Source organism: Triturus cristatus, chromosome 2_1 (assembly GCF_964204655.1).
Source record: "Triturus cristatus chromosome 2_1, aTriCri1.1, whole genome shotgun sequence".
In the NCBI taxonomy this organism is placed as follows: Eukaryota; Metazoa; Chordata; class Amphibia; order Caudata; family Salamandridae; genus Triturus; species Triturus cristatus.
In genome coordinates, this window is record NC_140581.1 from 163,114,668 (window position 1) to 163,691,383 (window position 576,716).

Sequence of the window (576,716 nt, forward strand, 5' to 3'; positions counted from 1 at the left end):
ATACCCCAGCTGTGTGTAATTACAAATGCACTAAAGGCCCTGATTAGCGTGGAAGTGTGACCCACAATAAACAGCCTCTGGAATTCTAAAAGTTCCACTGCCCCATTTCTTTCCGCACACCTTTCGGGAATCTGGAATGGAAGTCTGAATGCAATGCAGCACATGGAGAGCATTTGCAGACTTTACCCCTCAAACAATTAGACACTGATCTTAATAAACCTGGTGCACAAAGCACAGAGCTTTAAAATGGATGCCTTATGCGCTGGAAGCCAGGCTACTGGCGTCATACCTCAGATAATTTATTAAATTTCTTCAATTGAAACAGCATTCTGGCTTCCCCATTTTGTATTGACTGAAATTTCCTGATATTTCCTTTAGACATCCCTCATGTATTGCATGTGCTGCGACAGAGTATTTTTTCCGCCAACTTATAAATCAGGCCCCAAGTTAACAGATGCAGTGCAGTCAACCACTTCTTCACTGAGATCGACAGCATTAGTTCCCACATATGGAGATCGAATCCACTTGTGTGTCCAGATGAACACTTCTTCTCTCCACTCCCCCTTGTGTTATATTTATTAGTTCCCACATAGCCTGCTTACAACCTCATGTTACTCCATCCACAAGTAAACAGCCTTTAACCGCATCTCACTCACAGGACTAACCTAACAGCCGTAGCTCACTCGTAGCCACAGCCCATAAACTCACTCAAAAAAGATGCCATCACACCCATCCTCAGCATCATCAACTCCTCTCTCAGACAATAAACCCTCCCAAACAGGACAGATCCTCCCCCTACAGAAAAATCCACCCTGCTCCCAGGCAACCTCACTAGCAACCATCACATTACTAACCCACTATTCATTGGAATAATGATTGTGAAGTCAGTCTCCAATCAACTATCAAATCCAGTCTAGATCCAAGATCCAGTCAGGACTACAAAATGTAAATTCTTTGTAATTACTAGACCACACTGTAACATGGAGCCAGTGACAATTCGAGTAGTCTATGATGTTCACCTCATCCCTAACATAAACACTCTTGCATCCTGATCCCTCTTGACATCCATGCAGCCTTTGACGCATTGGATCATCAAACACTGATCCACACACTGGAAACAGATATGGGTTTGACACAGCCATGCAAAAGTTCACCTCTTCTCTCATTAAAAAATATCAATTTGTAGAGATGGCAGGACCACGGTTGTAGAAACTCTCTGCCTCCTGCAAAGTTCGGCAGAGATTTTGTATGGTTAAAGATTTGGGTATAGAAAGATGAGGACTGGAGTAGCAGTGGATTTTGAGCTGGCAGAGCAGAGCCATAACAGAGCAGGAGCTGGAGCAGAGCAGTATAGAAGAAGTAAAGCAGGAGTGAAGAATTCAACAGCAAGAGCAAAGCGAATGAGTACCAATGCACTGAAATATTAATCAGAGGCTCCTCTTGTAGTGATAGAACTGGAGTGGGCTGGTCTCTGAACAAAACCATCTGACACGAGGAGACTTGTCCCTGAACACGAATGACTTGTCAAGAAGTCGCTGGTCTCTGCAAGAGACATACTGAAATGGTGGTGATGTTTGGAGGCCATTTTGGATAGGAGTCTGTGTTTGGTGGCCATCTTGGAATGAAATCTCACTAAAGGAAATCTGGAATGTAGCTTTCTGCTTATAACCAGGCCTGTTGCTAGCCCAGAACTGCTATGTCTGTTTCTAGTCCACAACTATAATATTATCCCTATTTCCTTTAGAGCTCCCAGTTTTTTGGGTAATGGTGTGAATCAGGGGGGAAAAGGAACTGGCAGCAAGTTTTGATTAAGATAAAAACTCTTATTGATTCTTCCCTGCATAGCTATTAAGACAAGGATGGGTTTTCAGAGGCCCAAAAGATAAACTAGGTAATAACTACAGGTGGGCGGTAAACTCCACTCTGCCGGCAGAGTTCACAGAGTTTTTGTCACTCCGCACTCCACTTGGAGGGCGGAGTTTGGCAAATCTCTGCCTATGTCATGTAGCGGAGTTTACTTGAACCCACCGACACTCAGATAATTCAACGGATGCCATTTTAACGTAATTAATAACATCTGGGAAGCTTAACATCTGTACTGCCCGACTAAACAAATTCTGTGAGCCGTCTCTGAGTGGGAAGTACTGCTAATTGCAAGGTGACCTAGGATTGGAGCACCGGGGTCATTTCAGCCTATGCTTGTGCGTCACACTGAATACAGGCGTATGGATTGGTTGTGGAATCCACGGGATCTTTGTGAAGAGGCATCCTCCTGATTTGGTATTGTAAGTAAGACACGTTCCGTGAAGGAAGCGGCGCAGCCTGGCTGCAGGTCTTTCTGGGTCCGGATCCCAGTAGAGGAGGAGGGGGGACAGGCTCCGAGGACTTCGATGATGCCATGCAGCCCGAGTGGCACCCTCGGTGGGTTACTGACTCTGATCCTCCTGTGCCCCTGTGAACTATGGCACCAATCACCCCCACTATCTGGACTACAAGTCCGCTTTACAGCCCCCCAAAACCTTTGTAGTTTTGTTCCGTGTACTCCAGTTTTAGCTGCAGTGACTAGCGACAGGACGCCGAGCTCTCACGCAGGTTTGACTACATCACAGACTTTCTGGACCAGCCCGGGGTGCAGCACTGCACAGGTACTTTCAGGACATCCTGTGCCAGGTGAGCCATGAGCATGCATGCCCTGGATCTTGTTTGGTGCCCTCTCAGGCCAGGGAGGAACTCTTCTTTTTTTTATTTGTGCTGTCAGACCGTTTTAAAAAGAAGAAATGCAGTGTGTGCAATTTCTCTGTGAGCAGTAAAGATCGCTGAGAGTTTTCTGAGTAAAACTGAGACACAAATCTGCGGGGTTGGGCAATCCAGCTGCACTCACGTCCTCCCAGGGTCCTTAGAGGCACGGCACCTGTACAATAAATCCTTAGCCCTCAGCCCAGTCCAAACTGGGTGTTACAATTAGGGGTGGGCGACAGGCGAGTGGATCCGCCTGCTCGCGGAATTCTGCATAGTGCAACTCTGCGGTTTCCGCCCATCCTTAGTAATAACCTGTGCACAGGGTTGACTGTTGATTTATTTTAGAGTTTGGAGAGTGGCAATAACATTTCTAGCAGAGCTTTTATTTATTATTACTGTTATTATTATTTGTATTATTATTAATATTGTTACCACTGCGAAACTAATTATTTATCTTTCCAACCGAGGCGGGGGGTCGACCATGGTTGAGGTATATCCCATCCTGAGACAAGTGCCTACAACCATATACTCGAGCTTCATGCTGTCACTACTGGTTATCCAACTGGAGTCACTATTATATATGTTTTTGCGACTAAGGTCATGGGCCTGATCCCTGTCCATCCTCTTGCCATGTCTCATGCGCTCTTCTCCATTTACTTTTTCTTGTGTTTTCTTGCTCCCATTCTCTTCTCACCAGTATCATTTATTTATTTTCCATGCTCATTACTGTGGTTTACTTTTCAGAAGTTCACAAGCTAATCGTGAATTTATGTTTTCCCTAGATCCCCCATGTGCATTTATATTTGCTTATGTTGTCATTCTGTAGTGTTTGTTCTCATCTAAAATCCAATAAACACAGTTAAAAAAATGAGATGAGTGAGTTCAATGCTCCAACAGACAGGGTCTTTGGGTACGTACTAGTCACAACTTCGAAGTCCATTATTGTGGAATCTGATATGACTTCCATTAACTATTCAGATTTTTCCTCACAAGGGAATTGTGCACACAGTAACACTGAGTTTTAGCTGGTTATTTTGCACAAGACCTTTCCACAGGGTAGCAAGACCCCTCTTGTTCCCTATTCAGCATCTACTCTCCTGAGGAAATGCTAGGAAAGGCTTTTGAAGGCTTACCCTTCTTGGTATCATGCTATTGTTGCTTAATTTCAGCGGGTGGTTTCTGGTGCTCAGCATTTGCACTTGTCATCAGCACCGGCACTTATGACAGTCTGCCACATGGTGGTGCTGTCTGTCTAATTTAGAAGTGAGAAATACAACAGTGTTTTATTAATTCAATATATATTACAAAAGGACTAATAACAGCCTCTCAAGCTTTTCCTATAGTATTGGGTGCCTGGAATACTCTGAATTATCACCCTTGTAGGAGTGTTATGGTTAGTAGTTGTGTTGGTGCTCTCATTGTCAGTGCTGTTGGGGAAATGGTTGGGGCATGCTGCAGTGGCCTCTTGACGAGGGCCCTGGCACTTATTTATTTTTTTACAAACTAAGAGCTGCATGTTAACCAGCTGATTGACCTTAGTAGAACTGTGCCCCAAAGTACAGAGTTTAACTTCAACTTCTCCAGGGGTATCGTGCCCAGAAGAAGACATACTTTTGTCTTCAGCATGTTCAGGTGGGGTCCAGTGAGCAGATGATGGCCTATAATGCTAATGGCAGGAAATGGAACTCATAATTTGGTCTCAGACACCCAATTAATATGGGTTGTGTGGTACAAACAAAGGTAATCCAAATTCTTTAGGATAATTGAGTGTAGCAATGACATCAAACAAAGCTATTTTCATCTGGCCTGCAAAGGCTGCACATACAGGCTTTGAGACAAAACAGTACCATATACTGCCAGTTTCAAGTCTTTCTGTTGTTTCACCGGGGCCTGGTCCATTTACATGATAGTACCTCTCAAGTCCAGAAGTGCTGGCACTTGCCAGCAGTGCAAAAAATCAATTTGAATAGACACAATAAAGACAAATATCCTGGAAGCAATTTTCTCTAGATAGTTTGACAGGTCTTACAGGACACAAGGGAATAATATGTCCTTGCTGACTATCATAAAGACATAGCATTGTGTGACATCTACAAGCTTCTTCTTCAACTGATAGCCTTTCCCTACTGGCTCCAAGTTCCATAGGTTCTTCAAGTAAAGTAGCAGGAACGTTAGAGACTTTGGCTGATTATTGGGGATCAAGGTGGTCAGAGGTGGCACTTTATTACCAGTCTTTCTCAGATTCTGTGCTATATTTATTAACCCCTTCAGTGCCCATGACGAGCTGGACTCGTCATGGGCCGCGGTGGCGCTGTGCCCATGACGAGTCCAGCTCGTCATAGACCCCGCCCGCTAATGCAACGGCCGGCACTGGGCGGGGAAAGGGGCGGGCACTGAAGGGGTTAAATTAGGTCAGTCCGTTCAGTCAAGGAAGCAGAAAATAGCATATACGCTAATTCATTGTAAATTTCTTCTCAAAGACCTCTTCTGAGAGGTATCATCTGGGTCTTTTTAATCCAAATGGTCTCTGTGGTTACTTGTTTGAACAGAGTAATATGTTAGGGAATCCATACTGCCTTGCTGGAGATTATACGTGAGGCACTTCTTCTGCAGAAGCCTCGGAATCATGGAAAACAAATTAGTTTAAACAATGCGAAGAAGGTAGCATAATCAACCAGAGAGAGATAATCAGTAATCACTGAAAGCGGAGCCCTGGAAAAGGCTGAGCCTGTAAGGCTATTTATAAATAAGACCCAAATTTTTCTGTTTTGAGTGATTTTTACAGATAAATACAGACAGAAAACAATTTGTTTCCAGTCTGTATTTATTTTTAAAATCGGACAAATACAGAAAATTGTGCTCTTTGTGAGCGATACTCCATGCTCTACTTCATGAATTCCAGGCCAACAGCTGAGTAACCCCAAATACAAAAAGAAAAACAGTTGTGGTATATGGTGACGCACACTGTGGAGTTCCTAGTAACGATGTGCTCTCTCCAAGGGCCAACCGTCATAAACAAACCAATATTTAAATTTTCACAAATCATGGTAGAAGGAGCACTATCCTAATTCATTAATTAGTCAGACTCATTGGTTACGTTCCTAAAGTCACATTTCATTGTACGTCCAACAATCCATAGAAACAGAAACCAATTTATCAGGGAGAAAGAAACCCAAAAAATTAGGCAATGTCTTGATTTGTATATCAGTAGAATTCTTTCTTTAATTAGACGCTTCATATAATGGGCACAAAAATACAGCAAACACGTTTCGTCCCACCATAGAGGGACTTCTACGGGGCAAAGCATAAGTCATTCATAAATACAAAGATCCTAATCCAATTTGAAAGACATTAAGCTTTCGAAAAGAACAGTTCATCAGCAAATTGCCTCAAAAAAAGGCAGCCGGAAAAGGAGACTTCTTGTATATCGAAAGGACAAAGTCTATCTTGCAGATATCGGTATAGGTCAGGGTCGTGTTTGCCAATGTCAAGGATATGAAACTTTTAAAAGTTAAATACAACTTTGACCGCCATATGTTCTGGCCTACTCGGATTGTTGACTTTAGGAATGTAACCTATGAGTCTGACAAATTAATCAATTAGTATAGTGTTCCTTCTACCTTTAATAGCTGAGCAACTAGACAACATGGGCAGTTAAAAAATAGGATGTTAATCCCTTAAATGCAGGCATATGCCAACCTATATTTGTATAAAATGGAAATATTTACCAATGGGTGTAGTGTTTTTTATATTTGGCTGCTTAATTTTTTTAAACACGACAGGCATCACAGTATGATAGGATGTTTATCAGTTAAAAACATTTGGAAATATACCACTTTATGACACCATTTTTTCTCAAAATACAAAATAAATATGGATAAATAGCAAAAAGATGGCCAAAAAATAAATATGAATAAATGCAGTTGGAAATGTTAAAAAAAAATACATTAAAAACAGGAGCCCTGTGTATAAAATAACCCACATTGGACAGATTAGAGCAAAACTGAACTGCATGAAAGGTAAACTAAGCTAAGAGGGCTCCCAGGAATTCTCTCACTGTTGAGGATCACCATTGAATGTTGGGCCCCCTGGAATGGCCATAGGAAGGTCAAAGGCGGATGTGTGGCTAAGGTTTGCAGCCAAGCAGATTTGCCCTTCACCTCATGAGAGAAGCTGAGAAAAGGGGGACACCCTCTGTAGGTCACACTGTTTTTCCAAGATGAAACATGGCTTACTCAGAGGATTCCCTCTAGAAAGCTGCTCCGGACAGCACCAAGAGGAAAGGACAGTGGCATACAAGGACCAATGGCTTCACCAGCTACAGATGAAGAACTGCAAGAAGGAAATGCTGAAAGGCTGGCCTTCTCCACATATGAACCCAGCATCTGGAATTGCATCCCCATAGACACAAAAACTGCACCAACTCTCCTGCAATTCATAAAGAAATGGAATCTGCTAAAAGACCACTACCATCATAAAAAAGGGACCCCCCGTTACTTGCTTCTGGTAAATGCAGGGCCGTTTCTAGGTCTTTTGCCACCCTAGGCGAGAATTGAAAAATGCCACCCCCTCCATTTTACCAGTTTAAATGTCCATTGCTTAAATCCTTACAAAACATAAGTAGTATAGTTTAAAATGACAACATCCCTAAACAAAGAGCAGCTGTACACATTTTATAAACTAAAATAAGGAAAAGAGCTGATAAGGATCGCATTAAAAGTGTTCCACTCCAGTCATCAACCAGGTATTGCAGAACCTCCAGGAATGGTGCAGTTCCACACCCGGGAAAACAATGCTGTTCAAAGAATGATGAGAGAAAGAAAGTAGCGCTTCACTGGCAAACTCTGTAAAGTGGCACTAATGTGTTTGGGCGAGAATAAAATCAATCTGGCCACTTTGCGACCACTCTGTAATCCTTTATTTTGTTATTTATTTTTCATTTTTTGCTGCACTTTGGAACAGAAAAATGTAAGAAAAAGAGGATATTTCCAACAAAAGTGTTTCCTCCATCTTTGGATCCATTTCACAGGGGAACGAATGAAGGAAAGTAGAGGAAACAGAGGGTAAGATACATTTATTGAAGCTGGGATCGAGTCTTTTATGCATTTAAGAGGCGGTCTGTGAAAGATTCGGAGAGAGAAATGTAATGAACTGCATCTGAAGTGTGGTGAACACACCCGTTAGCTACTTTAACCGCACAACCAGAGATGTCCCCGGGCCTGGGAAGGAAAGAGCAGCAATGTGGAGGGAACTTTTGATGTCCCGGCAGTAAATAATAATAATCCACATTTGTAAAGTGCGAACAATCACCTGGAAGGGTCTCTAGGCGCTCGGGGCCGTCGGGAAGATTAAGCAAGCTATTGCCCAGAGTCACATGGTGCTGGGCTAATCTACTGCCAGCGCTGGGGATCGAACCATGATCCCCGGATTCCAGAGTCAGTCGCCCTGGCCGCGGCGCCACACCTCTTCCCTACAGTGCGGTTATAGGAACCTAGACTCTGTTCAACTTAGGGTATTTCTTTGTCAAGGACACCCATAGAATTTATTGGATAGTTCGATATTGAAGAACTGGGTTTACCTTGTACCTTAGGTGTCGGTAACTAGCGCTTCCCTAATGTGAGTGTTGAGGGAGAAGCAAGGGGCCAAGTGGGGGGCCCAGCCCAGCCTTGTCCGGCTGTAGAAGGGCCCACTTTTGGCCTGTTTTTAACCCAGGCACTTCAAAGGGCGCGTTGCGCACCTGCAGAGCCTGGCGCACTAAACTGTGCTTGCCGGTCATTGGCGCCTTCCTCCTGGGCTTGTGCTGACAGCTAGAGGCTGTAGTACCTGAAGTGGCCCCTTTTGAGAAGCAAGAACGGCGGAAGCAGGTTGAAGCATGGTTTTCAGCAAGTGAGGAGCTGCGAGAGAGAGACAGAAAGGAAGGGAATAAGAAGAAGAAAGAGAGGGGGGCAGCTGACAGCGGCAGAGCAGGAAAAGTTGACACTTCAACCCCTGATCTTACCTTAATACACCTGCTGGGCACCTAGGGACACCCATGCGTAACAGAAGCATGCTGCAGGGTAGGCCAACCAGTCCTTGCCTTGACGTTCCTAACTCCGCCTCTCTCGAGCTTCAGACGACAGCACTCCAGGTCTACTGCGCGCCCTCGCCAAGGCAAATTCGGGGATTCACAAGTGAAAAAAACAGATGACAGGCCTGCCCCTCGTGAGATCATTGGTCCATTCTCTCTGGGGGCAGGCCAGAACGAGAAACAGGGCCGTCATAAGTAGTGCGTTCGCGCTATGAATGATTGACGGCCTGGATTGTTACAGACATCTGTGGACGCCACGGAAAACACAAAATTTGCACACACAAGGGCAAATGTCCCAACTTCCTTTTGCCGTCCTAGGCGGTCGCCTAGTCTTGCCTAATGGTAGAAACGGCCCTGGGTAAATGAAAGTGAATCACACCTCAGGGTGTTTTCTCATTTTTCAGCACTATCTTGCTTCCCAGGTAGGTTAGTGCTTTAGAAGTACCACTACATACCTGCATGCAGTCCTTAACAGCTCATTGCAGAGCTGTGAGTTTTAGATTGTACAGGATACTGTGTCAACTTTCAGTGTTTTGCTCAATAATTATAAAGGCACTTTATATAACAATCATGACTGGGGACAACAAACACCACAACCTGTTTCCCTTCGTATCACAACAATTCCATTTGATATGCCCCTCACCGGAATGCAGAGATTGAGAGGTACTTTCCCCGGCATGGAGAATAACACACAGATGCGAAGTACTAGATGAACTTCTGTATGTTTTTCCCTATTCTGGCAACAAAACACAAAAACTCTGAATCCATTTACCTCCTGCTTGGTGGTAGAGCAGGTGGTTTAATTGATGCAGGGTTTTGTTTTAGCCCGTCATGCTGGGGCATGGGCAGGAGGTGGGCAGAGCAGGTTTGTGCAGAGCTGTGGAGGGTCATTTGCAGTTCTCTCTGTTGTACTATAGCAGGGCAGGAGGAGACCAGGTGCATCGGCTGATCTGCGCATGGGCCCAGGCTTGATGTCCCTAGGCCTGGAATCCCCTGGTTTCGAGTGTGCAAAACCAGTAATTCCAGGTTTGGAGATACCATGCAAGTTAGAATGGCTGAGCGTGGTATCTCCGCATCAGTACTGCTTGGGCCATTGGTAATGAGGGCCTTAGAACATCTAATGTGAAGAAAGACCCAGTTGATTCCAGTTCCATTTTAGAAGTGGTTTTTGTCGTCTGTAATTTTCCAGAGTATTTTTTTTAAACTGTACTACTTACTTTTTTGCTGGTCATTGACAGCAAATTACCCAAAATTCTACATCCCACAACTGGATCCATTACAGCTCTTTTTGCATGAGTGCCAATTCAGATAATGCTGCTGTGTGACACACGGTGCCATCTCTCATCACACGGCCAACTGGTGAACTGCTACGATCTTACGTTACTGTCTCATGATAAAAAGTACATTGAGTAGGAATCTCTTGCACAGAATAGGTTTCCAGCTCAGGAGTGAACTCTCCGCACATCTAAGCTTCATTTAAAACCTCACTCAATAGGAGGTGGCTCCAGATGAGTATGTTCTTGCTGTGAGTGAGGGCAGGTGTGGCTATTTAGGCAGTGCAGGTGGACCAAATCCCAGATATCCATGGCTCCGTCCCTTCTCCATGGCTCCGTCCCTTCTCCAAGGCCCCGTCCCTTCTCCAAGGCCCCGTCCCTTCTCCAAGGCCCCGTCCCTTCTCCAAGGCCCCGTTCCTCTCCAAGGCCCCGTCCCTTCTCCATGGCTCCGTCCCTTCTCCAAGGCCCCGTCCCTTCTCCCTGTAACATCATTGAGTAGAGGTTGTTAGACCACCATTACAAGTTGGTCATTTTCAAACCCAATAAAAACCGACACCGAGGTGTCTGGTTTTTTATCTGGAGTGATGAATATCGCCCACTGTGAGCTATTTTAGCTATAACATGCAGATTTTGGTGCTTACCTCACCAAAACTGTATGTTCTGGTATTTACCAAGAATTGTTCCCCCAGCAAATTCTAGAGCTGGGTCCAAATTGGGATGGCGTAGTGAGCAAAAGAACGATGGATTAAGCCCAGATCTCTTGACTGGGGTGAGTGGGCAAAAAGTTTTAGCAGTCCGGCCATCATCTTGTAATTGCCCAGCATATTCAAGCAGGTTTAACCTGTTGAAATGTATTTTTAACACAAAATTCGTAATTCCGATATGTGCAGTAAGAGGATTTTCCATCCATATCTAAATATAATGCCCCACTCGATCTAAAGTTGGCAGGGTCGATTTCTAAGTGGCCAGCTAACATTTCTGCCACACGCTCTGTTTTTTCCTGACTTAGATTTGTTTACATTTGGCCTGCTGTTACTTATGTAGCATTTGGCACAGATGTTTGCTATTTTGTAGTACATTGTATCTATTTACGCACCGTTTTGTGTGGTGTGTGCACGATTACATTCAAAAAGTTACTCAAATCATGGCAACAATAGTAAAGACAACAAGCAAGGACTTTGATACATAGTTATGTCATTTAGCTTTATTTTTTGTTTTGACTGGAAATGGGCCAGATCCGTGACAGGATAATTCACCTAGATCTGTGGTGGATTTGTTCACACAACCTCGGGTTTCTTAAATGTGCTTGTTGGTGGTGTAGATGCTGCTATCCCGCGTGTTTCTTTCGGGGTGTGGTAGGACTGGCATGTAGGGCAATCGGGCAGGCCTAATGGACTAGTCTGACAGGTCACTGCATGGACCTTTTTTTCTTAACTCTATGCCTGTGTTATGGTCTGCTGCACGGTTTTACTGTGTATTTCCAGGATATTACAACAAACATTGCCTGCAGCAAGCTCAAAACCTTGCAGTCTTCCATAATTTGAAAAACATTTATAGAGTGGGTCTTTACAAGTTAATAACTGTTCCAGTTTGCACACATGGGTCACTTTTTCAGTTGTCTGGATCGGTAAAGGGGGGCACTCGATTTTGATGACCGGGTCGATTTTCTGTCCCAGTCCGACCCCAGTGGCCGCATACTGCGATGCCCTATCATACAATGTAACTTGTCCATCCTCTCAATCTGCTAGTTTGGTGGGGGGTGGCACGAGGCTCCCTCGCAGCATCGCCCGGGTGCGCCATGCTCCACTGCCTGTCACCGCCGTGAGTGACAGGCGCGCTCCCGTCCCCGCCTGGCAGGCAGAGGGTTAAGGCTGGGGCATGCTTTCAGTTTGGGGCCTTGCTCTGGTTTCCTTAGTGACGCGGGGACGGGCCCGGAGCAAGCCGCCTCCTCCTCCCGCTGCATCGTCTCTGAGCCGAGCCAGCTAACCTGGTGCGATGCAGCCGACGCCGACACACACCGACCACCGGGCAAAGTTGTTCAGGGCCGGCCCCTCCGTTTCCCAGAAGGGCGGGTGAGGGTTAGGCAGCGCGATGGTTCGTCCACTCCCCCAGGTACGGTGTGTGTTCCTTCCGGGGGCTGGGGGGTGCCACTGAACTCGCTTCTGTACACTGCATTTCTGGGGTCTGTGCTTGCTGCGTGTACTGTAGGTATTTTGGGCGGATGCAGTTGATGCTACCACTGGCAGTTCATGCACGCAATAAGTTGGGAACTTCAGGATTTGGATTCGCGAACCTGGCGTCCTTCTAGGCGCTACCACACACTACTGGATATTTCGCTTCTGACACAAAGCCGGGTGGCGGGAGGGCAGGTGGTCAGACACCACCAGGCTGGAAAACTGTGCTTTTTTCAGCCTCGCCCGCCAGAGGAGCTCCTGTGACATCTGCCCGCCCCGAGGCTGTTCGGCGGCCCCTGGGAGGGTGCTCGTTAATCCCTGTTCAGAGAGGGAACAACAGTCCAGCCGCCACCCCGCTCCTGGATCCGATTCATAGAGAGAAAAAAACGGCACTCCATTCTGAAGACAAAAAAAATCGGGGGAGCTCTGCTGCCCCGGAGACCACCGCCGACAGCTCCCCCTGCACCGCGAGGGTTTTCGAGGCGCATTGATTTTTTTTTTCTTTCCCTCCGCCAGCCGCGTCCTGCTCTTTCCCCGCGCTCTCGCTTGCTCGCTCTCTTTTCCCTCCTTGGCGCTCCGGGACTGGGAGCCCGGGCTGGGGAGGAGGCGGAGGAGGAGGCGGTGGAGGTGGCGGGGGAGCCTGCGGAGCAATCACAGGCAGTCCAGCTCTGATTAAACTGCAGTCATCAGCGAAACCTCCCTCTCCGCCACTGCGAAAAACCAGGAGCCGGCGCGGGGCGGGCGGAGCGCGGCCCCGTGCAGCCTCCCCACCCCGGCGATCCCGCCATCGACCCCGCAGGCAGCCAGTGGATCTCCGGACGGATCGATCGAAAGCCCCGGCGCCTCCTCCGTGTGAATCTCTGGCTCCTTCAGCTGCAGGAGACGCCATTTTCCCCTTGATTTTTTTTTTCCGCCTGGTTCTTCTCTTTTTGACAGATCCCGGGAATGGCAGCGCCGCGTCGCCCCGGGGGCGCCCTGCTCGGCCGCCCCCTCTAAGGCCCGGCTGCGGCGGGGTACTGACCGGGATGTGGACTGATGCCCGCCGCCGGGACATGGGTTAGTAAATGCCCCTTTTTGCGGCGACTGCCTGCGGCACGCGTGTGTGTGTTTTCCCCCCCCCCTTGAACCAAAAAGTTAACGCGATTCTTTCTCATTTTCCAGCGGGAGAGCTTGGTACTCCGAGTAAGTAAAGGGGGCGCTTTGCCCTGGGGGTCTGGCGTGGAGTACTGTGTGTGCATTGGCAATGGGCAGGGGCATAGGGGGTCATGTGTGTATCCTTCTTGGTAACTTGCTTTACGATATAGATTGTGTAAAAATGTATTTACTTGTCTCGTATGCAACCGTTTTGTAATGTAACGTGCATTTGCGAATCTGTAACTAGGTGACATTGAAAGGACACACAATTACACCCTCGCCATCAAAAACATACGAGTGCTCTTCTAAGCGGTGGTGGAGTGGTTTTCCACATTTTGTTATGTGTTGACATTTGTGATTACTAAATTACTGCCCACACCTGGCTTGCCTTGTGCGAGGTAAGGTGACGTTAAGGACTGCAAGTGGCCATTGCACAATCGGCCATGGGGTCTGTACGCGGTCAAAAGGGGGCGTTAATGTTTCTCTTCAGGGGAGAAATATCTGTCAAGGGAACTTGTCTCTGGGCAGACGAAAACACCCACAACAACCTAGCCATAAATACCACGCAGACCCTCTCAAACACAGACAACACACGCACAGAAACACATGTGCAGGCACACGCAGACTCCCACACGAAACGCCTGGAAAGCACACCAACACTTGGGGACCTTCTCCCGCACAAAACGCATACATTTAGAAATACACTGACATTGTGAAACAAGACGTGCGCGAACACTGTATCGTGTAAACCTCCCCCCATCCTCGCCACACAGATAAACATGCCTCGGTCCCATCTCGCCACACACAACTACCCTGGTTGGGCTTGAACTGGGCTCTGTAAAGGCTTCGCAAGAGAACCAGAAAACACAATGTTGCTGCCGGGATCATGATCAAAGGGGTCTGCCGGAGCCACTGACCCGCCACCGGCTGTCAGATTCGGCTCAGGCGCACCACGCCAGCTTTCTGCCGTGTGCTTTAAAGCCACCCCCTCAGAGAGCCACCCTTCCCGAGGCAAGGGGAGGGGGGGGGGGCACGACTAGACCATGCTAGCAGCTGAATGCACGTGGAAAGTCTCAAAGGGCTGAAAACATAACTTCTGGAGGGAGGCTCCACGGTGGACAGAATGGCGTGGACTGTGGTGATGACGCAGGCTTTGCAGGGTGATGGGGTCAGGGTCCCTGCTGCCCTCTATTCCTTGATGCCTTTACCTCGGAGTGACCTGGTCAATGTGCCCCTCAAGGCTCCTGCGATGCTTCAGCGCTTGATCAGACAGGCGGCCTCGGGGGGCGTCTGAGCCCCGCTGCGTGTTAGTCAGAGCCCCAAGTCCCATCCCACATGTTTATGGTGGAGTAATCGGCCATACTCTCTCAGATTTCCTCATTACGGCTCCTGTTTGGCAGAAATAAATGCGTTACAACCGGTAATGAGGACACAAATTCCCTCCATCAATCACCCCTCCCTCCCTCCAAAGCGGAACCGTTTATTTCATTTGAGTGCCCCAGTCCTTGTGATTGTTGCAACGACAGCTGAGATGCAACCGCACCAGCCTGGTCCCCACTATGCGCAGCTCTTACAGTGGTGTTGATGTTCAGTTAACTGATACAGCACCTCTGGGGTAGCCCACACCACCTCTTCTTTACATCCAGTTCATCAGTGATTCCCCGAGCTTTGGCCCTCTGAGGGACCTCAAGAGCCTACACCTTATATCATCTAGCCATGTTATTTTTTTATTGCGTTCATTAGCAGGTGTCGAGGCCCTGTATTTTTTGGCTGGACTTGTTCAGCATCGAACCTTGCTTTGCAAACCCGCAGCATGAAATTTATTGAAGTCGAGCGTTCTTAGCTAGGAAGACGCTGATCCTGGTAGTCCTCAGTTGTCTAGGGAAGTAATCGTTTGATCCCTTTGGTATTGACACAGGGCTTTGAGAAGCAAAGGGCTGCTACGGACTCCTGTGCGGTGTTTGATATTATTCGACACAGATACCGTATAAGCTTTATTGATTTAGCAGCCTCCGAGAGCGGATGGAAATCCTACCGCGTCCATGGTTAGAGTGGTGCTCTTCAGCCGTGATGTCACACATTCATCCCTCACAAGAGCATCTCGAGGCGTCCGAACAAGAGCGCGTAAAAGGCCGTTTAATGCAGAAGGTAAGTAGCCTTTCATTAGCAATACAAGTCTTCCAAGCCTTCTTTGAATGTCTTTCTCTGGACTCCAACATACAGCATTCCATAAAGTGTAAATCTCCGGCCTCTCTCAAATTCAGTTCTCAATAAAGTTCAATGTACTGTTTTGATGGTACCTCTGAACAGACATTTTATTTAGGATGCTCAGCAAATAATTTTGAATACAATAATCCCAAACAAAATTGTCTTGGAAGAGCTGTTAGTCCCATCTCTGTTCAACGCAGTAAATTCTAAGAGATCTGAAAGGAAAAAGTTCTCGGCAATCCTCATAGGAGAAATCCGAAAGTAATTATTTTCGGCTACATTTTGCTGAGCCTGTTCTCGCAACGTTGTAATTGCTTTGCGAGGACGAAAGTTGAGAAATGCACTGGGATTGGAGATCCCTCTTGCATCCCCTTGGAGGCACTGGCTGTTAGATTTACCACGAGAGCTTAAAATGCCAACCTTTTTTTTCCTGTAGACTCCCAGAGTTTAATTGAAAACAGGATTCTATTGAAATGCAGTTGTGCCAAGAATCTGCTCTCCCTTTAACCTGGGATGAGAAATGGGTAATTTGGCCGATGGAATTGGAGTTTCTAATCTCTGTTTCTTATCGCAAGGTACCTAAGACTTGCATTATTGCAGCATTATCGTCTAAGCAGGATGTATTGGCTGGAATCCATGAAAAAGTGCTTGATGGCTTCCATTGCAGACCTGAGTCCGTGGCATAGTGTTCGACTGGTGAATTACCCCACGCCGTCACTGGTCTTCAATTTTCCAATAGCGTCTTCAAGCATGGACCGTGCTTGAAGTTCTGTGGTGCTCCAAGTTGATATCATCCATTCACGTCAGCTTGCTACGCTGAGCACTTAAACATGATTGCCTTTTCACAACTCAGCAAATCCGTGGTTAGCACGCTGCAGCCGTTGCAGCCTTTCATAGCTCATTATAGCTGCAAGAGTACAAAGAGTGTTTTTTTTTTTATTTTCAGTTGAAACTTAGAGGAATGATACATTATACTTTGGCCAGAAGTGTTGACTGATCTGTATTTGTAAACCAATTTCTGCTTCATTTACAACTCCCTATGCACACACCTGGTTTTGTTGCAGGTAGGATGTGTTAAGCCTAAACAATTGTCTTGGCATTATTGGTAGCCTTTGGAAAGTGAGGTCTCGGACTACTGGTTCAGTTTTTAGCTGTGTATTATTGGACTTGATATTGTCGTTGACGTTGTTTCTGGGATGGTCATCTACTGAAGTTGGGTCAAAGATTTAGTAATCTCTTAGTATAGATACCACTAGCTGGTGGGCTGCAGTCAGTTGTTTTCGTGGAGTTTATTTTGCCTTGCCTGTTCAGATATATATATATATTTTTGTGTGTCAGTGTTGTAGAGGGGACAAAAATAACAAAATGGCTGCTTGTGCATGCACACACACTATGTTAAACTAGGAATCTTTTTTCAAAAAGAAAGCATAATAAACACCATTCCAAGATGGCTGCCCTGTGTGCAGTATATTGCATCGGTGAGACCATTTGGCTTTTGACAGTGCTTGTTGTTTGTCTGTCAGTGCTCTTCTACTCTTTTGGTGCTATATTTGTGTTCAATTATTTTTGATGTTGCATAGAATGTGTGGCTGCCTCATGTTTGGAACAGCGGGTTATGCCCTGGTACACATACTTATGAGATGGTTGTGTGTCTACGGAGAGGTATGTCTGAAGAAAACAGGACGTTTGCTACTCCTTGAACAAATCTACGGTGCAGCCATATCTGTAGTCTATTTTCAATCTGAATTCATGGGGTGGGGCATGTATAGTAGAGCTGTGTTTTTATGTTAGCAGTGTTTTGAGCACAGTGTTTTGAAATCTTTAAAATCTTGAACCCCCAGTACATGCTGACTTGGTCCCTGAGACCCAGCACTTGACTTCCCAATACTAGAGTCCTGGCTGAGAGACCTGACCCCCTGTTTACAATGTCAATGAGGCCCACTAGACCATCTCTACACACTGTGGGTTAATAGCTAGCCAGTGGAGGACACTTGAGCCTGTAGCACTACAAAGTGCTCACTACATTTACATAACATAAGAGGTGTATTTGTAGAGGGCATATTCACCAGCAAAAAGAGACCTTTGGCACTATTAATAGATAAATGTATTTACCCAAATTATTTTATTGACCATGGAAGGTTGATGGCACAAAACTCTGAGTGAGCCCGCTGGGATCTAAACATATAACCACAGGCTCAAGCACAGGTGTATGGAGAGAAGGCGTTACTCCAGTGAGCTATTACAAACTTAGGCCTTTCACAACATACACAAGTAAATGTCAGTTGAGGATTCCCCGTAACACATTCTATCACTGGTGAGGTCTGCTCTGGAGTACTGCATCTGTATCTGGAGTGTATAGGTGCAGACTTCGTACCAATTTATGTACATGCGGCACTCTGTAGCAGTATAGTCTTGTGTGGGATCTGATGGTGCATAGGAGTGGTATAACCAGCAGAACATGGGATGTTGTATTATTACTGTACACAATTTTGTGAAGCTTCATCTAGATTCCAGAAAGAAGTTGTGGGAACCACATTTCCAGACGGATCGAGGCGGGGTCAGTAGTCCTGTACAGTAAGGTGCCAAATGGGTTAAACCAGAAGTCCTGTAATGAGTCATTCAGTTATTCAAAATTATGCATTGTAGAGAAGTGAAGATGGGGATAGGATAGACCTCCTCATTCCTAAAGGAAACGGACGCAATTTTCATTAAAATACTCTTAAGTTAGAATGGCATTAGATGTAGGAAATTCAATAAAATTGTGTTTTTTCATTGCTGTTTTTTAATTTACTATGCAAGTCAAACAAGTCAAGTTTAATATAAGTTAATACATTCTTTTAAGGAGCTGTACAATAGGTAAACCATATAGGTTAACCTTTAGAGACATATGGAAGACAAAGGGAAGATGATATTTGGTAAGTAAGTGGTAGGATGGAGACAAGCAGGGACTGGCACATCACCTATGATGAGTTACTCCTGTATTAAATCACATTACTAATGTCAAGCTCTTCATTTGTTTGGTCGAGAGTTCTCAGTGTGTATTTGTGACCCAAACCCCTCATGGAGCCGACTGCCCACCTCTAAGACTGATGAAGGACTCTACCAAGGGTGTGTTTTCACAAACAGGATTTCTGAATGACTCTGACATGCAAAGACCCGGTTGAAGGTCTGTTATATTTTGTGCTCTTGTGTAATGGATTTGAATGGAGCTCTCTTGTGATGCAGTCTTGCAGAAATTCTGCTGAAGCGTCTGGCACCATTTGGAGTGTATAACCTGGGGTGAGTGATTCAAACTACTTTTGACTGCTCACTTGCAGGCGGTGTTCATTTAAAATGTTTTATGTGGGGTGCGTCAGGTCTATGTCCGAAGACCCGCCGTGTTTAGGATGGACTCTGACTCTCTGTGCCTGTAACCTCTGATAAAACCGAGGTACCAGTATCTGGCAAGTCCTCAATCTCAAACTCTAGCTGGTGGTAATCTACCTTTTGATTATAAACTCTTTTGTGGAACAGATCAACTGACTTTCATCTGCCTTGCATTTTTTTTTCTTTTTTATGTTCTGCGTCACAATGTCCTGATTGATTTCCCACTAGGTTAGCATTAAATGCCTACACTTCTTGTGACTGGACTACTGTAATAACTTGTAGCTCGGCCTTGCACTTTATTTTGAAACCAGACCGCAATGCATTCAAAACGCTTCTGTCCAACTTGTCTTGGGCTTAAACAGGCAAACTTCGGTTTCTGCTCATCTGAACTTGCTCTAGTGGCTGCCACTGGGACAGGGACACCTACTTAAAGCTGCCTGTCTGCCTTTAAGCGAGGCATGCCTCTGCTTCTAGTGAGCTGTAGAGACATTTGTTCAGTACAAAGCTGATGGAACGCTGCCTTCTGTGTCTTCCAGTCTTCTGGCGGTCTCAAAATTTAGCCATGTGAGGCAAGGTGGTCACACTCTTTCTGTGGCCTCTCCCTAGGCCTGGATCTCTGAGCCACCTCAGCAGACTGTTTAATTTCTTCAGCAACTGCGGTCTTGTCTCTTTGCAATGGGTTAATTATTCGTGCACTTGTTATTTAAACAACCTAGCACCAGGGCGCCCTGCTTGTGGTAATTGGTGGGATATTCAAGATGATTTCCTTCATTCAGAGCGTGTCTATTCATGGCCGGACCTTCTACGGATGGGGAACCGCAGCGGTGCCAGTTGTCACTATGGTGCTGCTGTCCACCTTAGCAGCTGATGAAGTCCCACTGGTGCAAAAAACAAAAGCCACATTTATTCAGTGTGTCTGCCAGGAGGGTTGGAACAATAATGGATTACTGGTGATGTCGCCGGCCTAGTGCTTAGTATGGCCGCGGCGAAAGGTCAAGATGGGCTGTTGAAAATGTTTGGTCTGCAAGAAAACCGGATTGTCCAGTGTTTGCAATGGGGCTGGTGCAGACATTTCCAGGGAAGGGCCAAATAAGAGCAGTGAAGCAAGAGCAGAGGGGGAGGATCTAGGCATTACAGGCATTGAGGAGGTGGAGCTTGTCTGACTCGTCAGCTACCTGGCAAACATGGCTGATGCAGAAGCTGGCCTGCAGCATGGCAGGGATTGATGGCGCAATGGCTACTTAAGTGACCCTGTACACACTGGATTGAGATGAAATTATTGTTTTAAAGACACAAGTGGATTTTCTTATCAAGAACGATAATCGCAGAGATTTTTAAGGTTTTTCCAATTTGTATTCTAAGGCTTTTGTTTGTCTGACTGTGAGAGCATTAAAAAGCTTCTGAAGTTGGAAGGGCTGCTAGACGTTTTGAACCGGTGCCATTTAGGGATTTAAAACTTGCACAATGATACGGACCCTGTGAAAATATAGGCCGGCTGAATTACGGAGTCTCAAAAGGTCTGTAGTCGGAGTGACAGGGTCTAGTGAAGCAATGGGTCAAAACGTTCCGCTGTACAGAAGTAGTTGGAGGTTCTAACGCCAACCATGAGACGGTCCGTTCAAAAAGTCAGTCTCATCGAATTGCTTTCTTAAATTAGCAGCGATAAAGATGCGCTTTCACCTGGTTATGGTCTAGTGTCATGTGTGCTGGTACCACTAATGGAAAGAAATTGAGCTTCTCTCTTCATAGAGAATTGAGAGGCTAAACTGCCTGGTTGTTGTTAGACTAGAGCATGCATGCTACTGTAGTACAGCCTTGGTCTGGATCTGGTACCCACTGTGATTTTTCGGATTCAGGCAGACTAGAGGCTGGTTACATTTATTACAGTCTGCGGTGTATTTGTGGCTCTGTGATTTACATTATGTATTCTACTAATTGATAGGAGTTAAGATGGTGTGGCTTGAGGTCTTGTCAAAGTGTTTGTGCTGTATAAATGTAAATCCGTATTTGTAAAGCGCGAACTACTCACCCATATGGGTCTCAAGGCGCTGGGGGCCGTTGTGGAAATTAAGTGAGCTATTGCCCAGAGTCACATGGTGCTGAGCTGAGCTGCCACCGGAGCCAGTGATCGAACCTGTGAGCCCTGTGCTCCGAAGTCAGCTGTCCTGGCTGCTGCACCACATCTCTCCACTGTATGGGTTATTGAGTTTTCTCATTGCTTGGTAAGTTTTGATAAAAGTGTGTTAACTGGCGTTAGTGGTGTTGGGGTGTCAGGATGGCTATTTGCTGACCTGCCTTGCTGTGTTCTGTGAGCGTAAGAGGTTCTGTTCTGTTGTTAGCTGGTATGTGTAGTATTGTGAATTATAACATAACATGCATTTGTAAAGCGGACATTTCCCCCATAGGCCTCTTGGCACTGAATAACAAATGTTTGTTACCCAACTCAATAGTACTCATTTTATCGAACTTAGAATGATGAAAGGCTGAGTGGTCCTGACGGGATTTGAACCTGTGACCATTAGGTCGAGCACAGGCCCCTACAGTGGACGCATTAGTCCACTAAGCCACCAGACCTGGCATCCTAGGTGCGGTTGTGAACATGGTGATAGCGAAACGTATAGAATATAATTGGATGTCTCTTTAAAATGTTATATTAGTTGCACTGTGTGGAAATATTGTGTGAGTATACTTGGCTCCGTAAATTGTAATCCCTACGCAAGCACCTGTTGTCTCAGGGATCACAATTATAAATGGTGTGATGTTTATCTCCCCTTGTAATTACTGGGTGCGATAAAGTCCACGCCCCATGTTACCTTTTGGCAGGTCAAACCTGCTGGAATTTAAAGAGTGAAAAAGATCTGGAAAAAATGGAACCTGCGGATTGGGTGTGGTAAGCTTGAAATTCTGCCTGTTATGCCCCATTTTCAGGGCAACGCTCTGTACAGGTTATTAATTATCGCGCCTGATAAATTCCAATCGTATTGGTGTAGGATTTTCTCAGATGAGGGAATTATCCTTTCTGATCCCAGAGCACTGATAACCAGGCCCATAGTGCCCTCTTCACCAGCAGTGCGGACGAGGGCCAGATATTAGTGATTACTCCGCAGAACTGTCAACATTAAATGTCAGCGAACTATTGTGAAACTAATATTGGAGATTATGCAGTCAGCCAGCCCTGGGTGTAATACAGCGAAAAAATCAGGTGCCATTCCTTTAAATCCTTTAAATAGTACAGGAAGAAAACCAGCCATGAACTCAACAGACAGGGTTTCCATTGTCTGATAAGGGTTTTCTTGAAAGGGATCATGTAAGGTTCATCCACTGGTTGCTTAAACTTATTCATTGTATGGTCATAGTGATGTTTTTTCTTTCCTATGGATTCTCTTTGTTACATGTTTTTATAAAGCGGTCCTTCTGATATTACATAGTGGGCTGACCGAATGCTTGGTTGAGATATCCACAGATTGCCTTATGTAGATGTTAACTGTCTGCTTGTTTTGCCTAAAGAAGGTCTTCTTCTAATCGGAGCAGGTTGATTTCCACTGAGCTGTTTGTGTTGACTGTTGCCAAGTACTATAATTGTATAATTCTGGAATATTTGTAGTGCTTGCATTTCCTGTTTCCATCTGGAGCATTTAAATGGATGTAAACAAATTCAGTTAAGAAACTAAGTCATGAACTGCAAAATTAAGTATAAGGGTTTTCCGTGAGGCGTTACTGTGTGCCACCCATGTCCAAAAAGTAATTGTCAACTGATGTGGAAAGCAGAATGGAGATTGGCCGTTTTCTAGACTTTTTGGGGTTCTTTCCTCAATTTATGCAGGTGTGCTTTGAAGGCAGTATGTTTCAAGAGCTGGTGTGTGGGATTTGATAATGTTGACTTGGAAGGTTAGGCAGCAGAAGTCGCGGTGATTATCAATATGACATAGGAGCTTGCGATTTTGTCAGTGAGCATGTTTTGTGATGGCTAGATGCTGTTAATGGTGGGAACTCGGGAAGGGGTCATTTTCGCCTTAGATACTTTACTAATAATTGGTTAGCTTAGAGAGCTGGTTTGGTCTGGCCCCTTCAGTATGATGCTGTTAATGGTGGCCAATAGTCAGGCTGACAGGCGTGCCGATTCAATGAGCACTGCCGCAGAATGTGTGCAGTTATAGTGAACACATTAGAGCTGATGGATTACTATTTTTATTGAAAAGTGTTTTTATCAAGAAAATCGTTCTTAACGTTTTAATGGCTTTAAAGTTCCCATAATTGGTGGTGAATGAGGTGTTGGCGACCACAAACGACTAGGAAGTCTGATCCCAACAAGATTTAGCAAGGCTATTCTTAGAAGTTCAAATATTGATCAACCAGGCAAGCCCTGCTGGTCGTGGTCCATGATTACACATGACGGATAGATGGCTTGAACAATATCGGTCTCTTTTGTGAGCTTGCTTTTTGCTGTTAAAATGTTATTACTGCATTGGCAAAATAGCCATTACAGAGTTGTTTCGGCTGTTTCATATCCGACACACAGGTTATGGAGGCGTACAGGGTTGACAGGTGAACAATTGTAGGGTAGGAGAAATAAAAGCAGCATTTGGTTAGAGGATTCTGTGATTACAGCTTATGTTAATGTTTGCAAAGCGTGTATTGTGTGCTTAGAAGCTTATTGCACTTAATTAAGTTACACATTTGAAAAGACAGATAGTAGGGGAGAGATCCTTGGTTTACAATCCAGAGACGGGGGCAACCTCGGAAAGTATTGTTCTGCTTGAAACCGCTCTGGTTATTTTCTTCAGCTAGCCAATGGAGTTTATATGCACGAGGGCATCTTTGAGTTATGTTGCTCACCTTTGCGACTGATCACTTCAATTTAAATTACCGGGAACAGTCACAGTTGGAAAACCGATGTATCAAAATTGAGCTCTGGATAAACAACTCACCATTTTGTTTGGTACACGTGCAAAATAAAGAGTGCCCAGTACAGGTGGTTTTAAATGCTCCCTTTTGTAATGGAATTCAAGATCATTTTAAGGAAATTGAATATTTAGTGATACTTCCAGTTTGTCGTGATGTTACTCTCAACAGCCAGCAAGATGGCTCAGTAAGTTAAGTGCTCCCCGCTGACTTTTACTGTGATCTGAAGATCAAGGGTATGATTCCCAGGGAGACTAAACCAGTCTTACATTTTTCCTAATACAGTCAACTGAGCAACAAGTATGTGGTAATGAGGACATTAGTTATTTACAATAGCAGATATATAATACAGTGTGCTATATAAATCCAATAGCTGTTGTCATTACTGTTGATTTCTAAGAAATGCTGGCAAAGGGAGCAAAAAGTCTGGCTGCACCTGCAAACGTTTTAGGAGTCGAATCCAAAACTTGGTAGGTGTAAAGTAAGTCTCTGTGTAAAGCATGAACATTCACTCCCGCTAAAGGTTAAAATAAGAATAGACTGCGCTCCTGGGTTCAGCTGGAACCAGTGCATGATTAATGCCTTCCAATTCACAGTACAAGAGTGATCTTGCTTTGGTACAAGTGTCCTTTTACCATGGATAGGCACAAACGCCAGCGATGGAGCGTTCCCAGGTCATTCAGACTCCCTGTGCTTTGCGCTGAATGAATGTAACACTTGTGGGGTGTAGCTCTGCTAATTTGGTCCCTTCTCTGCAGTTATTGGTTAGGTGACTTGTGAGGCTGAGGGTCATGAAGCTGGTTCTGTGAGTACGGAGTCAGAAGTTCGAGTGGGAAGGCTTCTGTCCAGCTAAAGGTCCTACTGAAGTTTTCTCAGCCACCTCTAGCAGGTGAATTGATTTGTCCGAATGAGATAAGCTGAGATTTCGATGTGAACTTGCGTCATAACAATAGTTACCACTACTGCCTGGCAGACCTCGTGAGGATACTTCAGAGAAGATCCAGGTTGTCGTGCGAGGTGCTGATCGCGTGCCTCACCTATAGTAATCTAAAGCCTTTTGTTCATGGCTTGGTTGATTGACCTAAGTAGAGTGGGAGGATGGGGATGCAGATGTGTGGCTGTTTGCTGATGCATTTTGTTCTTGAGGTACAGCAGTCAGTTTTGTATTTAACAGTCTTCATAATCTTTCTACACATCACAACTCCAGGGCAGATGTGCTGCGATCCGGGCATTTTCCGTCTTCGTGATATGTAGGAAGAGTTGAGTGTTATTAATGTAGGAGGAGTATTAGAACTAGAGCAGGTTGTTCTCCCTGGGATCTACAGGAGGGATGGCGGTAAATGTGAATGCTTCCTTATTTTAATGCTTCATGTTTTTCTCTATATTCAATTCTCTCCACTAACCACAGTGAGCTTGTAGGACCCTCATCCACCTAATATAGCCTATCTTCAAGGCACTTAGGATCAATAGATCGAGGTGAATCCTATTCAGTTAAGAGACCGCTTCTCTGTTAGAACGTTTTTCAGCGCTGTAAGTTGCCTTGGCGCGTTGGTTTGAATGCCTAACGTTTCCCTAGACTCATCCAGATCAGCAGTAGCTTGCTTTTCCCATGCTTAGTGAACAGTTTTAAAATTCTAGTTATTTAAGGTATACCATAAAAGTTCTCATTTTACACTCAGAAGTGATTTATAGACCCTATAGGAAAGACAGATAACATAATTAAAAAAATATAGTGTCTCTTTGAGGTTTGCAAAGCTTCAGAAATTTGGAGCGGGACAAAGACCACGTTTTCTTGTAATTTACCAGTTTAGTAAATAATGCTAAAAGTCACACAGTGCAATACCTTCAGTATTTTGTAAGTATTAGCCTGATATGCTCGCAGTAGCTGTGAGTGGGTATTGTGCAAACTGTGTCATAGTTTGTGAACACCACCTGCTTTTCACTTCTAAGATCAGTATTTGAGCCTCTGGCAGTTCACATTTTTACTATGGATTTATATTACCATTGAATGAATAGTAAAACTCAAAGTGCAGCAATGCACAGAGTTGAAGTTATTCTAGACAAGTACTTCCCCAAGCGTGGGAAAGAGGAGCCAATAATTGGATTTAAAAAAAGAATTTCAGATTAAAAAAAAAAAAAAAAAAAAAAAAGATTTGGCAGGGCTCGCTCATTGTGAAATATGTTTGCATTTCACATTTGAACAGGTTACTGCAGCTTAAGGATAATGTGGAAATTCAGGCAATACAAGTTTATTGCTTAGTACATATAGTCCAACTCGAGGATTTTTTCCCAGGTGTCTCCTGTCAGTTGCATTAGGCAGTGTTTAAGGACAAGCAGACGATGCACCATGACTCAGCGCTTTTAGTTAATGATGTCAAAAGAACCTATAAATTTGCGCTGTATGGCTGGGTGTCTATAATTTCCTCGCTCCGAGACGTCCGTAGTCTCCTGCATGGGTGTCTCCGGAAAGGCAACGTTGCCGCTATCCATCAACCATTGCTCTAATGTATATCCTGCTCCGTAGCTTCATCTGTGCAGCTTCGATGAGATCTTATTTGATTTGCCGTCACTGATTATGCTGAGGGTCCAAACGGCTGGCCAGAGGATGATCAAGTGTCCGCGTTTCCTCAAAAGATTTGAGAACGTAATTTCAAGAGACTCTCAGATGACAGAAATATTTTCATACGGCAGAGTTTAATTAAAAATCTATGTGCAGGAAGTGTAATAGCATACTTAAACTGGAAGACTTCTGCCATGCTGACTGCCTTTTGGATTCTCCTCTGTGCCGGAGGGTAATTACCTCGCAATAGAGATATCCAGTTATGTCGCTGGCAACACCAGGTGAGATGATTATGTACTGTATCAGGGTTCATCTGAGTAGTACAGTAATAGTTTGCAATGGAAAGCCTTTTTACTGTCCATTGATGCCTACCTCTAAACGATGTGGCTGTATGCCATAATATATGTAATGCTTTAAAGTAGATTATAAAGCCTTCTAGACCGCTGCTGAGGGCTATACAGATTATTGAAGGCACTGAACCCGAGCAGTAGGCTCGAGCTGCAGGCGAGGGCCTTACACAGCCGGTATAGCCCGAGGCAGAAGGGCTACACCGCTATTAGATCACTACACCTACTGAGGGTAGACTGTTCTAAATTAAAATGGGAGAAACAGAAATTGCTTATTAAAGAAGGAACACTCCCCTTTCATACTCTTATGCTAAAACAAGACTCAAACATGTTTCTGCTCCGAGCCAACGATCCAAATTATTTTAAAAGAATCAAATTTAAGACCGCCAGAGACCTAATAAAGATGTGGGGTAATATCTCAAATTACTGTAAAATAACTTATTATCATCCAATGATGCCGCTATGGGGTAACCCGGGTTTACCGGGAATCTTTAATGACCACTCTACTCATAGCTGGTCTAGGAAGGGTATTAGTGTATTAGGGGATCTATATGGCACTCATGGGTTCATAGAATTTAACACTCTTAAACTACTATTCGATCTCCCTGAAACTATGAGATACAAACACTTACAGCTGCACGACTATTTGATTAATAAAAAACAAATTTTAGCGGCTACAGACAACGAAATCTGGTCCTGCCTATACTCTGGAAAAACCAAATCAACTATAAGAGATACTTATCAGGTTCTATCTTGCTTCAAACCAAATGATTGTTCTAAGCTAGCAGATAAGTGGGGCAGGTTATTAGGTATAAATATTACAGCAAGAGAAATAGGGAGCTCTGTCAAACATTAATAAACGGGTTCGCTCTTCAAGCCTAAGGCTTCAACAGTTCAGAACGAGCTGTATGCTATACTACACGCCCGAAATAATATCTAAATGGTCTTCTAATAATTCCTCTAATGATCGAACTAAATGCCCTAAATGCTCAACAGAGGCCGCCGACTTGATACACATGTTGTTTTCCTGCCCTACCCTCAAGGATTATTGGGGGGACATCCAGAATGTTCTAAAAATCAAACATATTCAAATACCCATATTTACCGCTGCCTCAGTTTTGCTCGACATTTATTGTAACCCAATCCCACAAGCTGCGTTGGCCTCAATACTAATGTCATGCGCTAAATTAACTGTGGCTAGAGCCTGCATTCGCACTGATCCACCCACGGTTTGGGACTGGTGGGCGTTGGTTACTGAGATCTACACCATGGAGTCAGCTTTAGCTAGGCTAAGAGGGAGCCGATCCACGAGCAAACATGAAAAAAATTGGGGAACATTTATAGGATGAGACGGGCTCTATTATCTTCTTAATTTACCTTCCCCCTTTTTTAATTTTTTATTTTTTTCTCTGTCCCCTCCCGTATTTACAGCTTAGTATTGCTGTTTAGCGCTGAGAATATATTATAATTTTCTTGATCATAGATGTTAACAGATGTATGTATTAATATGTGTTTCTCCTGTCAGCCTGTTTATTAAAAAATATTTTTAAAAAAAGGGAGAAACAGAAAGAACTCTAAACGATGTGGCTGTATGCCATAATATATTTAATGCTTTAAAGTAGATTATAAAGCCTCCTAGACCGCTGCTGAGGGCTATACAGATTATTGAAGGCACTGAACCCGAGCAGTAGGCTCGAGCTGCAGGCGAGGGCCTTACACAGCCGGTATAGCCCGAGGCAGAAGGGCTACACCGCTATTAGATCACTACACCTACTGAGGGTAGACTGTTCTAAATTAAAATGGGAGAAACAGAAAGACAAACATTGGAACGTTGGATCAGAAGGCTTTTACGACCCATTATTAGCCCGGAGGTACTCCATTGCCTTCGATGGAGCTCTCAACATTCCAAAGTTCTAATATTCTGAGTGTTCTGTTTGTGTTCTGCAGTCTTTGAATTGTCTTCACTTCTTGTGTTGGACACTTGCCGGTTCCTCCCTCCATGAAAGGGTGTAGTTAGTCCTCAAAAGTTTGAGACTCCAGCCTAGATTTACTGCTTTGTTTATACTACTTGAATCAATGGAGTTTTTCCTGTAGATTCTTGAAACAATGTTTGAGAGCAGTACTACAATGTTGATGGATATGCTAAGCAGGTTAGCAGCACTTTAGGCTTGGGGCCAAAGGTCAGCAATGTGTCTTTATACAACACTTTAGGCCCACTCGCAGCCACCATAGTTCCTGAACTCGATGCATGGTCCTAGCTGAGGGTCTGTGAAGCTGCCTCCTGCTATCTTAGAAGTGCCGTCTTCTTCGGTAACGAGGTAAGACTTGAACATAGTGACAGCAGAGCTGATCTTCTGAGAGATGATGGAGTCTAAGAGAAATACGTACATGCTGTTCTGCCAATGGCACCACCGGTACAACTACAGCTCTGTGTGGAAAGAGTGCAAGCACCACAGAGCAGGCGATAGTCGAGATGAAAGTCCAGGCAGTGCAATCATCGGGTGGTTATTAGCGCAAGCCACATTAGTTGATATACAGGCATGATGGTCACCGTGAACGCACAACTTAGACAAGCCAGTACATTTCAGTGGTTCGACAAAGCTTCAACAAATGTGGCTGAAAAAAAGATGCAGCATGGGTGGAAAATAATTGTGGCAAATAAGTGAGTAGTATTTTTCTGAAATGTAATGAAATTCCGTGAAACTTTTGCAGAATTGTAGACTGAAATGCGATCCTCCAGTATTCAGAACAAACGCCTCCTGCACAAAAGTGTTGCAAAATACTGGCACAAGGCTGCTTCAAGCAAAACGTGCCTCTTGACAAAACATTTTCAGTGTGAACCAGCCTCTTGCAAGATGTTTTTTAAATGCAAGTTGCATAAAAGGTCTGTCCCGCAGAGAGATTTCCAAATTTTTCCCAGGCCTAGATAAAATGCACCTTATTTCAGCAGAGCTTGATGGTAGTATGAGGGCCCAGCTGCAGACTTTCTCGTGATACACAAAATACACATTGAAGCAATGTGGGACCCTAAAGCAGTCATTTCGAATTGTAAGATCTCCCGCCTTGGAATGCAGCTTAGTGTCCCACAACGAGCCCCACCCTCTTTCCCTTCCTCTTGCTTCCATTGTGAAGCCTATTGCACACCAACCATCATATTACACCTATGCTGAGTTGAGAATGCTTCCTTTTTGTCTCATTTAATTTCCGTTTGTTTTTTGCTCTTTATCCACTTTTTTCAGCGACACGGTTACATTTTCAGAAAGATTTCCCACTTATAAGTTACTGACCCTTACCAATTTTATGTCTGTGTATCCTTCAAGCGTACTACAGATCTCTGCTTGAAGAGAGATCCATTCTGCACTAGCTCCAGGCAGGCATATTCTATTTGTTGCCACCTATTGGTTTGATCATTGCCCGTGGTCATCATTTATGTGCCATGGGCCAGTGTGGGTTTTCGTGGCTGTAGTAGCAATCTGTAGTGTCTCCTGATTCTTTGGTGCCATAGCAGAACCACACTTAGAAGTGTTAGTGAGTTTCATTACCTGCCTTTTCCTCCTTTAACCCAGGGTTGTCCAATAAAGGTCCAGAGATCACTGGATCGGTGTTGTAAATTGAGTTGCATTCAGGTTCATTGTATGTACATATATTTTATGTGAATATAAAGCGGATCTGGCATGGATCAAGCCCTCCTGGACCTAAGCCATGCATTTCTGCTTTAACAGAGTCATTAACTCCGTTTTATCTGTTTAAAGCCAGGGGCATTGGTATAGATTGGATCCTGTTTGTGCTATGGCGTATGGTGCAGTGAATGGTTGCCTGTTTGGAGTAGATCTACTTCCACATGGCTGCCAGTCACACCTAATTTTAGCCTAGCCTGCGGTGTAAATCACACCTCATACCTGCTGCATTTGCAGATTCTGGCTCAGTGTCAGCTACAGTATTTTCCTTGGGGCTATAGGGGTTTGCCATGTGCTGTTTTTAGACGTTCTTGAAATGTGCATCATTTCCTTTCACTTAATTATACAACATTTTGGCGAAATTAAGCGAACTGTTAATCTGTCACTTTGTGCTGTATATTTTACCACGTTATATGTCCCCTTTGTAAGGCGGGATGCGTTTCACGCTAAAAGTGCAAAAACAAAAGAACCATGAACAGTGTCTCACTTTCTGTTGTTTCCATGTGTTTGCTATAAAGTTTCACCATGAATGCATGTGTCTTGTTATTACATAAAGTGGCATCATTTTGGGAATTTCTCGTTCCTCGAAATTCCTGAAATCGTGATGGCGTAATTTAAATTTTGCCAAGACATAGTGCTGTTGAGCTTGCCAAATGGCAGTTGGCTAGGGATAAACTTCCCTCTGATGATTAGACCGTCTGATGTCACCCTCCTGGCCCAAGAGATAATGTTGACTATATTTGCCTGCTCTCTAATTAGGATACCATTTTAGCTGCTTGTATTTCTGGGTGATGCAGCTTGGCAGCAGCTGGCTCAGGCCTAGAATACATAATTTGTATCCTTCATTGTGCACTTGGAGGTGTGTGTTTGTGATCACTACCTTTATTAAATCTTGCCGTGTTAACTGATATTTCTACTCCATACGGGAACTCAGTCTTGGGGTGTTACAAACAAGTGATGGACTCCACAATGGATGCAAGTTTATCATCAGTCATCGGTAATAATTGAAACCCATGACATAAATATACTTGAGCAAAAGAGAGACCAAATGCATCCTGATAAATTCCAAATTGGGTCAAATTATAAATGTTGTGGTGTTAACACCCGCACGGTCCACTGTCACCACAAAGCGGTCTTTTGTGGTTTGTAGCTGGATCAGTGTTTGGAATAATCTTGCTTAACATGTAGGGATTAATGCCCTACAAATCTTACAAAGATCTTAGTAACGTAGATTTTCTGGGATAACATCAAGAAACCAAACCTGTGAACCCTAAATGTTTTTCCCCTAATCTTGACGCTCGTGGAAGTATAATCTGTGTTATGGAGAATATTGGTGTTCAAGAAGATCACATATGAAAATAAATGTATTTTTTTTTCCTTAAAACACCTATATTTAACCCCATTTAACCAGTGTTGACTGATACTGATGAGAATTGTCTCAGCATAGGTGATCTTAAATTCAAACGATCTGTCCGATGACACAGGAGTTGCTGACTGGTTTTCAGATGTGCAGTGGTTATTGTGCCGACAAACCATTCTTTTGATGCTTGTATTTGTTCTGTTTTTTTTTTTCTGTTGTAAGAGGGAGGCAAACATCATCTACAATATTTATTTATTTTATACATGGAATGTAGCTAGAGGTTATTGCTGGTGCATTTCTCTGGCACGTCTGCCCACTGGGGTGTCTCTTGGGGACTGTGGTAATATACGGTTGCTGACCTCTGCAGTGATCTGGAAGGGTACGAGCTTGAACCCGGCAATGTAGACTCCGCCTTCCATCCTTCATCAATGAATAAATTTGGTACCATTAAACTTGGTAACAGTTGCATCTAAATTATTGATGTGGCCCAGGTCTGATGACCCGAATTTAATAGATGATTTCATGTCAGTCTTAAAACAGGTGTATGGCTATTTTCAAAGCTATAGTGGGGGTAGTGGTGACTGCAAGTTTTAATTACCCCGTATAGAGTTATTTTCCTAATTATTTGGCTTTTTGGTCGTATCATAGTATGACGTATTCAGCTACAACACGCCCTGGAAAATAGGTTCATCTTACCTCATTAAACTAATTAGTGCTTTGATACATTTTTTTTAAATGTGATCAATACCAGAGGTCTAGGAAGTATCAAGCCGTTAATACTGTAATGCCATGGAGAATGTGGCTGATTATGAGTGGCACAGTGTAACATGAAGATATTCACCACTAGCTTGTATTTACTGCTATTCTTACTTTTGCACGTTTAATGTATATTTTCACTAGCATTTTCTGCCTATTAATATATGTTTAAGCAGTCACTTTCCACACCGTTGCTCTTGGTTAAAGTTGTGTTTAAAGTGCATATTTTACTCAACAGGACTATACAAACATTAGAACAATCTGTGGCTGGGATCTTGTGTGGTTGTGCTGTAAATGAAATTGTTCTGCAGTGTCATGCATTCAGGATGATGTCAATCTGATTTCTGATCTTTACATTTTCTTCTCTTTGAACAGGTTCAGAGTTTAGCGCATTTGTACTCCTTACTATTTGCGGACAAGTGGGAATCAAAGTTTGACACCTAACTGGTGCCTTACTCTGGATTTTATTTGGCCCCTGTGCCCCTGCAGCCTATCATAAACTTCTGTTGGATTATTATGGAGTCAAGGGAGACCCCAAGCAGTGCCCGGCAGAGGGGGACCGAGGCTGAGTTCCATCCTGCTGCTTCCTCCATGAAGCCCCCTGCCACCACTAGCGGCCCCGGAGAGACCAAGGGGCCCGCTCCTGGATCTGCCAAGGGGTGTCCTGCGGGCAGAGCACGTATGGAGACTGAGGAAGAGGATGACCTGGGTTTTGTGCGCGATGTGGATTCCACCTCAAATGCCGACAGTGAGAAGTGGGCAACTGGGGACGGCCTTGAAGATCAAGAGTTTTCCATTAAGGAAACTAATTTTGCAGGGGGGAGCCTTAAGCTGAAGATTCAGACCACAAAGCGGGCCAAGAAGCCCCCGAAGAACTTGGAGAACTACATCTGCCCCCCTGAGATTAAAATTACCATCAAGCAATCTGCGGAGCAGAGACTCTCAAAGTCTGGGAAAAATAGCAAAGCAGCAAAGGAGGAAGACCGGGCACACTGCAAAAAGAAGGTAAGGAATCCAGGTGCCCCAGCAATTAAATTACTGCTTTTAACATGTCTTATTCATTCTCTCTATTTCAAACATAGGTTTACATTAAAAACGTCACAGATTTCACTTACAGCACATGCATTGTGTGAAGGTAACCCAATGTTTAGATTTCTACATGCCGGACATCTTACTTCTTGGCATGCTGAAATGGGACAGAATCCATTTCTGCTTCTCCACTAGCGCTCAAACAGACGCCCTTGCATGGGTTGGAGACACCTTACCTTGTGTAACTGGCTTCCTCCTTGAGGAACAGTGGAACCTTTGATATTGTAAAGTGTATCCTCTGCCTTAGGCAGTCATTTTCAGATTTTTTAGCATGTTTTGCTTTGCTTACATTTGTGCCCAAATTAGTGGGAAAATGGTGCGGAACAGCCGCTCTTGTTCTGCCATGGTATTACACTGTCTCCCATTCTGGATTTTGCCTGCTTTGGTGTACCAGATGGAATATCCTCCATGTCTACTACATTATTTATGTATTACAATATTTGTGTTAACATTCATTGTCTGCGATTCAAACCAGAACAGTTGCCCAACAATTTTCTTATACAATCATGGTCACGTCAAGTGCCTTTTTGTGATGGCAATACCCACATACCCACAGTTGAGAGATTTTCCATCTATCTCAAAATTATAGATGTATTTCTCTGTTTAGTTAGGATTCTAAAATGAAATAAGGCTTAAGATTAATATGTATTGACTTGTACCAGATAGTTCAGCTGAAATCCAGAGCTTTTTACTAATGTTTATAAACTTTTGATCTGATGTTTTATTCATGATGTGACAGTCAGGACCCACACAAAGATTTTTAAGACAAGATGGCATTTTTCACCTTCACTTGAAATGAGACAATGTATGCGGCAATCTGGAATCCACATGTTGGTGGGGCCCTTCACTTTTAACTTCTATAGAACACGTCCTGTTTCAACTATTCTGTTTCATTCGTTGCTCTGAAAACACTTGAGCATGTTCTCAACAATATTGGTGTCTTAAGTTTAAAAACAAAAAAAGCCCTAATATGTTCCATTGAGGTTGATGCTGGATTTGTGTGTGGTTGACACCTGTGTGTGCTTGAAGTCAGTGGTTCATTGAGGGAAGCCACTGATGAGCAGTGATCTTTTATTGATAAAATGGCTGAGCTCTGCTATTGATTTAAATGTTTTCAAGATATCCACTCTACATGCCAAGTTAGGGGGAAAACACCTTTCTAGCCTAGCTTGGCATGTCTTTTTAATCCCAAGATCGAATTCTCCTTGAACATGACGTTGATTTGCTTGGAATTGGTGTTTTTATGACAATTTAGTCCTTTTGTCTTTCGCATAACTGAAGAAATTGTGCTACAAAATGTGTTCCCTGCCTTGTAAGAGGCCAGTCTGGCTCATGGTACACTTTTGATTCTCTCACACTAGGTCTCGCTCATTCACCGGTACCCTTACCCAGTCCCTCCTCTCTACGTACTGTCCTTGAGCATGTTGGCATTCAGTGCTCTATTCATAAATCTATTGCTTTTAGGATTGTAATGACCTCTTTCCCCCAAGGTTTGTTGTTCTTATGTCATCCAATCGGACACCATCCTTGGACATGGCTCAGTGTACCTATACTCTCTAGTTCACACTAATGCCTCCTCGCTGACGCCATCACCTCTCGCTGCCCGAAAGTACGCACACCGTGCAGCATTTGTTGGTGTCCGCATTAGGAGCGACCATGATTGATCCTTGATCAGCGTTGCACATGCTCTCTGTTGGAAAAACCACACGACTAAGCGTGTGTTCTCCTTTCATATGAGAAATCGGATTTCAAAAGCTAACACATGCTGTTTTATAAAGAAATGGGAATTGTAAATATTAGCCCTTCATGTAACACTCTGGTCTTCTTGGTAACAATAGCGGTGGATTCGTGCAGATTAGCGAGGCACAAATTGCACCAAGAGGGGCCGGTAGTGTTTGTCTAAGATGATTTTTCTCCTTTAAAACTAGCACTTTTTCCGAGGCCTTTGAAATGGCGGTGTCCTGGGGATAGTTTAAGCGACATTGTATTGTCTAATGTCTGCATATGTCTTTGTAGCATGGATGCTGCCGCTTCAATGCAAACAGCACCAGGGGGTGAGCAATGAAACGTTGAAGCAATTCAAATAACAGCATGTGGGTACACAGCGTTCTGGCACTGCCAGTCACGTGATGCTCCTCGGTGGGCACAGCCGAGCAGCTTGCTCTGCCAGCTCCTAAAGGAGGTTGCGCCAAGGGCATTTGTTCTGAGATGTGCTAGACTGACTCATGTGTGACATGTAGACCATTGGATTTAGATCGCCTAAAAGCTATAGATTATTGCATGGAAGGTACAGTTTTTTAATTGTATTGTATTGGACATAACTCAGAAATGTGTTTGTGGGTATATAGTCATTTGCAACATCCATCCATTTGAAAGAACTCTGCTGTTTTAGTCTAGGCTTGTGGTTTAAATGTTCGACTTTAGGCCTTCTTTCTGTCAATTATCGAAGTCCCCCTTTTAACAGGGCTAGTAACCACCCTTTGTTTTGTCTTTGCAGTTCTCTTTCTCTGGCCATTGATTTCCTTCTAGTTTTGCCATTTCCTATGTCGATAAATTGCAGTCGATGCTTCGAATTGCATCTGACCTACAGTAGATGCCGCCTTGTGGCTCCAGTTGCCTCATCTTGGTTTTGTAGACTTGCTATATGCCATAAGCACAACAAAAATGGAAATCATATTGGTTAAATATAATTAACACTTGTATTTAACATACCTTATGAGCATGCTAGGGTGAACTGTTGCTTTCTCCTAAGATAAACCCCCCAAAAAACATGGAGTTAAGATTGAGAAACGTAAAATATTTTCATAGCTGTTCAGGGTACCGAGTCTAGGTACACATTTATGATGGGACTCGTTTTACATTGCAATGTCTTGATAGGTTAAAAAGAATCTTTTATTTGATCGTGATATGTTACAATGCATCTAACTGACCACATCCATCATATGTCTGCAGGCCTGTAGACTGAGTAAAAGGACTTCTTACTGTTTTCTCTACTGCATGTAGCAGGCAGTCTTGAAAATAACTTCTGGCTGCTATAAGTAGTGTGCAAGAGGCCAGCATTATGAGAGAATGTGGTGTCAATGAATGGCTTAGAAATTGAGGGAAAAGAATTTTCCTAAAATTATTACTCCTCTATGGGGAGCCACGCCTTAACCCCCTCCATTTCCCCCTTTCTTTTTTTTTTCTGCCTTTTCATGTCTGTTTGAAATAGTGACTCATCACATTCGGTAGAGCTGAGGCCCTCCATCCCCATCCCCCATCTAGATGTTTCAAAAGATGCTTAGTCATCATGACGTTGCAGCCACCAAAATTGAATGATTAACTCTGCCCGCTTGATCATAAGCATGTTCTGATAAGATTTACTGACTATTTTGGAGCATCAATACTACAAGGACTGTTTGATCCATCTAATGAGAATCCCTTCAGAACATCTGGAAATAGAAGAATAAATATACTTATTTTTCATGAGTGCCTAGTGTATGTCGGGCCTGTAAGGGTGGTTGTGATTTTCCGCTTTTCACGACTGACCATGTATTAGGATTTATAGAACATGAACCTTGCTGATTGGTAACAGCGCGTATAAAAGCCGTAAGAAGTCATTAGAAATTAGTAAGGGTGTTGGAGAGAAAGGAGGGTGTACCTGATTGATATAATTATTCGTGTCGATCCTCCACATTGGCCGATGGCGTAATCACTGAAAAAGGGACCTTTAGATCCTGATATTGGCAATTACAAAAAGAAGAGGAGCATACACCAACAATGAGACTTCCTATATACAGAGAAATAATTGTTCACAAATAGAAAGACATGAGGAAGCTTTAACATCATTATAGCTCCAAAGACAGACTTCACGAAACATGTAATGCTTTGTATGTTTCCTTATGTTTGTCTTTTGTGCAATTGCCAATATTAGGGTCTTTTCAGACGATTGGCCCAAGGACTGAGCATGTATTCGTTTAAGGGAATTACACTGAGTGCGGTGAAATTTTATCACAATCGCTCAGGCCAACTTTTGTTTAAAGTCTTTAGATCGTTTGAGTTGCAGGAGGGACAGGACACTCTTGAAGTGCAGGTGAGGGATAATGGTAGGGGTCTTGCGGATTACACTGGCTACGTACACTGTGCTTGTCTCCCTTCAGGTGATTGGCCAGCCTTTTGCAGTTCTGTTTGCAGAGAAGATGTGACTTGGCTTAATCAAGAGACTTCTTTTCTCCGCAACTAAACTCTGGGGAAATAAATGAATTGGTTGAATTGTTGGCTGTGGAATCGGGACCCTCTATGCTAGTCCAGACTTGAATTCATGATCAAAATGTGTTATTCTGTGCAAATCCCTGTATGTGACCGAGCAAAGTTTCCGCCCATGCTTGCAAACATTGGGAGTTCTTAGAAACAGCCAATGTCTGTTGCTGTCATGCGAAATTATGTACATTGACCATTTGTATTTGAAGAGAGACGCTGTCCCTCTTGTGAAAGCCATTTTCTTTGCTATTATATTGGGAATTTGTGCAAGGTATCGGCTTACTTACTCCCCGTTGTAGACTGTTCATGTTTTCCTCCCACTCCATTCATTGTATTAAATCTATGGCAACAACCTGTAGTGTTCTCTCCCATAGGCATACCTTTCCCTGTCAGAGGAAGACCATGACCCTGACCATGTATTCCATTCTGTGTAGTTGTGTTCCCTCCAGAAGGTATAAATGCTTCCCAAGTGGGCATACCATTCCTTGAATTGAGACTACTACATGCTCCTGTAGATGGAACGCTCCCTTCTTTTGAAATACTGGTCCCTCCATTAGCCGTTCGTTTCCCTTGATCTGAACCTTTCCCTTGATTAGGAATATCTCCACCCTCCCCCAGCAAGCAAAGAGGGAATACCTTTCCTCCCCAGTATGCAAACCTTTCCATGTCACATACTTCCTTATTGATGGACTCTATAGATTTTGAGTTTTTCTCTTGTGTTAACATGACTTCCATTTTTAGTTATTCTGCAGACTCACCTGATGAACAACCCCAGACTCACTCAGTTTTTTTACTAGAGAACACCTTTTCTAACGTTTCTCTGTATTTTAGTTTAAAAATGTCTTGCGTTCTCAGTCGCCACAGCCATCTGGCGATGCGGAGCAGTCGTGTCCATGTCCTAAATGTAGATTTTGCTCTTCTTTTTTTTCCAGATTGTTGTTGTACATATTCGATTTAGAACAATTATAATTTGTCTATTCATTCTTTGCTCGAACTAGCAATCTGAAGTGGCACTTACCGGCTTTCATATATTTGAGCATAAACTCAAGCTGCTTCTCCCAAATCTCTGTTTCTAGGTTAATTGCACCTCGAGAAAAACATGCCCCTACTCTCGAATCTAGTTGCTATACGCCACCAGATGTGTGTCAACGATTCGTAATACAGGTCCAGGTGGAATAGAGTCCTCTAATATCGATCTAAAGATTAAGAGCGGAATTTTAGACCTAAATTGGTCTGGCATGTTATGTACAAGTCCAGCACCGGATTGGTGGAAATCCTTAAACACCAAAAAATGTCAACTGTACTTCTTCTGAATGTACACGAGATTGGTGCCAGTGATTCGGGTAGTAACATCTCTCACCACAATTCCTCGATAGACAACATTTTTAATGCTATTTAAAAAAACATCCTACCTCCATTATGTTTGCTGTAAAAGCAGGCAAGACAGTATGTTGCATGGTGGAACTTGGGAGAGCGGAGTAGAATTTTTTTTTTCTGGTCTGCTGCCTTGTAGATCAGAGGGCTGTTTCTTTCCACTTTGGGGCATTATTTAGTCACACTGACAGAATTTTTTAGAATTTGATGTGGTTCCTTCATCCTGAGTTGCCTGCTCTTTATCGTTTGCACGTACTCCCCTTCTATTTAAAATGCAACCAATCACCCCCATCCTGCTGCCATGCGCTTTAGATCTGAGAAGCCTGAGCCAGGAAGTAATTGATACGAGAAAAGGGCAGGGAGCAGGGGAACTTGGACCTGCTGGACACGGACATGACAATACTGCTGCGAGTCAGCTGTCGCCTCTTCTGCTAAATTGAGCAAATTAAAACCAAGCGCAGTGGCATGTGACAAGCGCTGCTCTCCTCCCGCGCGGGCTTGCATGCTCCAAAGTCTTGAGTCTAGTCGGTTTCTACTAATTGCAACTTGAAGCCTCGCGCCTCCATTTGTTGGCCAATCTGACCTTTTTCTTGGGAGGAGGGTCCCTCTGATACTGTTTAAAAGATCAACCCTCCCCTTCTTTTGCTGCACGAAGCAGGCTGTGTTACTATGATGGGACACAAGCTTCTTGTTGCAACTCCTGCACTAAATCATTGGAACTTGGCTACCTATGAAGGAGTAGGATGTAGACATGAATGTTTTCCCTGAACCAGTTAACCAATGTTTGTTACTACTGGTAATCCTGCTCTTCGTTGAGTCTTAAAAATGAATTTATTATCGGATGGGTTTTCAGTAGGGGCTGGCTCCTCTAGGTCTGAGATGTCCAGTTTTTATTCAGGACGAGAGGATCCATTCCTTAGTTTGAGCATATCCTGTTGAGCCTAAATGTAAATAATGTCTTGCTGTTGAGTATCCTGAAAATGTAGCATTGATGTGTGTGTCCCTGGTGAACCTACAATAGACCCGCCTTCTTTAAGTGGTGGTGGCCAAGTCTTCTGGGGCCATAAGACAGCTCACTGAACTTAAGCCTGCTACGGAGGATGTCCATTTTGCAGGTTTGAATCCCAGGCGCAGCACGATCTCCATTTCAACCTTCAGAGGTATAGATCCAGTAAGAGGCTGGTATTTTTTTGAGCTGAGTATTTAAAGGCCCGGTGCCACATGTTTTATGGCACTCGTTGACTGAGAAGAGACTGCTTACCGTTTGCAGATTGTTGGTAGCGTGCAATAACTACTCACCGCTGATCATTTTTCCTTTTCACTGATGGGATTGAACGAATCTATAATGTCAGTTTCTCGCAGATGGAGCTCTTCCAGTGGTAACCATCACAACAAACCTCGTTGAGTTTGCTGTTACTTTGTGTACGGTTGCCACCTGGGATTGCTTGTTCCACAGTACATATTTGTTTCCGATTTTCCATAAGGTGATTGGAACAGTAAGCGCACTCCTGTGCATGTATTCCAGCACAGGCATGGGCCTCGAGTGCCGCAGACGCCAAAATTCTGGAATTCGTGATCTTCTAATTATTCCCCAAATAGGACCTCGTCCATTGAAATGCCGCATATCATTCCAGACCTTATTCCTACAATCAGTGGTGCAGCAGAGGCCTTTTGCCTGATGTGTGTATTTTAAAGGCCCTCTTAGCTTTGCAAATCCTTCAGTGGACAAGCTGAAGACCGATACTTCTGAATGAACCTGGGTGAGAGGGGATTGCATTTGAGATGTTCTGTTCCTTTGGGAAAAGCTTTTGCAATAGAAGGACAAAGATCAGAGTGTCAAGAGCCTACCATTCAGGATTGGCTCCGAACTATGGAATTATAGTGCGTCTCCCTTCGTCTTTCCCCCTCTGTCCAAATCCTCATGATAGCTCATAGACTCCTCATATCTTCAAGGATCATATCAAGGAAAAAGAAAGTGCAAATTGCTCCATCCCAACTTACGCTACTGTCCAAATCAAGCCTATCCTCTTAGTTTTGAATTTCCAATCCACAGACCAGTCCCTCATCTGCATTAGCTGCTGCTTGCTGTTAGACTCTACTTTTAATGTTTGTTTTGTAACCTGCAAAGGTCTTCAGCTCAGGAAACCTGACTAACTGCCCACTCAGCTCAGTGCATTTGCTGGAATACACACAACTCGCAGATCTCGTACCAGGCTGGAAATCCAGAAGATGTGTAAAGAAGGCGGATGCCAGCAGGTTTTTTTCAGCCTGTGGACCAAGGTATTGGCAGGTTCTTCCCCCGTGCCTTGGACTCTGATCGTTCTCGTGTCAATTCAGAAATAAATGCAAACCGCGCTTATTAAAATGTTCTACCTCTCTTGACAGCAGTCCTTGTCTTCCACCTTCCCCTGAGATAATTAGTAGGCCTGGGCGGTAAATTCCGTTCCGCTCGCGGAATTTGGGTAATTTCGCGTTCCGCGGAAAACGCGAAATTGCCCAAAATTCTGCTTTCCGCGACTTCGTGAAATTTTTTGCTTGTTCGCGTTCTCAAAATGCGTGTTCGCGAGATTTTTCTTCCCGAGCACGCAAACAGCGAATGTGAACAGGAAAAAAGTATGGCGAACAAGCAATTCCGCGTGCTCGTGGAATTTCTGCGTGTTCGCGGAGATTTTTTACCGTTTCGCGGAGATTTGCATAACGCGATTACGCAAATTCCGCCCACCCCTAATAATTTGACTCTCAAATGTAGGATCTGCATTCTTTTGTGCTACCTACATTGCTCTGAGGGCCTAGGGAATGGGCTTGTGCTTTATCCAATAAAATAAATACGTAACCAAAGAGGCTGTACAGTGTAATCAGCTCATCTCAGCCCATAAGAACTGTCTGTCTGTGAATGCAATGAGCTCAAATGGAAGAAAAAAAAGGTACCCCCGGATAGAAATGCGTACTTCCTCTTTTAATGGCAGACAATGGAGTTGATTTGAATTTCAAACTGTGATGGCGGTAAACAAGCAGCCACAGGTCCAGCTAAATAGACTGAACTGTCTGAGCCAAGACACATGCGTTAGCAGGCTTTTGTGGAGAGTGCGGGTCCCGCTCTTTCCAAACCCCCCTCCATGCCCCTACTCCCTCCCTGTCTTTGTTGCTCCTCAGTTATCTGATTTCTCACCAGTTTTCTGGACCCTCAAGAATACCATCTGCTGGGTTGGCTTTCACAAGAATTTTAAGAAACGCCAATGGCCCTTTGTTTCAGCGAAACGTAAAATAAAGGCTGGCGTTTGTCGGGGGCCTGGGAAGGCCCGATATTGTGTTTCCTACTCCCCAAGGAAAGGTTGTCCTCTTTCTTCTTTTCCCTTTGATTCAATTCTCCACCACTCTGTGAACAAGTCAGAGGTTGCAGCTGCCACCGTCAGCTGTGGCGGGGAGTCCTCTTGTTTAAAATCCGCCTGTTAATCCCTCTTTGGGAGCGCCTGCCGGCAGCACATTGGCAGATGAGAATCCTGATCAGGTCTCCTTCATCAATACAGCATTTGTAATTGGAAACAAGGGCTGGGACCAAGCATTTCAGTCCATCATATTGACCTCTAATCCCTTCGATACAGTTGCCTTTCTTTTATAAACTTGCTTTAGCAACACTTTAACTTGCCATTACGAGCGTAACTTCCCCCCCCCTCCCCCCCCACCCCCCAAATATTTTCAAGTTCTAAAATCAACGTCACTGTTTGATGGGGCAGTGTGCCACTCCATTAAAAAATTATAAAATAATCTAATTTAGCACTTCGGTACAGTGCGCTATTTTCTGTATTGTGATAACTTCGGTATGCAATGGCGAATGAATTGGCGAGTCACACATTCCGTCCATTATTTATTTTTGGTGTTATTTTTTTTTGTCTAAACTATAAAAAGCTTTGAATGGGAAAGATCCATTCCACCCTAGTAGGGACCATTACGGGTACCAGTAACGCAATAATCACTTAAGTGACGTGGGTGCTATATATTTAAAAAACTGTGGTGCAAAAAAGCAATAGTTCAAAGTATGCCATTTCAGCTTGGAAACGGGGTGTGCATAATCCTGAAGGCCTATTGGCTTTTCCCACTGGAGTAGGTGATTTTCTCAAAGTGGACGCACCTTTAGTGGGGCAGGCTGCTACGATGTGCGTAGCTTTTCGCCTTAAAGTGTTGCCGTTTAAGCTTAAAGTTCCTTAGACCTGCAACTGTAAAACTGACGATGCAAAAAGCGGTCAGTTGGCTGACATCATTTGAAGATCGTGCCATACATTCTTAGGGCCTGATTATGAGCTGTTCGTTATATTTGTACTTGGGCGTAACTCCCAGTCAGAATTATGAGTTAAAAGGTATTTAATGCATCTGATAACTTTTGGATGCATTCAATACCTCAAGCTTCGTTAAATTTCAGCTGGCCGTTCCTGCCGAATCATAACAGGGAAAATGTATACGTTATTTACCATACCATTGTAGTGCGTGAAACACCAAAATCTGATTGCTATTCCCCAATTACTGGTAGTAGGTGTTGTTTTTCACAAGGATAAATATTTACCCCAGGGTATCTTTGTTTAGCAGGTGCTCTGAATTGCACCTATACTTGTAATCGGGTCCTTCGTTTTTTTTGGAGTCGTTTTGTGTCAGTATAACATAGCGACATTTAGAATTTCACTGTGCAGGTTTCCAAGGGTGTTAACAATTGGAGTGGTGTTTCGTGTAGTTTATATACTTAATTTTGAACTTGATGTAATTAAGTTACTTTTTTGGTTCTTGCGTGTTTTTATGTGTTGCTAGGTTTTTGTGAGTCTTTTATCTAACGACGGTTGTTTTTGAGGGGTTATGAAGGTGTGGTGTGTTAAACAGGGTTCTATAATTGCGAGTCTAGTGGCCAAAAACACCCTCATGCCACCAGTGGTTGATTTCTCGGACTGTAATGTTTCCTTTGGTCCCAAGCCCTCTTTCCCTCTGTCCCTGAATAGTGGTCAGACTCTTTAGGCATTTAGTTAACCAACTCTTCCATCACTCGCCTGGTTATTTTCAGGCCAGTTAATGGGCCTGCAGAATATATTTTCAGATGCACTGACTGGCTTGACCACAAATGTGCTGCGTGGCTATGCTTGTCATACGTTTCATAAGCTCTGCGTGCTATCAAAATGTGACCCCAAAACACTTTATGTGGAGCTCACCACGAAGCCTTCTCTTCTTTGTCTACATACCTATCCCAATATGCTGTGCTCTTCTGCCTTCGCTCTGCCACCTTCTGTCTACATTCTTGATTAACTTTTGCACAGGAGAGGGGACACCCCACTGTAAGTGATGATGAGAAGGGGAACCCACTGTAAGAGATGATGAGAAGGGGAACCCACTGTAAGAGATGATGAGAAGGGGAACCCACTGTAAGAGATAATGAGAAGGGGAACCCACTGTAAGAGATGATGAGAAGGGGAACCCACTGTAAGAGATGATGAGAAGGGGAACCCACTGTAAGAGATAATGAGAAGGGGAACCCACTGTAAGAGATGATGAGAAGGGGAACCCACTGTAAGAGATAATGAGAAGGGGAACCCACTGTAAGAGATGATGAGAAGGGGAACCCACTGTAAGAGATGATGAGAAGGGGAACCCACTGTAAGAGATGATGAGAAGGGGAAACCACTGTAAGAGATGATGAGAAGGGGAACCCACTGTAAGAGATGATGAGAAGGGGAACCCACTGTAAGAGATGATGAGAAGGGGAACCCACTGTAAGAGATGATGAGAAGGGGAACCCACTGTAAGAGATGATGAGAAGGGGAACCCACTGTAAGAGATGATGAGAAGGGGAACCCACTGTAAGAGATGATGAGAAGGGGAACCCACTGTAAGAGATAATGAGAAGGGGAACCCACTGTAAGAGATGATGAGAAGGGGAACCCACTGTAAGAGATGATGAGAAGGGGAACCCACTGTAAGAGATGATGAGAAGGGGAACCCACTGTAAGAGATGATGAGAAGGGGAACCCACTGTAAGAGATGATGAGAAGGGGAACCCACTGTAAGAGATAATGAGAAGGGGAACCCACTGTAAGAGATAATGAGAAGGGGAACCCACTGTAAGAGATAATGAGAAGGGGAACCCACTGTAAGAGATAATGAGAAGGGGGAACCCACTGTAAGAGATAATGAGAAGGGGAACCCACTGTAAGAGATGAGAAGGGGAACCCACTGTAAGAGATGATGAGAAGGGGAACCCACTGTAAGAGACCATGAGAAGGGGAACCCACTGTAAGAGATGATGAGAAGGGGAACCCACTGTAAGAGATAATGAGAAGGGGAACCCACTGTAAGAGATAATGAGAAGGGGAACCCACTGTAAGAGATGATGAGAAGGGGAACCCACTGTAAGAGATGATGAGAAGGGGAACCCACTGTAAGAGATAATGAGAAGGGGAACCCACTGTAAGAGACGATGAGAAGGGGAACCCACTGTAAGAGATGATGAGAAGGGGAACCCACTGTAAGAGATGATGAGAAGGGGAACCCACTGTAAGAGATGATGAGAAGGGGAACCCACTGTAAGAGATGATGAGAAGGGGAACCCACTGTAAGAGCTAGTTTGGTGTGCTTTTATTATAAAGTGTTACCTCCTATTCTTGAGGGTGGTGGTACTTGGATCTGCTGCTGCTTTTTACATATATATGCTGTGAATGTGCCTAGTTTTAGAGCAAACTGTGGTTGTTTTTGAAACGAGGTTCTTCTTGTGTTTCAGGTTTAATGTGCTTATTAGCTGACCCCAAGTCTCACATCATACAGTGAAGCATTGAGGTGGTCCTCTCGGGAACTATGGTGAGGTCCAATCACTATTGGACAAGCTGGTGTGGTGGTGATGAAGACATCGGGCAAATTGGTGTGCATTGGCCTTCTTGTGACTCTATTGTGGGCGTTATATAGAGATCCAGGATAGCTTTCAGATGACCACCCCCCTCCAGCTCCAGGGCCTAGAAATGTTGCTGAGTGGTGTCTCTAGCTCCGCATTACAGGCAGAACAACCGTTGATGTGTGTAAAAGGCCACGGCCAAGCCGGGGCCCAGCTCCTCCAGATGGGAGCATGGTTGCCCTTGGGTTAGGTCTTGTACCTGCTTCCTTTGCATATCGGCCTCCATTTCAGAGGGCTGCTAATTCTGTTTCCGGCCCAATGCCGTTGTGATCCTTTCAGTAGTGGCCAGTAGGGCTGTGTCTGTGATTGGATTCAAGAGTCAAATCTGAATAGCAGTGACAGTTGCCCCCTATGACTTCATGACGGGTGTGTTTCCCATGACTAGTCATAAACAAGGCTGAAAGTGGGGCCAAGCATAGAGAGATCCCTTGGGTTACAGGCATGTAAAGCATATTTATGCTGTCTTTGCCAACCGGCAAGCAAGTGAGCTGCTGGTATCGGAGACACTGCGGAGAATGCTACCGGGAAGAAGAATTTAAAACAAGCATTGGCATAGCCAATAGGTCTCGCCTTTGGGACCTTATAAGTGTTTAGCCATGCAACAGTTGCATAACTAAACAGTTATAAGGTCCCAAAAGTGAGACCTATTGGCTATGCCAAGCGGCCGTGGGGCCGCAAAAGTGAAAGTGATCACGATAGCGATCAAACATCAAAGCGGCCGTCGGCTGCTAAAGTGAAAGTAATCGCGGTAAAGCGCGGCGCCCACGCACCTGCACTGTAGCTCTAGGCTGGCCTGGTAGCACTTTTTGGAGCCCTCTCAATAAGTCTCGCCAGACCAGCGCATGCGCTGGGTCAGGTGAGACCTAAAAAAACATATATTACAAAGGTCATTGTCGATTGGTTCTTGCTGGGGAGAACCTAAAAAAGTAAAGGGTTTGATACGCGTCAACAGTTGTTCTACCAAACATTGTTTCAAAATAAGTCCTTGAGCTTCGAGCCAGTGATTAGTTCTCCCTGAGTCCCATATAGGCACTGTTTGGTCATGGCCCATTCAGTTAGGAGCTAAAAATGTGGTCATGAGAGAAAATTATAATTTTCTATGTGGTATGATTTAACTGTATGTTTATTGTTGTTGATGTATTGTGTTGCATTGCTCTGCATATCAAAAAATAGCTTTACATGTTTTTGAATATTTTCTGTATATGTAAAAACAGTAAATTTGCTTGTAATTTTGTTAATGGGATTTTTCTAAAAAGTCCTTTCAAAACTGATTAAAATAAATGGTGATCACAATAATTAAGGTGTGTGATCACAAATTGAAATTAATGCATGAAAGTGTATCAGTACTGGCATTTGAGAGGTTTTCTGAGTTTGCCAACCTTGGCATAACTTTTGATGATGCATATTCGGACACTTTACTGTGGTCTAATTGTTTTTCTGGATTGATTGTCTTTCTCGACTGATTTTATTTCTGTGGGCTGGTCGCCTGTATTTCTGTGGGCTTCTTGTCCTTCTGTGGGCTGCTTGTCTTTCACTGCTTGTCTTTTTGTGGGTTGCTTGTCTTTGTGAGCTGCTTGTCTTTCTGTGGACTGCGTGTCCTTCTGTGTACTGTTTGTCGTTAACTGTTTGTCCTGCTTGTCCTTCTGGTCCTTCTGTGGACTGCTTGTCTTTCACTTCATGTCTTCCTGTGAACTGCTTCTCTTCCTGTGGACTACTTGTCTTTCCCTGCGTTTCTTTCTGTGGGCTGCTTCTCTTTCACGGTTTGTCCTTCTGTGGACTGCTTGTCTTTGATTACTTGTCCTTCTGTGGGCTGCTTGCCTTTCTGTGGGCTGCTTGCCTTTCTGTGGGCTGCTTGCCTTTCTGTGGGCTGCTTGCCTTTCTGTGGGCTGCTTGTCCTTCTGTGGGCTGCTTGCCTTTCTGTGGGCTGCTTGTCCTTCTGTGGGCTGCTTGCCCTTCTGTGGGCTGCTTGTCGTTCTGTGGGCTGCTTGCCGTTCTGTGGGCTGCTTGCCGTTCTGTGGGCTGCTTGCCGTTCTGTGGGCTGCTTGCCTTTCTGTGGGCTGCTTGCCTTTCTGTGGGCTGCTTGCCTTTCTGTGGGCTGCTTGCCTTTCTGTGGGCTGCTTGTCCTTCTGTGGGCTGCTTGTCCTTCTGTGGGCTGCTTCTCTTTCACTGCTTGCCGTTCTGTGGGCTGCTTGCCTTTCTGTGGGCTGCTTGTCCTTCTGTGGGCTGCTTGTCCTTCTGTGGGCTGCTTCTCTTTCACTGCTTGCCGTTCTGTGGGCTGCTTGCCTTTCTGTGGGCTGCCTGCCTTTCTGCGGGCTGCCTGTCTTTCACTGCTTGTCCTTCTGAGGACTGCTTGTCTTTCACTGCGTATCCTTCTGTGGGCTGCCTGTCCCTCGGTGGACTGATTGTTTCCAACGCCCCTCGGAGTGTCGGAGGGTGGCTCTGTCGCTCATGCCAGCTCTCTTGGGCAGGTTATGAAGATGGAGCGCTTCCTCAGTGACTCTGCTTCAGCACTTCACACCCGCAGAGGTTCAAGGGGTGATTTGTCACTGCAGATGCCATGTTGTTTCTTGCCTTTTGCCCTCCCTTGTCCCACCCTTTTCATTGTCTGGCCTGCTCCCAATTGCATGTCTGAGGACGTGGTGCCTGTGCATCCCAAACGGTGTTGACGGTACGTTAAAAAGGGCTTTTCCCGTCTGTGTTTAATGAGGAGCGATGATGCCCGGCCTGAGTGCGTCTCCCGGTGGTTTCTGGCAGGCGGCCTGTTTGCTGCATTTGACGCTTGGTGGCGACCGAAGGCAACGGCCCGCACGGCTGAAGGGAAAACAAACAATGAAAACCTGTTTCTCTGATATTAAACATTTCAAAGGAAAGTTTAAAAAAGGAAGGGCTGGTGTCAAGCTGAACACAAGCGACAGTGTAAAACCACGCAGCCTATTGGCCTGCAGCCAAGCCAAAAATCCACGCGTCCAGTTGCAAAGTTATGAGACGTCAACAAAAACATTCCCTCTAATCTCAGGCTGTTAGTTTCGAGTTTGTCTCTCTGTGCTCAGGGTCACAGTGCAGTCAGTAGCTATTCACTCATAACTGGCAAACATTGGCAGCCCTTTGCCAATGTGATGTTTAGGGTAAACAAACACCATCTGAAGACCGCATGCCGGGCGCTCTTCCCCCCCCCCCCCTGCCGCCCCCCCCCCCACACACACACACACACAGCCTTTGACTAAGGTTGGCTGGGGGGGTCGGATGGGGGTGAAAGGGCGGACAGTTACGGCGAATCCTGTTGGTATACATCGTATGTCGGGTCACATGGCACGCCTGCTAACCGCCTTTTGTTTATACAGCCGCCCGGGCCCAGGCAAATCTCTGCGGCTTCCAGGCGTCTATTTCCATACACGCCTGTTATTTGCAAAGCGAGCGAGTGTGCTCGGTGGCGGCCCTGTGCGGCTTCACGGTGTGTGTTTGTGCAGACGCTGTCTCGTGGCATTCAGGGAAGGCGATGCCGGGTGCGCGCTTTGTCGGCTCCCGCTTTCGGAGCCTTTCACACGGGCCGGGAGCAGATGGCAGGGACATCCCATGTGTGTTATTTTTGAACATTCCTATTGAACGTCTGGGAGGGTCTTTGTCTCTTTCTTCGTCTTTTTTTAACCATGTGGGATTTTCATCTTGCTGCTCTCCTGCTCATTAAAGTTCAGTTTTGTGAAAGAGGTGAGAGGGAGCCGAGACTTGGGCTGCTTCAGGCAACATGAGGGGGCCCGGGGCAGTTCATCCATGCATGTAGTGTCTTTAGTAATTGGTTGCGGGGTACTTTGTTGAACATCACACATTTTTACTGAAATTAAGGTGTGGTCCTCTTCGAATTGAATAGCCACAGATCATTCTAGGATATTCGAAAAATGCAAAGAGGTCAGCACCAGAACAGGTCAAATTCCAAACTCGGATGAAAATAGGAAGGCCTAAACACAGGGTACTATCGGGTATATGATAACGGTGGGGGAGCCACTGAAACTCCGAGCCTGACTCTGGCTCAGCTCGAGGTCCCGTTGGAAACTCCAGCCCATAACGAGCCGAGCTTTCATGCGGCTTCTGCCGGCGACCCCCCCTCTTCCCTTAGGCATAGAGCGGTAAAAAGACAGCATTCACGTTTGAGGTAGAAAGGAGAGACCAATAGATACCCATTTAGAGGTTGATTTGAGAGGGGAAAAAACTGAATTAATCACGACTTCCCCTCTTAACTAAATTGTGAGGTCTTAGGGAATTTTATATTTTACCGATCATTTTAATTCTTCAATATTGTGCATAAAAAGACCATCAAGTATGTGAGTTCGGTATACCACCTATAGAAAAACCGATTGTGTTTGAACTATAATGTTTCTATGTATATAATAATCATCTCGGCCACATCTAGGTTTCACAGGGACGGCAGTCTGTGTCTTAATTCCCTAATGCACCGTCACCCGAGCGGGGTGGGGGCAGAACGGTTCTAAGTTCAGGTTTAAAAACTATTACTTCTCATTGCAGCGTTTTAATGCGATGTATTCATGTCAAAGCTTTCAAGTGTTAATTAAAAACACTTTTTTGAATATTAGTAAGATGTTATCATATTTTCAGAGATGTCTGTTTTATGATTTACATGGCGTACATTTTCAAGGCTGTATCCAAAAACTGGGTTTGTACTGTTCCTATAAAGACAGAGGAGGGAGGGTGAATAAAGCAATACTAGTTTTCCAATAGGGAGGCGTGCTCCAAGTAGGAGCGCGTGCCCTCACACACCCAAAAGGTGTCATGCTTCATCATTGGGCAAGCTCCTCTTCGGGCCGGCGCTGCAATGCCCGACGGGCACCCACGAGGGGGCTTTTTGCCAGAGGTCTTTTCATATAATGCCGTATAATGAAGTGGGGGTGAAAGGGTGGTACATTTTGTAGAGTGCGGAAGAGTTTTTTAGTAGTAGTGAATTAAAATATGTATAGTGTTGTTCATTGTCAATTAACTTTATTGATGGAACTCGCTACCCTAGTTAAAAATGTGGTGCTTATACCGGATGCAATGGTCCTAATAAAACTAATCTGTGTGTAATCTTGAATATCGTTAACATGTTTCTCCCCTATGCAAGTCCAGACTGATCTAGTGGCGATTCTTCAGGACCTAGAGTATATAACTACACTACAAATTGACTAATTTCTTTATCCTATTCGTAATGTCATAGTAATCTGTCAAATATCAGGTCAGACTGAATTATTGATTGTACCTTAACATGGATAATAATACCAAACCGGGTAACTATTGGCTCCTTCAGGCTCAGAGTAGTATGCATATTAGGGTCTTGCACGTGGGTTAGCGTTTTCCCTTAGACCTACCGCAAGACTGCTCGCCACGGAAGACAAAACTCTTCCATACACTACAACATTTACCACCTGTATGGGGCATATACAAAAAGACCTCCGGCAAAGTGCTCCCTCGTGGGTGCCCATCTGGCATTGCCAGCTCCGGCCCGACGAGCAGCTTGCCCATTGATGAAGCATGACACCTTTCGTGGTGTGTGAGGGCACTTGTTCCTACTTGGAGCACTCCCCCCTTCTGGAACACTAGTATCGCTTTATTAACCCTCTCTCCTCTGTCTTTCTAGGAACAGCACAAACCTAATTTTTTGATACAGTCTGCTAATATTAGGAGCAGGTGTTCTGAATCTTTATAAAAGCTGCTGGTTCCTCTAGGTGGAGAGTACATTTTCAAGGCTCAGCTTGTGCACGGGCTCTAAGAGCCAAGCCACACTCTTGTCTCGGCTCAGGCTTGGCTCGCCCTGTTACTTTGTTAGCTCGCCCACCACTAGTATATGGAAAGATAGCACCCGGATTCAACCACAAATCTGCTAAAGATGAAGTCTTAACCCCCTTCTGCAGAAAAAAAGGTAGGGAAGAAGCTAGAATTGCTCTGTAAATTCTAAAGTAAGCAACTTATACAAACTATTGTCACAGGTTATTCCAAATTTAAAATATAAAGACTGTTGGAGCCAATTGCATAAGAAATGGTGCGTTTAGATTAACTATTTGGCACCCTACACAACTGTATAGAACAGAGTATTGTTTCATCCCATCCATATTTTACGTCCTGCAACTGTATCTGGGTTCAATTTGAATCCTTACTTTGAGAATGTACTTACAGGCACTTGACTGCTAATGTGGTTGATAGAACCCACTGTTTTTTGGTCACCTACTCCGTGTTTCACACGTCACTATAGTAATGGTGATTCTGCACGTAAAATACACAGAATACCAAATTTCCAGTCTTGCACTCTTTACAAAGCCTGGTGGCAAAAAAGCTGTGTAGGGTTTACAGAATCAACAGGCATCCAGGCCAATATTCCTTCTCATTTTTTGAAAAAATCCTTATTTTCCCCCATAAGTCTTCTGTCTTTCTGTGGTAATCTATTTCACCCTACCAGCGAAATGTGGTGTTCACGGAGGACAGTGTTTACAGTATGGATCTAACTCTTCGGAAAATAATTTTGGAAATGTATAAGTGGGAAACTCCTACATGTGTTTGAAGTTTTCTCTCTCTTTTTCCTTCCTCTCTGGTATTCTAGCATCTAAAGGCTATGTATTTTGCAGGGTGCCCATCCGCTCTCCACTCACTCAAAATTCAAGAAAGAACTCATTTTTGGGAAGTTCAACCTCCTGAAATCTCCCTATGATGATGGGAATTACCCTTCTAGGCAAAATTAAGGACTTGCGATAGGTCTTTGTGCTTATCACGCTTGTGTACATGTATGTGTCAATTAGCTAACACCATTATTATTGTTATGTACAAAATACACTTACAGGCTTTAACTTCATTCTTTTGTTGACATGCCATCTGGGCCCTTCTTTTTGGCCCATGTGCATTTAGTAGAACATTAGTTGGTAGCTCATCTCGGTGGCACATGAGATAAAACTTTCCCTTTTCTATCCCTCCACTATCCTTTTTCATACCAGATAAGACTATTCTGTCCACCGCTCAAATTAATTTCATATTTCACCACTAATCCTTTTTGGGTTCTGGATTAGCGTACTACTCACCGAAAAGCGCTGCGACACCTCATCAGGGGTAGTAAGCGCTATATAAATACAATTACAAAGGCAACTGGATCGATGCCTGAGCCATAATCCAATAATACCTAGCCACATCAGTGTCTTGCTCTCCTCAACTAAACCTGCACACATTTTCCACGTGACACTCTAGCGGATGCTGACATGTTTTCTGGAGCAGAGCTGGCCCTGCCTAAACCTGTTCCACCACCCCTTGGATGTGGCATTGGAAGGTAAAGGTCACCGGATCAGCCCATGGGTCAACAGTCAGATCTGAGGTGTTGGGTCTGCTGAAATAACTGTGATTGAAGTCTGTGGCCAAATGCTGATGGACATCCTAACAGAGGGAGAGGAGTACGAATTCCTACCTGCCTCCCTAATTGAGGACATGTTTTGAATAGTTTGCTGATCGATGCATTAGGCTGGGAGGAATTCCTTTCTTCCTTCTTTTAGTCAAAGAAGGAAGCTCAAGAGCTTATCCGCTGTGGAAGAAACCGGAATTTTGAGAATTCTTTTTTTATGTGATGAAAGGACCAAAATGGAGACGGTATCCAAATGATGGAGCAACTCTCAACAGACTGCTTTGCAGTAAATATTTGAACCATTTCACACTAGACACCTCAAAATGATGCCTGGGCTCGTCACACTTTTGAATGCAGAGTTTTAGGCATGTATGGAAATCTGTGAGGCTATGAATACCTTCTCTCCAAGTTAATATCGAGGGAGAAAAAGTGTTGGTAAAGACCGGAGGGATATCAGCTGTTGGCTATCCCTGCTCGCGATATTTACCGCGGTGATAGCTTTGTTTCCATTAAGCCAATCTCAGTCGATACATTTTGCAATTGCTTGATGCCATCAACCATGGCCCTCCTTTTTTCAGTTTGCACAGTGTTTGTATTATGGTACACTTTTATCAGAATTATGTGTGGACAGTGTTTAAGGAATGCAATCTCCTTAGTGATAAATCTGTACAACAGTAATCAACACAGTATTTATATGGGTGTTGCCCGTAATCATGCTTGTGTGTTTAGTTTACGAACTATGCGCCAACTATCGGCACGTGTCACTTTATTTGTATTCTGTCACTTTAATAATTTAGCATGCATTGTAACTTTAATGTCTGCAAAGACCCAGGAACATGTATTTACGAAAGTAAGATGGCAACCACAATAGGTTTGACAAAGGCAGCCGTGGCTGCTGAAACATGCTACCAGTTGTTTGTGCCAGTAAATCATCTCAAAGCGATCCCGAGCATGCGGAAGTCTGTCTTGATAGAATGGCAGGCCTGTGAAGTTGAGATATATATATATAGATAGATAGATATTAGAGAGAGATAGATAGATAGATATTATTTATTTTTTTAATAGTCCTTTTACAGTGCATGGGTCCCTCATATTTATAGACGGGCCTGAGGTCTTGGCTGGGAACTGAGGGGCTTTTTGTTATACATCCTACATTGTGTAGTTTCCTGAGATCATGGCTGCCCTGCATTGGTGGTACTGTGTGGAGCGGAGGTGCTTTTTGTTATATATCCTACATTGTGTAGTATCCTGAGATCATGGCTGCCCTCCATTGGTGGCACCGTGTGGCGCTCAGGGGCTTTGTTATACATCCTACATTGTGTAGTTTCCTGAGATCATGGCTGCCCTCCATTGGTGGCACTGTGTGGCGCTCAGGGGCTTTGTTATACATCCTACATTGTGTAGTTTCCTGAGATCATGGCTGCCCTGCATTGGTGGTACTGTGTGGAGCTGAGGTGCTTTTTGTTATACATCCTACATTGTGTAGTATCCTGCGATCATGGCTGCCCTCCATTGGTGGCACCGTGTGGCGCTCAGGGGCTTTGTTATACATTCTACATTGTGTAGTTTCCTGAGATCATGGCTGCCCTGCATTGGTGGTACTGTGTGGAGCTGAGGTGCTTTTTGTTATATATCCTACATTGTGTAGTTTCCTGAGATCATGGCTGCCCTGCATTGGTGGTACTGTGTGGAGCTGAGGTGCTTTTTGTTATAGATCCTACATTGTGTAGTTTCCTGAGATCATGGCTGCCCTGCATTGGTGGTACTGTGTGGAGCTGAGGTGCTTTTTGTTATATATCCTACATTGTGTAGTATCCTGAGATCATGGCTGCCCTGCATTGGTGGTACTGTGTGGAGCGGAGGTGCTTTTTGTTATACATCCTACATTGTGTAGTATCCTGAGATCATGGCTGCCCTCCATTGGTGGTACTGTGTGGCGCTCAGGGGCTTTGTTATACATTCTACATTGTGTAGTTTCCTGAGATCATGGCTGCCCTGCATTGGTGGTACTGTGTGGAGCTGAGGTGCTTTTTGTTATATATCCTACATTGCGTAGTATCCTGAGATCATGGCTGCCCTGCATTGGTGGTACTGTGTGGAGCTGAGGTGCTTTTTGTTATATATCCTACATTGCGTAGTATCCTGAGATCATGGCTGCCCTGCATTGGTGGTACTGTGTGGAGCTGAGGTGCTTTTTGTTATACATCCTACATTGTGTAGTTTCCTGAGATCATGGCTGCCCTGCATTGGTGGTACTGTGTGGAGCTGAGGTGCTTTTTGTTATAGATCCTACATTGTGTAGTTTCCTGAGATCATGGCTGCCCTGCATTGGTGGTACTGTGTGGAGCTGAGGTGCTTTTTGTTATATATCCTACATTGTGTAGTATCCTGAGATCATGGCTGCCCTGCATTGGTGGTACTGTGTGGAGCGGAGGTGCTTTTTGTTATACATCCTACATTGTGTAGTATCCTGAGATCATGGCTGCCCTCCATTGGTGGTACTGTGTGGCGCTCAGGGGCTTTGTTATACATTCTACATTGTGTAGTTTCCTGAGATCATGGCTGCCCTGCATTGGTGGTACTGTGTGGAGCTGAGGTGCTTTTTGTTATATATCCTACATTGCGTAGTATCCTGAGATCATGGCTGCCCTGCATTGGTGGTACTGTGTGGAGCTGAGGTGCTTTTTGTTATATATCCTACATTGCGTAGTATCCTGAGATCATGGCTGCCCTGCATTGGTGGTACTGTGTGGAGCTGAGGTGCTTTTTGTTATACATCCTACATTGTGTAGTTTCCTGAGATCATGGCTGCCCTGCATTGGTGGTACTGTGTGGAGCTGAGGTGCTTTTTGTTATACATCCTACATTGTGTAGTATCCTGCGATCATGGCTGCCCTCCATTGGTGGTACTGTGTGGAGCTCAGGGGCTTTGTTATACATCCTACATTGTGTAGTTTCCTGAGATCATGGCTGCCCTGCATTGGTGGTGCTGTGTGGAGCTGAGGTGCTTTTTGTTATATATCCTACATTGTGTAGTTTCCTGAGATCATGGCTGCCCTGCATTGGTGGTGCTGTGTGGAGCTCAGGTGCTTTGTCTTCTGAATCGCTTACTAATGACTGCGCTAGTTCCCCTACATGGCCACCATAGCTCCCAGCACACCATGGAGTCCAGGCCATAGCGCAGGCGTGGGACTTGTTTTCTCGCTGATGTACACCGATAGCACTAATGCACGGCGAGTGGGCGTTCAGTGCTCTCAGCGGCTCGCTCACAGCAGTGCTCAGGTGACCACATTAGCCACTTGCACCTTCCCGAGAGCGGTGACTCACCCTGTTTGTTTCCTCCCACGTTCTGCACAGAAAGAACGATGTGTTTTTCACTTCGCAGAATTTCCATCTTACTCGGAACTATAGCGTGATAACAAGTGCAGGAAGGGGGCAGGTGGGCATTTCACGTCTGGTGCCCATGCAAAGAGGGGCGATTCGATTTAAATTAATTTAGATAACAAAACAGGCCCTCAATGGTGATTAAATATAAGATTAGAGCAACTAGAAAGGCAAAACGGAGTATTTACAAGCAAGTCCAATTACAAATTTTAAGAGCTATAATCGGAACCAATGTTAATGCTCAGTGCACTGAAGACCAGTTCATATAATCTAGCTCTGTATGGGATTCTGTAACCTCCATGAACAGGGATGATTTGTATATTTTTGGGATATTAAGATGTACCCTTTTAGTATTGAAATTCAGAATAATGTACTGCAAAATCAAAGTCCTTGTTACAATTGTTACCTTCTTTTTAAATGCATAATTTGGCTTTAAATTGTGTATAGCAAGCCATCGCTGTGTGTCATGCTGTCCATTCTCCATATGTAACCCATCTCTTTTCTATTTATTACTGGCATCTATAGTGCGCAGCCCTAGCCGCGGGTGCATCGGGGCGGCTAACCTAAAAATAAGAAAGACACAGTACAGTAGCTTATAACTGGCATAAATATCTCTTCCTCAACTCTACAGCTCGTACAGCGAGTTTAAGGAATTTAAAATGTATGCTCTTAATAGAATGTCAGGAAATTGGGGGTAGTTCTTATGCTTTCAGGAATTTGGGTGCGGAGTCTGGGTGCAAGACCTGAGAAGACCCGTTTTTTTCCAAAAAGGGATTCCAAGCTTTAGTCTTTCTTTTCTTCCTATTGCTCTTGGGTCCTCAGCGGTGCATGATTTTTGCTTTAAGTAGCTTAGGAGCCCTGAATTCTTGAAAGTAATGCGTACCTCAACAGGAAGCCACTGAGGTTGTTTCAGTGGAGGCTTATGTGGCTAGCTTGTAAGCAGCCTTCGGTATTGCATGCAAGATGGCCGCGGTTGGAGCGATTGTCGATTTAGGGAGGCCTGGGCGTTGCCACTGGCAAGTGAGAGAGAACAGGCGGATCTGAAGCTCCTCACTACCAAAACCTACTTTATTTGTCTTAAGCCTCTTTTGTCCTTCATGCGACCTAGAGATTAAATCACTTATGATTTTTTCAAAAAACAAAAATGATTAAAATGCCCAGAATACTTTTGATTGTGAGTTGTGTTTTATGGTCTGTATAATGACACTGTTATTATTAAATTATGAAATGGGGTTGCATGGGCAGCAGGATGATTACTGTCTATATATAATCTTCAGGCTAATTTTACATACTAGCATTATCTAGTTGGCTATGATATTTTATTATCCTATAAGTTTATCTGCACTTCTGTCCTAAGCAGTTTGTGTTTTATTTTATTTACAGTTTTTATTACCTAATCAAATCTGGTAGGATTTTATAGAGTGGGAAGGATAAGAGGCTGAGTGTGCTCTGATTGTGTCCAAGCTCCCAGATTCGCACGGATTGTACAGCTGGTGCTTTAAGCGGCTGAGCCATAAAGATGTCTGCACCAAGCTAGTAAAAGCTCCGTAATCGCTGAGGGTTTTAAAATCGCAGGGGGCTCATAAGGAAATTTTGGGTGGCTCGTGAGACAATACATTTGTGTTCGTTCAGAGCCAAGATGTATTTGAGTCCTTCATGAAGAGTAGCCTATCTTTTCATACAAAAGAAAGTCTGATTTATTGATAAATGGATGATGGGCGTGAAAGACAACAGTCTTTCATTGGACGTGTCCAGGATGAGTTACACCCTCAAAAGAGGATAACTTCCAGGCACTGAGGAGTTCTGTGGCTAAAATGGTTCCCATCTTGGACCCTGATTACAGCGCGATGGAAGTCTGAGCTCGAATCTGGATTAAATCTTGCGCAGTAATAGCTACTTTTACCCTGCACATGTTTTGCTTGGGAAAAACTGGCCAAAATAGTGCATGGAAAATAACACATGTTCTCAGTTTTGTATATTGGAGTAGGGAAAAACCTGAAAAATTCAGCAAACAATAAACTTCATCTATTGCACTTCATTACTTCCTTGTACTGAGCAGCTTATTGACTTTTGTGTTGGGAACTCTCTCTGTCTCATGGTTGCTCTGCCTTGCACGTAGTCATTCATTTTCACCTTTTGACTTCCTCTGGGAGGTTGTTTTCTCTATTGCAAGGAACATCATCCCATCATCTTCCGTAATTGTGGAGTCAATGTGAGTAAATGATTTAAAATGAATATGCCTCCTTTTCATGCATGCCCCACGCATGCAATTACAACGCGGTCGTTGCAATGACCGCGTTGTTACACTGCATACCATCACCCCGCAAGTCAAAACGACTTGCGGATGAGGACGCTGGATGTTGAATAGTATAACTTACTATTCCAACTCCATTCTGTGCAGACAGTAGGGAAGGTGTTGGATTTTAAATCCAACACCTTCTCCCCCCTCCGCAAGTCGTCGTTGCGACTTACGGGGTAACGGTATGCGTTGTTACAACGCATCGTTGTAACGACCGCGTTGTAATTGCATGCGGGGTGACTGCTTTGTTGTGAGGGCTGTTTACCATTTGAAATTGTCCTGACGTAGCTCTGGCATTTATGCTTCAGGAGCAGTAGTCCTGCCAACATGCAATGTTTTGGCTTGGGACCCATGCAGCCGTCACAGCCAATGACTGCATTGTAAAAAAGTTCAATCAGTAGTACTGGACAGTTCATCTTCCAACATGTAGAAGTGGAAAAGGGTCCTGTGCTCTGTCACCCAGTCAGTCAAGAACATTAATGGACAATGTCTAGTGCAGCAGGAAGTGAGGAGTTCATAAATAAAATGGCGGCTTCCTGAGGCTGTTGTAGTTTACCATGAGTAGCCTTTACTCAAAAATTGTTAGCATATAAAACAGTTTGTCTACGATTTTTGTAAGGTTCTGCATTCTACATAAAAGCCTTGTAGACTGCCTGGGTGAAATGGATGCAAGCAGATCAAAAGTCCGTTTGTTCACAGGTAACCAATGAAAGTATTCTATAATCCTTGGACAGAAGATACTGTTTGTTATTTTTCTGTGGTTTGTAAATGGAAGCGCATTAACAGCTAATTTATCAGACATTTACATCTGACCGATTAAGAGTGGATATGTGGCAGTGATCTGGAAGTGGGTTGAAAAGTTTGAAAGCCATCCATATTGCGTAGATGGTATGTGACTCCGCCGTAAGAGTCCGCTTGGCCCAATATCGAGGATTAGCAGGTGTCATTCACTGGTGTCTTCTCCACACTGAGGGAAGGCGCTACTTAAGCCTTCTACTGTGATTGTGACACTCTGGCATCTGCTCCTTGACTGGCATCCTGATCACAGGCAGCAGGGTGACACAGGGGCGGAGACAGAGGCGCAGTGTGTCACTCGTAATTAGTTGCAAGCTGAAGTTGCAAGGCCTCATTAAGGCAATGACACTCAACTTCCTCACTTCTTCCCCATCCTTGCTCTACGTGATCAAGACCTTGTTGTAATTAGGAAGCTGCTGCTCTCCCTGTGACCTGCTCACAAGTCATGAGTGGCAGAAAAGAAGGCAATCGTAATTTGGCCACTGGGATTACAGGACTATTGATTATACATGACTGTTGATAGGCAGGCTAACGTAATCTGATTACAGGAATATTGTTTATACATGACTGTTGATACATGTAATCAGATTATGATTGCCTATTTATTACAAGAATATTGATTATACATGACTGACTGGTTGATAGGTAGGCAATCCTAATCTGATCAAAGGGATTACAGGAAGAATGATTATACATGACTGATTTATAAGAAGACAATCCCATTCTGATTACAGCGGTTACAGGAAAATGTTATATTGATTATACATCACGGATTTACGGGGCAATCCTAATCTGATCACAGTTCCAAAATGAATGTTTTAATAGATTGTGTAAATCCTATCCCATCTCCCCCTCAAAAAAAGATCTTATTAAACGGCGAAAGAATGCACATGAGGTGTCCTTAAGCACTGTTTAGTTGATGTGTATTAATTATAGTAAAACAAAACGGAATGCACATGAATGGGGAAAACAAAATTGTACGGTTGCATCCAGACCCAGAATAGAAGCGGCGATTGCGTACATCTGTGGATAGCAAGAAGGAACATTATTTTGGGAAAGAGACTGAGCAGTGTTATTGGTTGTACTGTGATGGGTAGGTTCCTTGACAGGGCGTGTGCACTTCAGACCTGTGATGTACCCTGCAGGTCACAGGTTGCATTTCTAGTTTTAGTCCCTGGTATTGATTAAGTGAGTGCTATCGAGTTGGATTATGATTTTTAACGAACTATTATTTGAGCACAAAATAGATGAGAGTTTTTGGTTTGATCTGTATGCAAGGCCCGAACCATTTGTCAGCATTATACGGTTAAGATGATTTGCTTCGAAATATCCATAAGCTAACCATAATTTCTGCTGAGCCGTTTTAGCTTCTGAAAGGTATACATTTCTTTACACATTTAGTGTTCTTACACGGGACAGATTATGTTGAAGGGTAGGTAATGTAAGGCCATGTCTACACACATACAGAAGCCGCATGCATTATAAAAGGGCGTATCCTACCTTTGTGATTGCTGAGACGGGCTAGTATCTTCACTGCCTCTCTTAAATGGATAGGATAATCTTTTGAGCATCTACAATTTTGAGCATACAAACGTCAGGCCCTCTCACCAGTGTGCTCCCGACACTGCTGCCGCGCAAGCAATAGGCTGCAGAGATTGTCTGTGAACTCTTCAAACCGAACTCTACTGGGGACAATAGACTGTGAAATTACCTTATCAGAAGCTAAGAAGATCAGGAGAAGGAATTTAAGTCCATGCTTTCTGATGGCCTATGAGCAGTGCTTAATTTGAACAGGTGGTTTCCGGGGCTCACAGGCACTGGTCAACACCAGCGCTTGTGACTGTCTGCCGCTTGGTGGCGCTGTCTGGCTAATTTAGAGATGACAAAAAAGTTAAATATTAATTCAATCTACATTAAAAATTAACATTACCTGCCACCCAAGCCATTCTTATAGCTTTGGGGGCGTGAAATAGTCTGAAGTGTCACACTTGTAGGAGTGTGATGGTTATTAGTTGTGATGGTTCTGTCATTGGCAGCACTTGCAGGGTCAATGTGTGGTGCAAGCTGACAAGACAAGCCTGACAAGAGCCCTGGAACTTATAGGTTTACAAACTAAGCGCTGCCTATGAGTTATGCATTGGCTTATTTAATAGTAACTATTTGCATTATTGTAGACATAAATCTGGAAGAAGGCCCTAGTTGACATTAATGTTTGTGTGTACAGATTGGTTTCTTTAATTATTTCCTCTGGGCTTTAAGGAGCTCTTCAACAGATTGTCTAACCTAGGCCATGCAATTGCTCAGGTGAAATCTTAAAAGACTTGTAATGTTGCCACAAAAGGGGCTGTGGCAGAATCCCTGTGCCTTCCGCATGCTTCTCAGAGACGTGGCTGGTAAATCTTTTAACACCTGTATGCCTAGAAGGAATGTGGTAAATGTAGTACCACTAGATGCATCTTCAAGACCCGAAGTCTTTGGGATGAGAATATTAATTCTAATCTACATATACTTACCATCATGATGTCTATGGTAGTTGATATCCTTTTTAGATCTCGCCTATCGTTGCAGCGCGCATGCGATGCTCACTCTGCGAGGCATATTGTAGTAGGGTAGGTTTTACAAGTGAAGTGGAAGTCCCACCCCTTGTTTTCATTGGCTTTCGCCATCGCCCATGCTAAACGCTGGCTTTCCATTGTAAATGAGGCTTCTTAGTCCCACCTTGTTACTGCCCTGTCTCCTTTTAGGGCGGCCCATCCGGTCTGGATCTTTTACTTGCGGCGTTACGCTGTCTCCTTTAACTAGTCGGTAAGCACTACATTGTTTTTTATTTGTCATCGCGCTTTCACTTTAAGAATAGCTGCCAGCCCACCCCACGAGTGCTGTGGGCGGCAGCTATTGTAAAGTGAAAGCAGCATGTCTAGCATGAGCCATCTCGTTATCGAGAGCCCCGGACACTGGGGCTTGAGGCTCATCGGTGGGAAGGACTTTGACCAGCCTCTCACCGTCTCCAGGGTAAGTGCTCAGTACACCCGTTTTCCCGGGCGCGTGTGCTCTGCTCCAGGCGTCCATTCTGAAACCTTGGCAGCTATGCTCTAGTAGCTCGTTGCTGAGGTCCAACTGTTGTGCCTGTCCAGCACCTCTTGCCAGATCCCAGAGCGTAGGCAGCCCCTACACAGCTCCTGTACCGCGGAGGAGCACCAATCTCTCCTGTGCCTCTCCCAGGGCAGCCGTTGCGCTCTCCAGGGCACCCCCTGCACCTTAGTCTGAGCCCCTGCCCTCAGCCATGAGCAGCACCCTGCAGCCGTGAGGAAGCCACAGGAGAGGACTCAGCCCTCGCAAACAGGCATTAGAGGACCTGCCTGTCCGGATAGATGCAATGGGCCCAGCCTCGCCAGCTCCTGTGCCTGTCTGGACAGACTACAGCAGAGGACCCAGCCCCGCCAGCTCCTGTGCCCGCTACCCGAGCAGACCGCTGCAGCGGACCCAGCCCTGTCGGCTCCTGTGCGCGCTGCCTCTCTTGGCTTCCCCGGTGCCACCCTCTGAGGGGTGATGGCACTCAGGCAGGCTATCCCTCTGCTCTCGTCTCTCCTGCTCAGCACCAGGGCAGGACCTGCCCACCAGCACCCCCGGTGAATGGATACAGCCTGCACTCTCCTTACTTCAACCTGGCCGAGCGCACCCGGATCTCAGCCACCTGCGGGGAGGAGAAGGAGACGAGCAGGGCCATCCCGGACCTCTACAGGAAGCTGGTGGGGGGGGGCCTGCGTCCAGGGACCCCAGCCAGACCATCCAGGTAACCGTGCGCGCGGTAAGGGATGCTGCGCGCTCTCTATCGGAGACTGTGAACTGACCACCCAGGCGGCGTTACATACTCTCAAACAGCCCCACACCCCCGTGGAGCCACCCCAGATAACCTTGCAATCCATAGTGGAAGGACCGTAGTAACACTACACATCTATAGTGAACCGGGATCCAGTATGTTATTCGTAGGGCCATTGTTAGCACACCCATGTCACCCCCAATACACTGAGGGACACTGATTATTACCTATAGGGTTATAAAATCAATGCTGCGCTTTTATAGCTCTTTCAGATAACCCTAAGCGTGTAGAAGGCACTTCATGTATTTTATAGGGTGTGGGATGCTGCTGTACGTGCAGTCTTTAGGGAGCACTGAGTTATATAAAGGGGACCCCGTCACGGCAACAAGGCCTGGCCCCATTCTGTTATTCATGGGAGTGGGGTGCATCCAGGTAGCGTTGCGGTCTATAGATGCCAATGCGTGCTTCCTGCGATGGCGCTCGAGCTCTTGAAGCACTGCGCGTTTTTCATCGTGTCCATAGGGGTGGGAAGGGGGCACCGGCCAGATAGGCCACCGCATGCCCCTAAAGCAGGAACTTCGAGGACACGTTATTGCCTATAGTTGTCCTTACAAGAGCGTCGAGGGTGCGCCGGGATCTGTAGGGTCTGTCGCTGGAAGAGTGGGTGGGGGCTTCCAGGTGACCATGCCAAGTCCCAAATGTAGGGACCTCTGCCTGAATGAACCCACTGGTGACGATTCTCCTATTGACAGATGACTGACTCTTACTTGCTACTCACTCTGTGGGTGTGGTAGGGGGCTGCCTCTAGAAATACCACGCAGGTGTAGCCGCACTGCACGCCCGTGCGTGACGCACCACTATGTGACGGCAGAGGAAGCCTGCACATCTTGGGTCACTGTGTGTGCACAGTGGTGAGAAGGTATCCATGCACCAGGGCACCTCCAATGTGGCCTCATTAGGGGCGCAGTGACACGCGTACTGGCAGCGCACCGGCGTAGTGACCGCACCTCTGCGGAGCCACAGCGCGCCTGTCGGAAGATCTGTACGCCTGCCTGTAGAGAGAGCTGCACTCCTGCCTGCCTGTAGGGAGAGCTGCACTCCTGCCTGCCTGTAGGGAGAGCTGGTCGCCTGCCTGTAGGGAGAGCTGGTCGCCTGCCTGTAGGAAGGAGGCCATAAATAAAAGGCATTTTAATTTGCAATGCGAATAGCTCAAACTCTCTCGCAAAAGCGAGACCTATTGCATTGCAAATACTATGACATCATTGGCATCAGTAGTGACTTCCATTAGTCTCTGGAAGTGTCAATTATGACATCCCCAGTATAGATATTGATTGATGTGCTTCGTAGGACCAGTCCGTCTGTGGCATCTTTGCTGCTGGTACTGACCTGCGAGAGCCTTGGATCCAGTGCTGCAATGACCTCACTGGCACCAGCACTCCATGTCTTTTGACCTGTCCCTCTAAAGCATCACTGGCACTGAATGACCTGTTTAGACCAGTGAATCTGTGACCTAACTAGCACCAGTACTGACTGGCATGACTCTCTCAACTAGTTCTTTCAATGGCGTTAATGGCACTGGTTCTGGCCGACATGAGTCTTTGCACCAGTCCATCTGTGGCAGCACTAGTACTGACGGGCATTACTCTCTGGACCAATCAATCAATGGTTTAACAGGCAATGGAACTGACCAGGATCAGTCTTTGGGTCGGTCCATCTGTCTTTAGTTCAGTCCATCTATGACATCACTAAGATAGCTACTGACTGGCATGACTCTTCAGGGCACCAGTACTGACTGGCATGACTCTTCAGAGCACCAGTACTGACTGGCATGACTCTTCAGAGCACCAGTACTGACTGGCATGAGTCTTTACAGCACCAGTACTGACTGGCATGAGTCTTCAGAGCACCAGTACTGACTGGCATGACTCTTCAGAGCACCAGTACTGACTGGCATGACTCTTCAGGGCACCAGTACTGACTGGCATGACTCTTCAGAGCACCAGTACTGACTGGCATGAGTCTTTACAGCACCAGTACTGACTGGCATGAGTCTTTACAGCACCAGTACTGACTGGCATGAGTCTACAGAGCACCAGTACTGACTGGCATGAGTCTACACATACCAGCACTGACTTGCATGAGTCTTCACAGCACCAGCACTGACTGGCATGAGTCTTCATAACACCAGCACTGACGGCAGGATTCTATTTCTTGTGTGCTCGGGGCGGCAGTCACCCACCTGATGACGTATTATCCGGTTCACTTGAGATTTGCAAAATTGAATATAAACCTTGTTTTCTGGCATCTGATTTGAGTGCAGGTCACAGCAGTGAATCTGGTGGGGGGAAGATGTGCAGATACCTTGCGTGAATCGCAAATGGTGGCGGTGGTATGCATCTCTTAAGAGAATTCATGTCCTCGCTCCCATTTTCTCAAACTGTGTGTGCAGCTGCAGGTTTCAAACACAGGAAGCCAATTCCAGTTTTTAGGTCCAATATATCTGCGCTTTAAAGTAGGACTATGGTGGGTTTTCCATGGTGGGCTGGAAAGAGCCCTCGCTCACTGTGGGGCATCACCTTCTGCTTCTAGAAGGTTCTAACTCTGCACTCGCTCAAAAAGAATAAGGTTTGTACACAGAAAGGTACATGTGTCAGGAGGGTAGGAAAAGATCCGTGTACGGATTTGACAATACCTACAACGTTTAATTTAGGAGTTTACCAAACATTCACAGTTACTCCACTCCTGTGAAGACAGTTTTACAGTTCCTCAACATTCACAAGTGCCCACTCCTGTGAAGACAGGTTTACAGTTTTCCAACTTTCCCAAGTACCCCACCCATATGAGGACGATTTCCAATTTCACATTAATTTTTCCAAATTTACTGTTCCCAAAATCCTATGCCATGTTAGATTTAACGCAGTAGAAGATGTGGTTTTAAGTTAGAGATTCCTGCAAATTCAGGATTTGGCAGGTAAGAGTTTACATCTCACTTTATGCGGTTGTAAGTTACATTTACGACCGCAAAAGCCTTGGTGAATCCGGCCTCCGTGTTAGTCAGTCGTTTTCCCATGTCGACTGTGATTGCGGCTTCAGTGGTCGATCATTCCTTGAGATGTTGGGGGAGGTACCAAAATGGTCCTTCTTCGTGTTTTTTCACAAACCTTCGGTGGCGGGGATCCTTTTGAGAGATCTGTTAGGTGATCTTCTCGGTGAGGAACCTCTTCGCAGTGCCGACCCGCAGATCAGCTCTTTAGTCTCATGATTTGACAGGATCATCATTGCTTTGGCGGCCATGAGAAGATAATTGCACCGGTTGCCAAGGCGACCGATTGCATGGTGTACAGAGGAAGCCAGTCGCAAACTGGCTTGCCAAATTTTAGGGGGATGGGTGCAGGAGCAGGTGGGGAGGCGAGAGCGCTGCCTGATTTAAAATAGCACCCATGCACGTAATCCGCACATATTTCAGCTGCCTGGTGTGAAGCTCTTCAAAGGCGGCTTGTAACCCGAGCTGCCCTCTGCCTTCGCAGAATGCATGTTGCAGTGAGAGAAGAGCCCGCAGGGGCTTTTCAGCACTAGGTGCCCGGGCGAAGGCAAGGAAAGTGAACTCGGAGCTCAGGAAGCCGGAACCCGGGCTCCGAACCGTGCTCTCTTCCGGTACCACACTAAATGTCGCAGACCTCTCCCTCCTGTGCCACGTGTGCTTTGTGTTCCGGTACCTAGCAGTATTGGCCGAACTGACCTCCCCGTCAGTGGTGGTAAGCGCTATATAAATACAAAATGTAGGTGTACATTCGAAGAACAGGGTGCGAATCCCCGCTCCTCCACGAGACTACTTGGTGTGATTCTGGGATCATTTTCTGCTCACTGTCTAGCCTCGGCTTCTATTTCTTTGCAAAGGGGATTTCTTAGAACCCGGCTGGGCGAGGCCTCATGGACGGCTTTTAGTTTCCCCATGGCCCAGTCAGAGAGCAGTGTTTATGAACTGGTATGAGCAGGTTATTTAAACAGGCCAGCGCGTGGGTGAATTGTCCCCGGTGAGGCCGCCCCCCTCCCCCAATGTCTATCCGGAAGGCTGCACAGGGAGCAGATGGGAGAGGCAGCAGCAGCCCCTCTCATCATTCTGTCTGGCTCTCCCCCCACCCCCCAGATCCCCCGTCTCCCACCCTGGCTTGGCCAGAGGGGCAGATGGCCCAGAGCAGCAGGCAGCCAGTGGCCCATGGCATATGGGCTGCCTGGTTAATTTCGCCGCCTTCTTCGGACTGTACCGGGAAGGTAAGCTTTAAAAGCACAAGAAAGCTCTGTACCAATAATGGTTAATACTTCCGGGGCATTGTTATTTATGTTTACAACCAGAAGCTAAATCCATTTGTAGCAGGGGGAACTTGACTGAGCACGTGCTACACTAGTTGGTCGTAAACTCTGCAGATGGCCATGGCTTTAGTAAGGCTGGCTCGGATTGGCCAGTTGAGTGTGGGGGGTGATGACCGAGCATGGCAGCCACTCTAACACAAAATTGGCGTCCTGTGTCCATGTCACTCAGGATGGGAAGTCATGTCAGTCACAAGGGGGTGAAAAAAAAATGAGAGTTGTCAGAAAGAGGAAGTGCTACTGATCAGTCAAACTGATTAGACAATGTGGGCCTCCCCGATGGAGACCGCAGTGTCGCTCTCCTGGGTTGGGGGGGGGTGTAGGGTATGCAGTTATGAACCCTGCCTGGCAGCCTCCTTATTATGAAATGTAAAGGCCTCCCTTCTTCCTTTACTCCTGTCATCATTAGAGTCGGAATATTACTGCCTTCTAGCTTTTCTTTTCGCTCTACTGCCAGTTGTGCCCATATATTTGTTTATTTCTTTACAATGTTTACCTGAAATATAATGTATGGAAAAGACCCCAATAATAGCCTATATGATGGAGCTTAATAATTAAGAGGTTGATGTGATTTTTCTTTTTCTTGCATTTTCTAAACGTCTATTTTTTTTACTTGCCGCCTTTCGAAAGTAAACACGAGTAACCTGGATATGGCTAGCTAGCTGTTGTTTGGTTCTAGCTACTTCTTGGCTCCAAGGGGAGTTGTTCATTTTACTGCACTTTGTCACGGAGGTTGCGCTTTCTCTTTTCCTCGTGGTGAGCTCGTTATGCTGTTTAGTTTTCTGCTTCATTTTGCTTTTCCTCTTTTGTTCTGGGTTGAGGCCTTCTCCGAGATGGGACAGATCCACTTTTGCCCCTGGCCCAGCTTAGAATTCGAGAAGGATATGGAATGGGAAACATGTATGTCCCCATACGCTCACGTGTCCTCTAGCTGGACTGACTCTACTGTGCCCTACAGTGATGGACAGGGCACAAGTCCTAAAAAAAGAAGTGGGGGGACGCTCCAAGTTAGGTGGTGTCACCGGAAGTGACCTCACAGCCGGAAGTGACGTCACGAGAGGGGGTCCCCACTAATTAACAAAGGTTAGAAGGCATGGGGGCAGGTTCAAAGGGAAAAGGAGAATGTTTACGTTGGAATTAGTCACCGTATTGACACTCAAAGGAGCGGGGAAATTAAAGATGCGCTTGTTCGGTGCGTATTTATTGCCCACAGTAAATTTGCCGGTCTCCGTCTGAAATGCATAAACACATACTGACCTTTTCTAATATACGGCCACGAGCGTCCGTCTGTCATACTGAACGGCTCCATCAACGTGAAACAACTTAAAGAGCTCTGTTCGCCCTCTCTCGACAATAGGTTAGGTTTGGTGAGTGCTGAGCGCGCGCGCAGGCTCGGGTACCGGCTCCATCTTTTGGGCAGGGTGGACGGCGTCCACCCGCTAAAACCCGGTAAAATAAGTGGGGGGGACGCCGTCCACCCGCGTGGTACCCCGACTCGAGCCCTGGTGATGGAGACCTGGCGATCCCCAGCACCACAATGGCTTCTTGCTCCGTCCTTGAGTGGCACATTGAGACTGGAGCCCTTACCCTCTGTAATGACTCTACTGTGCCCAACAGTGAAGGAGACTTGGCAATCCCCAGCACCATGATGGCTTCTTGCATTGCCCTGAGTGGCACATTGAGGCTGGAGCCCTCACCTTCTGTAATGACTCTACTGTGCCCAACAGTGAAGGAGACTTGGCGATCCCCAGCACCACAATGGCTTCTTGCTCCATCCTTGAGTGGCACATTGAGGCTGGAGCCCTTACCCTCTGTAATGACTCTACTGTGCCCTACAGTGAAGGAGACTTGGCGATCCCCAGCACCACAATGGCTTCTTGCACTGCCCTGAGTGGCACATTGAGGCTGGAGCCCTTACCCTCTGTAATGACTCTATTGTGCCCAACAGTGAAGGAGACTTGGCGATCCCCAGCACCACAATGGCTTCTTGCTCCGTCCTTGAGTGGCACATTGAGGCTGGAGCCCTTACCCTCTGTAATGACTCTACTGTGCCCTACAGTGAAGGAGACTTGGCGATCCCCAGCACCATGATGGCTTCTTGCTCCGTCCTTGAGTGGCACATTGAGGCTGGAGCCCTTACCCTCTGTAATGACTCTACTGTGCCCAACAGTGAAGGAGACTTGGCGATCCCTAGCACCACGATGGCTTCTTGCACTGCCCTGAGCGGCACATTGAAGCTGGAGCCCTCACCCTCTGTAATGACTCTACTGTGCCCAACAGTGAAGGAGACTTGGCGATCCCCAGCACCACGATGGCTTCTTGCTCCGTCCTTGAGTGGCACATTGAGGCTGGAGCCCTTACCCTCTGTAATGACTCTACTGTGCCCAACAGTGAAGGAGAATTGGCGATCCCCAGCACCGCGATGGCTTCTTGCTCCGTCCTTGAGTGGCACATTGAGGCTGGAGCCCTTACCCTCTGTAATGACTCTACTGTGCCCAACAGTGAAGGAGACTTGGCGATTCCCAGCACCACGATGGCTTCTTGCTCCGTCCTTGAGTGGCACATTGAGGCTGGAGCCCTTACCCTCTGTAATGACTCTACTGTGCCCAACAGTGAAGGAGACTTGGCGATTCCCAGCACCACAATGGCTTCTTGCTCCGTCCTTGAGTGGCACATTGAGACTGGAGCCCTTACCCTCTGTAATGACTCTACTGTGCCCAACAGTGAAGGAGACTTGGCGATCCCCAGCACCACGATGGCTTCTTGCACTGCCCTGAGTGGCACATTGAGGCTGGAGCCCTCACCCTCTGTAATGACTCTACTGTGCCCAACAGTGAAGGAGACTTGGCGATCCCCAGCACCACAATGGCTTCTTGCTCCGTCTTTGAGTGGCACATTGAGGCTGGAGCCCTCACCCTCTGTAATGACTCTACTGTGCCCAACAGTGAAGGAGACTTGGCGATCCCCAGCACCACAATGGCTTCTTGCTCCGTCCTTGAGTGGCACATTGAGGCTGCAGTCCTTACCCTCAGTATCAGGTGCAGCTAAAAGCAGTGCTGCTGAATTAATGGATCACTTGAGACGTTGCCCATGTAAGGTTTTTGAAGCAGGCTCCTAAATGTACTTAGTCTACAAGAACCAAACGTCTCATTGACTAGAAACGTGTATAGATGGATGGAAAAGCCTCTTCAGCTGCGGTCAGTAGTTCACCGATGAGACCTACAATGAGAGTGGTTCTTGGACAGGAGCCACGTTTGAAACGAGGGTGCAGTGAGTTGTTTGGTCGTGGTGGGGCCTGTTCGATGTTTCTGCAGTCTGTTTGGGTGCACAATGAACAGCTCCTCCTGACTGCCTGTGATTAAAACGAGTTATCAAATATTGTGCACCCTTCATGAAAAAGTGAGTTATAAAAACCAACGTACTCTTTTAAAATACATATTTTTGTTTTTGGGGGGGGGGGGGGGGGGGCGGCGGCGGCATTGGGCTGTTTACTATTGACCAACTGGGAAAACCCAAGAGCGGCGGTTCACAGGGAAAGAATGCCTTTTTGAGAGAGACTTTGGCAGGACGTTGCTTCCTGATTGAGCAGATAAAAGCCCGCCGCAGCCGGACTCTGCAGAAGGCCGGCCCTGGGCATGAATGAAGGCCGCCGTGGCCAGCGCCCAGACCGCGCCATTAATAAACTGGGAGCCTTCGCCTCCCTTTGGACGCCCTCAATGCCGGCCATGCGGTTTGATCTCCCCCTGAATGCCGTGGCTGGTCCGGGCCCTGGACTCTGAGAAGATTTGGCCCATTGTCTGCGGTCTCAGGATGTCGGATTGATTTCGGAGCCTTTGTATCGACTCCGGGCTCGTGAATGAAGCTGTCATGTGTGTCTGTGGCTGGCTAGCGGGCTGTCCGGCTGCAAGCTGTGCCTTCCTTTGTTGTTTAGGCCTCATTGAGCAGAGGGAAGAGGCTCATTTCAGGGTGATTTACCACCACCCAAACACCAGCTGTCTGTTGTGCTGCCGGAGGAGACTGGCTCCGCCATTCAGGCCTCTCCTCGGGCCCTTCCCGCCTTCACCTGCCCCGCCCCCACGCCTCGTGCACGCACATGGACGCGGTCGGCTAGAAGGCAGGCTTGGCATTAAGGAAAAGGAACACCAGCAGAAGGAATAACATGCTTGCGAAACAACAGATATGAGAGGCGGGCTTTGGGCTCCATTTTATGAGCAGTCTGGCGACTCGCGTGAAAATCCCTCTTCATTAAAATAAATACTCGAGCTTCACAGCGATGCCAGCTTCACAGCTTTGCGACGCACGCTCCTCACCCGCTCGCCAGGCCCAAGTATTTTGTTTTTCTGATTTAATTCCAACTTCAGCTGTGGTGCCTGTGAAAGGCTCGAGTGTGCAAAGAAGCACAAATGGAGAATAGAAACATTCTCGGGCCTAGACGGATTCCACCTGTCATCCGCGTTATGAATGGCATTCAGGCTATAGGCCAAAGGTTAAGCTCTACCACGTCATCATGTTCTGCTGTGAGAATAATTTCCACCTTTATTATGGAGATTTCTCTTTTAAGTGGGCCTCCTGTGATGTGAGGACAAATTCATTAACGCTGCCCTTAGAATGGGCGGCAGTCCTTGCCCGTGGTCCTTCCATTATGGCCTCCACTAAGTTTCCGGAAAAGCCTAGTACTCGATATATAATAGTGAAAAACGCTTTCTAATTAAGACACTGATTTCATTCGCTTCCCATACCCTGAAGGCGCTGTGCGCTGAATGGGAGCGCCCCGTCTGAAAACATGCTTTCTTTGTGGTGGTAACCAGGCGGCACTAATGCGCTAGCTGGTGTTTGATTACTTGGCTTTAGCCAAACAAACTCTAAAAACATGATACTGGCTAAGAATTCTGTGAGCGGTTCCTTGTATTTTCGTTAGTTTTTGATTCGCTGAATATTGAGATTGTGGGAACTGCGTCAAAGACTCAGTTCGGATTGTGGGATTTTAGGCAGAGATCACAATGCTCCTCACCGGAAAACAAGTGTAAAAATAAAATAGTAATACTTGTGTGTTTTATTGATGCTTCTGTGTTTGGAGTGTAATAGAAGGAGACTGCTGGCTGGTGAGAAAGAGCGGCGTCTTTTTGTAAGCAGTCTTTAGGCCTTCTTTTCCACTGACCCACTAGCAACAAACGGGCCTTCTTTCACACAATACATTGACAGGCATCTGATGGACAAGGGGTCTGTTAGTCTGCAGTCATTCCTTCACACTGTACAAGTGAGTCCGTCACTCACACCTCGGATTCCTGAACAGAGTAGCACTTAATGGGTGGGTAGGTATTCTGGCTCCTAAACAAGGAAGTTCATTCGTCTGAGGGTTTTTTCTTGTAGACCCGAAGGACGGAGCCTGTCGGACAGATCCAGACCTACAGGAAACACGTCACTTTGTGAGTGGAGATGTGTTTAAGATGGGCACTGTAGCTCAGTGGCGGGGAGTTGCAGGGATAGAAGGAGCTCAGACCATTGGAAATGGCCTTGAACCATGCTACCGTGAGCCGGGAGGAGTAGTCATTGACCATGTGGAGTAGCATTAACTGGTAAGAAGGTGGGTGCCATGAACTTTGGGCAAGGCATGCACCCTTGGAATAGGGCAAGAATTAAGGTATAGGTAGCCTGACACAAGAAAGATTGGGCAGTTCAGTGCAGCACATCTTAGGAGGCTTTGTGTAAGCACAGCACTGGTGTTAACAGGAGTGTGTCGTAGTGAGCCTTTGTGTTCAGGCAGGGGCTCACTTGGGCTGGAGGCCAGGCGCACCCATATTTAATTGTTTGACTAGCTTCGAACCTGGCTGGAGCTGTCTCAGCAGCATACTATTGGTAATGTCCATGGCAGGACCTGGACATGTTCAGTGTCCCTCTTCCTTTAAAGAATGATTGCCCCTGGAATGGCTCTACGGAGGTCGTTCCCACAAGGGAGGATTTGAAAACCTACACTCCTGTATGAATACACCCATGGGTAAAATAAACTAATGTGTAGGTAAGGTTGACATTCTGAACGTAGATTGTATCTCGACTTGTGATCTTGTTTCCTTTTCTTGACACAGTACAGCTTATCGGCAAAGTAGTTTGCGATTGAAGGCCTTACTAACCCCAACTCACCTAGCACGAGGAGCCACTAATGTAAGTTTGAATTACGGCATTTTGCCATTGGGTCCATCTGCTGTTGCCAGCAAGAATACTTCACAGGAAGGCCGATGTGCAAAAACACACAGTCACTTATTGAAGCACACTGAAGATTTGTTAGACGAAAGAAAGTTACATAGTGGCTAGCTGCCAGCAGTACACTATTGTTTCACCTACATCTAGGAGCCTTATCAAGCACCCCTCCTGCTAAATCCAGTGTGTGCGTTTTTGTGTTGGTCATGCAGATATATATTATAAACATAAAAAACTGCAAAGGCACTCCAAATTAAAAACGCATGCAAATCAATGCAATCAAACTGAAGTTAATAAAATAAAGTCTAGAAGAACCAGAGTTGTGCCAGAAGTCTACTGTAGACTTGTCTTTTAGAAATCATTAGACCGGTACAAACTGTCCAACTGTCCAAGCCCTGATGCAAGTCAAACAGACTTTGCACCCAAAGTGATTCAGAGCCAGTAAACTAGCAAAGAGAGCCGCAGATTACCAGACTCCTCCTAATTCTTGCCAAAAGGCTGGTTGTCTTTGCCGCAGGGGGGCAGCCTCTAGTCCTTGCCACAAGGGGGCAGCCTTTAGTCCTTGCCACGGGGGGGCAGCCTTTAGTCCTTGCCACGGGGGGGCAGCCTCTAGTCCTTGCCACAGGGGGGCAGCCTCTAGTCCTTGCCACAGGGGGGCAGCCTCTAGTCCTTGCCACAGGGGGGCAGCCTCTAGTCCTTGCCACAAGGGGGCAGCCTCTAGTCCTTGCCACAAGGGGGCAGCCTCTTGTCTTTGCCCCAAACAAGTGGGCAGCCTCTTGTCCTTGCCACAAATAAGTGGGCAGCCTGCCACAAGGTGGCAGCCTCTTTGTCCTTGCCACAAGGGGGCAGCCTCCTGAACTGGCATCGAGGTGGCAGGCTCCTGTCCCTGCCTCGAGATGGTAGCCTCCTGTCCTTGCCAGAAGCGGGCAGCGTCTTCTTGCTGCAAAGAGGGCAGCATTTTGAAGTTGTCTCAACATTGCAGCCTCTTGTCCTAGCTCCCACACGAATAGTAGGAGTAAATCTGCTTACAAATTCACTGATTGATGCAGCATCGATTCACATTATGGCACAGTAGTGGTAGGTCTTAAAACATAGTTACACAAGTTCCCAATAATCCTGGACATACAGGACAGAAGGAAAGTGCATATTTGACTATTAAATGGATTTAAATGATGAGGCCAGTCTGACCCGCAGTTTCTAGATAGTACACCAACTATAACGGTAGCAACAGATCAGGAAAAATCAATTAAGTTTGTAGAATTTGAAATAAAATAATTGACTCGTTATATATTTATGACCTGTTGATGCAGACGCATTACACTAATCCAGACAAAACTTGGCATGTCGTGGGTTTAAATTAAGGAGTTTGTTGTTATTCTTGTTAGATTTTAATCCTTGCATCCATAGGCCAAAGCCTTTAAACATTTGCTTTCCACCCAATCATAGATTGGGGTGTAGATTTGTTTACATGTAACAAACAGCAATCTTTATTACAAGTGCATACTGCAAAAAGTGAGATTTAAAAACCGCAATATCAGACCACGCATTAAATACAGAAATATTTTTGCTTTTGTTAAAGAAGTTAGAGTTTTTCTAGATTCTAAAAGGTGTTTGAGAGTCATTCTGGTAGGTATTTATTTGAGCGGGTTTGGTGCCAGCTGCATTTGTTATCGATAGATTTTTTGGGGCTGGTATGGTTTGTTGGTCCGTGACTGTTTGAGGTTGACACGTTGATTTTGTCCAGTTCTCAGACGGCTGACCGTATTTGTTTAGATTATATTGCTATTGTTATCCATCCTCGGATGTAATGGTTGTCAGATTATATCTTTAAGTTAAAAGACTTTAGTTGTGCAGTACACTAAGTGTGCGGCTTGGTTACCTTCATATCGGTTGGTTGTTCTTGTGGGTCTTGAGGTTTAATTGACATTTTTCTTAGATGAATCCATCTACCCAAATGATGTTATCCCACAGCGAGGACGTCATCCATCAGTATGGAGAGGAAGATGGCATGGATCAGATAGTCTTTTTAGCCCTATTCCATGCTCGTTGTGGGCAGGAGTTGGCACAAAGTCAAGGCCCATCATCTACCTCAGCATCTATCCGAAACCAGATCAAGCAGATTGAAGTCCACGATTTTTAAAAGATTTGTTGACAGAAAAATAAAATTGGTTTGCATGAACTAGAAATTTTGGAACCTAATCTCACACTCTGTCTACACGGCTGAGTAGACACTATGATTCTGCCAGTGTCGGGAACTGTGCCTGTTTTTCATACAGCACAGCACGGTCCCTTAAGGAGAACAATCCTTGACCACCTCTGACCCGGACTGTCCCATGAAGAGACCATGGAGATGTCGAAAGGCCTTGCGGTAAACCTGCATGACCACTGATGTGAGAGGGCAGGATCACTTTGGCATATTAGTCCATATGTCAACACTACACTGCAAAAAATAACCCCTCGCCTATGTAGCACTCACCAAAGGGAAAACTGCAGAGCTATTTAAAACCAGGCCATGTATCATTATGGTTTTTATTGCAAAACGGTTCCTTTCCCTCGGTTTCATAGAGAAGGTAGAGGTTTACGAAAGTGTCCTTTCCTCTTATCTCCAATTGATAGCCCCACTGATCTTTGCAGCAGTGCTAATGGTTAAGGATGTAACGCCAGGTTACTCTCTCCATCATGACCAGCGGTGGACTTGGTGGAGCAGGAGATTTCTCCTACAACTGTGGTAAGGACCACTGACAGCATGAGACTGGGGTGAGCACCATTCCTGTTCTCTGAACTTGGAACTGGAGAGCCCACCTTGCTTTTGCCGTTGCCAGCCTCTACCAGGGAGCTTATAAGATGCTGAAAGTTAACTATGGTGGACACCAAAGCAGTTCATTGCTAAGATGTAATATACTGCTCCCTGGTCCAGTATATATTTTTTTGAAAATTACTCAATATATAATTATATACAAACTATTATAAAATAAATTTACTAAAATGCAGGTAGCACCATTGATTACCTCTTAAGTGTCCTTAGATGACCTATGTGGTGCTTCATAAAATAAATTAATATACATGCATCCTTTAAAACAAAGACACTTGTTGATCAGCTGGAAAATTCTATTAGTGTGTTATGACTGCCAACTCTTGATGTCAGTGAGAGGACCTTGGTGACAATGTAAGACAAAGTGAGAAGTACAGGCTTGTATAACATGGGTCATTCCACTGTTTTCCTTGTTTAGTGTTCGTGAAAAGGTGTCTCCGTGTTGGCATTGCTCACTCTCTAGAGATCCATTGTGTTCATAGAGAGACCCCAGGAAGGCCCATCAAAGTGACCTTATCTGTGCCACTTAGTAGATTTTAGAGAGACTGTGCAATTATTTGGAGCACCAATCTTTTGACCTTGGGCATCAGCCCAGCCTGATGGAAAGCATGGCCTTGGCAGTGATGTTGTGCACCACCACTGCTCCGTAGAGTGCTGTAGCATGCATCCAGGTGTTCATAGTGCTACATGCATGAGTGTGTATGCGGTAAATATGTCTCGGAGCTCCAGAGCTTGATGAGCCTTTGGTCTTAGGAGGGATGGAAGAGGGTGTTCAAATAGCTGTGTCAAGTTCAACTAGATCAGAGTCTAGAGCAGCACTGCAGGGATCACATCTAGGAGCTCCCAGCATGAAAAAGAAAATTGGCCACGTTGATGTGGTGTTTTAATACAAGTTTTCTGCAATGGTCTCAGAAAACAAGGCATCTCCGGCTTGGAAAGGTGGCAGAATTTGCCAAAGATAACACTTTGTTGGTGTGGCGTGGCATCCTGGGTCAAAACCCTTGCATTTCAACCCACAGTGCACCTCACTTATATATACGTACGTACGTTCCATCACTCCAGTGGGGCGGTCAGCCATCGCTGCAGAGCTTTGAAGGCCTCTTACGTGATGGTAGCAAAGTGGTTTGTGGTACCACCGCACTCCTGGTGGAAGCCCAGTGTCTGCCCAGCAAGTACTGATAAATATGGTTCAAAGCCACATATGTGGCAAAGCGGCCATTTTTTTCTTTCAACCCCTGCCATTGGCGTGACATTCCCATTTGCTGTGTTCATTATATTCACGAGGTTTCAAAGTGAAATTAAAAATGTAACCAGTGATTTAATTACAGAACGCTTGCAAAACATTTGGGAATGCCACATGCGGCTAGCACGCGTGCATTCTGTTACCTTCCCACGTGTGTGATGTATTCGTTTGGGAGTGTGCTCCAATGAGCACTGGCATATAGCGCTGACACCTCAGGGGGATCGTCTCACCGCAAGGGCGCCATTCACAGGCTCAGTCAAAGACCGAAATGTAGCCCGTGCATTCTGCCTGTGGTTGGTGTCCATGTGTGACGTCAGGGGATTCACTAAAACATGCAGGCGTATGCGTAGTTGCGTGCAAGTCCATACTTAATCCTGAGAATCGTCAGTGGGAGTGAGTGAAAGGGACTTAGTGAAATGTGATAACTAGCACATTTATCAATTTCAGTTCCCCTACCCACACCGGCGTTTATTTTGTTCCCCACCCGGTGGAAAAACTTTTGTTTGTTGCAACTCCAGACGTATGGGACTGTAGTTTGTCAATTCTTCCTTTTTAGGTCTCGCTTGAGACAGCGCTTTAGCGCTGCTCTGGCGAGACTTATAGTAAGCGAGTTTTGGAAGTGCAAACAGTGGCTTTTCAGGCCTCCAAGTACAGTGCATGTGCCCCGGGCGCGCGCACCATTTGGCGGCCTGAAAAGCCACTGTTTGCACTTCCAAAACTACTTTCACTTTCGCCTGCCACACGACCGCGCTTTGAAGTGTGATCGCGATTGCGATCACTTACATTTCGCGGGCGCTTTGATGTTTTCAGTGAGCCGCGCGGCCACTGAGGACATCAAAGCGCCCGTGAACACCATTTTTTTTTTTTTGTAGCCTCTCATTCGCTCCCCCTCAGTCTCTTCTGCTTTCTAATTTGCCTTCTGTTTTCTTTCTCTGCCAACCTCTGCCTGCCCGTCTCTCTCTCTCTCTCTGCGGCTCCTTCCTTACTCTTTCCTTCTTTTTTTTCGTCTTTCTCACTTCGAGCATGCCCGCTCTTTCTATCCTGTAGCTCTGTCTCGCTTTGTCTCATACTCCGTCTGTTGTTAGTCCTCCATCCCCACTCCCCCGCTGCACACTTGTGTGGCACCCTCCACCCCCCGCTCCATTGTTTGTCTCCCCCCCCCCCCCCCCATCCTCGCCCTCCTCCCAATGTCCGCTGTATGATTTCCACCCACCTCCACCATCTTTCCTTGTTTGGGATTGGAAGTGCATAGTGATTTTCTTTGTGGTAGTGTGATGTTCATTCGTCTGTTCATTCTGGTGCAGCCTCAGTTTTGACTACTTTTAGGCATGAAGCACTTAAAGTCGATTCACTTCGAAGCGCTAGGATACATATGCTGTCTGTTCATCCACCTGCAGACTGAGCTCTTTTTACAGGGAAGCCGTGTGCAGTCAAGAGTCTTTGAACTAGAAAGTGCCTAGACGTGATTCAGTACAAATGGGGGCACTATAGAAGGGTCTTCACCTATTCATTTATTCTGCTTTAGGCAGCTGGGAAGCTGAAGTGGCAGCGTTTTCTTCCCATAAAGGGAGGGGAGGTGCCTTCATGTGGGGAGAGGGCCCTGACGGGGACCTGTAGCACCAGTCATGGCAGTGCCCTGAGTCCAAGCAGCGCACCTAGAAAAGTCCAGCTTCTCGTTACTCGTCTGCCATGTGTAGTTCTCGCTGCTTTTTAAATATTTTGTTGTCGGGTACATATTTTTTTTATCATAGTATGAAGCAATTTACCTAATCTCCCCTCTTTAATGTCACAGCACAATATATTGCCTTTCTTTAAAAAAAACAAGTCGTAACACTTGAACAGACTTTCAGTAACTTATATTGCACAGCTATTCGCCATGCTACAGCCTACAACAAACGATAGCTTATTAATTACAAGGACAAAACCGAATGCATTTACCAATGCTTGTTTTTTATTAAACTAACCTTGAAAGAAACGCACCTCCTCCTTTGTTATTCCGCTCTCCTGCAGATGGAACACAGTGAGACTTTGTGTCTTACGGGACTGGGCAATGACTATACAGTCACTATCCGAGCCCTCTTATAGAGAATATTGAATCTGTGTGATGAAACATTGCATCACAATTACACCCCAGGATTACTCAAGTGCGCAGATGTGAGTGCAGAGGCCTGGTCAGTCATTTTACTTATGTTTTAAAGGAACATCATAATCAGTCCATTTAATCTTAAAACTTTGGGGAGGAAGGTACACGCATATTATTATAGCCCTTCGTTGTTTTCCGGAGATACCGTCAAAACGCAATTTATCATGGTGCTTTGCATGTAGAGTATTGCAAATAACAAGGGAAAACTGCAGAACAGTGGATTGTGGCATGTTCAAGGGAAGAATACTGAAAAAGTAGGTGTTTTTCTGTGTTCCCTTAACTTGGGTCCAATCTTTGCTTAAAAGCATCTAAAAAATCTCACAAAGTTGTAAGAACAGCTGAGCCTCTCTGCCTGTGAGGAGCTGGGAGCTTGTAGGACGGGATGAAAGTGCCCGTCCCATAGAGTTCTGGAGCAGAGGGCTTGGCCATATCGGTGAATGTGGGACACGCCTGTAGCAGTTTTACTCTCACGGGGAGCGTTCCAGGCATTATGGGTAAGATTCACAAATGGCTCATAGATGCACCATATATATATGTGTGGAACTGAAGCCTTCCCTAACTTTCAGTGTCTTAAAATGAGTGCGCGCTCAGACATGTGCACTCCCATGTCCACGATCATACATATAAAGTGGGAATGAAGGGAGGGTTAAACAATGTGTCACCACAAAGGTGTAACCACCAGAGTAAACAAGCATTTGCAATGCAAATAGGTCTCGCATTTACGTGAGTTTAAGCTATTGGCATTGTAAATGACAATGCCTTTTATTTATGTTTTACAAACGAAAACATAAATAAAAGGCATTGTCATTTGCAATGTCAATACTAATAGCTCAAACTCGCGTAAATGCGAGACCTATTGCATTGCAAATGCTTGTTTCCTTGGTGAAGGTGACCACGAAAAACGTTTGTGACCAGCCCGCGTTTTGACGTTTAGGGTTTTTTCATTATAGGAACACAAGCGTTCTACAAGCGCACGTTTACCTCCTCCGTGTGAGTGTGCAAATGCTGATACTGTAACTTCGGCATCAGCAAGCAGTTCCAGCCTTGAATTGAACTTTTTGCGCGCCCAAGTTTCAAGTTTTGAATAGTTGGTGAAAGAGTTTGAATCCGACCCCCAAGTGGATTGCAGCTCTTTTGTGGTCCGTGGTATCGGCAGTTTCCTGACTTATCCCACAATCCGTCACGCTTGTGAGGGCACATAGATAAGGACCCATAGCCGTGCCGTCTACCCGTGTGATAACCTTTTACCCCTTGTTAACCAATATTTGTAGTTGTAAAATGGCCGTTGGCAGCAGGCTGGGTGGAATCAGTCTGACGTTTACATTGTTGTTGGACAACTGATGCTCTTAAATCGAGTGTAAACACAGCCCCAGAGGTGTGTAGTGCGCCCCCGCCCGCTCCCCCACCTAGGCACGTCTGCTCATCATGGGGTCCGCTGTGGTCCTTCTGCTGTGCGTGTGGCCGCTTTGGCACAGTCTCAGCCAGCAGGAGTGTGCCACGCCCCTTCCCCTGGCTTCTCTCTGCTGGGGGTCCGGGGATCCGTCATGCATCAGACAGGGCCCTGCCGCTGTGTAGGGCAAGGGGCTGAGGTGGAGAGGGGCTCGCGGCCTCTGTTGGTGGGGAGCTGCGCTTGCATCTGGGAATGTAGGGCCGTAACCCGGCCAACACATTACCCTGAGGGCGTGGAGGGGGCGCAACCTGGTGGTGACAGCAGCACCTGGCACAGGGCCGAGCCAGGTCAGAACCGGATCCCGGTGCGCAGAGGGTCTTCACGTGTGAACCTGATTCCCACTTTAGTTAATTGACGCATTCATTCATTATATATCGGTAGCTGCAAACAGCTGGAGGCCGCAGCATTACAATAAATATAAAAAGAGAAAGAAAATCCTCGGCTCTCTATAATTAATGATACAGCGCTATCCTGTTTCTGAGTGGGCAGCCGCTGGGAGGAGAGGGCGCGGAGGGTAAATCGGCGTCTTGGCGCTAGGACACTCCTTGTGGGGTGAAAAGAGGGCTTTGAAACAGGCTGCTGATGGGAACTGCGCTCCAAACAACGGAGGCATGTGCTACGGAACCCCCCGAGGGAATTAAAACACACCTCCCCTGGGCCCCGCAAGCTCAAAACACGCACGGAATGCAGGTTGTGGTGGGGGTGAACGGAGCTAGAAACGTGGTGGTCGCGCTCCGGAATGCCCGCTTTTGGGCGAGGCCCTCCTTTCATCACTGCAGTCTGAGAGCATGTGCTCCTTTTAGCCCGCATGTAGAGTTATTGTCAGGAACTGTATTCGGTTTTAAGTTAGTAATAGCAAGTGTAGTTTGGCCTATAGTTGGTGGTCTCGTGAAACAAGCTTCATAGATTTGTCACCTTGCCCCATGGCTGCAGACACCGCATTCCCATTTTTGGACACCTCTGTTCAGGACTTTTAAGTGGGATGAAAAAACTGGGAGGGAGCTCTTAAAGGGGCGTGACCAAAGTAATTAAGGGCGTGGCTTAAAACAGTACGCTAAAAATCTTTTCTTAGCATAGTGTGCCGCCCAACTTGTATTTTTCTGTTTGTCATTGCATGCAGATATATGATACAAGTAACATCATACCTACAAGTCAGCAATATTGGCTTTGTCAATGGTTGTTAGTTGCATAAGATACATAAGCAGCAACTATGGCTTGATGTATATAACATTGAAAAACCTTCCACTTAAAGCCCTGGTGACACCATGACAACGTTGCTGCTCCGCAGTTTTAAAAAGAGATGGGAAATATAGAGAGCAAATTACCCTCTTTTAAGGATTTCCCTTCTCCTACAACGCTCACCTGGCATGACGTCATGCCATAACTGCTCCACTAGTCAGAAGTGAGCATTGTGAGCATGCGCACACATGGAGGTGCCTGCTGTCAATGCAGTCCGGACAAAAACAGACAGCTGGTACCAGGGCACAAAACGGAGCCGGATAGTTTAGTGTTGAGGAAAGGACACTCCAAGCCAGGTAGTTTATCTTGTAGATTTATTGAGGTGGTAAATTATATACAGAGAGATAAGGCTAGAGTCTAAGTAGGAACCAGGTGCGGTGACAACCAGTGTAATTTTAAAAGCTTAGTTTCAGGGAAATTCCTTTACCTTGAGCATGAGTTGAAAGCTTCTTCAGGTTGATGAAGTTCAGCACTCCTGGTACCAAAATGTAGTGTTGAGGAAAGGACGCTCCAAGCCAGGTAGTTTATCTTGTAGATTTATTGAGGTGGTAAATTATATACAGAGAGATAAGGCTAGAGTCTAAGTAGGAAACCCACCAGGAGCAGCTTCCCTGCTGCTCAGCCCTTCATCCAACTGATTCATGCACGCACACATTCCAAACACTAACATTCCATCAGGCAGTCATTCTGGCTGAGCAGCAGGATACCACAGATAGGGACCCGTTTCGACGCCTCCTTTAAAAAACTGCCAGTGCTCAGCACAGGTGAGACCCGGCCCACCTAAAGCCCTGCCTCTGTTAGCTATCATTGTTACCGGTGCGTCAGCCTATTCGATGTACCGGAAGCCAGCAAAGACTACAACTCCCATGATGCTTCCATCATCGAAGGACTGGGAGTGGAAACATGTTTGACTGGACATGAGGTAACAACCTAATGTGGAGAAAGAACAGTGCCATGCACCACCCTCTTGTCCCCCCCCCCCCCCCCACAATTCTTTGTCGGTAGATTTGTGCCAAGGAAATGTCATAATTGGTATGTATGGCCGCAGAGCGCACACCGGGTGGATGACTGTGGAAGTGAGTGCTCTATGTCCAACGCGTCGTCTTTTATGGCACGTGAGTGAAACAGCAGCCTGGTGTGAAGGGTGCATCGCGGCTCGTAACTGGATCCAGGCTACTGACTACTTATTTAGCGGGCGGATCTGGTTCACAATGATGTCGATCAGTCTAGTCACTATTAATCGCAACCTCGCTTAATTTCAACTCTTTATTAAGAAGTGAGAGCGGCCGCACTTACTGTGGTTGCTTACACTACACGAACAAAACTGTCCTCCCCCCCATGGTGCATGCTGGGTGGGAAAATCCATGCCATGTGGTGCCCCGGTGCTTGAATGTCAGTCGAGGCGCTCCAATGGCAACAGGGCAGTGATCAAATAAGAGGCAGGAAGGACTCTAGCTGGAGCTCTATGGGGCCCCCTCGAATGACCCCCCATCCGCACTTAGAATGACTAGCAGATATCGTGTTCAACTGACCCCACCATTGTCCATACCACATATTCTTGTAGCCCAGACATATTCCCAAATCACAGCTAGAGAGAGGTCCGTTGTAATGGTCTGCTTTGACAGTGCAACTGTCGCCAGACCATTATGTGACCATCACTAGTGATGGTTTTTGGCTCTGCCCATATGTCGAAACAGTAGTACAGGCTTTGCTCTGGTGGAAGTTGTGTGCCCTCCAAACACCTGTGATTATTTTATTTTTCCAGCTCTCCAAGCTTGAACTTTCATGGGCACAACACATGACCTTGTAAACCTATTAACCCCTTCCCCGCTCATGACGGAACCGTTCCGTCATGAGCCACGGTTGCCGTGTGCTCATGACGGAACGGTTCCGTCATGACAATCCTGTTGGCGGCCGCTCCGCCTGCGCGGCGCTGTTTCCCCGCCTGTGCGGGGCGACAACGCAAATGGGCGGAGTCATGACGGAACCGTTCCGTCATGAGCACAGCTCAACTGTGGCTCATGACGGAGCGGCTCCGTCATGAGCACAGGCCCACCGCGCTGCCCCCCTGCCACCCCCAGCGCTGCAGCGGAATGTCCGCGGCAGCAAAGGGGTTAATGTGCCCTAGAGAATGTTTGTTTGTTTTTTCTCCAGCAGCAGCACAAATGGGAAAATGGCAGTCATTAACCCACATGGATTTTTAGGTCTGGCTTGGCAGTGCAACTGTCTTTAGATCTTTTATCCTACACCAATATTATTCTACAGTTGTTTTCTGCCACACATATATCTACTCCAAAGATATTTACTTGTAATGCTTCACATTGCCATACAACATTCCTTTAAAGACAGACCTGTTGGCATTGCAAACGCTTGCCTGGTGTTAACCCAGGCCTTTTGATTTTACTAATATTATACGTACAATATCCTTATTTAAAGGTGCTTTCAGTCAGCATGTTCACCCATTGATCTACTGTTGTCTTTTATATTTTTCTTCCACCCACTATAGCATACAGTATGAGGCAGTGGGTTAGCCCACGTAAGTCACTGGCTAACTTCACTGCTCTTCCACGACAAACTCCTCTGCACACAAAGTAGTTCCTTCAATGCAGGGAATAGCATGGCAATGCGTGCTTTCTGAGATCAAAACCATATTTTTGCCTTTGGCCAATATTTGTTTTTGTATTGGCAAGATTCCTGCCACTTCTCTCAATAATCCAGTTCTATAAGAACCATGAAGTAAAACGAGCACTGACCAAACATAAGGGCAGTTGCATTTGTGTGCCGGAATGACCAGGATGGATTAAAAGCTTTGTGAACTAATGAACAATTTGTGAATGTAATAGAGTGAGTTGGAAACCTGAAGAGGATTCAAATCCCACCTCTTTTTCTCCCAACTGTCAGTGAAGAAGACTATCTTAAAAGTGGAAGACTGTTGCGGAAGGGAATTGAAGGGATCTGTTCCGAGGGGTACAAGTTTATGCCCTGCACCGTATACATGTGAAAACCATATTGTACCATGTTCAATTGATTTAAATGATGACATTGAGTAAATTAATGACGACACATCGTATACATACCTGGAGGCATAGTCAAACAGATGACACATGCAATTTAAAGACATACGAGAATTTGATATATCCTGAGGAAGATTTTAAATGAAGAGCCGAAACTCTGTGTTCAGTGTCGATACTTACATACTTTGTAGGACTTAGTCCCCGCCCCAACCCCCAAAATGGAAAAGTTATGCAAAATATTCAAGCATTAACCCTACTTTCTTCTGTGGATATACATCTTACTTGTGGGTCTTGTTGTCCTGTTATACATGAAACTAGAAGTCCAGAAATTAGAAAAATTTGTTTAGGGGTACATAAAGATTTTGCACGAAATTGTGCCGCACTTTCCAACCTTCCCCCTAATCCCATTATGGACCCCTGCTTTCTATATGATGTGGTATGGCTAGTACTGGTCCATGCGTAGTTCGCTAATGATCTCCACATAGGACTCAAGGGTGGTCTAATACTCCGCGGAACGGCTTGCCGTGGGCTTTGCCCCTAGCATTTTGCACATAAGCTGCAAAACCAACCCCCGAGTCCTCCGAGCGTTTTTCTTAGAATTGTTGTTCAGGAAAGGCTAGTTCTAGCTGCAGGGTGTGTTTGGGCTGGTATGTACAACACTCAATGAGATCTCTAAAAATAGGCCCGCAGACCTGTGCAGGCTGGCGGCCGTCTCCAGGGCCGCTTCTGAAGCGATGCAAGCGGCCCACACACCGATTTAATGCGTGCTTCCGAGCCTCCACTGCTGGTTTATCGGAGGACAGTAAATGGCACGACTCTGCTGTGTACTTTGGGTGCAATCTTAGCTGATGCTACTCTGAAAGCCTAGAGTGTGGATTGTTTTAAGCAGCATTTGAACACTGTGCTATTTTAGTTGGGCTGTATTTGAGGTTAAACGAAGTGAAATGCTGTTTGTGGAATGGAAAGGAGCCATCGGTGCGGCCGCATTGTGTTTACAGGGCCGCGTCTCGCGCCAGCTCGGATGCGATCACATTTTCCATGTGTTTACGCCATCGCTGACCTCTGTTTCACCTTTCTGCCGCATTCCGCCGCGGGCAGCCACCTACCTATCACGTACCGCGCTGTGCTGCTTGGCATTCACACGAAGAATACGTCTATTTACGTCCTCTCGCCAAAGTACCGCACGCCTCGCCGCTTGATGGGCGCTTTTCATTTTTGGGCGAAGAAGGCTCGTCAACTTGGCTTCTCGTGCGCCGCCATTTTAAAGCACGCCGTGGTGCATTTGTATTGCGGTGTAAATGTGAACATGACGAGGGAGTGTGGGATATTTCATAGTTTCACTTTTACCAGTACGAACATATTTTAGGGCCATTGTAACTCATGACTGTTTCATAAGGTCACTGTTTCTATCCCTGAGCTTTTTAAGTACAAATCGTTACAGTCTGGTATGGTCGTCCTAATTAGGTCAGCGGAAGTAAACCACGACTATGTCACCCAGAATGCATTAGGTAGTCCCATGAAGCCCAGGACTGGGAACTATATGATGTGGGTGAGGTGGTCACCCTAGCTCAACTAAGTGCCATCTCGCTGCCTTGGTAATAGTGGGTTCTCGGACACTACCATTAGGTAAGGCATCAATCAGGTCACTTGCAAAGCCTTGGCTCTGATTGGTTTGAGCACGTCCACCTTGATAATTGAGAGGATGTGGTATAACAACCAGAGCTGCCAACTTTGTCACTGGAGAACCAGGTTCAAATCTCAGTGTCTGCTTAACATCCACTGATGCTGGGCATATCACGTAATCTCCCCGTGCCTACCAAAAATGAAGTGTCCTTGTGTAAGGTAACTGGTGCTCATGTAAAGCGCTCCAATACCTTCGAGTCGAGTTTGAGCCATATACAAATAAATAATTAACCTTAATTGACTCTTCTGTGATGCCCGTTCCACTTGTAAGTATAGATTGGACATGGTGGCGTGGGATGAGTAAGGGAAGAGTCCTCCATGAAGTGCTCCAGGGCTGGGTTATGGCATGGAAGAGCTGGGTCGCAGCCCAGGGTACCAATCTTCAGGGGGGAGCTGACTGCATTATGGTCACTCAGACAGCATTATCCCCATCACCTTGCTCCAGTGACTCACATTATAGTGCTTTCAATCCTTTTTTTTTTTTTTTTAACCTGCTGCAGGTGCGGTTATTAATATCATCAGCCTGCTTTCTTGCCCTCCAAACTTCCTCTCACCTCCTGCTGCCACACACTGTTACCCCCTCCCGCAAATAACTGGGCATCAGCGTGAGGAGCTAATCTGTGAGTGATTCAGGGGAGTTGGGAGATGTGCAGAGATGTATGCGTTTAGGGGCCAGTCATAACTGACGTAATCAGTGAGGAACTGACCTCTAAACACAAACGGGGCTCCCTGCTGCCTCATTTTGTTCACTGGAAACGGAGGTCGCCACATTTCTTTCCACCTACGGTGCTATCCTGGCAAAGGCGGACTCTTGGGTACACCAACCCTTTGTATGATGCATGAAATGGCCCAGTGCAGATCCTGTAGCTGGTAGAATGCAGCACGCAGTGCAGGGCAAATCTGTGTGGGCTATATTCCGAGCCAGGCTGCTTTCCACCCTTGTTACTCAAGCATTAACGTTTGTCAGTGAAATGTGATTATCTCAGTCAGCTGTCATGCTAAGGTGCTGCTGTCATTGCTGCCGATAGCTTCAGGTTTCTGATCTGTCTGCAGATAAGTAGCCAAAACATCAAATGAAAGAATGTCCGGGCGGGTGTGGGGGAGAACATTTGTGTGGTCTAGCATACTTCAAGGCATTATCCTTCATGTGGGCCCATGGCGCTATGGCCAAACATACGCACAGCACAGTCCACATCTACCTAAAAACACACACACACCTTATCTCGTGCACACACATAAGCACATAGCAACTCGCCTAACTCCCTATCCACTCGCGCACACCAATCTAGGCTTGCTCACACAGTCTGTCACACAATTTCACAATCGCTCACACAAGTGTGTCGTATAACTTACACGGTCATTGGCTAAAACACACCCAGTGACCGAGACACACTCCACGTGGTACTCTACTAGTCATAATGCGTGCTATGATATATTGTACTCCACTTAATGCTCAAGGTAGGATATGTGCTTCAGTCTGTGTGTGCTGCTTCAAAACAACCAATTATTTGTCCTTTCTGGCAGTGTCCTTTTATTAATTAAGCTTTACTATACATTACAAATCACGGCATAAGCCAGCAGTCCCATGGAGAAGACACGCAGTCAACATAGATACTATTCCTCTCTCCGTCCTCAGAAATGTTTACACAAAAAACAGGCTATCTGACATAGACAAACTCCAACTCTACTGTCCTGGCTATTCGAAAAGAAAGTTAAAGAGATCATTTACTAAAAAAACAAACTACTACCAAGTGTATCCAGTGCATGAAAAAAATCCTGTCCCTCAAAAATGTTTATCTATATAATTTTTGGGGGTGAAAAAAACGCGATGGTTTGGCATTGTTAGATCACAATAAACTATATATATATATATATATATATATATATATATATATATATACATTTTTTTAAAAACCCTAGGAATTCATAAAAAAACACAGCTAGTACAGTCCTGGTTATGAATTAAAACTGAAAACGCACTGAGTCACAACTTCTGGTTAGGACCGCAGTCCATCTCTCACACAACAGCCATGCAAACCATAACAAGCTCATCACATGCAGCTCCTAACCCCATCCTTCATGAAACAGATGCAGTTACATACGTTGTAAATCCTCCTACGGATTACCCTTACCACCATGTCAGAGTCCTTAATGAATTATCCTTAATTGGTTTAAGTGATGTACTTTAATTGCATTTTGCTTTAGCTGTTATGTATTGGTATGAATCTATTGTAAAATTCGACTCCATACTTAGCTAATTGTATTACTGCATGCGTGTTTATATAGTGCGAGCCTTGCTATAACGCAACAGAGGTGCATATTAGAAAGTGTGTACATACTTTCAGGCAGCATCAGAACAATAAGCTGTTCTGACCACCCCCTGTTTTGTAGAATTTTCTCCTGTACCGCATCAAACCCATTTTCATAGTTCATTACTTAATTTTGTATAACTTTTTTGTTTTACATACACCATTTGGCATTTTGCATTATTTATGTCTACACAGATATTTTCAGTCTCAAAACATAAACTAATTATCTTGCTTTTTTCTCATACAAATGTGTGCGTCCCTACCCACCTTTATTAATTAAAAATGTTAATCAAAATATTTAAAATACCACGATTGGATACAGCATTTTTTTTATAGACGCACCTTTCCAACTGTCTCAGAGGTGCAGCCGTCCATAACTACCAACTGTGGTTTCAACCAACTTTTTCTCTTTTAAACAATCTTAGCAAGTTGACCCTTCTTTAAGCAGCCCTTTGAAGTGTGATAATAGTCCATTTTACATGTCTGACTCCGAGGAAAGAGGATAAACCCGCCCAGTGCTGGCTACATGCCTTCCTGTGACCTTTGACCCGGAGAAGTTGCGTTGGCCTTTATGTGAGAGCGTTTCACATTCCTGTGCTGGAGCTGACGTGTAAAGAATGACACTTGTTTGCTTGTGTGTGTTTGCACATATGTTTGCTGCCCGGCTGCTAGTAGTCTTCGGCCTGCAGGGCCATAGAAAATGTTTCTTGGGGTCTTTACGTTGTCTGCTAAGTGCTCATCGGTTTCTCGGTTGGACAGCCGGAAGCGCCTTCCTCCGGTACATGCCGGTCCGGCTCAGGCCTACTTTACACACCGCGCGTTGCCTTTCTATAAAATGCAGCAGGATTTTATTGGCCTGCTTCAGTTGTTTTTCCCACCGAGAGCTGTTGGGTCTAAAATTAAAAGGGTAGGGACTTTTTTTTTGTTGCATCTTTTTATATAGGGCGAACTCGACCCGAAGGTATTGGACCGCTGTACATGAGCATCGTATTTACATTACATATTCAGGCACGGGGAGATTAAGTGATTTGCCCAGAATCACAGGATGTGGACGCGACCTCGAGGCTCGAACCCTGGTTTCCTGCACCAAAGTCGGCAGTTTAAGCCGACGGACCACATCCTCTTGAGCGAGTCACCGACAGAGCTATAACTGAAGCTGCCACCCAGGGTGAAACTGCAACCTTCCCGCCTCTCCTCCAGCAGCGCATGCCTTTGTTTTGGCGCTAGGACAGAGTACCCGCAGGGTAAACTGGGATATGTAGTCTTTAAACATTAGTGCTCTACTGCGCCCTTTCGCCCTCCCGCGCCTGTTTGAAAGACTTATTCCTGTGAAGTCTGTCTTCAGGCCTTCGGAATGGAAAATGACCATTGATAATTTTTCTTTCCGCTTCGCTGTAGATGTGGCCCCACTCGCATAGCTTCAGTGGTATCCGCAGCCCTTTGAACGCCACACAAGATGCTATCTAGTAATGCTATTCGCAAGGAATTCCCCCTCGGGGTTGACTGCCGTACTAAAGCACATATTCACACCGAGAGTCTCTGTTAGCTGCCCAGAATGCTATGCACGTGTTCCGCGGAATTGGCATGGTTTGGAAGAGGATTTCGTAGGAAGTAGTTTATGGTTGTAATTATAAAAAAGGGAAATTACTATCATTAATTTGTAGTTTTTGGCTTTGCCAATGATTAACTTGTACTAAAAAGGACCTCAGTGTGTGTAATATCCGTAGCGTTTCTCACCCAAGTCATTTATATCCCAAAAAGTAAAATTCATGAAAACTTCTGCAATTAATAATCGAGGAACCACATTTTTTGTTTTTGAGTACAAATATTACCTACTGGCGGTCGCCAGTAGGTAGTTCTAGTTAGGACCAAGTTTCCACAGGAAGAGCATTTTTTGTTTTGCTTATAACTTTTGCGTTGTTTGATGAATCTTCATGAAATTTACCAAACTAATTCTTTGTTCATATCAGCTCCTATGTTGAAAGTTTGGGGGTGATTCGTCAAGCGGTGGGGGGGCGAGAAAAAAGGGGGGTCCCAAAACGTGTTTTCTCCATGTTAATTTCCATAGGTAACTTTAGACAAGGCTACAGGTCGAACGGGTTAACGGAATTACCCCAAATTTGGCAGGGAGAAGGGTCTTGGTCGAGAAAGCACGCTTTGGTTTATTTGGTGTAAATCCGTTCAGTAGTTTTTGAGAAATATCAAAATTTTCAGATATTGATATTTGGGAATTCTGCCATCTGATTGGCTGAGGCGTTACGAGCACAAGCTTGCTGCTTATTGGTTGGGAGCACTGCGAGCGGTTGCAACTACTAAGTGTTGGCCGCCATTTTGTGATTCTGTCAAAGCGAGTAAGGGGAAAAAAAGGCCGAAAAAAGTAGGAAAGAGGAGGGTAGGAGCACTGTAACCTCTGTGGGGTGTTCATGGTGTGCTATAGAGGGGGTGACTAATGCAAAAATAACAGTTGATGGACAGAATGCAGAACAATGCTCACCATGCCATTCCAGTTTGAACCCAGCCATATGCAAATCAGTCTTGACTCTGTGCCTCATGGGAACAGTCCAGCCCGAACTGCCAAGCCAGGTTCTCCCTGGACTGGAAACCAGCATCCTAGGACCGGGGGTGAATGGTTTGCCAATGTGCAACATTCCGTCCATCATCTTGTGTGTTTTGCTGTTTGCCCTATGTGGGATGGGTATGCCCAGACGTGGGTCCTGTGCTCACTATGCCACTGGAATCAAGCTATCCTGGCTGAAGAGGAGTGAAACCCAGAAACCGGTCCTAGGATGCTTGATTCCGATCCAGGGTGCGAAGCAAACTACTCCTACCTACCGTTCTGAAAGTGCTGGGTATGGAAATAAAGTGAGGTATTGCGTAGAGTCTGATGCTGTTAAGGTGAGCTGCTACGGGAGTCTGGGATGAAAGCGTGAGCCTAAACTGTGTGTCTTATGGTGTGAAGTCATGTGCCCTGGCTGTTGCAGCACACCTGTGGAAGTAGTGTCGGCATGTGTTTATACGTACTAGGACGAACTACTGACTCCTACTAGTTTGAAAGTCCGGGGGTACGGAAAATACGTGAGGTATTGTCTAGAGTCTCATGGTGCTAAGCTGAGGTGCTGCCGGAGTCTGGGATGAAAGCGTGAATCCAAACTGTGTGTCATATGCTGTGAAGTCATGTGCTGTGGCCGCTGTGCCACATCTGTCAAGTAGTGTCAGCATGTAGTTGTACCTACTCGGAGAAACTTTTGTTTCGAACATTGTAACTTGTGTATGGTGCTTAGGGGGTGTTCTACAGGGAGTGCGAAGGTAAACTTGCGCGTATCAAATCAATACGGTATTTGTAAAGCGCAAACTACTCACCCCTATGGGTCTGAAGGTCCTCCAGGCCGGCGTGGAAATTATGTGAACTATTAAGTGAGCTATTGCCCAGAGTCACATGGTGCTGAGGTGACCATAGGTGTCCTTCATAAGCATTTCCAAACCTATCCCAGTCAATGTGCCTAGGTCATTTCCACCACAATGCACAATCATGAGGTCAGGGTGTGGAATATTCAAAGAGGTTTTAACCAAAAGTAGCAAATGGTGCCACTTCAATCTTCTCTGTGCAAACCATTTCATGTCCACAATTTGTAAACCTAGGTCTAAGTCAATACGTCTGTGTTCTGCATACCTCTTGCACCAGAAAATATAGCTATGCCCTACGATCCATACTAGCATTTTGAAGGTATGGCTGGAAGGTATGGAAAGATGTCTGTGGCTCATGCAGTTCCTTGGTAGAATAAGAGATATGTTTAAAGATGGGGAACTACTTTTTTTTGCCATTCAAAACGATACGTGATTGGGAGATGAAAAGCATTCTTTTTTTTAAAGTAGGATACACATTAGTTTTGTGGAAAAGCATCTTTGTGATTGGTTAAGAAAAAGCAGTTTCAATGTGGAGTACATATCATAAGATAAAATTTGCTCAACTCAACCACACCTGCTACTTGCATTTGGAAGACACTGTTCAAACTTAAAACAATCGTGAACTTTAACCTGCACGTGCCGTTAAATGTTCGAGAAAAAGTTGCAAAAAAATATCGTTAGGTTTAAAAAAATTGATGAACTTTTAACCGGCAAGTGTTGTACAATGTTCTAGAAAGTGTGTTGATAGAGTACGTTGCACTTCTGACTCTGTGTTGTTGAATATTAAAATAACAGTTTATATGGAAAATTAAAAAGAAACCAATAGAGAAGTTTTGAAACCTAAAAGAATCTAGGAACTATTCTAAATTGTTATTTACATTTATTTATGTGTGGAGCAACAAAATTATAGGCTCACCACCAGGAAGAGGAAGAAGCAGGGAGTGGGGTGAGGGGGGAAGAAGGGCAGAATGGCACACATGCACAATTAAGTACAGCACAAGTATAGACAAACAATGGCCAAAATGAAACACACCAACAAGGAGCACAAGTCACACAACCTGCCAACATCACACCACTGAACGAGCATAGAAGTGAAAACCACGAGGCATTCATACAGGATGTGTACAAAGGCCGGTCGTTGGAGTTGTGGGTTGTCTGCGACCGTGGTCATCATGGATAAAATGCCCAGCACGTGGCACATGGGCGACAGTGTGTTACATTGCCAAACAGCTGCTTCTCCCTCCCACGAGCCCCCACACTTTTGTACGATGCGCTGTTGTATCTCGTGCACTCATACGGCACACCATTGTATTGCCTATTCGCGCATGTCCTTCTACATTACAACTACACCATTACAGTGCCATTTGGAGGTGGTGCATGCCACTTTACAACTGCTGCGGCCCTTGTGGCAGGCCACACCAGAACACAGACGCACCGCACTTCCTGTACATGGACATGTCTGAGACACCCGTTGCCAAATAGGCACACCCCTGCGCTGACCTGTGTATCCCGGACCAGCACACGCCGGTTGTGCATGCAGGAGGATGCATGCGTAGCTACACGTCCAGGCTCACTGCCAACGCTGAGGTGACTGCATATTGTGATGTTGCAGGGCTCGTGCCCATCATGCTAAGACAATGACCACAGGGACAAACTTGCTCAGATGTGGGTTTGGGGGGCGTTGGCGGTCCTGGAGTTGTTGCGATGAGTCTTGTGGCCCTCATGGGTATCCCTTTATCATGCTCATTGACTCTATGGCACCTGTAGGTGTTCAGGTGTGGCTCTTGGCTGTGTTCCCTTTCATGGTGCAGGTAGTTGTCCTGCTTAACACCAGCAGAAAGCAGGTGTAAAATCCCTGGTGCTAACGTGTCTTATCGCCGGAATTTGTTTTGCATTGCAGCTGGTGTGAAAGTTGTGATGTGATTTTTTTTTTTTCGTGTGCAGAACAATATACGAACTGAGCAGTGTATCTCGTCAAGATCCAGCACCTGATGCATTATTCCCAATCACTATAAATATAATGAGATTTATTAATTGATTTTGTGTGTACACTGTAAGCGCAGCCACTACCTCACTGCAATTCAATACAGGATTTTAGTATTTAGAATAAATCGGAAAGGTGCACCTTGTGTCTTTTTGCACGGGAACGGCAAGTCTGCATTTCATTCTCAGCACTTTAATGGATGTAAAGTTGAGATAAATCTAACACACTATTTAGAAGTTGGTGCAAACTGCAGATATCACCAGTATTCCCGCGATAAGTGCCCCAAAACTTACCACCATGGTGGACTCCATCAAATAACAGTAATAAGAACAAGACAGAGTCACACAGCAGTGAAGAGAACAACCAAAAACGTTATTACTTTTTTTTCAAACTTTATTTTTTTTATAAACAAATATGTAAACGATAAACTAATAAACAACATTTATCAAAAATAATAGAAATCAAGAAGGCGGAACACTCCTGTGGGGACCATGGATGTTGACGACAGAGCCTGGAAAATAAAGCACAAAATAAGGACGTGTGTAATGGGCATATCAAAGGAGAGAGACACAGAGAAGGAAAAAAAAAAAGCCAGAGAGAAAAAGAGAGGGAAGGAAAGAAAGGGAGGGAGAAGGAAGAGAGAGAGAGAGACAGACCGACACTGCCGCCCCTGCGCATCCATGAGCAAATAATTACCTAGTGCCACCGGAGTGTGCAGCAGTGGGCACTCCACTTGCCCGTCAAAACTCCGCGCATCCCAGATATGCCGCTGAGTCCCAAGTCATGAATGGCAGAGACCACATCAGTTTCTCCACGGATCTCACAGATGTCGCTGAGTCCTGAGTCCTCAATGGCGGAGACCACATCAGCTTCTCCGCAGCCCGGCAGATCTCACGCTTGTCGCTGAGTCACCAATGGCAGAGACCACATCAGCTTTTGGGGAACTCAAGTCCATGCCACGTGGTGGTAGGCCCCTGATGGCCATATGAGCTTTGGGTGGCACTAACCTTGTGCATCTGATGTCCGCGCCAAGGGGGTGGTAGGCCCCTGATGGCTATACAGATCAGGGTGCGACTAACCTTCTGCGCAACTTTTCAAAGACTCTTTATGGTTGAGACATGTGGAGCGTCTGCCATCTAGTCGGCACCGGCAATAAAGGATGTGACGTTGTCGATCTATTATATTTGCGTGGTCACATGGCCTGTGACGCATGTGCCGGATGGGTGTGATCTGTGTGCAAACATGCCCTCAGGGAGTGGCCGTGAGATGTTGAGAACTAGACCACTGACCTGCACACCAACAGCGAGTACGCCTGCGTCAGGTAGCTATGTGGGGCCAACGTCGGAACGTAATCGGCTTTGCGTATGACGGAACAGGGCTGAGATAGCTACAATGACGCGGACTGCTCATAGTACTGCATCTGTGAGTCGAGCGTATAGGCCGCAGCTGTCCCTCTGCGAGCCTGGGTGCGAACTGTTCATAACTAAAACTACATAAGCATTGAAAAACCATTTTGTGATTCAGTCTGTCAGCTGGCATTTGTCCGAGGCATTTGTGAAAACATATCGGACTTCTTTATGTGATAGATACCCCTTTGACGCTGGCTCTCCCCACATCAGCAGGTAACGCACCCTCTTCCCACAATACCATCATACCCCCAACAACCTTCTTGGGCCTGGAAGTGTCCCTGTGCGGTTGGACAAAGAAGAATCTTAGTCATGTATAGATTTTACATATATAAAAAAATATTTAATGAAAAGAATAAAAAATAAGACTGAAAGGAGTCTGGTGCTGTGGTCGCTGCCACGAATTTGGGGTCACTGCCATTCAGGACTCAGGACACAGTTACACATGTGGGATCGGCTTGTGTTGAACAGGGTCAGTGGCACCACGTGTCGCCAGCCTTGCATACGGAAATATGCCTCACTGATCAGAGGGAGTCTGGTGCTGTAGTCTCTGCCACGGACTTGGGGTGACTGCTATTCAGGATCCAGGACACAATTACACATGTGGGATCGGCTTGTGTTGAACAGGGTTAGTGGCACCACGTGTCCAAAATTAAAATTGCGAGGTCTGTTGCCCGCAGTGTAGACTGCCAAGTGTTCGTTTGTACTTGAAAATGAATTTTGTGATTGCACTAAAGCTATAACGGATATAAATAATGTTCAAGAAGAAAGGTCACTAGTTAAAGTGGCCACCTTGCACCAGTACAATTCGACTCTTATGGTAGATAGGTTTAAGACAACCTTTTAAAGAAAGCTATCCTAGTGGTAGCTGTGGAGAGCAGCCTTCAGGCTAAGTCTTTAGAGGAATGTAAAGCAGCTTGTTTTACCTTCTAATCTCTTGAATTACTAAATGAAAGGACACCATACAGGTATATATATAAAATATATATGTATTTATTACTAGACACACTCTACTAATCTCTTTATGAGATTAGAAGTCAAGGACATATGCACAAACCAACATTTCACAACAAATTAGGCACTTATATGGCTGGGGCCCTAGGGGCGTACCAGACCATATACTAAAAAAGAGATTTAGGAATATCGACTTGTGAGGGGACAAGGTCTGGGGCCTTTAGAAGTGCTGGGGCCTCACTATTCCACCCAAGGCAGGTAAGTAAAGGACCCACGGGAGACGCAGTTTGAGAACACAGCCGCGGATCCCAGTTGACTTCAATGGAGCAAGTCGCGGTTGGAATTTAAAAGTTTTAGGATACTTCGGGAGATTCTACAAGCAAGTCACTTACAGGGTAAGTAGTTCTAGAGACAACACACACAGGAGCACCGTAGTGCTGGAGTTACCTCACCCAGGGAAGCCGGGTGCATAGGTGTCTTTTGGTGTCGGGTCGCAGCGTCGTTTTCAATGGGAGCCAAAGAAGACTTGCTGCTTGTGAAGACAAAAGTGACCGGTGGAATCCAAGCCTGGATTCAGAAGAAGGAAGACCTGAAAGCAGAGGGGACAGTGTTCAAAGTCACTTGGCAGTGACCCGGGGCAAGGAAGATGGATGCCCACAGTCGTCGGGTGATTTCAGGAGATCACAGGTGTCTTGACTCTTCAGCCACGAGGTCCAGGAGGCATCGACGATGACCAGGAGCTGGATTTGGCGTGTCCCCCAAAGTCTGCAGCTTACTGCGGTGTCGGCGACCAGATTGGAGCCAACAAGCCTTGGCAACAGCAAGTCTCGTGGAAAGTGTAAAAAGTCAGCGATGCAGACCAGCAGGGTCTGAGGGACTCACCCAGCGAGGATAAGTCAGGGCAGGCCTGGAGCAAACAGAGGAGCCCTTTGGTTTGGTAGAAAAGTCTTCTGTGGACCCACAAGCCAGCCGGCAAGGGATCGCGTAGACTCCTCTGGAGGATTCACTCACCAGGAGCCCACGGTCACTCGGGACGAGGTAGGCCTCTGATCTTCAGAGGAAATCCTGCTGGAGGCTTGGACCACACGTGGTCCAATGCACAAGTTCGTAGAATTTCGTGAAGGGGTTGCACTCGAAAATAGTGCCCGGTACCCAGGTATTGCGGTTCCTCGTCACTTGTGGGGTCCACCTGCCTCCGTGTCGCTGGGGACACACGATGGCCTTGGAGAAGTCAGGAAATCCACTTCCGGGGCTGCAGGGACTTCAGACTCTGGCGGGAGCGGGAAAGTTTGCGACCGTTTTGTTTAAAAGTTTTGGTGCCTGCCAAGCAGGGGAGTCACTCCTTGACTCCAAGGGAGATTCTTCAGTCTTCCAGAGGTAGTGGAACGTTGAAGGTTCTTCTTCAGAGCGTCGTCCAGGGATATCTAGGTTGCAATGGCAAGGGTTCCCTAACTTATACTAGAAGGAAGGGAGGGACTAGCTCTATGACCCCATCTATGGGAGGGTCAGGGGAGTGGGTGGCTACACCCACTTCCCTTTGTCCCGTTTCACGCCAGAGCAGGGGCAGTTACTGGTGTGGAGGTATGATTCCAAAGCGTTTGACACCAAACACGACATGTTTTGATGCAGCCATCCCAGAGTTAGCATTTACTGCGAGGTTATAATGCACTTAAGAGTATATGGTTTGACCGCATTCACAAACCGCCCCAGAGAATAGATTCTGAGAGCTGCAGAGGGGCCCTGCTCAGGCAGAGGCACCCCCTCACATGGAAACCAAGCACCCTGCCCTCAGGATTGATAGGGCCTGCCTTAGGGGTGACTGATAGGTTTAAATGTGTGTTCAGGGAGAGATATAGTGAATCTATATCTCAGTTAGGAGTGCGAACAGTACCTCACCCAGGCTGCAGTAGCAGGCCTGAGGTGTCAGATTTAGTCTGCTTCCCAGGGGTGGCATAATACATGCTTCAGCCCCTGGTAGGCCTGTGAAATACCTATGCCCTTGGTACCTAAGGTACCATATACTAGGGGCCCATAAGGTACCACAGTATCCAATCACTAGTGCACCTAATATGCACTCATGTTGTTTAAGGGAGTAAGCAGATAGGCTGGGGTCCTGGCTAGCAGGATCCCAGCCAGACTAGTCAAAAACACCAGAAAAAAAGTGGGGGCAACCATGTAGTCAGATTCCACCTTCCTACAAAAGGATACTAAAAGGATAGTGTAGGTTTGAGGCCTGTAATAGTTACTTGCCTAGTGGACTCTGTAGCTAATGAATGAAGAAATCATCTTCATTGTGAGCCCTACAGAGTGGAGTGTAGGCGTATGATGAAAAGATGAAATAAGTATAGAGTACACTGACGAAGTGTTGGATTTTCTGAGTACAATCTTGTTGTTAGAAATTAGCATTTAAAATTGGAATTGCGAGCTGTACTGCCTTCAGTGTAGACTGCTATTCCATGTTAGTTTGCATTTGAAGATTAATTTGGTCATTGTAGTAAAGCTATAACTGATATAAAAAAAAAGTTCTTGAAGCGAGGATACTAAAAGGATATGTAGGGTGTAGGACTGTGACAGTTACTTGCCTACCGGAGTCTGTAGTTGCATATGAAAATACCCCGCATTGATCAAAGGGAGTGTGGTGCTGTGGTCGCTGCCACGGACTTGGTGTGACTGCTATTCAGGACTCTGGACACTGTTATACATGTGGGATCGGGTTGTGTTAAAGAGGGCTAGTGGGACTACGTGTCGCCGGCCTTGCATATGGAAATATGCCTAACTAATCAGAGGGAGTATGCTGCTGTGCGTGCTGCCATGGACTTGGGGTCACTGCCATTCAGGACACAGTTCCACATGTGGGATTGTTCGGCTTGTGTTGAACAGAGTTATTGGCACCACGTTTCGCCGCCGTTGCATATGGAAATATGCCTAACTAATCAGAGGGAGTATGCTGCTGTGCTTGCTGCCATGGACTTGGGGTCACTGCCATTCAGGACTCAGGACACAGTTCTACATGTGGGATCGGCTTGTGTTGAAGACGGTTAGTGGCACCATTTGTTGCCGGTCTTCCACAGTGTAGGCCAGAGGTAGCGGTGAGCAAGGGCTCCTAGCCACGTGCATACGTTGGGGGTCCCACCGGCCTGCGTAGTGCAGGTTCAGTGGCACCACGTGTCGCTGGCCTTCCACATGGAAATACCCCTCACTGATCGAAGGGAGTCTGGTGCTGTGGTCACTGTCATTCAGGACTTCGGACACAGTTACACATGTGGGATCGGCTTGTGTTGAACAGGGTTAGTTGGCACCATGTGTCGCCGGTCTTCCACAGTGTAGGCCGGAGGCAGCGGTCAGCAAAGTCCCACAGGCAGGTGACGTTGAGTAGAGCTGCACAGATTGGGAGCATTTGGACTTCTTAACCCATTATAGTCTCTTCACAATTCAAGATTAGTAGCGATGCAAATTGTGTAACCGTGTAACCCCAGTGTAGGGCGGAGGCAGCGGTCAGGATGGGCGCACAGCCACATGGCATTGAGTTGAGCTGCACAGTTAGTGGCACCTGGAGTACTCATCGTGTGCGCACCCTGCGATGATACGTGGTTCCGGCGGGCCGCACTGGGAGCAATGTGTCTTGCGAACTGGACTGCGACATCTGCAATCGCCACTGCTTCTGAATTGTGAGCGCTGCTGTCCACAGTGTAGATCAAAGGCAGTAGTCGGTACAGACATAAGTCTGCAGTGCTGTGCCGCTGGGTTCGCAAGGGGCCTGTGTCGAGGAGGCCCGTGGTTATGGCGGCAGCAACGTGCCAGGGTGAGGGCTGCCGCTGTGACAGACTCGCTGTTCTTCCCACAAGTGAACCACGCCTAGGGCCTGGCCTATTTATTCATACTCCTACGCTGGAGTGGCGTATGTTGGAGCAGCCCACTCCGCTTCCAGGGGGGGACAACACAGCTACATGACCAGGATCTTCCCCACTGCCTGAGGTAACATGGTTGCGTCCACTGTGCACTACACTACAAGTATCAATAGTATATCTCCACATGGAGAGGTTTGTGCTTTGCATAGTGATGTCTGTGCAGCACATCTGCGTTACACTTGGCATTGTGTGCTTTATTGTTGTTGGGTGACTTGCCTCCTTCATATATAGTTGGTTGCCACATCTCCCAACATTCAGCTATTGTGTGGCTGAGGGGCATGGTGTTTTGAGAAGTTCTGTTGTCCTGTTTTGCGCTGCCTCGGAGGTAGTGGTGCTGGCGCTGGGTGTTGTGGCCTTGTTCGGTGTCGAAGCTGCATGATCAGTAGGTCTATCACCTGTTGGTCTTTAGATCTGGGTGTGAGTTGGGTCCAATTCACGGAGTAGGTAGTCAACCTCCTTACACCAGTTAAAGTTTGATGTTAATTTGTTACTGCTACCTCAGCTTATCGCCTGCTTTTTGGATCGCATTGTAGATTTGGCTGGTCTTTGAAAATATAGTGAAGTGGTGTTTTCGTGGTTTTTTTTTTGTGCACGGGAACGCCTACTTTGCATTTCATTAGCATTAGTTGTGGCTCTCGTTTGTGGCGATTTTGTTGGCGTAAGGTATCGATGGAAGTGTGGTGAGATTTGCTGTTTTCACCAAGTTGAGAATCGGTTGATAATTAAAAAAACCCGGAAAAATGATAGGTTTAAAGAACATTGTAATTAGAAATTAGCATTTAAAAAACCTTTGAAATTCACTGAAAAAACCACAGGTTTCAGGGATGTTATAGTTAGTTGGACATTTCACTCCTAGAAAACCATAGAAATTCCACTGTCATAGTTAGTTGAGCTAACTATAACTCGTGCCCCCGCAATGCACTGCTGATGACATCACATATTACATCATGGTCAGTGACATCACTGATGACATCACTGATGACATCATCCACATCAAAATCTGATGCACCTCATCAGACCCTAATATAACACTTGATACACCCACTCTAAAATACAGACTATAATTTTCTTACCCATGAACACACCAACAGCAGTAGAATATATCCACTCACTAATTTGTGGGTCTACACATATCCATCCATTCATTCACCCATACACTCACTCATTCATACAATCAACCATCAATACAGCATTATCATATCCAGTCACATATCTATACAGACACTCGCACACCGCCTCTCATTCATTGTTATTCACACATCTAGTCAGTAACGGAAATAATCAATCACACTTTCATTTACTCACCTGTACAGTTATACACATACCATGTCACTTACTTAAACATATACTAACACATACTTACACTCTAATACAATAACTAATACGAGTACACACTGATCCATACAGGCACTCTCACAATCACTCACTCTCACATATAGTCATTTATACAGTCCAACACTCATATATACTGCCTTTGACATATGGAGTTACTTACACATGTACCACTGAGGCATCCATTCACTCACGAGACACTCATACACGCACTCACCCAGCCATACAGACCTTCACAGATACAGATTTGAACACATATACACAGTGAATTATCCACTCACACATCTATGCAGAGTCACACCCCCTACCCACCCACACAGACACTCAGGCACCCATACAGGTACTCAGACAGCCAATCAATAGCTCATATAGATCCTCATTTGGTTGCTAAACAAACCATGGAACTGCTTACACACCAACTGACAACCTAAACTGTGTGAATGTCTGTATCAGTCGCTAACACATGCATTAAGCAAGGCACAATTAGTCACTCACTTATACAGTCAGTCACACACCTACTTAATCATCCATCCTGACTCTTATACACCCATTCATTCTTCAATACACCTTGGTGTGTATATATATATATATATATATATATATATATTCAGTGAAAAAACCATAGGTTTCACACACGTTATAGTTAGGAATTAGCATTTAAAAAACCTTAGAAATTCAGTGAAAAAAACCATAGGTTTCACACATGTTATAGTTAGCTGGACATTTTACTCGTAAAAAACCATTGAAATTGCCCCGTTATAGTTAGTTCAGCTAACTATAACTCGCGCGCCCGCAATGCACTGCTGATGACGTCACATATTACATCACTCATGACATGGTCAGTGACATCACTCATGACATCACTGATGACATCTCAAATGACATCACTGATGACATCATCCAGTGAATGTGTGTTTTTCTGAAAATTAAATATGTTTTATATATGTATATCTCAAGGTCGATGAAAGAATAAATGGGTATATTACTGTCTAAATGGATGATTTCTTATTGAAAAATTGATTGTGTAACTGACTGATTAAGTGTATCATAGTGAATACATGGCTTAGTGAGTAATGTTTAAATATATAAATATCTGTATCAGTCTCTCACTTTGTGTATAAGTGGCTGCATGGGTTGGTGAGTATCTACATGGGTGTCTATATAGGATATTAGTTGGTTTTTTGAGTATCAGTCTGAGTGTCTGCATGGTTCGGTGGGGGGTATTACGTAGTGCATAGGTGCATGAATGATTGACTCACTGTTTGTATGTGTTGATCAGAGCATGTGTGCAGGACTGCATGGGTGGATGAGTGTGTGTATGGGTGTGTTAGTGAGTGAATGACTGTCTCAATAGTGTCTTTATGAGTAACTACATATGTTTTAAACTAGTATATGTGACTATTGGTGTAAATAAGTGAGTATATGTGAGAGTGAGACCTTGGAAGAGTTCCTGTATGAATAAGTATGTGTTTCTATAAGTGATTGTTTAAAAGACTAAGTATGTGTAAGTTTCCGTAGAAGTAAGTGTGGTGGTGTGTGAATAACTGTATATGCAAGTAAATGTATGTTTTATTCTTTATTAGCATGGGTGACTATGTGTGTGAGTAGCTCTATGGATAAGTGGCATTGTGTAACAGGATGTATAGGTGTAGGAGTACATATGATAAGTGAGTACATGTATGAGTGACTGTATTGAACTGTTGGTGAATGAATGGATGTGTATGTGGATCTTAGAATTACTGAAGAGGTTGTTGTAACTGTTATTGGTATGTCCATTCTTTTGTAAATTTTAGTCTCTATTTTTGTATGTGTGTATCAAAGGTTATATTAGGGTGAGAGGAGGTCTGCCACTCTATCACAAGGATGATGTCATCAGTGATGTCATTTGAGATGTCATGAGTGATGTCACTGACCATGTCATGAGTGATGTAATATGTGACGTCATCAGCAGTGCATTGCGGGCGCGCGAGTTATAGTTAGCTGAACTAACTATAACGGGGCAATTTCAATGGTTTTTTACGAGTAAAATGTCCAGCTAACTATAACATGTGTGAAACCTATGGTTTTTTTCACTGAATTTCTAAGGTTTTTTAAATGCTAATTCCTAACTATAACGTGTGTGAAACCTATGGTTTTTTCACTGAATTTCTAAGGTTTTTTAAATGCTAAGTCCTAACTATAACGTGTGTGAAACCCATGGTTTTTTCAGTGAATTTGCAAGGTTTTTTAAATGCTAATTTATTTTTTTTCTTCTATTTTTTCTAACATATTTTTATTTTAATTTTCTTACCTTTTATAAAGACTATGATTAAATTTTTAAAATTCTTTAATATGTTTTTTTTAATATATTTTTTAAAATAAACATGTAAAATTTATTAGCAGTACTTTTTTTCTATTTTTTTTTTTATTATTTTTTTAGTACGCGTACCGTAAGCTCACGGTAAGCGTACGGTTCACGTAACGTCCGTAATTTTTCTACGCTGCTTGCGTATAGTTACGCAATTTGCGTAGCCGCGCGTACTCCGCGTGGGACGCGTACGCGTGTACGCTACACGCGCACGTTACGCGGAAGTGTCGGGGAGTGACTTTTATGCGCATGCGCGCAAGCGCGTGTCTTTTTTACGCGCATGCGCACTTTTGCCGTAAGCGTACCGTAAGCGTACCATAAGCGTACGGTAGGTCATGTGATCATGAAACACAACTTTTGATTGGTTGAAACTACTTTCAGTTCTAGAACTCTCCTACACCACACCCATTCCCCTCATTTCTGCTTGTGATCCCTTAGGAGAAGGAGCTGGGTTGTCTTTGTGATACGATGGCAGAACAGCAGAGCTCTTCTGAGAGTGAGGCTAGCACTAGCAGCATTGTCTTGAGGCAGAGAGCGAGGAAACAAAAGCCCTCTTATGTATGGGATTATTTTACTTTGCCTGAAGGCCAGCAAAAGGTGAATGCACCCTTAGTAACTTGCAAGCTGTGTAAGCGTGTACTTTCTAGAGGTAATCCTGACAGGAAGTATTCCTTTGGGAATCATACCATGAAGAGACACCTCCAGGATGTACACAGAAGGACACATGGTCATCTTTTTGGAGGTAAGTCTTCAGAAAGACAAGCAAGTACATCCACAGCAGCTCAGCCTGGACCATCATCTGCAGAGCTGACTCCTTCTTCTGCAGGTCAGGTGAGCCCTTCATCTGTGGGGGGAGAATCTCCTTTTGCTGGCCCTCTGGAAATGAACACTCTATTTCGAAGGGTTGATATTCGATGCACCTTTTGTCAAGATCTAATTTGCCATAGGGAGACCAGTGTTTCCCTAGTGAACAACAAAATAGATCAGCACATTTGTCGCTTTGAATAATTTTCCCATGCTTTCTTTCCTCTGTCCCTGCATGAACACAACGGTTCTTTTAAGAGCCAACCTTATCTTTCATCTTTTTTTTACATATGTTTTTAAAAACTTTTTTTTTTTTTTACCGTACGCGTACGGTGCGCGTACTTATTTTTTTTTTTTTTTAAAACACACTAAAAATCAATTATCACATTACAAGGTCCTTGAGAGACTACAATTATTATTATTGACTTACCATACTCACTCAAAAAAATAGCTTTAAAAATGGTTCTGCCTGTAATTCCTCTTTGCACACAGAGTCACAAAACGAAATTTCTTTGCCAATTTGAATGCACACTTACTGCTCTTTTTTTTTTGGCAAGTGAAAATCACTTTTACAGACTGACACATTATGAATCCACTTTTTTGATTTTCTTAAATGCACATGTCCAAACTGCTTTTTCAGACCAGCACCATTTGTAACCTGGGTGACTGCCTACACTCCAGCAAGGACAACCAGCCTTAGTGATGCTGAATGTATTTGCATTACTGACTGAAACCTCAAACCCCACTCGCTTGTGAATACTGTCCATGATTCCACATGGTAAGCAGCTGGGTGTGTGCTAAGAGTCTGCTTCTGCACCAAAAAATCGCTCCCCCTTTCCATCTAATGCAACTGTGAAATCACCAGATAAAAACGCAATAAATCTCTGCCTATAATTCCTCTTTGCACACAGAGTCATGTTTTCACATTAGTCCCAAAACGAAATTTCTTTGCCAATTTGAAAGCACACTTACTGCTCTTTTTTTTTTGGCAAGTGAAAATCACTTTTACAGACTGACACATTATTAAACCACTTTTTTGATTTTCTTAAATGCACATGTCCAAACTTCTTTTTCAGACCACCACCATGTGTAACCTGGGTGGCTGCCTACACTCCAGCAAGGGCAACCAGCCTTAGTGATGCTGAATGTATTTGCATTACTGAGTCCAACCTCAAACCCTTAAACTATTCTTTTTTTTTTCCAGTACACCTTAATTTATCGTGAAAACATAGTCCATATTATTTTACATGTTCCTCACATTTAAATTTCTCCCAAAACAGAAAATAATAAACACAACTTCAACAAAAAGAATTGCTTTTCTATTATTCATTTCTTAATTTACCATATACATCCCCTCTCAAACTCTAAACTCACCTTTAAAATTAGTTAGTTGTGAAAGAAATGTGGCACTCAAACAGCAGATTATCAGAGCCAGGATCTCTGTTGTGTTCACCTCTCTCCTCTCAGCAGAACCAGATAATGGCAAACTTTCCCTCTATTTTTCCACACATATACATGTAAGTTTCAAATCTCAGTGCTTCCCCCTTTTTTTCAAATGTAATCACACATTTCTATTGGTTGAAAACCAACCCTTTTCCAAAAGTACCCTGCCCCCAACTTGACTTCTGCCTAGTACCCTTCCCCCCAACTTGACTTCTGCCTGCTACCATAGCAACAGCTCATGGAACACTGCTGTGTGGAGTTAGGTCAGAAGTTCGCCACACAATGTTTCAATTCCACAGAGCAAGAGTGCTTGACTTTTCAAACCTAACAGCAAATCCATAGTACTGTTCTTTGGTTACACATTTTTTTGTACCAATACAAAACATGCTTCTATTAATTTACACATACAGCCTAGTTTTTATTCTAGAATGGTATGAAACAGCCAATCAGTTCTTTTTGTTTTGAAAAAAATATGTATGCCTCCATTTCCAAACTGTCTTTCTTTTCATATTGCCATTCTACTGAAAGACACCTCCTGAGTGCATCCAGTTCTCCTTTGAAGATGTTCACAGTGTGGATTGTAGGGCACAGCTATGTCTTCTGGAGTGAAAAGTATGCAGAGAAAACAGATATGGTGAGAGACCTTGCTTTGCCAAATGTAGACATTAAATGGATTGGTCAGAGAGGGTTAAAGTGGCACCAATTGATGCCATTGGTGAAATCCTTCATGCAAATCCAACACCCTGACCTCATAATAGTGCACTGTGGTGGCAATGACCTAGGCACTTTGACTGGGGTAGGTCTGGAAATGCTTATGAAGGACACCTTTACACAACTGTTTTCACTTTTCCCTAAAACTGCCATTGTGTTTTCCAACATATGCCAAAGGCAAAAATGGAACTGGTCCAATCATTTCTGTCCGCAGATTGACAAAGCAAGAAAGCACGTCAACAAATCTGTTTCTGCTTTCCTCCGTGACTATGGTATGGGTGCCATTTACCACAACAACTTGCGTTATGACATGCAAGACATTTATAGAGGAGATGGTGTGCACTTCAATGATGAAGGGAACAGAGTCTTCCTTTTGAACCTTAGACTCTGCATCGGTACTTACTTGTAGGTACCACTAAAAAATGACTTCATAAACACAACAGCTCTTTTTAGAGCTCCCTAATATCTAAACTCTTAATTCTGCATTTCATTTTTTTTTTTTTTTTTTTTTTTTTACCGTACGCTTACCGTACGTGTACCCCGTGATTTTTTTAAAAATCAATAAATGTTTTTTTTGTACTTTTCTGTCCTTCTTTGACCCCCTTACAAATGTTAGGGGGTCTGTAACTCTTCTCATTGCCCCCTTTTCTTGTTTTCACTCTTTTTTTTCAGAGTGAAATACACAAAATGGCGGCCGCCGCTTCCTGGTTTCGGCCGATTCGAATGTTTACTAAGATCTAAGGGCCAATCAGAATCTCGCTCGCGCACACCATTTTTCTTCCGTACGCTTACCGTAAGCTCACCGTACGCGTACCCCGTGATTTTTTTAAAAAACAATAAATGTTTTTTTTGTACTTTACAGTCCTTCTTTGACCCCCTCACAAATGTAAGGGGGTCTGTAACTCTCCTCTTTGCCCCCTTTTCTTGTTTTCACTCTTTTTTTCAGAGTGAAATACACAAAATGGCAGCCGCCGCTTCCTGGTTTCGGCCGATTCGAATGTTTACTAAGATCTAAGAGCCAATCAGAATCGCGCACGCCACCGTACGCGTACGGTAAGCGTACGGTAAGCGTACGGTAAGCGGGCTCAGATATATATATTGATTTAAAGGCTATTTTCTCAGAATCTACTGAACAGATTTACACCAAACCTACAAAAGGCACTTCCTTGACCTAGGGACTACCTCTCTGCCAAATTTCGAGTAATTCTGTTCAGCCGTTCGGGCTGTAGCTCGTTCTAAAGGTCCTATGGAAAAATGCATGGGAAAACGCGTTTTGGGACCCCCCTTTTATCTCAGCCCCAGCTTGACGGATCCCCCCGAGACTTTCAGGGTAGGAGCGGAGCGTAGCGCCCCACCTATTTTGAGAAATTCGCGAGGATTCGTCGACCGGCGCCAAAGTTATTCAAAATAGAATGTTGCGGATTTCCTATGGAAAAGGGGTCCTAACTATAACTACCTACTGGCGACCGCCAGTAGGTAATATATATATATATATATATATATATCTAGATATATATATATATATATATATATATATATAATCACGGCTCATGAGCTGGCAATGGAAATAGACTTTGTCAGTTAACCTGGAGACCGTCCCAGTAAAATTTAAGGTTCTGCATATTATCTCTACCGGTGCGACACTTCTGCTTGTTCCAACTCCTGAAAGGGTACTTCCGGGCCGAGTACTCCTGTATCTGGAGCGTTACTAGGTCTGCCCTATAGACAGGGCGTATAAATGCTCTGGCCATGGAGTGTTAGTTTCTAGACCAGGGTCCGAGACTCCAGTGTATAATTTGTATAGCTCCATGTTAATTGAAGGGGTTTGTTGCGGGGGAGGTGGGAGGGGGCAGGGGGTGAAGGGGGTGAGTGCTGTAACTTTTCCTAGTGGAAGGACACCGAAGTAAAGGCATTTACAGTAATGCAAGAACTAAAAGCATAGGAGTAAAGGATCGTAGATGTTAGTCTGCTGGTCTGCCACGTAAAACAGACCGGACCCGTTAACCATGGTCAACCCCCTCAAGAATAAGAGATGATGGGTGGGCTTGAGTGACTACTTCATGTGTACCCTGCGCAGAGAGCAATAAACCTAGAAAGAGGACTGTATGCTTGCTTGGGCGCCACACATCTTCCCTGAGATTGGAACTTATGACCTGCCTTCCCACCCAACAAATATCTGGAATATTTGGAAATTAAAGTGCGACTGTATTCCATAATTATCCTTTTTCTGCTCATCGTATCTCCGCCATTATTAGTAGTTGCCCATCATTTGTATGAAATGAATGCTGTATTTAATGACTGGCTGTACTGTGATTCCCAGCATCTCCGTTGTAAACTAGATCATAGCAACCAGATGACTAGGGCCAAGGGACCGTGAACTATAGAACTGCAGCGGTTCCAAACTACGTGGCATGGAGATACCCGCCTTCCATATCCTTATATATGTGTGTATATATGTGTATATATATATCTATGTATGTGTGTGTGTGTGTATATATATATAATTACGAAAAGCTGCTCCCAGCATTGAGGCGCCTCACACTTCGTGCATCTTTTGCCATTTATTAGCGATTTTCACAAGGTCACAACTGCGTGCATAACAACACCAACTTTTCAAGCCTTTAAATCCATGCGCGTTTCGGGAGCTCATCTCCCTTTTTCACTGGTGCAGGCATCTTTGGGAGACAGCAACAATGTTCTCTGCGCAGCTGCGCAGGTTTTAAGTTCCGCCCGAATGGGCGTGAGTAACAGTTGCATGCTGGTAGACCGAGTTCTACATTAATCCATTCATAGTGAAATCGCTGTCATTTCCCTACATAAATCAAATCCACAGTGGGTAGTTGTTTATGTACTCCACTCGTAGCCCTGAAATTTCAAATTGCCAACTGGACACGAAGTTCTGCAGCGTCTCTAAATACTTCACGCTGTGGATCAGCTCTTCTGCTGCAGGGCACCTCGCGGTTTGGAGCCAACCGCAATACATCCATACGAAAAGCTGCTCCCAGCATTGAGGCGCCTCACACTTCGTGCATCTTTTGCCATTTATTAGCGATTTTCACAAGGTCACAACTGCGTGCATAACACCACATTTTCAAGCCTTTAAATCCATACGCGTTTCGGGAGCTCTTCTCCCTTTTTCACTGGTGCAGGCATCTTTGGGAGACAGCAACAATGTTCTCTGCGCAGCTGCGCAGGTTTTAAGTTCCGCCCGAATGGGCGTGAGTAACAGTTGCATGCTGGTAGACAGAGTTCTACATTAATCCATTCATAGTGAAATCGCTGTCATTTCCCTAGATAAATCAAATCCACAGTGGGTAGTTGTTTATGTACTCCACTCGTAGCCCTGAAATTTCAAATCGCCAACTGGACACGAAGTTCTGCAGCGTCTCTAAATACTTCACGCTGCGGATCAGCTCTTCTGCTGCAGGGCACCTCTATAATAATTATACGGGTGTGTATTCAACCTCACGGGCAGTGGTTGCCTATAAATAGATGAAGTTACCTGAATGTTGTCTGCATAGCTCCTTGTGGGTGAGCTATGGCATTTTTTTATATAAATCTTTATCGAGTTTTACAAAGATACAGCAACCTGCCGATCATATATTATTTTCACGTCCCTCCGCTGGGGGGAGGCCCAACAACTTCCAACTTGTACAACAGTTCAGAATCAAGATATGATATAGTGGCCAATACAAGAAAGCAGGTTTCCTCAATGTTATGGATATATCTCAGCGCTGGGTCTTCCCCCCCGCCCCCCCCCCCCCATATGTGTAAGAGGCATGTTTTGGCTGAGTCCAGTATTTCCACCCCTACGACCTCCCAGCGAGTTTCTGTAGTGCCAACCAGTATGACCGTATCACAGGGCAGGACCACAGGATGTGAAAGAATATACCCCTCTCCCCGCAATCTCGAAGACTGAGATCTGTAGGGTATTGGACCATGGCCTGAATGGCAGTGCGGGAGTAGTATGAATGGTGTAGGATACGCAATTGAATTTAGTGGAACCCTGCATTAATTGCCACCTCCTGGAAAGCTGCTGTGGCCTCCTCCCACTCCTCATAGTCCCCAATATCCTCTTCCCATTTAGTCCTCAGGGTGGCCAGGAAGTTGGGCGAATTACTGATTAATTTCTTCTATAAAAGTGAAATAGTATTTTTGGTAAGGGTGAGCTATGGCTTTTTTTAATATTGCTGTTCGGAGCCACATAAGGAAATCCATTACATCGGCAAACGTAGACATTATTTTGACTTTTGCATCAGTGAAGAGTCAAGGGCACAGTGTGTGACTGGTAGAGTAGGCCCTCACCCTCCGGGAGAGGTTCCTTTAGTCCTTGGTATTTATGGGGATGAGGGTAGACAATAGTTATCGGCCTCTTGCCATTACTACCAGAAATATGAACAAATCTTCCAAAGAGCCATTCCGAGACGTTCAGTAGGAGACATTTCTCACTACTTGTCACCTCTCCAGTGTGCACAACAGCAGTACACTAAGTACACAGGAGAAAACTAAAGTAGGTTCATACATTCAGGGGCAACTCAGATCCGCTAAGGACTGTCAGGCCCTTGAAACTCTCCCTTCATTAAGCTCTTTGCTCACAGACAATATATTCTGTGTAGTAGCTTTACCATTACTAAAGAGGCGCTGTTGGCTGTGTGATGGGCCATTGTTCGGAAGGTCCTAGAGTGGTAGAGAGCAGCAGAAAGCAATGATAATCCTCTTTTTATATAGTGCTTCCATCCGCACTTATGCTCATTTTAAGCACTCTTAGAGATCTTAGCTTTGCTCAGTTTAACAGTACTCATTTTATCGACCTTGGAAGGACTCAGGGATTCAAACTTCTTACCCTACGATTCCGACATACGTCAACAGCTAGAATTTGTCAACGGCTAGAATTTAGCTTGGTGAGCTATCTTGAAAGTGGCACAGATTCCGCTCCCTGAGCCTTGACATATATTACTTCACCATTTAATATGTTTCCAAGTAGATTTTCTCCCCCTTCATACTTTGATATATTACAAAAAGTCCAGATATCCCATTGACTCACAGTTGCGCTAATTAATTGACAGAATGGTAATATAATGCGCGAGCAGTGTGAACCGGTTAGCATGCAGAGGCAGTTTACAAATGGTTCTCGGTTTTGCTGTACTCCACTGGCCAATTTAGATTATTACATCAGCTGTTAATTTGGTGATGGATGGGCTTTATGTAATGCGGATGATGATAATACCTAGGTTTTTTTTCATGCAAGAATACTTCCTGGGGCACCAGCCTGAGCATATCTTCACTGAGAGCGTAGAACATATTAATCACATCAGTGATTTTATTTGTGGGACTGATTTGCTACACGTTGCACTTGTGTTTCCAGATTTGATTAATTGCATATAATTGCTCACATTTTTTATATTCTGTTACCGTATTAATTTATTAGATCTTCTGGCATTGATACACTGCCTGCCTGCTGTGTGTTGTCACCACTCTAGACTTGTGCTGAGAAGTCACTCATTAGTCTCTTATGTGGGTTTTTAATCTCTTTCCTGAATATACCTTCTATCAACGGTGCATTTTAACCAGGGCTACTGGAATTATGGGGCTGTGCGGCTTCAGCCTTTTCTGCGTACTTATGAATTCGACACATTTGCCACGTAAATTTTCATCCACAGCATAATCTACAGATTATAGCAAAAAAAAGTTTCGAGCTCAAATGGATCAAAAGTTACTAAAAATGCTGCAACATGTGTTTTTTACGCAGTCGAAGGCCCTATGCAAAGTTTCACTGGTCACCTTTCTGTTGCTTATTTCAGTGTCATAGTGGTACTGCACCGGTGAAACATTTGCCCAGAAAGTCTTGTATATAAAAATGCCAAAATAATGAGGTAATACGAAAACAAAACATGCTGCAGTACGCTGCATAATTTGCCTTTTTTGCTGCAAAATTTAGTCAGCAATGCCACATAATTTGACCCTCCCATGGTACATTCTGTCCATCAATTGTTCTTTTTGCATTTGTCACCCTGAGTGGGACGGTTATGCCCAGACGTGCATCCTGGGCTCACTGGGCCACTGGATTCAAGCATATCCTGGCTGATGAAGGGTGAAACCCCGAAACCGGTCCTAGAATGCTTGTTTCCAATTCTAGCGAGGACCTGGCTTGGCAGTTCGGGCTGGACTATTCCCATGAGGCACATGGTCAAGATTGATTTGCATATGGCCAGGTCTAAACTGGGGTGGCATGGTGAGCAAAAGAATGATGGATTTAACCAAGATCACTTGACTGGGGGTGAATGGTTTGATTTGTTCTGCATTCCGTCTATCAATTGTGTGTCTTTTGCTACATAATTCTAGTGGCCCTGATTATCACAGCACATTGCACCTATGGATGGCAAACTGGGTGCTTCACATTTGTCAGCTGTTGACCAGGCAGGATGTTAGATTGTCAATTTATTCCCAATAACTGATCATGTTTCCTTGGTTTGATGATCCCCCAGTGCCTCCAGATGGGAGGGGAGTGTTTGGGTTTACACACTGATGCTGAACATGGTGTTTCACTAGTGACACAGGACATTTTCGAAGTATGTGCATCATACAGTATCCATTTGTTCCTTGCTACAGACCTTTAAGCCACCATTTGTTAAAAATAATACATTTGGTGAAATTTTTGTCGCGTTTAAGTCACTCTGTGACACAGTTTATCGTACCTCGGATCCCCCTTGATACTTCATTACAGGCTATTCTTGTCTAGTTGAAGTTTTGTGTGATGGAGAGTACTGGACCAATGCAGCCTTCCATTTTTGAGGAGTGACATAGCTAGTTCTTAGCATCTCATGTTTTGGATCTATGGTGATAGCTGCCTGTTTAAGAAGGGAGAGTGGCATTCTGTCATACCACAATTCTCTTATGTTAACCGATAGCAAGAAGGTAGATGTTTGTAGACTGTCAACTCTTTAACAAGTTTGAGTGCTTCTATAATGTTTAATTCTTTTCTCATTCGGTGGAATCATTGTCACATTTTTCTTCTGTTATTCCCTGGCTAATAATCACCATTTTGCCATGGATTATAGATCACCCTTTTTAGTCCATATAAGTACTGTGTTGTCTGAAAGATTGACACAATTCATTATGTACACACTACACGGATTTGAATTCAATTAAAGAACAATAAATCTAAAGATTACTTCTTCCAGAGAGGCAAATTCGATCACTCTTACTTTTTGGACAATTTCCGTTTCCCATCCCTTTTAGATCTGATTTGTGTTGTGCTTGTATTATTCATTGTAAACATATACGGTTTTCTATACTTATAGGGCTTTGAACCAGCTTCCTTCAATTGCTGGCTTCTTTTGCTCGGGAGCCTTCACTCACTGTCAATCACATTGGATCAGCTCACAGGAGTGTTTATTCTCACCACAGTTCCATTGCCTATTTGGCTGTGTCCTTCCACCTACCTTAGAATGCACAAGGGACCGTTTTACATCTGAATCGGTCTTTCTGGAAGCACTGGGGAGTGGGCATTTGGTAAAGCATCTACAGATTGATGCTACAAAAAAACTAAAGCAACATGTTTAGGTCTGGCTTCATAGCACCGCTTAGTCCATAACCTCTTGTTACCAAGTATATATAGAGTGGTCTTTGACTCTGCCCAAATGAGTATTTCACATACCCTCTTCACCTGTTGACTGTTTGGTGTATCCTTCCGCCTTCTAGGAATGCTTCAATTGGAATGCATGAGGAACTATTTTACATCTAAAAAGTATACTCTTTCATCCCACTATTTGACATATACAGGTCCTTATGTCCTATATGCTTTCTATACAGAAGTAACTTTTTTTTTTTACATGGTTCCCAGGATCAGCAAATCAAATGGGCCTGGTTGTAATGTGCTCGACCACATTTGTACATGCCACTATTAGCATGTTACATTAAAGCCTAAGCTATTGGCTTTGCCAGTGTGAGTTTTCTTTGGCATCCGTAATTCATATGCTCTAGTCAGAGCTTTAGCACGATAGGTTTGAGATTTGTAAAACCTGCACTCGTCTGATCGCCCGCCATACAGATGTCGAGTCAATTGTTATTGCCAATGCTAGTTTTGATTGTACCCTGCTGGATAACTCGCGGTTTTGATTCCGCTTGTTTGTGGGTGCACACCGACTGATCGACAGGCAGATCAGTCCGCGCCATGCACACGTGTTTACAATCTGCACTACTTTACATGTCTCTGTGACTCCAGACACGCTTCTGCTGGGCAGGCGACGGTGTGTCGGTGCCTTTACAACTTCTGTTTGGAGAGGTACTTCTGTCATGGTTTGTTTTCCGTCCTGCTCTGTAAGCCTGCACCTCCTCCATGTTGTTCTTCACTCCAGACAGTATTTGTGTAGAAAGGAGGAAGTGCGCACGGATACAGGAATCATTTTGAGCTTTGAGCGTTCTATTGTTATGTACAACTCTTAGAAACAAACTTTGTTTTTCTTCTTTTAAATCGAGACTGCTGACGTTTTCGGCCCTTCCTTCAGGTATGGAGTGGCACAGAACGACAAGTGTACAGAACAAGTCACATATTTCTTGTTGATTGTGAACCCACAGTCCTTGGCTCGCTGCCCAAGCCTTCTTTAGCTATTCCCACTCTTTTTGTGTCTTCTCTTGTCTACGTTATTCCCCCATAGCTGGCTCTGAACCAATGCCAAACATCACTTAATTTTGGTTCACTATTCATTTGTTGCCTAAGATATTTTTCTGATCTTTACAGGCCCTGCCTTTTGGCTTCTACGTCTTGCCTAGTAGTTTCACGTCCGAAATACACTGTTCCGTTTCTGGGGATGATTCACCAGACTAATGCATTCTGGGAGTTGCAGTCTTGCTTCCTTCTGCTGAACCAATTGAACTAACGATCCTGATAATTAGGAATGACCACATGGTGTTTGTGCGCCATTGTAGTGATCTGGTACCCGAGATACTTACAGTTGGAAAATATTCATGTTTGAGGCATGTTTCGTGGTACGTTTAGCACTTAATGCCATCTTTGGACTGTGCCTGCTCAGCCATGATCCAGCCTCTGCCTCCTCTCTCTTTGCAATCCTTTTGTAGCACAGCTATCAGTAGTCCCATCTCACCAGTGGAACTTGAAGCCAGCCCTACATTTTCAGCTACCAGCATGAGTCCTGCTGAACATGTAAAGTTGCTTTTCTCGTTACCGGTTTGGGCTTTACAAGTTCCAGCATGCTTTGTGCTGGGGTCTGAAATCCGAGTGGCTGAATATCACTCTCATTATGAAGACCAAGCAGACCGCTGTGCTGTTGGATATGCTTCTGCACCTTCGCGAGGTCACCTTCTCAGATTATCCATGGGACGAACTTTGGGTATTAGTAGGACTCTGCAAAGTTGCTAACTTTTTCTGACACAAACTTATTAAAATTTGCTTCACGCCTCCAGCGTCATTTCATTTGCAAATTGAGAGGAAAAATAGGTAAACATAGGATTTGTGTGAACTATCTCAACGAGACATTTTTTTTTTTTTTAAAAGCAAATTTTGTGAGCAAATTGTGTGCAGTTTCTAAAAGTTATCAATGTTCGAGATATTTGTAAGCTTTTAAAAACTTAGCAGGCAAAATTAAAATTTCGCCCACCCCAATTTATGATCATGCAAGGCACCATACAGACTTGGCCTAGATCTCTCCCTGCTGCTGAGAGAGTTGACACTCTCGGATCCAAGGAACTTTGCACATCAGGCCCTGGCAACCTCTGAGAAAGAAAGGAGCTGCTATGAAGCTAAAACAGGCACGGATTTTTGGAAATGCAGCACAAGCACCCACTGATGAAAGGTAGCGCGAAGACACCCCTGAGATATGTAATCATGCTACAATACAATGTTTTCCTTGGATGCACAATTTTTTTGCCACCCCTTATTTCCTGTCGCCCCAGGCAAATGTCTGGGTGTTCCGGGCTAAAGGGTCAGCTATGTGTGTGTGGCACAGTTCTTTTCTGTACTGCACACAGGTTTACATTACAGATTTTATAATTTATGGTACAGGAGATTAAGTTATTTGCCCAGAATCTCAGTTTTGATCACGTGCTTTAGTCTTTGGTCTTGGGGTTCTGATATCTGCCACTTGTGTGCTAGACCAGGCCTTCTCCTTAAAAAAGGTTAGATTTGCCAAAACTGTTGGCCCGAAAACATCCTCAATATACTCTGCAGCATCACATCGCCACTCACAGAACAGGTGTTTATCGAAGTGATGTGAAAGAACCAAAGACATGCATTTTTGGGGTGAGTTTGGGGTTTGAAAAGCGCTCTGGTCTCCTAGTGGCTGTTAGGCGCTAGGATATCTTTCCATTGTGAGAAACGTATGCTCGCATCTGCTCACGCCCAGGTCTTTCACACCTGCCCCAGAAGCTCCCAGTCCAGGCGGCTCCGCCTGCTCTAAGGCAGCGTTATAGCCTTGACTCACTCAGTGGATAAATATAGACCTGAGCCAATGTGTGCAGGTCACAGACACCCAGGCGGACGGAATGTGGTGTTCAGATGGACGGATAGGGCACATTGTTCCTGCACAGATGGCACATTATCTCTCCTCAAAGGGAAAATATGAGCTCAGTTCGCTATCTACCAGCACAGCACCACGAAAGCTTTATTTTTTTTAAGCAGTTTGCCTTGCCTATTGAAAGAGGTATTTAGCGGATGTGCCAATGTTTGTTTTCATATTGATCAACAGAAACTAAGATCAAATCTTTTTGGGAAAATGTTTTATTTTTAGTCTGTGTGCGAACCCGTTTTCACGGTTTTATAAAGTGGCATCTATAAACTGGGGTGAGGCCTGTGTCGGCACCGTGAACTGGCAGCCATTTTCTGTTCAGAGAGTTTATTGATCGGCTGCTTCGACCTTAATGTTCAAAGATGCTGAACTTGGGACTCTGCCGTAAAGTAAGTGTGTCTCCCAGCGAGAGCCGAACAAGGAGCAGCACCCAGATGTTTCTGGAACATGCATAACGAGATGAACCTAACCCGTGGCTGCACCCCGACATCTCAGGGCCGCAAGGCTTGTATTCATTCAACCCCTCACACCTGGGAGGACTCATATCGTCTTGAACCTGTGTAGGCCTGGCCTGTGACTGACTGAGAGTTTTTGTCCAAAAAACTCTGGGAAGTGGCGGCACAGTGACCTAAATACCGCTGCTGCACAAAACCCCTCAATAAATACAAATGCAGACTTTTATATTTCACGTCAGCTAGCTCAGCGAGCCAAGCACTTAGCCCGGATATCCAGGTGCAGTCTGCAGGTAATAATAACACCAGCAATGCACAGCGAGGTAATAGAGAACATTTCTTGTACTAAGCAATATAGACACATTTAAATTTATTTAACATTTTAACTTCGCACGTCTGCTCCAAAAAGTTATTGTCGATCTTTACATGGAAGAGTTGTAGTTACAATAAATATATGAATAAATCCAGCATTGGCCAAATAAATAAGTCTGGCCTTGGCAAGCATTCAGTGTTTTTTTAAACTGATATTTTGTTTACAAACATATGCAATATAGAAGAAAAATGGTCCAATATTTGAAAATATTCAAATAAAGGAGTACCACTGCTGCCAATCACACCAGTGCTACATTTCAGATGGCTGTCCACGTTTCATCAGGAACAGTGCCATCACTCACAGTGCAAGACTGCCAACGCATGAAGTGAGCTGACAGATAGCCTCATGCGTTATGCTTTGATGGCCAAAAGCAAGTTGTGAATGACACTTAAACAGACCAAAGGATGAAGAGAACTGACCCAAAGCCGCTTTATGTATGCATGTATGTATGCATGCATTTTTTGACATTTTGTCTGCAAATCACGAGGCTGGTGAGACACCTGAGGCTGTCTTGGCCAAACCTAAAAACTGCAAGTGTTCTAAAGAATTCTATTGAAATTGCAAACATTTTGGGATGGGAGTAATTAGAAGTTGTAATTCACACAGTTCATTGCGGTCGAGTTATAAGTTCCGATGGAGACATGAGTTTTGATGAAGGGGACTGACTCAAAGCCACCCCCCCCATATTTTATGCTGTATTGATACGAGCTCTGACAGACTGCTGTCTGTATCCAGACTTCAGAACAGCCCCCCAAAAAAAGCTATACACTCGGGCTCAAGCTTTTCCCTACTTCTACCAAGCTGTACAGACTGAGAATCAATGTTGAAGTACATTCCATGCAGAGCCTGATATTGGATACTTGGATCGTTATGGCTAGCTGGGCCTCTAAGTCTGCTTCACATTCTTGGGTTGTTAAGTCCAGGACATTCTAAATAAATACACACGCAAGCACGCTCGCTCACTCATTCTGTTAGGGATATTCCTTAAAAAACATACACTTACATAAAGTCCTTCTTTCTGTTGATGGGTAATAATGAGCCATTGTTGCCCTGTGAAAGTTGAGTACGATGAACAGCTTCAAAGCTGTCCAGCTGCATGACAGTTTTTAACATTCAAGTCTGTGGTGGTACATGGGGTACAGTAGGTTCTAGTCACAGGAATCAGTCTAACGGCCCACGTGCGGTACTCCCCGCTGAACCTCCTAAGGAGCTTGGGTCTCTTGGTAACTGGCGGTTGGAGTGTTGGACACCTAGAAGGAATACCCCATTTACTATTGATAATGAATAAAAACCAATGCTATGCCCACAAGTAACAGTATTACACAGCTAACTTTTCATTAGTTTTAATATTCCGAAGCAAAAACATATTGAATACATTCATTGAATGATTAGTTTAAACCACTGCAGTTACTCTGCATAAGAACAGTAAAGAAATACAAATCAGAAATCGGTATCTAGCATGTTCTTTCAAATTGCCATTAATCTGTTAAAAAAACACTGAAGGATAACTCCCACTTTCCCTTTTAGACAGAAGCGGAAGCTTGTTTGTCAATACAGATAGGCATCACAGATTTAAGAGAGATGGTTTTGTAGAATAACTAAATAGCACCTAACCAAAAAGGGTAAAAGTTCTCAAAAGAAATTGAAAAATGATGAGAAGAATTAATAATACAAGGTTTTAGTTGGCCAAGATATAAAATCGCAAATAAGAGTTAAACGATAACAATTATGAGTGAGTTACAATTTAAAACTTTTTATAGCCTCAGGTTAAGTCTCCGTATGTGAGGCATGGTATATAAAAATATATATAACATTGCAGATGTTCTACTTGATTTTAATAACTCCTTTTTGCATCACTTACTAGAACCAACTGCTCAGAATGGATATTGGAAGTTGGTGGTCCTTGTGGCACAGAGAGGCATTTCTGCCTTCTGAATCATGAAAATCAAGTATGGAATGTGACAACTCTTACTTGCTCACCTACTGTTTCATACTTTGAGAAAATATCTTGTCATTTGATAGATGTGTGCAGTAATTAATGTTGAGGAGGAGGAGTCGGCTCAGTGTCTTCCTATGAAACCAATAACGGTTTCCAAGGCAGCAGAATTTCCTAATTCTTTCCAAGATGGTGCATGTTGGCACATAAATATTAAACGGGTTGTTAGGATTGAATATCGCTTCCATTCTCCTTATGATTTCACGAGCTGGATATTCCACACATGTGGTTGGTATGAGTTAAAAGGATAAACATTGGTATAACTATATTTGTTGTCATTCTGTGTTGATGAGTATATTTGATTAATTTAGCTTTTGATCTAGTTCCCCATATCCATGTTATCTCTGCGTGCTTTACATATATGTACTATTGGTGTGTGAGATAATTAAATATGCAAAATGTAGTACAGAGGCGTTGACCCTTACATCTAACGCGCAACTTCCTATACCAGCTTACCTTTTCAACGCAAATAATTGACCACCCTTTTACGCGGGGGTGAAGCCTTTGTTTTAATTTAGTTTTTATTTGTATAAAAAAAACGTACATAGGGTTGTTGAGGATTGTCCGTTTGGTGAATAGATGCTTGGATAGTGCCCCGTACGATTGGGGACAAGGATGGAGAATGAAAGTAATGTCCATGTCTGATTTTCATTGTCTCTACCTAAGATATATTTCTCTGCACTGAATCCTATTGAAGTTCCTTGACAACATTTACTTACAAGTGATCTAAATTGAACTCCTTGACCAAGTCTATGGCTACCTGGAAAGCTTACTGTCAGGGAGTTACGCCTTGGTTTTCCACTAAGAAAAGTCGATCAGTGACTTTAGACATAAAAAATTGAGTGGCAGTTACCCAGGTGGGTTAGTAGCGGGTATAAGGCTTACGTGAATCCAAAATAGGCCATAAGATAGTGCTGATTTTATTTCTTGGGCGAATTGGATGAGGTTTATAAAGTGCTTTTAACTGCTCTATATCATTTAATGCCATTTTACTGTGGAATAATTCCAGCAACAGAATAGAAGTGTCATGGAAGCTGCGCTCTAAATACGCGGTGTAAACACTTGAAAGTGCTATAAAAGATATTGGTTTCCTATTCAGTTCTGTAAAAGTCTCATAAAATACATTCATCTAATTCCAAATAGCCAGAGACATTTCATGTGAGGAGCTCTACTTAACTGGAAGCCGGATCTTAAAAGCACTTCACTCTCCTGAGCACCTATAAATCAGTTGTCACAAAGCTTTGAAAAAGAAAATTGAATAAATCACAAGAAAGAAAGTGAGAGAACACATCCTTTGCAGGCCTTCAATTTTCATCCTTAGTTTCTACCTGTAAGCCTTTTTCAGAGCAGATCCGGTAGTCTGTGGACATTTCTTCCATGATTTCATGTGTTGTCATTTCTCATTTATGTCGTCCTCAATGAGGCGGCCTAAATAGACCGCTTCAATGCGAGTGACAGATCTCATGGGAGAAGGGGATCAGTTTATCAAACACACAATCTGGGTTGCCCGTCAAGTACGTTGTCAGTCAGGCCTGTCAGCAAGGGAGTGTCGTGTTGTGGAGTCGTATAGTGCTCGATTGCACTGGAGACAGCCAACTGTCGGTGATTATACAAAGAGATCAAGTTGAGCGATGACGCTTGGAGCTTGTAAAGGTGACCTGTATCACAATATAGGCCACTTAACCCTTTTGTAATTCACTTTGTCCCTTTCAGAGTGTCACGCTTGTCAGGCAAAGCCATAGAAAATTATTACTATCCTGTGAATAGTCCTTCAACCCAATAAATCACCAGCTTTGTGTAATCACTGATTTATGTTAGCAAGATGATGGTTTACAAATATTATATAACCAATAACATGATGGATATGTGTTGTAATGAAGGAGTGAAAACAACCATGGGTAATTCACCGTGTAAAAGATGGATTGGCCACGAAAATGTACACACCTCACAGTCACGCTACCCCAGGGGGTCTGCAACCTTTTAACTAAAAAGAGCTACTTATTTTCAATTAAAATCACCCCAAGCTACTAATATTATTACTGTTTTACTTATTCGACAAGATCACATTATTGGCCACTATCTGCAACTTTACCTGCTTTGATCACCTGCGTACAGGATTGCCAGCAGTATTGTAAAAAAAGCTTAGGCAATTTGGAATGCCTCTACAAGGCTCATATATAACAGCCCCTGCTGCAATGCTCCATGGCACTACAGTAATAATGTTAGTAATACGTTTCGAAATGCTTTGGGACATCATTCAAAATATCAGTTTTAAATGTGTTTTGGAAATTATAGGTTCTAAGAATACGCACATTTTCATATGAAATGCACCTTTTTCAATGTTGGTGTACACACAATTCAACCAAGCCTGTATAATTACTCAATGTAGACGCAGCACAAACTTTCCAGCACGGGGTTTCAATTTAATCTGGCCAGTCTGAGGGTTTAGCTATTGCTTTGGATCAGTTAACCAAATTGGACCAGAGCCGCAGCTAGCACGGAGGTGTTCTTCCGACGTTTATTGATCTGCACTTCTACAGCATCTCTTAAATGAAGGATTTCTTTTGTGATACAAGACTAAAGTAGAAGTGTTTATAATAAAACAAAATGGGCAGTGTTTGTATATGATTGCTCACAAAGTCTCAGTAGCAGTATTCTTATGGTTGTAACTCTTTACCATAAAGAACACCTTTAATTCACGGGAAAACCATCCAGAATCCTATATGTCTGTCCGTACGCATCTGGTCCTTCTTTCTGACTACTACCTGGCGCACATATGTGCTATGTGACTTTTTATGCAAGGAGGTAAAAACACAAAAAAATGAAAATGGGGCGGAACATGCAGATTTTGGCACTTGTTAAACCAAAATACACGTCCCATTATTTACCTTAACAGTTTTCCCCCCCGATACATTTCGCCGTGTTTCACCAGCCAAAATTGAATTGGGGATATGCTTTTCATAGCATTGAGTATATACCTGGTGTGATTAAAAATGGCTAAACTCATAATTCCGATATCTGCAGTAACAGAATTTATCTGACCACTCATAGCGAGAGTGTAAGATTTGCAACACCGTCACCATGCTGTTCTTTAGATATGCAAGTTACTGCTTAAAAAAATGTGCGCGAGTTCGTATTTAAGAGAAATAGGAAGTCTAAGCTGAACCAATGTGCATGGACTCTGAATGGAATCCAAAGTTTCATTTCTGTTTTTAGGCCTCAGAGCAGAACTTACCATTGTTGACTGGTGTCTGTAAATGATTGATCTGTTCAGTATAAAAGGCAGAAACTGCAAGTCAGCTGAGTGGTCTGGCACCAGCTCTGGTTTCTGCCATCACAGATTGTATTTACTAATTTGGAAACAAAGCTAGCAAATCATAGCAGCTGCAACACTTGAGTGGGTCTGAGCACAAAATAGTTTTGCCACAAAAGATCTCGGCATAAGCAGTACCATAAATTAAAAGTATACAATATATAGTCCCGGGTCCCTTTTTAGGTGTACCACTTAAGGGACCAAGACACAACAAAAATAGTTGGGAGATACTAAAGGTTAAGAAGGATGTTACAGGGTTTACCCTTTTGTGACCTCGTTTACATAAAAAGGAACACTAACTTTTTGCACACTGAAACCACGCCTGGTGTATTTTTGTCCTTTGTTTTAATTATGGGCTTGCAGTTAACCTGATTATGCAAACGTTGTCCTTATTAGCAATTTAAAATGCAACTAATATTGCCTATGTGTGCCAAACAGTTGCACGTATATAAGTGTTTTTATTTATTTTTGTGTTGTCCATTATCCCGAAGCGACTAGCTAAGTACCCAGTTCGGGTCCTACCTTGCAGTTGACTTTTCTCCCTTCCCTCACCAGCCCCTCACTCACCCCGGTATCCAGGCACAGACAGGAGATGCTGGCTGCAGATTCCTGTCCGTCTTCTGTTTTTACACCCATCTCTGTTTTCAAACTCGTCTAATACTAAACGTGTGGTTGAACATCACCGCCCTTGTCGGCTCATTCGTCTCGGAGACATGGGAGCGTTAGTTGTTCAGGCCTGGCGATAAATCACGGCTGTTTGCCTCCCTTCTGGAGGAGGGAAGGAGGCCGGCTTCCAGTCGCTAAAGGCCGCAGGGGCTTGGCTTTGGCCTAGGAGGACAGACCGTAAATTGTGCAGTCCATGGTTGCTCGGTCACCCTCGAGTGGCCGCCATGTTTGATAGCGCGACGCTGACGAGAATAGAACCGCCTGTTGTCACGTCAACAAAGGTCGCGGCACGGGTCCTCCCACCTGCCTCGCGCACCATGCCCTAACAAGTTAAGTTAACGTAATCCGAATGTTCATCATTATCTTGATTTAGAGAGGTATAGTTTACAGAGTAGGAGATTGAACGCGCTTTGCCTTTGCCCTCATTTCTTTTTATCCCGTTGGGGAGTTCAAGAGTTAATGCTCTTATACCCTGAATCGAAGGCAGTTCGTCACTTTGCTTAAGTATGCTCGAATCTATCAGAGGAAGTTTGGGCTGCTCGACTGCAATGAACCTTCACTGTTTACTGGGTTTTCTTAAAATAACCGTTCAATGTCAGTTTTACTCAGATTAACCGTCTATTGGTTAGTGATTTAATAACATTATTTTGCATTTTGTTTAGTCGGGAACATATTACAAGAATATGAGAATTGGAGACAATAATATTAGGCACGCCATTGGATGCAGCTGGCCTGAGTCCCTATGCAGGAAAAGTTGAAAAAGAGATACTCGCGTTGGTTCATAGGGGATTGTGAAGAAAATATACATTTTGAAATGGTCTGTGAGATTATCATTCACAATTTGATTACAACCGGTGTTAAAAAAAAAAAAAAAAAAGTACTGTAATACTTCTCAAAGTCTCTCCAAATAAGTAAAGCTCCTGATTAAGTGTTGGTTGCTAGTGGAATTTAACATGAATAGCTATACCCATGACCATTGGAATTATGTGGTTCTCTAGCAGCTATATTTTCTGCTTAACTGTGGATTGTACAGATTTGTCACACAATCCACCATTTGCTGCATAATTAAAAGATTTCTCCCAAAAACAAATAGTTCCCAGCTCAAACTGATTAAAGCTTAATTAAAAATGTAATATCTTGGTTCCATGCACTGGCAAACCATCTGCAAGAACTTTCAGTTCCTTTTTGCTGTATTCAGCTCTTCAACTAATACTAACTGTGGTTAACTTTGCCCAGGTGGTATTAACCCCTTCAGTGCCCATGACGAGCTGGACTCGTCATGGGCTGCGGTGGCGCTGTGCCCATGACGAGTCCAGCTCGTCATGAACTCCGCCCGCTAATGCAAGGCGCGGCACTGGGCGGGGAAAGGGGCGGGCATGCAAGGGGTTAATAGATGTTGAAATGACAAAATTATACTGCCAAAGACTGGTCAGCATTATGCTGCATAATTAGTAGCGTTTTCTTGCCCACATAATTTTGTAAACAGAGCTGTTATTTGCTGCTCCATTGCTGAATAATTTCAGTGGCTCTGCCCTCGTTATACCAGAGGAGTGTAAGTGAGTGGAATTTCCTCCACCATGCTATTCCTAGTGTATAGTAATTTCCACCAGCAGATTATCCTTCAAATCCTTAAACTACCTAATTCTAAATGAGGCTCTAAGTTTTTAATTCACATAAGTCTGCTTAAAAGTCTAATACATGACCTTGAATTTAGAATGGACCAGCTTTGGGATAGGCGCTCTATCTTTAAGCACTGGTGGTCTATTTGGACCTAGGTTGAGCTGCCACCTCATTCCAAGCCTAATGTCCACCTCGTTGCTGCCGCCGCCAGCAGTGGTATTTCCCTTGAATTTCAGGAGTGGCAAGTGGCACTGCTGTGACAGTTGCTGAATGAAGAACAAATCCCTGCAGCTCAAAACAGACAAGACTTAAGTACTGATCTTCGGCAACAATAGCAACACATGGTATGACTGCTAGTGGCCATCAGACCAGGGCACGCACCTACTCCCGTCTGCCACACCTTAAACCTCTGAATTGTCATTGACAACAAGCTCACCATGAAATCACAGATCAATGCCGGCTCCTCTGTCTCCTTCCTCACTCTGCACATGCTACGTAAGATCTTCAATTGGCTAACCCTGCACACGAGATGCACTCTGACACTGGCTCTGATCACTAGCTGACTGGACTATGGCAATGGGCTCTATGTAGGAATCGCCGCATATCACCTACAGAGACTTCTGACCATACAGAATGCCGCAGCTTGACTCATCCTCGACCATCCCCAACGGACCCACATCACACTCCACCTCAGGCAACGCCACTGGCTCCTCCTACAGAAGCGATGCCAATCCAAGCTGCTGACCCATACAAACAAAGCTCTACACAACCAAGGACCTGCCTACATTAACCACTGCCTGAGCTTCCACCATCTGTCGAAGACTACGCTTTACCTCCATTTTGCTTGCCCTATACTCCCCGCATCCAACGAAGCAGAAGCGGAGGGTGCTCCTTCTCCCACATTGCAGCCTGTAACAGCCTCCCCACGCAACTCTGGACCATCGCATCACTTTCGGAATTCCAAAGGCCCCTCAAGACCTGGCTGTTTAAATGATCATCCAGGACCTACCTGCTCGTGCCTCGATACCTGATCAGGCTATTAGATGCAGTTTATAAATCTTGATTAATTTGTTGTCATTTGACGGAAAAATGATGTGGACGTGGTGGACAACAGCCCAGCAGTTAACTCTCTGCCCGGCACAATCTTTAGCTGGCAGCGCCTTTGAGGAACCAGGAATCACTTCAACTTGCTATTGCTGGTGTTGGAAAGGAAATCTTGGATATTCCTCCAGGGCAATGTTTTAGGATTTGCACCCCTAAATAAACCCCAGTGGCACAAGACACACGTACAAAAAATTGATCAGTAAGTGGTAGCAGACGTGCATTGAGCTGTAAGTAGAAGCAGGTGGCAAATCTAATTTTAAAATGAGTATTTAACACTGTCTGGAGCACAGGCAGAATGGCTCTCTGTGATTTGCATGCTCGCTGCTGCAGCCTGTGGTGATCTACAAGGCAGGCTCAGTGTTGATCCTACTAAGCTCGGTACTTTGAGTACCATTAATTGCGTAATTGCAACTCCTGTTATGTGCAACACTTGCAAAGAAAGAAAAGGCATGTGGCATGAGAACTAAAGAAAAAACAATAAGACATGGTTCAACAAGTGGATCAGTGTGATTTTTACAGTGTGCGATTACATACCCAGGTATGTGGAATGTTAGTAGGTGAGTTTAATTCTGAGACCCTGCGCACACAGGGGCACTTCCCACAGTCTGCTGTGAAAGCAAACCCTGTGCTTGTAATTCAAGTCGTTTATATGTGCTTCTCAGCGACACTCTCCTCTGCCGCTGTCGGTAATCGATGGTGTTTTACAACCACCGAGGCCTGTCGTTGGCTAGCATGAAATGTAATATTCTCGCGTAAAGTGGCTTCAGGCATCCTAGTTTTTTTGTGGTTTTTTTTAACAGTACTGCACTGAAAAGCTTCTCTTTTTACGGCGTTTAAACACAATCTAGCACCTCTTTTGTACCACCGCCCCATTTCCTTTCGCTCACATTCTTTTTGCGTGAGGAGACCAAAAAACAAGCTTGCAGACATGCGGCATATATGTGGTAAAGCGAGTGAACGTCGCGGCGGCTCTTTTGTGGTGTATATAATAGTTCCAGCTGCCACCACATCTGTGCATGCTACAAGAGTTGTGAAACACGAAAGATCTGCAGAATGATTACAGAGCAGGATATCTGCATTGTTTACCACATCTCGTCTCTTACCACATATTGCACGGGTAATTTAGCACGAGGATGCGCCTTTCATGGAAGAGAAATCATTTGCAGATGTTGGTGCTCTGGAAGTAGAATCTACCATAGCGTGACTGCTTTCCTAGGGTGTGTTTTCAACAGACTTTGGTTGATAAATGCCAGCCAGGCCTTAAATAAATGTGAAGAGGCAGATGTGTGCTGCAATTACTACTTATGGCTAAAGTATGTTCAAGAATTCTGTTGCAGCACAAATATTCTCCTATAACGTCACACTGTGTGTATTTTTTGCCATAACGTTTTCATGGTCTGGAGACCTGCAATTGAGGTGGACACCCACAATGTAGAGCGTGGCCCTCCATGTTGAGTGGAGACATCCCGGGCATCAGGAAGACTGCTGTGCAATCTGCTTAATCTTGCTGTTTTAAGATATATCCTCCCACTCTCCTACCTCTTGCCCGAGTACTGGAGCTACCTATTCCCAGGGCCACTAGAATTATTCGATTGTGCGACTGCAGCGATTTTCTCATAGTAAAAGATTTGCCTCATAATCCATCATCTGCCGCATAATCTGCATATTTTAGCAAAAAATAGTTTCTAGCCCAAACGGTCCAAAAGTTACTAAAATTGCATTGACCCGTGTTGTCATGCAGTAGGAGACCCTTTGCAAAGCTGGACTGGTCACCTTGCTGTTGCTGATTGCTACTGGTACTAATGAAGTGCAACCAATGCCCAGACAGTTTTGCCAAGTTTCAAAATGATGAAATAAAGAAGTCATATGATTACAAAATGTGCCGCTTTATGCCGCATAATGTGCCTTTTTTTGCTGGATATTTTACTTGACCCTGCCGTACAATTTGGCCCTCTCCTGCCACATATTTCCAGTGGCCCTACTTTTACCTTTTTTGTCACTCCAGGATTCACAGGCTTTCTTTAAATTCGTTTTGTTTGCAGTCGTGAGAGCTGGTTCTCCCCAAACTGGTTCATGCACACAAAGCCCTGAAGGTTCCTGGGAATGGAGATGACATTTTTGCTTGGTTTCCTAAGTGATAATCCACATTTCAAGATTTTGACGTCTGCCTGATGTGGCGATCCTTTCATTGAAAAAGAACACAGCCAATGTCTTTGAGATTTTGCAGGGCGAAGTTGGTAAAAACAAAATTAGGCGGTAGCTCCTTGCAGAAAGAAAGGTCAGCTCATTGTGCCACCCTTTGTGCACATCGTTAAATGGTTCCCATCCGCTGACATTCCTCGTTTTGTTTTGCTGGTGGATTTTCAATACCGAGGTCTGGCCAGGAGGCTGAGCTCCATAACCTGTGCTTGAGACATCCAGACAGATCTCTTTTTGTTTCATGGCCCGCAGTGTGAATTTTTCTTCCTTGTAGATGCAGGGTGGGTGGTTGCCAGATTTTCACACATTGAACTCCTTCAGAAGTACATGAGGAACAAATTGCCTAGACACGCGAAATCCTGCCCTACAATCGTCTTTCTTTGTTTAGGTAAAACATCATGAGGGTATTAGTTTTTTCACAGCAGTCTCTTTAAATTCTATTTCCCCTGGCTGGTGGAGATGCTGCCTGCACAAAAACATCAGGTAGCCTTAGCAGCACAGAGCAGAGTGTCTTACTGTAAGGGCCCCAAGTGCTTGGAAGAGCCCAGGAATTATTGATTCTACAAGCATGGTTTCCATTTAGGTCTGCAACCATCGTGACGCGGATTGGCCCTTCTCATTGCTGATTTCTGTCCAAAAGCACTTTACTGACTGTAATTGCCGTGGCATTTATCGCAGTGATTTTCACTCATTGAAGTTTATATGATGCCTTACCAGTTGGCAGACTGAAGTTGTTCTGCAGCTTTTTATCATAGCGTATCTTTAACCTGATTTTTTACCAGAACTGAGGTCGAGTGCAATTATAAGCCCTTAACGTTTTGATAATAATGATCCATTAAGCTTTCCTTTCAGTTTTTTTGATGAAATGCAAGTAGAAACCGAGAATGTGGCGAACATTATTAAACCGGGTCTCTGGCAATTTTCTGCATTTTAGCTTTTCATTAAGGGTGGGCGTAGCTTCGCGAAGTAGCACTTTGCGAAGCTACGCAAAGTGAAGTTCGCACTACGCGAGCTACGCGTAGCACTTCGCGAACTGCGTAGTAACATGTTCGCACTGTGCAAGATGTTGTTTTCAATGATTGCACAGTGCGGACAAGCAACCGGCACTGTGCAATCATTGAAAATGGCATCTTGCACAGTGCGAGCTGTAGTTTTCTGCTGCTCAAGTAGATTTTTACTCGAGCGGCAGCTTTCTCAACGCGAACTGGTAGTTTCTCATCGCGAGCGGTCGCGAGCATACGCGACCCCTCGCAATGAGAAACCTGACCTCCTAGCGTTGGGAATCTCGCCGGGAGGTTTATTTTCCATGCTCGCGATCGCCAACTTGATGTTGCTGATCGCGAACAAGGAAAAAGTTTCGCCGGGATGTCATTTTGCTTGCTTGTGGTCGCCAACTTGACGTTGAGGACCGCGAGCAAGCAAAAAATGAACGCAGCACTACGCAACACTACGCTACGCGTGTTCGCACTGTGCTACGTGCAGTTCGCGTAGTGCGAAGTAGCGCGAACTTCGCAAACTACGCGAGCGTAGCGCAGTGCTTCGCCCAGGCTTACTTTTCATCCTTTAGTGTCTCGTGTAATGGCTGTCCTGGGTTGGTTTTAAAGTGCTCATAGCATATTGAAGCCCACCAGCAGTTTCAAGAGTTGGTTTCAAAGAGATGGTAGGTAGCGGAAGGCAAAACCATCTCACAGCTGAGTGAGGCCATGGGTATGTCCTAGGTATTTCTGAAGTGATGGAAGAGGGTGGATTGGGGGGGGGGGGGGCGATGGGTTTAAGCAAGAGCAAGGGTGGGATTGTGATGAGTCTGAGTTTCTTGTTGTTGTTCAGTGTGGTGTCTTGACAACTGCCTAGTCGCCTGCTGTGTTGAAGAAGCCAACTGTTGGGGCTGGACTGATGAAGAATACATTGTAATGGTGCCCGCGCAGAGGCGGGAGGGGCAAAATAGGGTTGGAAAACCAGAATAACGAACACTAGATAATGATATCAGGGTAAAAGAGGGGGCAAACAAAGAGACCATGATTGTAACGTCATCCTTCAAGTAACTGTGGTGTAGTATACAACTGTTATAGCTCTCAAATTGAAGTGCTTGGACCCCAAAAAGCCGTTGTGAAGCCTCATTTTTTTCCTCTGCACTTATTCCTAACTTTCAAACTGTTCACACGTTTATTCCACTGTCAAACTGTGCACAAACCAGAGGCATCCCTGAACTAGCCACCCAGTGCTATGGGAAAATATCTTCACTTACTATGGGTCTCAGGATGCCCGACTCGCTCAGAGTTGTAAGAGCGAGTACGTAAACTGAGTGTAGTGGGCCCACCTCCTGTTGTGACATGCTTAGGTTGTGACTCTGCCTGTCAGGGTCAGTCTGCGGCTTGTTCTTTGCAACGCTGACACCTGTACTGATGCTTCAGACAGGAAGGAAAATTTGAAGTAGGTTTATTCAAAGCAAGCAGGGACATCTGTACAGCTTGATGTCTTAGGTGTAACTGTCCTAGCTCAGAACTAGAACCTACACTCAGATGCAACTAACAACTGTAACCATGGTACTGGTTACTAAGGTAGCTATGATGCAACATCTCCTTCCTTTAATTAATGCAAAACTTGAATTAATACATACCCTTAAAATCTAAGTTATTATACAAAATTAATTATGTTAAGATATAATTCAGGATAACAAAAGTGCAAGAAAGTTATTAAAAAGAATAATATATGAAACATTTGCGATACAGGAATTAAGATATAATTCAGGATAACAAAAGTACAAGAAAGTTATTAAAAAGAATAATATATGAAACATTTGCGATACAGGATTATCTTTTGAGATGCATGTTTGTATACTGTATTCCCTGCTGTACAAAATTAAAAAGATTACATAGCGTAGTTTCCATATTTTGTTGGTAATCTTGTCTCTCTACGAAAATGTGTTACTTTCCCAGTTTTGCTTGCAGAATGTGTGAATTTGCCAGAAGATTGGGCTTCAGTAGTGGGGGGATTATTGATGGATTGAGAATGAGCGTCTTGATTAGCAATTGTGGTGTCTCTGACCTCATCCCACATCCAATTCATTGATGAAGCCGTTTTTCCCACTATCTCCTTGTGATTTATATTACTATATTTTGTCAGTTTATTATAATGCCAAATCTTTCCATCACTAAGTTCAGCCGACCTGGAGTAAGGTTTGACCACACGTAGAGGTAAAGAATATTTACTCAGTCCTTTTTGAACTGAGTTTCACTTTAACCCAATCACCTTTCTTTAGTTTCGCGTCCCGTGTATATTGTGTTATGTCAAAATAGCTTTTACTAGTTTCATACATTTTCCTCAAATTGGACCTGACCACCGCTGGTGACCATTTACCACAAGTTTTCATGGTGTTCCACGTGACATTGTCTTTAGAGAATGGTTCTCTTCCTCGCAAGATTCTAAAAGGGCTGTACCCCGTGCCAGTTTGGGTGATTCTATATGCCCAGATAGTGCTAGTAAGTTCTTTTTCCAACATTCAATGAAGCCTGTATGCTGCCCATAATGACTCTATTGAATCTTTCCACAATGCCATTCCCAGCAGGATTATATACAGGGGTTTTCTTACTTTTAATACCATTTCTTTCTAGAAATTGGATGCATTTGTCAGAGGAAAATTGTGGGCCGTTATCGCTTAGAATTATTTTGGGAATACCCTCACGTAAGAATATGCTTTCTAGAAATGTTATGACATGTTTCGTGTCAAAGTTTTCTGTGAACTCGATCTCTGGACATTTTGAGTAGTCATCAATAATTAAGAGTACATATTTGTGGTTGCCGTCTTCATCCTCAATTGGACCAAGCCAATCTATACTGAGATTTTCACAAGGATAGTCCGGAAGTTGCCTGGTGCCAAGAGTGGGTTTGAGTACATACTGAGTCTTATCCGAATCTTGACAGATGGAACATTATTTGACACATTTTTCAATTTCTCCATCCATACCCAGCCACCAGTATAGCATTTTTAATCTAGATTTTAGTTTAAGGATACCTAAGTGGCCTTCATGGTTTAAATCCAATATTTTCTGTCGTAAGGATGCAGGAACAACAATTCTTTCTCCTCTGCAGACGTATCCAGAATTGTCAATAGATAGTTCATTTTGTAATTCCCACATAGCTCTCAATTCTCCCTGACATTCGTTTTTGATGGGTCATCCTTGAGTAATGAAGTTTAATGCTTTGATTAGAACTTCATCCTGTTTGTACTCATTGTTACTTTCTTCTTTTGAAATTGCACTAGTATGATCATATATTGCTGCTACATTAAAATGATCCCATTCGTTGTGTTCCAGAGGCTCATGTGGTAGTGGAGATCTGCTTAAATAGTCCGCAACCTGATTTCTTTTACCTGGGTGGTATTCCACCTCATAAGTGAAATCCAAGAGTTGTATATTCATTTTTGCAATTCGTGGAGTTGCCTTTAATACACCATCAGAAGTTAAAACTTTTTGTAGTGGCTTGTGGTCGGTTCAAATGATGAATTTAGTATCCCACACAACCAGCCTGAATTTCCGCATTGACCACACTGTGGCTAGCATTTCTTTTTCTATCACAGAATATTTTTCTTCTGTTGGAGACCAGGAGAGAGAAGCGAATGCAATTGTTACTTCTTCACCCCTTTCATTTATTTGAGACAAGACTGCTCCCAAACCTTTTCCACTTGCGTCAGTGGTGATGATACTTTGCGCCAGGTTGTCAAAGGCTTGTAGGGGAAAGGCTGAGATACGGTCATTTTGTATTTTCTTAAAATCTTCATCCAGTTCATTGTTCCACAAAAATTCTTGTTTGATTTTAAGCAATTGTCTCAAATTATAAGTTTTTGCCGCAAAATTCTGTACAAATTTTGAGTAAAATTCCGCCATCCCAAGGAATGATCTTATTTCATCCTTAGATTTGGGTACTGGTGCCATTTTTATACCCTCAATCAGGCTCTTTTTTGGGGAAATACCTTCACCACTTACCTTGTGTCCTAAGTTTGTGACGGATTTCATTCCGAATTTGCATTTTTTTTAGTTCTCCAGTTAGACCTCTTTCAGCTAAAATGTGAAGAACATTTTTTAACCTTCCATCATGTTCTTTTCTGCCTCGACCCCTGATTAATATGTTGTCCTGAAAATGTTATGCCTTTCAACTTTTTGAATAATTTGTGCATTAATCGTTGGAACACGGCAGCAGCAGAAGCAAGGCCGAAAGGCATGCGCACAAAGCGATAGCATCCAAAAGGAGTTATGAATGCTGTTAAATTCCTGCTGCTGTCGTGTAACTGAATTTGATGGTACGCCGATGTTAAATCGATTGTCGAAAACCAATTAATTCCCCTAGATTGCGCAAGTAATTTATCAATCCTTGGTAATGGGAATTTATCAACCACAATGTTTTTGTTTAGATCTCTCAAATCAATGCACAGGCGCAACCGGCCATCCGGTTTGCGTGTTACGACTAACAGAGCGAGCCATTCGGAGCTTTCTACAGGCTCTATTATCCCTTTTTTTTCCTCCAATAAATCCAATTCAGCCATAACACCCTCTTTTATGCTGATGGGTATGTTTTTGGCTCTATGGCAACATGGGATCACATTGTCATTGAGTATTATCTTGTGTGTGAACCCACACAATTTTCCTATATTACCAGAAAAAGCATTAGGGAATTGTTTAACCACCTCATTAGCTAAACCAGTGTCAAACTCTTCAACAAGCATAACTTGGTTTTTCATTTTTGGGTTGAGAATGATCCCAAGTTCACCTTGATCAATCCATCCTAATATGGATGGTCCTTTTTCTGCAACATATAATTTACATATTGCATTTCTGTCTTTGAACCTGAAATGAACCTCCACATAACCCATCATGGGTATTTTTTCACCAGTGTATGTTACTGGTTGGATATCTGGAGGCTTCAAATCTTATTCCAAGACATCTGCAAATTTGCTCTCCCAAACATTGCGCTTGCGCTGTATGATAGTATAAGGTGAACCAGAGTCTGGTACAGTTTGTAGATCAACACCCCCTATGTTCACTACACAAACTGTTTTTTCAGAACTGCTTACATTTAGTACGACATTATCTATATAATTTATGTCGATAATACATAATATACCATCGTCACTAGATGAATTCCCTCCAACATTATGTTCTTCGCTTTTGTCTTCAATACAACTTACTACCCTTTTGTTACCCTTTTTATTTCTTCTTCTACATGCACTTGTAAAGTGTCCCATAATCCCGCAGTAACCACATTTTGATTTTAACGCAGGACACCATTTTTCATTAGCGTTATGGCCTTTGTACCCACATCTGTAACATGTGAGCTGTTTGTCTTCTTGAAAGTTTTTTTTAGAAGTAGATCCTTTCTTATTGGAATTCTTGAAATTACGTCTGTCAAATTTTTTGTTATCTATATTGCTAGAGACTTTGCCAACTATATTATTCTCGTCCTTGTTTTTGAGTGCAACCTGCGCACATCTTTTGGACATTTCTCCTTTTTTAACTATGGCTATTATTTCTTTTACAGGTGCGTCACCACATACTCATAGTTTTTCTTGTATGGCAGAATTATTGGGATGCATAACAAGTTGGTCTCTAATGAAACTATCCTGAAGTTCTCCAAATTCGCAATTAATAGATAATTTTCTCAGAGAAGATACATAATCTTCAACAGGTTCTGATTTATGTTGTTTCCTCTGGAAAAACTTGTATCTACTAATCCCTACGCAAACAGTGGGTTGGTAATGTGTATCGAGATCTTCTAGGGCCTCAAGAAACTCATTCCCTCCCACTCTCGCTTTTTTTCCATTTAGTAGTAAATCCTTGACCCTTCTGGTCCTAGACTGTGCAAAAGCATTTTCTTTTTTCTAGATGCAGAAAATTCATCTTCACTTTCTTCTTCTAAGGCAGATATTTAATTAAGAAAATATTCCTTCCAATCTAACCACTTCAAAACAGGTTCACCAGGACGTGTAAGGAAAGAAACAGGGGTAACTCAGTCATAACCTTGATGAGCCATCTTTAAGTATATTTTGTATGCTCCTAAGCTTGTTAAAATGATGCTTAATTGCAATATCATATAAAACACATGCAATTTTTCCTCTGTACAACCATATAAATATCGGTGCATAAAATCAAATTTCATCTAGCAAGGAGTATATTACTTTGTTTTATCAATACATAATTTAACAATTATGCTTATTGTAATGAGGTGCAATGATGATGGATGTGGTGTGCATATCACCGTAGAGTTCGTTTTTAGTTACCGTATGTTTTCCGTGAAGATCCACTCCAACGATGTCTTGCACTTGTGAATAAGATCTATTTTGTATTTGCCTCAGACTTTTTTTTTTATATTTAGTATTTGAGAAGCGCTCCGTGCTGAACTTTCCGTGGTAATTAATTTCTCGGTCCGATGTTGCTTGGATACCGAGAACAAAACAAAAATGGCCGCTACGTACAGATCACGTCACGTGATCTCACGTGATGACGCATATACCTTACGGAGGCCGAGACAGTTTCCTTGGGATGAGTTAGCATCACACCAGTTGATCGCCGCAGGAATCTTCCTTCAGATTCCGACTTGCGCAGCGATGCTTCTGCAGCCAGCGAACATGGAGGCACAATGGTGTTGGAACGTCCTCGGGAATCACCACCGCTCGAAAGATGCGGTCGAGGTGGGCTGCTGCAACGGTCACTTTTAAGTAAGAACCACATCTGACCTTACCAATGCATAAATGTTGCTTCTTCTTCTTCTTTTTTTTTTTTTTTTTTTTTTTAAGAAAACTGATGTCTTTTCAGTTTTAGCTTGGATTGCTCCACAATTCCAGCTTGAATAAAGATGAAGTGTTCTTTAAGTTTGCGAGTAGTAGCCACAAACAAACTTGGATTAGCGAAGAGTTAGGAGGCTTCTTGAATGCGCATCTTTTTTAAAAAAAATTTTTAGGTTGTTTGATTCCTTTGAGCAGTTCCTTTCTCTGCTTGCTCTTCCAACTTCTCAATTTGGTTAGATGTTCTCCCGGTTGAAGAAGTGAGGGAATGTAATTTGTGAATCTTTACTGATTCTGTGATCCCATCCAATGTCGCCAAAATTGTAATGATGCTTCAGTCAGGAAAGAAGATTTGGAGTAGGTTTATTCAAAGCAAGTAGGGACATCTGTACAGCTTGATGTCTTAGGTGTAACTGTCCTAGCTCAGAACTAGAACCTACACTCAGATGCAACTAACAACTGTAATCCTGGTACTGGTTGCTAAGGTAGCTATGATGCAACAACACCTATGTTTGACTCAATTAAAAGATTGTAAAAAAAAAATGGAAGCGTCACCCAGCTTGGTGGGGGGGGCGTCCTTCTGAGCACAGCAATGACCCAAGACAACACCGGTGTGGGATCTAGATGATTGTTGTCTTTATATTACAAAGCGTTTGAATAAAGTTTGCAAATGTGTCCCAACAACTTAATTTATTTCCAGTTAGATATTACACTTTTCATATAGATCCAATATATTTTCAAATCAATCCATTTATGTGAAACAATCTCAGCGTGTCTCCCGATGCATTTCGGGCATCGCAGTGCCCTTCGTCAGGGAAGAGTGTATAAGGAGTAAAGATACAGGAGTATAACCACTCGTAAGATGAAATGATAAGTACCATATTGTGCAAAGTGCTAGTGAAAACATTTGCATATATGGGTGTGAAAAATTGATATAACGTGCCAGTGTTTATTGCGACGTGCCAAATAAAACAAACGGTGACTGGATCAAATGAGATACATCTCCGTGTTTGTGAGATACCCGTAAAGCCTGAACTGCTAAAGTAGTGCTACAATCTGTCAACACGTGTAAACTGGTACAATACAAAGCATGTTAGCAATCCATGCTGAAAACGAAAAAGAAACCAAGTGATTAGTGAACGGAAACCGCTAGTGAAAATTACCGCATTTTATATGTAAAACGTGAAGCGGGTGCAAATGAAAACTTATTGGTGGTTTTTTAAAATAGCCGAAAGCCTGAATACCGTGAAATCGATAAACGCGTACTTACTTCTACATTCGTGTGACGAGACGATGCGTCTCGGCAAAGGTGTGTGAAACGCGTTCAAACCGGACGTGCATATAGCGTGGTGATCAATGTGACATAAAAGACAGACTGAAATAGCATACACGAGAAGGTGGTGCCATCTTGTAATGTGTTCAGAACTAAATTAGGAACGTCAAAATAGTATCAGTGATAAAAAAATAATAATAAACAACCATGAGTACGATGAGAGAGTGCAATGAATAAACAGTTACCCAACCATTAAAAATAAACAGACTAAAACATGAGGAACAATGATGAGAAAGCGTGTTGCACTATGATAACAAAGTGTAAAGAAATGTATAAGCACAGACATAAAAATGTAGGTAATCACAAGGAGAGAGCACAGTAAATCCATATAAAAATCACAAGTTCAAAGATAACATGAAAATTCCATCCCAGGGCTGGGGAATTCCTATAGCCTGACACCCAGGACATATTGTTTGGGGTGAATGGCAACAAGTTTTTATGTGTATTTTGTCCTTGGGACAAGTAGGCCCAACCACCTGCAACACAAATCCTTTGACTGCCAGTTTGCAGTACCACATTATGGATCGGGGAAGTGCAATGTCTGCAGTTAAGGTAATATTTTTGTCCTTGTATTAATGCTGTTCAAACTTGTATTTATGTTTCATTAATTGAAAGTCTTTATTATTAGGGTGAGCACTCTTCAGTAAATGTTGTAAGCCCTGACAGCACTACTGACAGTGGTTCCAGTAGAAAAATGTGTACACACATTTTCAAAGTTTAGCACTATGAGGCTAAGTATAATGCTCCCAGAATGCTCTCTGATTTGATACAAATATTTGCCGAAACTTGAAAGCAAGATTGATTCTTTGCTTTCAAAATAAAATGTTCATAACAAAATTAAAGCAGGAATTTTTTTTTAGCTAAACTGCTGTGAAATTTCAGGTACCATTTTTTTGCAGCATCATTTAGTAATGTGTTGATGCATGCTAGTATTTACCAAAAATATTCATAATGGAAAATCAGTGTAACCAATTTCAATGAGATTATGGGAAACAAAAAAAAACTAACATTGGCAAAGCCAGTAGGTCTGAAATTGGTGGTCAGCTTTTTAGTTTTGTTAGTGTGTGACTTGTTTTGGCATGGTTTTTGTAAAACTTTGTGTGGGAGCTGCCGGGCCCTCCCTATTGTAACAACCATTGGCAAAAGAAAAAATTGTTTTTGATCTCAAAAAGCACACACTGTCACAGTAGTTACTGGCACTGAACAAATCTTCTTTGTGTACCGATATGCTCCTTGTGAATGAACAGAAAGCTGTCACTCACAGTGAAGCCAGCCGATACTGAGAGAGAGACAGAGTTTTAATAAACACAAAAGGGCATGGTCAACGCCAGACCAAATTAGGAGCCCAGTTATTAAAGAAAGTCTCAAAAGTTCATCTATGATATGTCCTTGCATTAAGTGCAAATATACGGCTTTCGGGAAATCCCAAGAATTTACAGAAGTAGGACAAGAGATAGTACTCCTAGAAAATACTTGTGAACTGCATTTTAGCATGAGTTTTATGCATGTGCAGATTTGTTCATGCAGAAAAATGTGAGTGTTTGCAACTTCACTTTCCCTCCGACCACTTTTTTCCCAACTCTGGAATAAGTTTTACGTCTGCCATTGTCAGGAGTAAACTTCCAACATTTCCCAGCATGAGAAAAGATTAGAGAAGAGTTGTTGAAAACCCTTAAAACATGCAAGTTAGTAGGTTTGTACAGACTCAAAAGGGAATCCTAACCCTGGAGCTATTGTTTACTACTAACTTCAGCCCCAGTATGTAAATCTGCGGAAACTTGGCAACATAAGGGGAATGCAAGTATTCAAACACTACTGTGGTATGAGCCCTGGCATAATCAGAGAGGCTATATCCGAGCTCTCATATAATGAGTATGCTGCATAATTTGTCGCCACGCTACATGACACCAAAGGGACAAGTGGATTTTGTAACAGGACAAGTAGATTTATGAAGCAACCGGCCCCATGGACAAGTAGATATTTTATTAAATGCCACACCCCTGTCATCCGATCATTCATAGACAATAGATCTGCTTTATATAAGTGGATGTACTGACCCCTTTGATAAAGACAATAGCCCTGCTTTTTATATTTGTTGTTCTGACCATTTGACAAAGTCAGTTTTTGACTAAGTTAGTAGGTCTGCCTTACTTAAAATGACACCCTTTATATTGTTACATCACGTAGTTGGCCATGCACACCCGTGGGTGTTGGGCACAGACCAGAGTACATCCTGCACACGGCTGAAGTCCATGAACAGTTGGGGGGAGTTGGCACCGGGCCTAGTTGTTCCCTCATCATACAATGCGAAGTACCTTACATATTATATTGCTAAAGTTACTTTAAGGCATGTGTTACGGTTACATGAGATAACTATAACTGGTGAATTTCTGTGTTTTTTATTTAAAATAGTGTTTTAACTGAGAGTGTCACCTAAATATCTTTTTTTACTTCAAGCTGTGTTCTTTCAGTAAATTTCTACTTTTTTTTAATGCAAAGTAAGATATCACAATTCCTAACTATAATGCCACTATAACCTTTGGTCGGTCAGTCTGTCTCTCTAGCTATATACATATGCAGAAACATCATGGGAATCATTGATTTCCCTGTTTTGTATGTACATAGTGACCTAAACACAGAGGTTGAATGAATGCCTCCTTTTAAAGTGGTAAACCCTGCCAGACGGTTGGCTGCATTATCCAAGGATTGCTATCGCTGGTGTTTGTGTAATGGACACTTGGAACATCTTGTGTGCACACTGACGTTTATCTAGATAGCAGCTCCTTCTGTTTGTCCAGCAGCCTGCCTTGCATTGATTTACTGCTCCACCTTTCACAATAGAACCCTGCCTGCTCCAGTGCAGCAAGGTCAGCGACACTTGGATTAAATGGATCAGGAGCTCTGTGGAGGCCAATCTGTTTTATTACCTGACCGCCATATATCTGCAAATTAGACAGTTCTTGAAAATGATGCACTGGCCAGCAAAACTAGTGTGGCTTCTCCTCCCCAAACCCACAACGCCATGTAGAACTTATTTTTAGCCACAGGACTGTACATAATGTATAGTTTTGCCATATTACTGTCACAAGGATAGTGTGGGCCCAGTTTACAAAGCTATAAGTGCCAATTAGTTTCAGGGCAGGGCTAGTTATACAGGACATGGGTGGGGGAAGAGAAACCATGGTTGGCTAGAGAGGAGTGAGCTGTGAGCAGGATTACACATGCAGGATTTGCTTATGCGTAGAAAGAAGGCTCCTTGAAAAATGCATAAATGTTCTACCAGAGTTAAATGATATTACCATTGAGTGAAAACAAAATCTACATTTCTACATATAAATCCAGCTCTTTGTGCACTTAAGTTTGACTTGGTGCAGTACTAACTTTGTGTCTTGGGGCCTTCTTGTCTGACATTTTAGCCCGCATGAACATCCGTAATTACCTGATTCAGAAAGTGGTTTCGGTGAGTAGCTGTCTTACTCCAGGCATAGATGTGATTTAATAATTAACGTTTACTTACCGGCAGGGCCACTGGAATTAAGCAATAGGAGAGGGCCAAAATATGCTGCAAGTTAAGGCAAATTATTCAGCGTTATGTGGCACATTTTGTGATAGTACTACTTCATTATTTTGTCATTTTTGTTTAGGTTAGCCCTCTCCGGACAAAGGTTTCACCTCTCTTTCGTACCAGTTTGACATCCAAATACAGCAATAAATAACAGAACGTTGATCTGTCTACGTTTACAAAGGGCGTTCCAATGCACACCAACATGTGCTACTGTGTTTTTGGTTACTTTTGATCTATTGGAGCTGGGAATTTGTTTTTTAATGTCTGTAGATTATACATCAGATGGTGGATTATGTGGCAAGAATGGCAAATTACTAATGAATTGAAAAACATCAGGGCCGCATAATTGCATAATTCCAGCTGCCCTCCTTACAGGCCACTGATTAAAAAAGTTTTTGTTTTTTTACCTGTGTAGGCATGTCTTACTCTTGGAAATGTATCAGCAAGTAGCACATAAACCTTGAGTAAAACACAGTTACTCAGAAAAAGAATTATGAATCTGGTAAACTGAGTTGTAATTGGCCCTTAAGACAGGAGTAAGACACAGCTACCCACAGGAATATCCATGTGACTCAGGCCCTGAACGTAGGCCCCTCACCATGCAACGCGTGTTGGTCAGTACATGTGCTACTTGCTGTTTACAGTACGATTCGAGATCCTTGGCGGTTGGTTGAGGTGTCCAATGGCAGAGTTGGCATTCTTGCAAGAAGCTCAAATGACAACAGCATTTGCAAGGCCAGAATACTTTGTGGCTTAATGTGGTTTTTTACTCGCCTCGCCTGGCCGTCTCTTGAAATAGAAAACATCTGCTCGGCCCGCTTGCTCTGTTTAGACTCTACACAAACCTCTGATATTATGGAAACCAGGCCCCTATCCCATTTCTTTCTCTGCTCTTGCTTTTCATACTCTGGTTAATAGCATCATATGTCTGGAATGGCTCCTTGTGTTGTTTCCCAGACTGCGGCCTTCGCAATGTATCCACTAACCACATCAACTTGACTTGAACTCATGGGGCCATCAGAAGTCAAGTGTTGCATTGGCACGAAGAGGAGAAAACACATTGTGAACCTTTTTTTTCTGCTTGCAAACAGGATCAGCTCCGAACAAAATTTTTAAGCCAGAACAAATACATTTTAGATTGAAGCAAAATCCGTTTTGCTGCTCATAACAAATGTAGAAGACACTGAGATCAGGGTGGAAAACCAGCTTGTTTTATTTCGTAGTGTATATGTTGCGAAAATAGCGACTTTTGTTTAAGGGCTACGTGACCACGTTTCAAACCTTAAAAAAACTTAAATTATATTGCCCTTTAAAAACATTTTAGAAGCAATATATGGGGATTCCTTCGGAGGGGATGAAGGGAGTTGACATACACTATGGATTATTTGAACTGGAGCCCATGACACCAGTGTCAAATGGTGGGCCCAAGAAGCCGGGGATTTTTTGGCCTAGGGTTAGCATTAAATCTGCCCCCAGCATGACGCAATGCACGTGTTCATTTGTAAATATATCGGACACTGCCCAGTTCAGTGTGATGTGAAGGGTAGCAGGCCTCTCCCAGGTGAGCTTTCTCATACAGTTGGTAACTTGAAAATTAATAACTCCTCCTTGAAGGGTAGCCTGTCTCCATGTACACCTCTGTTGGATGGTTTAATGCACTGTTTGATATGTGTTAATCTGTTCTCCGCTGGCGACATTGTTTATGCCGCTGTATTTAGGGCACACAAAAAATCTGAAACAGTTTCTGTTTCAAAAGGCATTTTCCCTTGAATAACTTGCAGATTAATTAATGTTTTTGATGTGATACACACCACGTTATATTTGATAACAGTTCCACGCTGTATGAATTATTTTCCTGGAGGGTTCCCCCTCCCACTCTCCCCTTAGCTTCCACCGCCCTCCCTCCCTACCACTACCCTCAAATCAAAGGCAGTTAGCATGCAACTGTGTTTCCAATTAAAAGGAAATTGTTCTCATTTTCGCTTTCATATCTACCCATGTTTCGACGGCCTTCATGCAGAACTGATACAACTGTAACACTCACGTGACCAAGAGCTGTCAAAGTCTTGAAGTCGCACAAATTTTAATTTGCATTAGCCATTGGTTTTTTCAATCTTAAGTGTGAAGACTAGACATTGCAAATGATTTGTTTACAGTTAATTGTGGCTAACATTGAAACATTCAACTGCGCTGCAGTACTGTCTGAAAAAGTTTTACAGAAAGTAGGTTACTCCCTAATCTTCAAATTTGAGTAAATGGGCACATGAAGTATTACTATGGCTTTCACCTTTCTTGCAACTTTTTTTTAAAAATTGAAATATTCTTGCGGCGCAAAAAGGTCATTATATTTAAGTTCTGAAAATCCAGCAACCAGGCCATCTACAATTATCTACTGCAACATTTTTGGGTGTAAGCATCCACTGTGCCGTGTGACACTGAAATTGTACGACTTAAAACCTATTTCCTTTGGTGTCTAGTCAGTACTGAACTAGTAAAGAAACAAATCCAAAGTATTTTCATTGGGTTTTTACTTGCCTGAAAACATAGATAAAAAGAAATAATAACTCTCAAGCGTACTTGTCAATAAACGGTGCTGGATGTACATATGAGGAAGCCATCGTGGAACAAAGCTTGTTGGCTCCTCAAAAACATGGGGGTAATACTCACTGCACTGTTCAACCTTGTTCTGCAGACATAAGCCCTGTGCTGTGCCAGCTTTGTTCTTTGGTACAGTACAACCTTCAAGATCAAAGTGTTGAGCCCGGGCCCCAATACCTGGCCTCATACATCGCCCGCTCACCTGTTACGCGCCATTACATGTTCAGGCAGCAGTACCTTCTGTCCTGTGCTGGGTGGAATCAAGGCTTCCCCATATCTCAACTCAACATTAAACGTTTGGTGTCTTGGCCACAACTTATACGCAATAAAGCCCACAGGACAAACCTCGTTTGTACAGTGAGATTAATGGCAAGGGTGAGCTCTACCCTGCTTCATTCAAACCACTGTAGTGCTCCTACATGTGGCAGACAAGGGCCCATACATTCCTTGGCCATGAATTAGATAACCAGCTGCCAGGCTGAGAGAAATGTAACCTTATCACCAGCGACAGATGTGGTCCTCGCCATGGCCACTGCATACCAAAATCTAAAATATCACATGCCACTCGTGGGCGCGCTTGACTTCTAACATATCTGGCTATCGCTTAGAATTGATTGCATCCCTCCATGCTCTTCCGTACTCTGCACCATCTAACCATGAAGTTCAATACCAATATGCTTTGGTTTCCTGCATCCCAATATGGCTTTTATAGCTGTGATTACCTTTTCCCAAAAGAACTGTGTCTTAACACCTGTCTGCCAAGGCTGTACCCACCTCACCACATGCTAGCCAACACAGCTTTGATGCACTGGAATACATTGTCCCTGGTCAGACACTATCCATAAAACAACTTGTAAACAGTTTACACGTTTTATGTGTAATGCCACGATAAGCCAGTTTCTCTGTATGCCAGCCATGCCATGATAAATCTGTTTAATCAAATCAGCCAATTATGAGATGATGTGCTGGTTCCCCTTGTAGGTCGGCCATGCCAGCACATGAATCTGTTCTCCCGTGTACCAGATATTCCAAGATGCTTTTCTGTCCCGTACTCCGATGATGGCATGGCTCTGCCATGTGTGCCTAGATTTACTATGCCTAAATTGTAATGGGGTTTCCAGAATCTTACCAGACGGTGGATTTATCATCAATTCTCCTAAGGACTACAAGTGGCATTCAACACCACTAATACTGGTAGGTCCTCCTGACCATCAGTTTCCTATGACAATTTTGTGAAACACACCCCACTCATTTTTCAATCATTCTGTCCCTATAGGCTGTCCATACCTTTGTCCTGAAGAAGACCCGCGGTGACTGTCACAATCTCGCACATTCTTGGGTCGAAACGTCGACATATCTTGAAAATCCATACTCTATGTTCTCCACCCCCCAAAAAATTACACAACCTAGAGGAGGGTTGCTGGAGATTCGCGTTCCTATGGACTGATGTTGATTGATTCAAACATTCTATATGTTGTTTTTAAACAAGTGCACTGTATATATTGCCTTCACTGAAACACCTTGTCACTTTAAGTTCACTTATTCACTTAAAAGTCACTCTTTCGTCTTTTCAGTTATGAACTTGTTTTGGTGACAGCCTCGCATATACAAAAATCAAAAAAACAAGAAAAGAAAAACAATACAATATACTTATTTTGAGTAATCTCATCTTTGTGTGGTTCTTTTTCGTTTTCTTTCCATTTCTGTACACTAATGATGGAATGCTAAGAAACTGTTAACCCAACAGAACCAGTTGTAGTTTATTTTCTAGACTTACTATGCCAGCAATTCCACGAGTTGTGCATGTCTCGGCTATGTCATTACATACCCTTCGCATTGGTTGCACCTCAGCTCCAGTTAAACACCCACATATAGCAATAAGCATAAGAAAGGTGACCAGTCCAGCTTTTGAACCGTTCGAGCTAGAAACAATTCTGTTGTTGGTAAAATCTGCCGATTATGCTGCTACTGATGGACTATGTGACAAAAGTACAATAGTATAATCCTGCGAAAATCCTTGTGGCCACACGTTCCCATAATTCCAGTGGCCCTGCCTGAATGACAGCCCTGTCATGGTGTTCTTTTTCCAGATGCAAGTTGTGCTGGGATATGCTATCATTTACTATTTGTTTCAAGTGCCAGTATGTGTGACTAGGTGATCAATTCCCCCATAACCACACGCCTGCTCACACATGTGGCTGTGTACGTGTACATACGTGTATACACACACTGCTCATTAATGGCCTAAACTGTTGTTTGGCCATCAGCTTCAATACCTTCTCGATGTCGCCTCTAGGAAAGGCTGCTGCTCCACCCACACATGTTAACCTGTCGTTTTAGTGGGTCCCTTCAGGTGCAGTATAGAGATGGGGCATCTAACCTTCACAAGTTATACGGGTGCAATGCCCCTTCAGCCGCCTGACTTGGAGCGTGTTGGCTTGGTTTGCCTTCTGGCTGTTGGACAAGAAATCAAGGTGTTGGATGTTTCCAGGCAGTCTTTTTTTGAGCTATACTGAGGCCTACACATACATGAATGTACCACCATACATTCCACAGAGAGAAACTCGAGATGTGCTTATAGTGCCCTGCAGTGATCTGAGACGAATCCACAGGGTGTGGTCCTTGGTGCGTGCTCCTCTTTGTGCAGGAAATGAGCAGTGTTTTGGACTTGTGCTTGGGAGGGAAGCTGTTTTGCACTCCTGCTTGGTGAACTTTTTGAAGCTGGAGAGGGTATATGGGAATGTGCTAGTCTTACCCTAAGGGACTCACAAACACCAGTAACCCTCCTGCTGCCTGTTGAACACTCTGAAAGTAATAAACAGAGTATGCAATTAGGTCTTGAGGCGATTTTGAATTGTATTAGCTATTTTCATAACCACATATGACGTCACAGAGGGTGGAAAACCAACAGGACTAGTTCAGCCGTTTCTCTCTTTGGCATCTATGCAATGAGTACCATATAGTTCAACTTTATATTTTCAGCGCTACAAGATCGCAAAGTAGGCGCTATTTGGCGCGCTCTTTTTTGCACATTCGCGTTCACAGCACCTCTGTTTGGTTTTCGAAGAACACGTTTGTTGCTCATGAAGTGTCGTGTGAAAGGCTGCGGCGAGGAATAGAGGAACTCCCGCGCTGTTTATTTCTTTTAAGGAACGAGATGACATTCTCTGCTTAGGATGCGAGCTGACCCCAGGGTCGGGGGGAGAAACCACAACACTCATTTTCAGTAAACTCCCACTCGGAAAACACAGGGCCTCAGTTCCAGGAAAATGACGCGCAGGCCACGTGCTCCCTGTATGAAAACACTCGAGTGAGTCTCGCTGTGCGATACAGTAGGGGGTTTTGGCGTTAGTCACCCGCTCGGGGCTGTGGTGAGCCAGTGAACAAGAAACCGAGAATGCGGCCGTTTTTGAAGGATGCACATTGCTGCCCGGGCGGTTTCTAGACGTGGTTCTTTGGAAGACATTATTCACATGCAATTGAAGCGCGTTGATGGCTGTCTCGCCCCCTGGCGCGTGCGCAAAACACCGTGCGAAGCCCGGACGTGCACACTGGACGGACAAGGGTGCGGAGGGAGTAGCATGGGTCCCCAACACGTGTCCAGTGTGGGCCCAGGAGGGCCAGACGCGGAAGCGCGCCACCTACTAGGCACATGAGTTGGATTCAGATTTATTGTCTTATGCTGGTTGCCATTGGCCTTAGCGCTTACAAACTGGCTATGGGGTTTATACGCCTCCCCCCTAAAATCTGGCTGGGATCTGGCGCTCCTGGATCTGAAGAATGCTTGCGTTTGTCTTTTGCTTTGTATTGCTACATATTTCATTAATGAACAAAATGTTTTTCGACAGATTTGTGAAAGTTAATCGATGTTTATGTACTTTTGAAAAATTTGTTAAAGAATTGTGATTTTAAAAAACAATAATAGTTGCGATCACGTTCCTCCATAATATCTGCTTATGGAATTTATGGAAGTTCTTTTGTATAGTTAACATGTTGCTTCCCTGCCGCGTCCAAGCACTATTTGTCCTGAAACAGTATAGTTGGGTACAGTGCCAGACTCTTTGTAGATGAATGGATCTGGCAGTCAGTGTGCGTCTGGCTGGCAGTCAGTGTGCGTCTAGCTGGCAGTCAGTGTGGGATCTGGCACTCAGTGTAGGGTCTGGCAGTCGACGTCTGGCTGGCAGTCGGTGGAGGATCTGGCCGTCGGCGTAGGGTCTGGCCGTCGGCGTAGGGTCTGGCCGTCGGCGTAGGGTCTGGCCGTCGGCTTAGGGTCTGGCCATCGGCGTAGGGTCTGGCCGTCGGCGTAGGGTCTGGCGGTCGGCGTAGGGTCTGGCGGTCGGCGTAGGGTCTGGCGGTCGGCGTAGGGTCTGGCCGTCGGCGTAGGGTCTGGCCGTCGGCGTAGGGTCTGGCCGTCGGCGTAGGGTCTGGCCGTCGGCGTAGGGTCTGGCCGTCGGCGTAGGGTCTGGCCGTCGGCGTAGGGTCTGGCCGTCGGCGTAGGATCTGGCAAATTCACAAATGAAGAGTCATGACCGGGACATATTAGAGAATTCTGAGCGGAAGTGGATATCTGCGGTGAGTAAGGCTCGTTGGTAGTGTTTCTGGAACGTTTTTACTTGTTGCGGGGCTTTTATATTTCTACATTTGCATTGCTTTCCCATATAAGTGTATCTGTTTTAATATCTTATGAGGCAGTCCTGCCCCTGGGGTGTGAGGGCCAATCTTAACTTCCAAGAGGGGTCTATATACATTTAAAGTTTGTCTGAAATGATTCCAAGTCGTGTTTGTGGACTTGCACCCCAGCACATCAATGCAAACATCACACGTTCCATGATGGAGGCTGTCTTCATTCATCTCCCAGTGCTTTGTGCTCAGTAAGTGGAAGGACCTCCATCTTGACAACCACCGTACCCACCCCTGGCACCCGGCTGGTGAGGGCAGACCTGGGTTTGGTTTAGGGCTTGCACGCCGTTGGCATAGGTGCTTCATTGCCAGGTATTTATACATATTCTTGATAATGAGACCTCTCAAGGCCTCAAGCCAGGAACACCAACCACGTTTTGTAATTATAATTCCTTATTGTTTCAGTTAATTTGAACAATATTAATATTGTTATTGAACTATGAAAGAATTACAAGTATAATATTTCATAAATAAGATGATAAAATGGCGAGAAATACATACTGATCATAGAATAATATTATCTTTAGTAAAAATGGCCTTTAAAACTGGTCTAATAATTATAAAACTAGTGCTGACCTTTGTTTGTGCAAATATGTGAGACACGTAACGCACCAGTTACGGAAAAGTGAAGTTGTGCTTTCTAAGAACTGGTCAATATCTTCTTCGCGTTTTGCAAAAAATGCAAAGGAACTAAAGGAGACCCAACACAAACCATACAATGAACACATTTCTCAGTGATGTACAACTCCAATGCAATTGCAGGTCTGTGAAGGAAGCAGTATGACAAATTTACTCTTATAAAATGGCAGTGTGTGTTTTATTTTCAATATGATTTGGACCATGGTACTCTGGACAACCAAATAAATCCAAGCTCGGCGTATGGAGGATGGGTAACTATGGGTGCAAAGTGGAGCCACATTCAATTTCGCACAGCCGGACTTTGTTGTAGAGTTATTTTCACTTGCACCTATAGACATGCACCCAAATGGAAATCTATTGCTGCGGTCGCCGTTGAGTAAGGTTGCTTTCTTTACACGCAAGGGAAGGTATATGTTCAGTAGGTAATATATTGCTTTGCCTCAGTGCTTCACTAGGAGCCCAGAACTCTACTCTACTTTCTCCTGCTGCCGCGTTTTCTGTGAGTTACCGCTGCTCCTGTGCTCACATTTACAAACAGGATAATCACCAGTGACTGCACCATTGCTGGCGGATTACCCTGCGGTCTGTGGTTAGACCGAGCTGGAAGTGTTGAGCAACCTGCGGAATGCGACGCAGCAAGGTAAGGAAGCCCTCTCTAGCTCTGCGGATGCTAGGGCAGTGTTTAGTGGGACCGTGCCTAGGATGTGCGGCTGTCCATGCATTCATTTAGTCAAAGGTAAAATTGCGATGGGCGATTTCTTAAACCTCTTTGTATAAGTAATGCCTTCAGACAAAAAACAGAAAGTTTGAAAGGTGTTCAGTGGGCAGAAGTGGAATGTTCCAGTCCAGGGCTCCTAAGGTTCAATGAAAATTATCCCAAACTACTAATATTGAACTAAACCACTAGTTGGTCCATAGATTGATTGCAGGATTGCTTATTAAGTCACTCGCGAGTCATCCGTTATATTGGGAATCCTGCTGAGCTGCGCACTCGCTGGAAACTGTTCACCTCCTCTAGCGTATATTGAAAGCCCCTGCAGCTTACTCCAACTTCTCTCTTCGTACCTCTTTGCTCCATACACGAGGAATGGCAATCCGCTGGCATCCTTAGCTTGGATCTTATCTAGGATAGACCTTTGCATCACCAGGCAAAGGCGGAGTTACTAAGAGTGACAACTTAGCCTCCCCAAGCCATACCAGTGCTGGCTCCACTGTGTGTGACACCACCATATTGTAAGGAGCCTGACCTTGTGGATGTGACAGAAGAACTGTTATCTTCCATTTAATCACAGCCTCCTCGGAGTACACTATGCCCAGAAATTATACATGCCTAAATGCACAACCATCCCCCACAGAGCCAACAAAACAAGGTAGTTTATCCAGCAACCTTATGCACACAAAATAGTTCCATAGCTGGCAGTGCGGGCACCTTCTAGAAACTCAGCCCAAAACAACTGGGTGTGTAATGGACAACTAGTCAGCCTCCTCTTGTAATAAACAACAGTGTCCAACGTTGTTATTAACGGAGGTGCAAAACCTCAAAGATTCCTAAACAGCTCAGACACAAACCCGATTGCATGAAGATCACCCTGTTAAGCCAGTACGAACCATCACCAAACACTATGTTGAACCAACCCATGGGTACGCCAATCGATGCATGACCACCACAGGAGCGTTGTGTGGAAATAGGACCAAGACTTCCAAGAGCTACCAGTAGTGACTTTAGGAGTCCAACGGATGTGTATTTATTACAGAGTAAACGCATCCCAGGTCCTAAACAAACCAAAGGTTATTGTTGGAAACAAGTTAGACAAAAATCAAATAGTCATTACAAGTTGTCATGCTTTGCCGGTAATCACAGATACCACAATGCTGCCAATTTTGCAATAAAGTCACATCCATCACTCACAAAATCTTTACCAACATGACTCCTTCATATCAAAGGCGTTCTCATTTTCAACCAAATTCACAATATCCTTTGGGTCTCTCATGAGGTTAACGCCTATTAGATTACCCCCGACCCACTTCGTCCAAACAGGAAGAACATGCCTGTATGACCTTGCCTTTTTACTTTGTATGTGCTGTTTGCTAGTTTAAACATGCATCCTGCTGTCAGGTGTGCATGCGCACTCACCAACTTTGGCAAGTACAGCTGTGTGCATTGGCTAGGGTCATACTATGTAAATACCACATACATGCATAGGTACATACAAACGCCAACTGTGAGACCCCTAGCTATCTCTAGACCTTGATTTCATCCGGTGTGGTCTTGTACCACCGGTTCATTCAATAACCGGTTGGGGTGCTACAGAGCTTGAGAGGCTGTTTATTACCTTTGTTAGTCACATCCTTTTAAATCTCTTTATCCTGTTTCGTCCATCTCTAGTTGGAATTACTTAAGGTATCGCCAACTTGTTTGCCTAGTTTTACTGTTTCTTTCTACACCAACCTTGTAAAATAACATGGCTAACACATGTGCAACCCCTTCAATGTCATTGACTCAATTAGCGACCTCTGCTTCTCTTGTAGTGATAGCAGTATGCAGCTGTAAGTGCTTCTAGATAAACCTTCAAAGTACCTTATAAGGTGATTGCATGGATGTCTCTTTTAGAAGGCATTTCATAAAGCAATGGGAGGATTTATATGGCTCAGCTTTATCTTACTTGCAAAACCCCTCTCCTTGGTTTAATGAGAGCTGTTGCTTATGGCATGTCAAATCTCCCTTGCTCTGTAATGTTGTTATTACACAGTCCTGCTTAGCCTTCTCTAGGCTACTGCCCCCTTTCACGACCACGCTTGGGGGCCCGGCGGGCTGGAGCGCTCCGTTCTTGGCATGCGCACAGGCGTGTCTTATTCCTGTGCAGCTTCCCGCCTCTCCCCCATTGTCTGGGGTGGGGTATATTTGAATCTTGTCTATTTATATTGTTCGTCAGAACGTTGATGTGTGGCGCAAGAGATGGGTTTTTGCTACAGGCTTCGCATGGCCCTGCAACCGTTCGTAGTCTCCTGTTTGGATGCCTAGGTGGGATGGGCACCTCCTGTAGACCCGGTAAGACAAAAATTCTCGAACAAACTTGTTACCAAAATGAGTCGGGGGGGGGGGGGCTTGGAAGATGTGTTGACCGTTGAGGAGCAAGTTGTGCAATATTGGAAAATAAATACTTTTTCCACTTGAATATCACCCTATGGATGGGAGCTGCTGCTCCTTAAAGGTATTCGCTTGAAAGGGGGGGGTATAGTGTAACATATGGATGGATGGCATCCCCACGCAGAGTGTAGAGTCACTCAGACACGCACTGCTGGAGAGGATTTCCAGTAAGTCTACAACATGATAGCTGTATGTAAAGTGTGGTCAGCAGTGCCCTCTATGTAGACAAATGCCACTGCATGGCATGCAGGCATGTGATTGTGGCATGATGTTGTTCACACCAGAGGGGCTTATAACACTTGGCTACAAAAATGTACAGGAGCGCATTAGAGGGCAAATTCAAAAAAAGGAATAAGGCAGTCAACCTGCTGCTGCCGAGGTGGGAACCCATGGATTCATTTTCGGCAAGCCTTTTTTCAATTAATGGGGTAGGTGGGGAGGAGCAGCGCTTGTGATGTCGAATGCGTGGGGCGCTTGCCCTCCCTGGCAGCCCCGTCTGGTTTGGCGTCGGAGAAAAGACAAAAAGCTGAACTGGTGCCAAGACAGAGCTGCAGTGACTCGAAAAATTGAAGCCTTGTGCCGCACCAGTGTCTAGAATCTGAACTGTTTTAGAGAAAAGCGGAACGTGCGTAGAATGAGAATGGGCGCGGACGTGGTTTGCAAATAGACCCTGTTTTCTGTAGCTAAATTCAGACCATTTTTTTATTGTCTTGGGTTCTACCTTTTCCCTACTAAAAGAAGGGAAAATGTAAAGTTCTAAAGCAAATTGATGATGCCTAGCATCGCCTCACCTCACCATGAAGAATTCTAGACATCACTAGCTGAATAATGTTGTATTTTTCCATTTGTTTGTACGTTCGAGCAGTCTGCATCCGTGTAGGCTGGATGAGCTGGTACTCCGCAAGCTTCTCTTTTGCAGTTTAATATTTTCCCATGGCTTCCTCCTCCTCCGAAGAAGTAGTTCTGTTACACTGGTTGAATTATTTAGTATTTGTTTTTATGAGCCACCACTTGACACTAGCCCTACACTCAAATCCTGGTCTTTTGCGGAAAGGGATTGTCTGCTTTCTGTAATGTGAAGGGTCTTTTTGAAGGGGATTGGCCGTGCTTGTGAATGCCTTTCTTGTGCTCTCTTCTGCATGTCCATTGCCTTGCTTGCTGCACATCACGAAGCAAGGTTGTTTGTAGGACACAGACATATCTGTGATCTTGTTTGCGCAATGCTGCCTTATCCAATGGTAGCGGCTATAACAGTTGAGCCTGCTCTCGCCGATGGTTAAGTGCTCCGTTTGACACCATCAAGGATCCAGGAGACACATATGAAATGGTCGACGTGGCCCCTTTCCCCACCGGCGCGCCCTGTACCTGTGCGCATGTCGGAGTTGTTGCCAACAGATGATCTGCTTTGAATTTTAATCAGCGTCCTTTATGGGTCCTTGACAGCGGTTCACATTTGTGGCTGCATCAAGAGGTTTTCAAGCACCATGGCATGAGATTTACTCTTACTCTGCATGACTATATGTACTCCATCGATGTAGTGGAGATGCTCCTCACGGTAGCGGGTACCATCCAAATGCCATGCTCTTGGCAAAGAACCCTGTTGATAGAAACCGTGGATCACTTTAGGTGCTGGCTTCTGTCAACATTTGGCCAATACTAGCATCACCGTTAATGCTAGTTTTCCTTTACTTCCCCGCAAGTCCCCTTCCCATTTGAGGATGTTTAGCGAACCCTCTTGCTTAGCACGAGCAATGCATGCCAATTTTATACAAGCGGGCCCCCCTCACTAATACTAATGGCATAGGACCAGGGGTAGAGAAGAGCACCCTTCACCTTACAATTACTTCAACAGATCCAGACCACACTTTAATTATTTTCTATATGTAGACTATTACTTTGCCATTTCATTTTTTGTTATTCTTTACATACACATATCAAAAATTATTAATTTTCTACTGATTGCAATTCATTATTATACATCATACAAAATATAACAAATAGATTCAACTGTTATTACTTTATAAACAATCATTAAACAGATTAAGAGACATAGCTACTTCCACACACTTTTCCATTTGGCCTCCTCTATCTCACTTTCTGCTGACATACCACCCTCTCTCCATACCATGCTCTCCGCACACAAAACAATCTGGAAAAAGACGTCCCGCAAACACAGACTGAGTCTCTTCTGTCCTCTTGGCGGTGCAGTGGTACCATACTGGACACAAGAGCAATCAATGCATGTTTTGGTGGTGTTTAGTATTATACTACCACCTTCTTCAGGACTCCTATTTACTCAGGTTTAAATACACAACACCAGGGGGGCAAAAACTACATTTTTTCACAAGTTTAATCAGCGGGTATTGAGATGTCCCAATAATTTCTGCAGATAATCGGATTCTCCACCACTATGCGGACTTCACATTTATGGGAGCAAGCCTTCACATGAGGTTCAGGTATGTTCTAATCCAGGCAGAGGATGTCAATTCTTTAATTGTTTATACGATCTTCAAATAGCAACAATTCAGCACATGACAACTAGCCTTTGATCTCTAGCTACCCGTTTTCCTGGAGTCTTATTAAGTGGAATCCTGTTACTTCTAATCCAGATTCCATGTGGCCATTCGCAAGCTCTCTAGCACCTCTTCTGACGGTGAAACGCCTCTGCCTTCTCCCACACTCACAAGTATACCTGAAGTCACTTAGCACGAGCAATGCATGACCAGACTCCAAAAGGCTTAATCCAGGCCAGTATGGTTGGTGATTTCCAGAGTGGCTCCACTAATCCTGTACCCCCCGGCGAAAGATGGCTGCCTCCTTGGTCATTTCAGCCAGATTTAAACTACAACTATTAAAACTTTACTGATGGTTCCTTAGGAAAACTCCTTTTTTTTTCTACGGGGAAGTCCCTTATGTCAGATTGATTGCCACAAACCCTTCTTCAGAAGTCCTAGACCAGAGTGTCCGGTATGATTCCAGAGGTACAGGGTGACCACTGCCTATGTAAATTAGTATGTAATTTTCTTATATGTGGATATCCATAAAATCCAGCAAGGAGTCCAGATCTACTCGACTCACGTTGGGCCATAAAAGTAGTTCTTCGATCTTTCTAAAACAACTAAAGGGTCTGCATAATCTAAGACTGAGCTGGATTGAATATAGAACTTTACATCAAGCATAGAGAGCTCTCTGATGGCTAGAACTTAAAGTGCTGTAAAATTCCAGCGTTATCATCCAGTGTCCACCACCTAAATCGTAATTCATCACCATCATCTGGTACGCGGCGGTAATCCTTGAATCTGGAGTGATTGGTGATTTTCCATGCACGGGACGTGGGCCCTTGGTGAAACCTGACTAATATGTGCTGACGGGTGCTTCTTCTAGGCCTTGTTCTCGCTCAAGCAAGCCATCTAATTCAACCATTTTATTGTTTAAATAAGTATATACTGAATGTCGTGCACCATTGGCTCTAGTAACTAACGTACCTTTTCGCTGTTAAAGGAGCAGGGTTTTGCTCCTGGGGGGTAGAAGAATCTCCGTTGTGAGAAAAAATGTGCGCATGAAGCACCAATCATTGAACCTAGCGTCTGAGGTGAAGCTGTCTGTCCTATTAAGCATCTGTGTCCAGCAGCAAGAGCCATTCCTGAGGGCATTCTTTCTCTCATGACCTATCTCATACCTTAGGTTTGCTTTTAGCATGCATGCCTTTAACACTCATGCCTTTAAGACTCATGCCTTTGCCACACAGAAGCCTTTGCCAGGCATATTAAGTATGCTAAAGGAAAGTGATTTTTTTGCTTGTTTTTTTCTGGGAGGTGAAGGCCCCCCGCCCCTTTTCATATTAATTGTATTACTTTTTATATTGGGGGAACACCCAAGCTTCCCTCTTTTTAAATTACCCGTAACACACTTTACCCCTACCCACCCCTAAACCCATTCTTACCACTCTATACCCATATCTACATTTAAACCCTAAACATACCACTCTAAACCCCTACCCACACCTAAACCCTAAAATTGCCTTTACTAGCCTACACCCTTACCCATCCCTAAACCCTATTCTTTTCTAAAATAAATATCTTAAATATGCTTACCTTCTGTGGTAAAGGCTTTACCTTTACGCTTGCAATATAGATGTAATGGTCACCAAAGTCCATCTTTTCTGTGCAGTACAGTGGGGAGAAAGAAAGATGGTGTATGTTTGGCTGTCTGCTATCAGCAAAAACCATGGACCGCACGCAACCTGTGGTCATAGGCCACCCCAATGACTCCTGGAACCTGTGGTAATGGTGCTCTTCAGCAACAACTGTGTAAAAACAAGCACAACCTGAGTTGTTTAATTTGTCAGATGTGTGGCGTACTTCTGTGGTTTCACTTTCTGATCAAAAAGTGTCAGTCATGTAAACAAGAACAAAGAAGCATCTCCTGGTTAGGAGATGTCCCCCTGAGCACAGCAGTGAACCCCGTAGATTGGGTTTAAATTAGTTAATCCAATAAACTTTCAAGCGATATTCATCCTTCCTCCTGGTGAGGTACTCTGTAATTTCATTCACATGAATTTCAGATATTCATTCATATCAAACATCAATTTGTGTCTTTAACAGAGATCCATAAACTTATATTTCACATCCATCCCGATGCATTTCGGGCAAATCAATGCCCTTCGTCAGAGGGAAGATCTACAACAAATAAACAGCACAGGCATGAGGAAAATACCCCTATAAAGTACAGTCGATATTCTCTAAAGAAATCAAAAAGGTGAAATTTAGCCCTGTGTGAATATCAAAGAGACAAGTGCGTGAAGTTCATAGAAGCTGAGTTGCAACCTTATATCCCAAGAATTTTTAAAGTAACTGATTGTGGTGCATGTGACAGTGCATAAACAAATCTGTGGGAATAGTTTACAAGGTGTCAACCACTAAAAATCCAAAACAGGTTGGTGTGTATGAAGGTGGATCTTGAAGACGTCCCCTTAATAAGCAAAGCGTGATTCCAGTCATAACGTTGTCACGATGAGGACTAGACAGATGTTAAAAAGCCTACCACATTAAAGAGAAACATGCAAACTAACATGATACAACTAAGATGAAAAGGGTGCTGTTGATGACGTAATTAAGAAGATGCGATTAGTTGTGCACAAAAACGCGGGTTGAGAGCATGCAGAATAATGAAAGGTGCTCTGTTACGGTTAACCATCCTAGATTACTCACAATGCGGGGCATGAATCGAGACACTGAAACCTACATCCAAATGAAATGATACTGAGTCACACTCGTAGACATTCACAAAACCAAATCAATGCAAGGTTAAACTGTTGATTTAACAGAGTACTTACAAAGAATGTTACATCTTATTCAATATTGCTGTCAACCCGCATTTTTGTGCACAACGAATCGCATCTTCTTCTTAATTACGTCATCGATTGCACCATTTTCTTCTTAGTTGTATCATGTTAGTTTGCATGTTTCTCTTTAATGTGGTAGGCTTTTTAACATCTGTCTAGTCCTCATTGTGACAACGTTATGACTGGAATCACACTTTGCTTATTAAGGGGACGTCTTCACCATCCACCTTCATACACACCATCCCGTTTTGGATTTTTAGTTGTTGACACCTTTTAAACTAGTCCCACAGATTTGTTTATGCACTGTCACATGTACCATGACCAGTTATTTTAAAAATTCTTGGGATATAAGGTTGCAACTCTGCTTCTAGGAATTTCAAGCACTTGTCTCTTTGATATTCACACAGGCCTAGATTTCACATTTTTGATTTCTTTAGAGAATATAGAGTGTACTTTTTAGGGGTATTGTCCTCATGCCAGTACTGTTTATTTGTTGTAGATCTTTCCCCTGATGAAGGGCACTGATTTGCCCGAAATGCATCGGGATGGATGAGAAATACAAGTTTATGGATCTCGGTTAAAGACACAAATTGATATTGGATATGAATGAATATCTGAAATTCATGTGAATAAAATTAGAGTACCTCACCAGGAGGAAGAATGAATATCGCTTGAAAGTTTATTGGATTAACTCATTTAAACCCAATCTACGGGGTTCACTGCTGTGCTCAGGGGGGGACATCTCGTAATCAGGAGATTTTACTTTGTAATGGTGCTCTTATCACTATCCATGGGGAGGAGCAGGTGCATGCTCAGTCTGAAGACAGTAGGAGGCCAACCCTGCAGCTGTGTCATCAAGGAAAACCCAAACGATGTCCTCCCCCCAACACCCAATATTCTGAGGGCCTCCCCAGGGACGGAGAGTTGTCCCCTTATCGGCCACAGTTTTGAACAGGGACCTTGTGACACTGTGCCACAAATCTAGAATTCTGGTATCGATTTATTTGCCAGTAAAAAAATTAATAATAATTTCATCCGGTTTAGTGTAATAATTACATAAATATATTTACAATACACAAAGCCTCTTCATCTGTGTTAATCTTTATTGTAAGCTGAGGCTTGCAACTGATGGCCCAACAGGGATACATTCTGTGATCAAAAAAACAAATCGGCGACTCACCTTAAGGAGTCAGGGTTAACAAGAATTGGGCTACAAAAAACAGCTTATTTTCCAGGACACAAACACTTTATTTCGACCTTGTTATGCAGTAAAGGGAAAGATTGACTGAAAGTCCTATGTTGATGCATCAACTTATCATCTTTGGTTGCGGTACTTGTATAGGCCTGGGCTAAATTTCCGTTCCGCTCGCGGAAATTGCGATAATTTGACATTTTCGCGTTCCGCAGAGAGGGCGAAAATGTCAAAATTTCCGCATTCCGCAGCTTAGCGATAATTTGTTTCTTGCTGTAAAATAATACATTCTCGCGCGCGATCGCCTTGCCTGAATCCCCGCGTTCGCCTACAAGTTTTCCCGATCCGGTCGCGTTCTCCACGAGATGTTGGATTGTTGGTAGCCATTTGCACTGTCTCGCGACAGTTCGCGCCCGCAGTAATGACATTGGTCGCACGATCACGTCTTTCTTCTCGCAATCATGCACCGCGAGAAGAGTAAAAACAAGATGGCCGCGCCCGCGAGCAACCGCATGGGTAAGTTGGCGAGCCGCGACCACGCAGAAAATACCGCGAACGGGCGGGAAAAAAACTTCTGCATCTTCGCGATATTTCCGCGTGTTTGTGGAGATTTTTAACATTTTCGCAATAATTTGCGAAAGTCACTTTCGCAAATTCCGCCCACCCCTATACTTGTACTGTTATTTCTTATGCGGATTTATATTTGTTTGTGCTATTCCTGCTTATATTTCATATTGTATTTTTTGTTCCTGTGCAGATAATTGATTTTTGATCATTGTTTACTCACTATTGTTAAACATGTAATAAAGAATTGAAATACAAATAGAAAATCCTATAGTACCTTGAGATGAAGGCAGGAATATGCGGGCGCTAATAAAACATTGTATTGTCTGAGGATTAACATGAACTGTTATAAATAAACCCTGTGGTCCTTTTTTTCAACTGCAAGAATGTTTATTAATTGTTCTATTAGTAACACATTAGTCAATGTGGAACCTTGTTACATCACCACAAACGTGTTACTTCACCACAACTTTGTCAAAGTGTTGAGCTTCAGTTTCTCCTGTGGATTGAGATATTCATGATAATTCGAGCCCTTGCAGAGACTGCCAGTAACTGGACATCACCTAGGTTGCTGGCCAATAAGACTGCATTTAAAATCATGACCTTGCAAGAGTACATCTCCTGGTTCATAACAACTCCAAATTATAGCGGTTCTTAATTTATTTTATCATTTAAAACCAGGCAGTCTACTCGTTGTTAGAGCTCTTGACAGCCCACATCTTTCCTTGAACTGCATGCATGTTGGTGAATTTGAGGCCATTTTTGATGGTTTCACATGCTACTGTAACTTGGATATTGAGTGGTAGCCACTAATTGGTGGGCGGTGTAAGTCACCGGGATATTCCACCTTCTTTGGTTTTCTGCCTGTCCCTTCTTGGGCTACCTGTACCTTAAAAAATAATGATACAGTTCACATTGTAGCCCACAGAGGGGAAAATATTCACATGCACAGCCTATAGGGATGAATGTGCAGGTATGCACAGTCCAGCCAGGAAGGATGATGGTGTGGGTGTGCCTGACCAGCCTATTTCTATTATTCTTACCTTTTTTGTGCCATGCCACAAGAAGGTATTGGGTTCACCAGTGGGAGTTCATGAACTGTATATAATGGGACATCAAGTGATCTGTTCTTGTAAGAGCAGAGACAAATGTCTTATGCTTTTCACATGTACACTGGTTTCCGTCATGCCAGCAGAATACAATTCTCTGTCCTGTTTATAGAAATACACATTTTTCCTCTTTATTTATTTTGCTATCAAGCACTTTGCTGATCGACTGCCGCAAGTAAAATGTCAATACTAGTCTCCGCGCTTCTCGCTTTGGCAGGTTTAATACTGCTATTTGTATTGATTCGGACCCGCTGCAACGCCGCCGTCGTGCATCAGGAGCTGCGCTTGTAAACCTACATTTTGCTTGTGAAGCACTTCGTAAAACATAATGGACAGACTGCATTAGAATTGACTGGACACTATTTTTGTCTTTTTCACATACGTTCAATTTGCCTTAAAAGGATTTTTGATTACAGCCCAGTTTCGTTAAGATGGTAGTATATGCCAGTTGCCCTGTTACACTCGGGCACTCCCAAGCGGCTCGAATGTACACCGATTGGGAATTCCGCAATACATCATTTATTTGAGAATCCAAACTGGAGAATGCTTTGAGGCCCATTGAATCCACCTAGGGAGCTGCAACGACTTGAGGTCATGTGAATGTGCCTAGGGTGCAGAAACGTCATGAGGCCATAAGAATCCACCTATGGGACAGAAGCTCCATGAGGCCCTCTGAATCCGTCTAGGGTGCAGTGATGTCTTGAGGTCCTCTGAATCCGTCTAGGATGCAGGGATGTCTTGAGGTTCTCTGAATCAGTCTAGGGTGCAAGGATGTGTTGCGGTCCTCTGAATCAGTCTAGGGTGCAGGGATGTCTTGAGGTCTTCTGAATCTGGCTAGGGTGCAGGGATGTCTTGAGGTCCTCTCAATCTGGCTAGGGTGCAGGGATGTCTTGAGGTCCTCTGAATCTGGCTAGGATGCAGGGATGTCTTGAGGTCCTCTCAATCTGGCTAGGGTGCAGGGATGTCTTGAGGTCTTCTGAATCTGGCTAGGGTGCAGGGATGTGTTGAGGTTCTCTGAAGCTGGCTAGGGTGCAGGGATGTCTTGAGGTCCTCCTGAATCTGGCTAGGGTGCAGGGATGTCTTGAGGTCTTCTGAATCTGGCTAGGGTGCAGGGATGTCTTGATGCCCTCTGAATCTGGCTAGGGTGCAGGGATGTCTTGAGGTTCTCTGAATCTGGCTAGGGTGCAGGGATGTCTTGAGATCCTCTGAATCTGGCTAGGGTGCAGGGATGTCTTGATGCCCTCTGAATCAGTCTAGGGTGCAGGGATGTCCTAAGATCCTCTGAATCTGGCTAAGGTGCAGGGATGTCCTAAGATCCTCTGAATCTGGCTAGGGTGCAGGGATGTCTTGAGGTTCTCTTAATCTGGCTAGGGTGCAGGGATGTCTTGAGGTTCTCTTAATCTGGCTAGGGTGCAGGGATGTCTTGAGGTTCTCTTAATCTGGCTAAGGTGCAGGGATGTCCTAAGATCCTCCTGAATCTGGCTAAGGTGCAGGGATGTCTTGAAGCCCTCTGAATGCACCTATGAAGCAGAGCCATCTTTAGGTCCTCTGACTCCACCCAAGATGCTGGAACATCGTGTTGCCTTCTGAATCTGTCCAAGGTGCAGGGATTTCTTGAGGCCCTCTCAATAGGGTGGAGGTCACGCATTGGTTGCTATACTTACTTTTGCACCATGAGATCCGATGTGTGCTAATTTGCGAAACATTTTTATTCTGCCTTCCTTTACATCTTCTTTCTTTAGTTGTCTGTTAACCATCTCAGGTCCATCACGTTCCTGCTTCCAGTGTGTTTTTCCACATAATGTACTGCGAGAGCTAGAGCCAGATTCACCAAATTATTGGTGGGGTCCAGTTCCTCTGATAATTTACATGGGGAGGCAAGATGACGAGCATGCCCCGCAGGATAATTTACTCACAAGCAGAATGGATCATGGGAAAGAAAGTGGAATTAAAAGCTCACCTTAACTCGAGAATAAAAAATAATGAATGCATTTATTCATTTGTGTAGCGCCTATGGCCGGTGCTGGACAAATCAGTGTGCATCCCTTTAATTCCGTAAGCAGGGACCAGGTTGTAATAAAAGCAGAAGAGGGGAAATGAGTGTAGGCGATGTGCATCAGTGTCACTTCATCATAAGGACTGCCACGACCTTATCGCAACCTCCTTTACAGTCATAGTGAGGTCAAATCTAAGCAAGGTGCTTTATATATGCATGTAACTATACAATGTATTAGGCATATTTTCATATATAAACGACTTACAGGGTTTTAAGAGGTTTATGGCCATGTTTCGTTTTTATTGGTACTCTCAGGAGGCCTGACTATTTTTTTTTTAAGTTCAAGAAAAGGTTTATTGGAGAGATTATTATGATCATAAAAACAATACTTCATATATGCAGTTATTTGTTAATATATAAATACATGAAGGTGTAAAGGCCTGACTATTTTTAAGCTTGATATTATCCTAAATGGAAATGTGAAAAGAAGATTAAAGTTATATTACTAATATAAATCTCGTGCATATTTTCCAGTATTGAAGAGCTGGCCTTATTGTGTCAAATTGTCATTTTTAAAAAGGTGTTCCACTTGTTTAGTTCTTTTAAAAGGGGTATTTTTCAAGAAGTAAACTAAATGTTCTTCCTTAAATGTAATAATGCTTGGATGCTAAAGGTACGACAATGAAAAGACGGCTTAGACCCGCATCCTTGCATGTCTCGGTCATCCTCCCTCGGTGCTCTTTAGAAATACTGATCACTCCTTCACACCTTGCCTTTCTGAAGGGGGCGCCTAGCGATGCACGAGCCTCGCGCATGTTCTGCCAGTATAAACACAGTGAAGGGTCCTAGCCTAAAGCTCGGGCACCTAGCCTAAATCATGGGTGGGGCCCGAAGGCCCACGAGCTCTTAAACTGGCGCCTATGATAACACGATCTTACAGGTGCTCCTGTGTGATCCTGGGCACACGGTCTTGACATCCCAGTCCATCATCCACTAAGCCACAGATGCATGTCGGCTCTTGTTCACCTGTGTTGCCTGACCTGGCAGGTAGGCGCTCACACACGTCTGGGAGAAGTAGGCCAGACCGGAAGAGATGGTGCCTTGTTCGAGAGAAGAAAGCGTGCAAACTGAAGTTGTAAAAAACTTCACATTATGTTAACAAAGAGTTTTTGTGGTCTGTCTGAGGAGTCCTCCCTCCCTCCGTGGGTTCCTGGAAGAGTCTAATTCTCACGGTCTCCTGCGTGGTGGATATTAGTACATCTGCAGCTCTCCATGGGTGGAAAACAAATGTTCAGTGGAAGCGCCTTGCAGCGTCCCGGCCCTGCAGACTCCGGGCCCGCGCTGCGTTCCGGATGAGCTGTATATAGATAGGCCCTGCTCCGGGTCAGAGGGCTCGGTGGCCGCGGAGTGTTACGGAAGCCTGGTCGTGCTTACTCTTCAGATGTTATGGTTTCCTGTCCACGTCCCGGGGCTCCAGGCACTTGAACCGTCTTCTGATGCGCACTTACGGCGATCCCTGTCAGCGCCTCGGACACGAATGGCTACTCGGTACGAGTTCTTTATGCAGCTCTCGAAGGAAGCAAGCGTTTCAGCACCCGACTACAGAGGGGGCAGGACAGATCACGTACACTTGCAACCACGTGACCTCCGAATGATAGACACCTCGTATCTCGTGACTGTACACCCGGAAGGGCACACGTAGGCAGGCAGCCTGTAGTAGAATAACATTAAAGGCAATCCTGCATTTACGCACCAAATTAAGTGTTTAACAAATCTACTGTCAAATCGGGCACCAACAGATCGCAAGAACCACCCGAAAATGGCGGGCAGAATAAGTAAGCTAAAAATGCCGAACTGCTCAAGGCGCTACACAGCTGCAGGTCACTAGTGTCCTGCAGTTCCAGTACTCTACTACTGTCAGTGTGGTCATTTCGGTTAGCATGTGGGCATAGGGCCCAGACACCACAGTGACCTGTAGCCCCAGTTGGCAGAGGCTCACAGGATTATTCCTCTCACAGGGATGGATGCCCCACAGAAACCTCTGAATGACGTCGCCGTTCGCCGTGTGGATGGTACCCAATGGACGCCTGTGGCTATCGGTGACGTCAGGTCCCACCTGCTCCCGCATGCAGTGCCTAAACTTCTTCCTGTGCCATCACCCAAAGAAAGGCTGAGACGTTGTTTCTCCTTCGTCCGCTATGTGTGCCACAGACCGTCCAGGTGTGATGCCACTTGAGGTTACTAGTGATCATTTGTAGTACTCCAGGCTGGCCCTGTATCGCACTTTCAAGGAGGCGTCCAGGGACGTCACCATAGTACCTATAGACCAACACATGCTAGAAGGCCAGCTGGTCCCCAGGGTATAAGATCCCTTGTTAGTTGTGGAACAGGAGCACAACCTCTTGAATTATTCATGCAGGAGTGGCTCTTGGAGTGAGCAGGCACATAGACATGTAATATTTTGCCTTTACATGCTACCAGTGCATCATGCCAAGGTGCATTGTGGGAGTGAACCTGGAGCACAGATTCATGTTGCCTCCTGGTCACTGGCTGCTTTGTTCTGGTCAGTTAAGAACCCATCTTGAAAATTGCCCTCCGTATACAGGGAAAATGCACATTATTGCAAATACAGGGCCAGGCCGTCCATTAGCTTTCACTTAATTGTTTAATATTAGCAGCAATAGAACCGAAAATTAGTTTGCCTTACAAGGTTTGTTTAGCATCTTTATAACCAGTTGTATTATTTTAAAAAACGTTTTCAACTGTCAGAACATGGATTGACTCGCAGGTTATTATGGAAAAAAATAAGTTTTTATTGTCACAGCTTTCGTTATATTGGAAGATAAAATTGTACACTCAAGCAGGTTATTTACAATTCGCCAAGCGGGTTGAAGCAAGCAGAGAGAGACAGTCCGACGCAAAACCAGTGTGACATCATCCAAACCGGGTACTTTTGTTACCGATTTTGGCAAACTGGGAGGGCTGAGTGGATCCGCCAGGATAAATACGTTTTATAGCAAGACCACAAATACGATTCTTACAAAAGGAATGTGGTGCCATTGTTAGAAGCGTACAGATGGCGCGAGGTATAGACATAGAAAAGGGAACTTAAATGGAGGCATCAAGACCAAAGATGTCCACACAGATTTTAAAATAAGTTATTGGTGTCATTTCTGCACTCATCATGAAACACGCACCGCCTGCGTTTCTATTGCCCATTATGAGCAGTGGACAGCCGTTAAATGCCATTGAATTGGAAATACACTGACGCTGAGCCAGACAGCTGTTGCACAATGAAAGCCATTGTGTGATAAATGTTTATGGCAGTCGTTTAGGGATAGACAGCGCACAACTAGCTAGCCATTTATTACCTCTGGCCATGCCCTTTCTGCCCCCCCCCCCCTTTTTAAGGACTGAAAGTCGGGGACAGGAACCGGAAGTAAACGGGGTCTGGCAGCCATGTTTACCTTTTGTAGTGTCCAATCCTTGCCATCCCTATGACACATCTGCATCAGGTATGCCGTGAGGGCGAAGAGGAGAGGGTGCTTGGGTGGCGACGGTCACGCGGTGTGATATAATGTCCTTGGCAGTCCTTGTCCAAATGTGGTATGTCGATTTCTAATAATGTTCAAACACAGTATATACAAGCTATAGTGAACTCCCAACAGAGACTGTATCCAACCCCCCCACCTTCACCCCCCGCCCACACAGCTGTTTCTTCTAAAATGTAATATCGTCGGGAGATATTGACAATCCAAAAACGCAACTCAAAACGGTCACTGTTTCATAACTTGTGGCAACAAATAACCTTTTTTTAAAATAAAAAACAGAGCACTTTGATATCACATTGTCTTCCAAAATATATGTAATTTCAAAATTAAAAAGCACTGACGTTTTGCAATCTGACAGTACGTATAATGCCCGTGGAACAAGTACGTATTTTGGCTTCGACAGCAAGCACTTTGTTGGAAGTGCTTAGCACAAGAAGATAAAATACATAGTTGGTTTCAGTTCCTAAACACTGTAGGCTGGGATTTATAAATTGAGCAGCTCTTCCCATTTTTTTTTTAATTTAATCTGTTCCAGTTGCTGCTGCCCTTTTCTGCTTCCAGGGCATAAATATTCACTTGTTCCAGGCCCCATCCCTCCCAAAACAACATTAAATGTCAAAAGGTCAGCACAACAAAGTGATCCGTCAAACCAAAACAGCTTGAACTTTCAGATCATTTTCTTGCAGCCATCTGTTTGCTGGTACTTAAGGATGTGATGAATTTTAACCCCTCATGCACCGTTAGGAGGGGTCGAAGGCCATTGGTTGAAGAACAGGATTTCTTCCATGCCTCCTGCCCCAACCACATAATATGCGCCATTTTGCAATTATATTGTCAAACGGTGTTTGCTGACAATTGAGCTGAAACGATTTAGTATGTTTTTTGTACTCTTTGAACTGCAGCATATTTTTCGGTCTTTTCCATGGCCTCTGTGATGTCATTATAATGTTCCTTTGTAGTGTTTTTTTTTGTTTTTTGTTTTGTTTTACAGCTTGCAGGACAGACTAGTCGGTCTAGTACAAAGTGTGTTCTGTGAAAAGTAGATCGATGCATTATAGCTGTAGGTTGGGCATTTTTGTGCATTAACGTTTTATTAACTGCCCTTTAAGTTCATCCTTTTTTAGGTTTCGCTTATTCTGTGCTTGAGAAATCTATTGTTTTTAATATAAACTTAAAAGGGACTTAAATGCCGCCTTCTCTCTTTCCTTTCTTCTTATTGGATCCTGTGCGTGCCACTTATATTTCCTCCATTTCTATTGGATGTAGCATATTTTCTTGCATTTACCAATGCTTGTTCCTTGTCTGCTTCTCTTATCAGTTTCCTGCCGCCGAGATACTGTTAACATCTCTTTGGTGTAACTATATTCATACATTTTTGCCTTTTACTGTTGCAGCATATGCATATAACAATTTATCACCCGAAGAGATTAAGCGATTGGCATAGAATCACAGTATGTTGCACGGCACTGCTTGGACTCTTAACTGGGATCCCCAGCTCCTGAGTCAGCAGCTGTGGCCGCTGCTCCACATCCTCTCCACTCCTGTGTAATCTGTCAGGGAGCTCTTTCCTTCTGGACGATGATTGATGAAAACCGTTTATTACTTATTACATAGTCGAAACTGATGCATTACCAATGCTTGTTTATCCCTTTTTTGTTTTGTTACTATTTGATAATTGTCTTTACAAGTATAGTACAATGTGATATACCTCATAACCATCTCAACAGTACACGCTCCTAACTCCCAACTGCCCTCTCATGTATCTGACACTTGAGTAGTCGTTGCCCAACTATGAGCCATCAGCGAACCCTGTATATTCCTCCGGGTGGCTCAGTGAGTTGAACCCTCACTGCTTAAACATGCACTGATCTTTAGGATTCAAGTTCAAATCCTGGCAATACCAAGTTACCTTTCTGAGGACTATAACGGTGATCTACTTAAGTGGGCAGTAGTAACACCTCTTATCTACAGTGCTTAGAAACAACATAAGTGTGCTATGAAACACAACAAAACACAATTGGTTTTGTTGGGGGTAGTGCAGAAGAAGCGGCAATGAGAATGAGGTTTACTGGGAAAGTTGGGTCAGCGAGGGAAGTGGAGGCATTTGTGGTGGGAAACTGGTATAGGATACAGTAAGAATCGTAGATGATTATAAGTGGCCCACATCTATGTGGTAAAGTCGGTATGAAGTGTTGCAGGGACAGATGGTTTTCCAGTGCCTTGTGGAAGTGGAGAAGTGAAGGAGGGCTGTATGCCGTTACATCTAACACACTTTGTGGGAATACCATGAATTTGTGACTGGGGTTTGAGGCGATGTTGACTCAATTATGGAAAGTCTACTACTAAGTAAGTTGTATATTGAGAAGGCGACTGGAATTATGCGGCCGTGGAGGGCCTCATTAGGATTCAGGGTTGACTAAATCATGCATAAAGAAATGTCAAATTATGTACACACATATTTTATGATCGGAAGTGAAAAAAAAAAAAGACAAAATTAAAAAAAAAGGCAAAATAGTAGAACTAACACTGTCTGGGCAAAGGTTTCACTTTATTAGTACAGCCTAACACCCAAATTCAGCAGTAAGCAAGATACATGTGACCAGTCAGCAATTGAGAAGGGTCTTCCACTTTGTGGCAACAAGTATAACAGTGTGTTAGCAACTTTTGATCGGTTTAAACTATAAACATTTTTGGGGGTAAAATCTGATTATGCATCAGATGATGGATTATGTGGCAAATGCAGTAAGTCAATAATAATGCAGAAAACACTGCAACTGCAAAATCACAATTCGAATGGCTCTGTATATTGATTTGGGGTGCTCACTGTTATTTTTTCATTTCTCTACACTCTCTGAGAATAACATGCTAGGCTCCAATTAAGCCATCTGAGACCTTTGCTTCCATCCTGCTTCCACGGAAAATGCTTCGTGCTCTGCGCAGTCTGCCTCATGCGGCAGTGTTTGATCTGGTGTGCTATCCTTCATCTTCAAGTGCATCCCTCCCTCCTCCTGCAGGACAGCATGTTAGGTTAAATGCCACTATGCTGCACATTGAACCACCGCTGACCTCATCCTTCATATCCGGAGCTTGAGGATTCCGGGTGTCAGTGTCTTTCTATTAGCTGCATTTTAGAGGTGCAGTGACACATTGTGTGATTGAGGTGTGTTTTAGGTCCACATACTTGCCTTCGTTTTAGGGGGATCGGTATACCGCATGTGGAAAGTGATGGAGCAGAATCAGTAGGGACTAGAGTCCTCGTTACCCCACATTGCCGGACAATGTGCGTGAACCCCAGAGATTGACCCAGAGTTTGCAGATTTGGAGGGCAGAAAGCACAGTTGTGACAAAGGACAGCAGTTAAAGGGACTAGGCCTGAAAAAGTTTGGACTAGTCAGAAGGGTGCAGCTTTTAACTCTTCACGTACTCTAGGTCACGGGTGTCCAACACCAGCTATGGAGGGTCGGATCCAAGGTTTTCATATAACAAATGTACATACAGTCATTCTGAATGAAATTCTTTCACCCAATCAAAGATTAATTAAGATCTGGGATTCAGGGGGCACTGTGGAGCTTACGCTGGAAGTCAGTGATGACTGCCAATCCTTCGCTTGAGGAGGAACATTTGTAGTACGGATTCTGCGCTGCCGAGTCATCCGCCAGCATTGGTGAGACTGCTTGCAAGAGTTTGTGTCATGGTGATGACTTGAAGGGCAGTCTAGGCTATGGGAACTCAAAAAGGACCATCATGCAACCAGACTTTAATAGTTGTTCCAACATCCAATATTAAGTCATGCTGGTCTGTATTACCCTATTTATTTAATATTCTATATACCTCTTTCAAACATTGGCTGATTGACAGCTCTGTGCATGGGGGGGGGGGGGTAATGGTTAGGGGAGTGATAATTGTATATGGCAAATGTTCACACTTTTCTGCCATTTTATGTGCTGTAAATAAGATGTTACACTGACCCATTTTAAGGTGCTCGATTTTTCGCATTCAAAAGTATACAAACCTGAGCCTGGGGATTTTTCAGTTTTACCTCCAAAACATCCCATGAGTCATGAGCCAGCAGTCAGCTCACTGAGCCACCCTGCCATTGGAGAAGCGTGAAGACGCGGATCGTTCCCACACTAAGAGACGTACAGTCAAGTGACTCCATCACTGTCAGTTATTGACCCAAATGGAGGCCGAATGCCACACATGGTGCACTCGCCAGATGGACCAGCGGTTTCAGGCCTTCAGGCACTACACAAAGTCTGCTTTGATGGTGAGCCGTGGTGGGCCGGACTTGAATTGGTAGTAGCGTTGCTTCGGTAACCTTCAATCTGTCGATGGGGAATAGCATCTCGCTATTACTGTGCCAGCGTCTTAAGACAGAACTTGGCTTTGTAAGAAACATTTGTTGCAACACGAAACCGCATCCCACGCGAGTGTCCAATTCCTAAATTGTGGAACCCATGACTATGCACTGTGTAAAGGCTGCTACTTCAAGGCACCGGGCCCAAAACATGATTTCCTTGCTTCTTTCCTTTTTTAAAGTAGGTCGTGTTGCTGGTTGACATTGAATAGTAGTTCATATTCATGTCAGGCAAACGGTTTTAAAGGCACCCCCTGAGGGAGAATCTAGCGGATTGAAGTGCGGAAGTGGTGCTCCAAACAGGCCATGTTTACATTGAGGCTGCTCTGCTCCAGCATGCACTTCTTAAGCGTCCCTTAATGTAAACAAACACTTGGACCAATGGGCTATTAATGTGGAGTGTTTCCTGCAGAATGTGCGATGGCCAGCATGATGTATAGATCTGAAACTGTCTAAATATTCCCCGGTTAGTTGCAAGAAACTATCCCCTTTGCAGGATGCTTCCGAAATATCGCATATTTGTACTCCTCCCTTGAAATGGCTTTCCACCCGGCTCACTCTAGCCAAAGCTCACATTTTACGTTTTTGGAGGACTAATGTTCTACCAAAGCCCAACCCCTGGCTTGAAGACATGCTTGATGTGGCTAACTGAGAAAATGATTTCTAAACTAAATGGCGATGTGCATCAGTTTGGCCTTAGTAAAAACGAGGCCAGGTCCACAAAGAGTGACCGTGTGTGCGGATAGTTTCAACTTTGGGTTTCCTTCCCCTTAATCTTTGAGTCACTGTCTACTAGAATTCAAGACCTGTGTGTCAAAAAACGAAAGTCCTGTGCTGCATATGACGGAGTTTGTGTGTGCCTAGGAGTGCCTGGTCTTTCAGGCCCACCGTTTGGTGAAGAAGTTTTATTGAACTTAAGTGAAAGTAGCTCTGGCTTATTCTGATATCCTGAAAATATGACGCACATCAGGCCCTCTTGGACCTAGTTGGACACCCCAGAGGTCATATTACAGACGCGCCCAGAAGGCACAGCTGGCATTTCTGTGTATTTTTTGTGCCCCTTGGTGCTTCAGTATTACAGAAGAGGCCGCGGAGCTCTCATGCAGGTGCCCATGATTGCGTTGCCCATGCAAATGAGTGAGCGCCTTTGCCACTGTGCCTGCGCCGTACGAGCAATGTGGGCAAAGTGGCTGTTGGAAAACAGACTAGCCATGCGCCACCTGGGGAACGGCGCAAAGCGTGCCTCTCTAGGATGTCTCCTCAGAATGGGTTCCTGTCCCCCATGATCTCCCCACGGTATTCTGCAGGTGGATGCCTTCAGAATACCTCGTACACTTCCCCGGCCTGTGCATGGCGGCACAGACCTGCAGCACTCAGGTTGGTCTGCTGCAGTGAAACACGGTTTGAAACTGCTGGTCCCGGCGCAAGAGCGAGTTTGAGCCTCCTCTGTGAAGAGCCCTTTTTGGGTGAAAACCTACCTGACATTGCAACAGTCTGGTTTGCTAACATCTTGGGGACATTAGGAAAGATTCCCTGGGAATGATTTCACCCCATTGCTTACCATTGGCTTTGTGGTTTGAAACTCTGTAGCACTCCATGCCAATGTAATCTATTCTGCACCACTGCACTCCACGCCGCTCCACTCCACACCACTCTACTCTTCACTACTGTACTCTACCTGATCTGTACCCTAAACCTCTCCACTCTACCCTAAACCTCTCCACTCTACCCTAAACCTCTCCACTCTACCCTAAACCTCTCCACTCTACCCTAAACCTCTCCACTCTACCCTAAACCACTCCACTCTGAAACAATCAGCTCTACGCCGCTACCTAAGCCACTTCTCTATACTCTACGCCACGCCGCTCTACGCCACTCCACGCACGCCACTCTACTCCAATCTACTCTGCAACACTGTACTTTATGCCACTTCAATCTATGCCACTCTACTCTACTACAAAATATTACGATAATCCAGTCAATGGCGCTCTACTCCATTAAGCTTTACTCCACTCTGCCACTCCACTTTACAATAGTCTACTCTATGCCACTCAAAAACTCTACGACACTCTACGCAACACCCTCCATGCCACTCCATTCTACAATACACTTCTCCACTCCGACACTCTGTGCTACTCCACTCTGCCATTCCACTCTCCTCCATCACTCCACTCTATGCCACCCCACTCTGACAATCTACTCCGCTCCACACCACCCTACTAAACACCATCTACACCACTTCACGGCAATCTGTGCCACTCCACACTATGACACTTTACTCCCTCCATGACACTCTGCTCCCTCCACGACACTCTGCTCCCTCCACGACACTAAACGACACTCGACAACAATCCACAACATTCCATTTCTCTCCATGCCACACACTTCTACTCTACACCACTCTATGCTGCGCCACTTCACTCCATAACACTCAAATATACTCCACTTTACAACACTGCACACCACTCTCCTTTACCCCACTAACTTTAAGCCATGCTGAACAGCAGCCTCGCTGGCGTACAACATGGCTAAAACATATTGGCAAAGCCAATAGCTCTTGCCTAGGCTTTTTCTTTTCTGCCCATGGATGCAAAGTAATGGTGTGCCTAGCATTTCTTCCAACGCTGCCCACGTCTTAATGCGGGTAGCAGTAACAAAACCACACATGTGAGTCTGCATGCAGTGCCATTCTTCAAAGATCTGTCTTTAGTGTACAGCAGGGCAGTAATGTAAGCAATCTTTTGAAAGTACATACAGTGAGTGCCTGTGATATTTACAGCAGTATTAAAGAGCACTGCATTGCTCCATACTGAAGGATGCCTTGTGTTATGGTCCACTGCTTTCTGCATGATGTTATGCCTGTGTTTTCCGGGGATGAAGGTGTGTCTGAAAATGTATGGATTCAACAGATTGTCTACCAGATTGCATATTGTGCAGGGGTGGCCAGCACGGCTCATGGGTGGGGGAGGTGGGCGCAGGGGGGGGGGGTTGGCCGGCTGCTTTAAAAAAAAGAAAAAAGGATTAATTAAACAAAAAAACGTACCTTGCTGCCGCTGGGACCGGCGTCTTCTCTCCTGCTCGCCTATGTCCGACTCCAGGTCAGAACAGGAAGCAGGCAGCCAGGCTTCCACCCCTAAGCCAATCATAACGCTCCAATGGAGTGTTGTGATTGGTCTCAGTACTGTGACAAGGTGCTCAACCAGAGGCTGTAGGGGTTGGCATGTAATCCATGCAGGCTGTAATGCAGCCTTCATGGAGAACAGGGGAGTGCGCATGACTGTTTTGTGTGGCCCGAGAGGGCTGACAAAACAGTCATTACACACAGAAGTGTCTACCAGTCCTCCCCTGCAGCCCCGCCCCGTCCCCTCATGCACTGCCACAGCAGGAGGAAAAAATAAAATAACATTCCGTTATTATAACTTTCTTTTTTCCTTTATTTGCTGCTCCTGGCAGTGGGGCGATCTCCTCCGCCTTAGTGGCGGAGCCGCCACTGATACTGTGCAACACCTTATAGCCCATGCAAATGAACAGTCCGCATGCACGGGAAAAGCCAAGTGGGCTGGCTTTGGCAAGGTGGCTCAACTGGTATTTTCTTTTTAAATTTCAAGCATATGGCACAAAAATAAGATAGAATTTGAAATGTACAGCCTCCTAAACGCAGCCACCATATGCTTGCAATAAAACGCTTTAAATGAGAAACATTCACTGGTGCAGCTGTTTTTATCAGATGTTTTATTGGGTTTTTTGTTCTAATAACCAGCTTTCCAGTTGACCTATTCTTGTTTTGTTATTATTTATAAAGGAGACGAGACCAAATAACCCCCTAACCAAGCAATCAAACTAAAATGATGCATTGTCTCTTAAACATGGTATAACTGCAACTTCAAGAATGAGACTGAAAATGAAGCACGGACTGATATGAGACCAAAGTGCAGGCCAAACAAATAGCTGGCATTTAAAGTTAATATAAAAAGATAAACCCAATTTGAACCGGATTAGTCTCTGAAGAGAAAGGATGTGAATAGTCCGAGGTGAACAATGTGCACAGGCTTTGTGCAGTCACTTGAAGTGATGGCAGCCGATGGATAAAGTGGGCTTTCCCATTTCTCGATGCTGTAGTGGGCGGAAACATAACATGAATGACAGTTCAACAGACCTATGGATAACGTCTGCTGACCAAAAGTGTGTGTAAAGAATTTGTTTGGAGAAACAGTTGTATGGCAAGACATCTGAAGCTGTGTCAAAAGCCAGACCTTAAAATGTGAGGGCAGTTAAACGGTTGAGTTAGAAACATTAGTCACACGCATCTCGGTTCTTGACGTATTCAACCCCACTTAGTAGTACAATTAATGACCAGTGAAATGTCTTTTTCATTTTTCAATGTTTTCTCCCTTGATAATTGTGGAGGACTTCTTTACTGTCCATTCAAGAAACTGTCCTCTCCCAAAACCTCCCCTGGAGCAACTCAGCAGGCCAATGTGTAATTTTGGTGATTACTCCTGTGTAATTCTGATTATAGTCCAGGAGTGTCCGTCCCTATAACAGTGCCCTCTTCCTTGTGGATTCAAGTGAGTCGAGATGAATCGAGCGATAGAGGAGGTTTCGAGGACCCCGGTGAGTAGGTCAATCCTACAGACCAGGTTGTCAATGGTTAGCTGTGAGAGCTGTTATTCCTTGAGCGGTGTCTGTGTTCTCTCTGGCGTGTGTGGTTCCAGGAGTTCATCTCCTGGGTCCTGCTGGTGGAGCTGATCTTCCGTTATAGAAAGACGAAGTGTTCTTTCCCTGATACAACAAGGTCCTGAGATCAGTCTTCAGCATTGCTGAAGGTTAGGTTCCCAAATTATACCTCCTTAGCCTTCAAGGACCAAAGACATTTAATTTTCATCACTACTGGAGTGGAGGGAAGGGCTGTGGACTGGTTGGAGTGTGGTCCAGGAGGAGGCGAATACAGCCATTTTTGGGTCGCTGTCGACAGCCTGTACCAGAGGAAGGTTTGGGCAATGCCATCTTACTTGGGTTCAATAGAAATGTGGAAATGTAGCAAGTGCCACTACAGGAGGGTTGTGTATTATGTGTGATTCGCTTTCAGTGTTTAAGATGGGGGAGAAGTTGTCTTTAAAGGGTAAATAGCATATTCATATATTCGAGTTCCTGCCTGGAACAAGTATTTAAAGATTCCAACATGCATAGTACCTTGGTGACTTGACAAAGTCTCTTCTGACCCCTTTAATGACCTCCTGTAATGTTTCAGACTTACGCCACACTCCTACCTTCAGGTTTGTGTTTATGCCTAAAAACACAAAATGCTAAATCTGATTAGGTACCAATAAATGTGTCTTCATTTTCTAAAATCTGCTCTTTTCATCAGTGGTTTAGTAGGGAGGAAGCGACTGCTGCGCGTGTCCTTCCGATGCCCCTCCCCACATTCAGACGCGCTAGGCTTCTCCCACTCTCCATGAACACACATCCCCCCCCCACCACCCTCCATAGGCACACTTTCCCTCTCCCACCATCCCCTATATTTTAAGGAAAACGTTCTGATCATCCTTGTCTATGGAGGTATGTAATTTATTCCTGATCTACTCCAGTTAGAAAGAGCAATCAGCTGAGTGAGAGCCCAGCAAATTAAATGGCTGCGTATTATTTCACAGCAGAACATGGATGGCATCAGAAATGTTCCATCAGCTGTAATAACGCCAATTACTTTGCCAATTGCTGATTCCATAGTAATTTGTTTAGTGCAGTCATACCCCGGAATCCTGCCTGCCTCGATGGGCGGGTTTACTTTGAATGCGCATTTTCCCGAAAGGTTAAAACAGAGAGTGCCTCTCTGGCATCCGCAGGCCCATTTCCAGCGACCAGCGGCATTACCTCGAGGTAGGAAGGAGGATGGCATTCGGAAGCCAGCCTGGCAGTGGGGGCACAGTCTTCTGATTTTAAGCATCTGTGCAGGTGCCCGCACTGCTACGGGGAGCCTTCGTTTACTTGGAAACCTCTACTCCTTAATCAGGATTTAAACATCGGTTTGTGCATCAAATTAGGAGTCTTCAGGTGTGTGCGAGGTCCCTTTTTTCTTCAAGTATAAATAAAACGTACCTGCTCTTGGCTCACTCCATCCTCAGTTCACCTTCTTTCTAAGTTCAGCCATATCAATGAATCATGATTATTAACCATGCATTTAAAAGATGGTTTATTACTCCAGTGGTCCTCATTGATATTCTGTGGTTCCTCTTGGATTCAATTATATTTCTGGGTAGGTATATTTTTCCTAATTGCCTCTGTGGAGCACTGGGAAGCGGATTCCAAACGATGTTACAGATCTGGTTCTTAAACAGCGCCACCTAGCGCTCCGAGGGAGACATTGCTCTTTATATAATTTGATGCCAGCTGGAAGTGTCCAGCAAGAGGTGGAGGGCAGAGGCAGGGGGTGTTGGCAGGGCTCGGTCTTTCACTTCACTTTAATCTGCACATTTCTCAGCTTCAAAACATTTCAGATGCACTTGGAAAATGTCTACATGACTGAGCCGCCTGCCAACAGCACTGTCTTCACCTGGAGCATGCGGTGAGGGTCTCATTGGTGCAGCCAGCACTTGCTGCTATTTACAAATATTTGTTGTTGTTGCTGTGGAATATTGACCTTCGCCAACCAGATGAATGGGCTCCCGTTCAGAGGCCATGCCTTGCTAGCCCGCGGCTGTAGCTGACTGGTATTGGGTTTCAGAACAAACCTTTTCCATGCGGGATGCTCAGCACATTTGCGCATGTCTGAAATAATGCATTAACAATGTGTGCCAATTTCCCAGTGCCAGGCATTGATGTTTGCTTTCTGTGCCATGGCAATGGGTGGGTGTGCCCGTGCAGACTCTTTAAAAACCAGCTTTGAATCTCGCTCTAATTGGAGATGCATCTAATTATTAACATTTAAAGGAGTGCATCTGTCTGATTGACAGCTTGCAGTGAATTCATTTGTAGCTTCTGCTGCTGGAGCTTTGCAAGACAGAACGCGTTGGCTACGCCTTACGGCAGGCGATCATCTATGCGCATCTTCCCCTCCTTGCCCAACCACCTCTGCTTCTTGGCCAGTCTCCCCTCTTCAGATTTTGTTACCGCTAGCAGTAATCTGTCCCCTTACCTTATGCTCCCGCTCTCAAAATTCTGTCGTCGATGCTCACTCCTGTAGCAAATTTGTCTGAGCTGCGTGGTCTTCTTCAGCAGATGCAAACCTAGAGCAGAAAAGAGCATCCCTTGCACAATATTTAATTTGCTTAGTGGCTAATTTGCACAAAGGCTGAGCATCTGCATCTTTGGAGCTGAGGAGTCTCCATGACAGCTGGCAGCAAATCGTTGTTAGTGAGTGTTCTCAAGAAATTACCTGCACAGATTATGGCAGCACTGCTGCGTGTAAACGCTGCCTCGTCTTCGGCTACAAGGCGTACGCACCCCTGTGTGCCACTATACCACTTGATCGGTTTAGAGTGACTGCCGACACCCACGTTTGTTGCCTAGGAGAAGGATGTGCTTTCCGAAGTACATAAAGTTGAAACTTGTAGGATATTGCACCAAAAAACACTATGTGTGGTTCACACAATTAAGAGACTTGCCCAATTTGTTAATGCTCTGCAGATAATTCAGTCCATCCTCTTTTGAAATGATGAACATGCTTCTCACAATGTCTGCATCTTGAAGGCAAAAGAATTCAGAACCAGGCAAGGCCAACCCAAGTTCATGCTCCCAAGAATGGTAAAACAAACATTGGCAATGCCAATAGGTCTGGCTTTAAAGGAATTTTGCATGATTATGTGAAGAATTACAAGTAAACATCATGGGAATGGATATGGATTTTTGTGGAAGCAAAGAGCTGTAGAATAATATTGGCGGAGGTTAAAAGGTGAGGTGGCAGTTTCAATGTCAAGCCAGACCTAAACATAGTAAAGCTTATGGAGTACGTTTTTAGTTTAGCCCCAAGTGTCCTCTTTTGTCACTTTTGTATTTTTAAACAGAGGGACCTGCCCCACAAGTACATATTGATCCTTGAAAAGTAGAAGCTATTTTTTTATGTCATAAATTATTGCCATGAGTTTGCGTAAACATGGAGGAACAAACTAATTTGGTGCTTTTGTCTTTTGATGTCTTAAGCACCTCCAAACAGGCTACCTACCAGGAGCTTTTTACCCTGCTTTATGAAATGGCAGTCTTGCGGCCGGTTTTTGCGCACAAATACCATACATAATACCCACATGTCTCTCTTTCTCTCTCTCTTTCTCTCTCTCTCGCTCTTTCTCTCTCTTGCTCTCTCTTTGTGTTTGAGAGGCTTTTGCGACAATAATAATATTTTGCAACATCCAATGCCCCAAACACAAAATGGCACATTACTTTCTTCATGTTGGTTCTCCCAGCACATGGTGCTTAGCGGTATTTCAATCAATAAAGTTAGTTAAACATACAAATATTAAAGCGTTAAAAAAATAGCTCATCCAGAGAACTCAAGATGCCTTAGGGTGGATGAGTGAATGGAGGTTGCTCAACAGTTGCTTTTTCTTGTATTTGCAGCTGTTTTTTTTTTTTTTACTCTAACCGCACTGACTGTGAGCATTAATGTAGCTGTCTGTGTTCCCTGAGAAGGGGGCGCCTGTAGAACACAAAATGGCGTGCGGACGACGCGCTGGAGGTTAGGGTATCGCTGGAGGCCATTTGTTGGCGCGTCTCAGTTTCACTGTTGTGAATGACAAATGCACGGGGGCAACCGCTTTTCCTCTGAAACCCTGCTCGTGCAGTTGCCATGAATTGTTAAACATCTGTGGGACACGTTGTCATCTCCTGCCATTTGTAGCATCCACACATAGACCGTTGCAAGGGAGAATATCTGGTGTCGCGGATTAGAGGTGGCGGAGGGCGATGCAGTCATCGAAAAACATAGATACTTCAAGTCAATAAAGCATATTAGGATAAGGAATTGTATTTAATTTCCATTGGAAGAGATTAAATGTATTTTTTGATACTATTGTTTAAATGTATGCTATTTTGGTTTCACCACTGAACACGCTTGTCGCCATGTAGCGTTTGGACTTTGGAGGGAACTGAAAGCTCTCCGATCTCTGCAGGAAATTCCCCAGCCTGAATTTCCTCAAGAATACTGTTCCAGTGTTGGAGAAAAATTCAGCCAGGGGATTCGGCTCTGTGTCTTGAGTTATCCTTCAGAGATCCTCAAAGGTTTTTCGATCCTTCAAACTCTAAACGAGGCCCATAGTTTTTTAACTTGTATTTTTATTTGCATTGCGTTTTACCTAATAATGTTTTGTGTTTGTTTTATATGCTTGAGCTGCATATTCATACTTCACTTATTGCTGTTTACATTGTAGGGTTAAACACCTGCTGACACTTGCTTTCTTAATTTTAATGTTTTAATCCTTCTTCATGGGCTTTTGTTAAATTTATTTAAAATTGTCGTTGCCCATTAATACGAATAGGAACCACCAGCATGGGGAACTTTTTGAGAACATGGCGGGCAGAACCGTGCAGACAGCACAGAGAACCGTGAGAGGACCTTGGTATTTATCTGTGATGTGTCGAATGATCTCATTGGTCACTGAATAGATTGTGCATCCTCATTTGGTGCTGCTTCTTCACCCGTTGAGGGGCTCGGAACCGCTGAGCATCAAGCGGCTCATCAGCTTCGGACTTTTTTCAGTGGAAGTAGTTCTTCACATGATGGTATCCAAGTGCTCCATTAGCTTGCTTTTTCAGTGTCTTTTAGAAACCTATTACCCTCACTAGACTAAAAGAGACGCTTTAAGGCATGGGCAAAGTAGGCTCTGGCCCAGGGCCCCAGCCTTTCAGGGGCCCCTGATAGCTCCAGCTCTGTTCTGCAGTCTCTTGCCCGGATGGCCTTTAATCATTCTTAAACAGATTGTTTTTTAAAACTGTTTTACTTTCATTTATTTTTTAATGCGCGTGATGTGTGAGAGTCTAGGACATATATTTTGCAGAGAGATGTTGCTTTTTATGCCACATCCATTAAACAAAGTTTTTTTTAGATCGAAATAGGACCTCGCATATAAGAAATAGGAGGGGGTCCCAGAGATTATTTGCAGTGAAATTAGTGAGCTGCTGCTGGGTTACAATACTGAAAAGACACCTCACTATCCCTGAATATTAGATGTAAACGTATTTAGTATTTGGGTGAGTGTGTCTGTGCACCCTCAGTGACCTGCCCATAGAGGGCATTAATGAGCTGAAATTGGAAAATAAATTCAAAGCTGTTCTGAACCGGTGCTCCCAAATTTGGTTTGTCCCAGGGCCCCCAACACTTTTAAGATGTCCTTGTAGACTAAGGTCTGAAGAGATGAGCATATTGAATGTATGTCTGCAAGGTCGAGAGATTCTGGCTGTCTATATTTCGAAGTCTGGGTTTGCAAAATATATTTAGCCTGCCCCGTGGTGTTGGTGCATCACGGACTGAGCACTGGTTGTAGGCCTGCCTCGTGGCAGCAGTGTCGGCGAGCGCTGATTGGAGGAAGGGGCCCAGCCAGCTCAAGATTGGGAAGGTCGGAGATAAGCACCTTGTGCTCAGCCGAGCAGAGCCACCCATCTCCAGGCCCAATTGTTTACACTCATTTTCTCGGGAGTAATTTCTTTGAAATGAAGCCTGGCGTTCTCTTAAATGCACCTCGGCCCTGGCTTCATTAAAGCGCGCGCGCGCAGTGTCATGGACCCCGTTCTCCCAATTAGGAGCCGTTCTGCCTGGCAGAGCCCGGACTCTGCCTGCAGAGGCAGATAGCAAGGCAGGTTGGATATCTGAAGCAGGCAGGAGGCGGCAGCGGGGGAGCCTCTGCTGTTAACACAGATACGCCGACAGAAAATGCAAACGATTGAAGGCCGGGGGGGGTATTGGATTTTACATTTTTGGGTGTTAATGTTGGCATAGCCGCTGGTCCTCCTCTCGTGATCCTGGGCGTTGTTTCTCATGGTGCTCTTTCATTAAAAACCTATTTACGTTACATATACCCAAACATATATTTGCAGACGCGCGGAGTCTGATATGCTGTTTATTTCCATTGTTGAGTGTTGTGAGGGGCTTGATGGCCATGTTTCCTTCCCCTGCTTCAATAGCTGTAATAAATAGAATATTAGTCTCTGAAGAGTTTCTTGGGCCTGTAGCCTCACCTTCTTACTTTTTAGAAGGTGGTGATGCGAGAGGAGTTTCGCTTACCCGTACTCCGCTGAACCGGTCATGTTGACATTGGAACCTACAGCCACGCCTTTAGGAGATGGGATGTTGAAGTCGTTGCCTGTCCTATCATCTGCAGACACACATGCCAGTCTGTCGGCATCCATGATTGCAGAGTCGCATTTGTGCAGTGTGGTCTGTTTGCACACCATTCACCCAGTGTACAACAGGTTTGGTGGAGGGGCTGTACAATTTGTGACTGAAAGAGGGTACAATAAATAATGTGGTTGGTAGAGGTAGATGGGTGGGTTTGTGTTATTGAAGTGCCTGAAATCAACTTTTCCGTGACTGTTTTGTTCCTATTTTTAGATGCATTCTGCGGCTTCACGAGCCTTGTCTGCTAAATTTAGTCCTAACCTTTACCGCGGTCAGTGGTTTGCGACAGAGTCATGAAAATACTGCTGCCCACAAGTGTAGCACAGACTGTGGGCCGAGAACAAGATCAAACCTGTCAGCCCCTTCAATGTCTCCAACTGCTTGTCAATTTTTTGCAGCCATTCTTGTTTTTTCCCAAAAACTGTGCAAAAAATGTAATTCATCTGCTCTAGCAGATTGAACTTGGATTTGTTTTTTCCTCTCAATCTGTTTGACACCTTTTCGAACTCTGGCTGCTATTTAGATGGAGCATTCTCGTGTGCTCATTAATATGTCGTGTTGGCCTTGCAATAGCTTTGCTGTTGTTGCTTGGTGGAAGTCTTCGAAGAGGTGACTGTAACACTTCATGAGCTGTTTGCCTTGTCTTTGGAATCAACAAGCTCAGAGGCCACAGAGGTCTCACTCAGTGGAGCGCCCACACCTCAGTCGGGGAAAGAAATGGCTCTACACTCTCTCATTGGCCAGTTAAGGACCTCTTGATCGCCACATTTTTGGCTTATTCATGTAGCAAAGCAACCCTACATGGATCCATGCACTGGCTGTTTATTTGTGATAATTTTACGTTACATGGTTTCTTCTCAATGGTTTTATAGTTTTTCTGCATTCCTTTTTACCTTTTCTTCAGCTCATCAGGGGTTTCTCAGAGGTTCATGTTGGGCTGCAGTTTCTCCTCTGTAAAAGTCATGCTCAGGTCGCCGTAAGCTATGTGTGTGCCGGGGCCAGATTTCTGCGTCTTGAGGACCACTCCTCATTGAGCCCAGGCAGCTCTGCCTTCCCACAAGTCTGGGCAGCTAGGGAATGATAAAAGGAGCATACAGATTAGCTGCAGCCCTATAACCCACCCCTCATCCGGTTGTCTGCTGGCAGGTGAATGCAGCAGTCAGAGAGAGAGGCAGCTGGCTGTGGTGTGAGTGCAGACACTGCCGCAGCGAGAGATGGCATCAGGTTCCTACACCCCCCAGATTCTCCCTCATGGAGAATGCCTCTAATATTCAACCTATACCATCCTAATTTCTATCACCAAGTACAAACTTACACAGGCACAATCCATTTCCGCTGCTCTCTGTCCATGCCTGCGTTTGTCTGCTTGAGGTCCAGGCATATCCTAGCCACTTGTTTGAGAATTTGATGAAACTTCAGAATTTACTTCTTCAAGGCCCTGGTATAGACTATGGTGAGGGACGTACGTACAGACTATTTTGCCTTCTTTCTATCACTCTCTCTTCCACTCACTCTCTCTCTCACCCTTGTGCTTGTCCCTCTTCTCTCTTTTCTGCCCTACTTCTCCTCATTCTTTTGTTGAGTTTTATATATTGTGAACTAGACCTGAATGTATCGGAGCGCTTTACATGAGCACCAGTTGCTTTACAGGCCGACACATCAATTCCCCATCTGTCTCCCCCTTCACCTCCACATTCAGCCCCTCCTTCCTGTTTCTTAGGTACTTACTCTATTTTGAGATCATCAGTTGTGTAGAAGACATATCTCACAAGAACAATGCCATACACCCATGAATGATGTTTTAAAATTCACACATTTTAACCTAAAAGGTTCCCTTATGCTTTTCCTATGACCACTTGTAGAACACAGAAAATAATTGTACTTGTGGTAGGTCAGTTAATTGAGAGTGCAGCAACTGAGAAGTTATTTGGTATGTCTGAATACATATAAGATTTAGAGGAATTTCCCAGGTACCAAATGCCTTAAATGTCGTCAGTGTCACAAGGGAGTCAATTTTCAGGTATGCTCACGGTCAACATCCTGAATGTGTTTATTTTTTGGCAATGAATAGCTTCCAAGTCAATCCATTAGATTGTTGGATATACTCCGTGCGTGACTCAGTAAAACATCCAAAAAAGGAAAAAGCTTTCAACTGTGTCTTGATTCATATTTATGTCTTTGTGACCCGCACTACAGATTAATTGTTTTAAATGTTGAATGGTGGGACGGTACTCATGTTGGTCAGAATACAGCAGGGCTTTAAATGGGCCAGTACTGTCCGGTACTGAGTACCGGCACTTTTTTATTTTGAGAGGGAGAGTACCGGCACTTCCCAAGAGAAAAGCTATACTTTTAATTGGAGAGTACCGGCACGTCTCCGAAACAAGCAGGTACTCTTCTACAGAGTACCTGCACTTCTATTTTTCCATTTCAAGCACTGGAATACAGTCCCTACGTGTTTGAAATTCCCTCAGTTTAGTGCCTCACAGCAGTCCTTATGGCGGAGTGGGAGGGTACTAGGGGGTAACATCACTGACCAGTTCATAGGCTTTTAGCATTATTGACGCTGAATAAGGTTGTTGGCTGGAATTATTTTCCTTTGGCTAGATTGTGCATGGGTCCTTGTTAGAAGGTGGTTCTGACACTATGGGCCGCCTGGATTTTTCACTTTTTGAGCACCTAATTGTTGAGCTTTTACTGTGGGGGAGACTCATAAGTTGGGGACTTACCCACAGTGAACCCAGGATGTAAGACTGCATGGGGATTTTACTGGTGTTCCCCTGGCTTGACCAGGCCACTGCACAGCAGCTGGAGTAAGGGACACCGGGCTGGTTACATGCAGACACATGTGTACATGCGCGTGCACACATGTACGGGCTGAGCAGGGGAGATTACTAGCGTGCGCAGTCCAGGAGCAGCTACAAAGTGAATGGTGTGGCAGGACTTATGCAGTATAGGGTGGTGATATGGAATAGGCTTTATACACTGAAAAGAAACATGCCAGGGAAAGTCAGTGTGTTTTACTGTGTTTTCACTTCCCCTATGGGGATGTGGGGCCCATGGCTAGATTAACTTCCGTTAGGCCTACAGATTCCAGACACACACTTAAGTCCAATGTAGCGAATGTGAAAATAAGTATTCTGCAGAGTCCAAAGTACTATTTGTACTGCTTTTTGGGTCATCCAGAACTGTCATATTTCTCTGAGCCAGCCATGACCAGACCCAGGCTGAGGGCTGACCTCAGCTGGATGGATTGATAACCTTTCTTCCACAAGCGAGGGCCTCCTCTCCATGAAGAGATGATGGGTGGGGCTAAAGACTCATCCATCACTGTGTACCAGGCACCACGCTGCACCAAGGAGGGAAGGCAGCGTGGGGGATGAGGCTTCAGACATGTGGCCAGAGACACTGGACGACGCCATTTTTAACAAACCCAGAGGCTGGACAAGAAGGAGGGAGCAGGGGCAGGGACGTGATGTGTCGCTGTTTGATAGGACCAACAGAGACTTCCTGCCAGCCCCCTACTGAACTTTTAAAAAGTGCCTGCACAGGAAGAGAAGCTCTCTCTGGGGTGTGGTCTGCTGAGGCTGAAGGTGCTGGAGCCTGGCGCAATGGGCAGTTGGAAGGAGAGACCCCCTGACTGCCCCCAGGACCCTAACAGCACCAGAAGAAGAGCCCAGGACCAGTGCGCAGGAGCAGTGGCCTCTGCGCAGGGAGAACAGAGGCCACGGAGGAGAGCCAGGCGAAAGGCTGGCACAGGGAGCCAGTGAAGACAGCACCCTGCTGAATCAGAGACCCTGAGGGCGGAGGAGAGTGTTCCCAGTGGCTGGGGCGGTAAAGAGGAGCATGAAGCGCCCCATAATGCCTCGCCAGGCATTTGGAAATCTGCCATTTTGGTGCCTGGTGGCCCCCAGAGGAGGGGGTCAACCTCCTGTGTGAAAATGGGTGCAGGGGGCTGCAGGAGCACCGCAGCCTGCCCCAGCATAAAGAAGAACAGTCCACCCATAAGTTTCACGGGGCATCTAAAAGAATAACCCCTCAAGGGTTCAGCCAGCCTTTAACACCTTCTAGGCTGGAACTTATGTTCTACAGCTGAGGGTGTACTATGAAGTACGTCATGGAGTGAAGGGCTGAGTTGCGGATGTCTGGAGAAGGGCATACCCTGGAGGTGAAGTGGTGTATTGCACCGAAATGCATTTACTATTGGTTATTTCTTTTTAGGTGGACTGAAAGTCACATGTGTAAAGTGAAGTACCCGTGTAAAGTGATGTTAAGCTAAATGGAGTTATGTTGCTGGACCTTCCTGCTAGGGGGTCTGGCTGTATTTTCGGAATCCCATGCTTTTACCTGTGATTCTTTTTAAAGTGAAGAGGCGCACTGCAGGAGAAATGTAGTTGCCAGGAGTACTTCTTTTGAAGGGACTATAAGTCACATGTGTAAGGAGATGTCATAAGCCAAGTGGGGCTATGTTGCCAGACAGTTCTGCTAGGGTGTCTGGCTGTATATGCGCAATCCTGTGATTTCATCTGTGATGCCTTTAGGGGCTGGAATTGCAATGCATTCAAATGCATTCAAATGATCAACCAAGGTGATGAGTATTGTCATTCTAAAGTGTGCATAAACATGGATTCTTTCTGCTGCGCTTAGGTGAAGACCCCAGACTGCTATTTCTTAAGATATAGAGGTGCATACTTTATGGTCAGTAGGAGATGCTCAGTCAGGGTCTTGTGTCACCAAGGCAGGTTTACCCCTTTTTAATGCTTGTTGACGTTAATGGGTGGTTCGCCACTGGGATGGTGCTAGTGCGCAGGGCCCTCGCTCCAGGTTATGTTCAACTATCTGCATTGGGGGCAAGTTGATGTGCATTTGCGGGAGGGGTAGAGATGTTATGCAATGTCACAAAGTAATTCCAACAGCTTATGTATATTTGTAAATTGGTGCATAGTATTGAGTAATGTGTGTGTTTAATAAATGTACTCTTACTTTTATAAAGCAAAGTACAGACTGGACAATCAATTTAGTGTTATTTTTGTGCACCTGCAAATGGCGATTACTAGCCCACACCACCTCCCTTAAGTAAGCCTCAGACTGCTCTGCAACGCTACCCTCTGAGAGTCAGGCGCTACAATTGGGTGTTTGGTTCCCAGTGAAGGACAAATGTAGTCATGTTATTTGTGCAGGCCTCACAGATGCTGCCTCGTTTTCCAGCAGTCTGTACTCTGTTTCCAGAGTTAATATGAAAACAGATGAATAGACATTGAGGATGGGGGAAGACTACGCTCCGCATCTTGCCTACCGACTACACTTGGGTGTGAATTCTGAGTACCGCAGTGGAGGGAATCCAAATTTACTAGGGCCGAAAATTCCTCTTGTGAATTATTTGGGACCAGAATGGGGACTATGGGGCCAATACTAGCTTATTTTCAAGCATGTGGTCCAGATTCTGAGACCATTTCTGCACAGGAGTTTCCTCCTGCTTTGAGCAGGATTAATTCCTGTACGGAAACTAAGGAGGAGACACCGGGTGCATGTCGGCACCGGGTATACTCCTAACCTCAAGGTAGGCCTGAATGTTGCCGCATCCAGCTCTGAAGCCCATAGCCTTTCTGTTACTGATTCCAGCTCTACCACTTGTGCTAGGAGGCATTTCACCCCTTTCTATAACAAAAACTTCTTTGTTTCTCCTATGCGTTATGTTGGCACCCCTTTCAATAATTATGCATATATTATGCTCTTCTTCAGTACTGAATGCATACATGTTCTCCTGCAATACTGAATGTAAATATCTGAAATATTTACATACATGAATAATGTCTTCCATATTTTCGAAACTTGCTCTTAATCATTTTTCACATATCTCTTGTAGGGTCCTGGGCAGCATATTTCTCCGGCTCGTGCTCTGCTGGGCTGCTTTGCGTGCACTACTAGTTTTTTTCTGTCTCCAGTGTGATTGCATTACTCGCAGTACACAAGAGGGAAGTCCGCTCCGTGCTCCACGGTTCTTGCGTCAAGCATATTGCCGCCTTCTACAGAGTGAGGAAACCGTATACTGTAGCCTAAAGCCAAGAGGGCACTCATCTGGCAGAAGGAATCAGTTGCTATATTTAAGTGCTGAAACAGATTGCTGTGATGGCCATACTGTGTCTCCTTAGCAACCGAAGTGTTGATATCACATCCGCTAAGTGTGAAAGCAAGGCCTGTGGTTGTAACAGTTGCGCCTAGGTGGGGAGCGCAGTGATCATTTTGCATTTTCTGTACCAGAGAATTTGTTGAGGAGCCTTGTGTTGAGTGTTTTTATAATTTTCTCACAGCATACAAAGCAGTAAATTGTCACACATTGCCCTCGGTGCTTTGCGTGTCAGAAGTACTATTGCTTAAAATAGGGATGTGTAATGTAGGTCCAGGAGGGAATGATCCATGTCAGATTTTCAGAATACCCACTGAATATCTGATTAGTTGAATTCAGATCCACTGAAAGTACATTTCTTACATGGATAGCCTAAAAACCACGCCTGGATCCAGGCTTCCTGTACCTTTGTAGGGCATCTGAGTCATCTGCTCTACGTATGGCTGGTGCATTCAGGGCCCTATCTAGTCTGCTGGGCCCTTATTGCTTGATAATGCTCTGATTTGGCCACATTTGTCCATTATGATTGCATTATACAAGACCTACTGTGATTGTTCGTTCCCGGGGTTTGAAGCCCTTTTTTGTTCTTAGTGGACCCGCTCTGCATTAATATCCATAAGAAAAGTTGATTTCAGTGGCAGAGTGCGTGAATGTGGAAATCTAATAAGAGCGCGGAAGGCCAACAAAAAAGAAGCGTATGTTTTGCAATGCATGGGGGTGCGAGTGCTGGAGCAGGGTTTTCTACTTAAACCCAAACATCAGTTTATATTTTTGTATGTCATAATTAAAATTACTAATGATTAATTATTAAGTACTAAGTTTTGTTGAAGTTTTTTATTAACCAACCTTATTAATGAAAGAACTATACGTGGGAATGCAATTGCATGGCTAAATTAATAAGTGAACTAAGTTGGTGAGCAAATGTATTAAATAAGTGTGGCTTATGTGATATTTGTTATGCGATTGCGCTTTAAAATAATATGCATTAATGCCTTTTTATGTTGCAAATGGCTAGATAAATACATACACATAAGGGTATTAGTGGGAATTAACACTGTATAATCAATACAATGTAGTAACGTTGTTTTGTATTTCTTTTTAATTAAGTTGTCCATTATGGCCTGCTAAGAAAATGGCCAACATCTACAGCCTGCATTTGAGTAGATGAAATATGAAGAGAGGCTTCGCTGATTGTGACCTCGGCCTCTGCCTGAACTAAAAGTTATGAAAAAAGATGACAACTCTGGGATGACCGCCAGTTATCCTTGGTAGAGAATATTTGTCACAAATGAACATTTTGATAAACTTGTGGTGGCTTCACTGCGAGTGATACAATTTCGGAGAAAGACATCCGTGGATGTTACGAATTAGTTTTGGACTTCCTATTTCCCTGTTTTGAATTTCGAGATATCCGAGAGCGGAGATTCTTCTAATGTTGCAAGCTGACATCTTTTCCTGCTTAACGGATGTTTTAGAGCTTTGTTTGTAACTTTTAGTATGTAAATTTTAGTATAAATATTACTAGACTAGAGAGGGTCTGTGGCTACTTCTTCCTGAACTTATGATCAGAAGACCGATGCTGACTGAGAGGACGGTGACTCTACATGACAGCTCGAGACTTTAATTCTTTGCCGAGAGACCTGTCCTGACTTAGAGAACGACATTTAGCCAGAATAGGTAAATATGAGAATAATGATCTTGCAAATTGAATGGTTTTCCATATGAATTAATTTAGATAAATAATTCTTGTTTGAATTACAGTGTCGGCTGGTTATTTCTTTGTAATGTTATTGAGATCTCAGATGTGTTTAATTGTTTTTATCAAGACTCAAGATAATTCAATTTGGTTGCATTGACCTCAAATTAGGTGCAGATTGATTAAAGAGTTCTCTCTTATATTCAGTGTGGATAGAGTAATAGAATGAATGTTGGTGTAATGGGCCCCACCAGCGTGTGATGAGTGTATGTGCGCATGGCTGTGAAATTACTTTGTCCGTGGAAGTAGGGGGAATTTATGAGCTTTGATCTGCAGCACGAGCACAGTACTAAGATCTGAACATGCATACATATATTTATAGTAGTCCTGTTTTTATATAGTCCTTTATACCACACTTTTCTATGCCCTGAATATAGGAGACGTTACTAATACCTAATGCAATGATCCTCCAGTAACTGACCCCGTAAAGATGGAAGGCTGTCTTTGCAGAGATGGGGTGCGCGTTTGTGACCTGCAGATCCCAGAGCATGTTGGCGCGTTTTATTTCAATCTGCCATCTTGTTAGCGTGCCTCCACTAATAATGCTGGACTTTAATATACATTTGATTCCCTAGCGAGTGCTGAACCAGGCATATTTCTTTCCTTTGATACTCTAGGCCGCATGCCTTGCCTTTATTATTTCTTTATTATGTCTTCATGTGCCGTAAATGAGGAAAGCTCTGCCGCCACCTCTTTGCGCTATTATACGACTTTATTCCAAAGAGATAATAATTTCCCATCACAAGTCCTCCAGGCAACCATTTATATTTCTCAGTTTCTAAAACTTTGCTTTACATATTACATTATACAGAAATATCAGCAAACTCTTTAAACTGAGAAAGAACTAGAGTATTTCTGCACCTTGCTATGTTAAAGTAGGGGTTGCATATCTGTGCACTTATTGGCCCAATCTGGATAGATGCCAGCATGTTTGTTTGTTCTTTAAAGAAAATGAGTACTTGTCTATACAAGTAAATGGTCCTGTAGGAAGAGGGAGGGTAATATGTTTCCTATGATTAATGATCCAGCCATTTTTTTACATAGCGCGTTAGCAGGTGTGTAGCATGCTACACCATAGAGGCACGTGTGTTTGGAGAAGTCGGTCCTATCTGGGGATTTTTCTGGTGTTCTTATCTCTTAAGACTAGGATCCTATGTATCCTATGGCTCCTATATATGTAATGGCAGAAAGAAGAGCGGGAGATACATTGCATGCACTTTACAATCATTGATTGCTGTGAATGACTGTGTAGGTCTCACAAGAATGGTTAAGGGGAGCCCATTGTGTGACAGCACTGGTGTAACAAAACTTGGGAGGGCCCCCTGCATTGTACATGGAGGGGCCCCCTCCAGACTCATTAATGAGCTGTCGGGCAGAGTACTGTGCTGAGGAGGCCCCCTGGATTTTGGGCCTCCCGCTCTGCAGCGGCTGCAGGGGCCTGTGTTACGCCATTGCATGGCAGATGTTCTGTATCCCCCTCCCCCAGGAAGTGACAGGTGTGCATGCCATAGGCAGCACTGTATTGGGCTAGTCATGTTAAATGACCTGTAGAGTCAATCCAGGAGAGACGAGGCATAAACCCAGCAGCAGCAGCTCCTCCGCTAAGGTGCGTCACCCCACTGCTCTCCAAGCAGCACAAAGAAAAAATAAAATAACAATGTTATCATTTCATTTTTAGTATGGAGCTTGCAGCCAGGGTAGGGTGGGGCGGGGCTGGGCTCACGTGGCGCCAGAGGGAGGAGGAGTGGTTGGTGCACTAAAAGTGTGCCTGGCGGTTTGGCTGGCCGTCTTGGGCCAGCCAAACCGTCGTGAGCAATTAGCATGATCTCCACCGGGCTGTATTGCACAGCCTGGGTGGAGAATATGCACAGGCTCCCACTCCCTGTCTGAGCAGTGAACCACGGCGCTCAGACCAATCATGACGCTGCTGTCATGCTGTTGCTAGCAGCATCGTCATTGACTAGGGGAGTATGTGGACCTGGTTGCTGCCAGGAGCCAGGAACAGAGGGAGGACGGAAGAGAGGCGGTGACCGGCGTTTGGCAGGTAAGTCTTCTTTTTCTAAACCTCCCCACACTCCACCAACGTTCCTTACCAGCCTCCACTGAAACCCCTGCATATACAGGGGTAACGTAGCCAAAGTAATTATTTATTATGAAATGCTCAGGAGAGACACACAAGGTGCACTGGTTATAGGCAGCAAGCGTAAGAGCTGTGTAGGGTCTGCCCAGGACTGAGAGCCAACTGGTCCATGGGTGTGCACTAGTTATATAGGCTGCCAGTGCCGATTAAGACCTTTAGAAGCCCTAAATATGTAAAAGATTTTGGTGCCCCCATATATATCTAATTCAAAATATAAACAATATTAAACCGTAAAATAAAGTTTTATTGTTCGAAATGAAACAAAAATGACAGTGAGATGGAAAATGCTCATTTTTATAAGCTTCCACTTCTTTTAAAGGTTCAGCTGCACCATTTGCAGTTTTGCACCAAATAGTCCATGGTAAATCCAGCGATGGAAATTTTCTGTGGTGCCCTCCTTCCGGAGGTGGCAAGATATGGTGGATCGCCTTAAAGGCCAGGTCGAGGAGCTTGGATTGCACTCTCTAGCTGGCAAATGACCATTGTCTCTTTTCTGAAGTAGAAATTAGGTTGTTGATACGAGAGGCTGTAAAGTTCATGTTGCAATTTTCATTAGTATGCATAGAGAAGGGGTATTTTGGATGAGCTAAGAGCAGGCTATTTTAATTGCCCAAATTATTCTTAACCAGTTAGGTAGTGCTTGATATGGCTTGGTGTATAGGTGAGGCTCATTCTTTTTAATGTTCAAAGGCTAAATTCCAGCTGCACTGGCTTTGCAGTGATTAATGATCTAGCAACACATACTACCCTATGCTCTCCAGCTGAAGGGAGAGCAGTACCAGCATAGGTGGATAGTAAATTGATATACGAAAATGTGTTGGTACAGACCAGACTTGGACTTCAAGGGTTTTTGGTCTTCTAAACCGAAGAGCTCTCGGGTCATCAAGTGGCGGATCTGTCGGGCAGTTGGACATTTGAGTGTGGAGTTAAGTAAGTGGGGGGAATTGGAGAAACTTGTGGGAATCATCTGTGCAGAGGTTGTACAGAAGTCCAAAGGAGGAGTTGATGGCCCTAAGGGAGAGTTTATAGTGAAAAATATGGGGAATGTGGCACTTGGAAGTGCTCTCAAAAAGCGAGCCGAGTGTGAGGAAGCAGAGGCATAGTGCTGAGCGCCAGGCAGGAAGAGTGCCACTGTAAGGTATTACGTTACAACAAACAAATGATGGACGGAATGCTGACAATGCAGACATTCTCCCCCAGTCAAGAGATCTGGGTTAAATCCATCGTTCTTTTGCCCACTACGCCACCCCAGTTCAGACATGGCCATATGCAAATCAGTCTTGACCCTGTGTGTAAGGTATTACAGCATTTATCAAGCGGCTCCTGCACCTGATGAGGCCGCAAAGCACTCTGACTTGCACCTGGTTCTCCTACTCTTTTCCAATGCATGATTGATAGGATATGGCCTATATGGGAAATGTTGATGAAAACAAGGCAGCAGCAGTAAATGATGCATGGTTATCCAGAAGGATCCTCTGATAGACATTAGCAGCTGCTGCAAACATATCAAGCGAATGACAATAGGTGAGAGGTGGGGAGCTGAGTTGCATTTAAAGACCAGTGGGAAGCTGGTCTCAGTGGAATGAAGGGCACAGAATCTGTGTGGAATGTGGCCAACCAAGCTTTGTGAAAGTAGGCGGAGCCAAGCATGTGAACATTTTTGAGAAGAGGAGTAGCAGCCACTTGTTAAAATGGTAGTACCACAGTCACTCAACGGGTGGACTCCTGTGCAAGGGAAGTGACGGATTGGCTTAGAGAGAGTTCCTGGGCACTAGAGTAGAGTAACAACCAGTTGACAGTTTGAGGACCAAAACGATTAGAAGGTGGAGAGGACCGGTTTGCTGTCGTAGGACAGGAAGAATTTGGCTTAAGTAGTATGTGGAGATGATGGTGAATGCGAGTGGGAAGGAGGAGATGTCAGAAAAATTTTAAGAGTGATTCTGATGTTGTTGGTCATTGTGTGAAAGTATGAGGCAATAACATTGGCCAACAGTTGGATGATGCAGTAGTGGTTTGAGGGACTGGGGGGGGGGGTGGTCAAGTGGTGGTGAGTATTGGCTGTGCAGCATTAGTAGTTAGAGTGTATTCTGCGTAGTATCAAGCGACGTACATTTTAGTGTAATATGACATTTATATAACGCTTCAAACCCCTATTGTGGCGCCCTTGTGGATGACATTGTGGGTGTCCAGTGAATGTCCGGCAGCGAATGAGAAGACTCTGCCCTCAAGACTCTTGCAGTTGTTAGATCGAGCACGCCTGGCCATCGAACAGGTTTCGTGAGCGGATACCGCACGCAGTCTTCTGTAGACTTACTTGAAGCTTTTCAGATTATTGGATGAGTGTGTGATATCGGCAAATTACATTTTTATCAAATATAAGCCGATATATAAATGAGATTCCTTGTTTCAATAGATTGGTGTATATGGTTAACCATTATTTGAGTGTCTAGAGTGATGCTCAAATAATTGCATAGGGGCTGTAGCAGTCCACGATTTGAATTACATTTGCTAAAAACGAGGCACTCGGTTACTACAAGGCACAGTTCCTTTAAAGACGAACGTGGGGAATTTCCAGCACTGGCAAAAAACCAGCTAAACTTGCTTGATAGATGGATTTGCATAAGGGAATTTCTGAGCTGCCCACCACATCTACATGGCTCCCTCCAGAATCAATCCTCCTCCTGATGTAGGTTGTTTTTCTGCAGAAGCGAACAGTCGCTGTGCGTCGAGAAAAGGTTGATGTTTTATGTTGTGTGGCCGCTGATCACCTCTGGTTTGTTGTTTGAGGCTACAATTTTAATACAGATGTAATGAATTCCTGCATTTCGCGCTGGCCTTTAATTGCTTCATCTCTCACCACCGAACTTACAATTATTTGCCGAGCTACAGAGCATTGGTAAAACTTCATTGGCTACTGGTCATGCAGAGGTCTTTCATCCTACCTCGTGCCTCACATGGTTGGTCCATCTGATGACTGCTTGTTGCTTCTGTAAAAGTGACATAGTCGTCATTAGTGACGCAGATGCAGTGGCACCCGAGCCCAGAATTGAGGGTGTACTTTCCCTATCGATGGCTGTCTTTAACCGAGGAGCGAGGGTCATATCCTTGCATTCATTAGGGCCAATGGCCTCTTTGTATGGCACTGGTCCTTTCTATCCAAGAGGATACCTGACCACAGTAACTGATCGGGTGAATACGGTCAGCTTACTTAAACCCTCATTCTAAGGTCCATAATCTTGAATAGGGCAAAAACAGTAGTTTGAGACCAAACTTTGGAACACAACTGGTACCAGTAATACTGTACCATCTGAGTTTTAGGCAGCGTATTCCGTACATGAGAAATAACAGAAGGCAGGAGACTTGGACTAAAACATTTTAGTAATTAAACTCTGCCATTGACAAGGTGTTAGTCCAGTTTGACGAAGCCTCATCTGTCATTCCTGTTCTGCTGGACTACCTCTATTCATGGACCTCCCCTTCATGTCCTGTATCTTCACTTAGAAACCACCAGTGTGTAAGGGGCAAAGGGAATTAGTAAGTCATGGAACATAGTGGCTCTCTCTGTTGCATATGTTCTCCAAGTACTACCTGCGTTTCTTGTGGGGAATTTGTCATCTTATCCTCAGTCTTATGGCTGGATGATGGCCGGCCCTTTTTTGTCACAGTACTATCAATGTCCCGCAGCAGAGGAGGCGTATCCGATGCAGTGTCTCTAATCCATCTGACACTCCGATTAGACGGTGCGTGGATGTGGCAAATCAGTAATAAAAAATGCTGCAAACTCTGTGTTTCAGGAAGCAAGGGTCTAATGCAGGATTTTTTTTTTTAAACTGTGCTTGGGAAATGTCATACTTTGCCAGAGGTGATTTCTTCACATTTTACAGTAGAAGCGCACTGTCCGTTGGAGTCCAGTGACATCTGTTATACCCTCTGTAAACCACGTGTGCCTCTGCGTTATATTTAGGAGTTGTGCATCTTCTGTGTTTTTGTTCAGTGACCGTGAACTGTGCCATCTGGATTGAATATGTGGGAGGGTTCACATCTGTGCCAATTGCTTCTGTGGGTCTTCTGTCAGGAGGTTTTTGGTGGTTTACCCCTTCTTCAGTACACCCTCTTTAAGTTCCCTATCTGTGTGAATGTTTTTCTGAACACTGCTCGGCATGTGTGTCAGTCTTGGTGAGTTATGGGTTTGAGGGTGGCTCCCCCATAAACACACAGCCCTGCAGGGTTGATGCACATACTTGACGGAAGCAAATGCTTCACCTAAGAGATCTTCACATCTCCACAAATCAAACCATGCACTAGTTTGGGATGAAAATCTTATAACTGTTTGCAGGTGCATCCATGGATTATTGGACGTGCTGCTCTTCTATGAGGATGTGGAGTGTGTACTATATAAATGGCCAATAATAATAGGTAATAATCAGTATTCATTATGTTAGGAGTGACTAATTTCTTCTGACTGGTCCAAATCTGGACAGTTACTGTGGATGCAAATGGCCTGATTGTGTGGATTGGATATTAAGAGGGAGGACCGTGTGTGGGTTTCATGAACCTCTTGAAAGCAAGTATCTGAGCTCACCCAGAAGCTTCAGGATATAAGATGCTGTTTCTCTCCCAAGCTCCTTGTCTGCTTGCGTCACCTGAGCCACTGCCAAGGCAGAGACCTGTGCCAAGAAAGAAACAGTGGAGTGATTCAGATGAAAAACTCAACCACCACTGCGCTGCTATGAACCTCGCTCTACAACCATCGTGAGAGCTCCTTTGTGTGCGCCTACCAGCATGGAGACGCCTGTTGCCCTCACTTGAAGCTCACCAGATGCGACACTGGATACTCCTACATTTGACATGTGGACTTAAAATCTACACAGAAACAGCGCTGTGAATTCATCATCCTACATCTGGCAATGTGGTTAACGTGGTTAAGTGGATGACCTAAGTGGATGACACAACCTGAAGTCTGTTATTCAAGAAGACTGACAGCTCGCTGCAGATATCTGTTACATACTTACTGCTAAATTAAACTGGTTTTAAATGGTGGGTATGCTTTGGATCTGTTGTGAGCAGAGCAGACTGTCATAGTCGTTGCCGTTGGACAACTTCACTCTTTAGTGCAGGTGTCCTACCACCTACGGAGGTGTATCTCCGCCGCCTTTCGCTCTGGGTCAGGTTCATAGAACAGCCATAATTACCTACATGCACCGAGGGTATGCGCCTACGTGCTGCAGAGAATTGAGACTGCTGACCGGATTCGCACATCCCCAGGTGAACGTCTAAGTACCTTCCCTATTCTTAATGCGAAGTGGGTCGCACACCGCTCGTCATACTAGCAAATAGCCCCATAGGATTCTGGAGGATGTAGTGACAGCGGCGGGTACACCTATGCCACGAGTAAAAAGTTTAAAATGCCATCCCTGGACACGTGTTTCGAGGTAATTGCCTCTCGTCAGCAGGGAGCAGGTACGTATGCGGGGTGCTGTAGACTGCCAAAAATTATCAGGTCTAGTACCTCTCACGGCGCGCGGGTGCGGGATCCGGGCTCGTCAACCCATAGCTCAGGGAGCTTTAAATACAAAATGCGAAGTGGGTCGCACACCGCTCGTCATACTAGCAAATAGCCCCATAGGATTCTGGAGGATGTAGTGACAGCGGCGGGTACACCTATGCCACGAGTAAAAAGTTTAAAATGCCATCCCTGGACACGTGTTTCGAGGTAATTGCCTCTCGTCAGCAGGGAGCAGGTACGTATGCGGGGTGCTGTAGACTGCCAAAAATTATCAGGTCTAGTACCTCTCACGGCGCGCGGGTGCGGGATCCGGGCTCGTCAACCCATAGCTCAGGGAGCTTTAAATACAAAATGCGAAGTGGGTCGCACACCGCTCGTCATACTAGCAAATAGCCCCATAGGATTCTGGAGGATGTAGTGACAGCGGCGGGTACACCTATGCCACGAGTAAAAAGTTTAAAATGCCATCCCTGGACACGTGTTTCGAGGTAATTGCCTCTCGTCAGCAGGGAGCAGGTACGTATGCGGGGTGCTGTAGACTGCCAAAAATTATCAGGTCTAGTACCTCTCACGGCGCGCGGGTGCGGGATCCGGGCTCGTCAACCCATAGCTCAGGGAGCTTTAAATACAAAATGCGAAGTGGGTCGCACACCGCTCGTCATACTAGCAAATAGCCCCATAGGATTCTGGAGGATGTAGTGACAGCGGCGGGTACACCTATGCCACGAGTAAAAAGTTTAAAATGCCATCCCTGGACACGTGTTTCGAGGTAATTGCCTCTCGTCAGCAGGGAGCAGGTACGTATGCGGGGTGCTGTAGACTGCCAAAAATTATCAGGTCTAGTACCTCTCACGGCGCGCGGGTGCGGGATCCGGGCTCGTCAACCCATAGCTCAGGGAGCTTTAAATACAAAATGCGAAGTGGGTCGCACACCGCTCGTCATACTAGCAAATAGCCCCATAGGATTCTGGAGGATGTAGTGACCTACTCTGTTTTTGTATTTAAGCTCCTTTGAGCGCGTTGGGCTGACGAGCCTTGGTACCGCACCTGCGCGCCGTGAGAGGTATTTTACCTTTAATATTTTGGCAGTCTACTTGGCACCCCTCACACCTACCTGCTCCCTGCTGACGAGAGGCAATTACCTCGAAACACGTGTCCAGGGATGGCATTATTTTTTACACTCGTGGCATAGGCGTACTCTCCGCTGCCACTACAGTATCCAGAGTTCTATGGGGCTATTTGCTAGTATGACGAGCAGTGTGCGACCTACTCTGTTTTTACCTTCCCTATTCTTCTACTTCTGCATGAACATGCTTAGTATTCATAAGTTTCTGGCATTTTTTCACTTTTAAAAACGTTCTACGGTGGATCGTGTTGTAGAGAATCCCCGTGCATATAAATAAATCTTTTCCCGCTTCTTTGTCACGGAACTTGACTTTCCTTGAAAAGCCGCTCCTTCCACCAACGTTCCCACTCTTTCTGTACAATTGAAACCTTGACCCTTTGGGCGCAAGGTAGATAACCATGAGAACACACTGAAGTATACATTGGCTTTCTATTTTCCTGACCCCACCCTAATACTGCACTGTGGAGCGCTAAACTACCCTTCTAGGTGCTATATTTGAATGCAGAGAATCTGCAAGCATAGCACAATTTCTGATGAGAGACATCTTTGCACAGAAACTTGCTTTGTGGATCGGCTAGAAGGGATTTCACTTTATTTCTGCATAAATCTAATGTACAGAGGGCCTTTCTGAATCGGGAGGTATGAATCATTTTTGAGGGAGCATTAACAGATGTTATGCCCTTCAGAAAGTATCCAAACTGTAATCCTAGGCTAGCAAACCTTTGTTTGGTGCCATGCCATGAAAGGCCATGGCTGGATACTTTGAAGGGTCTCCTCCTTTCGACTTTCATTGGCGGTGACAGAAGACAACTGGCTCTTGCCGGCCACGCCCCATTGTTGGGAGTACTTTTGAATGTAGGAGCAGGAATCCTAATTTCCTGGCTACACAACCTTGATGGTAGCTTCTCATCCCTGTCAGTTAGGTATTGATAATATAAGTAAACAATGTCATTTTTAGGTCTCCTAAAAAAGCATCTGAAAACTGCTGTCCATAAGACTTATTGTGGACAATACCCAAACTTATAATTTGCTTAAGGCCTGCCCATTATTCATCAGTGATTGGCTATCTTGTTTATCTCATTTGCTTACATCTTATTCAATAGTTTTCCATACTCTTCTTGTGTTTCCCCCTCTCATGGACCATAGGTCCAGTACCATCCTTTTGGTTTGATGACTTGTAGCCTTCCACTGCACACATTCCGGGAACCACTTTTCTTTAAATAGAGGTGACACCAATGTTTTCCTTGTTGTTCCATGATGCCTCCCAATCTTCTCTGTTGCTCCTCTCACCTGCTTCTCTGTTACTCTCTCACCTTCTCCAATCGCACTGTGTGTATATGTATATATATATATCTAAGTTTGGTAATGATTGGAACTCACGATCGATGAGTGGTGCAGATTTCTTGATGATCAGTGACGGCTGCCCCAAAGAAAAAGTGGTGGCATGGGAAGAGGGGGGGGGGGGGGAGTTTAATAATAAGATTTTTTTTTAAAAAAGTGAAAACTTACCTGCAGCTGTTGCCAGTCTCCCGTGTCGCACCTCCGCCTTCCTGGTCCCAGCAGACACTGGGACTATGTCACAGACTCCCTGTGCAATCCCCGCGCTGCTCTCATACTATGAGAGAAGCGCGGGGATTGGCCTGAGCGGGCTGAAAAGACACTCCGCCCAGGTCAGAGATTCTCTGGGGATTCTCCGGCCCGGCTGGTCAATGCAGCCGGGTTGGAGAAACCTAAGTGCGTATGTGTATTTGTCTGGCCTGAGGCAGCCAGCCACACACATGTGCACTTAAAAGCGCTGGTAGCACTCCTCCTAAGGCCCCGGACCTGCCCCTCCCTACTGCACGCTGGCTCAGCCAGCAACTGAAACTAAAACAATGACATTATATAGTTTTTATTTTTCAGATGCGGGCTCTGAGCCATTGCGGAGCCGCCCCTGTTGCTGATCAGTGGATCCATCACTGATGTTGCCCTGTTAATGTATTGCCTGCATCAGCTCTAAATTTGTCAAGTTGAATTTGATATTCTGGGCTGGTGTTTCTTTTTAATGACTGCCAAGGTTCTTCAGAACTTAGATTTTGTGTAGATGAGGATCCTCTCTTGGATCTGCAGGCCAACTCGTCTTCAACAGTGACTGTTTTTCACTTCCGGAGACCATGGGAGTGAAACTGACATCACTCCAGACAGCTTTCTTGTTGTGCAATTTGTTTCCTGCCTGCTCTTTACTGGACAGACAGTGCTTGGAGTGTGCAATGAAACAGAACTATCCGAACGAGACAAACGTGAAATCTGCTGCGGATCAGCAGCGTCTGTTGTCTACTGCTCTGTTTGACCTTTGATAACGTAAAGGTCGAGCTGGAAATTCGTTGTCCCATCGACCTTTTGCAAAGGTAGAGAGCGCCATTGAACAGCCAACCAGAACTCATTGTCTTCCTTTTCTAAACTTTACATGCCAGTGATATCAAAATGAGCCAGCCTTTCCCTTCGGTCTAGGTATTACAAATGGGGAACTCACATAATTTGCTTTTGTGTAATTTGGCAAAATTATGTGAAATCACACATAATTATGTGAAATGCAAATCTGTCAATTCGTGCTATATTTTAGCATCAAATGCATCCTTTGTGAATTTGTGACGCACTAACATCCCACACTAAAGCCAGTGCAAAAAACAAAACACAAGCACTGTCCTGTTCTTGTGTTTTTGCAGTAAATTTGTATTGCAATAGGCAAGTAATTACAGAAAGAGGTATGTTTTCAGAAATTTATCAATTATGTGAATTAAACCATCGTAATTTGAATTTCACCCAGGCATAAGTGGAATAAACTCTATCTTACCCGTGTTCTCATCTTTTGGCTCAGAACTCTCTCCCTCCCTCCTGCACGCCGACTGGCTGTCTTTGGTCTGCATTAATCATTAATGGCCCGTCTTCGGACATGAGGTATATCCAGGCCTGCCATGCTTTGTGCAGTAGAAAGTAAATGAGTCTTATTCTCAAACACGTCAAGCGATATTGTTGAACTCTTCTTGGATTACCAATAGTCCTCTTGTAGCAATGAAATAGCTTTGTTTCCCAGGAAATGAATACCAGGTGCTGTAAGGAGTCCCTCACTTTCACAGAGGATGGAGCCTTTTCAGAATTTCTATTCCTTTTTCAGGTAAAACATAATTCAATAAAAACAAATTCTTACATTAACCAATGTAGTGCATTCCAGGACCTGTGGATGACTCGTGAGACTCCCCGTATAGTGTATTTTAGTCCCACCAACTCCTTTATTGCACTTTTATAAGTTGCATCTCTACAAGTGAACTCTAGGGGGAACATACAACTGGTGGGGCCACCTAGAAAGGATAAGGATATGTAAATGTTATATATAACAAAGGTTAAAGTGACATTATAGTTAAGTGAATATGTGGGTGACAACATTAACGTTTTGAACTAAAAAAATAAATAACACAAATTAACCAGTAATAGTTACCAGAGCTAACTATAACTTGTGCGCCGGCCATGCACTGTTTATGACCTCCCAAATTACATCACCCATGACATCTTCTATGACATCATTTATGAAATCTCAAATGACAAAATTGATTCCCCATCCCATCACCTAGGGCTGTGTTTTTTTTTTATTTTTTTAAATTTATTTTTTTAGTGGAGGGTGGCTTCGCAACTCCCCTCCCCAAGCCTATTTTGGCCTCGGGGACCCCATGCCCCAGGGCCTGAGTTTAATGTAGGTGGGTTTCCTGGTGCCCACTGAGGGCACCGCCATGTTGGTGGGTGCGGAGGAAGTCCCAGGGCCCCTGCGGCTCCAGCTGGCTCCCTGCTTTACGCGGGAGCTAGCATTGCTCCCACCCCAACGGAGAAGCTATTTATCCTACTCCCTCCAGGTGGGAGCAATATCAGTGCTCATCAGTTTCCCTGCCCGCATCAGTGCGGGCTGGGAAACACATCTCAAGCCTGCTCCAAGCGGCTGGAGCATTTTTTAAGCTCCTGCCCCCTAGGAGCAGACTTTGTGTTTCCTCCAGTTTGCCAGACTGTTTAAAAATGCTTGCGCCAGGTGGGAGCAAACACAAGTTTCCCTTCCCAGGCTTGTGGTGCCAGGGAAATTGCTGTGTTCCCCCCGGGGGTGAGCTCCCCGGGACACAGCTAATGAACTGGCCCCGGGGGGATGGGGTTCCTAGGGCCTATAATGGTTTGGGGAGGGGGCACCCCACGGCCCCCTTCTAAAACCTACAATAGGAGCGAAGGGACCTTAATGAAACAAAACATTCCAGTAGCATCTTGCGCTGTGTTGTAGTGGAAATTCATTAGTCACTGTGAATAATAGACAAAGAGTTTGAGAGTGGGCGAAGAGGACCAGGGTCTGCTGTGCGTACGTCATACTATGCCATGTAAGCTAAGACGTTGGCCTGAATTAGGAAGTAAAGGCTGACCAACTGCTTCCAAGAGATGGAGGGGCCCTGGTGTCTGAATATGGTCTTTATGCATCACTGAAAAGACCCAGGAGCACCTTTTCTTTTGCAGCATAGCCAGACCGCTTCAGTACTGAGCAACATACATAATTGCAGCAGCCTCCTACTCGGCCTCTCCCATTTCTCCTCTCTTCCCTTCAAGGAGGTCCCTTCCAGCACTTGTCTCTGTTCCACCATCCTCACCCACCGCCACTTTCTGCCCTAGTTTGGCTCCCACTTGGTTCAAGGCGCGGCTCTTCATACACTGTACCATGGTTTAACATGACATCCGTGGCCTGAGTCCACTTCTTGTACTATTCTAAACCCAGAGCTGCTCGGTCTACTCTAGCCTGAGCCTGCCCCTCCCTCCCCCCAAGTCACTTATGCTGCTTGTAGATTTAAGTATTTTCTGCTTTTGTGCTACGGTGTCCGAGCTGATGTCACGCACTTGACATCCCAGATTGATTAATAATGTGTAGAGAAAATGGGTATCTGAGAACAACATGGATAAAGCGGTCACTCTGAACTACACGTCATGTGTTCGCATTGAGGGGAGGGTTGTTGGCTGCCACTTTGTGTGATTGTTTTCTGCATATTGCTGACACGTTGGATGTCCTGTGTATTGCTGACATGTTGTGTTTCCTCTATATTGCTGACATTTTGGGTGTCCTGTGTATCCCGGCTCTGTTAGGTGGCCTGTAAATTGCTGCCACTCTGGGTGTCCTTTATATTGCTTCCATGGTGGGTGTTCCGTGCATTGCTGCCATGGTGGGTATCCGGTGCATTGCTGCCATGGTGGGTGTCGGGTGCATTGCTGCCATGGTGGGTGTCGGGTGCATTGCTGCCATGGTGGGTGTCGGGTGCATTGCTGCCATGGTGGGTGTCGGGTGCATTGCTGCCATGGTGGGTGTCGGGTGCATTGCTGCCATGGTGGGTGTCGGGTGCATTGCTGCCATGGTGGGTGTCAGGTGCATTGCAGCCACGGTGGGTGTCCGGTGCATTGCAGCCATGGTGGGTGTCCGGTGCATTGCTGCCATGGTGGGTGTCGGGTGCATTGCTGCCATGGTGGGTGTCCGGTGCATTGTTGCCATGATGGGTGTCGGTGCATTGTTGCCATGGTGGGTGTCCTGTGTATTGCTCTGATGTTGGGTGTCCTGTGTATTGCTCTGATGTTGGGTATCCTGTGTATTACTGCTACTTTCGGTGTCCTGTGTATTGCTCCCATATTTGCTGTCCTGTGCATTTCTGAAATGTTGGGTGTCCTGTGTATTTATCCCATATTGGGTGTCCTGTGCATTTCTGCCATGTTGGTTGTCCTTTGTATTGCTCTCATATTGGATGTCCTATGTATTGCTCCTATGTTTGATGTTGTGTGCATTGCTGCCACTTTGGGAGTGTGGTGCATTGCTGCCACTCTGGGTAGTCGGTGCGTTGCTGCCATGTTGAGTTTCTGGTGCATTGCTGCCATTTTGGGTGTCTGGTGCATTGCTGCCATGTTGGGTGTCTGGTGCATTGCTGCCATGTTGGGTGTCTGGTGCATTGCTGCCGTGTTGGGTGTCTGGTGCATTGCAGCCGTGTTGGGTGTCCTGTGTATTGCTCCCCTGTTGGGTGTCCTGTGTATTACTCCCCAGTTGGGTGTCCTGTGTATTGCTCTCCTGTTGGGTGTCCTGTGTCTTGCTGCCGTGTTGGGTGTCCTGTGCATTGCTTCCATGTTGGGTGGCCTGTGTATTGCTGCCATGTTGGGTGGCCTGGTGGCCTGTGTATTGCTGCCATGTTGGGTGGCCTGTGCATTGCTGCCATGTTGGGTGTCTGGTGCATTGCTGCCATGTTGGGTGGGTGTTCTGTGCTTTGCTGCCATCTTTGGATTTCTGTGCATTGCTGCCATGTTGGGTGTCATATGTATTACTTCTCATGCTTTATAAAGGCTACTTTATGTCCCTACACCAAGGAAATGGCTGTTATATGCATTGCACGTCTGCCTTTCTGAAGGGCGTCCACAGCATTAGGAGCAATGTTCAACCCAAGCATTTGCTGTGTTTTTTACACCACTAAAACCATCAAGTGCAAACAGACATGAGCGCGATCTCCTAGGCTACGAGACAGAGAGCGACTGTGAGATTGAGATAGAAAGTGCCATAGCGCTTTAGCGGTCACTGATCTGTGATACGGCAGTGGTACTCGGTCATTGGCACCATTGGTGACTTCTCTTTTATCAGAGACCCTGCTTGTCTTTAGCTAGATCAAGATGAGGACCTATCCCGCTGGGTTCTTTGTGGCGCCTCCTTGTGCTGCTGTTACGGACTATACCTGGACAACATCCTGGTCCACCACTTCCTGGTCTACCACGTCCTGGTCCACCACGTCTTTGTCCACCACCTCCTAGTCCTCTAGCAAAGATTCGGTTGTGTGGAATACTGAAGTCACCAACTTTCCCAAATCCATAATTTTAAGTTACTGTATCACGCGGCATGGACACTCAGGTTGGTTGCCCTCTTGATGTCAAATCTTGCAAGTAATTTCCTCCAACTTTCCTGATTTTGGGTATATCTAGCTCGACCACACCTTTAGAGATGTGTCCAGGCCCAAGATGCACTGATTAGTAGAACGGGTGTCTGCTTTGTGCCTGCAGTTGCCGGTCACTATTAAATGCCTGTGGGAACAGCGGAATCGGCAGAGGCATCGAAAAACGGTTTAGAATAAGTACTCTGAATTCACCAAGCTTCACAAAAAATAAAAAGAGGTATTAAAACATAAGTAGTGTTTTACGCAAAAAAATGTCAGCCTCCCAATGAAAACAAACCTAGTGAGCACAAGTAACCTTTCAGTCATAAAACCACTAGACAAGCTATTTCTGGAAACTTTCTCTCTGTTGGCAGTGATGCTCTGAAAACTGCAGTACACACCTCTTCAACAGTCCTGATCCAATACAATAACAGTTTATCAGCTGATGAGGTATAGTCAGTTTGTCTACGGAACAGCATAAGAAAGCGATGGTTTTCTAAGTTGATATGTGGAAAAGGTACGTTTTGGTTATTACTCTTTATTGTTTGCACTTTTCCCCACTCTCTTTCTCTCTCCTTATGCCCTGATATCCTGCTCTTGCTGTTGCTCCCTCATACTCTCCCATGTTCTTATTTCCATGCTCTGTTCATTCATCACCCTCGTCCTTCGTCACACACTCTACCTTTCCCACACTTTCTGCATCTTTCTTTGCTTCTCTCCCAATCTTACTGACACTCTACCTCAGTCTGTTTTTCTTTTATCTTATTCATTCATGCTTTCTCAACAACTCTCGCTCTGTCTCCTCCCTGTCTCTCCCTCCTATCTCTCTCTTAATCACTCTCTTCCCTTATCAGTCTCTGCCATGAGCAGCTCATTATGATAGTTACTATATCCTGCACTTGTTCCGCTGACTATCATTGACACTGGTTTTAGGTAAACAAAAACGAATTATTTGAGCATTATTAAAGTGATCCATTATTTTTTATCCTATAACTAATATTTTATCTACGAGATAATGGTGAGACCTGGATCCATCAATGAATGTGTGCTTGGCCATTCTCTTGCCTGGTCTGGAAAATATTGCACGTACACAACACAGTGCATCAGCGTAAATATTTCTGGGATGAGTGTGGTCATGGTCCATGGTCAAACACTCAAAATTGTAGTACTGGATTTAACGCACCCAAATGACTGTCTTAGGTTGATGGCTGCAATATCAGGGCACCACATCAATATCCTGGACATACTTGTCACAGTTTGACATTATCTAACATGTTGTAGAGAAAGAGCCGGTTTCTTCTAATTGGGCCTCTGTTGTTTGGGTAGGGCATGACTAGCAATAATATGCCTTCAAGCAATTTCAAGACTCCAGCATTGAAGAAGTGATGAAAGTGGTATGCAAAGGGCTGCTGAAGTGATGCGCCAAGGACCGCTGAGCTCGATAATCGCAGAAGGCCTTTTTGACCAATTACTGTAGGTGGGACTGAGAAGAGCATCCTTTGTAGTAAAAGGAGAATTAACTCAATTGAATCTGAGTTTGCCATTCTGTTTCCCTCCTCCTTACCAGTTCTCCTGTAGATGAGGAGTTGCCTTTGGTGTCCAGCCATTGGTTGTGTGTCTGAATTGGGGATGAATGTATTTTAGGTTGCCTCAAAGAAAGGCAGGCTTGATTGTTCGGTGAAGTCGCATGCCTTGTAATCTTATTAGCCATTTCTTTTTTTAAAGAAGAGCTAAAAGGGAAGATGTTGAAATGTTTCGGCATAAAACCCTGCAGTTCAATGGGAAGCGCTCCTCCGTGCGGATGTGAACGCAATGCTATTTGAGAGATGCCTTATAAAAGATTCAGCTGAATCCTACTGTTACAAGCCCATGGCTTCAAGACACGTGTTGTTTAAATATTTACATAGACTCAGGATCATCTTCTATGCTTGTGGGTTGCATTCTGCTTCAGCTTTACAATTTCATTATGAAAAAACACACTGTAATGTTTTGCCTTTAATAAAGAGAGTGCCTGCCCCAAGGGAACTCTCTCTTCTCCATGTGTAGGTTGTTTGTGTTGTAGTTTTAATATAATAAAGACCTGTATAAACAGCAAGTATTCATTTACTGTTTGTTGAACTGATCTATTCTCGGTATGGTACAGGAGTTAACAGCAGATTCTAGTTAACGCGGTAACTTCACAGGCACGTAGAGAAAACAAATGTTCTCTCTAAAAGGCTGAGCGCTGATCTTTTAGGTCTCGCCTCCCTGACTGCACAAGCGGTCTGGTTGCAAAAGACCTATTAACTTATAGTGTGCTTACAGCCTGTCCATCGCTTTTCATTGGTTGACTTTATTGTCATTCTCATTTCCTTGCTTCTTTTTCGAATGGCTTGCCTTCCTCTTCTTGTATTTGTCCCTCCCATGGAGCATAGACTCTTTTTAATCCCTTTGATTGGCTGGCTTGTATCCTTTCACTGCTCACATTTAGGGTACTTATTTTTTTTTCTTTTTCATTTAGCACTCCATACCCGTCTCTCTGTGTTGTCGCCTCCCCTTACCTCCGAGCTTTTCTGCTAAATCACAGCAATAGGGCTAGTTTTTTTAGGTCTGGCTAAAGAGCAGACTTTAAAGGTTGTTTTTGTAATATCTAACCGGAATTTTGTGAAGCTGACTTGAGATGCAGAAAGAGCAGGACAAATCACTGACTGCACAAACCAGCAAATGGGAGCATTTTCAGGGCTTTCCAGAAAGCCCTCAGTCTTAGGAGAAGAGATAAATCTACTTGTCCATCTTGTTGCAACCTTTTTTTTAGGTCTGGCTAAAGAGCAGACTTTAAATGTTGTTTTTGTGTTTTTTCTCCTGCAATCCTCTTAATGCATAAAAGCACAAGCTTTGGCACACCAAGGCTTTTATGACACTGGGGTAAGGGCCAGCTGCTTCACTCAGCCAACCAAAAACAGAGTTAGGTGTACTTAACCCGACACATCTCTGGGAGGCATTGGCAAATGTTCACCTTTACATTCTGACACTTTGTTATACTTATTACATTTTGCTCAGAGTTCCCCAAGTGAAGATTATTTGAAAAATAAGCCATCCAGTCATGAGCAGGGTACGACCCAAAAGCCACTCCAATTATACTCTGTATGTCCTACATCGAAACAATAGTTTTACCTACAGACATTTAAGTCTAGACCTAAAAAGCACACTATAGGTGAAGTTGATACCTAAAGAAGTTGGATAAAGTTGGAAAATCTAGGTGGCTAAACTGGATAGATAGCATTATTTGAGAGATTGTTAAATAACATTCATTTATACATTCATCCAGGTAGCTAGTGTTCTACTGCAACAGTTATTACAGACTATTACGGCTTGACCGGTCTGGTGGCCCAGAGTATGAATGATACTGTGCCTACCTTCTTAGTCTGCTCTGGTGGGTCAACTTGAACTTTCTTCCTTATAAGGTAGATAACACGAGTGAAATTGAATAACCATCAAATATTAGTTATTGTTATCAAAAATATTCCAAAGGATGAATGTACGATTTACCAATGGACATTGTTGTACTTGATGTAAGCCCAACCACGATCCTATTTTTACTTGATGATGTACTTCATAATAAATACGATAAAAATCTCAGTAGAAGTACGTTTCTGAGCAATGCAAGTCTGAATGAGTCAATAAAGAGTAACCAAGTCGTTTGTGCACAGTCACTTCTAGTAAGGTTTGTTCACCTCTATGCTATTCGTTTCTTAATTTTCCGTCTCCTCCTGCTTGGGGAGAGTGCTATGAGGCCATGCCATTGGTATGAGCTATGAAAATACGCCTTAATGCGATTTCACTTGGTTTTGTAATATCTAAGCAGAATTTTGTGAAGCTGACTTTGTTGGCACAACTTGAGATGCAGAAAGAGCAGGACAAATCACTGACTGCACAAACCAGCAAATGGGGGCATTTTCAGGACTTTCCAGAAAGCCCTCAGTCTTAGGAGAAGAGATAAATCTACTTGTCCACCTTGTTGCAACTCCTGAGGGTGGCATCTTGAATAAATGGAGACCAGCTTAGGCCATTGCCCTTTTTGGCAAATAGGACCCGCTCCCTTCTTTAACTGTTGGACATATGAGGAGGTAGAGCAGGTTGTAACCCATAGCCAGTGGACACACTCCACGATGATCAACACAGGCTCTTACTTCCTCCAGGGCAAAAACCACACACCCTTTATCCCTGGATTCTGAACTCTAGATTTTGAACTTGATTGGACAGATAAGCTTAAATCACCTTGGGCTACTGTAGAGTCTTGAAGGAGCCCATAAAAGCAATTTAAGAATTTAGAACATGGTAGTACCCTGCAGAGATGGATTGGTGATAGTGCTCACAGGCAGATGTCTCTATCATGCTTTGTTTTTTGTAAGTCTCTAAGATTACTGTCTTCTCAGCAGAAATAGGGCAATAACTAAACCAAATGTGTTTAGTAGACAAATTTACGAAGGCCCTGATGCGCTGCACTGTTCCCAGTCTAACTGTACTTTATGTATCCAATAGAGCCTGTTCTACAGATTTACTTGTAGGCCATTTTCTTGTTAAAGCTCTTTTAAAAAGGGCGTTGGCGATGCGGTTTAATTTGGGGTGCACTTTTTAGGACTTACTTATCCCCTCCTTACCTTCCGTCTGTACTTTAAATTTTTATGCTGCATAATTTTTAAGAGAGACGTTGCTGTTTAAAGCCTCACTCTAAAATTCACCAATTATGTCTCTGTCCTTATCTTACTCTTAATGATGTATCATAAATGTCACTTTTTCTGTTTTTTTGAATTTTTATTTCTTGATAAAGACTTCAAAAAAATATTAAAGCACCAAAATAAAAAAAACAGAGTGCTTGTGTGTGTGCGCTATTTAAGTGCAGCTTTGTTGAAACTCTGAAACCGTATGAATTGCATCCTCCCATACATAACATCTCTTGCATAAAATTAGGCATTGAAACGGTGTTTACTGCTCGCTACAATTATCTTAGAAGAGTGAACCTTCAACACCTCGTGGTCGGTACGCAGCTGTCGATGATGGGATGAGACTAGAGCTTTTTTTGTTGGGTTAATTGCTGCATGTGAAGGCCCGTAGCCATGGTAACGGTGTTTGTTTGAATTAAAATATAGCATGTTTTTTCAGTAATTCTGCTGCTCTTCTCACTCTACTTGCGACTGTTAATTCGCACTGAGTTATGTGCAGAACATATGAGCATTTTTCTCATCTTGAGTTGTACAGCATGGCTTTCATTGAAAGACTAAGGATTTTTTTTTTTTTTTAAATAAAATTGAAATAACCAATGAATACATGTTTTGATCATTATCCTTAACTTGGGGATTTACATATCATTTTATAGCAGAAGAATGTATATTTATGTTTGAGTTCATACATATTTCTGTTCTTTGCACAAATTCCACTTGGGTGAACAAAACTTAATTTCGTGAGCATAAGCTCCACAAGTTAATGTATTTTTGTAATGTGTATTTACGAATGTAGAGTAAAAAAATATCTGTCAGGATTGTCAATTTTCTGCCTGTATGTTGGTGGAGAATATTGTGATTACCTCTTAAAAACAGATATATGTGTGTATAAAAACTATGTAGGTAATTTTCGACACTAGAATCTCTTAGGGAATTGCTCTTGTGAAAGGCCGGGGTAAATGCTTTTCCAGGATTGAAAATGGAATGGACAACCTCAAATTTTAAGAAGGAATGCATATAGGTGTCTCTTTCTTGCTGCAGAAAAGAAGAGGAAAATAGTTAAAAATATTTAGTCATGGAGGTTCACACGTGTCCGCCTCACACGTGCAGTACTTTCTACCTGTATGTGTTTGCACACTGTAGAAACCCTGAACATCTACCAATGCCATAGATTTATAAAGGCCGTCTGGGATCTTTTGTGAATGCTTTCCAAGTTGGAAATCTTCAAATTTAGGAGCAATCCTATATCCGTACATATCAGTCTTCAACACTCAGGGTCATTTACAGTAGGTGAAAATCCAGTATTTTGATGTAGTCCGGATTTACAAAGAAAACCTTATTGTGTGTATGAGCGCATTTACATCTATCAATGCAGGAATTGACACCACTAAATATGATTTCCAAAGGCCTCATGGCAAAGTAAAAATTTCTGTAATTTCCCTGTTCTTCTATACCAGTTGTAGTTTTTTTCTTTGTCAATGTTTTTGTGAAACTTTATTACGAAAACATTTAAAGATGGCCGACAGCACAGGCAGACATCTTTGAAGGCTTTTTGTAGTCCACTTTTGTAGAGCATTGCAGTACTGCCCCAGTGAAAGCGCATATGCAAGCACCCACACGAGCTGCCATTTTTGAAGGTTTTTATAAATATTTAGCAAAAAGCATTGCCACAATGCTGCCAAAGCATGTGCATGCAGACGCACAGGCTGCCGTCTTGGACGGGTTAGTGTATTCATTTTTACAAAAAGCTTTCCAAGATGGCCACCCATGAGTGAAGGAGAGTACATTGTCTGCGCACCTTGTGCAGAAGGAGAATGGGGTCACTCACAGTAACCTCAGCCCAGGGCTGAAGTGGGCTGACCGTATACTATATGCTTTGGTGGAAGGATTCGAAATGTGAATAACAAAAGTAGTGTCTAGTGAATGGATGGGACTAACTGAAAGACCCTCTGTGCAAGTAGCCGTAATATGTATGTGTATATATCTCAATCAAAAGGTCTGGGGTAACACCAGACCTAAAGATTAAATGTGACCTTTTGCGATTCCCTGCTCTTGCAAACATCCACGTGCATTACCCAGCGAAAGCAGTGCAATTTTTATAGGGAAGTCCACTTTAAATATCCTATTCTCAGTGACAAGGGGTGTGGGATGGATGAAGGCTTTTTCACAAAACACTTTTCTATGAAAAAGAACTAGGAAGGACATATTTAAATATCTCCCAGAAGTTCTGCCTTGGCCATCTTTGATACTGTTAAAAATGCACACAAAGTCTTGCTTCAGAAAGAATTCTTTTTTTCATGGCACCAGGCTCCGAAAGCACTTTGTTGCCATTGAAGTTGTAGAAGTGGACCATGCGAATGCTTATTACTTAAAGTGGTGTGCACATGCTTCTCAGTTGTAGTTTTATATTCTAGTTATGTTCTCTTTAATACTGGGTTGCACCAGCATCATGCCAAGTGAATACTCCAGGAGTGCTCTGAGATGCTTAACTTTTTCCCCAAACACGTTATCACAATTGTGGTGAACACGAGATTAAACTTGCAAATGTTGATTGGTCTCTACCATCGAATTAAAGTTGGAATGTGATTGCTCTTTGCTGTCCTATCCCAATTTCCTCTCTGAATTAATGGAGTTTGTTTTTAGATCAAATATCCAACTCCTTAAATTAGAAAAATAGGTGGAAGTGCATAGCCTAAAATTGTTATTTTGAGTGGTAGAATTTAAACTGTGTATTATGGTCCTACATTTACCAGTTCTGTTTGACAACTACTGTCCGCTATCCAAAGGATAGAGCTGTCTATGTCTTAATGGTATTAACTATTCTAAAGGGGATAGGTTTGCAGAAATGATCCCCTCTCTGCAGCTACCGTATAAAAGGACAGCTGGACATGTGTACAATATACTACATATGTCCATCTTATTCCCTTAAGTATACGTGAATAGTGCACTGGGCTACTTTGTTTGCATCTAGTGTGATGACGTCGTGGGATAGAGCAGAATTCACTCCATTCAGTTAACCTCTAGAAATGAACAGTTAACACGATCAAAGTCCCAGGTGGAGCTGCTCGTTAAGGCCATGTGCACATCTATATGCCATAGATGTAGACTAAGGAAAGTGCCTTGTTTATCTTGATAGAGCATCAGTATCAGGGTGGTCTCTGGCCCACTCCTTCCCTTGTGTAAGGTCTAGTATTCTGTGGTCTTTTCCATCACCCCCACTGATTTGTCCAGCTTAACTGTCCTTCTTCTCCATCAGTGTGTAGCCATCTCTTTAACTTTCTACCTTCCTCTCCTGCTCTTTATAGCTCCAACCCATCGGTTTCTCCATTATTTAGTCCTTATCAGTAGCGGCGCCTCCACTAAGGCAGAGGAGCGTCAACCCTCTGCTTTTTTTGCAGTGAAACACAGAGAAAATAAAATAACTCGTGTTATTTTATTTTCTACTACGTCCTCCCACAGCTTTGCATGAGGGGGCGGTGGCAGGGGAGGAGTGTTAGCACCCTCCTAAAGTGCGCAATGACTGCTTGGATGCCCGCTCAGGCCGCCCAAACCAGTCTTTCGCACTTACCATGTTTTCCATGCAGGCTGCATTACAATCTACGTAGCGAACATACCCAGGCCTCCAGCCAGCACCTGAGTGCCGAAACACAGCGCTCAGACCTATCCCAAATCTGCTAAGTCAGCGTTGTGATTGGCTGACTGGGAGCCTCGGTGTGCTTCATGTGGCCGAGTGGGGGGAGGACTACGGAGGACAGATGCAGCGAGGAAGCGGTGGAAAGGTACTTTTCATATTTTTTTTCATAGCTGCGTCTCCCGCGTTGCCTAACATCATCCCCCCTCCCGCCCCCCCCCCCGCCCTCCCCACCTCTGATTCATGCCGGCCGCCGCTGGTCTTTATTTCTTGTTATATGGTTATGTGAACTTGTTGAGCATGGCTAATTACTCGGGAGGGTATCCAGACATTGAGTTAGCTCCAAGAAACCATTGTGATATTGCCCTTGTGATAGTGTACTCTATGAATTAATTTAAGATAATACTTCTCTCACCTCTTTCTGTCGACGCACCATTACCATGCTGAAATATCGTATCCGATTCCTACTCCCTAAAAGTTATACATATTCTCAGTGTTAAAGAGAATGCTGTCAGTTTTATGTAAATGCAGCATCAATAAGATGCTACGGAATCCAAGATTTCTCACATCTCCTGGATACAGTACCCTGTCAGTTTACCTGCTTACAATAAGTTACTCCAGCTGAAAACATTGAAATTAGTTAAATTGAGTGAGTTAAATTATACATTGGCATTTGAGACGCACGTTTTGCAGTTCTCGTGCCTAGCAAATATTATTTTAACCCGTTAATCAATCATGAGGCAAGGTTTAATCCGATTTCTGCAGAATTGTCCCCCTACGCCGCTGTCCTGTCGGAATCCAACAGTTATCTGTTCTCTAGGTCAAAACACACTGTTCCTACGACCAAACCACCTGGAAAGCATGTGATCTCAGAAGTTAAGCAGGGTTGGGCCTGGTTAATGGCTGGACAGGCAGTGAGGTACAAAGCTCGCAACAGCCCATCAGAAAGTGCTCCATCCAGGTCGGTGTCCAGTGGCACATATTATGCTGTCTTTAGAACAGTACCACCTCGTTGGTGAATCTATCCAAGGCTGCTAGGAGATCCAGGGCCTCAGTAAACTCACTCAGCATCCAACAGGCTGAGGCATCATCAAGGAGATGGCTTTTCACAGTTTCAGAACTACAGTCCGTCGAAAAGTCCATCACCTTGGTTTGTCCTCTATTTCACAAGTACCTCGAAGCTCGATTTTCAACGCAGGCCTTCTTGTTGTCTGTAACCAGACTGAGTGCTTGTCCCTGCCCCCTCCTTTTGGTTCAGCATCTGTGTTTACTGCCCAAAACATAAATACTGAAACTGATGTTACTGCTATTCACTCAGCAAAACAATAATTTTTATTATTCAGGTCCTCTGTGCTGCTTTCTATGGTAAAGTGCATTTTCAGGGTCAGCATGGTAGACCGAAGCCGAGATGGTGATCTCTGATGATGAACACAAACATTGCCAGAACCTAATATGCTCTCAGATGTTTTGTTACTAACAGGGAAGGAAAGAAGGCCTGTCATGAGGTAAGCTGACTACCACCATTGTTCAGTAGTCGTTCTTGAACTTCTGTATTGATACATGTTGGCGGGCACATGTAACCACTTTGTTTTGACAACTGTGTACAACCAACCATTAAAGATTGGGAGTTGCTGATGCGGTGGCTTCTGTAAGAGTTTGTTGCCAGGTAATGAGGTAGGCCAACGGGAAGAGGAGGCGGGGGTGATACGCTTTTGTTTATTTCACAGTGGTTAATCATGGCAGAAAGAGACACCACAACTTAGGCCTAATTTAGAGAACACAATAATGGAGAATCTGCTGTAAAGGGTATTTATTGCACTCAGGCTTCTGGCAGTTAAACCAATTAATTTATATCTCTAGATGCGTGGCAAATGCCCCACCTGCAGATATTTAACCATCACCAGGTTCACTAAGGGCTGGTGCTAACTCCACCAATGATGTTGGTCCACCCACCACACCCACAGTAGCAATTGCATCTTAGAAATGTAAAAGGCCACCAATGACGGGTGTCCTCTTGTGCTATTCTTGTGGTCAGCCGTTGGTCAATGGGATGATGTTCAGCACTATGTAAGCCATAGAATATTCATCACCCAAAATCTCCTATCCTCCTCTAACAATGCAAAACATTTGTTTTAAGAGTCTCTTTGTGGCTGCTCTGATCTCTACTTTACTGAGCAGCACATGAAGTGCCCCACTTTCGATCTGTAGGAACTGCATACGAGTGGAGGAACATGTAATTATGCATCCAATGTTCTAATTAAAGCTGCAGTGGGTGGCTAGATATTTGAGTGTTAGCAGAATTAGGTCACTGACTCTCGGGAGAATTTAGAGCTTGTGTTGATAGAAAAAAAAGTTACACATATGGCTTCCTCTAGTGTAATTGGATTGGGGAATGGAAAAATCAACAGTGACGTTCCATCATGAAAGTCATAAATAGCACTGGTGCCCAGGCAGCTGGTAATCAGTTAAACCTTTATAGCTGCAGTGTGTCTCTAGCACAAGAGGATTCATGCATGTACTGTAGTTCACCATATGCATTCTCCTAATGCTTTTGGTATGTGTATAAATATATATATATGTGTGTGTATGTAGTGTATGTATATATGTGAATATATCTATATATTCACTGAAAAAAACAAAGGTTACTGGGACGCTATAGTAAAGCTCACATTTCACTTGTACAAAACCATTGAAACTCACCAGTTTTATTTACCTGAGCTAACTAACTTACACCCACTCTAGACTCTGCTTATGACCTCACTCATGACATGTTAGTGACATCACTCATAACATCTTAAATGGCATCAGTGATGACATCAGCCAGTTATTGGGAGTGTTTTCTAAACGTTTAAGTGTTAAACATATATGCTAAAGAACTGCAAAAGTTTGAATACCTTGTGTACTACTAATGCATGATGCTATTACTAACATATTATGTGAGTGGTTGTGTGAGTAGCTGTTTGGGTTTGAATTTTTGTGTGTGACTAACTGTATAGGTGAGTGAGGGGTTGTGTGAGTGGCTGTATGGATGAGTGGGTGTGCAAGTGAGTAATTGTTTGAGTGGGTGTTTGGTTAAGTGAGTTGGTGTGGAAATGAGTGGCTGTATTGAAGAGTGAGTGGCTGTATGAGTGAGTGAGCAAATGTGTGAGTGCTTGTATAGATGTGTGAATGGGAATGTAAGTGGTTGTATGAATGTGCGAGTGGCTCTGTTGAGAGGCTGTATGGTTGAGTGGGTGTGTGAGTGCCTGTATGGCTGAGTGACTGGTTGTATGAGTACCTGTGTCAGTAAGTGTGTGTTGTGTAAGTGAGTCTCTGTGTGGCTCTATGGATGAGTGAGTGGGTGAATGAGAGATTGTGTGGGTGTGTGTCAGTGCATGAGTGATTCTGTGGATGATGTCATCTGTGATATCATTTGAGATGTCAGTGATGTAATGAGTGATGTCACTGACCATTTCATGAGTGATGAAATATGTGAGGTCATTAGCGGTGCATTTCGGGGGCATAGGTTATAGCTGGCTCAGGTAACTATAACTTATGAATTTCAATGGATTTGTAAGAGTGAATTGTGAACCTAACTATAACGTCCCTGTAACCTTTGTTTTTTTCAGTGAACATCTAAGGTTTTTTTAATTCCATCTCCTAACTATAACGTTCTGTAACTTTTAGGATTTTTTAATTGAATTTCTAAGGTTTTTACATTTTATTTCTTAAAAGTAACCTGTAACCTTTGACAGTAAGTGTGTGAGTGTCTCGCTGGGCGTGTGAATGAGTGTGTGTGAGAGTGGGTGCAATAGTGTCTGAGTGCGTGCATGAGTGGGTTTCAGGGTGCCTCCAGGAGTGTCAGTCAGTCTGTGAGTGCATGATTCGCTAGGTGTGTGAGTCTCTGCGTGGGTCTATGAGTTGGTGCGTGAGTCTTTGTGTTGGTCTAAGAGTGGGTGTGCGTGTCTGAGTTCATCTGTAAGTTGGCAAAAAAACACAGAACTTCCTTCACATGTAAACTTCAATTAGTGGCAATATGTCCAACAATTAAAATATACCCACAAACTAAGAGTAAAAAATTAATTAATCGCTAGCGTGTAGCGTAGCGGACATTGACGCGAACTGAATTTTCACCGACGATCACTGGATGACGACAAACAATTTACTTGAGGCACTTTGAGCCTCATATAACGATTACCTACGACCGTTTACTTTGCCTTTTCACGGCTTGAGCCCCTTCTGTGACATCATCTAATCTTTATATCTTATTCCTGACCATTATGCACGTTTATGAGACTCGATCTCACTCAGCATATTCCTAAACCCTTGGGACTCAACTCAGTTATAGCATCTTATTTACTTTTCACGAGGGCCACTTTAAATCATTTCTGATTTATTCATAGAAACCATCTATTGGCTACGCCTTCCCCTTATTGGGTACACTTTTCATCGTTGGACCCTTTGGAATACCAACAGTGATTAATATTGAGTCAAGCCCGGCACTGTGAAGTAAATCCTACTTGAAATGATTTCATGCACCTGTTTTGTAAAAAAAGATTCTTATTATGAGCCCTGATGAAGGAGCCTCTTTGAGTCTCATGGGATCTCCGAAACGCGCGTCGGCGCTTTTTTCCTTGTTCATTAGTTATTGTATTTACATGTTGCACTGTGTCTTGTTATTCATTGTTGTATTGTTTCTGTTGTCCTTGTATTTCTAGATTTTTGTCTTTCCATGCTTTCTCATTTTTTGATTGTCATCATTTTTTGTGCTGGGTCAAAATGTGTTTCTCCTTTTTTATTACTGCTATATCTTTCGCACCGTATATAATTTATAAATTGATGTATAAATAATGACAAAAAGATATATTGACATATAATAAATGGATTAATTAATTTTTTACTCTTGGTTTGTGGTTATATTTTAATTGTTGGACATATTGCCACTAATTGAAGTTTACATATGAAGGAAGTTTTGTGTTTTTTTGCTATCTATTTCCCTGATTACTTCCTCACTTCATTTATTTATTCAGGGTCCCTCTTCTGTAGCTTTGTTCATCTGTAAGTTGGTTCATGAGTGTCTGAATGGGTCTGTGTGGCTGTGAAAGGGTCTGCGTTGTTCTGTGACGGGGTGCTTTGTTCTGTGACTTTATTTTGCCTCCTTCACCTCATTTCTGACCATTATTTTACCTCTTTCTGCTCATCTCTGACCTTTATTTACTACTTTATGCTTGTTTCTGACCAGTATTTTTCCTTTTTCTGATCTCTATTTTGCATCTTTCTTCTTGATTCTATTTGTGTACCTTGGGGTCTTTCTGCTTGTTTCTGACCTTTTATTCTTCTTCTTTCTGCTCGTTTCTGACCTATATTCTAACTCTTTCTGCTCGTTGCTAACCTTTATCATGCCTCTTTCTGCTCGTTGCTGACCTTTATTCAGCCTCTTTCTGCTCATTGCTAACCTTTATTCAGCCTTTCTTTGCTTGTTACTGACCTTTCCTCAGCTTCCTTATGCTTGTTTCTGACCTCTATTCAGCCATTTTCTGCTGGTTTGTCACCTTTATTTTGCCTCTTGCAGCTTGTTTCTGGCCTTTATTCTGCCTCTTTCTGCTCTTTTCTCACGTTTATTTTGCCTCTTTCACCTCGTTCCTCCTGGACTGTAGGGAAAGCCTCAAGGCCCCTGCGGTCCCAGACACCTCCTGCAGGAGCCCGCATTGCTCTCGCAAGAAGGGAGCTTCTGGAAAGCAGCTCCCTGCATGTGAGAGCAATCTTTAATCTCTCTCCCTGCCCGCACGTCTGCAGGCATAGAAACAGATGAAACCTCTGCTTCCAGTGGGTAGGAGCACTTTAGCAGCTCCCACCCGCTAGAAGTGGAGTGTTTGCTCTTGCCTGGCAGGAGATCTCCGCTCACACCAAGCGAAAGCAAACTGTTATGTCTCGGGGTGGGCACCCTGGGACTTAGCAGGTGCTGGCACTGGGGATGGCGGGCCCCCCTTCTTTTTGCACAGGCCACCCTGGGGAGGTGTTGGTTCACTGGGTTAAGAGTTGGTCCCCCTCCATCTTGAGGGGAAAAAGAAAAGAAATAAAGCCTCCCTCAGAGAGGTGGTGGTCCTGGGGCTTCTAGAAGCCCGGGAAGAAGAGAGGTTGGGGTGGGTACAGGCTTCATGTGGCCCTCCTCTATTATATATATTAATAATTCTAATGAAGCAAGGGAATACCCTATGCGACCAGTTTGTGCTTTGATATTGAAAAGTTGTCCTCTTCATATTTGGGTCGATTTGTTGTAAAGTGAATTTAAGGGCCTTATTATTGGGTTGAATTAACAGATGTTTGCACAGATTTTGCAAAATGTATCCCACTTTTTGCTAAATTCCAGTATGTCAAATCTGACAGAATATAATGGGTGAAAAATGTTAGGCAGATATCTGGATTTGCAAATTTTAGTGCGGGAAGCATTGTAATGCCCTGCTTTTAGGGCAAAACTGGGATAGGTGATAATTATCACTCCTAATAAATCCCAAATACCTAGTAGTGGGCTCACCAACTACTGTTGTACCTAAGGTAAGCCATATTCTGTGATCAACAAACAGGTCCTTACACCAAAGGACTGCAGTCTCATGCTGCATTATGGGGTCACCATACAGGTTCTCCAAAGTAGGACTGGAGTCACCACTTAAGTTCATCAAACAAGGGTCACATGAGAGCCTGCAGTCTGTGATAGTCCTTAAGCTCTCAAGTAAAGTTGTTTGTAGCATCTTGATGCCTTGCACAAAATACAAGTCTTATGAACTCCTATGAACTCTTGATCTGAAAAAACGGTGAATGGCCACCTTCTATTTTCAAGTACAACCAACATGAACTGAAAATGTGGATGTAGCACTTTCGTTATATGCTTATGCCTCATACATTACCATACATTCGCATTTGTAACTGGTGAACTGGAATTTCCGGGGTGTCCTTTCCTTATCCACTAATGCTCATTGGCTATAGTGGGCCCCACAGCCCAACATGAAGAAGACATACCGATTGTGTCCTGGACTCTTCAAATGGAAATGTTCTTAATTATAAATATGCCCTCCCTTTCTTTTTCAAATAGGTCTGCAGGTCTTCAGTATGGCTGGTTTGTGATGTCCTGATGTTAGCATGTGAAACCCATGGTTTTTGGGAGTGACATGATAATGGTTGAGGGGTGAGCATGGACAATTTGTGGCATTGTAACTGGAGTCATTGGTCCTGTAGTCACAATTAGTACAGGGTCCATGGGCTAATAGTGCAAATGTTAATCAGCATGCATTATTTCTGTATTTGATGTTTCTGAGGACTTTCTCTATGCCAGACACAATACTCATCAACATGCCTTGAGTTCCCTCATCCTCTATCCAGTCTCTTCCCTTTTTTATTTATTTGGCATTTGTATATAGCTCTGCAAGACACTTGCCACAGAATGCTGGAAGAAGTAGAGCGAGGAAGAAAAGAAACATTCAGGGGACTTGGCTTTAAAATCTAGCTTTATTAATATATCTAGCATGCTCGAGTCCCTAAAATAAGGAGATTGAAAGCCTTTCTTAAAAACCTGTTTTTAGGTCTCACCAAGGCAGCGCTTGCGCTGTCTCTTCGAGACATGCTGTATTCAGGATGCTAGGTCCTAGGATGCTTGTTTCCAGTCCAGGGAGGACCTGGCTTGGCAGTTCGGGCTGGACTGTTCCCATGAGGCACAGGGTAAAGACGGATTTGCATATGGCTGGGTTCAAACTGGAATGGCATGATGAGCAAAAAAACGATGGATTTAGGTCCAGATCTCTGTACTGGGGTGAATGTATGACATTGTTCTGCATTCTGTCCATCAATTGTTGTTTTTGCATTTGTCACCCCGAGTGGGACGGGGTATGCTCAGACGTGAGTCCTGTGCTCTCCATGCCCCTGGAATCAAGCTATCCTGGCTGAAGAGGGGTGAAACCCCAAAACAGACGTTAGTCCCGTGCTCTCCATGCCACTAGAATCAAGCTATCCTGGCTGAAGAGGGGTGAAACCCCAAAACCAGTCCTAGGATGCTTGCTCCCAGTCCAGGGAGGACCTGGCTTGGCAGTTCGGGCTAGACTGTTCCCATGAGGCACAGGGTCAAGACTGATTTGTATATGGCTGGGTTCAAACTGGAATGGCATGGTGAGCAAACAGACAATGGATTTAGGCCCAGATCTCTGGACTGGGGTGAATGTATGACATTGTTCTGCATTCTGTCCATCAATTGTTGTTTTTGTATTCAGGACATGTGCATAAAGCTCTGCCCATTTTACGCCCATCTTTTTAATTGGCTCCTTTCCCTGTCCTTTCTAAATGGTGGCTTTTCATTAGTCAATAGGCTTGGTAGTCCCTCCTTGTCTCTTCTTGTAACCCCCCATGAGGACTCCCCTGTTACATGTGTTGCTACTCCCTAAGTTTTAATTACAGCCCCAGGGCACTATCTTCTTAAAAGGCTTGAGGCAAAAGACACACTTGGTCCTAAGCTAGGCCGGCAGTGGTTACTTTGCTCACTAGAACATCTCACATTTATATGAGACCTTCTATTAATTTCCCTTCATCAGCTCCACACAGAGTACAACCTAATCCGAAATTAATGTAATAATTATTTTGTGACATTTCAAAGCTACTAATTGTATATATGGGCATAGCTATTTGAATGTACTCGTAGTACTGTCTTGCATGCAATGCATTGAGTAGTGTGGATTTAGCATAACTTCTGCAGGGTGCAGTTCCATATGTGACCAAAAGAGGTACTCAGTGTTGGTTCCTTGCTCACTAGGGACCGCTAGGAGCAGCTTGCGGTACTGCACAGAGACCTGCAGTGTTGGTGCCTTGCTCACTAGTGACCTCTAGGAGCAGCTTGCGGTACTGCACCTAGACATGCAGTGCTGGTGCCTTGCTCACTAGGGATATATAGGAGCAGCTTGCGGTACTGCACCTCGACATGCAGTGCTGATGCCTTGCTCACTGGGGACCTCTAGAAGCAGCTTGCGGTACTGCACTGAGACATAGAATGCTGGTTCCTGGCTCACTACGCAAGCATTTGTAATGCACTAGGTCTCGCATTACTGAAAGTATGAGCTATTGGTGTTGCATATTATTTGCAACGCCAATACCTCAAACTTTCAGTAGTGCAAGACCTATTGCAGTGCAAATGCTAATTTGGAACTGTAGATAATTTGCTTGGCAGTTCGGGCTAGACTGTTCCCATGAGGCACAGGGTCAAGACTGATTTGTATATGGCTGGGTTCAAACTGGAATGGCATGGTGAGCAAACAAACAATGGATTTAGGCCCAGATCTCTGGACTGGGGTGAATGTATGACATTGTTCTGCATTCTGTCCATCAATTGTTGTTTTTGTATTCAGGACATGTGCATAAAGCTCTGCCCATTTTACGCCCATCTTTTTAATTGGCTCCTTTCCCTGTCCTTTCTAAATGGCGGCTTTTCATTAGTCAATAGGCTTGGTAGTCCCTCCTTGTCTCTTCTTGTAACCCCCCATGAGGACTCCCCTGTTACATGTGTTGCTACTCCCTAAGTTTTAATTACAGCCCCAGGGCACTATCTTCTTAAAAGGCTTGAGGCAAAAGACACACTTGGTCCTAAGCTAGGCCGGCAGTGGTTACTTTGCTCACTAGAACATCTCACATTTATATGAGACCTTCTATTAATTTCCCTTCATCAGCTCCACACAGAGTACAACCTAATCCGAAATTAATGTAATAATTATTTTGTGACATTTCAAAGCTACTAATTGTATATATGGGCATAGCTATTTGAATGTACTCGTAGTACTGTCTTGCATGCAATGCATTGAGTAGTGTGGATTTAGCATAACTTCTGCAGGGTGCAGTTCCATATGTTCCATATGTGACCAAAAGAGGTACTCAGTGTTGGTTCCTTGCTCACTAGGGACCGCTAGGAGCAGCTTGCGGTACTGCACAGAGACCTGCAGTGTTGGTGCCTTGCTCACTAGTGACCTCTAGGAGCAGCTTGCGGTACTGCACCTAGACATGCAGTGCTGGTGCCTTGCTCACTAGGGATATATAGGAGCAGCTTGCGGTACTGCACTGAGACATAGAATGCTGGTTCCTGGCTCACTACGCAAGCATTTGTAATGCACTAGGTCTCGCATTACTGAAAGTATGAGCTATTGGTGTTGCATATTATTTGCAACGCCAATACCTCAAACTTTCAGTAGTGCAAGACCTTTTGCAGTGCAAATGCTAATTTGGAACTGTAGATAATTTGCTTCCATGTGTATGGGGGGGGCTAAGGGTATTCCAAGGTTTAAGACTGGGTCTCCCCCAAAGATTGCACAACTTAGTGAAGTCTTTTAAAGGTTGCGCTGCTGCATCCAAAGTGTATAGACCATGCAGGTTTCTGACTGGCATATGGTGGCATGGTGAATTCGACCTTTTCCCCCATATACTTTGAGTGTCAAGTCCCAGGTCAGACAGTCAGTTGAGAGGCAGAGGCTTAGAGCCCACCCCTCCTATGTTTAAGGATTGGCTGCTTAATCCATTAAAAAAAAAGAAACTTTTGTTAGTCCAAAATTAGACCTGGCCAGGGAACATGTTTTGTATTTTTCTCCGCATTGTTCTAATCGATTGTTCTCGCACTGTTCCCTGTCTCTTTAAATTATTTCGTACATCAGCCAAAATAACTTGTACAAGAAAAAAGCATTTACTCCGATCCACTAGATTGTTTTGAGTAAATTTAGGGTAGATCATTCGTACCAATAATATGATATAGACTATTAATAGAGGAGACCTGTAAAGTTTTCTGTTACCTGTTTTTTCTTACCCTTATCCTGCTCTGTCATTTTATCACACTCCCCTTATTGATACCATGAGAACTGTTAAACAATGTCTGTATGCCAGCTGTTATTTTGTTGGGTTTTTATAATGGAAATAAATCCGCAATAAAAGAACCATGAGTTAATGCACCTCTCCAAAATGATGATTACAGCTCAAAAACTAGAATTGTGTTTATCCATTATCCAAAATGCTGCAGACACAACAGAAATAGGAAGGCAGAAATGCCCTGCCAGAAAGTACAGATCAGCTACATAATGCAGTACATTCAGCACCCTTTTATGGCCTGAGAAATAACTTTTTTTTAATAGTGTACTAAATGAAATCATTCCTTTGTAGCGGGGGGAGGGCTGGGGGTGGTTATCAAGCAATGGATGCTGTGGTACAAAAGAGCTACAGTGTAGGGTAATGCACCCGTAAAGTGACACAGCAAACCATATATGAATAATTCTGTAATAACGTGACTAATAATATGATCTTACATTTTACTCCATATCATTACCTTGAATTTTTATTTAATGGTTTAATTTGTGACCGAGCCTTATTTCAACCCTTTTCATATTTGTTTTTTAAATATTCTTTATCCATTTTCACAAGGAGAAGACAGAACAGCATAAATCGTTCCCAAGTTTGTATACACCACTCAAGGGAAATAATGACATTAAAAACGTTACCGAGCGCCCTCCCACCCCTCTCTACGGTGCTTACTCCGGTGTTTGTATGTCATAGATAGTGCGGGGTTTCGACATTTCCACAAGGCCACAGTTCGAGTCCTTCGTTTCCACAACATAGGGAGTACTATGCCTCTGGAGCCCTCTTTGGCTACTTATTCTCCCACGTCTCCCACATACAATATCAGGATCGTGCCGTGGCACCCATATTCCCTTATTCCAATGTGCTAGAGTCCATTGCACTTTAAAGGCTGCAACACCGCACCCGGAGCGGCAGCGCTCTCGCATCGCCATCATTCTCCTGGCCATTCCGTAAGTCTGCCAACATTGCCGTCCATGTCAATAGACCATCTTCCACTTTCTCATCACGTCTTGCATGCTTCAGCCGTACCTCTTCCGCTAAAACCCATTCTGCCAACATTGCTGTCCATGTGTCCAGATCATCCTTCACTTTGTCTTCAAGCCTTACATGCCTCAGACGGACCTCTTCTGCTGCAGCCCGTACCAATGCATCCTGGAGCCAGTCTGAGTATCCGAGGGGAGCAGCATCCGACCACCTTATGGCAATGTGGTGTTTAGTAAGTAGGAGACCCAATAAAAGGAATTTTGTACTCATTGTCTGGTTTTTTTATCAAGCCCAGTAGTACTGCATGTGGAGTAAGCTGTAGATTCCACCCTGTTGCCGCACTGAGACCTCCCCCCTCCCCCCAATACAGAGCCAAAGACTGGCAGCTCCACACCCCATGTAAAAAGTCCTCTGCAGGACTTCCGCACCTACCTGTCTGCTCTGTGCTTGTAACTGTAATGCAGTGTTTTTGTTGAGAGGTAGACCTAGTGGACAAAGTTGTATTTAATTAACCCCTTGCATGCTCCTGACGGAACCACTCCGTCATGAGCCACGGGCGCCGTGTGCTCATGACGGAGTGGTTCCGTCATGCTGCGGCCGTTGGCGGCCGCTCCGCCCATGCGGCGCTGTTTCCCCGCCTGTGCGGGCGATCAGCGCAAGTGGGTGGAGTCATGACGGAACCACACCGTCATGAGCACAGCTCGCCCGTGACTCATGACAGCGTGGTTCCGTCATGAGCATGGCGGCGCCGCACTCACCCCAAACCCTCCAGCGCTGCGGCGGAATTCGCGCCGCAGCGAAGGGGTTAATTTAAATCCTGCATTCAGGCTAAGCTTTTGCACACCAGCATGCGTTTTCTTTCATTGTTGAGCCGATATGAGTTTCCCCAAAACCCTCTCCCACTTACCACATACCTTTGGTATCAGTTTAGGCAGGTCTCCTTGAAGTGCTCGAAACGCATTGGAGATTAGCTTGAGCCCAACCGCAAAGGACAGAAGTGACGTCAACACATGTGAGAGTTCCGGTTCCTCCAGAAAACAAGGCCACATTTCCCAGGCGCTCGTGGATAACTTAATATTTTGTAGATATTGCCCTCATCTAATACGAACAAGTCCAGTGCATCATCTCGAGTAATGAATTGCCCCCTTCCCTCCCCCCACCCCCCAAAAAAGATGTACAATCTTTTACATATGTCACGTTTTTTTTGTTCACAGTCGGCCCGGTCTCTCTCCAGTCCTTGAGGGATACGGTCGCACAGATTTTCAAGGTAGCTTCTTAGGCCTAGTCATGTAATTTTTTTCCAGTTGGGAGGTTTCACCTTCCTACTTAGAAGTAAGTCACACTTATGTCATGCTTTAAGTGAGTATACAGAGGAACGGCTTCAATGTACATGAGCCCTACTTAGATTTTTATTAAAAGATTGGCCTGGTGCCTGCCCGCATGGAAATTACGCCTGCTTCTACTCCATTGGTGTTGTGCTTGAGAGGTAGATCAGAACTATTAATATATTTATGCAGGCATTTTGACTCATCACCCACATATTGGTAGTAGCTAGCTGTGTTCCTTGAATCGGACCACTAGTAACTAGTTTGGTTTAGTGAGACTCCTCGATCCAGGGAGTCGCCTCCCCCTTCTCCCCTCTCACCATCTGCAGAGTACCCCAAGGCTCATCCCCTCAGCCCCACCCTCTTCAACATCTACATGACACCACTTGCAGACATAGATCACACATCATCTCCTGCGCCAGTGACACAGCGAGCCCCACCCAGACAAAGACCAACTTCCACAACTACATGAAGAACCTATCGGCATGTATGAAAGACAACTGCCTCAAGCTTAACACGGAGAAGAGAGAAGTCCTTCTCTTCGGCAGACACACAACCCTCTGGAATGACTACTGGTGGCCGACAAAGCTCAGTCCCACCCCCACACCGAAAGACCATTCACACAACCTCGGCATCATCCTAGACCGCAAACTCTCCATGAGACGCCAAGTCAACTCAGTTGCATCCACCTACTTTAACACCATCCTCATGCTCAAAGAAATCTCCAGATGGCTCCCCACCAGGCCCAGGAATGCTTTGACACAGGCCCTCATCACCAGCCGACTACTACAGCAACACATTCTATGCCAGCACAAACTCCGAACTCTTGCACAGACTCCAAACAATACAAAATGCAGCACCCAGACTGATCCTCAACCTGCAGAAGAGAGCACACATCACCCAATACCTCCACTTGCTTTCCATCCACAAGAGATACCAGTTCAAGCTCCTGACCCACACATACAAAGCCCTGCACAACATTGGACCACACTACATGAACCACTGCTTGACTTTCCACCAACCCACCAGAATACCAGAATCCTGCGCTCCAAACCCCTAACCTTTGCATAGATGCCCATTTGAGTTATTTCTACATAATGATTACATTTCATTGCACAGCTTTACCAATCTAATCACTAGTTGTTTGACCTTACTTATTAGCCTCACTCCTTTGCTCCTCTTCCAAAGTTTATTTACCATAGTCTTTTTATATGTAGCCTCATCTCTGTGTACGCTATCAGCCCTTTTTGCCCAAGGTGATGCAGTTCTTTCTTCTGTTTATTTTGACCTGCTTTATCCAGTCGCAGCTGGCATGGCTCACAGGTGGGGGGTGGGCGCGGGGGCGTGCGGATGGGCAAGTGGTTGCGAGGGAAGGGGGGTCACGCAGGGAGGGAGGGGGGTTTAAATAATAAAATTAAACAAAAAACATAACTTACTTTTCCCGGGTTCCGCGTCTTCACTGCAGGGTCTGCTCCTGCTTTCCTGCTTCCACATGAATAGGAAGCAGGCAGCCTCCCTCCCCTCCCCTAAGCCAATCACAATGGCAGCATTGTGATTGGTTGGGACGCCAACCACACAGGTGTCAATGGGGAGGCATTTTTCTCCATGTAGGCTCCATGCAGCCTACGTGGAGCAAAGGGAGAGTGCATATAGACTGGTTTGGTCAGCGCCAGAGGGCCGACCAAACAGTCAGGGCCTGCAGCACTGGGCTAGACCTACCCTCGAGCTGACCCGCTCACCCCCAACCAAACCCTTCTGCTTTCTCGCCCTGTGAGAAGCAGACACATGAAATGGTATTTATAATACCATTTCATGCGTCTGCGTCTCGCGCTGCGTGAAAGCAGTGGGGCAACGCTCCTCCGCCCACATGGAGAACTTTCCCTCTTCTGCATTATATAGAATGGATTACCTGGGATATGACAGTTGCAGGCACAATGTTTACATCCACCGTGAGCCTTTTTTTTTTTTTTTTTTTAAACACCGCCTAGTGCTCTGCACCCATCACTCGCTAGAGTACGAACTCACCCAAGCTTCCCCTTGATACTGTTGCTCTTTTAACTGTATCCTGAGTTTACAGTCGTTGTTCCATGAACACCCATTACTGGTGAGCATAGGAAGCAGCAGCTAAATCCTGCGTGTGCTGTGTGGGACCCCTGGAACGGCTCATGCTAACCCGGTTAAATTCTTGTTTCTACAAGCTGGAAATTAATTTGAAGGCCGAAAAGTTAAATTTTCTTCGTAGGTACCAATCGACTTGCAAGCCTCCGTTACTTAGCCTTTTATTCAAACTGAACCCTTTTATTTGGTTATTACGAGTACGAGTGGCATCAGCTGTAATCCACATTAAAAGCCCTACAGATTCATATGAACCTGCTTCTTTATTTCTGAACTGCCTTAGATGGAATGCAAAGGCACTTTTTGTTGTCAAGTTGCACAATGAGAATCACAGTAACTTGTTTTTTTGTACTTTAACATTTCTCGGATGTACATCCTGGCTGACTAAATGCCTCCTTTAGGGTTATGTGCACCCAAAAGGTCTTCAGACACTGATTGCAATCCAGGTAACTTAGAAGATGAAGCTGCTCGGTGTTTACAGGAGTCGTTGAAAAAGTCTCTGACGCAAGCGTGATCCAAGCAAAGCCAATTCCCGTCCTTCTGTCTCAGATCCTCAACTGAGAATTGGAGCTAATGACAGTCTGCAGTAACCTTATTGACATTCTCAAGCACTTAGTGCACCGAAAGTGCTTTGTAAATGCAAGATTCCATTTTTCTTGCCTCAAGGTTGCCCTTTCTTGAGCTTAGGTTGCCATAGCGAGCGAGTAGGCGGGGTGGTTGTTTCATTTCAGAGTCCTATTTACTGTCTGATACGGATTTTGTTTTTCCAGTTGATGTATTTTAAAAGATATTTTCCATCACACCTGCTGGAAGCGCAGCAAGTAAACATTTGCTGATGGATGACAAGGTGGAGAGCTGTCAAAGCAGCCTTGAGAAGAGCAATTCCGGATTGTCAAAATCCCCCATAGTCTTCCAGGGGGCTTCTGGGAATTTAATTTCTCTTTTATTTTGTATTCAAAAAGGGCAATTTTCAACTTTCTTAGCACCAGGAGGAAGCAGTGTGCTTAAGATGTCCTAGAAGAAGAATGGTCTAGGATATAGCGTTATGTGACGTGTGACCCATTTTTCCCCATGTCTTGTATGAAGAAGCCCTTTTCCTACCTACGCCAGTGCCACCTGCTGTGATTCTACAGCAGACTGAAGTATGTTCCCGTGCTTGTGTTGAAGACCTAGTTTGACCCATACATGCATTGTTCACGTATCAAAATCTGTGTCCGGCATATCCTTGTAGCCGGTTCGCTGATCGTATCTGGGAGCTGCGTCTGATGCCTCTCCACAGAGATCCCCTCTCCCCCGCCATCTACCAGTCTTATTAATTTTTTTTAAACAAACTTGCTGATTGGGCTTCTGACTGCGTTTAAATGGTCTCCGCGAGGAGGCTATGTACTAATTAACTCACAGAAACAATCGGTGGTGTACCTTTTTCACGTTTCTGGGAGATTGGGGTATGAAAATGAAGCGCACAATGGGGCAGATGCTTTAAAATTGCAGAAGGCGGTAATTAGTGGCATAGGGACCAGCTGCTTATCTCTCCAGATAAAGCCTCTTAACTGAGAATAACACTTGAGCAGCCATTGTACAGATGAATCTACGGGTGATTAAAGGGGGCGTGTTTTAGCATTGACTTTTATTGTCCCTCCCTTCCTTACCCTATTGCCTCAAACTGAATGAAGCTGAATTAGGGCACAGGGTCCCTTTAGAAATTACTCAGCAGTTTTTTTTTCATTGCAGCTGTCGAGCTGAAGAGAATTTTGGGGAGGGGCAGTGCTCCACTGCATCCAGCTGGGTGGAGTCTATGGATGCATTGGTTCCTGAAAGAATTATACGTTTTCATTAAGTTGTTTATTGCTGGATGACGCGCACCAAGATTTTTTTGTGTGTGTATATTGTATTAATACATGACATCATCAAGGTAAACGTGATTCAACCAAAATGACTATTTTAAGTAAATATATTATTCATATTAAATACAGCAGCTTATTTTGGGGGGGATTCCAACACAGTATATGACGATATCAAGACCTACTTACACACACTAGCAGCAACAAATTGCCTTACAGGTGTAGTTGGAGCAGCAGAAGGGGAGGATAATGGGAGATAATGCTTTAGCCCACTCCGAGGTGGGCAAGCGGTCATTTTGCGCTTTTTGCCGGTCCACTTTGGGACGGGGAAAATCCTGGGGAAAATCGTGCAGGCAAGCCCTTGCAATGTGCACAGTTGGCTCCAAAGCCAAAATCATGTTTTGGGTGCAAGCGGGAGCTTGCACGAATATCTGGATTTGAACAGCTCTGTTTGAGAGCCTGAGTAAAGAATAATTTGTTGGGTTAGTAGAAAGTAAGTCCTCCCTGAATTATGTATTTCTTGATCAGTGACTTTTATTATTCAGGACCTTTTAGTGTGTAAGGATTGCTATTTGATATTCTTGCATTGTGGAATATGGTGATGATTTAAGAAGATTGAAGAACAAATGTATCCTTTTATGTTGTAATGTCCTGTTACAGCGCCCCCGCCCCCTCCACACCGACACCTGTTTTCTTTATGAAGATAAGTCATAACCACTGTCTCCCCTCTGCCAGCAGTGACATTCGGGCATTACTGGACTGGGAGGCATGGGAGTTTCAAAGTCTGAATTGTTTTCTCTTAAGTTTGGTACCAATTAACCACCTTAATGCACTGCCAAAGAATCCCAAGAGCTGTAAAGAAATGTGGAAATTGCGTTGGCTATTCCCGAGTATCCAATACCATGGAATGTGTGCTTGTGTAATTTCCAAGAAAGGGACAATTAAGCATGCATACTTCTGACAAGTGTGCATTTCCAAATGTACATTTTGTATTGTTCTTTTTCTGTAGGCAAACTTTTCTAACTCATGGGGAAACCAACTTCCTCATTAAATATTGGATACCCGCCTTCCATTCCCACCCTAAAAACATACTCGTGCCCTGGACAGTGGTATATATTTGCATGCCTGTTCACCTCACAGATGTATGAGAAGACCCCCCTCCCCCAACATAGACGTCTGTGATGTTCACCTGTTTTCACAGGTGAATCCATCCAGGAAAGTGCATAGCCTCTCTCCGCCTGTGTAATTTTGAGAATGCAGAGCTTCCATCCTGGTGGCAGATTTTATGCTTACTTGATGTGTATAAGATGCTGCCACTCCTGATTCCAGGAATCAGGACTAGGAATTTACATATGCAAAGTGGACATGCCCACACATATGTCCAAATTAGAATGTGTTTGTGAATCTGGCCAAGAACACAAACACAAGTGGCATGAGCACCAGCCAGTTGCGTTCACGCCATTCATGGTTTTCCCTCGCACTTGAGTTTTATTGCGAATGAAGCATAATTACGTCGCATGACTTTGGGAATTTTGCGTAACAAGCCTACCTTAAAATTCCCGCAATTACATGAACTACGAAGGCGTAATTACAATTTCGCCCATGCCGTGTAAGGAAGTGTGCAAAACGAGGCAAACTGAGGTCAAGGATTTGTTAGTAATTGAAGTCAATAGTGATTTAGAATGCACCTTGATCTGAGGTACATGATGGCAGCCTTGTGATGACATAACCCTTAATTAAAAATGCAGGAGAAAAGAATGGAAAAATGGAAATTGTGTATGATCAATGTTTCTTTCCTACACCTTTTTATAGCTGCTAAAAGTATTTTTGTTTACTTCCACTTCCTCAATTGTTTTGGAAAAAATTGTGTGATGCTAGTAGCTTTACTGTCACATTCACAAACACATTTACAAACCTAACCTCACCTTACACGGTGAAAAGGTACATTTGTAACCTTAAATGGCCTGATACAGTTTGACAGACTTTAGATCTGGAAAACATCTAGGCCAGGAGATGGTCAATGTAGACTAGAGGCATCTTAGCCGCATTTCTTTTTTCAGAAGGGAACACTTAATTGCAGTAATTCCACAAACGGTCTCAAATTATAGTTACCTTTGAGGTATGATATGATTAGGGATAACCTGTTGAATCTTACAACCTGCTTTGCTTGTTCATGAAGATTTACATAAGTGCACTATCAAAGTACATTTTGAAATTAAAAATAATTATTTTCAAAGGCTCTTAACGATTTAGGTTGCTTTTTATGTTTGTTTTAGTAGATACCCGCAGTTTACTTTTGAATATGAGATTTTACTGGGTTTTTAAAAGGCCCTCTGGAAAATAAGTTTTTTCTCTGCATCATTGTTCACATTAAATCTTCCTGCATGTTGATGTTACAAATTATTTTTGTCTAGATGCCTCAGTAAATTGGCATGAAAATTAAAATGTTTTTTGAAACTCAATTGGAAATTCTAGGGTTAAATGAACTCTATTTATTTCTACGTGTGTGCTGTTTATACAATGACATTTTGCTGTGTTGATTTATATTGTTTTTAATTAACATATGCAAATAAAGAATCTTGTATATTGATCGGAACCTCCCTTTCTTTATTTACAGGTCTATGAAAGGCCACAAAAGCAGGCAGCCCAGCCCTATAATCCTGGCCTTCAGCAAAACATCACCAGTGACACCTTAAAACCAAAGCACCAGCAAAAAAACAGCCAGCACCATATTGACTGGTCAGCAAAATCAGGCACCGGATCAGCTGCCCAAAGTGCATTTGTGAATACAGAATCGCAACTGAAAACAGCTGGCAACGTCAAAAGCCCCACTTCAGAATCATCTGGTTCATTTTCCAAGGTACAAGCAAAACAACCAGGTGCGGGAAGCCCCTGGAGGCAGCTCTCCAATCACAGTAAGGAGACTACACCATGTAGTGCAGCTCCACCCACAAATAACATTATTACACCAGCACATCCTAGTAATCCGGCTAAATGCAATGGAGTTGTATCTCTAGATTGCCCTGCAGGAGGAACAGGACAGATGGATCTGCAGGACAAGAATTCTGTAAATGTAAAGCGTAAATCTAGCATAAAGGACACAAATCCAGAATTGGAACGGGTCAATCACTCTCCAAAAATATTTGAACAAAAATCCCATGACAATCGAGAGGGTAAAAAAGATTGCTTACCACCCAATAAAGTACAACACGCATCACCTGTTAGAACAAGTGTAAACTCCATCAACAGTTTAGAAAGCGGCCTAAATAATGAAAGAACTACAATCCCAGCAAAGAAACAAGCGGAGGATCCACTGAGCCATAAAAGAAAAAAACGACAGTTTTCAAAGGTGAATGGAGACACAAATAATCAGGGGGATGTCCAGTCTTCTTCACCACTTGTAAACAGTGAATCTGGCAACAGGACGCTTTCATATCTTGAAGAAATTAAAAAACATTCCAGGACCATAAAGCAAAGTAAAGGGATTGAGATCACACCACAAACAAAAACATTTGAAAGTTTTGGCAGTGCAAACAAATCCTTTTTGAATAATGTTGCCAGACTACGTAAATCTGCATCTCTCATATCTTCCCCGCCATCAACGTATCTCTCTATGCTGGCTCAAGAGCCTAAATTGCAACATCCTAAATTTGCAGAGAAAAGAAGGTGGACTTATAGCAAGTCTAAAGACACCAGCACACTCCGTGAAAGCTCCATCAGCACAGTGGTGGACCCACCATCAGCCTATCCCATAACACCATCGAGCCCACTTTATACCAATAAAGCTAGTCTTACAGTGATTACGCCAGTTAAGAAAAAAAGGGGACGACCAAAGAAACAGCCACTGCTCACCGTTGAAACCATTCATGAAGGGACTGCCACGAGTCCAGTGAGTCCAATCAATCGAGAGTTCTTGGGCCCTAAAAAGAAGAAGGGGAGAAGGAGTATTGCAGAATTAGTTCAGTTGACATCCTTGGAGGATCAATCTATGAATGATTCGAAAATTCACAGGCAAGTTGGCAAACTGGGTATGTTAGACAAGAAGACCATTAAAACAATCAACAAGATGAAGACCTTAAAGAGAAAAAACATTTTAAACCAAATCCTATCCTGCTCTAGCCATTTAGCCTTGAAATCCAAATCACAGCCGCAAACGCACGCAGCAGCTACTGTGCCCACAACAATTGATTCTCGAATAGGCAAGCAGATCAATGTCAGTAAGAGGGGAACAATCTACATTGGCAAAAAGCGGGGGCGCAAGCCAAGAGCAGAACAACTACCCCAAACAGAAGAACCCAAGACAGCCATTAAGCAGTCAAGGCCTGTTTCTAACCAGCCAGAAAATCCAGCAGTGCCTTCAAACTTACAGTCCTTTGCGGCATCTTCACCAGCAATTATGAATTCTTTTACAAGTCCATTAGTGGGATCTAGTTGTACCATGAGTCCTGCTAGCATAGATGCAAATTTTTCTGAGTTAAAAACTATGCCAAATCTTCAGCCAATCAGTGCTTTCCCTTCAAAAACCCATAAAGGACTACATAGTAGTACATGGAAGTTGTCTCCACCAAGATTACTGGCCAATTCCCCATCACATCTGTGTGAGGTAGGGTCTTTAAAGGAGGTCACACTGTCACCTGTGAGTGAGTCTCATAGTGAAGAAACCATACCAAGTGATAGTGGAATTGGAACAGACAACAACAGCATCTCTGACCAAGCAGAAAAGAGTTCGGACTCGCGCAGAAGATACTCTTTTGATTTCTGTTCCCTGGACAATCCAGAGACCTTAACACCCGACACCAGCACTAAGAGTAAGCATGGTCACCGGCAGAAGCATCTGCTTGTTGATAACTATCTCTCGCATGAGAGTAGCAAAAAGCCAAAGCACAGGAGAAGAAGAAAAAGTCTGCAGAACAGAGATGATCTCCAGTTTCTTGCTGATCTTGAAGAGCTTATTACCAAGTTTCAAGTCTTCAGAATTTCCCATAGAAGCTATTCGTTTTACCATGAGAATCCTTACCCTAGCATTTTTAGAGTTAATTTTGATCACTATTACCCAGTGCCATATATCCAGTATGACCCCTTGCTCTATCTTCGCCGGACTTCTGACACAAAGTCAAAGAAAAAGCGTGGTAGGCCTGCCAAAACCAATGACACCATGACAAAGGTGCCTTTTCTTCAAGGGTTTGGGTACCCTATTCCCGGTGGGAGTTACTATGCACCCTATGGAATGCCTTACACATCAATGCCTATGATGAACTATGGTTATTATGGCCAGTATCCTGCTCCGTTGTACTTGTCTCACACTCTCGGAGCATCTTCTCCATTTATGAGACCAACTGTACCACCACCGCAGTTTCATGCAAATCCACATATGAAGGTACCAACAACTGCCAAGCATAAAACAAAGCATGGAGTGCATCTTCAACCCCCCATGGGAATGGGCTTAGGGGATATGCAGTCCTCTTTACCCACTCCTAAGGCTGGAATAGGTGGCCTTGCAAGTGGACGACTTCACAAACGGAAACATAAACATAAGCACAAGCATAAGGATGATCGGACTTTTGGAACGCACGAAGACTTCAGTGGCTTGTTTTCTGGCAAGTCTACAGGCTTTTCCAGTACTGTGATTGGCTCAGACAAAGATATTTCCTTTGTGCATGACAAAAGTAAAAGCAAGGAAAAGCAAAAGCACCAGCATTTTGGTACTGGACACAAAGGCGCGAGGACTGGTTTTGAGGAGAGTACGTTGTCCTCTCTATCACTTTCTGATTCTCAACACTGGTCGCAACCTAAAAACAGAACGGACTCAAACGTAGAACCTGTTGATTCATGTTCACTGAGGTACTCTGGAAGCCACGAGGGCTTAAATAGGTTAGACTCTTTGGGCAGGTTTAGGGATATGCATTCTCAGCACGATAAAAGAGACAGTGATGGAAGTGCAAATAAAAGAAGGAACTTTGAAGGTTTTGGATCCTACAGAGAAAAGGACATACAGGCCTTCAATATGCTTAGGAAGGACAGAAGTACCTTTGAATCTGTAGCATCTTCAGGTAAGATTTAGATTTTTTTTGTGTTCAAAGTAGTGCCATTTTCAAAAATGAACATTTGGAATTGTATTTTAGCTCAGTCAGGACCGATTTCTATTTTTTTTAATAAAGATTTTAAGTCCTCGATATAGCCACAAGTAGAGGCGCCTGAGATGAGTAATGATACGATAACTGAATACTGAGTCCTTCCTAAAGATCACTTCTTGTTTAAAAGTACTTTCTAAATACAGCCAAATGCAATGACTCCTAAATTATTCTTACAAAAAATGTCTGGGATGATTAGTGAGATATGTTTGAGTATTGTTCACAAATTTCTTGAATCCTATTTCATGACAATCCAGAGTCTGCCGAAAAGGTGCAAAGTTTAACTATGCATCTCACAATGTAAATAAGGTTTGTAGATGGAGACTGGAGCAGCAGAAAGTCACGGAGGCATTGAAATGACACAAGAAGCTTGTTTGTTAATGTTCCCTTCATAGAACATTCTTAGCATGTTGAATGTTATTGGATCTACTGTAGTACAAGTGCTTAATTTGTAAAAATTATAATTGCCTGTGCTCAAAGATTTTTTCTCTGAATCTCTCAGCTGGTGCTGACATGTCAGGTTTGCTGAATTCCAAGACTAGTAGTAATGAGTACCCCTCATTACTCTTTCTTCCACCTATGTGCAATCCTTGACCCTTTTTTCATACTTGCAGGTTCATTTTCGTTCTTTGCCACAGTGTTTCCGTCTTTATCTTCCCATTCCTTTTGTGTTTTTCTCTCGCTTGCACTGCATAAATGTTCCATGTGGAAAAAGGAAGTCCTGTTCCCCAAAAATGACTGCCAGTGCTCCCCACCTGCAACCACCGGCTCAAATTAATCCCCGGCTACAACTGATTTTTAGGCAAAACTGGCTTCAGCGGAAGACTCGTGCTTATGGCTATCAAATGTTGCCTCCTAAGTGGAAACCTGCTTTAATATGGGGGACATGTTCTATTCCTGCAGAGTGGTCATGCAAGTAAATGGTTTTCAAATTCTTGTTGGATTAATGAAGCATCATGAAGTTTGAAGATTTGTAAATTACTTTCTAAACTTCAGAAAGTGCCAGGAAGACGACACAGGTTGGGTGCAAAGAGAACAATGTACAAATATTCTTAATTCTGAGGCGATCTTTCTACAGCCATACAGAAAGAAGTATTTTGTTTCTCTGAGTTTTATACAGCGCGAACGTGACCCAAAGGTATCTAGTATCCGAGCGCTTTACATGAGCACCAGTTGCATTATACAAGGACACATTCATTTTTGTTGGGCACGGGGAAGATTAAGTGATTTTTCCAGAATCACAGGATGTTGAGCGTCCTTGCTGAGACTCTAACCCAGTTCCCCAGATTTGAGACCGACTGCCCTAGCCGTTAGGCCACATCCTGTCCCCAACATGAAATCACAGTCCCTAAATTATGGTTTAGACCCATGTGCATTGATTCCCAAGCACTGCGTCTTCTAGAAAATGCTGCTTGTAGAAAAACTACAGCCTAAGCAGTGCTGCAAAGAATGCACGAGCTACAGCCATTTCCCTGGGTGCTTATTGGGCACTGGGTAGACAGACATGTTGAAATTTGTGTGACTTCTAACATTTGCTTGAGATTAGGGGCATTGTTTCGCTGTAGGTTTGGTTTCACTAGAGAAGATATTACTAGTTTATTAAACACCCGCTTTTAGCTCGAAAAGATTACTTTGCTCTATGCTTTAAGAAGGTGTGACCGGACTGAATTTCACAGCTGATTCCAAGTTCGACCCTGATTTGTAGTTATGGTAATGGTATCCTTTCTTCACCAGTGGTGTGTTTGATGTAACAGCCTAATTGGCCAAGTGTATGTACTGATATGTGTCCATTGCTCGCAGTGCCGCAGGAGCCACTGATGAGGGCAAGCAAGGCTGACACTAGTCTGGGGTTGCGTCTGTTTCCCCGTTGGCTGCTTGGGATGGACTGTCCTCATTCGAAGCTGGGACAGTACTAATTTGCATAAGGCAGGTCTCTGTCTAGAGTGGGCAAAAACAACGGGATGGGATGCTTCCCTGACCAATTGCTTGATTTGCAAGCATTCCTACCCTCACCTTCTTGTGTGGTTCAAGGTTAGCAACAGTAGGTCTTGCAGAACCATTGTCGATAAGGAGATTGACTTCTTAGAGGAGTATCAACGAAATTCTTTCTGAAGTCAAACCTGCTATTTAAATTTCCTGAAGTGCATTGTTACAACTTTTTATGCCATTTGGAAAGAAACGCCGTCTAGAATGCCCACAGATTGGCTCATGCATTTTTCTGTTTGTATGTCTGGCTTAATAGGCACATCTGTGTGCATGCCTTTTTGTTAACAGTTCTTTAAAATTGATATAGAGGGGACTTTGGTTCCTCCCTGAGGAGTATTTCTTACTCACCTCATGCTATTAAGTGGGGGTGCATCATTCTTTCTCATATAGAGACGTTGTTGTAGCTCAAAACAATACAAGTGGACTTCTTGAGGCAAACTTTCACTCGCCTCCAATCAACTGTATTGGGTTGCTGCCACCAGCGGTCTGCACGTGTTCACATAGTAACATATTCAAACTAAATGAAAAGTAAACCAACACTCTTGAGAGTTGTATAGCACTATTCCTTCATGAAAGCACACCTGATAACTAAAGCAACTCAAATTTACTTCTCAGAGGAAGTAGGATCACCGTGTGTAAATCTCCCTGGCATCAGCTATAATCCACATCTTCATATAGCACATTTAATTCAGAAATTACTCCACAAAAGTTCTTCAATGCTTTAATAGTTCTCTGCATGATGTATACCTTAGACCGCATTTAGCGCCTGCACATGCCAACTAACGAATCGCCTAGTTCCATCTTTTTGCACATAGATTCATCCATTCTGGAACATGTTAGTAACCTGAATGTAAAATCCAATAGCTTGTCAATGGCATCTGCTGACTAAATACGGCGTATACTTGCATTTTTTCAGAAAGATTATTCCTTGCCCCATAGGCCCCTCTTGCTGACAGCATTGCACATTTCTGGCTCTAGCTGTGTTAAGTACTTCTTTCAGAAACATAAACCCCTGCCTCAATGATAACCTTCACCATCTATCGAAGATTATCCCTTCCCTGACAATCCCCTCCTTTTTCTTACCTTGGATGTATGACGTTACAACGCACACTTTTACAACGCATGCACTTACAACGCATTTTTTACAACGCATAATCCATTACAACGCATGACATTACAACGCATGACACTACAACGCATTTTTAAAAAATACCTTTACAACGCATTTCCATTACAACGCATACTACCTTTACAACGCATACCATTACAACGCATAATATTAAATTACATTTAAGGTAAGTATTAGATAGTATAGGGGTAAAAGTTACTTTTCTAACTCCAGGGGGTGCAACAGTAGGGTAAGTGTTGGATAGTATAGGGGTAAAAATTACTATTCTAACTCCAGGGGGTGCAACAGTGGGGTAAGTGTTGGATAGTATAGGGGTAAAAATTACTATTCTAACTCCAGGGGGTGCAACAGTAGGGTAAGTGTTGGATAGTATAGGGGTAAAAATTACTATTCTAACTCCAGGGGGTGCAACAGTGGGGTAAGTGTTGGATAGTATAGGGGTAAAAATTACTATTCTAACTCCAGGGGGTGCAACAGTAGGGTAAGTGTTGGATAGTATAGGGGTAAAAATTACTATTCTAACTCCAGGGGGTGCAACAGTGGGGTAAGTGTTGGATAGTATAGGGGTAACAATTACTATTCTAACTCCAGGGGGTGCAACAGTAGGGTAAGTGTTGGATAGTATAGGGGTAAAAAATACTATTCTAATTCCAGGGGGTGCAACAGTAGGGTAAGTGTTGGATAGTATAGGGGTAAAAATTACTATTCTAACTCCAGGGGGTGCAACAGTAGGGTAAGTGTTGGATAGTATAGGGGTAAAAATTACTATTCTAACTCCAGGGGGTGCAACAGTAGGGTAAGTGTTGGATAGTATAGGGGTAAAAATTACTATTCTAACTCCAGGGGGTGCAACAGTAGGGTAAGTGTTGGATAGTATAGGGGTAAAAATTACTATTCTAACTCCAGGGGGTGCAACAGTAGGGTAAGTGTTGGATAGTATAGGGGTAAAAATTACTATTCTAACTCCAGGGGTTGCATCAGTAGGGTAAGTGTTGGATAGTATAGGAGTAAAAATTACTATTCTAACTCCAGGGGGTGCAACAGTAGGGTAAGTGTTGGATAGTGTAGTGTAATATTATGCGTTGTAATGGTATGCGTTGTAATGGTAGTATGCGTTGTAATGGAATGCGTTGTAAAGGTAGTTTTTAAAAATGCGTTGTAGTGTCATGCGTTGTAATGTCATGCGTTGTAATGGATTATGCGTTGTAAAAAATGCGTTGTAAAGGTAGTGCGTTGTAAAAGTTGCGTTGTAAAGGTTGTTCCCCCTTACCTTAATCCCCCTGTAGTGAGTTCTCTCTGAATGCATACAGGCATTGTTGGGTTGGCATGGCCACGTTAGATGTTAGAAAGCCATCTTTTTGCTTTTGCACACGGCACTGCGTTTACATGTTATTTCTTAAAACAAACTGCTGACTCGCGACTTGCTTCACACAAGAGCAATCTGTTGTTACCATCCCAGGCTCTGCGCAGCGACCTTGGTCTGTACATGGTGTGACAAACAGTCTGGGTTATTACACAATGCGTGTTTTTCACTCTAGGTTGATCGGCCCACTATTTAGCCATAACACACGCGCAGCTGCAAATGCCTGAAAATTAGTGCTTTTAGTATCACAGACATCATGTTTATTATTCAGACCGAAGACGAGCCTTCCTGCGAGAAGACTCCTGATGCTCCTGTGATGTGATTTCACTAAGCTGATCTTTGAGGTATGGGGTCCCCTATTCAAGCCTAAGAGACCTTCTATTAGCATAATAATAATATTAGCTTCTTAGTAAAGGGAAGGTGGTAGTATCCACTGTCATTATAATATGATCACCCCTTTTATATTCTATGGTATTGTAACTATGTTGCTGGTTTTGATATTAATCATTTGTCTGCTTGTATTAGCCAAAGTACTGCATCTTAGGACACGTGGTCTATAAAAATAAACCCCTTTTATTTACAACGTGTCTCTGTTGATTATTGTTGTGGACTGATGTGAGAATAATATACGAACAGGTATTTCCGATTCCCACCATTCCTGAGTATGTACTGAGTCGCGTGTTCTGGGTTGTCTTTTCATTGGGACCGCCGAGCTAAATCTCGGATAACGAATGGGACACTTATGCTAGCCGGATACTGGGTTCTGGGTTCTGAGGTGAGTTTCTGGTACACCACAATTCACTGAGGTCCTGGGGTTCTTCGCATAGTTCTGTGTATCAGCAGAATCCCTGCAACACCCCCCTGTTCATTGCTTCACATTCTAATTTCCCACTCCATTACTTAATATCTAGGTCTGCACTTTTTAAGTCACATACTTGCATGTTGGAAGCTGATTAATGGCTAGGTGTGTGGTCAGGGGCATAGAAAGCAGGGTGCAGCGTTCTTGTAGCTATGCGGAATATAGCATTAAGTGAGCCGGATGATTGCCACAATTGCGGTCATCTTTGCATAGAGATCAAATGTGACCACTGTAGATATGCTGGCGATAGAGCTACAGAAATACAGTGGAGGAGATGCACTATCCACCATGAAGAGACACTACCGTTCTAGTAAAACAGTTTTGTTACACTGGTTCATTAGTCATCACTAATGCCAATAACACTCCACAAGCTTTGCAGGGAATACCGTCTAGAGCATCAACAGTGGTGTCTGGCTCTTCTCAGTTGAGAGCAGGGAGGTGCTAGGAGTTTGGCAGGAGTCTATCTCACTGTTTAGCTTAAATCTGAATGTTATGGTGCCACATAGGAAAGGCACCCGAAGGTACCAAAAGAAATCCAAGCAGTTAGAGCATTTACTACTTAGTGTACATTATGAACTTATCTATGTCCAGCAAATTCCTAAAGAATCTATTTTGTTAATCGAAGATGTTTTGTGAAACTCTGATTAATGGTTTGAAAGCATCTCAATAGGATGAATGACCCATTGCATTGTACAATGGACGTTCATGATGATAAACATGACTGTTGACTTGCCTTTAAGGTCAGAGGGTCACTGTTGTCCAAACCTGTGCTTCTTATGCATTTAACCGCTCACCTAGCCAGGTGTAGCTTGGTATACCTATGCCTAAGACTCCTCACAAGACCGCTTTAGTCATTTTAGATTACAGGTTTTATGGCTTGTATTAATTACTCACTGAATATCTGTGCTTGCAACAAGGAAGTAAGCAGACCAGGTCATTGCCTGTCTTTGGGGTCTTTCAATTTATCAAAGCCCAAAATGAGATCTGGCCCATTGCTACACTTGCTGGATGTCTCACAGGAGAAAGGCTGCGATTTACGATACAGGACTATTAGCAGCATGTTATCACGTGTGTTTTGCCTTCAGGTGTGTCCTCAGGACAGCCGTGTGTGTGGCGGACATTGAAAAGTCAAATTCACGGTTCTAACTCAAGTCTTAAAATATCTGTGGAAAGTGCAACCTTGACTAAAATAGCTCAGAAGGTATATCTACTATTTTAACTCCCAATTTTGATACATTTTGGGAAACTTGAAAAATAAATCCCCCTAGTATTTGTTTTAGTTCTGGCCTGAGGAGGCTGCTGAGGCAAACATACTAGGAATACCCAATCATTTAGAAAAGACCAAAATACGCCCAGAGTGGAGCAATATGTGAAGACTGTCTCCCTGCTTTCCATTGAATTCTATATTGTACATGAGGCGGAGAGTATGCTCTGCTCATGCCCTCACAGGGCATTTCTCTTCTGTGCACAAATGTAATGCAAAGCATGCCTATTCTTGTAACACAGATGTACATAGTTCACAAGGTCTATCATATAAGCATAAGGTATCGCTTTGTTCGCCCTGAGTTGGCAGTGTATGCCCAGACGTGGGTCCCTTGCTCACTTTGCCACTGGATTCAAGACAGCCTGGCTGACGAGGGTTATGAACCCGAAACCGGTCCCAGGATGCTTGTTTCCGGTCCGGGGAAGACATGGTTTGGCAGTTCGGGCTGGACTGTTCCCATGAGGCACAGGGTCAGACTGATTTGCATGTAGCCATGTCTGAACTGGGCTGGTGGAGTGAGCTAAAGAATGATGATTGATGATGGATTAAACCCAGATCAGTTAACTGGGGGTGAGTGTTTGATTTGCTCTATCGCTCCGTCCATCATCCCCTTTGGTATCGCTTTGTTCGCCCTGAGTTGGCAGGGTATGTCCAGACGTGGGTCCCTTGCTCACTTTGCCACTGGATTCAAGATAGCCTGGCTGACGAGGGTTATGAACCCGAAACCGGTCCCAGGATGCTTGTTTCCGGTCCGGGGAAGACATGGTTTGGCAGTTCGGGCTGGACTGTTCCCATGAGGCACAGGGTCAGACTGATTTGCATGTAGCCATGTCTGAACTGGGCTGGTGGAGTGAGCTAAAGAATGATGATGGATTAAACCCAGATCAGTTGACTGGGGGTGAGTGTTTGATTTGCTCTAACGCTCCGTCCATCATCCCCTTTGGTATCACACTATGTATAGAAACATACACTAAGCAGAGTTTGCAGGTGTGATTCTCTGTAAGGATTACCTTCCACCTTCTTTCCCTCCACTATTTTCAGATGGACATGTATGCTCAGTTTCAAAATGCAAAAATGCAGTTGTCGTGGCACACTCAATTTCAGCCTTCAGGTTTGAGATGTGACCTTTTTTCTACAAACTTTTAGTCGAGTGCCCTTTCAAATTATTTGAGAAAGCAAGAAGTGGGAATGTACCTTAAACTCTTAAGAGGTGACCTCAATATGATGTCAGTTTAGAGGTCTACTTGTTCGTTGCAAAGAACACAACCATTGCTTTCTTTGTTGATTTTAAAGCTCCGCTTTCTTGATGTACTGTTTGTCATGCATTAGGCCTAAGAGACAGTGTTTTTGGGCATTTATATTATCATGGTAGGAACACTTTCTAATTATTTCGGGAACAAAATAGAAATTTAGTTACAGTAGAAAAACACGGTGATACTCTGCCTTGGAGATGATAGAAGTTTCAAAAACTCATTAGCTGCTTCCTGTGCCTCAGAACCCCCAGCCTAGATTGTCCATCGCACCCCCCTTAGTTGTGCTGCTCTTTCAGCAGCTGTAAGGCATATGCACATTTTTTCACAATCCATATCATCTGATCTTTGGATTCCAGAAGTCATCAGTGCACGAAAACATTTTTTTGTCATTAATATCCCTGCCTAATGGCACCTATTCATGTCTATAATCCTTCGTATGACTGAGTGTGACTGCTGTTATTGCCAGGGGAGCAGAGAAAGACCTCATTGTGTTAGCCAAGACACCTACTGCTCAACAAATGCTGTCAAGTTAAATATTCTTTTAGTGGTTCCAGGTATTTTAGTGGCTTCAACTTCTTTGTGAGAGCAATGTTTGGGAATATGTTCTTGTCTTAATCGTCTGGTTGCCATAGACCTGATCCCAGAACCTGAAGAGCACCCATTTCTGGAAATCCTGAATAAGAATCAATTGCTTTAGGTCTCAGTTTACCCTAAATAACTTTCTTGGGAGTGTGTGGACTATGTAGGCTAACACCTTTATCTAAAGGATGTTAATTGACTGTAACTGTTTAACCAGTTTTAGTGCTGTGTCCATAGATGGCAAATTTACTGTGTGCATCTAACTCTAAAAATGTATTTTATGTTTTAAAAATGTTAGTAATTTCTAGGCACAGATCAGACTCGTTCACTTTTTAGCTGAGAGATTTGACAGCACTTTGATCCATGAAGTCTTGGGTACTGATCCCCAAAAGGCTGTGAATCTGTGGGGAGTGTTATTACTTTATACCCAATTCACAGAATTGAGAGATTTTTCCATATTTAATGAAGCCCTATGTGAGAAGGAGTTTCTGCAGTGCAGTTAGTCTGTCCTCATAGAGCTAGAAAGCTTGTGAAATTTCATAAAAAGATGCAGTTGTATGGCTTGTTAGAGAACCTCTTCAAATGAAGTTTCCGCATGTCCATCTTTGGAGTCCAGTGATGTGTTCCAGTGTGCTGTTTGCATTTACATATGTATTCTGCATCAACTTTACATTCACTCCAGATCTAGATTCTGACAAAAGGCTAAGAAAAATACACTACTATTTTGCTGCAACCTATTGTAAAGCAGGTTTAGCGTGGCTTTTAGGAGCATGCAAATATACACCGATATTCACAAATGTAACTTACACTTGTAATTTACGCATGCAATTAGCCACATTTAGCTATCCACAAAATATAAGTGTAAAGTCATTCAAAAGTGTAAACTCCACTCCCAACTAAATTTACTCATGTAAGTTATTACAGCCAGAAGAGAAAGAGTAGTAGGGCCTGCACCACCCGCGACCAGCCACTGATACTGCAATGCCCCCATAAAAAATGATGGAGGTAGGGACTTAAATAAAACACCATGGGAAATGTTAAATTGCATAATTTATAATAATAAAACATGTAAATAAATGTAATTTGATGTAAATAATCCAAGAATAGTACATATTTAAATTGTTATAAAAATATTTTAATAACCTTTTTTGAACTGAACATCGTCGTGTAACATTTTTGTTCAAATATAATTCAGTTACTTTAATTATTCGAATCATTATTTATAATCAATTTAGGTGGGAATTTTATTTTTAATCTAAACTTCAGAAAAATAAATTTAATATTTCTAAATTAATTAAAAATGTTCTTCTGTTGGAGCTTTTTGCAATACCAGTGGATAGCCATGTGTGATGCTGAACTGACTTCAACTCTCATCTTCTCTGTTGGGTCCCTTTCTGGCTTTACTAACTTTAAAAGTACTGTTTGTGAAATGCAGTGGACTTGCTCTTATGTAGGTAGGTGCACATCCCTCCCTAAACCTCTGCTTACTTTTCCCAAATTCCCTACCATTAGTCGTAGGTATTCCCTGTTTTCCAGCCACTCCCCATGTCCCTCTCACATTTAATACTAAAACATGTACATGTGCAGAGACTCAGCTGTTGGGGTAGAGATTACTGCACAGAAAAAAAGGAGAGGCAGAACCTCCATATGTATGTGTGTGAATATAAATTTTCTAGTACATTTTTAGTACTATTGTAGTACTACAAAACGTACCTCAAAATTAAGTTTGCAAATAGACCCCATAGTTTTATTTTTTAGGTTGACACTATTAATTGCTATTGAAATGCTCTTTCTTAACAAATAGGCACACTTTTGACCCTTGATACTAAAATGAGGTTGCATATAGTAAAGATAAGTATTTACCACAAAGCAAATGTGACAATAACAGTATGATTACTCTTGCACTAATTTTCCATTAATGCCTTTATGAATAGGAACTAATTATTAATATCGGATTTCAACTTTGGAGGTTCAACATTTAATTTAGCGAATATATTCAAAGATCTTGTTCGGCTTATGACTTGCAAAAAAGTAGGGAACAGTTAAATAGGTGAAAAACCATGTCAACTTGTTGCACCGGCAACTAGATGCCATTGAGTTTAAAAAGGATATGCTGTTATTTTTTATTTCTTTTTATGTTTTAAACTTGTTTTATTGGTATTTTAGAGAAAATGACAAACAGTGGCATTTCGAAATCAAAAGTGCTTTACATACAAATCTGTCAGATATCATTTGGCACAGTGCAACATACATGATATATCAATGGGACATCTCTTTCAGCGTTTTAGGATATGGTACAGTGCTAAAGTATTGTGCATTAACTGCGCAAGTATACAGTTAGTCTTAACAAATTGAGGAATAATAGGTTACAATCATGGCTAGTTTGTGGGTATCTTAATTAAAAGTTGCCCCACATAGCTCAGTCTTGGTCAGAGCTGTCGTGCGTTGGTGCTAGAATCCATCAATGTCTGCAGAGGTCACTGGGGCGCGATCACGCCGGCATTAGCTTCCAGTATTCTGCCAGTCGGATTCTACAGTATGTGACCTCTTACCCAGTCCTGCACCCTGGGGGAGGGGGGGGGGGTTGTTATGTTCCCAATGTATTGTAGTACTTTGGACCAGAAGTTGGCTATGGGCCTGAACCGCCATGCTACATGTAGGAATGACGACTGGGACGCCCCACATCTCCAGCAACTGTCGTCCGTGTGCAAATCCGTCCGCTTCAGTTGCAGGGGGGGTTCTATAGAGTCTATGTATATATTTAAAATGTATTAGTCTGAGCCGGTAATTTGGAGTCATCTGTTGTAGTTGTTTACAGCTAAAGTCCCATTGCTCGTCTGTTATGGTCTCGTCTAGATCTGCCTCCCAAGCCACGTGGTATGCTGTGATTTTTAAAACCCTCAACACATTTGGTAAAATAAACTGTGTACTAATCTTACCTCCTCCTAATAGAACGAGAGGAAAATGCACCAGAATCGTTATAATCATGACCGCAGAATGATTACAGTGAAAAGAAAAACAGTACAGATATGACAGATGCCAAATTAATTTGGATATCACATGCACAATGTGTTCACTGTTGCTAAATGAACTACAGTAAACCTTGTTTTCCATGTTATGTCAAGCAGGATCTTTGCATACAAGCCTTGACCTGATTAAAATAAGTCTACAAAGGAACAGGTTGGATCAGGGGTCTCCAACCAGTAGCTCGGGAGCTACTGGTAGCTCACCAGCACCCTCAAAGTAGCTCTCAGAGGTAAAGCCAAACCAAGCTGATCTCAGAGATTCTGTGTATATTAAAGAAGGCAGCACTGCTAGTTTCATTACCCATAAGAGTTAGACATCCAATCCAATGGCAGAGCCTCTTGATAACACTCAAACACACACTGTGTTGGCCTATCAATCAATCAATCGGGATTTATAGAGTGCACTACTGAGGGTCTCAAGGCGCTGGGGGGGATGCATTTGGGCAGCTCCGGTCATTCGAGAAGCCAGGTCTTGAGGCTCTTCCTGAATGCTTGCAGTGTGGGGCTTCTTCTGATACTGAGGGTGAGTTCGTTCCAGGTCTTGGCCGCGATGTAGGAGAAGGATCTGCCTCCTGTTCTGGCTCTGAATGCGGGGGATTTCGGCCAAGGCCTGGTCAGGGGAGCGGCGGTTTCTCTTGGGGACGTAGAAGGAGATTCTTTTGTTGAGGTATTGGGGTCTGGTGTTGTGGAGGGCTTAGTAGGTGTGTGTGAGCAGGTTGAAGGTCACTCTTTTTTCGACGGGGAGCCAGTGGAGTTCTCATAGTTGCTGGGTGATGTAGTCTTGCTGTGGGATGATAGAATTGCTGAGGGGGATGCTAGAATTGCTGTGGTCAAAAGATTGGTGGCCAGGGGATCTAGGTGATCCCCCGGAGCCTAAGACCGTAGTCAAGAACCTCAGCATACGCCTAGACCAGGCACTGACCATTAAAGAGCACGCTGCTATCACCGCTGTTTCCATGTACTTGGTTTATTATGGCGAATCTTCCCCTTCCTTACCTTGTCCACATGGAAAACTCTCATCCAGGCACAGGTACTAAGCCGCTTAGACTACTGTAATGCCCTTTTGGTCTCCGCTAATGAGTCTTCGCTGAGCAGATTACAGGTGGTCCAAAACACCGCGGCGCGCATTGTCTCGAATGCTATCCCTAGAACTGCCTCTCTTCCTCTCCTACAACAACTCCACTGGCTCCTGGTACGTAAACAAACCAAATTTAAAATCTGTTGTATTGTACACAAGGCCTTGAACGGCAAAGGCCTCAGCTATCTTGCAAGGAAATTTAACCACTACATACCCACTTGGTCTCTCTGATCGGGAACTAAATCTCTGCTTCTTGTACCACGGTTCACAACATCGCGACTGGGAGGGAAAGCTTTCTTTCACCTAGCCTCTTTCTACTGGAACCAGCTTCCTATTCATCTGCGGCGCAATGCCCTAATCGCCTTCAATTCCAAAGGCTCCTCAAAACTGCATTATTTTAACATGCCCCCCTTCATGGCCTACTCATGCACCTCCATAGCGCTTCAAGGGTGATTCAGGCACTTTACAAATAAAATAAATAAGATGCCGAGGACGAGTCTGGCTGCGGCGTTCTGGACGGTCTGGAGTTTGTGGAGCAGAGATTGGTTGATTCCGGCGTAGAGGGCATTCCCATAGTCCAGTCTGCTGGTGAAGAGTGCATGGGTGATAGATTCCGGGTTGGATCCCTTTGAAGGACTTGCAGAGTATGTGGAGGGTGTTGAAGCATGTGGAGGCAACAGCTTTGGCCAAAGGGTCTGCAACATGAACCATCTATCTCCACTTTAAATCTACCTAAGACGGAGATTGGCCATGTCATACACCCTGCTCTATCAGTCACACCGTGTGTGACATCAAAGAATAGTGGGAGCAGTAACCAGGGCTGACCCACCAAAGTGTGTGACTGCAAGAGCTAGAGTGAAAATGTTCGTTGGGTGAATGATCAACCCAAAGAGCTGAGGGAAGAGAGTATGCATCCAGGGTAAAGAAAATTAGAAGCATCACAATCATTTTTGTGTGGGTGTGTGACATTGTGTCCTTCCCTAATAAGCAGTGTTGATTCCTTAAAGCGTCTCCTAGTGTCAAGGACTGCCAAATATGTATGCTGGTCCCCGTCATAAGAGTATTATCTCTGATGCAATTGTTCCCGTTCATGGTATAATTGTGCCATAGCAATAATATTTTCCTCCTTGACTATTTTGGGCATACAAGTCTAGTAATTACATTCTTGCTGCCATCACTGACATATTAAGAGCATGACTGGCCTGAATTTGTTCATGAGGCATTTTTATATGGCGGTACTCAATGAAAACGAAAAGCTGATGTTTAGGGACTGTGTATTTTCTAACAATGCAAACTGATTTGATTTTTAAAGGAATAAATATGCTTTTTCAGAAAAGGTTTTTCTTCTGGACAATTGATTTGATTACTCAAAGTGGAAAGTGGTTTATGTGTATTTTCAAAAACTAATATTTTAATGAAGACCAAATATTTCAATTCTAAAACACATTCAAAGTTGTTAGCTGAATGATAATTCAATTTCAGTTGGGAAGACTTACTGCTGTGGTAATACCCATTGTGGCATACATACAGCATTTGATGATTCAAATTTTACTTGATTGCAAACATTTAATATTGATAAACGTTCTCCTAGCATTCTGCTGATAACTTCACCTGGAATGTTTGTGTGGTTACTATTGATAATTGTGCTTAGGGTGGTCATAGTGTAATGTTAATACATATCATCAGCATTTTACAGTGATAAAATATGCTAGTAGCTCGGCAGGACTTTCCTTGAGCAGAATTTGCTCTCACTACAGAAAAGGTTGGAGACCCCTGGGTTAGATACTAAGACATAAAAGTTATGTGATTGGACTGAAATATTATACCTACTAGTACTGAATTTGAATATTGTGTACTTGCCCTGTACATTTCTAGCCATGGTCAGACTGCTCCTGCAACAACATATTCTAAACTGAACTCTGAACCTATTTATGTTGTCTCTTGCTTGGTGGAGTGTATGTGCTGCAGTCTTATTAGCAGTATTGAGATGGGCCTTTGTTATGTTGCTTGGTTACATGGAATGCTAGGATAGCTAGCATCCATGGAATGTGTACATTTGTTTCCGGAGATGTAAGGAGGTCAGTTGGTCGTGCTCCTCAGCTTTTATAGATACATTACTAGAACCTGTACTACGAGTGGTTCCTTTCAACACTGGCGCCGAGTACTGACGAGCAATTTGAATAAATATGTTTTTCTGGATTTTTTTGTTATTCAAGAAATAGTCTGGAATTTGTGAAGAATTTGCCTTTTGACGTCTACAAAACATTTCTGTAAGTGTGCAGTTTGTGTGCCGTTCACTGAGCTGCGCTGGATATCCCTTCCATGCCCCTGTCTTAGGTATTTGGTGCATTTGTTGGTTTTTGGTAACATTGGCTGGACGCATTTGCTTCAATGGTTCCGGAGTGCCCCTTTCTGCGTGTTACGGAATCTGGTTACTTGCAGGAAGTATCTTCATCAAGCTGAGTCACCATGCGTGACCTTGCACGGTGGTGGCCATTTTGGGTTTGTCAAACCGCAGTACTAGTTAGTTGTAGCAAATATTCATTGAGGTTACTGTAATTTGGACATTTTCATTGGCACAGTTTACATTTCACTACGTTTTGACTGGAATTGAGGTATATTACAGCGCTTTCTATTTCAAGCAATTTTCAATGGCGTTTTTGCTGGTTTTTAAGGTACTTTCCAAGATACAATAATCTTACTTATTCAAGTTTGGCTTGTTTTTGACCATATTACTTTTGCTACTTTGCTTGTTGAAGTTTGGACTGTGATCTCGTCCTCGTGTGAAGAATGGACACTGAACAAATCCATTCAATATGAGCACACAAAAATTATAGTATTTCTCCACCGCAAGCATTTTTGTCAGCTGGGTCGGAACATTCCTTGAAATGACTTGAATGGAAGGCTTATTTCACTAATTACATAGAGACAGTGAACAAATCAGGAAAGATGGCCCAGGAACAGAAGAACAGGATTTTACTGCATTCCTTAGGACCAGCTCGGTTGAAAGTGTATAACTAAATGACCAGAGTATTGGTTTCGAGTGATATGAATGTGTACGACTAAGCACTGTTGAATTTAGACCGTTACTTTGCTCCTAAAGTCTGCATAGTCATAACAAGGTTTACATTTTTCCAAAAGAAACAGAGTAAGGCAGAATCAGTATTCAATTAAGTTTTTAAAAATTGCCATTGGATTGCAAATTTAGTAGCTTGCATAGTGACTTGATTAAAGATCAAGTTGTCAAGCATGTATGCAATCCAGTAATTCAGGAGCACTTCTGGGTTAATGATGACACATCTTTGGAGGAAGTCCTCACCATAGTATGCAAGGCGGAGGTTTCTAGTGGATGTGCAGTTGCTTTCAAACTTAGATGCACAAGTGTCTGAGGTTGTTTGGAAGGTGAATACAAGTGTGGATAAGAACGTTGTTTCAAAACTTTGTTGCGACAAACCTAAATTCAAAGACCGGGCAAGATGTTACAGATGTGGAAATTGCGGCCAAACAAAAATGCAGCAATTGTGGCATTCTACGACACTATGCTAAAGTTCGTAGGAAAATGAAATCTTGTGTTAAACATGTGAGTGATCGGAGTGTCAGTTGTGACAATGGTGGTGATGATGAAGAATATAGCAATGTTTCGGTTAGTAATCTTGTCATGAATGTGAGAAATAATCTTGTGTTAAACATCAATGATGATTTATGTGGAAAAAAAAAACAGTGTTTGATGGAGATAGGCGGTGTAGCAATAAAAATATTTTCTGATTCTGGTTCACCATGGGCAATCAGTGAAGAACTATGGAAAAAGTCATTTGTGCAGAAAGTGGAAGAGCAATTGTTGAATTGATATGTTTGTTTATAGATGGTTTCCCTTAAAAAATAGGGACACTAGAGGAAATGTACATACATGTTGCCTGAAAGGGTCCACCTCTATTGGGAAGGTTTGATCAGCACATTCTGCACATTATACTGCATCCTAATAGTAAGGGGCATGTTTTAGTGGTGGACAAAGGCATGACCGTAGGTAACAGAATGTTAAACAATCCCTTTGTGTTCAGGAAACAGCTAGGTATTCTACAGGCATGCCTTTTGGCCTGGCATCAGCTGCTGCTGTGCAATGTTTCAACTTTTTAGTAAAGAACTAGGTGTTACCTTCTTTCAAGATGACATCTTGGTATTTGGCTCTAGTAAAGAGGAATATTAAACTAGATTATTGAAAGTTTTGAGGATTTTGGAACGAAGTGGTCTTACTATAGAGCATTCTAAATGTAAATTCGCTAGTCAGTGTTTACTATTTAGGGCATGTCATTGAGCTGGGGATCAATCCTAAACCCACGTTACTTACAGCCATTGAGAATGCACCTATACCCAGAAGTAAGGAAGAAGTAAGATCCTTTTTGGGAACGGCGGACTTCTCTGTGAAATATATACCCAATTTTGCAGACAAAACATATAATATTCGCAAGTTGCTTAAAAAGGATCGTACTTTTTCTTGGTCACCGGATTGTGACAACAGCTAATGCAACAGCTATGAGAAGTTTTGACCCCTCAGTATATAGCATTATTACTACTGATTCTAGCAATAAGGGCAGTTTTGTCCCAGAAGAACTGCAAAGAAAAAGAAGATTTAATGGGGTACGCGTTCAGGTCTTTGTCAACCTGTGAGGTGAAGTTTCAGATTATTGAAAGGGAGACGTTATCTCGTACATGGGCCTTAGAGCATTTCAAATCATTCATTTGGGTGAAGGAATGTACAATTTGTTGTTACCACAAACCCTTGGTTAAACTTTTAATCAACTGAAGGGTCAGCTAATGCATTATCAAAATTAGTCTGAATTTCAATGTGCATGCAAAATTCTATATGGAAATTTGTTTACACCCCTGGAAAAGATAATGTGGTGGGGGTTTCCTATCAAGAATGCCAGTCAAGTTAGAAAAGTGTGAAAATCAAACATGAAATGGGTTCCAAGTGATTTTAATATACAGTCAGTGTTGTTCTGCCATTAATGAGAATGGATGGAATATGGCATATCCGAAGGATCAGGTTCTACAGAAAATATTATTGTATGTGATTAATGGATGTCCCAGAAAAGGAGTCAATTAAAACAATAGTCCGACTTTATTGAGTAGTGCAGTCAGAATTGACAGTTAATTAGAACATTGGAATGTTGGCAGCTCCATTGAAAACAATGGAGTGCTCCGGGCTTATAATGGCTGGTATAAGCCCGGAGCGCCAACATTCCAATGTGTCTTTGTTCACAGCTCTGGCTGTGAACAAAGACTTCAGGGAGCCGGAGGGGATTTCAATCCCCTCGCGCTCCCTGAAGGCTTCGTTTTGTTAGAACATTCTGCCCTCTAGTGGCAGAATGTTCTAATAGCCTTATAGCCCTTCGTAGCAGGGCTATACCGGCTTTTAAAGTCCCGCTGCTGTTGTTAAAGTCCCTCGCCTTCGGCTCGGGCCTTTAACGCTGCAGCGGGCCTTTAACAGCCGGTATAGCCCGCTACGGCGGGCTATAAGGCTATATTATGGCATTTTGTCCAAAGGAGACCGGATTAGTTCTCTGGAAGGTTTATAGCGAATGATTCTGGAGTTGTCATGAAGGGCACTCAGATATTGTCAGGACCAAATCTGTTTGATGGACTGGGATGTACATGGCTGCAGAAAGAGTGGTGAGAGTGTGTTGCATGCTCCACTGCTAAGTCATTGCATACTTTATGTCCTCCTATGAGCGAGTGATTTTTTTTTTCTTTTCCTAAGGAACCATGTTAAACCATGGCTATTGACATTATGGGGCTCTTAGATGATTTACAAAAGTATCTTATTTTGTTAATTGATTTACTTTCATGTTGGCTAGTTGTGAAAGTAGTTAAGGCTGATACCGATTCCGTGCTTGAATCTTTTGATGATATCTTCACGTTGGAGGGCATTGCTGCATCTATTGTGAGAGCCAACAGGTTCAATATTTTCCAACAGAGCTAAAACGTATTTTGAAAAACATGGGATTAAACATAGGACCATACCATTAAACAATCCTAGTGGCAATGGAATGGTGGTGAGATTTAACCGCATTTTGAACTACACCATTCAGTATGCCGTGGGAAAAAAATGGTGATTGGATTATCCAAGTGGGTAAGATGGTATGGGCTTATCGTGTCACAAGCAGTGATACAGCTTGTTTACCACCATTCATCATTATGTGAGTACTTAAGCCCAGATCTTAGTACAATCCAGGATGGTTATTTGCTACGGGTGTGGCCAAAAGAACAAGTTTTCTGATACTAAGCATGGTGTGAAACTTCTTAGGATTGAAGTGGGGGTCTGGGTGCATGCAAAGAAACCTGGTTTGGGGTGTAAGGGTGAGAGTTGGTTTTATGACCCTGTAAACGTTGTAGACGTATTGCAGAATGCTGTTAAGATTACAGAATGGGAAGATGTGGAATTTGAATAGGATTGCCATAAGCAGTAAGACGGAGAGTTGTACAGGGGTAGAATTTGATTGGCTTCAGGAGGAAACAGTTGTCCGTGAGACTGAGAATGCTCCAGGAACTAGTGAGCAAACTTTGAGGGAAAATGATGCACAAGAGGTGGTTTTGAATGACTCTGATAAGAGTGGAGAAAGGATTGTTAGGCCGGATAAGTCAGTCAATGGAAATACTTCAGGTGTTGTGGAAAAGACAAGTGCTAACATGGATGAGTCGGTTAGTGCTAACTCACCAAGTGATTTGGATGTGGCTGGTGCAAATTTAGGGAAGAAGGCGGACCCTAAACCTTAATTTAAGTTCTGTATGGAAAAGTAAGGTTCCGGGTTGGTTGAGAGATTCTGTTGTCAACAATAAGTAGATGTCTCAATATATTCTCATGTATACAGGTATGCAATATTATTATCTGTCAAGTGATGTTATTTAAAGATGTACTTGTTTTATTGCCAGTATGCAGTTTTATTATATATTAAGTAATGTTCTTTATTTATTTATTAATTTATTATTTATGATTATGTTTATGGGTGGGGGAGTGTTATGTTACTTGGTTACATGGAATACTAGACTAGCTAGCATTAATGGAATGTGTACTCTTTATTCATTAGATGTTGGGTCAGTTGGAGGAAGGACACTCAACTGTGAGCTGTGTGCCTCTGTGCTCCTCAGCTTTAATAATACATTACTAGAACCTGCACTACGGGTGGTTCTTTCCAACAGCCTTGCTATAACCACCACGCAGGAAAGCGTTCTATCTCCAAGTGTGATCCTGCTAAAACAGCCGATTTCCTATCTTGTGTGGACTCCAAACATATTTCAATAGAGCAATATAGGGTGATTTTGTGTGAATATAGACATATTTTACAAGCAGACTGACTGTACATTCTGCTCATGGGAAAATACCACTCTGCAGGGAAGTTATCCTTTACAATCAATAAGTACTGAAGAAGTTGTGTCCAAATAGAGTAAGGCTGATCCAGTCTTGAGTCCTAAAACGGTCCAACAATAATATTTCAGCTTTCTTAAAAAATAACTATATAATATTAAACATTTCCAATTTGGTTGCTTTAAAAGTAAACATTACAGTGCATTACAGTTAGGTTAGTGTGTGTTTTTATTTTGAAGATGCCAGTGAATGTTTAATTACCTTGCTTTTTGATCATACTAGAAAGAGTGCCAACAATGCAAAACCTCAAGACCCGACTTCATTATTAATTGAAAACGCCAACAGGACACTGTGCTACTGTTCACAAGAACACGGAGTGCTCTGTGGGCAGATGGTGTTTGTTCTGTGGCCTTTCTGACCTTTTTGCAAACCCTTCCTTTTATTGTTTTCTTAACTTCCACAGTTTTGGACCTGGTCCATTTTAACATATTCCTTTCTTACTCATTTTGATTCTGGCACTTGGAAAGTTTCCGTGCTTCTTGAAAGCAGCATTCTTCCTAGTTGTGACCATTTCCAAAGAATTGTTCTTTTCCCACGAAATAAAAATGTATTTCATATTGCTGATTATTGACTTGGAATTATTTTTCTCTTAAATTTAAATTTAAAATGTAACTCTTTACATACAAAATGAATCCCGCCTACCTAGTGACTACATTTTACTTTTTTTAGTGTGTGTAAATCCTAGACTCCTTTGTATATGAAATTTCCAGAGTGCATTCCATTTCCCGCAACTAGTGAATAGTGCCTCCTTGTGTGCATAAGCATACCTCTATATGCATTTTAAACTAGAGACCCAAACATGAGAATTGTAGTCATACAGAATGGCATAGTTTCCATAAATGCACCTCACATGTTCTCTGAGCCCCACAGAAGCAGACGTTTGGCCCAGGGTTTTAATGAGGTTGCTAGAGAGTGATTTTGTTTCCAGTACATAGCAATGAATATTAAAGTGGCAGCTTAGACTGATTTCTGGTTTATTTACTGTGTGGCTGTTTCTTCTCTTTTGTTACTAGTGATAATTAGGTGTTGTCCATTCAGTGGGTCACAGTTCTAGACTTGCCTTAAAGCCATCACTTGTTCTGTGGGCTAGGAACATAAAACATTTCCATATTGTTGCAATAGGCGTGCCGATAAACAAAAAAATAACCAGTAAATACGAAAATGGAAACCTCAGTGAATTCTACACTTAAAAATATCAACTGAGAAGGTGAGGAAGGTTGCTCCTCGGGGTAGTGCTTAGTTTGTAAAAAATTAAGTGCCAGGTCCCTTCTTGGAAGGCCACTACAGCCTGCAGCATGCATTGCCAGTACCAACATGACACCTAACCATGGCACTCCTATAAATGTACCAATTCAGGCTATTTCATGCCACACAAAGCTCTAATAGCGAGGCTGGTTTTATTCATTTTCAATGCAATTTGACTTATTAAACACATTTGTTGTGCTCATCTCAAAAACAGACAGCGCCACCATGTGGTGAGCTGCCACTCGAGCCAGTGCTGACAATTAAGTGCCGAGCACCGGAAACCACTGGCCCAAATTAAGCACTGCCTGGGGGAGATTCTGTGATTGTTTTAAACCTTCATTCGTACTCCTGGGAATGTTGAAGAAGCCATTGAATTTCAGAAATGCATCCTCGCCATAGTAAGATACCTATAAGAGTAGATGTTGCTATTTTCAAACCAGAACTTTCCGACTCTGTCACTGTCCTAGAATTATAATAAAATGTTAGCTTGATTGCAATCTTACTCTTGTAAAGGAAAGTGGTAAATATTTCCCCATTGGACTAAGGTGAAGACTGTCTCAGGAGTTGAAGCTAGTGAGAGCCCCACCTGTTCTCCTTTCCTGAGCATTCTGAAGATAGTTTTTTAAATAAATGTTAAGAGCCTCTTGGAATTGATAGAGGGCTCAGAGCTTGAGACAATTTGCTTCCACGATTCTCTCCACACAGTGTATCACCAATTTTCCAAATCATTGATGGTGGAGGAGAAAAGCTTCCTCGTACAACATCTGGCAGACTCCTCAGTCAGCTAAATTCTCACTGTTGAAAAATCCAGTGAATTGGAAGTCATAAGTTAAAATCACGGCATGGCCTGACTCTGTGTTACATTCTTCCAAAATTGGTAGACTGATTGCTGTTTAATTGGATAACCTGTTATTTACAGCTTTCAGAAATACCATGTGTGGCATGAAGTGCTTTATAAAAAGAAGCTATTATTACAAGTTGTCTAATTGGCCTCCTGATTGCATTTGGCATGGGGCCTTTCCACTTTAGCCAACTGCACTAACTTTGTCAGCAAACTTTTAATGCATGAATGGAACACACCATCTGGATGGCCCATTGATTGACAGTCGGTACTGTGTCTGGATTCACTGCTGGAGACATCTTCATAAACCATGGTGGGGGCATGTCTTATTAATGCCAGTCTAGTATCTTAAGTGAATATGTTCGTTTATTTATTCTAAGACACCTGTGCTCCGGTTTATCTTGCCCAAACCAAAAGAATCCTGGGCCTTTTCACAAATGTAGCTTACAATGTTGAGTAGCATATATGTTTGAGTAGGTTTACAGTTTTTTTGCTATTTACAATCTCCTGGTGTAAATTTACATCAACAGAGTAACCTACATGTCTCAATTGCGCTGAAGGGCCTGGGGCTATCCACTTTTGAGACATTTACAATTTTGAGTAAGTTTATTACTTTTTCTCTATTCACAAACATACTTAAAAGATAGAGTTAGCTTTGTGAATCAGGCCTCTTAAGTCTATAATATGAATGTTGATAGCAAGTCCCTAACTACCCAAATTAAATCAAATTGTGACTTGTGCTTATTTAGTCTACACTTTGGCTTACATATTATTATTATCATTTCATTGACTTTACACTTTCTGCATCAATATTTGCAAAACATAAACTATTTGTATAACTAACCAAGCAGACATAAACAGAACCTTGAAATTAAGACTCTTTGGAACTTTAAAGGTTTTGCCGGGCCGCAAACTGGAGCATGTATCTGACAATTTTCAGCATTAAAACCTGTGAAATTAAATATTCTAAACATATAAATAGATAGATGTTTAAACAATAAACAACCCTAGTGAAAAAGAACACAGCAATTTGCTATTTATTCAGCAATGCTCAATGCTAGATAGTGTCTTCACCAGCTGGAAAGACTAAGTCTGGTATGATTTATACAAGAGCCCCCAATTCCACGACTAAACTTCTAATTATATGAACGCTGCTTAAATACCAAATCACGCAGAAAATTAGAAGCATCAAAAATGTCTGTCGCTGCTGATTTCCTTTTCCTCCTGCATACATGTGGTGGGGAACATAGCCTGGTATCTCTTATTTACAGGACCCGGCACAGCCAAAGGAGTCGATAAACAAGAGATTTTGTCCTAACCACAGGCAGGAAATCTGTCCTCGAAGGCTTTAATTTTGAATTTGATGTCCACATCCTCACTGTGATTTCCTGTTATCTTAAGCTTCTTCCAAAGAAGTATTACTTTCTTTTGGTGTTTGTGGTGGACACTACTGCAGGAAATGTCTTTACAATGCAGTTTTGCCTCTGTCTTCTACCCAACACATACAGCTCAACATCTAGAAATGAATGCTGCTACTGCTGTGCATCAGGGTGCACCTGGCATTCTATATATTGTTGTTCAATTATGCCAAATATGAGTCCTAATCTGATTTATTCTCTGTAAAAAAATAAATAAATAAAAAACATTAAATGGACATCATCCAAGTATAAGATCAGATAATTATGTGCCCAGCTGCACAGGCCCAGATCCATTCCTTCTCTAGCCAACCCAGAAATAAATAGGCGTAAAAAGGAGCTATTCTAGAATCCAGAGTACTCATGCTTTTGCTGAACTCACTTGTCTTGTCTAAATAGTATAATTCATCTCTACTATCAAGACGCGTCAAGATAGTTTTTACCGCCTTTAGTCCCCAAGTGTTAATAACAGATGTACTCAGACTCGTAATGGCTAGTGTTTGAAACCCAGAATCTATCGTACAGCTAACTTTGTTAGGAAATTTTACGAAACCTATACCTTGTTCTTTTGTTGTATGTCAGTTTCGCCATCATAATCAGTAGTGTTTATGATCACATTGTTGCCAACTTTGTCAGCCTCTCGGACAATGATAGAGTGATTATTTTGGTGTTTGAACATAGCTGGTTTCTATACATTTGTGAAGGATCACAAAATAGGTATTTAGTCCTATATACTTACTTGCTGTTGTTGGAGGGTTAAATCTTGAAATATGTTTTGAGCTTCCGTCCTCTGATGTTGCAGACTAATGTTGCGTTAGTTCTGAACTTTTTTCAATTGTGATTGTACTGTAATGCATAAGTGCCTTCAACATCCTGTAGAGTATGTATTGATCTAATAACTACAGTAAGCTTTTAGTTCCTCTGTTCTTTTATATTATTCTCAATTCACAAATACATGTGAAGTCTCAATTTACACATACACTTGTAAATGTGGATTCAGAGTCAAACTAAATGACAGTTATTCCTGTGTCTAGTACCGCCCTGACTACTGCCCTGACATTGTCCTTCCAGAGTGTCTACATATTGAAGAATTCACTTTTACCCTATTTTTCGTGTTAACAATATAGATTGTTTTTTCCTCTGCAGAGTCTGTATATTATCATGCTCATAGACTTATTTTTTATGATACCTCTATACGTAATCGCAAATTAACTGTGAATAAATATATAAATCCACATTCTGTCCTAATGCCTCTGCTGGATAGGCGTAATGGTAGTCCCTCACTACTTAACGATAGGTGAAAACTGCATTTCTAGCTTTAATAATCTATTTAAATGTATGCAAGTGGCAACTCTGTCAGTTTGGTAGCAATGTCTTGTCTTACAAAAAGAATAGAATCTACGCTTCTCTGATGATCTGCAGTTTTCTTATCTGACAAGTTTACATGTTAATCACTTTTTGTACTTTCAAAACTCCTCTTGTAATATCTACATATGAAGTTAACTATCCTCCACATTTTTAAAGTGTTTCATATTGAACATTACTAATACACCGTATTCAATTTTTTTCACACTTGCATTTTGAGATTTGTTTTATTTTTTCTTTTCTTTTTCACTGTGGTAGGGGTTGGTGAACGAGAATACTATACTATAAGACAAACCTCTTGGTGCCTTAGAGTTAATAAGGTGAAAAAGGGAACCAATGCATCGTGCCCAAAAGTAGCGCCCTTGTAGTAGAGGGGACAAAGGCTAATGATACCTCCCCCCATCAGCAACTTGTAGAGCGAATTTCACTAGTATCCTTTAGTCTGCTTCTTTTTAGCATATATTGAAATGGTGTTTGTCTATGTGTAGGCTGTCAGCAAGAAATGCATAGTCCATTGTCCGTAAGGTGGGTTGAGACTAACAAAGTAAGTTCATAAGGTTTTGCAGAAAAGTCAGTGATCAAGTCAGTTTTAGAGTTTGGTTGTCACGGCAAACAATATGCTAAATACATGCATCCCCATTATAGCTTATAGTTCATATCATTTCCTGTATGTAGTTGTATAATGTAATTAATATTTCTGAGCCAGCAGAAAAGAGTTTGCATGTTCCTTTTCCCCAGTGTATGTGTACAGTTATCCCTTTCAAGGGTAAAAATAAATGCTGATTCTTAAGGGAGTAGCACTTTTGAATGACGTAAAACATAGCAATGTTCACCTTTTTACATTTCTATATGACTTGTATCGCAGCTGTATATTTCTAGGTATACCCATGAGATACTTAGAGAATGCCTGAATAGACAGAAATGTACTAAACACTTTGATCTCTATGCATAAAGGTTGTAGGCATTGACTTCCATTTAAATGTGACTAGGCCCTAAATTAGGAGACTGTATAGTAGTGTTATTTCTTTTAATTCTGCAAACACAGTATGAGGTTTGGCTTTGAAACGCTGAACTTAATTCCATCCTAGATATAGCTTCAGAAATGGATATCCAGTGATAAAGGCAAGTCAACAGACCATTAGGATGTTATTACCACACATTAGGTGACCTCATTTAGCCACCTGCAGTGGGATTTTAGTTGCATGCTGATGAGAAGCAAATAGTGATCAAAGTTACAGGAGATTGAAATCAGTAGGGCAACCTGACCATCTCTTTGACAAGTAGCCAATGTTGAATGAATGTGAAATAGCCCGAACCTCATGGAAGGCATGCCAAATTACATTTTGTGGGCTCAGTGCTAGACAGACCAAGCTGATACATCGCCTCCCAAAATATTTAATGTGCAAGTTTAAAAATCTTAGCTTTTTCTCAAACAAAGAATAGAATTTAGTTACACAATTAAATCCAATGGTGAGAAATTGCGATTTCCTTCCGGCATAGGTTCACACATCTGATGGATATTCCAATGAGCATCTGCTATGTCTTTATCAAGGCTGTTGTGTACTCTTGAAATGAATATTTGATCTGGCTGAATAGATGTAGGACAATGAAAGCACCCTAGGTAAATGTCAGTGATCTTAGATGCTGGATTCAGCCTAACTATTGAACTCAAGATTTGAGTATGCTTTACAGCCCGGGAGAGTCTGCTTCTAGTTTGATAAAACCGAGATAATGATTCTCGGCCCCTCTCCTCCTTCTACCAATGACCTGCTATGGCCCGTAAGTTTAGGACCAATGCCAACTCCGAAGGAAGACATAAAAAGCCTAGGAGTATGGTTAGATAACAAACTTACACTAAACACTCAGGCAACGAAAACAGCTGCAACCTGCTTCGGGATTATTCGAATGTTGAAAAAAATCCTGCCAATATTACCTTTTGAAGCTAAGCAGGTTGTTATCCAGGGCCTTGTACAATCTAGATTGGATTTTAACAATGCTCTATATTTAGGAGCACCAGAGTATGTGCTGGAAAAACTGCAAAGAACACAGAACTGTGCTGCCCGCACCCTTCTCCAGATCCCTCGCAGACAATCAATCAAGGCAGGGATCAGATCTCTCCACTGGCTCCCAGTCAGAGAGAGAATAAAGTTCAAAGCCTTATGCATATCGCACCAAGCATTTCACAAAGCGAGCCCGGAGATCAACCATTCTCTTCTCTCCCCTTACTGTCCCGGTAAAACTCTTCGCTCCACCAATGCATTTCTCGCCGTAGTTCCAAGAATCAAAAAAGCAAGAGCAGGTGGTAGGTCCTTTTCTTTGAACGCTGCCAGACTCTGGAACTCCCTTCCCCTCTCACTTAGATCCAACCCCATCCTTCCTCACTTCCGCAAAGAACTGAAAACATTTTTATTCAGAAACTAATTTCCTTCTATCTCCTGTTTCTAATCCTTCTTTGTCCTCTCTTGGTCCCTCCTCAGAGTCTCTTCCCACTATTACCGCCTGGACGCCCGTGGGCAGCAGAAGCGCTCTATAAAAATCCTTTCATTCATTTCATTCATAGTGGAACGGGGGACCAAACGACTGTCTGCATAAACTTAGCTTGACTCCAAAATTGTCAAGCCATGATCATCCAGGTATCTTAATAATGCCTAATGATCTTTTGACAAAAATATAAATGGGCCAATTTCAAACTAATCAACATGGTCATCAGATCTCTATAAAAAAAACTCTCGCATTTCACTACGCTAAAAACTTAACATAACAAAACAGTATGATATGAATAATTATGCCATAACACTGATCTCGCTCACTGTAGTCTCAAGAGTAAAATCATCCTTTCAAACATGATTTCCTTGATTTTATGATAGGGTGCTGCTGGAAGATGAGGAATTAAAAAAATCTAAAATGTCAGTAGTATATAGAGAACTCCCCTACTACTACAACTACTACTCCTAAAACCATCAGACGGCAGTCATAATATCTGTAATCAATATGGTGATTATATATAATTATCGCTTCACTGTTTGTTGACCGAACATAATTTCCTTTTCTACCAGTAGCCCCCAAACTTGTCAAAACCATACATCATAATCGTATACATATTAGCTTACTGTAGTGGTGAGGGTCCATAGTGTTTGATGTGAGATTGTTTTTATTTTATCCCCAGGAAGGACTGACGTTCAGGACAAAGCATCTATGTGCTGTTACCTTCCACTATTTTTATTCACTATTCAGGAATATTTTATGTAAGTGACTAGAATCACGCAACCTTTCTGTCAACATGATTCTCCACAGAAAATCGAGTTGAGCATGTGCTTTTATTAGGATAAACAGTAAGCATTAACATTTTCATATCAGACTCCCTAGCATTCGCATCAATAATCGATTGTGGGTACAACTCAATTACATTATCCTCCATTATCAATTGGTGGGTGTATTTCAAATGCATCCATTCTTAGGCTGACTGGTTGTTCAGGACTGTTGTCACTGTCCCTGGTGCCTAGTTCTTCCTGTCCTCTCCAAAGGGTGATGATTTGTTCCTTCAGATAAATTTTAAAAATGAACTCTGTTAGTAAGTTTGTTAGCACTTCCCCAATCCCTTTATAGTGGGGAAACTCTGTTTCATGCACAGCTTTTCAGTGCTTAATTTGAGCCGGTGGTTTCAAGTGCCTGACACTGGCACTGAAGTGTCAACACCTGCATTTATAAAAGTCTGCCATATGGTGGCGCTGTTTGTCTAAATTAGAGATTCACACAACTGTTATTAAATCAGTATACATTAAACATCACTAATACCTGCTGCCCAAGCCATTTTTATGGCTATAGGGGCCTGGAATAATCTGAATTGTCATACTTGTGATGATTAGTAGTTGTGTTGGTTCTGTCTTTGGCCACGCTATCCAGGGCAATGAGGTGGTTCAAATTAAGCACTGTGCTTCTCCTAAAAACTGCCTGATCCCATCAACGTTGCTTTAGAAAAGATGCAGCATTTTCTTGCTTCACTTTTTTTTTGTCTAAGAATAGAATACAATCAAGGGCCAAAGAGACAAAAAAACTTGAAAATCCAACTTTGATGCAAGAAGTACTTTTGTGTGTTTAGTGTTCCATAGTAACTATTACGAGTTGGTAGAAAACAGTGCAGGGACCTCATGCAAACTGCGGGCATAAGTATAGAACCTTGCTGTTTCTCTGTGTTTAATTATTCTATGTCTGCTAAACAGACTTCCTGTGAGTAGTAATAAAGCTGATTAGTGAGTGCTATTGAAAGAGATGTTAGTGTAATTAATTACTCATGTAGACCGATGTATCTGGCGTCCTACGGTGTAATCGCACCTCTTCAAAGCTCTGCCTCTATATTTTAGGTTACAAAACCTGAATGTCTGTCTCCTCGATGGCAATGACATTAAAGTTTCAAAACTCCAGTTAGCTCCCACCCAGGATGAAACTTGAACAGAAGGATTGCTGATGGCCGATAAAGTGAGGTATTTGCATGGGTCCCCTCTAGAACTGAAATTGGGAGACCTCCCTCACCACCTGCAAGTGCCACGGACACTTTCACTGTGTCCGCAAACTGTTTTCGTGGCAGCTCTCTTGCTAGTGATTGTCATTCACACATGTTGTCCTATCTTTGTTTCATGATCTGATGTGCACCATGACGCATTTTGCTATATTTTCACACCTATGCTTTGATCATGCTTGAGGCGACACACGACTAGGCTTGTTTATGTCATCGGTGTTGTTTCTCCAGCTCTCTGCATTATCCTGCTACAGTTGTTGTGCACGTTTTACCCCCTTCCATTTTCTGTGCTATTGCACTGCCCACGTTCCTTCTTCCCTTGCATTCTCTGATATTGTCCGAGTTAAGTTTGCAATGTTTTTCTGTTGTCCTTTATGGTGACTCTTGTCACATTATCCAGTATTTTTTGGGCTGTGTAGACTGCTTAGATAGCTCGAGACACACCTCTTCTATTGAATTCTGTACATAGCATAACGTGTAGTTGTAAAGTGTATGGTCATTTCGTGGGACATCTTAGTGCTGAATAGTATGTTTATTATTACCCAATTGAATGGTACGCATTTTATCGGCCGTAGAAGGATGAAAGGCAAGGTGACTAGCCTATTTGATCTTGTGGCCATGAGGTCAAGCACAGATCCTGAGATTCAATGCATTAGACTAGCTGCTCTCAACTTTTCGAATTCTGTGGATCCCTGCTGAATCACTACTGGAAGCTGGATCCTGTGGCCTAAGCTATTTCTTCTCCTTGAATCTGAAGACAACACCCAAAAATACAGAAACAAGTTTACATCAAGCAAACACACAAATTATAAAATATTTCATTTAATTCACAAGAAAAAAAAACGATTGTGGATTAAGAAATGCTACATTGGACGGACCACTGAGCCTTCAAACCTGGCATGTTCTGTACAATGATATATCCTGCTCCGGAGTCACTACCATTATTTTTTTTAATGGATCTAAATTTTGGTGCATTTTCAAGCCGTAATGCAGATTTCTGTACCCAGAAGGACTGATGTGTTGTGCACCCAATACAGCGGTAGCCCTTTCCCCACCGTACCTACATTTGTGGTCAAGGTCAAATGTGTATAGACAAAGGCTGAAATAGCCACTAATGTACCAGCCAGAGTGCTAGAGTTTGCTAAATGCGTGGATCATTTCTTAATTTATTGATTGCATTTTCTATTCGTATTTCAGAGAATTACCCTCCGTTTAGCTAGTCCATGGGTAGAAGATCGTTAGTGCTAATTAGGCGTCAGGTTCCTAAACCTCCAATCCCCGTGCAAATACCAATTAGCGATCATTTGCAAGTTGCATAACACGGTGACATATTCCAAACTATACCATCGTCTACTGTTCTCCCTCCTTTCGCATTAATTGGGATCCTAGGCAAATCGCTTCTAATTAGGACTAGGTTTAATAAATTGGACAAAGCTGGTGATTTGTATCTGGTTTGTATCATATCCTTCTCTGGTGTTTGTTTATGGAGGGATGGAGGCAATGTGCAGGAACGCACTCTAATTGAACGTAATGATGAGGGTTCCCCCTGCTACTCCATAAGGCATGTTCAATTCCCAGGAAGCTCATTAAACTGGCAAAGACGCTGGCATCTTTAGCAGAGTGTCTGTCGAGGCTCATGGTGATTAGTACCACATTCTAGAGGTGGTAAATAACGCTACAGAAGCAGCAGGATAGCTCTATTCCCTCGAGTGCTGGCTTCGGAGAGCTAGCATGTCTTTGCAGAGATCTCGCTCTGGAAGAATTGTTCAACCTTCCAATGCTGCATGCTGGATAGTGCATGACTTAATTTAATGGTTCAGTCGTACCCTTGGTGTAAATTTTCTACATTTCAAATTATAGTATGTAGGTTTTTCTCGTGCATCTTGTATACTTAAGCTAGTTAACGATCACTGCAGATAGCTATAGATTTTGATATAACAAAATGTTTATCAAATATAGCAAACGGGTACCACTGGCACATCATGCCTCTTTGTGTGTGTTGTCAGAGTGGATAAGTGAGTGGAAGTATAGATTTGTGTGATATACTCATTGTGAAGACAAGAGTAATAATTTGTTCTGTTAAGATTAAACCAAAATCCAGAATGTGTGAATTAATTATTTTTTGTTGTGTGTGTATTTTCTTTTACTAGAATCGGCTTACCTTTTCAGGATTTGCTAGTGTTACCACATGCCACTGTCACCTGGACACAACTCTCCTAGATCTTTCCTTTTAGAAATCCTCTTTTCAATATGAGTCATTCGCTTTTGTTGATTTGAACGGTATGATATAAGACTAGAATGCCCAGGATGCAGTTGCATCTTGCTCTACTGGGAACCACTTTACTACAGTAGTAGCATGCTCTAAGATCTTAGATTTCCCAGGTTCATAGGTGAATAGCTATTCCTTTCAGTTAGGTTTTTTCTTTCCATTTTGGAATTTGTAGACCTGATTTTATAACTGGATAAACGAAATTGCAAGGTATAAATAAAAATAACACATGTACCCGGGAATCTTGAGAGCTCTGAATGAAGAGGACAACTCACTGGATGCCCATATGTCATCAAGGGACTTCATTGCTTAAATTGGCTCCATGATATTACTACTTGCCCTCAACAGTTGAGATTTCTGCAGTTGCAAGTTGCAGGAAATGCCCCATCTGATTAAGACTACCAGTTCCACGTCAATGAGGACACATTTTGGCAGTCATTAGTTACATCTACAAATCTTTGCAATCCAGAGTTTTAGCTCAATTAGGTGAAAAGGGACTACAGCTCCTAAAATGAATTAGGTTGTTAAATGTAAGCCCATAACTGGAACATAGTGTCTCTAATGAGATGGAGTCATCTGGTAACCTTACACCAGATCTACAACTCGGGTACTGAGCATTAGTTATTTTTTTCAACATTTAGTATCTTTATTCTGTAAAATGAAATCCTTCTAAAATGAAAAAAGATGCTGAGTAGAGGTCCAGGTTGTACGGAAGTTCATATTCCGCACAAATATTGACCGTGTTACTTATCTTGGACTCTGAAAGCCCTCTTGACGGCAGTTCAAGTGTCAGCTAATCTTGTCAATCTTAAACCACAGTACGATAGTGTTGACCTAATTTGCTGCACAACACTTGTCTCCTGAGAGTCCAGCTCCACAAAGAGATTTCTCTTTGATTGAAAGGTGAATTGTATTGTTGCGCACACAGCGAAGAAATCACAATGCAGCAGGCCTGAAAATAGAAGTAGCTGCTTTGCAATTAGCATAAGGTTTTGGGGTGTGTCTGGCAGCACGCTCCCCGCAGTCAAACCCAATTCTCACTCGCGGAAAGCAGAGCAGATTTGAGTGCAGTACTTGACTTGCTTTCATCAACATGTGAATGTTGAACTCTGGCTTCCACAACCAATATTTTCTAAAAAGCTCTGCCAAGCTTTTTCATTTTTTTTAATTGCTTTCTGTGATTAGGTTGCTTTGTGTTATTTGCAGAGGACATTGTTCACTCCACAGAACATCTTCTCGAGACCCGCTTTAGGTCAGTGTGTTCCCCGAGCAGTACTTGACTTTCTTTGCAGTTGCCCCTCAAGTGCCTTGTAAGAGTGGTGACAGCGGAACATTACCACTCCACGAAGATTGTGCAGCCTGCCCCGCATCCTAGCGAATCATCTTTGAGATGTCATCGATCGATCGCTGTCAACAGAAATAACAAGGACAGAATGAGCAGGAATGCCAGAGTCATTCAGCACATGTATCAAACCCTGTCTACTTGCTTCTAGCCCCTTGAGGCTCCTAATGTTCTTCCCTTGAGGCAGAGCTGTCTAATCGAGGTCCAGGAGGTCTGGATCCTTGCAGATTTTAAGAAAAAACACTTCCTTGAATGAATGCGCTCCAATTACTTTCAATGGATAACCTAAACGTCTGTGATGGATCATCCCTCCCGCACCAGCATATGAAAGCTCTAATTTAAGTATCCTGACAATGTTCATATATTTTGTTTTAAACATTTGATGGCCACGTCCATGATACCTGTTTTTAAACTTTCCATTCCGGAGTGTACTGTAGTGCATGAAGTGGCCTAGGCAGTTCTACTGGGTTAGTTGTTTGCATTAAACGGGATGCAGACTGGATCATGTTCCAATAGTTAGCCCTTTATGCTCACCATGATATGAAGAGAAGGCAAAGGGGTGGTGTTTATGTACTGTTTGATACTGTATTGTAACCTGTTTCTAAGTCCTCTGAATTTTAGCAGGTTGCACAACTATGGCATAGAATGTTGGACTGAAGTAGTATTCATATCTCTCAACATCAACCTTGCACCGCACCACACCTGCATTCTATATACTACTCTAACACACCCAGTCCCACAATGACAGTATGCGTATGGGTAAACCACACCGCCCTCTGCTGGTGGATTTCATATTTAAAACAGGACTCTTGTTAATCTCGGATCCATGTAAGAAGTTTTCTGTGGCTTGTTTGGAGTTCCCTGGACTTTGAAGAGCTTGACAGGATTCATAGTTTTTAATGGCTTAATTACATACACCTTTGAATGACGTCTTTCACACATAAGCAGGTAAAATGTATTAGAAAATGATGGGCATTTAAGTTGTACATTATTGTCCCAGAGGGTCTAGAATGTAGTATAACTTCATGAGTGTATGGAATTAGGAATTATACTGCCATCCAGGTTGCAGAAAGCAGATTCAGCACTGAAAATACCCTCAACAGTGTGGGAGCTTCAGCAAAAAGAATAATAATTTTATCAGATTCAGTAGATTTGGAGTTGAGCCTCCAAACAACATTATGCCCGCTGTCCAATTTCTCCTAATGGTGTATTTCCAGAAGTATCCCATAAGGTCTTCCACCTAGGTCATGGGACGGAGCTGCTGTCCCATGACCTCTAGCTGATAGTCTAATGAAGAAGCATCCATACTACCGTGGGTGACACATCTGACAGTCAATCGTATTAGTTAGACTGGTCGTTTTATTTTTCTGCCTGCTTGAAGCTTTGCCCTTGGTGTTTGTTTTGCTTCTGTTATGTGCTCTTTTAGCTATAGTGAGTTTATTGCTTTGGGGAAAAAAATCTATTTCTTTACATAATTTGTGCCCCTCCTTTTGGTATGTACACCACTCCATTGGTCAACATTTAGATTTGAACTATAGAAATACCAATATGCAAGTTCATAAAACAAGCTAGTAAACCTGCATCTGTTCTAAAACTGAAAGTAGGATACCCTATTTTGGGGGAATTTTGCCTAACCTCTACCATAGAGACCTTGGATTGTAAATTCTACTTTTGCGGATTAAATGTACACATTAACCATAACACCTCTTGTACTATGGTTGTGATATTAGCATCCTAAACAATGGGATTTCTAATTTACCTTTTGGTATCAGAAAATGTCGAAACCAGTTTTCGTGATTTGTGGGTTACATTTTACACTACCACCCTTAAATTGAGATTGTTCCTATACTGGTGGAGCATCAGTCAAACAAATGGCCTCTACAGGACCCGGTTGTGCATATATTTTTATGGGTTTTTAGATGTCCTTTGGAAAGAGAGCACTAGACGTTCTTCTAGTTTAAAACAAACACCAGCCTACCAGGCCCAGCACAAACACCAGTCTACCAGGCCCAGCACAAACACCAGCCTACCAGGCCCAGCACAAACACCAGCCTACCAGGCCCAGCACAAACACCAGCCTACCAGGCCCAGCACAAACACCAGCCTACCAGGCCCAGCACAAACACCAGCCTACCAGGCCCACCAGCCTACCAGCCCCAGCAAAAACACCAGCCTACCAGGCCCAGCACAAACACCAGCCTAACAGGCCCAGCTGGAATTTTCTGTTAAAGAAAACCTACCTTCAGCAACTGATTTGAGAAGTGTTTTAGAAGTCATTAACAGGAATTTAGAGGAATTTACACCAGGTTAGTCACTTCTGAAATGTGTTGGTGGCTTTCGTCATTTCCAAATGGGTGTGCGGCATTTCTGATGCCGCCAGTTGAATAAATTCATTAAGAATTAGAGACTTGTGCCTGATTGGGCAAGCTAGGTTTCAGAGAGTAATTAACTCATCCAGCTCTCTTACTGTCTTATAAATGACGACCCTTAATTTTGAGCTCTCCAAAGCAGATATGGTGGACGTAATAAGTGCAGACAAATGCCACAAGGGATCTGAAAAGGATGCACACACTGTGATTATGATGATGTTCAATAGTTTCCGGCCTCATAACCCATGTAACGACCTCCCCATATAAAATTCTGAGCAACATTGTAATGTACAAAGGGTTATGAAAACCATGACAATTGTATTTTGATGATTTCTGTAATGCTAAGAATGTTGGCTTCTGATTGTAGGGCTGGCTTGCAAGCAGCCTGTTTTCTGTTCTGCATTGCTCCACCTACATAGACACGACTGGCTGCACATGTCAGAGCAGAGAGTTCTGTGTACATAGATGCAAAGTGCAATACCAGAAATGACAGCACCATCTCGAGCACACTACTGCCAGATCTCATCCTCTTGCTTTACAGCCAAAGGGACCTACTACTGGTCATTTACCTCCAGTTGCGAGGGTGTTTGGTGACCAGTTTTCAATCTTTCCTAGAGACATCTTCAGTTGTCTCACCAGCCAAATGTAATCAAAATAATAAATAAATAAAAGAAATGCATGCATCTTTACTAATATGGAAGGGCTTTTGGTGAACTCTCTTCATCCGTTGGCCTGTTCGACTCTCACATTTTGCTTCCACCCAACGTAGCATACACCAATAGGCAGTGGGTCAGCCCCCTTCAGCCATCGACCCTCTTGCTCTGTGAATGTCAACATTTTGCCTGATAAATGTGCAAATCTACCAAAAAAAGAAGCTTGCTTCAGTGCCAGGGCTCGTGGCCAATGCTTTACTGCGCCAATGCTTTTTTATTTCGATTCTTTATCCTTCTTTATTTTTTTATTCATCCTTCTTTGTTTACACAATGTCTTCAGGTTGTAGTAATTAATATCTAGTAGTATATATGCTTTGAACTGGTAAGAATCAAGTGTTCCTGTGATGTGCGTTAAAACATAAAAAAGTGTCTCACTATTTTGAGTACAGCTGCGTTCTATGAAGCACCTGTAGTGTTATTTTAAAATTATACGTGGTGGTTATTTATTTATTTATTTTACATTTAAATCTTCTGTTTCAAACATAAGTCCAACCTGGTCGAGGTCGCAGCATGTTTCCCTTTTTTATTTTTATTTTTGGGGAATGTGCTTGTAATAAAAAAGAATCCTCTCACTAGGCCTATTACCTTTTCCAATGCTTGTTTAGAAACCGCTTCTGAGAGGTTCATTGTTTTGTTGGTTCACCTTCCGTTACTGTTGTTGAGGCCTCCTTTCTTTTCTTCGGTTTTGTTGCTGAACTTTTCATGTGCCTAGTAGTACTTGCACCCAGAAACTTTGTATAGTCTGGCTTGACAATGCCGCTTTCGCCAGACAATTGTGGGAGGATCACTAGAGGGGCTTTGTCTCCACCCACATGTTGGGAGTCAGGAGTACATGTTTTGATTGGGTAGAAGTGGTATGCTTCTAAAAAATAGTTGTTGTGCCCTCCACGCTGATGTGATATTTATCCAGCTGCCTGAACTTGTACCCTTTAGGGTCATTTACATGACATTATAAAGCTTTTAAAGTGTCTTAGATAACTAGAAAATGTATGGTTGTTCTCTGTGGCAGCAGCACAGATGGGAGTTGGACAGTCATTAACCTACATGGATGTTTAGGTCATTTTTTAAAGTGCACCTGACCTTTTAGCCTTAACCAATATTACTCTACAGTGCAAATACATATCCAGTCTCATGCTATTTACTTATAATGCATCACTTTACCATACAACATTCCTTTAAAGCCAGACCTATTGGCATTGCCAATGCTTTTTATTTTCTTTTATTTTTCATCCCATCTCGCATCTGAAGTTGTGACCTGTTTCATAAGCACAATTGGGTTTGTGCTGTCCCTTTTTCTGATACTTTTTCGGCACAAATGAGCCTAAAAGCTTGAAAATGGTAATTTTCCTTGAGAGGAATAATCATGTGATCAGTCGCATTATTTCTACACCTCTATCCCATCCACAGATTGCGTTGCAAAGGAATGCAGTTTTCGACCAGTGGGTGCAGCATGGGCCCAGCAAAACAGCCTAACCCTATGGACACGAGGAGTCTCTGGAATTCATTTATGTCCTTTATCCCCTTTCGAGTTGACTTGGCACCCCCTGATTCTACTGTGTGTATTACACAAACCCCCTTTACCACCACCTGGTTTTGGATTCCTGGTGCAGGTAAAAGGAGTTTTCCTAAGGCTTCCACCATTAGGAATGACTCAGTAGCCATTCCTCCCCTTGTTTGCTTTCTTAACCCTCTGCACCAAAGGTCCTGATAGTCTCATCGTTGAGAAAGTGTCTTGATATTGACTGATCCCTTATTTGATAAGTCTTAAGAAAGGAAGGTTTCATCTTTATCCCATAGTTCAAAATTGTTTCATATTAGCAGGTTTAACTCCATAGTCTTTTGCCTACTCTGCCATAGTTGAAACCTGGTCACTCCTTGTCTGATCACAAAAGACTTTGAGTCACTGGGAGTTGTAAAATCTTGTGAATTTATTCAGAGTATCGAGGGGAAACGAGCAGCTGTCGAATCCCTAATGAGAGAGACAGGGAGAGTTTATACACACAAACGTGTGCTAATCCGACATCCAAGCGGCAGTAGCACAAACTCTGTAAACCACTCCAAGCAACAAACTATTTCTCAAAAAAAGCACACAATTTAAGGCGTCATGCGCAAGATGCAGGATCTCGAGCGCGGTGGAAGGCATCCTGTGCGGATTTCGAACCTTGAGTGCGCTGCTAATTTACTCATGCTAAAGTAGTCTTATTTGGGTTTTCTCTCATGCTTGAGCTTTTGAGTAAAGTATGTTCACTGCTCAGGTTGAAATTTTAAATTTTCATGTGGGATTTCACATTTTCTGAGCTGTTCGGTGCAGAAGTACCAAATTATCTCGTCGTCGAGATCGCCCTCTCAATTAGTTCTGTCGCCCGTTCATTGACCAATAATTACTTTGCACAGGTCTGGGTTCTGACCTTTCTCTCCATTACCTTCAACCATCAAACTACCCATCCCCGCCACTTCTCCTCCAGTAGTAGGCAGTCTTGGCTGCAGATCTTTAGATCTACAAAGCGGTACATCCCCCAAAGCGCTCCTCTTTGAAACCGAAATGTGCTCATTCGTTTTATGACCTCCAATTAGCTATCTTGCTCATTTTCATGCATACAGCTTTGTCATTTGAAAAGCCTTAGCATTGACCGCGCTTAAAAAGATTCCTTCAACATGCAACGAAAATAAGGTGACACCCTCCATACAAAATATAAAAGCAGGCAGTCCAGCTCCCGCATCCCTCCCTCACCACCATCTGCTTGTAAGGACCAGCCAGAGATTGTTTACTATGACTTCCCTTTCCCCCTTCTCTCCATGGGATATGATTCACACATTTTCTGATTTATTTGAGCAAAATGCAATAAATATGCTGCTTCAATTTTAACTGCTGGAATGTAGCCAGACTTTTTAATGAATCTGGGCTGCACCATGAAAGTGTTCCAGGGTCTCAAAAGCTCTGAGCACCGTTAGATCACACACACACACACATTCTCTCTCTCCTTCCCCTCACCTCCCATTCCCTGGGGGCCCAATGAGTCATGCACGGCTGCAGGAACCTCGGAGATGGTTGAGCTGGAAATTAGCAGGGTCCTTTTATTATTGAAGCAACAGAAGGGCTCCTCTGTGCTTTATCCCAGCCTCATCAACGTGCACCGTTTTCCTTCTGGAAGCCGCCCACTCCCCTTTTTCACATTAGGTGTGTGGCTTACTGTAAATAGATATATTCTTTCAGCATGATCAAGTCACCCCCCACTCCCACTTGCTTTCTTCACTACCCTGTATTGTTCGCTGGCCTCATATATACAGCGCGCTGTTGTTTCATATCCACGTTCACCCATTAAAAATCCACAATTGACAGACAGGGAGTCTAACCTCAATGGAGTCTTTATTTGTTATTGATTTGTTTATTCCATTTTGGAAGTCTCTAGACCCGTCAGCTGGCAGGCACTTCAGAGCGCTCGTAGGGTAAGCGTTAGGTTGACACATTCAGCTTTGTCTAGTGCAGACTTCTCCAGAGTCGGTCCTGGAGGGCCGGATCCATGCCAGATTTTTAAGATAACTACATTTATCTAAATATGCATATGCTAAAAATCTGGCATTGATCAGTCCTCCAAGAACGACTCTGGAGTACCCTGGTCTAGTGTAGAATGACAAAGGTTAGAAATACTTAGCATACTAGTTCTTCTGGAAGTTGTAGAAAAAAGGCAAGCTGTGCACTCACACAGCTCTTGCTCACTGTCTCTCACTCTCTTTAGTTTAAGGAATGTTGACATTATTGTTAAATACTCTGAAATTGGACATTTATAGCTGTGGGCATTACATCCACCTTAGCACCCCACCGCCAAATACTTGGTTATTTCATTAGAGTTTGGTGATTGGGGCAGGAGACTGCTCTGAGACACCCAGACCTTCTCATTTTAGGTAACCCTAGGCAGAGTTGCAAAAATCACTCCACCACACTAGGTGGAGCTCCGCGAGCAGCAGAGTTTCTTTAGATAAATGCAGTTTGCAGTGATTTTCAGTGCCAGGTGCTTGACCGCTTTTTGCAATCATCGCAAACAGCATCATGCACAGCGCAAGCGGGCGCTGCTTTCTTTCTGCCGCTCAAGTAGATTTTTACTTGAGCTGCAGCATTCTCACTCGCAATGAGAAATCTGACCGCCTACATTGAGAAATCTTGCTGGGAGGTTGATTTTCCACACTCGCGCTCACCAACTTGATGGTGCCGATTGCAAACAAGGAAAAATCTCACCGGGAGGTGGGTTTTTCCTTGTTTGCGCTCGCCAACTTGACGTTGATGAATGCAGAGTGCAGAAAACTCCGCAAATACCGCGAGTGGAGCGGAGTCCAGTGCCCAGACTCAATTTAAGGCCTTCTTGGTCTACGCACCAATGTTTAGAAAAACGTTGCCTGTATGCTCATCAGGTAAACTCATCTTGCTAAGATTCTGGAAAATCTTAAACCTGCCCTGTTCCCAGGATGAAATCTGTTAGGGTTAGCCCATGAAAACAACTAGAATACATGGCATATTTTGGTTCTCAGGCTTCAACAAACAAAAGCTTATTAACAACTGGACTGCCAAGAGGTCAGCACACACAGATGTTTGCACAAACCTTGTCCAAAACTTGCAGGGTCACACCTATTGACTGTATTGTTTCATGGCCATGGTGCATATGTATGCCATAAGTTCATACCAGGTACATCTTTTTATGATGTGTGTTTTTACACTCACACACGTGGTAAGGGGTTAATAATGGTTCTGATGGCCACCATAACAATATCTGATCAGTATCAGAGAATTGTTCCTCAATGTAAGTTTTGTCAGATAATCTATTTGTTGTGTAATTGTGCATTTGTAAGTAAAAAAGCACTGCTGTATGTCTAATGCAGTACTCTAATTAGTGTAATTATTTCACATATATAGTAATCAAACTTAATTGAAGTCCTAGAAAATCTGTTTCTTTTGTGATCTGCCACCGTGGTTTTCCAACTCCACTTGTGTACCGCTCGAGTTACATTATATGCAAAAGGACGTTATTGGAAAAATGGGTAAAGTCTCTGCCACCGTTCCTGTGTGGGATGGATATCTATTGAGCTACTCCAACGATTTAAGGGGTTATTGGAGAAATAGACATTTGAGATGGGCAGATTCAGATTGTCAGTGGTGTCGAAGATGCACTTTGTGAGAGGCAGCTGCTCCTCATCTGAAGGCTGTGGCCTACCCTTAATCCCCTACCTGATTTTCCACATTGTATGCCCTGTCCCATGCTCGTGAGCCTGTAGATTTGACTTTACAGGGTTCCCCTTCATGTCTGAACAAAGGTATGCTTATTTTAGGTTGGCCTCAATGATGCTGTACCAATTCAAACCTGTAATACTGTGCCTAGAATGCTAAAATGCCTCCCTCAATTTCCAGCTTGTCGATGATAACACTTGAGGTCTACTTATACCTAAAGACTTTGTTGGAACAATTGCAGCAGAGCTAATCTTACTCTTACTGTGTTGCTAGAAATGCAGACATTTGGGGGTAGATTTGGGTATCAGTGGTGGTGTGGATGTGTTCTCCACGAAGGAGCAGCAGCTCTCCACCTAAAGACGGGGAACCACCCAGCGTTGCCTAACTTGTTTTGCGTATTTGATGCGATGGCATACCGGCATATTTATTAGATATATGTGAATGTGTGCGCTTGTGCCAGCTTGAGTCTGGCTGGGAGAGAATGATGCCCTTTATTTGATATTTAGTAACTGGGATCTGTAAAGCTTATAGCCATTCAAGATTTGTTTAAAGAGATTAGACCAATTTTAGGATTTTGCTATTGTTCGTATTCTATAGTATCCATCAATACATTTTATTTACATAATGTTGTGAAAGTTTATTCAAATCTTGAAAAACTGCTGGAACACAAAACCTTGTTTTCAGCTACAGTATAAACAAATGGTGGCAAAACCAATAGGTCTCGGCGAATAGCAACCTATTGAGTATGCTAGTGCTTGTTTGCATTAGCGCTCCCATGCTCTTTTTTTGTATTTGTACTTTACTGGTCTGAAATAGTTGTCCGTGATTTTGCAATCGTAAATTTATAAAAATCCAAAATGGCCATCATCACAGATTTTTTTTTTTTTAAGATAGTCGAACCAGAACAGTAAATTAAAAAGAAAATGCATGGTAGTTCCACAAAGAGAACCAAACACCTTATGTAAATAATAATAATAATAAAAAAATACATAAATATGGGTAAGGCATCACTGGAGCATTACTGGGGTCCCACAGACCAGCACATGGGGCATTGAGGGGGTGAGCATAGAGACGGCAGTAGGACCATTCACGGGAAATGTATTTGACGCAAAGGTAAAAGAAATGGGATGCAGGGCATGGAGCAACTGAGGAGTGGGGGGTTGAAAGAGCAAGGAAAGAAGACATGTACTCTCATGGAGCTCTGAATGAAAAATAGAGCCCCTTCAAGTCAGCAGCTGAATGATGCACCTCATCCAACCAGAAGAAATGTACAGAAGAAATGCTGCAGGAGCAGGACAAACTCAAAAATAGGGAAGAAGCCTAGTAAATATGCTGAGAACTCTGATGGGGAATAGCACCTACTCTATGTATTGTCTTGTAGACAATAGTTCTTCATCCAAAAGATGGTCAAGGGGTAGACTAAGGTTCAAACCTTTGAATATTTGTATGGCACCAATCTTCCAACCACTAAGGGAGTTGTAGGTAGGTAGGTTAGGGTTTGAGAGAGACGATTTCTGGAGACAGTTTGACATAAAGTTCTGGTTATTCTCTCAGTTTGATCTTTGGCATGCTAATTTCTTTGCTTTATGTGAGTAAATGTTGTGAAAAAATGTATATGTTTGCACTTTGAAGTGTTGTATTGTTGTTAAATCTGTATGTAGCTATGTCTGCCTTTGGTAAATATATTTTGTTAATATAAGCAACTTAAACTTGCATCGTGAATGATTGAGGGCATAAAGTACTCCGATCCATCAGGTCTGCCCTTTCTTGTCTGGTGGGACACCATGAGCTCTGCCAAGTCTCCATCTTTGCCTTTGCTCTTCAGCTGAAATGGTGTCACTAATTTTACAATGGACTTTAGGAAGGCCATACCTATTGTCTTTGTCAATGCATGCATCGCATCCTTTGGCTGTTTTGCCAGATAGTATATCGGCTCCCGGATGGAAAGAGGCCTGAGTGGTTCAATATCCCACAGCGGTGTCCGATGGCTAAAGATGCTTCCCTACTGAGCCTCTGCTGCTGCTTCTCCGCAATCCTATTACTACAGCAGAAGGGAAGATGCGCATCACATGGGCTTTCCCTGGGATGCCCTCCTCGGTGCTCATGTAATGTTAAGGGCGAGAAAAAGGTCTGCTCTCGAGCACTCTCTCAGAGCATCACTGCTGAATATTGGAACCACTGAACTTGACCAAAGACAGTCACTCTTTTAGAGGGAGGCTTACCATGATGGCAGAGCCTCCGAGACAAATGTCTTTTACATTAAAGCCCAGTGAACCTGCACTGTTAGTGTCTCTGTCACTCCTAGTCCCAATAAATAATGAAGCAATAAATGCTCCTTTCAGGTTTGGTGATCCCAACTGTGTCTGTTACCTCAGGCTACTTTCATCATGTGAGCAGGCCAATTGAGAGTCAGGAGGTCATGGGTGGGCTGTTGCAGAACTACATGCCAATTAGGCATGATCTGACGTCTTGACGAGTTAGACACCTGCTTGCCTAAAACCTGAATGTTTGGGCTTGTAGTAAGCACCATGCACAATGGCTCCTAATTAATGGATCATCCCATACTCGGAGGGCAGAGAAACCATCTCTACACCAATGCAAGAACCTCATATCCAATAGCAAAATGTATGCCTCTCTACTCAACCGGACTCCAAGAAAGAGCATCGACAACCTCAAGAAGGTGGTGTTAGGGAGTGAGGTTAGTTGTGTATTATTCTTGCTACGGCTTTATTGGTATCATCCGAAGTATATCCTTTGGATAGGGAAATGGCAAATCATGCAGCACTGTTGTCCAGTTCTCTGGCGGGTGATGTCCAAACTGCGAAAAGAAAGCGAACAAGCACCTGGATCACAGGGTTGGTTGGTTACGAGGGAGATGCCTTACCAGTGTGCACACAAAATACAAGAGTGAATTTCGATGTTTGCAGTTTTAACTCATATTGTTAAAAACTTGCGTGATTGCTTTTTCATATTTATTAGGGTGTGTGCAACATTTTGAGAAACAAAGATTTCAATAATGTAATCCTTCCTAAACTCAGTAAATACCATTTCTACAACTATCTGCATCCTCTACAAAGCCATCCACGCCTGCATACCTGGCTCTATCTGGCTGACAAGCTCACGTCTCTGGTGGATTTCAGCAAATCCGCAGCCAGCACACCGTGAGGCAACAGGTGCGAAAGTGCACACACAAAAATAATCTAATAGTCAACAAACCAACTACCCCACCATTTCACACTTTGACTGCGTCTTTGGCCATGGGCAGTGCTCCGCTGCCTTTCGGCTAGGTTTGCACTATGTAAATAATATGTACATACATATGTCAGGAAGCCGCAAGGTTCATTTTTAGTTGTTAAGTACCACCATTGGATGCCGGCTTAGCAACGGGTGCCTTCCATTCATGATGCTTTCCATGCGATGGCCATCAATACATGCATTGAAAAGAGAATTACTGCTGTTTTCTTTGATTCTTGGATTCTGTTGACAAAAAAGCATGATGATGATGAATGTAAACGTAAGTGCACCGGTATTTTGCCTTTTACAACAGCAGTTATTCAGCTGTGGGCTGACGTGAGGTGCATTAGAACCAATGGGTATCCGGCGGTACATTGCCTCTTCAAGAAAGGCAAATTATCCCATTGAAGTGGTTTTCTGAGAAAATGTACAGTACCTTTCAATTCCAGGAGCCGGGCGCACTGAGTCACCCAAGTAGAAAATAATGGACGGACGTATTTAATGCTATTACGTTCAATCATGCTTGCTGCGCTGTCCGTCAGACAGCCGACCAATTGGAGAAACTACACTATTTCCAGGTTTAATTTGCATAATGGATGAGATGTAAAGTTATCTTTCTGTATGGGAAATGCCCTAGGACTCATCTCTGTGTACTAGTTCTTTAAAATTCCAACATTTAATTCACCCCAATAGGGTAACGTACACTTTTCAAGTGCACCGAAGAGGATATGTGCTAGGATTCCAAAAGTAAAAAATTTCCTCTTTGAAATGGCGGTATCAAAAATCAAATTTTCTTAATTTGTGTTTGTTGTTGGTTGCTCCACTTTAGATCTGCTCCTTTAAGACCCTCGCATCTCCTTGCCGTCTTCTTGGCTACAACCTTAATAGTAAGACGCGGAAAGACGAGTAAATCAACTGTATCAGACTTGCCTGGGGATATCTAGAAATTGATCATCCTGAAGGAATAAGCGCCCTGGGTTTATTAACTGGGAGTTCATCACTATCGCTTCTCTTCATCTAATTCCTGGGAGATTTCCAAGCTATCATCATGGTATTAGCTCTTCTGAGAGAACCGCTGCAGATAAAGATTGGGAGATATATCTAATGATGGTGTTTGAGGTTTTAGTTCTGAGCGCGGAGCTTTCCGCGATGGTGGGGGGTGGATAGTGGTGGCTGAGGGGAGAAGCATCCAGGTGCCGAAGATTAAAATTGTGCAATTGAAAGCGGTGGAAAGGAAAATAAACGATTTTGTGTCACTTTTCCATCAAGTGAAAATTAGTTTAAAGATGTTAGAGTGCAGTTTAGCAAATAAAATGCATAGATAAGTACGGGTGTGAGATGGCAATAAGGAGATGTTTACTTGCTATATTATTATCTTGAGTGTCTTCATCATCCTGCTTTGCTGTAATCCACTTTGGAAGAGTTTTGTTATTTGCGTAGGCCAGTTTCAAAATTACATACTCTTCTCCACTTTCTGTTTCCTTTATTTGCGATTTATTTGTGAGGACATCTCATTCCTTCTTGTGGAAAGAGAAAACATTTTCGTGCACCTTTTGTATGCCTTGTAGATATCAACTAAATTTAACTTTTTTTTTATTTTGTGGAGAAAATTAATTTCATTTGCTTAAAAAAGAAAGGTGGTTGATGGTTTAGGTTTATTATTAAACGTTATTGCCCACTTGTTAGGAATCTAACAACCGTCAACGCCCTTAGCAGAGGGCACATACCCCTATTAATTGCCCATCGCGCAATTATGAACCTGAGCTTAATGCAGAAGGGAAATTAATTGTTAAGTCCCAACATCAAGAGGGCAATAACACTCACTATGTGCTCTTGTCCCTTCCAGAACTCACCCCACACAGACAGAAACAAAGAACCCTGCTGTCTATGTTTGCTTCATGTCCCTGCCTCGCCACAGGGGTTTTCGCTAGCAGAAGTAAAGAGACCATATTTCCTTCATCCTTTTAAGGGCTTCAGGTTGGAGCAAAAACAGCTTACTCTATAGGACAACCGTGGTATTTATTGTCTCTCAAGAATCCAGGGAAATCAACAGCATTCGTACGGGGTGCTCACAAAAATGGAAATCGAATCACTTGTTTTTGTATAGTGTTTGATATCCCAGTTCTCACATTTCTATGCAATGTAACAAGTGATGCTACTACCCAGGTTATGGTACAGAACACACTGATGTCTGAAGGATGCGTTTGTCCTGCGACCTGCAGATCACCGCAGATGCCAGCTGCCAGCGATGGCTCTCGGTGCCAATCTAGGGAGCTATTTACTAAGTGAGCATGCAGCGTTTACAAAGTCCTGCATTTTTTTGGCAGGTCCAGAGCTTTAAGAATGACACCCAGTAAACTAATTGCTGGCATTCAGTTTCTTTACTCTTGTAAAGGGTCTTTCCTTTGCAGTCCTTATGACCTTGGAAAACCCAGAGAGGTGGTAATTGATCAGTCCCTATGTCTTTAGAGGAGTCGGAATAAAAATATTGACTCGCCCTCTGCGCGGTGATCCGCTCCTTGCCCTCTGGCCTTTGAGCTGCATTACAGTAGTCAATAACCCGGCTCTTAGATGTTGTGCCTGTCACTGATTTTGATTTGGGAGTAGTTTAACCTTGTTCCGGGATCCATGTAACCATGGTAACAGGAAGGCGGCCTTTGCATGGAGACGTGGCAATCCATTTATCAAGTCCCTAATGCAAACATCCTGGCCAGGTGGAGAAGGGATGGGATAAGTGGCCCGAGAGGGATTACCTGCGAGAAACTCGAGGGCTGCCTTCACTCACCAGAGCACTTCCTCATAGAGGACTTTGTGTCTCCATTGAGGTCAGCTGCAGGATTTCCCCTTAAGCCTGTCCTTGTAATTACAGCCACATGTCCCTCACAGGGCTCTGTTCGTCCTTTTGTATCTGTCCACACTTCATCATTACCTGTTGTGGAGCTTGTAGATTGCGCCTCACGGGTTACGTTTATGTATATACTTGTACTTTGATGTAAACGTCAGAACCGAGTCCTCTTTATAGAATAAAACTGCTCATTATTGTGCTGAAAGTTCTTCACCCACACATTCCACCTTTCCATATGTATGACGTGTCATGGACGTGTTCCCGGGGCCACCGTCCTAGAATTCATGCAGTCTTATATTATTTGTCATTATATAGTGCCTGTTTGGGTAGACGAGTCTGAGGTTTGAGGGAATTGAGCCTTAGTTAAAAAAGTTTTTTTTTTTTTTAAACTGTAGTTGCATTCTCCAGCCTTAAATCTGTATGCGCTGCGAAATCTGCCTCGGCATGCCTAGGTGGTACCTTTTACCAAACCACTGATTAGTATCTGGCAGCTCGGCATTTGGTTCCATCAGGCTTTCACTGGCCGTAGATGTAGGACCCTTGACTTTTACTGGTGCTTAAAGCCCACGGAAGTGGATCTTAGCTGACCGACAGGTCTGGGATAGTGAAGCGATGCAGCGCACAGTATGAATAGGATTGTTCTTGAATCATTTCTGTTACTCTGTACAAGGGTCGGTTCCTAAGTAACTTTTTACTCTACTAACCGTGTATACTCACAATGGCGCAGTGCCTTCACTTAGCCCATGTCCATGAATGTTGGGGAGGCTGTCCACCGGGGCTTTCAGATGCTAACATACGATTATATTACTCAATGTCCTCCGGGGCGGGCTTACAGTCTTGGACTTTTATTTAACATCCCATGGTCTTGTGAAATGTAGACCTGGTTCTTCTCAATTAAGCCAATCCAAGAAAAGTTCTAGTTAGTAATCATTTGTAGCAGGACTAACCCGAGTTGAATGTGGTGCCCCTGATGCCATGGACTCTAAATTCGTCATCCGACTCATGAAGAAAGTGATTTTTCTCTTATCTAAGGATGTCCAGGCTTGCTCTGCCATCAGAACCATAGACTTCTCTTTTGATGGGTTGATTGTGTACAGCGCTGCTGCAAATTTCATATAATGGTACTTATTACATAGTAGTCGAGGACTTCATAGCCAATACATTTCAGTTCCATGCCTTCCTTATGCTAATACTGAACCAGGATGTTCCCAATAAGTTTATTACACTGAGTGGTCAATAGTATGCCATGATATACATGCAATGGGAATTCTTTGTGGCTATATCTGAAAAAAAGGGCCATATCCATTTTTACGAGTTGTAAAATATTTCGATCTCCGCTGATATAACTTCATATTTCTTTAATTGCAATCTTATCCTTTAACCTTTTTAGGTCTCACCAGTTCACAACTAAAGGCCGACCACGCTTCGTTGCATAGCAGGAATGAAGGCTCCTTGTCTGCTGCGATGACGCGAAAAAAACCAGCACCTACAGAGTCCGTCACAATCCAGCCGCAATCAGTATTATCACGCCTAACGTCGCCCGCCTCGACATCTCAATCAGGTAACGCCAGAGAGCATTGGAGCATTACGCAGTCATGCTGGCTTGTGCTGGCTGGCAATGGAGTTGAACAAGGGGGACTAGATTGAGCTCTGGAGGAACAGCTCTTTCTGGGTTTTATCTAGAGAGCAATAAGAGCTTTGTTGACCAGATTAAGACCACAAGTGGAATGAGATCAATAAAGCTTTAGTTCAAAATTGTTCAGTCTTTATTTTTCACCTCCTGATCCAACAATAGTCCGTGCATCTGTCATCTAGAGCATGTGATGTTTCACTTTCTAGGATCCATTGTAGAGGAATCACTTTGCCTCAACTTTTCAAGGACTTTGAGGTGGAGTACAATATCTTGCTCAAAACTGGTAGTATCTATTGGTCTTCACTAGAACATAGAGTGAATTAGTATTGTACAGAGATTGGTGGTTTTGCAGATTCAGAGAAGTTTCCATAGTGCCAACGTGTTGAAGCATGTTTCTACATTGGCCTCTTTGCCTGTCTATTAAATCAATTTTGAGCAATTTGCACCGCATGGCTCTGAACAGGGCTCTAATGTACATTAGGAGATACGGTAAAAGCAGTTGGCTGATGCTTTAGGGACTAAAGGCTGAGAATTCTGTAAAGTGGTCGCTTGTCATTGGCATAGCCTGGCCAGGTCCGGCACAGCCATTGGTGCAGTAGGTGTCATGCAACCTCTTTCGAGCGAGTATATTCTTTAGGTTTTAGGTAAGGAAATCCTCAGAATAAACCTGGAAACTATTCTACTGTTTTGACTGGGCCCCCCTGCTGCTTTGCATTATTTACTGACATTCGCAACACAGTTGAACATGGCTGTCTCAGTAGAGATGGTGACATATGGAATGGATTACCAGTGGAGATTATTCAAAATCAGAATACTATTAAAAACACCCCTTTCTAAAATGAGCGCACCATAAGCTGTATGCAAAAGACTTGACTTATATCAAGAACCTAAAAAATTTACAAATATTATGTTCCTTTGAGAGATTTAAGTATTTGTAGTAGAGAATATGGGAACTATTTTTTTTAATATATTTGAACATAACGCTTTTGAGCATTTCAGTTTATTAAAATTATGCCAGAAAGCCTCGCACCTAAATAGGAAATGTTGTGAAGAAGAGCTGTGCAAGGTTTTATCCCATATTTAATGTGGGTTTTCTTTTTTTTTCTTTTGCTTTTAACTGTTGAGACCTTCCTTAATGTTGACAGCTCCATAGTGGCAAGTGTAAATTATCATACAGTTCTGTTCAACTTGTAAAAAAGGCTTTCGATGTCAGCTTGTGATGGTGTATTTTGATGTGTATACCTCAACATTCCAATCAATCCTTCTTTTGCCCACCATGCCACGTCTGGTTAGTCTCCGCCATATGCATATCGTTCATGGTCCTGCTCTACTAGGAACAGTCCAGCCCAAACTGCCACGCCAGATCCTCTCTGAGAAGAACACAAGCAACCCAAGGCCGGTTTCAGCCTTATTGGGCCTCCTTATTCGGATGTAGCTTAGTTCCAGCGGCGCGGTGAGCAAGGATCCCAAGTCTTGGCATAATCTCGGACACTTAGGGCCATATGTAGGTAGCCTAACATTTACCACTTCATAAATACCGAATTTTACCGATTTGGTATTTATGAAGTGGTAAATGATATGTAGGTAATCCATCGGTAATATTTACCGATTTGGAATGGGTCGGTAATTTAGAATTGGTATTTACCGATTCGGTAATGGTAACTGGCTTCCCATTGATTCCTATGGGCCAGGAGGCCCATAGGAATCAATGGGAAGCCAGTTACCATTACCGAATCGGTAAATACCGATTCGGTAATGGGGGGAGCACAATCAAGGGTGGCAGGGTGTCACAGTGACACCCTGTTGCACCCCTGATTCCTGCATGTGTGCACATGTGGCAAACATACATGCCCTAAGGGCATGTAAGTCTGCCACATTGCACACTTCAAAGTGCAAAAAAATGCTTTTTTCCAGCTATTCGTCATTTACCACCAACTTTTAGTTGGTGGTAAATAACGAATCACCACAACAACCACACACTCCCCCTACATATCATTTCAGGATTCTGTATTTACCGAATCGGTAAAATTACCGAATCGGTAATTTTACCGATTCGGTAAATTACCGAATCCTGAAATGTGCCCCCTACATACCAAAAGCCTGAATACCGGTCGGTAATGGGATATTTACCGAAAATCGGCAGTTACCGACCGGTATTGGGCTTCCTACATATGGCCCTTAATGTGGTACATGAAACACTCATCGGTGATGGGATAAGTCTAACCACTGGCAATTGAACGGGGTTGCATTCCAATTATATATAAAACAAATGCATTATCTAACTTTTTTGTCAATGCTATGGGTATTGCTAAAACCAATAAATGCTGTTCTGTGCCTAATGGTTTTAGCATCGACTCAAATCAATAGACGCAGAACAGCATTGGCCAAAACCATTGGCAAAGTCAATAGGTCTGCAATGGCAAAGCGTAACCTAGTGAGATTGGCTTGGGCAGAGCTTGTTTTTAGATCACACTTTTTGTTCCCCAGAGCATTGGATTTGTGTTCTTTGACTAGGACTAATAAAATATGATGTTTGAATTACATACAAGCCGGCATTTAAGAAGAGGTAAGTGGGAGATTAAAAAAGAAAGCGAGAGAATATATTTTGCTAATTGACTTCTATTGAAGCACAGGCAATTCTAGGTAAGAGGCAACCAAACTAAAGCCAATATATGGGGTCTGGTGGCATGTATGGACAAAGCATGAGGAGATGCAGTACCAAAACTTGACAGCCAGAGCTCTGTGCTGTCCCGAAACTGAGGAAGGATGATGGAGCATCTGAACACATCAAGCGCACTCAGCATTGTCGTTTTCAAGCCTGACCACGAGGACAATATTGTCCGTCTCTATAGTCCCCCTTCTCTGCCCAGAGCCCCTCATCCAGCAAGACTTCAACTTACTTTATCACCAAAAAGTATATATTTTAATAGTAAATCAAATCCATCTGTCAAACACAGAGTGCAGTGTAAAGGTTTTGTACATGGCATTTATCACTCAGTAGTCACAGGCACGAGCCTTCTGCTTGAGTGATAATACCCTTGGAATTGTCAACAGAATAAAAGTTTCGCATTGGGCGGGCTGAGCAACCACTCAGAACAGACTCAGCTGCTTTCCAATAAGAAGCCAGCACTGTACATTTCTCATGTGCAACATTTTGGTATTATATTAGTTGTTGTTGCTTTTGTTTTTACTTTATGTACCAGTGCAGTGCTCTGTATTGATGCATAAATGCCCTGTGCCTGCACACAAATGTCACTTTGTGACATACACAGTTTCGAACTTCACAATTTGCATTTCCTCTGATTTTTTTTTTCTTCATCATGCTAGTAGTGCACACAACTTTAAAATTGCACAGTATCTCATCCGTCACCTGCAACTTTTGTGATCGCATTTGTCAGACTAATGCCACGGGGGTAAGACCATGTGCACCATTAATTGTGCATGTTCACTTTTTTACTATCTTACTTGCAAGCCTAACAGTCGTGCAATACTATATTCTATGAACTTTATTTTTTCACATTTCTGTTCATACATATTACACCTATTATCCGGTGATAATATGCAGCCCTGTCCTATACATGGCAAGAAAGAAAAACATTCAGACTGTTGTAATGTTCAGAGCAGTGTCCAGAGAGAAGCAAATAGCAATGGCTACATTTACTGCACAACATCCTTCTTTTAGTAGAATACCCATTCCTAGATGGCTGCCTACATGGCCATATACATCCAGACTAATGCTTGTGAGTATCCTGGCGCATTGGTAGAAATTTAGTAATGGATAATGGCAATGTCTGATCCAATTGGTTCCATTTAAATGTTATGGTAGACGTTTTCTCAAAGCTGCAAAAAAGTGAATAATTTATCACCGAGTTACATGCCTGAAACGCACTTGGTTCCCCCTTCCATTTTCAAATGATTAATGAAATGTTTCTGAGGCTGTATCCCAGATGTGGAGATAATGTTGTATAAATTCAAAGGAGCTGCGCTAATAGGAAATAGGACAGTGCTATAGGTTTCCGGTAATTAATGGAGGGGTTCCTTGAAAACTTCTTTATTTAAAGCAAATGAGCAAACGGGGCCCAGCTGTCGCACAAAAGCCTTTCTTCAAATGTCGGTGAAAATGGCCTCCGGCTGCTCCAAAGGGAGCGGTAATGACAGTCATTCAGATGGCGCGTTAGCACCAAAGTGTTTGCATCCCCGTCTTCTTTGTCCTCCGTGAGTCACAAACTTTAAGTGTCTTTTGGTTTACATATGGAAAATGTATTTTGTTGTGTAATTAATAGGAGCCAGACTTTGGAAAACCCGAGATCTTGCACTTGGTTTACAGTAGCGCCTATGCCTATGTGTTTTTTTGACTAACGCATTTATGTATATTTACACACATACACACCCATACCCGTTCTGTGTGTTGATAAGTGGGCCTGTGCCTTTTTCAACTTTACCAATGTTTCACAACTACAGTTTCTGGATGGGCTGTTCATTATTACTTCCAGAACTTTCTGAGATGAAATTTACAAAATACAACCCTTTTTGGCCTATTTTTGACTGCTAATAGCCTTTCCAACCTGGTATAAGATGTTGAACTTCAACAACCACCAATTGCAAAGCCTGTAGATCTGACTCACATTTTACGTCATGACTAAAATATTACTAAAAAAAAGCCTGCTGCATTGAAAAATAAGGCTAATTTCTGTATACTGATGAAATGTAGTTTTCATGATTTAGTGACATTTTTAAATATAAAATTGTCCCTCATGAATTGTAATACAAGCACTCCATAGATGGAATGATACAGTAAACAAGCGGTTTGCATGAGGTGAGAGAGAAATACTCCTTTGAATGGGGCCAAAGGCCATACTTGATATATTTTTAAGAATTTGTAACAAAAGGTCTTTATACAGCTGCACTGTCAAATCAGACCAAAAACGTTCTTGTCTTTCAAACCTCGACTGTGAACTCACCTGGCTTTTAAAAGATTGGGTAGAATCGCAGATTCTAGGTAGGACTATGCAGAGAATCATGCTGGCGGAGTCTTGTGAAAAGTGCAAACTACTCTCTGCAAACTGGCAAGATTTTGTCATAAGTGTTACTGAAGAACAGGGATGAGCCATGCTCCTGGGAGTTAATGTTAAGTAATTATTCCAACGACTTTCTAAAAGGGTGAATATAGGTGAACCTTTATCCAACTATGTAAAGTGGGTAACAAAGGCCCAGATTGTAATGTGGAAACCCAAATGCAGAAAACGTTTCATCCACGGATGATAATCCTAGCATTAGTGAGATTTAAGGGAAGTTTGCAGGATAAAAAAACTCTCCCCACAAAAGACTCTTTCCTGTTATGAAAGAGCATACCCTTTTCCAAGTGCGTCTGTAAGGGTGTGGTGGAAGGCGCTTTTAGCTATTTGGCTCAATATTGAATGTTTGACCAAATACTCTGCACCACCTAATGGAACCAGTTGGTTGTGAATTCACAAATGAGGCACATATTTTCTCACCATCCTTTTAATTACCCACTTTTATCTGCACAAGTTCGGAACTTAAAGCAACAAAACCAGAAAATCGGGAGTTTTGGGCATGGAGGTATTTGTGTTCAACGTTTGAAATGGAATTTCCTAATAAATAATATTTTAATCTTAATCAATTTTTGGCAAATGCAATTAATTAGTTGGCTTCTGCAATGGCATCTTAAAAAAAAAAAAAAATACAATCATCAATATGTTGCCGGAATACAGATTAGTGACCAAATTCCATATACCAGTCTCACTGTGATGCTGTAACAAACCTAAATAAAATCTGCAATTTAGGCATTTCAGTTTTACCAATGTACTGTCTTGCCCTCCTGTGAATAGATGTCCTTACTCATAACCTGAGAACAGAACAGCAGTTAGTGCCTCACTCAGAAAAGCTGGCTGTGCAAGTGGTCTCTATGGAAAGAATGAAAAATATACTAGTGTAGTATCTAAATCAAATCGAGGCAGGTTCGTATTCCTTGATCAACCTCACAGAGCTGAACGAGAACAGTATACTAATGGTGATTAAAATTGAATTAGATCAGACATGTTTATGGAAGTGTGTGAAAAGCTTGGTAGCTCATACATCCTCTGGCAACATCTTTCCTAGGAAAGTAAGTGTTCTATCTGCAAAAAGAGTGCTCGATCAAAGACTCTTCTGAGAAGAGTGTATTGTCTTATCTTCTCACTGGATTAGGAATTTTAAGAGTAGGTTTAGAAATTTAGAGGGAAAGTGGATCTTACCACATTGTCTAATACAGAAGATTAGCCATAAGAGATTTTAGCAATGGAGGATGCAGGCACTGTGTGCAACCTTCATTCTGCAGCATTGTTCCCCGGCAACAAAGACATTATGCAGTAAAGGGTTATTGGAGATATTACTGGAATTCAGTGAGCACAGTCGGTAGGACTGAATAGGAGATGTTTTTTAATTGCCAATGAAAAAAGCTTCCTTGCGATGAGCAATTTAAGAGCTAGGCAAAGCCTGTGTTTATTAAATCACAATATACGTTTGCTGCTGTCTGCTTTATATGTCTTCTAATTATATGAGTTAGTTATATTTAGATTTGTTTTGGCGCTTAGTCAAATTTTTAATCATTAGTAATATTGGAACTGGTAAACCGTATAAGCATTTCATTTTTATTAATGTGTTAGGAATAGTGTAAGACCACTTTAATAGCTGTTAAATTGTGTAATGCTCTGCTACCTTTTAGTTTGGACTGTTCTATGCAGATACCACATATATACATGTCAATCAATAATACTTTATATACATATCTATCGCCTTTCAATACTCCATACCTAAAGCTAAACTCTTGAAGTATTCATCAAATTGACACAATGTCTTTCCATTTGTTAAAGACACCCCAATACTTAGTCATCAGTAGTGTTTGGGAAAACAGTGCATACAGGAACAGTGTGGCAGGGTTAGTGCAACCAAGAATAGTATGCTAGGAGAGGCATTACCAGGAGTTGTATGCCAGTGTAAGGCCATACTCTGCTGTCCAGTTCAAGAAAGTAGTGCATCTTATCTCGAGCCCCAAAGATTTCTTGGCAAGAATTAGCAAAAGGCCTAAAAATGTCCATGATCCACCAAGGTACCATAGCCTGAACCATATCTGATAAGCCTGGCAGAGTTGTAAAAGACCTATGGGTTGATGCACCTGGGCCCATAATATTAATCCCAGGAGCTGAAAATTTGAGTCCAGTCTAGTGGCTACATGTTGTTGCATCCTTGCATTGTAGGGTTCGCCTACATCAGTTCAAGTGCCACTACCATTGCAGAGAAAGCGTTCAATCTCTGCAGCCATATTTTGTCTGTCACATGCGCACTGTTCATTTTAGCAGTCACTGGAGGGTTCCTTGTCTTGGAAATGCAGCAAGCCTGCGCTATAACTGAGGGCTGATGCCCTTAAAAACATATTTTATTTTCCTTACTTGGGCTTTAGAGCATGTAAAGCTAAGATGGATATCTTTGTCCCATCATAGAAGACCAAGGAACCAAATAACAGGCCACGCAGCACAAAAATCTTGCTGTATACAAATGTGGTGTTCTATGTTTTTGCTTGCCAGGAAGGAGGACCTGGTCCCAACCACACACATTGGGTCCAAGTTATTAATATCATTGTGAACAAAGTCAAACATCTGGGATTCTTAGACCATTTCCCATCACTTCTGTAAACTTGTAACTTTTACTGTGTTAAAACAAAAATCTCCAGGAGGACTTATGAAAATGTCGATTTCCAGGTGTGGTCCTGCTGCTTTTACTGTTGAGCTTTGGTCCGAAGCATTGTGGGTGTATTCATTGACAACTGTTACTATCTAGGCCTGTGTTTGTATATTTTATATTTTTGGGTGCTTTTATTACACTAAATGAAGTGGTATACAAACCCTTATTTTGCAGGAAAGCATGCAAGATGGGAAATATTTCACAGTTCTCTGTGAAATGAGGATTTTATCATCATAAAGACAGCCCAACTACTCTGCAGAGATTTACCATAGTGGGGGCTGCAATGAATGTGTCAAGGACAACCAAATTATGTAGCAAGATTATCTTAAATTATGCGGCAAAAAGCCACATTATGTGGCATACCTTGCAGATTGATTTTCATGCATTTTAGCTACAAACAATATTTTTGTGTAGTATGCATAATTGTCAAATTATGTGGCTAACATTGTAGTCCACAATTATGCCATAAGCACTACAGACACAGAATTGCATGCATCCACTGGCCCTCACTATTGCCCATTATTTTATAAACAATTTATTATTGAAAGGTATACAAAGTGTGAACAAAAAGTCAACAAGTATCCTCCAGTCCCGGTAAATATATTCAGCTTTTTTAAATTTGACTTAATTAGTCAAATTACACTTGAGTGCATACTTTTAAATGTATTAGCTTCAAAGTAGCTGCACAGTGTCTTGAACTCCGAACCATAGGTAGGAATTCAATTTATGTGGGCTATTTGTAAGTTTTGTAAAGCAATAAACAAATAGCTTTAGAGCTACTAGAGAGTGTGAAAGGATGAGCAGCAGACGAGGTAGGGTTGGAGGAGGAATGTAGAGTCCAACTGAATGCAAGATGAACATGAGGGTATTGGGCTCTGCTCACAGGCAGTCCAATGTTTGGAACCTTGGATACCCTTTGTTCTCCCTCCCACGAGTCTGCCACTCGAATGGAGATTTTCTTTATTTTAGACAAGAGGCATAAACATGTGTATTATTGTCAAGAAGTCTTATAGAGATGTTCAGTATATGTTTTCGAGGAAGTTGTAATCGTTGTACCGCTACATGATTTGCGATGTGTTCTTGTACTATCAAGTTTGCCCATCATTGCTAGTCGCCAACCAATCATAAAATCCTTATTTATTTGATATGTTGTTTTTCAGTTTAAAAGGAAATTTATATGTTTTGTACTTTAATCTGTAGTAATACATGTTCTTTCTTTTGAGCAGTAGGTCCACCTGGACAGAAAAGATTCAAGCGTTGTGAAATAGAAGCTATTCAGAGTGAAGTGCGCAAGATGTGCAATTTCTCAAAGATTTTGTCCACCAAAAAGAATTTGGATCATGTTAACAAAATCCTGAAAGCCAAGCGGCTACAGAGACAATCGAAGACTGGCAATAACTTTGTAAAGAAGAGGCGAGGCCGCCCAAGGAAGCAACCTTACTCTTATGAGGAAGATTCCAGAGACCAAATGCCTGTTTTGGAAAAATGTGTTGACCTTCCAAGCAAGCGAGGTCAAAGGTACGCTTCAAATTCCATATGTGTGGAAGTTCCTAGAAAAGATGCAGTCATGGACACCATAGAGTCAGTTGTGCACATGGCCCGAGAGACTCAGCCTCCTTGTCAACCAAGGGGTGGCAAGCAAAACTACAAGAGTCTTGAGGAAGTGAATGTGAAAAGACACAGGAAGACCAGAGGACATGAACTTGCCATCCTTCCTTAGCAATACCAAGACTAACTGAATGCCAGCACAGGTGCTGCACACAAAAGGTCTGAATTGAGGAGTGTACAAATCCCTGTGCCACCTGCTACATCATCTTACCTGTTATTCATTCTGCATGACAGGCAGCACCATACCAATCTTGTTGACCGTTTATCCCATGGCATAGACCTAAAAGTGGTATCATCACAGCCAGCCGTGAAATTGGCAGCATTTTCAAAATGGAGCAACACTTTTGTATTGCATTCTTGTATCTATGTAAATGGTTGTACTAGGTACAAAAATATTCAGCAGAAGTACATATCTTAACCCCATTTGTGATGGTTTATTTAAAAAATAAAAAGTAAACACCCATCAGAAAACACATTGCTGTAAAAATGTGTGAATTCACCGTCTTTGATCTTTCTGGTTGCTCAGTTTTTCCATTTTGTTTCAATCATGATTGCCTGCGTCCACCTATTGCTGCACATTCACTCAGTTACTACTGCCTAGTTTCACATTTCTGCAGCAAATATAGGGAAATAGTAGAGCCTTACGTTGACACACGTGCACTCGCTTGCATACACAACACACACACACACCAAGTGCTAACCTAAAGCGAACATTAAAATATTCTATTATCAAAGAGCTTTGTTCACAGACAAGCTCACTCAGTGGCATTTTCAATAAGGCCATTTTCAATAAGGCCAGGAACTAAGTTTAATCACAGTAGTTCATATCTGCAGAAAGGAGATAGATTTGGTGAATCATGAAAAATCCAACTCTCACAAGAAATAGCTTGCGAAACCTTGGTATGTTTATGAAAGAAAAGAAAACAATTTCTCTAAAACATGTTAAAATAAAGCAGTAAAAGTCAGTCCGTTCTTAACAGATATTCCTTTTAAAGGAGTAGGTGTACGTACTTCTTGCAAAACAGTAACACAGAACTAAGGGTAATTGCCACTGCAATTGTATTAAGCCACTTTGGACAAGGATTCCAAATTGTGGTTGCCTTAATGAAAAGTGAAATGATGTGTTTGTACATAATGTAAGTATAAAGTTATCTGTCTGCATGGATGAAATCTGTTTGTGGCAAATGGTCTCTTAAATGGTCAATTCAATTTGTACATTTTCATTCAACTTGTACTTCAACCATCAATTTAGATAGAATTTCCGGTCTCTGATGTCTGTTTCCAAACCATACCCCAATGCAGTTATAGCCAAAAGAAGAGTAACTATTTAACTATTCCATTGCAGTAATGTTTGTCACTGGTAGGTGTTATGCAGGTAGTTTTCATTTTTCTTGATACCAAACATAAAACTTGGCAAGATGTGATCCATTGTGATGAAGCAAACACCTGTGCTTTGGGAGGGTGGTGAGAGGGAGACCGTATAATAGAAAAATAGGCTAGCATTTAACTGCTATCCTGTTTCAAGAGCTTTGAAGTAAGTGTAAAGTCGAGGAAACGTAAGGTCATTGGGAAAGCTTATACACCCAAAAGTATAAATATCTTGACAATAAGACCAAAACAGCAAGTATGCAATCTATTCAGAAGTAAACGCTAAAGGGAGCTTAATTAACATTTTCCAAAAATGCCTTGTTCCTCCTGGTCTGATCTGTATTTCTATAGTTGATATCTTGAAAGTCTACAGTTGTAATACTGTTCTGGAGTTGAAGTCCAAGTAGACTATGGGGCGTACAAATGTAATTTATTGGGTATGAATGTCCTTCTTCTATTATAGAGCTTTAAATGATCATTCGGAATAGAAAAATGTAACCTGGTTTGCCTAGGTTTGGAGTGGGTTGTAGCTAAATTATTTTACCTGAAAATGAGCTCCAGTGAAATTGGATAGTTTGGTGAGTTAATGCTTCAAATTCTGAAGTGGGTAACTTACGAAAAGCAAATCTTTGACGTGACTGATATAAGTAGATATAATGCACTTGGATCACAAAGGACTCCGTTTTAAGGCATAAGGTTGAATTGGTAATACTACAGCTAATTACTTCCATACCAATGTTCCAGTATTGGGCTTTTCCATTTATATTTTTGCTAGTATAAAGACTAACTAAAATTCTGATAAAAAAAAAAAAATCATTACTTTTTCCGGTGACTTCAGAGGTTTGATCTCGGAAGACATGGAGTAAAGTCAGTGTGCCTCAGAAGCCCACTACATACTTCAATGCAGTATTTCAGAGCCCCTAGACACACCCCAAGCCTTATTTTTACAGCTAGCGTAACCCAGGTGTTGGTTAGCATGGTTGTGATTTTTTTCCTTTCCACCAGGGTGCAGCCCTAAGACCATTACAAGCACATTGCAACTGGATCCATTTTTTTTCCGGGATTGTCTCCAATACCTGTCTAGGTCTCAATAACACTAAAAAGAAACAGTATAAGATGGGAACCGTGGGGGGTAATGTTCAAAACCCATTTTAGTTTCTTTGTTTTCTAAGCTATTTCCTAAATATTAAATGCACATGAAGTGTTAAATATGTATATATTTCAAACAAAGAATGGGGCACAAGATTGTTTTACAAGTCGTGCTGGCTAATTTTTAGTTTTTATTCATAAGTGGTTTTTAAAAGCCTTTTTTAAAGTGTATTTGCATGTTCTACTTTGATTGTATGTAAACATATTTTAGAGCAAAAATGTATTTGTATTTTATTGAATATAGAGGCAAGAAGACAACTTGTACATTGTTTGAAATGTTCTTTTTGTAACAGTTTTTATTCATGAAGCATTTTGTACATTTAAAGATTGATATGGACTTGTTGTTATTTGATGCTTAGATCCATCTGGCATGCTTTAATGTCATGCTCCCTCATGATCTTAGATGGTGGTTTTTAAACATTTTTTTCTAAAAGAAAGCTCAGTCTTTTTGCTACCAAATCAGGTTAGCAGTATAGAGCACTTAACTAAAAAAAAGTTAATCCTATTCATATGTTATTCATTGTGTGAAATTAAAGGAATTCAATTCAGTCGAACATGAGTTCTGAGCTTTTTGTCCTATTCACCATCTGTTTCACATCATCAAGGATTTGAATAGCCTTGGTGTAGTAATGTCATGCAGTCAAACCACCAGTGAATAATTGAATAATTCATACTTAAATCATAGTTTTCATAGTGTTTACAGCATGTTTAGTATGCTTTACATTAATGAAAGAAAATTGGCTAGAAGTTGGAACGCAATGGCTCTGTACTCTGTGACAGTACTACATCATAAAATAAAGTGCCTAAAGAGATGATGGTTTAAACCCCTACAAATGTGTAGCAAAAGCTACAGATGTTGGTGGATGAACTGGGAGTGCAGTTTCAAAATGGAATTAGGAAGCTGCTGTAACAGTCATTTTTGCTTCACATTATATAGCTCATATTTTCATGCGGACAATTACACCATTAACTGCACTTCAGCATGCTGTTGCTTATACTTCTATCCTATAGAAATCAAATACTTTAATATTCTATTGCTAAACAGAAATGAGAAAACAGACTTGTAAAATGGAAAAGACCGATGGAGCAAAATGCTGCCTATGGAAGAGGACCGATCAATCAGGAGTTTGTAAAGCGCGTCTACTCACCCGCAAGGGTCTCAAGGTGCTGAGGGAGGGAGACGATAGGGGTCTGGACTTTGAGATACAGTCAAAGAGCCAGGTCTTGAGATCCTTCGTGAATTGGGTCAGCAACGGGACTGCCTGAGGAGGAGGGGCATAATACATATATATATATTCAGATGCCCTATCATCAAATGGACAGTAGCATAGATATATGTATGTCAAAAAAAACCTGAGTTGCTGGATATTGATCCAGAGATCAGCAGGTACGGTCCACCATAGTCTTTAAAGTTTTAAATAATTAGTATCCACGGAAACAGGTTGCAGTTTCTTTGTAAGTTTATTGCATGTCACCAAAGTAAAAGAGTGTGCAGACAAGTGTCCGCCCCGGACGCGTTTCGATCGTGAAAACTATCTTGTTCACCTGATGCGCCGGTGACCGGACTCCTTTTTTAAATAAATTGTATTATATATATATATCCTTCACAGTCCTGGAATGCCACTGTCTCGACAAATTTCAGGTACATATCACAACGTGCTTGATTGCTTCAAAGTGCTTTTATTGCAAAATAGTCAGCATGAATGAACTGAGGCAAGTGCCCAGCATGATGCGTTTCGACAGTTTAACCACTGTCTTGATCACATGACGCGCTATGGGCTTATGGGAGCAATAAATAGTGACTACAATAGTGAAAAAAAAAAAAGTGAAGAAAGTCCGTCCCTCTCATGTCATAGAACTGGAAGACATACTAAGCACTTAAGGCACCAAGCGTTCAATTTAATGCTGTAATGTATATAGGTTAAAATACTAGTGAATTATTAAACAGTTTAACATGGATGCAAAATGTTACAAAATCACATGACTCACCAACATAATTATACACAATGCAAAATTTGTACATTTTGAGGCATTGTAGACCAAGTGGTCAAAAAATGCACAATGAGAAATTTAAAATATCAACCATCCATGTTCAAACCCATATTTTATACACTACGTTATTAAACCATGATGTCTAATAATATGTTCAGGCGGCGAGAGAAAAAAAAGTGCATATGCAAAGGTGATAAAGTGCAAGTGCAAAAACTAAGTGAATTTCGTCATCTATAACCAGTTATTAAAATACATAACTCCTGATAAACCTTCAGGTAGACTGCTAGATGCTTCAATATTCTCACAAGGTACATAAAGTGCCAGTGTAATGTAAACTGTTAACAATGTGCAAAGTACGCTCAGGTTGGTAAAAAAGCATATACCTATAAAATATTCTCATTTATAATCAAAGGCTCTCTGCAACAGTGAACATGATGGAAAAATGCCGTTGTAAAAATGTAACTAGTTACTAAAAAACACTGATAAAAGGGAAAGTTCAAATACAGTTCTAGGTTCGCTGAGGCTCAAAAGATAAAATCTATAAATGGACCATAAAAAAACTGGACAGAACCAAGCCAAAACCAGGTAAAAACTAGGTTAAAACCAGGTGTAGAAAATGGAACCCCTTAATAAGATAAAATCTGTTGAAAAGACTAACAGAATATCACTGAAAGTATACTAAAAGAGAGAATGGGAGAGTCACCATGCCCAATGGCTTACAGAAAATTATGGAGGTCCTCTGCTGTGTTAAGACCATTAGGCATCTTTGTGTCCAGCAATAAAATATAATGGGACTCTAATTGTCTTGAGTTTTTTCTCTCTATTGCCACCTCTGAGTGATTTGGGTATACCGTCAATCACAAAATAACTCTGGTTTTAAGGTCATTATTGTGCACATGCTTAACTGTCGAGTAACCGGATAGCTAGGATCCGAGTTCACAATAGTTTGCAGATATTGTAGAATGCGATTAAATACTTGTGGTTTGGTGCTGCCAACATATTTTAACTTACAGGATAAATATGTCCCAAGAATAGGATAAACCTGAGCATTCAGGTTCTAATATTGAGATGATCAGCCTTTCAGAAGCACAGTTATTCGATCTAATACCTCTGATGATCAAATGTCTAAACAGAGAAATTCACTTGTTTGAGGTGATTAAAATCTAGTGATATGTTATTTCTAGGTCACTTTTGCTGACTGGGACTCCTCTCAGAATAGTGCCTTTCCTTAAGGACCCACTTAGTGAACATCGCAGAGCAATGTATATTGATTCTCAAGAATCTGGACGCTGCCACACCTCAAAAAGCAGATTCATCTAAAAAAAAAAAAGTATATGATTTTGAGAAGGTTCTTAAAAGATCAGCTTAAGGCTGTGAAGGAACAAAAAGTGAGTTACAGTTGATGTTAATCTGTGGATATTTATTACACCTTGGAGCCAAGTGCCTTCCTGCAATAAGTCTTGGTTTATCTTACGAACTGCTGCTTTGGAGCAGAGAATATACCTGTTCTTAGGACATTGTTTTGTCTAAAGCACACACTTGTGTAGAAGTTATCCAAGTTAGTGCATAAACTTCACATAGCAGTGCTTGGAAACAGGGAAGCCTCTGCTTGTTTCTGGGCTGTGTTTTGTGCAGTCCAAGCACGAGCAAAGTTTTAAAAACATTACTTCTGCTCTGCACCTGTACACCCATTTATGATATTTCTGGTTATACTGGTTGCGAGCAGCCCGGTGGCAGTGGGCTTGCTCGTGGGAGCTGAGGGCTGCGACTGAGCTTCTAAGTGCTTTTAGCGCGTTGTCACGCCGATTGAAAGCGGCGACACGCACTCGTTTCTAAATTGCTTGATTCTGTTGAATAACCTGTACTGAAATTCAACAGGTACCTTTTAACTCTCACCCTGCTTTTTCAGGGGCCCAGCGAGGCTGGCTGGCAGCTGATTCCACCTCAGGCGCCTAGCGGTAGTGGCCGCCATCTTGGATCGGGCTGGTTCGCCCGACCCCACCCACGCCACTCCCCCCACGCTGCTCCTCTATCTAAACGTCCCCTATGTGTCAGCGCAGCGGACGAGCGCAGCGGGCGCGCCGTAGGCTCGCCGGAGTCAAGCCAGAGTCCTGCCCGTCTGCGCCCGTCCGCGGCAGGCCGGGGCAGGGGGCTCTCCCTTATGCCCTCCCGCTGTCATACACTTCCTCTGAGCTTCTTACTCATTGGATCCCTGGCACCATTAGTCCGACTGTGTCTAACTCACTACAACATTTAAATCTCCTTACGAGCCCCCCGCTGCCCCCCCCGCCATTATTCAAAGTTGTCTTCCTCAGCCTCGGGCCGCTGCGCCTACTCATCCCATCTTGCCTGTTCCCCACACACCGTCCTATAATACCACTGCCACGCTCCTCAATACCAGATCTGTCGTTAGCCATCAGCATGAGCTACACGATTTTCTTGACAGCCACAACCCGGACCTCTTGTTCTTAACAGAGACCTGGCTTAAGGCAGACTCCCTCCCCAACGTCCTAGCCGCACTTCCCCCCTCTTACTCCATCATTCGTGCGGATCGCCCGGAGGGCAGGAGAGGCGGTGGTGTAGCCCTGATAACACATAATGACTCCCACTTTCAAGTACTCCCCTCTTCTCCTATCCCTGAGGTAGACTGCCTAATAATTCGTGCTAGCTCTTACTCTACCCCCCTTACTGCTGTTCTCATCTATCGACCCCCTCACACAACTTCCAATTTTGTTTCCTGCCTTCAAGACATCCTCGCCACACTGGTTATTAACAACTCCTCAGTGTTGGTGTTGGGTGACTTCAATTTTTGGCCCAACGATCCCGCCGAAACTCCCCTTTCCAAAGAATTCACCAGCCTCATGACCAGTCTTAACTTTTGTCCCCTCGTTCACAGCCCCACCCATGTTCATGGCCACTCGCTCGACCAGGTTTGGACCCTAAATATCCCCACCACCTCTCCTGTCATCTCCCCCTGTTCTTGGTCGGACCATTTTTCAATCTCCTTCTCCCTCGCGTTAGCCCCAGTGCCTAAACCTCTTCTCCCAAAGAACACCTGGGCTAGAAAATGGGGTAGGGCAGACATGCCATCTTTTTGCTCATCCCTGGCCAATTCCTGCCCTGACCTCTCGGGCCTCGCCGCCCCGGACCAGCTGACTACCATCGATGGCTGGCTGACCCGGGCAGGCGACGATTTTGCTCCCCTGAGACGGATCACTGTGAAGCGTGCCCATGCTGCCAATCGCTGGTTTACCCCCGATCTCAAGGAGAAGAAATTAGCCGCACGTAGAGCAGAGCGCGCATGGAGAAGAGAATATAGTCCCGCCAAAAAAACCATCTACCTCTCTGTGCTCAAAGTATACAAACAAAGCATACTTGATGCCAAGACCCTGTTTTACTCAAACAGGATACTAGCAGCTGAATCTCAATCTAAAGAGATTTTTGCCACAGTACATGAGCTTGCCTCATCTAATAGAGCCACGGCCTCGATCCCCCCTTCTCAACCGCTTTGCGACTCCCTCAACGATTTTTTCGTTGATAAGGTCGCAACGATCAAGGCTAATATCTCCCCCCCTTCCCTCACCTTCACCAATCCCTCCCCCCCTGCCATCACTTCCAAACTCACTTCCTTCCCCCCTCTGACCACAGCTACACTTTCTTCCCTGCTCCAAAAGGTAAAGTCAGGTTCCCCCCTAGACTTTGCCCCTGCTCGTATCTTGCGAGAAGTCTTCCTACACTGCCCTACCCCTCCCCTTACACTTTTAAATGACTCACTCAAATCTGGAGTGGTCCCCACTGCCCATAAATTTGCGGCAATCATTCCCATTCTAAAAAAATCCGGTGCCGACCCTTCATCCCCTTCCAATTACCGTCCCATTTCCCTATTACCCTACCTGGCCAAGGTCTTGGAGACCCATGTAACCAGCACTCTGAGCACCTATGTGGAAGCCAACCACTGCCTCTCCCCCCGGCAGGCGGGCTTTCGCCCCCTCCACTCGACGGAGAAGGTAGTGATCTCAGTGATGGACAGCCTACGTGAGGGCATTGATACCAACGTCCCCCAGGCCCTCATTCTTTTAGACCTATCCGCCGCATTTGACACGGTGGACCATTCCATCCTCCTCACCCGTGTCAAGGCGGCGGGTATAGAGGGCCTGGCCCTCACCTGGCTTAAGTCCTTCCTGAGTGACAGGGCTCAGGCAGTCCATCTTGCTGGTTTCACCGCTACCTCTCGTAAGGTTGCATGTGGAGTTCCCCAAGGCTCTTCCCTCTCCCCTCTTTTGTTTAATTTATACATTTACCCCCTCATTTTTATGTTACAGCAGCTCGAGGTCACGGTGTTCAATTACGCCGATGACCTCCAGCTTATTTTCGACCTTTCCCACTCCTCTTCCTCTGCTTCAAATGTCCAATCCGTCATGCTGTTCATCCAGGATTGGATGAACTGCAACCACCTCAAACTCAACCCGGACAAGACGGAATTAGTCTTGACCAGAGGTGGTTGCAGTCCCTGGTCCCCCTCTTACTGGCCCTCCTCACTTGGTGTTCCCCCGCTCCCAGTTCCTAAGGTCAAGACCCTTGGTATCCTCCTGGATCCCTCACTTTCTGTTCACCCTCAGGTCAATTTAGTTGTTTCCTCCTGTTTCTTTTCCCTTCGAATCATCAGGAAGATTTCCCGTTTTTTTTCTTTACCCGCCCTAAAAATTATAGTGATGGCCATGGTGCTTTCGCGCCTCGATTATGGGAACATCATTTACAATGGCGCTCCAGCCTACGCCATTCGCCGTTTGCAGCTAGTGCAGAATCAGGCTGCCCGCCTGATTCACGGCCTGCCTAAATACCATAGAGCTACTCCCCTATTGCAGGCCTTGCACTGGCTGCCGGTGAAAGAGCGTGCTCTGTTCAAGCTTGGCTGTACCACTTTCCAGGCTAAAACAGGCACTGCCCCGGAATTTATCTGTTCTGCCATCACCCCCTACATACCTGGACGAGAGCTTAGGTCTACTCATCAGGCTTTGTTAACCATCCCCCGCTTCAGCAAGAAAAAGACTGGCGGTACGAAATTCGCAGTGCTTGCTCCTGCATTTTGGAACTCCCTCCCCCCGGAACTCCGTATGTCATCTTCCTACATTGAGTTCCGGAAGGGTCTTAAAACTTTTCTTTTTCCCCGAGCCTACAATGCTTAAATTCCCCTCTGCTCCTGCCTGCTTCTCACAATCTAACAGCGCCAAGAAACCGCATGGTAAAAGTGCGCTATAGAAATGTTTTTAAATTCAAATTCAAACTTGTGTGGTTGACCAATGTAGGTGTGTGAACTGTATTTAATGACCCAAGTCCTCAAATCTGCTAATTTTTTAGCTTTCTTAAGCTGAAATTTTGAAGACGTTACTACCATTTGATGACCCACGAGGCTATATGGTAGTGATTAACCCTTCCCTTAATCTGAAGACATCATGGCTAGTTCTTACTCCGCGTTTCTCACTCCTTCCTAACGAGAATTAGAAGGCATATAATAGAAAAGAGAGCAGATACTGTGAAGAGCAGGAGGAACCGAGATTGGCAGTAGAAAGAGACAATCGCAATGGAACATTCCAAAAGACACTGCGAGAGAACTGCTTGTTAGAGTAGTGAAACAATTGATCCCGTCTCATGGAGCTGGGGGCATGGTGGAGAAAATTGTTTGGTTCTGAGATTTCCAAGCAAAGATTATTGTAGGTGGTTTGTAGGAAAAAAAGAAAACAGAATGAGACAAGTGGTTGCACTGTTTAACATAGTGCAAGAAATGGTCACTGAACAACTGTTACTATCCAGAAGCAGACTGCACTAACTAAAATATGTCAGCTGCAACTTGGAATAAAGTTCAAGAAGCTTGTCATCCAAGTTAGGAAAGATTGGCTACTGCTATGGCCTATTTTTAATGTTCAAGGGAATTCCTCAAGCATCAACTCTTCATCATTTTAATTTTTATTTATGAGTAAGATTTAAGAGATCAGTCCGACACCGCATAGGAGTACCTACCTAGTAAATAATCCTCTCTTCATTTTAATGTTTATTAATGGGTGAAATCTAAGAGATCAATCCGACACCGCAATGGAGCACCTGGTCAATAATCAACTCCTCATTTCCATTTGCATTTCTAGGTGAAATTTATAAGTTCACTTTGAATGATACTGCAACCTCCCAGTCACTTAATAATACCAAAGATACAACAATATATATTTTTAAAATACTAGCTTATCTAATAGTTGGGGAGCAATTTTTATTTGGCTTATTTTATTTTCCCAGTAGCTGTTGTCCTCAGCAGGCATTTCTGAGTTCCAGTTTTGTGTCTTTTATTCCATCACCCACTTTTAATTTATTTTATATGCTGGTGCTAGGTGAGTGTGCCTGTTTCCTTGCCAATACACATGCCTATTTGCCACTCTTGATGAGGTCACTGCCCTATTTCAGTCTGCTTCTAGTGTGGATTTGCAGTGGACATGTGCAGAGGATGCACCATTTGTGCACATAAAAAAGTTAGTCTACAGCTGTAATGCGCGAGCCAGGCATACCCTATGCCCCAGGTTCTTCACAGCTCAGTAATTAGAATATGTTGTACCAGAGATAAGTTGACAGCTATACAACATGCTCAGCCAGTCATTGGCACCCCTTTGGTACTATGCTTAATCCACCCGAGCTACCATGGTACTTGCTGGATACACCCACTCTTTTCCCTCCCTTATCTCAGGACATCTCTTATATGCTCTCTGTCAGGAATGTATGTCCTCGTCCCTATCGGAAGCCTAGAACTGCCTACTTGCTACAGAAACCTTTCTTTGAGAGCTCTTAGCCCCAGACTAAGAAGAAGCTATTTCTCCATGCTACAAGGTAGTCTGCTTTGACCACTAGGCAAAGGTAGGTCTGGTGTTTATATCGAGAGAAGTCTGTTAACTTTTTGTCCACCTATGTTTGGTCTGGTCGAAATACTGTCTGTATTATAATCTCTCCAAGTGCTCCACTACTTTAATTTCAATACATCACTAGACTGGCTCTACATTTCATCAATCATGCTGTGCAATTCCTTCCAGGTGACATTTTGGGCCAATGCCTGCCTGAGACCAGATTCCTACATTCTCCTTGAAGTCTACGCCTCTTTTAATCTTAGCCAAATATTTATGGTCCTAAGCCCAGGGCAGGTGATAGCCTAGCTAGGATGTTCTTTGTCCAAATTAGCTCACTTAGACACTGTTCCCCATTCTCCTTCACAGACTACCCCACTCTCTTCTGCACTAAAGCAGAAGTGTATCCACTTTGTTCTCAATATCATGCCTGGTCCTGTACCATGAAGCTTTCTGAAGTGCACCTTTCTTTTTCTTGCATTGCTAATACCCCTGCCTTATATCCTTGAGTTTTTATCATCCTCAAACGTATTGCCCCTTTAAAGACTATTTCTTGTCACTCTCGCCATAATGCCTCATTGTACATGGAATCTTAGGTAGTACACAGTAATCTATAAACGAGCATAAGCAGATGATGCAAAGATGTCTCTGACTCAGCAGAAGCTTTTCTGCTTTCAGTACCTGTAAATATATGGGATCAGCATTAACATTATATGGGTAAGGTACATCCAAACATGCATCTTGTGTGCATGTGGTCACTTCCCAACTCCTGATTCCCAAATACTGTTAAGATTGAGCTGACATATTTTCTAACAAAATGAAGGAATTGGATCCTCCTTCTTCCCTCTTTACTTCATCTTTGCAACCCACTTCCAAGTTTTCTGCAAGTTTTTCTATGCTCATCTTTATTGTCTTTGTCGCCCTGAGCCGCAGGTGACAAAGTGTCTGTCCTAAAATCTGGATCACCATTTGATCCTTATCCCTATAAAATTTTCAAACTAGGATCTAATATTTCTGTATTCCATGCAGAACTCATATTTATGTATTCCATGCAGAACTTTGGAACTCCTCTGCTCCAGTTCCTGACATATGGAAGTAGGACACAGTTCTTCTACTTCTGAAGAAACCTAAGACTGATCTCGCCATTCTGACCATTTGTCAGCCTACTTCCTACTGCTCCCTCCATTTTAAATTCATTTAGGGATTCTTCAACTGCTCATGGGGGTACAACTCAAATGTCTTGATGCTCACTATCTCTAAAATGCTGTGTCCAGTGGACTTTTATCCTTTCAGCGGGACTGCATGCGTGCTCATAGCCACACAATTATATTAGGGATTTTCTTATTTCCTTATTTTAAAAGAATTATTTTTTTATGCGGTGACATACCTATTAGGGATAAAAAAGAACAATTCTTGAATAATTTAGGCTGGAGCAGGAAAGGCAGCTGAGCGAAAAATATTTGGAACCAATATAAGAGTCAATAGTTTGTTTAATCGACCACTCCCACATCTGTGAACTCGGTCTCACCTTCTTTCTTTATCCTCAAATTTCAGCAAAGGATGATCATGTATCTCTTGATTGAGCATCCACGGCACACATGCATAGACTGTTTGCAGCCAAGTACCAGTCCATCACCTGCGACAGATGGACTCTTTATATGGGAGAAATTGTCCCATTCATGGGTACTATCTGTGCAAGCAAAGGTGTGGAGTATCATTTTATACTGTGTGTGTGAAGATTCTGGTGAGAGAAAGATGTGACCCACAAAATTAAGTAGTCCACGTACCTCAAAGTAAAAGGCAGGTTTCCACAAAGTGTCAGGAACGTACCCTAGTAGCTTTGACTGAAAGTTGAAGGCTTAAAAATGAGCAAATCCCTGTATTTAAATAACTCCAAAACAGCAATAATGTTAATTTGAATCCACACTATTTCATATATTAATGCACTATAAAAATGAAAAATATAATTAGTAAAAATATAATTAGTAAAATTATACCAATGTGACAAAAGTTAGTAAAAGAGATCAGGAGTTGTACATTTTAAAGAAAAGCAAAAAGTGAAAAATCAATGTGAGTCAATGACTGCTGACCAGGTGTAGGCGCCCTTTCAGGCCTGCCAAAAGGGATCATGGGTCGTGAAAATTTCTAGCAACTGTTGAGGGCAAGCAGGTCCAGTTTCTGTCCGGGTTCTTCATACAGCAGGGCAGTCCTGATTCTTCAAAATTCCAGGAGTGTTCTGAAGAGTGCAAGCCTGTGGGTGGGAGAAACCCCTGCCCACTCCCTATTCAATTAGGTGAAAGTTCCCATGGTTCACCCAATCCACTTTTGCAGTACTTCCTGTAGGTCCGACTATCCCACAGGGCACTTTTCTACCTAACTCCCACATGCCAGAACGTTTCTTCCCTGGTGCCCAGCCAGAGGTGTGACTGTGATAATGGACAAACCAATCTCTTTTGATTACTCCAAGCCAGTTCTGGGGCAGCCCCCTCCTGATGGGTTTGAAGCCAAGTTGACTAGCAAGGCAAAAGGGAGGCAGGCCTAGGTGTGGGCTTCATATACCAGTGACCGAGTAGGCATCATTTGAAGTTCAGGAAGGGACTGGGCACAGGTCATCCTGTTCCAGGACGAACATGCCTCTCCATACCCAAGCCCTTTGTCCACTGTCTGGGAGCAATCCATATCTCACCTTCTCCACAGTGGATCCATTAGCAATCAGTTTGACACTGGCAGAAGAGTCTCTTTTGGCCTAAGCAAGCAGGAAAATGACTCCTTGAACCATTTTTCCAGCTGCTCCCAAACTGAAATTTAGCACTAGAAGTTGTGGTTCATTCCACTGTTTGCCACAGTGAAGAACAATTTTGGAAGTTTCTCACTGTCATGGCCTGTCAACCATTAAATATGCATACCCTACATTTTAAATACCATGCACCCTTCCATATGGACTTTTAGAGCCTACCTAAGGAATGACACAAGCTTTAAAAAGGAGGTTTTAGGCCTGATGAAAGGTTTGTTTTGCCAGTTCGATATGACAGTTTAAAATTAGCAAGGCTGCATTTGTGTGTCTTGTGACCTTTTTACAGTGGTACTTTAGTGAGTGGTACAATGAGTGCTGTAGCCCACTAGTAGCATTTAATTTACAGGTTTTGGGTACATGTAGTACCATATACTAGGGCTTAAAAGTGCCAATTGGGTATATTCCAATTCACCAGGTTTTAAAGGGAGAATGCAAGCACTTTGCCACTTTTTATTAGCAGTGAAGTGTGCAAAGTCCTATGACCAACAAAAAAGGGTTCAGCAAAAGAAGACAAATATCATGGGGGATGCCACGCAAAAGATGGTAATTTCCAACAATCACAGAGAGTACTGTGTGGTCCTCTTTTAAAACATGTCAATAACATTTACAATGGGAAACCGACAAATCCTAAGTAAGTTAAAGTTGAAAATTAATGTTTTTCTCCTTGATTTACATAATGATGTTATAGATAGTGCCATTCTTGTAGGGTCAACCGCATTTTATTTTGTCTAATTACCCCGGGTTTTGCAACACCACTGCCATCAGAGAACAAGCATTAAAAATGAAATAGGTCTCGCATTTGTTTGAGTTAGAGCTTTTGGCATAGCTCAACAGCTACCGGACAGAAATTGCCACTTTGCAGGTGCCGAACAGAGCATTGCTCTGTGAAATGGCCTGAAAGCCTAAAATGATGTTGATAGCCTACAAAATAAAAAGGCAGATCAGGATGACCAGGAGGAACTGTGGACTTATTGGCATGGCCAACGCAAGCCACAATGACTGAAATCGGTGACCCAAGCACGTAAAGGCGGGAGAATCAGACCCAATGCACCAATAAAAACCCCATATTTCTAAATGGCACAACAACAAACAAATGGTAATTCATGAGCATGCCAAAAGCCAATAAAGGCAGACAGAGCATCTGGCTGCCTAGGCTAGACCTAAAAAGGATGTCCACATTTAGGTTCTAGACTAGTCCCCAAATGAAGTATTGTAGAGACAACGAAGATGCAAGTTTGCTTTTTTGGTTCCCAGTGCATACTTACAATGCTATGCACCAAGTGGCCTACTGCTATTGTGGTCCTTCTTTGCATGCATCTGAAACGGGATTCAGAAGTTACTATGGAATGGGCATTAGTCTGGAATTGAAATCATTCCAAAGTGAGTTTGAGTTACAGTACATCCCCACATGGTGGCCACCATCCCCATTGCCAAGCCATTAATAATGGTGGAATTGCTCACGTGCTTTCTGCTGTCGGTGTGAATGTTTTGTTCTTTGTTTTTGTACAACTGCAATAAAAAAAGATAAAAAATAAGAAGAATGACGGAATAAGGTATCGTTTTAAAAATGGGCACACATTAGCTGCACATATTTGTGTTGTACCTATTTACACTCAAACCTTTGTACCCTGGCCCACTGAGTTTGAGGCATACAAAGGAAACCTGTGGATATTTTAAAAAGATAAACCTATTGCAGTGAGGCCTCCACTGACAACCTTTTGCACTACTACAATGCATGGTTATCCTTATAATTAAACACTGTCACACTTTTTCCGAAAGCATGTTTTATCTCTTAAGTGTAAGTGTGAAAGTAACGCTTCAGAAAATTGATGAAAAGGATTGTTCTGAAGTCCGTCTTCTCATAATTTAATACCTCATAAAGACTCCTGTCACAGTGATGTTATATTTCCAATTTAAAAATAGTCTTGAAGAAGGCATTTTATAAAGGGATGACAAGAGTGCAAATCAAGTAAAGCTTATATTATGTATGCAAGTTAAAGCTTTAGATAAACATTATCTAAATATTATTACAGGCTGGTTGCATTGAATTGTACCCTTTTTAGGTCTAGCCTAGGCAGCGTGCATGTGCCGTCTGGAAGACCTGCTGTAATCACTGTACGGAATGTATTCCCGCTTGCTGCTTGCCATTGTTTCACTCATGCATTGCTCTTTTTTCCTGGCTCCTTATTAGTTGCTGCTCCCAATACATCATTTCCGTTTTTTGACAAGGAGATTGGCCAACTTCGGTTTACTCACGCTGCAGGTGGTTATGTGTTCCTTTAGGGACTGCTTGTTTTATTTCCTGCTAGTCATGCACCATGGAACCCGCTTCATAGGCTTCCTCTTGGTTTTTTTTCTGTTTTTTTTTTTGCAATAGTAGGCTTCAGGTAGAACAAGTGTTCTGCAGTGCATACAACCCCTATCCTTATTTGAGACACACAAAAATGTCTTCAGGGATGATGGGCTGGTTCATGTGCAGCCTGTTAGACTCCACGCTCATCCTCATCCCACACCGGTATCATGCGATCCTTAAACACTGCCTCTACTGACTGAATTTGTTCCACACCCGTGCCCCAAACCCTTTCCCCTAGGACTAGGCACCCCTAGTGACTGAGAATCTGGTGGAACAGTAGGTGCTGAAACAAGGTCCTATGAAGTGGGGTAAGTACTGCACAGACCAGGTGACTGCAGTGGAGCAGACTGCGAATGGTGTCAAGCAAAGCAGGCATGTTGTGGGCAGTGTCGAGCAGGGTAAGACTGTGTAGCCACCAGACAGGGGTGGGGTAGAGTTTGCATGGTGCAGGCAGTAAGTGCATTGCAGCTGGGTACCTGGCAGCATCGGTTTAAGAGCATAAAAAGTATGGGCATGGTGTTCCCGATAGATCCCGCTCACTTCGACCTAGGCCTGTCAGCGTACCATCTGTAGAAGGGGGTTATGTGCAGTAGAGAGTGGTGTGGTGAATGTTCTCCGCTACACAAGTAGGTCCACCTTAGGGATCATCTGGTGATTACAGTTCAGGTGGGCTGGACCATGGTATATGCAATACAGGAGCACTTGTAGCAGTTCAAGTATAGTGAAGCTAGGCAGTGAGCAGGATAAACATAGCACAAGAGCCGCATATTAGCAGCAGTACCACTTCCATGATGGCAACATCATCGCTGTGCACACCAGTCTGAAAGCAGGGCAGTTCAGGCATTCATTGAGCCCCATAAGTATAGAGCACTTCAATAGGGAGCATGGAAGGGTAAACAGTATCCATTGAGTGTTTCGCGGCACGTACTCACTGATACAGTTGGTGCAGCTATATTACTCACTGTTAATGCAGTGTGGTGGTAATTGGGTTCAGGGCTAGCAGATCTCGGCCATGGTTAGTCCAACTGGGGTTAGGTCTAAGCAGGGAAATGCAGTTCCAGTGATGCAGCTGTGTCTCTGTTCCCAGTGGTAATTCCTCATTCCTAATCCTCTAGATAGTGCTGCTAGCTGATTCTCTGGTCCAGTCAGTAGCTTCCCCCATTCTAAGTCCCCTATGCAGTGCTACAGCTGTATCTCTGGCCACAGTGTTAATTCCTCATTCTTAGTCCTCTAGGCAGTGCTGCAGGTGCATCTCTGGTTCCGTCAGTAACTCCCCCATTCCAACTCCTCAAAGCAGTGCTGCAGCAGTCTCTGTTCCCAATGGTAATTCCTCATTCTCAGTCCACTTAACACTGCTGAAGCTGCTTCTCTGGCCCTGGTGGTGACTCTTTTATTGCAAGTCCTCTAGACAATGCTGCAGCGATGTCTCTATTCCCATCGGTAATTCCTCATTCTTAGTCCTCTCAGCAGTGCTGCAGCTGCTTCTCTGGTCCCAGTGGTAATTCCTCATTCTCAGTCTCCTTAGCGCTGCTGCAACTGCTTCTGTGTTCCCATTGCTAACTCCTCCAATCTAAGTCCTCTAAGCAGTGGTGCAGCTTTGTCTGTTCCCAGTGGTAATTCCAAATTCTTAGTTGCCTACACCGTACTGCAGCTGCATCTCTGTTGATATATCCACTACATTCCAAACCAAAACCCATAGGTGAAAGACAATGTCATTAACAAGGCCGATAGCTCTAGCTCTCAAAAATGCGACACCTATTGCATTGCAAATGCTCGTTCAATAGAGTTAGAGAATTCTCCTCTCCCACCTGTGATGTCTCCTCCACCATCCGCAGAGCACTGTTGTCATAACTGGACTAATCATTTCAGGAAAAGCATGATAAAATAAGGCCTTATTTTAACATAGTATATAAAATAGTGGGTCCTTCTCGACTACATTTAATACTCCATTCCCTGCCTGTCCTACCGCTAAACTAATTGGGTTTATGCCCCTCATTAAATACTTAGTTGAGTCTAAATTGTGAAATACTAATTGGGGATCTCCCCTCAACCGGCAAACAATCAAACTAACTAACATACTCCTAAACGTAACGAGTTGTGTAATCATTAGGTCAGCATTGGTTCTAACTACTAAACTCACAAACAGTATAATCAACAGGTAGGTCAGCAGTTACGCTTACTCCTAAACTTACAGAGATGTGTAATCAACAGTCAGGTCAGCAGTGGCACTTACTCCTAAATTTATTGAGCTGTGTAATCAGCAGGCAGGTCAGCAGAGATACTCACTCCTAAACTTGTAAGCTTACTCCTAAACTTACAAACAGGGCTCGAGTCGGGGTACCACGCAGGTGGACGGCGTCCCCCCACTTATTTTACCAGGTTTTTCCGGGTGGACGCTGTCCCCCCTGCCCAAAAGCTGGACAGCATTGTGTGAGCAGAGAGCCCGGGTGGGAGGGAAGTTTCCCGTAAATTACCAAAGATATGCTAATATTTGTAATTGGAGACTTTAAGAGGCACCGGTGGTGTGTGCAGGCTGGAGTGATTGGGAGGCGGGGCGAGCAGGCGTTGGCGGTTAACGCTTGGAATGTGTGTCCTTCTGTATCTTGTGCACTTTTGAGCACTTCGTTGTGCAACTGGGGCACCCCCTCGGGGGAGTGGGGGGGAGGGGGGGTTGCAAAGGACATCGAGGAACAGACCAGGGGTAGCAGTGCTGTGAAATGCCCCGTCATCTAAAGGCATATGAATACTCATGAGATTCCTGTTGTGACGTCACTTCCGGTGACAGCGTCCCCCCACTTCTTTTCATGAGATTCCTGTTGTGACGTCACTTCCGGTGACAGCGTCCCCCCACTTCTTTTTTTAGGACTTGTGCCCTGCTTACAAAGCTATGAAAACCAGTCAGATCAGCAGTGGCGCTTACTCCTAAACTTACCAAGCTGTGTAATCAACTCAGGTCAGCAGTGGCACTTACTCCTAAACTTACCAAGCTGTGTAATCAACTCGGGTCAGCAGTGGCGCTTACTCCTAAACTAACTGAGCTGTGTAATCTAGTTCGGTCAGCAGTGGCACTTACTCCTAAATTTACCGAGCTGTGTGATCAAGTCGGGTCAGCAGTGGGCTTACTTCTTTTTTTAGGACTTGTGCCCTGCTTACAAAGCTATGAAAACCAGTCAGATCAGCAGTGGCGCTTACTCCTAAACTTACCAAGCTGTGTAATCAACTCAGGTCAGCAGTGGCACTTACTCCTAAACTTACCAAGCTGTGTAATCAACTCGGGTCAGCAGTGGCGCTTACTCCTAAACTAACTGAGCTGTGTAATCTAGTTCGGTCAGCAGTGGCACTTACTCCTAAATTTACCGAGCTGTGTAATCAAGTCGGGTCAGCAGTGGGCTTACTTCTAAACTTACCAAGCTGTGTGATCAAGTCAGGTCAACAGTGGGCTTACTTCTAAACTTACCGAGCTGTGTGATCAGGTCAGCAGTGGCGCTTTCTCCTAAACTTACTGAGCTGTGTAATCCAGTTCGGTCAGCAGTGGCGCTTTCTCCTAAACTTACTGAGCTGTGTAATCCAGTTCGGTCAGCAGTGGCACTTACTCTTAAACTTACCAAGCTGTGTAATCAACTGAGGTCAGCAGTGGCGCTTACTCCTAAACTTACTGAGCTGTGTAATCAACTCAGGTCAGCAGTGGCGCTTACTCCTAAACTTACTGAGCTGCGTAATCAAGTTGGGTCAGCAGTGGGCTTCCTTCTAAACTTACCAAGCTGTGTAGTCAGGTCAGCAGTGGTGCCCAAGCTACGGTCGCACCGCTTTCATAAGAAACCTGGCTGTAACCTCCGACACTATCCACAACTGGACCCATTTCACTATTTCAATTTGCTATGAAATTAAGTAAAATCTGTCGGAGGGAATGCAGGTCATCTGTGCTATTATTTGATAGTCCGAGTACACTGTGTTACCTACTGCGGCAGAGTTCCTTGAGAATGCAGATATGCATATTTGTGGGAGATTTTATCAGGACATGCATCCAAATATTTATTGAATGAAACCACAGCTGATAATTATTTAATGAATTCTAGTTCTGACAAATGTATCGCTGTTTATTTCACGTTCTCCCCCGGGTAGGTGAGGGAAGCCAAACCATACCCTCATAAAATAAAATCGCTTGGTTTCATATCTATGGGGCAATACATTGATTAAGAATCTATAAGCAAGGGCTGCCATGCAAACAACACACAGGTCTACCAAACCTGAACTATATGTTATTTTCAAGGGCCATGGTAGTGGAAAAGGGAGACTAGAGCAAACGTGTCTGTGTTGCAAAGTCTGAAATCGAGAAAGTGGAATCTGGGTGTAAAATCGGTGCAGTGGCTCCCCCTGTAAGAATGAGAACTCACATCATCTGGACACTTTTAATGAAGGCCTACTTTGATAGGTGTTTTATACTTAACACACTGCTGCACATGGAAGGCTGATGAAGTTGTGATTATAAAGATACAACAGCAGTTGTTTTCTATAATGTTTAGTTACAAGTGTGGTTACAATGCCTGGCTTGATAATACACAATTTTCTGCTTTTAGATTCGCCCATTGATCTGTTTTTCTCCTTTTAGTGGAAACTACCGGTGATGATGTATTTTCACCTCCACAAACCAAGTGTCATTTCTCAAAAGCAATCTGTTTGCCTGATGGAAATCCGATACAGACAAGTAGACACTTTATGGTAGCTTTTCATGGGAACAGAGATGTGTTTGACACTAATAGTGGACAGATTCATGTCAGCTTAGCACAGACCAAGCAGAGCAGAACTTGAGTGCAGATGCTCAATAGCACACGTGTTATACAGCGAACTGAAGAGCAGAATCGAAGGCTGCCAGTGGAAAATCTATTCAAAATCAACTGTGATCATTGTCAATTGTACTAAGTTCATTTACAAACCTGGTGTGAACTGTTTACTTTCTCATCACTTTTGTAGCCAGGCAGATGCCTGCTTCTGAGAGCCACTCTTACAAAAGAACTTCAGATCAACTCTTTGACATTAGCAGTTTTCATACCCATTACATCGGCCATCTCCATGGTCTCCTCTGTGACACTCGGCATTCGTAAGATGGCAGACTTTCCTTTGGGTGTTTCACTTTATTTAAGTATATCGCTTAAAATAGGGCCATGCTTTCACCGTTTCATTTTATATTATCTTTTCAGGGATGTTAGCGGCAGGCCTGGGTGGAGTTCACGGTGTTTAACTCTGCAGAACTTCGTGAAGCATGGAAAAACTCTGCCACGCTCTGCAGAGTTCTTCCAGTGGTGGAGTCTATTACGTTGCTCTGCTTGTACTGATTCTAGTCCCGGGAGTTTGTCCGGCGCTGTGAAATCAGTGCGAATGGCACTGCGCGTCGTGCCAGAGGGCGCTGCTGTTTTCTGTCGCTCGAGTAGACACTCTACAGATTTCTCAACGCAAGTGGTGGCGACCTACTGCAGCCGTCAGCATTCAGTAATCTCGCCAGGAGGTCATTTTTTTTCTTGCTAGCGCTCGCGTACTTAACGTTGGAAAGCTGCTCGAGACAAAAAACTCTGCTCCACTTTGCAGAGTTTTTCGGAACTCCGTGCAGAGTGAGTGAAACTCGGCAAAATCCGTGGGTGGAGCACAATTCTTCGCCCACCCCTGGTTAGCGGGTTGTGACACTGCACCTGCGCATTGCAGCCTTTAAATTACCTGGACTCTATATGGAAACAGTTGTTAATAGGTGAAAGAGGTGGGCCCGGTCTTTACATTCGAATTAGTGTTATCATTGGAGGGCTTTTAAAAAAAACTTTTTTACCCTCCTACGAAGAAGACCATCCTCAAATAGAACTAAAGAGAGAAGTTGTGCAAGTACTCTGTCGCAAAATGAAATAGAATATTTGTGGTTATAAAAGAGAAGCTTTTCATTCAAGTTGATGTTAATTTTCATGTTCTTATTAATGGACCTCGAAAGCCAGTTAATATGTGTTGAAGTATGAATGTTCACAGGAGGCCAGGTAGTAGGTTCCAAGTTGTAACTTTATTAGGATTCAAGTTACATAAGCTTTAGGTTATAGCCAAGATGATAAATGGGCCAATATGTACACCCCACCAGGAGCAGCCTCCTAGCTGCTCAGCCTGCTGACACCAACTGACTCACATCAGGCACCCAACATTCCATGACCTCATCAACATTCCACACATACTCAGGCTTAACAGCAAGGGAAAAGAGGGAGCACAGAAAGAAGAGGAAAAGTACCACTACCACATACCCTCTATCTTTACACTGAAAAAATAAAACCAGAGTAAGAACATATGCAAAGACGAAAATACATCACTTTAGCAAATAAGTGCAAAAAGAGATAGATTGAAAGTTAATCTAAAGAACAAAATAACAATATCATAAAATACGCATCAAATGGTATAATGGCAAGAAGAAAGCAGATGTGAACTAAGAAAACAAACATAACAATAATATGAAGAGAACAACACCCATCCCCTATTCTAAAAAAGAGAGGGCAACAAAAGCAAAGCGTATGCCACAGCAAGAGACTATATAGCAGGCAAAAACATACACTCTGAATATTAACGATGCAAAATATAAAGAATGCCAGCACACATACCGCAACATCATAAGGGACTTAAATCTCAGGTAAAACATGTGGAATGGCACAACGCACCCAATGCAAATCCTGCAAATCAAAAAACGAGCACACAGGATCGCAATGCAAACAAGTAATGGAAATAAGCAAAAATACGTACCAGATATAACCGGAACCTGAAAGGACTAACAGTCTCAGGAAGTAAACAACACACCAAAAACATGTACGCCTGACGTCAAGGCACCCCTACGTTCCGTGAAAAGGAGAAGAGAGCGAACCAGCGCTGAAAACAGAAAGGAACCAGAACACAGAACGTAGACCAAATTAACATGCGTAGAAAGTAGGCTACCCTCATGAACAACGCAAAAGCTGAATTGTACGCCTACACGCACCCCGGAAAGAAGGGTTAACAAAATGTAAAAACTGCGCAGTAAGTCTGTAAAGACTGAAGTAAATAAATCAAGAACTAGGCCTAAAACTGTTAAACATTCTACACCAAGAAAGATAGTACATATGTATTCATGCACGTAAACCCAATGTAAACAATAAATTATGCATAAAAGCTGGATACACGTATAAGAAGAGGAGGTAAAAGTAATATGAATCACAATGAGGGTAAAAACTAAGTTACTGTAACCTCCCACTAAGAATTGTAAAGGGGTGCACGCACCGCGATCAGGCATGCCACACATTGCAATGCAAACGGATAGAGGACTGCAATGTAATAATAAATACTTTTCACTTAAAAATTATATAAATATCACTGCAAGCGACACTTTCCACGAGAGTGGAAACATTCTTGGTAAGGACAAATAAACAATAACGAACAGGTTAGAAGGAAAAATACGTAGTAATGAGTAATCACACCTGCAGGATAAAATAATCACATGTGAAGCATATATGAACATTGACCCTAAAGAAATGAAAGCTGAACAATAGAGCATTAGGGTACTATAAACATCAAAAAGAAGCACTGTCCCCAGAAAACAAAAAGTTAAAATAAATAAAGTAGTCACCGTGGTCATTTGAGTGAAGCCAAGGAGTCAAAACTACATGCAGTTCTAGGTCCAACAAATGTATGAAAACAAAGAAAGAACATGTACTCCTTAATCCCCTTGAAGAAAAGTTCAAGTAACCTCGAGCAGCTCGTCTGGACACACTAAAACTTGCAATTCTTCCGCTCTCAACATCTCTTCTTGATACGACGTTAGTGTTAGACATCGATGAACACAAACTTTTATTGAAAACGAAGCGCATTCCGAGTAAATGTGGTTGGCAATAGGCGCGAATAGCGGTAGACTGAATAAAACATAGTAGGTGCCAACTACAAGATGGCGGTACGTTTCTTGACGCCATGCTGGGTGGCTCACGGCGCGCTGGAGCATGCGGGCATCAATTGACAGCTGAACGGGACAAGGAGAGACGGACGTCATAGAGGAGAGGAGGACGTAACCAAGGCACCCTGCCTCCATGCGTCACTAGAAGACAGGTGGGGTGTGCGTGCATGTACTTGAATTTGAAAAATGCGGTCCAGTTTGTCAAGGTGGGGGTCCGCCTCAGAGTATTAAAAAAAAACGGTGAAAGAAAATGTGGCCACTCACCAGAAAAGAATAAAGTTTTTGCCCTCGCAAATATGCGTATATGCTCACCCAAAGTGCCACTTCTCCTGCATCTAAACACTCGGCCAGTTCCTCAGGGAAAATTCTTTATGGCCGTTGAAAGTTGTGACTGTCTCTTTTTAAGCACAATCCCAAATACACATTTGCCTTTGGTGAACACTGCTGCTGCTGCTATCGCAGAATGCGAAATAAAGCCTGTTGTCAGGGTCCAAACAACACAGAGAAACACAGCAGGGGGATCAAGACAGCTGCGTCTCTGTGGGAATTGCAGCTGAAGAGGCTATTAATAGTATGCCACGCTCCAGGCTGGGTAGGTGATCTAATCATACACCGGGAGTTCAGTGGTTAGCGATGAAAAGCCACAGCAGAGAAGTAAAATCAGAAGAAGACTCACCAAGCTTGAGTGGAGGTGGAAGACTGGCATGCCCATGTTGAGGCTGACCGGTGTCAAATGGTCACTGGTGGCGCTGGGGCTGCCAAGTTCTTTAAGTGGTAAGGCATAGGTACACCAGCTTGAGTTTCTTGTAAGATGCAGTATACTTTAGGTGCAGTTAGTTGCAGTTTAAGCATTCCTTAAAGATCACGCAGGTTCGTAGTAAAATCGTCGCTAAAATGTTGAAGTATGAATGTTCACAGGAGGCCAGGTAGTAGGTTCCAAGTTGTAACTTTATTACGATTCAAGTTACATAAGCGTTAGGTTATAGCCAAGATGATAAATAGGCCAATATGTACACCCCACTTGGAGCAGCCTCCTAGCTGCTCAGCCTGCTGACACCAACTGACTCACATCAGGCACCCAACATTCCATGACCTCATCAACATTCCACACATACTCAGGCTGAACAACAAGGGAAAAGAGGGAGCACAGAAAGAAGAGGATAAGTACCACAATATGCTTTATTGCAAGGGCGATTTTAATAATCAGCCAATGCTGCTGGACATTTGTTCTCAGCTGTACCTTCCATCGGGCAAGAGGTTGAGTCACATGTTGGTCAAGAAAACAAGATGTGGGCAAAGAGCCTTTCCTTCTGCAGGCACAGAGCTCTAAGTGCCTTCCCTTGGCTCTGAAACAAAATGCGAATGACCTTAATTATAAAACAAAACTCAATAAATAGCTATTTGCTTCCCCCAGCTATGTCCTTTATTTTCATCATTCTGATACAATCCGCATCACACAAGGATACCTCTCAAGGACACAGCATGTTTTACAAGTCCATGTTCATTCATTCAAAGAGCATGTCATTGAGGAAAGCTCTTGGTCTGAGTCTAGTAAGCTATTTCTCTGGGTTAAGCATGAAAAGCTAGTAATGCGATGCAACCATAAAATTTTTAGGGATAAGCTACTAGTACCAATACTTCTTGTATGGTGACAAGTCAATTTAGAGAGTATCCTATGAAGATCTTGAGCCCCTTTGGGGGCTGAAGGAGGAAGCAAAAGAACAGTCATCTTCAGAGGCTGGGTATGAGTGTGAGGAAGAATGGCACGCAACATACTGGGATGGTCATCACAAAGCCAGTGTGGATATCAGTAATGTAGGTCTCCTTGGCTTATACGAGTTGCACATGTGTATGACCTACACTCTATCCCAGAGGTCGAAACCCTAGATATACTACTTGAACTGGAACATTCTTGAAGATGCATTCACACATTGTTAGAATGGGGAACCCCTGGTTGGCACAGGTAGGTACTTGTGCCACATCATTATAAACTATGCTCTCTGATAACTACAATCTGCAAAGGGAATTATGAACAGAGCAATGGAGGAGGAAGGAAAAGTATAGCTAGTAATAACTTGTTTCCAATTCATAACAAACTAGCAATAGCTTAGACCTTCGAGGCAGCCACTTGCAGGTTTGTAATTATGCCTTAATCTGCCTGACTATTCAATTCTCAGAACTCAGAAACCTACTAATCTTTTTTCATCTCCCTCTTTGGATATAATCATCTAGTCAGCATTTAGGATGGAGCGGGGAGCTAAACTTAAGGTTGATCAAAGGGAGGAGCCCGAGATAGGGTCATATAGAAATGTCTAAGTATTGTGTCTGAAATAGTGTATCATGTTACCTAGGTATGAGAAGAATCACCTATTTGATTGGATTCTGCCTTGAGTAATCTGATTGTGAAGGATATTACCCCCATTTTCAGTGTCATATTATGCTGTCATCTTTAATGGCTAATACATTTCTATTTTATGCAGATCAAAAATGTTTTGAGGGGATCTGAAAAAACCAAGGGTGCTGGGTAGGGACCCATGTACTGGGCACATGGCAAAGGTTGCTCCACATGGGTCAGTCACTATGTTAACAGAATTGTATGTCTCCTTGATGTAAACTGTGATGAGCTAGCTCCTCTCAAAGAATCTCTAATAGGAGAAAAGGCCAGGACTCCAAAGAAATGGTTTATGGAAGATCTAACAAAAAAAGAACCTGAACTGAGTTTGGCTACATCGAAGTGGTAAAAGCCAAAAATGTCAATTACTGCCAAGAACATCGATTCCTTGGACCCAGGGAGCACCGCTAAAGAATATATCAGTCAATAATCAAGCTTATCCATATATTTATCATTTTTTGTTTTTAGTATTGAAAATAATCATGTACTCTTCACCTAATATAAAGACCACACCTATATCCTACAACACTAGTATTAATTAATTTAATATTAAATTACATTCCAATCATGACAACAATTGTATTTTTCTTTCATTCTGTTTGTCAAAAAATAAACTGTCCAAAGCATTTCAGGATGCACTCCCTTCTTCAGGGGCTGTTGTATATAACTGCAATGAAATAAAATAAAAAAAACAAGTTAGTCCTTTGGCTACGTAACAATCATAATGAACATATTTGTCTATAATAAAAACACAATTTCTAGTTGTGACTTTGATTTTGTTTGAATACTGTGACAATGTGGAGTTAAGATGAAAGGAAGAACCAATAAAAGAAAGAACCAATATAGACATACGATCGTGACTTCAAAAAAACACCAAGGATTTCATCAAATGTAGGACCAAGAATCTGTGTGCAAAAATAAATGAAGAAATAAATATTTAGGTGATTAACTTTACACCGTTATTGAACAATGAAACGAACTTACAGATTCAGAGTGTTGTCAACGTAACTGCAATCTGAATGGCTGTAAGTTAATAGTAACACATATCAGTTTAAACAATGAGGCTCTACTTGCCACTCAATATATCAATATATCCAGAAACATTACCATGCTACCCGCTAAGTAGTAAGCCTCCTTCAAAAGTAACTTTCAAGCATACACCAAAGCTACCTGAGGATTCGTTGATAAGTCTGCAAGAGTCCCACGAACCCCTTGCCTAAATTAGGAATAGTTCCTGACTTTTTAACCGAAAAAAATGTCCTACCCGACTCGGGTCCTCGACAACAAAGTGTCGCCAGTGATCTCCAGTACTCCAAAATTCTTCTTGCTCCTGAATATAAATCAAAAGGCCATCATGACGTCCTCAACAGAGCAAATATCATCAAACTACTGAAAGGAGTACCAGGACTTGATACACTGGCATCTGAAGACATTGAATACATAAAATTTCTCCCTCCAAGAGGGTCGCAACCCTCTGAAGTAACTTTAGTGCCATTCAAATCCACTACCTGGGCTCGAGCCTTCCTAGCCTGTAAAGACACTTTTCGATCGTGGGGAATCAAAATCTACCCACACCTTAATCCAGGCTACCCTACAGTGCTAGCTAAGCAAACGGCTACCCAGATCAGTGCTTGTCGGTCCCCGAAAGGTGATAGAAACAAGACATACTCAATCTTAAAAAATGCAGTTGGAGACTCATTTTCAACAGAAAGCTCATGGACTATACTCTTGAGTTTAGAGGCAATGAGCAGAACACTAGGAGACAACGTAGTACACACCCTTTTTTAGGGAAGTGATTTTCCAGGCGCAGCAATTGGAGGCCTCAATATCAGCCACGCCTCCAAGCCAATCCTCAATACCAACCACATTTCCAGGGCAATCCAGTGATGGACTTCAATACCTAGTTACTCGCAACGCACAGTACTGGAGGGTGTAGAAGCAATACCCATCTTTAATTTAAGTAGTTCTTCCTTGAAAGACTCCACCATTTCACTGTTATCTGAAGGGCTTACATTTTCTCCTCATTCAGGCCTCAATAAATTCGAGCTATTTAGAGATCTAATGGCCTTTTTTAGAAAGATCAGTTTGAGAATATTTTTTGGTAATAAAGATAAGCAACCAGAAATTGTTAATCTGTCCGGGCTTGCCCCCCAATCACTGTTCACTCCCACAGTGGACCAGTTTCCACCGAAGTGGCAGTGTTCAAACAAGTGGTGTACAATAAGATTATGAACATCACAAAACATGTGCAGAAAACTCCTTTTAACCTCAATAAAGATGAATATAAAGCATTACAAGATCTAAAACAAACACCGAATAAAACTGTTAAGGCATGCGATAAAGGAGGAGGCATTGTGGTTTTTGATACACCGACTTATATCTCTAAAATGGAAGAAATGTTGGGAGATATTCACTCTTACTGTCCTATTACTAGAGACCCTACATCTAATATAACAAACAAAATACGTAGATTAACCAACAAAGCATTAAAAGATGGAGACATTTGTAACAAGGAATGGACATTCCTTAATAAGGAGAAACCAAGGATGGCCAGCATCTATGGTATACCCAAAGTACATAAAAATGCCTTGGATCCCCCGCTGAGACCAATAGTAACTGCCATTGGATCAGCCACAGAGCCGTTGGCTAAATACATAGATGCTATATTATGCGCACATGTATCGAGAACACCTACGTTTGCTCAGGACACACAACACATTATCAATTTAATTGGAAATACATCTTTTTGTGCCAACACTCAGTACATGGTCACTATGGATATCGAGGCTCTTTATAGTAATATTCCTATAGAAGGAGCAATATCAGCGGTCCATTGGTTCATCAAAGCTTACAAAATCAAACGTCCCTCTGTGTTTTTGTACTGCTGTATTGTTAGGAAGTTTGACGGAGGTTTGAAGGTCAGCAGAGGGCCTACTGCGCTTCAGAAGCCGAACGAACGGCGGCGAGCGAGCTGAGCTGATCGGAGCAGAGGCGAGGAGCCAGGACAAGGCAGGGGGGAAAGGAGAAGGAGGAAACACCTCGGCCATCCCTCCCTTGCGACCTAGTCTTGCCCCCGGGCCCCCGTAGGGCTGCTGCATCCAGCGCTGTGCCCGGCTTTGATTCACACCGTCAGGGGACTCAGTACAGCAGGAGCCGTGGGCAACGTAGCTTCTACGACCATCGCATCGCAGGCAGGTGAGTCCGCTGAGATCCCTGCCTGAAGCCTTGGCCCCGCTCTTCCCTCTCGCCTCCTGCCGAACTGTTAACTGAGTCTGACACTCGGAATCCGTCTTAGGCGTCTGCAGTGCCTCGGGAGCGGCGTGGAGAGAGACGGCACGCTAGAGAGGAGAGAGCTGCGGGAGGCACTTGCACCCACCTCATCCGTCCATTAGCACCTTGCCTCCACCTTTCCCTCCACAAAAGCCCTCCACAAAAAGCCCCTGACTTACTGCTGCTGCTCGCTTCCTCTGCCCCCACCGGACCAGCTCCCACCGGACCAGTGAGCTAAGGTGGGGGGTTGGACATAGTGCCTTTGAGAGCGCCGTGCAGGAGGAGAAGGGGAAGGGTGGAAGTGTGGTCAAGCAGTAGCTAACAGCAACCAACAGCCAAACAGCAGCCAAACAAGGAAAACAAACCGCCCACAGCACTTTTGCAATCAGCAACAGAAAAAAAAAAGGGAAAAAATATCAACAAAAAATTTAACAAAACCTAACAACTAACAACTATCAACTAACGACCAAGGCACAACCAACCAAGGAAGGAAATTGGAGCGCAACTCGATCAAAACCATTACTACTACTTCAACTTCAGCCTCAGCTTCAGCTTTACTCTCAATTTTTTTTTTTTGTGCTGAAGAGAACGCTAGCATCCCATAACTCAAGCACTCATCGACCAAATAAAACCCTCCTGGTTAGAAAGTAACAGAAAGTAACAGTAACACAACCAATAAACAAAAAGCCAGACAAAGGAATCTTTGACAAGATACTAAATTCCCGCCAACCCACCAATAATCCTCTACATCAAAGGAACATAGGAATCCTGAGCCAGTTGGTGGCACACACAGAAGCCCCAAAAAACCCTAAAAGATCCTCAGGAATTTGCGTTAAATTAAGCACACCATGAGGTCAGGTAAAATTAGGAAACCAATCGAAAACGACAACGTACCCGCCAAACGACGCAGGGCCAACAAGCAGAAATGTAACACCGACACAGACGCAGTCATTGTGCAGATAGAACAAGAAGATGCCGTACTATTAGATCTAACGCCAGAGATTATAGAAAGAACAGCCTTTAACAATAGCAAAACGGAAAGAAAGAGCGCTCAACCCAAAATTTACTCCTTTTTCTCATTTCTGAAAGTGCCCGGCTCTTACCTAAGCTCCACAAACAGCAATCTGAGGGTACTGCCCTCGCCAATGGAACCACAAGGGGGCACGCAAAGCAACCAAAGCAACCACAGTGAAGGTATCGAAGAGAAGCATGGCACTAAAACGGGGGTTTCTCACACACCTAAGGATAGTAGCGCACAGTCTGAAAACCCAAATAACCACTACAGTAGTGGGGACAACACCACAATCACTGACGCTACCAACAAAAGGGGACTCCCCATGGAGCCAAACATCGTAATCCAGGTGACCGCACAGCTCCAAGATCCAGCAACAGGGAAAGCGAACAGCTGCGACGAGCTAAACTTTGTAAGAAAAATAGATCCACTAGGATCCACCGAGCTGAAAACTCTAATCGAGCCACACCCAGAGCCCCCTAATAAGACTGAGACAAAAAACAAAGCAGAACCCAACACAGGGAGTAGCAGCAGTACCATGAGGTCTGCACAGGCCACACTTCGGGATCAGCATTACAATCCGGGGATTCAGTCAGGCAGAGATTATACGGACTTGGGGCGGGACAGAGAGACCGAATCAAAGCCGGAAGGTGAGGAAACTGAAGCAACCGAGGACAAGGTAAAAATCTTAACCCCTGTCCCAGTCCACACGGGGCGGGTAAACAAGCCAGAGAAAACACGGGTAAGGGAGCTAATAAAAGCAACCGATCCTTCGGAAAAAAACAGAAGTACAGACACAAGCCTGGTCCTTATCCAACCTGCGTCCTCCAACATGAAAGAGTACGCTCAGCTAACAACAGAAGAATGGGAGAGGCTGGTAGCATCATACTTACCACCTGCTACACAGCTCGACGCCAGTACTCCAGAGAGAAAGTTAGATCTCGAGAAGACTCCATCAACTGATAACTCCAAGAAGACTCCGTCAACTGATGACCTCCCAAAAGGCGCAGATGCATTATGGTCATCTTTGCTAAACACGCTCCAACTATCCATAAAGGCCATGCAGTACCATTCGGAAAAAATGGACATCCAACTATCCCTCCTGAACTTCTTGGCCATCCACGTAGCCAAAATTGATAACAAGCTGACAGACATGAACTGCATGATCAAGAGGGTGCAAGCGGAAACAAAAATAGAGCAGCCGAGCTGTGCATGCTATACAATGGTAGACAAACTTACTACCTTTCCCCAACTCCTGGGAGACATCCTAGCAGACCTAAAACAAAAAACGGAAAATACAACTCACAGTAACCCAGGAATTGGGAAAGAGGGTCAAATCCAACAACTTAAATTCCACAGAGAACACTTAGTTACCACAAACACACAGAACCCATCAACTACACCAAATAGCCAAAAAGGACAATTCGAGCCAAACAGCCCAACTGGCCTAGAAGTTAACAAACCGATCAATGACACCTACGCGGAGACCCTATGGAAATCCTTAAGGCAGCCTCTTACCAATCAAAGGAGTGAAGCCCTGCCACAAACAAACACACAACTTGAACACACACAAGGGCATGAACCTGACACAGCGGCAACTGCCCTCAATGATGCTACTGGAAAGGCAATCAAGGAAGAATCCAAGGCAGCAAACAAAAGACTACGAAAACAAAAAAGGAAAGGAAGAAATAAGATGGCCAACACACAAACTTTTTTCCACAGGGCAACCACTATCCCAGAAGCTGCAGCAGCAGAAGCATCAGAAGAAGAAGCAGCAGAAGACACAGTAAATCCGCCCACAACTATAACAATCCCATCGGCCAGGAAGGTGGAAGAGCCACCACAAATTAAAAACCCCACCCTCACAACCCCAAGGGAGGGACCAACGGCAGATAGAAGCAAAGGCCCGCCCCCAAAAGAAGACTCCAGAGCCAAGGCCAACATGACAAACTGGGAAGGGCAGGGGGAGGACCTAAAATCTGTCATAAAACACGATATCCCACATAGGGACAAGGGCATAAAAGATGACAATCAATGGGAGACCACCTAGGCGGAAACCGATAGCAGCATAATACTGTTCATTCCAGACTATAACTCAAGAGGGAGCGGAGACATCCTCAATCGAGGCAACATCTTATTCCTACTATCGACTATTAGCAGTCTGACTGACATCAGCACTAAAGACCTAGCGGCGGTGGAATTTATCCACAGTTACCACTTGTCAAATTTGGAGGTCCCAAAAACAACATGGTTAAGGAATGAAACCGCGAAGAGAATTATGGAATTCGAGTCAATTTTTCTATCTTGGGGAATACGCTTAAAAAGAATGGAAAAAAACGGTTACCCGGAACCACTATGCCAGGCACATAAAGAGAGACAAATTCACGAGCCAACAAGCAAGCTACTATCAGAAAAAACTGAAAGCGTCCTAAAGGGGGCCAGAAGCCACTCAGTTTCCAGGATGACCCATCAATCAAATAAGCAAGAGCAACGCCTAATTGATCAAACCGACTGGAACTGGATAGCGAGGACAATAAACACAAGGGCTGAAAAGTCTTGACAAAATACTCAACAAAATCCAGCCATACAGCAACAACTAAGAACATGCTCTTGGAATATTAACGGTTTAGGAAACAAAAGAGACGACTTTCAGCTATTTTCCTACCTTCAAACATTTGACATAATAGCCCTACAGGAGACCTGGCTAGAACAACCACATCACATCCAAGGCTTCAACACATATCACCTCCCAGCGACAAGAATTACTAAATACGGCCATCCAAAGGGCGGTCTTACAATATACACTGCTATAAAGACCTTCAACGAATCTAAGTACATAAACGCAAAACAGACAGGTAACAACTGCTCCCTCACAATAGAACTAGAAGTGAGGGGAAAAGATTCAAAACAAAATCTAAGGCTGATGAATGTATACCTACATCCCCGGGAAAAAAAACCAGGAATGAACCTCCTGGTAGAAGAGATCTCAAAATCACTGACAGAGACAGCAAACACAAGCCTCATAGTAACAGGGGACTTCAATATATTTTTGGGAGGGCCTCAAACAAGGGACACATCGTTAGAAGATCTGTTCCTTGCATGGGATATCCCACAACAAGCAAATGGGGTAACCAAAACCGGTTGTCAATCTCAAGCTCTAAGGATTTAGAACACCTTAATCTGGCAGCATTAAATGGCCGCTTCGCAAACGACAGCCCCCCGTCAGCCGCTTTTCACAACTCAACAGTTAGCTCCTCCATAGATTTCACATTTGTATCCCTGCATCTCTTCGTGAAAATCACAGACTTCTGAATTGGCACAATGTCAGCTAGCGACGACCACCCCCAAGAATTTGGCCTTAACCTCCAGGGGGTGGTGCAAGCCAGACCGGCGATAAACTTGGGATGTTCACTGCTGGTGGCACAGAAAAGAATCAAATGTAACACGTTAAACCTGCAAGGCTTTACAACTGATGCAAAAAGCCGGTGGGAAAAGAGCATCACAAACAACTCTGAGTACCTAAACGCCTGGGAACACTTCACGAGGAGCCTGGGACAAGCCCACACAAGGAAACCCAAGACTCGTCGTCAAAGCTACAAAAGTCAAGGAAAGAGAACTGATTCAACTGGCAACTGCGTCAAGGCTTCAAAACAAAACATCAAGATAAAGCACCTGAAAAGTAATATCAACAAACTGCGTGTAAACTACACCGTGACGGACCGGATCCTACAATTCAATTGGAGATGCAAAACTTAAAACAGGAAAAAAAGAGAACAATCTGGCAGGTCAAAAGGGAAGTAGAGGATGAACTGTGGGCAAGACTTCTACACGACGCTAAAGGAACCAACACAAGCGGAAGATTCTGGAAAACAGTTAACTCACTCCAGAACTCTATGACTCCGACCATTGACTCTTATGTATCCGAGGAAGCCTGGGCCAACCATCTTCAGGCACACTTCAACATAGTGCCACAGCCCACAACTACTAGTCGACCGGACAAGGCCAAAAAAAGTCCAACACAGACGTTACAATTGGGCAGTAACGCATTTGACCCTACGGAAAAACAAATATTAAGCAGGATCGCGATGGGGAAAGCGGAGGGGGCGCCAGGCCCTAATGGGATTCCCCCAATACTGTATAAACAAAACCCGGATTACTAGGCAGCAGCCCTAGCACCACTCTTCAAACAGATAATAGACACTGCAACAATCCCAGCGTCATGGAAAGGGTCTATTATAGCACCAATACACGAGAAGGGCAACGTAAAGGACCCAAAAAACTACAGACTAATAGCCCTAATCGACAACGAAGCCAAATATTACGCTGGTCTCCTATTAGAGGAGCTTCTGGACTGGACAGAAGAAAATACAGTAATTCCTATTACCCAGACAGGATTCCGCAAACAAATGGGCACAACATCAAACATGCTAGCTCTCTCGCTCCTCATTGACGCCACAAAGGCAGCTAATCTCCCCCTGTACGTATGCTTCATTGACTTCACCTCAGCGTTTGACACTGTCAACAGAAACTTACTATGGTTAAAACTGGAAAAAAGGAACATCCCATCAGGCCTTCTCACACAGCTGATTCTACTTCACACGGACGCATGGGTCCAAGTAAAGCTAGGGCCAGGAGATTTCCTTTCAAGAAAAATAATGACCACAAAAGGCCTAAAACAAGGCTGTGTCCTAGCTCCAACACTTTTCAACATCTTTTTGTCCGACCTGGCACAGCTGCTGGACGAAACTAACTCTCACGCCCCTAGCCTAGGCGGCCTTACTATTTCCAACCTAATGTATGCTGATGACATTGTCCTAATAAGCAGAACACCGATAGGGCTACAACATCTGATCAGCACCACGTTTAAGTACTCAACAGACAACAACCTTACCATTAACCTCTCAAAAACCAAAACAATGAGGATCAATGCAAAAAGATCAGAAGCAGGTTTTCACTGGCACATGGGAGGAACTACACTGGAAACAGTAGAGGAGTACAGGTACCTGGGGGTAATTCTTGATAGAAAGGCCTCATTCAACCAGCAAAACGAAACAATAAAACGGAGGGGCATCAGCGTAGGGATTGCACTAAGGGACCTCAAAACCAAAGCAGTCGGCCGAAGCTTCACACCCCTGCTTCAAGTGCTACAGGCAAAACTAACATCGGCCCTGACCTACGGAAGCGAATGCCTCCGAGGAAGGGATGCCCAGCAACTGAACAGCACAATAGCGAAGGCCATGAGAATAATCTTCAGTCTGCCCAATTACACCTCCCAGGCACATATTAGGCTGTAATTTGGCCTGAGAAATCAAACTCTAGAGCAAATGGGTGCCTATGCCAAAAGATGGCACAAGATACAGAGAGGGGAATCCACAAGCCTAAATCACCACCTATGGAAAGAGATGGAAAGTAAGAGTAAGAGTGCGGCTGCGCTATACCTCAACCACTCTTTAAATTCCCTGAGCCTACAAGAAGCCTGGAGGAGCAGTGGATCTCACAACATCTTCAAACAATCAGTTAACAAATCAGTTAGATCCATGTCGTTAATCGAGGACAAAGCAAGCCTAGCAACCCGGGCCCATGGCTGGACAGTTATCCAAAGCTATACAACCAGCCTCTGCCAAAGCTACTTAGGAGTCGAGTTTACTAGGCGCACAAAGGAGAAGTTCCTACGTCTACAGCTGGGCCAACTTCCAGTTCAAAATCATCTCCCCCCATGGACAAGGCCCAAAGAAACAATCTACTGCCGAGTTTGTGGGAACTCAAAGGAAGACATCCTGCATCTCCTATGCACCTGCAAAGGTATGGACGCAAAGCGCAGATCCCTTCTAAAAAGGCACTTCAACAGGCTGGGCATAAGAACACGCCGGCAGGCAGTAAAGGCTTGCTTGGACGGAACGAACATTCAATTAGCAAGCCACGTCGTCAAATTCTTGGAGAAAGCAGAAAAGAAACAAGAATGACAGAGGGCCAAAATAGGCCGACGCCAACTAACAAAGTGAAATCCAAAACTGAAAAGGAATCATCTCATTCGATATGGGTAATGGCCCGACACCCGAATGGTAAAATAGGACACAATAACACTGCAGGGGACTGTTATGATTCAACAGACCCAGCAATAAATACCATAGCTCGGCCTAACACCCAGGCGCAAAACAACAAACAGTCCTTCTTTCAAATTCTATGCTCAGTCCAAAATAAGCACAAATTTCTGTATTCATTATAATTATTCTCTTTTTATCACTCGAAGCTAATCTCGTTATATATATATATTTGTCATTGTCTTTTTTAAACACCAATTGTATTTAACTTATGGTTTTATATGCTAACAATTGCAATGGTTTTAATTAACTGAGCAATAAAGACTTTACTTACTTATTTACTTACTCTATCTTTGTCCTTGAATGTTTGAAAATAGTTTTAGAAGAGAAAGTATTCGAATCTAACAAGCAGTTATATAAACAAAATCAGGGCGTAAGCATGGGGGCGTCTTGTGCCCCCACTGTGGCTAACATCTGCATGTCCCTATTTGAAAAGAAATTTGTATTCAACGTGATAGCATCATTCTATGAATCTGTGACCAAGTGGTCACGATTCATAGATTATGTTTTTTTTATTTGGACAGATTCACATGACAAGATTCTGGAATTTATTGAATGGATAAACTTAGGTGATGATAACATACTTTTTACTCATAAAATGAGCACCGATCAAGTGAAGTACATGGATATCCTTATTAAACATGACACGGGTGTCCTGGTAGTTGATTTATATACCCAACCCACTGCCCGGAATACGTTGCTTCATTATGATAGCTTTCATCCTACGATAAAAAAAAACAGTATTCCCTTTGGTGAATTTTTATGCCTTAGGCGTAGTTGCACAAGTATTAAAGACTGATGAGAAATCAGTCACTATGAAGAACAAGTTCCTGGTCAGAGGCTATCCAAAAAAGATTGTACGGGACTCATATAAAAGAGCCCGTTTCTATGACAGACATCACCTGTTAACTAACATCAAAGACAAATAGGATCCCTCTCTGGTTTTTGTCACATGACACTCCATGCTTAACGACCGAATTTGTCAGGCAGTTTGCTCTAGTTGGCAAATCCTAAATATAGACATGTCCAGAGAGAGAGATCCTATACCCAAACCTTTATTTGCATATAGACACAATAAAAGTTTAAAAAATCATGTAGTCCACTCCAGAATCAAAACTACTAATACATTTTTACAGACTAGTATTGAGAACAATAGAGCAGTGGTAGGCAATTTCACATGTACCTCCTGCAAATCCTGTGACACCGCCGTAGAAGCATCTACATTTACTTACAATGGCCACTGTATATCTCCCAATTCTTTAAATAATTGAAAATCGACTGATGTAATTTATTTAATTATATGCCCATGCAAACTGGGAAATGTGGGCGAAACAGGAAGAACCCTCAATACTAGGCTAATAGAACACAGATCAGCGATTAGAACTAACAAATTGACAGCGCCCATGGTGCAACATTATGTAGACCAAGGGCACACACCAGAAGACATGCAATGGTACATTTTGGAGAAAATCGATCACAAACCAGGTGTCACTACAGAACAGATTAGGAATCTAAGAGGTTTATTGGATTTTTATTTTGGGTACAGCAGTGAAAGGTCTTAACCAAGAAATACCTTGGGACCAAGCTATCAAAAATAACATTTAATCAAATAATGAAGATACAAAAAACCAGACAATCGACCCCTCTTCTCTAATAATTAGGGTCCTGGCTCTTGTCAAAGGAGAGATGAATGATTATCCTTAACAGACCTTATGCCATTTATTGATTACAAGCGTATTTTTAAGGTAGTCTAGCCTTGGACTTCAATTATGGCCGTGTGAGTAATTTCACTTGAACAAAGGAACATATTAATTTAATAAGACTGGATTTTTAATACTACACAAACCTAGAAAGATAATAAGATTGGGTGCTCTTTTTTACCCAGTAGCTATATTTTAATATATATGCAGACCTATATCCTTATCTTCACTGAAACAATATCAGTTGCTATTACAAAAATCTGCCTGCAAAGGTATTATGAAGGTAGTCCTAGATGGCGCCTATGGTTTAGGCTAGTCATCCTACTTAGCGTGTTCTATTTCCATGACACTGTATGGGACGTAATGCGCGTAATGACAACATAAATAGAGTCGGAGTAACTTTCCCTGCTTGATTGTTGACTCCAAGAAGAGCATGGAATCTTTGACCCACAGGTACGTAGCTTTTAGAGAGTGTGCCCATTGTGACCCAGACCAATTTAGTTTCAGTCTGACCATAGCAAGCAATCATGGTGGTACGAGTCATCACCCAGCAACGTTAGTTCGCGGACGGTTAGTGTCTACATTTGGAGACGCGCATCAGTATTGATTCAGTATATTTCCGGAGGCCTACATGGTAGCGCGGCCCCGGTATTATATGTCCGCTATCTTCATTAGGATGTTAGCGGGTGGCCAGTATTATATAAGCCTGGGCAAAGCACTACGCTACGCTCGCGTAGTTTGCGAAGTTCGCGCTACTTCGCACTACGCAAACTGCACGTAGCACAGTGCGAGTGTTGCGTAGTGCTGCGGTAATTTTTTGCTTGCTCGCGGTCCTCAACGTCAAGTTGGCGACCGCGAGCAAGCAAAATGACATCCCGGCGAGACTTTTTCCTTGTTGGCGATCAGCAACATCAAGTTGGCGATCGCGAGCATGGAAAATAAACCTCCCGGCGAGATTCCCAACGCGAGGAGGTCAGGTTTCTCATTGCGAGTGGTCGCGTATGCTCGCGACCACTCGCGATGAGAAACTACCAGTTCGCGTTGAGAAAGATGCCGCTCGAGTAAAAATCTACTCGAGCAGCAGAGAACTACAGCTCGCACTGTGCAAGATGCCATTTTCAATGATTGCACAGTGCCGGTTGCTTGTCCGCACTGTGCAATCATTGAAAACGACATCTGGCACAGTGCGAACAAGGTACTACGCAGTTTGCGAAGTGCTACACGTAGCTCGCGTGGTGCGAACTGCACTTTGCGTAGCTTCGCGAAGTGCTACTTCGCGAACTACGCCCAGGGTTAGTCTTATCCCATAAACCTACTTGTTAGATTGCACAGTATTGTTGATATAGACGGCTACATTGGAAGCAATTATATAATGCGCAATTAGGCAACCAGTTTAACCAACTACGGCGCCTCTTATATTTTAATAGTTAAATAAAAAGACATGCTGCCACGCTGACCAAATGCTAGTTTTTGTTAACAGTTTACCTACTAGCAGCAGTTACAGCCTCGTGCATTATATTTTCATTGGCCCTTTCTCTTTTGTCCCCCATTCTCTTTCTTACTATAGTATACACATGCTGAGATACTACTAAGGAGCGTCAGTTAGAACCATCGTCATAACCAAGTGTTAGCTGGCCCATATATTTTTTTCCTATTATCTTAAGGTCAATATACTTCTTGGACATAATAATGATATTAGGTGGCTCTGTCCTTTATGTTTAAAAATCACATACATATCATTCTAACCCTTTCACGTAAATCTATCTTGGAGCCATTGGGATTTCTAGTGAAGAAGCATTACATTTTGAAAACTGAAAAGTCAGATATATCATAGAAAGGTAATAATCCTTTTGACATAGTATACATCTGTATAGGGTATAGGTTTAAATTCAACCAGCAGACATGAAATTTATTGGTCAAGACATTAATTCTGCTACCATATAGTGGATATTTACTTATTAGCATGCATCCATGTCTTTTCTTTTATTATTATCATTAGGTTTGAAGCTCACTGAACAGCATCCAATATAGAGGCACAGTTAGAAGTAACTACGCATGTAAGATCGAAATAATACAGATAAGAAGACTTTCTTATAAGGTATTAGTTAATAAATGGATCAGATTAAGTCATATACCTTTCTGTTACGAATAATAAACATTGGAAAGCTAATATCACGCCTCTTTTGTCTTAACTGATATAGTCATTTTAAAGTCGAGATAGAGGTCTCCTGCAGCCATATCTACTTGAGGATAGTCATATCAAGAAGCTCAAGAGGTAGGCCTGACGAGTATGATTTTTTGATCATCAAGACTATTAGCTAATCTAATTAGGTTATTTTTTAGATTCACTCATCTTTTCCAATTTCATACACTTTGCTGTGGGGATAACTAGGATTTAAAGACTGTCATGCCCAACCTCAGACATTCTTGTCATGTTTTAGTTGAAACATTATTGCTCTTTTTTTGTACACCCTAGTATGTATATTTAATCAATCTGTATTAGTTAAGCTCATGTCCTATTATACATAATAGTTTGTTTTGTTTTGTTTTGCCTGACAATAGTACAAGAACCTTAGACTAGATTAATTTCACCATCTAATCAATCTTGCTTTTAATATTTGTTTATTTCTTCACAGACATGTTAACTCTAGACTATAATATAGCCTTATAGCCCGCCGTAGCGGGCTATACTGGCTGTTAAAGGCCGGCTGCAGCGTTAAAGGCCCGAGCCGAAGGCGAGGGACTTTAACAACAGCAGCGGGACTTTAAAAGCCGGTATAGCCCTGCTACGAAGGGCTATAAGGCTATTAGAACATTCTGCCACTAGAGGGCAGAATGTTCTAACAAAATGAAGCCTTCAGGGAGCGCGAGGGGATTCAAATCCCCTCCGGCTCCCTGAAGTCTTTGTTCACAGCCAGAGCTGTGAACAAAGACACATTGGAACGTTGGCGCTCCGGGCTTATACCAGCCATTATAAGCCCGGAGCACTCCATTGTTTTCAATGGAGCTGCCAACATTCCAATGTTCTAATCATGTTTATAATAATTTTTCCATTTAGTATACCACTATGAGCGAATTCTTGACGAAGGCCTATCCGAAACGCGTTGTGTGTCAACAAACCGCCATTTTTTGGATGTTCAGTACTTGTTTGTTAACAAGCTGTCAATATTTGATTGTCTAGGACTTATTGCCTTTGATTCAACATATAGAATGTGTAATGTATCCAAACTATATCATGTACATCAATATGAATTGACAGTTATGAAAGCATCAGATGATTTTTTCTTTGGTCTATAGGAAGAGAACATAGGTGGTTAATAACATCATCGAGATAGTTCATGTATGTGTGTATATTTTCCATTTAATTAAAAAATAAATTATTTTTGTGTAAAAAAAAGAAAAGATTAAACAAGAAATTCATAATTAAAATATGTTTTTTGTATCAATGATTGTATTTATAGTTCAAAATTGATATTTTGGTCTAGAGTTGATATGCGTTTTATAGATTATATACACTGTGCCTGGTGTTTTCCCACTTTTTCCAAATGACTATACCCTTGAATCTCCATAAAGCTCAAGACCACTTGGCCAACACTCACCAAAATCGAATTCACTGGAGGCTGTTAAACCTGGAGATCCTCAGCTCCAACCTGCCATCCCTACAAACCTCCAAGAGCAGTCGCTCCATCTCTGTGTTCATGGAATATTAGTGGTCTTCATCATAAAACGATCCAATTGGAAACACGAAATTTCATTTTTAGCCATGACTTAATCTCCCTCCAGGAAACATGGGCCACTCACAATTGCTCCATTGCAGGATTTATCGAATATTGGAAACCAGCTGTTAAAGATTGTAATTATGGACGCCCCAAGGGGGGCTTGTCCATTTACATCTCATGTAGTCTAAAGGGTCCAACAGAGTTATTAAACTTCGAAGAGGACTGGTTGCTTGGAGTTAAAATCAGCTCGTGGAGACAACAGCGATCCCTTCTGTTTCCTAATGTTTATTTTAATCCAAGTGCACAAAGAAAAAGGGCTCACTTAAATCGTCTGCTTAAAATTGTGTGTGACTTGGCTGTGGACTTTCCTCAACACCAATCTTTTTCAGGGAAATGTGTCGGATTTTGGAGGTCTTCTACCACTTCCATCGTCTGCATTGAAGGCTCAGTTTAAGCCCCCAAATCAATCACGTTGCGGCTTAGGGGAGCTCTGTGTGTTGCAACTCTACAGCGCTGGTTTCATCGTAATGAACGGCAGGTTCACACAGGATATTCCCCCAAATTGGTCATGGAAAATGGTCAAAAGTACTCCTACCTAGACTATACCATCTACAACTCAGCCCTGTTCTCATACCTGGAAAACTACAGTATTATAGCTCGATCAGAGAGCAATCACCGCCCACAAGTCATCACTGTCAACGTAAACCCAGCTTATCATAATTCTGCTCCAACAACTTATAAGGGAGTTCACTCTGAGAACTTAAAATGTTTAAGATGGAATGACGGCATCGACATCATGAAGGAATGTTTTTCCCTTACCCTAGGTGTCCCTCCTTCGATAGCCTCCCCCATTGTTGATTGGTCATATTTCTGTTCTTATTTGTTAAGTCTTTTTCCATCTCATTCGTCCTCTCATACGGTTTCTCGCAGCGCCCAGTTTCCCATTTCAAGCCAAACTATGATACTAAAGAAGATCAAAAATACTGCCCTACGGGCAACTAGGAGGCATCCAGATTCTAATGATCGTCTGAATGATTATAAAATTGCACAAAAAAACTTCAGACAGGCACATCAAAAGGATAAACAATCTTACCTCGATCAATTCTGCTGTAAACTTCTCTGGGAAAGTAAAAACTACAACTCAGTAAAATTTTGTGCGTTAATGAATAGACAAAGCGACGGAAGAACTAGTCTAGGGAGTGCAATCATCACAGAGGCAGAATGGGTCACATTTCTGACTGACCATTTTAGGGCCAATGGAGGAGCAGATTCTATAGAAACGAATAACCCCACACTGATCAAAGATGGTCTTACGGAGTGCCAGGACTGTTCTCACGAGTCGACGCAACCTCAATGCAAGGAAATCTCCATTGCTCAAGCAAGGCTGGCTAAAACATTTTCAAAAGCGAGACCAGATGGAGCGCCAGGTCCAAACGGCCTGCCACAGGTCTTGTTAAAAAAAAATATTCCTCTCTGGTCACAACAATTAGCAACCCTCTTCAATTTCACACTGAGCAGTTCAATTATACCGTATTCCTGGCGAGGTGCAATAATCCACCCAATTTATAAGTCTGGCTCCTACTCGTCCCCAAATAGATAGGTTGATAGCCCTACTGGACAATGAGGCAAAGTATTTCGCAAGTATTTTACTCGAAGAACTGAGCTCTTGGGCTGATCAGAAAGGTCTGATTCTAAAAAATCTAACTGGCTTCACCGCAAACTTGGGCACCATGTCTAACTTAATGGCATTGTCACTACTTATCGACAAAGCACTTATCTCATCCAAGGTGGTTTTTTGTTGCTTTGTTGATTTTAAAGCTGCTTTTGACAGGGTCCCTAGGGCAGCACTCTGGGCGAACCTAATGAAATGGGGAATCGCAGCCAAACTCTTGGAAGCCATTGTCCAACTACATACTAACACAAGGCTATAAGTTAAGCTTGGTACCGGCTCACACCTGTCTCGAAAAATCACAACAACAAGTGGAGTCAACAGGGATGTGTGCTAGCCCCATTGCTCTTTAACTTGTTCATCGCCGACCTTTCAGCGGAACTAGATGCGATAAACAGCCATGCCCCTAAGATTGGTGGTGCCCAGTTAAGCAACCTTCTATACGCGGATGACCGTGTCCTGTTCAGCCTAACTCGAGTAGGGCTACAACGACTATTAAATAAACTACATAGTTACACCGTTACGAACAATCTAGAGGTTAACTTAAAGAAAACCCATGTAGTCATATTTGTTAGAAAACTCTACGGAGGTGGTGGCTGGATGTATAACAACTCTGGACTTGTAGTAGGAAAATCCTACAAATACCTGGGGGTTAACCTCTACTCCAAGGGAAACCTTGCCAAACACCGCAGCGAAATCTCAATGAAAGCTATGGCTCTCCAAGTGAATTTTTCAAAACTTTCAAAAACATTGACGGGCCCAAGCCTAACTCCTATGTTGGAAGTCATGAAAGCCAAAATTGGACCCACGTTGTCATTTGGCATTGACATTTTTCGGGGCAAACTGAGTGTAACATTAAATCAACATGTGACCAAGATCTATAAAAGAGTCTTTCATATGCCAAAATCTGCTTCAGCTGCACAGATACGATTAGAATTGGGCCTTTTAAACTACGAAATCTCAAGTGCAGGTGCTTACTTAAATCTGTGCCATAAGTTAAGGCAGGCCGGAGTTGGGTCCTTTGAGTCACTGTTGTGGTCAGATATTAGCCTTAATAACCCAGGGGGGTCCTATAGTCAGTTCTTCCATGAATGCGTACACCAACTATCAGCAAGCAATCTCTGGAATCTTAACCCTAGTAACATAGTCTTCAAAACAAGCATCAAGAAGTGCATCCGTATGGGATCTCATAATACCGACAAAGCCCATTTCTCCAAACGCAAGCATGCATGGACAGTAATCAATTCTTACCAGCTGGCTTCTCTTCCAAAGAACCTGCCCTGCACATAGCCCCTGTACTTAAAATTGCGGTTTATGGCACTTAGATTGGGGGAATGGCACTTTCTGAAACATTTACCTCTTTGGCGTCGCACATCAGATGAGCTACAGTGCAGGGGCTGCGGTGACTTGGTGGAGTCCCTGGAGCATGTTCTATGCCTCTGCCCTGCATTGCTGACCCAGCGCAGACTAAAACTGAAGCCAGAGTGGAACAGATTGAGAGTCTGGTCCTGCAGGCCGGCAATTATCGTGGCATTGAACCCAAAGAACACAGCTTTAAACATAAGCTTTACAATCTTTATTCACCGTGCATATCGCAAACTCAACCAGCAAACTGCAGGCCCGGCAACAATCTTGAGGAAATGCACAGGCGACTAAAACAATAGTAAACCAATAAAGCTCTATTTCAATACAACCTGTGTTCTCTACCCCTGCAATTCTATGGAACGCGATCCCGACGACTCGATACTAACTATGGACAACTGACAGCTGCTTCACTGAACTGTTCTTATCTCTTGGGTCTCTCTGCAATTCAGTGCCTTATCAGTAGTTTTTAACCGCAACATTCATTCCCTTTTTACATTATTAATTGTTTTTTATGACATTATGCTGCTATCTGGTTTTAAAACATGTATTCCTATTACACTTTGGTTATTTTAATCTCTCCGTTTTGTATACGTATGCTATGTATGTCTTGCTTTCATGATTATATTTTTAATCAAATAAAGTATCACAAACACTAAAAAGTAGTAAGCCTCCTTCTAGTTTGCTTGCCACGTCTATACACATTCAAATGAAATATCGGACCTAGTAAACAGATCGAATAAAGACGACTGAAACACATGCACAATCTGCATAGAAACATGAAATTTTATCAGTCTAGGGAAAAACCGTAAGCTGCTAAGGTTCATCAATACTTGGGTTTACGAACCTGGTTGAGCGTGACCAAAAAACCTGCTGTGATTTGTGTTCAAACACTTTCAATCAACTCCTTAAGTATATACCACATGATGGTAACATACTAGACCATGAAAATCAAAACAAGACCTCGTCTGGGGGTCGCCATCTTGAAATCTGTATACCTTCTGTGTAAGTAGAAATCAAAAAGGACCCCATGTTGTGTCAACATGTAGCAAATCATTGTTGCCATATTGAAACATGTAAATGTACCACGCTGGTTTGTCAACTTGTTGTTGAATCTCCTCAAAAACATTTGCCTATGCTGTAATGATATATCAATCTGAATTATGTCAGTATGTTGCGCCTAATTTCATCCATGTCTAAAACTCATGCATATGATTACATAGTTTGAAAACTGAATACAATGTTCCATATCTATGAGCTGAAGATATAATGAACATATAACAAACCTTTCAAAAAAATCTTTTCATGTTAATGCCTAATGAACATTAACGGTATTCCATCACATACGCATCAATATATCAACGTTCTAAAAAGCTCTGACAAGCTATTTGAGACTGTCAATAATTGCTTATCGAGAAAAAATACTCAAATGAAAAAACTGAGAAGAACAAACTCAAAAGAGAGAATAAGTGTCCATCACCAATTATCCCTGAACAGATTGTGAGTGTAAAAAAACAGGTAAACATCCTTTACAACGCAACTTTTACAACGCACTACCTTTACAACGCAATTTTTACAATGCATTTTCTTTTACAACGCATGCCTTTACAACGCCTGTATTTACAGCGTAAGTACCTTTACTTTGCAAATACTTTTACAACGCAAGTATTATAATATAAATTATTATATATTTAAATATTATGTATTTTAACTAAAAAATTGAAAAGAATGATTTATAAATTATTTTCATTAATATAATGGTATGTAAGAAATTAATATTTATAATTAAATTAATTTGCTTAATCCAAAATACTTAAAAATATACTGTGATTAATTTATAAAATTATTTATAAAATAATTTACTAACATAATTAATAAAAAAGCAAAATAACACTTTAAAAAAAAGGAAAATTAATACTCTAGTAATAGTTTAGTAAAAATACTTAAAAATATACTGTGAATAATTAAAAAAATAATTTATAAAATAATTTACTAACATAATTAATAAAAATGCAAAATAATACTCTTAAAAAAAAAGGAAAATTAATATTCTAGTAATAGTTTAGTATAAATACTTATAAAAATACTGTGATTAATTAATAAAATTAATAATAAAATAATGTACTAACATAATTAATAAAAATGCAAAATAATACTCTATAAAATAAATATTAATATTAATAGTTAAATAATTAATTATTAATTATATAATTAACATTAATAGTTAAAAAAAAATATAGAGCAAAGATATGTTGAAAATAATTTGCATTGACAAAAAAAATAATTAAACATTAACAAATATTACTAATATTGTTTTTAGAATGTAAAACAAATACATTTATTTTTTAAATAATTTAGAAGTAGGGAAATTAATTTAAAAGTTAAATAGAAAAAAATTTCCCACAGTTTACTATTGATTTGTATGGGGAAAATTGTCCTTCATTTATTTCAATAGCTGAAGCTGGATGTCCCGCGGAACTGGAAAGCAAGATGAGAACAAAGAAGAAAGGGGAACTTTGGAAATAAAATGATATAAGGGTAGAGGTAAGGATGAAATTAGGTAATTTTAGAAGTAAAAACATAGAGTAAATAAATATTTGTTAAATATATACATTAATAGAAATGAAGAAAACATTGTTTTTGGTTTCGATTGTTTATTTAAAAAAATATATATATATCTTTAAGATTTAATGTAATTTAACAAAATATTAACATATATTAAAAAATTAATATTTAATTTATTTACATTAAATACATATTTGTTTAAATAATAGTAAAAAATAGTCAGTTTTTCATCTTTGAAGCTTTCAATGACGTAAGGACGTAAACGTAAACGTAATCCGCCATTTTGAAGAGCATCGATGGAGGAAGCAGCTGGAAGCTGAACTACGTCCAGGTAGGAAACAATTTTAACTTTATTTATACATTTTAGATTAAAAAAGGATACATATATTGTAAAGAAAGGATAAGGAGAGGTTGCAGTGTTTGAATGTTTTGTAAAACATGTAAAAAAAGCATGTCGGCGATCATGTTATTAGCGTATGCCTATGTCGGGCCTGTGAAAGTGAAATGTTTTGTTTATAAATATTAGTTCAAAATATCAAAGACTTTATGTAAATTAATGTATAATACACAGTTTTTTGGTATTTTGTTGAAAATACTTGGAATGGTTACTTAGAAAAACTATTTTGATTTTTTAAACGAAGAATTGGTTATTTCTCTTTTTGAGTATGGTTTAATTTTGGAATTTGGTTTTTGGAATAATTGCATTTATTGTTGAAAAAAAAAAAAAAGGTAGCTTGACCCGACTAATAATTTTGAAAAATGTTTTAGAAAAATTTCATTGCCGATTGTAATTTGTGTTGGAGAAAATTTAATGCAAAGCAGGAAAGTAAATGTTGAAAAGTTAATTAGAAGTTTAGAATGTTAGAAACATTTTCAAGGTAGTCTAGAGCCACACACAACGAAAACTGTTGTATAATACCCAATAGTCTTTCTGACATTTCCTTTGTTTTATGAGAAACTCGTGGGTTTAAACTACCAGCTAATGTTTGTGAAAGTCTCATTTCTTGAAAACTTTGCTCATTCTTCAAAGTTTCCAAGAAAGAGTAGAAATTAGGATGTGGTTTGCCAATTGTATGGTTGAAGGAGTTATGCCATCCCTCAATGGCATTATTTGTATTAGCTTCTCCCTCTAAACAGCTTGTGTAACAGTTCCACCACTCCACATGGAAACGTGGCTTTCTCCTGCGACCCGATCTGCTTAGGTGCCCAATCCATGTGTCTTCAAAATAATTTAGGATGGGTGCCAATTTGTCTTCATTAGTATTGTAATATTCTGATTCTGTAATGGCAGTGTAGTACTCGTCTACACTTTCGGGAGGAACAAACAAAGAGCTGTTAATTTTTTTAATTCTGATTGAAGTTTGCTATCTCTTGAGTATTCTGCAACTAGGGATGTTTTTTGTAACTTACGCCAGAATGCCTGGGAAAAATGGAAAAAACACCCCTGAATTTGGGTATCCGTGTACGTTTTACTGATCACATTGATCATGCTCAATTCAAAATCTACAATTCTTTTCCTAAGACTTTTTGATGTAGAATTTTTAATAACTGATAAAAGTTCAGAGTAAGTTGCAGAAGTCTTATCAGGTAGCAAACTATATACTAAGGGGATCACATTATGGTTAATTTTAGCGTGTATAGTGTAAATTTGAGTGAAAGGATGGGGTGTACTTTTAAACGTCCCATCCATCATCCAAATTTCACTATTTTCTAATTTAACAAGGTTACGTGGTGTGCTAAAAATAAGAATAGGTTTTTGAGGGTTTTCGTTGTCATGGAGAAGGAACTGTTCATGAGCAAAAGAGATTGTTAGTTCATGTGGTATCACTATGTCAGAAAAGGTATGAGGTGTAGTGGTTTGTGTGTTACTTGCCTGCTTTTGTCTTTGAATAATTCGTCTCAAATTAGTATTGTAGGCATATTGCTAGCAACATGACTGGGGACATGCTGTGCAACCTCTCTTAATATGAATCCAGTGGAATCATTGGAGGTGCTTGCAATTTCTTTCATTTCATTTAATGTTTCTCTAACATCAATCTCCATTGCAGAGGCAGAGTGGTTATGTTCTGTTGTTTTAATAATGATATTATCATGTGTAACCGCTCTGCCACTGCAATGGGTTGAGTAGTATTGCACACACCTCCAATGATTTCTAGGAAAACTTATCCTTTCTTTACAATATATGTATCCTGAATGTTTCAATAATTTGTTTCCTTTTTGGGATTTAATGTAGCATGCAGTTTCTTGAGAAGACATTGGTGCCGATCACGATCCGGTAAAAAAATAGCCCGTACAACTCGTATCCGGTCTTTTTACCGTACGAATCGTACAAGTGCCGTACAAACTGCCAATTATGATTTGCATGGGAAAAAGACCATACGAATCGCATTGGGAATTATTCCCCACACGTCCTCAGGTCGGAAAATGTGTCCGACACGTCCTCGGACGATTTACCGTACAAATGTGAAAAGTGAAGTCCGACCGCGGAATCACGATCCATCCCGTGCGTCCGATGTTACAACCGTATGGAAAAAACACCGTCCGCACCGAACTCCCATAGCAACCATGGAGACATGTGCCCGCATACGCGCCCAATACTCCCCCCATTCCCCGTACGGTCGAGTCGTACCCGCCCGTGTATGTACACCCCCACCCGTGTATGTACACCCGTGTACGTGTCGTACCCCCCCTGTACGTTCGTGTCGTACCCCCCCGTATTTACACCCGTGTACGTTAGAGTCGTACCCCCCTGTGTATGTACACCCCCACCCGTGTACGTGTCGTACCCCCCGTGTACGTTAGTGTCGTACCTCCCCCGTATTTACACCCGTGTACGTTCGTGTCGTCCCCCCGGGTATGGACAGCCATGTACGTGTCGTACCCCCCCTGTATGTACACCCGTGTACGTGTCGTACCCCCCCTGTATGTACACCCGTGTACGTGTCGTACCCCCGTGTATGTACACCTGTGTACGTGTCGTACCCCCCCTGTATGTACACCCCTGTACGTGTCGTACCCCCGTGTATGTACACCCGTGTACGTGTCATACCCCCGTGTATGTACACCCCTGTACGTGTCGTACCCCCCCCTGTATGTACACCCCTGTACGTGCCATACCCCCGTGTATGTACACCCGTGTACGTGTCATACCCCCGTGTATGTACACCCGTGTACGTGTCGTACCCCCGTGTATGTACACCCGTGTATGTGTCGTACCCCCGTGTCTGTACACCCGTGTACGTGTCGTACCCCGTGTATGTACACCCATGTATGTGTCGAACCCCCCGTGTATGTACACCCGTGTACGTGTCGTACCCCCCTGTATGTACACCCCTGTACGTGTCGTACCCCCCGTGTATGTACACCCGTGTACGTGTCGTACCCCCGTGTATGTACACCCCTGTATGTGTCGTACCCCCCCTGTATATACACCCCTGTACGTGTCGTACCCCCCGTGTATGTACACCCGTGTACGTGTCATGCCCCCCGTGTATGTACACCCGTGTACGTGTCGTACCACCCCCTGTATGTACACCCCTGTACGTGTCGTACCCCCTGTATGTACACCCCTGTATGTGTCGTACCCCCCGTGTATGTACACCCGTGTACGTGTCGAACCCCCCGTGCATGTACACCCGTGTATGTGTCGAACCCCCCCGTGTATGGACACCTGTGTACGTGTCATACCCCCCTGTATGTACACCCCTGTACGTGTCGTACCCCGTGTATGTACACCCGTGTACGTGTCGTACCCCCATATATGTACACCCCTGTACGTGTCGTACCCCCTGTATGTACACCCCTGTACATGTCATACCCCCGTGTATGTACACCCGTGTACGTGTCGTACCCCCCGTGTATGTATACCTGTGTACGTGTCGTACCCCCCCTGTATGTACACCCCTGTACGTGTCGTACCCCCCCCTGTATGTACACCCCTGTATGTGTCGTACCCCGTGTATGTACACCCGTGTATGTGTCGTACCCCCGTGTATGTACACCCGTGTACGTGTCGTACCCCCGTGTATGTACACCCGTGTACGTGTCATACCCCCCCTGTATGTACACCCCTGTACGTGTCGTACCCCCCCTGTATGTACACCCATGTACGTGTCGTACCCCCCCTGTATGTACACCCCTGTACGTGTCGTACCCCCTGTGTATATACACCCGTGTACGTGTTGTACCCCCCCTGTATGTACACCCGCCGTGTACATGTCGTACCCCCGTGTATGTACACCCGTGTACGTGTCGTACCCCCGTGTATGTACACCCGTGTACGTGTCGTACCCCCCCCGTGTATGTACACCCCTGTACATGTCCTACCCCCCTCTACGTTCGTGTCATACCCCCGTGTATCTACACCCGTGTACGTTAGAGTCGTACCCCCACCCGCGTATGCATGGAGCGTACACCCACCACAACATTCTAAGTACGGAGCGCACCCCAGGCCCCAACATCACAACCGCATGTACGAGTCGTACCAAGCCACACACAAGGACAGCACTGTACAACAAAATGGCCCATGTACACACCGTACACACGCTAAAAACGCACGTACACAACCAGGACAAACCAAAACGACACAAGAATACACCATTTGAATGGCACAAAGCCACTAAACATGTCCAACAACCACTAAAACAACACATTCACTGACCTGCAACTGCCAAAAACAAACAGAGGCCCAAAACACCACCACTCCTTATAACACACCCACCCAAAGTTCAAACACAGCCACACCCACCAATGGACCAAAAAAAAGGGCCAACACACACAAACCATGAGCCTTTGCAACAGACTCACTGCTGCCAGACCCCACAGACAACCTACAGCACCATACTAGAAGCTTTCCCACACCTTACACTTGCACACCTTCACACACACACCTTCACAAACACCCCCTCATCACATTCACACACACACCTGCACAACCACACCCACACACCCACAACCATCCACACACACCCCCCCCACCATCCACACCCACACCCCTCACCATACCCACTAACAAGAATCCAAAGTTCACGAGCCGAGAGTTGGAGGTCCTTGTCGATGAAATCCTCAGAGTCGAGCCACACCTCTTTGGAACATTGGTCAGACAGACCAGCATTTCAGAAAAAACAGCCATGTGGCAGACCATCGTCGATGCTGTTAATTCTGTTGCGGACACCAGAAGGAACAAGCAGGAATGCCAAGCCAGGTGGTACGATCTGCGGAGGAGGGTCCGAGCCAAGATGACGGATGAACACAACCAGGCCAACGTCACTGGAGGAGGGCCGTCCCGCAGACCCGTACACTACCATCCCTGGGAGGAGAGGGTGATGGCCATACTGCCGGTGGAGGCAGTCGAAGGATTAGGAGGACTCCGAGACCCGGGTGAGTACACAAACAACGCACCTCACATGGGGGGAACGTCATCCACAACCAAACTCACAAACAGGCACGCAACCACCCCAAGCTATCGCATGACTCAACCACACTCCATGAACACGCACATGCCACTGCCGCCACCATGCCCCATGCACCCAGCTGGACAATGTCAAGTCACAGGCCACAGAAGACCCCAACACATGACACGGTAACCCGGATGGCGGGAGGGTGGTCCCCAAAAATCACATAGTGCAACTCATAAGCAGACAACAATGCCCTCTGCCCATATGGCCTAGGTCACAGCCAGACAAACACTGTGTCCCCACACAGGAAAGACTTGCCAGTGAATGGCGGAGGACTTGCATCAACACATGGGGGTGAAGGCACGTTTTTGCACATGACAGCAGCTAATGAACAGCCAACACTGTGAAAGAGTGGCAGCACACACCACCACAGCAGCAGCGCAGACACAGACACTACACCCAATGGGTGCCTGGAGATCAGAAACAAACTCACAGCAACAATCCAAGGGCCATTCAAAGAACTGCCAACAGTGTGTGCCCAGGAAGCTGGGCTGAGGTGACAGAGGGTGACACACAGATGGAGGGAGAGGGGGACAGAGAGGGAGGGAGAAACAGGGAGACGGACAGAGGGAGGAGGCCGACACACAGAGGGAGGGAGAGGGGGACAGAGAGGGAGGGAGATACAGGGAGACGGACAGAGGGAGGAGGCCGACACACAGAGGGAGGGAGAGGGGGACAGAGAGGGAGGGAGACACAGGGAGAGCAAATCAGCCTTGTGGTGTGTGGGAATGTCTGCTCGTCAGCAGGTGGACTGCGTGCATGTAGACAAGGGTGGCCAGTGCCAGCACCCCCCCTCTCCTCCATGGCAAAACACAGGGCCATGTCACAACCTGTGCACGAGCACAACAACAGCTACCTCCATCATTGAAGTGTGTGGAACAACTTCATGTGCCCACGTACAGTGCAACACGGAAGGCGCCAATGCACGGCTCGCCACACCTGCCCACTCCACTGCTGACTGCAGTCACACTTGACGCAGCAAGTAAGACTGTGCCACACATAGTTAAAGTCGCCAAAGCTGTGCCCAAGGGACATACCCATGCACAAGTGCACTGTGAGTGGAATGCTAGACAGATCCAAATTCCCAGAGGAAATGTTCCAACTTTGAAACTAATGAAACATGGATGTTGCATGGAACAAAATTAACATTGTCTCTCTCACACACAGGTCAACGTCGTGGTTCACCCCCCAACACTGGGGGGGAAGACTCACAGGACCCGGCTCTGTGGGAGGCCGATCCCACCGGCAGTGACGACTCTCACCACTCTGTGGACGACCCCGACCAACCTGGCCCCTCTGGTGTCCAACGACCTGCAGCACCTGCGTCAGGTACAACGGGGCCAACCACCACCCCCACTCCTGCCACATCCCAGGAGACACCCAGGATCCCTGCCCCACCACCACAAAGCAGCCAGTCTGTCCAGGAGGGACAAGGTTCTCCGGGCACCCAGGAGGAGACAGGCAACACCGCGAATGCCATCCCTCAGGGGTCCCGGAGACCCGATGTGCCCACAAGGGCAGGCCAGGCGCAAGTGGGCAGGGGTGGTGGGAGTGGAGGATGGCGGAGGCGCCAGCCTGACCAGTTGGCTGGGGAACCGGTATATGCTCATGTCCGAAACATCCTGGACACATACCGGCAGGACACCACGGGCATGGCCCAGGTTGTGTCCGTCCTCGAGGGGATCAAGACCCAGCAGGCCCAGCAACATGCGGAGCTACATGCCTGTCTACTGCAACACCAACGGAGGATGGAGGACAGACAGGCTGAGCTTGTGACGGTGTTCACGGGAATTCACACTACACACCGTCGGATGGCCGACAACATGGGCAACCCTCCCTGTGCCAGAAGGCGTAGAACATCACCACCCACAGGAAGGGATCAGGAGGAGGAGGAGGAAACATCCGATGGAGCATCCCAAACATCGTCACGGCCTGCTTCTGAGGGTCCCCGCAGGAGGGCGGGTCGTCCACGGAAAAGACCGTGAGGGTCGGCGCTACAGCACCATCTCCCAGGACACCTGGCCTGGCACCTGGCCCACTGGAGCAACAGCATCACAGCATCAAAAGACATTCTCTGCCACATGGCCTTGCTGGTCACTGTCTGACCAATGTTGACAAAGACTGTGGCATGGACTCTGAGGATTTCAAATGGCAAGGACACCAACTCCCCTAGTGAACTTTGGATTCCACACACCCGGAAAGCCCCTCATGTCAAACCCCCCCCCCACTAAAATAAAAAGTCACACCATGAAGAGAAGATGCCTGCTGGTTGCATTATTACCTTACATGTGTCTTGTAACGTCTAACCATGCCTGAGTTCTCTTTTGACTTCAACCATCCACACCCTGGGGCCTGAGTCTGGCACAGGACACACATGGGTCACAGTGTATTAGGCAAGACAGACATGGAGCACCATACACACCCGTGATGGGCCCAACCAGCTGAGGGGGTGGCCGCACAACCGTGCCGACAGACATATTGAGTACAGCAACAGTCATGCGCAGAGGTCAGGGATCATGTCGAGTGTCCTGGGGGGCACCCAGGTATGTGTAGACAGGTGGCAGAACCATGTCCTGCAAGCTTGAGTCCGGTGGATGCAGAGAATGGTGGCCTAGCCAACGTTGGATGCATGGGGATGGTACATGTCACAATACCCACACAGTCATGGACATCATGCACAATACACAGTCTAATCACACACAAACAGCTTGCATCTTGCTACTCGACACATAGACACATAGCCACTATCACGGAAAACCATGCCAGACATGCCGGATGCACCGTGGCAACACACCAGCATTGACTGAGAAGAGGCACCTTGGAGGCATAGGGACACCTTTATTAGTCATGTATTCGGGATTGCAGAGGCAACTCGAAGTACACATGAACAGTTCATGTGGAGTAACATGTGGGTCCAACACTGGCACCCCCCTTCTGCAGCACAAATGCGTGATAGCCATGGAACTGGCACACAAGTGTCGGCTAACAGCTAAACACCCCCAGCTGCTCACGGAGAGCCTGCCATACACCATTGATCCGCTGATGTGGAAGTCCCACACCATGTCAAGCCAATGCAAACCGTATGTGTCCGAGGGCAGTGTTACACACATTGATGCCATCATCACATTCCACAATCCCATCACTGATGACTGTCAACAAGTCTGACCATCTATTCAGGTGTACCCATCTGCATGTAATGTGTACCATGGTGATGCTACATGTCTGCAGAGGAACCAAAGATCGACAGGGGCAGTGTGCATACATCGTGAACAACTGCCACACCCAATACACCCCTGATGCATCCCTTACCCTAAGGTGACTTCCAAACGTGTCCGTGCCTGTAACGCTGAGTCAGCACACGATGACGTGTCCATGAGGAATAGCAGTGCCACAACAATGCAACCAGCGCAAGTACCTGGGGAAGAGAGACACACAAGAAGTCAGCCACAAAAAGCACAGCCACTTGCATGTGCATGTACACGACACATGTATGGATGACAACATGCTAGGTCACAATTATGACTGGGGAAATACAACCATCACTGGCACCATTACTCCAGTGACACACCCACACACACCTCTGACTCACGTGCCATACATGCAGGTGGAGACACACATCGCAACACATGCCACACGGGGACCAATGCATGCACACTCAGACACTGGTACTCACCACTAAGCAAAGAAGTCGCGTATGAGCCGAGTCCGGATGTCCTCTTGCGGCTCCACATCCTCCACATCACTAGCCCCATTGCCAAGCCCTTCGTCCTCCACGGGTGGATGGTCCTGGTCATCTTGATCCAGGATGAGTGGCACAGCTTTCTAAACTGCCATGTTGTGCAGCATGCAGCAGACCATGAAGATTTTGCAGACCTTCGCCGGGGCATATGGGAGGGCGCCGCCGGTCTTGTGGAGGCATCGGAATCGGCTCTTCAGGAGGCCAAACGTCCTCTCTATCACTCGCCTTGTCCGGCCATGGGCGGTGTTGTAGCGGAGCTGGGCCGGCGTGATGGGGTTGCGGAGAGGTGTGATCAGCCATGGCATGTTGGGATAGCCAGCGTCCCCTACATGGAAAGCACATGGACATAAGCAGGACAGGAGAAGCGGTCGTGCTGGAAGTCTATGCAAAATACAGGACAGACAGAGTGTACCCACCAACAACACATGCTCGTTCGTTGCGCAGCTGCGTCATAATTTCAGGCACCCTGCTACGCCTCATGATGTAGGCATCGTGTGCTGATCCTGGAAAACGAGCACAGACATGTGAAATCACCATGTTGGACAGACACACCACAAGGGCATTGATGGGAGTGGTAGTGCTTGCGATTCCGGTACGCTACCTCCTGTGCCTGTGGTTGTACCAAAGCCACATGTGTCCCATTTATGGACCCAATGACATGGGGCATCCCTCCCAGGGCATAGAATCCACGCTTGACCCCAGTCAACATTTCAGGGGTAGGAAAATGGATGAAGTCATTCAGGTGAATCAACATGGCCTCTAAGAAATCATGCAGCACACGGCAGAACATGCTCTGGGACATGCCACCAACATGAGCTATGGTATTTTGAAAGGTACCCGTGGCTAGAAAATGTAGGGCTGCCATTACCTTCAGCTTGGGTGTCAGTGCCGTAGGATACCTGTGCAGCGGTTGCAGGTGTAGTGCCAGTCTCGCCGTCAAATCCAGAATCAACCGTTGGGGGAAGCGGTAGCACCGGATACAGTCATTCTCCCGCATGGCAGCCAAGTGACAAGGAAGAGTGAGTGCACCACAACAACAATTAATTAGTACTGAGCACATGTTAATCTGTCTATACACATATGCTACATATGGAGTCAGGTATGTGCAACATGCCCTGGACACGTATGGCTGTCAGGTGACACTCCTACCAAGACCCAGCTACACACGGAGATTGTGAACCTCCACATGCCATGGCATGGGATTAGCTGTGTCCCAGTGCAAGTGAACAGCCAGACGCAAGACAGGAGTGACATACATCCACACATCAGCAGAAGTAGGATGTAGATTGCAGAGACTGGTAGCGGAACACTAGAGCCACAGGTCACATGCCATTACACTAGGACAGCCCACACACCTTGCCATGAAGGTGTACATGTGATGACTCACCACACATTCATAGAGAGGATGCAGACATGTCCTTGTTACGCTACTCCGTGTCCCATGCATACATACGCACCTCACATCCGATACCACATGTGGCATGGTGTGCGGAACAGTGTGCAATGTCAATCTACACACAGACACATGTTGGTTGCTGCAACAGCTGCAGCTTTTGAGGGAGCTCCAACATCAACCTAATGTGAACCCCCCACACATACATGACATAGTCACATCGTGCACCATGGGTAGTGACATGTCAGGTGTGGTAACCCCTGTACCGGGCCTCAGGGGACACTTCCGTGTGTTGGTGTCCGTGCCATGCCAGTGACGCTCATCACAAGTGTGCAGTACGACATGCACACATGTCAAAGGAGTCAAGGGCATACCTGGCACACATCGCACTGTCACACATTACATGTGTACACATCTCATCATACATCTGGTGCCCTCTCGACTCAGGAGTCATGTGCCACATCACAGCCTTTCACACCTGTGCCCCACACATGTAGTACTGACCAGACAATGCCTTGATGTCCATCCATGGACAAGTATGTCAGCCCTATTCCTTCCTGTGTGCTGCCTGTCACCACTGTGATGTGTGAAAACCACCGTACTGCTGCTAAGAGGGCCTGTGTACGTTCCCATATCACTATGGGAGTGCTGCGGTATGTCTACCCATAGTGATGGTGAGCGTACAGGCATGTGTACGGTCAGTAAGTACGCATACGCAAGAACACCCATAGTGGTACGGGCCGTACAAGCGTGCGTACGTTCACTATCACTATGGGTGTCCTCGCGTATGCGTACTCGGAGTGATAGTGAGCGTACAGGCGTGTGTACGGTCCGTACCACTACGAGTACGCATACGCGAGGACACCCATGGTGATAGTGAGCGTACAGGCGTGTGTACGGGCCGTACCACTATGAGTACGCATACGCAAGAATACCCATAGTGGTACGGCCCGTACACACGGCTGTACGCTCACTATCACTATGAGTACGCATATGCGAGAACACCCATAGTGGTACGGACCGTACACACGCCTGTACGCTCACTATCACTATGGGTGTTCTCGCGTATGCGTACTCATAGTGGTACGGACCGTACACACGCCTGTACGTTCACTATCACTATGGGTGTCCTCGCGTATGCGTACTCGTAGTGGTACGGCCCGTACACACGCCTGTACGTTCACTATCACTATGGGTGTCCTCGCGTATGCGTACTCGTAGTGGTACGGCCCGTACACACGCCTGTACGCTCACTATCACTACGAGTACGCATACGCGAGAACACCCATAGTGATAGTGAACGTACAGGCGTGTGTACGGGCCGTACCACTACGAGTACGCATACGCGAGGACACCCATGGTGATAGTGAGCGTACAGGCGTGTGTACGGGCCGTACCACTATGAGTACGCATACGCAAGAATACCCATAGTGGTACGGCCCGTACACACGGCTGTACGCTCACTATCACTATGAGTACGCATATGCGAGAACACCAATAGTGGTACGGACCGTACACACGCCTGTACGCTCACTATCACTATGGGTGTTCTCGCGTATGCGTACTCATAGTGGTACGGACCGTACACACGCCTGTACGTTCACTATCACTATGGGTGTCCTCGCGTATGCGTACTCGTAGTGGTACGGCCCGTACACACGCCTGTACGTTCACTATCACTATGGGTGTCCTCGCGTATGCGTACTCGTAGTGGTACGGCCCGTACACACGCCTGTACGCTCACTATCACTACGAGTACGCATACGCGAGGACACCCATGGTGATAGTGAACGTACAGCCGTGTGTACGGGCCGTACCACTATGGGTGTTCTTGCGTATGCGTACTCATAGTGGTACGGCCCGTACACACGCCTGTACGGGCCGTTGCTATGCATTTGGGGTGCCCTAGGGCCCCGGAACGCACCGTACGTGTGTGTGAAGCTCAAATTTACATAGGGGACACATGAGGGACAAGTATTAAGGCCTACATGCATGCTGGTTGTCATGGAGACCAAGTTTTAAGTTTGAATTTGTTCTGGAAGGTGCACAGCAGAAGTCAGTTGGAATGAATCTACTTTGTTGCAATGTGTTTGTGGGGTTGACATCATGCTGAAGAAAAAAACACAATAAGAACCCACTGACTGTGCTAGGTTTGAAGGGATTGGAGGAAACATAGGATGCAAATGTGAGTGACCAATCACTCTGTACTCCTGTGCATGAAACAGGACAGCAAGGCAGATATAAGGCAGCCAGGTCCCATGAGGGATCACTTGCCTGCACATATTTCGATTCTACCACACTGCTGCTGCTCCTGATTCCCTGGAACCATGTCAAGGTCTGTGGAGAGGTCACAGCCATTCACCCTGGAGGAGAACCTGGCATTGCTGGATGTGATCCTCCCACAGTACCCCCTGCTGTATGGGCGACCAGGGTATCAGGTGAGTGCAGAGGCTACTAGCACAGACTGTGTCCCTTTCTTGTGACTGTGACTTCTGTCATTGTGTCCAGGTGTGACACACATGCTATGTACTGTAGGGGGGGTCTCAGGGGGGGAATGCCTGATGTCTCCCAGTCAGTGCCCAGAGTCAGGAGGGGTGGGTGCAGAGTCCTCCCAGCAGTGCCCAGACGCAGGAGGGGTGGGTGCAGAGTCCTCCCAGCAGTGCCCAGAGACAGGAGGGGTGGGTGCAGAGTCCTCCCAGTAGTGCCCAGAGACAGGAGGGGTGGGTGCAGAGTCCTCCCAGCAGTGCCCAGTGACAGGAGGGGTGGGTGCCTAACACTCCCAGCAGTGCCCAGACGCAGGAGGGGTGGGTGCAGAGTCCTCCCAGCAGTGCCCAGAGTCAGGAGGGGTGGGTGCAGAGTCCTCCCAGCAGTGCCCAGAGACAGGAGGGGTGGGTGCAGAGTCCTCCCAGCAGTGCCCAGACGCAGGAGGGGTGGGTGCCTATCACTCCCAGCAGTGCCCAGACGCAGGAGGGGTGGGTGTGATGCACAGTGTGAGCCTTCATAATTGATTGTGTCTTTGCCCTCATTCCACCTGTGTACTTTCACTGGCACGTACTGCTTTTGCCCTTCCCCAGAGGAGTATGTCCCTATGGCAAAGGTGCAATGCGTTGGCTGCATGACATGCCTTGTTGTAACCAGCTAATTTGTTCTCATATGGGTCTCTGTGACATGTTGCAGGTGTATTGATGTAGTGTCACTTGTTCATCCTCACAGGTAGGCGCCTCTGCCAAGGAGCAGATCTGGCTGACCGCCGTCAGTGCCGTGAGGAGTGCGGATGGTCGCAAGCGGCGCCTGTCCCAGGTGAGGAAACGCTGGCAGGATATCCGGTGCTGGACGCGGAGGATCGCACGGGTCCTGCTGGGGGACTCACCTGAGAGCCATAAGAACCGCGGGCGCCGCCGTCTCTCCCACATCCACAAGCGTGTGCTGGCGGTGGTATTTCCAGACTTGGACAGGCGCTTACAGGAGATGCAGCAGCAGGAAGGGGGTAGGTACATGTGTGTTTGTTGTGTTTCACCAGCATTTGTAAGTGCACTGTTCCATGGATAGACTGCCAGGGTTTAATGGTGCTGTGCAGATCCTGTTACCCACAGTATTGCAGTGCTCTCCTGCCTCCCTTCCCCTCCTTGCAATGTGTTCCCTGGTCTGTGTGACGTCACTCCGTCACACGGTTATGTAGCCTGGCACCTTCTCCACGTGTACAATGCCTGCAGCATCATGTGTGGGGGTGGTGTGTAACAGGTTTTGGGACCTTGCCTGTGCCCTGTACAGTTCTGGTATTGTGGGTTCCATGTCAGTTGGCACTAATGCTGAGTCCAGACATGGGAGTTAGTCTCTCAAGTGTGAGGCCTTACAGCGCGCATGTCCTATGTGGTGGCCTGTGACATGATGTGCATGAGTGTGCGGTACGCATAGTGCGGGGATGGTAGCGTGTGTTGCAGTCATTCCCATTCAGGAGCATGGAGTTGTGTGGCCATTACTGTCCCCAGGGGCATATTTTCCTAGGTATCATGTGTGTAATCCGAATATGTCGACAATCTCTGTGTCTACAGCATAGATTGTGCTCTGTGCCATTGTCCCCTGGCCAAATGTATATTGACGTGAAATGTAGTACAAGTGTCCACTGTACAGCCTGACCTGATTTTCCTTGTTCATACTCACGGTGGACATTGCCTGTGTGTCTTGTTACAATCATCTGATGACGCCCATTTGTACATGATTATTTGGACAGGCGCACCTTGGGTATTTTGTGTGCAATCTTGAATTGTTGCATCCCATGTGTATTTCACCCAGACTAAGGGTTGTAAGTGCTTCCTGTGTCTCCAAAGAATTGTCTCATGTAGGGGGTGGGTGGTGCGGGCATGGCCTTCATGTCACAACTTGATATCTCCTTGCTAGGACTGGCCAGTGTGTGATGTTTGTCTGGACATGCACTCAAGGTGCAGTGAGCCAGTCATGGTGGGCATGTTTTCAGTATAACCTATGCTGCATGTGCCTCTTGTTCCTGGATATGGTCCCTGCTCATCCCTATTTCCTGCCACGCTGTGTGGTGCAGCTGCAGTGCTGGATTGTCCCCAGGGCCTTGCTCCTCAGTCAAAATTCCATTACATCTCATTTGCTATTGTGTCATGCTCTCCATAGTTTTTCAGTGGCATGGTGGGTCAAACAACTGTGTCTTGCATGCCCTACATATGTACCTTGTATTGTAGATGTAACTCTTCTTTTGGTTCAGGCTATGCACTGTAACCTATGTAGATTGGACTCATGTGACATATGTATACAGGTGTATGATTAATTTCTGTCTCTTCACCCTGCCCACAGCATCGTCGGGGGAAACGGAGGGAGACATGGGCACAGACGGAGCAGAGGGACCGAGCACCAGTGCCAGCGGTGACATCGGGGCTGGCACATCAAGTGGGACTGAGGCGGAGGAGAGTGAAGCCGGGGACCTGTCGACTGGCACAACAGAGTATGAAGCTGACTGGTCCGAGGATGATCTCTCCGAGTGGGCGGAGGCTGCACCACCAGCTGACAGCGGCACAACATCGCACCCCGCCCCCTCCATTGCCATCAGCCACCTCCCACTTGCTCGTGTCCCTTCCCAACGTGCCCGGTCACCACATGTCTCCTTCCTGCCAGGCACCGCACCCCCTGCCCCTGTCTCCACTGCTGCCGCCAATGCCGAGGCTGTGGACATCCAGCGGCAGTTGCAGATTGGTCAGGCTGCGATCCTTAATGTCCTCCATGGCCACAGCCAGGTCCTCAACAACATGGAGGCATACTTGGAGGGCATTCATTCATCGCAGGCTGACCAACGCAGCTTGATGAGGTCGATAGACTCGACACTGACTGCAGCAGTGGGTCTCCTGCAGCGCTACGTCCCACCCCCTACCCCTGCCCCATCCACACTTCCCACTCCCATGCCTGTCCCACGTACACCCAGACGTCAGCATGCACCCACCACAACACACACAGGCACCACACCAGCAGGGAAGGTCCACCGCACACCTCCTGACACGCACACACAGGGTGAAGTAGGCACACCCACTGGGTCGGGGGGCAAACGTGTGACACGCAGCCAGAGTGGGAGTCCGCATTCCACCAAATCCACTCCCTCCAAATCCCCTCCCCTCAGCTCTCCTGGCCACATATCCGGCAAAGACTCCTTCATGGCCGCACTGTCCCTGAGCCCCACAGTGACACCACCACGCAAGCGGTCAAGCAAGTCCCCGGTCAGGGTGGTTGATCCCCCCCCTCCACACCCTCCCCCAGTGGCGCTGCGACCCATCCCTCTGACCCCTCCCCCTCCTTGGGGCCTGTGGTTCCTTCGGGTGCAGGGGATTCCCTGGAGGACCTTGCTAAGGTGTGCAGCGAGATCCTGGCCTCTGCCTTTGGCCCTGCCCCACCCCCTGTGGTGGAGTCCTCCATCCCTGCACCCACGACGCCTACCCTTCACCCTCCTGTCCCTGCGGTGCCTGGTTCTTCCCCCCCACATGATGCCCTCACCCCTGTGGAAGACGACGGAATGTAACTGTGCAGGCAAGCTAGGGGACACACATCCCACTGTGTCCCCCATCCAGCTGTGACTTCTGGACTGCCCTATGGGCTTTGTAAATATTGAACTTCCTACAAACAAGATTTTTTGGTTCATGCTGAATAAAGCAAATTTTTTATTTTCCCTTGGAACACTACTGCTTTGCTGGTATTGCTGTTGGTGGGGCTGCTACATGGTTTTGGGTGGTGTTCATGTGTTGGGTGTGTGGGAAATGTAGTAGTGTGCTGGTCATAGGGGGGACCCTGGGATCTGTGTGCCGTCACACGGTGTTAGCTAGGATTCTGTGTTCATGTAAGCAGTTGCTCCATGGTGAATTTGTCCCAAGGTGTATTCCTTCCTCTGTGTACCCTGACATCTTCCCTGCAGGGTGTTCCCAATATTTAGCGCTGAGCTGTGTGTACATTAGCTGGGTGTGTGACGGACTCCTTCAACTTTGCACATGCATGCTGAGCGATGTCTCCACCTGCTTCATTCGTGGCATCCTTGGTAGTCATTGTACTTGTGTATGTGGACTATTGACATGACTTCATGTGGACATGTTTTCTTTTCTGCGCTATGCATGCGTATACTCCCAGCCTCGCACACATGTGTTACATGTACTGCAGGGTCTTTGTGCACCTGACTGAAATTTGTGGGCATGGTATCTGTGGCTACTCCACCCTTTGCGTTCCATGGGCACTGCTGTGAGTGTTAGGCACACACCCCTCTTATGTCTGGGCACTGCTGGGAGTGTTAGGCACCCACCCCTCCTGTATCTGGGCACTGCTGGGAGGACTCTGCACCCACCCCTCCTGACTCTGGGTACTGCTGGGAGGACTCTGCACACACCCCTCCTGTGTCTGGGCACTGCTGGGAGGACTCTGCACCCACCCCTCCTGTCTCTGGGCACTGCTGGGAGTGATAGGCACCCACCCCTCCTGCGTCTGGGCACTGCTGGGAGTGATAGGCACACACCCCTCCTATTTAACAATATGTACGCTTAGAACATACACATGTGTGGGTTCGCTCCATGGGGGTACAGTTCGTACTTACACTGTTGGGGTGGGAGTAGGCTCCATACGTACGCGGGTGGGGTACGGGTCGTACTTACACTGTTGGGGTGGGAGTAGGCTCCATACGTACGCGGGTGGGGTACGGGTCGTACTTACACTGTTGGGGTGGTGGTACGGTACGTACATACACTGTTGGGGTTGGGGTACACTCCATGCATACGAGGTGGGGGTACGGGTCGTACTTACACTGTTGGGAGACGCTCCATGCATACGCGGGTGAGGGTCCGGGTCGTACTTACACTGTTGGGGTGGGACGTATACGTACGCGGGTGAGGGTACGGGTCGTACTTACTCTGTTGGGGTGGGGGGTACGCTCCATACGTACGCGGGTGAGGGTAAGGGTCATACTTACACTGTTGGGGTGGGGGTACGCTCCAGGCATACGCGGGTGGGGTTACGGTCCGTACGTACACTGTTGGCATGGGGGGTACGCTCCATGCATACGTGGGTGGGGGTACGGTCCGTACATATCCGTACCCATGCTGTGGAATGCTTGTGCGGGCCGTACCCAGGCCTTTGCCACGTGGATATGAGCCGTCCCGCCATTGTTGGGGTGACGTAGGTGTGGGCGTGGTACGACTCGTACCCACGCTCTTAAGGCGTGGGTACGGGACGTACCTGTATAGTTGTGTTGCCGGTTCGCGTCGTCAGGCACTTCCGTTGTGGCGGACGCTGGCTTTGCTGGACACGCCCCACCCCCTCGTGGTGACCAGGACGTGGGGGTCAGGTATGTCCAGGGCATGTGTGCTGTGTGACTTTGGTGGTGGTTTTGTGGCCTGCCCCTGGTCTTGCCCCCCCCTCTTTCTCCCCCTCCCTTAGTTGTTCTGACCTTCTGCGGCGTCTGCGTCGGAACCTGTAGAGGAGGTCGACTGCTATGAGGGCCGGGATGACACGTAGGTTCGGGTCCATGTCTGTCCGTCGCGTACAGGTCCTCCTTGTTCGCGTCGTCCTGATTTCCCGGCAGTTTTTGGCAGCCGGAAAATATTGTCCGTGCGGGATGACGTCGGTGCGAATCGTAATTCCTGGTTCGTGAATGGCAGGCTGCGTGCGTCCCGACATCACGTCGGCGCTTTCCCGGATCGCATTTGTATGTTTATTTTCGTCGGTCGGGGTTTTTGTACGATTCGTACGGAAATTGAGTTTCCGTGCGAATCGTAATTCAATGTTTGTATATTTTGACGACCGGGTACGCGTCGGACGGAGAATATGCTCCGTCCGACGGTTCGTACCCGGTTTTTGCAGGATCGTGATCGGCACCATTATCTGTGAAGAAAAAAAGATTTATTTTACTATGTGGATACGAAAGAAAATACATAAATAACTACATCATAGTACTGAATTACAAACACACTTTTCTAGAGTTATAATAGAAAGTCCTGCTTTTATACTATCCTCCACTTTCACTACTGTTCAAGTAGTTTACAGCAAAAATAATAATTTATACATGTACACTATTCTAGAATTTTGCAATTCATTTTTCATGATATTGTAACCTTAGTAATTGTCATTCTTAAAACTATCCCACATTTTAGCAAATACTACACCTACTTTGAGTTAGATTAGTCGTTGTTACCCCTACACCATCCTATACTTTTTCCCCTGGTGCACCTTCCTGGAGTTAGAAAATTAATTATTACCCCTACACTATCCAACACTTTCCCTACTTATGCACCTACCTGGAGTTAGAATAGTAATTGTTACCCCTACACTATCCAACACTTTCCCTACTGATGCACCTACCTGGAGTTAGATTAGTAATTGTTACCCCTACAGTATTCAAGACTTTCCCTACTGCTGCATCAAGCTGGAGTTAGAAAAGTAATTATTACCCCTACACTATCCAACACTTTCCCTACTGGTGCACCTACCTGGAGATAGAATAGTAATTGTTACCCCTACACTATCCAAAACTTTCTCTACTGATGCACCTACCTTGAGTTAGAATAGTAATTGTTACTCTTACACTATCCAACATTTTCCCTACTGATGCACCTACCTGGAGATAGAATAGTAATTGTTACCCCTACACTATCCAAAACTTTCCCAACTGATGCACCTACCTGGAGTTAGAATAGTAATTGTTACACCTACACTAACCAACATTTTCCCTACTGATGCACCTACTTGGAGTTAGAATAGTAATTGTTACCCCTATACTATCCAAAACTTTCCCAACTGATGCACCTACCTGGATTTAGAATAGTAATTGTTACCTCTACACTATCCAACATTTTCCCTACAGATGCACCTACCTGGAGCTAGAATAGTAATTGTTACCCCTACACTAACCAACATTTTCCCTACTGATTCACCTACTTGGAGTTAGAATAGTAATTGTTACCCCTACACTATCCAAAACTTTCCCAACTGATGCACCTACTTGGAGTTAGAATAGTAATTGTTACCCCTACACCACTGCATATTTTCCCTACTGCTGCACCTTACTGGAGATAGAATAGTAATTGTTACCTCTACACTATCCAACAATTTACCTACTTATACAACTACTTGGAGTTAGAAAAGTAATTGTTACCCCTACACTATCCAACACTTTCTCTACTGCTGCACCTTGCTGAAGTTAGAGTAGTAATTGTTACCCCTATATTATCCTAGAGTTTCTGTTTTGTGGAATATTACATGAATATTGTCAAAAAAGTTTTGCTTATTAATTTATTTTTCATTAAGGATTGTTGATTTAAAATACCTTTAGCTTTTGTTGCTTTTTTTGCACTTGCTTCTGGTATGCTTTCTAGTTTTGTCAGTTCTTGTTGGTTTCCAGATCTTCTGAGATGTTGCTCTGATTTATGTTAGTATCTGGAATTAAAAAAAAAAATAGGCAATGAAAACATTTTATTCAGTTTCATTAAATAGACAAATATAAATAATAATGTGTATAAGTGATATTTTAAGTTTCACTATTTATATACTCTACTACACTTTCACTGTCAATGTAGTTATTATGAGTTATAATAGTAACTGTTGCTCATACACCATCCAACACTTTATCCAATACTGCACCTTCATGAAGTTAGAATAGTAATTGTTACCCCTACACTTTCCAACACTTTCTCTACTACTGCACCTTTCTGGAGTTAGGATAGTAATTGTTAGCCCTACAGTATCCAACACTTTCCATACTGGTACACCTACTTTGAGTTGGAATACTATTGTTAACCCCTACACCATCCTACACTTTCTCTACTGCTGCACCTTCCTGGAGTTAGAATATTAATTGTTACCCCTACATCGTCCCACACTTTCCCTACTGCTGCACCTTGCTGGAGTTAGAATAGTAATTGTTATTCCTACACTATCCTACACTTTCTGTATTGTTGCATATTACATGATTATATACTAATAACTTTTGCTTATTCATTTATTTTTAAGTAAGGATTGTTGATTTAAAATACCTTTTGATTGTGGTGCTTTTTCGTGGCTTTGTTTCTGGTTTGTTTTCTAGTTGGATAGATTGATTGTATGGTTGTCTGGTGTTGTTGGTTTGGATTTTTAATCAGATGTTGATCTGATTTATGCTAGTATCTGGGGGGGGGGACATTTTTAGCAAATGAAAACATTTAATACTGTTGTAAAAAATAGAAAAATGAAAACAATACTGTGTATAACTGACGTTTTAAGTAGTCTAATATACTTTTACTGTCATTGTACGTATTATAAGTAATAATATTAATTATTACCCATACACCAACCCACAATTTTCCTAATCGTGCACTTTCCTGGAGTTAGAATAGTAATTGTTACACATACACCATCTAACATTTTGCTAACTACTGCATCTTCCTGGAGTAAGAGTAGTAATTGTTACACTTACACCATCCAACACTTTATCCAATAATGCACCTTCCTGGAATTATAATAGCAATTGTTACCCCTAAAATATCAAAAACTTTCTCTACTAATGCACCTAACTGGAGTTAGAATAGTAATTGTTACCCCATACACCATCCCACACTTTCCCTACTGCTGCACCTTTCTGGAGATAGAATAGTAATTGTTACCGCTACACCATCCTATACTTTTTCTAATGTTACACCTACCTTGAGTTAGAATAGTAATTGATACCCCTACAGCATCCTACAATTTCTGTATTGTTACTTATTAAATGAATATTTTTCAAAAACTTTAGCTTATTAATTTAGTTAAAAGTAAGGATTGTCAATATAAAATACCTTTTGCTTTTTGTATTTTTTTTCCCCCTTCTTTCTGGTTTGGTTAATAGTTTGAAAGCTTGATTTGATGGTTGTCTGGTCCTGTTGGTTTGATGTTTTTCAAAAATGTTGAAATGATGTATGTCAGTATCTGAGAAAAAAAAGCATTTTTATTAATGTAAAATTAAAATACCATTTTAGGAAATATAACAAAGTGTAAAATACTGTGTATAATTGAAATATTATTTTTAAGTAAATACATACTAAACTACACTTTCACTGCCACTACTAATTTTAACACCAACACTATCACACACTTTCTCTACTGATGTAGGGTTCACCTAGTTTAATTTAGATTATTAATTGTTACCCCTAAAGAATTCAAAGTAATCAAAATTGTGTAACATTTAGGAGTAAAAAAACACCATTTTTTTATAAAATAACATCCGACGTTTTCGACAATGGTGCACTTTGAAAAAAGAGATCTCATTTTGCTTAAGAAGTACACTATCTTACAGTTTCATAAAGTCTTTAGAATTAATGAAGAAAGAAAATAATGGTATTCTTTTACGAAGAAAATATTTACCTTATTGATAACTCGACCTTTCAATTTTGAAAGATGGTATTATTTTAAATTCACGTTTTTGATTTTCTGTGTGGAAAATAAAATATATATATGTTGACACAAGTTTTTGCTACTTCTTAATGTAAAATGGTGTATATATTTTTAAATTAATATAACTCTAACTTATTGTTCATGATGAGTATAGGTTCTTTTGGCAAACTATTTTTAAAAATTAATTAATCTTTTTCGTCACATGTGACAAAAGTACTGCTTAAGAAAAAAAAGAATCCCCCACGTTTCTTTTGAGGAAGTTGGATGAATAATAAAATACATTCTTTACTTAAACATTATTTCCTTGAAGAAATAATTATTAATCGATATTGGTTATTACAAACATATTGACTGAATATGTTTATTGAGATATGATTCGAATACTATAGTAATACATTGATATTCGTTTTGAGAAACAAAAATGCAAACAGAAACATATTCGGTGCAGCCTATGAAATGTTTAACATGATACATGTAAAAAAAATATAGTAAGGTTATTTGTTTTAGAAACTTACTTGTATGTCGACAAATAATGGTTCTGAAAAGGATTCCGGTCTTCTCTGGGTGAAGAGGTCAGAGGGTCAGGTTCAGGCGTCTGCTCTCTCTGCGAGTTGATAATCAACTGATTTTAAAATGGTGTCTTGCTCATATTTATAAGTTTTAGTGATTGTCATTGTTAATTTTTAGAAACACAGCGTTGGTTATATTTTGTAAAATTGAATTTATTGGTGTGGAAAGTTATAATTTAAAAAAGCATTTGAAGATGTGTGTTTTTCGCGTTTTTAGTCCCATTTTGGCATCCATTTTGAAAGTAGTGTTGTGGTATTATTTTAATGGAAAGTGTTGTAGGACAATTGTTTGATCTACAATGTTTAAAATGGCGCGTATGTGTATGTAAAATGTTTGTTTATCCGATTAGTTATTTGGTGAAGTAGTTATATATTGAATTTAAATTATGTTTATTAATTTATTGTTTTTTTTTAAAAAAGAATTTTTTTAAAGAAAAGACCATTTCTAAAATACGCGAGTATTAATTTTAATACTCGAGCATTCATTTTAATACTCGAGTATTCATTTAGTTCAATTATATGTTTTTGAAAGCATTTACGTACAGATTTTCTCTACTTTTTAAAACACTTCCCCACCCAAAAACCCCTAATTTCCCTGCATCCCGTGCCAGGTTTTATTTTACAAAAAAAAAAAATATATATCTTTTTAAGCGTTGTAAATGTATGCGTTATAATTGTGTTCGTTGTAAAAGTAGTTCGCATTAATTTACTCTATTTCGCGTTGTAACAGTATTCGTTGTAAAAACATGCGTTGTAAATGTATTTGCGTTGTAAAAAATGCGTTGTAAAGGCACGCGTTGTAATGGTATGCGTTGTAACGTCATACATCCAAAAAAACACGGAAGTAAGCTGGAGGATGAATATATCTGTCACTGTGATGGATCCTATGTGCAAATGAATACCAGAATGATAATATACTCTATGGTGTGATTTCTTTATAAGAAACAACTCATATCAATCTTATCATTTAGTCCTTGGGGACCCATTGTTTCCAAACGTTTGACCCAGCATACCTCTCTTTGTGACAGAACCTGAGCATTGTTACGTCCAGTCAAAATATCTACTGGTTCTATTATTTGGAACCGTAATTTGAAATAGCATGTCTCAGATCCAAGCAGTGCAACGCTAACTTTGAGGTGACATTCTGATTACGGATCATGCTTTTATGTTCAGTTATACAAACTTTAACTTTTCGTTCTGTTTTTCCAATAAAAAGCATGCCACGTCGGCTTTTTATGCTGTAAATTACATTATGTGAATTGCAATCTGTTGATTGTTGAAATTTAATAGTTTCTCCTGTTCTGGGATGCATAATGGTATCTCCTACAATCACATTATTGCAGTGAATACAATTCTGCCATTATTTTGTTACTGTCTTGTTCTGTATGGTCGATGCGTTTGTAAACTTTAATCTTTCCTTCAAATTTTTTGACTTGGTGTAGGCAAATATCGGTTTTTGTTCAAACAGTCCTTCAAAATCTCTGATTTATAATTCTTTTGATCTTTGCTGACTAAGTAGAGTATTGTGAAATTAATACTAATCTCTTGGAATCTTTTTTGGGTTGCTTTTTCAACAAATTTTGTCGGTCCAATGCCATGACATTTTGTTCAGTGTCATCCAATAGTTTAAATGGATACTTTCTCTGCTGGTAATTAACTTTTGATTCCTGAATGGTCTTTTTACATGTTTCTGTGTCAGAAGAAATCCTTCTAATTCTTAAAAACTTTGAGAACTGTAAATTCTGGAGCAGATTCATTGGATGGAAGCTCTGATACAGTAATGAGTTATTTCTGTCTGTAGATTTCTTTTGTACACTGGTTCTTAATCCTGCTTCAGTTCTGCAAATGCAAACATCCAAAAATGCTATTTCAGTGTGGCTGATCTTGCTGGTAAATTGAATTCTCAGGTCTATTTGGTTCAGTTCTTCAGTCCGAGTTGCTAATTCTTCTAATGTACCTTTCCAAATTAAATAAATGTCATTGATAAAATGACTGTACATTTCCAAAGTTTTCTGACATGTTAAATTGTCTAGAATGTTCTCAACTTCGAATTTAGCAATGAATATGTTTGCATAAGCTGGATTCCCGTTCTACGGAGGTGTTTTTACCCCGTACCCAAGCTGCCAGGAAACAAAGATTGTATGAAAACTGCACAACGTAGAACTATATTTTAAAGGAATTAAATAACGTTTCATACCGCGCATGAAGGAAAACAGCAAGGGGGTGATAGTCGACACTCTGAGATTTTATGAAAGTATTTCACCCAAGCAATATCTACATTAATCATTTGCAGCGGGAAACACAAGCATTTGAGATTTATAATGAATAAAATAGTGCTGATTGATTGAGAGTGAGGTTTATTCACCCCTCGAAACATGATCACAGATACCTTGGATTCATAACAGATTTTAAATGCGTTATGGGAGATATTGTCTTTGTCCTGAAGAAGGTGGTGTTTAAGCTGTAATACCCACCAAAATGCGTTGACGCCTTGTTTGTATAGACCTACTGTAGACTGTACTTGACATCTGTTATTATTGTTACAAATATTTAAAAAAACAAATGTCTGAATAATGAATTTTTGTCTGATGTATTGTCTAGATGATTAGAAAACATATTTTCTTGCAGGTTCTCCCAGTATTGTAATATATTGGTTTTTATATTGTGTTTATTATTTTTATGCTTAAAAGTGTTTTTATCTTTTTTTTTTAAATGTCTCAATAATATGGAATCAAATATTTGTATATTTTCTACACTTGGCCTTTGATGGTGGTGGTATTATATTCTGGTGATACTATTTTATGCATGAATGGATGAATGTTTGAGGTAATAGGTTATCTACAGGGGAATTTTTCTGACTAAGGTCTATTTAGTGCCCTACCCCTTTGGTGGTTAAAGGGCCCCTGTCACTTATTCTGAGATCAGCTGGAGCTCCAGCAAATCTCATTTAAGTGCCTCTTGAGTCGTAAATATTTTTGTTTATTCCATTCGAAGTAGCTGTGGTAAAGGCAAAAATGGAGGAGTTCTAATAAAAACACTTTGTATGCCTTAATTTATGGTTGCTTCAGTAGTTCCCACTCCACCGCCTCTATGCCTTCTTGATGGGGAATGGAGGTATGTAGTGACATGACATCAATAGTGCACAATATCCAGTCTTGTATATTGTCTTTTGAGGGATTTTCAAGTTTGTTGAGAAAATGAGTAGTATCTTTAATATACATACCCCACGTTTGCACAAAAGGTTGTAAAAAAGTATCTAGATATTTCCCTACTGGTTTTAACACCGAATTGCATCCTGATACTATTGGTCTGAATGGCAGATTCAGGACATTTTTATGCACCTTGGGGAGCATGCATAACTGAGGTCTTCTGGAAGATGGCATGGTCAAAAATGATCAGGTCGAATAGGAAATTAATCTCAAGTCTTCTAGTCTTTTAATATAATTGTCAAGACCTGTGTCACCTCCAAAGTTGGATCTTTATCCAGTCCCATATATGTAAATGAATCGTTCACATGTTCATCCACTTTAGATGTGTAAAATGTTGTATCCATGAGTACTAGTCCTCCTCCCTTATCTGCCGGTTGGAACATCAAGTTAGTGTTGATTGCCAAGGATCTCAATGTATTTTTCTCCTTTCAAGTTAGATTCTGTTTTTTATTCGATCTATATTCTAACTTGTTCAAGTCATTTTTCACTAATAGTACAAAGGTGTCCAACAATTTGTAAGATATCAGCGCTTGGTATACACTTTTTATTTTAAATTTCATGTATTCACTTGTGGGGGTGATGTGCTGGTGAAAAAATGTCTCAATCTCAACCTCAATGTTCTCATAAATCTAGAAAGAGATACCTCACTTTTTAGATCATTGGTGTTATATGTGCTCACAAATACATTTTCCAATTCTGCCAATTGTTCCTCTGTTAGTACCACTGATGAGATATTAATAACTAAACTTTGTCCTAACTCCTTTGATTTTTTCTTGGTTGTTCCTTTTCCTCTACATGTTTTCCTTTTGTGGTTGATGGTTGTGTTATGGTGGTTGGCCTGAATCGTGACCTGTGGACAAAAAATATGATAGGACTGAAGAGGACGCTGTTTCAATTATTTGTGAGCTAGTTGATGACTTGTCTTGTTGAGTAATAGTAATCGGTGCTCTAGCTGGAATTGTGTCTTTGTCGGACATAATGTTCTCCTCTGAGGATGTGTTAGTCGCTCTCTTGATGTTCCTCCTCTGAGCATAAACTTCAGCCCATGTGTATGTTTTGTTTGGTTTGTAGTCACTTGTATCTCTTTTAAACTTGTGCTATTTACTGTCTTGTATTTCTTTATTATAGGTCTCCAATTTTCTGTTAATTTATTTTAAGGTGTTCTTCCATATGTTATCCTCCATTCTTCTTTCTAGATAATTTTTTATCATATGAATTTCTTCTTCAAGCTCTTTGATTGTTCAGGATAATTATTCTTCTAATGATAGAATCAAACCCAACAAGCATTTGTTCGAGGTGGAATGCCACTTCTCCATACACTCTCTGTTAAACTGAAGTCTATATAGCATAGATTTTATTGATAACTGCAGTCCTCTTGGGATTCTTTCCACTTTGTGGTACTGGATTAACGTGGATGCATGCAAACACTGATTAAGTTGCCTCCTCCTTCATTTCATGTATGGGCTAACACATTTGTATATGCTAAACTGTCATAGATTTTCTGCTGCTCACATTAGAAAGCCGGAGAATAATGTTTTGTTCCCTGCTGCAGGGTAGGTTGAAATGTGTCTGCAAACTGACCTTGTGCAGCATCTGTGCAGGCAAAATGAGAAAGATACAACACAGTAGCTTCTAGGTACTTCCAGATAAGCTAGATACATAGAAGCAATGTCTTAGAGTTGAAATAAGCACCCACTTCATAGATCCAAATGACTGAAAAAGTATAAAAGACGTTATAAATATGGCATGGCAAGACCAGTGCCTTGTTGTTGGGAGGTATATGGACTATGGGGGCTCTGATATGAGGCAACTTGCATACAGGTATGTGGAGGGGATTACATGCCATAGTAGACCTTATAAATAAATATATAAAGCTATGAGCCAGCTAAATACAATATTGATAGGGACAAATACTAATGGGGCAGCAATGTGTGATGAACAATTTAATGTGTCTACTTTTACCCTTATTTTCTTTTTGCGTTGCTGAGGTGTTTATTACTATTATGTAAATTGTTTCTCACTTTTACACAAGAATAGCACATACTATGCTCTAATATGTTAAAAAACATGATTAGCAGTGTGTGTATTCTGCAAACCATGTGAGTAAGAATTATCACCATTATTTGTGTATGTACTTATTCTGGAATTTAGGGGTTGGCACTGCAACATCACCTTTAAATGTAGGAGATTCTCAGATAGGTCTATCTGCCTCTTAACATCCTCACTACAGTGAGAAATAACTTGTTGGGGGAGCTGAGTGACACCTACCAATACTCCTTTTCTAAAAAATGTCTCAGCTTCCTTGCAGGCCACAGGAAAATCACTGAGCAGGACTCCAAAAACCTTAGGGTACACAACAGAAAAATGGGGTCAAAATGTTGACATGAGGCTATCATTAGTTGGATGCAACATAAGTAGGAAGGAAGAAGAATGGCAATAGGGCAGGTTAGTGGGGGCACAAAGGGAAATAATATAAACTTGGCAACTATTGAATGACTGAGATTCAATTTCTCCTCCTTCTACAATGTACCACGCCATAACAATTAAAGTGGGAAATATATTTAGCATCCTGTCAATCAAGAATATGGTAGCAGACAGACCTAATAAATCCAACACCCTTACCAATGGGAAGCAACATAAGTGCCACTGGTCAGAAGTGATAACTATACTGCTCATTATGTTTACCCTGGATTGCATCATTATAGCTCTATTGTTCCACTGATGAAGGAAAATACCTACACTCTCACAAAGTCCTCTTAAACCTACAAGATTAGAATTTACAAAACTGTAATTAGAAAAAAATCTTGGTCTGTGCATTGTGGCAAGTCGCAACTGCAAATGAGGATATTCACAATATGTTAACACAAAGGAGGAGACCTCAGGTATAAAGCCAAAGTGCTGTTACTCAGAAGGTTGGAAAAGGTTACAGCCTGGGTGGAGAATATGCCCAGGCTCCCATTCCCCATCTGAGAGCCGAACCACTGCGGTCAGACCAATCACAACGCTTCATTGCGATTGGTCCAACCCCCGATCCATGCTGGCCGCCACTGGTGCTCTGACCCCTAATATAGTGTGAATTTAGCCAATGGCAATTGTACATTATATTAGGTTTTGAAGAATACACAAAGTACCGAACAATCTGTCATTATTTACCTGTGCAATAGATGCTATTGACATTTGACAGTATCACTTGAACACCAAACCCCCTTCCCACTCTGTCTCTTTCCCTTTTAGGATGGAGAACATCTGATCCCACATTTGTGATAGCCTGTTTTTCCTTTATTTCCCATTATATGATATATACCTGTTCAAGACCTGCTTGTTCTTATTTCCTGGTGGTATCACTACTCCCGTTAGTTAAGTGTCTTGGGTCCTAGTATAAAGCAAGTGCTCAGAATCCCTAGGATTTGCAAGCTTTTGTGAATGGGTTCATAGGTAATCCATTAACGGTTTCCATGCCACACTGAATTTACATTCTCTTTGTTAATATTATATGCACGCATTTCCATTGTTATAATTGATAAGTCTCCTAGACCAATCATTTGTGGATGGGGGCGAGACCTTTATCAATCTCATCGCTGTTTTCTTTTTAGCTGCCAGAAGTATGTTGACTATGAATATTCAATCAGCCTCCATTCCATCAAGTCTCAGTCGCAGATCCACTATCCATGGATCTACTGGTACTGGGAATCCCAATATCCCCTTGATTATAATCAAAATATCCTTCCAGTATGTATCGGACTTCCATCAAATGAGCACCTTATCACCAGTCGCCCCACACTGCCCTCCAGCAATGCTCATCAGTTCCCAGGAATATCTTGCTCAGCCAACTCAATGTTCTATACCAATTAAACTTTATTTTTTAGTATGCCTCTCTGTTTTGTATGCTATGAACACTTATTTAACTTTTAAATATACGACCCACTAACATGGCGCAAGAAATCCTCCAGGGCACAATACTCCAGGTAGCACAAATGTTAAGTGTCATTTGTGAGTTGCAATGTGCATATACACCACCTGCATGTCTGACTGTAAATGTATTTCTTTCAGGTCAGCCACTGAAGCCCAAACTGATGTCAGCAAAGTCCTTAGTAGGATTACATTGAACAGACCTATGCTTTGGACAGCGCTAACATATACCGCTCCAATATTAAATGTTGGAAGCGATACATTGACGATATTATTTTAGTCTGGTCCGGCAGTGAGACTGGATGCTATGAGTTTGTCAAATATTTCAATAATGTTCAGAAACACCTGACTTTCACGTCCACAATAAATAAGTCAGTAATTGCCTTCCTAGATTTAAACATCAAACATGAAAAGGGTACCCTTTATACCAGTCTCCACAGGAAACCTACAGAAAGAAATACACTGTTAGCTTACAAAAGTGACCATCCGCGAGCCTTAGGAAATGGCCTACCCTTTGGCCAGTTTCTGAGCCTACGCAGGAATTGTTCACACAAGGAGGACTACATGCATGAGGCCGAAAATTTGAAATCCAAAGTGCTGGCTAGAGGGTACCCCAACAGAATAGTTAAAAAACCACTCAAATGGGCATGGTTTTGTCCGAGAGAGGAACTCTTAGCTACTAAAGAAAAGACCACAATGGACAGATTGATCTGTGTCACTACCTTTGGCGTGCACACAAATAAGATCCGGAATTTGATTACAAAGAATTGGAACATGATAAAAAGCATTGATTCTACCATAGATTCACCAATGTTTGCCTTTCATCCAGGTAAGAATGTTAAGGATCACCTTATACGTTTCTCCACTGAGAACAGCACCATAAAACAGAGAGGTACAGTAGAGTCAGCATAGGGACTACCTGCGCCTAAAGGACATTTTAAATGTGGGAATTGTGTCACATGTGCCTATACTTTCGACACCAACACGTTCAAACATGCAAATGTAAAACATAAACTTAAATTTCTATCAAACTGTAACACACGCAATGTGGTCTATTGTTTATGGTGTCCATGTAATTTACCTTACATTGGCCAGACACAACAACCCATTAAAGCACGAATTGGACAGCATCGTAGCCGAATTAGATGTTCGGTACCAAATGCCCCACTAGTAGCACATTTTTCTGAGAGAAATCACACAGAGGATGACATCAAATGGCAAATAATTGATAAAGCAAAGGTCCCAGAAAGAGGGGGTGACCTGACACAAATCTTACGACTGGAGTGCCGTTGGATAGAAAGAACCAATTCTATAACAAAAGGATTAAATTCAGTTGAGGAATGGCGGGGGTTTGTGACCACACTAATGAACTGAATTGACTTAGTTTCATATACACATTCTGCCTAGAAATCATGCTCTCTTTTTCTGTCATATGTTTCAACTTGTATGAGTCTAACACAATTACATCTGCCCACGCTGTGACAGCGAATTCAATGTTGCATCAATTTTCGTGATTATTGCCAACTCTGTATGTATTATGATTCAATGACACTAGTTCTCTATACGATTCGTCGCTCATAGAAGTGTGCATGACTGTGGACACCAGCCTTACATGTATTTTACCTCCCATCGCCTACAATGTAACTAATAAGGCAAAGAGATGCTATGAAACCAGCTCATATGTATAATGTTGGTAACTGTTACACCCCCAATGTGTAAGGGTTTGTATGTGTGACTGATAGTGTTTATCTCTGTACTGGTACTGACATATCATTAGTACAATAGAGCTGCACTCTGGGTAGTTAAGTCTTCCCACACCATTTGACTAAGCCACAACAAGACTGTGAAAGGACTTGTTTTAACATCCTAAATGGCTAAAGCTGCCGTTTTTTGTAAATATATAATCATTTAATATGTATCCTCAAACTGCTTGTATATAATGGTTTCGGTCCATCCATGAATAACTTTAATTACAACATGCCGCTGTGTTTGCATCTAACAGGTTGTTAGTCTAATTCCCCTGTTTCTAATGATTTTTATGCGGGCCTGCTATATCCCTCATTTCATAACGAATCAGGCAAGCAAGTCTTTTCTTCCTCTCTACCGGCCCCCTGACAACCGGATTCCCACGTCAGGCGGTCATCTACTTGGATGCCGGCCATGACGCCCGTGTCTTACATGGCCTCGGGACCTGCATTTAGCTTCTGCCTGAGCCTGGACACGCTGTCCTTACACACATGCAGATGGACTCATGCGGGGCTGCACAACGCGTAGGGGATGCACGCGTTTTTCGTTTGGATGCCTTAATTTAAAGGTACGAACATTTCCTTCATTTGCTACTATTACAAACAGTGAATTCTCAGCGTTTCACTTACCACCGCCCCCCCCTTTTTTCATAGATACACGGATCAACGTGTACTTTAGTACAATCTTTTTACTAATCCCACTGACAGAGAGCGGAACGAATTTGTCCGACACCCGGTAAGGGTCTATTTCTTTTCTTCTCTTTTCTGGCTTGACAATTTACACCACAATGGGGCAGTTTTTACTAAATGCCCTTTCCTTATTCTTTACAGAGGCCACATTACCCAACCTGGATTGGTGTGTTCCATTTGAATTTGCTTTCTTACATTCTGCAATCTGTGCAGCTGCAAGTGTCAGCTCCCCTCTGCCCCCCCACTTCCCCTCCATGGGGTAAGTTAATACTTATTGCCTTTTACATTGTAACTAGGTCTATCTGTATAGCTAATTGTGCTGATGTAGTTTCTTATTCCGCCCACACATGTGTAGTGCCCGGCTGGATCCCATGTGAGTATACACCCTCCTTCTTTTTAACATTTCTCGTTGAGGTGCGCGTCTAATCACGCTGACCGGATACTTTTCAGGTACAGGCCATTCCCATCCCCATAACAATGTCTGCTAGACTACACAAGGCCATTTTTACAATATCCTTTCCCTCTTTTCGACAATGTCCCTATACCAATAGGTCCTGAAGAGACCCCACATTGCACTAGGGGTCGGAAAGCCATAGACGAAAGCAAAGCGAACCATTTTCTCCAGCTCCTATTATTTAATAAGGATGCTGTTGTAATTATTCATTCTCTCTAATGGTCGACTTTACAAATGTTGGAAACCTATTGCATATGTCACTAGTGTGTTACCACTGTTTTCTAGGTTCCATGTTCACTGGGGATACCTAATCACTGTTCTTTTCAATATTTTGTAAACATTTTTATTGATACTTATAAAAATATTTACTATTGAATATTGAAGTGTGTATGGTCTTTTCTCCTTCTGACATCGCAGCAACCCATAGACATTGCGATTGCGCACATTAGTATCACATCCTGTGTCAATTTTTCACAGGAACCGCTGTTACTTTTAGAAACTTGGCATTTTCCTGCCCTTTGGTGCCTGCAGCCTGTCCTAGGTCACATGACTGGGTATAGTTGGCAGTTACCTTTGTGAATTCCTCATAGACAGTCAGACAATACAAGGATTAGGTGTGTCTGAATGGGCCATCATCCCATGGGGCGCAGAACCGGGCACAGTCCCACCTGCAACTGAATAGGCTGTGTTCTTCCTTCACGCAAAGGGCTTGTCAACACTTCATTGTCCCTGGTACCAGGGCAGGGGAGTCAGGAAATTCCAAGCACTTCAAAGAGAAACCTCTAGAAACTTCTCCCACCTCAAAGAAGGCACCAGGTATAAAAATAGATTCCTCAGACCCACTCTATATTTCACTTTCTGCATCTGCAGAAGGACTCTTACCAGACTGCCTGTTGCTGTGGCCTGCTATGTACTCCACAAAACTGCTCTACTGCAATTGGAAGGACTGCTTTTCTGCGCGGAGCCTGCCTTCAACCCTCAGAGGCCTGCCCAGCTGCTTCAGCCCTGCTTCTTCACCTGTACCCAGGACCACCAGATTGACTTCAAGGGCTAGTTTGTTGGCCTCCTGTTCAGAGCCACAGGGACATAACAGGCTCCCACCATCTTGAATCCGCCCCTGGACCTAGCCTGAGTGAGTCCTAATTCCCCAAGTGGCGCCCCTACAGTCCTGGACCCTTGGTGGTGGTGCTAAACGTTCCCGAATAGCCAACATTCAAAACATGGGACCTAGACATCTTTTGGCTAAAAACTGCTCTGAGAACCAAGTGAAGATTGGAACCAACCTGCTCGTCTATTCGCCCAAGGTGCATCGCCGGTTGGCCTGACTTCTCAGCAGCTTCTGCTAGGTTTTTCAGTGCAGCAGCAAATCCTGTTCAATGTTCCTTCTCCAAAGGGTATTCGGCCTTCTAGAACTCTCGTCAGCTACAGCCTCCTGTTTCGTCCCGCTGGAGAGTTTAGAATTCCAGAAAAAGTGATGACGTCCGAAAGTAGAAATCTTCACCGTGGCTGCCCAACAACGATGCTCCCTCCTCGGGCACTGTGTGCAGCATTGCCCCATTGATCCTGACGCTCTCAGAACTCTTTCTTCAAAATGTCTTCTAAGTCCAAAGGTAAACGATGACTGGCTTCCTTGTATCTGACCCATGCTCCATCGTGGTCGGCAATATTTTTCGACTTTGATCCAGTCTTGCACAACTAGATGTCCGCCATTGGCACCTGTAATCTTTTAGGTGCTAGTTTTTGCTAAAAATATTAAAAATTCTTACATCCGGTTCTACTGATTGGATTATTGTCGTTTTAGTTTCTCGTATTGTGTTTTCACTTTATTACTATTTGTGTGCTGCATAAATACTTTACACATTGCCTCTATGTTAAACCTGACTGTTTTTGTGCCAAGCCACCAGAGATGAATAAGCACAAGCTAATTTAGCTAATTTTATGGTTTACCCGATGTGGATTGTGGCTGTTGCTTGAACAGGGGTTGCCCTACGCCCCCCTTTCAACCAGCAACCCAATTTCTCACATTGAACATTGTGAGCTGCTGGGTAATACTTCCAGGGTGACCAGATGCACCTGTTACTCAATCCATGCATACCCTTTGTTTTTAAATCACTCAACTATGGCCACTCAATCGAACATAGTACACACAATACTTTTTCTGCAAATAGTTTTGTTCTTCTGTTCAGGAAGGTGTTTTATCCAAGGTCAGACAGAACTTTTATTCCACTCCGATTTTTACCAGTGAAATGCAGCCCTTGAAGGCTCCTGGTGCCTCTGCCACTTTTCCCAGTTATGCATGAGGAAGGTTAAGGAGAAAGAGAGGAAGGGAGGGTGAAAGTAGGGAGAAAGTGATAAGGGTGGGAAAATAGAGAGGAGAGAAGGAGGTAAAGAGAATGGATGGATGGAGAGAGAGCAGCGACAAGCGAAAACAAAGGGAGAGGGCTGGATTGAGTGTTTTTGCCAGGGCTGCCTTTGCTTCCCCAGTCTGGCCCTGGGTTTTATTGTGAGTGCACAGTTTACTCTGACAAATATCTTCAGGGTGTTATCATATTGCATACTGCTTGTAGCTCAGTGTTTACCAGTTGTATATTCACCAATGTGACATAGTTTACCACAGGGGTCTTCACCCTTTGTTGTTATAAGTGCTATCAGAACAATGAAAATCATTGTGAGATATTATCACTGTTGCAATAGTACCTACATCTGAGAAGGTTATAATAGAGACAAGGTCTGTGAACGTTTAACAGTAGTGGCTACCCCAGCATACCAGTCAGGGTTGTTAAAAAGTAATGTCATACAAGGTCTATTAGTATGAAATACCTCAACATGAGCAATGAAATAACAACCATAGCAGTTTGTGCCTTCTGGCACCAAGGAAATAAAGTCAGCAACAAGTGTACACGGCTCAGCAATATTTATCATTTTACTACCAACTAAAATATATTTTATAAATGCAACTGTTTTTGTCTCCAAGCCTCAGCTTTTCAGGGCCTGACAATACCCATATTTTGCTGTAAAATAACAGCTTTTTATTTTAAGTAAAAGGAAAATCCCTAAAATCTCCAAAATATTGCACCTCCTGGAGACAGGCATAAAGATGGTGCTATTTTAACAAGACTCGCCATTTTTCCAACTTTGCATGTGTGTTGCACTGTACAGCACACTTACAAAGTGCCCCCTTCCAGTGCAAAACCTATGCTTTCTAGAATGCATACATCCTTGCACCATGGTGCAAGGGTGTGGTTGGTGCATGTTATGTTTTGATGATTTGTATAGCACACTAATCACCCATGAAGGTATCCAGGCACTTGAGCAGGTATGTAAGCATATAGTTCCCATTGAGTTATTTAAAGCTCTAGGTCTTCAGCCTCCTGAGGAACACAGAAAGTGAGATGAAGGCTCTGATGTATTTAGGGAGGTCATTCCCAGTTTTGAATGCAATGTGGGGGAATGAGCGGACTTCTGTTCTGCTTTTGTGAATGCAGTGGGTTTGTGAGGCAGAGCGCAGATTTCTGAGAAGTTTGAATTCACAGCGCTTGTGAATGAGGAGCCGGTGAAGCTCCTTGAGATGCGGTGCAATGTGATGTAGGTGCGGTGTGGGATATAGAGTATGAGTCTTGCTGTGGCATTCTGGATGATCTGAGGTCTGTGTAGGTGATGCATGGAGATTCCAGCATACAGTACATTGCTGTAGTCGAGCCTGCTTGGAGCCTAAAGTGCGGGGGAGAGAAAAACAGCCCCATATCTTTGTTGCTATGGCAGTGTTTTTCTCTTTACCTTTGATGCAACACAGCACAGCACAATTGTTTTTTACTTGTAGTGCTGTGGCATTTCTCGCTAGATTGAATGCCTAACTGAGGGAACAATTGGGGACCAGATCACTTCAGGTCAAATGTGTTTGTGGACTTCCTTCTAGGAGGAGGAGTGCTGTTTTAGTACACTCTAAAAGTCCTTAAGGGTTAATTTAGCAACAAGAGAGAAGATCATGGGGGGAGGGGGGGTTATTAAGCATACCATTCATAAATGTATGTATCCCTCCTGGAAATTAATATGATGATGTGTTGCACTCATTGCATAATTATCTATTATGATTGTTAGCTGATAGCCAGAAATATATATTTCTCCTCAGTGGTTATTTAATTACTGAATGATTAATGAATGTTTACAACATTAGTCACATGACCCAGATGAAATAGCTCATTTCGAAAATATCCTGCAAGAAACTATGCCAGTAGGTGAAAAGGAATAGGTTTGGGGGATGAGTTTTGTAAACCATGTCTGTACAACAGATATGTGGAGCAGTATTACCATATGGTCTCATATGATAAAAAGGTCTGTCCAATTACAGGTTACACTAGTTCAGACCCCTGGTAGCTCTGGCACAAACCAGCACTCCTTTCCTCCCAGAAGTGAGTACTTAGCACCTTAAAATAATATTAAAGCTAAAAGACAAACCAATACAATTCCCATACCAATTCAGAGAAAAAGTCAGAAATGTAATTTTTTTTAAATCTGGCTTTGATGATCAACAAAGATTTTCAAAGCCAGATTAAAAAAAATATAGATATGAATTTATTAACTTTTTTAAGCCAAAACAAATGTCAAACAAAGTTGCCAAATGTCAATGACAGTCTATACACATGCCCAAAAACTGTCACTAGAAGGCACTCTTGGATCAAAATGAAAAGAATTTACTAGCACAGCTGTGATTCACAGATGCTGAGAGGTCTGTGAGAGGTCTGTGGCACAGTCAGTTACCTTCCAGGCTGGCACCCTTAAAATTTTGAATCATCCAGCACTCTTCCAATCACAGATCCACAGGTAAGAAGACAGACTCTCTACCTCTGCAATTAATTTGCCCCAATCCTAAAGCTCCCAAACTGCTTGTGAAGTCTAACAGGGAACCAGGTCACAGATGGCAGAGGGAAGGAAGTTAAACCCATCACTCCAGTCACAGCTACAACAAAGTCCAGTCCAGTTTGCCCGAGTCCTTATACAGGCAGACAGTATTTCAGTTGTGTTCAAGTGAGCCGGTGATTGTTAACAACTGCTAACCCAGGTCCACCTTTGCTGTATGCCTTACTGCATTTGAATCCCAGAAATCCCTATTCTGATCCTATCCTGTCATTATCTCTACCCCGTGTAGCATAGGTTTCTTCGATAATGTTAGGTAATTTGTGCTCCTGTTCAAATCCCTCAGGTGCTGGTGTATAGCTAATGCTGCTGATTCACGTTTGAATTTTATTCAACATTCAGTTTCATCCTGAAGTCCAGGACCAGTGCAGCCCATGCTCATTCTGTATCTGTTTTAACACTTCAGGTAACACCGCCAGTGATGGGGTACCTTGTGTTCTGCTATATAATGCAGTAAAGACAGTGCCCCAAGTGTATTTGTATTTATTTATTAACTGTACAATTAATTAAAATCTTTACAGTAAAAAACTGTCGACAAGACTAAAATAAGTAAAAACATCAGATTATGTTTGGAGGATGTGCGCCCATTACCCCCAACGCCTGCTCGATCAGCCGGCAGCCCCCAGTAATCGCTAAGTCTGCTTATCAAGTCTATAAACCGTTCGCCTTGGCGCTTCAGTAGGAGTCCATAGGATCGCACAGTCTTGATTGGGCGAGTGAAGCGGGGCAAGCGCCTCCATGCTTGTTGGGGGCCAGGCTGCCTTCTTCCCCTAGTTTTGCAGTGATCGCCTCCAGGGTTTGATTATATTCATAGGCAGCCTTTAGGGCAATCCTAATCTGGTGCGTGAATTTCCCCAGTCTTGCTAGTGTCGTCGTAGTTGCTGAGGAAAAGCACAAGGCTGACGCTTCACTGCAAGACTTTATACTATTGGTGATACAAATTGGGCGCAGGAGTCACCGGCGTTCATTGTTGAGATTGGGACAGCAGCATAGGAGGTGCAACCAGGATTCCCTCCTGTAGGAACACAGTCTACAATTTGTGGTTTCCCCCCTGTGGGCACATGCAGGGTTAAAATCGGCAATTCCTACTGTGCTTAGTCTAATAAAAAGAATCTTACTTCAGGCTTGTGGTGTGAGGACCTCGCTTAGGTAGGGTTGTGCTTTGCCTACCATGTAGGAGTTGTTCAGCGGGTCTAAAAGGGAGCTGGAGCGGAGAGATTTGTAGTTGAGATCAAAAGGTATTTCGCACTCTTGTCTGTTTATGGCTTTTTTCAAGTGTTCAGTGGAATTTCCAGCCCCGGGATACTCTCTTCCTCGATCTTCAGTAAGGAGAAAGCTTTGCCAAGGCTGGTGGGCCAGGCCGAGCGAGGCCCCTCAATGATAGATCTCAATTGTTGTCTTAGAGAATTTGCTGGGGCCCTTAAAATCCTTGGATATAGCTTTATGATCTCCCTCTGGCACATCAGGTCTGGCCATGCCAAGCCCAGCTCCAATCTTACCTTTGAATTCCTCGATGACCTCGGAATGAGGAGCACAGATTAGTATGCTTTGGCTTGGGCTGAGTTGAGTAGGGTGTCCTTTGAGCCAGGGAAGGCTAAATGGCCATAGCTAATAGCTGGCAGCAATTTTGCTTTTAAAACGGTCAATATAGGTACGTCCGAAGGGCTTACCAGGTGTTGGCGCAGTTGCTTTAGCAGGTGTGTGACTTTATTGGCCTTAGATGACTGTTGTTTCAGATGGATGTTTGCCTTGGTCCGATCCGTAAGCCAAACCCCTAGGTACTTGTATGACGCCACTTTTTTAATTTGCAGGTTTACCATTTGCCACTGTGCTTTCTTTTTCAGAAGGTCGCTCCCAAAGATGACAACCTTGGTCTTCCCCTGGTTAACTGTCAAGTTATTATTATTAAAACAATTCAGTGCGCTTAGGGCTCTTTGTAGGCTCACCTTAGAGTGATCCATTATTGCAGCATCATCGGCGTATTGTAACACCGGCAGCCTCACGCTTCCTAGCCTTGGTGCTACTAGGCTGGATCCTTTCAGGGCTTCCCCCAAGTCTGCAGTATACAAGTTAAAAAGGATGGGGGCCAACACGCATCCTTGTTTCAGCCCATTGGTCATTGTTATTTTGGGGGACACTGTGCCAGCACTTGTTTTGACCCGCACCCAAGTGTCCTCGTATAGCGATCTAATTGCCTTAAAGAGGTTTGGTGGGATGCCACAGTTTTCTAGTTTCCACCATAGTCTTCTGCGTACAACTTTGCCGAAGGCTGTGCTGTAGTCGATGAAGCAGCAGAAAAGTGGAGGCTTTTTCTTCTTTGCTGCCTGGGCTGATAGGTGCGCTAGCGCCAGTACATTATCCATGGCCGATGACTGTGACCTGAAGCCGGTCTGGTGGAAGGGGATGATGCTTTTATCCTCCACCCAAGTCTCCAGATCCTTCAGTTGGAGGCGGGCATAGGCCTTGGCTTCAAGATCGAATAGGGTGATGAGCCTATAATTTGACAGCTTCAGATGGTCCCCTTTTTTAAAAATAGGGACCAATATAGAGCCCCTCCAGGAATCAGGGGTTTTAGCAGTCGAAAAAGTGTAGTTGTAAAGAGGGGTTAATATTGTTGCCCAAAAGTCGAAAGCCTTTTTGAAGACCGGTGCTGGTAGCCCATTGGGCCGAGGGGCCCCATCGTTCTTCATCTTCTTGAGGGTCTTGATAATCATTTGAGGGTTTATCTGGGCTTGCGGTGTGCGATGCACCTCAGCCTGAGCTTTCTGGCCCGTGGGGGCGATGTCAGGGCTAGGAGTTGTTACTCCTGGCATTGCACTGGAATGTTGAGGTTGTCCTGCCCCGCGGTTGGTCTCTACAGGGCTACCTTTGTGTAAAGGGGCGATTGAATATAATTGTTTCACGTGGGACAGCCAGTCTTGCTCTGCTACTCCATTTTCTCTTAGGACTCCTCTGCTGCTCAGCTGATTTATATGTCTCCATAATCCTGCTGGACACTTCTGCTTAAGCAGGTAGAAGACTTTGAGCCATTCCCTCTCTATGTGGGCTTTTTTGTGTTCCCACAGTTCCTTCCTTAGGACTGACCACAGTGATGTGACCGATGGACCCTCCGTTTGTCTGCCCCCTTTTTTCTTTATTATGAGTGCCTTGCGCAGGAACAGTTTACTTTCACGTATGTTTTTGGTTAGGCAAGTGCTTCCACCAGTTGGTTGCACTTTGAACCTGGGGGCTTGTGGTTGGTGGTGACCGATATTCTCTTGTAGATCTTCTACTGTGTTCTCCCAGTTCATTATGGGTGAGATTGACGTTGATGAGCTCCCTTCCTGGTTCTGATCCAACCAGATTCGGATCTTCTTGCCTATCTTGTCCAACCATTTGATCCTACTCAAGACACTGTGTTTTTCGTCCCATCTTGACTCTCCAATGACTTGGAGAATGGTGGCTGACGGTACTTCCAGCTGAAACACCGCACATAATGGCCTGTGATCACTTTCTGTCCTATCCGCGACAACAGAGTCTTCCAGACTAGCCGCCATTGCTTCACTGACCATGATGTAGTCGATTCTGGAGATGTCCCGGAAGGTCGGTTGGGCACAGGCCTTCGAGCGTGCTTCTTTCCATGCGTGGGTTGTGGTCAGCTTGTGATTAGCGAGGAGGTCATAAAGGGGAGCAGCCCTGCCCAGACCCCGATGGGGGATTTGGCTTTATCAAGATCCTTCAGGTTGAAGTCTCCAGCTAGGATAACTTGATGTGATTTGTATTTATTTAGAAGGTCATCTAATTTCCATGACAGTGCCTCCATCTGGTCTTTCATGGTGGTCTGCGCTGGGTTGATATAGCAGTTTATTATCAGAAGGCACAGAGGATGTGAGTTGAAATTCAGGCCCCCCATCTGTAGAGCTTGCAGCCCGTATGAGTTCAGATTAATATCTGTTGCAGCGAGGGTACTTGCTTGTTTTATAAAAACTGATAGACTGCCAGACGGGCGGCCAAAGAGATTCCTTTTTGTTGCTGGCACATAATGTTTGTGGTACCCCGCCAATGGGGTGCTAGACAGTGCCCAAGACTCTTGAAAGCAGAGTATATCTCCAGTTTCCAGGAACTGCTTTAAGTTCTCGTTTTCACTGATTTTACTGATCCCTGAAATGTTCCATGAGATTATGGTTAATTGCTGCTTAGAGGGTGTTCCTCCCCTGACCTCTCCCCTGCCAGGCCTGATGTCTCAGCTGTTAGGAATGCTGCTGCCATCTTCTTGAGATTCCGGGCAGGTCCGGTTCAAGGGGAGTTACGCAGATGACCCGACGGTTGTTTTGGCATGAAATCCTGATGCCCATTGGGTCCTTGGAGCCCGTCCGTCTTCTGCCAAGGGATCCAGAGCTGTCTGTTCCGTGCAGGACGGACCAGGGGCCCTTGCCCCCATTATCTGGTGCTAAGACGTGTGGATATTTTGAGAGCGACAGAGGCTGAACATCAATGCCCCACTCGGCAAATTGTGTAGAGTTATTCAGGGCGGCTAGTTGTATTTCCTTTTGTTTCAAGCCCACCACTGTTGAGTCGCCATGAGTGTCCCCCTTGATGCTCAGGAATCTCACCCATTCTAGATCCCCGATTTGAATCTGGTAAAGGGTGGCGAGGTGTTTGAAAAGGTGAAGAATGTTGCTCGGGTTCAGAATGTCGTGCTGGCCCGTGCTGTAAAATCTCAGGGTTAGTACTACCTCACGGACAATTGTTGGAAGGCCCGGAGTTTGGGAAGCTTTTACCCTTCCTAGGGTATGCTCTACTATGATTGATCCAGGGCTTGTACTTCCTTGCATGCTTAGGACAGGTCCTACTGGAGACCTGTTTCTCCTGCCTTGATTGCCCCTTGTTCCAGACTGGTGCACGGGGCTTAGCCGGAGTGCATTAGAGCCACCCGGCTGCGGCGGCGTTGTGGCTGTCCCTGGCTGGTAGGTTTTTACGACAGGTGCAGGGCTTATTTCCACAATTGTTTCGCTGCCTATGAGCTGGCCTGAGCTTGCCGGTGGCTTTTGGCCCTTCATGATGGTGTTGCCTGATAAGGTTGGCTGCTTTTGCTGGTCTCCTGGGGGCGGGCGATGGAATAGTCCTTCTTGCCCCAGTTTTTGGCTATGAAGATTGGATAGGGCTGGCTAGCTTTGACGTCCCCTTGTGGGGTAGGTCGTCCATAGCTGCGATTGTCTCCCTCTTAACTTTGTTTTTTTTCCAGTTGTTTCTTCAGCTTCTTTTTTGCTCTCCTTGATAGAATGGTTTCTGGAATGGCTGTTTTGTTGGGGGTATGTTCTTGCGGGTCGGTTGCCAGGGCGTCGCTGCCCCTGCTTCCCCCACTGTTGGGGATTTGTGTGCCTTGGGCTACTTTGGATCTGTGAGCGGAATTCTCGATCTTGTGTTCCACTGTTTGGCCTGGTCTGACCGTTGTCTTCGGGCCGGATAGGGCTCCTTCTATCTGTCGCACCGCCTGAGGATGACTGTTAAAAGTCGCCCTATCAACTGTATTGCTCGAAGTCGGCGTCTCCCTGCTTCCTTTGGTTATCTCTACTATACCTCAGGCAGAGACGCCCATTTTTCCATGAGGATTGAGCAGGAACGGGAACATTCCCCCGGGTTGGAGACCAGGTACTGGGTGATCCTATTTTCCAGGTCTTCCACCCTGGAACTTATGTTGACTAGGCGGCCAGCATTCGATTGCAGAAGATCTATTTAGACTTCCATTTTAGATGACTGCCTCAGTAGGACTCTATTGGTGGTGCTATTTATTGCAGTCTTAGATGATTTCTGCAAATCGGCGTCAAAGCGGTCATTGAGGATATAGTGGTCTGTTTTTGTGTTTGAGATCCGTGGAGGCACTAGTAGCCCCAACCCCAGCTGGTTGGGGGTTAGTTCTAAGGTTCTTTCAATCTTTTGGCCTAGATTTTGGAGGAACAAAGATGTGAGCTCCCCTGCCTCTGGGGACTCTGGGCGCGGATCAGTTGGATGCGCCCATTGACTTGTAGTCATTAATGGGGGCTCAGTGCTCTGCGCATTCTGGAGATCTGAGCCGTGGCCTTTGGACTGGTGGATTTGCGCCCTTATCATGGTGACAAGATCCTCTTTGGTCAGGGCTGTTACATATTTCTTGCCCATTGTGGAGTTGTGCCCCTTATCTATGAGTAGAGAAGGGGATTGATCGCTAGGTAATCTATTAGTCTGAACGGAGTCGCGTTGCATACAGGCTAAGTCTACCGTTCCCTGATCCTTGCTGGACTCCACACAGGGGGGTGAGCCTCCCTTGGGTGAGAGAGTGTCAGTGGGGGCCTGTCCGCTCAGCTTTTCAGAGCTGCTCTCTAGAGCAGTGCACGGATTGTAACCCTGAGATGGTGTATCCTAGGCTATGTGCACTTGCCCACCCTTGGTGCTGCCCTTGTTAGGGGTGCTGTTTTTCTTGAAAAAGTGCCTGATTGACCCCCTTTGTTCTGCGTCTTGAGGCATTTTGTGAGGGGTTTCTGTTAGTGATTTGCTCCTGGTGATCCTTTTGATGGAAAGGTGGCTATTAACATTTTCCTCAGGGATCGTATGCAGTCGGCCCTTTCTTTTAGGGTCCATTTTGCCAAGTGAAGCGCTTAGTAGGGCTTGTCTGATTACCTGGAAGGCTGACCAGGCGGGTGTGATGAGGAGTAATTGGTCACAGCAGGTTATTTGTTTGCTAGGCTAGCCAGGCTAGCTAGGATTTGGGATTTGTGGCACAGTCTTCTACCGGGGGAGCCATGCCCATTAGCAAGCAAATTGTTAATATCCTATGCTTTTCCTGTGGGCCCTTATGGGGAAATACTGCTTCAAGCTGATTTGTTTTTTGTGCAATCCAAAATGGAATTTCTTCCCTTTTGGTGAATATCTTCCCCATTACAGCCTTTAATGTTTGTGGGCTAATGCCTGGTGTAGCTAACTGTGGTGCTACAGCTTGAACAGCCCGCGTAGGAACAAGTGTTAATGTTTGCATTAAGAATTGTGTAAGTGGTCGACGTCGCTCTGTCCCCCTAGCCGCGCATTCCTACTTAGTTGCGCAAGGTGTGCTGTATACTTTGTTCTCTTCTCCGCTGCCCCCCCACTGCCACCTCCTGTCATAAGTTATTCCAGATACTGTGGATCTTCACCCGTCCTGGGGAGCGCACGCTGCTATTTAGGACTCTCATTGCCTTGTTGGTGTGTATCTGTTGGTATGTTTAAATAGAAAATATGAAACCGTTCTTTCTGCTTGCTTTTGGACTGCGGCCACGGCCTGTTACAGGTGCTCACGAACATCTGGGGGCTTTCGCTTATGGTTTCTTTGAATGTATATGGCGTTGCTTTGCTGGCCCCCGGGCTTTGTAGCGGCCAGCCTTTGTGGTTGTAGGCCCTTGTTTGTATCCTCTTAATGTGTAATAAAGGTTTCTTAAAAAAAAAAGAATTGTGTAAGACTTCTGTATATTGTTACTAGATTATTATATAATCCCCCTATCAGGCTTGCGGTCAGACGGTCAACATTTGGAAGTGGTGTATATTCGGCTAGGGCTGGCCATTTCGCCCCCTCTTTACTGAGCGGGCCCAATCTCACATTTTGATTACTATGGAGAAGGGCGCCTTTAAACCAATTGGTATGTCCTTGGTAAGTTAGAGGAATTTCTACCTTCTTGTAAGGAGTGTCTTCCTCTGGTGTTTCACCTACTTCGTATTCATGAAACAACCGTGTGTCATCATCCACAGCAGGGAATTCAACCCATGAGTAAACTATCTCCGTCCCAAATGCTTCTTGTGCCTCTACCACAAAGATGACATCCCCTCCATCTAGTGTGAGGCCATGTTGAAGTACATTTTGAGTGGCTGCATGCCTGCAGTTCTCAGAAATATTTTGTGCCATGTTTAATGAAAATTAATTTACAGAATTTGGCTAACACAGTGGAAACTATATCCTTTCAAGCTTGAATTTATCAACAGCCAATACATGGGATATACCTACTCAGCTGAGTAGGATGTTCCCTACACCAAGGACATGTCCCATTTAAAAGGTGTGTAAAGGTCTCTGAGGAAGCACGATTGAGCAACTTAGTTAATCTATATTGAATAAGTAACCAACCAACGTTGGGCGCCATGTCGTGTAGTTTCCACCAATCAGAAGGAACTGTGCATTCATGGATGAAATAAACTTAGGATGGTGCTAGACTGATTCCATGCACCCCCATAGCAAATGTTGCCCCTTTGACTAGCTAGCTCGCAGTGCCACTGTTAGCCCTCCCCCAACCTAAACAGGGAGCAAACAGTTCTGGCAGCCACTGAACATAACAATTCTGTTCCCTCATGAATGATGGTGACAGATTTCATTCTTTTGCTCAGTCACTCATGCTTTCTTTCGTTCAGAGAAATAGACAAAGAATACACAGAGGGGCATTTTCAATATTCATTGACCCAGAGCACATGACAATCCAAAATGGCATAACCATTGAGCTACTTTACAAAGCTCTGAAATTCCTACCAAGAGGTTGTTCAAGAAAAATGAGGGGAAAATTAGGTACCGTCCCCTTAAAACCTATTGTGGCTGCTTCTGAAGTGAAGCCTTTTACTGCTGAAAAATGTGTCTGGTAGTGAACACGGTTTACAGGCTCCCTGGCTTTATAGCACTGCTTAACATAACCATGCTACTCTAGAAGGTTCCAGTCAATTTGGTATCAGGTCAGTCTGCTGTTCCTGGGACTCCCCTCTTACATATTCTAAAGATACGTAGTCAATAATTACTCCTCCCTCCTTTCCTGACAGCAAGCACAGATCTATTGTCTGCTCCCAGGAAGGACTTCTGCTCGGTGCTAGGAAAGATTGGTGAGCCCTTGAGTTAAAAAACATTTAGGTACAGAGGAAATGTAGTGCACAGGCCGGGGCTCCTGCTGTCTCTGCCTAAGGAAGATAAAGTGGCAGCTGGTGTAGAGATGTGTGTGTAATATACAGCCTATACTGACAAGCAAGGAAAGCATCAGGATTTGAGACCGTTGCTGGTTATAATCTGGGACAGTGTCTGGTTTGGGAGGCATATCTTCAAACAAAATGCTATAGTATAATCCTGGGCTAGCGCTCACTGATGGGCAAAGTTGACCCAGGACAATCTAAACTGCAGTTTAACAAAAAGCAAGGAGCGGGTCAGATGGACCTAGCTCCAGCATCCAAAGCCTGAACCTCATACCTCCGAAGTTGCCAGTTTGCTCACATAAATGAAAGTGAGTTTGCGTACTATCAGCTCGATTATTGATCACCTCACGCTAAGAATGGATCATTTGAAGGAATGGATGGATAAAAATTCCGCTAGACTGATATGGCATCTAGAGTATCAAAAATCGAGAACACCAACTGCGACTCTGCCACGCGATTGTCACCCTTTCAAAAGAACTTAAGGAAGTGAAACTTAAAAATTATGACATCGAGGGGCAATCATGCCAAATAAAATAGGATCATAGGAGTGGCGGAATTGGAACAATCAGCAGCCATAGAAGTCTCTGTAAAGACTTTGTTGGAGTCCATGTCTGGAAGATAGACCTTTCCAGCATCCTTCATCCTTGCTGGTGTCTCTGTCTAGGTATCTTAAGCTCACGCTGCAAGAGACGTTCGTTCTATATTGCTGACACACCAAACAGCAGCTTTGAATGTACAGCTGTCCTACCCAAGCAATGAATGGTATCTATCCTCATGGGGATCATAATGCAAATATGAATTGGACACTTTTCGATTCAAGTGAGAACCACAGATACTGCCTCCAGATGACTACATTGCCAGGGTGAATACTTTTTTCTGGCTGTATGTCTAAGATTAACTGGATTACTTGTTAAAATATAACAGTTTCCAGATATAAGTACTGATGGTTTGTTAAGGGCTTTATGTGTAGGAATATTAATAAATTAGTTTGACAGGATCCTGGTAAGTGGAGAGAAAATGCATCAGGCAGGTTTCTTAAAGTAGAGGAAAGAATAGTTGCACTAAAAGAATGGAACACACAAATCTTACAATTCAAGTAATATTGAAGACATATCTGTAATAAGTAGTCATTTTTGTGATTTGTACACTCTGGTGAAAGGAACTCATATTAACTGTGTTTCCCAACTTAACATCACGAAGACCACAATGAGACAAGCATTGGCAAACCCCATAGGTTATGCTTTTTGTTTTAAAGAACCATGGCCTTTACATGTAGGTGTACTTAAAAATCTGCCATTGGCCCTTCCCATGGGCTGTTAGTAGAGGTTCCTTGAATCAGACACAAGGAATTACTGAAGCAATCTGTGGCAACACAGTTTTATGATCATGGTGTTTGGCTTCCTTTTACTAGCTACTGCACTGTAAGCAATGGGAACTTAATAGAGCAAACCCATCCTGCAGAACTAACCTATTAACAATCTGTTCTCAGTTTACAGCATAGTAGGCAATTACTAACCCTAAAAGTTGTACCAACTTAAGCAGCCTCCCTTTTCATACCACACCATCCCCTGGTAGATTGTGCTTCTCTGTAATACACACCCTTTTTGTTGGAACCTGATGCTGCAAGTTGTGTGTGGGTGAAGGTGCCATAGTGCTGCAAGCAGTCCCGATTCCAAACTCTTTAGCAAGGTCAGCTTCCTTCTTTGGTGGAGGGTGTTGTCTGGGTAGGGGTTCCTAAAGCTTCCAGGTTTGTCCACAATAGTTATTGCAGTTTTATCCTTTAAACATGTAGGGGGTAGGCTAGTTATATCATCTATTGACTGGAATCCATGAAATCTAGGGCTTTTGCAGAGAATACAGAGATCCATCTGGTAGCTGCTCTGCGGCTGTGCACACTGTCACTTCTGGGTCGTTCATGTGAGAGAGATTGCAAAGCCATCTGTAGGATACTTGAAGAAGGCGTGAATTGACTAAAAGGGTGGCCCTCCCTACTCTAAAAGTGATGGATTAACTGAAAGGGTGGCCATCACTACTCTAAAAGCAGTGGATTGAGTTAAAGGGTGACCATCCCTACTCTATAAGAGGGGGATAGACGGATAGGGTGTCCATCCCTAATCTAAAAGCGGTGGAATGACTCCAAGGATGACCATCCCTACTCTAAAAGTGGTGGATTGACTCAAATGGTGGCCATCCCTCATCCAAAAACAGTGGATTGGCTAAAAGAGAGACCATCTAAAAGCGGTGGGTTGACTGAAAGTTGGCAGGGTATGCTCAGACGTGGGTCCCTTGCTCACTTTGCCACTGGATTCAAGCTAGCCTGGCTGGTGAGGGCTGTAAGCCTGAAACTGGTGCCAGGATGCTTGTTTCCGGTCCAGGGAAGACATGGCTTGGCAGTTCGGGCTGGACTGTTCCCATGAGGCACAGGGTCAAGACTGATTTGCATATGGCCATGTCTAAACTGGGGTGGCAGAGTGGGCTAAAGAACGGTGATGGATTAAACCCAGATCTGTGACTGGGGGTGAGTGCTTGCAATGTTCAACACTCCGTCCATCATTTCCTTGTGTTTGCTTTGACTGAAAGGGGGGACCTTGCCTACTCTAAAAGCAGTGAATTGTCTGAAAGGGTGAACATCCTGATCCTAAAAGTGGTGGGTTGACTGACAAGGTGAGCATACCTACGCTATAAGTGGTTGTATTTGCTTAACGGGACAGTCTACCTGTTTTGCATATTTGTTGTGAGTATTTGTAGAGTCGTTGCTGTCATTCTTATTCTGCAGACTTTGCATAGCAGATGAAATGTATCTGCTGATGAGACAGGTTGTGCACTTTTTCTGCGATTACCTCCATTGAGAGGATAATTTAATAGCTGCGTGCAATTGGGATATTCTTTCCCAATTTCATCCCAGCCCTTGCATGTGGGGATTATGGTAACCTCCTTCTTTCGTTAGCCACTAACTACTTAGAATTTACCCAGAGGAAGACAGGTCTAGATTAGCTGTATTATTTCTCTCAGCTGATAAAAAGTTTAAAAATGATCTATGACAAACTAAAGGTGAGTCGCCTTTTTCCCTGTGACTGACCGCTGCAGAATTATGAGAAAGAAAAAAAGATGTGTACCTTTAGATGACATTTCCATTAACTGAATTTAATTCATTCTGCAAATTCTGCACAGATAATATGCATGACAGTACTTGAAATATTGGAGAATTCCATAAGACCTGCAAATTTGCTTGAAGGTGAAGCAGTCGTACTGGAACAAATTGTCTCAGTTGGCCCTTTGCGATGGGAGCCTACTCCGTCAACAAAATGATACACATTGGGCAGTGAATCAAGATGAGCCAATCACGGAGCTACTCTCTTCATAAACAACATAATGCCATATATTAGATGTGGCTAATGGCTGTCTGAATTGCTTTTGCATTATTGAAAGAACTTGCCAGGTACACTGTGTCTTTGTTTCAGAACACAAAAGTGGGAACCAGTGGCGTTGTGACTATCTCGGCACATCTCTAATTTACAGTAATGAGTACCCTTGCCTCTGATTAAACAAAAGTATGATTCCTTCTGTGAGTTTATTTATCTTTTCTAAGATATTTAGTCTCACACTCTCACCACTCAAAGATAATTATTGCCGAATTAATTGTGCATAAATAGTCTATACCTTTCACAGAAGTGACTGTTTGGAAAACACATTTGTCATGGAAATAAATACACAAACATGCAAAAATGCAATCCTTGTTTTCACTGCTCGAGCAGAAACGCTAAATCCATGTCACTTCTGTCCTTTGTTCTTGTGACTCAGGGCAAAGGCAATACCTGTTTGCTGTTTCCCGGTAATGGAAACTGCAGCAAACAACCCTGGCTCCGCGCCTCCACTCCAGCAAAGCGCGCCTCCATTATTTATAAGCTCCCTGGGCAGCTCGGCTTCCGCGGCAATGAACCTTCTCGGCGCTGACAAATGACTGTGTCACAGCCCTTAACAAAGGTGGGCTTGTGTGAGCCGCTCCTCAACGGAACTCTCTTCCTTTCTCTAACAAGCGCCAATTAAAAAAAAAAAAAAAGGTCTGATAATTGCTAGCCACTTGCCCACACTTCAGTAGAGCTTCAAAGTAAACTGCCACGGCAGAGGTAGCCCGAGGTGGGCTCTGTCTGTCCCATCTGAACGTCAGCTGACTGAAGCGGGGGCTGGTAGCCAGAGCAGGGGGTTTCCAGTCAAAGTGGGAGCGGGGGCTGTTCAGTAAAATTCAACCATGATGGGTTTGGTACACATTTATCAAGGTTAAACCGTTGTGCTGCTTGTACCCCGAGTAACCTGGCTGTTAACCTCTACTACAACTAGCCAAGCCAAACTCAAATAAAAGCTAGCAAAATTCAAATCTCGTGGAATGTGGGGCTTTATTTATAAATTCTGTATGTTGTGCGTCATTTCCAAGGGAAACCCTGGGAAAATAAGCTATTACTGTGCTCAGTCAATGCTGGGGTAATGGTATTGACAGCCTGGCACACCTGTAGTCGGTGTTTAGGGGACCCTTGTAACCGGCCCCTTCAGGGACTGCTTTATCAATGTTCTCTAGATAATAATGTTTGCTTGCTGTCCTTTCTCGATTTGCATATCATAGTACCCCCAGGGGCACCCCGCTGTCCCCCCCTTTCCCCATCGTAGGTTACCCCAAATGACACACACGAGACAGTTGGTGCTGGGTAACAATGCTGCAGGTTTATTACATAATTCCAGAATATGTAATGGGTGGGTTATTTTACGGGCGATCCAAGGGCAGGCAACTAACTGGGTCGCCTGCCCGCCTGATGAGCCGGGCAGCGCGGGAGCAATGCCCGCCGTTGCTGCCCCCCAGGTGATTCTTTCTACGATCACGTGCCGTTGGTAATTCTACTCACGCCCCCCCTCTCGGGGCGGAGCGTCGCATAGCAAACCCCCGGTTGTTCAGGCCCACAACCGCCCGCAGGACTAGCGGGGCACCGACACGGCTTCCGGGACCTCCCTTGAGGCTCCTCGGTTTGGCTCAGGCACCCCCTATGGTGCCGCGCAGAGGTACCCTTTGTACCGGCCTGCTTCCAGATCGCCCTGTAACTCCGCCACAGCCCTGGAGGCGGCTAACCGTCGCAGCCAGGGCCCCCCACCAACCCGCTATAGTCTTACCTGCAACCTCTCCTATCTAGGGCTTCCTGCAACTAGCTGGAAGGGAACCATCCTAGCAGAAAGAAGAGTTTGAAATTCTGCCACCGCATGACAGTGCGACAGCGCTAGGGACTCAAACCCTGTGAGATCCCCTATATCCACAGGCCCAAGACTTACCAGTGAGCTATAGCTCCTGGTGTTGTAGATGGCCCCATCTATGTCCCTAAAGCCCGAGACGCCATCCCAATCGGATAGGGTCTGCTGAAATAAAGGACCCGTTGAGCCTGTGAAGATGTGCCAAGAACTATTAGCCCCCCAGCGGGAAGGTTACACCTCTTCACAATTCTGGGCCTGCCCTCTTTGGCTATTAAGGCGAGCAGGGTTTTACTTAATCTTCGGCCAATCCCCTCTGAATGCTAAACCTGGAGTACAGGAATGCTCCTAGCTGCCCGCTCGTGACCATGGGCCAGGGGCGACTCTTGCCCCTGCCCATCGTCCCTTATTCCTTATGGGAGTTATGCCCCTACAGATCCCTCAGTGATGAAACCCCCCTAGGCCTACCAGCTTCGGGAATCTGTCTGACTTAAGCATTGCGCGCTGTCTGTAAAGTTCAGGCATTGAGGGATGACTAAGTCCTACTTCGCCCCTCCATCATGCTTCCTAGTCCTAGGGTGGCAGGGGGGGGGTGCCCCCCCCCACACACCCAGAGCATCCTCAGCGGTGCCAAATTCCTGCTCCGTTGGAGTGGAGATTGAATGCACCCTGGGCGTGACAAGTGTTCTATTGACCTAATGTCCCCTTGTGTTTGCCCCACTGACACCCCAGTTATTGGGACAGCAGCAACATATGTAGGTTGGCAGCACTCACTGAGCGCGGTAAAGTGTCCGTAAACTAGGATCCCAGTCTCCTGCAGCTGCAGTACGCGACCAGTGATTCCGTTGGGGGATACCCCCAACTGCAATGGACCTCTAGACACGAAGAAACCCTATTTTACCTGGGCCTATCTCCAATGCTGGCGGTTTCACCAATCTATGGAACCTATTTACTTGATTTGCTACTCGGCCCCCCTATGGGTGGGCCTGAGAGTTAGGGCAACGCGCGTGCTCCCAGGGCACGGTGCTGCTGGAGAGCAGATGTCTGTTACCTACACGCTGATACTTCATCTGTTGCTAAATGCCCTACCGCTGGAAGTTACCCGTGACTTAGGCCCTAGTGATGCGCTATGTGGTGACCACTTATTCTTTTGCTGCTATATCAGTGCGACCCCGTATTCAATGTGATTGGGGCACTGAGCTGCGCGCGTCACTTCCGGCCAGCCCAAGAAGGGGGCTCCGGTCGGCATCCCCGCCCCCTCCGTGCAGTGGGGAGGGGTGACCGGTGCCCCGGGGGCACTAAGGCGCCGACCGCCTATTGGCCCCCTGCGGGGACCGCGGTCAGCGGCAGTCTTGCTGTGTTCATTGCGCTCTCGCTGCAGACTGCTTGACTTTTCTGCTGCAGACAGCATTGCAACCAATACTTCAACATATCCTTGGAGTGGGCGTTGGCTTGCTTGTGATTGGAAGGCTATTTTCATTCCATGCCCTTGAGTCAATGATTTCCTCCGTATTGTTGTGTTAGTTCCAATAGTGGAGCATTTAGGGTTCACCCAAATTTTGATGAGTTCGTGTATTCTTCCACTCCTGGTGGTCCAGGGGACTACTTTTTCATGTTTTGACTTCACACTCCATGAGAGTGCATGTCTTGCATGTGCACCTATGAGCTATAGGAAATATCTTTACAGAATGGCCATATGTTATTTTCTTTACTTGTACGATGGCTGCCATGGTATGTCACTATGCAATTGGACAGCCACGTTGAACTATACAAAATACCATTCCAGGATGGTCGGCCACCGTTATGGTCTTTGCCAATGTGGTACACTTTAACAAAGATTGGTACAGCCCATAGTGTCAGACAAAAAACACAGGCGAAGTATTACCAATTGGCAGTGCAAATGGTGGATTTCTGTTGGTTATAGACTTTTAATTTTGTATTTACTTAGTTTTATGGTTTTGGTATTGATTACATGATATATCTATATATGCTTTATTGTATTTAGCATCTATAAGTCCCCCAGCCCCTAATTTGTTTTTGCATTACAAATAATAAACTGTATAATGCAATTCTTTAGCATCAACATTTTAATGCTGCCATTATTCTTCTGAATGCCAGCCTGACTGAACCCTAAGTTAGCTTTAGTCAACTGGCTCTCAATCCACAAACATGCACTGCTTAAACTGCTCACATTCACGTTCAAAGCACTAAACAACATTGGCCGCCCCCTGCCTCAACAATCGCATCAACTCCCACAAACCTACCAGACACCTCTGCTCAGCCAGACTCCTACTCGCACACATCCCTCCCATACACAGGACCAGAGTTGGCAGTCATGGCTTCTCCTACCTCGGTCCCAAAGACTGGAATGATCTACCGCTGCACATTAGAACCACCTTCTCAGTTCTTGATTTCGCAAGAAACTAAAGAACTTGGGGGCATATGAATCAAACGATTTTGTATTCGCAAACGCTGCGAATCGAAAAAAACAGCGTTTGCGAATACAAAATCGCAAAATGAGATGTATGAGGCATTTCAGCCTCGCATTCTTAAGGAATCGCTAATTTAGCGATTTCTTAAGTTTGCGTAAGCATGTAAGAAATCGCAAATTGCGATTTCTTAAATGCTATGTAACACGCACCCAAGTTGTGCGATTTCTCCTTAAGAAATCGCAAAATACCACCAACTTCAAGTTGGTGGTAATTTGCGATTTCTTTGAAAAATGCACTTTTTTGCATTTTTCAAAGTGCCATGTGGCGCACATACATGCCCTTAGGGCATGTATGTGCGCCATATGCGCACACAAGCTGATTTCAGGGGTGCATCAGGGTGTCATCATGACACCCTTGCACCTTTGAAAATATTCTCAATTTGCGATTAGCAAATAGCGATTCGCAAATTGAGAAGGACTTCCCATTCATTGCTATGGGCCTCCTGGCCCATAGGAATGAATGGGAAGGTATTCCTTAATTGCGATTTCGCAATTTGCTAATCGCAATTAAGGAATTTTAAGAATTCGCAAAATTTGTGCGACTTTTTATATACATCCCGTTTTGCAATTCTCAAATAGCGATTCTCAAAAAATCGCTATTTGAGAATCGCAAATGGAGATGTTGATACATATGCCCCTTGCTCACTTAGGCACGACGCAGTCTTGGCGGTTGCAGCTCCTGCTTTCAGCACCAGGATACCCTCCCCGTGAGTTCTGGAAACTTACAAATACACATTACATCTGCATATATACTTCTCCAACACTGTTGCACGCTTTGCAAAATGTGCCAGGTATCATGGATCATTGCATTGAACTGAGAAGAGAACCCACAGAACACTGTTCGTGCCCAGTAAGTGTTTTCATTGCTCCTTTTCACCCGCTGCATGTACCTTCCATTATAATTGAGGGGTACCTCTCAGTTTATGTTTTTCAATGGACAATGCTCTCAATTTTTACTGTTCCTGTCTAAATCCTGCTTTTTATTCTAACAACTTTTTGTGTTTTAGTGACTGGGGTATTTGAAGAGGCAGTAAGATGGCATGTACATACTGTATAACAACTGATTGGTTTTGCACATGGCATGCTAACCATTTACCCAAAAGGGTGAATGCCTGGTCAGTCATTTGGATCATAGTCTGCAGGGCTGATGTCTTACTGATGTGGGTTACATGATTGCATTTGAACACTGACAGTCTCTTGTTCCTCCACCAATGCATGGCTAGAGTTTATAAACACATTATTTGGAGTAGAAAGTACAGAATTACATGAAGTTTTATTGCACTGTTTGTGCTGCATACATTTCTCCCAGTTCACCTGGTGGAAAATGCACATGGGACGTCCTGACCCCAGATGAACTTTGTTCAAAACTTTTATTTAAAATGAGGTGAAACCTAGGTCAGAATGAAGCTGATTGGGTGTCGCAGAAGCTATCCCCCACAGATAGGCATTTCTTCAACACCTCCACATGGCCGTGTGGATGTGGATATGTTTTGGCTTTTGAAAGTGGTCTGCTGCCTCATCATGCCATGCTGATGGCAACCCCCAGTCTGCAGATGCACACAAGACATCCCTGCAGACCCTGCAATGGAGATATGTGGCCTGTTATTACGCATTCACTGGATATGGTTCTTCTGCAAAGCTGTGGCTATGTGGCACGTGGCTATCTGCCACTAAGAGGCAGACTTTACTCAGTGGCGATCTAGTTTAAAACCACTCAGTCAGCATCTGGGATTGCTGTGTTCATGAGCCTGAACGATTCCCATCATATGATCATTTTATCTATCACATCAGCTTGGATTCATTGAGTACCAAGACACCATTCTGTAGCATTCATAAAACAAATACAACATTCTGCATATTGACATCTCCACTATTGATCTAGTTACCCCAACCTTCGCTGTAATTGTTTCACTTCTTCAGCTAAGACAAAAATAAGAGTACATGATCTGTTAATGAGCAGCGATGCAATTGCATTATGTGGATCTGTCCAGCATTGAGCGCTGGATTTACAATGAAGTCATGAAGCGCAGCCTGCAACTAAAATTGCTGTGCTATGTTTCTTTAAAGGGAGAGAGCAGATAGCTACTAAAATGTGGTGATATCCCCCTCTCTCCCTGCACTGCTGCACTTTTGGCAGCCATGTGCCAATGAAGACACCCTTATGCCACAGTTCAAGGCTGTCTGCAGACCCTAAAGCATAGACATTGTACTGGAAGGAGGCCCTTCCAGTACAAAAATTATGCCTCAAGCCTTTTCTCACTTTGGATGTGTGCTGTACAATGCAGCACACAGGCGCTAAAGCTCCGAAGTCATTGATTTTCTTCTGTTCGGTCGAGGGACCTTTTATTAGTTGCCTGAGAGGTAAGAAGGAGCTAACATCTCACTTTCATTTACCATAACACATGAAGAACGGTAGTCATGTAATAAAGCCAAGACTATTAGATGGAGTTAAAGGGTTTTATTACAGACTCAGAAACAAGCTGATATAGATGAGTCTCGAAAGCATGATATAAAAATATAAAATGACCAGAATAAATACGAATCTCCTAATGAAATAAACAATACGGAGCACACCCAAAACTCAGTGGCAGCGAAACAGAAAATGAGAAAGAGAATCTGATGATTTAACTGCAGAATTTGTTCTTCCTGCCTAGTCATTAGTATCTGTGATACAATCGAACGTATCTTACTCAATAGGAACTTTGGGAAAACTCTAATCTAGCTATGGGAAGCAAGGAATAGGTGTCAGAATAATGGAGTCTTTCATAAAAGTACTCCAAGTCTAAAGAGTGTAGCATGAAGCCCCACAATGAGAGGAATAGCATAAGAGGTCTGCACCTTGGGACATCCTAGGGGTCTCTGCTCTCTAGCTAACAATACAACATCTATTATCACACAAAGTATTCCAGGTAACAAGTGTCATAGTTTCCAGTACATTCCCATCTTCCTTGGTAGAAATTAGCAACATCCAGCTCTTCTCCCACACCTTCAATTGGGCACATTTGATGGTCCTTGAGCATCCCTTCTCTGCCATGAGAACTCGTCTCCTACTTCATTAACACGTCTTCTTCTTGCCAAAAGTTTCCTACTGTACCTTATGATCTCTAAAAATAAACAATGCCTTTCGCTAACTAACGAAGCCTTGTATCTGTGCCTGGAGAGGTGAGAACATACAATCAAAACAATTCCCACATGGAAGTTAAACATTGAATCCCAGGAACTTCAGGCCTGCAATTATGCTAAGTTAGCACAGCAGTTGAAGTGCACTTGACATTTTGAATATAGCTGCACGCACATTCACAATTAGTACATATATGGAATATTATATGGAATAAAATCATGACTACATATAATGGTGTGTTATATCTTAAAACATTCGTATAACAATGAACGAGAACTACATTTCCACTAAAATCTTCAACATTAGTATGCATACGTTAAATGGTTCTATTAGGTTCTTATCATAGAGCATTTCAGAAATGCATTAGAAATCCCATTGTTTATTAGGTTCGACCACGCACCATATCTGCCAATGTGCACAAGTCATCATAAATAGCTGACGTGTAAGGGTAGAACCAAATTAAGCTGCTCCATATGCAAAGTAGGAAAAAACTAGGCGAAATGAAAACATTTGTCCTCACTGCATCTGCCTTGGGAAGGCATAGGGTTTTGGCACAAATCCCTGTCCATGATTCTGTGTAGATAGGGATGAGAATGCCCACGCACGACCCATGGAGCACCCCCCTTGACGCAAAGTGACACAAGGCAGCACCTAGCACACAGTGCATCACTTTGGGATCCTATCCAACACAAGTCCAGAATTGTTTTGGATAGTACATTTTACTTTCATCCTTTGTGTCAGGTTTGTATTACAAAAGTAACACACACCTGAAGCAAAGCATTAGTAAATTGGGGCCAGAGTCTCTGAGTGTCTGCCATTATCACCACTTCCGGGGTTGCTGGCCCTTATGAAGCATGCAGATTCTTTGATGCTGACAGGTGTGATTTACATTTCAGGAAAGTGAATGTCATGGTCGATAATTTCTGTTTGTACTTTTGCTGGCATTAAAAAATTCTGAGGTGGCTTCTGAGGCTTTCGGTATGGCTTTGTGGCTGGTCCTGTACAGTACATTCCAAGTGTACTAATGTTATGTTTATGTTCTCAAAGGTCAACAAGCATGAAATCCTTTGTGATACACTAGCAAACCTAAATGTAAATCCATCAATAAATATCAGGATTGTGCTTTTCAATTGTAAATCTAACTGTAGTCTTGCAGTTGTTGTATCAATCCCAGTATCGAGTGTGTCTTTTTGCAGCAGATCTCAGTTTATTTGCAGGTGATACACTTGTGCCGATATGGAGTTTGCATTCTTCTTGATTCTGAGAATAGGTTCGCACTTTATTGTGTTTTACCACATTTGTATAGTTCTCCCTTTACTACGTAGGCTTCAGTGTGCCAGCAGTGAAACAGACTTGAGTAACGGAGGTAACATATTGAAAAGAAATACAGGGCTGCGATTATTTCAGGCAATTATTTTGAACATATAGATGATTGTTTGTTCCCCACAATAACTTTGAAAGAGAATGTTGGAGGTTTGCAGCCAAAACTAAAAAGGCACTCCATTCAGATGGTTTCTATTACACTTAGAAGGGCCTATTCACGAAATGCATATCATAGTGCTTTTATCACTACTATAGTACTATTCACAAACCTACAAACGTAAATCTTCACCTTTGATATCTTTTCTATGGCGGATATGCACACATATAAGTTTACTACTTTGTATGAAATGTAAGAGGGACCAGGGGGAGTGGCTGGAAAATGGGGCTGTGAGAAATTGTGTTATTAGTTGAGGGGGGTGAAACCCTACTCAACGAACAACCACAATCCTTGTCAGGGTAAACCAGAAAAAATTGTGTAGCTGTCTGGGAGGAATACACAAAGACCAACTACACCTAGTCATGTGACTCAGGAAACGGGCTACAAAGGTGCCAAATGGTTAGGACAAGAAAATAGCAACTTTCTAAAAGTGGTACTTTCTGAACTGTGACTTGAAATCCAACTTTACCATAAAGGACAGTTTTGAATTGAATTTCCTTAGACACCAAACATGATATTTCTATCTGCTCCCTAAAAAAGTTATCACTTATAAAATGTAATAAGGTAACCTTATGTGGTATTTTGGAAGGGGTAGGCCTTGCAGTAAAGAAAAATGAATTTTTCACTAACAGTACATGTAAAACCTAAAGGTACATGTCCAATTTTTAAGTACATTGTACCCTGCCTTAGAGGCTGTTTAAGGCCTACCATAGACGTGACATGTATTAACAAGCATTTGCAATGTAATAGGTCTCACATTTACACGAGTTTGATCTATTGGCACTGTAAATGACAATGCCTTTATTTATGTTTTGGTTTTTAAAACATAAAAAAGTGCATTGTCATTTACAATGCCAATAGCTCAAACTTGTGTAAATGCAAGACCTATTGCATTGCAAATGCCTGTTTCTTTTCTGGTTGATTCCTTCTCTGGCTGATTACCGTGACAGGCATTAAAATGGCCAACATTAAAGTGAAAGCATCTATGGTGGTTTCACCCAAAGTGAAATTATTTTCAAAAGCTTCTGTAGCGGCTGCCACAGTGAAAGCGGCCTGCACTGGTAATTACAGTGAAAGCGGAGCGCTCACATATTAAAAAATCAAATAAGGGCAGCCGCTATAGTTAAAATGGACTGCGCTGTAATTGGAATAAATACATTACTTTAAAATAAAAGCGGGCAGGGGTTGCGATGTCATGGGTGGAATAGGGGAAGAGCGTAGCATAGAGTGATTGGTGTCAAGTGAAGTGCAGTGTCATGGAGTGGCGTAGAGTGGTGTATTATAGAGAGTGCTGTGAAGTGAATTGAAGTGGAGTGTCATGGAGTGGCATAGAGAGTTGTGGAGTGGCATTGAGTGGTGTAGCATAGAGTGAGTGCTGTGGAGTGAAATGGAGTGGCACAGAGTCATGGAGTGGTGTAGTATAGAGTGAGTGGTGTGGAGTAAAGTGGCATAGAAAGTCCTGGCGTGGCATTGAGTGGTGTAGTATAGAGTGAGTGGTGTGTAGTGGAGTGAAGTGAAGTGGAGTGACATAGAGAGGAGTGGTATAGAGTGGTGTAGCATAGAGTGAGTGGTGTGGATTGAAGTGAAGATAGGAGTGTCATGGAGTTACATAGAGAGTCGTAGATGAACTGCAGCAGGTTTCCTGGTTCAGAAAAAATGTAAATCCCTTCGGTCCAGAAATTGAGCATTTTCGGTACCGACACCTGTCCCATCCTGTACCAAGGGCACTGCTGAAATGACCTGGTCTTATGCAGTTCAGGAAATCCCTTAAAACCTGTTGTTTACTGGCTAGGGCCTGGGCTGCCGAAGTCTCTCTGCTGATGGAGGGGGAGAGGGAGTGCATGCGGCCAGCAGGGGTCACTGGGTCATGCTGAGCACAGACAAGAAGGGCCACAGCATCAGAGCTGGGCCCACAAATAGCACCAGGTTGGCTGCAAGGCCTCTCTGCTCATGTGGGGCGGGGGGCTGGGTCAGGAGTGTTGTAGCATCTCTGCTGATGATCTTTGAAGGGGTGTCGGGGTGAACGAGAGGGCAGGGCTGTCTATGCCTCTCCAGACCTGCCAAGTACCATGCATCAGGTGTTAGATGAACATATTTCAGTGTGGTGGTCTCCATCACCGCACTGAAATGCGAAGTCACGCATTTATAGCACCTCTGTAACTGTCCAGGGTGCTCGTAGCACTGTGTGCCTGAGCAAACTGATGGCAGCACGTGGTTTGCACTGCTTGCGGCAGGTTCGAGGGCTGGCTCAGCTGAGCTTGCAGCGCCACAATGTAGCCAATTTACCTGACACACCAATGGCACCAGCACTGACGTTAGGCGGGTCAGTCTGATTTTGCTCAATCACATAAGCACAGACTAGTGTGTAACACAGAGACACCCTTATAGGCTGGCTTTACCGCGCTAGTAGGTGGGGCACTGTATTGCAAAAGTTTTCAAACAGCAAGCAGCTCCCGCCGCAGCTCGCACTGTGCCTCCTATTGCACCCACCGGCACCCACGAGTAGTGTGCTTCAACTGATACTAAGGCTGCCTTGCAGTCAGGTAGCCAGTGCAGTGCCATTATGCCACAGCGAGACAAAAGTTCTGGACTGCGTACTGGGAGAAGTCAGTCATGCAGCTGGGCGGCCCGTTCATCGAGCTCCACAGACCATTAAGTGTCGCTGTGAAGTGTGTGTGCAGCTCCAGCCGCAGCCTCGGAGTCTCAACTGAGGCATGGCTTGCTCTGTGCTCCAGTCAGTCCTAATTTAATTTACTTTTGTTGTGTGTGCACTGCAGGCAGCAGCCCTGCTCCTTTGACTCTGAAACACAAGGTGAGCAGGCGCCCATTGTGGTGCAGAATGTGAAAGGGCTCCTCCTCTTAGGAGTGCCTGCTAGTGCGACCTCCCGGGGCGTGCTGATGATAGTGCCATGCTGTGAATTGGGTTTGAAGTGCCGAGGGATAATCAGGAAGGGCAAATGGCCTCAGGATGACTATCACCTATTTGTATTTAAAGGCCCCTCCCATTCAGGCACACTGCTGTAATAAACCAATCTAGAAGTTAACCCCACTGTCATTACAGCTGTAGACCCCAAAAAAAGAGCACTTGCCCATGTGTTTACTGTCATTACACATACACGCCCCAATTTGGAAACAGCCTGTCCACAAGTGACATTAAACCTGAGAGGCCCCACACTCAACAGCCGAGGATTTCAACTGTTGTTAAAATTAAGGCCTTAGACACTTGCAAAAGGCTAGACGCTCCTTCTCACTAAACTGAGCATTGCAGCCAAGAATTCAAATGATGTTAAAGATGAATTTATTAGTACATAGTGTTTAAAGACACAGTATTTGCCATTGCAGCTGTTATATGTACCACCACTATTACTCAGTGTATTTAACTCAGAAGGATACAAGCTTTGGCAAAGGCTTGTCAAACTATTGGCCGGCATTCACAGGACTGACGCCCAATAATAAGTTATCTATAGATCAAATCTGACTGCAAGATCCTTACCTTTTTTTTAAAAAACCCTGCATCCAGATTGGGGTTGTTAAGCTTATGTATATAGTTGCAATAAAATATATAGTTTGAGGCTTCTCACTAACAAGACAAGAAGCAATATTAACGCTAAGGTGATTATTCCGACATTGAAATCCCAGGACAAATCTGTCTCTCGTCAAAACTTATCCTGGTCCAATTCTATTTTCGGACCGCTACAAAGGGTCTCTTGTATATGCAAATTGAGATTGAATGTCCTGAAGATGGTCTGACGGACAAACGCCACAACAGACCGAAACGTCGACTCCCTCATCTATTTCCCAAATATTTATTGTATTTTAGTAACTGTACCTTGTATTTCCAGATATGTTACTTCTTTAATTATTTTGGAATAGATGTATACATTCATGATTTGCAGGCAAATTTATACATCCTCTTTCATGATGTTTTGCTGGATTAATTTCCTTTGATTGTACCCTCCTGAATTTTATCTATATTACATTTTGTATTTCTTGAAATAATATATTCCAGTGTTTTTTTATATTATTTTTCTACTCATTGAGTGTTCTCATTTTCTGAACTTGATGTATGCTTTGATTGTTCAAAGGTTCAGGACCGACTGGGGCTGAACCACCAAGTAATTATGTGTCTAGTACACTAAAAGTAATAGCTCTTAAACAAAATCCCTGGTAGGCACCTCCTACTTAATATTGACAATTCTGTAGAGCATCAGCAAAAGAAAAATGCAAAAACAGCGTGATGACGTGTAATTATCAAGGTTGCTGTGGCGGCCCAGTGTGATGACATATGCACATGTATGCCTTGCCTTTTTTTTTATTATTTACGATTTCAGGATGTCGAATGTCACCTGAAGCAGTCAATTTATTTTGAAAAATACATGTAATTTCTGATGTTTATGCTTCGCTCGTCTTAATTTTGCTTGCGACAAAGTGTCACCCATAATTGCTGAATGCCACTCAGAATTAAAGTGAGGTTATGAAAATATCACACACAAGCAATTTAAAAACTTGGCATCCATGCCTCTCTGCTGATGCTGTCTGAAGGTGGCGTGGGGGGGGGGGAAGTGCAGGAGAGGGTTGGGCTATTGCGGCCTCTCTGCTGATGCTGCCCGAAGGCGGGTGGGGGGGCAGAAGAGAGCCGGGCTGCGAGGCATCTCTGCTGATGCTGTCTGAAGGCGGTGGTTGGGGGGGCAGAAGAGGGCTGGGCTGCGTGGTCTCTCTGTTGATACTGTCCGAAGGCAGCATGGGAGGGGGGGCCGAAGGCTGAGCTGCTGAGGCCTCTCTGCTGATGCTCTGTGGAGAGGAAGGATGGGCAGGGCTACCAAGGCCTCTCAGCCGATGCCATCTGAGAGGGGGAGGCTGACTGGACTGTTGTGGCCTCGCTGCTCACGCTGTCCGAGGGGAGGTTGGAAACAACAGCGTGCAACAAGTAATCATTTCTCGGCTGCTTTCCATGTTAGATGTGTGTATTATCGCCTCACACGTCACGCAGTGTCGGAAACAGAACACAGTGTATCTTGACTGTGTCTTTACCTTTTATCACAACAGCGCTTCGTTGGAACACGTGCTTCTCGGAGTACACTGATGTTTGGCACACACTGCCCCAGAGACTAACTATATATATAATCCAGCACAGAGCACCTCACTCATGGACATTGGTGCACTTTGATACTGTGCCCCCCATTTTCAGCCTCTTCCCCAATACACTTGTTTTTGTTTCCACATTAATATATTCCTCATAAGCACAAGCTGAACAAGCACTAAACTGACATGAAAGTGAGCGTGTGCTACTAAACAGATGTGAAAGTGAGCACCATTAAGCTTAAATGAAAGCAGGCTCTGTGTTTGCGCCATACACATCAAAGCATGGGTCACACATAAGTTAAGATTCTTAAGTATAACAAATCTACTCACAAGAAAAACCAGCACTAAACTGACATGAAAGCGTGTGTGTGCTACTAAATAGATATGAAAGCGAAAGCCATTAAACTCAAATGAAAGTGGGCGCCGTGCTCGTGCTATACACATCAAAGCATGCAAGTGAGCATGCTGGGCTACAAAAATCCTAAAAAAAAGTTCCCCTCGGACACAATTAAAACACGAAAGCAGACAAAAACTGTGATTAGGTGGTGCTGCTTCCGGAAAAAACGGAAGTGACTTATTGCATCCATAGCCAACCACAAGCCTGCTAAGAAGAGCAATGCCACAGTTAACAAATGGCAAGCGGCAGGAGAAATTACCCATGAGTTTCACCCCTGATACTGATTACTTGAAGTCTCGGAAAGACAGCGCATGAGCGCTGCCTAGGCGAGACCTAAAAAGGAAAGTTTTGGCCTGGCAAAAGGTTTATTTTGCCAGGTCAAAATGGCAGTTTAAAACAATGGTAGGCCTGATTGATGTTTTAAAATGGCCACTTAAGTGGGTGGCACAATGAGTGCTGCAGGCCCACTAGTAGCATTTAGCGTATAGGCCTTCTGTACATGTTGTACCACTTTAATTGGAACCTATATATAAATTAAAAGTTCCAATAGGGTGTAAGCAGTTTTACTATGCTTAAAGGAGAGAGACCAAGCATTTTGGCACTAGTTAGCAGTGGTAAAGTGCACAGAGTCCTAATGCCAACAAAATCACACTTTGGAAAACAGGAAGGATGATGGCCAAAAGTTTGGGGTTAATCCTGCAAAGAGCTCCAAGTCCAACATGACCCCGCTCCAGTCAAAGGCCAGGGTAGACTAATCAATACCTTGATGGGCTTCCCTGTCTAGGTGATAGAACATTGACAATGGCTCATTATAGACCTAGCCCCCTTAGGGTGGTCTTTCCCCAGACGTGTTGCCTTTTACCTCCTGTTTTTGATGATTAATATTTTTTGGGCCTGAGCACTTTGTCACTGCTAACCAGTGCTAACGTGCACGTGCGCCTCTCGTAAACATAACAACATTGTGTATACCTGATTGGCATGTGTGTTGTATTGGAAGTCCCTTGTAAAGTGGTATACTAAATACATATACCCAGGGCCTGTACTTCAAATACTATTAGTGGGCTGTAGCACTGATTGTGCCACACACAGCTGTAACCTTTCAAACCTGCCCCAGATCTTCCACTGCAGTGCCTGTGTGTGAAGTTTACCACCACTTCAACTTTACATTTAAAACTACTTGCCAAGCCTTAAATTCCCCTTTTATTACATCTATGACACCCCTAAGGTAGGCCCTAAGGGCAGGGTGCTATGTAAGTAAAAGGTAGGCATGTACCTTTATGTCTTACATGTCTTGGTAGTGACATTAACTCAAATTCATTTTTCACTACTGTGAGGCCTTCTCCTCTTGTAGGCTAGCATGGGGAATTCCTTAATACACTTTTAAGCTGTAATTCCGGATCAGACAGGAGTAGTTCTTTCGTGTTTCATATCCTTGGGTTGGTAATGACAAATCCTCCTTACTGGTGAAGCTGGATCTAACATTACTATTTTAGAAATGCCACTTTTGGAAAGTGGACATTTCTCTGCACTTATTGTTCCATGTGCCTGATAGCCTATCTCTAATATACATCTGGGGTGGGTGACAGCTACACTTTGGGCATTCCCTCTAGACAGCTATGACACAGGAATGAAAGGTGTGTCTGAGTACCCATCTACATACATCTGCATTCTGATGGCCTTGTCTGGGCAGGATGGAAGGGAAGGGCTAACACTTCATTTGAATAGGCTGTGGCCTGTCCCCACACAAAGGACTGATTACCCCCCACGGATAGCCTGGCAGCCAGGACTGGGTTGAAAAGGATCCTTGTGCACTTCAGACACTTCTGGATCTTGAACTAAACCTCTGTCAGAAGGACTGTTGTGCTGCTTGAAGGACTCATCTTTGGACTCCTGACTTGGAAGGCCTGCTTTTATCTTGAGTTGCCCTTCTGCCTGCTGCTCTCTCTATCTACTGAAGGAGAGCTGGACTCTGCCTTCTCGCTAAGTGATCTCCAAGGGCTTATCAGGGGTTACCCAGCAGAGTGGACCAAGTCCAACAGGGTTATAATACTACTAAATAGGAGAGGTTTTGGGAGGACTAAACTGAGGATAAGGGAGAGTTAAGGAGGGATTTAGGGAAGGACATGCACTCATCAAGAAAATAGTAAGCCCATTGCTATTCATACACTGCACTTTTGAAGTTACTACAGTAAAGAAGGGACCCAAAACAGTAGTAAATTACTACAGCTCAGAGCTAGAATACATCCAGCAACTGGTACTGTAACACCCTGCCATAGCAAATAATAGTGGTAGGGATTTAAAATAAAATCCCATAGGAAATAATGTTACATTAAATTAAACTATTTATTGTTATTATTTAAATTATTTAAAATGATTAAAAATATGAATAAATATAGTTTGATGTTAAAAACTAAATCTAAAAAAACACATGTAACACACCTATTATATAATCATAATATATTTTAACAAACTTTTTGAATTTGAAAATTATTACAATATTCATTTTTGTGTTAAAAAGACATCAATATATAATAACATCTGAGAATAGAGAGCTAAATAGCAAGCAAATATCAATATTGAACCATATATAGAAGACTAAAGTCATTATAGATTTTCGGGAAGGGAGGGAAGAGGGAGGAAAGGAGGGAAAGAAAAAAAAAGAAAGAAGAAAAGAGGGGGGAAAACAAGGAAATAAAGGAAATTCCTAGATATAAATACAATAACATGAAGAATACACATCCTTGATAAGTAAGCAAAACTACCAAATGCACTTAGAAGCTACAACATTCCATTCAAATACAGAAAAAAAGGACAGAGAATAAAATAATCACGGAGGATCAACATGTTCAGACAGTGTAGGAACAGTATGTGACACAGTAACGTCAACTTGTTTAAGAAATATGGTAGGAGGCAACCATAACCACTGGCCATTAGGAAAGGAAGAGCATTGCATCATATACATAGTATCCAATTTAAGTTGTGAACAAACAGAATCCCACCACACCTTATAAGATAACTTGGCTGAGGATTTGTAGTTAAAGATAATTTGTTGAAATGCAATCACCAATAGAATATCCTGTAATTTATCATTGGCAAAAGAAGGATACATGAATTGAGACAATGTATCTAAAAATAAATAAAGAATATCAAAAGAGTGGTGTATGTGACCATAGTCTATACCAAAAGGAAAGTGTATGGGACACCTAAATAATATATGTATTAGATCTGCATGAGGAAAATCACAGGAACAACACATCTCAGAGACACTTAAGGAAAACCTGGAACATTGAATAGGAGTATAATATAATCTGTGGTAAATAAAAAAAGAGGGATCGAGTAATACTTGCTGATCTACAGATTGTACAAATATGTGCTCAGATTTTAGTCCAAAATGCTACTTGCCAGCTAACACCCAAATCTGCTTCCCATGAAAGTTCGACCTTGGATTTGGCTTGTGTAGAGTCCGTCAACAAAAGACATTTGTATATTGCCGCTGCTTTAGGACCCATTTTGAGAAACTCAGTAATTCCTGAAGAGAGAGGGACCTCACTAGAAGAACCATCTTGGAGAGCAAAATATCTATCAAGTACCACGTTCATCAATGATAGAAAACAAGAATAGAAGGACTTGGGGCAATGATAAGTTTCACAAAGTTGGAGAAAATAAATAGGAACATTATGAGATAAAGGTTGATGAACCCACAAAAGACCTTTATCCTTCCATGTGCACCAAAAAAGAGGTCTAATATTAACCTGGATTAAAGAATTATACCATAGAGGCATCTCAAGAAATATAGGAGTCAAATGGGTTGGGAGAAAGGTACACTTAAGCAGCGAAACAGACCACTTTAAAATAGATTAATGAAGGGGTGAGTTGGAGAGGAAAAAGATAAAACCTCCTTAAAAGAGAAAGGCTTAACAAAAACCTGTTCAAGATCTAACCACAAAGGAGAAAGTGGTGGAATTACTTTGAAAGTATACAGCGCAGCTTGTCCCAAAGTATAGGCTCTATGATAACCAGAGAAACCAGGAAAGTTCACCCCCCAAGCAACTTTGGGTTTTTGTAAAATAGAAAGGGCCACACATATTGTTTTATGCCATAAAAAGGAAAGAAATAACATATTGTTTTTAAAGGATCTAGCTATATGAAATGGTAACATAGATAGAATATATATAAAAAAATAGGGGGGACCATAATCTTAATCGCATCTAGATGACCCCACCAAGAAAGAAATAAGGTATTTCAGGAAGAAAGAAGATCTTCAACCTTCACGTTGAGATCTTTGAAATTAACTCTGATCATATCAGCAAAATAATTTGTGACTCAAATACCTAAATATTACATTGTTGCAGAAGTTGACCACTGAAAGCCAGTCATACGATAAGGATGGCTAAATGTGTATTTATTTAGAGGAGGAATTTCTGTTCTATCTTAATTCACTTTGGGGCATATGCATCAACATTAGCATTTGCGATTCCTTATTAGCGAAAAATAAGGATTCGCTAATAAGGAATAGCAAAAGGCTATGCATGTAGGAATCACTATTTAAATAGCGATTCCTTAACTTTCCTTAATTGCTACTAGCAAATAGCGAGTAGCAATTAAGGAATGCCGTCCCAATCATTCCTATGGGCCTCCAGGCCCATAGGAATGAATCGGAGATTGCATGAGCAAATAGCGAGTACCAGTAGGTTCTCGCAAATTGCTCATGCAATTTCAAGGGTGCAAGGGTGTCAAAATGACACCCTATAGCACCCCTGAAAATGATATGTGCACATATGTTGCACACACACATGCTCTAAGGGCATGTGTGTGCGCAACATGAAACTTTGAAAAATGCACAAAAGTGCATTTTTCAAAGTTTTTGCAAATTACCATGCAGTTCATCTTCGTGGTAATTTGCTCCCCCTATTAGCGAAATCGCTAATTTTTTAACTTTGATGCATTGCATTTAAGGAATCTCACTTTGGGATTCCTTAAATGCAATCGCTATTTAAGGAATCGGTATTTAAGGAATCCCTATTTAAAGAATCGCTATTTAAGGATTCCTTAAATAGCGATTTTTGCTTTTGGGTTGATGCATTGGGATTGGGTATTTTTAACTTAATACCGGGAGCTATTAGCGAATCGGTATTTTACCGACTGGATTTTGGGTTGATGCATGAGGCTGTTTGTAGCCAGATAACTTGGCGAAAAGAGAAATCTCAGTCAAAAGAGAGGGCAAAGAACTCTCCGGAGAGGATTTCAACAAGAGATTATCATCTGAATAAACAGCAAACTTCAAATGATGATCTCCATAGGGTAGAACAGAGAACGACGAGTTAAGATGAATTCAGAAAAGAAAATGTTCCAGCGCCAATACAAATAATAAAGGGGAGAGTGGACAACCCTGCCTCACTCTTTTGTAAAGAGAGAAATATGAAGAAACCCTACCATTAACCAGAACAGAGGCTTTAGGAGAATGATACAAAAGGGATACAAAAGCAATACATTTAGGTCCAAAACCCTGCCAAGATAAGGATTTAAGCATAAACTCCCAACTTATCATAACAGAGGCCTCTTCAGCATCTATTGTTACGGCCGCAAGCGAGGATTTAAACAGAGGGGCCTTACTAAGAACATTGAAAAATAAACGAGAATTGTCAGAAATAAGTCTACCCTTAATAAATCCTGATTGCTCCTTTCCAATAAGATACGGGAGGATGGACTCTAAATGAAAAGCATGCAGTTTAGCAAATATCTTATAATCCACATTTAACAGTTAAATGGGTCTATAATTCTTACAATCATGGGGATCTTTACCCTCTTTATGAATTAGACACACAATAGCTTCCTGGAATGTACCAGACGTGGAAGAGGAATCAACAAAAACGGTAAACAGGCAAATAAATATAGAGAGAGAATATTTGAGAAGTGAAGATAACATTCTACTGAAAATCCATCAGCGCCTGGCATTTTCCCCAAATTGAACTTTTGTAATGCACAAGAAATTTCCTCAGAGGTAAGATCCTTTTCAAGGGAGTGAAAATCCAAATCAGGGGAAATGGTATGCGAAACTTGATCCATATAATCTACAATAGTGGAGGACTGTGATGGTGACTCCGGAGTATAAAGTGATTTATAGAATTTAACAAACTCCTCTAAAATATCTTCATGCTTCTTAATAGCACCCTCATGAGTGTTGGTACCCAATCAATAACACAGCACTCTTTTGTAACCTTTAGATAGTTTGATAATGGCCTACCAGCCTTGTTTTTCCCACCATAATTACATTCATTCTGTCTGAAGAATACAATTTGACTTATTAGTAGAGATGGAGTTAAACTTTAGTTTTCCCTGTATTAAATTATGAAGATCTGAGGGCAATTTAGAAGAAAAGAACTTTGTTTCAAGGATTTAATTGAAGAAATACGGCTGAATGTTCCTTAGCACAACTTCTTTTAGTCCTTGAAACATAGCGTAAAATAAAATGACACACAGAAGTTTTAAATGTATCCCATAACAAGGAAGGAGAAACAGAAGTATTATCATACAACAAAATGAATTCAGAATCAAAGTAAACAAAGGAACAAGGGAACTCAACAATTATTAAACCTCCATTCTATGTGAAGAAGGACAATGTGAAGCCAAATCAGTCAGTAATAACCATAGCATGGTTAGAGAGTATAATTGGTGAAATATAGGATTGTCTGATATGCTGCGAAAGAGATTTAGAAAGAAAAATGTGATCTAAAAGTGACAGTGTACCATGAGAGGGTGAGTAATAGGAATAGTCCCATACAGTTGGATTAAAGAGCCTCCAGGAGTCCACCAAAGCATCTTGAGAAACGGTCGTATGAAACTGTTTATGCATTCTTTATGTTAAAATTTGGATGAAGAACACCTATCCAAAAAAGGGTCCATAATTTGGTTGCAGTCGCCCCGAAAATAAAATAGGAGTCATGATATTTTGTACATTTCCTAGCAATAAGGGGCCAGAAATTGAAATCTGGAAGCATAAGGGCATACACATTCAACACTGCTAGAGGTAAATCAGTAATAAGAGAGGTAATAATAATCCATCTACCTGCATCATCAATTTCCTCTGAAATAAAAGTAAATCTAAGTGATTTCCTGCACAATATAACACCATTCTTTTTATTTAATGACGGGGAAACGAATACATTTCCCACCCAACTACACTTAATTTTTAAAACTTCCAACTCATTGAGGTGAGTCTCTTACAAAAGGACTAGTTCAGGATTAGATTTAACCAAATTGGATAATGTCCTCTGTCTTTTAACTGGATTAATAGATCCTTTAATATTCTATGATATTACACAGAATTACAAATATTAAGAAATATTTAAATTGCTTAAGATCATGAACAAGGAAGAGACAAAAATAGGAAAAACAAGAGGAATGGAAAAAATAGGATAGGAACAGGAAAGGGAACAGAATAGTAAAAAGAGAATAAGGAAAAAAAGGGAAGGCAAAAAAGGGGGAGGTAAAAGGAAGAAAAGAGAGCCAAAAGAAGAGACAGTGCATATCCAGAAAGGATGACTGAAATAACATACCTGAAAAAGTAAGGAAGATTAATATAACTTCATAAGACACATCATAATTCGGAGGGAACGGGCAAGATGGCGGCGGCTTGTTAGACCGCTGTGAGGCAGCTCCCAAGCCAGCGCTCTGAAAAGCAGAGTAGAGACGAAGAAACAAAGATGTCTTGCTTAAATTAAGTAATAATGGAAGTAAAAGGACTTACCCCATTCCTCGCTGCTTTTTAAATCCCAGATGGCGACCCTGGCGTGATGTCTGGGAACAGAGCGGAAGATCGACTCTTGATGTCTGCACCGGACCCGAGTGCACTACAACTACGCTTCTCATTTTGTACTTCTTTGATCGGAGTACTTGTGCTGCGATTTATTGCCCGTGTACAGACCGGTGGGGCAGCTACGCGAGTGAAGCAAGACGGACCCCTAGAGCTAGATCAGCCGGCTCGGCTCTCGGACACAGCTCCGCCTTTACGGAGTGTCTCCTGTGTCCCCTGTGGCATGGCGCCGAAAAACGCCGCTACGATAGCCGCTGCTGCAGCCAAGACTAGAGCAGCGAAGCAGGCTCTTCGTGACAAGGAGTTGGTTGCAAAGCGAGGCGGCACACGTTTGGAGGGCAGCGGTGATTTTACCGATCTCGACGCGGGAGTTGGAAAATCAGTAAAGGGCTCAAGACAACAGCCGAATACGCCCGTAGCTGGTCCATCTGTGATTGAACTGCTCCGAAAGACTCCCGCTCCAGTGTCTGCTCAGGGTCCAGACCCCGGTCCCCCCATCACAGAAATCAGCAGCTCTTCCATCAACCGCGGATATCCTGAGAGCTATTCCAGGGTCTACAGTGACACCTAGTGGGCAAAGTCAGAATGGCATAACCGAGGATATGGAAATAATGAACACTAGTACAAATGCTTCTATAACTATAGGAGAGGACAGCTCTGTGATATGCAAGGAACCTACAGTTGCATTGGCAGGAATACTAGACTCTAAGGCTGGGGCAGACCCTAATGCTGGAATACAAGGTATGGAGAATCTTTACTTATGTGATACTCCTGTTTTTTTCTACTGTCTCGTTAGCCTCTTCAACATTATTGATACAGACCACTTCAGCAGGCTTACTAGCGCCAGCACCAGCAACAGTACTAGAATCTATACCAACGGTCTGTAAAACCCCAATGACTGTGGCTGTGCAGGAAGGGCAAACACAGCAATACCAGCCCATGTGCAATGCTCTAGAGGGTGATCTGGGGACATCAGATCTTAGAGACACTTCAAAAAATCTGGGGGATTTGCTGGAGGTTCCTGATGGCAAGGAGAAAACCGATGGAGACGAGATAACCCCCGATCCTACCGACACCGACAGGGATCCCTCAGACTTCTACTCAATATCAGAAGGGATAGAAGATGCAAGATGGTCAGATGACTCTGAACTCGATATTGAAACTAACACTGGTTCCGAGACGGAGAGTGACCACGAGGTGAGAACGGCAGAATCCAGGGAAAATAAAAGAGCTACCATACGGAAGAAAAGGGCCCAGGGGTTGACTTGGGATTACTCCCCCTCTATTGCATTGGGGTCTCAAGAACATGCCACCGGCTCCCGACTGACACAACGGTGCTCTCCACATCAACAGGATGCTACGCTCTCCACGGTGATGGATACAGTCCTCCAGGCTATCGCCTCCCATCGAGAAGAAACATCAAGGGATGGACGCAAAGCACAATTAGCTCTACATAAGGTCCAGGGTGTAGTGCGTAAACTGTCAAGATCAGTTAACACCTTCAACACCAGAATGACAGAAATGGAAGACCGTATAGTCATTAATGAGGCAGAGGCTACAGCCACACAGGAACAAGTTGAACTACATGAAGCAGAACTAAGTGACGTCAGATGGAAGCTCGAGGACATTGAAAATCGCCTACGACGTAACAACCTACGCGTCCTTGGAATACCTGAAAATACTGAAGGTACTGATATCCGAGCCTTCATCATCCAACTCTTTAAAGATACACTTCCTGAGCTCTCTTCATGGAACTGGGAGCTTGAGGTGCAACGGGTGCATAGAATTCCAATCACCTTGAAACCCACTAGGAAGCAAGGAAATTATCCACGAGCAGTCCTTGTATTTTTTGGAAACTTTCTTCTCCGACAAGCTATTTCAGATAGAGTCAGGCCAGAAGCTCGACGGACTAGGGATTCCATCTCCTATTTTGTGAGACCGGATTTCTGCCACACTACGGTGGAAAGGAGGTGGTGCCTGCGACAACTTATCAAACCCTTTATGGAGAAGAAAGCACAAGTCTACCTTAACAACCCAGCCAAATTAAAAGTTCTATACAATGGCCAGACCAAATTTTTCACTTCTGAAATAAAAGCCAAAGAATTTTTAGACAGTCTCACTTAATGGCTTACTAGCGATAAAGCCAGTATAGATGACTCTTTAAGTGGTCATCGGCTGAGAAATAGAGAAAAACAAAGAACTCGGATGCTGGACTTGAGAATAGTGAGAGGAGAATAGAGAGCGTATTGGACATTACTGAGATTTTATATAGATACATAGATACATTAGATCAATTCGTCTCTATATGCCTCTCTATATTTTCCTTATTATCTTTCTTTTTCTTCCTTTTTTTCTATGTTTTCTATGTTTATCTTCAGTCCAAGTCTGGTTTGGGAGCGTGTCTCCATCACTAAAGACTCTTATAGAGTCTAATTGCCTCACATTACGGGTGGGGGAGGGTGGGGGTGGGTTGCAGGGGTCTGGAGGGAGTGGGAGGGGGAGGGGGAGGGAAAAACGGGGGAAAAATTGCAAAAATGAGCTTGATCTGTAGTATAAGAAACTTTAAAGGCTTTTTGGTTACTCTAATTTCTTTAAGTGATTGGAGTCCTATATTATTTATTTTGATTAATCAGAACTGGGAGAGGAATATCAATGTAAATATCGAATTTAAAGTTGGCTGGTGGTGGTGCAAATTATGTTACATAGATGTTACCAATTTAATGGGGAATAGTTTTGAATGGGGAGAGTAAAATTGCGATATTGGAACGTAGCGGGTCTCAATGATGGGAGAAAAAGGGCCCAACTTTTTCAATTGTTACGTCAGGATCCTGTCGACATCCTCTGTATTCAGGAGACCCACATAGCTGGATGTGATAAAAATTTATTAAAAATTCCTGGATTTAATTTGATAGCAGCAACATCTCAAACGTCTAAAATACGGGGAGTCGCTATCTTGGCAAGACCCGGTTTGGGGAGTCCTAGACGCCGACTTGTCGACAAACATGGCAGGTGGGTTGTGGTTCAACTAGAATCAGATATAACCATCTGTTCACTCTATGGCTCTAATTTGGATGACCCACAACTCTTTATCGAACTTGAATTAGAACTGGCTTCCTGGGCCGGCCCACTTATCCTGTGTGGGGATTTTAATATAAATATTGAAAAACTAGTAAACAATAGACTCCCACAGAATTATAGTGGCCGTAAACCCAAAGTCTACAGGGCAGTATCCCATCTGATGGATAGTCACGATTTAATGGACACTTGGGACATCTTGAAGCAGAATGATAACGGCTTCACCTATTATTCCTATCCCCACAATAAGTATGTTCGATTAGACTATATTATGACATCATTACATAAGACAGCCCTAATTGACATAATGAAATCCACCAAAACCATCTCTGACCACAACGCACTTACGTTAATTTTTGAATTGGATAGTTTTAATAGACCTAATATCCAATGGTCATTTGACCGAAAGCTTCTTACTAACCCAGACTATATTAATCATATTATATCATATGCTCAATCTTTCTTTGATTGTAATCAATATAGTGCACCCAGATTCAGTGTATGGGACTGTTTTAAGGCAATAATTAGAGGAGACACTATAGCGTTTGTAGCTAACCGTAAGAAAACTCAAGATAGTATTAATAAACAACTTAACGCGGAACTCATCAACCTTGAAATAGTACATGCTAAACAAATTCAGCAAGGAATATCAACCTCTGATACACTGCAAAAACTATTGATCTTAAAAACAGAAATTAATAGCTCGCTAACTCAAAAAGCAGCGGAAATATATCAAGCCAATAGAGATAGAATTTATGAAGCAGGGGAAAAAGTAGGGAGGCAATTAGCTCTTAAAACTAGACAAAAACAAACATACAATAAAATAAAGAATATCGAATATGAGGGCCAACAGTACACCTCCCCTCAAGATATTGTAGATGTGTTTCGAAAATATTACCAAAAACTATACCAAAATAATAATGAACATCTATCTACAAGAGACACGAAAATCTTTCTCAGTGAGTGGTTACCGGAACCAGAGCTCTCTAGAATACTCGATCGAGTAGGTAGAGAAGAACTGGAGAAAGAAATTACAATGGTAGAATTAGAGACTGCATTGTCGGACCTAGCTAATGGGAAGGCGGCTGGTCCTGACAAGATCCCCCTAGAGTTATATAAGGTGTTGGGCAAACAGATACTACCCTATTTATTAGACCTGTTTCTAGGGGTACAACATCACTCAGCTACACCAGAGTCTTGGAAACACACTAATATAGCGATATTCCCAAAAAAGGGGAAACCCACCCAGCTTCCATCTTCATATAGACCTATTTCACTCATAAATTCTGACTCAAAGCTATACTCCAAGATACTTGCAAACCGACTGAGGGGGGTCATCGAACATCTCGTATCCCCATGGCAACATGGCTTTATCCCTGGGAGAGGAACGACTGATCATACCCGTAGAGTCATTGCCTTATTTGACATCATGGGCGCCACTGGGGGAGAGATGTCGATGGTCCTACTCGATGCCGAAAAGGCATTTGATCGAGTGTCTTGGCGGTTCTTATGGGAAATTATGGAATTCAACAACTTTGGCCCAGGCTTTATCAAAGCCCTAAAAGCCCTGTATATCAGCCCTAGGGCTAAACTATCCATTGAAGGATTTGAGTCAGAGTTTGTAGAGGTACAAAGAGGCACTAGGCAGGGCTGTCCTTGTTCCCCGATATTATTTGCCCTAGTAATTAATCCTTTAATTTTAAAGCTTCTTAACTCCCCCCAAATACAACCAGTTAAGATGGGCTCATATTCTACTAAAATATTGGCATACGCCGACGATATTGCCGTGCTCACAACCAAACCAGCCGATGCAGTAGCAGAAATAGAACAAATAACCCAGGTTTTTGGATTCTACTCTGGCTATTCACTTAATAGAGACAAAACCATGGTTTTATGTACAAATAATATCATTTATGACAGTCCCTATAAAGTCAAAAATGCAACCTATCTCGGTGTAAATATTTCTCCTGAGGTAAAAGAGATTAACCGGCTTAATTATGATCCTTTGATCAAGGCAGTAAAAACAGATCTTAAGAGGGTAGATAACTTACATCTTTCAATAATAGGGAGAGCGAATTATATTAAAATGAGCATATTTCCTAGAATACTCTATCTATTCCGGGCTATTCCATTGATGGCCGACGGTAGCATTGTTAACATTTTTGATTCCACAATATCTAAATTTATATGGAACTATGGCAAAATAAGGAGAGCATTACCATCACTAACCCTCCCCCTACATAGAGGTGGCCTTGGTATCCCGAACTTGACATTCTATCTCTGGGCGACACTACTCCAACAAATGGGCCTGCTCTTTAAAGTCAAACCTTCCGATCTGCCCAACACAGACTCCTATATCCCTTCTATTTTTGAACTTGGACTAGGTGATAAATGTCGAGGGCTATTTTTGAAACAACTCGAAGCGTCATATTATAAAAAGACCAAGTTTAAGGTGATTGGAGACGCATGGAAAATCTGGAAACTTGCCTCCAAACAACTAGGCATACCCAAAATAACAAGATACACCTCTCTTTGGCACAGTAAGATCATATCATCATTTTTGATAGATAATGTCTCTAGGAGATGGGGGAATTTAGGCATATATACACTTGGTCATTTTTTTGGACAGAATGTTACTCCATCTTTCGAGGGACTACAACAGAGATTTGATATTCCATCCACAGATTATCTAAAATATTTCCAAGTCTTTACCAATATCCGTAACTCTAAACTTAATATTAATTTAGATAGTTTTTATCTTTTCTCTATTATTGAGAAGCGAGCTACTAGGATAGGTACTTTATATGATATATTTTCTCAATCCTCTAGTGACGATCTAGATCGTGTTGAGAGATCCTGGGCACAAAAACTCGGAAACCCAGATGTAGATATCGACTATTCTCTAACTCTTTACACAACATTATTTTTAGCACCTAACCTTAAAGCACAATATTTTAAAACTATTTACAACCTGTATTTTACTCCGGCTAAACTCTTCACCTGGGGATTACGAGTAGATGATTGCTGCCCCAGATGTAGACAGGGACAGGCAAATTTAATTCATATGTTTGCCGAATGTCCGAAACTAGATAATTTACAAACATTGATTGGAGGATTTTGGGCTCAAGTATTCGGGCGGAATCTTAGATCCTCCGCTACCCTATTTCTTCTAGGTCACGACGAATCCTTAGGTTACAGTCTGGAGGAACAGAGGATTGTCTTCCTGGGCACTGACGTCTTTAGTATTATTCTGGCGGCCTGTTGGAAAGATCCCAATGTACCCACCTTTCAGATGTGGCTTAGTCGATTTCTTGCCACATATAAGCAGGAGATAGCTATATATAGCACAAGAGGTAGGAAAGCTAGAGCCCGGGGTACCCAGATCTGGGCCCCAATCTCCAACTGGTACTCCAATGTAAGATCTCCCCCCTGATAAGAGAAGGGCCGACATGATATGACGAGGCAAACTGTGTAAATTTTCACTTTATATCTTTTATTTTTCATATCAGTTGTGCATATGTATTGGGTTGTAATGATTCTGTTACCTGATGTCCTACTGTTTCATTAAGAATTCAATCTTTTTTAAAGAAATTGTTTGAATGAATACTACAGATCATGCTCAATAAAAAGTGTTAAAAAAAAAAAAGACACATCATAAACATTAATTCCTCCAAAGAATCACATTTTGAAATATACTAACCCTGGGCGTAGTTTGCATAGTGGTGCTCTGCTACGCGAAGTGCACTTCGCACTACGCGAGCTACGCGAACTGCGTAGTGTGGTAGGGAAAATGCTGTTCGCACTGATTGCACAGTGCCGGATGCTTGTCTGCACTGTGCAATCATTGCAAACGGCATCTTGCACAGTGCAAGTGGTCGTTTTCTGCCGCTCGAGTACATTTGTACTCGAGCGGCAGCTTTCTCAACGCAGACTGGTAGTTTCTCATCGCGAGCGGTCGCAAGCATACGCGACCACTCGCAATGAGAAACCTGACCTCCCCGCATTGAGAATCTCACCGGGAGGTTTATTTTCCACGCTCGCGATTGGCAACCTGATGTTGCTGATCGTGAACGAGGAAAATGTCTTGCCGGGATGTCATTTTGCTCGCTCGCGGTCACCAACTTGATGTTGAGGACCATGAGGTAGCAAAAACTGCCCACTACACAAGGCTACACGTTTTTGCACTGTGCAACGTTCAATTTGCGTAGCGCGTAGTAGCGCAAACTACGGAAACGTAGCGTAGTGCTACGCCCAGGGTTAAAATATACTAAGGATTCAAAAATCTCAATTCAAACCATCTTACAAGGAAAAAAAATAAGAAAGGACAAGAAAGGACCAGAAAATCAAGCAGTGTCCACAATAACCAAAGTATGCAATTGTATAAAGTTCGTAAGTTCCGCAGGATCTTCAAATGTCGTAGTGTTATTTTGGAAAGTTACTTTGAAAATGCAGTGGTGAAAAAGACCATATCTGCCATCAAGAGAATGCAGGGGAGCTCAAAGATTAAGATACTCTTTTCGCCTGGTTGCAATGGCATTGGAAACATCTTGAGAAAGGAACACCCTTTGACCAAACCAAGAGACTTGATGCTTAGCTTTAGCTGCAGAAAGAAATGACAATAAGTGAGTAAACTTAAAAAAAAGAATGATGACACGTCTGGGTTTAGCAGGAGATGCAGACAGAGGAGGACAAGGCCCAAGCCTATGGGCTCTCTGTATATTAAGCGAGTTTGAAGAGGGCATATCCAGCAATTTTGGCAGGAAAGAGGTAAAAAAAGAAAAAAGAGACAGGATCATCCCCTTCCAGACAGGACCGATAGACAAACCAGCAAAATAATTGCCTTTAGGGGTAAAAACAAATTGTGGCTTTCATAATTTAATCATACAAAGGAACAATACAACATGCCAGAAGCTGCAAAGACAAAAAGGGCTAATGTTGCAAGTGCTCCTCTGACTAAGCCAGAACAAAGGAAGAACCACTCCAGAGCACCACAGAGCTTCAAATCCACATAGGCACCAGATTTCAAAACATAAAAACCAGCATCAAATCTGTAGCTGAACCACAATGCAGGACCTTCTTTAGCCTGCCAAAATGAAGAGTGTGCCTCCATTCTCTTAACTTCAGTGAGATGCTGAACTGGAAATGGCAGCCGCTTCTGAGGAATCAGCCGCGACACCTGAAAAAATATAGATAAATGTGTCGCACATCAATTGAAAAAAAAAACACAAAACCGCATGTAGGAACTTACCTCCTACTGCCCACCAATTTTAGTCCGTCTGGATGGTGCCAAAAGACCACGACTATCCCGTTGCACAGCGGACCTCGTTTGCTAGGCGGACTTCTTAAGTGGTGCTGAAGCCACACCCCAACTATAATATTAATTTTTAATAAAATATAATTCAATTCAATAGATCACTTTTAATAATGATTAATGCATGACAAATGTTTTGATTTTTTTTCAAAACTTTAGGTGGGATTTTTTGTTTTTATTTAAGTTTCAGAAAAATACTTTTTATCTAATGTTTGTATGCATATAGTATTTCTAAAGTGAAAACCTAGCCAAAAGACTACCGAGCACTGTACATGGTCAAAGGCATGTTTAACGTTGGTGAATAATAAGAGAGGACGCTGAGTTGTGGAGAGGTAATGCATTGTGATGTATTGTTCTTTGAAGAGGTGAGTCTTCAAACTCTTTTCTAAATTGGGAATTGGAGCAGCATTGGGGCAGTGATGGAAAAGGGCCTTCATCTTGTTTTAACTTTTTTTTAATTCTTAGTCTGCAGTCTCATGATGTCCGATAAATACCAGAGAAGGTGAGTTTCTCTGTAAGACTGTAAGCGAGGGGGGGTGCTGGTTGTGATGGCTTTGTAAATGATGCAGCTGGTTTTGAGATGGCTTTATATATGATGCAGCTAGTTTTGAAGATTGTGCAGGCTGGCAAGGGGAGATAATGCCATCAGGGTGGAGGTTATCTGATTATATTTCTCCAGGCCCTGGATTAGATGTGCTGTGGTGTGTAGAGTGCCCCTAAAGGGTGTCAGTGTGGTGTCTCTGAGGCCATGGAGTGGGCATTACCACCATCCAGATGTGAAAGTTTTTTGTTTTTTTACAGAGTTTTATATAGTGCGAACTTGACCTGAGCACTTTACATAGTACCAGTTGCATTACATGAGGACACATTCATTTTTGTTAGGTACAGGGAGATTAAGTGATTTGCTCAGAATCACAGGATGTTTAGCGTCATTACCGAGACTCAAACCCAGTTCCCCAGCTTCGAGGTCGACCGCCCTAGCCGTTAGGCCACCTCCTCTCCCTTGAACAGGAGTTCTGAAGTCGCTTTGTGGAAGAAACAGTTTGACTTTCTTTAGAAGAGAGAGCTGAAACCAGGCCATGTTTATTTTTTTGCCAATGTTTTCCTTGATGGAGAGGTTGGTGTCCAGGATGAATCAATGTGTTTTGGCATTCAGTGACAGTGGGTTCAAAGCCAACAAAGGTCATGTCATTGAACTATGTTTGTACTGTATATTGTTTGTTCTTGCCAAGTAATAGGAATTCTGTCTTGGTTGGGTTGAGTTTCAGGTAGGCACTAGACTTGATTATGTGCAAGCAGTGTTTGAGATGTTGGATGTCTGAAGCAGAGGAGACTTACAAGCAGAGTTGTGTATCATTGGCATATTGGTGAATCTTGATTCTGTTATTGATGAGTAGAGCATCATGTGGTTCCTTGTAAAGGTTCAATCAATCAATCAATCATGGAATTTGTATAGCGCACTACTCACCCGTAGGGTCTCAAGGCGCTGGGGGGAGGGCGGGGGGACGTTACTGCTCGAACAGCTGAGTTGCTTCCTGAAGGCTAGGTGGTCCTGGGTTGTCCGGAGGTAGATGGGGAGGGAGTTCCATGTCTTGGCAGCCAGGTAGGAGAAGGATCTTCCTCCGGCGGTGGTTCTGCGGATGCGTGGAACGGCGGCGAGGGTGAGGCTGGCGGAGCGGAGCTGGCGGGTGTGCGTGTGGAAGGTCAGGCGGGTGTTGATGAGCTTGGGGCCCAGGTCGTGAAGGGCCTTGTGTGCATGGGTGAGGAGTCTGAACGTGATCCTCTTGCTGACAGGGAGCCAGTGCAGATCTCTCAGGTGTCCGGAGATGTGGCTGTGCAGGGGGATGTCCAGGACAAGTCGTGCTGAGGCGTTCTGAATTCATTGGAGTTTCCTCTGGAGTTTGGCGGTGGTGCCGGCGTAGAGGGTGTTTCCGTAGTCCAGCCGGCTGGTGACGAGTGCCTGGGTGACCGTCTTCCTAGTCTCGGTGGGGATCCACCGGAAGATCTTTCGAAGCATGCGCAAGATGTTGAAGCATGAAGATGAGACGGCGTTGACTTGTCTGGTCATCGACAGGGAGGAGTCCAGGATGAAGCCCAGGTTGCGTGCATGGTCCGTTGGCTTGGGGGTGGTGCCCAGGGCAGGGGGCCACCAGGAGTCGTCCCAGGCTGAGGGTGATGATCCCAGGATGAGGACCTCCGTCTTGTCAGAGTTCAGTTTCAGGCGGCTGTTCTTCATCCATTCGGCGACGTCTTTCATCCCTTCGTGTAGGTTGAAGATTATACATGAGTAGAGCACCACATGGTTCCATGTAAAGGTTGAAGATAGCAGGAGACAGTATCGAATCATGGTAGACTCCGCATGTGATTGGGATCTTTTGTGACATGAAGGTGCCCTTGTAAACAAACTGGTGTCAGTTGGAAAGGTAGGAGGAGGAACATTGAAGGACATTGTCCGCAAATCCTATTCACAATTTGGGTGGTCAACTGTGTCAAAGTCATCTGAGAGGTCCAACAGTATCAGGAGGCAGAGGTCATCTTCATATGTGTACTAGAGTGCATCATCTATGTTTTGTAAGATGGCAATCTCCATGCTGTAGCATGATCTGAAGACAGACTGGTAGTCGTGCAGGAGATGGTTAGCATCAATGAGATTTTAGAGGTGAACACAGATTGCTTTTTCAATGATTTTGCCAATGAATTGTATGTGAGTGAGGGGCTGGTAGTTGGCAAGGTCTTCAGGGCCTAGTTTGGGTTTCTTAACAAGTGGGAGGATCTCTCCAGTCTTAAGAGTTTCTGAGAAGATGCCTTCAGTGAAGGTGACATTGACAATTGTAAATAGGGGTAAGAGAGAATCCCCAGAGAGTGCTTTTATGATGGACAATGGGAAGACATCATCTTCATAAGTAGTGGCTTTGAGGGACTTGAGAATGCCAGATGGGTGCCATATCTGGGAGAGAAAAGGGCTTTGAGGCTGACCATTGCAGGATTCTATGGAAAGTGGTGGGTATGAGAGATGAAGCAGGCTTGGTATTGACGATGTGCTATTGGATTTTCTGTATTTTTCTACTGAAGAAGAAATTTAAGGCATTACATATTTCTTTTTTTTTTTACCTCTTTTTATTAGTAGTTTACAAATAAATAAAAGTCTTCTGTCTTGCATGGCAGGGCAACAATAACAAAACTTATAACCATACAGTGATCATCCATTGCACAATCAATTGTCTGTTAAGGTTCATATCAGTTACAACATATATATTCGCCATTGTGTGAGATCTTGTACTCTGTAATAACATCTCTTTTAGCCTTGTGAGTTAGTAGCAGACATTTTTTGCAGGTATTGGCGTAGAGGATCCCATATGTCCTTAGGCCTGAATACGGAAGGCAGTTCCTCAGCGTACAGTGTTAGGTTGTCCCTGCAATAGACCAAATCTTTGATCCAGCTCACAGTCTTTGGGGCCATATTGCTCTCCCAGTGCATAGCGACCCGGCGCTTAGCCATTAACAGTGCAATATGCACAAACCTGCCCGCTGTGCCCTTTAATTGAGGAACATAGCTTAGCAAACAGACTGATGGTATACATTGTAAAAGAGTCCCCGTCATTTCCTGTATACATTCCAGTACCTACCCCCAAAACAACTGCAGTCGTCTACATTGCCATGCAGACAGTTGGCATCTGTCTGATTACACCGTTTACAATTACTTGTTTGCCTGAGACTGCACCTGTGTAGCTTGACGAGGGTGTGGTAAGTCTGGTGTATATACTTAAAATGTATTATGCGCATGTTTACCGTTGGGTGTGAGGGCACTGGTCAGCCTACAAATGTGTTCGCAATCCGTGTCCAGCTGAGGTGGGGTTAGACTGGCATTCCAGCGGGCTAGGCGTTTATCCGGTTTGGGGACCTTCTTATCCCTTATCTCTCTATAAAGCTTTGTCACTAACTTACAACTTGACGGTGCCACTATCAGCATTTGAAGTGTGTGCAGTGCTGGAGGCTCAGCTGGGTACGTGCGGTAGTGGGTCTTAAAAGCCTGCCGTAATCTATGGATCGTGAAGTTGAACAATAGTGAAGAGTTAGTAATGTAGTCTAAGTCTTCTGTGGTGAGGAAATGCCCTTCGGGATATATGTCTTGCATGGCTGTTATGCCCACCTCCCTCAGTGCCCTGAGTGATCCCTCTTCCTGTGTCACGGACAATGCCGAATGGTGTGCGATGGAGAGCGCCGGCACATACACGGGGAGCTTGTTTGTGATAGCACCTATAGCCTGCCATGCAGCGATGATCGTGTCCAACGTATTAATTTCAGTATTGGGAGTGCCTCTGTGGGTGTACGTGAGAATGCCAGCCAGAGGGACCGGATGAGCATCACCATGTTCTACTGCGACATGCTGGGTGTATGCATGAGGCCTAAACCAATAATACGCATATTGCGCTTGAGCGTTCAGGTAATAAATATATAGGTCCGGAGCGTTAAATCCGCCCTTGCTGTAATCCAGCGTTAGTGTAGCCCAGCTCACCCTGGCCTGCTGCCCTCCCCAGATCAGGTGAAGAAGGGATGATCTTATTGTGCTGAAATAGTGTTGTGTTAGCTTGATTGGAATGTTGCAGAAGAGGTATAAAAAATGCGGTAGTATGACCAGTTTAATGATCGCAACTGAGTCCGCCAGGGAGAGGGGTAGCATATTCCATCCATCTATCTGTTGTTCTAGGGAGTCATGTGCTTTGCCATAATTTTCACTTATGACAATGTCGGGGTCGCGATGTATCCAGATACCCAGGTATTTTACTGGTTCCGTCGTCCATACCAGGGGATATTTCATTGATGGTGCAGTCGCTTTGGGTGTCAGCGGTATCATTATCGACTTATCCCAGTTGATTTGTAGGCCTGAAAATAGTCCAAAACTAATATATTCCCTCAAAACCCTCGTCAGGTGTAATGTTGGTTCTCTTATGAATAACACCATATCATCCGCGTACAGTGAGATGCGATATGGGTGGTGAAGAAAATTAAGGACCGTCTCCCTGTGGCGCTACTGAATAATACAGGCCAGTGGCTCCAGTACCAGTGCGAACAGTAATGGCAAGAGTGGGCACCCCTGACAGGTTCCTCTCTGTATCTGAACAGGTTGTGAGGTCAGCCCCCAATGCGTACCAATGCAGTCGGGTTGTTATATAGTAGTTGCACCCACCCGAGGAACAGTGGCAGAAATCCCATTTGTTGCCATACATGAAACATAGCCAATATCGTCCGAAGGTTGTGAGACGTCGAGCGCTCTGGTATAAAGCTAGATTGGTCCCGCAGGACCAATTAAGGCATCAATGGCTGCAATCTGGTAGCCAGTATTTTTGCCAGAATTTTGGCATCTAGGTTAATGAGCGATAGGGGTCGGTATGATACACACAAGTCCGGGGCCTTGTCTTTTTTCAATAACGCAATGATTAGCGCTTGACAAAGAGATGGTGGGAATATGCTGGACTCGTGTTCTTCAGCATACATCTTGAGCAAGCGAGGCGCGAGTAAGTCAATATATTCTTTGTAAAATTCGACAGGAAGCCCATCCGGGCCCAGTGCTTTCTAATTGAGTAGTTTGCGTATTGCCACCCTAACGTCCGCCTTGTCGATCGGCTGGTTTAGATATTCTCGGTGGCTATCAGTGAGCCAAGCACATGCTATATCAGATAGATAGGCATTTAACTCATGTTCATCCGCAGATCCACGTGACATGTATAGGTCTGCGTAAAAGTCGCGGAATTGATCCACTATGTCCATAGGGCACAGGTCTTCAAACTGTGTGACGCGCCCCCCTGGGGGGGGCGTGGATGGGTTCCCAAGGGGACGCAAAGGCATCTGCAAGCACATGTAAATGAAGACGCCTGGAAGTGCAGCGATGTTTATTTGCTGCATTTCCAGGCTATCTTCATTTACTCCGAAGCCCTCAGAGTGCCGTGGGGCCAGAGGTCAGTGGGTGTGGCTGGGGGTAGGTTTTGCTGGGTATTGTCTGGAGTCTTAGTCTGGAGTCTTATTAAGACTCCAGCACGCCCCGGTTTTTCACAGGTCTTTAAAGACCATTTGCATACCTTTGGAAACTGGATATGGAGGCGTTTTTTTTTCTTTTTCCAGTACCCCCTGGGCCCTGACTGCCTATTCCTCCTTACATTTGTATTTTAAATATACTTCTGTAGTGTGAAAATGCATTTCATGAAAATATAAAAAAGGGTTGCCAATAGAATAAAATGCCAGCCATGTATGTTTAAAGAACCTGCAAGGACCTTGCTTTGACACTAAATAGGGTCTTAAATAAAAAAGTATATATTCATTTGTAATTTGACTTTCTGTCTGTTCCTTTTATTTTCAGTCATGAAACATTCAGGCAGCCCTAGAACACATTTAAAAGTGCTTTATATTTGCTTTTCGAAGTAGGCACAGATAAGTGCTGAAAATAGGGCTTTAGGTGACTGTTTATTTTTGTACTGTCTGCAACATCAAAATAATGAACTGGCAACCCTAATCATAAGACTGGAAGTTTGTTGCAGGATCAGCACATTATTGATTTCCTTCACCCTAGTTTCCCTGATTTAATTCCATAGTAGCAATAGTTTAACTTATATCTGAAACCCTACGCCCCGTCAATAACATGCTGATTAACTTCAAGTGTCTGGGAATTCACCCTGCATTCAGACAACTCACTCCTCATTCTCACCCTTCACTTTCACACTTACCCTGCACTCACAGCGCATAGTTATGGTTTTCCCGCATTTGCCACAAAATCCATCGTCTGCTGTATAATTTGCAGATTGAAAAATGCAGCAACACATGTTACCTCACAGTGGAAGGCCGTTTCTAAAGGTTGATTGGTCACCTTTCTGTTGCTTATTGCTATATGTGGGTGTTAATGTGGTAGTTATGAGGGGCAATAATGGCCAGGACAATGTTAACAAGTGTAAAAATAGCAAAATAGTGCAGTAATGCTATCACAAAATATGCAGCATAATTTGCCTTTGCTTGCTGCAGAATTTAGTCAACCATGCTGCATAATTTGGTCTTCTCCTGCCGCATAATTCCAATGGCCCTGTTTATAGTGCTATGAGGTCCCAGCCTGTGGCAGAAAGCACTGTGAATATGTAAGTCATTATTTTAAAACGGTATTTACATACTCTAAACGGGGCTGCTGCAACAAGATGCAGTGATTGAGATAAAACAAGTTCTTACAAAACATACTTTTTAGTAATAAGTAATCAAACTGTATCAAATGCAGACATTTTTGTAAGTGTTTCCACTAGTCCAGATCCCAGCTGATAACTCCTTTACATTACATCTTAAAAAGAATAGATCTTTGCCACCAGAAAGCTTTAAGCAGATCCACTGGAATTATTCAGCAGAAGAGGACAACATTATGCAGAAGGTTTGACTAAATTATGGAGCAAGAAAAGGTAAATTATGCGGCACGATGCGCCACATTTTGTGGTGACAAATGCAAAAACAACAGTTGTGTGTCTTTTACATTTTGTGGTTAGCATTACTTTATTATTTTGTCATTTTAACTCATGGTAACACTGTCAGGGGAAATATTTCACCTCATTAATACCAGTGTAGCACCCAAATACAGCAGTAAGCATCTACAAGATTACCAGTCAACCTTTGCAAAGGGCCTTCCACTGCTCTGGAACACTTTGTCACGCTTTAAGTAACTTTTGTTCCGTTTGAGCTAGAATCAAGGTTTTTTGTTGAAATCTGCAGATTATGTAGCAAATGCGGTACCCTGATAATTATGTGGAAAACGCTGCTGCAGAAACTCATATTTCCATGGTTTCTTTTTTAACTTTCTGCACTACCACCCACACTTCAATTTCAGGCAGATGCATCTCAAAGTCAGTATTAACCATTCAGGGGCAATTTTGTGTGAAAGCTGAGTCCATGGGGTAGCAGGTAGAAGGCCAGCAGGGTTGAATTCAGATGCAGAGCCATAATCGTCTCAATCCCTGGGGGCCTCACAGTAATGGTCTAGGAGATAGAGGAAGGAGCGAGATTCATAGATATTGTCAAAGAGAAGACCCAGAATAGGGAGCACTGTATGCAGACTCATTTATATGTTTACAAATGGTCAGAGACAGCTTCTTCAGAGAGATACCCCAAAGAAGGGGACAATATAAGTGTTTTTGTTTTTTTAAAAGGGACATTCATTAGTGAAGCTGGTACTGCTGCCAAGTGTGTAAGTGGCCACTGCTGGTTATCATAAAGGAGCAGATGCAGCAGGACTGAGGCCCAGGGATTTGGGGGGCCCACTGCATCACAATTATGACTGTCTACCTTTAAAAAAAAAGGGGCATCAGAGCTTATTGTCCTTTCAAGCATTAGGACAGAGGTGATGATACATCATGGAGGGGAAGAGGTAAAAAAGGCAAAGGAGATAGCCTGCTACTCAGTACTGCCGTTATCATTAGTGCAGCAGGTATAGTTGCATTGGGGCCAAAGAGTGTGAGGGGCTCACAACACCCCAATTATGGGGAGCAGTTTGTTTGGGATATCTGTTTTTGTTTGATGCATTTGCTGTTTTATAAGTCTCATATTTGGTGCAGTTCATAAGCTATAGAAAAAGTATTCCTGAAATCATCTCATAATCCCCGCTCCCTGCACACTGCCATGTCCCTCCCGCTCCCCCAATCCTTGTCATAAAGTTTTGGAGGGGGGCCTGACCTCAAAACATTTTGCTTATGGGGGGGATCTGAGAGTAAAAAAGTTTGAAGACCTCTGCCATAGGGGCATAGTGTTCCGTCCCCAGACTGTCTGTGATTTTAGTGACGGGGTGAAAGTCAGCGTTGGATTTAATTTTGGCAGCTAAGTGATGACCCGGACGTCCCCCCTCCCCATATGCCCCCGCCACATGTCTGCGAGATCTATACCGAATCTCGGATTCTGCCAGTTCGTCATATTCCAGAAGTGCCTCGTGAATCCGATGTAAAATGTCGGGGCACTTATTCGTTGTATTCAGGGCATGGACATTCACATAACATTCCCCAAATATTGTTGAGGCTGTTTACAAGGGTGTTAGCATCAGACGAAGGGGGTGAGATATGAGTTAAAGCATTAGGTTGTTTATGGAGACATCTTTGAAAGATCAGAAAGTTTGGTCTTCTCTTTTTTTCATGACCTTGGTTTGTTAGTAGTAAGCTGAGCATGGGGGACAGGGATGGCAGAGTGGTCTGTCAGTCCTAGTGTATGGGTCGTCTGCATTGAATTGTTGGTGATGTTGAGTAGACAAAATCTTCGGAGTGTGTTGGTTGTGTGACATGCTGTTTCATGTTGAGTATCTTAATGAGATAGAAGGACCAAGTGGTGAGGAGATCAGAGAATTCATCAGTGAAGTCCTTGTTCTGCCCGGAAGGCCTGTAGTTGAAATGGAAAGAGGTGGTCTGGGTTGCAGAGAGAGGAAAACGGCATGCCAGAAGTTCTGTGGATTTGAATGCTAATTGCTTGCCTATTGTGCAGGACCAGGAGTACTTATGGATGACAGTGAGGCCTCCTCTCTTCTTATATGCACTGTCCACACGATGGATGCTGTGGCCTGTGGAAAGCATGACATTTAGGATGTGCAAAGAGGTAGAAGGGAACCATATTTCTATGATAAAAAGGGCATCAAGCTTGTGGTAGATGATGAGGTCTGCGTTGTCTGGCGCGTGGTGTACTGCAGTACGTGCATTAGTGAGCATGAGTTGGAATTTGTGTTCTGTAGTTTGAGGGTTTGTGGTAGCCAGTAGGATGTGTACGAGGCTGGGACTATGTGAGTGTCTGGGTTGGCAGTGCTGAGTGAGGCATATGATTATAATGTTACGAAGTAGGTTTCACTTGAGCAGGAGCTCTGGCCCATTGCCCTTCCAGTCCCTAACAGACCCAAACAGGCAATGCCCTTGCCTATATCAGCCCTTTGATGGGACATGCTTTGATGGGACACCCATTGGTTGGGATGGCCTGTAGAGTTGATTGAAGTAGGGAGAAAGCAGGAAGTAATGCCACTTTCTGTACAGATGAATGATGGGAAAACTTGGGATGATTTTCATTGAACGTAAGTAGCTCTTATTACAGAAAAGATTGGAGACCCCTGCTCTACCTAGAGTACTATGGAGTAGACCATTATGAGAAGAAGGCAGAAAAAACTTTAGGATATCGGAGATACACAGACCTTTTTACCTGTACTCCTCTGAGATTTGTCTACAGACTCCCTCTCTAAAAGACTGCTGAACAAATGCTTTAACTATGGAACCACAGTTCTGAGGAATCAGGTACTTGTGAGTGAAGTAACTAATATTTGAGTGTTCTATATAAGAATTAAGAAAACTACTAATAAGTTACTCAAGGAGCAGGGTGAAAAAGCCAACGACTTACGATGTATATTCTAAAATCAGAAGAATTTGGTATGTTGATTTCTGTCAAATATAGCAGCACTATTTATAAGTTTGGCAATAGACCCATTGAAGACCACAACTTGCAAAGTCTTTTTCGGAGTACAGCGGCCATCCCATAAGAACCTAAATAAACATCAGAATAAAATAATCAAATCAAGGTAACCAAAGAACCCTAGTTTTCCCTAAAGCCTTTCCCAACGTCTCCAGGAGGTTTAGTGTCAATGAATAGCACTGAGTACTTAGGAACAGAAAGCAGTGAGATCTAGATAGATAAGGAATTATTGTGGTATAATCCTGTTTGTTATAGTGTCTGGTATGTATATCAGTTTTAATGATTACTCAATATTTTTTCCATTAATAGATTTTCATTAATATTTATTAAAACTATTATGTTTCTAACTGTTTTGGTGATAGGAATACATTTATAAAGAGATCTATATCTTCATAAAACTGCAGTTAAACACTGCATACCTGTTTTTACCAGATGTAGTTGAAAATCATCTTCAAATAGTTAAAGTATTTTGTTCAAACCCTAGTTTTTGGCTTTATGAACATTAGGCTTAGATTTAATGAAACTGGGCGTGGGGGTGTCGGGTAACACTGCACAAGTGGTTTGGCCTTCAGTAGCTCATAATGATGTTCACTGATCAGGAGTAGTTCTCAATACAGAAATATCTGGAGTTCCCTGTCATACTGGTATCCAGCCTCATGGAACTCTCACTAACTCCAGTCTCCAGTCTTGCTATGACTTTCCAAAAAAGTGACTAAGTCAATGAAGAAATCTTCACCGCAGCTCCCCACTAATGATGCTTCCTTCTTGGACACCACCTGTGGCCTACCCCAAATGAACTTTACCTTCACAAAACATTTTCTTCAAAATTTCTTCAAAGTTCGAAAGTAAGTGCTGACCGGGCCCAATCCACTCTTTGTATCCGACTCATGCTCTATTATGGTCAGCCATATTTTTTAACTTTGACCCAGTCTCCTGCGACTATATGTCCACAGTTGGTGCTTTGATCTTTTAAGGCACTAGTGTTTGCCTTAAATTAATATAGCAAACCTAGCCAAAAGGTAACAAATCACTGTACAGGGTCAAATGCAAAGATACAGTGAACAAGTGCTAGGGGTAGTAGCTGAGTTCTGATGGCAGACCTGAACTATTACTGTGCCAAGTTGCTGTATTCTGAAAAAGGTGTGGATTCAGTATTTTCTTGAAATGGAGCAGGGTTGCAGTTATCCTGATGGATTTGAGGATGCTGTTCCAAATCTAGTTAAAATCGAGGAGAAGGCCTGCTTCCTTTTCTTTTCTTTTTTGCGCTTCTTAATTTCTAGTCTGATATTGCCTTGACTACCTGGGTGTTGGAAGTCACTGGGAGGTTAGCATGTCAGTCAGATATGCGACAGTGCTAGTTGTGATAGCTTTGTAGATGCCGCAACTGGTTGTGCAGATGGTGCTGGCCAGCAAGCAGAGCAAGTGGAGTTCCTTCAAGGTGGGATGATGTTGTCATAATACATCAGAACTTTGATGGGTGCTCTACGAAAGGTAGATCCCCTCAATCAGGGCTTGTGTAGAGTATGAGGGGTAGTGGAGCAGTGCGTTACTATCATTAAGATGCCAGAGTACAAGGTCTAGAACAGCACTTATGAAGTCTTTTTATGGGAGGAATGTTTATACTTTATTTAGAACAGAGAGCTGGTGTCAGGCTGTCTTGGTTTTCTTTGCACTGTGTTCCTCAAGGGAGAGCTTAGGGTAGAGGGATAATCAGAGTTACCTGGTGATTGGTGAAAGTTGGCATTTGAATCTATTTAGGCTCGGGTTATTGGGCCAGGATTTCACTAGTAGTTGCTTGTTGCTCCTCATTCCTATCTGTAATTCTGTTTTATGGGGTTTTGCTTCCGGTAGGTGCTGGTCATGCTTGTGCTGATAGTGATTGCCGTGTTGCATCTCTGCAGTGGAGGAGACGTTTAGCAGTTTTGTGTTGTCAGTACATTGGTGACTTTTGTTACTGGTATTGATGAATAGAATCCCAAGGGACTCCATGTAGTGAATACAAATGATATGGGAGAACATTGAGTCCTGAGGGACCATGCAGGTGATAGGTAGCTTGTGTGACCTGGGGGAGGCAAGTGAATGAACTAGTATTGGTTGTGCTTGAAGACTATCTAACACAGTAATAGACACTGGCAATTACCATTTGATGAACTAAAGTATGGCAGACATTTGAACTGAGATCATGTTGGTGGCACTATAGAATGCAAATGTTTCCAGGATTTGAATAAATAAAAGAATGAGTATATTTCTGTAGCACCACTATATGTAAGACATTTCTAGGCACTAGTCAGAATATTACCTGTGCAAGGAAGGAACGCATTAAGACTTAAGAAAATAATTGTTTTTGTGAAGACTCATAAACTTGTGGTGTGATGGTTGCAATGGGACAGATGGAGGTAAGTGATTTCCGAGTTCCATGATCTTGGGAATGATGTATGAGAAATTCCATCCCCTAAACTCTATCACAATAATTTCAGAACACAAAAGACCTGTTAGGAAAGCACAGGATCTGGCTGCTTCCTAAAACTTTAACATGAACTCTATATACTCATAGGCCTGCTTGAAGAGGTGAAGAGGCATCTGTAAATGAGGCAAGGGCATCTACAGTTAATGTTGTCTTTCTATTCAAAACCATTACAGAGATCAGTGTGCTCCAATATTGTGGTCTCATTTTCTAAGGCCCAAGATTAGCTTAGTATCTGATATTTTGAGATCAACCCAACCCCTCCGAATTGAACTGTTATAATGACTTATCATTGATTTGACACTTGGCCACGCCACTTTATATTTCCGGTGACAGGCATAAAGTGAGTGAACTTTGCAGACAAAAGAGGTGAAGGTCAACTTTTATTGCACCATAGTTAACTTTTTATCCCATGGAGAGATGTCTGTTGTGGGGTACAATGACTAATTCAGGCAGCATATATATCAAGAAATATATTTTCTAAGGCCCGTTATTCTTTTATTATAATGTATAGAACGTGTCATTATTAAGGTAAAACGCTTAGAAAATGTCATATGTTTGCTGGCATTCACAATATTTGCTGCACAACTTACAGCGAGGTATGTGCAGGAAATCAGGGTCAACATCGAATGTGGACTGTATCAACGAGCAAGGTCTGCTCACTGCGAACTGGTTTCTTGTTTGCACAAGTAAATACTTTCTCTTTTCAATAGTTCTTTTCAAGTTTGTTCACAGTCTGTGAGGTATTCTCGGTACTCGTGCTATTGAAGAAGCAGATTCATGCTGGATGGGTCACAGTATGCAATTGAGCCGGGGAAACAAACTTTACAACGAAGTCTTAACCACACAATACCTTTACAGCAAAGTTTTAACCTCCCATAAGTCTTTACCGCGCCTGTCATTACCATGCACATGTCTTTACCATGAATGTCATTACCACGCATGACTTTACCACCCTTTATGTGTAAATGGAGTTTTTGGGGATTTGCAGTACACGTTGTTTCATTTCACCAAGTTTTTTTTTAGGATCTACGGTTTCTCAGCGACGATTGTCAAAACTTCCTATTTTTCCAAGGAATTTCATAACAGGAGTTTGGATTTCACTTTTTTGCAGTTTGGATTGTTTTTTTTCTCATAAAAAGCAATTTTTCAAAATAGAAAGTTTATGGGATTTGGGCTTCTCCTTGGTTGTTGGATACCTTGTTGGATTGATGGAGCACAGAAGACTCTTGGTGATAAATGGTTTGAAAAAATCACCAAGCGTTGAAGAAAGAAGAAATCTACAGGTAGGAACAATAAAAATCCCTTCATTTGTAAAAAAGAAAAGAAAAATGGCAATTTAATTAGAGTGTAGATAAAACAGGCAAGTAATATTAGAGGTTGTTAGTGTGTGTTAGAAGTGTAGGATGTAGGAAATGTTGTCCAGGTAGTCTGAAGCACCCATCAATGAAAAAGCATTGATTTTAGCCAATAGTCTCTCAGACATTTTAACTTTTTGGGGAAACCTGGAAGTTCAGACTACCTGTCAGTGATTGCGCAATTTTCATTTCTTGGAAACTTTTTTCATTTCACAAAAGTTCCAAGAAATGATAAAGGTTTGGGTGAGGTCTGCCAATTGATTTATTGAAGAAGTTGTGCCATCCTTCAATTGCATTGTTAGTATTTGCACCTCCCTCTAAGCAGGTTGCCTAACAGTTCCACCAGTCAAAGATAAACCTTGGCTTCCTCCTGTGACCTGACCTGCTTAGATCCCAATCCATGTGTCTTCAAAATAATTTAGCAGTGGGGCCAATTTGTCTTAATATTGGGTAACGTATTGAGATTGTGTACTTGATGTGTAGAACTCAGCCACACACTTCGGAAGTACAAAGCATAATACACTTAGGGGTATATTCACAAGAACATGTGATAACTACCGCAAGAGTAGTGCAACAAATCTTTCAATATCGCAGCCCATCGCGGGAAAATAACCCCTTGTCAATGTGGAATTCATGACAAGGCGGTATCATGCGATAGACACCAGATAACGCGTCAAATGTCAGCGTGAAAATCAATGCCACGCTGCAAAAATGCAAAACGCGAAAGCAAAAATTCATGCGATGAGGCCAATCGCGGTACAAAAGTAGCGAAAACCAGCCACAGGCCTGCAAATCCCACACGTCTGGTGGGAAAATGCACCATAAAAACCACAGAAACAACACACCAGAACCAAGCCTAAGCACGGAGCAACATGGATGCACCCTGACCCAGCGCAGAGGACAACGCGAACCCCACAACCCCCACAGACCACCAGCAAGCAACAATGGGCTCGTGGAAGGCCAAAGAGAAAAGGGAGAGGAAGACGGGGTGCAGACCACAGGAAAACAAAACCAGCGTCACGGAGGTGACAGAACCCTACCAGCAACTGACCCACAAGCAGACTACCGTGAATGCAGCCGGAGTGTCTAGGAGGCCAACTGAGGAGACCATGAGGCGCCGGCAGGACATGACACCCTAAACCAGGTACAAACCCGCTGCCAACAGGAAGGCAGCAACGGCGACAGGAGGTGGCAGTCCAGCGCCACAGGAGGAGCTGGAGGAAACCCAGGCCACAGTCATCACTGTGGAGACGGTGCAAGGCGTAGGGAGTACGGACACAGCTCGAGAGGACCTGACAACATCAACAGGGAAAGTAACGGACAGGGACTGGGTGGACAGGGGGAGATGGGCACAATGACACACTTGCACAACGAGGCATAGCACACTGCACAATTACCAAGGATCATGTCCCACATCCCCTTGGCACACTGCAGCACACACACATAACAAGAACAGCACACCCACATCGACGACAACGTAGTGCAATGCGCATAGCCAACACTGCAGAACAGAGGACACAACTGGCTCCGCACATGCACAGAAACATGCCTACCACATCTGACAGAGCAGGAAACTGTGAAATGGAAATGTACGCGTACGACCTCACATCCGTCATGTAGTCCAAATCTACACTGTCCCGCAGAAGAATCCAGCACCTCACAAACAGTCACAATGTACATTGCCAAACAGTCTGCTTGTAATCCAGAACAATGCGCCAGCATACATGTAAACACAATGTCAACATGCATCTCCCCTTCACATTGCAGAGGGGCACACAACAACTCCAGCAGAGAACAGAAGACAACACATCTGTGATGCCGGAGAGGACCACCACACTGTCGACACCGACGCCCTACAACAGCCCATGGATATCCCACGCAACCCACCACCAGGACCAGAGCAGACAAGCTACTCAGAGGAGAACACAGCCCCTGCAACAGACCACACAGCAGGAAGCACACACAAGCACAGCTGGCACACAACACTTCACCCACCCACACATGTCACCCTAATGCCATGTGTCATCACGCCAAAAGGAGGTGGCCCAACAGGTGGGGGTTGGTGCCGAATCCATGCAAGGTGAGCAAGAACACATACGTTAGTGTCTATCACCCTCAGGGACCACCCACAACCCACCAAGGAGACCCACACTGCCATAGAGACACATGCAGATGCACATTCACAGTACAGAACCACACCCAGGGGCATGCAAATAGCAGTCACACACCCACAGTGGCATGGCTTACGATGGCCTTGGGCACTCCCCTTACGAATTGAGTGGGTGACGACAAAGCTACATGTCCACACTCCAACCCGCTGCCTGCGGTGACATGTCTGCATCTGATGTACACAGCACACTGTAATGTCCTAGGGCCCATGGCTCTCATGCATACAAGACCACAGGGACACACATAGATATCATGTCGAACTGGCTATGGGCAAGTGCACCCGGCCCCTTTATTGGCAGGGCCACATGTACAGTGACACCTGTGCTGGATGTGTGTGGGGTGAGTGTAAGCCAGTCCGCATGGAATGCTTGGTGCTGGCAATAACTTGACCATTGGACACCAGTGCAATGGAAACAGAAAACACATGCATAACAGAGTCAACTGCACAGCAACATGGAGGGAGCCAGAGTAAGGACAGAGGTCACCCAATATTCAGTCAGGCGGTTCCGTGAGTTGAAGTGCACTGAAGTAGGGGCACTAGAGATGAGCAAGCTCATGTGAAGGATTTGCTAGGAGTGTGTCCCGTCAGGTTAGTCCTGATGCAGATGTAGTGGGGTGTGTTAGACCTACATCAACTTCCTCATCAACGTCCCAGGTCTCCCACACTGCCTGAGGTGACAGTTGCGTCCGCAGTCCACAGTGCAATACCCAGTGATTGTTCCGGGTGTGTAGCTTTACTACCACCTCCAGTCTGCATTCCTGCCTTTGGGGATGTTGCCTCCTGCCCTTCCATTGTCTGTGCCATCTGCCGTACGCACACTTGACACATCTTCCACATCATAGTCTCAGGTCTTCTCCACTGCATGAGGTGACATAGCTGCGCAACATCTCCACAGCACAAAACTCAATCACTAACGGACAATGGCTTGCGGTGCACTGAGTCACTGGCACCTGGAGTGCTGAGCAGGGATCAGGCCGATGATGGCATCCAAGACAGGTCTGAGCAACTCCGTAGGTCCGTCAGGACCACCGTATCAACTCTGGCAGATGGCGGTTGGAGGTGGTCCTTGCGGTGGTGGCGTGTGCCTCCTCTGGTGATGCGACGTCCGGGCCGTTCAGGACCCGAATCTATATGTGGGCCCTGGTGGCCCGCAGTTGAGGCCAGAGGTTGCAGACGGCGCAGGGCCACAGACACATGGTGTTGATGACCCCAAGACCACCGTCACAGAGGTCATCCAATATATCAGAAGAAGGGGTCCCAGACCTGAGCCGCACAGAGTTAGTGGCCCCAGATGCACTGCGGCTGGCACAGGCACCCAGCCACGGGACGGTGACTTGCGGTGCAGTCAGATGGGCCATGCGACCTGGGCAGGTCCCCATCAGTGTCCAAGGTGTATGTTGCGGAGGGTTGCGGGGGACAGTGGAAGGTTTCCTCCAGGGCATGATGCAGAGGTTTGATGTTATCCAGAAGCAGCAAATGGAGGAGTTGAAAGCGCAACCCTCGTTTTCACCAACAATTCGGTATCAGCTACATGAGGATGAAAACTAGCCCCTAGTCCATAGACTCAAACGCCACCAATGTACGACCAGGGAGTGTCCATGAATGTCAGGGAACAGACTTAGTGGCACAGGTGCTGAGCAAGGATGCAGTCTGCAATGATGCCGGTACACTGACATGAACTCCACCATTGCCAAATCAAGACTGGACCGCAGTGTAGACCAGAGGCAGAGGTCAGCGGTGGCCCACAGCCACGTGTCATTGGCTGGCGAGACACATCGTTAGTGACACAAGGGCAGTTGTTGGTAGTGTTGATCACCTCCATAACGATGATCCTGTTCCCTCCGGACTGCAATGCATCATCCTCTTACGCCTCTCCGTGCGTGCGTTGACATGTATTCTGCCTTTTGAATAACCGATGTTCAGTTCCAAATCTGTGACCCACTTGTGCGCAGCGTAGGCTGAGGGCAGTAGCCCGCGTAGGCCCACAGACACGTGTGGTTGTGATGCCATGCACAGACTTGTTGGCACCACATCGAAGGGGGTATAGTGACATGACCTATGCCTTAAATGGTGTCCACTTCCATGGTGTAATCAAGACTCCAAATGTGTGACCTACCTAACCGTGGTGTAGGCCTGAGGCAGCGGTCAGCACGGCCCATTCACCGAGTGTCACCGGCATAGGTTGGATGGCTCCACCGGCCTGCGTAGTTCATGTTCGGACACCTCCATGTATGTGACCCGGGTTTCGTCCGCACTGAGCCGCATCTTCCTCTTACTCCTCTCGGTGCGACCACTGATGTGGACTCTGCCATTCCTGATTTGAGCCCAGGTGCTGGATGTGGGACCTACTGGTCCACAGGTTAGTCCTGGTAACTCATCCACGTATCGCCGGCTGGCGTTGAACAGGGTTAGTGGCACCACATGTCGCCGACTGGCGTTGAACAGGGTTAGTGGTACCACGTGTCGCCAGCTGGTGTTGAACAGGGTTAGTGGCACCACGTGGCGCAAGAAGCCCATATGGAACTATGCCTTACTGATCAGGAGGGGCCTGGTGCTGTTGCCGCTGGCCCGGATTTGGGGTCACTGCCATTCATGACTCAGGACACAGTTTCACATATGGGACCTACTCGGCCGAAGAGTAGGCCTGAGGCGGCAGTAGAGTAAGTGGAGGCTGTGAGGATTCGAGGAGGCTACCAAGGTCGTGGGACTTGGGCCTGGAGCTTGCGCCGGAACGTGGTGGGCCCTCCTTGACACACGCCGGTGTCGGCAGGTGATCAGTGAGGCCTGGCTGCGCTGGGGCGGGCCTGATGGGTTTGTGGTTCAGCATGCTGGGGTCCGGCAGGCGCACAGCGTCGCAGGCAACTCCGCTCAAGAGGACGGCGTCGGCCTCGTGGCGGGGTGAGAGGCGTGCCGCCCTGGCAGAGACGTTGGGCTTTCCAGAAGAGGACAACGCCCAGGGCTATGTGCTTCTTATTCACACCCCTACGCTGGCATGGCGTACGCCAGGCCATACCACTCCAGTCACGCTTGGGGGGGCGTAACAGGCAGGATTTCTGCGACGTCCTCCACTGGCTGTGGTGACATGGTTGCGTCCACTATCCATTACACTCCATACACCAGAGGTGTATGTTGCCATGGATATGGGTGTGTGCTGCATACTTTGGTCTGTCCAGCACATCACCACTCTTGGCATTGTGTACTTTCCCAATCATGGTACTACTGCATCCTTCACACATGCCTGTTTGCCACCTCTCCCCACATTCGGCTGTGTGTGACTGAGGTGCCATGCCATGGATGGCGCATGTTCACGGCTTGGCCAGGTAACCATTGTGAGTTGTTCTGTCGTGTCTGGTGGGTGGGCTTGTTGTTGTGCATGTTGGTTGTGATTTTGTGATATGTGCATTGCCAGAGTTGTGATTTGCATGGTTGGGGAGTTGAGGTGAGTGGGGTGTTCATTTGGAACTTGCCAAGGGGCTGTGCATTTCCCTTGTTGCCATCTTGGGTACGCTGGTTGATGATGGACGGTCGGAGGATGAAGAAATCCATCTTGGGGTGGGGCGTGTGCTTTCTGTTGCAGTGATTGTGTGCTGTGTCACCAGGGGGCACAGGTAGGACATGTGTGCTGTGGGTTGCCCCCAACACGTGCATGCATTCTGCTATGGTGCATGGTCCTTGCTTGGTCGCCAGCGTGACCTGTGCATTGTGTTGGACGTATGGGGACTGGGGTAACAGGGTGATGGTGCTGTCCAGGACAGGTGTGGGGGACTTGGATGTGGCTGGCTGTGAGACTCCTCCGACTCTGGTGGGTGTTGGGTGGGGGGTCCCAGGGGCCAACAGGTGCAGCCAAGCCAGCAGCTTGGTGTGGGGTGGGATGTTGGTTGTCCGCTGTGTTTGTGCCGTAGGCCTGTTAGGCGATGATGGTCAGGATGTGTAGGATAGTTGTCCCTTTCAGCCTGTGGTGGACGGTGACATTGTCAGAGGTTGGGTCTGTGCAGCTGGTACGCTTCCTGGGGGTCTGCTGTCTTTGTCTGTGCTACGTCTGTGGTGGTGTTCCGGGTGTGGGTTTTGGTCCTGTGGTGGTGTCGGTGTGTGTTGTGGTCCTTTTGGGTGTCTGGGCCGCATGATGGGTGGCTTCATAGCATCTGTTGTCCTTCCGATGTGGCCCTGGGCTGTGCTCCCTTTTGTGGTGCAGGCTGCCGTCTGACTTTACACCAGATCAGAGCAGGTGTAGATTTCCTGGTGCTAGCGTGCCTTATCACCTGTTTTGTGTTTTTATCGCAGATCTGGATGGTCGTTGAGAATATTAAGGTGTAATGTTGTCGCGGCTTTTGGCACGGGAACGCCCACTCTGCATCTCATTAGCGATACTTGCGCGGATCGTCTGTGGCAATGTTTTTTGCGGCTGCTATCACAGATTTACTGGTGCTGTGGGCTGTTAGCGCCAGCTTGTGAAAGGGGAGGTAAATTTATCACGACTTTGGCTGCGATAAAGTGCCGTTAATTCAGCATTAGCTACTTGTGAATATGCCCCTTAGTTTCCTTAAATCAAATAGCATTTTACTGTTTGACTTATAATCCTCAACTAAGGATGTTTCTCTAATTATTCACCAATATGCTGACAGTGCTGCACGGAGCTGCTTCACCGAGCCTAGACGCTTACGTTCCATCCGCTCGAGATTCCACCGGAGCGTTGACTCCGACCCAGCAGCCCGGACCCACCCATACACCGAACCAGCTTGCCCACCTTCCTACCTTCTGTTACCATTGCAGCTGCTGGCGCTGGACCCTGTGGCCATGGTTGGAAGCGGTTGAAAAGGAGACCTCCCAGGCCATTTAGGAGTAGGAGCGCGAAGAAGGAGCCTTTGCAAAATGTAAAGCTAGAGCTCCCTGAGCACAGAGCTGTGGAAGGTGGGCTGCAAGGCTTAGCAAAGGTCAGCAGTGGGGGTTGGCGCGAGGGCGGCATAAGGGGAGAAGAGCACCTGCAAGCAGTTGACTCAACCCAGGAACCTCAGACCGGAGTGAGTGAGAAGACGCCCCAGATGCCAATGGTCCGGTGACTCACCCAGCCACGCTCCCTGAGGAGACTGGCTTGCACTGGTACATGCACGGCTCTCGGGATGGGCCGGGAGGAGGGAAAGAGTCGGATCAGCTAGGAAGCACTAGTGATATCCTAGCATTCAGTGACCACCTTTCCCTCACATTTTCAGGACATTCGTTGAGAGATAAGAATATTTTCTTTTGGTGATCCCTCACTTCCCTCCCTGAAAATAACAATTGATTTTTGGTCTAATCACCAGACCCAATTCTTTTCTATCGTCCGATGATAAGACGAGGCCAGACTGCTGTGCCGTTGTCGGGTGGAAAGAACCAAGGAAGTTAAGAGAAAAGAAAATACCCAATGAGAAGATGTATTATCTTTGTGGATAAAACCTAACCTTAAAGAAAAATAGAAGCGAGAAAGGCAAAATTTCCCATTTGGTTAGAATTAATCACTATGATCCTTTACAACGTTCTTCCCATTTTTCTTTTAAGATCTCTGACAGTGAAGGGGCAGAAAGCCCTGTTCAGCTGCTCTGCAGAGGTTTTGTTGTTCCTAAATTTATATAAAAAACCCCAAAAAGCCTTGGAATTTAAATGTTCTTATAATATGCCTGCTATATTATGATTGTTCCTCACCCCCTCCTCCATTATCCCCTGAAGCACCCGTGGGTGGGGGGGGGTTAGGGGTTTACTGAAGTTCTGGAGTCTCGGAGTTTGGAGCCCTGGTTATTCGATAACTAATCCAGCATCTTTAGCCCCCACAGTCTTGGTCTAATTACCTTTTGTAGGTCTAGGGCTGGTGGAGGGTTTAGAAAGGAAAGTGTCCCTGCAGGCCTATAGTAAGAGTACAGCTTCGGAGAGGTGTGATACCTTGTTGCTCTCCTGAGACAAATAGTGAGGTCGGGCCGCCAGAGGGGATCATTACTGCTTTTGTCACAAGCTCAGTCACAAAAAAGGTGGAAAACAGGAAAGAAAATCCAAACCTGTTCTCGTAAGGATATATCACCTGGTAAAGAGAAGGAACTTGTGAAATTGCCGGCTCATAATAAGGCGACATCAAGTACGGATGATGTGTCAAAAGTCCCCGATCAAGCACCTAATCCAGTTACCTTTTCTGGGACTTGGTTCTCTCAGCCTAGTATTATGGAGTATTTTAAACAATCAGATAAAGCTCAATGTGAAGATGTTTTTCATTTATTTACTCCTGCCATAGTCCAGTCTGTATGTGATGGTGCATTATCTCAGGGTGATGTAATAAGAGATTGTTTGCAACAGTCTGCTGATGCTACTACTTTATGTTTAAAAACATCTGCTGTAAAAAAATGTTTCATGTGATTGGGGGCATTCTCATGTAATAGCTGCTAAAGCCCAAATCCATCCAGAGCCTACCGAAGAGGTTTATCAACTTAACAAGTCTTTAGCTCAAATCATGTTGCTGCCACAAACGATCAATTTTCCGCACGTGGAAGATATATTTCTGGTCGTAACTAACTGTCACGGAGATTTAAGTGAATGTGATGCCTCTGTTATTTGCTTGGGTGATATTCAGTCTAATCATAGTTTTCTTAGATCTCCCATGTCAATATCCAAGTCTGTGAGAGTTTAGGCGAATCTATAACTTAGTCACTAACCTGCAAAAATTGTGTAAATCCATTTAGCCCTGGAATATGTGACTGTGAACAAGTTCCTGATTTTCATCCAACTTTAATCCCTCTAAAGGTTAAACTGAGGGGTTCTGGCCAGGGGCTAAATAACTTAGATGAAGTAGATAACTCCTTGAACCCTGCAGATCTCTCATTCTTGGACAAATATGATGTTCCTATCTTATTGGAAGAGTGTCCTCCCAAACCTCAAAGCATAGATAGCAATGTAGTGTGGCAAAATCTGTTGAACACAATGGATGCAATAACATCAGCATTACATTTTCACTCCAACAAGCTCAAATACAGGTCGAGCTATTAAATACTTTAGCAGTCTATGTAGCGGGTATAGATACAAAACTACACAATCTAACCAACTTGGTGGTAAGAGCACTGACCAATGTTAATAACCAGCTAATTAAATGTACATGTTCACTTATTTAAGATAGAGTGTCTGAACTACCGACTATAGTGGGGTCTCTCGTCGAAGAAATTAAGAAACTAGCTGTGCAAACAAATCCAGAACAAATTTTAACTTGCTATAATGGGCCAGGATCAGGATTAACTAGTGTGAGCACAAAGTTCCAACAGTCTGAGCGAAAGGCTTCCACTGATATAACTAGGGCATTAGCTGGTGATGTTGGGAAGTCAACAGTAGGCTTGGAATCCGTAATTGTAAAAGATGAAAGCCCTATTTTGTTAGGAAATGTTAATGCAGAGTGAAGTCAAGTTACCAGTTCCAAAGCTTTTGCCAGTGGCGAGCTACCACTGGCAAAAAGGGCCAGAAAATGGTTGCGTAAGGCTCGGAACAAAGCTAAGAAAATAACTGTTCCAGTGGTCTCAGTGGTCAAGCCCAGGGACTGTTATCCTATTTTTTTAGTCAGTTAGTCAGAAGCCACAAGGGCAGGATTGCTCCCTTAAGGGTGCAGAAACTCCCTCTGACTCTGCTGAGATAAATTATATGAAACCCGAAGTGAAGAGAGAGGTACAGCAACCTTTACAGGGTAGTAAAAAAGAGTCTGCAACCGCTACCGTTATGGAGCCTATTGACATTGTGGGTCCAAATAAAGGGTTAATCTCAAAGCAAAATGATAGTTGGTCACCGAACCGGAGTGGGAGTAAGCAGAGTCATGGAAATATTAATAGAGAAATAGTCCGTCATTCACAATCAAGGACAGAAGCAATTGTAAACAATGAGGCTTTGCCTTCGCCTCAAAATCATACACTTCAGATCATGCATGGGGCTTGTCAAGATGACGGGATAAGGCCCAATGTTATTCAAAGTTCATCATTTTCGGGAGTTCATCAAATCAACTATTTAGTCAATGATAGCAAACTAAGTCCAACAATATCCCTAAGGGTTATGCTGGAAAACAAAACCTCTAATAAGGTGAAATTAGTTTTTCACCCTCAATATGTATCAAAGGGCATTCACGATTGTCTTAATCGGAGATCAATCCTAAGAATTATTTCAAATATACCTGATCTATTATTCATTAAAACTACTGATCTTACTGTTCAGTTTAAACAAATACACCCTAATTCATTCCGTGAGTCCACTATAACAACTTGGACTTCTATTGAAATAGTAAATATGTTATGCAATGGGGCTGTTATATGTTTCACACATGTATTGTGTTCAGGTTTGCCATCGCTCTCGTGCTTGCATGCACGAGCTATTCTGTTGTTGTAATACAAACTCTTGGTTCTTGGTACGATCAGTGTGTTCTGTATTGGAACACCTGATCGGTCCCAAGAATCAAGAGTGGACAGTTGAGAGGAGCCAGCTGGAGCTTGAAGACCTGTAACCGCTGGTGCTTCCTTATTTCTTTATTTGGATTAAATCTACTTTCAAGATTATTCATCTCGAGTCTTTGTTCCTGACTTAACAGGGGCATTGAGGTTAAGGACTGTACCCCATAAAAATAACCCTCTATTTGAGAGGCACCAGCACCAGAAGTGGAGCAAGAAAGATACAAGGTTGAGCATAAAAAGTCAATTCCACTACTCAGAGGTGCGACTGGCCCATCGAATAAATCATCTTCTAATACAGGTTTGCTAATTACTAACTCACTCAAAGGAGTGCGTACCTGTGAATTGCTACCTAAAAACAAGATGCAACTTGAGGATTGGACATGGCTTCCAGCAACCCTTGCAAATGTGCATCTAGAAGATCAGAAGTGAACCTTACCTGTTGCAAATGGTAAAGATTTACAACTGAGAATTTGCTCTTGGAAAGTGCATGGGCTGGCCAACTTATTGGGCGATCCAAATACTATCTCATTTTTAAATACTTTTGAGATTTTAATGTTCCAAGAAATATGGAGAATACAAGCAACCCTGCTCGGGTTGAATGAATTTAACCTTCTGGCGGTAGGCACCAACAAATCAGGCCGCGCAAAGTGCAGTCTCTCATGCTACATTGCGGCTGAACTAAAACAGCAGAAGTAGTAGAGCTGCAGTTGGACTGGTTACAATGCATTCTATTATAAATATAATCGACACAAGATGATAATACTTAATATCTATTTAGGTGCTAGGAAAAATACGGTGACCCAGCTGTATATCTTATGGGACATCATAAGTTCACTATTAATTTGGCACCCATATGTGGGTCTATTAATTTCTGGTTACTTTAATTTACACTTGGTCACCTTTCACTCCTTTAACCCCTTGTGTGCCACGCCCTTTCCCCGCCCTGTGCCGGGCTTTCTATTAGCGGGCGGAGTTCATGACGAGATGGTCTCGTCATGGGCACAGCACAACCGCGGCCCATGACGAGACCATCTCGTCATGGGCACTGAAGGGGTTAATGGAAAGAATAATGGTATCTCAAGTGAGTGCTGTGACAATATGTTCCAGCTTGGGTCTTGTTAAAAGACAAATCCTTGACCAAATGTAGGCCAGTCTCATCATTTACACAGTCTAAGCAAGGCTCAATTATTGATTACACCTTTATTTCAGAAAATCTGGGCCCTAAAATTGTCGAAAATATGGTGATGCCTCGACTACAAAGTGATCATAACTCTCAGATAATTATATTATAACTGCCAATAAGTTGTAATCCTAGATCTAATTGCCTTCTGAAGATGGTCCAATTTTCATACAACTTGAAGAAACAAATTTGGCATTCGGATAAACAAGATGAAAGAATACTGGCTGCTGCAGCACTCTTAAGAGATAGTGATCAGTGCAAGGTGAGGGTAGGTTTAAGGTTAAATAAATGGAATTATATTACATCATCCCTAGTGGGAACATTTTCAGCACAAATTGTTTACATTAAAACGATCACTCAATTAAAGCTGTACGGGAAGTTTCTTCTAATAGGTACCAGCAATCTTGCTATGTTTTTAAGGACATAGTGTTGTTTTAAGAAGATCTTATAAACAAGAAGTTAAAAATGTTTTGGGAAATAATTAATGAACTCGAAAGGGGTGGCAACATGGCTCATAGTCGACACATTATGGAGGATGAATGGGTAAATTTTATTCGAAACTTGTGTGGCATGTGCGATATTGATGTGAATAAGCAAGACGTGATATAATTGTGATAAAAGTAGTAAGCCAAATATAGAGAGAGTGAGTGGTATGTAACCCCGGGCGTAGTGGGGCTACGCAGAGTTCCACGGAGTTGCGAACAAACTCTGTTGAACTTCGCTACGCTACCCCCCTATATTAACAATTAATTTACATGACTTAAAATTAAATTAAAACCACTTACCTTGTGTGCGGTGTCCCCGGGTTGCCACCCTCCTCTTCCTCGCCATCTGGGTAATTCTTGGAGAAAACTGCGCATGCCCGGGGACGCCGCATGCCAGGTAAGTGGTTTTAATTTAATTTTACGTCATGTAAATTAATTGTTAATATAGGGGGTGTGGAGGCAGGGGCCGGCCAACTCCGCTCCGCTGCGGAGTTTTGCCTTCCCCGCAGAACGCAGAGAAGGCAAATCTCCACACACTCCATGGGCGGAGCGGAGGTCTCCACCCGGGGTTAGTGGTATGAGCCTAGGCAATGACTTGGTCCATTCAATAACATTGTGAAATCTAGTGAGTCACATATACAGCAAGTGAGTATCCCTGATTTGGAGAATGACTTGCATCTTATAAGTAATAACGAAATAGCATTTCGCCTCTGTCATCTTCGAACAAATGGGGCTCCTGGCCCAAATGGGCTACCCAATGCATTATTCCGTTCCAAAATTGATTTTTGGGCCGAAGTGTTGACCCTAGTGTTCAACAAGGTATTGGCATTGAAAATCATCCAGCATCTTGGCAAGGTAGAATCTTGCAGCCTATTTATAAAAGTGGCCTAGTTGATAACCCTGCAAATTATAGGTTAATCGCCCTAACTGACGTAGACACTAAGGTTTGTGCCTCTCGTTTATTGATTGATTTGGAAAAGTGATCAGCAGAGCAAGGTATAATTCCACTTAATCAAACACGTTTTCGTAAGGGACAACCTACCACCACTAATTTACTTTCCTCTACTTTACTGGCAGAACTGGCTGTTTTGAAAAGACAGAATTTATATATTTTTTTTATAGATTTAAAGGCAGCTTTTCATTCAGTTCCCGCGATGTATTATGGGAAAAAACTAGTAGGATGGGCTATTCCTCAAAAACTACTAGATGCTATTATACTTCTGTATACTAATACTTGGGTCCAGGTCAAGCTAGGCGATGGCGGTACTTTATCACAAAAATTTAAAACCTATAACGGTTTGAAACAAGGCTGTGTCCTTGCTCCTTGCCTTTTTAATTTATTTCTGCATCCTTCATTTATGCCTTTAAATGTCTACACAAATCACTAAGATGTCAATCATCATTATAAGAGCAAAGCTACAGCCAACCATAACATATGGCTTGCCTATTACTAGGGGAAAAGATGCACAATTACTAGATCTATTAGTAATTAAGGCCTATAAATTAATCTTTGGTATCCCTAAGTCAATTGGCCAAGCAAAATTAGACTAGAGTTCGGCCTTCAAAAACAATCTATGGTGTCGCAAGGGTTGTTTTTTAAATGCATGTACTCTATGTTTTTATCTGACCCAGCTTCACTAGCAAACATCTGTTGGCATGAAATAATTCTGTATATACAGCTTCCTGGCGATCTTATATCTTAATTTGCCTTCAGAGTTTTTATTTGCAGATAGGGCTTACTGATCTAATAATGCCCAGTTTTAAACAAATTTTTAAAAAACAAATCAAAATTAAATCATTCAATGCGGATAAGTTAGCCCTAGCATCCAAAACTCCCGCATGGTTTGTTATTAATTCACATCATTCATTTTTGGACTCAAATGAAAGAAAAAAAAAATGAAAATAAGACTGGGCATAAATTAAACCAATGAGGGTACGCTGACCTGGATTAATGACTGACCATGTATTAATTGTAGACTTTGTGGGTGGCCACGTGAAACCTTATTGCACATAGTATGTGCATGCCTTAACTGTTAAAAATACACCATATATTGAGTTGATCCTATTGTTATATCGTTTGATAAAAGTCCTAGCTATTGCTGGTAAACTATTGACATCTTAATGAATTGTGGACCATGGTGTTTGTTTTAAGGTTGTTGATATCTTGAATGATTCAGTGTCTATGTTATTATGGTTATTAGACCTCAGAGAAAATATGAAATCACTGATATACTTTTATTGCTTGTTTGCACAATGGAACTTATTGTTTACAATTCTAGGTATCTAAGGCAATCTTGGATCACAGGCCTGTATTGTTCATTTGCACTTTGAAACATAGTGCTACAGTTTATATAGATAGGTATTTTTTTTAGTTTTAGCATATTTGCACAATGTATTATAATGTTATTTGTTTTATTGTATATTACCAGGAATGAAATTGTAATATGATATTTGTTCTATGATTTTATGGCATTATTTTTAAAAGAAGTTTAGATGTGGTCCCAATGTTATGGTCTGGCTATAACCATAGATACATTCTTGTTCAGGAGCATATTGTCTAAAGATATTGGGATTGGTGTCCTGTTACTTTGTTTTGTTTCTAAAAGTTTTAATTGCAAAGACTTTTGTTAATCAAGTAATAAAGAATACAATACACATCCTTGAATTTGGATGGTAGGGTGAATTTTGCATATAGTCAATTCGAAATCAATTATCACTTTCCTTGGGCATTTATGCAATGTTTTGGTTTCAATCACTTTTATAACTCAGTTTACATTGAGGATTGTTTGTCAGGAAGTAAGCTGTACACTAATGGGACTGTAGTTTTATTTATGATAGCATGAATAGTGTATATTTGGGAGAATGGATTGGGTGTGGAATTAAAAGTCACATCCATCATCCAAATATCACTATTTTTATGGGTTATCAGGTTATGGACTGTGCTAAATATTAGTATTCTTTTGTGAGGGTTTTCGTTGTCATGCAAAAGAAAAGGTTCATCAATAAAAGTAACTGTTAGTTCTGGTGGGATGCTAATGTCAGAATAGGATCGAGGGGTTACACATTGGGGATTACTTGCCTGTTGTTTTTGCCTCTGTACCATCCTCCTCAGATTGAGTATTGTAGGCATACTACTAGCTAGATGCATCTGAAGTTCAAAATAGAACAAAACAAAATCGTAATGTGGGGAGCAGTTTTGCATTTCCCCAATGATTGCATGAAACAAATTGAGATACATGTCATTGTGCGGTACATGAAGACTTCAAAGAAGTCTAGTTCAAAGGAATGCTGATACATTGTATTCTGGTTGACGGCCAAGTGGCCTCTTAGTTACAAACAAGAAAAGCGGTATCTTGTACGGCAATAGGTTTAAAAATACAATTCAGGCCAAGTGGCCTTAGTCAACGTACCATAACACCTATTATCCTAAAAATAAACTTGAACGCAGCATTCTTGATCCTGTTAATGAAGGCATGTTAGTGAAAACAGTGTATTTTTTAAAAATTATTTTTATATTTTAAAACTTTATACATAGTTCAATAGAGGCACACAGCTGAATTCAGAACGATACAGTATATTCGTTTTGTTCAAGTCTGGTACCAGTTTAACATAGATTCATAAGAACATGATTTACAGTGGTGCATGCAGTTCTGTTGAGCATGACTGGAGTGGATTGTGTGTGGGCAGTGTTTTTGTGTATGCAGACCCAGCCCTGGTATAATGCATCTTCCAGGAGGCGCAGGTATATTGTAAATGGGTCCCAGATATTGTGTGGACAGCTCGCTGGGGGCAGAAGGTCCCAATATGTGGTCAAATATGTCTGGCAAGGTGTGGCGTCGGCCATCCATGCTTTAACAGACGATGCTGTTTGCAACCCCAGTGAATCGCTACCCTACGCTTGGTTAACAGTAGTAGCTTTGCAACTAATCTCCGATGCATGTCTGGGAGCTCCTTGACATAGCCTAACAAACATACAGACACATCTGGTGTCAGGGTGCAGTGTGATGGCACCTATTGTTGCACATACTACAGCGCACCAATTGCCCGCTGTCCTTGGGTATGTCCAGGCCACATGCAAAAAGGTGGCGTCCATTGAAGAGCACCATAGGCATCGTGCATCATTAGTCAGGCCCATCTTATGAAGGCTCACTGGGGTGCGGTATATTCTATGCAAATATTTAAAATGTATTAACCCTAGTCTGTAGTTTGGGGAGAGTCACTCGATTTGGCTGCAGCAATATTGCCATTGGCCAGCAGATATGTACGTGCCCGTCTCTGCTTCCCAGGCCTGCTGAGCTTGTGCCGTGTCCTGGGGAGAGGCTGCCTGTGTTAGAGAACAGAGTCAGGTTATTAATTTGCGCGGTGATACGGCAGTGTTAACGTATTTGAGCACTGTGTTCGCCAATGAGGAGTCAGGGAACACACTGTTTGTGTGTCTGCAGGCTGCTCTATGTTGATAATATAATAAAGTATCTAACAGCATGATTGTGCATGCGGCTATGTTACAGGTAGTAATGGTACTTTGATTGTAACCCTATGCATTGGTAGTAACATACGTGGTTAAGACGTGTGTTTTACAGCCAGGTTCGTTGTTCAGACCGAGCTGTAATGGCATGCGTGGTAAAGGTATTCATTTATCCGTCATACATCCAATTGAGGAGTGCTAGTCAGGGTAGGTAATCACATCATGGTGGGTGATGGGTGATAAAGAGTGAGGTGCATGACAGTGTCACATTTGCCAGCTTCGCGCATGCAAGAGTTTGTTGGGATAAGGGTTGTTGTGTAGGGTACAGGAGCACACAGGCACGAACAGTCACCATGGAGAGGTGCTGCAACAATGCTACAAATGACATTTTTACACCTGCAAGAATCCTGCAAGATCCTTGCTGATGGAAATATTAAACTCCAGTTGCTAGGGCAGATGATCAAAGTGTTGAAGTGTCACCATTGGAGAAGTGATGAAAGGTTCCATACACTTCAGCCTCACACATGCAAAGGTTGATGCTTTTGACATTCAAGGCAGTTAGCTTCTAAGGAGCAGGCTAGACAATAATGCTGCACTAAGACCGTCAGGAAAGAACTGGGCACAATTGCACCTGAGGCTCTAACAGTGCAGAGCGGGTTCTCGGCCCTCCAGGCAGTCTACCTCCTTGTCAGCAGGATTAATCAGTGTAGATCTTCTCAGGTCAAGCGGGACAGTCCTTACACACCAAAGAGGGACAGTCAAGTATTTTGACACTGATACTTGTCTTCTTCTACACGTGTGCAGCGTTTCTTCATGTTGAACACTGGATATGCTGTACTGTGATCAGTCAAGAGGCAGTAGGCCAAAATACAGCATTCACAAACACAACTGTTCAGTCAGTGTTCAATCCAAGGGTTTATGGTGGAATCAATTCTAGCTAAATACATTTTCTAAAAATGTTGTGTATTGTTTCCAGAGATCTTCTCTCCAGCAACACAATTTGCATGAATCAGGGCATGGGCAGGCATCCCATCATGTCTGCATAAAGTGTGAAGCCTTAGACCATCCATTGGGAATGTTCCTTCTTCAGGTATGCATCTGTCATACCACAAACTAACCTAATGGAACAGTCTAGTTCTAGCCCAATTCAACCCTGAAAGTTCCTGCCAAATCTTTTCTCTAGAATGTTGATTCAAGCCAGACAATGTCACTTTGGTTTACAATGAATTCTAGAGGAAGAATAGGGTACCAGTACAGGAGGACATGTAGACAGCAGCAACTAGCAGCATGGCATGCAACTAAATGATGAACAGAATCCTACAACTTTGAGGGCTCCCAGCCCAGAAGCACTTCTCAGACACTCAAGCACTTTCATTACACAACATATAATCAAGGGAAATGAGCGTCGGTACTCATAAAATACCATGCAGATTTACCAGGGAAAGCCATTAGTGAAGCTCTTCACTTGGCTTTTACCTAGCACAGAGTTACGCCACTACAATGATCATATGCCACCAACCTCTCTTACAATCATAGCCTGGTCACAAGTGAAGTAAAAAGATCTACTTTTGGTAGATCTTTGTCGTTCAAGAGAATCTGGTACTCTTTTCAAAAGCAATATTAAAAAAGCATTAGTGCACCTGCTGTTTTCTTTTTACTTGGTCTTTATACAGGTTGATGGTATTGAATGATAGCTACATTTTGGTCTGGGCAATTATTTACACGTTTTCAGGTGCTGTGTGTAGTAGAATCCCACGGAGGTGTGTGCATTGCCAGTAACCTGGGGGGGCCTTCCACTAGTGTCCAATTGGGGACTGAGGGGAGCACTGGGCTCATGAGGGAAGTAGTGAAGTAGGTGAGACTGTGTAAGAGTCATTGGACAACCGGGCGTCAGATATATAGTGCTCCACGTCGTGCCCTGTGGGTGATGCAGGGAGCATCCCAGTCTGTGGTGGCCAAAGATCGGAGTTGGCTCCAAAGCCAGTAGGATTGTGTCCCAGCTGATGACCTGCAGGGCTATGCCCGCCTTGATTCACAACTATTGCAGCACTTCGCCCTAAGCCAGCACCCAACTTCGGAGAGCTAGTTTCCAAGTAGAAATGGGGAGCGTGGCAGCAGCCCTTTAATTCATTGCAATCACCCGTAATGCAATGGGGGTGTGCCAAAACAACAAATCTGGACACCTCCTTGTCTGTTCAGGGGGGTAGCATCAGCCCCAGCAGACATGCCATAGATGTGTTAATATGTTGCTTGCCTGTGATGCCAGTGATGTATGGGCAAACCGTGGTCTAATGTGGCCATAGCATAGGACCCTGCCCGGTTACATGGAACAAATGAGAGTCGTCTGAGCCACATCTAGGGCAAATATGTGGGACAGTGGGGAAACATCTGTGCAACCAAGCTTGGGTCAAGTATGTGCGATGCATGCAGTTGAACTGTAGAAGCTTCAAGTGGGCATTTCTGGACACCCTAGCCAAACCACTCAAGTTGTTGAGCCAGTCTCGATCCAACAGCTCAATTTGTAGGTCTTGGCTCCAGCACAGCTCAAGGGTGGGCAATACCGCAGTATCTTCCATGTATATAGCTCTGTACAGCGAGATGACCCTGTGTAAATTGGGGTGCCAGGCAAACAGTGTATGGAGAGCCATGTCAGGGGCAGGCTCTGTGTCCTAGGCTCTCCAGATAACGGTCATTACACCCATGATGTTAGCATGAGGGAGGAGCTGCCCCTGTGGCAGTTTGTGTGCTGTGCATACTTCCGCAAATGTGAGTATTTTCCAGGGTCACCAGCTCCTACTGAAGCCACTACATCCTAATGGCCGTGTCCTATGTACAGTGGTGCTGGGTAAACACCATAGGGGCATATCCGGGCAGTATTCTGAGCCACAGTGCCACTGATGCAGATAGCAGTCTAGCAGTGCTGAACCACACACAACAAAAGAGGAGGCCGGATCCCACATAGGGGCCCTCCTTGGATATATCTTAGAAATCGACACAGGAAATATTGTGCCAAAGACAGTGAGCTTCCAGAGATGCCTCTGGCATCAGCCAGGTGATCCGCCACTGCAGCTGTGCTGCCAGATAGCAGGCTTCAAAGAAAGGTGTCCCTGGGCTGGCAACATCCAGAGGAGAAAAAAGTTTCTCTAGCGCTCTATGGTTATGGCCCGTCGCCCATAGCAGTTCGGAGAACTAGGTGTTGATTTCTCAGAATGCATATTTATACAGCGTCAGAGGGAGATTTGTGAACAACTAGAGGAGACACAGTAGGGCCCCATCTTCAGCAGAGTCACATGACCCATCTGGGACTGGAAGCCACAGCCACAACACAGCAGACAGATGCAATGATGCCATCAGTCTTTTGAAATTGCCCTTGCCAACTGCATCCAATTCCCTGTAAACATGAACGCCCAGATATCTACACTTATGTGGGGTAATCAGAACCACCAAGTGTTCACCATCAGTCAGAAAGAGAACGCAGGGTCTGAATATTGGTAAGATGCAGGACTTGTGTAAATTAACCCAGAGACGAATGTATGCCCTGAAGAAGTGCAGCATGGTCATGGTTAGTATCATGCCCATGGTGACATTGTATAGGTATAAAAGGACATCATCCACATAGAGTGATATGGCATGAGTATGGGATGCTATCTGTATGGGATGCCTGGGGCTTTCTATTTCCTACTTGCCAGTGGCTCCATTGTGACTGCAAAGAGCAATGGTGATAGCGGGCACCCTTGTCTATCCAAATACGTGTAACCAAATCTGTATAGAGCACATTGATTCAGGTTAATATTCCACTCCCGAAGCCCATGCGTCACAGTACCACAAATAGGTATACGCAGATGAAGCTATCAAAGACCTTTTCCTTATTGATGGAAACTGAAATGGCAGGCCATCTAGTATATTAGTATTTCTAGTATATTTAGGGACATGCTTCTACCTGGCACAAATCGCTCTGGTCTGGGAGAACAGGGATACCAGATGGGGTTGAATGCAGATTGCCAGGATTTTACATAGGATCTTGCAATCCAAACTGAGACAGAGCAGCGAGTGTTATGAACTCCTATCCAATATGTACCCACTTTTGAGGAGCAGGGTGATAAGCGCTTCACGAGCCGATGGGGGAAGAATCCTGGTTTCACAAGCCAATCTGTACAAAGCCACCAGCTTCATGGTGGGGTCAGCTTGGAAACATTTATATAACTATTATGGGAGGCAATAGTGTCCTTGTTTCTTGCCTGTGACAAACTACTTAAGAACTGCCACTATTTCTCACTTGTCTACGGTGGCCCCCCATTTCCTGTTTAGCCACCTGTGGGATTCTGTCTGGGGTCTGTCAAGTAAATACTTTTCCAGCAAGGCCTCGTCTACCTTGTCATCATGAGTGTACAGAAATGGGCCGCCTGACCCGTGCGGGGAAATCTAGACTAAGAATGTGTATCCCATCTCCATGCCCAGACAGATACACGCATCGCCCCTCTGTGTCCAACCGGTGACTCTTCAACTGAAAGGTGACCCCTGGTGTAAGCATTAGTGCACTTGTTCTCCTGCAGAACAAAACATACTGACATGCCAGAATATGAAAAAAGAGCACATTTTCACATGGGCACAGCACCAGGGATTCCAACCCAAGAGAGAAATACCAGTTGCAAAAAGATATAATTTACACTAGTAACTGAATACCGGGAAACAGCGGTTTCAATGAGGGTAATGCCACATGGGTAGGTTACAACGCGGACATTACATCGTCCGTGTTGTTACCATGCATAGCATTACATCACAAGTCGTTTAAACGACTCGCGCTAGATGGTGTGCAACACCAGGGAATGTGTTGGATTTTAAATCCAACACATTCCCTGCTGTTGCGCTAACTGGAGTAGGAATAGTAATTTATACTATTCCTAAGTCCAGAGCGCCATCTAGTGCAAGTTGTAGAAATGACATGCGATGTAAAGCCATGCGTGGTAACAACACGGACGGTGTAACGTCTGCGTTGTAGCCTACAGCGTGGTATTTGCTCGCAGTATAAAGAGACATATTCACTGAATACAACCAAAAAAACAAACACTCTGTTGATTACTACTAGGTGGATTACCACATAATGAGACTGTTATCAGAAGTATCATTTATCACCATGAACACAATATCAACTCAGCTGGTATTTACTATTTTTATTAATGAGCTTTTGCCACAGGGTTACTTATTGGTGGTCATTTTTACAGCTGTAATAAAAGTGCTGCTGTCAAAGTTGTTGTATTTCTCTCCATTGGTAAATCCATACTGCCAGTAATAATATAGAATATGAATACCAATGACATTTGCTCCTGGCAGATTGGGAGAGGAGGTTACCAAGATTGTAATTTTGTCACCAGTACCAATCTGACAGCATTCTGGAGATAACTGGGCAGAGTGGTTGGGCATGGCCTGCCATGGGAAGATGGCAGACACATTATAACATCGCTCAGTGACCCACGATCTTGAATAAATCGCTGTGATCTGCGCTGCAGCAAGCCGTGAGTGAGGCTGCCTGTGGCGTGGAGATAAAGTGGCATCGCCTGACTGTCCCTGAGTCAGTGTGGGTCGCCATTTTGACCGCCTAGTGATCGAGTGCGGCATGGGCCGAGGCCTGGTGGGAGGCCCCCTGCTCCTGGAGCAGCATGAGGCTGCTCTGAGATGCCTGCCATGGATCGGTGGTACCGCTGAGAGGTGGCAGGGTCCCTGAACCGGATCACCATGCCTGGACCGGCCCGCGGCCTTGGGACAGCACCTGGAGCGATTGAGGAGGTGGTGTGAACTGTGCAGGGATTCAGGAGGCCCTCCTCTACCAAGCGGTGGCCTCAATGGACCCTGCCTTGCCCCTGAGTCAGAAGGTGGCTAGAGTCCACCCCGTACAGGGGCCATCCTTGCAGCCTGAGATCCACTGCAGAGGATCGCAGTGCATTGACTGAGCCAACCAAGTAGTTTGGGTGGGGAGCAGCAGTAAGTAGCCTTTAGGCCTTAGCAGCCGCTCTGCACAATCCTGTGCAGTTAACAGAGATTCATTCTATACTGGCAGCAACTCTTCCTTGACCTGGCAACTAGTTGAGCCACCTACCAACTGGAGATTGTGCAGGAGCCACAGTGAATAGCTTTTGGTCATTGGCGGCCAATCTGCACGCTCCCCCTCAACTAGCAGGGATTCATTCTATTCCGGCGAAGGTTCCCCTTTGACCTGACAGCCAGTTGAGCTACTTCTCTATAGGCGGGGCCTTCCTGAATCTGATCTGGTGGTTATGCCGCTCGCCCCTCCGTGATATCAACACCCCTTCAGTTCCCTGTGCTGTGGACATTACTTTGCCCTGGGGGGTCCTCCCTGCCTATGTCCCATTGCTATGTCTGGCAAAGGGGATGCATAGCCTGTTGTCACTTGCCGGGTAGGGTACTAGGGACTGCCACGCCATGTGGCCAGAGACTTGGGTCTAGGCCTTGGGAGTGAGTGTATTCGCTGACCAGATACATGCCTCTGTGTTCGACCATTGTGCCGCTCCACTACTGCAGATGAGACTACACATACTTGTGACCCAAAGATACCCAGAGCAGTGATCCACATGAGAGTGACTCATGGGTGATTCCACTCATCTCCCAGTCCATGGAAAGGCCCCCTTCGCTCTCTGGGAGACCGGGTGGCACAGGTATGCACAGACTTCGTCCACTCACTGTCGCCATGAGCAGAGTGCCTGGAGGGGAGGTTCAGCGACTGGCGCACAACTGGGACGGGACCGGAGAGAGTGCCCCTCAGCAGTCAGCCTTTCACCTTGCTGACTGACTGACTGAGACTAGTTAAGGAGCATGGTCTTGTGCCCTGTTGTGCCTTGGCGTGAGGGGTGAGGCAGGTCCCAACATGCTACCTAGCAGCCACCAATGAGCCGCTCAGTATCTGGAGCTCACCTACCACCATTACTGACCGGCACACCCACAGAGATTGAGACAGCCTGTTCCTTCATGCTAGTGGTGCCTCAGAGACACTCCTGGGTCCCTACCTGTGAGTGCTGACTCCACCTGAACTGCATGTTCCACCCTGCGTCTGGGGCCCTTTTGATCAGCCAGGGGACTGGCGGGTCTGGAGGAGTTGAGGATCTGCTGTGATGAACTGTTTGCTTGCCTGTGTGTCCCTGGACCAAAACGGCTGGTGCTCATTGACCCTGGTGGACGGCTTGGCTGGATCATGGGGAGATGAGGAGGTGCGGGTCCCCAACCCATGGGGTGTCTGGAGGTAGAGGCCACTACCTGCACTGACACACAGACAATGCGAGAAGAGTCTCCAGCAACCCTCACTGGATAAAATATTGGAAGCAATTGCATATACTAGGCAAGAGCTGAGAGACAGATTCGATGCAGTGGCAATTAAAGGTGGATTGTTAAGGGTCAATCACAGAAAACTGCTTGTGCTGACTGTTCGGAAAGCGCAATAAACAAGTTCTAACCCAGCCTATCTGAACTGATTGGCAAGGTCCAGTGACTCTCTGCCAAGGTACAGGTACTTGGGAGCAGGGCAGAAGACTCTGAAGAGCAATCTCATTACAATAATATCCACATCGTTGACTTCCCAGAGGGAGCTGAGGACTCAGACCCCATGCAGTTCTTTGAGGCCTGACTGGCATGGGTGGTGGCCCCTGCTCAACTGTCACCTCATTTCCTAATGGAGCAGGCCCATCACATGCCAGCATGAAGGCCACCGATGGGAGCACCCCTAAGGCTGGGGGTTGCCAAGTTGCTGAAATACAGAGATGGAGAGACCATACTCTGCGCAACTCAAACAGCAGACACAATACTGTATGAAAAGGCACACATCTATCTCTTCCCAGACTACACCATGGCAGTGCAGCGTCGCAGAGCCTTCTTTATTGATGTAAAAAGAAAACTAAGCCAAGTGGGCTTTTGATACTCTTTATTGTTTCCTGCAAAGCTGAAGGCCATGGCTGACAACTCCAGTTATTTTTTTATTAAACTGACTGATGCCTGGGACTGGGTGGAGAAACGCCAGTACGATGAGCCAGTTGAGCCTTTACCATCAGTTAAGCCTCCAGCAGACAAAGCCGGAAGGCGTGCGGGCAATGGAACCAAGACAATGGAGCCACCAGGGCCAGAGGAGCCCCTACAGTGGCACAGGCAAAGGAGGACCAGTCACAGACGTAGACTACTGAAACTTCCTGGTGGGCTGAGCAACCCTACCCACTTCTTAGGCCCCCAACAACACAATATCAGAGAGGGACTCACATGCTTCATCAGTTAGTGATGCATCCTTGGTCCTCCCGGATGTGACACAGCAGAGTGCTGACAATTTAATATGAGTCCCTAGTAGATGTCCTGGGCAATAACGTTTTGAGACTCTATCCAGACTTTGTTGCTGACATATATGCCAGCAGGCACCGGCCCAATCTTCCACATTGATTTGCTGGTGAGGACAGCCATATCTCTGTTACTGCCAAAAGCTGGAGGATTGTAACTGAGTCTGGCGGCTGCACACTCTGCACTTGCTTCATGTTCTTCAACATTACTGACTATTACTGTGTATAAATAGGTTTGATGCACTGTTTTTGCTTCATCCTTATGGTCACTTGTAGCTGTGCTTTATCAAGCAAGGTCATACACACCAGTCCAGACTGAACTGCCAGGCCAGGTCCTCCCTGGACCGAAAACAAGCATCCTGAGACCGGTTTCAGGGTATGTCACCCTTCTTCAGCCAGGCTAGCTAATTGTCAGCACTCCGTCCATCATTTGTTTGCTGTAACACTTTTCGCCCTACGTGGGATGGGTATGCCCAGACGTGGGTCCCTTGCTCACTGTGCCACTGGATTCAAGCTAGCCTTGTTTCAGCCCACGGTCTGTGTAGATTTTTTTTGTTGCTGAGTTCATAGATAATTTCACCTGTACCCAAGTTCCGGTATAGAGGGAAATAATTGCTTTCAGCAGCATAGTCGGGATCCTCAAGTTTTGTAGTTTCCGCCACAGCAAGTTCCTGTTAACGCAATCGAATGCTGCAGAATAATCCACAAAGCATGCGAAAAGTGGGAGCTGGTTTTTCTGGGTGGACTGTTCTACCAGATGTGCGAGGGCTAAGATGTTATCCAGCGCTGATGCTCCTGACCTGAAGCTGGATTGGTAAGCTGGTACGATTGTATTGTCATTGGCCCAATTTTGCAAATCTTGCAAAAGGAGACTTGCATATCCCTTTGCCTCAATATCCAAAAGGGCTATCAGCGTATAATTGGTTGGATCTCCTTTATCACCTTTTTTTATGGATTGGTTGAAGCAGGGAACCTTTCCAGGCTTCGGGGATCATTGAGTTGTCCATGCAGAGCTGATAGAGCAGGGTAAATATGGTTCCCCAAAATTCACAATCTTCTTTAAAGAGGTGTCCAGGAAGGCCGTTGGGTCCCGGGGCCCCATCCCTTCTGATGTTTTTTAGTATTGATGCCACTCGATTTCCTACGTCAAAAGATTCTGTTGTTTTTTCAGTGGTTATTTGATAAGGATTAGACGGGCTAGTACTAGTGAAGGGTCGTTGGTGGTGCGGTGGAATATGATCCAATGCGCTACAGTTCAATGAGTTCACATGGTTGATCCATGTGTGACTGGCGACCCCATTACGCCGGTCATGGCCATGCCCAGACAACCTGTTGATATATGACCAGAATTCAGCCTGTCTGCTTGGAATTAATAGACTGAAAATATGCAGCCATTGGGAGTATGCCTGTTGCCTTTTATGGGCCCATACATTTTGCCTGTGTATTTTCCTCGCTATCAACAGATTTTGAAGTGTTTTATCATCTCTCTCTCGCATATGATTGCGATTGGCTTGTCTCAAGCCACACTTGCTTTGTTTGATTTTTTCACACCTGGGTTGAAATTGGCAGCACACTCCCTCTTCGTGATCGAGCCGATGATTAGATTTTTTGCCTAACAAGAGGCAGTACAGCTCCGGTGCCAATTTGGTCAAATTCTCAGATATATTGCCTGCTACAAAGTCTTTAGCGAGTGTAGACCAGTTGCTTTTCCAGACTGTCATACCGGATGTATCTATTTTATTCCATTTTATTCTTCTCAGGAGTGCATGTGTCTCCTCTCCGTTGGACAGACGCAGAAGGGGGATGTATGGGAGGCTGGACATTTGCAGCGAGATGACTATGGCCAGTAGAAGATGGTCACTGGTCTGCTGCACTGGATTTTAGAATTCTGCCACTTTATCAAACAAGTGATTGCACATAACGGTGTAGTCGATCGACGATTTATTTTTTCCCTGTAAGTCTTTATTCATGTCGGAGATGGGAAATTGTATCTCTTGTGTTAATCTTAATCTATACGTGTTTAAGATTGTGTTCAGTAGAATCCCGGCACGAGCCCTAGGCAGTGATAAATCTGTTGCTGTCCCAAGGTTATGAGTATTAAAATCCCCAGCCATTACAATCTCACAATTCGGGTGGTTACTAAACAGCTCTTCAAGTGTATCCACCAGAACCCTCATCTCGCAGTATCTCGGTGTATCTTTGCAGTTGAAGTAGACAGGAGTTGAATCGTTATTGGACAGCCATTTCAAACCTTGCAGGTGTATAGCTGGAACCATATCCATGCTTAGTGAAGATTTAGCTGTTATATTGCTGCCAATTCTTATATATATAGATATTGGTTACAAGTTTAACTTACTTTCTAGAGTGAGGGCACAAGCATCACAATGGGCCATAGTAAAACACAGTAAATGAAAACAAAGTTTAGATACGCCCCTTTAGAGCGGAAAATCAGGTGTTGACATTATCTGCTTTACCTCTGTTCTTCAAAGAACATAAACATCACATTGTTTAATGGGTGTGAGACCGGAGGCTTCACCTTTTTTGCCCTCACTGGAACAGCCTTCCGCCCCTCCCAAGTCAGACTGATGGTATCAGCACACTGGTTGCACCCCTATATTACCATACTGAAGAAAGACACAGCCACTGTAGATAGATAAGACTTTTCATCTGTGTCTGGGGGGATATTTTCCACAGGCACCGTTTAGCATGAGACAGGAACCATTCAAAAAGGGACAGATTCCACTTTCCAATGGTGTCCCAACACAAAGGATTTTGATTTGGATTGCAATCCCTGAGCATAACTCTTTCATTAATGACCAGGGATTTTTTCTTAAGGGGGAGCAGTCTTTTGGAAAAGGACCCAATGTCCGCAAGAGGGTGAATTTAGTTTTAACATTTTTCCATCTCTAGGAGAGCTGATCAAGCTCAAGACCCCACACCGATACACTCAAATATTGAAAATGATGACTTGCATTTTTTTCATTGTGACCCATGCCTGGGTGTATAAAGCTTTCCCCATGTAAATTATCCTAATAGCAGGTGCCGTTGGGAAGGGATGAGTCTACCCTTTCCAAAAGAACGTTCCTCCAAAGGATTTCTATGTAGGGATTAAGGCTGGTCCATGTTCACTGAGCAGGAATACTTCACTAAGCCAACAGGTCATTATTTTATTGAGGGAGGTCCCTCTGGCTTAGGAGCCAACAACCCTAGATGTCCAAATTCATTTATTAAATTTTGCCTTACTTGTGCAGCACCCCAAAGGTCCTTTAGTCTCCAGGGTGAAATGGCACTTACAATTGTTTTTTGCTCTGGATTGTCAGCTCATGCCTGATGTATAACAGCACCCCCAGGGCAAGTAGGCAAATAAGAGAGTCTTTTCTTTTCAGTGGTGGCTCTCTTAGTTGTGTTTGTTACCACAACATTTTTCCTCGTGGTCCAGGGGCATTGCACCTCCTTTCAAATATGGAAGATGATTTGAGAGGTAGTGTTGGAAAGAGGAAATACTACCCTTTCTAATGGAGCATCTCATGACTGGAAACCTGTTAAGGGATTGCAGCAGCGCCCCTCCAAGCTATTTAGGTATGCATAATAAAGGAAACCCTAATCAATGAGAACAAAACTATAAACGACCATTGAGCAGACAGTGAAGCTCAAAAACATTGAATGACAGGGGGCACAAACACATTCACAGGCCACGATTATAGATATGCTGCAAAGATTTAATGCAAATTGTACAAGCCCAAATGTGCAAAACCTCAGTTTTGTCATTTATGGGTATAGCGTTTGTAGCTGATTATGGTTTCCACATCCAGGAATGGGGAAACGCATGCAATTTGTACATGCTTCTTCCCATTAATGGTGTGAAAAATGCCATTTTGCACATTATGCTACTGCAATTTTTTTATAGTATATTCCTGCTGCAAATCTTGGGCACACACTCAAGTGTAAGGTGAAATTTGCATAAGAGTTGTAATCCCTTTTTGAGCAGATTGCACCCAAAATGGGTTTTGTTTCCTAATCAGAGTTACTTTCACGCCTCCAGTTTAGACTATGTGACAATGTCTACTACACCACCTGTTTAGTGGGAAGGGTATGAATGTAATGTCCTAGCAATGGATATATAGGAACTCTATGTGCTGGCGTAATGCCCCTATGAAAAGCATTCCTCCTGTAGGAAGTCAGCATAATTCTTATCCATGAGATGGCATCCTTATGGCAAGAGGCTAGTGGGCCGCCTAAAAAGATATGTGTATTAGAATTGCACTCTTCGGGCACAAATCGTTTACAGAGGGGTACAGAGGTTCCAACAGTGACTCTCCCATATTCATTTTTGTTGGAGGGACAGCAATCTTTGCTCCTTTGGTTTACCCCATACTGACAATCTTTCTATGATATTTAGACCTAGATTTACAAATGCTTTGTGCTGGGTTTACTTCACAAACATGATGCAAATCTGGTGCAAAATTTTGGGGTGAGAATTACTATTGAACAAAACCCAGGATTTATGTGGAAAGTTCCCCAAAGTGACAAAGGTATGCTTTGAGCTACTTTGTACTACTTAGTTTCAAGGCGGTGTTCCATGGGTGGTAATTGGGCATTCAGAGGCAACCACCAATGGTTTTGATGCAAATCCCTATCTACTAACATTTGTAGACAGAGACTTGAACCAAAACGTTATACCTACTTGAGGCAGGTGTAGCAAGAAAACACTTTTAACATTTCCTTAAATATCTAACTTTTCAGGTGTGCTGCATTGTACAGCACAGATGCAAAGTGGAAAAGGTTTAAAGATTAGTTTTTGTACTGGGCGTGTTGTAGTAGATATGGCACATCTTTTTCTTTCTTCCTTTTATGTAAGGTGGCGCAGCAACCATGGTTGCTGCACTGCATTGCGTCAAATATGGGTAAATCTGGGCCTTAATCTCCCCAAGCACAGTTACAGTAAAAAGGGCAGGTAGCTTTGTAAAAGGGAGTTGCTCCTATTTTCAATGGTGTACCTCCCAGGAGATCTTACGTACGCTAAGCCCCCCCTTCTCATGGTGCATTGTTCTCCACATTTTTGTTAGACTTTGTGAGAAAATAGTCTGCATTCTGCGATTTAAGGAAGTTGCAACAATCTAGAATTGCTTTAGGTTGCTGCTGTCTAGGACTTGCCAGAACATGGATTAGAATAAATTTGTGTTATCAGTGCAATACCTTGCCGTCCGAGTATACATCCTGATTTGAACCTGGGCATGAGGAGAATGGGCGACCTCTTCAGTTCCTCGTGTGTTGGTGTTCATACTTGCATTTTAGAGAAAGTATACACATAACTATGAATATAGTGGAGCAAAAGATGTTTGGCATTGTGCATGTCCATCTTATGGAAAATCTTGGACTGACTTTGAAGGGTTTGTTTCAGCATACGTTCCCTCACTATGGGAAGGAAGTCAAACAAACCACAATGGTCGAGGGGTCATTTCTGTGATGTAAGTCATTGCTGCCTCCACGCAGAACCCACACCAATCGTTGCTCATATTTGAGGTGAAGACACAGGAAAACATATCATTATAAAGGCTGAGCCATGTTCAGGAGAGACAAGAGACAAATTATGCTGGTAAGTGTGATGTGCCCCCTGTTGTTACCAGTTCCTCAGCTTTTAAGCAAATAAGAGCACAGGGTGGTACTGGTTGCAGTTTGTTATCTGTCTCTCACAGGAGTATGCAAGGCATATCCTTTGCCATGATATCGAACATTATCATGGAGTTTTAAGTATTACAAACACATAATGCTTCATCCTTATCTTATGTGCTTATCAGCCGCATGGTGCGTACAGAGCAGCAAAATGTTTTTTACTTCTATAAAAGTCCTTTTTTACATTAAGGTTTGAACAATATTCATTATAGTTCATCTTTTTTTGTTTGTTTTATATAGTGAGAACTGGACTCAAAGATATCAGAGCACTTTACATGAGCACCAGTTGCGTTACAGATGGACACATTCATTTTGTTAGGCACAGGGAGGTTAAGTGATTTGCCCAGAATCACCAGATTTTGAGTGTCCCTGCTCGAACCTGGATCTGCATCTTCGAGGTAGACAGCTCTAGCCATTAGGCCACATCCTCTCCCACATCGCTCACATCTTGAACTGTCAAAAGCAAAACGGGCCATCCATTGCACATATGACTTAGATATTACTTCTTACTTTAACAGTTGAGAGCTTTGCCAGATCAATATCTTATTAAGTTTCTTCTTTTTTCATTAGGTCTCACCTAGGCAGCGCTTGCACTGTCTCTTCGAGACATGCTGTATTCAGGATTTCGGCTTGAAGTTCCTCCCATGTTCCACCCATGCTTTTAATTGGCTCCTTTGACTGTCTTTTGGATATGTTTCTTTTTCTTTGGTCAATTTGTTTAGTGGTCCCTCCTTAGTCCCTCATTTCCTACTGTTGTAATCTCCCATGAGGACTGCTCCTGTTACATGTGACCTTACTCTGTACATTTTAATTTACAATTTGTGAGCACTCTTTTGTTAATGACTTTTTCATAGCTGGCGTTGCAGGCACGGCAGCTGCGTACTTCCACCAACTGCACTCCCCCAACACGTTGTTCCTGTAATCTGAGTTGTGTTTTTATTTTGTTTCGGTTGCTTAGCGTGCAAGCCAACATTGTATGTTTTTTTTTGCAGCGCGGCATTCCACGCTTCATCTTTAGCAATGGGGGACGCGCATATTTCTTTTGCTGTGCCTAGCTTGCCCAACACTATTTTTCCATTATTCTATGTTTATATTTGCAGCACAGCATGCCACGCCACACTTCGTCTCTTACAATGGTGGCCGCACATCTTTCTTTTGTTCTGTGAGGCTCACCCAACTCTATTTTTGCAATATTCAATGCTTTTTGGCATTGTGGTATGCTGTTTAACAATGGCAGTTGCAATCTTTTATTTTGTTCAGAGGGAGCACTCTATGCTTGCCAGGGTCTAAATACTTATTGCTGTCTGAACCACACAGGAGCAGAATGACGCTAGATCCCAATACCCTTCTCAGAACCATCTCTGCTAGGTCTTTTAGTATGCCATTGCAGGTAAGTTCTAAGGGGGGAAAGGGGGCTGGGACCGAGAAGAGACTGCTCCAATATTCTGCCTGTTCAGCTACGTCTTCTTCTTCTTCTTCTTCTTCTTACAGGACTGCAACATTAACATGTAAAAACCTTTATTTACTGTGCCTTTTAATTAATTCTCTGAAGAGTGAACAGCCGGGCTTTTGACCCTGACTTTCACGTTTTAATTAATTCTCTGAAGGGTGAACAAGTTTCAGTCAAAGAAGACACCGTGTGTTGAAAGGTCACGTCTGGGTCTGACAGATTCTGGAACAGCTGAATAAGACAGCTGATTCAAAAAGCTTTTTATTTAATCTTCTAGGCTAAGGAAAGCAATTACTGAAAGGTAGTTCCAGTTTTTCCAAGGAAGAAAAATATATTCTGACTTTGTTTCCTTTTTAAATAGAAATTTACCTCTGACACGATAACCTTTTCTAACAGAATGTTTTATTTTAGCTACATAGTTTAACACTAACCTGATTAGTGAGGGAATGTAGTTCCGACAAAGCTAACCCCGATTGTATCGCAACTACCCTAAATGACTTCCACGACGCTGGGGAAAACAGGTGCTCTTCCAAATATTTCTTCAGTGAAGTGCGCAGTGGAATGTTGAAGCACACTCCACCAGGTGTTCTGAAGCCTAAAAGACTAGACTGCTAACAGCGCTGTGCTGTTGCAGTATGTTCATGTTGGCAGCCATCTTGGAATTCCATCGGTGCCAACAAGCACTCCAGCTTGAGGGATGAACTGACCTTTGATAATTTAGTAGGGGGGAGATGGTAGACAGCGTTGTGCTAAAAGGAGGAAACCTCCCGTGAGTCCTGACAGTACCCCCTACCAACAGGGTTTCCTCCAATCGTGGTTTAGCAGAGAATTGTGCATGAAAAGCTCTAATTAATCGAGGGGCATGGACATTAGTACTCTTTTCCCAGGAACGTTCATCAGGTCCATAACCCTGCCAATCAATGAGGTAGAAAAGTTCATTACATATGAGTTTTGAATCTAAACTTCGTTTTACTTCATACTCTGCCTCACCATTAACAATCAGAGGATCAGGAGGGGGGGGTCCTGCGCAACCCCGGGTGAATTAGTTTGAGGAGAGAAACATGAAAGACTGGATGAATTTTGGTGGTGTTAGGAAGAGATAGTTGATTGGATTTATGACTTTCTCAATTGGATAAGGACCCATAAAACGAGGCTGAAATTTACGGGGACCTTTAAGTCTGAGATATTTTGTACTCAACCAGACTAAATCTCCTACATGAAGCGCAGGTTCTTTTTTACGTTTTCGGTCAGTGAAGTGTTTGTAACGATCCTTCGCGATCGACAGATTCTGGGTTACTGAGGGATGGATCTTAGTTAACTGTCGGGGATATCTTGAACAGCAGGGACATTAACTTTATCAAAATTAGCATGAGAATTGGGATGTATGCCTGAGTTTATAAAGCAAGGGGAGTGGCCAGTGGATACATTTATAGCATTATTGTGAGCATACTCCGCAGTCCATAAATGGTCAGGCCAGTCACCCTCCTCGTCTAACAAATGAAGTCTGAGGTGTTGTTCTAAGTCTTGGTTAATGCGTTCACTTTGACCATCAGTTTCTGGGTGAAAACTGGTGGAATACCGATGGTCAATATTAAGGCCCTTGATGTAAGCCTTCCAAAATCGTGATAGGAACTGGGAGCCCCTGTATGAAATGAGAACCCTAGGGATTCCATGAAGGTGGATAACATGTTGATTGAAAAGTTGGGACAATTGTTTAGCAGTGGGTGTACCTTTGAAGGGTATATGATGTGCCATCTTACTAAAGGTGTCGACAACCACAAGAATGGTATCATACCCATGGGAAGAAGGTAGATCAACAATCAAATCTAATTAGACAGTGTGCCAAGGATATGGGGGAGTAGGCATGGGTTGTAGGAGACCTTTAGGAGCTTGCCTGTCCGATTTTTCCCGTGCACAAATCTCACAACGTAACACATATTGACGGACGTCTCTGCACATATATGGCCACCAGAAACGACGTTTGAGTAATTCTTCAGTTTTCACAACACCTTTGTGGCCGGCCAGAGGGTTGTCGTGACATTCCTGCATCACCTTCAGCTGTAGCTCCTTTGTGGGTAAATATAAGGTGGTGCCGAAATAGGGGAGGCCATTGCGAATGAAACGTTGTGGATCTTCCGTGGCCCAGATCTCCATTTCAAGGTCGGACATCAAATTCCGAACGTGATGTTCAAAAGGTTCTAAGGAAATAGTTCCAATGAATTTTCCATCAGGTATGATTTGCTGATTTTCAATAGCTGAAGTTTGATTTTCTGTATCGTGCCTTGAGAGGACGTCAGCCTTTCCGTTTTTTGATCCAGGACGAAAGGCGATGACAAAGTAAAATCCGGCAAAGTAAAGAGACCAACGCAGCTGACGTGGTTTGAGAGTTTGAGCAGATCGCAAAAATTTGAGGTTGCGGTGATCCGTAAACACTGTTACTGTGTGTTTTACCCCCATTAAATAATGTCTCCAATCTTTGAAGGCATCCTTGATTGCCAGGAGTTCTGTAATAGTGTAGTTGCATTCCGCAGGATTAAGTTTGCGGGACCGATATGCCACTGTGTGTAACTGTCCCGTGTCCTTGTGCCTCTGAGAAAGTATCCCTCCGATGGCTAGGTCCGATGCGTCTGTCTCCAGATAAAAAGGCTCAGAGGGATCTGCATGAAGCAACACTGGTGCTGTGGTGAAACTGTCCTTCATCAACTGGAAAGCCTCTTCTGCTTCTTCGGACCAGTGGAACGGAACTCCCTGCTTCAGAAGACGAGTCAACGGAAGTATCTTATTGGAGAATCCATTATTGAATCGTCTGTAAAAATTAGAGAAACCGATAAAGCTTTGAACCTCCTTGATACAGGTAGGAGATTTCCAATCTGTTATCGCCTTCACTTTTTGTTCATCCATTTGAACTCCTGCAGGCGATAACGCAAAACCTAAGAATTCTACGGTATCTGTGTTAAAAAGGCATTTTTCCAATTTAACGTACAGAGAGTTCTCTCATAGACGTTGTAAAACAGCTCTGACCTGGCTGTGGTGTTCTTCATCTGTGTTGGAATAAATCAGGATGTCATCAATGTAGACTATAGCACATCGGTCAATGAATTCACTTAAGACATCGTTGATAAAGTACTGGAAGGCTGCTGGTGCGTTACAGAGACCGTATGGCATTACAAGATACTCATAAAGGCCAAATTTGGTCCTGAACGCAGTCTTCCACTCGTCTCCTTCCCGAAGCCTAATCAAGTGGTATGCTCCTCGTAGGTCTAGACAAGTGTATATCTTTGCTTCCTTCACTTGATCAATTAGTACCGAAATGAGAGGCAACGGATAATGATTCTTAACAGTTATCCTGTTAATTGCTCTAAAGTCAATACAAGTCCTGAGATATCCGTCTTTTTTCGGCACAAAAAAAAGTGGGCAAGAGACAGGGAACTGCGACGGTCGAATAAATCCGTTCTCCAGATGCTTAGTTGGGTATTCCTTCAAATGAATGTTTTCCTTCTCCGTTAAGGCGTAAACCCTGCTGCATGGTAGATTAGCCCCTGGTTCTAAATCGATTTTGCAGTCATAAGGCCTGTGAGGGGGTAATGTCTCTGCTTTAATATCATCAAAGACATCAGCAAGGTCTTGGTATTCTTCTGGTATCGTAGTAGTTTGGATCACACATACCGAACTTCCACCTTCACACAGCTGGGTGGCTGCGCAGGGCACAGAAAAATGTGTTTGATCATTGAAACAATTTTGGTGCAGTAGTTTGAATTTAATTGAATAGTTCGGGCTCCCCAATCAATTAACGGGTTGTGTTCAGTTAGCCATGGTAAACCTAGAATCAGTTGAAACTGGGAGGCGTCTATTAAATTAAATTGCAAGGTCTCTTGGTATCCCTCGACAGTAGTCATGTGTACCAATTCTGAATGGCTGGTTATGGGCCTTGAAGTTAATTCTGTACCATCCACCGCTCTGACCTTCTCACTTTTCTCCTTCTTGATAGCTTGTAAACCAATCAGGTTAGCGAATTTTTGGTCGCAGAAATTACCTGTTGCCCCTGAATCCACCATGACAGTTATTCCTGTCAAAACCATACTTCTAAACCGTAGTGTCACAGTCATAACCAAATGGGGAGAGGAGGCTTGTAGTGTATTTGCCAATTTGTGATTTGTTGGAATTGTTTTTCCATTCGCATCCACAGGTCCAACTCCGCTTACCTGTGGTGCCTCTAGTTTTCCTTCTCCTTTGCGGGTAGCTTTGGTCTCCTAAAACAGTTCTTGACAAAATGTCCACTTCCTCCACAATATAGGCACAGTTTGTTCAGCCTTCTCTTTTCTTTTCCTTCTTTAGAGAGTGGCCCTCTGACTACACCAATTTGCATGGGTTCATTCCCAAAGAACTCTCTACTGTCCGTGTGGATTCTGTTTTGACAGGGTCAAAACGAGGAACACTTGGTCTAAACCCCTTCCGCCGTTCTCCTTTCCGCTCACTTTGCCAATAATCAATCTCTAAGGTTAAATCCAATAAGGCAGCGATATCGGTAGGGCGATTAGGGATTTGAGATAGAGCGTCCTTCAGTTTCTCTCGCGATCCTCTATAGAATACTGCTGCTCTTTTATTCTCGGGCCAGTTGGTCTTGACCACTAGTTTATTAAATTGGGCTAGGTAAGACACGAGTTCTCGGTTTCCTTGCTTTAACTCCAACAGTTCATTGTCTGAAGCTTGAGATGCTGTTCTCCTATCAAAAATTCGGAGAAATTCCTTCTTGAAGTCATCTAAATTGTACAAAATTGGGTCATCCTTGGTTACTAATGGCATGGACCATGAGGCGGCATCCCCACTAAGGTAGGACAAGATAAACGCCACTCGGCATTGAGCATCGGGGAAGATCGTTGGGCGGCACATAAGATGCAGAGAGCATTGGGTCAAAAAAAATTGCGCTTTCTGTGGGTCTCCATTGAATCGCTCTGGAGGGGCAAGAGGAATTACTGGGGATAATGGGTGGATTACTTGTGTGGGGGCAAAGGATGAAGTGCTGATGTTAAGACTCTGGGTTTCAAAGGATGTGGTGCTTGGCTTAGATCCCAAAACTGGTGTTCCCATTTTAAAGGTAATTATCTCCTGTCTTAGTATTTTATTGTATATTACTCAAATTCTCGCCCAAACTTTTTAAATCAAGTCCTTCTGCCATTCTGCTCAGGTGCTCGTACCAACGTGGGCACTTCACTCTATCAGGGTCTAAATACTTACTGCTGTCTGAACCACACAGGAGCAGAATGACGCTAGATCCCAATACCCTTCTCAGAACCAACCCTACTAGGTCTTTTAGTATTCCATTGCAGGTAAGTTCTAAGGGGGGGAAAAGGGGTTGGGACAGAAAAGAGACTGCTCCAATATTCTGCCTGTTCAGCTAGGTCTTCTTCTTCTTCTTATAGGACTGCAACATTAACATGTAAAAACCTTTATTTACTGTGCCTTTTAATTAATTCTCTGAAGAGTGAACAGCTGGGCTTTTGACCCTGACTTTCACCTTTTAATTAATTCTCTGAAGAGTGAACAAGTTTCAGTCAAAGAAGACACCATGTGTTGAAAGGTCACGTCTGGGTCTGACAGATTCTGGAACAGCTGAATAAGACAGCTGATTCAAAAAGCTTTTTATTTAATCTTCTAGGCTAAGGAAAGCAAAAGGTAGTTCCAGTTTTTCCAAGGAAGGAAAATATATTCTGACTTCATTTCCTTTTTAAATAGAAATTTACCTCTGACACGATAACCTTTTCTAACAGAATGCTTTATTTTAGCTACATAGTTTAACACTAACCTGATTAGTGAGGGAATGTATTTCTGACAAAGCTAACCCCGATTTTATCGAAACTACTCTAACTGACTTCCACGACGCTGGGGAAAACAGGTGCTCTTCCAATTATTTCTTCAGTGAAGTGCGCAGTGGAAAGTTGAAGCACACTTCACCAGGTGTTCTGAAGCCTAAAAGACTAGACTGCTAACAGCGGTTTGCTGTTGCAGTATGTGCATGTTGGCAGCCATCTTGGAATTCCATCGGTGCCAACAAGCACTCCAGCTTGAGGGATGAACTGACCTTTGATAATTTAGTAGGGGGGAGATGGTAGCCAGCGTTGCGCTAAAAGGAGCAAAAACCTCCCGTGAGTCCTGACAATGCTGCAGCTCCAGACAAACAGTAATGTATGGCTGTATGTGTGTGCCTGTTTGTGTGTATCTATGTATGTATGTGTGTCTGTGCACATGTGTACTCCCGAGTTACCGTGCCTTCTTCTAACCTTACATTTATCAAAAGGATGAGCTAACAACAAACCTGAAAAGCACAACACAGTAAAAAGGACAAATGCAACCACACTCAAAGAAATACATCCCCTTAAACCAGGAGCTCGGGAGGAGCACATAGGTATCGCACAATCTTGTACATTCTTAAGTGTGTTCTGTACCTCTAGGTGTCCTGTATCTTGTATCTCGTCATTGCTTGAGTCCTTCTCATCTCACTGCTTTTGAAGAAGAACAAACAGAGACACACAGATGCAAAAGTAATCTTATCAGAGATTCTGGACAGAACCATTATTATATTAGTGGCCCATGCAAAGTTCTATGGGAGGAAGTAAGACCCGATGTTGGATCAGTGACCCAGATGCAGATCCGTAGGAAGAAGTTGTATACTTTAGTCGCGGCTCGCCCAACTTCATTTATCCAACATTCTATGCCTTTTTTAGCCGTGCGGCATACTGTGCTTCATCTTTAACAATGGAGGCCACGCACCTTTCTTTTGTTCAGAGTGAATGCTCTATGCTGCACCTCCCGGCAAACAGAAATGTATGGGTGTATGTGTGTCTGTGTGTATGTATGTGTGTCTATGCGTGTGTGTATGTGTATTACCGACCATGCGTGCCTTCTTCTAACCTTACATTTATCAAAAGGTGTTGCCTAAAGGCAAACCTGTAAAGCCCTACTCAGTAAAAAGGAAAAATACAACCACACTCAAACAAGTCTGCCCTCGCATACCCATCCCCTTAAACCATCAGCTCAGGAAGAGTACATAGGTGTTGCACAATCTTGTACTTTCTTGTTAAGTATGTTCTGTATGGCTGGATATCCTGTATCTTAAATGACTAATCTTGTAACATAATTTTGGGAGACTGCTAGGTTTACTATTACCTTACATTTGTATGTACACACAAACACACACACACATACACATACGTGCACCTGTCTCTCACCGCATGTGCTTGGCTATCAATGATACATGCTGTGTTCATGTGAGAGTAGCTGCACACCCATCTAACCAGATGCTTTTATTTCGGTGAGGAGCTCGGTTCAGTCACAAAACTCTCTCCCGACAGTTTGCAGACAGCCATCCTGTTGCAACTTGAAGTGCAGATTTTTTCCTGTTAGTTCTTTGCTATACATCTTCCAGACAAAGTCAGATTTTTTTAATTGCCTAGCTATTGCCAGAGACTATGCACTTGTTTTTTTGATCCCACTCTCACAAGCACTGCAGTGAATTCTCACTTTCAGCTCACATCACTCCTATATTTCTCAACATTCAGATTGTATACACATTTCTATAAACATACCTGCCCCCTACCCATCACAGAGCATTTTATTAAAGACATTGGCAGGAAATAGGCATGGCCATTCACAAGTTGTCTATTGTCCAGATTTTAAGTGTAAATAGGGAGGAGGGCTTCGTAGCCATTTGAGATACCAACAGCATATCTGAGAGTGGGGATTGTGAATCGTATTCTCGAAGTGATTTTTTCACTAGTGGAGTTCCATCAGATGATGATTACTCTTTAAGTGAATCTGACATAGAGCGATGCAGCACAGCAAGGAAAGTGTTTATGTCCCTTTACAAGCACAACCTGTGCCATTAAGAAACAGTTGTGTCAAGGCACAATTCATAGTGCATACAGGTGCAGTGCAGAGCACACGCCACCTGCTCACTTTGTAACCCCCCACTTTTTCTCAGACGTAGTTCCGTATTTTACAGCAGTTTCTTAATATGAAAACTATTAAAATGGTAGCAGTGGAGAAAATATTTTGTTGCACATCAATAACGTAGTATATGTTTATCAAAATAAGTTGTCTATAAACTAATAAAGGGTGCACTAACCAATTAAACATATTCTACCAAAAGTGTTATTTAGATTAATTACATAATAACGGAAGCACAGATAATGGAAGCACACCACTATGTTCACTTTATAACATTTACCTCTTTCCTTTCCACTCTAAAAGTCTTCATAATATTATGACAAATTTTTATGGGTGACAACACACATGTTCTAATGTTATTGGAACATTAAGACTGTTCTGAGAGAACTAAAACAATAAACTATCCTGTCATTTGGCTCATTTTAACTTCATGTTTCCAGGAAAAATCTTTTCAAGACTATTTGATGAATATCTGATTTTATCCCAACGCAGAAATTTTGCATGATGGTATCCTTTCATTACCATTATGTAGTTGCTAGATGTAAGTTAATAACTGCAATTATTTTGCTTGTTGAGATTTTCCTTGAGGAAAATGTGCAGCAACCTAATTTACATGCCAAACAGTTTTAGAGGGAGCATGAAGGCAATCAGGTGCCTTATTTGAGGGTCCTTCTTTGGACTCGGATCTCATTTAGGAGTTGAAAAACGTTGGGAGCTTTGCATTGCTCATGAGAATATTGCATAAGACATCAGTACTGCCTTACTGGTCTTCTAACCAGGCAGGATCCAGCTTCCTATCTGTCATAAGTAGAAAACATTTATGATTCTGCAATGTATGCTGCATATAAATGACAATTCAGCAGCATTGCCACTGAAGCATTGGGCCCATGATGGACTGTTCAAAATTCGGCCTTATGTTTTCTCTGTAAAGCTTCCTCAGTTTTATACTATAGAGCAGACTATAGCAGTGAATGAGTCTTTTATCTTGTTCAAATGGTGGCTACTGTTCAGGAAGTATATACCTAGTAAGAGAGCTTAGTATGGCATCAAGAATTAGATCATTTCCCTGCAAAAGGTTTATGAGGAGGGGTAGAACTCTAAAGGGGAGCATGCAAGTGAATGTTGTCAATATGGTGGTTGAAAAGCTGCTGCTACCCGACAACAGACTTGGGCGCACAGTAAATACTGGGAACAAGAGTTCACTGTTTGTTAAAGATCATGTTATATTCAGTGTTTTTCTGTTACATGGAGGCAGTATGGTTAATGCCTATAGGTTCATATTGATGAAGAATAACAAGAGGTTGTAGGTGGATTGAAAATGTTGCATATGTTCCCAGATACCTAGACCTGATTTACTAAAAATTAAAACAATGCAGAGCAGCAACTAAATGTGCTGCTCTGCCTTGCGTGAAAGAACAGAACAGTGCCATATCTACTAAGATGTGACTCTTTTCCAGCTGGGGCTCGTGCAGGTAACAGCGGTGGGGCCGGGTAAGGGGGGATTTTAATGGGCGATGCCGAGGGAAAATAAATAAATAATCAACTTTCCCTCTGCATGGTCCTACGGATTCCCCCCTAACCCAGCCCCACCACTGTTACCTGCACGAACCGCGGCTGCTGTTTTCCTCTCTCACACGACTTCAGCATTTTTGGCTGCCATGCAATGAATCATTTTTGTATTGGCAAGGTACCCTTCCAATATCATAACTGCCCTCTAACACTTTTCGTGGTTTCTAAATGTGCTGCACAATGCAATACACTTGCAAAATAGGAAAAACTAGGAGAATTGAGAAATGAAAGAGAAGCATGCTTTGGCATGTCGAAACTGTTATGTGGAGGCATTAGTAAGGGTTTATCTGCCCACCTGCACAATTTTAGCCAGTTCTCACATCAAGACAAAGGCATAAAGAAATAGTGACAGCTTAGCCTAGACTTTTCAATATAGAGATCGTATACATAGGTAGAAGGCAGTATGTCAGGATAGGAGTGATACACAGATCACTCGACTCTACTCAAAATAGGTCACTATCACTAATATGACCACACGCCTGAATCATGCATCCAGAACCAACTATTATCACTCTACACAGGTGGCAGTTCTGAACTATAGAAATGACAGGTGATACAACAAAAGAAGTTCCCCTGTGCCAGAAGAGCAGGTCTAGTGATGATGCATGCCACACTATTTGAGAGGGCCTGCCTTCATATATAACTTCTAACTAATCATTCCACACTAGTGGCAATTTTGTGTTTTACAAATGACCAGACAGCACAACAAAATGCAGTTCCACAGTGCTAGATGGGTGAATCTGGTGATGAAGCAGACTATGTGGGTGAGGGTCCGCAATCCTATTTAACTTCTATCACATACTCAAAAGACAAACTCAGCACACAATAAAGAAGTGAAATTCTTCCTCTCTATTCAGGTCTTTCCCTGGGTGCCTACTGACCCTGTGGTTAAATACTTCAGCTACGCACATCAAAAGGATTACTGTCATTCAAAAAAAATATTTCTATGTTCCACTCTGGTGCCTTTCATTATCCGGATGATAGGCCCATTAAGAAAAATGGTGCACACTGGTTGACAGGACTTTTGTCACTAACCATAAATTCTGGAACTTTCTCTCTCAGGAATGTGAGTTAATGATTGAAAACACAGTGGGATATACATCTGCCACACCACTGTGAACTCCCCCTGGTCGCCAATTTTCAGAAATGTCTTGGGTTGGTAGGTTTCGTTGGGTGCCCGATAATCCTGGGCACAAAAAAACAGCTACCTTCAGCTAAAAAATACAATTGTAATTGACATGAAAGAGATCGCAAACTCAACACTTCATTTTGGGGTCTTTCCTGGCTGGGCCAAAAGCCCACCCAACCAAATGCAGCACAGTTTTTGTTGGGAGAAGTGCAGTAATGCTGGGTCTACAGCCTTTGTAAATTATTGCAGATTTTGGAACTTTTCCTCTCAGAAGGAAGGCTTCTTCTGAGGGTGATGACAGGCCATGTGGTTAGCATTGGTTCTTTGGTAAAGATACAGAGGTTTTTGGCAAGATCCATCAGGTCTGGTTGTTGGCTGAAGTTGTTGGAAACAGTGGTGATTGTGTTGCTGAAGAATTGAGAGAGATTGTTGCAGAGGTTCTGTGAGGGAATGATTGAGTTAAATTTGCTTCTATTGGTGCTGGTGTCGATGAGGTCCACCAGATTGGCATGTTTGGTGGTCCGGCTCATTTGGTGGTAGTCTCTCGGGCACATTTGAATGTGCTCCTGTCTGCTTTGTCCTGGCACATTCTTGAATTGAGCACCAGTTGTTTGCGGTGCTGTTTTCCTCCGCCTACCAACTGACCTGCGGTCTGGATTTTCCTACATTGTTGTGTTGGAGGGTGCAGAGAGTTGGCTCAAGAGGTGATTCAATTGTTGAAATTTTTTATGGGTTTGTGAGGCTGTTAAGATAGACCCATTCATATATCTGTGGTACTGGTTTTATTGGTAGAAGTGTGGGAATGGTGGGTTCTAGGACTTATGTTGATACCTGCAGATTTTGGGCTCTTTCTCCATAGAAATGTGAGCAAATTCTGTGATTTGAGCCATTGTTTAACATTTGCATGACATTCTTGGCCATAAAGAGTAACGCAATGCATGCAAGCCCCACCACCCTGGACTCTTCTGGTCTTCCAGTTTTCAAAAACGTTTGGGGTTGGTAGGTTACAATGGATCCCAGCCAACCTCACTCCCAAACACCTCAGCTACCCTACACCAAGAATTGATTTAATTCAATCGAAAACTCATGACATTTCCATAATGTGGGGACTTTCCTGTGCTAGGCGATAGACCCACTCACAAAAGTAGGATTTTCATTTTTGGCTTCTGAATTAAAGCCTGTGTGCCCTAAACCGACACATCTTGTATAACGCCCTTCAGTCAAAATCACCTGCTATTGTGGGTAATTCCAAATTCAGAGTGGTATGACTAACCCTTACCTCTAATATCAGATTGATAGGCTAATTTAAAAAATGCTTGGCTTTTCTGCATACCCATTTGTCATTCATTAGGTTTTAACTTACTGACGTGTGGTTGAAATGCAATGAAAGGTTGTTATGAGCCGCCGGTCAGTCAATGGCTATGGGTATTAAAATATTTAGATAACCAACAAATATTATTTAGCAGTCTGGTGGAAGAGTCTGATAGATGCAATGGTATATTACATTCATGAATTTGCTTTCAATGCAAAAAGTTATAGATGAAAACATTGTTACTTATTAATATTTACTTATTAATATTTTTTCTTCCATACTTTCACTTTTTTTTTCCTCAATGAGCCATCTTCACAAATGGCCCCTGGCTGAATTCACTTTCGTCTTGTTTTTAGAAATGTATATCTCTTAAGGTTCATCTATGGGTGTCACACCATGTTCCCACATAAACTGAAAGTAGGGAGAAACTGAAAAGAAGAAATATTGACCACCACTTACAAAAAAATGCACAAAATATTTAAAGAAATATTTTTAGAACACTGCCTGTTTCTTAAAGTTGAAAAGAGGGCCAGTGGACAACTTTCTTGCAGAGTACTTCCCCCATTTTTCAAAACATCTCAACATTTTGTCAAATGTCTCTTTCCTGTGCTACCTTGAGTGGAAAACATAAACTGTGGCTTTTACCATCTCCCAGATAGGGGTAAAAAAGTTGCGAATTTGTGGAAAAAAGTTACGTATGAAGGTTGAAGCACGAACTGCCGCAAAAATGAAAAAAATGCCTGCACTGGAGGAAGAGGAAGACTTTAAATCCTTAGCACTTAAGGGGTTAATAAAAATCAATGTTGAATTCCTTTTCTAATATAATGCCTTTTGAATCGCAAAAAGGGAGGGTGGGTGGTTTCCAGCATGTAGCAAACATAGATCCTATAAAAGTTGGAGAAATAAAATAGAATTAAACACATGCTGATAAGGAAATAATATAAATATCAAAAAGAGGCGGAGAATAGACCACTTGTCCTGTGTACCAGGGTCTTAGTTAACGTGGGAAGTCATCGTTAAAAAACCCTCATATACGTACACAAGCGATGGGCGGTATATGTTGATTCTCCACCTTCGTGTACCGTAATAGCATGATCATTGGTCTTCACTTGTCAATATGCTAACCTCCCCATGGAGGAAGACCAACTGGTTCTGCAGTAGTGGCCAGGGATAAAAAAGAGGGCGTGCTCGTGCTCAAAAAATTGTGATGTTATAGGTAAAATTCCCAATGTCAAATCTCGTGTCTTTTATTCTTGAGATGCATGACATGGGAGAATTAAAAGGTTATCGTGCATATAAAAACCTCGTTATTGGTTTAATGCACTGGTAATGGTCTAGTGTGGTCTACATGTTTCAGCCTCGTGTAGAGTCTAGAGGCTTTCGTCAGGACCAAAGAGTTTAGGGGAGCATCTTTTGGCTCACCTAAAATTGTGTGGGGTGGGTGTTTTGTACTCACCGCCCTTGTTTTCAGGAATCAGACCTGTGGTATCTGTTCCTGTAAAAAGAAATTGTGAACAGTATCACCTACTAACAACAAATTAACTGTTAGTCATTCTTGTTAATCTATGCTGGAACGGTTTTTTAAATATACTAATCCCCGTAAGAACTAATTTAGGTGGGGGATTATCGGGCACTTTACTGGCACCCATATTACGCAAATCGGACTGAATGTGAGGAAAAGAGGTAAAGTGTATGCGTCATATCAGCTTTCTTAGAGATGTTAGATTCATTCTTGCAAGTACACAGTTATCGAGCTAACTCAGTAAAATAGTATCGTGTATCTGATGTATCATTATATCTTTTCTATGTTGTTCGTTGCGAAAGTTAATAATCTGAAAGTTGAGATTCAGTTTTTACAGTTATCATTTACAGATGCGAGCATGCATTAGTCGTGTTGGTAGCGGTATGCGCATGGTTACTGTTGTTATGGGGAGTGGGACTATAGTCGTCTCAATGCTAGTGCAAAATTGCTGGGTTGTGATTCCGGAAGGGTGGCCTGTTTATGGTAAACAATACGATAGGGGATAATTACCTCTATTATAGTGAAGAAACCATCCTTCAGGGTACTCGTCAGTTGTTGAGAACCTATTGCTGTTGAAGAAGGGAAACGGTTAGTTTCCGTTTACTCACTGTTTGCCGCTTTGTCGGAACAGCTTCGGCGTGGCTTACCGGTTGCTCGTGCAGACTCGCTTGTTCTGACTCTGACGTTAATCCCTGGGATAACGCGCGCCCGGTTAGGCTCGCGTTACATAGGCCGGTGTGTTTGAAATGAAGGTAGGACTCTTTCGTCCTGGTTGGCAGTTTGGTTGGCACTTTGGTTGGCACCGATACTAGTAACGATATGAGTGGAGACTATAGAAAGACGCGGAACAGCTAACATTAGTAGATGTAGTTAAGGGGTTCAATTCTTGTGTTGATTTCAAAATCGTTGACAGACTCGTGAGTTTGGAGCTTCATATTCACTGAACCCTATAAATAAATTAAGGTTAGGTGTATATCCAATGATCAAATAAGCGAATAGATTTTCTTATTCAGATCAAGGAGGGTGATCATTGATGTCATTTGTTGAAGGCAAACCAAGGTATGGTATCATTCAATCCCTCTTTGTCTGTCTTAAGTCGATGGACCCAACGTTGTTCCTTTTCAAAAAGTACTCGTTCAGCATTGTAGCCTTTGGTCGATAGGGTCTCTAAAATTACCCAATGCAGATCTTCTGAGGTGTGATTTGCTTCAATGAAATGTTTGCTCATTTGTGTTGTTGCTTTTTTACATGAGATATTGCTGCGATGTTCAATGATCCGTTGCTTGATCTTACGGCACGTCATTCCTATGTATCTCAGGTCACATGGGCAGACAATCATATACACCACATGAGTGGTGTTGCAATTCGTGTGGTTGCGTAGTTCCCATCTGAGGTTTGGGAGTAATTGTAAGGTCTTGGTCACCTTTGTCAACTTACATACGGAGCAGGAGCCACAGGGGTAATGTCCTACTACTGGACTCATGTTCCATGCTGATGTTATGGTTTCTCTTGTGGTCGGGATCCTAGGTCTTGTGTGGACCAAGATGTCTTTGATATTTTTAGTCCTCCTGTTGGCGAATCTCGGTTTGGGCCATTTCAGTGTATTTGATGTTAGTATTCTCCAGTTCTTATTGATGATTTTCTTCACTGCGTTTGATGCAGTATTGTACGTCGTGACACAAGTCAGTAGATCTTTTGGTTCTTCTCGTTGTACAGTTAGCAATAGATTTTCTCTAGGCTGGTTGCGAGCTCTTTTTTGACACTTTTTTATTGTCTTGATTGGATAATCTCTTTTCGCAAGTTGATGCTCTAGATCTTTTACTTGTTGTTTGTAATCCTCCAAATTGCTGCAGTTCCGTTTTAAACGTAGGAACTGGCTGTAAGGAAGATTGTCTCTCAGAAGTCGGGGATGGAAGCTATTATAGGAGAGAGTACTGTTCCTCGCTGTAGGTTTATAGTAGGTTTTGGTGTGCAGTGTTTCATTCTGGGTAAAGATGGTTACATCCAGGAAGTCCAGCGGTTTTTTGTCTGCAGTGTATGTGAATTTGACACAATCGTCCCTTGTGTTTATCCAGGTTAGGAAGTCATTCAGTGCTTCATGACTGTCTTCCCATATCATGAACACGTCATCTATGTAATGTCGCCAAAGCTTTATTCCTCTATGGAAGGGATTGGTAGGGGTTTGTATGTGTTCCTGTTCGAAATTACTCACATACAACCCTGCCACACTTGGGCGAATGTGCTGCCCATCGAAGTACCGTGGCATTGTCCAAAGAGGGTCCCTTCGAATTCAAAATAGTTCTCACTGAGAACTATTTTGAATTCAAAGGGACCCTCTTTGGACAATGCCACGGTACTTCGATGGGCAGCACATTCGCCCCAAGTGTGGCAGGGTTGTATGTGAGTTACATACGGAGCAGGAGCCACAGGGGTAATGTCCTACTACTGGACTCATGTTCCATGCTGATGTTATGGTTTCTCTTGTGGTCGTGATCCTAGGTCTTGTGTGGACCAAGATGTCTTTGATATCTTTAGTCCTCCTGTTGGCGAATCTCGGTTTGGGCCATTTCAGTGTATTTGATGTTAGTATTCTCCAGTTCTTATTGATGATTTTCTTCACTGCGTTTGATGCAGTATTGTACGTCGTGACACAAGTCGAAGTACCGTGGCATTGTCCAAAGAGGGTCCCTTCGAATTCAAAATAGTTCTCACTGAGAACTATTTTGAATTCGAAGGGACCCTCTTTGGACAATGCCACGGTACTTCGATGGGCAGCACATTCGCCCCAAGTGTGGCAGGGTTGTATGTGAGTAATTTCGAACAGGAACACATACAAACCCCTACCAATCCCTTCCATAGAGGAATAAAGCTTTGGCGACGTTACATAGATGACGTGTTCATGATATGGGAAGACAGTCATGAAGCACTGAATGACTTCCTAACCTGGATAAACACAAGGGACGATTGTCTCAAATTCACATACACAGCAGACAAAAAACAACTGGACTTCCTGGATGTAACCATCTTTACCCAGAATGACACACTGCACACCAAAACCTACTATAAACTTACAGCGAGGAACAGTATTCTCTCCTATAATAGCTTCCATCCCTGACCTCTGAGAGACAATCTTCCTTACAGCCAGTTCCTACATTTAAAACGGAACTGCAGCAATTTGGAGGATTACAAACAACAAGCAAAAGATCTAGAGCATCAACTTGCGAAAAGAGATTATCCAATCAAGACAATAAAAAAGTGTCAAAAAAGAGCTCACAACCAGCCTAGAGAAAATCTATTGCTAACTGTACAACGAGAAGAACCAAAAGATCTACTGACTTGTGTAACGACGTACAATACTGCATCAAACGCAGTGAAGAAAATCATCAATAAGAACTGGAGAATACTAACATCAAATACACTGAAATAGCCCAAACCGAGATTCGCCAACAGGAGGACTAAAAATATCAAAGACATCTTGGTCCACACACGACCTAGGATCACGACCACAAGAGAAATCATAACATCAGCATGGAACATGAGTCCAGTAGTAGGACATTACCCCTGTGGCTCCTGCTCCGTATGTAAGTTGACAAAGGTGACCAAGACCTTACAATTACTCCCAAACCTCAGATGGGAACTACGCAACCACACGAATTGCAACACCACTCATGTGGTGTATATGATTGTCTGCCCATGTGACCTGAGATACATAGGAATGACGTGCCGTAAGATCAAGCAACGGATCATTGAACATCGCAGCAATATCTCATGTAAAAAAGCAACAACACAAATGAGCAAACATTTCATTGAAGCAAATCACACCTCAGAAGATCTGCATTGGGTAATTTTAGAGACCCTATCGACCAAAGGCTACAATGCTGAACGAGTACTTTTTGAAAAGGAACAACGTTGGGTCCATCGACTTAAGACAGACAAAGAGGGATTGAATGATACCATACCTTGGTTTGCCTTAAACAAATGACATCAATGATCACCCTCCATGATCTGAATAAGAAAAACTATTCGCTTATTTGATCATTGGATATACACCTAACCTTAATTTATTTATAGGGTTCAGTGAATATGAAGCTCCAAACTCACGAGTCAGTCAACGGTTTTGAAATCAACACAAGAATTGAACCCCTTAACTACATCTACTAATGTTAGCTGTTCCGCGTCTTTCTATAGTCTCCACTCATATCGTTACTAGCATCGGTGCCAACCAAAGTGCCAACCAGGACGAAAGAGTCCTACCTTCATTTCACACACACCGGCCTATGTAACGCGAGCCTAACCGGGCGCGCGTTATCCCAGGGATTAACGTCAGAGTCAGAACAAGCGAGTCTGCACGAGCAACCGGTAAGCCACGCCGAAGCTGTTCCGACAAAGCGGCAAACAGGGAGTAAACGGAAACTAACCGTTTCCCTTCTTCAACAGCAATAGGTTCTCAACAACTGACGAGTACCCTGAAGGATGGTTTCTTCACTATAATAGAGGTAATTATCCCCTATCGTATTGTTTACCATAAACAGGCCACCCTTCCGGAATCACAACCCAGCAATTTTGCACTAGCATTGAGACGACTATAGTCCCACTCCCCATAACATCAGTAACCATGCGCATACCGCTACCAACACGACTAATGTATGCTCGCATCTGTAAATGATAACTGTAAAAACTGAATCTCAACTTTCAGATTATTAACTTTCACAACGAACAACATAGAAAAGATATAACGATACATCAGATACACGATACTATTTTACTGAGTTAGCTCGATAACTGTGTACTTGCAAGAATGAATCTAACATCTCTAAGAAAGCTGATATGACGCATACACTTTACCTCTTTTCCTCACATTCAGTCCGATTTGCGTAATATGGGCGCCAGTAAAGCGCACGATAATCCCCCACCTAAATTAGTTTTTACGGGGATTAGTATATTTAAAAAACCGTTCCAGCATAGATTAACAAGAATGACTAACAGTTAATTTGTTGTTAGTAGGTGATACTGTTCACAATTTCTTTTTACAGGAACAGATACCACAGGTCTGATTCCTGAAAACAAGGGCGGTGAGTACAAAACACCCACCCCACACAATTTTAGGTGAGCCAAAAGATGCTCCCCTAAACTCTTTGGTCCCGACGAAAGCCTCTAGACTCTACACGAGGCTGAAACATGTAGACCACACTAGACCATTACCAGTGCATTAAACCAATAACGAGGTTTTTATATGCACGATAACCTTTTAATTCTCCCATGTCATGCATCTCAAGAATAAAAGACACAAGATTTCACATTGGGAATTTTACCTATAACATCACAATTTTTTGAGCACGAGCACGCCCTCTTTTTTATCTCTGGCCACTACTGCAGAACCAGTTGGTCTTCCTCCATGGGGAGGTTAGCATATTGACAAGAGAAGCCCAATGATCATGCTATTACGGTACACGAAGGCGGAGAATCAACATATACCGCCCATCGCTTGTGTACGTATATGAGGGTTTTTTAACGATGACTTCCCACGTTAACTAAGACCCTGGTACACAGGACAAGTGGTCCATTCTCCCCCTCTTTTTGATATTTGTACTAACCATTGGAAGCTGAATGGATCACCGCTTCTTTCCCCCCCCACCCATTGATTTTTTGTAGGAAATAATATACACAGTCAGTTTCAAAAGCATAACCAAACTAAATCTTGAGCATTCACTCATTTCTGGGTTATTAGCGCTTGTGCAGATGCTGACAGTACTTTCAACCTGTGATTGCTGGGATGTCATAGGTTAATGTAGGTCTCTGCCTTGCTACTGTTTGTGCTTAGTCACGACCTGTAAGGAGAAATCACTTGCAACATTCTTGGTCAGACTGGAAAATATTTCGCCACCTACAGTAAATAGATATGTCTGTAGCTATCCCTGCTCATGGGCCTGCCTCGTGCTTAGAACCTGGAGGAGATGGGCGGGTGCACGCTGTAGTGTCAGCTTCCCTGCGGCGCGCTCTTGATGACGTCTATAATACAGTGGCAGTGTTTGAAATCCCAGCAGTTGTCTTACAAGGTCAGTGTCAAAAGAGTTCATCATAATTACGTTATGCATCAATCTTGCACTCTGCCCTTTGACCTCCCGGAAGTCCCGCTGGCCTTATACCTTAACGTCCGTGAATTCCTGCACTCGTTCAGTTTTCAGAATAAGTTACCTGCCCAGGGTGAATTAAAAGATCTTTCAACGTGCCAGGGGCAGCGATTCCTAAATCACTAATTTCTTCTCTCTTTTAGTCGCGCGCCTCAAGCTGTATTTGATGGCCGTGGAGACTGACATTATATGGTTATATTTCAATTACTGCCGCCGAGCAACGCTGCTTCCTAACCTCGATGTCTGTGGAAGATGTTAGTGGAGTGTGACAAACGAGGAGGAGAGCGGGCTGTGAACAGAAAAACACTCGTCCAAATGAGAAACGGAGAATTAGAATACCGATTTAAAATAAAATTTGTAATTTATGGTGTTCTCGAACCCATTCACTTTCACCTTCCCCGACTTTTTTCGGCTACTGTTTGTATCGCCGTGTCACTCTGTATTCAGGAATGACGACGGCGTGTGCGTAAATCCAGATGAATTCTTTTTCGTGCTTTCTGCGAGTTCACGGCGAGGTCAACTGTGCCGGTGTGTTCATTAATCACAGCATTTCCTGTGGCTCAGGGCGGTATGGGAGCCGTTCGCGTGTTGTTCATGAAACGTGATTTCGTTCAGGTGACGGTAGGGGTGGGGGAGGGGCAGAGGGGGTCGGGTTCTGAGGCTCTTACAATCACGTGAGGTAAAAATGCAAAAGAAAAGGAGAGGCGGTCAAAAATCGGTGACCACCAGCGTTAACAAACACCCTGACCAACTGTAACATGAACACATTATAATGAGCTCTGTTTCTAAGCGCTAGAGTCAACCGCCTAGATCGAAAATAATCCTCTCTACTGTAGAAAGAATGATAAAAGAGGGTGGACAAAAAAACTGTGCTATTTTATGCTGAAAGGGATGAGTGCAGGTCGCGGTTGGCATCTAAGAATAAAAAAAAACCCGTTTAAGAGATTAGAAGGCTCCATAGATCTCAGACTACGACGTTATTAAATTGTCCTGTTGGGGATAGACTTAAACAAGCAATGGCAAAGCCAATAGGGTTGGGTTTAATGCACCTGCCAGGTATTAAAACGCACTCATGTACACTTGCATTATTTGTGTTGTGTCTTTGAGCAAATTACTTCTTTCAGTGCCTTGTAGGGTTGTGACTCGTTTTTGTGCTATTACAACAGGTGTAGTTGTCAGTGTAGGACAGCATTGTGTCCAATACTTCTGCATAGGCTTTAGGCTTTACTGTAGTTTATTACTGGATTTTGTTTGTCTTTATCAAGTCTTTTGTTTCTCAGTCCATGGCTTTCCCTCTTTTTTTATGTTTGTCCTACCCCTGGAGCATAGCTCTATTACCATGTGTTTCTAATTAGATTTATTGCACTATAAGAGCCCCTTTCACAGAGCAGGCATAAGTTATTGGGCCCTATCGTGGTGGTTGGGGCCAGTTATTGCTGCTCTGCTGGGGCTTAACCTACCATGAGCTCTGTGCACTTGGGCCAAGCGAAGAGGTACCCAGTCTCAGTGGCAGCGGGAGTCGAGCATTCCAAGGCTTTCCAGGGAGAGGTGCAGTGCAAGTGTGGGCGTAAACACACACAACTCAACGTGCCCCCCCTCAAGCAACCCCAGTAAATCTTGTCCTGCCCACTACTGAGTTTTATAGGAACATCAAGTATTTATTACACACAAAAGTTAAAATTTACCACAGTGAAATATTCAACAGAATCCCTTGCAGAGAAGCTTATAGAACTTCGGGCGCATTCACCCGAATCCCTCCCATTTATTCCCTCTCCACGGTTCTGAAGTGTCTATGTGGCGCTTGACGCGCCTCTCCCCTAGATGCAACTTGCCACCGCTCTTGGCTTATGTTCACGAAGTTCGTAGTAAGCGCATGCAAGTCTCTCACACAGGTCTCACTTGTGGCATATTGTACTTTAGTCCTCAAGCCTTAGGGAGCCCCCACTTGAGGTGTCTTACCCAGGAAGTAGCAACACTGTAACACTCCCCTTCTATGATCCAACACATGAACCAGTGATTTCAGCACTGGGACGGAAGTGCTGCACCTTGCAGAGTACCTTCAACAATGTGGGAACTTTCTCTGGTGGTGGAGAACCCCTTTGGAAGGAGTTTGCGATCCAGCATGAAAGCAGGAGCCTTTTGCTTATGCAGAATCCTGTTTGGCAGGCTGGCCCGGCACGCGACAGCAGGTAAGCAGCTCCAGGGCTCCTTAGGCTACGTGATGCAGAGATGGGGCTGGGGATAGTGGTCCTGTCAGACAGGGGGTCCCCGCATGTTTGCTTGGTTCTTTGGACGACAGCCCCTACGAAGCACTTGGGTGCTGATGCTGTCAACCCATGGTGACAGACCCCAACTGGTGCTAATGGGAAACAGTCCCATCGATGTCCCTGGTCGACGGCCCACAATAAACAGGCAAACAGCCCTCAATGTGCTACGACAGTCAAACTTCCAAAGTCGGTCCTCATGGACTTTTAACCTCACACCCCACTCACCGGGATCATCATCTCTGAAACTGGGCCTCACTCTCTCCAGGCTCTGCTCCTCCTCAAAGGGCACGCTGGTCTTGGCAGGCAGAATGGTGCTCCAGGATCAGGGCAAGTGTTCTTGGCATCCTGAGCAGTGTCCCCCTTCCCAGCTGGGAGACCAACAGACCTCTATCACTGGTTGCAGTAGCTCAATTTGTGGTGAACTTGTCACAACTCTGAACAACAAGTGTGTTTTTAGCTTCCACTTTTATACAGTCCAGATATAAATGTGATTTAGTGCCTGGCCCTTTGAAATTTATGTCTCTCAAAGGATTACCTTTTCATCTTTCTTGCTTCTATGTTCCTGTAGTGAGTACCCTATCTGTTTCGCTATCTACTGTAAAGACTGTGCTCTCGCCTCCCTGCCCAGCACCCTTCCTGAATCATAAGATGCCTTTGCTGTGCACAGTGGATGCTCTGCTACCCTCCCAGTGTATTTGTACCCGAGCCCCAGGAATATCAGCAATCCACCTATTCTGTCAGGGTCTGCTGTCCACACTTCCGTCTTAGAGTTTTCTAGTTCTTGGGGTTCCAAAATGGAACCTACAGGCCTCCACATCATACACTCCCACAGGCACAAGTACATGCAGTCTCTAGCACACATGAACACGTGTGTGCTTCACAGCGCTGCATTCCGTGCATGTAGGCCAAGGGAGTTGCGAAAACAGCCATAGAACTTCAAACAAGTGTGCTGGTGGGCTCCACACCATGAAACAAGATACAGCTTGTCATTATACTTTTCACTGAACTGGTAAGCTGCCATCACCGCACTTTTATTCCGCAACTCTGGGTGAGGGCAGTAGTCCAACTCTTTCTGAGAGAAGTGCTTTGGGCGTGCCTCCCGGTCACAGTCCATTAAGGTAGGCCTAAGTTATGTTACACATGCATGATCTGTGCATGTTACATGGACCAATTTCGTAACCAGGGTTCCAGATCTACCTGCAGGTGGGGCACACTGGGCTAAGGAGCACGTTCGTTTCCATGCAGGGGACATATCTGTCCCAAAATGTATCCTTTCACTCCTGATGTCAGGGAGCTAGCTTTTCTTGGTGCAGCTTTCGATATCTTTTGTATTTTTGCACTGCATGGGAAAGCATGCTCTCACCTTTGCTTTCTCTGTCCACTCTACATCACTGTTGTATATTGTTGTTGCTTTTACAGAGCATGCCTTTTGATATCTTTCTGCTTGATACTTCCTCGTCCCTCTCACACACTGACCTGTGCTCCTCCCATTCTTCCCCACTTCAAACCCAGACATTAATCCTGAACTTCCAGCTTCCCCGGCCATGCCCCCCACCCCGTTACTGCCCCCAGTTTGGTCGCTCTCCAGCCTGTCTCTTCCTCTGACCCACCACAGGAACCATGTTGTGTTGCCCTTCTCCTCTACTGATATGTATTCACTGAGCACTTCCTTGCCCTGCCTTCTACCTCACGCAGAGTATTTCTTCTGCTCATCCCACTTTACTGTTAATGAGGGTACAATCTTGTTGGATTATTTGTTTTCCCACTGTGTATATATTATTCCGATTTATGGTCTAATCTAAAAAAAATGAGGAAAACTTTGAGTCTTATGTATAAACTTCTCCATGGATGTCAAACAAAATATAGGGCAAGCGATGATTTTCTGGAAATATTCCGTTTAAATGTCTGGAATCCATGTTTTTTCTGCTAGTATGAGTGGGTGTGAGTGACTTGAATTGTGACAATATATTTGGTTTCTTTTATCTTCTGAACGTGTAGTGAACTCATATTATTCTTGTACATATATTTTGATTTATATGATTTTGTGATATTGATGAATGCAAAATGTTCTAATATTATATATCATGAAAATAAATGATAAGTAGAATAGGTCTGGTCTAAGGTCCTTATTGTCTTAGGATTTTTTTCTCTCTTGAAGTATGTGGAGAAGCTAGTTCTTTGTCTGTTTGTTTTCGATCCCAGCACTTGCTTTGGTATCAAGTCTGTAGTAATTTTATTATGCCAATGGGCTTGTATTTCTTTTCATGTGCAGTCCATTCTTAATGGCTGCTGTTTAATTCAAAAACAGGTTCTGACTATCAAAAAGGAGAACACTGCCAGTGCTGGTATCGCAAACAATATAATAGACAACTATAAAGAGACGCAAGGGTAAAACAAGACATATCTTCCTTCTGTGTCTGGTGGACATCTGCGGTATTTGTGTGTCATACCAGTACTTGTTTTGGTATCATGTCTGTAGTCCTTCTTTGATGTCAATGGTCTGGTATTTCTTTTCATGAATAGTCCATTTGTTATGGCTTCCATCACAATGAAATATATAGCCCATTGACACAATAGAAATACTACAGTCACAATACCAAAGCTATAAATCAGGCCTCCTCCAGAAACACAGGGGAAATACCAGACATGTCTTCCCTGTTTTGCTTGTGAAAATCTGTCTCTAATGTGTATGATAGCAAAACTTGTTTTGGTATTAAATCTGTGCAATGGCATAGAAAGTTTAAGATTCTGGAGGAATTAGATTTTCTATTTCCTCTCCAATCTATGCAACAGTAGGGCGAGTGTTGGAATCCACAAGGGTTAGATTTACTATTCCCACTCCACTGTAACCGACAGTACAGAAAATTTAGTACTTTTGAGGGACTATCTCAAAATATTTTTCTACAAAACATATCAATACCTAAAATCTAATACAAATTAAATTCAAATTATAAATAAAAAATACCAGTTACATACTAATAACATTTTTATAAATATAAATATATTAAATAAATGTAAATAAAATGTGCTTCCCAACCACAAAAAGGAAACAGCAAAAAAAATTAACTTTCAAAATAAATAAAACACAGTAAACAAAATACTTTAACAAAAAAAATCATATATGTATTGTATAAACATTATTATTAAAACACTTAACACTAAATTATTAAATAAAACAAATAGGTGCCGATTCCGATCCTGTAAAACCCGGGTACGAATGGTCGTACGGAGCGTTTTCTCCGTATGACTCGTACCCGGGAATTCCACCGTACAAACCAGCAAGTACGATTCGTACAGAAATACCCTTTCCGTCCGAATCGTAAAAAACACCGTACGGCTAAAAAATACATACAATTCTGATCCTGGACAGTGCGTACGTGACGTACGCACGGAGTCAGGCAGCGTTTTACGGACCTGCAAGTACGATTCATACCTACAGCACTCTGCATGGCTATATTTTTACGGGAGCCAAAAAGTGCCGGAAAAGCTAAGTACGCTGTGATGCACGAGGAAAAGGGAGCCTGCTACACAACGTACATGCCATCACCCACATCGTACGTGTCATCATGTACGGTGCGTACCCCAACATTGCATATGTACGGCCCGTACCCCCGTATGTATGGACTGTACCCCCACCCCCGTATGTCCGCACCGTACCCCCCACCCCCGTATGTCCGCACCGTACCCCTCACCCCCGTATGTCCACACCGTACCCCCCACCTCCCCCGTATGTACGGACCGCACCCCCCACCCGCGTATGTCCGCACCATACCCCAGGCGTACCCCCCACCCGCGTATGTCCGCACTGTACCCCAGGCGTACCCAAGTACATACGCGAGGATTGGGGTACGCCTGGGGTGCGGTGCGGTCATAGGTGGGTGGGGGGTACACCTGGGGTACGGTGCGGACATACGTGGGTGGGGGGTACGCCTGGGGTACGGTGCGGACATACGGGGGGTGGGGGGTACGGTGCAGACATACGGGCGGTGGGGGGTACGGTGCGGACATACGGGTGGGTGTGGGGGGTACGGTGCAGACGTACGTGGGAGTGGTGGGAGGCTGGGGGGGCGTATGACTCGTACCCCGGGCACTAGTGTACTCGGGGTAGGGGTCGTACAAAGTTCGCTCCGTACGGGGCCTTTTCCATGCGCTTTTGTTTTCGGACGGGCGGTACGGATCGTACTTGCGCGCTCGGACTTCAGTTTTACGAGTTGTAAGTAAAACTGTCCAGGGACGTCTCGTACATTTTTCCCGAGGCGATTCGTATGTATTTTTCACGTATGAATCGTACTTCGCCGTTTGTACGGGCCTTGTACGATTTGTACATAAAAAACATACGGATACGAGTCGTACGGGAAAAGAAAATCCAGGATCGACCCCTTTATGTACATAACAATTCCAGTAAAAAAATACATACAAAATATAATTCGATCAATTAAATATTATTACTGGGTATATTTACATACACTATAACTCCAATACATTCCCAACCTATTCCCCTGCAAGCACAAGAATCCGCTAGTAAAGTATACATTACTAGCAAAAATGAATACATTTAAATATACTATAAATTCAAAAGGAATTACATCAATTAATAGAACAGAAATAATAGAACAATTACAAAATAAAGCAATGTACATAATTATCATACATAATTAATTAACAATTAAAAAAATGCCATTAAAATTAAAATAGTTAAACTTCCATTAACTTTTCACCCTATTTTACAACAAAGCCAACAACCTATAACTAAAATATAAATTACAAACAATTAAAAATATTGAAATGTACTTGAAAATTTAAAAAATATATTTCAATAGTTAACTAAGAAAAACAATGTAAATAACAAATAATAAATTATGTGATTATTAAGCAATTAAAATATAATTATCATTAACTCAAAATTATTATTAATTTTGAAAAAACTTTAAAATGTGGTTCTGTTTGGGCAGGTTGAGGATCAGTCTGGCCGCTAAGTTCTGTATCATCTGGAGCCTTCTCATGAGTTTGGTGGTGGATGTGGTTCCTGTGTACAGTGCATTGCCGCAGTCCAGCCGGCTGGTGTTTAAGGCTTGTGTGATTGTTTTTATCGTGCTGATGGAGCGCCATTTGAAGATTCTTCAAAACATGTGGAGAGTGTGAAAGCTGGCGGAAGAGACCGTGTTGATCTGTTGTTTCGTGGTGTGTGTACTGTCCAGGATGATGCTGAGGTTGTGAGTGTGGTCTTTTGATGTGAATGTAGGTACAATTTCGGAGGGCTACCAGGTGTCATTCCAGAGGGAGGTGTAGCTGACAGAGAGCAGCCCTTCGGTATTGGCAGTGTTGAGCTTCAGGCAGTTGTCCTTCATCCAGTTTGCAACATTCTTCATGCAGCTGATGGAGTTGGTCTTAGTGGTGGTGGGGTCTGCTGAGAGCGAGCGGATGAGCTGAGTATTGTCGGCGTAGGATATGATGTTGAGATCACGGGTTCAGACAATGTCGGCTAGAGGCATCATGTAGGTATTGTAGAGAGTGGGGCTGAGGGATAAGCCTTGAGGGATGCTGCAGATAGTGCTTTTGGGTTCCAAGGTGAAGGGAGGTGGGTAGATTCTCTGTGTTTGCCCTGTGAGAAATGAAGCAATCCATCTTTGTGCATTTCCCTTGATCCCGATCTGGTGCAGTCTCTTGATTAGAGTAGTATGGGATAGGGTGTTGAAAGCTGCGGAGAGGTCATGGAGAAACTAGGCCGCCGATTCTCCCCTGTCGAGAAGGGTGCAGATGTCATCCATGGTGACGATCAGGGCAGTCATGTACTGTGTTTGGTGTGGAAACCAGATTGGAAGGAATTTCGCAGGTTGTTTTTCTCTAGGTGTTCAGTGAGCTTCCAATTGATGGCCTTCTTCAGAACTTTAATGGGGAAAGGGAGCAACGAGATGAGGCAGTAGGTCTCGAGTTCACTTGGGTCGGCACAGGGGTTCTTGAGGAGTGTTCTGACTTCTGCGTGTTTCCATGGGTCTGAAAAGGTGGCTGTGGTGAGCTGTTCCCATGCGGTGAGATGCTGGTCGGGGAGGCTTCCTCTGGCATGAGGAGGCTGAGGAGGTCGGTGGGTTGGGGCTTGAAGTTCCTGTAGATGGTGGATATCTTGTCATGGAAGTGGTTCACTACAGCCTTGCAGAGTTCTTGTGAAGGAAGAATAGTGTTGTCAGTGGCTGTTGTGCAGGAAAACTCTCTGAAAATGGTGAAGAGTTCCTTGCTATGGTTGGTGCCTGCCTCAATGCAGTCTGCAAGGGCATCCTTTTTTGCGTCTTTGAGTGATTGGTGGTATTTGTTGAGGGCTGACTTGAAGATGGCTCAGTCTGTAGTGTCTCTGCTGGTGTGTCATCTTCCTTCCAGTTGTGTGCATCTGAATTTCATTGTAATGACTACTGGTGTGTAACCAGCTGGCTTGTTTGTTGGATCTGTGGGTTTTGGCTGGTTTGATGGCGGCGACTAGGTCAGCGGTGTTGGTGATCCAGGCGTTGAAGTACTGAACTGCTTGTTCGAGGTTAATTGTGGCATTGGGCCGGGTGGTGTTCAGGTCATACAATCTTTGGGTCTGTGTCACTTTTCTCCAGCTGCAGGAGGATGTGTTTGGGGTTGGTGGTTGTGCGCGGTGATCCTGCAATGGTGAAGTGGACGATGGAGTGGTGGTCCAGATTAGTTCAGCGGCATGGCTGTATTTGACTCCATTGCTTGATGTGAAGAGCCGCCAGTCCAGTGTGTGTCCTGCTTTGTGTGTGGGGTTGTGACCAGCTGGATGAGGCCGATGTATTCCATTTTCCCCAGGAGGTTTGTAGAATTGGTGACTGTGGGGCCGTTCAGTGGAAGTTAAGCGCAACCATGAAGATGTAGTGCTTGGACTCAATGGCAAGTGGGGTGATAACGTCTGTGATGGTGTTGCAGAGGCCAGTGTGTGATTCTGGCTGTCTATAGGCTTGGGAGCCTTTAATGGTTGTTTTGTCATTGGTGTGGAGTTGGAAATTGAGATATTCCATGATCGGTGTGGTGCCCCCCTCCATGTTTGTTTGTGTGGTCCCGGTGTGTCATCTTGTATCCATTGGGTGTTGCAGTGGCGACGTCGGGTGTAAGGGAGGGGTTTTGCCAGGTCCTGGTGCAGATGGTGCCCGACACTTTGGTGGCATGTTTGCAGAGAGAGCTGACGTTGATCAGGAGGCATCAGGTTGGTCTCTGTCAGTGGAGTGGTGTGGGTTTTTATAAGGGGAGGAGGTCCTAGGTTGCAAGTGAAGAGACAGCAGAGGCAGGTGAATGGTCCTACTGTAGAACGAGATGATGCGAGGCAGCAGTTGTTGTGGCGTCCGCCATCCAGTGCTCAGAGATCTGTGGTGGAGTGCCAGGGTTCTTGTTACCGGGTGTGGTCCAGGCACAGACAGGAGTGGGCTAGCTTGCTTGGCATGCCTTTGGTGCGCTATGGCCTCCATTAAGTAGGTCCTGAGAGGTGTGCTGGGGAGGCAGGAAACAACGTGTGAGCCGTGAGGCTCTCCGAGCAAAACAGCCACACAGCGCAAACATGTGCAAAAAGAAGCGAAATACAATCAAACGACAAAAATAAGTCTAAATAAGGCTAAATATTCTACTGTTGATAAGCAACTTACAGCTAGCAATGCAGGCACAGAGAACAGTCAAACGGGAAGAGAGGCATGCAGTCAAACAGCACAGTGGGGCTGGCAGAAGGACCTGCTCAATGGGGTCGTGCCTCCATTAAGTAGGTCCTGGTAGGGGTGCTAGAGAGGCAAGAAGGGGGCTTCGGGGAACTCAGAGTAAGTGGAAAGGCTTGCTGAGAAAACTGCCACACAGCACTGAAGGGCACAAAAATAAGCTAAATACAATCATATGATGACAATAAGGCTAAATAAGGCTAAGCAACTCACAGCTAGCAATACGGGCACAGAGTACAGTCAAAAAGGAGGAGAGGCACGCAGCCGTGCAGCATGGGGGAGCTGGCAGAAGGACCTGCTAGAGTATTTGGAAAGGGGAATTCTGGGATTCCATATCATGGTTGGTTTAAAAAAAAATCATTTGGATGTTTGGTTTGGTGTGAAAACGAAAAATATATTGATATAATGACATTCTTTTTTATAATCTGATCACTGATCAATATTTTATATATAAGAAATGATTTATGACATGGATAAATTCAATGTTGAAATTTGGACTCAAAAGCCATTGTATACTACATCTATTATAGAATGTAGTTTTTCGGGTGCCCCTTACATTATTATTATTTTGCGCATAAAATAACGATTAAAAATTAAGCCATTTTAATAATGATAAACAAATTACATGCTCAATATACGTAATGAATTACCTAACCATACCAATAAATTAGTTATAATTTATATTACTTCCCACCCTATTCCTCTACAAACCCATTATAAATTAAATAACCACATGAACATTTTTTTAAAATTTAAAATGGCAAGCTATATTACAAAACAATAATAACATTTACACTAACAATATTATCACCTAACATTGATACTATCGCTTATATGTATGTTACACAAATAACAATATTTTTCCAACTATATTTAAGTAAACAATAGAATATAACATAGAACAATGTTATTTAAAACAATATTATGTATCAAAAACATGATATTCTTGACAACGATATACTGTGACACGATATGTCTGCACTAAAAAATATCTTTGAAATAATATTTTTATATCACAATATTAAAAACTCAATATTTTGACAAAAAAATAGGAGTCGTATATTGTCATTGACGGCAGCCTTTATATGTTAGGAATGCATGGTTGGGAGAAACACACAGGGCCTGATTTAGAGTTTGGCAAACAGGTTACTGCATCACAGATATCCTGTCCGCCTTATTGCAAGTGCATTATATCCTATGGCACTTATAGTAAGACGGACGGAATATCCGTAACATTTGTGATTGCGTAACCCATCTGCCAAACTCTAAATCAGGCTCAAAATCAGAATTTAAAACTTAGCACAATGGCTGGGGTTGTCTCTGCTAATAATACTTTGTTACCTCCTAATAGCACCCTTCTTAGTAACCTTAGAATAATGATAGATTGAGAAAAAAACAATAAGGTTCTAAACACATACCTTTTGATTTTGCATGCAGTACCTTAATTCCCGTTAATAGCTGACTGTATTACATCAATAGGATTGCAATTTATGAACTACAACTAACACAAGGATCTCTGTGTCAAAATCTGTAGCCCACTGATCTATCTTCATAAAATACATATCTGTGATTTGCATGTTACACGATGTGTTTTGCAGCATGCACCTTAACCCTCTGTGCTACTTTGAGTCAAAACTGTGCAAGACAAAACACAAATGTCTCCAGCAAATGCATTAATGACCAGAGTTATCTTACCGTAGTTATTATCCCCTGAAATTTTCTGGACACAGAGATCTCTGCAGCAGGAACCTTAACCCAATAAGAAAATTTTAAAGGCAGACTTTATTGAATCAATTAAGTTAGCCAGAACAGATTTACTGTCAAATTTGTCTTTGTTGTCAATTTCTTTGTAGCAGATTTTTTAATAGCTAAATGTATATGATGAATGTCAGACTCCGCTTATCACGACTCTCTACCTTTTAGTTCTACACACTTTCCACTGCCACAACTTGATCATTAATTTATCGGTTCTGGAGTAAATTGCCTCAATTCCACCACTGTCACTTCATCACTTTGATGGGTGGCTTAGCACTGGTATCATCTTTGCAGTGTATTGCAAGACAAAAAGGGGAAATCAGTTGGCTTCTTTTGATTTACTAATGGTAAACATGTGTGATTAATACAATGCGCCAGTTCCACATGCAGAATATTGCAATCAGATGTACTCTATGCAACACGTGATGTGGGCCGCATGCCTCCACAGAACATGTACAATGTGCACATTTTTCTTTTTGAAAAATATGTTGCACATGAATTTACTGGTGAGTTCTGTATGTATTGTAAGACATCTTGCACTTATGCTTTTAGTAAATTGATATAAAAGCAAAGCTATTTCTGCCTATGCTTTTCATAGCAAAATGTACACATGAGCAGAAGGCAATGCATGTTTGAAAACAGCACAAATTCAATAGTACAAATATTTCCATTATTAGAGGTGCAAATGTTGTTTTCTAAGGCACCAGGTAACCCAAAACTCTTTTACAAATAAAGAAAGGAAAATCATACACTGCAGTTGACTTTCCTGAAGTTCTAAGCAACAGAAGAAAGCAGATAGCAATATAAATACCATAACAGCACCTGGAAGCACTAAATCCTGCTTCACTCTCAACTATACAGTCCTTAACTTTACCATCAAGCGGGGTAGATTAGCTTTGCCAATGCTTGTTTATTCTCAGCTTGTAATGCTGCTTTCAAGCACATCTTCTGTGCATGCAATGATGCTTGCAATGCTGCTGCAAGTACCAAATGTTGAGTGTATGTGTGAGGACCTTGCAGTGCTGCACCTCTTGATATGTGAGGGAGGCAGCAGTGCTGCTGAGAAGCATGAGCAGCGTGTGCATATGTGTAAGTGTTCAAGTAATCAGTAGTATTCACTGCAGAAGCTAGTATGGTACCAGTTCCTACTCTGGGGCCGATTCCGATCCTGGAAAACTGGGTACGAATCGTCGGACGGAGCGTTTTCTCCGTCCGACTCGTACCCGGTAAAAATACCTTACAAACATGCAAGTACGATTCGTACGGAAACACCATTTCCGTACGAATCGTAAAAAACACCGACCGGCATAAAAATACCCACAATTCGGATCTGGGACACTGCGGATGCGACATTCACATGGAGTCAGGCAGCGTTTTACGGATCAGCAAGTACGATTCGTACCCACAGCACTTCGCACGGCAATATTTTTATGGGACCCAAAAAGTGCAGGAAAAGCTAAGTACGCCGCGATGCACGATGAAAATGGGGCCCGGTATGTACCGTACCCCCATCCCTACACGTCCACACCGTACCCCCAGCCCCCCCATGTACACGCCGTACCCCACCTCCGTACCCCCAGCACCCATACGTGTATGCGCCGTACCCCACCTCCGTACCACAGCCCCGTACCTGTACGCACCGCATGTACGGTGCGTACCCCTTGTAGGTACGGAGCGTACCCCTACCCCCGTATGTACAGAGCGTACCCCCACCCCGTGTAGGTACGGAGCGTACACCCACCCCATGTAGGTACGGAGCGTACCCCCATATGTACGGTGCGTACCCCCAGCGCTACGCGCTGGGGGTACGCACCGTACCTGCGGGGGGTGGGGGTACGCTCCGTACCTACACGGGGTGGGTGTACGCTCCATACCTCCAGAGGTGGGGGTATGCTCCGTACATACGGGGGTGGGGGTATGCTCCGTACCTACGGGGGATACGCTCCATACATACGGGGGTGGGGGTAAGCTCCGTACATGCGGGGGGTGGGGGTACGCTCCGTACCTACACGGGGTGGGTGTACGCTCCGTACCTACGGGGGTGGGGGTACGCTCCGTACCTATACGAGGTGGGGGTACGCTCCGTACCTACGGGGGGTATGCTCCGTACATACGGGGGTGGGGGTACGCTCCGTACCTACACAGGGTGGGTGTACGCTCCGTACCTACGGGGGGTACGCACCATACATGCGGTGCGTACAGGTACGGGGCTGTGGTACGGAGGTGGGGTACGGCTCGTACACGTATGGGTGCTGGGGTACGGCGCGTACTTGGGGGGTGGGCTGGGGGGTGTTCGGCGCGTATGCGGGCACATGTTTGGACGTCTCCATGGTTGCTATGGGAGTTCGCTCCGTACGGTGTTTTTTCCATACGGTTGTGCATTCGGACGGACGGGACGGATCGTACTTGCGCGCTCGGACTTCAGTTTACCGCTTCGTACGTAAAACTGTCCGGGGACGTGTCAGACACTTTTTCCGACCCGAGGACGTGTCGGGGAATTTTCCCAATGCGATTCGTATGGATTTTTTTACATACGAATCGTACTTGCCAGTTTGTACGGGACTGGTTGTGTGTTTGTTTGGAGGGACATTTCACTACTGTAGTCAATAGCCTCTTTTACTTCCCCATCAACTGATGTGTAGTTATACGCTGATCATTAAAGGCAATTGGAAGGGAGGAATGTGTGAAGAATCACATTTTTTGAGGGGGCTTTCCCAATTAGCACATACGAATAAGGATTCTTCACGTGCTGTGAGGAAAAATGATAACGGATTAAAGAGCCTCACATGTGCCAGAGATAGAGTAGATTTTATTTGAGCTTTATTAACATTATGGGTAGTTTGAAATTTTACAATCCAGAGCTGAAAAAGTGTGAATTGATTAATGAAAGAACTAGTAAAATACCAGCGCAAAGAAGATTCCAGCACAAGCCATTTTTATAGTTTTGGAATACAAGATGCTGGTTCTGGTAAAAGTGTCAGATTGAACCCAAGGAAACCTTTATTAGTGCCTCAGAGAATATTGGGGTAAAGCTGCGATGACTAAACTCCTAAGAATTCATATGGTAAAAGTTAAGTTTAAGAATGACACTACCAAGGTGCCGATTACGATCCTGTAAAAAAATTCCCTGTACGACTCGTATCCGGTCTTTTTACCGTACAAATCGTACAAGTGCCGTACAAACTGCCAAGTACGATTCGCATGTGAAAAAGTCCATACGAATCGCATTGGGAATGATTCCCCACACGTCCTCGGGTGGGAAAATGTGTCCGACACATCCTCGGACGATTTACCTTACAAATGTGAAAAGTGAAGTCCAACCGCGCAAGTACGATCCATCCCGTGCGTCCGATGTTACAACCGGATGGAAAAAACACCGTCCGCACCGAACTCCCATAGCAACCATGGAGACATGTGCCCGCATACGCGCCCAACACTCCCCCCAGCCCTCCTATGTACGAGTCGAATCCCCACCCGTGTATGTACATCCGTGTATGTACGAGTCGAACCCCCACCCGTGTATGTACACCCATGTACGTACGAGTCGAACCCCCACCCGTGTATGTACACCCGTGTATGTACGAGACGTACCCCCACCCGTGTATGTATGGAGCGTACCCCCACCCCAACCGTGTATGTATGACCCGTACCCCCACCCGTGTATGTACGGAGCGTACCCCCACCCCAACCGTGTATGTACGGCCCGTACCCCCACCTGTGTATGTACGGAGCGTACCCCCACCCCAACCGTGTATGTACGGCCCGTACCCCCACCCCCGTATGCATGGAGCATACCCCCATCCCAACAGTGTACGTACGGACGGTACCCCAACCGTGCATGTCCGGCCCGAACCCTCACCCGCGTATGTATGGAGTGTACCCCCACCCCAACCGTGTATGTATGACCCGTACCCCCACCCGTGTATGTACGGAGTGTACCCCCACCCCAACCGTGTATGTACGGCCCGTACCCCCACCCCCGTATGCATGGAGCGTACCCCCCCATCCCAACAGTGTACGTACGGACCGTACCCCCACCCCAACCGTGCATGTCAGGCCTGAACCCTCACCCACGTATGTATGGAGCGTACCCCCACCCCAACCGTGTATGTACGACCCGTACCCCCACCCGTGTATGTACGGAGCGTACCCCCACCCCAACAGTGTATGTACGGCCCGTACCCCCACCCCCGTATGTATGGAGCGTTCCCCCACCCCAACAGTGTATGTACGGCCCGTACCCCCACCCCAACCGTGCATGTCCGGCCCGTACCCCCACCCGCGTATGTATGGAGCGTACCCCCACCCCAACAGTGTATGTACGACCCGTACCCCCACCCGTGTAGGTACGGAGCGAACACACACCCCACCAGTCTAAGTACGGAGCGCACCCAGGCCCCAACACCAGCACCTTCACCCAACATCGCGCATGTACGGGTCGTACCAAGCCAGAGACGAGGACAGCACTGTACAACAAAATGGCCCATGTACACACCGTACACACGCTAAAATCACACGTACACAACCAGGACAAAGCAAAACAACACAAGAAGACTCAATTTGAATCGCACAAAGCCACAAAACATGTCCAACAAGCACAAATACAACACATTCACTGACCTGCAACTGCCAAACTCCCAAACAGAGGCCCAAAACACAACCACTCCTTATAACACACCCACCCAAAGTTCAAACACAGCCACACCCACCAATGGACCAATAAAAAGGGCCCACAGACACAAACCATGAGCCTTTGCAACAGACTCACTGCTGCCAGACCCCACAGACAACCCACAGCACCATACTTGAACCTTTACTACACCTTACACTTGCACACCTTCACACACCCACCTTCACAAACACCCCCTCATCACATTCACACACACACCTGCACAACCACACCCACACACCCACAACCATCCACACCCACACCCCCATTCACACCCACACCCCTCACCATGCCCACTAACAAGAATCCAAAGTTCACTAGCCAAGAGTTGGAGGTCCTTGTCGACGAAATCCTCAGAGTCGAGCCACACCTCTTTGGAACATCGGTCAGACAGACCAGCATTTCCGAAAAAACAGCCATGTGGCAGACGATTGTCGATGCTGTGAATGCTGTTGCGTCCACCAGAAGGACCAGGCATGAATGCCAAGCCAGGTGGTACGATCTGCGGAGGAGGGTCCGAGCCAAAATGACCGACGACCACAACCAGGCCAACATCACTGGAGGAGGGCCGCCCCGCAGACGCGTACAATACCATCCCTGGGAGGAGAGGGTGATGGCCATACTGCCGGTGGTGGCAGTGGACGGAGTAGAAGGACTCCGAGAGCCGGGTGAGTACACAAACAACTCACTTCACATGGGGGGAACGTCATCCACAACCAAACTCACAATCATGCACGCAACCACCCCAAGCTATCGCATGACTCAACCACACTCCATGAACACGCACATGCCACTAGCGCCACCATGCCCCATGCACCCAGCTGGACAATGCCAAGTCACAGGCCATAGAAAACACCAACACAAGACACGGTAAGCCGGATGGCGGGAGTGTGGGCCCCAAAAATAACATAGTGCAACTCAGAAGCAGACAACAATGCCCTCTGCCCATATGGCCTAGGTCACAGCCAGACAAACAGTGTGTCCCCACACAGGAAAGACTTGCCAGCAAATGGCGGACGCCTTGCATTAAGACATGGGGGTGAAGGCACTTTTTGCACATGACAGCAGCTAATGAACAGCCAACACTGTGAAAGAGTGACAGCACACACCACCACAGCAGCAGCGCACACACAGACACTACACCCAATGGCTGCCTGGAGATCAGAAACAAACTCACATGAACAAGCCAAGGGCCATTCAAAGATCTGCAAAAAGTGTGTGCCTAGGAAGCTGGGCTGAGGTGACAGAGGGTGACACACAGAGGGAGGGAGAGGGGGAGAGAGAGGGAGGGAGACTCAGGGAGACGGACAGAGGGAGGAGGCTGACACAGGGAGGGAGGGAGAGGGGGACAGAGAGGGAGTGAGAAAGGGAGACACAGGGAGACCAATTCAGCCTTGGGTGGTGTGGGAATGTCTGCTCGTCAGCAGGTGGACTGCGTGCATGTAGACAAGGGTGGCCAGTGCCTGAATCCCCCTCTCTTCTCCATGGCAAAACACTGGGCCATGTCTCAACCTGTGCACCAGCACAACGCCAGCTACCTGCATTATAAAAGTGTGTGGAACAACTCCATGTGCCCACGTACAGTGCAACACGGAAGGCGCCAATGCATGGCTCGCCACACCTGCTCACTCCACTGCTGACTGCAGTCACAATTGACGCAGCAAGTAAGACTGTGTCACACATAGGTAAAGTCTCAAAAGCTGTGGCCAAGGGACATACCCATGCACAAGTGCACTGTGAGTGGAATGCAAGACATATCCAAATACCCAGAGGAAATGTGCCAACTTAGAAACGAATGAAACATGGATGTTGCATGGAACATAAATAACATTGTCTCTCTCACACACAGGTCAACGTCGTGGATCACCCCCCAACACTGGGGGGGGAAGACTCACAGGACCCGGCTCTGCGGGATGCCGATCCCACCGGCAGCGACGACTCTCATCACTCTGTGGACGACCCGACCAACCTGGCCCCTCTGGTGTCCAACCACCTGCAGCACCTGCGTCAGGGACAACTGGGCCAACCACCACCCCCACTCCTGCCACATCCCAGGAGACACCCAGGATCCCTGCCCCATCACCACAATGCAGCCAGGCTCACCAGGAGGGACACGGTGTACCGGGCACCCAGGAGGAGGCAGGCGACAACGCTAATGCCACCCCTCAGGGGTCCCGGAGACCCGATGTGCCCACAAGGGCGGGCCAGGTGCAAGTGGGCAGGGGTGGTGGGAGTGGAGGACGGCGGAGGCACGAGCCTGACCAGTTGGCTGCGGAACCGGTATATTCCCATGTCAGAAACATCCTGGACACATACCGGCAGGACACCACGGGCATGGGCCAGGTTGTGTCCACCCTCAACGAGATGAAGGAGACCCTCGAGGAGATCAAGACCCAGCAGGCCCAGCAACATGCAGAGCAACATGCCTGTCTACTGCGACACCAAGGGCGGATGGAGGACAGACAGGCTGAGCTCGTGACGGTGTTCACGGGAATTTACCGTACACTCCGTCGGATGGCCGACAACATGGGCAACCCTCCCTGTGCCACCAGGCCAAGAACATCACCACCCACAGGGAGGGATCAGGAGGAGGAGGAGACATCCGACGGAGCATCCCAAACATCGTCACGGCCTGCTTCTGAGGGTTCCCGCAGGAGGGCGGGTCGTCCACGGAAAAGACCGTGAGGGTCGGCGCAACAGCACCATCTCCCAGGACACCTGGCCTGGCACCTGGCCCACTGGACCAACAGCAGCACATCAGCAAAAGACATTCTCTGCCACATGGACTTGCTGGTCACTGTCTGACCAATGTTGACAAAGACTGTGGCATGGACTCTGATGATTTCCAATGGCAAGGACACCAACTCCCCCAGTGAACTTTGGATTCCACACACCCGGAAAGCCCCTCTTGTCATACCCCTCCCCCCCCACGTACCCCAACACAAATAAAAAGTTACACGATAAAGAGATGATGCCTACATTTTGCGTTATTACCTTACATGTGTCTTGTAAAGTCTAACCATGCCTGAGTTCTCATATGACTTCAACCATCCATACCCTGGGGCCTGAGTCTGGCACAGAACACACATGGGTCCCAATGTATTAGGCAAGACAGACATGGAGCACCATACACACCCGTGATGGGCCCAACCAGCTGAGGGGGTGGCCGCACAACCGTGCCGACAGACATATTGAGTACAGCGACAGCCATGCGCAGAGGTCAGGGATCATGTGGAGTGTCCTGGGGGGCACCCAGGTATGTGTAGACAGGTGGCAGAACCATGTCCTGCAAGCTTGAGTCAGGTGGATGCAGAGAATGGTGGCCTGGCCAACGTTGGATGCATGGGGATGGCACATGTCACAATACTCACACAGTCATGGACATCATGCACAATACAGAGTCTAATCCCACACAAACAGCTTGCATCTTGCTACTCTACACATAGACACATAGCCACTATAACGGAAAACCATGCCAGACATGCCGTATGCCCCGTGGCAACACACCAGCAGTGACTGAGAAGAGGCACCTTGGAGGCATAGGGACACCTTTATTAGTCATGTATTCGGGAATGCAGAGGCAACTCGGAGTACACATACACAGGTCATGTTGAGTAACATGTGGGTCCAACACTGGAACCCCCCTTCTGCAGCACAAATGCGTGATAGCCATGGAACTGGCACACAAGTGTCGGGTAACAGCTAAACACCCCCTGCTGCTCACGGAGAGGCTGCCATACACCATTGATCCTCTGATGTGGAAGTCCCACACCATGTCAAGCCAATGCAAACCGTATGTGTCCGAGGGCAGTGTTACACACATTGATGCCATCTTCACAATCCACTATCCCATCACAGAAGACTGTCAACAAGTCTGACCATCTATTCAGGTGTACCCAGCTACATGTCATGTGTCCCATGGTGATGCGACATGTCTGCAGAGGAACCAAACATCGACAGGGGCAGTGTGCACACATCGGAAACAACTGCCACACCCAATACACCCCTGATGCATCCCTTACCCTAAGGAGACTTCCAAACTTGTCCGTGCGTGTAACGCTGAGTCAGCACACGATGACGTGTCCATGAGGAATAGCAGTGCCACAACAATGCAACCAGCAGACGGAATGCGTAAGTACCTGGGGATGAGAGACACACAAGAAGTCAGCCACAAAAAGCACAGCCACTTGCATGTGCATGTACTCGACACATGTAAGGATGACAACATGCTAGGTCACAATTATGACTGGGGAAATACACTCATCACTGGCACCATCACTCGAGTGACACATCCACACACACCTCTGACTCACGTGGCATACATGCAGATGGACACACACATCGCAACACATGCCACACGGGGACCAATGCGTGCACACTCAGACACTGGTACTCACCACTAAGCAAAGAAGTCGCGTATGAGCCGACTCCGAATGTCCTCTTGTGGAACCACATCCTCCACATCACTAGCCCCATTGCCAAGCCCTTCGTCCTCCACGGGTGGATGGTCCTGATCATCTTGATCCAGGATGAGTGGCACAGCTTTCTCAACTGCCATGTTGTGCAGCATGCAGCAGACCATGAAGATTTTGCAGACCTTCGCTGGGGCATATGGGAGGGCGCCGCCGGTCTTGTGGAGGCATCTGAATCGGCTCTTCAGGAGGCCAAATGTCCTCTCTAACATTCGCCTTGTCCGGCCATGGGCGGTGTTGTAGCGGAGCTGGGCCGGCGTGCTGGGGTTGCGGAGAGGTGTGATCAGCCATGGCATGTTGGGATAGCCAGCGTCCCCTACATGGAAACCACATGGACATAACTAGGACAGGAGTAGCGGTCGTGCTGGAAGTCTACGCAAAATACAGGACAGACAGAGTTTACCCACCAACAACACATGCTCGTTCGTTGCGCAGCTGCGTCATCATTTCAGGCACGCCTCATGATGTAGGCATCGTGTGCTGATCCTGGAAAACGAGCACAGACATGTGAAATCACCATGTTGGACAGACACACCACAAGGGCATTGATGGAGTGGTAGTGTTTGCGATTCCTGTACGCCACCTCCTGTGCCTGTGGTGGTACCAAAGCCACATGTGTCCCATCTATGGACCCAATGACATGGGGCATCCCTCCCAGGGCATAGAATCCACGCTTGACCCCAGTCAACTGTTCAGGAGTTGGGAAATGGATGAACTCATCCAGGTGAAGCAACATGGCCTCTAAGAAATCATGCAGCACACGGCTGAACATGCTCTGGGACATGCCACCAACATGAGCTATGGTATATTGAAAGGTACCCGTGACAAGAAAATGTAGGGCTGCCATTACCTTCAGCTTGGGTGTCAGTGCCGTAGGATACCTGTGCAGCGGTTGCAGGTGTGGTGCCAGCCTTGCCGTCAACTCCTCAATCAACGGTTGTGGGAAGCGGTAGCAGCGTATACAGTCACTCTCCCGCATGTCAGCCAAGTCCGGAATTGGTCGGGGAAGAGGCGGCGCTCTGCAGTAATTTGGAAGTGACAAGGAAGAGTGAGTGCACTACAACAACACTTTATATGTACTGAGCACATGTTAATCTGTTAATACACATATGCTACATAGGGAGTCAGGTATGTGCTACATGCCCTGGACACATATGGCTGCCAGGTGACACTCCTACCAAGAACCAGCTACACACGGAGATTGTGAACCTCCACATGCCATGGCATGGGACTAGCTGTGTCCCAGTGTGAGTGAACAGCCAGACGCAACACAGGAGTGACATACATCAACACATCAGCAGAAGTAGGATGTCGATTGCAGAGACAGGTAGTGGAACACTAGAGCCACAGGTCACATGACATTACACTAGGACAGCCCACACACCTTGCCATTAAGGTGTACATGTCATGACTCACCACACATACATTGAGAGGATGCAGACAGGTCCTTGTTACGCTACTCCGTGTCCCATGCATACATACACACCTTACATCCGATACCACATGTGGCCTGGTGTGCGTAACAGTGTGCCATGTCCATCTACACACAGACACATGTTGGTTGCTGCAACAGCTGATGCTTTTGAGGGAACACCAACATCAAGCTAATGGGAACACACCACACATACATGACATAGACACATCGTGCACCGTGGGTAGTCACATGTCTGGTGTGGTAACCCCTGTAGCGGGCATCAGGGGACACTTGCGTGTGTTGTTGACTGTGCCATGCCAGTGACGCTCATCCCAAGTGTGCAGTACGACACGCACACATGTCAAAGGAGTGAAGGGCATGCCTGGCACATATTGCACCATCACACATAACATCTGTACACATCTCATCATACATCTTTTGCCTTCTCGACTCAGGAGTAATGTGCCACATCACAGCCTTTCACACCTGTGCCCCACACATATAGTACTGGCCAGACAATGCCTTGATGTCCATCCATGGAAAAGTATGTCAGCTCTATTCCTTCCTGTGTGCTGCCTGTCACCACTGTGATGTGTGAAAGGCACCGTACATTCGCTCTGAGGGCCTGTGTACGTTCCCTATCATTATGGGAGTGCAGCCGTAGGCCTACCCATAGTGATAGTGAGCGTACAGGCGCGTGTACGGTCCGTATCACTATGGGTACGCATACGCCAGCACACCCATAGTGATAGTGAGCGTACAGGTGCGTGTACGGTCCGTATCACTATGGGTACGCATACGCCAGCACACCCATAGTGATAGTGAGCGTACAGGTGCGTGTACGGTCCGTATCACTATGGGTACGCATACGCCAGCACACCCATAGTGATAGTGAGCGTACAGGCGCGTGTACGGTCCGTATCACTATGGGTACGCATACGCCAGCACACCCATAGTGATAGTGAGCGTACAGGCGCGTGTACGGTCCGTATCACTATGGGTACGCATACGCGAGCACACCCATAGTGATAGTGAGCGTACAGGCGCGTTTACGGTCCGTATCACTATGGGTACGCATACGCGAGCACACCCATAGTGATACGGACCGTACACGCGCCTGTACGCTCACTATCACTATGGGTGTCCTCGCATATGCGTACCCATAGTAATACGGACCGTACACGCGCCTGTATGCTCACTATCACTATGGGTGTCCTCGCGTATGCGTACCCATAGTGATACGGACCGTACACACGCCTGTACGGGCCGTTGCTATGCATTTGGGGTGCCCTAGGGCCCCGGAACGCACTGTACCTGTGTGTGAATCTCCAAATTACATAGGGGACACATGTGGGACAAGTATAAAGGCCTACATGCATGCTGGTTGTCATGGAGACCAAGTTTAAATATGAATTTTTTTCAGCAGGTGCACAGCAAAAGTCAGTTTGAATGAATCTACTTTGTTGCAATGTGGTTCTGGAGTTGACATCATGCTCAAGAAAAAAACAAAATTAAAACCCACTGACTGTGCTAGGTTTGAAGGGATTGGAGGAAACATAGGATGCAAATGTGAGTGACCAATCACTCTGTATTCCTGTGCATGAAACAGGCCAGCAAGGCAGATATAAGGCAGCCAGGTCCCATGAGAGAGCACTTGCCTGCACATCTTTGGATTCTACGACCCAGCTGCTGCTCCTGATTCCCTGGAACCATGTCAAGGTCTGTGGAGAGGGCACAGCCTTTCACCCTGGAGGAGAACCTGGCATTGCTGGATGTGATCCTCCCACAGTACCCCCTGCTGTATGGGCGACCAGGGTATCAGGTGAGTGCAGAGTCCACTAGCACAGACTGTGTCCCTTTTTCGTGACTGTGACTTCTGCCATTGTGTCCAGGTGTGACACACATGCAATGTACTGTAGGAGGGATCCCGGGGGGGGGAATGCCTTATGTCTCCCAGCCAGAGCATGCCGTGGTGCATGTCTGCCGTCCTCACTTGCATTGTGTTTACTGTGACACATTCTGCCTGTCTTATCCTCCTGGGAATGTAGTCTCTACAGTCCTCATGTGATTCTGTGGTCAGCCCAGTGTGACAGGTGACTGTACCCACAGATGTGTGTTAGTTCTGTGTACCTGTGCTGAGAGTGTCCACATGATGTGTTCGTACCCTGGACATCGGTGTGTGTGTAAGTCCCCTGTCATGTGGGTGGGTGCATATGTGGAGTGTAGCACCCAAGCTGCATGATGGATGGATATACCCTGCCCATGTGATATGAGCAGGGAGCAGTGCTGTGTGTCTGACGTGCAGAGCCAGCCCCACACCTGTGAGCCCCCCCCGTCTAGTGGCACATGTGCAGAGTGAGGTTTGTAGCTGCATTTGGCAATGGCAGGTGAATGTCCTGTGCCTGTGTGTGTCTGTGTACTCTGCTGAGGTAGCGTCAGTGGCCTGTGGCATGTGACTGCTTTGAGGTGCTGCAAATAATCCTGGTGTAGCTTGTGATGCACAGTGTGAGCCTGGATCATTGATTGTGTCGTTGCCCTCATTCCACCTGTGTACTTTAAATGGCATGTACTGCTTTTGCCCTTCCCTAGAGGATCATGTCCCTATGACAAAGGTGCAATGCGTTGGATGCATACTATGCCTTGTTGTAAACAGCAAAATTGTTCTAATATGTGTCTCTGTGACATGTGCCAGGTGTATTGATGTAGTGTCACTTGTTCATCCTCACAGGTAGGCGCCTCTGCCAAGAAGCAGATCTGGATGAACGCCGTCAGTGCCGTGAGGAGGACGGAGGGTCGCAAGCGGCGCTTGGCCCAGGTGAGAAAACGCTGGCAGGATATCCGGTGCTGGACGCGGAGGATCGCACGGGTCCTGCTGGGGGACTCACCTGAGATCCATAAGAACCGCGGGCGCCGCCGTCTGACCCACATCCACAAGCGTGTGCTGGCGGTGGTCTTTCCAGACTTGGACAGGCGCTTACAGGAGAAGCAGCAGCAGGAAGGGGGTAGGTACATGTGTGTTTGTTGTGTGTCTCCAGCATTTGTAAGTGCACAGTTGCATGGATACACTGCCAGGGTTTAAAGGTGCTGTGCAGATCCTGTTACCCACAGTATAGCGGTGCTCTCCTGCCTCCCTTCCCCTCCTTGCAATGTGTTCCCTGGTCTGTGTGTAGTCACTCCTTCACAAGGTTATCTAGGCTGGCACTTTATCCACGTGAACAATGCCTGTAACATCATGTGTGGGGGTGGTGTGTAACAGGTTTTGGGACCTTGCCTGTGCCCTGGCCAGTTCAGTACTTGTGGGTTCCATGTCAGTTGGCACTGATGCTGAGTCCAGACATGGGAGTTAGTCTCTCAAGTGTCATGCCTTACAGCACGCATGTCCTATGTTGTGGCCTGTGACATGATGTGCATGAGTGTGCGATACGCATAGTGCAGGGATGGTGGCGTGTGTTGCAGTCATTCCCATTCAGGCCCATGGAGTTGTGTGGCCACTACTGTCCCCTGGGGCATATTTTCCTAGGTGTCATGTGTGTCATCACAAAACGTGGACACTCTCAGTGTCTACAGCATAGGTTGTGCCCTGTGCCATTGTCCCCTGGCACCATGTATATTGACGTAATATGTAGTACAAGTGTCCACTGTACAGCCTGACCTGATTTTCCTTGTTCATACTCACGGTGGCCAGTGCCTGTGTGTCTTGTTACAATCATCTGATGATGACCATTTGTACATGATTATTTGGACAGGCGCACCTTGGGTATTTTGTGTCCAATCTTGCATTTATCCAGCCCATGTGTATTTCACCCAGACTAAGAGATGTAAGTGCTTCCTGTGTCTCAACAAATTGTCTCATGTAGGGGGTGGTTGGTGCGGGCAAAGCCTACATGTCAAAACCTGATATCTCCTTGCTAGGTCTGGCCAGTGTGTGATGTTTGTCTGGACATACACTCAAGGTGCAGTGAGCCAGTCATGGTGGGCATGTTTTCAGTATTACCTATGCAGCATGTGCCTAAAGTTCATGGATATGGTCCCTGCTCATCCCTATTTTCGGCAACGCTGTGTGGTGCAGATGCAGTGCTGGATTGTCCCCAGAGCCTGGCTCCTCTGTCAAAATCCATTTCATGTCATTTGCTATTGTGTCATGCTCTCCATAGTTTTTCAGTGGCATGGTGGGTCAACCAACTGTGTGTTGCAGGGCCTACATATGTACCTTGTTTTGTAGATGTTACTCATCTTTCTTTTCAGGCTATGCACTGTAACCTATGTAGATTGGACTCATGTGACATATGTATACAGGTGTATGATTAATTGCTGTCTCTTCACCTTGCCCACAGCATCGTCGGGGGACACGGAGGGAGACATCAGCACAGACGGAGCGGAGGGACCGAGCACCTGTGCCAGCGGTGACAACTTGGCTGGCACATCGAGTGGAACTGAGGCGGAGGGGAGTGAGGCCGAGGACCTGTCCACTGCCACCACAGAATATGAAGCTGACGGATCCGAGGATGATCTCTCCGAGTGGGCGGAGGCTGCACCAGCAGCTGGCAGCGGCACAACATCTCTCCCCGCCCCCTCCATTGCCATCAGCCGCCTCCCACTTGCTCGTGTCCCTTCCCAGCGTGCTCAGTCACCACATGTCTCCTTCCTGCCAGGCACCGCACCCCCTGCCCCTGTCTCCACTGCTGCCACCAATGCCGAGTCTGTGGACATCCAGCGGCAGTTGCAGGTTGGTCAGGCTGCGATGCTTAATGTCCTCCATGGCCACAGCCAAGTGCTGAACAACATGGAGGCATACTTGGAGGGGATTTGCTCATCGCAGGTTAACCAACGCAACTTGCTGAGGTCCATTGACTCGACACTGACTGCAGCAGTGGGTCTCCTGCAGCGCTTCGTCCAACCCCCTACCCCTGACCCATCCACACTTCCCTCTCCCATGCTCACGTACACCCAGACGTCAGCATGCACCCACCCCAACAGACACAGGCACCACACCAGCAGGGAAGGTCAAACGCACCCCTCCTGGCACGCACACACAGGGTGAAGTCGGCACACCCACTGGGTCGGCGGGCAAACGTAAGACACGCAGCCAGAGTGGGAGTCCGCATTCCACAAAATCTACTCCCTCCAAATCCCCTCCCCTCAGCTCTCCTGGCCACAAATCCAGCAAAGACTCCTTCATGGCCGCTCTGTCCCTGAGCCCCACAGTGACACCACCCCGCAAGCGGTCAAAGGAGTCCCCAGTCAGGGTGGTTGAGTCCCCCCCCTGTCCACACCCTCCCCCAGTGGCGCTGCGACCCATCCCTCCGCCCCCCCCCCCTCCTTGGGGCCTGTGGTTCCTTCGGGTGCAGGGGAGTCGCTGGAGGACCTTGCTAAGGTGTGCTGCGCCATCCTGGCCTCCGCCTTTTGTGCTGCCCCACCCCCTGTGGTGGAGTCCTCCGTCCCTGCACACACGACGCCTACCCTTCGCCCTCATGTCCCTGCGGTGCCTGGTCCTTCCCCCCCACATGATGCCCCCCCCCCCTGTGGAAGACAAAGGAGTCTGACTGTGCAGGCAAGCTAGGGGACACGCGTCCCACTGTGTCCCCCACCTGGATTTGAACTTTGGATTGCCCTATGGGCATTGTACATTTTGAACTTTCAAGGGACAAACAGATTTTTGGATGCTGAATAAAGCAATTTCTTTTTCCTTAGTACACTACTGTCTGTCTGGTATTGCTGTTGGTGGACCTGCTCCATTATTTTGGGTGGGGATAATGTGTTGGGTGTGTGGGAATTGTAGTCTTGTGCTGGTCATAGGGTGGACCCTGGTATCTGTGTGCCATCACTAGCTGTTGGCTACATAATTTTGTTCATGTAAGCAGTTACTGCATGGTGACATCGTCCCAAGGTGTGTTCCTTCCTCTGTGTGACCTGACATCTTCCCTGCAGGGTCATTCGAATATGTGGTGCTGAGCTGTGTCTACATTGGCTGGGTGTGTGACAGACTTGTTAGACTTGGGCCATGCATGCTGAGCGATGTCTCCACCTGCATCATTCGTGGCATCCTTGGTGGTCACTGTACTTGTGTATGTAGACTGTTGTCATGACTTCATGTGGACATGTTTTATTTTCGGCGCTATGCATGTGTATACTCCCAGCCTCGCACACATGTGGTACATGTACTGCAGGATCTTTGTGCACCCGACTGACATTTGTGGGCATTGGATCTGTGGGTACTCCACCCTTTTCTTTGCAGGGGCACTGCTGTGAGTGTTAGGCACCCACCCCTCCTGTGTCTGGGCACTGCTGGGAGTGATAGGCACACACCCCTCCTATGTCTGGGCACTGCTGGGAGTGATAGGCACACACCCCTCCTGTGTCTGGGCACTGCTGGGAGGACTCTGCACACACCCCTCTTATGACTGGGCACTGCTGGGAGGACTCTGCACCCACCCCTCCTGTGTCTGGGCACTGCTGTGAGTGTTAGGCACCCACCCCTCCTGTGTCTGGGCACTGCTGGGAGGACTCTGCACACACCCCTCCTGTGTGTGGGCACTGCTGGGAGTGATAGGCACACACCCCTCCTATGTCTGGGCACTGCTGGGAGTGATGGGCACACACCCCTCCTGTGTCTGGGCACTGCTGGGAGGACTCTGCACACACCCCTCCTGTGTCTGGACACTGCTGGGAGTGATAGGCACACACCCCTCCTGTGTCTGGGCACTGCTGGGAGGACTCTGCACACACCCCTCCTAAGTCTGGGCACTGCTGGGAGTGAGAGGCACACACCCCTCCTATGTCTGGGCACTGCTGGGAGTGATAGGCACACACCCCTTCTGTGTCTGGGCACTGCTGGGAGGACTCTGCACACACCCCTCCTGTGTCTGGGCACTGGCGGGAGTGATAGGCACACACCCCTCCTATGTCTGGGCACTGCTGGGAGTGATGGGCACACACCCCTCTTGTGTCTGGGCACTGCTGGGAGGACTCTGCACACACCCCTCCTGTGTCTGGGCACTGCTGGGAGTGATAGGCACACACCCCTCCTATGTCTGGGCACTGCTGGGAGTGATGGGCACACACCCCTCCTGTGTCTGGGCACTGCTGGGAGGACTCTGCACACACCCCTCTCCTCTTATGACTGGGCACTGCTGGGAGGACTCTGCACCCACCCCTCCTGTGTCTGGGCACTGCTGGGAGGACTCTGCACCACCCCTCCTGTGTCTGGGCACTGCTGGGAGGACTCTGCACACACCCCTCTTATGTCTGGGCACTGCTGGGAGTGATAGGCACACACCCCTCCTGTGTCTGGGCACTGCTGAGAGGACTCTGCACACACCCCTCCTGTGTCTGGGCACTGCTGGGAGGACTCTGCACCCAACCCTCCTATTTCAGGATATGTACGCTTAGAACATACACGGGTGTGGGTTCGCTCCATTCATACGCGGGTGGGGGTGCGGTCCGTACGTACACTGTTGGGGTGGGGGTACGCTCCATACATACGCGGGTGAGGGTACGGGTCGTACATACACTGTTGGGGTGGGGGTACGCTCCATGCATACAGGGGTGGGGTACGGGTCGTACATACACTGTTGGGGTGGGGGTACGCTCCATACATACGCAGGTGAGGGTACGGGTCGTACATACACTGTTGGGGTGGGGGTATGCTCCATGCATACGGGGGTGGGGGTACGGGTCGTACATACACTGTTGGGGTGGGGGTACGCTCCATACATACGCGGGTGAGGGTACGGGTCGTACATACACTGTTGGGGTGGGGGTACGCTCCATACATACGCGGGTGAGGGTACGGGTCGTACATACACGGTTGGGGTGGGGGTACGCTCCATGCATACGGGGGTGGGGGTACGGTCCGTACGTACACTGTTGGGATGAGGGGTGCGCTCCATGCATACGGGGGTGGGGGTACGGGTCGTACGTACACGGTTGGGGTGGGGGTACGCTCCATACATACGCGGGTGAGGGTACGGGTCGTACATACACGGTTGGGGTGGGGTTACGCTCCATGCATACGGGGGTGGGGGTATGGTCCGTACGTACACTGTTGGGATGGGGGGTGCGCTCCATGCATATGGGGGTGGGGGTACGGGTCGTACGTACACGGTTGGGGTGGGGGTACGCTCCATACATACGCGGGTGAGGGTACGGGTCGTACATACACGTTGGGGTGGGGGTACGCTCCATACATACGGGGTGGGTACGGGTCGTACGTACACTGTTGGCATTGGGGGTACGCTCCATGCATACGGGGGTGGGGGTACGGTCCGTACGTAAACTGTTGGGATGGGGGGTACGCTCCATGCATACCGGGGTGGGGGTACGGTCCGTACGTACACTGTTGGGATGGGGGGTGCGCTCCATGCATACGGGGGTGGGGGTACGGTCCGTACATATCCGTACCCACGCTGTGGAATGCTTGTGCGGGCCGTACCCAGGCCTTTGCCACGTGGGTACAGCCGTCCCGCCATTGTTGGGGTGACGTAGGTGTGGGCATGGTACGACTCATACCCACGCTCTTAAGGCGTGGGTACGGGACGTACCTGTATTGTTGTGTTACCGGTTCGCGTCGTCAACCACTTCCGTTGTGGCGGACGCTGGCTTTGCTGGACACGCCCCACCCCCTCGTAGTGACCAGGGCCTGGGGGTCAGGTATGTCCAGGGCATGTGTGCTGTGTGACTTGGGTGGGGGTTTTGTGGCCTGACCCTGCTCCTCCCCCCCCTTTCCCCCCTCCCTTTGTTGTTCTGACCTTCTGCAGCGTCTGCGTCCGAACCTGTAGAGGAGGTCGACTGCTATGAGGGCCGGGATGACACGTAGGTTCGGGTCCATGTCTGTCCGTCGCGTGCAGGTTCTCCTTGTTCGCGTCGTCCTGATTTCCCGGCAGTTTTTGGCTGGCGGAAAATATTATCCGTGCGGGATGACGTCGGTGCGGATCGTACTTCGTGGTTCGTGAATGGCAGGCTGCGTGCGTCCCGACGTCACGTCGGCGCTTTCCCAGATCACATTTGTATGTATATTTTCGTCGGTCGGTGTTTTGTACGATTCGTACGGAAATAGTATTTCCGTGCGAATCGTACTTCCATGTTTGTATCTTGTTCCGACCGGGTACGCGTCGGACGGAGAATATGCTCCGTCCGACGGTTCGTACCCGGTTTTTACAGGATCGTAATCGGCACCCAAATGTTTCGTCTAAATACATATTTTTTTCCCAACAAGTTCAAACTGACACCCTCCAAATGTTTAGCATAAATGTTTTGGGGACACTGCAAAAGTTGCTTAAGATATATTACCATTCACGATGGAGGAATTTCATTTTGAGGGGATTAACACATTTTTTACTTATATATCTCATTTTAGGATGGATCTTGAAGGAAAAATACCCAAGCTGGGAAATTTTCTCAGACAGATTTTGAGATACACTCCCTGAGAAGAGTTGCAGAAAGTGATGGGCTGGTTAACCTGGAACTGTACCTAAATCAAATGAAGTTGACAGGTTGTTGGAAAATGACCTTCTCTGAAGGGTCACTCCAAACTTTATGCCTTCCTCCACCTCTTTTTCTGACCTCGTTTTTGTTGGATTTAAGACTCTGGGCACTTTACCACTGCCAGCTAGTGCTAAAGTGCCTGCTCTCTCTTCTCTAAACATGGCAACATTGGCTCATACCCAATTGGCATACATAATTTCAGTAGCGGTCCATGGAGGGAGTTCCGTGGGGCGGTGAGGTGGGGAGGGGGAGGTACAGGGTGGGGAAATGTAAACACCGGAATATGGATGAACGGAGGTAAGTACACATTTTAATAAATAAAACAAATTCCTTTGCGCGCGCTGCATCCCATTTTGCGATGCAGCGCGCGCAAAGGAATTCGTTTTATTTACTTAAATGTGTACTTACCTCCGTTCATCCATATTCCGGTGTTTACATTTCCCCACCCTGCCCCTCCCCCGTCCCGCCTCGCCGCCCCACAGAACTCCCTCCACGGACCGCTACTGCTTAATTTGCTTAAAAATCCCTAGTAAAGTGCACTACATGTGCCCAGGGCCTGTTAATTAAATGCTACTAGTGGCCTGCAGTACTAATTGTGCCACTCACGTAAGTAGCTCCTTAACCATGTCTCAGGCCTATTACTGCAGAGCCTGTGTGTGCGCAGTTTTAAACTGCCATGTCAACCTGTCAAGTAAAACCCCTATGGTAGGCCCTGGACAGCCCAGAGGGTAGGATGCAATGTATTTAAAAAGTAGGGCATGTAACTTTAAGTTCTACATGTCCTGTTAGCGAAAAACTCTTACATTTGTTTTTCATTTCTGAAAGGCCCACTTCACCTAATAAGAGCACTGAGGACATAGGAATTGGGATATTCGAGCCTGCATTCAAGGATGCAGAATTTTGGAGGGACTGGGTACAAAGTAATGCATGTGGGCCAGGAAGGTCTGGGATACACAGAAAATGTCTCCTGCTCTGAAAAGTCGTTTCCAAAAAGATCCGAATCACAAGCTCTTCCTTCTTGTGAAACCTGAAAGAATTATACTATCCCTGAAAGGACTGACCAGAGACCCCCACCTCACCTCAACTCTGTAGCTGAAGTGATACCCGAAATAACAGTGTTTGCAATGTTACTTGTTTCAAAGATGCCTCTCCCAGGGCATCCTGAATGATTCTCATGATCAAATAAAACTCCAGTGCTGGGGCACTTTCCCTAACAACTGGATGGATGACCCTTTGATAAATCCTCTAAAATCAAAATCCTCAGACTTTCCCAGGGTACGCTGAATACTTTAGCAGCTGACCACTTGAATCTCAGAGTGGAAGGGACCATAATCAATTGCAGGAAAATCTGGAGAATCAAGCCAGGATTACAATATAATAACCGACAAAGTCTCATCCTTCTGAGTCCAGGCTAAATGATTAGAAATATGTAAAACAGGGAAGGCAGTATCCTCTGTTACACTAATGTCCACACTGCCTGGAATTTAAATTAAAATAGCAAAGGAATGAGTCCTGGTAGGAATGTATCACTTCCTGAAGGTTTCCTAGGAGAGGCAAAACTCCCCTGATTACTTCATTCTACTCCGATCATTCACTAATGAAGTGTCCTGTTCTTTGATGTTGTTAAGGGCTGACGTCCTGGATTGTATTCACCTTAATCATTCAAATCATCGCTCATAATCATGTTGTCTGTTATAATGATTTTTATCTGTTTCTGTAGAACTGTTGATCTGGTACCAATGAACAACTCCATCCAGTGAAATATTTATCTTTGGTATGAATTACAGATCCAGGTACCAACAGTGCTATTCTCTGGTTGCAGGTGAAAGGAATCAACCACTACTGCATTGGTTCCTCTGTCTTTTATTACAACCAGAAACTTCAAGAGATCCCTGGCTACTTTCCCAGAACATCTCTGATCAGAATATGGATTACCATGTTCCACTTGACCCGCGTACAAGTCAATTTACTGGTTCACTGGTCAACACATTGAGGTGCCGATTAGGATCCTGGAAAAAATTTCCCCAACCTAATTGAATCTGGACTTTTTTCCGTACAAATGGTAAAAGCGCCGTACAAACTGCCAAGTACGATTCGTATGGGAAAAAGTCCATACAAATCGCATTGGGAAAATTCCCCCACACGTCCTCGGGTCTGGAAAAGTCTCCGACACGTCCCCGGACATTTTTACGTACAAATGGGAAAACTGAAGTCCAAATGCGCAAGTACGATCCGTCCCATCCGTCCGATTGTACAATTGTATGGAAAAAAGACCGTCCGGAGCGAACTCCCATAGCAACCATGGAGATGTCCAAACAAGTGCCCGGTATGCGCCGTACCCCCCCCCCTGCCCCCCGTATGTTCGCGCCGTACCCCCAGCCCCCCCGCGGATGGGCGCGCCGTACCCCCCAGCCCCCCGTATGTACGGAGCGTACCCCCAGCCCCCCGTATGTACGGAGCGTACCCCCCAGTCCCCCGTATGTACGGAGCGTACCCCCGTACCCCCCAGCCCCCGTATGTACAGAGCGTACCCCCAGCCCCCCGTATGTACGGAGCGTACCCCCCAGTCCCCCGTATGTACGGAGCGTACCTCCGTACCCCCCAGCCCCCGTATGCACGGAGCGTACCCCCAGCCCCCCGTATGTACGGAGCGTACCCCCCAGTCCCCCGTATGTACGGAGCGTACCCCCAGCCCCCCGTATGTACGGAGCATACCCCCACCCCCGTATGTACGGTACGGACCCCCAGCTCTGTACATACGGGGGGCTGGGGGGTACAGGGGTACGCTCCGTACATATGGGGGGCTGGGGGGTACGCTCCGTACATACGGGAGCTGGGGGGTATGGGGGTACGCTCCGTACATACGGGGGGCTGGGGGGGTACGCTCCGTACATATGGGGGGCTGGGGGTACGGGGGTCCGCACCGTACATACGGGGGTGGGGGTACGCTCCGTACATACGGGGGGCTGGGGGGTACGGGGGTACGCTCCGTACATACGGGGGGCTGGGGGGTACGGCGCGTCCATCCGCGGGGGGGCTGGGGGTACGGCGCGAACATACGGGCGGCGGGGTGGGGTACGGCGCGTACCGGGCCCCCTAATCAGCTCGCATCGCTGCGTACTTAGCTTTTCCGGCACTTTTTAGGTGCCGTCAAAATATTCCCATCCGGACTGCAGTCGGTGCGAATCGTAATTGCTGGTACGTAAAAACATGCCTAACTCCGTCCGGACGTCACATCTGCGGTGTCCCGGATCACATTTGTATGTATTTTTCTGTCGGTTGGTCTTTTTTCCGATTCGTACGGAAATGGTGTTTCCGTACGAATCGTAATTGCATGTTTGTAAAGTTTTACAACCCGGTACGAGTCGGACAGAGAAAACGCTCCAACCCACGGTTTGTACCGGGTTTTTCCAGGATCGTAATCGGCCCCTGAGTGTCCAGCTTTAGTTTCTCCAGTCCAATGCATTAACTAATGATCTTGATGTCTGTGAACTACAATACACTGAGGTGCCGATTACGATCCGGCAAAAACCGGGTACGAACCGTCGGACGGAGGCTTTTTTTCCGTCCGACTCGTACCCGGTCGTAAAACTTTACAAACATGCAAGTACGATTCGCACGGAAACACCATTTCCGTACGAGTCGTACAAAACACCGACCGACGAAAAGATACATACAAATGGGATCCGGGGAATGCGCCGACGTGACGTCGGGACGCTCTCAGGCCGCGTTTCACGACCCAGGAATTACGATTCGAACCGACAGCAGTCCGGACGGCAATATTTGTACGGCACCCAAAAAGTGCCGGAAGAGCGAAGTACGGCGCGAAACGACCAGAGTAGGTGGCCCGGTAAGCGCCGTACCCCCCCCAGCCCCTGCATGTACGCGCCGTACCCCCCCCAGCCCCCGCATGTACGCGCCGTACCCCCCCAGCCCCCACATGTACGCGCCGTACCCCCCCTCAGCCCCCGCATGTACGCGCCGTACCCCCCGTGTATGTACACCCGAGTACGTGTCGAACCCCCCGTGTATGTACACCCGAGTACGTGTCGTACCCACCCGTGTATGTACACCCGTGTACGTTCGAGTCATTCCCCCACCCATGTATGTACACCCGTGTACGTTCGAGTCGTACCCCCACCCGTGTATGTACACCCGTGTACGTGTCGTACCCCCATGTATGTACACCCGAGTACGTGTCGAACCCCCCCGTATATGTACACCCGAGTACGTGTCGAACCCCCCCGTGTATGTACACCCGAGTACGTGTCTAACCCCCCGTGTATGTACGACCGAGTACGTGTCGAACCCCCCCGTGTATGTACACCCGAGTACGTGTCGAACCCCCCGTGTATGTACACCCGAGTACATGTCGAACCCCCCGTGTATGTACACCCGAGTACGTGTCGAACCCCCCCGTGTATGTACACTCGAACGTACACGGGTATACATACACGGGGGGGTTCGACACGTACTCGGGTGTACATACACGGGGGGTTCGACACGTACTCGGGTGTACATACACGGGGGGTTCGACACGTACTCGGGTGTACATACACGGGGGGTACGGCGCATACATACGGGGGCCGGGGGGGGTCGACTCGAACGTACGGGGGCCGGGGGGGGGTTCGGCGCATACATACGGGGGCTGGGGGGGGTCGACTCGAACGTACGGGGGCCGGGAGGGGGTTCGGCGCGTACAGGGCACCTGTTTGGACGTCTCCATTGTTTGCTATAGGAGTTCGGTGCGGACGGTCTTTTAACCATACGGTTGTACATTCGGACGCCCGGGACGGATCGTGATTCCCCGGTCGGACTTCGCTTTTCACGTTTGTACGGTAAATCGTCCGAGGACGTGTCGGACACATTTTCCGACCCGAGGACGTGTGGGGAATAATTCCCAAGGCGGTTCGTATGGACTTTTTACCATGCGAATCGTGATTGCCAGTTTGTACTGCACTTGTACGATTCGTACGGTAAAAAGACCGGATACGAGTCATACGGGAATTTTTTTTACCGGATCGTAATTGGCACCTGATTGTGTAGATTCCCCATCAGTGCAACTGGGACCATGTCTTTTGAGAAGATTCTTTGGCACAGCCAAATATTTTTTTTTTCTATAATTGTCCTCTAGGTCCAGGGGTGGCAAAAACGTGCCCAGGTAGATGATAACTGTGATATTTTGTACAGCATCTACAGTTTAATGATTGGTCTGAATCTTGAATGTTTAGACATCATCTTAATGGTGTGCAGACAAAATATTGAGTTTGAAATTTCGAACTACAGGAACATCGAGTTCTAAATATTGTCAGTAAGAAATATCGACAGCAAGAATATCGTGGCCAAGAATATCGATTTGAAGGTAAGAAATATGGTTTTTAAAAATATTGAAGTCAATAATATCGTCTGCAAAAATATAGTTGTTTAAAATATCGAGTTTTTAATTAGTGTTATGTATTTTAGTATATATTTTAAATGTAATGTATATGATGTATTTGTTTTGTATAATTATTGTTTATGTTTTTTAATATATGTGTTACATTTTTAGTAGTTATCAATTATAGTTTAATTACATTTTGCGTTTTTTAGTTCTGTAGTGGGTTGTGGGTTTATAGGGGAAGAGGGCGGGAAGTAATTTAATTATAATAAATTAATGATTTGTTTTTATTTATTAGTATTTATTTAATTGAGATTTTATTGTTTTAACTGTGGGAAGTAATTTATTTTTAATTAGTTCTTAATTAAAATTAATTAATTAATTGAAAATTAAATATTGAAATTGTGTAATTAATTTTAGGTGTTGATTGTGGGATTTATAGGGGTAAAGGGTTGGAAGTTATTCATATTTAATTAATTCATAATTAGTTGTTAATTATATTTAAGTAATTATTTGAAAATTAAATATGGAAATTGTGGTATTAATTTTAGTTGCAGGTTGTGGGGTTTATAGGGTAAAGGGTGGAAAGTAATTTATTTTTAATTAATTAATAATTATTTAATTATTATCAATTAATCAAAAATTAAATATGACAATTGTTTAATTAATCTTAGATGTGGGACGTGGGGTTTATAGGTGTAAAGGGTGGAAAGTAATTTATTTTAAATCAATTATTAATTAACTGTTAATTAATATTAATTATTTCATTGAAAATTAAATATGGAAATTGTGTAATTACTTTTAAGTGCGAGTTGTGGGGTTTATAGTGTAAGGGGTGGGAAGTAATTTATTTTTAATTAATCAATAATTAGTTATTAATTTTTATTTCAAAGTGAAAATGAAATATGGGAATTATGTAAGTAATTTTAGGTGTTGGTTGTGGGGTTTATAGGGGTAAAGGGAGGGAAGTTGATAAATCTTGTGTGTTTTAATCCGTTTTTTGATTAATAATATTTATTTAATTGATAATTTATTATGTTAATTATGGAAGTACATTTTATTTTTTAATTTAGAAATGGGTTGTGAATTTTGTGGTGTTATAGGGTAGGATGTAAATAAAATATATGTAATAATTTTTTTGTTTATAAATAATTTCTAACAAAAATATTTGTTTGAAAAATATTTTTATATTTTATTTGATATAATATTTGTAGGTATTCGTGATATGTATTTAACATTATATTATGTTTTTATTTTTTTAATTTAAATACTAAATATATTTGTATTTACATTTTTTAACATATTTATGTATATTTTTAATTTATTTTGTTTTTCAAATATTTTTTGTTGATATTTTGTTGTTTTTTAATTTTGAATTGACTGTAGTGGGAATAGTAATTTTTATCCCTCCGCTATCCAACACTTTCCCTACTGTTGCACTCATTGGAGTGGGAATAATAATTTTTACGTCTCCGCTATCCAACACTTTCCCTACTGTTACACTCACTGGAGTGGGAATAGTAATGTTTATCTCTCCACTATCTAACACTTTCCCTACTGTTGCAAAGAATGGAGTGGGAATAGTAATATTTACCCCTCCGCTATCAAACACTTTCCCTACTGTTGCACTGACTGGAGTGGGAATAGTCATTTTTTACCCCTCCGCTATCCAACCCTTACCCTACTATTGCACTCATTGGAGTGGGAATGGTAATTTTTACCCCTCCGCTATACAACACTTTCCCTACTGTTGCACTGACTGGAGTGGGAATAGTAATTTTTACCCATCCAGAAGGGCTGTGTGGTGTGTCTGAAGTGGCTGTTGTTCCCTCCTGCGAAGATGGGGTCAAGGGTGTGTCCTGCCTTGTGGGTATGGGTGGTGACGAGCTGTTTCAGTCTGATGCTGGCCAGGTTGTCCAGGAGGGCGGTGGAGTTGGGGTCACTGAGTTTGTTGAGGTGGAAGTTCAGGTCTCTGAGCAGTATGTAGTCCAAGGAGGCGAAGGCGTGGGGTACGATGTGGTCCGTGATGGTTTTGGTGAACATAGTTCGTGGTCTGGGAGGTCTGTAAGCGAGGGTGTCATGTAGGGTTGCTCTGGGGCTGGTCTGGATCAGGAATTGGAGTTGTTCTGTGGGGGACTAGGCATCGTTCATGATGGAAGTGGTGAGTTGGAGGGAGTTCTTGTGCGCAATGGTGAGTCCTCCTCCTGGGTGGTTGGGGCAGTCCTTCCTCTGGCTCTTGTATCCATCGGGGATGGCGGTGACGACGTCGGGGTGGAGGTGGGGTTGGTCCAGGTTTCCATGAGGAAGCTGACGTCTGGAGAAAGTGTGTCGAGGAGGTCCCAGATCTCTACTGGGTGTCTGTGCAGGGAGCGCACGTTGAGGAAGATGCACCTCAGAGGTTCAGGTGCACTGGCGTTCGGAGCATGGATGGTGGCCGTGGGGATGCGGAGGATGGAGTAGGTTCTGCGGCAGTGTCGGCAGGAAAACTGGCCATGGGTGGTGTCCGGCGTCAACAGCAGGCAGTTGTTGTTTCTTCCGGGGTTGAGAGCATCGAGGGTGGCTGAGACGCTGGTCGCAGTCAGGTCGCGGACGGGCACAGACGGACTTGCGTTTGATGCACCAGCGGCGCACCCACTGTGGGGCTGCCATTAAGTAGGGGACAGGGGAGGGAGCGCAGTTGGGAGGCGGGAGCGGGAACCGGCTAGGAGGAGGGGCCACAGGGGCAGCAGCAGTGGGAGAACAGCAAGGAAAGGACACAAAGGGCACAAAACAGTAAAAAATGGGAAAACGGCAAGGAAGATCTTAAAGGGCACTCAACACTAAGGATAGACTTGAAAAACAGTAATAAGAAAAGACTAAAAGGCAATGGAAAAAGACAGATAGAGAAACAGGCACAATATCGGGAAGCAGACATACAGAAAAGACAGATACAGCGGACCAGCAGAAGAGCAAGGCTCACACACTGGACCACCAGGGATGAGGTGCAGGCAGGAGACTGTACCTCTCTTGCTTCTTGCTGCACCTCTCTTGCTTCTTTTCCACACCTCTCTTGCCTCTTTCTGCACCTTGCTTGCCTATCTCTGCACCTCACTCTCTTCTTTCTGTACCTCTCTTGCTTCTTTCTGTACCTCTCTTCCTCTTTCTGTACCATTCTTCCTCTTTCTGCACCATTCTCCCTCTGTCAGGACCTTTCTTCCTCTTTCTACACTTCTCTTGCTTCTTTCTGCCCCTCTCTTGCCTCTTTCTACACCTCTCTTGCCTCTTTCTGTACCTCTCTTGCCTCTTTCTTCACCTCTATTGCTTCTTTCTGCATCTCTCTTGACTCTTTCTGGACATTTCTTGGCTCTTTCTGCACCTCCTTTGCCTCTTTCTGCAATTCTCATGATTCTTTCTCTATTCCTCTTGCTTATTTCTGTGCCTTTTGTCTTCTTTCTGCACCTTTCTTCCTCTTTCTGCAGTTCTCTTCCCTCTTTCTGCACTTCTCTTGCACTTTTCAGCACCTCTCTTGGCTCTTTCTGCACTGCTCTTGTTTCTTTCTACACCTCTCTTTGCCTCTTTCTGCACCTCCTTTGCCTCTTTCTGCAATTCTCATGATTCTTTCTCTATTCCTCTTGCTTATTTCTGTGCCTTTTGTCTTCTTTCTGCACCTTTCTTCCTCTTTCTGCAGTTCTCTTGCCTCTTTTCAACACCTCCCTTGGCTCTTTCTGCACTTCTCTTGTTTCTTTCTACACCTCGCTTTGCCTCTTTCTGCACCTCTCTTGCCTCTTTTTGCACCTCACTCTCTTCTTTCTGCAGCTCTCTTGCTTGTTTCTGTACCTCTCTTGCTTCTTTCTGCACTTCTATTACTTTTGCCTGTGCCTTTATTTCTCTTTCTGAACCTTTCTTCCTCATTCTGCACCGTTCTTGCATTTTTCTACACCTTTCTTGGCTGTTTCTGTGCCTTACTTGCCTCTTACTGCACTTCTCTTTCTTCTTTCTGTACTTCCCTTGCTTTTTTCGGCACCTTTCTTCCTCTTTCTGCACTTTTTTCCCTCTTTCTGCAGTTCTCTTGCTTCTTAATGCACTTCTCTTGCCTCTTTCTCTACATCTCTTGCTTCTTTCTGTACCCCTCTTGCCTCTTCCTGCACCCCTCTTCCCTCTTTCTGCACCTCCCTTGCCTCTTTCTGTACCTCTCGTGCCTTTTTGTGCTCATCTTGCCACTTTCATCACCTCTGTTGCTTCTTTCTACACCTCACTTGCCTTTTTCTATAGCTTTCTTCCTCTTTCTACAATCTTTCACTCTTTTTGCACTATTCTTGCCTCTTTCTACACCTTTCTTGGCTGTTTCTGTGCCTTACTTGCCTCATACTGCACTTCTCTTTCTACTTTCTGTACTTCCCTTGCTTTTTTTCTGCACCTTTCTTCCTCTTTCTGCACCTCTCTTGCCTCTTTCTGTACCTCTCGTGCCTCTTTGTGCTCATCTTGCCACTTTATATCACCTCTGTTGCTATTTTCTGCACTTCCCTTGCCTCTTTTTGTACCTCACTCTGTTCATTCTACACCTCACTTGCTTCATTCTGCGCCTCTCTTGCTTCTTTCTGTATCTCTCTTGCCTCTTTCTGCACCTCTCTTGCCTCTTTCTGCACCTCACTTTCTTCTTTCTGCACCTCTCTTGCTTTTTTTATGCACCCCTCTCACTGCTTTCTGTATCCCTCTTGCTTCTTTCTGCATCTCCCTTGCCTCTTTCAGCACCTCTCTTATCTCTTTCTGTACCTCTCTTACCTCTTTCTGTACCTCTTATGCACCTTTCTTCCTCTTTCCTGCACCTTTCTTCGCTTATCTTGCCTCTTTCTTCACCTCTCTTGCTTCTTACTGCACCTCACTCTCTTCTTTCTACACCTCACCCTCTTCTTTTTGCACCTCCTTCTCTTCTTTTTGCACCTCACTTGCTTTTCTCTGGACCTCACTTGCTTCTTTCTGTACCTCTCTTGCATCTTCCTGTACCTCTCTTGCCTATTTCTGCACCTCTCTTTCCTCTTCCTGCATATCTGATGCCTCTTTCCTGCACCTGACTCTCTTCTTTCTGCACCTCACTTACTTCTTCCTGCACCTCACTTGCTTCTTTCTACAACTCTCTTGCATCTTTCTGCACCTCCTTTGCCTCTTTCTGCAATTCTCATGATTCTTTCTCTATTCCTCTTGCTTATTTCTGTGCCTTTTGTCTTCTTTCTGCACCTTTCTTCCTCTTTCTGCAGTTCTCTTGCCTCTTTTCAACACCTCCCTTGGCTCTTTCTGCACTTCTCTTGTTTCTTTCTACACCTCGCTTTGCCTCTTTCTGCACCTCTCTTGCCTCTTTTTGCACCTCACTCTCTTCTTTCTGCAGCTCTCTTGCTTGTTTCTGTACCTCTCTTGCTTCTTTCTGCACTTCTATTACTTTTGCCTGTGCCTTTATTTCTCTTTCTGAACCTTTCTTCCTCATTCTGCACCGTTCTTGCATTTTTCTACACCTTTCTTGGCTGTTTCTGTGCCTTACTTGCCTCTTACTGCACTTCTCTTTCTTCTTTCTGTACTTCCCTTGCTTTTTTCGGCACCTTTCTTCCTCTTTCTGCACTTTTTTCCCTCTTTCTGCAGTTCTCTTGCTTCTTAATGCACTTCTCTTGCCTCTTTCTCCACATCTCTTGCTTCTTTCTGTACCCCTCTTGCCTCTTCCTGCACCCCTCTTCCCTCTTTCTGCACCTCCCTTGCCTCTTTCTGTACCTCTCGTGCCTTTTTGTGCTCATCTTGCCACTTTCATCACCTCTGTTGCTTCTTTCTACACCTCACTTGCCTTTTTCTATAGCTTTCTTCCTCTTTCTACAATCTTTCACTCTTTTTGCACTATTCTTGCCTCTTTCTACACCTTTCTTGGCTGTTTCTGTGCCTTACTTGCCTCATACTGCACTTCTCTTTCTACTTTCTGTACTTCCCTTGCTTTTTTTCTGCACCTTTCTTCCTCTTTCTGCACCTCTCTTGCCTCTTTCTGTACCTCTCGTGCCTCTTTGTGCTCATCTTGCCACTTTATATCACCTCTGTTGCTATTTTCTGCACTTCCCTTGCCTCTTTTTGTACCTCACTCTGTTCATTCTACACCTCACTTGCTTCATTCTGCACCTCTCTTGCTTCTTTCTGTATCTCTCTTGCCTCTTTCTGCACCTCTCTTGCCTCTTTCTGCACCTCACTTTCTTCTTTCTGCACCTCTCTTGCTTTTTTTATGCACCCCTCTCACTGCTTTCTGTATCCCTCTTGCTTCTTTCTGCATCTCCCTTGCCTCTTTCAGCACCTCTCTTATCTCTTTCTGTACCTCTCTTACCTCTTTCTGTACCTCTTATGCACCTTTCTTCCTCTTTCCTGCACCTTTCTTCGCTTATCTTGCCTCTTTCTTCACCTCTCTTGCTTCTTACTGCACCTCACTCTCTTCTTTCTACACCTCACCCTCTTCTTTCTGCACCTCCTTCTCTTCTTTTTGCACCTCACTTGCTTTTCTCTGGACCTCACTTGCTTCTTTCTGTACCTCTCTTGCATCTTCCTGTACCTCTCTTGCCTATTTCTGCACCTCTCTTTCCTCTTCCTGCATATCTGATGCCTCTTTCCTGCACCTGACTCTCTTCTTTCTGCACCTCACTTACTTCTTCCTGCACCTCACTTGCTTCTTTCTACAACTCTCTTGCATCTTTCTGCACCTCTATTACATCTTCTTGTACCGCTCTTGCCTCTTCCTGTACCTCTCTTCCTCTTTCTGCACCTCTCTTGCCTCTTTCTGCACACGTGTTGCTTCTTTCTGTACCTCTGTTGCTTCTCTATGCACCTCACTCTCTTTTTTCTGCACCTCATTCTCATCTTTCTGCACCTATCTTGCCTCTTTCTGCACCTCTCTTTCTGCACTTCTCTTGCTTCTTTATATACTTCTCTTGCTTCATTCTGCACCTCTCTTGCCTCTTTCTGCACTTCGCTTGCCTCTTTCTGCACCCCTCTTGCTTTTTTTGTTGCTCTCTTGCTTCTTTCTGCACCTCTCTTGCCTCTTTCTGCAACTTACTCTTTTCTCTCTCCACCTCTCTTGATTCTTTATGCCCCTCACTTGCCTCTTTCTGCACCTCTCTTTCCTCTAACTGCACCTCTCATGGCTCTTTCTGTACCTTACTTTCCTCTTTCTGCTCTTCTCTTTCTTCATTCTGTACTTCTCTCACTTTTTTCTGCACCTGTCTTCCTCCTTCTACACCTTTTCCCAATTTTGTGCAGGTCTCTTGCTTCTTTCTGCACTTCTCTTTCCTCTTTTTGCACCCCTCTTTCTTCTTTCTGCACTTCTTTTGCTTCTTTCTCCACCTCTCTTGCTTCTTTCTGCACCCCTCTTATCTCTTTCTGCACCTCTCTTGCTTTTCCTCTTTCTGTACTTCACTGTAGGAGAGTAGGATCTGCTTCACATGGGCACCCCCACTTTTTGCTGGTGTTTCACTGTTTTTCTACCTAATTCTGGCTGTGGCCCTGCTAATCAGGACCCCAGCCTAGCTGCTTACTCTCTAAAATGGTTTACATGTACATTCGATACATATCTATTTGGATTCTGGAGTGCCTTATAAGCCCCAAGTATATGGTATACTATGTACCTAGGGCACAGGTACCTCAGAGGCCTACCAGGGGCTGAAGCATGTATTATGCCACCCCTGGGAAGCACTCCAAAATTACACCACAGGTCTGCTACTGCAGCCTGGGCAAGGTGGTGCTTGCACCCTTTACTGTGGTATAGCCTACCTATATCACTACCATTGCACACACATATAAAACCTATAAGTCACTCCTATGGCAGGCCTTAACAATCCTGAAGGCAGAGTGCTTGATTTTTATGTGAGAGGGTGCCCCTGCACGAGCAGAGCCCCTCTGCAGCATTCGGAGTACCTCCTCTGATGCTGTTTGTGGTGCAGCCTGACCATATACTCTTAAGTGCATTATAACCTCGCAGTAAATGCTAACTTTGGGATGGCTGCACGGAAACATGTTGTGTTTGCTGTCAAACGCTTTGGAATACTACCCCCCATCAGTTCTGGTGGCGTGGGTATCATTTTACCCTTCTAGAGGTGGTCTAACCCGGTAGGACTTTCTACAGCCCTGGCATCACAAAATGGATGCCTCTGCCACAGACACGTGTCTGGCCTCCTGCTGCTGACCGAAACTCTGGCAGGGGAGGCCTGGACAATAGGTTTCCTGTCCCAGGGAGGTGTAACCACCTGCTCAGACAGGCAGATGTGTATTGGGGCTGGGCGGGAGCACTCTCTGGTGCTTTGAAGTTCTGCACTGGGGGCACACTTGGTGTCCCTGTGCATAGTCCAGTTCACCCGGTTGCAGGGGATACATACCCCAACTCTGGCATGAAACTGGACAAAGAAAATGGGTGTAACCACCCCTCTTTCCAAACCCTCCCATAGGTGGGTCCCTAGAGTATGTCCAACCCCCAAACTTTTTATAAGTATGGGAACCCAGTCCTTGCGACTTTAGATTACCCTGGATGAAACTCTGCAACATATATCCTGGACCTTCGATGTTCTACTTTGCTTAGAAGACTGAAGAAATCTCCCTTGGGGTTAAGGAGTGACTTCCCTGCTTGGCAGGCACCAAAGAAGCAACTGACTGGTCTGCATCGCTGAAGCTCCCACTGGACACCGAAGTCTTTGCATCACCAGAGGTGGATTTCCAGACTTTCCTGAGGCTACCCTGAGTCCACAGCAAAGCTGAGACCCGTGGCTATCGTGGGTGACGTGGAACTGTGACCGCTGGACACCGTGAACTTTTGCAGCAACATCATCTTCCTGGTCTTCCTCGAAGTTGTGCTTTGGGCTCTGAGTAGCCCCAGCCTTGAGCATCTCCTGCACCAAAGACTTCTGGCCTCCACTCCACGAGTGACCTGTGGGCCAGTTTCCAGTGCGACCACTTGAGGCTCCTTTGCGATCGCTAACCCATTGGCTAGTAGGTGCCCACGAAGGCAACTCCTCTTCTGATTGGGCTTTCCTGGTTGCTCCAGATGTGCCCCGGCTTACCCTTGCTGGGTGAATCCCCCAGACCTTGCTGGTCTGAACCGCAGTCCTTTCTCTGATTCCAAGTGACTTGCCGTGGCAATCTGGTTGCTGACACCGCAGCACTCGACAGACTTTGTGGGACAGCTGGAATTCAGCTCCTTGTTGTCATGGCATCTCCTGGACCTCGTGGCTGATGAGTCAAGGCACCCGTCAACTCACCTGACGCACCCGACATCTGTGGGCATTGGTCCATCCTGCCCTTGGTCACTGGTAAGTGACCCAGACTCTGTCCCCTCTGCTTTCAGGTTCCTTCCATCCTAGATCCAGGCTTGAATCACTGTGGACACTTCTCCTCTTCACGGCAGCAGCATTTCTTCGCCAGCTTCCATTGAAATCGACGACGCGACCCGACAACAAAAGGCACCTATGCACCTGACTTCCCTGGGTGAGGTAACACGAGTACTCCGGTGCTCCCGTGGGTGCTAGCCCTAGATCTTCCTAAGTCCAAAAGGGTTTGGTCCTGACTCATTTCTAAGTGTCCCTAATCTTTACATTTCCAACCGCGACATTGCCCATAGAAACTAACGGGACCCATAGAAGCTAACGGGACCCTGTGGGTCCCCTGTGTCACTACCTTGGGAGGTTCCTTGGGGTCCCAGTGATTATACAGGCTCTAGGCCTTGTGTCTAATTTAGTCGTGGTTCTTATACCACTTTATTGGAATATGGTTTGGTATGCGCCTATGGCCCAAACGTGTATTTGTGCTATTACTGTTGATTGCTAACTTGTAAATTAAGTACTTCGAACTCCAGCCTGATAAAGAGACTAGAGGGATGTGTTTTATCTTAAATACATATATTTTAAATATATACCTGGTGTGGTTGTCCTTTCATTTGGTCATTTAAGAGGTTATAGACTGGTAACACAAGCTGCTTTACATTCCTTCAAGACTTAGCCTGAAGGCTGCTCTCCATAGCTACCACTAGGATAGCTTTCAATAAAGGTTGTCTTTAACCTATTCACCATAAGGGGTTGTTTGGACTGATACAGGGTGCCCACTATAACTAGTGGACAACATATATCAGGCCAACTTCTCACATTCACTCTTCTTTCTGCACTTCTCTTGCTTCTTTATGTGCCTTTCTTCCTCTTTCTGAACCTTTCCTTCTCTTTCTGCAGTTCCCTTGTTTTCTTTCTGTACTTCTCTTGCACCTTTCAGCACTGCTCTTGCTTCTTTCTGCACTTCTCTTGCTTCTTTTTGCACCTTTCTTGCTTCTTTCTGCACCTCTGTTGCTTCTTTCTGCACCTCTCTTGCTATTTTCTGCACTTCTCTTGCGTCTTTCTGTACCTTTCTTCCTCTTTCTACACTTCTCTTGCCTCTTTCTCCACATGTGTTTCTTCTTTCTGTACCTCTCTTGCCTCTCTCTGTACCTCACTCTGTTCTTTCTATACCTCACATGCTTCTTTCTGCACCTCTCTTGCCTCTTTCTGCACCTCTTTTACCTCTTTCTGCACCTCACTTTCTTCTTTCTGCAGCTCTCTTGCTTTGTTTCTGTACTTCTCCAGCCTCTTTCTGCAACCCCTCACCTCTTTCTGTACTCCTCTTGCTTCTTTCTGCACTTCTCTTGCCACTTTTCGCACCTCAATTGCTTCTTTCTGCATCTCTTGCTTCTTTCTGCACCTCTCTTGCCTCTTTCAGCACCTCTCTTGCTTTTTTCGGCACCTCTCTTGCTTTTTCCTGCACTTCTCTTGCTTCTTTTTGCACCTCTCTTACCTCTTTCGGTACCTCTTATGCCTCTTTCTGCACCTTTGTTCCTCTTTCCTGCCTCTTTCTTCACCTCTCTTGCTTCTTTCTGCACCTTACTCTCTTCTTTCTGCACCTCACCCTCTTCTTTCTGTACCTCTCTTGCTTCTTTCTGTACCTCTCTTGCTTCTTTCTTCACCTTTCTTCCTCTTTCTGCACCATTCTTCTTGTTTCTGCACCATTCTTCCTCTGTCAGCACCTTTCTTCCTCTTTCTACCCTTCTCTTGTCTCTTTCTGCATCTCTCATGCCTCTTTCTGCACCTCACTTGCTTTTTTCTGCCCCTCTCTTGCCTCTTTCTACTCCGCTCTTGCCTCTTTCTGCACCTCTATTGCCTCCTTCTGTACCTCACTCTTCTTTCTGCACTTCTCTTGCTTCTTTATGTGCCTTTCTTCCTCTTTCTTTCTCTTTCTGCAGTTCCCTTGCCTTCTTTCTGCACTTTTCTTGCACCTTCCTACTACGCTTTTGCTTCTTTCTGCACTTCTCTTGCTTCTTTTTGCACCTTTCTTGTTTCTTTCTGCACCGCTGTTGCTTCTTTCTGTACCTCTCTTGCTATTTTCTGCACTTCTTTTGCCTCTTTCTGTACCTTTCTTCCTCTTTCTACACCTCTCTTGCCTCTTTCTCCACATGTGTTGCTTCTTTCTGCACCTCTCTTGCCTCTTTTTGCACCTCACTCTGTTCTTTCTACATCTCACTTGCTTCTTTCTGCACCTCTCTTGCTTCTTTCTGTATCTCTCTTGCCTCTTTCTGCACCTCTCTTGCCTCTTTCTGCACCTCTCTTGCCTCTTTCTGCATCTCACTTTCTTCTTTCTGTACCTCTCTTGCTTTTTTCTGCACCTCTCTCGCTTCTTTCTACACCCCTCTCACCTCTTTCTGTACCCCTCTTGCTTCTTTCTGCACTTCTCTTGCCACTTTGTGCACCTCACTTGCTTCTTTCTGCACCTCTCTTGCTTCATTCTGCACCGCTCTTGCCTCTTTCAGCACCTCTCTTGCTTCTTTCGGCACCTCTCTTGCTTCTTTCTGTACTTCTCTTGCTTCTTTTTGCACCTCTCTTGCCTCTTTCTGCACCTCTCTTACCGCTTTCTGTACCTTTGTTCCTCTTTCCTGCACCTTTCTTTGCCTCTCTTGCCTCTTTCTTCACCTCTTTTGCTTCTTTCTGCACCTCACTCTCTTATTTCTGCACCTCACCCTCTTCTTTCTGCACCTTCTCTTTTTTTGCACCTCACTTGCTTCTCTCTGGACCTCACTTGCTTCTTTCTTCACCTCTCTTGTATATTCCTGCACCTTTCTTGCTTCTTTTCTGCACCTCTCTTGCATCTTTCTGCACCTCTCTTGGCTCTTTCTGCACTTCTCTTGCCTTTTTGAGCACCCCTCTTGGCTCTTTCTGCACCTCTTTTGCCTCTTTCTGCACCTTTCTTTTTCTTTCCTGTAACTTTCTTCTCCTCTCTTGCTTCTTTCTGCACCTCTCTTGCTTCTTTCTGCACCTCACTCTCTTCTTTCTGTGCCTCACTCTCTTCTTTCTGCACCTCTCAGCCTCTTTCTGCACCTCTCTTACCGCTTTCTGTACCTTTGTTCCTCTTCCCTGCACCTTTCTTTGCCTCTCTTGCCTCTTTCTTCACCTCTTTTGCTTCTTTCTGCACCTCAGTCTCTTATTTCTGCACCTCACCCTCTTCTTTCTGCACCTTCTCTTTTTTTGCACCTCACTTGCTTCTCTCTGGACCTCACTTGCTTCTTTCTGCACCTCTCTTGCATATTCCTGCACCTTTCTTGCTTCTTTTCTGCACCTCTCTTGCCTCTTTCTGCACCTCTCTTTCCTCTTCCTGCATATCTGTTGCTTCTTTCTGCACCTCTCTTGCTTCGTTCTGTGCCTCTCTTGCCTCTTTAGGCACCTGACTCTCTTCTTTCTGCTCCTCACTTGCTTCTTTCTGTACCACACTTGCATCTTCCTGTACCTCTCTTGCCTCTTTCTGTACCTTTCCTGCCTCTTTCTACACTTCTCTTGCCTCTTTCTGCACCTCTGTTGCTTCTTTCTGCACCTCTATTACCTCTTCTTGTACCACTCTTGCCTCTTTCTGTACCTCTCTTCCTCTTTCTGCACACATGTTGCTTCTTTCTGCACATCTGTTGCTTCTCTATGCACCTCACTCTCTTCTTTCTGCACCTCACTCTCATCTTTCTGCACCTATCTTGCCTCTTTATGCACCTCTCTTTCTGCACTTCTTTAGCTTCTTTATCCTCTTCTCTTGCTTCTTTCTGCACCTCTCTTGCCTCTTTCTGCACCTCTCTTGCCTCTTTCTTCACCTCTCTGGCCTTTTTCTGTACCTCTCTTGCTATTTTTGTCACTCTCCTGCTTCTTTCTGCACCTCTCTTGCTTCTTTCTGTACTTCTCCTGGTTCTATCTGCAGCACTCTTGCCTCTTTCTGCAACTCACTCTTTTCTTTCTCCACCTCTCTTGCTTCTTTTTGCCCCTCACTTGCCACTTTCTGCACCTCTCTTTCTTCTTTCTGCACCTCTATTGGCTCTTTCTGTACCTTACTTGCCTCTTTCTACTCTTCTCTTTCTTCTTTCTGTACTTCTCTCACTTTTTCTGCACATGTCTGCCTCTTTCTACACCTTTTCCTCTTTTTCTGCAGGTCTCTTGCTTCTTTCTGCACTTCTCTTTCCTCTTTCTGCACCCCTCTTGCTTCTTTCTGCACTTCTCTTGCTTCTTTCTCCACCTCTCTTGCTTCTTTCTGCACCCCTCTTGCGTCTTTTTGCACACATGTTGCTTCTTTCTGCACATCTGTTGCTTCTCTATGCACCTCAATCTCTTCTTTCTGCACCTCACTCTCATTTTCTGCACCTATCTTGCCTCTTTATGCACCTCTCTTTCTGCACTTCTCTTGCTTCTTTATCCTCTTCTCTTGCTTCTTTCTGCACCTCTCTTGCCTCTTTCTGCACCTCTCTTGCCTCTTTCTTCACCTCTCTGGCCTTTTTCTGTACCTCTCTTGCTTTTTTTGTCACTCTCTTGCTTTTTCTGCACCTCTCTTGCTTCTTTCTGTACTTCTCCTGGTTCTATCTACATCGCTCTTGCCTCTTTCTGCAACTCACTCTTTTCTTTCTCCACCTCTCTTGCTTCTTTTTGCCCCTCACTTGCCTCTTTCTGCACCTCTCTTTCCTCTTTCTGCACCTCTCTTGGCTCTTTCTGTACCTTACTTGCCTCTTTCTACTCTTCTCTTTCTTCTTTCTGTACTTCTCTCACTTTTTCTGCACATGTCTGCCTCTTTCTACACCTTTTCCTCTTTTTCTGCAGGTCTCTTGCTTCTTTCTGCACTTTTCTTTCCTCTTTCTGCACCCCTCTTGCTTCTTTCTGCACTTCTCTTGCTTCTTTCTCCAACTCTCTTGCTTCTTTCTGCACCCCTATTGCCTCTTTCTGCACCCCTCATCCCTCTTTTGGCACCTCGATTGCCTTTGTCTGCACCTATCTTGCCTCTTTCTTCACCTCTGTTGCTTCTTTCTGTACCTCTCTTGCATCTTTCTGCACCTCTCTTGGCTCTTTCTGTACTTCTCTTGCCTTTTTCAGCACCCCTCTTGGCTCTTTCTGCACCTCTTTTGCCTCTTTCTGCACCTTTCTTTTTCTTTCCTGTAACTTTCTTCTCCTCTCTTGCTTCTTTCTGCACCTCTCTTGCTTCTTTCTGCACCTCTCATGCCTCTTTCTGCACCTCTCTTACCGCTTTCTGTACCTTTGTTCCTCTTCCCTGCACCTTTCTTTGCCTCTCTTGCCTCTTTCTTCACCTCTTTTGCTTCTTTCTGCACCTCAGTCTCTTATTTCTGCACCTCACCCTCTTCTTTCTGCACCTTCTCTTTTTTTGCACCTCACTTGCTTCTCTCTGGACCTCACTTGCTTCTTTCTGCACCTCTCTTGCATATTCCTGCACCTTTCTTGCTTCTTTTCTGCACCTCTCTTGCCTCTTTCTGCACCTCTCTTTCCTCTTCCTGCATATCTGTTGCTTCTTTCTGCACCTCTCTTGCTTCGTTCTGTGCCTCTCTTGCCTCTTTAGGCACCTGACTCTCTTCTTTCTGCTCCTCACTTGCTTCTTTCTGTACCGCACTTGCATCTTCCTGTACCTCTCTTGCCTCTTTCTGTACCTTTCCTGCCTCTTTCTACACTTCTCTTGCCTCTTTCTGCACCTCTGTTGCTTCTTTCTGCACCTCTATTACCTCTTCTTGTACCACTCTTGCCTCTTTCTGTACCTCTCTTCCTCTTTCTGCACACATGTTGCTTCTTTCTGCACATCTGTTGCTTCTCTATGCACCTCACTCTCTTCTTTCTGCACCTCACTCTCATCTTTCTGCACCTATCTTGCCTCTTTATGCACCTCTCTTTCTGCACTTCTTTAGCTTCTTTATCCTCTTCTCTTGCTTCTTTCTGCACCTCTCTTGCCTCTTTCTGCACCTCTCTTGCCTCTTTCTTCACCTCTCTGGCCTTTTTCTGTACCTCTCTTGCTATTTTTGTCACTCTCCTGCTTCTTTCTGCACCTCTCTTGCTTCTTTCTGTACTTCTCCTGGTTCTATCTGCAGCACTCTTGCCTCTTTCTGCAACTCACTCTTTTCTTTCTCCACCTCTCTTGCTTCTTTTTGCCCCTCACTTGCCTCTTTCTGCACCTCTCTTTCTTCTTTCTGCACCTCTATTGGCTCTTTCTGTACCTTACTTGCCTCTTTCTACTCTTCTCTTTCTTCTTTGTGTACTTCTCTCACTTTTTCTGCACATGTCTGCCTCTTTCTACACCTTTTCCTCTTTTTCTGCAGGTCTCTTGCTTCTTTCTGCACTTCTCTTTCCTCTTTCTGCACCCCTCTTGCTTCTTTCTGCACTTCTCTTGCTTCTTTCTCCACCTCTCTTGCTTCTTTCTGCACCCCTCTTGCGTCTTTTTGCACACATGTTGCTTCTTTCTGCACATCTGTTGCTTCTCTATGCACCTCAATCTCTTCTTTCTGCACCTCACTCTCATTTTCTGCACCTATCTTGCCTCTTTATGCACCTCTCTTTCTGCACTTCTCCTGCTTCTTTATCCTCTTCTCTTGCTTCTTTCTGCACCTCTCTTGCCTCTTTCTGCACCTCTCTTGCCTCTTTCTTCACCTCTCTGGCCTTTTTCTGTACCTCTCTTGCTTTTTTTGTCACTCTCTTGCTTTTTCTGCACCTCTCTTGCTTCTTTCTGTACTTCTCCTGGTTCTATCTACATCGCTCTTGCCTCTTTCTGCAACTCACTCTTTTCTTTCTCCACCTCTCTTGCTTCTTTTTGCCCCTCACTTGCCTCTTTCTGCACCTCTCTTTCCTCTTTCTGCACCTCTCTTGGCTCTTTCTGTACCTTACTTGCCTCTTTCTACTCTTCTCTTTCTTCTTTCTGTACTTCTCTCACTTTTTCTGCACATGTCTGCCTCTTTCTACACCTTTTCCTCTTTTTCTGCAGGTCTCTTGCTTCTTTCTGCACTTTTCTTTCCTCTTTCTGCACCCCTCTTGCTTCTTTCTGCACTTCTCTTGCTTCTTTCTCCAACTCTCTTGCTTCTTTCTGCACCCCTATTGCCTCTTTCTGCACCCCTCATCCCTCTTTTGGCACCTCGATTGCCTCTGTCTGCACCTATCTTGCCTCTTTCTTCACCTCTGTTGCTTCTTTCTGTACCTCTCTTGCATCTTTCTGCACCTCTCTTGGCTCTTTCTGTACTTCTCTTGCCTTTTTCAGCACCCCTCTTGGCTCTTTCTGCACCTCTTTTGCCTCTTTCTGCACCTTTCTTTTTCTTTCCTGTACCTTTCTTCTCCTCTCTTGCTTCTTTCTGCACCTCTCTTGCATCTTTCTGCACCTCACTCTCTTCTTTCTGTGCCTCACTCTCTTCTTTCTGCACCTCTCATGCCTCTTTCTGCACCTCTCTTACCGCTTTCTGTACCTTTGTTCCCCTTTCCTGCACCTTTCTTTGCCTCTCTTGCCTCTTTCTTCACCTCTTTTGCTTCTTTCTGCACCTCAGTCTCTTATTTCTGCACCTCACCCTCTTCTTTCTGCACCTTCTCTTTTTTTGCACCTCACTTGCTTCTCTCTGGACCTCACTTGCTTCTTTCTGCACCTCTCTTGCATATTTCTGCACCTTTCTTGCTTCTTTTCTGCACCTCTCTTGCCTCTTTCTGCACCTCTCTTTCCTCTTCCTGCATATCTGTTGCTTCTTTCTGCACCTCTCTTGCTTCGTTCTGTGCCTCTCTTGCCTCTTTAGGCAACTGACTCTCTTCTTTCTGCTCCTCACTTGCTTCTTTCTGTACCTCTCTTGCATCTTCCTGTACCTCTCTTGCCTCTTTCTACACTTCTCTTGCCTCTTTCTGCACCTCTCTTACTTCTTTCTACACCTCTATTACCTCTTCTTGTACCACTCTTGCCTCTTTCTGTACCTCTCTTCCTCTTTCTGCACACATGTTGCTTCTTTCTGCACATCTGTTGCTTCTCTATGCACCTCACTCTCTTCTTTCTGCACCTCACTCTCATCTTTCTGCACCTATCTTGCCTCTTTATGCACCTCTCTTTCTGCACTTCTCTTGCTTCTTTATCCTCTTCTCTTGCTTCTTTCTGCACCTCTCTTGCCTCTTTCTGCACCTCTCTTGCCTCTTTCTACACTTCTCTTGCCTCTTTCTGCACCTCTCTTGCCTCTTTCTGCACCTCTCTTACTTCTTTCTACACCTCTATTACCTCTTCTTGTACCACTCTTGCCTCTTTCTGTACCTCTCTTCCTCTTTCTGCACACATGTTGCTTCTTTCTGCACATCTGTTGCTTCTCTATGCACCTCACTCTCTTCTTTCTGCACCTCACTCTCATCTTTCTGCACCTATCTTGCCTCTTTATGCACCTCTCTTTCTGCACCTCTCTTGCTTCTTTCTGTACTTCTCCTGGTTCTATCTGCAGCGCTCTTGCCTCTTTCTGCAACTCACTCTTTTCTTTCTCTACCTCTCTTGCTTCTTTTTGCCCCTCACTTGCCTCTTTCTGCACCTCTCTTTCTTCTTTCTGCACCTCTCTTGGCTCTTTCTGTACCTTACTTGCCTCTTTCTACTCTTCTCTTTCTTCTTTCTGTACTTCTCTCACTTTTTCTGCACATGTCTGCCTCTTTCTACACTGTTGGACAGGCCACACGAAGGGCTTGCTCCCTCCCCGCACGACAGGGCCCGAGCTCCGGCCCACCAGGCATAACCCACGAAAAGCACCTGTACCCCGTCTCCCGACGGATCTTCTGCCCTCGGACCTCTACTCATCACGGGGCCCAGCCCCACCGGCTCCCCCGGCCGGTTCAAGCCGCCATCTTGGGCCCTGCACCACGAGGCCGCGTGGCCTCGGCCCGACCCTAACCCCGGGCCTGGCCGGCCCCGACATCCCGGCACAACCCTCCACCCAGGAGGTGAGCGGACCACTTGGCAGGTCAATGGGAGAACGAAGTGTCAAGAGCTCTTCCCCCGCCAGGTGCCGATCGCCTCCAGCTCCCCCAGGCGTGGGCTCCACCCCCTGCTGGGTGTCTGGACACCTTCATCCCGGGCCCTCCGACCTCCAAGTGCGAGGGTCCGGACATCAAAGGGCGCCTGCCCTATAACTGGGGCAACTCCGGAGCAGGAAGGCAGTTGTATCCTGGAGTCGAGAGACACCGAGAGAACTCAGCCTTGACGGACTACTGGCGCTGCCGTAGCCCGCTCTTCTGAGCCATCGTCCTGCCTGCTGGCGCTGCCGCGGCTTTCTGCAACATCCATCCTCGTCGGGACCTGCTGGCGCTGCCGCGGCCCGTTGTAACGACCATCCTCGTCGGGACCTGCTGGCGCTGCCGCGGCCCGTTGTAACGACCATCCTCGTCGGGACCTGCTGGCGCTGCCGCGGCCCGTTGTAACGACCATCCTCGTCGGGACCTGCTGGCGCTGCCGCGGCCCGTTGTAACGACCATCCTCACCGGGACCTGCTGGCGCTGCCGCGGACCGTACATCGACCATCTTTCCGGGACCTGCTGGCGCTGCCGCGGACCGTGTACCGACATCTCAACCGGGACCTGCTGGCGCTGCCGCGGCCCGTACCAACTAAACCACCAAGCTCGAGGATTGTGAGCTGGCCATCACCTCATCCGAACTACCTGACTGGTAGACAGACTGTCCCGCTACCCCTTACCCTGCTTTGAGAGACTTGAATCGAGGGGACCCCTGGGTCCAGACCTCCTTGTACCATTCAACCGTACCTTAAGAAGTGCCTATAAAGAACACTGAACCTTACCCGTGTGTGGTATCTGTCTGTGGGGGGGAAGTTACTTGTCTGTTCGATCGCTGGAGACGGCTCTCCCCGGAGACCTCTCCTCCTGACCCCGGCCGACCCTCCCGGTCCGTCTACCCTTTCTAACATTGGTGGCCAGCGGCGCGATCCGAATCAACGCGTAATCGTACAGAGAGTAGCTCACCCCACGACAAAAACACGATGTCAGCCAAAGATAGCAGCTCCACCGAGAATTTCCAAATGGATAAATTAGAAGAATACAACCACCGCGAACTGAGACAATTCTGCATAGAACTTGGCATTGCTACCACCGGCCTGAGTACCAAGGATGATCTAAAGCACGCCCTAGAGTCATGGACAGAAACTGGGGTCGCCGGACCCTCCGACCAAAGCAGCATCACACCAGAGGGGAACGCCACGGCTCCCGAGGAGCGGGGAACGGGCCTCTCGCAGGAGGAGATCCGAGAAAGAGAAAGAACCAGATTGCACGAGTTGGAAATGGCACGACTCAAGATGGATGGGGAACTCAAGTTAGCTGAACAGAAACTCAACCTCGAGCATATGCGGCTCCGAGATGAACGAGAAGAGAAGCAGAGACAGAGAGAGCTGGAGGAGAAAAAAATAACGCTCGAGCACGAGCGCCAACTAGCGGAGATAGAACTTCGGAAACAGAATAAAGAACTGGGGGTGCCTGAGCGACCACACACCCTGGGGCCAATCGAGAAAAAAGTCCACATCCCCAAGGATGTTGTCCGCGAGTATGTCCGAGAAGACGACATACAACAGTGGTTTAAAGCCTACGAGATCGCCATGACCTCCCACCGGATCGACCGGAGTGATTGGGGAGCCGGACTTTGGGGGAGGTTTATCAACGAGGGTCGCGATGCCCTACTGCAGCTCCCAGATCACCAAATGTCGTCCTACGACCACATGAAGGCTGCCCTCCTCACCCGCTACGGCCTCACACCCGAGATGTACCGCCAGAGGTTCAGAGATTGCAACCGGATCCCAGGTACAACTTGGGTAGAATACGTGAACTATTTCAGCCGTGCCTTCGAGGGTTGGATAAAGGGGAGCCATGTCACCACCTACGAACAACTCTTTAACCTTATGGTATGGGAGCACCTGTCGAACAAATGCTTCGTCGAGCTCAGGCAGCACCTCCTCGACAGTAAGCTGACTGACCCCCGGCAGCTCGCCGCCGAAGCTGACCGATGGGAAAGCACCCGAGTGGGCCGGAGGGGGCCACACGAACAGAACAGAAGCAACCAAGGCCAGCACCGTCCTCGGGGAGGAGGAGGGGGCCAGGGGCGAGGGAGAGACGCCTTGCCAGCAACACCCGTGGCCAGCACCCCGCCTCCGGCCGGCCGGGGCAACCCCCCGTGGCGTCCTGGGGTCCGAGCCAACGTCACGTGCCACCGATGCCAGCGAGTCGGCCACTACGCCAATGACCCGAGCTGCCCGCAGAACCAAACACCCAAGCCCCGCCAGGTAGCTGCCGCCGCCCTGGGGGAAGAGCGATCATCGGAGGAACCAGAAGAGTATGAGCCGGCCCAGCAAGAGTGGGAACCGGCCGCCATGGTCCTGGCGTGCTTAGGGGGAAGAGACATGGTCCCGCGGGCTCCCCTACCCGCTAACACCAGGAAATACGGTCAGTGGGTGACCATTAATGGACAGCGAGCCGAGGCCTTGCGTGACACAGGCGCCAGTGTGACGGCCGTCCGCTGTCACCTGGTGAAGCCCGAGCAGATCCTGCCGAACATTCTCTGCCCCGTCCGCTCGGCAGACAACTCTGAAAGTATGTGTCAAATGGCCTGCGTCCCATTCGAATGGGGAGGGGTCTCCGGCCTGTTGAAGGTGACGGTCCGGGACGATGCCCCCGTGGACTGCCTCCTGGGGAATGACCTCGAGAGTTCCCCGTGGGCCACCGTTGAGAGAAGAGAGCACCTGGGGATGCTGGGCCTCCCGGACTGGGCCTGCATAACCACCCGGTCCATGGCCGCCCGTGCCGTCCCTCGATCAGAAGAACCGGAATGGCCGGCACCTCCGCCCCCGGTCGCCCCAGTAGAAGACAACGACAAGGCCAGCCTCCCAGACCCGACGACCGAAGGGGACGCGCAACCCCAGGACCTTCCTGACCTGGCACAGTGGCGTCAAGAAGGGGGCCCACCCAAGAACAGTTCCGCCAGGAACAAAAGACCTGTCCCTCCCTCGAGGGACTCCGCCAACAAGCCAGCGCCCAGAACGCAGGGGACTCCACCGGAACTCACTGGGTCTACTGGGATAACGACCTGCTATACAGCGAGCAAAGAATCGCCGAGCTGGGGGCCGGTCGAGTACTGGTGGTACCTCTCCGCTTCAGAGACTTTCTGCTCAACCTGGCCCACGATGTCCCCCTGGCTGGACACCTGGGCCAGGACAAAACGTACAGCCGCCTAGTGACCCACTTTTTCTGGCCGAAAATGAGGAACGACGTCCTGAACCACTGCCGATCTTGCCCCACATGCCAAGCCAGCGGGAAGAGTGGTCGGAAGCTGAAAGCCCCTCTGCAACCCTTCCCTGTGGTCACCACCCCGTTCGAGAGGGTGGGGATAGACATTGTGGGGCCTCTGGACCCCCGCACGGCACAAGGACACAGGTTCATCTTAGTACTGGTGGACCATGCCACCCGCTACCCCGAGGCGGTGCCCCTACGGACCGTGACAGCTCCGGTGGTTGGCCGGGCCCTAATGGGGATCTTCTCCCGGGTAGGCTTCCCCCGAGAAGCCGTCAGCGACCGAGGCACGAACTTTATATCCAAATACATGAAGTCCCTCTGGCAACAATGCGGGGTCACCTACAGATTCACGACCCCCTATCACCCCCAAGGGAACGGACTAGTGGAGCGTTTTAACCGTACTCTCAAGGGGATGATTGGGGGATTGGAAGAGCCCCTCCGTCGCCAGTGGGATGTACTACTCCCGTGCCTCCTCTTCGCCTACCGAGAAGTTCCCCAGAAGTCCCTCGGTTTCAGCCCTTTCGAACTCCTGTACGGGCACCCTGTGCGAGGGCCCCTCAGCCTAGTAAAAGAAGGTTGGGAGATGGCCCCCCTAAAGACCCCTCCAGACGTCTTCAAATACATCCTGGCCCTACGCAATCAGACCCGGCGCTTCAGAGAGATGGCCAAGGCGAACCTCGAGGCCAGCCAGGAGGACATGAAGAGGTGGTATGATCACCATGCCTCCTCCGTTGAGTTCGAGCCTGGACAACAAGTATGGGTGATGTCCCCCACCGAACCATGTGCCTTGCAAGATAAGTGGACGGGGCCCTTCAAAGTGGTCGAGCGCAAAAGCCCCGTCACTTACCTCATCGACCTGGGGACCTCCCGGAACCCCCTCCAGGTCCTCCACACCAACCGACTCAAACCACACTTTGTGCGCTCAGAACTCAGCCTCCTGATGGCTACGGACAGTGGGGCAGAGGAAGACTCCGAACCCCTCCCGGATCTTCTGAAAACTCAGGAGAATGACGGCTCCGTGGACGGGGTCCGGCTCTCTGACGCCCTCACTTCGGAGCAACGCCAGGGCTGCCGGATTCTCCTGCTGCAGTTCGCTACCCTGTTCTCCCTCACCCCCGGGGTCACCCCTTGGTGTTTGCACGACGTGGACACCGGGGACAGTCCCCCTGTCCGACACCGGGCCTACCGCGTACCAGATCGGGTACGGGCCTGCATACAGGAGGAAGTGGCCAAGATGCTCACAATCGGGGTCATCGAGCCCTCAGACAGTCCCTGGGCCAGTCCGGTTGTATTGGTTCCCAAAGCCGCTGCCCCCGGCACCGCACCTGAACTGAGATTCTGCGTCGACTACCGGGGCTTGAACGCTGTCACCCGGACCGACGCTCATCCGATTCCCCGAGCAGACGAGCTGATCGACCGGCTGGGGGCCGCCCGCTACCTTAGTATCTTCGACCTAACAGCGGGCTACTGGCAGATCGGCCTCACACCCAGGGCTCAGGAACGGTCAGCCTTCTCTACCCCCGATGGCCACTACCAATTCAAGGTCATGCCCTTCGGCATGAAGAATGCCCCCGCCACGTTTCAACGCCTCATGAACCAGGTCTTGGCGGGGCTCGAAGAGTTCAGCGCTGCCTACCTGGACGATATCGCTGTATACAGCCGCCACTGGCCCGACCACCTCCGTCACCTCCAAGAGGTCCTACAGGCCCTCCAGCGGGCCGGCCTCACAATTAAGGCCGGCAAGTGCCAAATTGGCCAAGGGTCTGTGACCTACCTTGGGCACCAAGTGGGAAGCGGGCTGGTGGCCCCGCTACAACTTAAGATTGCTGCCATCCAGTCCTGGCAGCCCCCCGTCACCCAGACCGAGGTCCGAGCCTTCTTGGGGCTCACCGGCTACTACCGGCGGTTCGTGAAAGACTACGGCAGCATCGTGGGGCCCCTCACGGGTCTCACGTCCAAGAACCAGCCGAAGCGGGTTAACTGGACCCCCGATTGTCAAGCGGCCTTCGAGAAGCTGAAGGCCGCCCTGTGCACCGCCCCTGTGCTCCAGGCCCCCGATTACAGTCAGGAATTCGTGGTACAGACCGACGCCTCCGACCACGGCATCGGAGCCGTCCTTTCTCAGTTAAACCCCGAGGGTCATGACCAGCCGGTGGCCTTCATCAGTCGACGTCTCCTGGCCCGAGAACAGCGCTGGAGCACCATCGAGAGGGAGGCCTTCGCAGTGGTGTGGGCCCTCAAAAAGCTCCGGCCCTATCTCTTCGGTACCCACTTCCGGGTACAAACCGACCATCGACCCCTGCAGTGGCTGATGCAGATGCGGGGGGAGAACCCAAAACTCTTGCGCTGGTCCATTTCCCTGCAGGGAATGGACTTCACTGTGGAGCACCGACCAGGCCAAGACCACGCCAACGCGGATGGCCTGTCCCGCTTTTTCCGCCTCGACGAAGAGAGTCCCCAAGGAGATGGGTGACTCTCCCCGCCTTCAGCTGGGGGGGACGCATGTTGGACAGGCCACACGAAGGGCTTGCTCCCTCCCCGCACGACAGGGCCCGAGCTCTGGCCCACCAGGCATAACCCACGAAAAGCACCTGTACCCCGTCTCCCGACGGATCTTCTGCCCTCGGACCTCTACTCATCACGGGGCCCAGCCCCACCGGCTTCCCCGGCCGGTTCAAGCCGCCATCTTGGGCCCTGCACCACGAGGCCGCGTGGCCTCGGCCCGACCCTAACCCCGGGCCTGGCCGGCCCCGACATCCCGGCACCACCCTCCACCCAGGAGGTGAGCGGACCACTTGGCAGGTCCATGGGAGAACGAAGTGTCAAGAGCTCTTCCCCCGCCAGGTGCCGATCGCCTCCAGCTCCCCCAGGCGTGGGCTCCACCCCCTGCTGGGTGTCTGGACACCTTCATCCCGGGCCCTCCGACCTCCAAGTGCGAGGGTCCGGACATCAAAGGGCGCCTGCCCTATAACTGGGGCAACTCCGGAGCAGGAAGGCAGTTGTATCCTGGAGTCGAGAGACACCGAGAGAACTCAGCCTTGACGGACTACTGGCGCTGCCGTAGCCCGCTCTTGTGAGCCATCGTCCTGCCTGCTGGCGCTGCCGCGGCTTTCTGCAACATCCATCCTCGTCGGGACCTGCTGGCGCTGCCGCGGCCCGTTGTAACGACCATCCTCGTCAGGACCTGCTGGCGCTGCCGCGGCCCGTTGTAACGACCATCCTCGTCGGGACCTGCTGGCGCTGCCGCGGCCCGTTGTAACGACCATCCTCGTCGGGACCTGCTGGCGCTGCCGCGGCCCGTTGTAACGACCATCCTCACCGGGACCTGCTGGCGCTGCCGCGGACCGTACATCGACCATCTTTCCGGGACCTGCTGGCGCTGCCGCGGACCCTGTACCGACATCTCAACCGGGACCTGCTGGCGCTGCCGCGGCCCGTACCAACTAAACCACCAAGCTCGAGGATTGTGAGCTGGCCATCACCTCATCCGAACTACCTGACTGGTAGACAGACTGTCCCGCTACCCCTTACCCTGCTTTGAGAGACTTGAATCGAGGGGACCCCTGGGTCCAGACCTCCTTGTACCATTCAACCGTACCTTAAGAAGTGCCTATAAAGAACACTGAACCTTACCCGTGTGTGGTATCTGTCTGTGGGGGGGAAGTTACTTGTCTGTACGATCGCTGGAGACGGCTCTCCCCGGAGACCTCTCCTCCTGACCCCGGCCGACCCTCCCGGTCCGTCTACCCTTTCTAACATACACCTTTTCCTCTTTTTCTGCAGGTCTCTTGCTTCTTTCTGCACTTCTCTTTCTGCTTTCTGCACCCCTCTTGCTTCTTTCTGCACTTCTCTTGCTTCTTTCTCCACCTCTCTTGCTTCTTTCTGCACCCCTCTTGCGTCTTTCTGCACACATGTTGCTTCTTTCTGCACATCTGTTGCTTCTCTATGCACCTCACTCTCTTCTTTCTGCACCTCACTCTCATTTTCTGCACCTATCTTGCCTCTTTATGCACCTCTCTTTCTGCACTTCTCTTGCTTCTTTATCCTCTTCTCTTGCTTCTTTCTGCACCTCTCTTGCCTCTTTCTGCACCTCTCTTGCCTCTTTCTTCACCTCTCTGGCCTTTTTCTGTACCTCTCTTGCTTTTTTGTCACTCTCTTGCTTTTTCTGCACCTCTCTTGCTTCTTTCTGTACTTCTCCTGGTTCTATCTGCACCGCTCTTGCCTCTTTCTGCAACTCACTATTTTCTTTCTCCACCTCTCTTGCTTCTTTTTGCCCCTCACTTGCCTCTTTCTGCACCTCTCTTTCTTCTTTCTGCACCTCTCTTGGCTCTTTCTGTACCTTACTTGCCTCTTTCTACTCTTCTCTTTCTTCTTTCTGTACTTCTCTCACTTTTTCTGCACATGTCTGCCTCTTTCTACACCTTTTCCTCTTTTTCTGCAGGTCTCTTGCTTCTTTCTGCACTTTTCTTTCCTCTTTCTGCACCCCTCTTGCTTCTTTCTGCACTTCTCTTGCTTCTTTCTCCACCTCTCTTGCTTCTTTCTGCACCCCTATTGCCTCTTTCTGCACCCCTCATCCCTCTTTTGGCACCTCGATTGCCTCTGCCTGCACCTATCTTGCCTCTTTCTTCACCTCTGTAACTTCTTTCTGTACCTCTCTTGCATCTTTCTGCACCTCTCTTGGCTCTTTCTGCACTTCTCTTGCCTTTTTCAGCACCCCTCTTGGCTCTTTCTGCACCTCTTTTGCCTCTTTCTGCACCTTTCTTTTTCTTTCCTGTACCTTTCTTCTCCTCTCTTGCTTCTTTCTACACCTCTCTTGCTTCTTTCTGCACCTCACTCTCTTCTTTCTGTGCCCCACTCTCTTCTTTCTGCACCTCTCATGCTTCTTTCTGTACCTCTCTTGCTTTTTTCTGCACCTCTATTGCTTCTTTCTGCACCTCTCATGCCTCTTTCTGTACTTCTCTTGCCTATTACTGCACCTCAGTCTCTTGTTTCTGCACCTCGCTTGCTTCTTTATGCCCCTATTTTTACTCTTGCTGAACCTCTCTTTCCTCTTCCTGTACCTCTCTTGGCTCTCTCTGTACCTTACTTGCCTCTTTCTGCTCTTCTCTTTCTTTTTTCTGCACTTCTCTTGCTTTTTTCTGCACCTGTCTTCTTCTTTCTATACCTTTCCCCCCTCTTTTGCAGGTCTCTTGCTTCTTTCTGCACTTCTCTTGCTTCTTTATGTGCCCTTCTTCCTCTTTTTAAACCTTTCTTTCTCTTTCTGCACTTCTCTTGCACCTTTCTGCACCGCTCTTGTACCTTTCTGTACTTCTCTTGCTATTGTCTGCACCTCTCCTGCCTCTTTCTTCTCCTTTCTTCCTCTTGCTATACCTCGCTTGCCTCTTTCTCCACGTGTTGCTTCTTTATGCACCTCTCCTGCCTCTTTCTGCACCTCAGTCTGTTCTTTGTACACTTGCTTCTTTCTGCACCTCTCTTGCTTCTTTCTGTAATTCTCTTGCTTCTTTCTGTACCTCTTTTGCCTCTTTCTGCAACATACTTTCTTCTTTCTCCACCTCTCTTGCTTCTATATGCCCCTCTCTTGCCTCTGTCTGCACTTCTCTTTCCTCTTTCTGCACCTCTCTTGCCTCTTTCTGCATCTCACTTTCTTCTTTCTGCACCTCACATTTCTTCTTTCTGAACCTCTGGTGCTTTTTTTCTGCACCTCTCTTTTTTCTGCACCTCTCTCACCTCTTTCTGTACCTCTCTTGCTTTTTCTGCACTTCTCTTTCTTCTTTTTGCACTTCTCTTGCTTCTTTCTGCACCTCTTTTGCCTCTTTCTGCACCTTTCTTCCTCTTTCCTGTACCTTTCTTCACCTCTCTTGCTTCTTTTTTCACTTCTCTTGCTTCTTTCTGCACCTCACTTGTATCTTTCTGCACTTCACTTGCCTCTTTCTACACCTCCCTTGCCTCTTTCTGCACCTCTCTTGCTTCTTTCTGCACATCTATTGCCTCTTCTTATATCCCTCATGCCTCTTTCTGTACCTCTCTTCTTCTTTCAGCACCTATCTTGTCTTTTTCTGCACAAGTGATGCTTCTTTCTGCACATCTGTTGCTTCTCTATGCACCTCACGCTCTTCTTTCTGCACCTCATTCTCTTCTTTCTGCACCTCACTTGCCTCTTTCTGCACCTCTCTTTTCTCTTTCTACACTTCTCTTGCTTTTTTATCCACCTCTCTTGCTTCTTTCTGTACCTCTCTTGCGTCTTTCTGCACCTCTCTTGCCTCTTTTTTCACCTCTCTGGCCTTTTTCGGTACCTCTCTTGCTTCTTTTTGTCACTCTCTTGCTTCTTTCTGCACCTCTCTTGCTTCTTTCTGTAATTCTCCTGCTTCTTTCTGTACCTCTTTTGCCTCTTTCTGCAACATACTTTCTTCTTTCTCCACCTCTCTTGCTTCTATATGCTCCTCTCTTGCCTCTGTCTGCACTTCTCTTTCCTCTTTCTGCACCTCTCTTGGTTCTTTCTGTACGGTACTTGCATCTTTCTGCTCTTCTCTTTCTTCTTTCTGTAATTCTTTTGCTTGTTTCTGCACCTTTCTTCCATTTTCTGCACTTTTTCCCCTCACGCTGCACCTTTCTTGCCTCTTTTCCTAAACGTTCTTGGCTCTTTCTGTACCTTACTTGGCTCTTTCTGCAGTTCTCTTTCTTTTTTCTGCACTTCTCTTGCTTTTTTCTACACCTGTCTTCCTCTTTCAACACATTTTCCCATCTTTCTGCAGGTGTCTTGCTTCTTTCTGCACTACTCTTACATCTTTCTGCACCCCTCTTGCTTCTTTATGCACGTCTCTTGCTTCTTTCTCTACCTCTCTTGTTTCTTTCTGCACATCTCTTGACTCTTTCTGCACCCCTCTTGCTTCTTCCTGCACTTCTCTAGCTTCCTTCTCAACCTCTCTTGCTCATGTATGCACCCCTCTTGCCTCTTTCTGCACCCCTCTTCCCTCTTTCAGCACCTCTCTTGCCTCTTTCTGCACCTCTCTTGCCTCTTTCTGACCAGCTCTTGACTATTTATGCACCTTGTTGGACAGGCCACACGAAGGGCTTGCTCCCTCCCCGCACGACAGGGCCCGAGCCCCGGCCCACCAGGCCCAACCCACGAAAAGCACCTGTACCCCGTCTCACGACGGATCTTCTGCCCTCGGACCTCTACTCATCACGGGGCCCAGCCCCACCGGCTCCCCCGGCCGGTTCCATCCGCCATCTTGGGCCCTGCACCACGAGGCCGCGTGGCCTAGCCCCGACCCTAACCCCGGGCCTGGCCGGCCCCGACATCCCGGCACCACCATCCACCCGGGAGGTGAGCGGACCACTTGGCAGGTCAATGGGAGGACGGAGTGTCAAGGGCCCGTCCCCCGCCAGGTGCCGATCGCCTCCAGCTCCCCCAGGCCCCGGCTCCACCCCCTGCTGGGTGTCTGGACACCTTCATCCCGGGCCCTCCGACCTCCAAGTGCGAGGGTCCGGACATCAAAGGGCGGTTGCCCTATAACTGGGGCAACTCCGGAGCAGGAAGGCAGTTGTATCCTGGAGTCGAGAGACACCGAGAGAACTCAGCCTTGACGGACTACTGGCGCTGCCGTAGCCCGCTCTTGTGAACCATCGTCCTGCCTGCTGGCGCTGCCGCGGCCTTCTACAACCTCCATCCTCGTCGGGACCTGCTGGCGCTGCCGCGGCCCGTTGTAACGACCATCCTCACCGGGACCTGCTGGCGCTGCCGCGGACCGTACCTCGACCATCTCCACTGGGACCTGCTGGCGCTGCCGCGGACCGTACCTCGACCATCTCCACTGGGACCTGCTGGCGCTGCCGCGGCCCGTGTACTGATCATCTCCACCGGGACCTGCTGGCGCTGCCGCGGCCCGTACCAACTAAGCTCGAGGATTGTGAGCTAATCATCATCTCATCCAAACTACCTGACTGGTAGACAGACTGTCCCGCTACCCCTTACCCTGCTTTGAGAGACTTGAATCGAGGGGACCCCTGAGTCCAGACCTCCTTGTACCATTAAACCGTACCCTAAGAAGTGCTTATAAAGAACCCTGAACCTTATCCGTGTGTGGTACCTGTCTGTGGGGGGGGAAGTTACTTGTCTGTACGATCGCTGGAGACGGCTCTCCCCGAGACCTCTCCTCCTGACCCCGGCCGACCCTCCCGGTCCGTCTACCCTTTCTAACATGGGTGGCCAGCGGCGCGATCCGAATCAACGCGTAATCGTACAGAGAGTAGCTCACCCCACGACAAAAACACGATGTCAGCCAAAGATAGCAACTCCACCGAGAAATTCCAAATGGATAAAATAGAGGAATACAACCACCGCGAACTGAGACAATTCTGCATAGAACTTGGCATTGCTACCACCGGCCTGAGTACCAAAGATGATCTAAAACACGCCCTAGAGTCGTGGACAGAAACTGGGGTCGCCGGACCCTCCGACCAAAGCAGCATCACACCAGAGGGGAACGCCACGGCTCCCGAGGAGCGGGGAACGGGCCTCTCGCAGGAGGAGGTCCGAGAAAGAGAAAGAACCAGATTGCACGAGTTGGAAATGGCACGACTCAAGATGGATGGGGAACTCAAGTTAGCTGAACAGAAACTCAACCTCGAGCACATGCGGCTCCGAGATGAACGAGAAGAGAAGCAGAGACAGAGAGAGCTGGAGGAGAAAAAAATAACGCTCGAGCACGAGCGCCAACTGGCGGAGATAGAACTTCGGAAACAGAATAAAGAACTGGGGGTGCCTGAGCGACCACACACCCCGGGCCCAATCGAGAAAAAAGTCCACATCCCCAAGGATGTTGTCCGCGAGTATGTCCGAGAAGACGACATACAACAGTGGTTTAAAGCCTACGAGATCGCCATGACCTCCCACCGGATCGACCGGAGTGATTGGGGAGCCGGACTTTGGGGGAGGTTTATCAACGAGGGTCGCGATGCCCTACTGCAGCTCCCAGATCACCAACGACCACATGAAGGCTGCCCTCCTCACCCGCTACGGCCTCACACCCGAGATGTACCGCCAGAGGTTCAGAGATTGCACCCGGATCCCAGGTACAACTTGGGTAGAATACGTGAACTATTTCAGCCGTGCCTTCGAGGGTTGGATAAAGGGGAGCCAGGTCACCACCTACGAACAACTCTTTAACCTGATGGTATGGGAGCACCTGTCAAACAACTGCTTCGTCGAGCTCAGGCAGCACCTCCTCGACAGTAAGCTGACTGACCCCCGGCAGCTCGCTGCCGAAGCTGACCGATGGGAAAGCACCCGAGTGGGCCGGAGGGGGCCACACGAGCAGAACCGAAACAACCAAGGCCAGCACCGTCCTCGGGGAGGAGGAGGGGGCCAGGGGCGAGGGAGAGACGCCTTGCCCGCAACACCCGTGGCCAGCACCCCGGCTCCGGCCGGTCGGGGCAACCCCCCGTGGTGTCCTGGGGTCCGAGCCAACGTCACGTGCCACCGATGCCAGCGAGTCGGCCACTACGCCAATGACCCGAGCTGCCCGCAGAACCAAACACCCAAGCCCCGCCAGGTAGCTGCCGCCGCCCTGGGGGAAGAGCGATCATTGGAGGAACCAGAGGAGTATGAGCCGGCCCAGCAAGAGTGGGAACCGGCCGCCATGGTCCTGGCGTGCTTAGGGGGAAGAGACATGGTCCCGCGGGCTCCCCTACCCGCTAACACCAGGAAATACGGTCAGTGGGTGACCATTAATGGACAACGAGCCGAGGCCTTGCGTGACACAGGCGCCAGTGTGACGGCCGTCCGCTGTCACCTGGTGAAGCCCGAGCAGATCCTGCCGAACATTCTCTGCCCCGTCCGCTCGGCAGACAACTCTGAAAGTATGTGTCAAATGGCCTGTGTCCCATTCGAATGGGGAGGGGTCTCCGGCCTGTTAAAAGTGACGGTCCGGGACGATGCCCCCGTGGACTGCCTCCTGGGGAATGACCTCGAGAGTTCCCCGTGGGCCACCGTCGAGAGAAGAGAGCACCTGGGGATGCTGGGCCTCCCGGACTGGGCCTGCATAACCACCCGGTCCATGGCCGCCCGTACCGTCCCTCGATCAGAAGAACCAGAATGGCCAGCACCCCCGCCCCCAGTCGCCCCAGTAGAAGACAACGACGAGGCCAGCCTCCCAGACTCGACGTCCGAAGGGGACGCGCAACCCCAGGACCTTCCTGACCTGGCTCAGTGGCGTCAAGAAGGGGGGCCCACCCAAGAACAGTTTCGCCAGGAACAAAAGACCTGTCCCTCCCTCGAGGGACTCCGCCAACAAGCCAGCGCCCAGAACACAGGGGACTCCACCGGAACTCACTGGGTCTACTGGGATAACGACCTGCTATACAGCGAGCAAAGAATCGCCGAGCTGGGGGCCGGTCGAGTACTGGTGGTACCTCTCCGCTTCAGAGACTTTCTGCTCAACCTGGCCCACGATGTCCACCTGGCTGGACACCTGGGCCAGGATAAAACGTACAGCCGCCTAGTGACCCACTTTTTCTGGCCGAAAATGAGGAACGACGTCCTGAACCACTGCCGATCCTGCCCCACATGCCAAGCCAGCGGGAAGAGTGGTCGGAAGCTGAAAGCCCCTCTGCAACCTTTCCCTGTGGTCACCACCCCGTTCGAAAGGGTGGGGATAGACATCGTGGGGCCTCTGGACCCCCGCACGGCACAAGGACACAGGTTCATCTTAGTACTGGTAGACCATGCCACCCGCTACCCCGAGGCGGTGCCCCTACGGACCGTGACAGCTCCGGTGGTTGGCCGGGCCCTAATGGGGATCTTCTCCCGGGTAGGCTTCCCCCGAGAAGTCGTCAGCGACCGAGGCACGAACTTTATATCCAAGTACATGAAGTCCCTCTGGCAACAATGCGGGGTCACCTACAGATTCACGACCCCCTATCACCCCCAAGGGAACGGACTAGTGGAGCGTTTTAACCGCACCCTCAAGGGGATGATTGGGGGATTGGAAGAGCCCCTCCGTCGCCAGTGGGATGTACTACTCCCGTGCCTCCTCTTCGCTTACCGAGAAGTTCCCCAGAAGTCCCTCGGTTTTAGCCCTTTCGAACTCCTGTACGGGCACACTGTGCAAGGGCCCCTCAGCCTAGTAAAAGAAGGTTGGGAGATGGCCCCCCTAAAGACCCCTCCAGACGTCTTCAAATACCTCCTGGCCCTACGCAACCAGACCCGGCGCTTCAGAGAGATGGCCAAGGCGAACCTCGAGGCCAGCCAGGAGGACATGAAGAAGTGGTATGATCACAATGCCTCCTCCGTTGAGTTCGAGCCTGGACAACAAGTATGGGTAATGTCCCCCACCGAACCATGTGCCTTGCAAGATAAGTGGACGGGGCCCTTCAAAGTGGTCGAGCGCAAAAGCCCCGTCACTTACCTCATCGACCTGGGGACCTCCCGGAACCCCCTTCGGGTCCTCCACACCAACCGACTCAAACCACACTTTGTGCGCTCAGAACTCAGCCTCCTGATGGCTACGGACAGTGGGGCCGAGGAGGACTCCGAACCCCTCCCGGATCTTCTGAAGACTCAGGAGAATGACGGCTCCGTGGACGGGGTCCGGCTCTCTGACGCCATCACTTCGGAGCAACGCCAGGGCTGCCGGAACCTCCTGCTGCAGTTTGCTACCCTGTTCTCCCTCACCCCTGGGGTCACCCTTTGGTGTTTGCACGACGTGGACACCGGGGACAGTCCCCCTGTCCGACACCGGGCCTACCGCGTACCAGATCGGGTACGGGCCTGCATACAGGAGGAGGTGGCCAAGATGCTCACAATCGGGGTCATCGAGCCCTCGGACAGTCCCTGGGCCAGTCCGGTTGTGTTGGTCCCCAAAGCCGCTGCCCCCGGCACCGCACCTGAACTGAGATTCTGCGTCGACTACCGGGGCTTGAATGCTGTCACCCGGACCGACGCTCATCCGATCCCCCGAGCAGACGAGCTGATCGACCGGCTGGGGGCCGCCCGCTACCTCAGTATCTTCGACCTAACAGCGGGCTACTGGCAGATCGGCCTCACACCCAGGGCTCAGGAACGGTCAGCTTTCTCTACCCCCGATGGCCACTACCAATTCAAGGTCATGCCCTTCGGCATGAAAAATGCCCCCGCCACGTTTCAACGCCTCGTGAACCAGGTCTTGGCGGGGCTCGAAGAGTTCAGCGCTGCCTACCTGGACGATATCGCTGTATACAGCCGCCACTGGCCCGACCACCTCCGTCCCCTCCAAGAGGTCCTACAGGCCCTCCAGCGGGCCGGCCTCACAATTAAGGCCGGCAAGTGCCAAATTGGCCAAGGGTCTGTGACCTACCTTGGGCACCAAGTGGGAAGCGGGCTGGTGGCCCCGCTACAACTTAAGATTGCTGCCATCCAGTCCTGGCAGCCCCCCGTCACCCAGACCGAGGTCCGAGCCTTCTTGGGGCTCACCGGCTACTACCGGCGGTTCGTGAAGGACTACGGCAGCATCGTGGGGCCCCTCACGGGTCTCACGTCCAAGAACCAACCGAAGCGGATTAACTGGACCCCCGATTGTCAAGCGGCCTTCGAGAAGCTGAAGGCCGCCCTGTGCACCGCCCCTGTGCTCCAGGCCCCCGATTACAGTCGGGAATTCGTGGTACAGACCGACGCCTCCGACCACGGCATCGGAGCCGTCCTTTCTCAGTTAAACCCCGAAGGTCATGACCAGCCGGTGGCCTTCATCAGTCGACGTCTCCTGGCCCGAGAACAGCGCTGGAGCACCATCGAGAGGGAGGCCTTCGCAGTGGTGTGGGCCCTCAAAAAGCTCCGGCCCTATCTCTTCGGTACCCATTTCCGGGTACAAACCGACCATCGACCCCTGCAGTGGCTGATGCAGATGCGGGGGGAGAACCCAAAACTCTTGCGCTGGTCCATTTCCCTGCAGGGAATGGACTTCACTGTGGAGCACCGACCAGGCCAAGACCACGCCAACGCGGATGGCCTGTCCCGCTTTTTCCGCCTCGACGAAGAGAGTCCCCAAGGAGATGGGTGACTCTCCCCGCCTTCAGCTGGGGGGGACGCATGTTGGACAGGCCACACGAAGGGCTTGCTCCCTCCCCGCACGACAGGGCCCGAGCCCCGGCCCACCAGGCCCAACCCACGAAAAGCACCTGTACCCCGTCTCACGACGGATCTTCTGCCCTCGGACCTCTACTCATCACGGGGCCCAGCCCCACCGGCTCCCCCGGCCGGTTCCATCCGCCATCTTGGGCCCTGCACCACGAGGCCGCGTGGCCTAGCCCAGACCCTAACCCCGGGCCTGGCCGGCCCCGACATCCCGGCACCACCATCCACCCGGGAGGTGAGCGGACCACTTGGCAGGTCAATGGGAGGACGGAGTGTCAAGGGCCCGTCCCCCGCCAGGTGCCGATCGCCTCCAGCTCCCCCAGGCCCCGGCTCCACCCCCTGCTGGGTGTCTGGACACCTTCATCCCGGGCCCTCCGACCTCCAAGTGCGAGGGTCCGGACATCAAAGGGCGGTTGCCCTATAACTGGGGCAACTCCGGAGCAGGAAGGCAGTTGTATCCTGGAGTCGAGAGACACCGAGAGAACTCAGCCTTGACGGACTACTGGCGCTGCCGTAGCCCGCTCTTGTGAACCATCGTCCTGCCTGCTGGCGCTGCCGCGGCCTTCTACAACCTCCATCCTCGTCGGGACCTGCTGGCGCTGCCGCGGCCCGTTGTAACGACCATCCTCACCGGGACCTGCTGGCGCTGCCGCGGACCGTACCTCGACCATCTCCACTGGGACCTGCTGGCGCTGCCGCGGACCGTACCTCGACCATCTCCACTGGGACCTGCTGGCGCTGCCGCGGCCCGTGTACTGATCATCTCCACCGGGACCTGCTGGCGCTGCCGCGGCCCGTACCAACTAAGCTCGAGGATTGTGAGCTAATCATCATCTCATCCAAACTACCTGACTGGTAGACAGACTGTCCCGCTACCCCTTACCCTGCTTTGAGAGACTTGAATCGAGGGGACCCCTGAGTCCAGACCTCCTTGTACCATTTAACCGTACCCTAAGAAGTGCTTATAAAGAACCCTGAACCTTATCCGTGTGTGGTACCTGTCTGTGGGGGGGGAAGTTACTTGTCTGTACGATCGCTGGAGACGGCTCTCCCCGGAGACCTCTCCTCCTGACCCCGGCCGACCCTCCCGGTCCGTCTACCCTTTCTAACACACCTCATTTGCCTCTTTCTGTAATTCTCATTGTTCTTTCTGTATTTTTCTTGCTTCTTTCCGTGCCTTTCTTCCTCTTTCTGCACCTTAATTCCTCTTTCTGCAGTTCTCTTGCTTCTTTCTGCACTTCTCTTCCACGTTTTAGCACATCTCTTGGCTCTTTCTGCACTTCTCTAGCCTCTTTCTGCACCTCACTCTCTTCTTTCTGCAGCTCTCTTGCTTGTTTCTGCACCTCTCTTTATTCTTTTTGTACTTCTCTTGCTTCTTTCTGTACTTCTATTACTTCTTTCTGTGACTTTCTTTCTCTTTCTGTACCTCTCTTGCCTCTTTCTTCACCTCTCCTGCCTTTTTCTGTACCTCTCTTGTTTCTTTTTGTATCTCTCTTGCTTCCATCTGCACCTCTCTTACTTTTTACTGTACTTTTGCTTCTTTCTGTACCTCTCTTGCCTCTTTATGCACCTCATTCTCTTCTTTCTATACCTCTTGCTTCTTTATGCCCCTCTTTTGCCTCTATCTGCGCCTCTCTTGCCTCTTTATGCACCTATCTTTGCTCTTTCTGTACCTAACTTGCCTCTTTCTGCACTTCTCTTTCTTCTATCTGCACTTCTCTTTCTTTTTTCTGCACATTTATTCATCTTTCTACACCTTTCGCCCCTCTTTTTGCAGTTCTCTTGCTTCTTTCTGCAATTCTTTTGTCTCCTTCTGTACCCATCTTGCTTCTTTCTGCACTTCTCTTCCTTCTTTCACCACCTCTCTTGCTTCTTTCTGCACCACTCTTGCCTCTTTCTGCACCCCTCTTCCCTCTTTCTGCACCTGTCTTGCCTCTTTCTGCACCTCTCTTGCCTCTTTCTTTACCTCTATTGCTTCTTTCTGTACCTCTCTTGCCTCTTTCTGAAACATCTCTTGGCTATTTCTGCACCTCATTTGCCTCTTTCTGTACTTCTCATTGTTCTTTCTGTATTTCTCTTGCTTCTTTCTGTGCCTTTCTTCCTCTTTCTGCACCTTTCTTCCTCTCTCTGCAGTTCTCTTGCTTCTTTCTGTACTTCTCTTCTACTTTTTAGCACCTCTCTTGGCTCTTTCTGTACTTCTCTAGCCTCTTTCTGCACCTCACTCTCTTCTTTTTGCAGCTCTCTTGCTTGTTTTTGCACCTCTCGTTATTCTTTTTGCACTTCTCTTGCTTCTTTCTGTACTTCTATTACTTCTTTCTGTGCCTTTCTTTTTCTTTCTGCACCTTTCTTGCCTCTTTCTTCACCTCTCCGGCCTTTTTCTGTACCTCTCTTGCTTCTTTTTCTATCTCTCTTGCTTACTTCTGCACCTCTCTTGCTTCTTGCTGTACTTCTCTTGCTTCTTTCTGTACCTCTCTTGCCTCTTTCTGCACCTCATTCTCTTCTTTCTGCACCTCTCTTACTTCTTTATGCCCCTCTTTTGCCTCTATCTGCGCCTCTCTTGCCTCTTTCTGCACCTCTGTTGGCTCTTCTGTACCTTGCTTGCCTCATTCTGTACTTTTCTTTCTTCTTTCTGTACTTCTCTTTCTTCTTTCTGCACTTCTCTTGCATTCTTCTGCACCTGTCTTCCTCTTTCTGCACCTTTTCTCCCCTTTCTGCACCTTACCTGCCTCTTTCTGCACTTCTCTTTCTTTTGCATGCACTTCTGTTGCTTTTTTTCTGCACATTTCTTCATCTTTCTATACCTTTTTCCCTTCTTTCTGCAGTTCTCTTGCTTCTTTCTATACTTCTTTTGCCTCCTTCTGTACTCCTCTTGTTTCTTTCTGCACTTCTCTTGCTTCTTTCACCACATCTCTTGCTTCTTTCTGCACTCCTCTTGCCTCTTTCTGCACCCCTCTACCCTCTTTCTGCACCTCTCTTGCCTCTTTCTTTATCTCTATTGCTTCTTTCTGTACCTCTCTTGCCTCTTTCTGCACATCTCTTGGCTATTTCTGCACCTCATTTGCCTCTTTCTGTAATTCTCCTTGTTCTTTCTGTATTTTGCTTGCTTCTTTCTGTGCCTTTCTTCCTCTTGCTGCACCTTTCTTCCTCTTTCTGCAGTTCGCTTGCTTCTTTCTGCACTTCTCTTCTATTTTTTGCACCTCTCTTGGCTCTTTCTGCACTTCTCTTTATTCTTTTTGCGCTTCTCTTGCTTCTTTCTGTACTTCTTTTACTTCTTTCTGTGCCATTCTTTCTCTTTCTGCACTTTTCTTCTTCTTTCTTCTTTCTGCACTTCTCTTGCTTTTTTCTGCACGTTTCTTCCTCTTCCTGAAGTTCTCTTGCTTCTTTCTGCAGTTCTCTAGCACCTTTCAGCACCTCTTGTGGCTCTTTCTGTATTTATCTTGGCTCTTTCTGCACCTCTCTTACTTCTTTCTGCACTAATCTCGCCTCTTTTTGCACCTCACTCTCTTCTTTCTGCAGCTCTCTTGCTTGTTTCTGCACCTCTCTTTCTTCTCTTTGCACTTCTCTTTCTTCTTTCTGTACTTCTATTACTTCTTTCTGTGCCTTTCTGTCTCTTTCTGCACCTTTCTTCCTCTTTCTGTACCATTCATGCCTCTTTCTACACCTTTCTCGACTGTTTCTGTACCTTACTTGCCTCTTACTGGACTCCTCTTACTTCACTCTGCACTTCTCTTGCTTTTATCTGTACTTTTATTCCTCTTTTCCCCTCTTTCTGCAGTTTACTTGGTTCTCTCTGTACTTTCTTCACATCTCTTGCTTCTTTCTGCACCCCCTTCTCTCTTTCTTCACCTCTTTTGCCATATTTCTATACCTCTCTTGCCTGTTCGTGCTCATCTTGCCTCTTTCATCACCTCTGTTGCTTCTTTTTGCACTTCTCTTGCCTCTTTCTGTACCCCTGTTGCCTCTTTCTGCACTTCTCAGCTTCTTTTTGTACCTTCCTTCCTCTTTCTGTGCCTTGCTTCCTCTTTCTGCACCTCTCTTGCCTCCTTTTGAACTTCTCTTGCTTACTTCTGCACCTCTCTTGCCTCTTTCGGCACCTCTCTTGCCTCTTTCTTCACACCTCTTTTGCCTTTTTCTGTACCTCACTTGCTTCATTTTGTATTTCTCTTGCTTCTTTCTGTACCTCTCTTGCCTCTTTCTATACTTCTCCTGCTTCTTTTTGCACCTTTCTTCGTCTTTTTGTGCCTTTCTTCATCTTTCTGCGTATTTTTCCTCTTTCTGCACCTCTCTTACCTCTTTCTGCACCTCTCTTTCCTCTTTCTGCACTTCTCTTGCTTTTCTCTGCACCTCTCTTGCTTCTTTCTGCACCTCTCTTGTCTTTTTCTGTACCTCTTGTGCCTCTTTCTTCACCTCTCTTGCGTTTATCTGTACCTCTTGCTTCTTTCTGCACCTCTCTTGCTTCTTTTGTACTCCTCTTGATTTCTTATGCACCTCTCTTACTTCTTTCTGCACTTTTCTTGCTTCTTTCCGTGCCTTTCTTCCTCTTTCTGCACCTTTATTCCTCTTTCTGCACCTCCCTTCCTCTTTCTGCACCTCTCTTGCTTCTTTCTGCACTTCTCTTTCTGCAACCCCCTTGCCTCTTTCTGCACTTCTCTTGCCTCTTTCTGTGCCTTTTTTCTCTTTATGCACATCTTACCTATGTAGGTGTAGTTGGAAATTAGCATTTATAAAATCTCAGAAATTCACTGAAAAAAACAGGTTTCACGGACGTTATAGTTAGAAAGTAGCATTTAAAAAACCTTAGAAATTCACTGAAAACCCCACAGGTTTCAGCTCCGTTATAGTTAGGCTGACTTTTCACTCGTACAAAACCCGAGAAATTCCGATGTTATAGTTAGCTGAGCTAACTATAACTCGCACCCCTGCAATGCACTGCTGATGCAACACATATTACATCACTCATGACATGGTCAGTGACATCACTCATGACATCTCCAATTACATCACTGATGACATCACTGATGACATCATCCCCTTAATTTCTGATGCACCTACTCACACCCTAATATAACCTTTCATACACCCACTCTATAATACAGACTACCATTCTCGAAACCATAGACACACCAATAGCAGTTAATACATACCCACTCACTGATTCATAGGTCTTCACATACATCTACTCACTCACCCATACTGTCACTCATACACTCAGTCACTCATCAATACAGCCACTGATATATGCACTCATACAACCATACAGACACTCACATACCACCACTCACCCATAGAGTTACTCACACACCTGGTCAGTAACCCAAAGAGTCAATCACACTGCCATGTATACAGTGATACACACACCACCTCACTTATTCATACAGATACTAACACATACTTACTCTCTTATACAATCACTGACACAAGCACACACTCATCCATACAGCCACTCTCACAATCACTCTCTCTCAAATACAGTCAATTATACACTCCAACACTCACATGTACTGCCTTTCACATATGTAGTTACTCACACATACATCTCTGAGACATCTATTCACTCAAAGCAATACACACATTCACTCACCCATACAGCCCCTTGCAGAAGCACTCATGAACCCATATACCCAGTAAATCACCCACCCACACATCCATGCAGGGAGTCACCACCCCCACCCACCTACTCAGACACTCAGGTACCCATAGAGGGACTCAGACAACCAATCATTAACCCATATAGACACTCATGTTGCTACTCACAAACCCATGCAGCCTCTTACACACCAACTGACAGACTGATACAGCCATTCACACAGATTAGTCACGCACCCATACATTCACTAGGACACATTTAATCACTCACTTATAAAGTCAATGACGCACCCACTAAATCATCCATTCAGACACTCATACACCCATTCATTCTTCAGTACACCTTGGTATATATATATATATATATATATATATATATATATATATATATACATATTACCTACTGGCGGTCGCCAGTAGGTAGTTATAGTTAGGACCACGTTTCCATAGGAAATCCGCAACATTCTATTTGGAATAACTTTTGCGCCGGCTGACGAATCCTCGTGAATTTTTCAAAATAGGTGGGGCGCTACGCTCCGCTCCTACCCTGAAAGTCTCGGGGGGATTCGTCAAGCGGGGGCTGAGATAAAAGGGGGTCCCAAAACGCGTTTTTCCCATGCATTTTTCCATAGGACCTTTAGACACAGCTACAGCCCGAACGGCTGAACAGAATTACTAGAAATTTGGCAGAGAGGTAGTCCTCAGGTCAAGGAAGTGCCTTTTGTAGGTTTGGTGTAAATCTGTTCAGTACGTTCTGAGAAAATAGCCTTTAAATCAATATATATATCTGAGCCAGCTTACGGTGCGCTTACGGTACGCTTACCGTACGCGTACGGTGGCGTGCGCGAGCGCGATTCTGATTGGCTCTTAGATCTTAGTAAACATTCGAATCGGTCGAAACCAGGAAGCGACGGCTGCCATTTCGTGTGTTTCACTCAGAAAAAAAAGAGTGATATCTTGAAAAGGGGGCAAGGAGGAGAGTTACAGACCCCCTAACATTTGTAAGGGGGTCAAAGAAGGACAGAAAAGTACAAAGAAAACATTTATTGATTTTAAAAAAAATCGCGGGGTACGCGTACGGTAAGCTTACCGTACGCGTACGGTAGAAAAAAAAATAAAAAATGAAATGAAATGCAGATTTAAGTGTTTAGATATTAGGGGGCTCTAAAAAGAGCTGTTGTGTTTATGAAGTGATTTTTTAGTGGTACCTACAAGTAAGTACCGATGCAGAGTCTAAGGTTCAAGAGGAAGACTCTGTTCCCTTCATCATTGAAGTGCACACCATCTCCTCTATAAATGTCTTGCATGTCGTAACGCAAGTTGTTGTGGTAAATGGAACCCATACCATAGTCACGGAGGAAAGCAGAAACAGATTTGTTGACGTGCTTTCTTGCTTTGTCAATCTGCGGACAGAAATGATTGGACCAGTTCCATTTTTGCCTTTGGCATATGTTAGAAAACACAAAGGCAGTTTTAGGGAAAAGTGAAAACAGTTGTGCAAAGGTGTCCTTCATAAGCATTTCCAGACCTACCCCAGTCAAAGTGCCTAGGTCATTGCCACCACAGTGCACTATTATGAGGTCAGGGTGTTGGATTTGCATGAAGGATTTCACCAATGGCATCAATTGGTGCCACTTTAACCCTCTCTGACCAATCCATTTAACGTCTACATTTGGCAAAGCAAGGTCTCTCACCATACCTGTTTTCTCTGCATACTTTTCACTCCAGAAGACATAGCTGTGCCCTACAATCCACACTGTGAACATCTTCAAAGGAGAACTGGATGCACTCAGGAGGTGTAATTCAGTAGAATGGTAAAAAGAAATGAAAGACAGTTTGGAAATGGAGGCATACATATTTTTTTCATAAAAAAAAGAACTGATTGGCTGTTTCATACCATTCTAGAATAAAAACTAGGCTGTATGTGTAAATTAATAGAAGCATGTTTTGTATTGGTACAGAAAAATGTGTTACCAAAGAACAGTACTATGGATTTGCTGTTAGGTTTGAAAAGTCAAGCACTCTTGCTCTGTGGAATTGAAACATTGTTTGGTGAACTTCTGACCTAACTCCACACAGCAGTGTTCCATGAGCTGTTGCTATGGTAGCAGGCAGAAGTCAAGTTGGGGAAGGGTACTAGGCAGAAGTCAAGTTGGGGGAAGGGTACTTTTGGAAAAGGGTTGGTTTTCAACCAATAGAAATGTGTGATTACATTTGAAAAAAAGGGGGAAGCACTGAGATTTGAAATTAACATGTATATGTGTGGAAAAAGAGAGGGAAAGTTTGCCATTATCTGGTTCTTCTGAGAGGAGAGAGGTGTAAAGAACAGAGATCCTGGCTCTGATAATCTGCTGTTTGAGTGCCACATTTCTTTCACAGCTAACTAATTTTAAAGGTGAGTTTAGAGTTTGAGAGGGGATGTATATGTTAAATTAAGAAATGAATAATAGAAATGGAATTCCTTTTGTTGAAGTTGTGTTTATTATATTCTGTTTTGGGAGAAATTTAAATGTGAGGAACATGTAAAATAATATGGACTATGTTTTCACGATAAATTAAGGTGTACTGATAAAAATAAAGAATACTTTAAGGATTTAAGGTTGGACTCAGTAATGCAAATACATACAGCATCAGTAAGGCTGGTTGCCCTTGCTGGAGTGTAGGCAGTCACCCAGGTTACACATGGTGCTGGTCTGAAAAAGCAGTTTGGACATGTGCTTTTTTAAGAATCTGAAAAGTGGATTCATAATGTGTCAGTCTGTAAAAGTGTTTATCACTTGCCAAAAAAAAGAGTAGTAAGTGTGCTTTCAAATTGGCAAAGAAATTTCGGTTTGTGACTAATGTGAAAACATGACTCTGTGTGCAAATAGGAATTACAGGCAGAGATTTATTGCGTATTGCTCTGGTGATTTCACAGTTGCATTAGATGGAAAGGGGGAGCCATTTTTTGGTGCAGAAGCAGACTCTTAGCACACACCCAGCTGCTTACCCTGTGAAATCATGCACAGTATTCACAAGCGAGTGGGGTTTGAGGTTTCAGTCAGTAATGCAAATACATTCAGCATCACTAAGGCTGGTTGCCCTTGCTGGAGTGTAGGCAGTCACCCAGGTTACACATGGTGCTGGTCTGAAAAAGCAGTTTGGACATGTGCTTTTTTAAGAATCTGAAAAGTGGATTCATAATGTGTCAGTCTGTAAAAGTGTTTATCACTTGCCAAAAAAAAGAGTAGTAAGTGTGCTTTCAAATTGGCAAAGAAATTTCGTTTTGTGACTAATATGAAAACATGACTCTGTGTGCAAATAGGAATTACAGGCAGAGATTTATTGCGTATTGCTCTGGTGGTTTCACAGTTGCATTAGATGGAAAGGGGGAGCCATTTTTTGGTGGAGAAGCAGACTCTTAGCACACACCCAGCTGCTTACCCTGTGGAATCATGCACAGTATTCACAAGCGAGTGGGGTTTGAGGTTTCAGTCAGTAATGCAAATACATTCAGCATCACTAAGGCTGGTTGCCCTTGCTGGAGTGTAGGCAGTCACCCAGGTTACACATGGTGCTGGTCTGAAAAAGCAGTTTGGACATGTGCTTTTTTAAGAATCAGAAAAGTGGATTCATAATGTGTCAGTCTGTAAAAGTGTTTATCACTTGCCAAAAAAAAGAGTAGTAAGTGTGCTTTCAAATTGGCAAAGAAATTTCGTTTTGTGACTAATGTGAAAACATGACTCTGTGTGCAAATAGGAATTACAGGCAGAGATTTATTGCGTATTGCTCTGGTGATTTCACAGTTGCATTAGATGGAAAGGGGGAGCCATTTTTTGGTGCAGAAGCAGACTCTTAGCACACACCCAGCTGCTTACCCTGTGGAATCATGCACAGTATTCACAAGCGAGTGGGGTTTGAGGTTTGAGTCAGTAATGCAAATACATTCAGCATCACTAAGGCTGGTTGCCCTTGCGGTAGTGTAGGCAGTCAACCAGGTTACACATGGTGCTAGTCTGAAAAAGCAGTTTTGACATGTGCTTTTTTAAGAATCTGAAAAGTGGATTCATAATGTGTCAGTCTGTAAAAGTGTTTATCACTTGCCAAAAAAAAGAGTAGTAAGTGTGCTTTCAAAATGGCAAAGAAATTTCGTTTTGTGACTAATGTGAAAACATGACTCTGTGTGCATATAGGAATTACAGGCAGATATTTATTGCGTATTGGTCTGGTGATTTCACAGTTGCATTAGATGGAAAGGGGGAGCCATTTTTTGGTGGTGAAGCAGACTCTTAGCACACACCCAGCTGCTTACCCTGTGGAATCATGCACAGTATTCACAAGCGAGTGGGGTTTGAGGTTTCAGTCAGTAATGCAAATACATTCAGCATCACTAAGGCTGGTTGCCCTTGCTGGAGTGTAGGCAGTCACCCAGGTTACACATGGTGCTGGTCTGAAAAAGCAGTTTGGACATGTGCTTTTTTAAGAATCTGAAAAGTGGATTCATAATGTGTCAGTCTGTAAAAGTGTTTATCACTTGCCAAAAAAAAGAGTAGTAAGTGTGCTTTCAAATTGGCAAAGAAATTTCGTTTTGTGACTAATGTGAAAACATGACTCTGTGTGCATATAGGAATTACAGGCAGAGATTTATTGCGTATTGCTCTGGTGATTTCACAGTTGCATTAGATGGAAAGGGGGAGCCATTTTTTGGTGCAGAAGCAGACTCTTAGCACACACCCAGCTGCTTACCCTGTGGAATCATGCACAGTATTCACAAGCGAGTGGGGTTTGAGGTTTCAGTCAGTAATGCAAATACATACAGCATCACTAAGGCTGGTTGCCCTTGCTGGAGTGTAGGCAGTCACCCAGGTTACACATGGTGCTGGTCTGAAAAAGCAGTTTGGACATGTGCTTTTTTAAGAATCTGAAAAGTGGATTAAAAATGTGACAGACTGTAAAAGTGTTTATCACTTGCCAAAAAAAAGAGTAGTAAGTGTGCTTTCAAATTGGCAAAGAAATTTCGTTTTGTGACTAATGTGAAAACATGACTCTGTGTGCATATAGGAATTACAGGCAGAGATTTATTGCGTATTGCTCTGGTGATTTCACAGTTGCATTAGATGGAAAGGGGGAGCCATTTTTTGGTGCAGAAGCAGACTCTTAGCACACACCCATCTGCTTACCCTGTGGAATCATGCACAGTATTCACAAGCGAGTGGGGTTTGAGGTTTCAGTCAGTAATGCAAATATATTCAGCATCACTAAGGCTGGTTGCCCTTGCTGGAGTGTAGGCAGTCACCCAGGTTACACATGGTGCTGGTCTGAAAAAGCAGTTTGGACATGTGCTTTTTTAAGAATCTGAAAAGTGGATTCAAAATGTGACAGACTGTAAAAGTGTTTATCACTTGCCAAAAAAAAGAGTAGTAAGTGTGCTTTCAAATTGGCAAAGAAATTTCGTTTTGTGACTAATGTGAAAACATGACTCTGTGTGCATATAGGAATTACAGGCAGAGATTTATTGCGTATTGCTCTGGTGATTTCACAGTTGCATTAGATGGAAAGGGGGAGCCATTTTTTGGTGCAGAAGCAGACTCTTAGCACACACCCAGCTGCTTACCCTGTGGCATCATGCACAGTATTCACAAGCGAGTGGGGTTTGAGGTTTCAGTCAGTAATGCAAATACATTCAGCATCACTAAGGCTGGTTGCCCTTGCTGGAGCGTAGGCAGTCACCCAGGTTACACATGGTGCTGGTCTGAAAAAGCAGTTTGGACATGTGCTTTTTTAAGAATCTGAAAAGTGGATTCATAATGTGTCAGTCTGTAAAAGTGTTTATCACTTGCCAAAAAAAAGAGTAGTAAGTGTGCTTTCAAATTGGCAAAGAAATTTCGTTTTGTGACTAATGTGAAAACATGACTCTGTGTGCATATAGGAATTACAGGCAGAGATTTATTGCGTATTGCTCTGGTGATTTCACAGTTGCATTAGATGGAAAGGGGGAGCCATTTTTTGGTGCAGAAGCAGACTCTTAGCACACACCCAGCTGCTTACCCTGTGGAATCATGCACAGTATTCACAAGCGAGTGGGGTTTGAGGTTTCAGTCAGTAATGCAAATACATTCAGCATCACTAAGGCTGGTTGCCCTTGCTGGAGTGTAGGCAGTCACCCAGGATACACATGGTGCTGGTCTGAAAAAGCAGTTTGGACATGTGCTTTTTTAAGAATCTGAAAAGTGGATTCATAATGTGTCAGACTGTAAAAGTGTTTATCACTTGCCAAAAAAAAGAGTAGTAAGTGTGCTTTCAAATTGGCAAAGAAATTTCGTTTTGTGACTAATGTGAAAACATGACTCTGTGTGCATATAGGAATTACAGGCAGAGATTTATTGCGTATTGCTCTGGTGATTTCACAGTTGCATTAGATGGAAAGGGGGAGCCATTTTTTGGTGCAGAAGCAGACTCTTAGCACACACCCAGCTGCTTACCCTGTGGAATCATGCACAGTATTCACAAGCGAGTGGGGTTTGAGGTTTCAGTCAGTAATGCAAATACATTCAGCATCACTAAGGCTGGTTGCCCTTGCTGGAGTGTAGGCAGTCACCCAGGTTACACATGGTG

At 44.5% G+C, this 576,716-nt stretch overlaps 1 protein-coding gene across 4 annotated transcripts; it reads left to right on the forward strand.

Moving 5' to 3' along the window:
- Nucleotides 1–11,260: 11,260 nt before the first annotated feature.
- Nucleotides 11,261–300,576, forward strand: SETBP1 (SET binding protein 1). 4 transcript variants are annotated; one of them, XM_085629078.1, is made up of 6 exons: nt 11,261–13,310; nt 13,416–13,436; nt 32,940–33,569; nt 235,679–239,111; nt 287,915–288,085; nt 297,124–300,576. In XM_085629078.1, the coding sequence occupies exons 3-6, from the start codon at nt 33,081–33,083 to the stop codon at nt 297,615–297,617; spliced, it is 4,587 nt and encodes a 1,528-aa protein (XP_085485204.1). In that variant the 5' UTR covers nt 11,261–13,310; nt 13,416–13,436; nt 32,940–33,080; the 3' UTR covers nt 297,618–300,576. The 4 variants fall into 4 exon arrangements, with proteins under 4 accessions (XP_085485204.1, XP_085485186.1, XP_085485195.1 ...); XM_085629060.1 differs by lacking the exon at nt 13,416–13,436; XM_085629069.1 differs by lacking the exon at nt 13,416–13,436 and having other exon boundaries at nt 11,266–12,192.
- Nucleotides 300,577–576,716: the final 276,140 nt, after the last annotated feature.

What these genes read in the sequence shown, in the direction of transcription:
- SETBP1 (XM_085629078.1), top strand. Translation starts at nt 33,081, where the DNA reads ATGGAGTCAAGGGAGACCCCAAGCAGTGCCCGGCAGAGGGGGACCGAG. An exon ending in GGGCACACTGCAAAAAGAAG is followed by an intron (nt 33,570 to 235,678) that starts GTAAGGAATCCA and finishes CTTTATTTACAG; the next exon opens with GTCTATGAAAGGCCACAAAA. An exon ending in CGCCTCGACATCTCAATCAG is followed by an intron (nt 288,086 to 297,123) that starts GTAACGCCAGAG and finishes TCTTTTGAGCAG; the next exon opens with TAGGTCCACCTGGACAGAAA.